At 44.0% G+C, this 576,716-nt stretch overlaps 3 protein-coding genes across 5 annotated transcripts; 2 read left to right on the top strand and 1 right to left on the bottom strand.

Moving 5' to 3' along the window:
• Positions 1–217,989: 217,989 nt before the first annotated feature.
• Positions 217,990–284,663, top strand: TRABD2A (TraB domain containing 2A). 2 transcript variants are annotated; one of them, XM_035097388.2, is made up of 7 exons: positions 217,990–218,500; positions 234,520–235,080; positions 258,492–258,638; positions 263,602–263,776; positions 274,526–274,616; positions 279,378–279,647; positions 283,473–284,663. In XM_035097388.2, the coding sequence occupies exons 1-7, from the start codon at positions 218,387–218,389 to the stop codon at positions 283,660–283,662; spliced, it is 1,548 nt and encodes a 515-aa protein (XP_034953279.1). In that variant the 5' UTR covers positions 217,990–218,386; the 3' UTR covers positions 283,663–284,663. The 2 variants fall into 2 exon arrangements, with proteins under 2 accessions (XP_034953279.1, XP_060124887.1); XM_060268904.1 differs by lacking the exon at positions 258,492–258,638.
• A 1,778-nt stretch (positions 284,664–286,441) lies between these two features.
• DNAH6 (dynein axonemal heavy chain 6) lies at positions 286,442–408,749 on the top strand. Of its 2 annotated transcripts, XM_035141059.2 has the most exons (77): positions 286,442–286,584; positions 289,453–289,727; positions 290,257–290,433; positions 292,574–292,824; positions 293,774–294,041; positions 295,004–295,138; positions 295,236–295,359; positions 296,361–296,505; positions 296,838–297,015; positions 298,137–298,253; positions 299,461–299,661; positions 299,843–299,963; positions 301,102–301,253; positions 302,913–303,065; positions 303,835–304,086; positions 305,671–305,799; positions 306,063–306,176; positions 306,699–306,842; positions 307,355–307,567; positions 308,328–308,420; positions 309,872–309,991; positions 310,648–310,828; positions 312,062–312,158; positions 313,400–313,595; positions 315,306–315,470; positions 315,682–315,795; positions 317,782–317,907; positions 317,991–318,146; positions 320,473–320,634; positions 321,768–321,905; positions 322,001–322,168; positions 322,813–322,961; positions 323,542–323,649; positions 326,180–326,735; positions 326,888–327,010; positions 328,172–328,354; positions 329,047–329,190; positions 334,357–334,578; positions 335,179–335,326; positions 336,514–336,671; positions 337,676–337,807; positions 340,507–340,678; positions 342,536–342,682; positions 342,775–342,848; positions 345,937–346,091; positions 347,198–347,429; positions 349,247–349,399; positions 349,723–349,863; positions 350,551–350,793; positions 351,182–351,349; positions 352,301–352,536; positions 355,536–355,797; positions 357,049–357,172; positions 358,277–358,473; positions 361,650–361,853; positions 362,573–362,698; positions 367,090–367,254; positions 368,915–368,982; positions 369,369–369,549; positions 370,874–371,053; positions 372,216–372,449; positions 374,542–374,677; positions 375,765–375,922; positions 377,725–377,915; positions 379,146–379,306; positions 379,876–379,964; positions 381,857–382,003; positions 384,458–384,596; positions 387,665–387,784; positions 391,816–391,937; positions 393,509–393,638; positions 397,519–397,646; positions 402,459–402,644; positions 404,950–405,022; positions 405,959–406,110; positions 406,742–406,964; positions 407,784–408,748. In XM_035141059.2, the coding sequence occupies exons 2-77, from the start codon at positions 289,458–289,460 to the stop codon at positions 407,885–407,887; spliced, it is 12,504 nt and encodes a 4,167-aa protein (XP_034996950.2). In that variant the 5' UTR covers positions 286,442–286,584; positions 289,453–289,457; the 3' UTR covers positions 407,888–408,748. The 2 variants fall into 2 exon arrangements, with proteins under 2 accessions (XP_034996950.2, XP_034996953.2); XM_035141062.2 differs by lacking the exons at positions 286,442–286,584; positions 289,453–289,727; positions 290,257–290,433; positions 292,574–292,824; positions 293,774–294,041 and having other exon boundaries at positions 295,016–295,138; positions 296,366–296,505; positions 407,784–408,749.
• A 253-nt stretch (positions 408,750–409,002) lies between these two features.
• On the bottom strand, positions 409,003–538,288 carry LOC118097814 (neuronal acetylcholine receptor subunit alpha-7-like). The gene is made up of 10 exons (XM_035141063.2): positions 538,104–538,288; positions 498,493–498,632; positions 458,190–458,234; positions 454,611–454,720; positions 452,762–452,841; positions 450,585–450,752; positions 447,047–447,241; positions 445,630–445,716; positions 418,558–418,667; positions 409,003–409,707 (listed from the first exon to the last, which is right to left on the bottom strand). The coding sequence occupies exons 1-10, from the start codon at positions 538,180–538,182 to the stop codon at positions 409,186–409,188; spliced, it is 1,536 nt and encodes a 511-aa protein (XP_034996954.1). The 5' UTR covers positions 538,183–538,288; the 3' UTR covers positions 409,003–409,185.
• Between the last annotated feature and the right edge of the window lie 38,428 nt (positions 538,289–576,716).

Below are 576,716 nucleotides of genomic sequence, written 5' to 3'. Positions count from 1 at the left end.
TTACACCCATTAACTTTAATGGCTCTTTTCTGAGTAGAACTTAGTTGGGCACCTTCCCCCCTGCCTTTAAGTAGCAAAAGCACAGAGCTGTTAAGCTGCTAAGCGTTTTTCCAGTGCTCATTCATTTCAGTGGGAGAGGCCACTGTTGAAATGAACAAGACTTAAAAAGGTGCCTGTCTCTTGTTACATAATGCCCTTAATATTTTACATCTGAGTTGTGAAAATTAAAATGATGCTCAATCTGTATTTCCTCCCTGAAGTCTCTCAGGAGTAAAAAAAAAAGGGGGGGGTTGAAGAGAGCTTTTCTAGCATCTCTGTAGTATCTGTGTTTGGAGTCTAGTAACTGTGAAACAGTTGTTAGCTGCTGTACCCTAGGGCAGTGGTTGCAAATGTAAGTGGAAAATGACAACCTGGTTAAGTGATACGGACTTGTATTTGTGTTTTGGTTAATTACCGAGTCTTTCTAGACAGGGATCTCTGTTCTGTAGAGAATGTAGATAGAAGGTACAAGCAGGCGATAAGCACGGTGTCTTTGTTGTCCTTGTTGCTCACCAGCGGGGTAGAGCGTGACAACATACATTTGATGCGGGCTCCCAGATTGCTAGTTACTCGCTCACCTGGGGCAAATAGCCATCTGTTGTGGCAAAGCACCCGCGTGGCACATGAACAAGCAGTGTTGCCACCTGCACATTCAGATCATGGTGGGAAAGTGGATCAGAGGGATGGCGGAGCACACCTGGGACTCAGCTACATTAGTAAAAAAAAACACCAGCGTCTTAAATGTGTTATAAACACGCAACACCAGATGGCGCTGTAGAGCACAAAACTTTTCTATGCGATTTTACATAGTGTTTTTTCCTTTTGTTACAATGATTTAATTTATGACTTATTTATAGCGTCCCCCCCTCCCCCGGTGTGTAGATCCACCCCTGGTGAACTTACTGGCAACCCTAATCTAAAGGGAACCAACACGGCAAGGAACAGCCACTTTGTCAGAGGAACAATGGACTAGGGCAGCAGTGGAATCATGTTAATGTTTTAAAGGACCTGGTTTTTTTTAAAAAAGAAAATGAAAAGATGGTGCAATTCTCTTCCTCTGATACATCCCTACGCCTGTAGTCTGCAGTGGTACCCAGACCAAGAATAAGAAACCTGTTGTTTGTGTAGAGGAGGATGGGTATCTAACAGCAGAAAGTGCTATGTAATAGCTAGCTCCTCAGTTGATTTAAAACGATACTGACAGAAGCCACTAATGAGACCTAATTAGTGTATATAATGAAAAAGATTAATTGTGGTCGGATGAGCAATGACAGGGGGAGAATAACACATAAGTCTGAGCTGTGAAAAAAAGCAGATTGAAATACAGTTAGGTTTCTTAAATGTATTTAAAACTGGCACAGGCCGATTCCTCAGATATTAAATTGGGTTGCGGACTTTTATTGGTTTTATATTGGTAGATAAATCAAATGTTTTAATCAGCAGCAGTCACATTTAGTTACTGAGTCTGTGAGGGTGGAACGAAGCACTGTAGGAGATGTGGGTCTGCTGCTGAAAACAGCATCCCATATCTTGTGCTGCCCCTCGCATCTCCATTGTACCGACTAGCAAAGCTCACACTTGGTGGTAACTTCATCCCCAGTTCCCCCCTCCAAACCATTGGCTGTGAGTCCTCCACTGCCCCCCTCTCCACATCACTGGCTGTTGCTGGTGAGGAAATTCCCAGCACGATGAATGGCTTGTCCACATCTCCATTTGCGCTGCTGCTTTCCCCCAGGGAAATCCGATCTTTGGCGCTGAATCAGAACAAATGGCCAACAGGTTTTCTGTGGATTGCTGTTTGTTCTGTGCTAAAGAGTAGGGTTTTTTTGGGGGGGGGGGAAGCAGCAGGGTAAAGGCAAAACTGCTTGGACCTGTGCTTTCTAGGCACAGGACAAGCGGAAGTGTAGACAAGCCCCAAATCACATCACTTAGTGAGAATTCACTAGCCATTACAGGGATGGGGATGAAGAGAACCAAACACAAGGGTGAAAGTAATAAACTTTAATACGGTCAAAGACCAGCAAAAGAATGATTCAGTTCATACATTAAAATTAAAATTAGAATTAAAATTAAAATTCAGTTCATACAGTATAATATTATTGAGCACTACACAATTTTAAAATTTTATAACATATTACATGGCTGTTATAAAACTGAGCCTCTGTCATCTCTCCATCTGCTATGGGTTAACTAGGAACTTTATCTTTGGTGGTTGCTTTCATCATGGCATGTCTTATTCTTGTCGCCAAGTAGCAGTATTTAGCTACAGCCCTAGTGGTGTCTATATCTGTATCAGCTAGCAGGTAGTTGGTATAAGCTTCTCCTGATCGGCCGGGCTGTTTGGCTAGGAGCGGTTCAATTAGCTCTTTTCTCTTCTCTTGGTATAATGGACAGTGTAGCAGGACGTGCCCAATTGTTTCAATCTCTTTGTTGTTACATGGGCATAATCTTTGATCAAAGGGGGTCTTGTTATACCTACCAGCTAACAGCGCTGAGGGGAGAGCGTTGAAGCGGGCCCTAGAAAACGCCCAGCGATGTTTAGGATTATCTACCGACTTAAGGTAATTTGCCAAGTAAATCTTTCGATGGTCATATAGGTGTTGATAATTTGTAGCAAGTCTGGTAAAATCATTTTGTAATTCGTTGTCGGTGATTCTTTCCTTGATTAAATTTTTCGCCCTCTCCATTTCCAGACTTAGGAGATGCCCTGCTGAGAGTCCGTATCGGGCCAGCTTCCTAAGGATGCTCTTCTCCCAACTTGATTGGAATTTGTCACAGTGTATCAGAGGGAGAAGGCCAGTGGGTGTCATGTTAAGTCTTAGCCACAGGTAAAAGGCAGATTGCCATACCTTTGCTTCAACTCTATGCAGGCCTGTTTCCAAACGGAGTGCTGCATTCGGCACACATTTTGGTGTTTGGAAAATTGTTCTTAGGAACCCTGATTGTATTTTTTCGTATGTGTCCAGGTTGGCAGTAGGCATAAGTGCATAGCTGCCAAGTTATCCCTTTTTTACAGGGATTTTCCCTTATGCTGAATAGGCTTCCTCGCGAGAAAAGCGAAAACTTGGCAGCTATGATAAGTGGTTCACCATATAGTAATTGGGCTAATGGTTTAGCCACAAATAGTTTAAGAGCAGCTGGAATATAATTCCCTCCCTTTGTTCGATAGAAGCTTACAATGGCTGACGAGCTTCTTCACGCAATTGACGAAATATATTTGACATGGGCCTTTTTCCTCCCAGAGGTTTGAAAAACAACACCCAGGTATTTAAAGCAAGGTACCTGTTCGATGATTTGCTTGTCAATGTACCAATTATTTATTTTCCTTTTATTGGAAAAAAACATAATTTTAGTTTTTTGGTAATTCACAATTAGATGTTCCTCTCTGCAGTACTGAGTGAGTTTGGTAAGTGCTCTTTGAAGGCCTATCCGCGTCTGGGAGAGGATGACCGCATCATCTGCATACAACAGAATGGGTATCCTTTGGTCCACCAGTTTTGGGGCGTGAATGTCTGCTCCTTGCAGATGCGCAATTAACGGGTTTATGTAGATGTTAAACAAATGAGGGGCCAGAATACACCCTTGTTTAACTCCCTTATATGATCTGATGGTATTAGAGAGCTGCCCCTCCCGGTTGCATCTTACTTGTAATCGTGTATTGCTATATAGCTTGTATATTAATAGGAGCAGGCGTCGATCTATTGATAGGATGCTGAGCTTGTCCCAGAGTTTGCTTCTTAGGATGGAGTTAAAGGCCGCTTTGAAGTCAACAAAAGCTTCCCGTGCTGAGGGTAACACAAGGGTGTGATTTCAAGAGGCAGGCAGCCCTGGTTCTTCAGCAGTATCTCCTTCTGCTGCAGCCTGCAAGAGTCAACGGCACATTTTCCGAGCAATGTCCAAAGCCAAGCCCTGAGAGCAGGGTTGGGGGACTTTTGGTCCTACTAATGGTGATGAACTACAATTCCTACCACCCCTTACCATGCTGGCTGGGGCTGATGGGAGTCAGAGTTCAGGAAGATCTGGAAATGCTCTCTCTCTCTCTCTCTTGAAATATTCATATGCCTTTTGCCATGTAACACATATCCAGGTAGTGTGCAAAATGAAAGCAATGCCAGTAAACAACATACTAAAAGCAGAAGAAAGTAACACAAAATATTTATCCTGTTTGCTGCAGATACGACAATGACATTATTGACATTTCTGCTGCAAAATAATGTTCATTTTATTTTATTGCAGAAGGACCCAGGTCCTAACTGGAAGTGTTTAGTGTTGCTAAAGCGAATTGCAATTCAGCTTTTGTCTGGTCCACGGAGGCTGCGATCCCACATACCCTCACCTAGGAGTAAGACCCATTGGACTGAGTGAACACATCTGGTTGCACAATGCCTGTCATTTTACTAAAGCTGTCTTACCTCTTTATGCTTTCCCTCTCAACACAATGATCTTCCACACTCACATGTCCTAGCTGGATAAGGAAACAGAAGGGGCTTTTGACTGCTGTTCACCTCTTCCTCTCCTCCTCCTGCCCAGCTGCCAGGGCTGCAAGAAGCCTATTAGAAAACTAGAGATAACACCAACCAGCCATTCATGAGAAAGAGAAGCAAAACCGCTTGCCTTGTTCCATAGAGGTTGCAAAGGGCAGAGTATTATTGTTTTGTTTTTTATTTTGTGGGGATGGCTGAATAGTGGCTGGAAATTACATCTATCTATCTATCTATCTATCTATCTATCTATCTATCTATCTATCTATCTATCTATCTATCTATCTATCATCTATCTATCTATCTATCATCATCTATCTATCTATCTATCTATCTATCTATCTATCTATCTATCTATCTATCTGTTATGTACTGAGCTGAATCCTAGAACAATAGGATTCAGAATCAGCGGGAGCTACCCAATCCAACTCCAGGTGGAAGTGAATCCGCAACCTGATTGGCCTGCTGGAGCAGCCAATCAGGCAGCTGGCAGAAGTGAATCTGCTACCTGATTGGCCTGTAGGAGCAGCCAATCAGGCTGCAGGCAAAAGTCAATCCACAATATAATTGGCCCACAGGTGTAGCCCTGAAGTAGCCAATCACGCAAGGCCCATTGTGTAAATAATGTATATAAGCAGATGGTTTTGGGAAAAGAGCCATTCGTCTTCTCTTCTCCTCCTTGATGACTATGAGCTGAATAAAGAGCATGAAATTCACTCTTGACTCCGAGTATATTTCACTGGCGACGAGGGTGGGATCCTGCTGAGCTGACCGCCACCACGCACTGCACCGCAGCACCGCCACCTGCTGCACCGCTGCATCGCACCGTGCATCCAGGCTTCAGCTCCAGGACCCAAGGAACCCAGAATGGCAACGGACAGCAGCTTCTCGCCATTCAAACCAGCATCAGGAGACTGGGAAGGGTACGCCGCCCGTTTCAACTTCCTCCTGCAAGCGAAAGAAGTCACCAACGATGCCATGAAGAGGGCGACATTCTTCAGCGTCTGTGGAGAGGAGACGTTTGAAATCGCCCGGGCTCTCCTTGCACCTAGAGATGTCGCTACCGTCTCTTACAAAACAATAATGGAACGGCTGAAGGAGCACTTCTCACCACAGCCCTCGGTGGTAGCTTGCCGAAATGCCTTCTACGCAAAACGGCAAGCCCCGGGGGAAACCATAACTGGGTTTGTGACCTCCCTCCGCCAAGCCGCCCGGTTATGCAACTTCTCAGAATTGGAGAACATGCTTCGTGACCGCCTCGTCGGTGGCCTGAGGGACGAGATGTTGCAACGACGCCTCTACGCCAAAAAAGACCTCACGTTCCAGATTGCTCTGGAGGAAGCCCTGGCAACCGAAGCCGCCGAGAGGTCAACGCAAGAGGCACGACCGGCCCCGCCATCCCAACCGAGGGTCTACCACGAAGACCTCACCGACGAATCCGAATCTGACAGGGAGGAAGTACACCGAGTACAGCGGCGCACTCAAGCAGCACACACACCACAGCAGCCTCGACGAGAAGGAGGGAACTGTGCAAGCTGCGGGGAGAACCACGAGAGGAGGACCTGTCGTTTCCGCAACGCAGAGTGCAGGCAGTGCAGAAAATTGGGACACATCGTCCGGGTGTGTCGGGCTCGACTCACCCGTCGACAAGCATCAGATGACCGACCCAGGAGCCCCAGGTCACACGGCACCATGCACCAAGGCAACTCGACGGAGATCACGGACTACCAGGTATTCCAGTTGCCCCATCCCAGCACAGAGAAAATTTATATAGAGGTACAGATAGAGGGAGCCCCATGCCGCATGGAGCTGGACACGGGTTCAACTCTATCCATAATCTCGGCCCGAACATTAAGGGAACTGTGCCCTAATGGGGGTCCCAAACTAAGGCCGGCCCCATTCACCCTCCGGGACTTTCAGAAACGTAAGGTCCCTACTATGGGGGTGGGGACCTTCAGGGTGCAATATCGAGGGCGAAAGCAACAATTGGACTTGCTGGTAGTTAAGGGCCCCTACGTTAGCTTACTGGGACTGGCATGGTTTGGACCTCTGGGGCTAGCCGTTACCGGGGTGAACCGCACTAGCTTACAAGTGGACGTGGACGCCATATGCAAAGAGTTTCCAGGGGTTTTCGATGGGGCATTGGGACGATATACAGGACCCCCCATTGCCCTACAGCTAGACCCCGCTGTACGACCCATCAGGCACAAGGCCCGCCGGGTCCCGTTTGCCCTGAAACCCCGCATAGACGAGGAATTGGACCGGCTCGTGGAGCAAGGAGTGCTGGAGCCGGTGCCCAACGCCCCCTGGGAAACTCCAATTGTCACACCCGTCAAGCCTAACGGTTCGGTCCGCATCTGTGCAGACTACAAATGCACCATAAACAAGGCTCTCACGGCCCATGCATACCCAGTGCCAGTGGTCAGCCATGTCCTCGCCACCCTGGCTGGGTCAAAAATCTTTGGCAAACTGGACTTGGCCCAAGCGTATCAACAGTTGCCTGTGGACGAAGCCACAGCAGAGGCTCAGACGATTGTGACGCACAGAGGGGCATTCAGAGTAAAGCGGCTGCAATTTGGCGTTAGCGTGGCACCAGGCATATTCCAGAATCTAATGGACTCTCTCCTTAAAGGGATTCCTGGTGTCACCCCCTTCTTCGATGATGTACTGATCGCCGGGCCCACACCAGAGGAATTTGAGGACCGCCTCCGCTCCGTCCTGCACCGTTTCCAGACGGCGGGCCTCAAGGTGAAGCGGGAAAAGTGTTTACTGGGAGTGCCGCAGGTGGACTTTCTGGGATTTAAGGTGGACGCAGAAGGGGTCCATCCAACCGGTGACAAGGTACGGGCCATTTGTGAGGCCCCAGCGCCCAAGAGCAAGCCCGAACTTCAGTCATTCTTGGGACTATTGAACTTTTACCATGCCTTCCTTCCCCATAAGGCAGCGGTAGCGGAGCCCCTACACAGACTCCTAGATAAAAGGGCCCCTTGGGTGTGGGGCCAGCGACAAAGGGCCGCATTCCAGGCAGTCAAGGACTTGCTCGTCTCGAACTCGGTCTTAGCACACTTCGACGAGAGGCTGCCAGTGGTGCTGGCATGCGACGCCTCTCCCTATGGCATCGGCGCTGTCCTGGGACACCAACTCCCGGATGGAAGAGAGGTGCCGGTGGCATACTTCTCCCAGACGCTTGCTGCAGCCGAACGAAACTACTCACAGATTGACAAGGAGGGTCTGGCAATCGTGAAGGGCGTAAAAAATTCCATGATTTCTTGTACGGGCGGCCCTTTACCATAGTGACTGACCACAAGCCATTGCTTGGCCTGTTTGCCCCTGAGAAGCAGACCCCCCAAGTGTTGTCTCCACGTGTCCTCAGGTGGTCAATTTTCCTTGCCGGCTACCAGTATGCACTAATCCACCGCCCTGGGAAGGCGATGGGCCACGCAGACGCCCTCAGCAGGCTACCACTACCAGAAACAGGCCCCGACCCAGCGCCTGCGCAAGAGGTTATGACCCTGGAGCTGCTTCCCGACCGACCCATTCAGGCACAAGAAGTTGCGCACCATTCCACAAAAGATAGGGTCATCTCCCGGGTCCTGGACTGGGTGTGGCGAGGATGGCCCAGCAGCAGCCCCGGGCCAGAATTCGCTGGCTACACAAACCGCAAACATGAACTGTCGGCCCACAAGGGGTGCCTGTTATGGGGAAGCAGGGTCGTTGTTCCCCAGCCCCTCCGCAAAAGGGTCCTCACAGCCCTACACGAGACACACCCAGGGGTAGTGAGGATGAAGGCCCTTGCCAGGAGTTATGTGTGGTGGCCGGGGATTGACAGAGAGATAGAGGCCTGGGTCCAACACTGCCAGACCTGCCAAGAATCCCGCCCGGATCCCCCAAGGGCCCCAGTCCAGCCCTGGGAGTCCGCCCGACATCCATGGTCACGCTTGCACGTGGACTTCGCTGGCCCCTTCCAGGGAAAAACATTCTTCATAGTGGTGGATTCCTACACCAAATGGCTGGAGGTCGCACTGGTACCATCCACTTCTACGGCGGCAGCCATCCGGGTACTACGTAAGCTGTTTGCGACCCACGGGCTCCCTGACACCCTCGTCTCGGACAATGGAACCGCATTCACGTCAGAGGAGTTCCAGACCTTCACAGCGCAGAACGCCATCCGCCACATCCGCTCAGCACCATTCCACCCTGCCACCAATGGCCAAGCGGAGCGCATGGTGCGGACCACCAAGGACAGCCTCCGCCGCATGACACAAGGGGACTGGGAATACCGCCTTGCCGCATTTCTTCTAGCACAGCACAGCACCCCAAGCACAACGACGGGCCGGAGCCCAGCTGAATTACTAATGGGCCGGCGCCTTGCAACTAGACTGGACCGACTTCACCCCGACAGAGCTCAGGATGAGGTAGTGGTGGGGAAAGGCAGGAACCCCCGGACATTTGTGGCCCAGGACCCAGTGTATGCAAAGAATTTTGGGGCAGGCCCAGCATGGGTACCCGCCACAGTCACCAAGGTGACCGGTCCCGTGTCGTACGAGGTACTAACGGAAGGGGGGCAATGTTGGCGCCGCCACTGCGACCAGATACGGCGACGATTCCCAGGAGGAACCCGGGAGGAGAGCGGGACAGAGGGGTCCCAAGGGGACAGCAGGGCAGTGAGGCCTGTAGAGCGAGAGGGGTGGGCAGAGGAAGCAGAAGCAGTAGGCACAGAGGGGCGCCCCGAGGCTGGAAGGACACCGGAACCAGAGCTACAACCTAGTGGTTCAGTGGCACCAGACCAGACAGCCCCGGCACAGCCAGCAGCCTCGGAACACGAGCCAGAACCAGAACCCCTGACCAAGGAACACCCCAGGCCACAACGCACACGGAGGCGGCCAGCAGACCTTGGGGACTACGAATGCAACTTCCCGGGCAGGACTGGAACTTAGAGGGGAGGGGTGTTATGTACTGAGCTGAATCCTAGAACAATAGGATTCAGAATCAGCGGGAGCTACCCAATCCAACTCCAGGTGGAAGTGAATCCGCAACCTGATTGGCCTGCTGGAGCAGCCAATCAGGCAGCTGGCAGAAGTGAATCTGCTACCTGATTGGCCTGTAGGAGCAGCCAATCAGGCTGCAGGCAAAAGTCAATCCACAATATAATTGGCCCACAGGTGTAGCCCTGAAGTAGCCAATCACGCAAGGCCCATTGTGTAAATAATGTATATAAGCAGATGGTTTTGGGAAAAGAGCCATTCGTCTTCTCTTCTCCTCCTTGATGACTATGAGCTGAATAAAGAGCATGAAATTCACTCTTGACTCCGAGTATATTTCACTATCTATCATCTATGTACAGTCATACCTCGGTTTAAGTACGCTTCAGTTTGAGTACTTTCAGTTTTAGTAGTCCGCGGGCCCATCTGGAACGGATTAATCCACTTTCCATTACTTTCAATGGGAAAGTTCGCTTCAGGTTAAGTACAGACTTCCGGAACCAATTGTGTACTTAAACCGAGGTACCACTCTATCTATCTATCATCTATCTATCTATCTATCTATCTATCTATCTATCTATCTATCTATCTATCTATCTATCTATCTATCTATCATCTATCTATCTACCTAATCTATCTATCTACCAGTATCTACCGGTATCTACAGGTATCTATCTATCTATCTATCTATCTATCTATCTATCTATCTATCTATCTATCTATGAATGGAATCTTGGAAGAGGGAGATATCTAGTGCAGTGTTCTTCAAACTTGGATCCCCATATATTGCTGGCTTATCCCTCTCACCGTCCCACAGCATTGGCTAAGCTAGCTGGGGATGATGGAGGTTGTTGTGCAACAACATCCAGAGACCCAGAACAACAATGATCTAGAGCAGAGGTTTTCAACCTTCTTGAGTCCACGGCTCCCTTGACCAACTACATTCTTTCTGCGGCACCCCTGTGGGGCTCAGGAGCCCAGTTATGTCACCCCTTGCTTGCAAAGCCGGCAGCCTCTCACCCTTTCCCAAACTTTGTGGAGTGTTCCCTCAGCCTCCTCTCCTCTCCCCTCTCCTTGGGAGTCCTCTGGGAAGCTGCTGCTGCCACCCCTGGTCTCTGAGCCACCTCAGCTCCTAGTAACCATCACCCTCTGGCCAGCCCCAGAGGCACTATTTGCCTGGGGAACTTGTAGCCAGAGCTGCTGCAACAAACAGCTGTGCAAGCCTTTGGGAAGCAGAGATGAGAGAGGACATCAGAGGAGGGAGGGAAGGAAAGAGAGACAGAGGCCAGTGTTGCCTGCAGCACCCCTGACCATCATTCAAGGCACCCCAGGGTGTCATGGCACACTGGTTGAAAACCACTGATGTAGAGGAACGAGGAGGAGATTTGAAATAACCAGCCTTCAGCTGCAGACCACTGAGATCCAATGCTGTTTTACTTTCCCACAAGGCTTTGCAATCTTTCCCATCACTGAAGTGCTTTAATCCAACCCTTCATCTCTCTCTCAGTTCACTGAGAGCTGGCTTATAATGTACCCTTGTCACCTTCTCTCCCACATTTGTATCTTTTTTGGGTCCCAAATTGACTCTTATTTTAGATCATCAGTAACTGCTATTTATACACCTTCCTTTCTGTTAAGGAGAACTTTTCTGTACAGCTACCGATACAAGGAACATCAAACAGTAGATGTAATAGCAGAGAAGCATGACTAATCTACACCTTCAGAAGGTGGCATTTTTCATGGCATGCACCTCATGATTAGCATTATTTTACTAGCAAAATGCCCATCATGGTGATAGGACAGTTTTCCAGGAGGTTTTGTTGAGGAGGAGGAGGAGGAGAAGGAGCCAATGCCCCTGGGAGCCAATGCCCCTGCACAGTGGTACAGGAGATGGGTGCCAGAAAAGAGCTTTGGGAGCCAGTGTAGTGTAGTGGTTAAGAGCGGTAGACTTGTAATCTGGGGAACCGGGTTCGCGTCTCTGCTCCTCCACATGCAGCTGCTGGGTGACCTTGGGCTAGTCACACTTCTCTGAAGTCTCTCAGCCCCACTCACCTCACAGAGTGTTTGTTGTGGGGGAGGAAGGGAAAGGAGAATGTTAGCTGCTTTGAGACTCCTTCAGGTAGTGATAAAGTGGGATACCAAATCCAAACTACTACTACTACTCCTCCTCTTCTTCTTCTTCTTCTTCTTCTTCTTCTTCTTCTTCTTCTTCTTCTTCTTCTTCTTCTTCTTCTTCTTCTTCTTCTTCTTCTTCTTCTTCTTCTTCTTCTTCTTCTTCTTCTTCTTCTTCTTCTTCTTCTTCTTCTTCTTCTGCCTCTCCTCTTGTCCTTTACGGTATTCCCAAAGGAGATTGTTTCCAGTCTTTATTTGTATTCTGGTTGTGGCTCATTCAACCATAGCTGTGAAAGCCGAAGCCAAATCATAATTTGTGTTCATGTGCAAGGACATCTTGTCAAGAGAGTGAACATTTTATCTTTTTTGGGGGTGGGGGATGCTCAACTTTGAAGCCCATTTGACACGAGATACAAATGAGACGGAGCTCTCTTTTCACTTGATGAAAGAGATGCACTGATCCAGCAACTTGTTTACTTTTGCTTTGTAGTTTTATTGCAGGGGAGGCCAAAAGATGCAAACCGGTGCGCTCGCCATGTTCATTTTAAAAGCTTTGAAGCTTTGAAAGTAAACAGTAACTAAATCAGCCACCAGACACACAATATATCCGTCCTGTGTTGGAACAACTACCTGGTTTTATATAGAAGCTAGAAATAAAAGAAACCTATATTATTAAGTTAAATAAAATGCTTTATGGCATTAATGTGGCCAGCTTCTATGTACTTGGGAGCGGGTGGTGCTGTGTTCTAAACCCCTGAGCTTGAGCCTCTTGGTCTTGCCGATCAGAAGGTTGGCGATTCGGGGTGAGTTCAGTCCCAGCTCCTGCCAACCTAGCAGTTCAAGAGCACACCAGTGCAAGTAGATAAATAGGTACCGCTGCGGTGGGAAGGTAAATGGTGTTTCCATGTGCCCTGGTTTCTGTCACGGTGTTCCGTTGCACCAGAAGCTGTTTAGTCATGCTGGCCACACGACCTGGAAAGCTGTCTGTGGACAAATGCCGGCTCCCTCGGCCTGAAAGCGAGATGAGCGCTGCAACCCCATAGTTGCCTTTGACTGGACTTAACCATCCAGGGGTTCTTTACCTTTTTAAAAAACTAAACTAAACTTGGGAGCCACTCTGTGCTTCTCACAGATCTACGGGCCATCAGAATCCAAATCCATCATGGATAATTAGGCACTATAAAAAGTTTGGATTCCCTGTTAGAAAGTATTTGACACATTAGTCTTCTGTTTTGGGGGAGTTGGTGGGAAGGGGAAAGCCAACTGTATTGATAATGCTTATGTTGATGTTAATATATTTCTTGAAAATCAATAAAACATTTGTTTTTATTTATTTATTAATAGAGTGTTTGTGTGCATGCTTGCTGAGGAATAAATCTGTTTTTTTTAAATAGCTCTAAGGAGTCAGGCTGGCGATGGCCATTTCCCTTCCCTGAATGTGTATGAGATAATAATAATGGCATCTCTATGAAATATACATGTTGAGAGGTGTTTTTTTTTCCCCTAGCAAGTGTAGCTGCATAGATGAATCCATTATGGGAGCTCCGAGGAGCTGCCACATGGCCAGAGATTCAAAGCAGCAAGCCTAGGAAATTATTCCAGCAACCCTGCTAACACATTGATAAAAATATGGTAGGATCAGCAGAAGGCCAGGTACTGTTGCTCTGAGTGTCAGATATAGGCCACCAATAGATTTTAATGGTTCTACCAGTAATAGAAAACCTGTAGATGTTTGATGGACTCCAGCTCCCATCCAGCACGGACAATGATCAGGGATGAGGGAAGTGTTAGTCTGGCAATATCTGGGCTGCTGTAAGTTTCCCGTTCAAAGGCTTGGCACCAGCGTGATTATTTCAACTTTTACTTTCCTTCGAAAATGCTCTGTCTCTTGTGATCACAATGGAATGTGTCTCAAATGCAGCCACAATAGCCATGCCTGAAATATCTGATAAGTGAAAAGGACCTTCTCCCAGGAGACAGCAAAACAGCTGGCTACATTTCTTAGTAGCTTCATTTTGCCACATGCTAGATCCAGGGAACCAGGCAGAGGGCCTTCTCGGTGGTGGCGCCCGCCCTGTGGAATGCCCTCCCATCAGATGTCAAAGAGAAAAACAGCTACCAGATTTGTAGAAGACATCTGAAGGCAGCCCTGTTTAGGGAGGCTTTTAATGTTTAATAGATTATTTTATTTCATTTTTCTGTTGGAAGCCGCCCAGAGTGGCTGGGGAAACCCAGCCAGATGGGCGGGGTATAAATAATATATTATTATTATTATTATTATTATTATTATTATTATTATTATTATGTGTTTCATGTTTTAAAATGCGAGAACCTAAGATGAGCTGCACAGATATAATAATAATCACTTTATGTCTCCCAGTTAAAATGACTCAAAATATGTCATTGGTGATGTACAACCCATCTTGAATATGTCCCTCACACAGGCCCTGGGTGGCAGGCCTGTACTTGCTTACAGACAGCCCCCAACCTCCCACTCACCAGCAGCAAGGTCACAGCAGTGATACAGACTCAGCGATCAACCCTGTGGCAGACACAGATGCCAGCTCTAACTCCATCTTTATCCCGGCTACAGTATTACAGGGCCTAATAATGCCACCCGCAACATCAGGGGTTCATTCACTGGCACATCTTCTAACATGATAATGCCCTCAGCTGCCAGCCATGCCCTTCTGCTTCTTGCAGTGCCGGATTTACGTATAAGCTAAACAAGCTATAGCTTAGGGCCCCACTCTCTTGGGGCCCCCCAAAAAAATTAAAGGAAAAAAAACCTTTGATAAAACACATACTTTGTTATGTGCAAATGGCTTTAGATACCTATTAGGTCCATAAATTACCATATAGCATATATTCAACACAAAAAACAGTGGCAATTTGTTGCTGACAAAGGACAGCTGGACATATAAAGGGCCCCATTACCTTCAGTAGCTCAGGGCCTCATAAAACCTTAAATCCGGCCCTGCTTCTTAGCTAGGACAAACAAGTCAGTCTCTATTGGGAGAGATGGAATATATGTTGCTGTTGTTTAGTCGTTTAGTCGTGTCCGACTCTTCATGACTCCATGGACCAGAGCATGCCAGGCACTCCTGTCTTCCACTGCCTCCCGCAGTTTGGTCAGACTCATGTTGGTGGCTTCGAGAACACTGTCCAACCATCTCGTCCTCTGTTGTCCCCTTCTCCTTGTGCCCTCCATCTTTCCCAGCCTCAGGGTCTTTTCCAGGGAGTCTTCTCTTCTCATGAGGTGCCCAAAGTATTGGAGCCTCAGCTTCAGGATCTGTCCTTCCAGTGAGCACTCAGGGCTGGTTTCCTTCAGAATGGAGATGGAATATATAGAGAAGAATAAATGGACTCGAATTTTATAACAAAATTGACAACATAGAAAACTCAGTGGGGGAACATTTCAACCTCCCAGGAGGTTTTGTTAACTGACCTAATGATGATCATACTGTAACAACCAAACTTCAAAGGCAAACTGCATTGTGAAACTGTGGGTTACAAAACATCAAGAGGCTCAGCATTGCCTCTTGCAGATTGAATAGGAATTTCTATCACAATACATGTCACAATGCCAGTATATCTTTTATCAAAAAACTATCCTTTTTGTGGATGCCCACTGTTAATGGTAATTATCACCCTCTGTACTTTTTTTGGCATTTCATTTCCTCCTTCTGGTCTCACTGTTTACAGCTTTACATTCCCCAAACAATGTATGCCTATCCATTCATTTGGGGAAAACTCAGCATACCACTTCATGCAACTGATGAAGTGGATGGGAGTCAAGGAAAACGTATGCCAAGTTGTGTTGAGGTTCCCTCTGTCTTGGTTGTTGTTGTTTAGTCGTTTAGTCGTGTCCGACTCTTCATGACCCCATGGACCAGAGCATGCCAGGCACTCCTGTCTTCCACTGCCTCCCACAGTTTGGTCAGACTCATGTTTGTAGCGTCGAGAACACTGTCCAGCCGCCTCATCCTCTGTCATCCCCTTCTCCTTGTGCCCTCAATCTTCCCCAACAATCAGGGTCTTTTCCAGAGAGTCTTCTCTTCTCATGAGGTGGCCAAAGTATTGGAGCCTCAGCTTCAGGACCTGTCCTTCCAGTGAGCACTCAGGGCTGATTTCCTTCAGAATGGATAGGTTTGATCTTCTTGCAGTCCATGGGACTCTCAAGAGTCTCCTCCAGCACCATAATTCAAAAGCATCAATTCTGCGGCGATCAGCCTTCTTTATGGTCCAGCTCTCACTTCCATACATCACTACTGGGAAAACCATAGCTTTAACTATACGGACCTTTGTTGGCAAGGTCTGTCTTTAGAAGGGGTGGTTTTTTTTGGGTAAAGATTTGTGGTCAGTTGCAAACCTGTAGGTACCCTGAGGATACAGGTACCCCTCCCTCGTATAGGGTTTTTGTTTGGTGTACGTGTTCACCATTAGTACAGAGCATAGAGTTGCATCATATTATCCTCTCTTGTTGAAACTTATTGTAGCACTGGGGCATGCTATCAGTGTGCAGTGCAGAAGAGTGGCTTCATAAGCAAAAGGTGTGTTTGTAACTTGCCATCTCCTTTGATAATATTGTTTACGAATTTAAAAAGAGAAACTGCTCCATCGGCAGGATCGTAGTCCTATATTATCTGATCTTGGACCATGCATTATTGATTTCCACGGTGTACAAAAAGAAAAGTATTAAAAGCCTTAGATAAAAATATAAGGGATAAAAAAATGCTTAAATTGCTTTTGAAATTTAAAATCAATTTTACATGCACGCTTATGTAGGGTAAGCAGGATTTATCGAGCAGTGGGCGGCATACTAAAATAGCATTTTTTTCTACAGCAATATGAAGATCCTTGGATGAAGCTATGGCTTTTAGTCCTGGTCTGTTCACACAACAGGGGCAGCTACCTGTAGGAGAGCAAAATGATGCTGCTCATACGAGGGCCAACATTTTAAAAAGTCTTGCTACAACTTCTGAGACCAGGACTTAGTAGGGATGGGTAAGCCTGTTAACTTGAACATCACCATTTCTCATTCCCCACACTCTAAAGTTCAGTTCTCTATATTTCCACACCAGTATGCAATTTGTTGTTGTTGTTTTAAAAAAACAAGCCCACATGAAAATTTAGCAGTCTCTTTGCCACCTTTTTCTCAAGGAGCTCAATGTGATATATAGGGTTCTTTTCCCTCATCATTAAATCCCTGCACGGTGAGGTTGGTTAGGCTGAGAGCCAGTGGCTGGCCTATGGTCACCCGGTGAGCTTTGAACCAGGTCCTAGTCCAATACTGGTAACTGCGAGTGGCCGCTGAGACCATATAACCCTAGTCCTAAAAGGCCTACATTGGCTGTCAGTATGTTTCTAAGCACAATTTAAAGTGTTGGTACTGACCTTTAAAGCCCTAAATGGTTTCCGCCCAGTATGCCTGAAGGAGCATCTCCACCCCCATCATTCTGCCTAAACACTAAGGTCCAGCTCTGAGGGTCTTCTGGCGGTTCCCTCACTGCAAGAAGTGAGGTTACAGGGAACTAGACAAAGGGCCTTCTTGGTAGTGGTGCCCACCCTGTGGAATGCCCTCCCATCAGATGTCAAGGAAATAAACAACTATCTGACTTTTAGAAGACACCTGAAGGAAGCCCTGTTTAGGGAAGTTTTAAATGTTTGATGTTTTATTGTGTTCTTAATATCCTGTTGGAAGCCGCCCAGAGAGGCTGGGGAGGCCCGGCCAGATGGGCGGGGTATAAATAATGATTGTTGTTGTTGTTGTTGTTAGCACTGCATGTCACTGGCTCTTAATGTGGTGATACACCATGGGTCTCTATTTTATCCTGCTAATTGGAGATGCCTACAAGTCTTGAAAGGGCCTTTTTCTGGCAGTGCCCTGAGAGCTGCTGCAGCAGGGACTATATACTACAGAAGGTGGGCCTTATTAATATAGTCCTTAAAGGGTTGTATTCCTAGTCCGCCAGCGTTTATTTTTTATTTTTAAAGTATTTTTATTAAAGATTTCTTGAATTACAAAGGTGTGTGCAGTGTCTCTCATATTTTTACATGTATCATTTTTGCAAATCAGTTTCATTTGTTAAGACACTATGAAGAAAGAGAGAAAACGAGGTAGATAGGGGGTGGGAGGGTGGATGGGGGTGGGAGTAGGTGACAGTGTTTCTGTTTTGCTTAATATATGTAGGGCTTGATTGTGTAGGTTCTCCTTTATTCACTTGTGTTCTTTTGGTGGTGAGAGAGATTGGGATTGGCCAAGGGTGTGGTTGTTCATTTGCGATTGGCTATTATGATCTTTGTTTTCATGTGTGAGTGGGGTGGGTGGGTATTTTTGGGTCAGGTTAGCCATACTGATTTGTATGCTGGCGGTAAATTTTTGTCATTATCTTATTGGGCTGTGTGTGTGATAAAGGGGAACCATACCAGGGTGAAGGCATCCTCTTCTATTTGTCCCCATGTCCGTTTCAGCTTGTTGGTTAGTTTTTCTAGTAAGGCTGTTTCCCATACATACTACTTGGTACCGTTGGTCCAGACTTACTCCTGACAGGTCTCTCCAATGTCTGGCTATGACGTTTCTGGTTGCTGAAAGTAGGTGGGTTATGAGGTCTTTGTGGTTTAAATGGGCATTATTATCTTGGAAGATGTTTAGTAGGGCCAATTCTGGGGTAATTGCTATTACTTGTTCAGTTATTTTACATATTTCTCGTATGGTTGTTGCCCAGAATAATTGGATTGTGGGGCATTCCCACCACATGTGGAGGTATGTACCTGTGGAAGTGCACCCTCTCCAGCATTTCGGTGAGGTTCCTGGGTGTATGTCTGCCAGCGTTTATGATAGGAAGTTGGGTGTGTATGGACCCTAGTTGCTCCCCCATGGGCGAAGAAGACACCTAGTTTCACCCAGGTGCCTGGATCTTCTGCCAATGAAAAGCCCTCCACCCCAAGGAACCCAAACCTCAGTCTGGAATTGGTACAGCAAAAAGAAGCCCCTCAGCCACCTTCATTGGCAGGAGTCAGCACGGCTTGAGACACAGCAGTGAATCTGCAATTCCTCAACTTCCCACCCCCTCACAAGGATAGCTTTGAGCATTGTAAATCTGTCTTCCAACCTCAGCTTTGCACCTCTAGATTCTAGATTGCATTTCCACCCAGATTTAATATAGGCATTCACAGTTTTGCATGTTGGTTCTCAGGCTTCCTCCACGCCACCCAGCAAAACCTGCCTCCTCTCTGCACAAATGCAGTCTAGCAGCTTGCACAGATAATGGGGTGGGGTGGTTTCTTTTTTTTAACTGTCTTTTTTTTTCGGAGGTTATAATTCAGCATGAAAACTCTGTTTTCCCTAGTCCACAGCTTCTGGGAGTCTGAGTGATTATGCATAAGAAGATCCTGCCTACATTAGCATAATAGAAATTGCAACAATAGTTTTTTAACAGCTCATTTAGTAGCGCTTTGATTTTGATTCATTTTTTTAAAGGGAAAAACAATCATTAATGATGCAGTGCTAGAAGTAATCCCAAATGCACACATGCTCAGAAATTAGGCTTGAAAGAGATCTGCCTAGGCTGAAAAAATATGTCTAGAACGATCCTCCTGTCTCATTCTCCCTTTGCTCTTGGTCACTCTATGGAATACGGAGTTAACTCAAGACTATAGATGCTACTGCTCCTAGGCATCCACTTCATGCAGCCCTGTCAGCGCTCTGGCATTCTTTAAAACTACAGTGATTCCATGGACAAGAAAAGTACATTTCCAAGCACAATTCAAAGTGTTTGTGCTTTAAAGCCCTAAACGGCCTGAGCCCAGTATACCTAAAGGAGCGTCTCTACCAGTATAGCCGAAGGAGCGTCTCCACCCCCATCGTTCTGCCCGGACACTGAGGTCCAGCTCCGAGGGCCCTCTGACGGTTCCCTCACTGCGAGAAGCAAAGTTACAGGGAACCAGGCATAGGGCCTTCTCGGTTGTGGCACCCGCCCTGTGGAACACCCTTCCATCAGATGTCAACTATTTGACTTTTAGAAGACACCTGTTTAGGGAAGTTTTTTTAATATCTGGTGTTTTATTATGTTTTTAATATCCTGTTGGAAGCCGCCCAGAGTGGCTGGGGAGGCCTGGCCAGATGGGCAGGGTATAAGTAATGAATTATTATTATTATTATTATTATTATTATTATTATTATTATTATTATTATTAGAAACAGAAGCAGGAAAGAAAAGTTCACAAAAGAGGAGGAAGAAACATCTGCTCTTTGGGTTTCCAAGGATTCCTAAAGCCTGGAGTCCAAATGACTCTCTCATCAGTCACAATTTTCGTTTCACTCATTTGCTAAAAACACTGAAAGGTGGGATTAGCCAGGCTGCCTTATCTCACAGCAGGGTGCCTGCACATTTTGTTTTATAATTATCCTTCTAGTAGAGCCAGAGGCTTTTTTTTATGTAATGAAAATTCAGGGCCTGGGCCCTCTTGCAGCCATGGGTTGTAGTCCAATTCCACCATTTGCACCACTATAAATTAAACCACGTCTGTAGGGAAGGATGCATAAGAAAGCTTTGGCACTGAGCTGGGAGGGCTTATGTTTTCCATAGCACACCAGAAGCCGTGGATAGAAGACATTTTTATATAGTAAAATATTATTAAAATATAGGATTATATGGGCTTTTTAGCCGCGTAAGAATCTCTTCAAGAGATGCACTGAAAATAGAATTACCAACTGCTGGTTTGAGAGCTTGCATTACAAAAATCCTGCTTTCCCTTCCTAATACATAAATCATAGCAGAACCGACAGTTTCAATGCAATGATGATGTAACAGCAGGTTCCTAGGTATAGATGTCATGGTGATAAGCCCAGCAGGCCTATAAATAACCACTTGTCTGGGTCACCTGTGGTGAGTGACAGTTGCATAGAGGTGACCAGCCAGGGAAACTTTTGCAAATGGGAGATAAGAGTTGTTGGTTGGGTTCAAACAGCTAAGCTAGTGATATGTGGGCATGTAGGCTGCTCACCTCTGTAAGCCTGTTTTAAAGGCTGTAGTCAAGAATTCTCCAGGTAAGAGGGATTAAATATCGGTTCTCTGCAGGAATTCATAGGCAGCATAAACTTTGAGGTTCTTTTATCTGTAAAGAATGCCTTATTCCTCCAGAACAGGAATAACTTATTTCTACATCTGTCTTCAAGAAATGTTGCATTTCATATGATTGAGGGAGCTATGGTTGGAGGAAAGATATAGAGAATTTTTGGGGGGGGAGTAGAAAGGGAATGAAATTCTGTTTGAACAGAGTTGTGTGCTTTGTTTTGTTTTGTTTTGTTTTCGGAAGCTACATGTAAAACTGAAATGAATCAGAAAAAGAGGAGGGGGAATAGGGAAACTGTGACCCCCCAGAAACTTTTACGTAGTTTACAACTCCCATCAGCCATGGCCAGTAGGGCCAGCGATTTGGGATGATGGGAGTTGTAATCCAGCAACAACTGGAGGGCTGAACTGTAGTCCAGACATGGCTGTCCCAGTAGGGCTGGTGCCCAGTAAGAGAACTGAGAGTACAGTTTTCTGACTTGATCCACACTATTTGTTGCATACATGTAGACATTTTAAAAAATTGACAAGCCACTGTCTGGGGTGTGTGTGTGTGTTAAGTAGGGATAGGCACATCCGTTAATTTCACTTCTCCCACATTTCCAATTTTAAATTCAGCGCTCCACATTTCTGTAACAATTTGTTATTTTGTCTTTTAAAAAATATCATGAAGATCCACCAGTGTTTAATTGCAAATTTCTCCTAATAAATAGGTTTTTGTATCCAGTTTTGATTAACCTACGCATGTTGGAGAGCTATTTCCCCATATATCTTGCATTCCGTGTGTTCTTTTGACCAGTATTTGCATTTCCCTACAAACTTTATCTTTATATGCATTTTTGTAAACATTATTTGGGTGTGGATGGGCATTGCAAAATTCAGATAAATGTGAATTCCAATGGGTGGCTATTTTTCAGTTTGTGTATTGTTCCAGCAAGTGCAAGTTGGGTAAGTTTGCCTTTAAATGCAAACTGAATTTCTCCTCAATTCTTGATAATGAAGCTGGTTTCAGACTCCTTTCTTTGCCTTTCCTTCTTAACCTCTGATTTGGGAGTTGAGTTTCTTTTAAACATACCAGTCCCAGCTGCTCTGCATACTCTTGGTCATATCTGAGCATCTGGAGGCCCCTTCCCACTCAAGTAATGTAGCAATATAATCAGAACTTCATTTTAATTTCAGATTCTTTCACTTGGTCCCTCGGGTACTGGTGGAATCTCATGAAATATGAAGAGGGAACATGCAAAGGCTTTCACGGAATAAACATTTATTATTTTCTTACAAAACTGCACGCAGGCAAGTTTGGTAGCAGGCAAATAAGAAGAGCAGAGCCCCTACCCTGAAGAGAGTTGTGTTGTGAGGATCAAACTCCTGCTCTGACAGGGCTGTGAGGAAAAACCCTCACAAAGAGGATTTTGATGAAACCCTGCTGGTTCGCCAACCTGAAGCTCACGTTTCTATTTCGGGGCAGGGAGTGACAAGTATTACTATGACTGAGAACTGTGAGAGTGCATAGTTCCCTAGAAGTAACTCTTGTGGCTTTGAGCCACAAGTATTTATAGGATTTATTTGTCAAAGCAGACTTTTACGGAATTGGATTAAGTTTCCAAGATCTGCTACATTAGCCACTTGAATTTTTATTAATATCCTGAATTCAATGCAAGGTGAGCCACAGACAGGGAGTACAAGAGAGCTGGTGAGGACTATTATTATTATTATTATTATTATTATTTAATAATAATAATAATAATAATAATAATAATAATAATAATAATACGCTGCCCATCTTGCCGGACCTCCCCAGCTACTCTGGGGGGCTTCCAACAGGATATTAAGAACACAATAAAACATCAAACATTTAAAACTTCCCTAAACAGGGCTTCCTTCAGTTGTCTTCTAAAAGTCAGAGAGTTGTTTATTTCCTTGACATCTGACGGGAGGGCGTTCCACAGGGTGGGCACCACTACCAAGAAGGCCCTCTGTCTAGTTCCCTGTAACCTAATTTCTCACAGTGAGAGAACTGCCAGAAGGCCCTCAGAGCTGGACCTTAGTGTTCAGGCAGAATGATGGGGGTGGAGATGCTCCTTCAGGCATACTGGGCCGAGACCATTTAGGGCTTTAAAGGTCAGAACCAACACTTTAAATTGTGCTTAGAAACGTACTGGCAGCCAATGTAGGTCTTTCAGGACTGGGGTTATATGGTCTCAGCGGCCACTCCCAGTCACCAGTATTGGACTATGGTAGGACCTGGTTCAAAGCTCACTGGGTGACCATAGGCCAGCCACTGGCTCTCAGCCTAACCAACCTCACAGTGCAGGGATTTAATGATGGGAGGGCGTTCCACAGGGTGGGTGCCACTACTTAGAAGGCTCTCAGCCTGGTTCAGAATGCAGGCAGAATGCAGATTGAGATACTGCTTCATGCCCAATCAGTGTGTCCAGTCTGCTGAAATCCTGTAACTTTTTTGTACACGAACTTTCTGGTGTTTTGTGTGTGTGTGTGTGTGTGTGAGAGAGAGAGAGAGAGAGAGAGAGAGAGAGAGAGAGAGAAGCAGACAGACAGACAGACAGACAGACAGACAGACACAGTGTGCCTCCCACTTTTGTTCCATTGTAGTGCTAGTCGTCTTCTTTGGCGATCACTTGTAGCCGAGTAAGATTGTCTTCCATAAACACGGTTTTAACGGTGAGTCCGTAAGTGACTGTGGAGGCCAATTCTGGATCCACACATCCTTCCATAGCTGGGACATAGGTTTCCAGGCAGGATTTGATCACGGTGTGCATTTGCCAAGCGTGCCTTCCTCTTAGCGTGTTTCTCCCTTTCGTCCTGAGTTCATGCGTCTTCAAAACCCATGACACCTTTGGGAAAGGCTGTTCTCCAACCGGCTCGCAGGCCAATGTTTCCCAGTGTTTATACTACTTTTTTGAGATTTGCCTTGAGAGAGTCATTGAACCTCTTCTGTTGACCACCAGCACTATGCTTTCCATTTTAAAGTTTGGAATAGAGTAGTTGCTTTGCAAGCCAATGATCAGGCATCCTCACAACATGACCAGTCCAACGAAGTTGATGTTGAAGAACCATTGCTTCAACACTGGTGATCTCTGCTTCTTCCAGTACACTGGCATTAGTTCACCTGTCTTCCCACGTGATGTGTAACATTTTTTGTAGACACTGTTGATGGAATCTTTCGAGGAGTTGGAGATGGCATTTATAAGTGGTCCATGTTTCACAAGCATACAGAAAGGTTGGTAGTACCAATAATGTGGTAACATTGGGGGTGCAGCATAAATCAGCTAATAAAGCAGAATGAAGTGTGGACAGTCCAGTATATATCCAGCACTAATGCACTATATATTGCATCAATGACATGTTGTTGTAGCAAACAAAAACAAAAAACCCCACCAGTTGGGAGGGTCTCCAAGTTGACAAAGTAATGAAAACATGAAACCCTTCTTTTCTTTCAGTGGACGCAGATTTCCCACCCAAAATACTGGGTTCTCTTTTTATATAGTAGTTGCTTTACTTGATGTGAGGCCTTCCAAGCTACTGTGTAATATAAATGTTTAACAAGACTTAACCATATGGAGCTAAATGTACTGGAATAAGCACGAGTGAGGCCTAGTCCCTACCATCACACCTCAGTAATGTTAACAGGCATTTTCACAGATGTTTGCAGGAAGAGGTGAAGCTGCTATGATCTAGCAGTTTCTTTCTAAAGAGGAACACCAGCGTAATGGATTTTTGCTTGGGCAATTGCAGATTTGCAAGAATCAAAGGCTGTGTCACTCCCTGTTCCCACCGGGAATGGCAAAGCCAGAATTGCTACCCAGCAGGTCAGTCACACTTTTAACATGACAGCATTTCGGTCTCCACTGTCAAAAATCAGTGAGTGTTACAAAGAAGAATCTGATGTATAAATTACAGCTGCCCTCGGGCAAGTTGCAGAACGGCAGTAGATGGCATTGAGTTGTCAGCCCACTGCTGGTGCTTCTCACTGTGACAAACCTTCACCAAAAAAGAAGAATGGTGGGGGAGGGCACCCACCTGGATGCTTGTTGCTGAACTTATTTTCATCCCATAAAAGGAGTGCACCTGCAGGTCACATGCTAGAAATAGATGCAAATAGACCCCTGAAACACATTTGGCTCACAGGCTGGGCCCTGTATTTTCACACACTTTTCAGTCGAGGAACACAGGAAAAGTTCACATAGGAAGGCTGAATATTGTAGCCATGAACCAAAGTGCACATTTCGATGCACTTCCATGATAAATATTGCATTTAAAGATGTACGGTATATATTCATATAATGTATTTTCTCCCTTTACACAGTCAGAGGCGGAGAAAGCTGCTCCGGTACCCGGAGCGGTGCCCGCGGAGGTGGGGGTAGCCGCCCCCGGGAGAGGGGCTAGCTGCCCATGGCAAGTGTCCCGGGGGGGCGGGGCGCCAGCAGCGATGAACGTCCTGGGGTTGCGCCGGCCGTGGCAAGCATTGGGGGGCGGCGGTGATGTCACCCCCTCAGGGATAACACCTGGGGCCATAGCTGCCAAGTTATCCCTTTTTTAAAGGGATTTTCCCTTATGCTGAATAGGCTTCCTCGCGAGAAAAGGGAAAACTTGGCAGCTATGCCTGGGGCGGGCTGTACCCCACACCCCATTTCTCTGCCAGTGTACACAGTTATGTGTTTTGTTCTCTCCCCACCCCCTTTTTGTATCACTTTACTGCTATATATTGAAAAAAAATTCAATAAAATATCAATTATGGGGTGGGGGGGAGAAGATTGCAGACTGAATTCATCTCCGCTAGGTGCTGCAGGTATCAGGCAAAAAGGTTTCGAGGACAAAGAAACAATAGCTGATCCCCCCCTTTTTTTGAAAATCACAAAAAGCTGGGTGTGTATTTCAATGGGGAATCCGCTTCCACCTAGGAAGGCATTTGAAACAAGCCTTTATTAGTTTTGTCACAGGCACCTAAGCAAAACTCTTTGGCACTAATTCCTTGCTTATAAGAAATGCAAGCTAAAGCAGTAGACTTGTTTCTTTAAAAAAAACATAGGAGGGAGAAATTCCTCTGTGTGTGTGTGAAGCAATGGCTCTCTTCTTGATGTTGTAGGTATGACAAACTATAATTAACGCGTGAGAAATTAGAGTGGGTTTGGAGAACAATGGCTTCTGTTTTACTGTTGCACAGTCTCAGCATAATTAAAAATAAGTGTCTAAGTGTTATTTGCTCTCTTCTTGGCTGCCAAACTTGTTTGTTTAGAGAAGAAGGAGTGTGGGGTAGGAAGACGCTGTTGGGATCTGTTTGCCTGCTGCAAAGGACAACCCAGATTGGAAAGAACAGATATGTAAATGAGCAAGAGCGATGTGCGACTGTGAATGTAATCCCCACCTGAGCTGCCTTGGAAGCATTTGAAGAGTCAGCCTGCTTTGGGCACTTCAAGTTTGAGGGAGTGGGGCAGTTGTACATTTGCCTGAGGGAACAGCCGGCATAGTTCTTCCCTTGCCTTTAAGAAACTTCAGCTAAGCTCCTGTCAGCTGTGTGTGCTATCAGAAGAGTTGAAAAGTCAGAAACCTGGCACACAAAGCATTGAGGTTCAGACTGCCAACTCTTCAGCCAGCTTCCGTAGTTGTGCTCTTCAGTACATACCGTCCAACATTTCTCCAGTGTTGTTGTTTAGTCATTTAGTCGTGTCCGACTCTTTGTGACCCCATGGACCAGAGCATGCCAGGCACTCCTGTCTTCCACTGCCTCCCATAGTCTGGTCAAACTAATGTTCGTAGCTTCGAGAACACTGTCCAACCATCTCGTCCTCTGTCGTCCCCTTCTCCTTGTGCCCTCCATCTTTCCCAACATCAGGGTCTTTTCCAGGGAGTCTTCTCTTCTCATGAGGTGGCCAAAGTATTGGAGCCTCAGCTTCACGATCTGTCCTTCCAGTGAGCACTCAGGGCTGATTTCCTTCAGAATGGATAGGTTTGATCTTCTTGCAGTCCATGGGACTCTCAAGAGTCTCCTCCAGCACCATAATTCAAAAGCATCAATTCTTCGTTGATCAGCCTTCTTTATGGTCCAGCTCTCACTTCCATACATCACTAATGGGAAAACCATAGCTTTAACTATACGGACCTTTGTTGGCAAGGTGATGTCTCTGCTTTTTAAGATGCTGTGAAACTAGGGACATCCTATTCCATAATAATGATTTTACTATTTATACCCCACCCATCTGACTGGGTTGCCCCAACCACTCTGGGTTGCTTCCAACATATATAAAAAACGTAATAAAACATTTAACATTTTTGCTAAAAAAAAATCCCTTTCCTATACAAGGCTACCTTCAGATGGCTTGGGGCTGTGTGTCGTCAGAGAACTCCATACTCTCCAACATTTCTCTGATGAAAATAGGGACGTTCTAAGGAAAAGATGGACATTCCGGGATCAAACAGAAACCAGAACAGCTTCTGTAAATCCCGGGCTGTCCCTGGAAAATAGAGACACTAGGAGAGTCTGTGAGTACGTTGTGTGTTGTTGTTTTTTTAATTTTTTTTAAAAAAGAAACTTTATTGGTTATTACAAATCGTTACACAAAGTCTACAAGTATACAAAAAAATAGGGTGAAAAAGAGCAAAAAAAAAAGGAAAAGGGGAAAAAAGCAACAACAACAAAAACAAAAAACAGAAAAAAAGTCAACAGAAAAAACAAAAAACAACAAAATACACATGTATATCCATTCAATTAATCAACATTTAAAATACATCAATTGATTTCCCCCCATCCTCCCACCCCTTCCCCTTCTTCTCAACCTTCTCTAAACTGTCTTATCAATTTTCCTTCTTGTTTGTATCTGCACCTTTTAGTTTCTTTTCCTACAACATACCCTTTATTTTACTAATCTTCTACCATTTTTTGTACATTCTTTCAATGCTATTTCCTTATTTCTTTCCTTTTATGTCTTGTTTCTTTCTCTTCTCTTTTCTCTCTCTCTCTACCATATTTTCATTTGAGCGTTTAACAATCCTGTAATAGATTTGGTTTTTCCGCCTGGCACTTAATATAATCCATGAATGATTTCCAGTTTTTCGCACTATCTGTGTTGTTATGATGATAGATGATAATTAGAGTCTCCTCCATGCTGCTTGAGAGGATTGAATTGTGTGTGGTTTTTTTGGTTAAATGTCCCCCCTCAGGGGGTGTTTTGCTGATGGCCTGTGTCATTCACACACAGACAATAATTTAAAATGTTTTGTTTTGATTCCGGCCCCTGGGGCAGAGGGCTACTTGTTGATGGACATTAATTAACAGCAGCAGTACTGTAAACAATGGGGACAGGGATAATAGAAATATAACAGTATCCATTATGTAAGAGGTGATCACACTACTGTCAGGAGAATCCAAGAACAATAGTTATTTTTGCAAATCACCACACTGGGCTGAGATCCATGTCCATTTAACGAAATTTGAACAGCTACGGACCAAATTTGAGTAATGAGAGTACAATCGAATGATGAACAGGTATCAAATAGTGGCCCCCATCCCAAGTGAAGTTGGGTCTCTTTGTTTCTCAAACATGTTTCCCCCCCCTTTCCGCTTTAATTTTAAGCTTCTGGTGAAGTGTTGTGCATGATGGGCTTCCTAAATTCTCCCCCCCCCCCCGGTTGAATCTCAATGCCTTGTCTTTGGTTTTATTTATTTTGAGGAGAGGGGTGGATGCAAGGAAAGATGTCGTCTGCCATGGCTGCAGCAACAAGCCGCTGAGGATCCAGCAGTCCTTCTAATAAAAAATAGATGTAGCAACTTGTCTCATCCCTGCACTTCATTTTCGCTAAGAGTTGCATAGTGTCACTTTCTGATTGTCTGATTCAGACACTCCCCCCCCCCTAATACACATTCTCCTGACCTGCCTCACAGACAATATATTGTTATGGGTTTTGCTGTCAGTTTCCTATCAATAGGAGTACCTTAAGGCAATACCTGGCCACCATCTTGGGACTTGATGCAGCAGTATTAATACCCCTGGATATTGCAGCAATGTGTCTCCATGGGAACGGATTGCTTCCTGAGGCAGTAGGGCTCTGGGGTGTTCTGAATGGGGGGGGGGACAAGCAGAGAAGGGGCTAGGGGACATTACCTCACCCCCAAAGGCTGATGTAATCTAGGCAAGTAAAATAATAATAATAATAATAAATTTCTACCCCACTCATCGGGCTGGGTTTCCCCAGCCACTCTGGGCGGCTTTCAACAGAACATTAAAAATGGAATAAAACTTAAAACATTAAAAACTTCCCACAACAGGACTGCCTTCAGAGGTCTTCTAAAAGTCAGATAGTAGTTTTTTATTTCTTTGACATCTGGTGGGAGGGCGTTCTACAGGGCGGGCACCACTACCGAGAAGGCCCTCTGCCTGGTTCCCTGTAACTTCACTTTTCGCTGTGAGGGAACCGCCAGAAGGCCCCCGGAGGAGGACCTCAGTGTTGAACGATGGGGGTGGAGATGCTCCTTCAGGTATACTGGGCTGAGGCCATTTAGGGCTTTAAAGATGAAAATAGGGGGTGTCCCATTCCATAAAGAAAATTTTACTAGGTTGCCCCAGCCACTCTGGGCAGCTTCCAAAATATATAAAAACATACTAAAACATCAAACATTTTTTTAAAAAAACCTTCCCTATACAGGATTGCCTTCAGACGGCTCAGGGGGTTGGATAATTCCATACCCTCCAACATTTCTCCAATGAAAATAGGGACATCCTGAGGAAAAACGGGATATTCCGGGATCAAATCAGAAACCAGAAAAACAGGGCTGCCTTCAGAACTCTTCAAAAGGTAATATAGTTACTCCTCTCCTTGACATCGGAAGGGAGGGCATTCCACACAGTGGGTGCTACTACCGAGAAGGCCCTCTGCCTGGTCCCCTGTAGCTTCTCTTCTCGTAGTGAGGGAACCTCCAGAAGGCCCTCAGTGCTAAGCATTCAGACTCTCCTTCAGGTAAAAAAGGCCGACGCCCTTTAGGGCTTTAAAGGTCAGCAGTGACAAATATTAAAAACCACCACAAGTCTCCTCATTAAAATAAAAAAATTCCTTCAGTAGCACCTTAAAGACCAACTAAGTTTTTATTTTGGTATGAGCTTTCGTGTGCATGCACACTTCTTCAGATGTACCTACCTGTAACCTACCTGTAACCAAGTCTCCTCATTGATCTCCTTACAAAGAAAGCCCAACCCAAGTAACTGATGCACCCCTGGAATGTATTGCTTCTTGGAGAAGCTACAGTTCCCTGGGAAGAGGGACTGACTGTTAAATCACTGTTAAAACTTTAGCTCTGTGAGGGAAATAGCAAGGTCTCCTAATCACTCTCAGCACTCTGAGCAAATTTCAGATCCCAGGATTCTCCGGGAGAAGCCATGGCTGCTTAAAGTGTCATGGTACTGCTTTCAAGGCATAGTGCAGTTAGCATCTAGCTCTGAATAGGGCAGCTTCCTAAGTTCCTAAACAGCAACCGAGAGCCACATGGTGGGGGTTGAGCATAAGGGACTAAGACCTGCAATGTTCCCCCTCCTGTTAATTCCACCAAGTCTCACAACAGATGCTGCAATATTTCATGGAAGTCCTTTCCTTCTGCCGAAAGGACAGGGTTGTACATCTCTCGGCAGTCAATTGAGCACTGATTTGTGTGTTTTATGAAGGTTCGGCAATTGAGCTTTAATTAAAAATGCACAGAGGCAATGAATACCCAAGCAGGGCTCTGACAAGAACGACAGAACAGAAGCAAGGTACAAGAAACTCCAACGCTAGAGCTGTGAGCTGCGGACACCCTCCTCTCCCTCTCCCCCCCAGCAGATGCAGCCCTGTATTCTGTGAACCAATCTAGGCTGAAAAGCGGGGTCCAAATATAATAAATCTGCCATTAAAAAAACGGGGGAACCTACCACTTGGCATTGCTACCTGTTGCTGTTCCATAAACCACTTTCCCCCCAGCAGTGATATGCACAGGCTAATAAACTGCCCAGGAAGTTGTGTGTGTGTGTGTGTGTGTGTGTGTGTGTGTGTGTGTGCCTGCCCTTTTGTATATGGAAGAGTTATGCAGGGCAGCTCTGGTCACTTTTTATAGCAGAGGAGGGGACCTGTAACCCTCCAGTTAGTGTTGGTCTTCAACCCCCATCATCCCTAACCCTGGGCAATTCTGTCTGGGGCTAATGGGAGTTGGAGTCCAACAGCAAGTGGTGTGTGTGTGTGTGTGTGTGTGTGTGTGTGTGTGTGTGTGTGCGTGCAGTTTCCCTACCCCTGTCTGATCATGGGGGTGGGTGGTGGGTGGGGAGGAAGTTCTTCATAAGATGGGGTCAGTGCCAGATATTTAGGCTCTCACTGAAACTTGTTGCAACCAACAGCATTAGCGGCACACCAAATATTTGCTAGTTTTAAGTTTCGGGTTAAAATATTTGCCCTGATATAATTTAGAGCATGCATAGGGGGCCTCTGGCCTGCAGGGCAAATTAGGTCTCAATTTGGCTCACTAGCCTATTCCCCCCAAGCCACACCCACCTGACCTACACCTGACATCAAATGGAACATAAATGTGGGGACAGGTAAATACAGCCCCAAAGAAACCATCGGGAGATTTAAAGTTGATTGTTCCTTGGCAAGTAGGCTTTGCATTTTTGCAAAATGAAAAAAAAATTCCTTCAATAGCACCTTAAAGACCAACTAAGTTTTTATTTTGGTATGAGCTTTCATGTGCATGCACACTTCATCAGATACCTGTGCATGCACACGAAAGCTCATACCAAAATAAAAACTTAGTTGGTCTTTAAGGTGCTACTGAAGGAATTTTTTTATTTTGCTTCGACTCAGACCAACACGGCTACCTACCTGTAACTTTGCATTTTTGGTGAGTCATTCTGCAATTATTTTCTGAAAAAAGTGTGACATACATACATACATACATACATACATACATACATACATATGGCACCTTTTAAACTGGGTGCCCAGGACAAAGCCTTACTGCAATTGGTTCCACGTGGTTCTGAGGAGAGCTGACCTCTGCCGATTTGAAGTCAGTGTCGACCAGCTGCCTGGCACTGCCTCTGACTGCAAACCCCACTGGGATGTTGATGTTGAACTTGCTCCCTGCCTCAGATTTAAAATACTAATCCGATGCTCTCCTTTTCTCACATAGGCGACCTACTCAATTACGGAACACATAGGGGGGGGTGCTTCAGATGAATTTCCTCATTTATTAAAAGCACAGGAAGAAGCCACAGGGCGACCTTGAGTAGTCCTGTTCCTCACAGCTGCTGCGCATGCCAGCCGTGCATTTGGGTGACTGTGAGAAGTAGCCCTGTATGTGTGCCAATGTACACGCACAGAGATTCGCCACATCGCGGGCTGTGTCTGTTAGTCCTGGGCCAGTCAGAGCCTCCTGTCTTGTGGAGGGGCTCTCCACATGTACATTCATAGGACCCCTTGTCACCACTGCAGAAATGTGCAGACAGCAGGGTGGGGCTTCCTGTATGTGCTCCCCTTATGTGCTGTTAAAGTAGGAAAGGGTTTTGTCTGAATGCTCCCCACCCCCCCAATAATCCCTACACAGCATCAAACATGAGCGATGTGTAAAATTGTGGAGGTTGATGGAACCAGTTGGGTTTGGTAATGATGATGATGATGATGATAATAATAATATATTATTTATATCCTGCCTATCTGGCTGGGTTTCCCCAGCCACTCTGGGCGGCTTCCATCAGCATATTAAAATACAATGATTCATCAAATATTAAAAGCTTCCCTAAACAGGGCTGCCTTCAGATGTCTTCTAAAAGGCTGATAGTTGTTTATTTCTTTGACATCTGATGGGAGGGTGTTCCACAGGGCGGGCACCACTACCGAGAAGGCCCTCTGCCTGGTTCCCTGTAACTTCGTTTCTCGCAGTGAGGGAACCACCAGAAGGCCCTCGGCGCTGGACCTCAGTGTCTGGGCAGAATGATGGTAGAATCGAAGGCTGTATATGTGTGGATTCCCCCTACCCTAAATGGTCAGAGAGTTGCTCTGTCTTGCTCCATACTGCCAGCACTCTTCAGAGATTAAGGCTGGTGTCTTTGCTAGATCTACCTAGAGGTGCTGGGAAATAAACTTGGAATCTTGCGCATGCAAAGTCAGTGTTCTATCGCTGAGCTTCCGCCCTTCCCCAAGGGAAATGTTCTTACATTTTTAGCTACTTCCATGCATTTACAAAGAGCACTTCAATGGTTGTTCATCATTTGTATCTAACTTCACCTACAGAGGGGGATGCATGGAGATTAACTCTCTGAACACAAGCACTTTCATATTTCACAGTGTCAGACTTGTTCTTTTCTTGTCTCTTGGTCACAGAACTAAAAAAAAAGTGATTTTTTTTAAAGTAAAAAATCTGAAACTCCACTGCAGAGAAAGTACAACTAGGGCCTCCAGTAGAGCTGAGCAGCCTCTTTGAATATTCAACATGAAAAGATTCTCCAGAACAAATGTCTACAGTGGAAGTTGGATATCTGTAATACTAGTTTTTCACTTTGGAAGTTTCACTTTGGGCTATGGAAACCCCTGCAATAACCATCAGAGTCTCTCTTCTTTTCCTGTCCTTCTCAGCACTTATTTTCTCTTTTTAAAGCCTAGTTCCCCACCTGTAATAGCACAGGTACTTTGCTTTCTCGCAGATATGTGCACTGCAGATCTTTAGATAATCACAGGCTGCATTTGGGGGACAGATTATAGCCAAGTAGAGGTTGATAGTGCTGTTCCACCTGAAAGCAGTTGGTTTTCACTCAGGGTTGTCAAAAAAAAAAAAAAGGTCAAGAGGCAGCCTGTACTTTCACACCGTAGGACAGGGATTGGGTCCATAATGTGGACCACTAGATATTGTTGGAGTTGTAGCCCAACAGCACCTAATCCCTGCTGTTAAAGTAGGAAAGGGTTCACCCATTTGTCATTTATTAATTTTTATATTTATATGCAGTCAGGGGCAGTATACTTCTGAACACCAGTTGCTAGAAACTGCAGGAGCAGAGAGGGCTCTTGTGCTCAGGTCTTGTGCTTGTAGGTTTTCCACAGGCATCTGGCTGGCCACGGTGAGCATCAGATGCTGGACTAGATGGGGCATTGACCCAGCAGGCTTTCCTTATGTTCTCATGTTTATGTTTTTATGGACTACAACTCCCACCAGCCTCAGACAGCATGACCAATAGTCAGGGACGATGGGAGTTGTAGGAGGGCCACAGGTTCCCAGTGGCATAGTGTGGGTTGCCAGCACCCGGGGCAAGACAGGGGGTGGATGGGTGAGAGGGAGTGAATACGGAAGGAGTATGCATGCACATTCAATTGCCTAATGGCACCCTGGAGATCACGGCAGCAGAGATAAGAAAGGAAGAGTCATTCCATTGTCTAGAGAGGTCATGGAGAAACTATTTTCAATGGAGCCCAGCAATGGAAGCATGCAACTGTATTGAGGCAACACCGGGTATTGAAATTTTGTGCCTGGAGCAGCTGCCCCTGTGTCGTCCCCCCCCCCATTCCAAGCAGTGTATAATTCAGGTTTCTATCCACATGGTAGAATGCTGAATTAGAATCTATGGAAGCAATTCCAGCTGCAGGTCCAACCCTTGTATTTAAGAAACTGAGTCAATCTCCATTGGATCCAATTTATGAAAAAGTTGGCCACCTGAAGAGTGCTGGGCTTTGGTGTAGGAAAGTGCATGGCATGGCAGCAAGTGAAGAAACTATAATAAATATGCACCCTTCCATGGACCTTTGGACATATTCCCTGTGAAGGAGCAGCTGTATTCAAGATGCTGACTGTAAAGCCAGCCACATGCTATCATGGGATTCCAAGTTGCTTTTGGCCTCTCGACTCCCTGAACCGTATGGATTGAAGCCAAACCTATTTCTGCGTACCCTGATGAGAACCTCTTCTCTCCTTGGCAGTGGTGATAGTCATGGCACTCAGGGCATCTGCCAGCTCCAGAAGTTTCCATTGCTTTCCTAGCTGAATGCCAGCTGCCCACTTGGAATGTTTTTCTTCTGCCCCCCCCCCCAAGACAGCAGTCAATAATGCAAAGCTATATGTGAGTTGAAGCCATTGGAGAGTGGGGAATTTTCTGCCCCTCAGAGGAACGGTTCTGGGTGAGTTAGGGCCGCCATATATCCGGGTTTTCTGGGACGTATTTGGGAGTTCGTTCGTCGGAAATAGCAGCCGGGAGTAATATCCGAAAATCTCTAAAAATGTTTGGAAAAATCCAAATGTATGGCAACCTATGTCATACGTGTTGGTGTTTAGCTCAAAAACTCCAATTGTTTTGGAGATTTTGTACACACACACACACACACACACACACACAGCACTCAACAACTTTTGTGTCCAGATTTTCACTTTTTGAAATATGGCAACCCTAGTTAATAAACAGAATTTCATTTCTCGAGTTGTGAAGTTTGGCTGGAGATGCAGAGTGATTGTGGCATCTTTCTATGTTATGTTGTGACAGGGTGGAATATGGAACTTTCTGCTGAAAAAGACTATATTGAAAGAATATGGGTTTGTCAGAAATAATAATAATAATAATAATAATAATAATAATAATGTGTACATACGGGATTGTGATTTGGAGGCACAGATCCCAATTAACAAAACACTACAAAGATTGCAGTTAACACGAATGTTTCCCCTACAATTAACATTAATGCCTTTTCATTTTACAGGATACTAGCAAAATGCTTGTCAAAATGATAGCAGAGGTATGTGTAGCTTGTATATTGCAAGGTTCCCGAATGTGGGCTTGTATATTCCAAGACCCCTTGGGCTGGTGCAGTTTGTCTCTGTGCACTACACAAGCAGATGCACTCCCCACCTCTGCTGTAGCATCCCTGGATTCAGTTACATTGGCAAAGAAAAAGCGCTTTATACGCGTTGTTTATGCATTCTAACAATGTGACACCAGATGGCACTGTGGAGTTCTGTTTTTGCCAACCCGATTTCTCATGCAGAGTTTACAACGTGAATAACTGAAATGCTTCTTTGATGTGTGTCTAGATCCAGCCTCCGTCAGTGAGGAAGGCAGGGCCACCAAGCATATCAACGACAAACAGCAAGCTTACCCTCCATAGCCCCAGGCCCAGAACTTTACTTTCTCCTGTTACCAACCATTAACCCAAGGATGGCTTAACCCTTGTTGTTTAGTCATTTAGTCGTGTCCGACTCTTCGTGACCCCATGGACCAGAGCACGCCAGGCACTCCTGTCTTCCACTGCCTCCCGCAGTTGGGTCAGACTCATGTTGATGGCTTCGAGAACACTGTCCAACCATCTCATCCTCTGTCGTCCCCTTCTCCTTGTGCCCTCAATCATTTTTTGACCACATCCAGCTTACCAAGGTTCATGGTTCTTACATTCCAGGTTCCTATGCAATATTTTTCTTTACAGCGTTGGACTTTCCTTTCGCTTCCAGGCATATCCGCAACTGACCGACCTTTCGGCTTTGGCCCAGCCGCTTCATCAGCTCTGAATCTACTTGTACTTGTCCTCCGCTCTTCCTCAGTAGCATGTTGGACGCCTTCTGACCTGAGGGGCTCATCTTCCAGCATCATAACTTTTATATGCCTGTTGTCTTTGTCCATGGAGTTTTCTTGGCAGGGATACTGGAGTGGCTTGCCAGTTCCTGCTCCAGGTGGATCACGTTTAGTCAAAACTCTCCACTATGACCTGTCCATCTTGGGTGGCCCTGCATGGCATAGCTCATAGCTTCTCCGAGTTATTCAAGCCCCTTCGCCACAACAAGGCAGTGATCCATGAAGGAGGCTTAACCCTGTAGCCTGCCAAATGTCTCAGGACCACAACTCCCATCATCCCTGATTATTGGTCACGCTGATAGGCCTGTTGGGCGGTGGAGTCTAACAACATCTGGAGGGCCACATGTGAGCCCCATCCCTGCATTAACCTGTCTAAGGGATGGAAATGAAGACATGCAGTTGGGGGTGCAATTTTCCGTCATCTAATGAATAGATATTGAGCTAAAATGGCATCCTGCCCTGGTGACTCAACAAATCAAACTTTGACAATCTGCAAAGCTTGTCTGGAATCTTCTTCTTTTTTCTTGGTCCCACTAATGTATCTGAACCCTTAGATCTCTGTTTTATATAATAAAGGTGAGTTTTCCATAACCAGAAATCTCAACATGGTTGGGGGGATGATTTAGAGAGGTCTTGATTCTAACTGAGATGTTTTTCTAATGATGTGATGAAGCTGGAGAGTCGGCCACCCTTGGCTCTCTCTGCTCCAGCCCCTTATCCAAGGTGCCGCTGGACTCCGCAGAGAGGACAGGACGCACTCCCCTACACTTCTATTTTAAAATTGCACAGGACTCACGGTTTGCTGCCACCACTGAACACCCCTTAGGGTCGTTCAGACAAAAGTTAACCTGGTAGAGTGCGAGCAGTTAGGAACCAGTTTCAGCTAAGCAGCCTAAAGGAACAAAACCCCAAGACAAAATGTCTTTTAACTATTTATTCAAACATAAGGTTAAACAAGAATGGTTATGCAGTTCTCAACAAAAAGGTTATGGTTAAAACAACAAAGATATAAACTAATTAACTTATACATACGTATGGAAGTTAAACAGAAAATTCAGGACTACGTCTTCTCCTATCTGGCAGGACGCAGTGCGAGCACATGATGTTACATTTGCCCAGGTTAAAGCATAGCGAAACCACAGCTTCAGCTCAGCCATAGTACCTACAGCTACTGAAGGTACTGGTAAACATCCCAAGGATGTCGTACATTAATGGCAGGTTGTCTCAAACCCTTTCTCTAATCTGTTTCTTGCTTTTCCTTTACCACACAGAAATGACCCTAGTTTGCAACAAGCCTTGCATAAAGTTGCCCAGTTGCCATGACAACAGCACCTGCTGTTTGAGTTAGCGCTCTCTCTCTCTCTCTCTCTCTCTCTCTCTCTCTCTCTCTCTCTCTCTCGTTTTCATGGATAAATTCTTCTTTACTCAATAGCATTATCCACGTTCTTCTCTCGCATTCAAGGATGCCAGTGCTCGCATCATCAGAAGCCTCTATGAGTTCCCCAAAATGAAAGTTTAATACCCAGGACCCAGCTGTGAAAAGACTAGCTGAGAGTGTTCAAAATGAATACTGAATGCTGAATCGGATGCACCTTATTCTTTCAGGTTTTATCAACTTCGCACATTTTATGGGTTTCGTAGGGATGATTGCCACATGCATTGTAACCAGTGGTTTCCTGGCCCGCCCTCAATCCATAGTTTCCGATGTTGAGAATTCATCTTGAATTACTTTCCCTGCGAGGGTCAAGGGCACGACTGGGTTTGCTTTGCAGATGAAAGAAGCAGGCAAGTAGAAGGAGGAGGTCTGACATTGCGAGGAGACCTCCTGTGTGCTTGCTTCCGCACCCCTACAACTCGCGCTTGCCTTGCACATTTGTGAATCAGGGCCCAAACCCATGTGATCTTAATGACGTCCGCACAGTTAAGGTGGCGGCGCTTGACAGCAACCCTGAAGGTGGGCCCAACACCTGTGGGCCCATCAGCAACTCAGATCTGCCCTGACCTTGCGGCTGCCTTCTCCTGTCCCATCCTGGAGAGTGCAGTGCCGCCCCACCGCCCCTCTCCATTGCCTCTGCTGCATCGTGTGGAATCCAAGACCCCGTGTGCCACTGTTGGCAAAAAAGGGGCTCGGCAGAGAAGGGGATAGGCAGCACTATCAAAATGACGATCAATTTATAGAGCCGTTTACTGACGGTGTGAGAATATAAATACTGAGTGTGTTGGTATGAGTGGAAGTATATTCTGGGAGGAGTGAGAGAGAAAGTCAAGGGGGGGTGTCAGAGGTTTTTGCGGCTACTCTTGGGTAACGACGCTCCACGCCTGCTTGCCTTAAGGTGTTTATTATGGTGCATTCTATTTACAGTGCAAAGTCTATGGGAAACATGTCTGCTTAGTCTGAGTCAGAACCTCGCAATGGCTTCTTTCTGTTTCACGCCCAACATAACAGCTTGGGAACTCCAAAGCGCCTCCCCCTTGTCCTACGGGGTGCTGTTCGCCTCAATTCAGGCATGGGGGGGGGGAAGGGCTGTCCTTCTGACTGCTTTCTCTTCATTTCCTCCCGCTCTGCCTCCCTCTCTACTCGGAGTTGAGGCTCTTTGACGCTGCTGGAGCCTTGTCCCTCACTCTCTGCTTCCTGCCTCCTGTAATCTGATCCGCTGTTGGATTTACTGCTCTGAGAGGAACTCAATCTGATGAGTGGAGGCTGTTCCCTATAAGCCTTCCCCCTTACAGGTTGTTATAAGAAAAAGCTCATTTTCCCTTATGGGGTACCAAAGAGCCCATATAGATTCCTTAAGTGGGTTCCCTACCGGTAGGAGAAAATAACAGAGGTCACCAGAGTATATTGAGAAGCAAAGCGGCTAGTAAGCCTGATCTTTATTAAACGGTTGCAACAGGGTCCCCACTCACCACACACAGGAGGGAGGAGAGAACCTCAAAGAATGGTGTGCAAGCCCTTATATATAGACTTTTGAAGCTGCCCACCCTGTAGCCCAAGACTACCACCCCTAAAACATCATACATACATCACAGAAGGAGGCGGTCTACAGCAGAAATCCAGTTATGCCAGGATACCTGATAATGGTCACTGATTGCTTTACCTGGGCAGCCTGGCCATTTTTTTGTGATGGATAATAGTTTAGTTCAGGCATAGGCAAACTCGGCCCTCCAGATGTTTTGGGACTACAATTCCCATCATTCCTGACCTGGTCCTGTTAGCTAAGGATCATGGGAGTTGTAGTCCCAAAACATCTGGAGGGTGCTGAGTTTACCTATGCCTGGTTTAGTTCCTGCGTCCCAGGTCACAGGCTCACCCTATTCATAAACAAATACACCCTTAAGACAGGATTTGTAAGCAAAAGACAATGGGGAGGCTTTCCCATTCCCTTTCTCCTTGCAGAGAAATATTTGAGATCAATTTGAGAGAGTCAAAATGGCTTCAGGATTGCTCTCCTGTACTATTTCAGATAAGTGGTTTATATACTTATGTATGTGTTTGCCTTGTACATTTATGAACATTTAATTTATAGTGAGACCTTAGAATTATTATAACAGGGGGAATGAACCCGTCCCTGACACAAGGCAAGACTAGGGCACCCTGGACAATTGTGCTTCTGTTTTTACCTGTTCTGCAAGCAGACATCAAAGCAGCACTGTTTCAGCTTGGATGTGCGCAGTTCAGAGAGCTGAGATGTTCTCAGTTAGTATGCCCAATCTCTGAAACATGCTCTGTTCCCCTGTGCTGGGACACCTTTTCCCACCAGCCCATCCCAAAACCGTGTGCAATGCCTTCTGCACAACAACAAATGTCATGTTGGAAGGCCTCCTTTTCTGATGCATCACATTTTCTGAAGTTATAGAATAATGCAGCAACCATAGCACATGGGGAGCATCTGCTGTTTTCTTTTTTAAAACCACACTAAATCTATAAACAAATCAAAAAGCCCTCTTTTTAAAAAAGATGCCTGAGACTAGGGGCAGAGCCAAATGCTTTGAAATCCTGGTGAAATTTCTGAGTGTCAGGTGCTTGTGATCATCTGCTATCTCTAGTCTCTATAAAATTAGATTGATGGAGGAGTGATTTTTTTCAGCTCCTTTTCGTTCTCCCAACACTGCAGTTCCTGAAGTCTAGCAACAGCTTCAGCCAAGCGGGCAGTTTGGGTCTAATAGGTGAACCAAAACCTATAATGAGGGATGTGTGTACATTGCACTAAAAACCAGAAGCTCAGGCAATCTATTTTTTCTGAGCTAAGCAAAAGCTGAATTCTGTGACCTGTATAAATTGTGGCTTTGCATGCTTTCTCTTACTTTGCATAACGCTTCCATTTTTGTGTGTGCTATGTTAGCAGAACACAGTCTGGATTTGCTAGTCGTAGAGAGTGGTCTGAATTATGGGATGCTTTGAAGCCCCGCCCTATGACCATGGGAAATCTCACTCCTCTGCTGAGACTTCAGCAAACTGAGGGCTCACACACTTTCAAACCCATCTTCCCAGCCATGATGAGAATGAGAAACTTCTTTTTTTTACAACTAAGATTCTTAGAATGTTGAATATTCAGTATCGTGTCCTGCACATTTTGTGGCCTCCCAAGGAATCATGCATTCAGGTAGCCCAGCTATAATCTGTGTGTTTATAACCTCCAGGACCAATGTTTCTAAAGCATTTTACAATGGGCCGGTCCTTCAGGACATGTTCCGGGCTGCCCCATCGGTGCAGAATGGCCACAGCCTGCCTGCAGACAGAAGGTAGAAATATATTGAGCCCTGCTGAAGCCATCAGTTGCTTCCAAGGTTCTCCTGAGGCTGATTCAGTGTGATGGTTTTGACCTTTCAAAGCCTGAGACTTGTGTACTTCGGAGTACACCTCTCTGTGTTTGAAACAGACCAACTCACACAAAAACACACTCACCCATGACTACAGCAGACCCTTCAGCAATCAGAAGGTTGGTAGTTTGAGCCCACCCAGGAGGAGCTGTGGCGAGGATTCCTGCATCACAGGGGGTTGGACTTGCAACTCTACAATTATGTTTTTGCATATGTTGGATGCTGCCTAGAGTAGCTGGGGCAAAACAGTCAGATGGGCGGGGTACAAATATTATTACTCCTTCTCCTACTCCAGACCTTCCAAGTGTCCCTATTTTCCAGGGACGTCCCTGAAAAACAAGCCATCTTGGTTTCTGATTTGATCCCGGAATGTCCCACTTTTCCTTAGGATGCCCCTATTTTCACTGGAGAAATATTGGCGGGTATGGAGTTATGTGATCCCCGAGCCAAGGTAATTTCACTGTCACAACGCTGCAGTTCCAAGCAACCGTAACAGACTACAATTCCCAGGATGCTTTGGACGAAGCCATGACTGTTGTGTATGTTGAAAATAGTGCTATACTGCTTTAAATGCACGGTGTGGATGTGGCCCTTGGTTTTGCGGGGGGTTGCAAAAGGTGTGGCAAGCTGCATAGGATCATAGAATTGTAGAGCAGGAAGGATATGGTGCAGATCTGCCCTCTTTTGAGTCTCTTCCCTGCCGTTCCATTGAATCTGCAGGTGCTGTTTGCTACATTATTGTATGTATATTATTAGCCACGAGGAATCTTTGGGATCTGTTTCTGTGAAGCTGAAGCTGAATCAAACAAGGATGCTTCTATCCCCCTCCCCAAATAGCCTGTGCTCTTCTGCATGACATTAAGTCTGAAGGTCAACCCCCCTCATAATACAAATGTGGGACTTTTGAGCTGAAAAATATGCAAAGGCTATCAGATGATTAAAAATATGCAAATTTAGGCAGATGCATTCTTATTTGTCTAAGAGTGATGGAAGTGAGCGTGTGCAAAGCAGTTACATTTAAGCTTGGTGAGAAACACTTTTATCCATAGTTATGAAGGAAAGCAAAGGTTGGAAGACTGGATCTTTTAAAATAAGTATAGATTTCTGATTGGGTCCTGGGATGTCCTGCTTTTCCTTAGGACACCCCTATTCTCATTGGAGAAATGTTGTAGGGTATGGACTTATGTGACCCTCAAGCCAAGGAGATACAACCTTTAGAAAACATCTGAAGGCAGCTCTGTAGAGGGAAGGTTGTTTTAAATGTTTTATTATGTTTTTTTAAGAATGTCTGGGGCAACCCAGTCAGATGGGCGGGTTTCTCACCCCTGTCTTAACTGATGTTCATGGATTAAGCCATTGGGGCTGGGAATAAACTAAGCCTTTTGAACGACATATACTACAATATAGGCCACACATAGACAAGACATTCACAGCCTTCTTCCTTGGCACAAATGCAAAGGGTTATTCACTTCAGCTTTTTTATATGCCAGACACACCCTAAACTGGGAAACAATTATTACAGGAGAAAGAGAGCCCCTTTGGGCTGTTGGCAAAAAATGTTTTTTTGTGCAGTCTGTCTATTGACTCAAAACAAAAGAAGAAGCAGATGCTACCCATAGGGAAGCAGATAGAATTTCTATCAGGGTGACAGACAAACACAGAATGGGGGAAATCTGACAAGCATTTGAGTGACCAAAAATAAGTTTGGGTTTTTTTGTTTTTTGTTTGCACGTTAGATGCAAACGGTGATGTGCTACAATTTGGACAAGGGATTCTTTTCCTATTATGCCAGAGAGAGGATTCTAAAGAGCTTTGAATTGATGCATGCCTCCAGCTTGGGTAATGGGAGATGAAATGCATAATGTCCCTGAAAATGGGGATTTGAACTGACTGGCACAATACTTCTTTGCAAGCACAGGATGCCCAGAGATCCAGAAAAAATTAGTGTGAATATTTGATGCACTTCAATCGCTTCTTTCTAATGGGCACTCAAATTTTCTATTCCTAGCGGGTGCTTGGGACAGATTTGTGCCAGTGCCAAGCATCTCCACAGGCAGCAGAAATGCCTTTCGAAGGAAGGCTGGGTGTGATGAGCAAAGGGGAACCCAACAGCCAAGTGGTTGCATAGCAGCAAGAGTAGCACCAGAAGGATATATGGTCGAGCAATTTGGGTGCCACAATGGCCTTCTGATTCAATCATCCATGTGATGGGTCTACAGCGGTGACAAAGAAGAAGAAGAAGAAGAAGAAGAAGAAGAAGAAGAAGAAGAAGAAGAAGAAGTAGTAGTAGTTTGGATTTGATATCCCGCTTTATCACTACCTGAAGGAGTCTCAAAGCGGCTAACCTTCTCCTTTCCCCTCCTCCCCCACAACAAACCCTCTGTGAGGTGAGTGGTGCTGAGAAGTGTGACTGGCCCAAGGTCACCCAGCAGCTGCATGTGGAGGAGCAGAGACACGAACCCGGTTACCCAGATTATGAGTCTACCGCTCTTAACGACTACACCACACTGGCTCTCAAGAGGATGCAGGGTGCCATAGAGATGCTTGCTGTATTCCCCACCATTTCCCCAAAAGAAAAAGAAGAAACTTGAGGGTGAGGCAGACCATTTAGTAGTATGTAAAGCAGATGATGATTCTCACACTGCTTGGCAAACCCATGCAAAAGAAAACCACCACCAGCTAACGACAGATGTATTAGCCTGGATAGCTCAGATGGATAGAGTGTGTTGCTGATAACAGCAAGGTTGCAGGTTCGATTCCCATATGGGACAGCTTTGCAGGGCATTGGGCTAGATGTTCCTCAGGGTCCCTTTCAACTCTATGATTCTATTTTCTAGCTTTCCCTAGATCCAGGATGATCCTCCACATCTGTTCCCACACTTGGACTAGATCTCTGCCTTGGGGATCCACTGTCATTCAGGACAGCCAATGCCAATGAGATCACTTGGTTTGAAGGCAGCTTCAGATATGCATCCCTTTTTACATAGCAAGAATTAATTTGCTTAAGCTAGGTGTAGGTGTGTGTTGGGGGACACACACACCTGTGGTGTGCCAGAAATTGCTGGATTGCCAGTCCCATGCATCATCTGTGGCCGTTGGTCATGCTGGCTGGGGCTTGATGGGAATTGGAGGACAACAACCTCTGAAAAGTCACCAGCCCCCCTCTTCTGACTTAAATTAAGAATCACTTTGGTGCTTGGGAACAAATTGGGCAAAACAACATAGATCTGTGATAAAGAGCTTCTGGGAGGGACAGATTTTCAGGGGTAAAAAAAAGGGGGAGATGGTGTGATCCGAAATTGGATTCCCTGCCACCACTACCATGGCTGCAAGGAGTGAGGTGGTGGAATCCAGTATCAGCTCAGACCATCCCTCCATGCTGTTTTACCAATGAGAAACTCTCCATACCTGAATCTACTGTTTGCCCTGTTAAGTCTGCACATTTTAGCTTTTTTTTTATACTGGGGCAAGTGGACATGCTTTTCATGGGGATAATAGTATTGGCATGTGACCAAGAAAACAGGGGCAACTGGAAGGCCCCCCAGCTGGCTCCAGCCCTGCCGGCCAAAGTGCCGGCCGATCTCCGATCCCTGCTGCAGCGTGAAATAGCGATCCAGACTTTAGAAGCCTGGACACACTTTATCAGCAGATTCTACTACGCAGCAGAAGTAGCCAGAGAGAGACTGTGGTAGCATATTTACAAGCAGATTTATTGAGCATAAATCAGGACAAAGGGAAAACATGTCTGATCTCCTTTGTGTCCAAAGCAAAACAGAAAGCTATACACAAATGGGCGTTCCAGCAATGCTGGTGTGTTACGCAGACATGTGACACATGACAGTCCCATGTCTGCTCTTAAGGTGGAATGGAATATCCCAACAATTAGTACAGGGGGAAATTGTTACCCTACCCCGAGCACTGCCCCAATTCTGTCAATATCATCCCCCACCCCCACCCTGTTTATCATTTTTCCACTCTTAAGTTCAGATTTCCACATCAATTTCCTTTCTCCTAATAGGCACATTTTTATGCATTTTTGTACTCATTGCTTGGCTGGAAAGCTGTGTTGCAAAATTTGGGGGGAATGTGCATTTTTCAGTTTGTGTATTGTTTTGGCGAATGTGAATTTGATTTAATTTGTACACAATCAAATTCCTTTCCCATCCACGTTAACGTTTACCAGCTTTTGAAGAGATGAGATATTCTGTCATCTTTCATATGCTCCTTAGCCTCTTTGCTAAGATAATACTCAGCAAGATTGGGGAGGAGAGGTGGGGCCATTAACCAGGGAAAACATATGAAAGATTATGTAGGTTTTAGTCTATTAAAAAGCTCTGACCTTTCACATAGGAATCGAAAGTTTGCTCAAGGTAGTGCCTCTCATAAAATATCCTTTCTGTTGATCTATTATAATTCAGAAACATAGGTCAAAGCCTGACATTTCCTAGAAGCGAGATGGACATGTTGTGGCGCTTAGTGAGGGTGTGATGGAGAGAGAGAGAGAGAGATTGAGGAATGCTTGTGGTTTTGTACATTCCAGATTCTTCTCTTCTCTTTGAGGCACTGATAGAATCTAAGTGGAAATAGATTTTTGGTGGGACTTTCTTCATGATGAATTAGCCACTGGTTTCCAACTGGATTCAGGAAGGAATGGCCCTCCACATCAGATTAGCTAGAGTTCGGTGTTCAGTTCAGTTTAGTTTGTCTTCCTGAATAGCAACATAGCTGCCACCGCCATTATTATTATTATTATTATTATTATTATTATTATTATTATTATTATTCCACCCTATACTCGCAGGTCTCAAGTTCTTCTTCTTCTTCTTCTTCTTCTTCTTCTTCTTCTTCTTCTTCTTCTTCTTCTTCTTCCTCTTCCTCTTCCTCTTCCTCTTCCTCTTCCTCTTCCTCTTCCTCTTCGCTGTAGCTATATGAATCGTTTACGAGACATACGCCTTCGTTTCTGGAATGGGATTGCTCACAAAATTCTAGATCAAGGGTGGGGATAATCTGGCCTGCAAGCCACTTGCCAGACCCTCTCCCCCCATTTGACCCACAAGCCATTCCCCCCCCCAAACCACACCCAGTGCTCCCCAACTGACATTATACACGACATCAGGTGTGGGGCTGAAAGAAACACAGCTGCAGAGAACAGGAGAACAGAGAACTCTCTGCAAACCAGCTGATGTGTGGAAGTTCAATCCTGCTGGACATTCCAGCCAGTTCCCCTGTTCAAAGCACTGGAACTGCCCGACCCTTAACTTATGGACATATTCTGCAGCAGATGGCTCTGCCTTCTGAAATTTCATTGGGTGTTGCCCACACACCTTAATATCTAGAAACAGCCTGGCTTTGCATTACATGAGATCTGGGGTTCCCAGTAAGCTAAATCGCACACCTAGCATCATCTCTGCTGCATCTTCAGTGCCCCATAGAATTGCATCCAGCTTGCATGGATGGTGTCGTCTGGCTTCTTCTGGCCCTCTTGTTCCAACCCAATGACTGAAAATCTATGGTTGTTCTGAAGGGAACTGGCACTGGTGCAAGACAGCTAGCTTTTTTCTTCTGGGATCCCACTGTTGCCTTTGACCAAACTCTTTTTGATCCCAGACAATGGTAGGTCCAGTGTCTGCTCCAGATTCCTGGAGCTCGGGCCCCCTTCCCTGTTCAGTTGCGCTCTCCCTCTGGGCCCCACCCACACCACTTCTCAGGAGGAGGGAAGGTCAGACGAGGAAGCTACTGCTTCTTCCGCTTGCTCCTGGTGGTGCTTAGACATTTAGTGAGAATATGTGCATTGGCATAGCAAGAGTGAGTGGGAGAAGCAGGGCTGTGGAGCTGTTGAAGTAAGAGTTGTGAAATTGCAGCTAAGAAGCTCAAATCATATATATGAGTGACATCCTTCTTTGGAAATTAAACCAATGTCCAGACATTGCAACTTTACTTGCAGAAATAATACTTACAGAGGAATTAAGACACATGCTTACAGTCACATGCTTCTCCAAGCATGGGCTTACAGTCTCTTCTTCTAACTTCCGAACAACTGTATTTTCCTCTCTTTCCAGAGCTCAGCACTCAGCCTTCTGTATCTCAGTTAGGCCATGCCTTGCAGCTCCTAGGAGAGTTTCCCACTTTCACCTTCTCCTGCAGCTTTGCTCTCTTTCTTTCAAGCAGAGAAGAAGCACTCCAACACTCCATTCAACTTAGCAGTGTTCACAGTGGATTCTAAAACACAGTCATCTTGCTTCACATAAAATGGAGTCTCTCCTTCACTTGATACCACTCACGTGACCAGCATTAGCCAATCACATGAGAACTACTGGAGAACTCTCTAGAATTCAGTTACCAACCCATCAAATTTAATCACATAGTAATCCATACAAGCATTTGCTATTTCAATGATTTAAATTACTATACTTACCAGGATCTCAGCAGTGGGCAGAGGGTTTCCTGCTGGGATGTGAGTTTCAGGTGCCTGGTGATCCTGACTCTTCCTGATGCCTGCCTTGAGTAGGAATGCTTCCATATGGGGGCTTAATGCTGACAGCATTAAATTAACCTTTGCCCAAAAAACCCAGAAGCCTTTCTCCTGAGTATTATAGGTGTAGAGATACCGAAGGATTGGAGGAGATTATTCATGTATGCAACCACAGCTGCGAGAATGCTGTTAGCTCAACATTGGAAAGGAGAGAACATAACGACAAAAATGGAATGGCAGACAAAATTATTTGAGTAAGCTGAGATGAGATGGCAAGATTGACAGGGAAAGTTAGGAATCAAGAAGACCAAAAATTTAACAGAGAATAGGATAAATAGAGACAATATCTAAAAGATCGCTGTAAACATGTAAAACCTTTGATGGGCTTTGAATGACTCCTGCAATGTGATACAACTTTTGAAAGTATTGGATAATCGCAAAATAGATGCTGTACAATATGCAGTTGACATGGAAATTGTCGCCGAAGAATTGATGCTTTTGAATTATGGTGCTGGAGGAGACTCTTGAGAGTCCCATGGACTGCAAGAAGATCAAACCTATCCATTCTTAAGGAAATCAGCCCTGAGTGCTCACTGGAAGGACAGATCATGAAGCTGAGGCTCCAATACTTTGGCCACCTCATGAGAAGAGAAGAATCCTTGGAAAAGACCCTGATGTTGGGAAAGATTGAGGGCACTAGGAGAAGGGGACGACAGAGGACGAGATGGTTGGACAGTGTTCTCGAAGCTACGAACATGAGTTTGACCAAACTGCGGGAGGCAGTGCAAGACAGGAGTGCCTGGCGTGCTCTGGTCCATGGGGTCACGAAGAGTCGGACACGACTAAATGACTAAACAACAGGTTGGGGAGGAGGGAAGTCTCAAAATGGGAACAACCTTATCTTATTTCCAACTTTATTTCTTTTATTTACACGATGGATGGAGAGTAACAACTGGGATTCATTGTATAAATTCAATAAAGATTAAATTAAAATAAATAAACTGATGACAATATTGTATGAGACAGTCAAATATCCGCAGCAGAAGGGAGGTAGCTGTTGTCTGTCTCCCACCTAAGCTTTGGCATATAAATCTCAACAAAAAACCAAACAGTACATACAGTGCTGTCTTTAGCATATGCGCAACCGGGTGCAAAGATCCGCCCATCGCCCCCAAAATTAGTTTAGCCCCTAAATTAACTTTTATTATGCTTATGTCAGACACCATGCTTACGCCTTATCTCTTGTTTACGAAAGAAGGGAAGAAAAAGAAACAAACTTTTATTTGCTCATTTATTTACAATAAACTTATACTTAAGTATACAACACCGCCACACTTAAACTTATAAGTAGTGTCTAGGCACCTACTTAGGAGAAGCATCAGTTGTGTCAAAGGTGCCGCTGACCCCATAGCCACATAGCAGCTCAATACAATACGTAACATAATATTTTGATGTAAGAGTTAATTTTGCGTGCACGGCACTGTTGAGAATGACAAGCGCCGCCGTTGTGAATGACAAGCGCCGCTGCTGGCGTGGCGTGTCTTTGGTAAATGAGCGCACAAAGTCGAAAGTCCTTTAGTGAAACAGTAGGTATACATTTCGGTAATACCTAGGTATACAGTATATGTATTTTGTTTTTCTAGCTGGATCAAAATTATTTTTTATTTCACAACAGATAGATAGTTAAGAGCTTAGGTGGTTTCAGCGGCGGGTGCCTGGTGCCCCCCCATAATTCAGCACACGGGTGCCCTGCACTCCTTGCACCCCCAGGTAAAGACGGCCCTGAGTACACAAATCATTGTATCAAATTGAGGCCACCTCCTGGAAAACGAAGCCACATACAGTGGAACCTCGGTTTATGAACACCTCGGTTTATGAATTTTCGGTTTACGAATGCCGTGGACCCATCTGGAATGGATTAATTCACTTTCCATTACTTTCAATGGGAAAGTTCGCTTCAGTTTATGAACGCTTCAGTTTATGAACAGACTTCCGGAACCAATTACACCCATGCTTCGGGTTAAGTACGCTTCAGGTTGAGTACTCCGTGGACCCATCTGGAACGGATTAATCCACTTTCCATTACTTTCAATGGGAAAGTTCGCTTCAGTTTATGAACGCTTTAGTTTATGAACAGACTTCTGGAACCAATTGTGTTCATAAACCGAGGTACCACTGTAATGTGTCTAGCGTGTGGAGGAAAGTAGAGAATCATTTTCAAATAGTCCCTCTCCCTTCAGGTAACAGAAAACAAGGGTGGAATGTTTAAAATCATGTCCAGAATGACTCAGAGCCAGCATGCTTTCTAGGCCTGGCTAATTCAGGTCTCTTTAAAGGCTCTGTTAGGAAGACAACCCTGTAGATTTCTGTTGCAGGGGAAATTAAAAGTTAAATGCCCCCCTCCCCCGGTAATCAGCAGTGCGACCCGGGTTGGGGCAGCGGCAGCAGGATATGTCTTGACATTAATTGAGAAATGATAGCAGGATTTCATAGTACAAAGATGCCTTCAGTTTGATGTGCTTTTGTGGGGCAAACAAAGATCAAACAGGCCAAATTAAAGTAGAGGGAAGCTTTCAAACCCCCATTATTTGAAAGCCTTTTTTATTTTCACCGGTGTAGCAGCTGTTTCTATGGAGACAGGAGCAAGCCAATCTCAACAAAGGAAAAAGAGATGGAGAGGGCTCTCCTTTTGGCTCCTGTTTCCACAGGAACGCATTCCAGAACTGAAATAAATAAAGTTGGTGTTACACTCTTGAGCAAACTTGAGGCCACGGTTGTTTGAGCAACGAGCAGTCCTTTCTGCTCTGTTGGTCAATTGAGCCAGAATCCAATTCTGCTGAAGAAGGAATAGTAGTGTCTCCTGGAATGTTTTGTGGTATTTACCTTGAGAGCTCCAAAACTACGATTTGGGTTGGGGAATCAACAAAGGTCGCAACCCCCTAAGTTTGCATGTGGACTGCGCCAATTGGGTGTGTCTTCTCTACCCATGAAATGTATGCTGTGTAGATTCGCTTGTGGAGAGCATTCCGACCTTGTTGCAGAAGCGCATAAGGTAGTTATATAACACTAATGAAAGGAGTGGGCTGGGGAAGGAGAAAACTCTGTTGGTAGAGGATGAGGCTCTTAACCTCAGGGTCTTGGGTTCGACACCCATATTGGGGAAAAGAGTCATGCATTTTGGGGACTAGAGGGTCCTCAAGGTTCCTTCCAACTCTATGATTCTATGATATAGAAAACTTTCCCCTGCCCTCTATTTAAACCCCCGCCCCAGTGGATGGATAAAGGTAAGCTGACCATAAGGTCCAGTCGCGGACGACTTTGGGGTTGTGTGCTCATCTCGCTCTATAGGCTGTGGGAGCTGGTGTTTGTCCACAGGCAGCTTCCAGGTCATGTGGCCAGCATGACTAAGCCGCTTCTGGCGAACCAGAGCAGCACATGGAAACGCCGTTTACCTTCCTGCCAGAGCAGTACCTATTTAGCTACTTGCACTTTGACGTGCTTTCGAACTGCTAGGTTGGCAGGAGCTGGGACCGAGCAACGGGAGCTCACCCCGTCGTGGGGATTTAAACCACCAACCTTCTGGTCGGCAAGCCCTAGGCACTGTGGTTTAGACCACAGTGCCACCCGCGTTTATGTTTCACCACAAACCCTGAAATATGAAAAAGAAGACATCCAGGTTGACTATGTCAGCCTAACTCTAATTTGGAAAACAGGAATCGATCTGCATGGTGGGGCGAACCCCGGAGGTTATTCCCACCAAATCGTTCCTCAGCCCAGGATATTTGCATGATCATCAGGTGAGAGAAAGCCACAAAGTCTGCTACTTCTAAACAGTCCTCCTAGTGGCTTCTAGTCTGCTGCCCAACACATATGAATTGGGCCATAACCACACCATGCATTTACAGCAAAACAAAACCTGAAAATGTCTCCTGCCCTCCTTTCAACACCCCCTTCCTTTTATTCTGTGTTTTCATCAGTATTGGGTTGCCTGCGAGCCTGGGTTGGTGCAATCTGTTTGTGTTCAGTGCCGAATACCGTATATTTTATTTGTTTTTATTTAATAATGAATGACGGTAGGTTGCTCAGCGAGAGGAACACCATGACCTTGAGAGGATGTGGCAAATTTCAGCCTGGTTAGCAGCTGAGTGGGATGACATGGGAAAAGCCATCGCCAAGGTAACCCAAATACTGAATGGCTGCCTTTATGATGCTCTGATGCTGGCTTGTGCGCCAATGTCCCAGGATCCCTGCAGTTTGTTACTGTTTTCTGCCTACCTTCCTTTGAAAGCTTTAGAAGATCCAGTATGGCAGGAGTGGGGAACCTGTGTCTCTCCATATGTTGATAGACTACAACTCCCATCATCCTCAATCACGAGCTTTGCATCCACACGCCATGCATTTAAAGCACATGACTTTCCCCAAAGAATCCTGGGAACATTAGAAGCCAACTCCTAGGGGCTGAGGGGTCTTCGCCCCTCAAAAAAATTATTTGAGGGGTCTGCCCCACAGTTGATAGGGTAAGAGTTGGGAGTTCAACAGAATCTGGAGAGACACAGCTTCGACATGCCCGTGCTATGGGTCTTTCCTTACAACCAGGTGAAAGTTTGGGCTGCTAGCTTGAGATTTCAAATATTCTGGTAATATGCTTTTTGTAGGGTAGGGGGCCCTGGAGATCAAGGAGGGAGGAGATGGCCCAAAACAGTTTGGGAACCACTGGTATCGACAAGACTGAGTTAGATAGATCAATGGTTTGACTTGGTATAAGGCAGCTTTATTTTGGAGTATCAGAAGATGTTGTGCCATTCCTTTCAAAAGCATCCCAGACAGAAAAGGCTTTTAGTACTGAAATGGTTACTTAGTCTGTGTGGTTTCCCCCTTTTTTTTCCTGAAGGATGAAAATTGCTTCAATTGTTGGGGGCTTTTATTTGCTGCAAAACATGTATCTTCTTTTAAAAAAGCTTTTCCTGAAGTGGATGTATTCTATTTTTGACACCTCCATTCCACATCATTATAATGCCATCCTTCAGAGCCAAGGTTTAGTTGAGTTAATTATGAATTTTATCAGGCCCACTAATGATTGCCACCAAGGCAGCCTTCCTCTGTCTGAAGCCTTCTTTAAGCCTTCTGAGCATTCTTGGTCTCAGCTGGCAGATGAATCTCTACAGCCATGGAACAAAACAATCCTCGCCCAATTGTTCCCCACCTCCTTTGGACAGAGAGGACCCAAGGCATTTCTTAGATCTGTTGAAATCTGAGTGGCTCGGGAAATTAATGCCTAAAGAGGCTGAGGACCTATTTTAAAGGCTCAAGCACCAAAACCAGCCTCTCCTCCTCCTCCTCCTCCTCCTCCTTCCTTCCTTTTGGGTGTCCTGTATCAACCTCAAATTGAGCACATTATAAAACAGGGATAGGGAAACTTTTGCTACTCTAGATACCATTTGGACTATGACTCCCATCACCTGTCACCATTAGCCAGGCTGGCTGGGGCAGATGGGAGATGGAAGCCAACAACCTGGGAGGGTGGGCACAGTCTCCCCAGTCTTGTGGTAAAGCTTCATGATGAGAATGGTCATAATTCAGATATGTCACAGGTCTTTGTTAGGAGGATTCTCTCATGGACATGACCGAGGACTGGTCCGTAACTTGTGTACAGCAATATCAACAACAACAACAACAACAACAACAACAACAACAACAATTTTATTATTTATACCCCATCCATCTGGCTGGGTTGCCCCAGACACTCTGGGTGGCTTCCAACACATATTAAAACATAATGAAACATCAAACATTAAAAATTTCCCCATACAGGGCTGCCTTCAGATGTCTTCTAAAAGTTGTTGAGTTGTTTATCTCATTGACATATGATGGGAGGGCATTCCAGAGGGAGGGCGCCACTGCCAAGAAGGCCCTCTGCCTGGTTCACTGTAACCTTACTTCTCGCAGTGAGGGAACCGCCAGAAGGCCCTTGGAGCTGGACCTCATTGTCTGGGCTGAATGATGGGGGTAGAGATGCTCCACCTTCAGGTATACAGGGCCGAGGCCGATGAGGTTGAAGAGGAACATTTTTGCCTAGCACCTAAAGATGCATAATGAAAGTGCCATCTGAACCTCCCTGGGAAGAACATTCCACAAATGGGGAGCCACTGGAGAAAAGGCCCATTCTCATGTTGCCACCCTCCAGACATCTTGTGAAGGAGGCACTCAGAGGATGATTGCAAAGTCCGAGTCAGTTTATATCAGGAGAGGAGATTCTCGATTCCAAGAATCCTGGGCATGTGTGGATTCAGAGGCTTCAGAGCAGGCTTCCCTTTCCAAGGAAGCAGGTGGGGGGGCAGGTCCTCCCCACCATGTTTATTTAGCTTTCAATGGCTCCCTGAGGTCAGCAGAGAAGACACAACCTTGTCCCTTCAGGCTACAGCTCAAATGAATTGCCCATATGAGTCCCATGGTTCCTTCTGCCCTTCAGGAAGTCTTTAGCATACTGGGTGAGCAACGAGAATCAAAATATGAGTGAAATTCTGCTTTGAAAAGATTGCCACTCCGCAATATCGTTTCCCCAAGTAATCTCGAAGGTCTCCGCCTTCTTCCATTTGCTAAGAGCGCGGGTGGGTGGTGGGTGGGCGCACCACGCATATTATGCCAGCGAGCATCTTCCTGGGTTGTTAAACTCTTCCCTCCTGCATTCTCAGTAGGCAGTTGCTAAAGTCAAAGGCATCACTGTCAGGAATCAAGATGTTCAGGAAACGAAACAAGCACATAGTAAGGTGGGAAGGAACGTGGGATTGGCAGCATGAGCGTAGCCAGGCCTTTTGTTGGGGGGAGCAGAACCTCAGTCAGCTATGTATTTTTATTGATTGGGGGGCAGCTGCCCCTCCCTGCCCCCTTGGCTACGCCCATGATTGTCAGCTGGTGTGTAATTGTTCCCTAATGAATGTCTTCCGCCCTCCAGTGTCAAGAATGCCGCATCCTGAATCTGATGGACTACATGGCTGCCTGTTTCTCTTCCCACAGAGAGAAATCACTTGATTGATGGGAGGGGAGTGGACAGAGTTTATTCTTGGGGCTTCAGGGGTGCTTGACGACCTTGGGAATCCAACTAGAGAAGTGAAAAAGGAGGAACTGATTTCTTTTAAAGTACAAATGCGTATCAGGAAATAAAGTTTGCTTGTTTTTAATCCATCCACACCCCACCCTTTTCCTGTCATGATATGATTTCCCCCACCCCCATAAATCGCAGCTCCCAAAGCCAGCAAAACAATAATGTGTGTGTGTGTGGGGGGGGGTTTAAATCTCTGAATAATTTATTTTAAAATGCATCTTGAATTTTGTCAGCTGAATTATTAAGAGCCATTATATCTGCAACGGGTGCAGGGTAAGGCCTGGCTGCCCGGCTGTTCAAGGGCCAGCCACCATTAGGGCAAATGTGGTATAGTGGCTTAGTGTGCTGGAACAGGACCTGGGAGACTAGGGTTCGAATCCCCATTTGGCCATGAAGCTGACTGGGTGACTTTGAGCCCATCACTGTCTTTCAGTCTAACATACCTCACAGGTCTAGTTACAGGTAGGTAGCCATGTAGGTCTGACATAGTCGAAAAAAATATAAAAATTCCTTCCAGTAGCACCTTAGAGACCAACTAAGTTTGTCATTGGTATGAGCTTTCGTGTGCATGCACACTTCTTCAGATCTCACAGGCTTCTTCTGAGGATCAAATGGGAAAAAGGGCAATCATGTTTGCCATCTTGAGCTCCTTGGATAAAAGGTGGTATATAAAAGCCATAATAAATATATAATAAATAAAATGGAGCACTGTCTCACCAACCTCAGCCTGCTCTCGGCCAGCCCCCACCTGCCTGTCTTCTTTCTTACAACCAGTCCAGGCGGCAGGGGTGTGGGTGTGGGTGTGGATCCTGGGTGCCAGCTTCCTCCTCTTCAGTCTCTGTTTCCCCTGTGGAACTCAGGATATGGCTATCAATGGCTGCTGGTCACGATGGCTCGGCTCTGCCTCCACAGCTAGAGGCAGCAAGGCTTCTGAATACTAGTTGCGGGAAACCCCAGGAGGGCGAGAGGGCTCTTGTGCTTGGGGGGCTCCCCAAACCCTCTGAGTGCCCCTTTTTTCCAGGGACAGTCCTGGATTTGCAGAAGCCGCCCTGGTTTCTTATTTGATCCAGGAATGATGTCCTGCTTTGACTTATGACATCCCTATTTTCATCGGAGAAATGTTGGAGGGTATGGAGTTATACGACCCCTGAGCCAAGGAGATGAGTAACCTGACATCTGAACTCAGCCCTGTATAGGGATTTTTTTTAATGTTCAATGTTTTATTATGTTTTTATATAGTATGTTGGAAACTGCCCAGAGTGGCTTGTGGAACCCAGTTAGATGGGTGGGGTATAAATAATAAAAGTATTATTATTATTATTATTATTATTATTATTATTATTATTATTATTGAATTAGGACATCCCTATTTTCATTGGAGAAATATTGGAAGCTATATTTCCTGCAGGCATCTGGTTAGCCACTGTAAGAATAGGGTGCTGGACTATATGGGCCTTTGGCCTGATCTAGAAGGCTCTTCTCATGTAGGGAATTGAATATTGGCATAATGCCAAAGATCGTGCTGAGGAGGAATGGTGGGAGCCTCTCCCTCTCCCTCTCTCTCCCCCTGCTCTTGATCAGGATCCTGAATCTTCCCAGGAGCAGGGCAGTAGTATAGATTTGGAACAGTGGTTTGCAGAGGGACATAGTTCAGAAGGCAGAAACTGGGAAGAACTGGGTGGGGAACAGCTAGGAGGAGGAGAGCTGGGAGAGAGAGCTAACAGACTCATTGTCGCTGGAAAGCGTCTAGCCACTCAGCCCGAGGTCAAGGAGAGCAGATAAGGTGGCAGCACAGAAAGTACAGTGGTTGCGAGATCAGGTTACAAGATGTGATAGTGACAAGGGTGACTAGGGAGGAAGTGGGTGGAACCCTTAATTGGGAGCACCTCCATTCCTGGGAAATGGATTCTTCGTTTTCTCGCTGTGATAATTAAAGTTCTAACTGGTAAGAAGACTCCTTTCCCTTCATTCTGCTTATCTACTGCCCTAGGGGGGAGGAATCCGATTCCCTGAAGCCTGACCACATAACTAGAATTAGATGACTCTGCCTATCATGGACTCTGGCTCCTGTTGGCTTCCTAGCCTTCCACTGCCCCAGTCCCAAAAGGCACCAGCCATTGTGGCTGTAATTGCTACAATCCTTAGTGACTCTGGGGTCCCGGAGCCTGCCACTTGTGAGTCTGGGGGCTTCTCTTCAAATCCAGGAGTCACAAACTTCTACATTCCTCCAAATGGCATGTGCAAAACTGAGCTCTGCTGTCCCCGCGGCGATTGGGGAAGAAAAATGATCATAACTGCCAGTACGTTAAGCTTAAAGCTGAGGATACATTTATTTCCTCAAGTGCTTAATGGTAATTGCACCCGGTATTTCATGCGCCAGGCAGTGAGTCGATAGGAACCCGCTGTTAGCTGCTTTAAAAGATAGATGTCTATAGATTCTATAGACAGAAAGTCAGGAGGTGACTTCAGAGGCTAAAGCAGTGTCCAGGGATTGATTTTCCTCCCCCCAGAAAGTAAATTGATCATTTTGTGTTTGTTGTCTATAGATAGCAACAAATGACTAAGATTAAAAGAAAGTAAAATGGGCAGCTTTGATAAAGGAGAGGGAAAGGTTATTTTGCCCTCCAGTAAGTGGCAGAAATGAATTTAATAATGCAAAAGAGTGAGCGAGAAACGATATATTTTCACACACACACACACACACACACACACAAACACATTTTTGCTTTGAAAGTTTCATTTTAATTCCGTGAATAAGATTTGTTAGGAAAGCTGTCACGGCACAGTGTGAGGTTTAGGAGCTGTGACAGTGACAGGATAAGTTGATAATCATATATTAGACAGAAGGCATGGCAAAGGGAAACACATTTTCAAGTTGCGCCTTTGCTTATATATATATTTCAATACCGTGGTATTGAACTGAGAAAACCCCAGATCTAGCTGACCTGGGGTTGCAATCAAGCAAACGCCCAAGAAGGGTTTGGGCTACACACCAACCTGTTGTTTCTTATGGTTGACTGTTCTGGACAGCCAATAGCATGAAATGAATTGTTGAGTTGCTGAATGCAGTGTTTATTTGTTTGTCTGTGTGGAGTAAAAAGCAGCAACCAAAATAAAGCAGTCATGTGTCCTAAGACAGAAGACAGTTCTCTATCCAAAGGCACCATCTGTTTGAAAATCTTCCCAATCCAAGTGCATTTTAAAGATAAATAACCCCGTAGGGGCCAAGAAGACACTCATTAAGAGCATCTGGGTGGACTGCTGTTTGAGGGCTGTCCTGTTTAGTTTTAAAAACAAGGAATGTATAAAAAAGGGCGATCAGGAGCCTTGAAATTTCCTCTCGGAACCAGTCATCAAACAGAGCATCAAACATAGCATTACCAACTATGGTGAGATGTACTATATTTCTATTTAAATTATAGTAATTATTTCTATATATGCAATTTTATGCAAATCTGTAAATCCTTTCATCTTCTTTTTTTGTTCATGCCTAAGTGGCCACTCTGAGGAAATGGGTTCCATAGACTTATTAAAAGATGTTCAATAGCAGAATAAGGAGGTGAGATGCAGAATACAGTACAGACACTATTGCATGACACCTTGAGAAGGTGGGATTGACCAAGAGCAGGCATCCCCAAACTGCGGCCCTCCTGATGTTTTCGCCTACAACTCCCATGATCCCTAGCTAGCAGGACCAGTGGTTGGGGAAGATGGGAATTGTAGTCCAAAACATCTGGAGGGCTGAAGTTTGGGGATGCCTGACCAAGAGCATAAAGTGTGGGTCAGTGATGTCATTAGCCTGGACCTTTATTGGATGCTGAAAGACACATCCCAGCATTTTCCTAGCTTGGACTGCCCTTCCTAATCTGATGCCCATCATTGTGCTCCTCTAAAGCACACAGGCTCTCTCAGATGCTATCATTCAGTAGTAGCTGCTGAGCACTGGACTTTCTGCAAACATGTTGGATTTGTCTTAGTTGCAGTAGTTTACATAGAAAACTAGTATGTCAGGGATAAAGATTCTGGTTGTGGCTTCTCTCTGACATGAAGTATTTAATTTAAAAGCACAGGAGCCCCACAATGTATAATGATTCTTCAATTGCAGTCTATTACAAATACAGAGGACAGAGTGTTTGAGGACCGGGACATTTGCAGGGAACCCAAAATACTTGTTTACAAAACTATTGCACTACCAACCTTACTGTGCTTGTGAAAGGTGGACCACTTATAAATGGCATCTCCAACTCCACAAAAGATTCCATCAACAGTCGCATAGCTGTAAACTTTCGGATTTGAAAATAAGGGATCAGCAGCCTCACCTGTCCCGGGGACAGTCTATGCTACGGTATATCTAACAATCCAGGATAGCGGGGACATAACAAGAGAGTTTGAAATATCTAAGGGGACGCGACAGGGATGCCCATTGTCCCCGCTGCTGTTCATATGGGCACTGGAATTTTTGATAAAAGATTTCAAATGGACAAAGATCTCAAGGGCATAGTGGTTGGGAAAAATGAGTTCAAATTACAAGCATTTGCCGACGACAAAATAATAATGTTGGAAGATCCAGCGAAGACCCTACCTAAATTGAAAGAAAAATTATTGGTATATGGGAAGGTAGCGGGATTAAAAGTTAATAATCAGAAAACCAAATTGATGATTAAAAATATAAGGAAGGAGGAGGAAGAAAGAATACAATTGATTAGTGATTGGGAGATAGTGAGGAAAATTAAATATTTGGGAGTTATTATATCCAATAATAATGTGGAATTATTTGATAATAATTATGCAAAAATTTGGAGAAAAGTAAAAGAGGATTTGGAGAAATGGAAGGGATTGAATTTAACTCTTTCGGGCAGGATAGCCTCAATCAAAATGATGGTGTTACCAAAACTGATATTTTTATTTCAAATGCTACCGATAAAACTCAAAAAGGAAACATTTGAGACATGGAAGAAAGACTTAAGCAACTTTATTTGGCAAGGAAAGAAAGCAAGAGTACAATATAGGATATTAACTGATGCAAAAGAAAGGGGAGGTTGGGGAGTCCCAAACTTGAAATTGTACTATGCTGCATCTTGTTTGTGTTGGATGAGGGAATGGTTCCTGTTGGAAGATTTGGAGCTGCTCAAGTTGGAAGGATTTAGGAACACCGGAGGTTGGCATGCATACCTATTAAAAGAAAGGAAAGGAGAATATACATCATTTACAAATCATGCGTTTAAAAAACCCCTATTTGATATATGGGAGGAATTTAGAAACTTATTAGAACCCAAAGTACCATGGTGGATCTCACCCCTAGAAATGTCAGCGATGAATAAGGAGCCTAAAGGGGGTAGATGGCCAACATATAAAGAACTGATTAGGAAAATTAATAACCAGTACGAGCTGAAACCATACAACCAGATTGAGCAATATTGTCAAAGTTGGTTACACTACCTCCAATTACAATCAATTTTTAAGAAACACAAAGCAATTGGATTTGAAGAAAAGAGATTGAAGTTGCAAGAACTTTTATTAGAAAATCAGGAAAAACCATTGGCAAAAATTTACAAATTTTTATTGGAGTGGGAAATGAAAGACGAGGCAGTCAAACATGTAATGATAAAATGGGCTCAAGACATAGGGAGGGTAATCTATGTTAACCAGTGGGAAAAACTATGGAGGGAGGGGATAAATTTCACAGCGTGCATGGCGATAAGAGAAAATATATGGAAGATGGTATACAGGTGGCACCTGACAGCAGCTAAACTAGCTGAAATCTACAGAAATAATCAAAACAAATGTTGGAAATGCAAGGAGAAACTAGGGGATTTCTTCCACTGCTGGTGGAGTTGTAGTAGGATCAGCACATATTGGTCAGGCATATATGAAGAAATGAAAAAAAATGCTTAGATTTACATTTGAGAAAAAGCCAGAGATCTTATTACTAAGCATGATCCCTGAAGACATACCGACAGATAGGAAGAACATACTCCTCTATGCGTGTGCGGCAGCCAGAGCGCTGATCGCGCAAAACTGGAAAGGAGATAAGATCCCATTGATACAGGATTGGTATATAAAATTGGCCGAATATATGACTCTAGCAAAGCTAACTGCAATGATCAGAAGGATACCCAAACAAAAAATTAAGGAAGAGTGGAAATATGTGGATGAGTATTTTTATAAACAAAGAATAAGCACAAAGTTGGTGATATGTTTAGACTGAGAGGCACAAGATGGTAAGAAATAAGGGAATGGAAAGGGGAGAAATATAGTTTAATTAACAAAGAGAAGGAGAAGCTTAGTAGAAATAAATTATGAGATGGAACCGATTATAAGTGTTTGGAAGTCGAAATACTATCTTGTCTTTCCTAATCTCTACTCACCTTTCCTTTTCTCTCTTTCCCTCCTCCTATCCCATCCTCTCCCTCTCTCCCCCCCACCATAGACTTACCTTAGACATCTCTTCTTGCTCCCCTTTTTCTCTATTCTTGTTCCCTTTTCCTGTTCTTCTCATATTCTAGTCTTCTTGCTCCAAGATGCTTGAAGACTATGTTCGTGTTTTGGAATATTGAGATTTTGAAGTCTATGTAACATTGCTACAATATTTGAGCTATTTGTAAAGTTTGCATTTGTCATATGTATTTTCCTTTTGTAATTCTAATATGCAATAAAGGTTTTTATTCTTAAAAAAAAACCCACAACAATCCAGGATAGCAGCGGGAAATGGCACTGGAATAAGGGAGTTTCCCACAAAAAAGGGAGGGTTGACAGCTATGCAATAGCGTCTCCTAAAAATGTTACACTTCACTTGGGAAGACAGGTGAACTAATGCCAGTGTACTGGAAGAAGCAAAGATCACCAGTGTCAAAGCAATGATTCTTCAACATCAACTTCGTTGGACTGGTCATGTTGTGTGGATGCCCGATGATCGTCTTCAAAAGCAACTACTCTATTCCAAACTTAAAAATGGAAAGCGTAGTGCTGGTGGTCAACAGAAGAGGTTCAAAGACTCTGTCAAGGCAATTATCAAAAAATGTAGTATAAACACTGTCAGTTGGGAAACACTGGCCTGTGAGCGCTCCAGTTGCCTTTACCAAAGGTGTCATGGGCTTTGAAGACACTCGAACTCAGGACGAAAGGGAGAAACGTGCTAAGAGGAAGGCACGCTTGGCAAGCATAGCTGTCAACCCTCCCTTTTTTTTACTGGAAATTCCCTTATTCCAGCCATTTCCCGCTGCTATCCTGAATTGTTAGATATACTGTAGACAGGTGAGGCTGGTGCTGATCCCTTATTTTCAAATCCAAAAGTTGACAGCTATGTTGGTAAGCCCTCACTGTGATCAACTCCCAGAAATCTATGTCCCCACTGTGGAAGAATTGGCCTCCACAGTCACTTACGGACTCACTGTTAAAACCATGTTTATGGAAGACAATCTTACTCAGTTTGGCATGGCGGCCAAAAAAGAAGAATGAAGAAGATATTACAAATGCATTTACATAAATCTAGTCTGGAACCCCCCCCCCCCCGAAAGTACAACTCATAAAACTCAGGACTATAATGATTTGATGACGATGCCATGCCATGCCATCCAGATGCTCTGCGCATAAAAAAAGTATCAAAGGGTGGCAATTCTAGGGAAGAGGACTAGAGTGAGAGCAGCATTTCTTTGGACTCTTCTTTCCATCTGTGCCTGCACAGGAACCATTTACAGTCCCTTAGCCTCATTAACAGCTCCCTTGACAGGCTCCACTGGCTGTATTCAACGGGGATTAGAATTAGCTGAAATGCAGTGAAGTGAGTTGTTGTGTGTGCCTTGCTTATTACTTTAACTTCCTGCTTCTGTCAGCTACTAATTTGCAAGTGTTTGTGGGCAGGGTATCTCTAACACTGTTTCCAAGTATCATTTTCTCTCTCTTCCTCTTTCCCTCCCCTTCAAATGCCTAGTAATAGTGTTTGAAAGTACCAGCCCATTCAAAAACCCACAATTTTGAGCTGAACAGCACCTGGTGAAATCTCATACCGTTTGCAGAGAGTTTCACTTAAAAAGTCATGATTACAGTTTACTGGCCTTCCTTACCGGTATATATTCCTCCAAGAAAAGGGAGGGAGGGTTGCAGGGAGAGGAGACTATGGGGGCAGGAAAGCAAAGAATAAGCAATTGGTTTATTTCCTCAAATGATGTTTGAAATCATCAATGATGTTATTTATTGCTTTTTTTTTTTTTGTTTCCAAGAAAAATAGCCCTTAGAGTCATTTTCAGGATAAGACAAAGAGAGATCTTGTCCTTGATACGCACAGACATAGCAGCGGCGCTTGTCATTCTCAATGGTGCCAGGGCGGGGCTAAACTAAATTTGGGGGCGCTGGGTGGATCTTTGCACCCCAGTGCCGCAAATGCTGAAGACAGCCCTTCATAGGATGCAGAGGGCTGGGCTTCTGTACCCTTGAGGAGTTGTGTATAAAATGGATTTTGGCAGGTGTAGTTTGTCACTTCTTTCTTTGATCGCCAAAGAAAGAAGAAGAAGAAGAAGAAGAAGAAGAAGAAGAAGAAGAAGAAGAAGAAGAAGAAGAAGAAGAAGAAGAAGAAGAAAATGGATTTTGGCAGGTGTAGTTTGTCACTCAGGGAGTGGAGTGGGGGGGTACTCCACACTGAATTCTGTCTTCAGTGCAGCTGTTCTCATGGTCCCTATGGGTACCAGCAGGTTCAGGTAACACCCCAGTCTGCAATTACTTACCTATTTTGTGCCCTACAGTAAACCTGGCGTTTTTTGGTCCTCCACATAAACCCCGGGAGAGGAGTTTGGTTGAGAGACAGTGTGACGTAATCAAGTCTGTCAAGCAAGTTTCTTGTCTGAGCAAAAGTCTGAACCCAGGCCTCCTCAGTCCAAGTCCAGCTCTCTATTCACAACATCATAAAAATCATAATAATCATCCTCATTATCGACATTTATATATGCTCTTCAGCAAAAGATCACAGGTCTGGTTGTCAGTTGGATTGTAGACCTTGACTTGTACAGGCAGCAGATCCAGCAATGATCCTGTTATAATGTGCAATGTGGAGAAGGAGGGTATGGTCTGATTCTCTGCCCGAAACCCTGGAGAACAGGTGGACCAATGATCTGCCTCGGTACAAGGCAACTTCCTATGCACCTATAAAAAAATATTTATGGCTATTGGGCATGGGAACAAAATGGTTGTTTGAAGGGCCTAATGCATTTGTATGAACCTAAGACTGACCTTGGGGCTCTGCTCAGTTGTAGTAAGGTGATGCGGGTGGCGCTGTGGTTCAAACCACTGAGCCTCTTGGGCTTGCCGATCAGAAGGTTGGCGGTTTGAATCCTCGCGACAGAATGAGCTCCCGTTGTTCTGTCCCAGCTCCTGACAACCTAGCAGTTCAAAAGCACACCTATGCAAGTAGATAAATAGGTACCGCTGTGGTGGGAAGGTAAACGACATTTCTGTGCACTCTAGATTCCCTCACAGTGTCCTGTTGTGCCAGAAGCGGTTTAGTCATGCTGGCCACATGACCCAGAAAGCTGTCTGTGGACAAACGCTGGCTCCCTTGGCCTGAAAGCGAGATGAGTGCTGCAACCCCACAGTCGCCTTTGACTGGACTTAACCGTCCAGGGGTCCTTTACCTTTTACCTTTACCTTAGTAAGGTCTGTCAGGTAGACATAGGCATGAGAGATAACAAGGTCTTTTCTGTGATGGCCCCATCTCTGTGGAATGAATGCTCTTCCCTGACTAATTTAAAATGGATCTTAAAGAGCTGAATGCTCCAGTCTGCTTTTCATTGGTGCTGCTTTACATAATATTGGCCAGGAGAAGAATGCTTAATAAGGCTGACAACATTTGCCATTAACCCAGTTTGTGTGTGCAGTAGAACCTTTACTTATGACTGTCTCTACTTGGGCCCGATCCAAGTCGTGACCGCAGCAATCCCAGAAGTAAAGACTGGGTTTGCTGTGATTCGTGTACGTGCAGAAGCAGCTGTTGCCGCCTGCAGATGCACACAACAGCACTTCTACCAGTGACCCGTTTCGCCTAAAGGACAGGCTGCCAGAATGGATTATGGTGGTAAGTAGAGGTTCCACTGTATAATGAAAATGAACTGTTGGGAATGAGTTTCAGCCATCCAATTTTTCTTCACTGCAAGCCTCCCCAACTCAAGAAGCCAATAGCTTGAGCCTCATTGGATATAACTGGGAACATATGGAGGTGCCACCACCCAGGAGACCGTGGCTTCCGCGGCTTCTGATTGAGTGCAGGAAGCTCCTGCAGCCAATCGGAAACTGCGCCATGGTTTCCGAACGATTCCGGGAGTCGAATGGACTCCATACCCTCCAATATTTCTCCAATGGAAATAGGGATGTCCTAAGGAAAAGCATTTCGAATCCCTGTGACGGGGTGAGCTCCCGTTGCTTGGTCCCAGCTCCTGCCAACCTAGCAGTTTGAAAGCATGTCAAAATGCAAGTAGATAAATAGGAACCGCTACAGCGGGAAGGTAAACGGCGTTTCCATGTGCTGCTCTGGTTTGCCAGAAGCGGCTTTGTCATGCTGGCCACATGACCTGGAAGCTATACACCGGCTCCCTCGGCCAATAATGCGAGATGAGCGCGCAACCCCAGAGTCGGTCACGACTGGACCTAATGGTCAGGGGTCCCTTTACCTTTAAGGAAAAGCAGGTCATTCCAGGATGTCCCTGGAAAATAGGGGCACTTGGAGGGTCTGTACTCACTGTTTGTTTGAAGCAGTATTTCCATGTGGGGACTATGCATACAGTTGCCAGGCATGAAACTGTATATTTGTGAAGGAAACAGTACCTATGTGTGGAATTGCGACTGCCCTTTTTTCAAGCACCTGCAATTGTGTGCATTGCATAAGTCACATGGAGGAAATAGTTCTAATACCGGCCTTCTGGCTATCTGGTGGGGTAGCTTCCTTCCGGGGTTCCTACTGAGCAAGTAAGATCCTCTCCTTCAAAAAGAAAATTAATTTCATCCTCTGAACACACTATATAATTCAGCCATACCTTACTGGGTTTGATGTCAGAATCGTGGAGGTGCCTCTCCTGACCTAAGAGTTTGTGGATTCAATTATTGATATCAGATATGCTGCCTTTATGGCTGGGGCTCCTGTCTCTGACAACACTGATGGATCAAGAGAGAGAGAGACAGAGAGAGACAGAGAGAGAGAGCATAGCGCTGAAGTTTCTAATTTAAATTGGAATTTGCTCTTTAGCAGGCATGATGAGCAATGGATTTGCCAAACATAGCCTCCTCGGTGCTTAAATTGCTTTTTCGGTTGGTCCCACCCACAAAAAAATGTTAAGCAAATACAACAAAATAATGCTGTTCTGGCAAAAGTTCAAAGTAATGTTGCGGGTGATTGTGGGAATGCTACAGATGTGGCAGGCAAGTCTAACAAAATTTGTCAGGAAGTGCCAGATGTAAATTGGGAGCAATTAGCGAGAAGAGAGGAGTTTGTGCCTGAAATAGAAATTAGATGCCAAGTTTAAATACGTGACAAAAGTAAATACCCATCTTTTCCCAGGAGAAATTATTTGGGGCTGTTTAAATATGTCAAAGGGCCTCCAGGAGCCAAATAGACATTTTATTATTATTATTTTTTTAGAAAAGGAATCCTCTAAAATTTAGGTCAGCTCCCTCCCTCCACTGCTGCGAATTTATCACAGAGCAAGCAGTTTAGTGAGTTAATCCGGACAATGATTTCTTGAGTAAGTTACCTTACTTGTGCTGTGCATTTGTGCAACATCCCGTCAGGTGGGGAGATCCTGGCTCTCTGGTCAGGTGCAGAAGTGTGGTATGGTAAGGCTATAATAGCAACAATCTCTGTGTGCAAATATAGAGGCTGTATGCCCTGACTGACAGCTGCCCTGGGACTGAAGAGCTGGAGGCAGCAAACTATGGTCTCTGCAGTCAGCCAGGCAGTGGTGTCCGGTACCCATTGTGACTGGTAGGGAGGCCAGTGACAGGCAGGCAAGTGTGGGATACCTGATGACCATCAAAGCTTGATAGGGCAGTGGTCCATTTGCATAATAATAATAATAATAATAATAATAATAATAATAATAATAAATTTATTTATACCCTGCCCATCTGGCTGGGTATCCGCAGCCACAACAGAATATTAAAAACACGATAAAACATCAAACTTCCCTAAAAACTTCCCTGCCTTCAGATGTCTTCTAAAAGTCAGAGAGTTGTTTATTTCCTTGACATCTGATGGGAGGGCATTCCACAGGGGCAGGTGCCACTACCGAGAAGGCCCTCTGCCTGGTTCCCTGTAACTGTGCTTCTCACAGTGAGGGAACCGCCAGAAGGCCCTCGGAGCTGGATCTCAGTGTCTGGGCTGAACGATGGGGGTGGAGACGCTCCTTCGGGTATACTGGGCTGAGGCCGTTTAGGGCTTTAAAGGTCAGCGCCAACACTTTGAGTTGTGCTCGGAAACGTACTGGGAGCCAATGAAGGTCTTTCAAGACCGGTGTTATATGGTTTCGGCAGCCACTCCCAGTCACCAGTCTGGCTGCCACATTCTGGATTAATTGTAGATCCAGGTCACCTTCAAAGGTAGCCCCATGTAGAGCGCATTACAATAGTTCAAGCAGGAGATAACTACAGCATGCACCGCTCTGGCGAGATAGTCTGCGGGCAGGTAGGGTCTCAGCCTGCGTACCAGGTGGTCCTAGTGAGCCAGCCTCCACCACAGCCAGGGGAGAACATAATGGCAAACTGGAGATCACCCTGGTCCCTTCTATAGGCTGGGCCGCTAGAGAAAGAACAGCCATGAGGAGCTTGCTTCCTTACTCCCCACCAGAAAGAATGCTTATAAGAACTTTGTAACTAAGAGCATGAGTTTGCTTACTCCTCCTCCCTCCCAATTCCTTTTCCTTTTGTGACATGTCTTTTAGAGAGTTGACCTGTGACCAGGGACTTATCGCTGATCTTTGTAAGTCAATTTGGGAACCTTTTTGGATTGAAGAGCCGGGTGAAGATGCTTCAGAACCTTCTCAAGGCTTTCTAGATGCAGTGAAAAGTCACGAAACATCTGACCCCAGATCCTCATTGGTCCTATTCCTAGTTTATATTAGTTTGATAATTATAATCAAGGAAGTCAAGATTGTCACACACTAGAAAAAGCGTAGAAGGGTTTTTTTAAACCAACAAATAACCAGGCAATACTCAAGTAGAGTTTCTACACACCGGACACTCTCAATAATAATAGTATTAATAATAAAACATCAAACATTAAAAATTTCCCTATACAGGGCTGCCTTCAGGAGACTTCTGAAAGTTGTATAGTTATTTATCTCCATGATATCTGATGGGAGTGTCAGCTTGCATTTCTTAGTACAGAAAGTATTGATCTGATGTGTAGAGATCTTTCCTATTCTGATTCATTCAAGAGGGTTCTGGAAAGCCTGAAAGCTGGCAGAAGGTTTTTTGTTTGGGTTATATACCTTCTGGGAAGCTGAGTACAGCTGGTTTAAACTGGTTCTGTTATCCTTTCTGTCAAGGTTGCATTGTCTATAAAAGCAAGGCTAGGAGGAGCCTGGATTATTCACTTTCTCTTTCTATCTCTTTGTTCTAGTGTTCTGTTCTGTACGCTTAGTGTTAAGGTTTAGTCTTATTACAAGTATTGTAAGTTTTATTGTAAGTGCTGCAACTGGGTTTTTATGGACTGTGCCAATCCGGAATGTACAGTCATACCTTGGTTTAAGTACGGTATGCCTCGGTTTGAGTATTTTCAGTTTAAGTACTCCGCGGACCCGTCTGGAACAGATTAGTCCACTTTCCATTACTTTCAATGGGAAAGTTCGCTTCAGGTTAAGTACGCTTTAGGTTAAGTACAGACTTCCGGAACCAATTGTGTTTGTAAACTCAGTTACCACTGTATTGGATTTGTGACCATTAGGCTCATTTGCCTTCAGTAGCAAGTAAAGCTCTGCCGGATGAAGTACAGTTGCCTCAGGCTTATTTTTTGGGAACTCTGCTATGTGTTTAAGTTTTTTTTCCTTCCCAGAAGAGGCTGGGGCGACAGGGAAAGTGTTCCACAGAGAAGGCCCTCTGCCTAGATATGCCTCACTGCTAACTTTCATCGATCCTCCACAAAAATGTGGAACACCCCCCCCCCCATTACCCATCAAGGGAACATGAAGCAGGAAAAAGGCCCCCATGCCTGATAAACTGGCTGCACCAGCCACATACGTATTTATAGGCCCAGTTTGGGCGTCAATAGCCTTAAACGACTTAAAAGTCCTCTTTACAATCAAGTGGTGCGTGCATTTTCTTTAGTAAATAAATGAAACACAAGTGGCCCCATTTTTTTGGGGGGGGGGATTTTAAAGTAAAATATCTTTATGTCAGCCTGCTTTCTTTTTATTAAATTGCTGCTGCCTTTATTAACTGCTGTTGGTATGAACTGCCACCGCTGCATTTTAAGGAAATTGCAATGTGGTTTTAATTGGATGATGATGATTGCATGTCTAAATGTGTATAATTAGGTCTGTATATAGAAAGGGCAACTGTGTCCTGAAAGGGAGCCTACGAATCAGGTTATTTCTAAATGAACAAACTGGAGGTGGTCCTTCCTACCCCCTGAGGATAATGGGTTCATCTGATAAGAAATATTTCCTGCTTCAGCTCCATGTTCAGGACTGGAATGAAGTGCCTGAAAGTGTCCTTTGGGCAGCAGCCATTAACAAAGGAGTGCTGCGGAAATATCGAGGCCAATTAGTCAGAGCTTATACCAAATGTGCCCTTATCATTCACAGACGGGGACCAGTTTCCTGCGAGAGATCAGCCAAAAGAGGTTAGCCTGCTCTCCGCAGGCTGGAAGCAGATCCTGTGCTTTGGTTTCAGTGTCTCGTGTCTCATATCAATCACCTTGTTCAATTCCTGATTCAGCGGCACTAACTCATGTGCTGTAATTAAATGCAGGTTCTTCCGTATCTCTCTCCCTTCCTCTCAGATCACATACACACATTCTCATCATGTCTTCTCGCCTCCCTTAAGCATTGACACATCCTTCGCGCACAGTAGCTGAATAGGTTCTGCTGAAGCAGGAAAAAAAAAAAAGCAATCTTCCTTTTGTCAGGTTGATTATCCAATCTTTCCTTTCGGGAACTGAAGTGTACTTGCGCCTCCCCGTTTCCACAACCGCTCTATAGTGGCTTTACTCTGCGCATGGTGAAATGCGTCTTTGTCTGCTAAGTGCAACAATTTTGAGCTGGAATCAATAACACTCCAGTTGTTAGCTTTGATTTGTTCATCCCGGTGACTTCTATAATGCTATTTTTCTTTGGTGGTTTAGTTTTGGGAGTTTATGATGAAGCTGCCTTGAGGACAAAACAAGGACACAGAGCTTTTCTGTTATGGGCCCTTTCTTTAAAAAAAAATAATTAAAAAAATCCTTCCAGTTGCACCTTAGAGACCAACTAGGTTTGTCATAGGTATGAGCTTTCGTGCACGAAAGCTCATACCTATGACAAACCTAGTTGGTCTCTAAGGTGCAACTGGAAGGATTTTTAATATTTTGTTTTAACTACATCAGACCAACACGGCTACCTACCTGTAACGGGCCCTTTCTTTGTTAAGGAGACATCAGTATTTCATAGAATCATAGAACAATAAAATTGTGGAGTTGGAAGGGACCATGAGGGTCATCTAGTCCAACCCCCCTGCAATGCAGGAACCTTTTCCCAATCGTGGGGCTCAAACCCATGACTTTGAGGTACATGGTCTATAGATGGTCATGGTCTTCACGCGATAGCTAAGGTTAAGACCACTCAGTGCATTACCATTCCAGCGTTGACCAACACAAGGCCAAGAATGCCTGAACAGGGCATATGTTAGTTATACAAAATAAATAAGATGATAATGAATAGGAATACAAATTATTATACAAAATAAATTTTCAGTTTCTAAACTATCCTTAAAGAAATAACACAAACATACACACAAGCATACCGTTGGCACCTGTTTGGCCACACAGAGAACAGGATGCTGAATTAAATCGACCTTTGGTCTGAAGCAGTAGGGCTCTACTTCTTGTGCACGTTTAGCCTTAATTCGTCCAATTCTGAAAGTCTGTAATAACCATATATATAATAATATATGATTTTTAAAAGTCGGAAGGGGGAAATCCTCTCAAATGATTTGAATGCTTTTGCATTGCATGGCTCTGGAGTCCTCTGTGTTCAAGGAAGGTCATGATGAATTAGCTTCTCTTGCTGTCTTCCAGGTCCTCACCATCTCTGTGGTGTAATCTTGCCACTTAAAGCTCAGCATTCCTAAGCACGTCAATAGGAGAGAAGGGTCAAGTGGGAGGATTGGTCTACTGGCTACAGTCGTTGCATCAATTCTTTTTCTTCTTCAATGGGAGAGCCTTGGGTTTGTTTTTTTTTTTTTGCCGTTTCTGTGGGGACGGTGCATACCGAGGAGCAGGACTCTTCCCGGAGAAAGATCACAGCAGAAACCCAGGTGCCAAGGTGGCCGGACTTCCGGTACCTTTGATAGCTCCATTTGCACAACTTGCTCCAACCAAAAGCTGGAGGCTGACTGAAGCTTTCCAAGCCCTTCCATCCAGCTAAGCACCACACAGCTTCTTAAAGGGCTCTCCTTCTCCTTCTACCTGTGCATTCTTGCCTCCCATGGTCCTTGTGCTATTGGGCAGGTATTGTGCTTGACACCTCAGCCTTTGCTCCGATGGTCTTCTGGTGGCTCTCTCATTGCAAGAAGTGAAGTTACAAGGAAGCAGGCAGAGGGCCTTCTTGGCAGTGGCATCCTCCTTGCGGAATGCCCTCCCATCCGATTCAAGGAGCTAAAGAACTACACAACTTTTAGAAGACACCTAAAGACAGCCCTGTATTGGGGAGTCTTTAAAGTTTGACGTTTTATTATGTCTTTATATGTGCTGGAAGCTGCCCAGAGTGACTGGGGAAACCCATCCAGATGGGTGGGGTATAACTAATAAATTTATTGTTATATTAGATTCAGTATCAGAAAACTGATTTCAGTTCCTTTAGCCAGCTATACAAGATGAATTTTAACAGGGAGAAATGTAAAGTACTACACTTGGGCAAAAAATATATGAAAGGCACAAATACAGGATGGGTGACACCTGGCTTGAGAGCAGTACATGTGAAAAGGATCTAGGAGTCTTGGTAGACCACAAACTTGACATGAGTCAACAGTGTGATGCAGCAGCTAAAAAAGCCAATGCAATTCTGGCTGTATCAATACGAGTATAGCATCTAGATCAAGGGAAGTAATAGCACCACTGTATTCTGCTCTGGTCAGACCTCACCTGGAGTACTGTGTCCAGTTCTGGGCACCACAGTTCAAGAAGGATACTGACAAGCTAGAACGTGTCCAGAGGAGGGCAACCAAAATGGTCAAAGGCCTGGAAACGATGCCTTATGAGGAACGGCTTAGGGAGCTGGGTATGTTTAGCCTGGAGAAGAGAAGGTTAAGGGGTGATATGATAGCCATGTTCAAATATATATAAGGATGTCATATAGAGGAGGGAGAAAGGTTGTTTTCTGCTGCTCCAGAGAAGCGGACACGGAGCAATGGATTCAAACTACAAGAAAGAAGATTCCACCTAAGCATTAGGAAGAACTTCCTGACAGTAAGAGCTGTTCGGCAGTGGAATTTGCTGCCAAGGAGTGTGGTGGAGTCTCCTTCTTTGGAGGTCTTTAAGCGGAGGCTTGATGGCTATATGTCAAGAATGCTTTGGTGGTGTTTCCTGCTTGGCAGGGGGTTGGACTGCATGGCCCTTGTGGTCTCCTCCAACTCTATGATTCTATGATATAGCAGCCCTGGATATGACCAGCTCATCTTCCTCTGTCTCTGAGCCTTGGCTTTCACTCAAGGTTGGGGCTACGGGAAGAAGTGCCCCAATTCCTTCTGTTGCCTTCTTATCCCTCTTTATGCTTTTGGATGGTACCAGTTGCTACTGACGTTCAAGGAGAAAGAGGTGGATGGGACAGACTTGCTCTCAGACAATGAGAACATGTTGTCTGCTCACAGAATGCATGTTGCACTGAGCGAAGGCTCAATTTGCTACACTATGCAATATACACACAAGCAAGTCTGGGATAAGCTGTCACTAAAGAGTGAGAAACTGTTGTTTTCTGAAATAGCTCAATAACATTTGCATTCCTATGAAAAAGTGAATGCACTTTCTCTATATAGCAATTTCATGGTTGGGGGAAAGAGTTGATTGCTGCTGAGAAATGGATAATTCATCATCTCAGTCTTGAGTAAGGTACTTAATGGCATTCAGATGAGATATACAAGGTAACCTTAATCCTGTTTTCTGTAGTACATTCCCCCCCCCAATTTGAAATACCAGAAAAAATGTACAGTATCATATTAAGAAGCTCCCAATGCATTTGCGCTCTCTCTCTCTCTCTCTCTCTCTCTCTCTCTCTCTCTCTCTCTCTCTCTCTCTCTCTCTCTCTCACACACACACACACACACACACACAATATTCCTTGTATTTCAGAACATAATGTGTCCTTTTTTAAAAAAAACAAACAAAAATATACCGCACAGCCCTTAAATGGTTTTGAATTAGATGTCTGATTTAATTATTTAGGAATCCAGAGTAATTTAGGATCTTCATGGCGCAATCCTATATTCTAGTTATGCTGCCGGGGGGGGGGGGGGGCAGGGATAATATCACTGTTATGACAACAGAATGGTCGTCTTTTCCTATGTGTCCTCAGAAAAGCACACAAACTCATAATCCTGGAGACATTCCCCCTGCACTGGCAACATGCCAAATAGTGTCCCCAGTGTGGTTCACTCCCGATGATGTTTGTTGGACTCTCAGCCTCGGTTATCATGGCCAATGGTCAGGGATGCATAGCTGCCAAGTTTTCGCTTTTCTCGCAAGGAAGCCTATTCAGCATAAGGGAAAATCCCTGTAAAAGAAGGATAACTTGGCAGCTATGGGGATGATGGCAGTTAGTCCAACAACATTTGGAGCAGGCACCCCCAAACTTTGGCCCTCCAGATGCTTTGGACTACAATTCCCATCATCCCTGACCACTGGTCCTGTTAGCTAGGTGTCAGAGGTTCTTGCGGCTACTCTTGAGTAATGACGCTCCACATCTGCTTGTCTTTAATGTTTTTTTTATTGTGCATTCTATTTACAGAGCAAAGTGTCTGGAAAACATGTCTGCTTAGTCTGAGTCAGAACCTCACAATGGCTTCTTTCTGTTTCGTGCCCAACATAACAGCTTGGGAACCCCAAAGTGCCTCCCTCTTGTCCTATGGGGTGTCATGCGCCTCAATTCAGGCGTTGGGGGGGAGGGCCGTCCTTCTGACTGGTCTCCCATCATTTCCTCCCCAGCTGCCTCCCTCTCTACTCGGTGTTGAGGCTCTTTGACGCTGCTAGAGCCTCTTCCCTCCTCTCTGCTTCCTGATTACTGTAATCTGATCCGCTACTGGACTTACTGCTCTGAGGGGAACCTGACCTGATGAGGGGGGGGGGGGCCTGTTCCCTATAAGCCCTCCCCCTTACACTAGGGATCATGGGAGTTGTAGGCCAAAACATCTGGAGGGCTGCAGTTTGGGGATGCCTGATTTGGAGGGAACCACCTTGGCTAACCAAAATCTGAAGGCAACTCTGTATTGGGAATTTTTTTTATTGTCTAATGTTTTACAATTTTTAATGTGCTGTAAGCTGCCCAGAGTGGCTTTTTAAAGCATGGTTAAAAATACATTGAATTTTCCATAAGGCCCACTAACTCCATCTAGGGCCACATTGCATATTGCACTTAAAACACACTTAAAACGTAGATAGATAGATAGATAGATAGATAGATAGATAGATAGATAGATAGATAGATGATAGATGGATGATAGATATATACTTTATTGTCATTGCATAGTACAACAAAATTGAATGCCATCCCATAAAAAACAAAACAAAAACACAATTATAGCCACACACACACACACATACATGCACACCCATCACAACTCCCCAAGATCATATTATTTAGTTACAGCGTTTAAGGTGATTATAGCTCTTGGATAGAAACTGTTTTTTAAATTGATTCGTTCTTGATTTAATTGTTCTGTTTCTCTTGCCCGAAGGCAACGGCGCAAAAAGACTATATCCGGGATGAGATGAATCCTGTAAGATAATATTTGCATTTTTAAGGCAACGGAAATTGTATAGTTCTTCCAGAGATGGGTGAGGATGACCAATAATCTTTTGGGCTGTGGTTATGACCTTCTGGAGCACTTTCCTGTCCATGACTGTGTCTGGCTGAAAACTGGCTTGGCTGAAAACCAAGCACAGATACAGTATGTGAGAATGCTCTCTATGGAGCCTCGGTAGAAGGACACCAGCAGTCTCTCACTCAGCTTGTTCTTTTAAAAAAAGTTTTTAACCATTCCCCTGGCACATCAGAGGTGTCCTGCAAGCACATCTGTCAGACAGTGATGTATCTTGCATTACCCCAACATAACCTCTCAGCCGCGGCACATCTCAAGACCTAGATTGCTCTGTTAATTTCCTTTCCATTAGTTTACCCTGTGAGCTCTCCAGCTCTAAATGTAGCGAGGGAAAGGACCAAATGTAAGAAAATTTGATTAAGGAAACGATTAACTTGTCATCAGCATAATCTCGGCAATCCTTAAATAGCGCCTTCTAATTCATGCATGTAAAGGACGTTAAGGAATATAGTGCTCTAGCAAGATGCTCACCAAGTGGGAAGAGTACATGAAATTGACAGCATAGCCTCGTTTGTCACCGGAGGCTCTGAATTTTCATACTTACAAATGCAAGAGGAGGCTGAGAGAGCGAGAGAGCTGGTCCACTGGTGGCTGGTGTTAAAATAGCCCTTAGCTCTGTATCAAGAAATCCCTTCCACAAGGCTGTTTCTAAAAATAAAGATAAAATTTGACTGCTGCTAAAACGATTGTAGCAAAAGAAAGAAAGAAAGAAATCTAGGGGAACCTTTGTGCTTTGCGAATGGCTTCGTGAAATTTGCCTTCATATAGCAGTGTGTTCGGAAAACCGTCAGGGGTTGGAAATGATTTGTTGCCATCCGTCTCGAGAGACAATGGAGTGCGTTTCTGGGGGTGCAGTCAAACCACTGCGATACCAGCACTGAAGTGACCTTCCCAGGGCACAAGCCTGAGCAATGTGCTTGGAGGTCCTGCCCAGTTGCCAATACCCCCTTTTGGCCTTGCTGATGTGGTTCAAAGAAAAGCAGAGCAATACAATTGGCACCAGCATTCCTACATTGCAGGAGGTTAGGTGATCCCCAGGAGCCCGTCTACCTCTACAATTCTCTGGTTCTGGGATCCTGTGCTATGCAGCTGGCAGAGTTCTGGGCAATTCATATCCTGCAATGTTGTTGGAGCTTCCCTGACTCACCGGTAGGACTGCTTTGTTAATCTATAAACAAGCAAACCATTAGAAATATTATTAACATGACATAGCCACCCCTCTGTGTTTCAATTAAAGTGTCCTACATATTTATTACCTGAAGAAAGAACTATAAATTTGTAAGTTCATATTACAGAAAAAAGCAATTCATATTAACATTATGCCTTCCTTTCCAGTACTCACTGAAGGCATGCCACTCTATATCAAATCTTGATTTTTATTACTTACCTTCCCATTCTTAACCTAACACACTCTGTAATTCAGTCAGTTGCCAGACCCTCCAAGTGTCCCTATTCTACAGGGATGTCCTTGATTTAGAGAAGCCATCCCAGTTTCTGATTTGATCCCGGAATGTCCCGCTTTTCCTTTTCTTGTTAACCGTTTAATCATGCCTGACTCTTCGTGACCCCATGGACCAGAGCACGCCAGGCACTCCAGTGCCTCCCGCAGTTTGGTCAAACTCACATTCGTAGCGTCGAGAACACTATCCAACCATCTCGTCCTCTGTCGTCCCCTTCTCCTTGTGCCAACATTGGGGTCTTTTCCAGGGAGTCTTCTCTTCTCGTGAGGTGGCCAAAGTATTGGAGCCTCAGCTTCAGGATCTGTCCTTCCAGTGAGCACTCAGGCCTGTTTTCCTTCAGAATGGATAGGTTTGATCTTCTTGCAGTCCATGGGACTCTCAAGAGTCTCCTCCAGCACCATAATTCAAAAGCATCAATTCTTCGGCGATCAGCCTTCTTTATGGTCCAGCTCTCACTTCCATACATCACTACTGGGAAAACCATAGCTTTAACTATACGGACCTTTGTCGGCAAGGTGATGTCTCTGCTTTTTAAGATGCTGTAGAGGTTTGTCATTGCTTTTCTCCCAAGAAGCAGGCGTCTTTTAATTTCATGACTGCTGCTTTATAACTCCACAATAAATTAATGAATAGTATTGCTCTCTTCAATGCCAAGCATCAGTTTGATGTGCAAGAAATCATCCTATTTATGTTCCTAACCTCATTGAGGCCTAATATATCTGAGCAAGAAACATCACTATATCTTTTAAATTTCTGCAATATAGCCAAAGAGACTCTTTGGTATTTTTTTGTTAGCCTAAATGAAGATTTTACTTCGCATGTATGTGTGCAAATGTGAAACTACGGATGGCAAAAATGAGCGATGGGGACATTTTCCCATATAGGAACTTAGGTAAAATTATTGTTTTACTTACTGCTCTACATGCAGTTTCCACAAAGAGAAATATACAGTATTTATGGAAAATTGATCAGATCTGCTGTTAAACAGATACCAAAAAAAGTGATTAATTGTATTTCATAACTTTGTTATTGCATTCTTGTCTTTCTCTACTAAACCAATTCCTATTAATTTTGCCTCTGTTTGCATACTGACATTCGTGATAATTTTCAATTATTTTTCAGGCTGAATTTAATTATTTTTCTGATGACAACATAATATTGTCCACTATAGCAACACATCTTGTGTTTCTTAGATCCAGTCGTAACTCTTTGGATAACTTGATCTGCCATTACTTTTTCTGCAAGTGGTTTTAACCTTAATGCAGAAAGCAGCACTGATCCACAGGATAACTTTGTCATGTAACCCTAATTTTCTTTGCTAAAGTATGGTCGGAGGAACTTATTTATAGAAGAAAAAATGTAAGAAAGTATGAAAAACAGAAGTACAGCACATTTTATTGAAAGGTTTTAAAGGGGGGGGGGAAACATGAATTCAGATTACAGGTAGATTTAGAAATAGATGTAAGAGACACCCAATTCTAGGCTTGATCCCTCAGTAAAAGCCCTAGGCTTGATTTCAGAAAGAAATGGGCCAACCATTTCTTGCCAATGTCATTCTGTATAATAATTTCCTGTTTCTCAGGGAATTATTTAAAAAAAAACCCCAAAACATTTCACAGCTCGCCTTCAATGGAAGGTGGAATCACAGCAGCTAGATCTAATCTTCCACTTAAATCTTCTATTAAAAGCCTGAATCCTCCAAGTGCTTTTCCAGAGCAAGCTCCTTTGAAGTCAATTCAGAGCGCTCAGGGGTTCCCATTGGCAAAAGCGCTTTGAGGTTTGAGCTGTCAAATAGCAAAGCAATCAGAAAATATGGCAAGTTGCTCAAGATGACATTTGTGAAGATTTCAAACTAACTTTTGCATTACACCAGCTCTAAAAAATGGGGGGGGGGGGCGGCGAGGAGCCAGAACCAGAAAAAATATGTTGTTATAGCTACTGGCCGACCATTCCTTTGTTAAGCGAGTTGTAGGTGAACAGCCCAGAAATTAATGGCCAGCGTTTCGTCCAACGGGAGCTAATATTTGGAAGAGGAACAGTTCACAATCCCTCTATGTGTGCTTGAAGGAAGGGGGCCACCTGGGCTTAGAAGAGGTGACTCCATAATTACATCCATCTCAAGCAGCGACCCGGACTCTGACACAGAATAGGAGGAGACTGGTAGATCTGGAAAACTAGCGCTGAACCCAGAACTCCAGCCAATGTGTCTATTGAGGCCCAGTATACCTAAACGGCCTCGGCCCAGTATAACTGAAGGAGCGTCTCCACCCCCATCGTTCTGCCCGGACACTGAGGTCTAGCACCGAGGGCCTTCTGGTGGTTCTCTCACTGCGAGAAGCAAAGCTACAGGGAACCAGGCATAGGGCCTTCTCGGTAGTGGCACCCACCAGGGGCATAGCAAGGGGGGCGATAGGGGCAGTCCACCCTGGGTTCCACTCGGGGGGGTGACAGTTGGCGCCCCACCCCACGACTCCCAAGCCGAGCCCCTCCAGCCTCCTGGTAAAAAGCCCGCTTGGCGCGCCGTGCCGTGCCAAGTGAACTTTTTACTGGGAGGCTGGAGGCTGGGCTTGGGAGTCGGGGGGGCACTGACCGTCACCCCCTCCAGCTCCAGGGTGGCACCTGCCCACCACGCCGAGTGAGGCTTTCTACCGGGAGTCTGGAGGCTCCGTTTTGAAGTCACAGGGGGGAGCACGATCCCCCTCTACATAGTGCACATGCACAGCTTCGTTACGTAGCTACGCATGGGTCATTACTGGACCCCATGGACCAGAGCACGCCAGGCACTCCTGTTTTGCACTGCCTCCCGCAGTTTGGTCAAACTCATGTTCGTAGCTTCGAGAACACTGTCCAACCATCTCGTCCTCTGTCGTGCCCTTCTCCTTTTGCCCTCCATCTTTCCTGACATCTGGGTCTTTTCCAGGGAGTCTTCTCTTCTCATGAGGTGGCCAAAGTATTGGAGCCTCAGCTTCAGGATCTGTCCTTCCAGTGAGCACTCAGGCCTGTTTTCCTTCAGAATGGATAGGTTTGATCTTCTTGCAATCCATGGGACTCTCAAGAGTCTCCTCCAGCACCATAATTCAAAAGCATCAATTCTTCGGCGATCAGCCTTCTTTATGGTCCAGCTCTCACTTCCATACATCACTACTGGGAAAACCATAGCTTTAACTATACAGACCTTTGTCGGCAAGGTGATGTCTCTGCTTTTTCAGATGCTGTCAAGGTTTGTCATTGCTTTTCTCCCGAGAAGCAGGCGTCTTTTAATTTCGTGACTGCTGTCACCATCTGCAGTGATCAAGGAGCCCAAGAAAGTAAAATCTCTCACTGCCTCCATTTCTTCCCCTTCTATTTGCCAGGAGGTGATGGGACCAGTGGCCATGATCTTGGTTTTTTTGATGTTGAGCTTCAGACCATATTTTGCGCTCTCCTCTTTCACCCTCATTAAAAGGTTCTTTAATTCCTCCTCACTTTCTGCCATCAAGGTTTTGTCATCTGCATATCTGAGGTTGTTGATATTTCTTCCGGCAATCTTAATTCCGGCTTGGGATTCATCTAGTCCAGCCTTTCGCATGATGAATTCTGCATATAAGTTAAATAAGCAGGGAGACAATATACAACCTTGTCGTACTCCTTTCCCAATTTTGAACCAATCAGTTGTTCCATATCCAGTTCTAACTGTAGCTTCTTGTCCCACATAGAGATTTCTCAGGAGACAGATGAGGTGATCAGATGAGGTGATTACATTGGGTACAGGCCAGGTAAAGAGATGGCTGGGCTAAAGGAACTTGGCAGTGTTATGCAAAAATGGCTCACCTGGTGGGTGGCCCCATTCACCTATCCAATTTCGCCCATGTGAGTCGGGGAGATGAGGATCCAGCCTGCCAGCTGCATCCAGTTCCCCACTCCTGCCATCAATAGTTCATGGAAAATGGGGAGCATTCTCAGTTCAGTTCAGAATGTAACTTTCAATAAGGAGTAAATTCCATTGAAAGCGGGACTTTACCCTGAGTGACATTGTGTAGGGTTGCACTGTGTTACTTTCTACTGGGACTGTTAGGAGATCGTGCTACTAAAGATAGTTAATACTTCCAATCAAAATATGGTATTTCTTTTAAAAATGAAAATGTTTCTGTTTATTTTGGTATTGGTGTGCTGCCCTTTGTCAGCCTCTCGAGGAAGTTCACGCCACAAAACAAATTGACAACGTAAAATACATATTTCATAATAACAAAGCAATTCAATCTTCAAAAAGAGAGAGCAATAAAGCCACAAAATTAAACAAAAATAACAGCAGCAATTACATAATTCTTTTTTTAAAAAAGCAATTTATTAAATTTTCCAAATAAACACATTAAACACACTAAACAAACTAAACATTCAAAACCAAATACAACAAACACAATTTTTCTCTTTTTAGCAATTATTCCTAAATCTCAATTCCCCATGCTCTGCCGAGCTTTGACTTCCCTCCCTCCCCTCATTTGGTTTTCTTTCCAACTCTTATCTCGCAGTTCCTTATTCCTTATTTAAAGTCAATTCGTAGGATTTATTTCAGTCCTGCAAGTGTCTTTAAACTTCTACACTCCTTTTCCATATAGTCCACAAATTTACTCCAGGCTTTTTGGAACCTTGTCTCACCCTGGTTTCGGATCCTGCTAGTCAGTCTTGCTAATTCCGCATAGTCTATCATTTTTAGCAATTGCATAATTCTTAGAAGTCTTGATTTCCTATGCAACATGCATGGAAAACCAAGGCTGCCCCTAAAGCACTTTGCACCATCTTGTCCGTGAACTCTTTGAAGGAAAAGCCATTGCATGCGTCTTGTACATCTCTCAATGGTAATTAAAAATACCTAACAGATAACATTTACAGCTAATGTCAGAGCTGAACACCTATATAATATATTTCCCTTATTGTTAAAGAATAGTCTGAAAATAAAGGGAGTACTTACTGATGAGGCTTCATTAAGACAAATAGCTTAGTTAGTCTAGCTCTCATAATTATTGACTACAATACCGTTGTTGTTGTTATATCTTTATTTACATTTATTCAATTCTTTTCAGAAGATGCTTCAAAGCCATAAAATACAAATCCATAAAATACAAAACAGTTTGGCAATCATTTAAAAACAAGATTCCCTGGGGATAGCATTTCACAAATGGGGACAGACCATTGCAAAGAAATAGTTTCATAGGGCACCAGATTTTGTTTTGTTTATTTGATGGTTTCATTGTATATATTCCAAAATTAGGCATCCCATACTCAAGATGAATCTGCTTTAGGACAGAACTGGGGAGGTGGAATGGAAAGATTTGATGACTTTTGAAGAGATGCTAATAGAGAGTTGCTAACAGAAAAGGTTCTTTCTTCTTACAACAAGGGAGATGATCAGTGCTGATTTCAAGAGGGCACAGAGGGATAGCACTTTAGAGCAAATTTAACCAGAGCAAAAAAAAATTGTATTGTGGAGTCACCCAGTAGCATAATGCAGCTGTCATTGTATTTCTTACACTGTTTTCCAACACTAGGATGACAATGGAACCAGGCCACATTTAGCGAAATGAATCATTCATCCAGATGAATGGTCCATTTGTGGTTCCATGTAACTTCCAACACTTCCACCGTGCTACGTTTTTCAGGTGGAAGACTGTAACAACAAAGACGTAATGACATTATTAGAAGCTTCTTCCGTTACTGAGAGTTTCACACCATTGGATAAACCTATTTTTCAGGGGGAAAGGTTTTTGTTCTAGTTTACTTTTAACCCTTCTGTCTCATTCAGGCTTGGGATTTATTGTGTTAGTTTCATTGGCTATAGTACAAACGTTTCTGACCCAATTTATATTGTCCCTTTTGCACTGCATTACCTGTTCCATCATGGAACTGTAGCTTTTTGATCAACTGTGTGTCAGGATACCGCCCCAAATTTCTTCACGTGAGTGGCCACGGTTTGATAACGAAAATGTCAGGAAAATTACAATGCAAAACCCTCACTAATTTACAAGTCAACAGAGTTGAAATTTGATTTTTTTTCCCAGGACACAATATGGGAATGAGTGCTAAACTTCCACCAAATTCCACTAGACTTCCAGAACTGGCTTGTATGTCATGTGAAAGATCACAGAGAACACAGAAATAAACAGGAAAGAAATGTCAGGAAGACAGAATAAAGTGCTGTCCTGGTTTTTTGTGCTAAATGCAAACCAAAGCCATGGGGAAATCCCAGGCAAACCTATCTATGACCCCCCGCCCCAGCCTTTCCTTTCCATTGTCCAAAATATAGTCATATTGCAGAATTTTTTTCCAGTGTTTACTTGTCCTTTCCTATATGATTGGCAGCTATATTCCTTGTACGAGATTTTGCAATGCAGGTCACACTCTCCTGTCGATGTGACAGAAAGACTGCAGGAGACAGTTTGTGCGGGTCTTGAACCTGCGTAGAAAGAGAGAAATTGGAGTCTGGTGGCCAGCCTACATGATCCATTAAACGTCTGTCTGCTCTTAATGTCAATGCTTTTCCCTATAAAAAATAGCAGCTCTAAGTGGGATCACGATTGACCTTTGTGCCCAGGTGCTGCAGCCCTGATGAAAATTGCATGGGTGTGTACACGAAGGATGGGCAAGTCTTCCAATTTTGATATCTCTCAGTTTCTCTTTCCCCCCCATCAGTTCTCCACCGTCGGTATGGAGTGAAATACAATTACCTGCAATGCCTTGTTGTATCTAATATTTTCACAATTCGTAAAGACTTATGAAAACTTCTCAGATTGCTTACTATTTCTGTAGTGATTGTTTTGTCAGGCTGATAATGTATTTTTTCTTAACATTTATTTATTGTTTTTTAACAACAAAATATAAAGAAGACACAATATATTATCAAACCATATTTGTATTCAGCAGAAGATGATGGTAGATCTTGGGAGGGAGGGAGGCTGGCATTGGCATGCATGCAAGTTCCCCTCTCGGGAGAAATAGCAGCTTTAAAGGAGGTGTTTTTCAACAGGAACACCATGCATGGGGGCTAGCGCCCCCGAACCATGTTAGAAAATGAACGGCAACAGTTCAATATAGCAACAATGTGCAGAACAAGTTCAAATATCTGTTGGAAGTGTAAAGAAAAAGAGGGTACCTTTTTAATCACATGTGGTGGATGTGTAAACTAACTAAAAATTTCTGGGAGATGATATATAATGAAATGAAAAAAAATGTTCAAAATAACTTTTGTTAAAAAACCAGAAGCCTTTTTACTGGGAATTATAGGTACTGAGATACCAAAGGAACAGAAAATATTGTTCATGTATGCGACAACAGCCGCACGGATGCGACTAGCCCAGAAATGGAAGGAAGAAACTAGCCCAGCCAGAGAAGACTGGCAAACCAAATTGATAGACTATGCTGAAATGGCAAAATTAACTGGGAAGCTCAGAAATCAAGAAGACAAGAACTTTAATAAGGAATGGGGAAAGTTTATAATTTACTTATGAGACCAGTGTAAGCAGGTTAAATCATTAGGAGGATTTCGACCACCCTTGTAAAGTAATGGAAGGTATGGATAATATAGGATTAAAAATTTGGATAAGTATTGATCTGCAGTTGTAAATAATAACATTAGGACCCATGGAAGGGATGTGGGGAAGTCTGGAAATTCGGGGTAATCTTGATATTTGGATTTGGAACTGTTTTTTGTTGTTGTATGTTTATATTTCTTAAAATCAAATAAAACAATTATACCCAAAAGAGAGAAGCGTAATCTGAGATGACTGGAGTTTGAGATGCTACCACTCATTTCACTATGCTCTGGCATACTCTCTTACTCTCTTCCTTATAAGAAGGCTCCGAGACGAGCCATAGCTCAATGGTGGAGCAGCTGCTTTAGATGCAGAAGGTCCCAGGTTCAATCCCGGGCATCTCCAATAAGTCCGGTGGGAGAGACCCCTTGCCTGAAATCCTGGAGAGCCACTGCTGATCAGCGCAGAGATAAACCTGAGTTAGAAGGGCCTGTTGTGTGAGTCAGTATAAGGCAGATTTGTTTGTTCCTCTGAGCCCCTGGGCAGCTCTGAGCCACAAGACTTCCATTAAAAGGACCAGATTTTGTGTGTGTGTTTCAAGAGCACATTGTTGCTTTGGAGGTCCTGATAGTTCTTTAATCAGTGCCTGTGTGTTTGTTTGTTTGCTTCTCCTTCCCTAAGCCCTGGTCTTACTCACTTTAGTGACTAAAGGGCTGGAGAAACCCTGCGCTCATAGGTCTCTTCCTGCAGCATGCGGGCAAAATGCCATCATTTCACGCTGAAAGAATTCACTGCTTCTTTTACTCCCAGGGTTTCTGCCAGATGAATTTTATTTGCTCTTTGCATTATATCACCGGGGCTGGAGTTCAACAGGCATGATTAAGTAGGTCATGCATATCTGTATCTGCTTTATTTTCTATAGAAACAATGGCGTTGTCAAGGATTAGGATAGAAATCTGAAAAATGCTGAGTTGTGTGTCAGGGTGATGGGATCTGATTAATAATAATAATAATAATAATAATAATATATTTATACCTCGACCATCTGGCTGGGTTTCCCCAGCCACTCTGGGCGGCTTCCAACCGAATATTAAAAACCGTACAACACCAAACATTTAAAACTTCCCTAAACAGGGCCGCCTTCAGTTGTCTTCTAAAAGTAAAATAGTTGCTTCTTGCCTTGACATCTGCTGGGAGGGCGTTCCACAGGGTGGGTGCCACTACCGAGAAGGCCCTCTGTCTGGTTCCCTGTAACCTCACTTCTCGCAATGAGGGAACCGCCAGAAGGCCCTCGGCGCTGGATCTCAGTGTCCGGGCTGAATGGTGGGGCTGGAGACGCTCCTTCAGGTATACAGGACCGAGGCCGTTTAGGGTTTTAAAGGTCAGTTCCAACACTTTGAATTGTGCTTGGAAACGTACTGGGAGCCAGTGTAAATCTCTCAGGACCAGTGTTATGTGGTCTCAGCGGCTGCTCCCAGTCACTAGTCTAGCTGCCGCATTCTGGATTAATTGCAGTTTCCGGGTCACCTTCAAAGGTAGCCCCACGTAGAGCGCATTGCAGTAGTCCAAGTTCCAGCAGTACTCTCCCCCCTTCCCTCCCCCCCCTCCATCCAGGTTGGAGCATTCATCATCACCTTAGCAAATAATCACCCTGTTGCATCTGAAGTGTAAAAATGGCAAGGCATTGGCTCTTCCCAATAAAGAACCCTGGAGTTCTTGGAGCTGCCTGGCAAGAAGCAACTGCAGGGAGCAGGAAGGTTTCCCAGCGCCACTTTTTGGCAGACTGATGCTGCTTCAAGACCTGTTTGATCCCGCCTGCTCAACCTGTGTAACAATTAAACAAAATCTGTGCGGTGAAATTTTTTTGTAGGGCAACAGTTAGGGCCAGAGGTGCCAGCTTGCAAGGGGGATGAGGGGGGGACGGGACATTGTGATGTCACGTGCAGGAGGATTGCACCTCCGTCCCTAAGCTGGACAGAAGCTTCCGGGAGTTTGGGAAGGAGGGGTCTGACAGAATGCTGAAGCCCTGCCTGCTGCCTCCTTCCCAAAGCTGGGCGGGCTTTGGGAAAGTGGTGAGAGGGCTCTTGGGCCCCTTAGGGGACTAGCTGTCAGGGACTGGACTGAGGAGGAATGGTGGGGATGATGTAGAATAGGAGGTGGGGCTTTACTTGGAACAATGCCATTATTTAAGGGAGACCACATTCCTTCATATCTCTCTCTCTCTCTCTCTCTCTCTGAATATTGAATAAACTACTTGGTAAGAACTCTTATTGTTTATTTGCTTCTTGGCTACCACCATGGGAGGGAAAGGATTCCCTGAAGCCTGACACTAGCCTAGTCCCCCTAGACCACTGACCACACACCTCTACCTGCTGATGAACTTCAGCTCCTGTCAACCTGAGCCATCATGGCCAATGGGCTGGGAAGTTGGAGTTGGAGTCTCAACATCTCAAGGACTTCACATTGACTACCCCTCCTTGCCCTATAGCAACCTAAGTACAAGAGATGTCTTCATGTATATTCTTCTTATCTTACCTATGTCTCTCTCTTTCCTTCTCTCTCTCTCTCTCTCTCTCTCTCTCTCTCTCTCTCTCTCTCTCTCACACACACACACACACACACACACACACACACACACACACTTTCTGTCAAAATATAAATTATAAGCCCCCCAGGACAGTGACTTGTCTGCTTATTTATGGTACCGTTCATCATTGTTTGTATATAACCATCAGGGCACACTTTGTGTAACAGATCTATTCCTACACACACAAATACACCAGTGGTCTTTTCTTGCAAGGAAACTGTCATTTGCCCCAAGAGCTTCCTCTCACTTGGAAGAATGTGGATCACGAGTCAATATCTGCTTAGTGCACAATCACACACTTTAATAATAAGCTCTTAGACCCCTGTGGAATCCCACCTATATGTTTTCCTTTGTGTTTAGTCCCACCTGCCAGGTAAAAGGAGGAGAATGTTGCTCGATTTAGCAGGAATTTTGTGTTCTGGTAGGTAGCCCACTATAGGTAGCATACAAAAACGAACCCAATTTGCCTTTTATGGATGCTGGCAGATTGAGTTTACAATACCTTATTTGCATATTCATTCTTCAGCAGTGTGGAAAATAGCACACGGTTTCTTGGGTAGCTGCTGATGCTCCGAACCATTCTAAAACGTGGAGCTATAAAAAGCTGCGGCTGAATCTGTGCTCCCACCCGGGTTCCTGGTAGCAGGTTTCTATCTAAGGCAAGGCACACATGTATCGGTGTTCTGTTTTAGCTGCTAGCAGCTTGAGAACTCAATGGATTGTAAGGGGGAGGGAGGAAGAGAGAAGGAACAAACCCAAATTGGTGTTGTACTGTTAGATGTTTTGCCAGAATAGTTACTGGAAAGAGATGTTACTTTAAAAAAAAAGGGGGGAGGCTTTGTTAAAACTGGGGATTCATCTGTGACAATGAGTTCTGCTTCATGAAATGTCTCTATTGTGAATCTAAATGCCTTCAGATTTGTTGCTAACAGCGAGGAAGCAGAACAGCACTTTGGTCATGTAAATACCAGCTAGCATAGGCAACAATGAACTAGGTAGGCAAGTGGTCTGACTCATGCCGAGTCTTAAATACATTTAAAAAGTCATCATAGAATCATAGAATCGTAGGCTGGGATGGGACCGTGAGGCTCATCTGGCCCAACCCCCTGCAATGCAGCAGGTGGGCCCTAAGTCTTTGGGGGATGTGTTCTTGAAGGAGAAGACCTGACTCCATGGCTCAGAATATAGCAAATCCCTGCTTAGCAATTAGTTTAGCTATTGGGAGTCTTTGAGATGAGGATACAGGGCAATGGGCCAAGGAGCCTTTCCATCATCCCGATAGGTATCTATAGGACTTCCTTATTTCCCTTCAGGAGTCTATAGTGCAATTTTTGCTTGTACCTTTGTACCCTCTCAAAATTGCCCACAGTCACATTCCTGGTGCCACAGGTGCTGCTTCTTCCTTTATATCTAGCTTTCATTTCTGCAGCTGACAATTCAGGCGCTAGTTGGATCTTTCAGCAGGATGAATTTGGCCCAGAGATGGTTATGGACTCTATTGAGTAAACGGTTGAATATATTCTAAATTAGACTAGACATCAGTTGTCAGTTGACGTAGATCGTATGCTGATGATATATTTCTTTGTTGTTGTTTAGTCGTTTAGTCGTGTCCGACTCTTCGTGACCTCATGGACCAGAGCATGCCAGGCACTCCTGTTTCCACTGCCTCCCACAGTTTGGTCCCCACATTTTCCCCTGGCAGGAGGAGGCGTACAAGGCGCCATCTAACCACCTTAGGAACTCCACTCTGGATTTGTGTAGACCCTAGTGTACAATTTACTCTGTAGCCTTTTCTTTTCCCAAAGATATCCTGCAAGGCAGCAGAGGTTCAGATCAGAGTTTTCCTTCTCCTTGATGGGCTACCTTCCCAGGTTGACAAGCCCTATCTGCCCCTCACTTTCATCTACAACACCACCTTCTTGACCGTTGGACCAGAGCCTGTCTTCACATGCAAGAGAAGTCCCTAACCTACTCAACTGAACCCCCACAGTCCATGCCTTAGTAAAAATAAGACTTCTTCTTCATGTATGTTATAACTTGTAATTATTGTCAACTGGAACTTCTAGTCACTTGTTACCTAAGAAGGTTTCCAATAGGGTTGCCATACACCTGGAATTTCCTGGACATAGCCAGTACAGTATTCAGTCTGGGCGGAAATCGCTGAAACGTGCGGGAAAATCCAGATAGTCCATGTTGATTTTTGTGATTTTCATTAAAAAATAGCGCCAAAGCTCTTTTTGTGTGTTGACGGCGACTAAAAAAAGTTCAACAACTTTGCCAAAAAAACCTCAACAACGTTTGTGGCCGGATTTTCAGTTTTTGAAATATGGCAACTCCAGTCTCCAAGCAGCTCACATTTTAAAACATATATATATATCATAAAAAAGAAAAGAAGAAAAGTTATATATATTAACTTTTTTTTTAAATCATTCAACCCCTCATCTCCCATACAGCATGTTTACACAGCAAGCTTCCAAGTGTACTAAGCAGTTTTCATATATTCTCCCTAGCAATCCTTACAATAGCACTGTAAAGTAGGGCAAGTCCATATGGCAGATGGTGAGCTGAGGATGAGAGAGAGAATATGGCTTGCTTAAGGCCACCTACTGTAGTAAATTCATGGCAGGAGCAAAATTCAACCAAAGGCTTCTTAACTTTGCAAGAACATATGGTGATTTATACTTTGCCCCCATGGACACATAGAGCTGGTTGAGGGGAGCAATTTTCTTGGATAACATTGTGGCTTGAACCTTCCTTTGCCCAGCACTTTAGTCCAATAGGATTTGAGGCCCCAACGACTGCTACCAAATGCTTCCGAAGTGTAAGATCTGATTTCCTGCTGTTGCATTTCATTTGGACCCCAGCCTCACTTCACCTGTACGTCACATCTGCACACTTCATTAAGCAGAACCCAAGCCTGTGGCTGTAATTTACTCTTAAGGGCAAATTTAGACACAACACTTTTTATTATTATTTATGGCACATGATCAGTGTGGCAGTTTCACTGAGGTTCTGAACCAATCCTATGCAATTATGGCAAGCGTCATTGGGCCCCTCCAGACTGGTGTTTTGTTGTGGGTGTCTTCAGATATATTTTCTTTACACACTAGCAGTGGGTTTACTCTGATTTAGTTTGTTCCCCAATGCTAACACATGATTCCCCAATGCTAACACATGATTGCTGTCTTTGGGGGGGGCGGAGCTATAGCACAAGGAAAGTGGGGCAAAAATCAGGACATTTGCGGTATGAAAAGTTAAGGGATTTCAGCAGGACGTTATTGCATATGCACAGACTGTGTGGCAGCCCCAAAACCTTTGTGGGCATGAACAGTATTGAAAGTGGAGTTACATGTGACCACCCCAATAGAATCAGGGGCACAAATGGTGATGCATGCACAATGAAAAGGATGGCTGGGCCTTAATATCATGTCTACACACATCCTAGCAAGATTATAGTCTTTTTATGCATACAGTGGCACCTTGGGTTATGAACTTATCACATTTTTCGCTCCATAGGATGCACCTGACCATAGGACGCACCTAGTTTTTAGAGGAGGAAAACAAGAAAAAAATATTTTGCTTTCTTGAATTGTCCTAGGCATAGCAGCCAACTCCTAGAAGCCTAGGTGCCTTTGCCCCCCCCCATTAAATATTTGAGGAAGATTATTTTGCAAAGGGGGAAAGCTCCATTTTTTTAAGGATCAGCTCAAAGTTGTGCAGCTTTTTTTGCAAATGGGAAAAGCCCCGTTTTTTTGGGGTGTGTGTGTCAGCTCACAGTTGTGCATCTTTTTTGCAAAGGGGGAAAGCTCCATTTTTAAGGATCAGCTCATAGTTGTTGAGTTTCCTTGCAAAGGGAAAAAATCCTGTTTTTATGGGGTTCAACTCATAGTTCTGCAGCTTCTCTAGGAAAGGAAAGGGACCCATTTCTACAGTTTCCAGACAGATAATCTAATCAGCCAGTCACATGTCTCCCTCTGCAGACAACAACTGAGGCCTAGGCAAGATGCTGGGCTGGGCAGGAAGGGAGCTAGCTCCCTTATCTCCCTCCCCGATCTCTTGCAATCAGCTGCTGAGCGGGTTCCTTTCAACACTCTCTTTCGCACAGAATTCCCTCTTACTTTTTAGGAGGAATAAGTGCGTCTTATGGAGCGAAAAATACGGCAATTCAGTCCGGAAGTCCACTCTTAACCCAAATCCGTTCTTAACCTAATGGGGTCTCCCGCTGATGCCGCGCTGCCGGTGCACGATTTCCGTTCTCATCCTGGGGCAAAGTTCGCAACTCGGAACAACTACTTCCGGGTTAGCGGCATTTGTAACCCGAAGCGTTTGTAACCCGAGGTACCACTGTACAGATATGAATCAATGCCATCTCATTTTCCCCATCTACTGGTAACTATTTATACACAAAGATTATGCAAACTGAAGTTCAGTGCCATCATATTAGTATTACAATATAGCACACCATTTGGGCCTGTCCTTCCTTGTACATTTTCCTTGAACCTGCTGATAATTCTTATTTCATGTGGGTGGCTGAGTGGGCGTGTAAAACACAAAATATCTTTTTGAAGTTTTCTCGCTTATCACTTTGACAATATTCCAATACTTCCAGAAAGCTCAGAAAGACAGAAATGAATGTATCCATTTTAGCTATCTTTTAAAAACTGCAATCATCCTTATCTTCGGCGCATGGGGGGAGTGTGGAGAGGCCCGCCAATGCTGAAGTCAGAGGACCCAGTCTCAAGGTGACTTTCAACGCTGTTTTTTTTTTTTACAAAGCGGCCTCAGGAACTCAAAAAGGCGGAACCATTTAATTGCAGGAAATGTCACCCACATGTTTGTGGTGTGAATTCATATTCAAAGTCCTCTTTAGATCAGCAAATGGGGAGCTTGAGGCCAGCCTGGAGGGAGAGGATGGGAAATCTGAGATGTGGAATGATGGAAAGAGGGGTGGCAGAGAGAAAGCCCTTCACAAGCGATCCTTCAGATCTCTAGCAACAGCGATCTACTGCTCCTCTGGCAGCTGTCTGGGTAGGACAAATGAAGTGGGTGGGAGAGAGATGGGGCATCAAAGTGTTAGGAAGAGAGAAAAGGGGTGAAAATGGGAGAAGAGAATGTCACCCTATCAATAGTCATTCGTTCATCCTGATGTTATTCGTAAGGTCCTAAGGAGCCTTACGACAATGTAAAATACTGCATTATATAATAGTAACAACAACAACAACAACAACAACAACATTTTATTTATACCCTGCCCATCTAGCTGGGCTTCCCCTGCCACTCTGGGCGGCTTCCAACAAACATTAAAATACATCAAATATCACAGATTAAAAACTTCCCTAAACAGGGCTGCCTTTAGGTATTTTCTAAATGTCAGGTAGTTGTTTATCTCTCTGACCTCCGATGGGAGGGTGTTCCACAGGGCGGGTGCCACTACCGAGAAGGCCCTCTGCCTGGTTCCCTGTAGCTTTGCTTCTCGCAGTGAGGGAACCGCCAGAAGGCCCTTGGCGCTGGACCTCAGTGTCCGGGCAGAACGATGGGGGTGGAGACGCTCCTTCAGCATTGGCCCAAATATAAGCCGCTCTGCAAATAAACCACACTTTTAAAATTTGGCGGTTTGGGGGGGGGGAGGCTTGGGAACTGTGGGTGGAATGGGCGCTGTTGCCCCGTGCTCCATGGCTGCTTCCAGCGGGGGGGGGGGCGCCGCTTTGCCGGCGGTATAAGGTCACAAATATAAGCCGCACTTTAACTTTTCATGATCGGAATTTGGAAATAAAAAGTGCGGCTTATATTTGGGCCAATACGGTAAATACTATATTAAAATCAATTTTGGCTTTGGCACCACTTGCCCCTGGCTTTAGGGCTGCCCACCTTCAACTCTGGCCCTGACCAACACCAGCATTTGACCCACAACAGAAAAAAGGCTTTGAGGTGTTTTTGTGTGTGCGTTTGTTCCAGAGCCCTTTGGATGACAGAGTACACCCTAAGCAATAAGACACGTGTTTGTTATGCAAGGAACCTATGCTGTCTCCCAGGACTGACCCCAGCTTTGAACAGGCCCTGGGCAAAGTGCCTTCAAGTGAGCCCCCTCCTTTGCTGCAGCACCAAGTTTCTCGGTTTATCCACTATTTGAAAGTTCCCACAATGCACCCCAACGTCACGTCGCTCTGAGGCACTGAGGGAACTTAAAATGGCAGCTGGGTGCAGCTGTCCAGAGCTGATCAGAAGAAGATACAGGCTTGGTATTGATGGTGGGCCCTGCCTGGACCCCGCGCCCTGGGCAGTTGCCCCTGAAGGCCAGGTACTATCGCTGGCCCTGCTGTCTCCAGTAGTTTCAAGAAAACCTTAGTTTCTGGGAAGCGCCAGGAGAGGAAATGGCAATCTCTGCCTAAATTCTTTGTTGGCTCTTTCCAGTGCTTGGATTAAAGTCTCCTTTGCGAGGGCTTTGGAAAAAGTAGATGGGTAGGAAAGGGTTCAAGGCCTGTCTGGCTTAGCACCCTCTGTTCTCTTCCTAATGAGGAAAGAGGAGACGGTTGCAGCCCTCTCTCCTTGCAAGATGTCTTTCACTGTTTGCGCAGGCAGGTCCTGCTCTCGCTTTGACCAGGCAAAGGCAGCAGCTGCCGAAGCAAGGCAAAAAAATGGGTTCTTCAAAAGGCACTAGCAGCCTTGAAAGCTGGCTGGATTGATGTGGAACTGTGGCAGCCCTTCCTCCTCATCCCTCTGAAAGCCAGACTTCACATTGTGCTTCCATTCCCGCCCCTTCAGCACATCAGAGGCTTCCTGTCACCGGGTAAAGAAGGCTGGGGGCAAGGAAGCAGCTGCTCAGCAGGGGAAGGCCTCAATGCAAGTTATAGGTTGGGGGGGGTCCATGGGCAAGGCATAGGCCCCCTCCTCTTCCTCTTATTCACAAGGCCCTCTCTCAGGGGTCCAGTCTGCACCGCCTCCCAGAGGACAAAGCACACAGCACTTACTGCTGCTGCAGACCCTCCAAGTGTCCCGATTTCCCAGGGACAGTCCCAGAATTACAGAAGCCATCCCATCCCGGTTTCTGATTTGATCCAGGAATGTCCCACTTTTCCTTTTCTCCTCCCCTCCACGTCTTAGAGGACAATTATAAGCGGTGTGTGTGTGTGTGCGTAGATGCAAAGAAAAAGGGGAGTTCTGTTTATAGTGAAAATAAAACACCTGCACCAAATGAAGGAAAGGGTGGTGCTGGCATACAAAGCCCTCCCTCTAGTTTCGAAGGGAAAGGTAACCAATCCACATTAAATTCTTTAATTGCAATGCTTTAACAGCCAGTCAGTTGTTGTTGTTTTTTAAAAAAATATGTGTGGGGTGTTTATTCTTTCATTGTATATTGAGCTTTACATTGCCTACTCAGAGGTTAGTCCCATTGTATTCAATGGAGCTTACTCCCAGGTAACTGGGTAAAGACTCTGCAGCCTTACACTGCACTCCAAAGCATTTTTACTCTGAACAAAATCTCACTGAGTTCAGTAAGATTTACTCTATGGCAGACATGTCAAAGCTGCGGCCCTCCAGATGTTTTGGCCTACAACTCCCATGATCCCTAGCTAGCAGGACCAGTGGTTGGGGATCATGGGAATTGTAGTCCAAAACATCTGGAGGGCCGCAGGTTTGACATGCCTGCTCTATGGTATGTTCCCTGACAGGGATGCAAGGCAGCTTACAGCTAAAAATCTCAGTTCGTTCCGTTTATCTGTTGAAGGTGTTGTACACGAATATATTTTTCTTTACAACAATCCTGTGAGGTAGGTTCGGTGGAGAGGTTGTAATTGGCTCACGGTGACTGATGTACATTTACATATGACGCCTATGTGTGTGGCAAGATCAAACACGGGAGAAGCTTCCTGGTGTAGAATAGGACGTTCCTATTTTCATCGGAGAAATGTTGGAGGGTATGCTGCTGCTTCTCACTTGTTTGCTCTGAAGAGGCAGGTGGACAGCGACCAAGAGGGAGGAGGAGCCAGAGCAGGGCCAAGTGGCTCCAGGGGTTTGCAGCGGGCCCTTGGCTGGGGCTTTGGTAGAAAGAAACACTGGCCACCTCAATTTCTCCTTAGCATATTGTGTCCTCCCTCAAAGAGGGCACATGTTGCGGTGAGACCTGGAGACCGATCCCCTGTGTTGTGGGTGGGTAAGATTGGTCAGCCACAACACCCGATTGATAGGCCCCTCGATGTTGGCCAATGGGGCGCAGTCCAAACGGATCAAGGGACCTATATATACCCATGCACGTGACCCAGAGCTTCCTCTTTCAGTGTGTGCATTCGGAACACCCACCCACCTCTCCCTAATTTGTTGCGCTTGACCTTGCTATGCCGCCATGTGTCGTCTGTCGTTGGGACAGGGGCACGGCAGGAATTTCCCCCACTTGGCTGACTGGCTACTGCCATTTGGGTTTCGCCTGCCATGTAGCAAATTGTCACAACTTGTAAGGTTGCGGATAGGCTCTGATTCAGGTGATAGGGGTGGGAGGTCTGAACACGCAATTTGTTTTCCCTAGGAGCTGGAAGGGGGAAGAGCAGGGAAATTAGCCATGGGGGGGGGGAACCTGGCCAGCAACTCTCCTTCTAGAGAGGCCATGTGCCCTACTTTACAGAGGACAGTCCTCTATTTGAAATACTGCCCCATCTAAGTCGGCCTTAAAGATAAAGAACCATAGAGCGGGGAGAGCAGAGCCCTTGAAGATGCCCATTGAGAGGAAACGGCACCTAGGCTGCAAGCTGAACAGATGGGTAAGTCACCTGGCGTCTTCCTCGCTAGGGCTGCGATCTATTGTACTTCCATTTAAATTCTAGTAATTATTTCTCCATTTGTTTCTATACACAGGAATCACTGTATGTAAATGCTATGCAAATTGATGCTCTCTTTTGTCCTCTTTCTTTGGTGATCCAAATCCTCTTTTTCTTTTCTTTTCTGGCGATGCATAACTAAGCGCCCCGTCTCCTTCCCTTTGAGTTTCACAGCAACCCTCCAGCTTTCTTTGCCTTCGTGGGGAGCCTTGAAGTTGCTCAACAGGCAGAGGCAGGCTGCTCCGTGGTGTGTTGGGCATAATGTGTCGCTCAGTTCAGAGAGAGCATTAAATCAACAAGTCTCCAAAGTTTCTCCTGGCCTGTGGACTGTGCAGAGTATTGGTCAAGGGGAGCCCTCCTAAGAAAATATTACATATATATATATGGAGCCCTCCTCCACCCTCAGAATACCAAATGATACAAGAACACTAAATACCATCCATAGGGTGGAGAGAATATAGCTCAATTCTGCAAATTGGGCAGAGGAACCCATTTCCTGCAAACAACAGTTCTGCTTCAGCAGCATTTCCTCTTTTTTTTTTGTATTTTCGTTATCCACACACCCATCATCTCCCTAAAGGAGACAGAAAAGCTGTTTGTGATGATTCACACCATGTAATCTGGGTTCAGTGCCAAATGCACATGAGAGAGGAAAATAGACATCTCAGTGTACTTAATCAGTGTGCCCAAATCAAATGCATGGCTTTGATTCCTCAGCTTGCGCCTGTTTTACTTACACCCACTTGTGAATGCAGTGAGACCTGGACCAGATAAGCCACTGGGGCAGGAAGAGAAATGCCCTGCTCCATTTTCTCCCTCAAAATGTGTTCTCCTCTGCCTCAATCTGGGAGCTTTTGATAACAGATGTGGTTGAAGGTGTTGTATGGCTTATCTGTCAAGGATGTTGCATTCTACATCAAGCAGCGGGTTGTGGATTAGATCAGGTACAGGAAATACAACCCTCCAGGCTTCTCTGTCTGATTCTTGGAACATTTCCTAGGCTTTACTCTTCCCCAACCTCCTTGTATGCTTTTACCTAGCTGGAATGCTTGCTGGGGGTGGAGAGATGTGTCTCTGTGTGAAGATGTGTGTAGCAGAATCCCCTGGCGTTGGTGTGGCCTCCTGCAGAAAGGTAAGAGTCACATCTGTTGCTCCACTCTGGCCTGCCCCACCACTGACATGCGGTCTATAAGGGAATGCAGCCCTCAAACTAAAACGTCCTAGAGATGAACTGTAAGGTGAGGGTGCCTTCCTGTTGGAGATTCATTCCCCGTGTGCAGTCATAGGTTTGTTGTCTGTCATAAGACTGTATGTGTTTACATTCCACAGGAATGGGAAGTGACGTAGACAGGATGTTTGTCTTACTGTGTTCCTGAAGTGGGACTGTTGTTCTTTGTTCTTTCTCTTTGCTGTCTGATGCTAGAGAGAGAGGGAGCCATGTTGCAGTGCCCCGGTTGTGTTTATATGTAAATAAAGTAGATTAGCCAAATGCTGTGCTACTGAGTTCTGTTACGCAACTGCGCAAACCTCTGCGGATCCGTGAAGTGTGCTGATGTCTTCTGGCATCAGTCGCTGTGATGTTTGGGCTAAGGAATGCTTTCGAAGCTCCCGAACGATTGCCCAGGAGGGAGGGAACATGCCAGTCGGGCATGTGTCTCTGCCGAGGTTCTACTTGTGAGTAGGATGCCTCCTGACACTTCCAACTCTATGGATTACACGCAATGGCATTTCCATTTCCTCTCCTCTTCCCGGCTGCTACCAAAATCTGCTCTGGAGGGCCCCTCAACAGGGCAGAGCTGATTTTGAAGGTGCACAGGGACTGGAGGGGAGAGAGAGAGGAGGTTTCATTGTGCACAGGGAAGTCCGTTGCATCAGTGGAGTTGCAGCACTGGGAAATGGTCCATTGTGATTCTAAGTTGCTAAAGATGAATGGGAAGTTACACTAAATGTGTAGTTAGAAACTGTGCAGGTTTTTTAAATATACATACATACATACATACATAAATACTCATGTCGTCCCTCACTCTTCATCAGGAGCACAGTGCTCAAAGAAGGGAGATTTAACCCCTTGCTCCTTGACCATGATCCTGATATGTGCCCATTTTCCTAATGTAAAATGCAGTGTGGGTGTACGTTTTCATTGGGATGGCAACTGGGCGGTGGGAAGGTTTAAACCTTCCCTGCCTACTTTGGTTTTAGAAAAAAAGAAAACCATACGAGGTTGCTAACTATGTGTGTAGTGTAAGTTGTAGTTTGGCTCAAAGAGGCCTTGGACAGGCAAAATTAGCTTCTAAAGGGGAAGTGAGGACTCCTGGTGCCCAGACTGGATGCGCCCCCCAGCTGGATTTCATCCAGTCCTCTAAGTCCTCTTCCTACCATCAGCAGTTCATTGGGGAGCAGCAAAGAAGGAAAGGGGCTTTGATGAAATTGCATTTTGAAGTTTGAGGCTTTGAATAGCCATAAGGCAGGGCTTGCACTTCAGTTCTGCATTGATGTTATTTGTATTCTTCTGCTGGGATTACTGAGTTCTTTTTGCCTTTTGCACAGTCAGGATAAATAAATGGTGCCAGAGAACTTTTTTGAAAGACTTTTTAAAAAGTCCATAGAGGAAATTGAAGGTTTGCCTACTAAGAACCCTTCATGGGAAATAGCTTTGTATAAGTGTGTGATTGTTCATGGGAATGTGACTGCCCCCCCCCCGACAGGTTTTGACTGGCATAAGGTGGCCCCTTGGTCCAAAAACGTTTTCCCCCCATCTCTGTTTTAAAATATTGCAGTGCTGCATTGATGTTGTATAGGGTGGTTGCTGCCTGTGTGGCTGCTTGCTTCCCATCTACCTATTCAACTTGTACAATTGTTTCCCCCTGATTTAATAAGATTTTATGTGCTTTTCTGTAACATGTTTCACGTTTATACAATAACCACCCAAACCATAGCTGTCAACCCTCCCTTTTTTTGCGGGGAACTCCCTTATTCCAAGCCACAGCTGTCAACCTTCCCCTTTTTTTTGCTGGAAATTCCCTTATTCCAGCACCGTTCCCCCGCTGCTATCCTGGATTGTTAGATATACTGTAGATAGACTGTTCCTTGGACAGGTGAGACTGCTGATCCCTTCTTTTCAAATCCGAAAGTGGACAGCTATGACCCATACAATTCAATAGTCTTGACTTCCCTTTCCCAGCTCCCATGGTTTCTTCAGTTTCACATTTACTCTGCGTATTCTAAATATTCCATACCTTGAAATCCTTCAGACTCCTGCCTCCATCAGCCCCAGCCAGGATACTGATGGGATTTGCAATCCATCACCATCTAGGCGACCTCAGGTCCCCCATTCCTACCATAGACAGATCAGCTGGCTAGGCACTGAAAATATCTGGCTCATCTCTTTGGCATCCAGCCTCAACTTCGCCATCTCTGAATTGCTGTTGCAGTTTGATTCCCAAAACTTCCTCCCTATAACTACCAATAAGACGTTTGAGAAGACACAAGGCAGAAGGCTATGAAGGGTTCACAGTGAAAGTAATAGCCCATATTTTCTTTGAAGGGAAATGAGACGCACTGCTTTCTATCACGCTCCACATTATTGTGGCCAAGCCATTTTGATAAGACCAAAGCCTGAGGCTGCTGTGTGTTTCAGAGAAAACACAATACACGTACTCATCCTTCAATCTCTTTTTGAAAAGCTAATTGTTACCCAAACCTTACAAAAATACTCTAGGCACTCTATCATTGGCACTCTCATTTTTTCCCTTCCTCGTTGGCCAAACTTTGGGCTATCCCTAACAATTTCCAGGCAAAATTGGACAAGTATGAGGTAAAAGATGTGCCTATCTGCTCTTACTGAGCTGGATGCCCTGGAAAGTTCAATGAGACTCCCAGGGAAGTGTGCCTAGGACTGCAGCCCTAAGAAAGCTTACGCCACAATATGTTTGCCAGTCTTTAAGGTGCCGCAGGACTCTCAGCTGCTTTTGTCGCGAAATATTTTACATGGCAACCCCTCTCAAAAGCCTTCACATAGTTACTTGAAGCAGGGAGAGAAGCCATTCAGAAACGATTTAAAATAGCAACTTTAAAAGGTGTCATCTCAAGACAGCCAATTAGTAAGACTCGAGTAGCCTTTAAAATTGCATTCTAAAAATGCCCAAAGCCTTTTAGAATTCCGTCAGAAACAACTCTAATTGAATCCCTGTGAGCCATTGGAAAACCTCATCTTACCACACTGACAGATTTTCAGAGGGGAAAGGTTTTTCTACTTTTTATATTGACTGATTCACCACCACCACCACCACCACCCCACTGCTTTATTTACAGGTCTACATTCCTTACCACTTACCTTCTCCTGTTTTCCTATCATACCTATACGCCTAGAGGTTTTTAAGGATGTTGTCATGCAGCAGTTTTCATGGTCGCTGACAGGTGGCGCTGCAAGCTACAGTGGGGTGACAAACTGGGCTCATATATGTTGGGCCATTGCCATAGCTGCCAAGTTTTCACTTTTCTCACGAGGAAGCCTATTCAGCATAAGGGAAAATCCCTTAAAAAAGGGATAACTTGGCAGCTATGGCCATTGCAGCAGTGGTGGAGACTAAGGGGTAGGGATATGGAGGTAGAGGCAGGTGGGTTGGCAGTGTGGCAGCCAGGTGGCCAAGTGAGCAGGCCAGCAAGTGGGCAGGCAGCTCAGGTGAGCAAGTCAGTGGCCAATTCAGATGAGCTATAGAGGTTTGGAGAGGTCTAAGGGGAGTTGACAAGGAGTGAAGAGAAGGAATGGCTTTGGTGAGAGGAGTTAGTGGGCAATAGGCAGAGCTGGCTAGTGAAGTTAGAAGAGGTGAGTGCAACCTCTTGTCCATTTTTCATTCCTTAGCTGCAAAGCATACTGCAACCATTGCATTCATTGCCACAACTGCCTTACAAAATAGTTCAGAATTAGTCCCATGTTATTCAGGGTGCCACATTTTACCTGGAAAGCAAACCAGAGCTAGATGGACAATTTAATAAATTAAATAGAAACAGCCAACCTGTTTTGACAGATATGTGTCCTATGAGGCCAGCGGTGCTCTAAATGTTCCTATTTCAAGAAGATGCTATCCTGGCCCAGTGTGGGCTAGCTTCTTTATTTAGTACATCCCTATGCCCCCTTTCCTTCACAGACACATTACACTAAACATATCAGATAGAAGATTGATTGTTTAATTACGGTATTTATAATGTAGTATTTTATTAGAAGTTGCAGTTGTGTTGAATGTGGAATCTGTGTTTCATATAGTTGGCTTTTGTTGAGACATGTAAACAATGCAATTTCCTGAAATATAAAATATAAAGGGAACCCTTACCATTAGGTCCAGTCGTGACCGACTCTGGGGTTGCGGCGCTCATCTCGCGTTATTGGCCGAGGGAGCCGGCGTACAGCTTCCAGGTCATGTGGCCAGCATGACAAAGCCGCTTCTGGCGAACCAGAGCAGCACACGGAAACGCCGTTTACCTTCCAGCTGTAGTGTTACCTATTTATCTACTTGCACTTTGACGTGCTTTCAAACTGCTAGGTTGGCAGGAGCTGGGACTGAACAACAGGAGCTCACCCAACGCGGGGATTCGAACTGCCGACCTTCTGATCGGCAAGCCCTAGGCTCTGTGGTTTTACCCACAGCAAGTTAAATAAATAAATGCCCTCAATTTATCCTGCTCACCTGTGGCACGGATCCTTAAATTATTGTGCTGTGGAAGGATGCAACCACCCCTACCCCCAAATCTTCAAAGGGCTTTTTGCTACCACAGATGAATGTGAACATGTTGATACATGGTTCAGAGATAAGCGCTGCTTCTGGATTCTGGAAAAGATATCCATGGGCTCAATCTGCTCCAACAGTTAATTGGGAACATCTCTTGAGGACAAACATGTACCCATCACCTCAGACCTTCAGAATTGTGTGACTCCCCGCTACCAATTTCATGATTTCAGACTCTTTCCATGCAACTGATCTGAGCAAAGTTTCCTTCTGCTTATTTGTAGGGGGCAAAGGAAAGAGGCTGCAATTGGGGAAAAACCCTGGGAAAGAAACACATATAGAACCTGATTTGAGGGCAGCATTTAATTTTCGCCCAAGGCAGAAAAATAGTTTGAGCTGGCACTGTTATCCCTATCAAATATCCCTTATCTCTCCATAAGAAGTTTATATTAAATATGCTCAGAGTTCCTGAAATAGGACCAGTCATAAACAGAATGAATGGGTATATATATATATATATATATATATATATATATATATATATCCAGTAGCACCTTAGAGACCAACTAAGTTTGTTCTTGGTATAAGCTTTCGTGTGCAAGAAGTGTGCATGCACACAAAAGCTTATACCAAGAACAAACGTAGTTGGTCTCTAAGGTGCCACTCAACATTTTTCATTTTTTTAATATATTTCGACTGCGTCAGACCAACATGGCTACCTACCTGAATCTAGAATGAATGGGAGGCAGTGCTGGGCGCATTTTATAGATGGGGGTGGGAGACTGAGGTTGAGAGATGGTGACTGTGGATTTTGAGAAAGCTAATATTTCAGCCACTGAGAATATATTCATGGCGCAGAATTTCTTGTTTGAAAACATTCATGTGAAGAATAAATTCGCTGCGTGTGGAAAGCTGGCATGTTAAACGAGAAGCCTTCATGTGCTTTCTGATGTTCCACAAGGTCACAAGAACTGTACCAAGTGCCTCGCTTCCAATTGTTGAATCAATTCTAAGATGAGGTGCTGCCTGGACTATTTTATTTTATTCTATTCTATTTAGCTTCTTTGAGCTCCATATTTCTGGTGGGCAGTACTTCTGCCACTTCCCCCCCCTTCACCCCAAGTTATTTTTAAAAGTACTAAGCTTTATAAAAACAAATGTGTCTGAAATGGAGGGCGCCTTTTCTGGATGCGTTGCATTGCAGATGGCAATCTTTCTGTTTGCTAGGTTTGGACTGTGTGTGTGTGTGTGTGTGTGTGTGTGTGTGTTTCAAGTTCATACTGCTGAAAGGAATCCAGAAACCATCCGTTTTCTTGACAACAGAGATTCATTTGATTTAATGTGTCAAGGAACACCCACTCGCTTCTCTGATTCAGTACAATGAGAGGAGGCCCCCTACCAAGAGGCAGAGTCAGGCAGCCTCTTCAGGCAGTGGATGTTGGTGTATGTGGGAGGCAGTGGCAACCCCCCCCCCGCCACCCTCCCTTCCTATCAAGCCATCCTGGCAATTCCCCTCTGTGAATGCCAAACCCCCTACCCTGCACCCCCTAAGGTAGCCTGTTGTCCTCAGGTGCAATGGCGCACTGGTGCAATGATCTGGGCCAGCCCCAAGAGACCCCAGTTCCCATCTGGCGTACTCTGGCATTCTCAAGTCATGTCCTCTTCAGAAGGCAATACTGCTCAAATTACCACTGTCAAATCCTTCCCTTGGCCTTTATGCCCCAAAGCACAAAGGGTGGGCCAGGCCTTCAAATCCTGGCTATTGCTGGAATGGACAACCCATTTATGGGTAACCTCACACATTATGGTTAACACAAGCAAACCATTCTACTGGAATGAGTATTAAATCTATAAGATGCACATGACAGCAAACAGGTAAAGGTAAAGGACGTCTGGACGGTTAAGTCCAGTCAAAGGCGACTATGGGGTTGTGGCGCTCATCTTGCTTTCTGGGCGAGAGAGCCAGCGTTTATCCACAGACAGCTTTCCAGGTCATGTGGCCAGCATGACTAAACCGCTTCTGGCACAACAGAACGCCGTGACAGAAGCCAGAGTGCACGGAAACGCCGTTTACCTTCCCGCTGCAGCAGTACCTATTTATCCACTTGCACTTTTTGGCATGCTTTCGAACTGCTAGGTTGGCAGGAGCTGGGAGACAGCAACAGGAGCTCACCCCATTGTGAGAATTTGAACCGCCAACCTTCTGATCAGCAAGCCCAAGAAGCTCAGTGGTTTAGACCACAGCACCATCCACATAAGCAAATGCTTATGATTCACAATGGCTGCTTATCCTAGGGCTTACCAACTGATCAAGAATAACCTGATCTCTTCCTATGCCTTTAGAAGCAGCTTGATCTGTAGACGTCGGTACGTGGCACTTTCCATAGCTTGGCGGTAAGAATTATCTCCTGCTAATGTCTTCTTGAAGGCATAGGAGCATGGAGCTGTAAAACACTGGGCAACTCTCGTTTGACAACGCAGGTGTTCCACTTGCTCATGGGAAAATAGGAAGCTCCTTATACCAAGTTGGACTATTAGTCCATCTATCTCAGCATTCTCCACACTGACTGACAGTGGCTGTCCGGGATTTTGGGTAGGAATCTTTCCCATCCCTATCTGGCCATGCCAGGAATTGAACCTGTGAACCTTTACCTCTGAGCTATGCCCCTATGAAACATGAGCACTTCCCTATTAATTCACATTAATTAATACAAATGTTACCTTGCTGATTTCTGTTGACTTGTACATGCTTGTGGGCCACACCTGAACCTTATGGATACCGTAAGGGAAACAAAGCTTAGAAGGCTTTTTTTTTTGTTTGCAGTAGAATGCATCTCAGGATGCAACATGGAAACAGCATGGCACTCAAGCTGTCTGTATATTCAAGACTCTTCTCTGGCACGAAACAAACTGTTAATTAATTGTGAAATCTTTAATAGTAAAGCTATGTCTCAAAAGGCAAGATTACACAGAGAGCGAGTATTGACAATGGGGCTTATATTCATATTCAAAGCCAAGTTCATATTTGTCAAATTACTAAGGGAGAATATGAATTAGAATTCTTTATTACTTTGAGGAATTTAGAAGGTTGGTTGTTTTTGCTGTGGTGCTGCCAAATCCCTCCCTGCCCCCCCCCATTCATGTCTTTTTCTGGTTTCATAATGTGTTCTCCCCATTAGTTGGTATTGCTTCCTATTGTTCTCTCCCTTGAAATCCTCGTGCAGATATAACAGCCAGGCTGGGTGTAATCAGATGGCAGGCTCAAATTCTGTGCAACATCAGCCAAACATTGCTGCAAGGCTCATTTACTTGAGCTGCCGTGGATTGTTCTGCTAGATATATTCTTTGCTCCACTAGATCAGCCTTCTTCAATCTGGTGTGCCCCAGATATTTTGGACATTAGCCTCAGCCAGCACAGATGAGAGATGTAGGTTGTTTTCTGGGGGAAACTGAAAGCATGGACTCTTTTACCAGTACAGCGGTACCTCAGTTTAAGTACACAATTGGTTCCGGAAGTCTGTACTTAACCTGGTGTACTTAATGTGAAGCGAACTTTCCCATTGAAAGTAATGGAAAGTGGATTAATCTATTCCAGATGGTCTGCGAAGTACTTAAACTGAAGCGTACTTAACCTGAAGCGAACTTTCCCATTGAAAGTAATGGAAAGTGGATTAACCCGTTCCAGACGGGTCTGCAGAGTACTCAACCTGAAGCGTACTTAACCCGAAGTATGAGTGTAATTGGTTCTGGAAGTCTGTACTTAACCTGAAGCATACTTAACCTGAAGCGAACTTTCCCATTGAAAGTAATGGAAAGTGGATTAATCCATTCCAGACGGGTCTGCAGAGTACTTAAGCTGAAAGTACTCAAACAGAAGCGTACTTAAACCGAGGTATGACTGTAATTGACGCTAGACTAGGTACCTTCTGATCCTTTCTAGACCACAGCTCTCAGTTTGTCATGGTTATGTGTTTTATTACTTTACATCGGCATTGATCTCCCCCCACCTGCCCAACATCCAGCAATTTAATTTCAGTGTCCCATGCTACTTGCTGCCTCGGATGCATACCTACTCGGAGGAAGGGTCAACTTCCAGCCTGTGGGAGGCTGACAAACAACATCAGCTTGGATGGTTCCCATGTCTGTTGTGCTGGGAGTGGAGGGACAGTGGGTGGAGGGTGGAAAGAGAAAAGGTGCAAAATCGGAGAGAACAACCCAGAATTGCCGTGGGGCTCACTTTCACATGGTTCAGGGTATTTTCAGGCCAGGCACATAGGCGTACCCCTAAAAGGAGGATTTCCCCTAGTACAGAGCAAGCCTCCACTTTCCCCATATCTTAGCAGTGCTTCTCACAGATGTAATTATCAATGAATTGATTGCTGATTGAGTTTTCTGCTTCTCACACACCATGCTTTGTGTGGCTTTCTGCTTCCTGCTTTTTAAGTGCTGTTTGCAGGTTCATCCGGCTAATGCGTTTGTTGTCCTGATTAAAAACCTCACACACTTAATTTTGATTTCAGAAGAATTGTAAAAGTAATTCTTGGTGGGATGGGCTCATGAGGCTGCAAACCTACAAGCCCTTGTGAAGCATTTGAGGCAAACGTATGTGTTCTTAAAAGGCAAGGGGATTGGCTTCAGATGCAACCCCCTACCCTCGATGTTCCCTCAGACACATGCTGCATTTTTATATCTTCCTGCATTCTAAGTCCGGAAGAGAAGTCTAAGCACATTTGGCAAGCCTGTATAATCAAGGTTCCCAGTAGCAACGAGCCTTTCCACTGAAGTGGAGTGGATGAAAGTGGGGGTGGGGAGCTGGGGTGGGGGGTTTGCATGCACCCACCCTCCTCTTTAAGCCCATCTCAGACACAGGCTTGATCTTGGGTTGAAGACTATCTCTAGGATCACAACAAAATGTTGCAATGTCACTTCCATGGTTGCTGCCCTGTTGAGAGCATGCGTGTTTGGCCACACACTTTAAATGCCAGACCATGTATTTTGTTTCCTGTACAGTCTTCTCCCAGATTGTAGGCTGTGCACATATAGAATGGATAGGGTAACCCCACCTGCAGTAAGTTCAGTAGCCCATATTGCCTTGGGCTGCTGGTAGAGGAAAATTCCCACATTCACAACATGGATGAAGGCTTGAGAATGCAAGGCGAGAGGTACACCGGATACTCCCATTCCCTGATAAGCTGCCATGCCCTGGATCTTTCGGAGCATGTCCACATTATCTCAGTAGTGTGGAAAGTTCAAAACTTACTTTAAATAAAGAACTTTTCAGAACGTCTTCATATTGTTGCAAGCCTCTTAACTTAGAGAAACCTTTAAATCACGAGTTAGCCTCCCTTTCAGCAGCCACCCATATGGTAAGGACATTCTTAATGCAGCCCCGCAGGCCCATAAAATGGTCCTTATCATATTTGTAAACGCGCTGCAGTTGCCAAAAATGCAACATATTTTGCGATATATGTTTCTGCCTAGCACAAGAACGTTTTATAATATAATTGCAGCTTCCCTCCAAACAGTGGGGGAGGTTCAGCCATGAACAGGGATGAACCCTCTAACTTTTGGGCTACCATAATCAGGAATAGGGACCCAGGTGGCGCTGTGGGTTAAACCACAGAGTCTAGGGCTTGCTGATCAGAAGGTCGGCGGTTCGAATCCCTGCAACGGGGTGAGCTCCCGCTGCTTGGTCCCAGCTCCTGCCCACCTAGCAGTTCGAAAGCACATCAAAGTGCAAGTAGATAAATAGGGACCGCTCCGGCGGGAAGGTAAACGGCGTTTCTGTGTGCTGCTCTGGTTCGCCAGAAGCAGCTTTGTCATGCTGGCCACATGATCCGGAAGCTGTCTGCGGACAAACGTCGGCTCCTTCGGCCTATAGAGCGAGATGAGCGCCACAACCCCAGAGTCGGACACGACTGGACCTGATGGTCAGGGGCCCCTTTACCCTTTAATCAGGAATATTTAGTAGGGGGTTTACAAAAGATTTGGATGTATTCTGAATCAAGAACGGAAGAGGGGCCAGCTTTGCCTGGGCCGAAGCAGGATCTCTCTGAAACACCCTGAACTTCCTAATGGTGGCCTTCCTAATGCTTTGGGAGACTTTCTTCCCTAATCACAATACTTTGGGGGAAGCTGAAGTCCAGCGTCACCTTGTTTGTCTCTGTTCTTTGACTTCACCAGTTCTGCTAGTGAGGCTTGCTTTAAAAATGCTTGACCTCTCAAGACTCACCCAAGGGAATGGCATAGCTTTGGGGGGCCATGGGCCCAGGCACAAATTTCTGAGGGGGCACAACCAGGTGACCCCATGACAGGCTCCTTCATCAAGACTGGGGCCACAGGGAAGCAAGCCATGCCAAGGCTGAGTCAGTGAAAGGTCATCTGTGCATGCCCCACCCCTGGGCAGGCCAAAAGGAAGGGGAAGGGCGCCACGACTGCTGCCATCACCCACTGAGGAGGAAGGGGGGAAGAGGAAGGCGGGAAAGCACTGCTAGAGCCACGTGCATTGCCCAGAGAGCCTTGCTGCAAGGACAGTGGTATTACAGTGGTACCTCGACTTACGAAGGTGATCCGTTCCACGGCGCTCTTCGTAAGTCTAAACCTTCGGATGTCGAAGCATCCATTTTGCGCTTGCATGAAGCACAGTTTTGCGCTTTGCACATGCGCAGAACGTGCGTGCGGCAAAAATACTTCCGGGTTAGCGGACTTCGTAAGTCGAAACCTTCATAAGTCGAGGCATTCGTAAGTCGAGGTACCACTGTATTAGAATTCATATACCGCCCTATACCCAGGGGTCTCAGAATAAAAGCAAGGTACAAAATACCCAATAAAAATAAAAACAGCAACCCCACCCCCCAAAAAAACCACATTTAAAAGGGCATAGGATGTACATCGGTCAACCAAAGGCCTGGTTAAAAAGGAGCATTTTTGCCTGGTGCCTAAAGGTGTATAATGAAGGCACCAGGCGAACTTCCCTGGGGAGAGCATTCCACAGACAGGGAGCCACTGCAGAGAAGGCCCCTTTTTGTGTTGCCACCTCCGGACCTCTCAAGCAGGAGGCACATGAAGGAAGGTCTCAGAAGATGATCTTAGGGTCCGGGTTGGTTCATATGGGAAGAGGCGGTCCTTGAGGTATTGCGGTCCTGAGATGATAATGCACCTTGCTTTCTTGGATGGAGGGTAGAGAGGGGTGTGTGGAGAAACCAGCCTGCTGTACAAAGGTAAAATTCACGTTCAATGCTCCTGGTCATACCCACTACCAGAAAGTTGCCCGGATGGGAACGCAGCCATCGGGCTGCAAAAGGTTCCCAACCCTGATATGCATCCATGCTGCATTGCGGCTATGGACTTCGCTGGAACTCTGCTTGCTTAATTGGCTTGTGGATCATACCACAAGGGCGAGAGCGAAGCTGTTATTACATAGGAAGGCATAGCAGTGATTGAAGCGAGAAAGTCCACTTTGGAAAGAGAAATACTTTTGATATTTTTAGCTTGTTTCTGCACAGCTACCCCCTTATGCTTAGTAATGCAGTAATGCCTATTGATCAGCACATTGCTCATAATCTAAAAACGCAGTGGAGGAAGAGCAGCTTCATATTTCCCGAGAAGAAAGACTCCAGCATCTAGGTGTGGTTTCCACCAGTATCTTCATTAAACATTGATGTCGCCTCTTTGCTTCCCCTCCCTGTCTAATAAATATGCCATGGCAGTCATTAAGCTTCAAGAGCCCTGAGTTGTTTAAGTGCTGTGAGATGTGCCCAGCCAAATCACTGGCTCCTGAGATATTGGTTTTCTGTCTAGATAGTTGGATTTGGATTTCCAAGGGATTGCAAAAAATACCAATCATTTATGAAAGAAAGAGAGGGAGGGAGGTAATTGAGACAGAAAGAGCAGCGTTTTCTGCCCCGCTCCAAGGAACAGATAAACAAAAGATAGACATGCTTGCGGTAGCATTTCTACAAATGAGGCACTTTCTGCCTTACAGAATACTGCTTTTATTTTTGAATTCATAAAGTCGTATCAGCTACTGGTCATAATCAGCAAAGTCTAAGGAGCCCATCTTGTTGCTTCCAGACAGGTCACTGTAAGCCTAGGGCATTGTGCAGGTGTGAACATTGACATTACCCAATGAAAATCCCCGTCATTGCTTGAAATGTATCTTTCCATTAGGCCCATCGGTGAGATGAGGGGTTCATGCTGTCCTGAGGATCATTTCTGTGTAAGTTAAGTACCTAGAGCAAAGTACCTTTAGTCCTGGGGTCCAGAACCTGTGGATTGAAGTTTCTTGTAGGACATGTCAAGTGACCACCACATATCCTAGATGCCAGGTGTTGTTCTTTACATCTCCAGTCGAAGAGGAAGACAATGCAGCTACACCCATTCATTCCTTTATGGACTGGTTATTGTTCCCCTCCATCATCTGCTGTGACAACAAGTAACATATTTTGGATAGCAAGGGAGGGAAGACAACAAGGAGAGAGCACGGAAAGGCCTAGACCTGGCATTAGTACGGTAGTTGGCACGGTTGGGCCTCATTACTTTATATTGGGGTGAGGAATCTCAGGCTCTGGGACCAAGCATGGCCCTCCATTCTCTCTATCTGGCCCTTGGGTCTCTCCCCAGGCTACACCTCCTTCTTAGCCACTCAAATTGTCTCAAGGCTACCCCCCTCAGGAGCCCAGATTTGCAATGCCCTTGGGTATTTTTTGCCTGGCTGCAATGTGTGCTTGAGCTCCGGTAATGCCTCTCCCTTGCCTGGATAGAAAGAGAAAGTGTGTGAAGGTAGAAACTAGCATACAACACAAAGGGATGCAGGTGGTGCTGTGGTCTAAATCACTGAGCCTCTTGGGCTTGCCGATCAGAAGGTCGGCGGTTTGAATCTGCATGACGGGTGAGCTCCCGTTGCTCTGTATCAGCTCCTGACACCCTAGCAGTTCGAAAGCACACCAGTGGAAGTAGATAAATAGGTACCGCTGTGGCGGGAAGGTAAATGGTGTTTCCGTGTGCTCTGGCTTCCGTCACAGTGTTCCGTTGCACCAGAAGCGGTTTAGTCATACTGGCCACATGACCCGGGAAGCTGTCTGTGGACAAATGCCAGCTCCCTCGGACTGAAAGTGAGATGAGTGCCGCAACCCCATAGTCGCCTTTGACTGGACTTAACCGTCCAGGGGTCCATTACCGTGTGTGTGTGTGTGTGTGTGTGTGTGTCTGTGTGTGTGTGTGTGTGTGTGTGTGTATCATATCCATTTTGATGGCCATTGTTGGCAACCATTAGCATATGGCCTTTGGAAGGATGCTCTAAGGGAATGCCGCCTTCAAGCTGAAAAGGATTCCCCGCCCCAAATTTAGAAACACAAGTTTATGTGCGTGTCAAATGCAGAGTTGATCCATTTGCTTGCAGAACTTCTCTCAACTGATTATTGCACACCCACATTTTATGCTCTGTAGTTTGGCTTCACTAGCTGAGTTGTCATGTGTAGCTAATTTAGTATTGGACTGTTATTTTACATTTGACATGCATCAGTCCTTAGCATTTGATCATAGTTCATCGTTGACACATAATGGTAATATACTATCTGACATGATGCATAATGGGGCAATATGTAATCTGACATCATTTGAAAGATGCTATGCAATGATATTTAGTACTTCAGTGTACTGAACCATGAGAACAAAGTTCTGTAAATATTTTCATGCCCAACAAATAGCACTTCTCACTTATTGCAGCCGTCCAGTGGCCCTTGATAAAACATTCAGTTTTATTTACAGGAGAAGAGGGGTGCATCCCTGTTTTCTTGGGGATTGACCAACACTCTTTTCCCCTGTCCTGTGCTGGGGAAACAGAATCATTACAATAACATGGCAAAACACGCAGCATAGGCTCTCATGTTGCCACTTCACAAAATATTGTCCTCCATTGGAAGAGAATTGGATGTATATTTTAAAATGCACATCCAAAAGTGCATTTTGGCATGACTAGAACTTCAAGGGGCTGCAGAATAGGGGGGTGCAATCCTTTGCCCTCGCTTACATGTAGCCACATCTGATTGGCTATGTCACTCAAAAACACACATTTTACCTTAAATATTCAAAGTTCATCCCATCTCCGATGCAGCACTTGAAAATATATGACTGCTGATGTGAGGTTTCATTTTTTTATGCCTGCCAAAACAATTCCAAAGATGGTAGCAAGTGCTCATACATTGACTATGATGTTCGAAACGTGGATATAAATTTTGAACCTGAAATTTCAAATATGCAATTGAACTGACAGTGCTACCAGATTTTGACTAATTACCAATATTTTTTTCATGATGTGGTAAGAGTAGACGGGAACTGCATGCCATAGTCTGTAGAGTGTGGAGTGTGACAAAATGGCAGGTGCTAATGGAAAACAAGACAGACAAAAAGATTGCCACTGCAGAAGAGTCATTCCAATTTGCTGAAAGACACATCATCCCATTGTCAAGGCAAGACGCAAGAGATGAAACGATTGTCAAAACTGGAAGAAAGAGGCGGTCAGGCTTTGTGGAATGTGGTCCTGTGAGCCTCGTGGGAAATGATGCTTGTCATGCACTGGCCTGTGTGTTCACGAAACACACACATTGATTGTGACAGTCTGCTCCCTGTCTTGCTATCACTGCCATCCTCATGTACAAATGCATCCGTCAAAAATATAGTATTTCCTAAAAAAAGCAGAAGGATCCAGTAAAGTTTATAAAAGTTATACAGTGGTACCTTGGGTTACAGACGCTTCATGTTACAGACGCTTCATGTTACAGACCAGAAATAGTACCTCGGGTTAAGAACTTTGCTTCAAGATGAGAACAGAAATCGCATGGTGGTGGAGCAGCGGCAGTGGGAGGCCCCATTAGCTAAAGTGGTACCTCAGGTTAAGAACAGTTTCAGGTTAAGAACGGACCTCCAGAATGAATTAAGTTCTTAACCTGAGGTACCACTGTATAAATATGCATTAAAAAGCGCCCTCTCTCTCTCTGTCTCCACACACACACAGAAAAGTATCTGGGGGTATAGGGCAAAAAGGAGTAACAAGCTAAGAGAAAGGTACATTTGGCAAACGGGCGGCACTGTGGGTTAAAACACAGAGCCTAGGGCTTGCCAATCAGAAGGTTGGCAGTTCGAATCCCCACGATGGAGTGAGCTCCGGCCAACCTAGCAGTTTGAAAGCACGTCAAAATGCAAGTAGATAAATAGGTACAGCTACAGCAGGAAGGTAAACGGCGTTTCCGTGTGCTGCTCTGGTTCGCCAGAAGCAGCTTAGTCATGCTGGCCACATGACCTGGAAGCTGTACGCTGGCTCCCTCGGCCAATAACACCAGATGAGTGCCGCAACCACAGAGTCGGTCATGACTGGACCTAATGGTCAGGGGTCCCTTTACCTTTACCTTTACACTGTGATAAACTCCCACAGTGGAAGGACGTGTGGATCCAGAATTGGCCTCCACAGTCACTTACGGACTCACTGTTAAGACCATGTTCATGTAAGACAATCTTACTCAGCTACAAGTGGTTGCCAAAGAAGAAGAACTTTCTGTTTGTTATCATTACAAGGAATTACAAGGGGAAGGAAGAAGGCAAATAACTCCATGCATGTGAAGGGAAACCCATATGGACTTCTAGTGAAGCTTCTTCCACACAGAGCTTGTGTCACGCCTCTGCACTGGGAGCCTGGACAGGAATGGGCCACAGAAAGGCTCACATTATGAGCAGCGGCTGGTGTACTGAGTTGCTCCCACTACAGCCATTATTCATGGATGAAGACTGAAGCATGAGGAAAAGATAAACATCTGCCTTCCTAATGATGCCCTTTCATTTTCATGGTAATTCAACTGCAAGGGCGCTAAAGATCGCTGGTCTTTTTATCCATGCAAGGTACTGTGACTTTTATGCATCCACAAGATGCTGTTTGACCTGCGGGATTTACATTCGTAGCCAAACATTATTAATTATTCCAAGCTCGGAGAAGGGTGTGTGTGTGTGCGTGGACACATGAACTTGCATCACAAGTAACAGCCAGATGGAGACGGGAGGTTTTTCAGCACAGAAATGTATGCAAATCAGACATTTTAATATTTAGGACTAGATAAAAGATGTGAGAAAAAATCATTAAAGACAGGATGATCAAGCACCAAGATTAGTAGTGAATGTAAGTAAATGAGTATGTTTTGCCTTCCCTGCCTGGTCTTATTAATTGAAGGAGTTTGCTAAATAGTGGGTAAGTGATAAAAGCGCCGCTTGGTGATTTTATTTAGAATTGGGAAAGGACCTTAATCGAGACCTTTGGAGAAGCTTGTTTTAAAAAAGGTTGGTGACAATAGGGGGAGTGGTTAAGTTCCATTGTGGTTTTTAATATGGTGAGAAAATTAGGGAGCAGAGAGATAGGAGCGCATGGGCAGTTTCGATATAAAATGGCATTAACAATGAGGTGCCCCTCGATAGCAGGTGTCGATCAACATATTGAAAAGAGGCTTCCAAAATGAAGCGAATTGCTTGGTGACAATGTATGGATCGTAGCGATTGCCTGGGATTGGTTATGCCTCTCGAGGATGGATATGGAGAACATCAGAAGGACCTAACGCACACAAAAAGCCCGATTACGGCTCAACACAATGGCAGATGAAATTCAATTTAGATAAGTGCATGGTAAATTGGCAGAGCACAATGAAAGGAACAATTTGAACTACTTGAACATGCTGATGGGTTCTGAATTAAAAGTAACGTTTTCTTGAGAAGAGGGGGGAGGGGATCTGACACCATTGGACAATACAGTGTGGAAAGGTGGGGTAGGGGGAAACGATCTGGGTAAAAAATTGGGAGAGAACAATCTTAAAAGTAGATGAGAGAACAATTCTAAAACCATTCTAATGCTATTAGATAACTGGGAGGCTTGAATAGACCTGTTCAGGTGTGGACGACCTCATCTAATTATAGACCTCGTCAAGCACAAAAAAGGGAAATGGAGAGATGAGGGCAATGGATATTATTAGTACAAGAGAGAATCCATAAAACCATAAGGACTCCTTAAATGGGAAAGGAGATAAGAATATAACAGAAGTGCAGTCATTTAAATTAAGGATTGTTCTGCCAATTGTTGAGATGCTCTTAGTCTTCATGGGGAAGATTGTGAAGAGCACCAAAGAACTTATGGAGCACTGCTGAGAGTGCTCCTAAATTCTCACGTAATTTTGAAAACTCCACTTCTCTTTATTGGTGTGAAAGAACAAGTGACATGCATAGGCTATGGAAGGCGGCTTCTTTGGGGATCCTTTGTACTTAAGTATAGAGATACCTGTGAGACCTGGAACTATGCCAGTGACAAAGAATAGTTGCTGGTGGCAAATCCTCCACTCTGACCTTGGCAATGGCCCCTGAGCTTTTACTGCAGCCAGATCACCATGAGATCAAATCCCATGCAAAATTTCCAGTTGCATATGGAGCCCATTTCAAAACTGTCCTGGAGGAGCTTTCTTTTTGCACCTAATGGTGATGTTCTCTCTCTCTGAGCTTACTACAGTGGTACCTCTACTTACGAATTTAATGTGTTCCGAATGCACATTCGTAAGTCGAATCCCATAGGAATGCATTGGGAGAAAAAATTCGTAAGTCAAAGCAACCCTATCTAAAAATTCGTAAGTAGAAAAAAATCCTATCTAGACCGCATCCAAGATGGTGGACGGAGCTCTGTTCGTAAGAAGAAACATTTGTAAGTAGAGTTATTCGTAAGAAGAGGTACCGCTGTACTAGTGAGCTGACAACTGCATTCTGTGCGTAAATAAGGACCTCTCTACAAATGGGAAATGACGCCCTGCAAGAGAAGAAATGGCAGCTCCATGATACAGTACAGATCATCTGAAGGCGTAAATGTTATTATAGTCAGGGCTTTTTTCCCCACCCAGAACTCAATTCCAGCACCTCTCAGGTAGGTGCCGTTGCCATTATAAGAGAACAAAGAAGGCGTTCATGGTGAGTTCCGGCACCTCTTTTTCTAGAAAAATAGCACTGATTATAATTATTATTATTCAACTCGTCCCTGTCTCTCCACACTGCTAACCTGTGGGGGTGATTATCACTTTAGCACATATTCTCACTGGGGCCACTTCTGTACTCCCCTGGAGCTCTCCTAGGTCCTGCAGATTCTGCTTCTGGCTCACTGCTAGGGATACTCAGTACTCAACCTGATCCATACCACCCACGTCTTGTTTTTCATTAGCAAGGCTCTATCCATTTAATAGCTGCATGACAGGCAAAAATTCAAGAGGAGGAGCATCTGCAATGATGGGGAAAGTAGCAAATTGCAAAGGTGGCAAATTGGTCTTGTTGTTCTAATGTCAGAACTCATGTCAACTGAACTCTTACCCAGTTGGAGAATGGAAGAATGCACCAAGCTAAAGGCAGCCAACCAGCTATGTATTAATATTAATAACAATAGCAATAATAATTCAAATTACATTCCTGAGTAGGCAACAAAAATGGGTTTGCTGAGTTGCTGGTGATCTACTTTTGGTTTGGTGGGTCTTTTATAGATCTGTGATAATCCATGGGCCTGGTCATAAAATCATAGAATTGTCAAGTTGGAAGGGACCCTGAGGACCATCTAGTCCAACCATACAGGGATCGAACCTGCAACCTTGGCATGATCAGCACCACACTCTAACCAACTGAGCTATCAAGGCGTTATTACAGAGACCATAGTTTGACCTAGGTAGAATTTGCTCCATCCTCTGGGACTGACACTTTGCAAGTGTAGACAGAAAACAGAAGGCTGTGATAGGCTTGATGGATCTCAAGTGTGCAGGCCTTGTTGAAACTCTGTGCCTGGTTTTCTGCTGCTCTGAGTGTGTGTGCCTTTCTGACCTATTGCAGCTTGAGATACAAATCACAGCTGTTCTGCAAAGCAAGCCTTTTAGTGGGGTGAGTTTTAACTTGCGAGTGAAATCGGATTTGATCCAAACCTGGTGAATAGAACAGCATGGTCATTGCAGAAAATCTTTTCCTGTGACCTTGCGTGCTGAATGTTTCCTGTCTCTTGTCCTCATCCTACAGGTATAAACCACTGCTAGTATTAAATACTTCTATGATTGAAGGCATAGAATCACCAGTGGGAAACAATTCATCTCCATCATTGTGCATACACACACACACACACACACACACACACACACACACACACACACCGGTATATGGAAAATAATTGTGTGTGTGTGTGTGTGTGTGTGTGTGTACACACACACTCGTATATGGAAAATCATAGTAGCCCAATGACTCTTCCTTTCCTGTGAACACAACTTGTGGGGGTGGGGAGGAGCTCTTCTGCCTGGATCTAGCTATTAGTCAGATATTGTAAACGTAGCAGTTTAAAGTTTGTGACAGTGGGAGGGTTTGCGCAGTGTATCTGTGCCTCACATGTTGGAATAGCAATACCTGAAAGCAGCATGGGAATGCTAGCAACAGGAAATTGCGACTGGCTGCCTGTGCTTAGGATAATTCATTAAAATTGTCTTGCTGGATCAAGCCAAGGTGGTGTGCCTTCTCTAGTCCCGCGCTATGTAGTAGCAAGCCATCCAATCTTTCAGTGGGAATAAGAAATATTGGTACCATGTGAAATAGTCAAATAGGCAGAGCTCTGAATTAGGAAGGATGTGAAATAGCCATTCCGTGTATCCTACCCATGTAAATGGATCCAGCCTTAGTTGTGCTTAGAGTAGATACATTCAATCACAGGGACTTGTTAGGTAAAGGGACCACTGACCATTAGGTCCAGTCGTGACTGACTCTGGGGTTGCGGCGCTCATCTTGCGTTATTGGCTGAGGGAGCCGGCGTACAGCTTCCGGGTCATGTGGCCAGCATGACTAAGCCGCTTCTGCCGAACCAGAGCAGCACACAGAAACACCGTTTACCTTCCCACTGTAGCGGTACCTACAAAAAAGTGGTACTTGCACTTTTACGTGCTTTCGAACTGGTAGGTGGGCAGGAGCTGGGACCAAGCAACGGGAGCTCACCCCGTCGCAGGGATTCAAACCGCCGACCTTCTGATCAGCAAGCCCTAGACTCTGTGGTTTAACCCACAGCGCCACCTGCGTTAGTCATGCGTAATTTATGTCCGACTGGTTTCATTGGATTTACTTGATTAAGGCTGGAGTCCTAACTCCTATTGCCTGGGAGTAAGCCCAATTAATTTCAATAGGCCTTAACTTCTGAGTAGAAGAGGTTTGGATTGTGCTGTAAGTCTGGATCCGAACCTACTGTACACATCCACTTTTGAGAATATGCATCCCGGACATACACTATCACTTTTGGGCGAGGTGGAAATAGCCATGAAAATAGTAGATAATGTTTTGCACATCCCAATTCTCTCATCAGCCTTTTGCCACTCTTCTGAATTAATTAAATGCACACAGCACTTTCCTCTTGCGGCAGAAAGCGCATGCAAAGGAAGGCGTTCCCCCAAAGGGGCAAAGGCATTAACATCCATGCTTATTGCATAACAAGAAGGCTTCTTTAAGTTTAAAGGAGAAGATGTTTTAATTTAATAAGCTGATTGCTCTTGCACCAGAGCACTGGCAAATGATTATTATGCGAAACTCCATTCTTCCATGAATTGGCAGATGTCTTTTGACCTACAATGCAATCATTGATCTAAGACTGAATGGGCCACTGGAGAGAAGCCACCGCTCTCTAATGTTAAAGGTGAATGATTGTTTCTACCAGGGAAGCCAGCGCTTAAGTATGTTGTAGACAGGCGCTCATCAGAGTCAATCCCCACAGGTGTAGTGGAAAGGTGTTTATAATGTTTAATATCTTGTGCTTATGCACAGGTTGTTCACTCAAGGAGTTCATTATAGGTGTGTGTGTGTGTGTTCCTCCTCCTTCAGTGTTTGCGGTGTAATTGGCGAACCAAGAGCCTTGTAGATGTGTGTTTTGTGTGAAAGTTAGATGTGCTGCCTTGGAGAAAGATAAATACGCTGTGAGCTAACAGGAGCTTTTGAGCTGATTGAGGGTTGTTTGAGGTTTACCCCTCCCCTCTTCACTTACCGCCTGTTGTGTAATTTCAAGTTTGAAAGTTCAAGGATGCAGTGTGCTGTTTTTGCAGCTGCAGGAGGAATGAAGGTACAGTGGTACCTCGGTTTAAGTACACAATTGGTTCCGGAAGTCTGTACTTAACCTGAAGCATACTTAACCTGAACTTTCCCATTGAAAGTAATGGAAAGTGGACTAATCCGTTCCAGACGGGTCCGCAGAGTACTCAGCCTGAAGCGTACTTAACCCGAAGTATGGGTGTAATTGGTTCTGGAAGTCCGTACTTAACCTGAAGCGTACTTAACCTGAAGCGAACTTTCCCATTGAAAGTAACGGAAAGTGGATTAATCCGTTCCAGACGGGTCCGTGGGGTACTTAAACTGAAAGTACTCAAACTGAGGAGTACTTAAACTGAGGTATGACTGTATCAGGAATGCACCGCCTTTTGACCTAGCTGGTTCATTCATATTTTTTCCTGAAATTATGCAACTGATAAGACAATAAAATACATTCCTTGGAATGTTGTTAAACATGTGTCAGCCATGACAGGGGAAGCAGTGTGTAAAGTTCCCCCCTCCCCCTGGTTTTGATATCTAAGCAATATTTTTCATGAAGTTCCCCACTGATTTGCCCCATACCTGCCATAGGATGGGGAAGGCCATGGCACTGGGACACAGGTAAGTTTCACCAGATGTTACTGAGGGGAAGAGAGGAGCCAGTCACGTAGCTAGATATTTAGTTGGGCCTTTGGATAAGTGATTGCCCCAGCTCAGAGCAGAAGCATATCATGTGTACATATTGTCTAGGAGAAAAGCTAAAATCTCCATATCTCCCCATGACAGAATTAAAGTGCAGAAACACATCTGCTCCCAGTCCCATGTACAACACTGATTTTTATAGCAATTGCTATATCATTGGTGGGGTTAATTTGTTGCTGGGCTGTTTTTATCAGCAAAAAGTTATTAGAAATGATGATAAATGTTGTGGCACCGGCGTTTCGTAAACATGGGCCATATATCACTGGAGACAATGCACTATCAAGGGCTCATGAATCATAGAATTCTGTGTGCAGAAATCCTGCCCACAGCTTGAACCACCAACCTTCCAGTTAACAGCCAGATGCACCAACCCTTTGCAAAACACAGCACAGGATAGGGTAAGACAGTTATTGTGGCTTATCTCTGGAAGTTTTTAACCACCCCTTGGTTAGAATTCAACTGGTGAATGCAATAGAAATCCCACATGGCAAACCATGAACACCTATTCAACCACGCAGCTGGATCTTTGCAAGATGTTACAGGTGACCCCCTGATTGGTTGTATGGGCCCCAAATCCCTTTTGAAAGTGGATTTAGCTGGAGGTAGTTACACTGGAAGATATGAAACAGAGGACATTCTCTGTAGTAGCCCCATTGCTTTAGAATGCATTGCTTTCTGAGACCACAACATGACAGGGCTTCCCAAAAGAGCCATAGATGAGTTTTTATAGTGCTTGCATGCAGAAGGTCTCAAGGAAGGGGTGACACCAGAATGAAACTCTGGAGAGCTACTGCTAGCCAGTGTGTATGACACTGAGCAAGGTGAACCAATGGCTCGACTCAGTATAAGCACTCATCCAAACTTCTGCTTGTCCTATGCTTAAAAAGCATACATCTGAGCTGTTTCCTGTTTGTCCCGTGCTTTTCTAGGCATGGGTCCAAGCGGTTTTGCATTTGCTTGGGAAAAGCTGTTCTTTACCTCTGAATCGGAACAAACAGCAATTCGTGGTAAACCCTATTGCCATTTGTTCCGATTCTGCAGTAAAGAGTAGGTTCTCCCAGGGAAAATGGAGGGGTCAATGGAAGTGTGGAGGGGCCTAAGGCATCTTCCTATACAGAGTGCACTTTTCTTCAAAGGCGCTCTTTTAAAGGGATTTTTTTTTTACTAGCTTGCTTTTGCTAATGGTCTTGATTACATTTTAGTGATTACATTTTAGTTTTGTTTTATTAGCCACTCATTGCCCAATACTAAATTAATGAGTGTTTTCATTGCAGATCTTTATAGTATTGTAAGATGCCTTGGAAGAGTTTACTCTCAAAGGCAGCATATTAAGTATTTTAAATAAAAATAAAACGTTTCTGAAAAATCCCCCCTCCCCGCACACCTTTAGCCGAAACATCTATGTGAGTCGTTGGGACACCTGGCCATCTTCACCTTGAATTCTGCTGCCTCTTTGTCTTTGCCACCTCATTGTACAATCGCACTAAATTGCTTCTTCTGTGCTTTATAATTTAACTTGGCAAAACGACACCTGCATGAGAGGGGAGGGGGAAACCACCCTGCAGTTTTGCTGTCAGGAAGAAACAGAAGCAATTACAACCATGTATGTACAAAGTCAAATACGCACTTATGCATCTGACAATCACTTGAGTAGCTGCAATAACCACTTGGGGCGATTTTGAACATAAAGTTAGGATTGAAAGGCTTTATTGTTCTTATTTTGTTTATTTGCAGAAATCGGGAGGGAGTTTTTCAGTGTAAGTTGGCATGACCTTCACTGGCCTTGGTGAAATAAAACTTTCGAGTCAGAAGCTGCTTGCAGAGAAGGCAGCTGTGATTCTTTGCATGCTTAAAAAGGTAAAGGTAAAGGGGCCCCTGACCATCAGGCCCAGTTTTGTCTGACTCTGGGGTTGCGGCGCTCATCTCACTTGGGCATAAAGCTGATAGAACAACGCAGTGAGAATTTTTTCCTCATAAGCATGGACTGGGGATGCTTATGAGGAAAAAGAAGGCATCCTTCCATTGCTTTTCTGCTCCTAAGAGACGCTTCCAATTCCCCTGGACTTTAAATGACTTCTTTACACACTATGGCTTGTATGTGTATGTCTGCGATGAATTAGAGATCCCCCTCTCTCTCACAGAAAGGGAACCTGTTGTCCTCCAGGCATGGGCGTAGCCTGAAATACTTAACTAACTGACAAATCACGTTGGTTCTTCCCCCGCAACAAAAACGCTGGCTGCTCCCATGCCTCTAAAGCAGGCATCCCCAAACTTCGGCCCTCCAGATGTTTTGGACTACAATTCCCATCTTCCCCGACCACTGGTCCTGTTAGCTAGGGATCATGGGAGTTGTAGGCCAAAACATCTGGAGGGCCACAGTTTGGGGATGCCTGCTCTAAAGGTAAAGGGCTGAGGGAGCCGGCGTTTGTCCGCAGACAGTTTTTCCGGGTCATGTGGCCAGCATGACTAAGCTGCTTCTGGTACAATGGAACACCAAAACCAGAGCAGCGCACAGAAATGCTGTTTACCTTGCCTCCAGAGTGGTGCCTATTAATCTACTTGCACTTTTGGCGTGCTTTCAAACTACTAGGTTGGCAGGAGCTGGGACCGAGCAACGGGAGCTCACCCTGTCACAGGGATTCGAACCACCAACCTTTTGATCGGCAAGCCCAAGGCTCAGTGGTTTAGACCACAGCGCCACCCACGTCCCCCTAGATGTGCCTATTCATGGTGCCCACAGTCATGTCTGGTTTCCCAGAGAGCTATAACTCCCAGCAACCTCTCCCAACATTCTCTGGGAGTTATTAAACAGCAGAGAGGGAGGGGTGGTACCTTGCAGAAGAACTCCACAAGAGAATTCCTATGGGACTAAGCAGAAATATTTCACTGCCACCTTCTGGAAGCTGCCACCCAAAATCCTGCCCTAGTTGTTATAACCATGCCTAAGACCTGACGAAACTTCAGACAAAATGCTGTTGTGCTGTACTTAATCCATAGTGTGTGCCTGTGTTTTAACCAGACATAATCATAACCCTTTGGGAGCAGAAATGGAAAAGAGTGATAAAAAATGGAAAGAAGAGTGGAACTGCAGAACTTCTCTTTTGTGCATTTTTTTTTAAAAAAACTTCCTTTTGTTGCACTTACAAGAAACTTTAAAATGCCCCCCAAAGGAATCTTTCTGTTTGACATAAATGAGCCGAGGGTCCCCCCTTGCCTGAGATAGTTTCAAAGTCTTTAAGCAATAGATAACTAAAATATATGGAAGCCAAACCTTTTAATTTGATCAAAGGAGAAGGTCTCCCTTAATACTGAGCAGTGCCCTTATTTCTTTATTAGTTAAATTATTGTCTAATGTTTTTCCTCTTTACTTACTGAGCCAGATGTTTAAAAACTTTTGACTAATAACACACTGTTTTCAGTGTTCCTGCAGAATAAGAAGAAGAAGCAAAAAGCCAGGATTGATATATTTCATGCCAGACATAGGGAACTTGTGCCCACCCCCAGATGTTGCTGTGATGATAATGGCTGGGGCTGATGACAGCAGGGGTCCAAAAACATCTGGAGGGTCACAGATTCCCCCTTCCCTGTTTTAAACATTAATACTTTAACTACCTTTAAAAAATCTAAATACTTGATCTTCATAACTGAACAGCTATCATGCTTTTCTCCAAGTCTCACTGCACATGTGGAATTTGTGCCATGCAGACTTGACCCTACTTAGCACTAGGCTGAGTTATACCCACTGTCCCCATATTCTAAGAATTCAGAAGTGGTATTTCTTTCCATGGCTGATGGCAAGGTTCCCCCACACATCTGAGTCCAGGCATCCCACTGAAAAAATTAAGCACTGCCCACATTATTTTTCCCCAATACTGAAAGTGTAGCCCCCCTATTGCAGGAAACCTTTTCAAACCTAATAACTTATGGTAGTGCTTCCGTTATATGGCTGCTAGTTCCATTTGGTGCTCAGTGTCTAAATGCTAGTGCTGAGCTGAGCGTCCTTCGTGTTGCTTTTGCTTTCTCTGCTGGTTCTGCTCTCCCCCTCTCATATATACAGTCACATGAGTCGGTCCCCTGGTGTCTAGCCCTACATATAGTCATATGGGCTGGAGGAAGGCTTGCAGAGAATTCAAGTGATGCCGGTAATACCGTGCTGCAGTGGGCAGAGCTCCTGTTCAGGATTCCAGCCAGTCTTTTCAGGATATTCCATTCTCCCCACCTCTGTCGTCCCCCCACATTTTTCATGCCCCACCCACAACAGTAAGCCAGCATAGCATGGCCACTGAACATGCTCAGTCTTCATGGAGCTGTTTGAGGTCACCCCGCAAATAATGATGATGATGTTCACCTGCAAACCTTGGGGTTTCCCAAGCTTGCCAATACCTGTAAGGATCCACACTCAGAGAATGAGTGTACTATTAATATATAGGATACATTATGCATGGAGACTCTGCCTAAGCTTTAGTGCAGTTGGGTAGGGTAGAGAGCTTCACTGGGCTTGATCAGTCAAGCTCTTGGGATTACACAAGGCTTGCTCCCTTACAGATTTCCCTAAACTGCATCTTGTGGGTTAGCTCAGGCACACAGTTCCCTAGAACCTTAGAATCTGAAGTAGTTAGTGTCCAAGACTTGGAAGCAAGGCAGATAAACACTTCACTTACCTGTTTGATGCTTAGCTGTTCACCAAAACACTTCTTCCCCACTGAACACAAAAATCAAAACGTATGGACGTTTGACTTTTAACCCTGACGGTGAGTGCTAGCTACATGTCTGCTAGTACTGAATGTTGAATTGTATTGGGGTGGGTGGGGGTGGGAAAGATAATTTGAGAATATCCAAAGTTCACAAAGAACAATTTAGAAGATTGGGGGCAGAGGAAGCAAATTAATTTCAGCACTAATCTAATCTATTTTGAATGAAGTTTCTGGTGATGAAGTGTGAATTGCTCTGGAAGGAAGTGTAAATGGCTTGTATCAAAGGTCTTCTTGCACAGAAGTGGTAGCACAGAAGAGAAAGCATAAAGAGCTTCATGGTGGTTTGCAGAAGGAAGGAGGGAGGTGTTTCATTAAGACACAGCACTTGCATGCCTTAGATTGGAGTTAAGATCTTCGTTGAGTTCTGTGTGGGCTCCAAACTAGTCTGCTCTGGCATGCCGCAGGCAGGGAGAGCACAACATGCAACAGGGGGTAGCCAATGTGCTGCTGTTGTCATATTGTTGGACTACCACTCCCATCAGCCGCAGCCAGCATTGCCACTTGTTAGGGATGATGGGAGATGTAGTCCAACAACTTCCAGAAGGCACTCCCTGTTTCGCTCAGCCATCTATGGAGAACCCAAGCAATGGTTGGCACGAGACTCTGTGCAAGGTTTGTGTTGCTACCAAATTCTTTGTTGCTGTTGCGCATCAGTGAAGGTGTTTGAATCAAATTATTTCTTTGGGTAAAGAGCTGTGAGAAGTGGAAGGGCCCATAGCTTCTTTCCTTCTGGTTGAGCAGAATTTCTCTCTCACTATTCTCATTCCATTTGGAAATTATATTTGGCTTGGCAAACGCATAAACGAAGACTGTGCGTCGACTCTGGGTGTTTTGTTCAGCTCCTAACGAGGCCCCTAATGTTGGTCTTACATTTTTTATGAGGAAGATAGACTTGGTCGGTAATTGCTTCTAAGTGTAAGATCTCTGTGTTCATTTGAGACACTCTATTGATTAAATCTCAACAGTCTGCTGCACAATCGGAAACAGATAGGCCTCACAGCCAACATCTGATTTTACTCTTTACCGTTTTTTTAAAAACCATTAATACAAAGGGATCAGATCTCTTTCTTCCTCCAACTTTAGGCATCGCCTTTATTTCTCTTGTTATGCACATTGCAAAAATTGGGGAACCAGCGCTATCTCGAAACAAACACAAACTTGCTTTGATGAGAATAGATAGACTTAATTGCTTTGCTCTTGGGAAACTTTGCTGCTTGCAGATGGCAAAAGTGACTTAAGATTATTGTTATGTTTCAGTCATGTTTCCTTCCATTCCTATTTCCATCTTTGTTTATCTGAAGTCAGGTATTTTGCAAACAGTGGACTAGGGTCCTGCAGGGAAACTACCACCATACTACAAGAAATAAATGAACAAAAAAAATCTCCTATGAGCCCAAAGTCACAGTCTCTTATAGCCATTTCATATGGCTATAACAATGGTTATATGATTCAACAATGGACCCTGCCATAGCTGCCAAGTTATCCCTTTTTTAAGGGATTTTCCCTTATGCTGAATAGGCTTCCTCGTGAGAAAAGGGAAAACATGGCAGCTATGGACCTTGCTTTACAAAGGATAGCCCTCTCTTTGAAGGGCTGACCAGTCCAAGTTCAGTTTAGGGTTCAGGAATTGGTTACTGGTCAGTAGCTAGTTTTTGTCAGGCTTCAGAGGATCCAAATATTGGCATGCTACCAAGGAAACGGGGGCAACTGGCAGGCCCCCAGCGGCTCCAGCTGTCCCGGCCGAACGTGCCGGGCGATCTCCGTCCTTGGTGCAGCGTAAATCAGACACACTATTTCAGCAGAGTCCACTACGCAACAGAAGTAGCTAGAGAGAGACCGTGATAGCATATTTACAAGCAGGTTTATTTAGCACAGATTTAGCACAAAAGAGGAACATGTCTGATCTTCTTCGTGTCCAAAGCAAAACAGAAAGTTATACACATAACGGAAGTTCCAGCATGCAATGCTGGTGTGTTACGCAGACATGGCAACAGTCTCATGCCTGCTTTTAAGGTGGAATGGAATATCTCAACACCAAACCCCTTCCCCCCATGGCTGATTGCCAGGAATGGATAAGACAAGGAAGTTCTTACCAATGTTGTTTATTCAATATTCACAGAGAGAGGCTTGGAAATGTAGCCTCCTGGAGTAATGGTGTTGCTCCAAGTGAAACCCCACCCCCTCCGTCTCTCCCATTATACATCATTCCTACGGTGGCTGATCTGTGCCTTCTGCCTCTGAGCTCTCTACTCTCCTACTTTCATGCCCACCCGGTTCTGGGAGGTTTGTTTTTTTTAATGCTTTTTAAAGACACTGTGTCTGTCATCTGTCTGTCCCGTGGTGGTGCTTCTTCTTCCTGCTCTTCTCCCATTATTTCCCAGCTTTTCCCCTCCTCTGCCTCTGAACTGTGACCTCCCGCAAACCATTGTTGTAAATCTATACTGTTTTCCTCTTCTCTGGAAGGTCAGGCTGGGGAGGCGGTCTCCACCATTCCTCCTCTGTCCAGTCCCTGACAGTTTTATGGGAAGGCCACTTGAGAGGGTAGGTGCTGTGGGGGTGGTGAAGATGAGTGCATGGCCCATGCTTCCCTCGTTGCTGTTCCCACCACCTTCCAGTTCTCGGAAGGCAAAGGTCTCCTGGGTCTTGAAGTCTGCAGGGGAAGTAGTAATGGGCCTAAGTCCAAAGCAAGGCAAGACAAGACTCTGGACAGCTCCCAGTGGGCCCTGCTAGCTGAGTTTGAGGAGGCGTTGTCCCAGCAAATGTTTAAAACTGCGGCCCTCCAGATGTTTTGGCCTACAACTCCCATGATCCTTAGCTAAGAGGACCAGTGGTCAGGGATGATGGGAATTGTAGTCCAAAACATCTGGAGGACTGAAGTTTGGGGGTGCCTGGTTTAGGCTCACCAGAAACCTTAAAAAGGCTAGAAGGACTTGGCCTTCCAGTGGTTCCTTTGCAAAAGTTGTTTGCACCATTCAAAGGGCCCATAGCCTATTCAGCAATCGCATGTTCCTTTGTGGTGGTGGAGCAGGGGCAGCTACAGGGAGATGATGGAAGAGCCACCTCATCCAAACCAGGGTCCTCCTCAGGCCAGCACTGGGACCTGGTAGTGGCTGGCGGGACAGCAGCGTTTACCTGGCCTCCTGCCATCAGCAATGTTATGGCTTACTGGGAAGGGTGAGGTTGGCATGGTGCAAACACACTGGTGGAAGCCCCACGTTGGCTTAGCCAGTGTGTTTACCTAACACCATCCTCTCCGTTGCACCACGCCTCTTCTTCCTGGCAAGCCACAGGAATGCCAGTGTTGGGAAGTCAGGTTAGCACCATGACCAGGGGCGGAGCAAGCGGGGGGCGGGGGGCGGTCTGCCCTGAGCGACGCCCTGGGGGGGGGGGTGACAGACACTCGGCCTCTCTGGCCCACCCCTCGCCTCTGCCTGCAAATGTGCAGTCCGTTCAGGGTCGCCGTGCGTGAGTGGCGCTCCGTGGAGCCGCCGCAGGCCAGCGGCACCCCAATCAGACCGCGCAAGCGCCGGATCCAGCACGAGCGCAGTCAGCACGGGTCACTGTGACCCTGTGCTGACTGCGCACACGCTGGATCCGGCGCTATGTAACACGCATGCGTCATTACGTAACACACACGCGTCGTTACGTAGCGGCACCGCGCCCCGGGTGCACGGCAATTTGCCGCCCCGGGTGTCGTGGCATCTCCCTATGCCCCTGACCATGACTCTACCCCACCAACCACTACTGACAAGGCAGAGGGGAGTCCCTCTCCTGTACACATGGAACCTTCTCACACATAGTAGAACCCTGGGATATCAGGGGTCTAAAATGCACAGGGGAAATCCACAAGTATAGGCAGTTCCCCATTTCAGAAGATCACCCTGCAGAGAATTCCTGGAATAGTTACAAAGTGGGCAGAGTTAATGTGCTAATAATAATAATAATAATACTATATTATTTATACCCCACCCATCTGGCTGGGTTTCTCCAGCCACTCTGGGCAGCTTCCAACAGAAGTATTAAAATACAATAATTTATTAAACATTAAAAGCTTCCCTAAACATCCCTACTGCCCCCCTACTGCCTCCCCTCACCGGAAGAGGGCTAATGGGTGACTCATTTCCAACCCTTAGTTGAGCATTCCACCAAGGAGCTGCCAGAATCCAACATAATGTCATGGTCATCCATTTTTAATTTATTCCACTTTCTTGTATTGTATTGACAAGGTTTTAACGGAGACTCGGTTTACTGTCAGCTGCTCTGAGGCCTCTTTTGAGGCATGCAGCAGGATAGAAATTGTGGTGGGGGGAGCACACAAGTAATAAATAATATCTTAGATGTGAAAGGAACTGAGGAGGAAGTTGATTTGATATAATGATCAAAAATCTGAAAAAGTCATGCAACACCAAGCATTGATGCTTCCCCTCAGACCTTTACAAAATAATTACATTTCTTCCCCGCAAGAACCTTGACAGCCTTGCTTAATAATAATGTAATCAATAGAACATCGCATAATGTCTGACCTCATTGTTGGTTCTCGAGCTTTCCCTCTCTTTTGTGTTGTTGTTTTTGCATTGCGGTTGGTGATGAGGATTTGTCTGTGAGCCAATATATTCAGAAGGAACTCATAACTAGCTAGCTAAAGGTTTCTCAAGGCCTCACGGGAGGAGGGAAGGTGGAAGACTGCCAGTCTTTTCTCCAGCCCCCTCATTCACAAAATTGGAGATGGTCTCGATAGCATCTGGACAATCCTCTCCCTTTCTTTCTCCTGTTTATTTCTGCCCAGATAGAGAAGAAGACCATGGCAGCAGGGTTTTTTTGCTAGGTCCTTGGCAGACGCCATTGTAATATCCCACAAATGCCCTGCAGTCACTCTGGGGCACTATGGGTAATTGCAGTGGTCACTGCCTGGCACTCTTTGGAATGCCAGAAAAGGGGGTCCAAGTAGTGGTGGCTGGAGCCCATTGGGACAGGTAAGGTGGAAGGAAGAGAGGCCAACAGTTGTTGTTGTTTAGTCGTTTAGTCGTGTCCGACGCTTCGTGACCCCATGGACCATAGCATGCCAGGCACTCCTGTCTTGCACTGCCTCCCGCAGTTTGGTCAAACTCATGTTCGTAGCTTCGAGAACACTGTCCGTCCATCTCGTCCTCTGTCGTCCCCTTCTCCTTCTGCCCTCCATCTTTCCCAACATCAGGGCCTTTTCCAAGGATTCTTCTCTTCTCATGAGGTGACCAAAGTATTGGAGCCTCAGCTTCACGATCTGTCCTTCCAGTGAGCACTCAGGGCTGATTTCCTTCAGAATGGATAGGTTTGACCTTCTTGCAGTCCATGGGACTCTCAAGAGTCTCCTCCAGCACCATAATTCAAAAGCATCAATTCTTCGGCGATCAGCCTTCTTTATGGCCCAGCTCTCACTTCCATACATCATAACTGGGAAAACCATAGCTTTAACTATATGGACCTTTGTAGGCAAGGTGATGTCTCTGCTTTTTAAGATGCTGTCTAGGTTTGTCATTGCTTTTCTCCCAAGAAGCAGGCGTCTTTTAATTTCGTGACTGCTGTCACCATCTGCAGTGATCAAGGAGCCCAAGAAAGTAAAATCTCTCACTGCCTCCATTTCTTCCCCTTCTATTTGCCAGGAGGTGATGGGACCAGTGGCCATGATCTTGGTTTCTTTGATGTTGAGCTTCAGATCATATTTTGCCCAACTTGCCCAAAGGCCAACGGATATGTTGAGGGCTCGCTGATGTGGTCTCCATGACAGCTACAGACCAATAGTGGCTACAGGTCCCCATGACTATCCTCTTTCAGCTCCTTCCTTCCACAGCAAATGCTTAGGGGCCTCCTCAGCAGGGACCAGCCTAGGTGGACAGAGTCAGTCCAGGGCCTGAAGGAACTTCACTGAGAAATTACCGCCTGAAATCACCACTCAGGGCAGCTGGCCACAGATTCCAACAGCTCCTGACAAGAGCCTTTTGTTCTTCAAGGCATTTTTCGTGGCTTGCCAGCAATTCTGCTGTACAACACAGAGTTAACGAGTATATTAAAAAAAAAGTTGCCTTCCTTTCTGACATCAAGATGGTCATCTAGGAGGGTTATTATAATCTAGGAGGGTCTTCCATCTGCACCCAAAGTGATGTGGTTTACTGAACATGTCATGAGCCTGTAAGGCAACTTTGTTCATTTTATAAAAATTGCTCCCAAAGCACCTTGGAGAAACATCAGACCAATCAGGAGCCAATTTGCACTCTTGGTCCGCTGAAAGCAACAGAAATCATTTGAAGCTGTGCAGGTAAACATTGAACTGCTTCCCCTCCAATCATAGGTTTGGAAAGGTAGCTATTTTCTGTACTTCCTCGAATGATGGTTTTTATGGCATTCCAAAACATATATTACCTTCTTACTGTGTTGGGAATTATACAGATAAGTTTCAGTAAATTTAATAACAGCTAAATGGATCATTCTCAACAATGGCAGGGTTATATCTCTCAATCTGTACTCTTTCAGATGAAGTAGGAGTGTTTGGCAACCAGGCTCGCCAGCTGCAGAGCACTCAGAATGCTTCTGCCCTCAGAATGCAGTGCCTATTTATATCTTTACAGAAACTTGTGCTGAAAACCAACAGTTTTCAAAATGGACAGCTAATGGTAGACACCCCACGGGTATGGATTTTTGGTCAATGGGTTGTTTGCATCATCAGGAAAAGCTGCTTGCTGCTTGTCTTTTGCTGTTCTTTACAGGTCCCAGGCTCTGCATTACCCTTCAGTTCTGGACCCTCTCCTTAAAATGTTCTGCAGACACGTTCTCATATGCATTATAGGTTAAAGCTTTGCAAGCTGTCAGCTGAGCTGCTGAGAATTTATGGAGCATTCCAACCGCTGCACAGTAAGCTGTGTGTTTTAAAATGCCCATCATCTGTGTTAAAAGTTAAATGGAGAGTGTCATTGCCAGTCAGTGTTGCTAGCATCCAGCTGAATGGGACCGTCAGCCAGCTAATAAAATGGAAGGACAGCTTGTTATATTTAGATCCATGACCAGCTAAGACAGGCATGTCCAAAGTCCATTTCGGGGGGCTTAATCCAGCCCTGTGGCAGTTTATTTCCTGGGGTAAAATCCTAAAAAAAAACCTCAACAACTTCAACCCTAAAAAAGCTCTACAACAGGCATCCCCAAACTTTGGCCCTCCAAATGTTTTAGACTACAATCCCCATAATCCCTGACCACTGGTCCTGTTAGCTAGGGATCATGGGAGTTGTAGGCCAAAACATCTGGAGGGCTGCAGTTTGGGGATGCCTGCTCTACAACTTTGGTCAGCCCATTGGTCAGCCCTCACGGCCCTTCACTTCATCAAATCTGGCCCTCTTTGAAAAACGTTTGGACACCACTGGGCTAAGAAATTTTGCCGCCTGAGGCAGGACAACAAATGCCCCCCCCCCCACACAAATCAAGGGAAGCAAATGGTGCCCTGTCCCAAGTCGAGCTGCATACTACCCATGTTGTTTTGGCACCTGACAAGTGCCTCTCCCTGGAAGTAAAAATACAGTAAAAGGAATAAAATAATTAACCATTTAATTGCCTTTTCATGTCACTGCCTCACTCTGCCTAATAGTAGGGCCAGCCCTGTTTAGATCCATATAGGTAATCTAAACCTATATGAATTCTGCCTCTTGCTGTTACTTCTCCTCTAATGTTACGTTCTCTTACTGCTTGATCATCGGTTCAGGATTTTAAAATAAACATACCATGTTTGTCTTTCTAGAGGCTGCTGTGTTTGACAATCAGCACTAGCACAAGGACAATCCTGCTCTGGTTTAATATTTATTTCAGACTAGCTGGCCCTGCACGCGTTGCTGTGCGTTAGTCTGTGAAATGGAGGGTAATAGCCCCCCTTCAGATTCCCCTGAGCCTCAGAGTCCCCCTGAGTCGAGGCGAGATACTGTGGAGAGGGCAGGTTTCATCCCTGTGTCTCCCCCCACCCTGTTCTGACCCATTACGTATCCCTGCCCCCTATTTGGCCCCCCATTCCCCCCAGGCAGGCCCCTACCTCCACTTGGCAATGTTGGGCCTTGTTGCTGGAAAAGGCCTGTTTTCAGTTGGTTTGGTCTTCAACACCTCTGCCGGATGGATGGATGTGAGTGGGGGATCTCGTGGTGGAGGTGGGGTTTGTGCGTGTGGTGTAGATTTCACAGGAAGGGAGGGGGTGTACTGTGGGAGGAAATCCACTTGAGGGCGCTGTTTTACTTTGTTGAAGAAGAGGTTTGTACCTGCGGAGGTGTGAGATTTGAGGGAATTTTCTTTCTAACAACGCTCGGGGAGTGGCGTGGATCGTTGTGTCAAAATTTCAGGACGATCGGGCAAGCGGTTACGGAGAAAAGTGAATTCCGCACTTTCACAATTTTTACATATATATATATACATACACACACACACACACACACACACACACACACACACACACACACACATATATATATATATATATATATATATATATATATATATATATATATATATATTTCACATTTCTGGTATTCCAGCATGCCACTGTTTGTAATTAAGGAGAGCAGAAACTTGCTTTAGATTGTGCTTTGCTTGGTGGTCTTTTGTTTTTCCAGTACTGTTCCCTTACTATTGACAGCAGGACAGAGAAAGGTGGCCTTTTACTGAGCTCTGTAAACTTCAGGGGGCTTGTCAATATGTAATGCTGTACTTTGGATCCGTAGCACTGAACTTTTGGCTATGGCAGCCTGTCTTTGGAATTCTATGGGAAATACTGGAGGAAGCCTACCTGCCTGACTCCTTCCTGTCCATTCAGAAGTTTGCAAAAATCCTTCCTTTTTCAGAAGACTCCCACTATCTTCCTGTTATTACCAATGATCCTGCACTGAGCAAGGGATTGGAAGAGTTTTGGGGTTCTTAGCCCTGAACTCTTGGCTGTGGCACAAACAAACAAACAAACAAAAAGCCTTTCACTTTAACAGTGTTGTGATAGGGGCTTTTCATGTTGACTCAAGCTCCAAAATGATGGAAAATTGAAGCTGTGAAGGGCTGTGAGCTGGCTCATCCTTAACAAAGCATAAGAAGCTGCCTTATAGAGAGTCAGACCATTGGCTTATCTACCTAAGTATTGTCTCTCTGACTCACAGTGACCCTCCAGGGTTTCAGGCAGGATTCTCTGTCTCCTGGCCCTGCTTGGAGATGCTGAAGATTGAATCTGAGATTTTTAGCAGATACAGCCCTTTCCCACATGGAGCAACATTTAGGGCTGCATAATTACTGTAACTCCCAAGTTCCCTTCCAACTCTGTTACAGTAGCACCTCTGGTTATGAACTTAATTCGTTCCGGAGGTCCGGAAGGCGGTGAAGGTCCTGTGTGAGTGCCTGGAGGCGGTTGGAGGATAGATGGCGGCTAACGAATTGAGGTTGAATCCTGACAAGGCAGAAGTACTGTTTTTGGGGGACAGGAGGCGGGCAGGTGTGGAGGACTCCCTGGTCCTGAATGGGGTAACTGTGCCCCTGAAGGACCAGGTGGGCAGCCTGAGAGTCATGTTGGACTCACAGCTGTCCATGGAAGCACAGGTTAATTCTGTGTCCAGGGCAGCTGTCTACCAGCTCCATCTGGTACACAGGCTGAGACCCTACCTGCCCACGGACTGTCTTGCTAGAGTGGTGCATGCTCTGGTAATCTCTCACTTGGACTACTGCAATGCACTCTATGTGGGGCTACCTTTGAAGGTGACCTGGAAACTGCAATTAATCCAGGATGCAGCAGCTAGACTAGTGACTGGGAGTGGCCGCCGGGACCACATAACACCGGCCCTGAGAGATCTACACTGACTCCCAGTTCGTTTCCGAGCACAATTCAAAGTGTTGGTACTGACCTTTAAAGCCCTAAACGGCCTCGGTCCTGTATACCTGAAGGCGCGTCTCCACCCCCATCATAGCTGCCAAGTTCCGATTTGAAAAATAAGGGATCAGCAGCACTCACCCAGCAGCGGCTTCTGGTGCCAGCTCTGCCCATGTCTGGGCACCGAAAGAAAATCACTTCTGCGCATGTCATTATTACATCCGTGTGGAGAGAAAGAGAGGTAGTAATTCAGCAGAAACAATCTCTAAAAGTTAAGAGGGTTTCTAATTTTAAAAGCTCAGTATTATTTTCAGCTGTGATGCAATATCCCCTCAAATATTCCTTCAAAACTCTCTTCAAAACCCACCTTTTCCACAAGACCTTTAGCTTAACCCCATAATCTTCATTATCAATTGCAACCTATTTACACACAAAATAACAAAAAATACCTTATACTCAGAAGACAAAGAATCTCTGCAAAATTTGACCTGTTTTATCAATGCAGATTTTTTTTTAAAAAAAATTCAAGGGTCATAGAATTTGTGGTCTACCAGGACTCCTAGATCCTTTTCACATGTAAATGAGTGTAAATTACAATGAGTTCTGTAGATACAAGAAGAGATGTTTTTAAGGAACATCCAAGCACCAAATGGGCAAATTAAAATCTGCTTATTTGTTTTGATTTGTAATATCAGCTAACATAGCTCCCCAAAACATATGTGGTCTCATGTTATACTGCACAGTCTGGATAAATCCCTCTTCCCCCTGTCTAAAATACAGTATTTTCTAAATGTCAGGTAGTTGTTTATCTCTCTGACCTCTAAATTAGTCATTTAAAACTCCGCTATATATACCTGGGCTGGAGAGTTTGTGTGGGTGCATCTGTAAGCCATAAAATACATCTGTTTCTTCCATGACTCAAATTAAAATTTCAATATGTATTTTTCTTTTTCTTTTTTTTTAAAAAAATCCGACTTAGAAACCAAAAACCTTAAGAACTTCAGCAACCTTCATTCCACCCCTAAGAAGATTATGTTAGGACCCTCATGCCAACAATTTTATATAAAGAAGTGTTTTTTTTGGGGGGGGGGATGCAGAAACTGATGAAGCCACAGCAAAGAGGAGTTTAAAAATAGAAATTTGCTGCTGCCAACATTTGTACTGAAGTTGTAGCTATTTCCCTCCCCAGCACAAAGCAAAGTTTAGCGGGCAAGAAGCGCCTCCCCCCAAAATTAGGACCTTGAGCCCGTCGTGGCTTCTGCACTCACCAGAGGCACCGCAGCACAAGGGAACAGTTGCTGGGGACCAGGAAGGAAAGACGCTTGGCCGGAGGACAAGCGCAAGAATCGCCACACGCTCTTCCTGCTCCCGAGCTGCAAAAGGAAACGCGGAGCCAGGAAGACTGAGCCGGGAAGACCGAGTGAGCGTGTCCATAGAGATAGGAAAAGTAAAAAGTGATACTCGCGTGCGCACTTCCTGGCTCTGTTTGCAACTTTGCGTGTCCATAGAGATAGGAAAAAGTAAAGAGTGATACTCGCACACACACTTCCTGGCTTGGTTTGCAAAAAAAATTTAAAATTACGTGGGAATTACGGGATATTACCCCAATCGGGATGACAGCGGGAAATGACTTTAAAAACGGGGGTTTCCCGGGGAAAACGGGAGACTTGGCAGCTATGACCCCCATCGTTCAGCCCGGACACTGAGATCCAGCACCGAGGGCCTTCTGGTGGTTCCCTCATTGCGAGAAGTGAGGTTACAGGGAACCAGACAGAGGGCCTTCTTGGTAGTGGCACCTGCCCTGTGGAACGCCCTCCCAGCAGATGTCAAGGCAATAAGTAACTACTTTACTTTTAGAAGACAATTGAAGGCCCTCGGTGTTTAGGGAAGTTTTTAATGTTTGATGCTGTACTGTTTTTAATATTTGGTTGGAAGCCGCCCAGAGTGGCTGGGGAAACCCAGCCAGATGGGTGGGGTATAAATAATAAATTATTATTATTATTATTATTAACCTGAAACCGTTCTTAACCTGAGGTACTACTTTAGCTAATAGGGACTCCTGCTGCTGCTGCGCTGCCGCCGCACGATTTCTGTTCTCATTCTGAGGTAAAGTTCTTAACCTGAGGTACTACTTCGGGGTTAGCGGAGTCTGTAACCTGAAGTGTTTGTAACCCGAGATGTTTGTAACCCGAGGTACCACTGTATTCTACTGCTGTGGCTCCTTACTTTATAGTTTTTGTTGAGCTTTAGTTTGACTGTGGTCCACTTTGCATGTAACAATAAGCCAAACCATGACTTAGATCAGCAGCAGAACTGGAGGAGCAGCAAAAGAGCAGCTATCTCCTTTCCAGGAGCCCAAATGTGTGTGCATTCCTGCTAAGCAATGATTTGGCTTAGCATTGCATACAAAGTGGGCCTCTAAGGATTTTATATTGTACAGTACTGGGTTTGGGAGCCTGTTTTCAGGCCAGTCAAAAAGGTGTGTAAAGGGCCAAATCATTGCAAACGAGCACAAATCATCAGGGATTTCTATTTTCTGCCGCTTTGAGATGAATGGGAGCTACCTGGGGAACCTAGATGCTAATTTTGATCAGTTTACCTGATACAGTGTTTCTCTAAAAATAAGACACCGTCTTATATTTATTTTTCCTCAAAAAAAAAAAAACGCACGGTGGCTTATTTTCAGGGGATGTCTTATTTTTTTTATTAAGTATGGTACAGTTTAACCTACAAGGTTAAACTGTCCTATCACTATGGCTTATTTTCGGGGTATGTCATATTTTCGGAGTATGGCTTATTTTCGGAGTATGGCATATTTTCGGGGTATGGCTTATTTTCGGAGAAACACGGTATATTCACTTCAGTTTCAATGGTATTATTTCTTGAGGTAGGACTTGAGGAATAGAAAAGCCAGTAATTAATACATCATATGAGTACATAGTAAAACTGTATTTCTAACTCTTTTCATGGAGCTTGCATAAGGGAACCTGATGGCAGTTCATGGCCTCCAACAGAAAAATGAAAAGAGAAAGAGGACATTGAACTACAAAAATCACAGCTTCAATCTTGGAGACACTGAATGCAATCTTTCATTAACTTTTTTTTTTAAAGTATCTCCTCTCCTTTAACACATATATTTGCAGGAAGAATTTATAGCGTGATGGATAAAACCATATGGTTGGAAGATTTTAAGATACATTTGTCACTATCAAGTCTATTTTTTAGTTTGATGTTTTTTGTATTGCTAATAGTTATAGGTAATTCTTTAATGTTTATCAGTGGCTGGAAGATGCTTGGTGAAATCAGCGTCGATGGTTTGGGATGACTGATTGGGTCTGAAGAGAAATGTGATGGCAGATAGAAATCGCTTGTCAGAGGTGATAGATGTCTTAGTTTTTCAGCTGGGCGACCAAAAAGGAGGAGAGCGGATAGGGGATTCCAAAGACATGCTGTTTGCTTCTGGGGAAACGAGTGCTGCTTTTTTACTAGAAGCAGAAATTGTATTATATAACTGAATTTCAAGCTTTGGGAAATGTACAGTCATTCATTTCATGATAGAAACCCACAAAATCCTCACAAAAATTGTATTGTTCCTTGTCTTCAGCCAAGACCAGTATACACGCAAGACCTCAGTTTTGAACAGTGATTCATTAAAGCAAAAACGCTTCAAGACATTGTCATGGGACACGAAACCTGAATCTGAATGTTGTGCTTATTCAGGGTCACAATCCAAAAGAGACAATTGCTTAAGTTCTAATGCTGATGGAGCTTTGGAGAGGGTGGGAGGTGACGAGGCTTTTTCTGCTCCACTGTCTCAGCTCCTGGGCTTTCATTTTCTGGGTCAGAGTTGTCCTGAAGACTTTCTGAGCCATGTTGGCAGGGTATAAATTTAGTAAGGAAGGAAATGAGTAATATTTGTGCCATATTCCACCTGTCAGGACTACAATGAAAACTAGCAAAGGTCATAAGGAAGCCCAGGCCTGAGACCCTGCTCCAGGGGATTTCTGCAGTGTGGCAACAAAGAATGAATAGAGAGGGGCTTCTTTCATGAAAAGTTTGGGCAACATCAAAGAGCATCCCCTTTTCACAATTTTTCAGTAAGCGCTTCAAAAGGAGGTCAACGGTATTTGCCAATTCAGGAAACATTGGGTGGAATCTAGGGTTGTGCTAAGGAATTAGTGGGATTCCTTGTGCTGGCCTCTCCTAGGACAACTCAGTTGAATCCAGCCCATTGTCCTCACTTCTGATTGGTTTTGTATGCTTTCAGCGACGTCATCACGAGGCCAAATCTGATAGGCTAAGCAGTGCTTTGACCTTGTCCTGTTTACTTGATAAACCTCTATTGGTTGAGATAATTCATGTGCCTAATTAAGGAAGATGAAGATGTAGTTGCATTCAAACCTTAAACAATCATAAACATTTAGGATTCTCTGAATTCTTAGATTTCCCACCACCCCTCCATGGTTTCCATTATCAAACTTTTTCGTCTGCATCACATAATTTCTCTATTTTTCTTAAAGTAGTCCATTTTTACCTTAGTTTTTAATATATTACAAGCGTTACTCAAATCCTGCCATAGTTTTTAATTGTTTACAGTGTTCTCGTGAATAAATTGTATCCCCCCCTTCCTTCTTAAAGTTTCTTTCTTCCTGGTATCTGATTTTCCCAGTCAATTTCTCCAGTTTGGTGTAGTCCATCATCATCTTCATCAGCCATTCATTCATCTCTGGTCAGAACTTTATCCTCTTTCCCTCTCTGGGCCAGTAGTATCCATGTCACATACATAAATAATAGTTTCTGTTCCTTTGGTATCTCTACATCTATGATTCCTAGTAAAAAAAAAGCTTCTGGTTTCCCCCACAAACATTATTTTAAACTTTTTTTCAACTCATTATATATCATTTCCCAAAATGCTTTTGCTATCTTGTATGTCCACCACCTGTGGTAGTACATGCCTTCCAAGTAAAGCATTTTTCTTATCTTATCTTAATCTTATCGTCTTATTATCTAGCTTATCTTAGTTTGCCAAAGCAGCAGCAGAAAGGGAAAGTGTAGCAGCAAACAGGGTTAAAAAGAAGAAGGGAAGATTTTTGCAATTCAGTCCCACCCCCAGACATATTCCTGAGCTCCCAGGAGCACAGCTTTCAACCTGGAAATCAATATCCGAGAACATTCCCACAGCCCTGGTGGCAACTGTAAACCCAAAAGACAGAGAGCCATAGTGTAATATCATCTGCAAAGGACAAGAGCCTCTCATCATTAACACTCGGCAGGCAGTTAAAGCCAATTCAGTGATAGATCAGGCTGCTTGTTCTCTTCCCAGAGGACAGAGTTTTAAACACAGCATGGCTCTTGTAAAGTACTCTATCCAATGTTTGGTCTTGTTCCTCATGTACTCCCTCATATGTGGTGTTGCATACAGACTTAATGCAAGTGTTTTCCCACTTACATTTATTGATTGACTTCAATATTCATTGTAAAAAAAAAAAAAAGTCCTTTAGGAAAAATCTCAAAAAGGCCAGAACCGTGGCATGAAAAATATATATCCAGTTAACGTGAATCATCTTTATGCTGGCAGGAAGACCCACAGTACTTTGGGTTGGTTCTGCTCAGAAACGGCTCTGATTTCTTTGATTCCCACTGAATTGAATTTCCCCGGTGAGTGTGTTTAATTGTGTTAAGTACCGAAATAGCCACAACTTGAAACCATCAGGGCTGGCTTTAATAGAACAACAGCATGCTGACCTTTTTTGAAAGGAGGAATGAAACACTTAGTCCTTTTCTTCCCTGCAGCGAGATGCACTGAAGCATGTTCATTACCCAGAGAATTCTCAATATCACATTCAGTTCCTCTTGCTGTAAAGCCTAATTACTATTCCACAGGGAAAAGCCGAGAGACAAAGCCTATCAAAGAAAATTTGGAAGTATTTCCCTGTGTCCTCAGGGGGACAGCAATGGACAAGGATTCATCTGCCCTAATCCAGGGTTCTCTGAGTTTCTTTACTGAGATACCCATCCTATCCCTAGAGCTTGCTGTGGTTCATACTTGTCTAATTTTACCTTCACAACAATCCTGCAATTGAGGCTAGGCTGAGAGAGACGCCAATTTGCCTATCAACCAAAGAGCTAGGAAACATTTGAACCCAGTTTCCTACATTCGCCTATCATCATGCTTTGACAAAAAGTGGGCTGGCATCTAAAAATCCTTCAGATTGTCTGGAAAGAAGATTAAGTCCCTACCAGAGAAGAATGGCAAACTAAACTATTGGATTATACCTCAAACTTCAATAAAGAATGGGGGGGGGTTATAATTTACTTGAGAGACCATTGTAAGCAGATGAAAACATTAGCAGGATTGCAATAACACTTGTAATGTAGAAGATATTGTGGATAAAATGGAGAGACATAAAATTTGAATGATGAAATAATATGCAGTCGAAAAGGTTAATAATAGGACCCATGGAGGGAAAGGTGGGAAGTCTAGAGATTCGGAGAAATCTCCAAATATGGATATGTATTTTGTATTGTTATAACTCTACACTTGTAAAATCAATTTTAAAAATTTCAAAAAAATAGTAAAATAAAGGGACCCCTGGCCATTAGGTCCAGTCGTGACCGACTCTGGGGTTGCGCGCTCATCTCGCATTATTGGCCGAGGGAGCCGGCGTATAGCTTCCAGGTCATGTGGCCAGCATGACAAAGCCGCTTCTGGCAAACCAGAGCAGCACACGGAAATGCCGTTTACCTTCCCGCTGTAGCGGTTCCTATTTATCTACTTGCACTTTGATGTGCTTTCAGACTGCTAGGTTGGCAGGAGCTGGGACCGAGCAACAGGAGCTCACCCCGTCACAGGGATTCGAACCGCCGGCCTTCTGATCAGCAAGCCCTAGGCTCAGTGGTTTAACCTACAGCGCCACCTGGGTCCCCCAGTAAAATAAATAGTAAAATAAAATCCTTCAGATTGTACATACAGGTTGCACTACTTCAAACCTCATGTTTCGAATGCTTCAGAGCTCAGAAATGTTCTACCCACAGACAGACAGCATCCTAGCCTCCTCACAGTAAATGTTATCTTAACTACCAGAAACCTAAGTAAATAAGAATGTCTTAGCCTGGCACGTAAAACCTGACAATAATGTCACCAGGCAGGTTTCCCCAAGATGAGCATTCCATAAATGCCTGTTCTTCTGGCTGGCCTCTGCAGTGGTGCTCAACTTTTAATAGGGTGGGTCATGAATTCTCCTTCTTACTGTATTGTTGGATGAGCATTGTAATTTGCATTGGACATTGACTTTAAATGTTATGGCTTCCAATTGGTTTTATTTGTTTGTATTTTATCATGCTAAATCACTTGGAGATTTGGAGACTTCGTTGTATGAAGCAACTAACATACTGTATATAGTAATTAATAAAGAAGCAAATTATTATAGGTTGTCTACCATCCTGGAATCTATTGGATGAAGGACAGGAGACAAATGTTTTGAATAAACAAACAAACCATTCAAGCTCGGTAAAAAGAATAGGCTCATATGCAGAGAAAACCACTTCCGCATCCCACAGAGGTGGTGTTGTGGGCTTGCCCCGACCGAACTCTCACGATGGGGTCTGAGAGCTCAGCCCCCTTGCAAGGTGGGAGTTCCCGCCTCCGTCAGACCCGGGCCGACCAATAGGGTCGGCCGGGAGGCGGGGCTTCACTTCTTTTAAACAAGCCGGAGGCGGGAACTCAGCCTCTTTGCCCCGGATCGCATTGTGTGTAACACTTGGAAACACGGTCATTTCTTTCTGCCGCAGCTGATTGTCTAGTATCTTGATCTAGCAAACTTTTGGGGAGATTTGTGTCAAATTGAGAGGGGCAGGAAAGATTGGTGCTGAGATGGGGAAGCATACACTAAGTCCCACGGAATTAATTTCACAAAGTATTGCTCTCTCTCCCCTCACCACCCCATGCAAGAACAGACTTTTCATAATTATAGCAAGAAACCTGCCAGTGCAAATGGCTTTAATTGTTTTTAAATAAGGCAGACAGCGCTGCCTCTAATTAGAAGAAAAGCTCCCTGCTTTGAAGGACCTTTATTTCCATGCTAATGTCGGCACACTGCTGAAGCTTAATGTGTGTTTTTGGAATTGGCCTTGTTTTAGGCAGAAGTTTCCAAAAGAGTAAAACACTGGAAATTCTGAAAGCAGTTTGGATCTAGCTGAGCAAGTGAGCACCTGCAGGCTGACTCAGAAAAGCTACGATGCGAACGACAGGGAACGAAATGCTTAGGACAACAGTTGTATGGACCTAACAGAGTATCTGACCTGGGGTGGGGACTTTGTTTTCAAAAGTAATGAACTCCCCTGCACATAAAAAGGTAAAGGGGCCCCTGACCATCAGGTCCAGTCGTGTCCAACTCTGGGGTTGCGGCGCTCATCTCGCTCTATAGGCCGAGGGAGCCGGCGTTTGTCCGCAGACAGCTTCCGGGTCATGTGGCCAGCATGACAAAGCTGCTTCTGGCGAACCAGAGCAGCGCATGGAAACGCCGTTTACCTTCCCGCTGTGGGGGTCCCTATTTATCTACTTGCACTTTGATGTGCTTTCAAACTGCTAGGTGGGCAGGAGCTGGGACCGAGCAACGTGAGCTCACCCCGTTGCAGGGATTCGAACCACCGACCTTCTGATCAGCAAGCCCTAGACTCTGTGGTTTAACCCACAGCGCCACCTGGGTCCCTACTTGGGAGTTTTTGTGTATTCTTTTGCATCTGAAGCAGGATGTGTGTATGTGTTTCCACCACCACCCCTAAAAAGAAGGAAAGAAAATGGTTTGGACATAGTAATCCAGGGGTCAGCAAACTTTTTCAGTAGGGGGCCGGTCCACTGTCCCTCAGAACTTGTGGGGTGTATTGGGGCCGCACTATATTTTGAAAAAGAAAAGAAAAAAGAATGAATTCCTATGCCCCACAAATAACCCAGAGATGCCTTTTAAATAAAAGGACACATTCTACTCATGTGAAAACACGCTGATTCCCGGACCGTCCGCGGGCCGGATTTAGGAGGCGATTGGACCTTAGCTTGCCTACCCATGTAGTAATCTGTGACAGATTGTGTGGAGAAATGGCAGACCTGGTGCAGGGGCAGAGGAAGGGTGGTGTGTTGGGTGCAGGCCGCCCCGGGTGTCACCACTGAGGAGGGTGACAAAATGTAGGGCGGCACTCACCGTGGGGCCCCAGGAGCCCAAGCGGCTTCCTCCGCCGCTGACCTAGTGTCATGAACACAGAGTCCAGTAGCAACTAGGACACTGGGTGAGAGGTTACTGGGTCACCGGCTAAGGAGCCAGACCTGGTTCCTGACTCTGGTGGTGGTGATCAGGGTCCCAGTGATGCTGTGGCTGACAGGCCGGGACATTCTGAACTAGATCCCACAGCACAACAGCCATAGAACTAGAGCCAGGACTTTTGCAGCTACCTTCCTTGGATCCAAGGAGTCAAGTGCTTCCTAAATTGCCTTGCCAGCCCAACGGTGCAAGGGAGTGCAAGAGGCGTTGGTCCTTTAAGGAATCTAGATCTCAAAAAGTGGGTGGAGCCAAGGATATGTGGACTGGAGCCAGAGGCTCAAAAGTCCTCTGTTCACTTCCAGCCCATCTCAGAGCAAGTTGCTCACTTGGCCCTCTCCATGGTGCTGTGTCAACTAAGGGTGGAGTTTTCTAAAAATCTCAATGCCCAGGTTATCTGTATGGATTCCCCCCCCCCAAAAGAATTCCCCACTCCTAAATGAGAAATGAGGTGTCTTTCCCCCATTTCAGCTAAAGATACAAACAATTGTTGCATTTCATACACATTATTACGGTATCGTATACATATTATTCGCTTCAGATTTCCTAAAGCAACCAGCACAGAAACAGCAGCGACAAAAATGCGTGAGCAGCTGAGAGTTTCATCCAGTTGGAACTGTCAAATTCTGTGTGCGAATCTATTTAAAACTGATGCCTGCCTCATCCCGAATGACAGCTGACTTTCTTTGCCCCGTGGGATCCTTATGAAGCCAGAAAATTTGAACACAAATGTCTCTTGTTCCACAGTGTTGAGAAAATTAGCTAAGCCACATGTGCAAAACACCTTCTTATTGGGGTCAGAGAAAGCTTGGGGGAGGGAATTCAACTTGTGGAAGGAGGTGTTTTTCTGCCTGTCTTCCCCGTTCTTCAGTGTCTCTTGCTTCCCAAAAAGTTGGGGACCCTCTGGCATGACAGGCTATGTGGCATGAGGGACTGAAGCTTGTTGTGGAAACTTAAAGATGCCACTCATCTTCGGATCCAGTCTGTGTGGTGAAGAGGTGTGTGCTATATCCTATCCATTTTGTTAAATCTTCCCCGTCGTGGAATATGGACGGTCATCCAATTTTCTTTTCTGATTTTCCTTTCAAATTCCAAGGCTCTCTTTCCCTCCAGAGTTTTAGCTGACAAGGCCCAGAGGTAGAACTCATTAACATTTCAAAAACTTGTTCTCCACTGCCTTCCTTTGATGTCTGCAGCATCTTGAAAAAGGAGTCTTTATGCCTTCCCTGACATCCTTTGGCCTCTCCCGAGTTGGAATGGAAGTCCTTAGAATTTTTTTAGTAGATTCCCGTGTGTGTGTGTGTGTGTGTGTGTGGAGACAACTTGCAGCTCAGGATATGAGGTTTGTGGACAAGCCTGAGGGTCCTGTATATCCCAACAATTTTATTTGTAGAGCTTAACGACCGATAGTTTGATCTGGCAAGTCATATCCTAGTTTGCAACCCTAGGTGAATAGGGGTTCTCTCCCATACCTTTCATTGACTTAAATGTAATTAGAATTTGTTAAGTGCTGATCCTGCTATAAATACAATGGAAACATAGGCTCAAGGGTTTGTGTTCCTGGGTGAATAAACATTATAAGCAGAGGAGGGAAATATAATTGCTCATTATAACATACTGCCTTTGATCCAACCAACCCTTCACAGTGGTGTAGTGTGGGTTGCCACTGCCCGGCGCACTGCAGAGCAGGGTGGGGTAGGAGGAAGGGAAATGGCTGGAGTACACATGCACATTCAACTGCCTAACGGTGTCTGTGTCACCCAGGAGACCACAGCCACAGAGATAAGAAAAGAAGAGTCATTCCATTGTCTGTAGAGGTCACTTCATGGTTAGCATGGAGAAGTCATTTTTAACGGAGCCCAGCAATGAAAGCAGACGGCTGTATGGAGGCAACACTGGGTGTTGACATTTTGTGCCCCTAACAACCACCTCTATGGCCCCTCCCAGCTGCATCACTGGCTCTCCACAAATGAAAGGGCTCCTTCCTTTTGTGGAAGGAATTGGGATCCAGTGGAGGCTGCTGCTGGTGTACAACATACCTGCCAAGTCTCCCGCTGAAAAATGCGGGATCAGCAGTGGCGTGGCACCGGAAGTCACTTCTATGCATGTCTGGACATGCGTAGAAGCAACTTCCGGTGCCGCTCTGCCCGATTTCCGGTGCCCAGGCACGGGCAGAGCGGCACCTGAAATGGAGCCTCCCTGGCAGGTAGGAAATCCGGGGGATTTCCGGGATTTTTTTCTATTTGGGATAACAGCAGGAAATCGATTAAAATCTGGGGGTTTCCCGCGAAAAACGGGAGACTCGGCAGCTATGGTGTACAAGGAACATTTTTTTCACTGATCTTCACTCCCCCTGCGCCGCCTCTTTTGCTGCCCCAGAGAGTTACCCAGCCCTCTGGAACAGATTTTTGAGTAGTAAAAGGGCTGCAGGGGAAGAGGAGCTTCATTAAAATGACTCCCCTTCCAGTGGCAGCAGCATACCAGTAATGAAACTCCACTCATAGGATGCCCCCACCAGCAGAACCTTAATTAGGACGTGAACCTATCTTTTCTGGGTGGGCAATACAGCTAGAATTCTGTACATCAAGGCCAAACTAGATGTGGTACAGAATAGCCATGAAAAGATTCTCCTGCTTTTCCATTTACTAACTAGCAACCCCAAGCAGGGAATTTGGGGGGTGGGGGTGGGGAGGACTCAGTTATGTTCTGCTCGCATTTTAATGCAAACCTACCTAATTTGCTTAGAAGGTCGGCGGTTCGAATCCCCGCGATGGGGTGAGCTCCCGTTGCTCGGTCCCAGCTCCTGCCAACCTAGCAGTTCAAAAGCACGCCAGTGCAAGTAGATAAATAGGTACTGCTGAGGCAGGAAGGTAAATGGCGTTTTCATGCACTCTGGTTTACGTCACGGTGTTCCGTTGCGCCAGAAGCAGTTTAGTCATGCTGGCCACATGACCTGGAAAGCGTGTCTGTGGATAAACGCCGGCTCCCTCAACCTGAAAGGAAGATGAGCGCCGCAACCCTAGTCGCCTTTGAGTGAACTCAACCGTCCAGGGGTCCTTTACCTACTAAATGGGAAAACCTGAATTAGATCCTAATCTCAGAACTCCCACATCCCACCTTGTTTAGCCCTCAGCAAAGCAGGTATTTTAAAAGGACTGAATATGCTTGTTTTTTGTTTGTTTTTTACGATAGCTTGCCCTCATTGTTGAGTAATAACAGGGTGATTTGTCCACTTTGAGTACTGAGGCGATGATTGCCTCCATAATCAGTTGCATGAATGTGATGCTTCACTAACGGGTTGTCACTTTGTAGACAAAGTACATCACAAAGGGCAGCCACTGGCTGTCTCTGAAAATGTGCAGGCTTCATTTGCATTGTGAAACCAACTCCACAGATGGCTTTTAAAAAACCCATTAATGGAGGACAGGTCTATCAATTGATATTGGTTATGACCAGTGCTTTTTTCAGGGGGTACTCAAGGGTACTCAGTAACCAGCAGTACCTCTTTTTTGGTTAAAAAGTGTGACACTTACTGTAACAACTTCATCGTGGCACTTATTTTTCTAGGAAAAAAGCACGGGTTATGACAGCTAAAATATATAACACTGATGTGCAGAAGCAGTATACTTCTAAAGGCTATTTTTTGGGTGGGGCAACAGGAGTGGCTGTCATATGCTTTACTTGAGAAGTGGACTAACTAGATCACAGGTGGGTGACCTTTTGTAATAATAATAATAATAATAATAATAATAATAATAATAATAATAATAATAATGTCAAGGGCCCCCGGGAGGCTACTCTTTCAAGGGGTGCATGCCAGCAGTGAGCAGCGCTGGAGCCAAAAATGGTTAAGAACAGCTCTCTCTCTCTCTCTCTCTCTCTCTCTCTCTCTCTCTCTCTCTCTCTCTCTCTCTCTCTCTCTGGACTCATCTACAGTCATGGTTTTTAACGCTAAAAATGACATTCTTTTTTTAAAAAATTCCTTCAGTAGCACCTTAAAGACCATCTAAGAATACATAAGGGTCTGGTGACTTCTGTTTCAGTGTATCTGATGAAGTGTGCATGCACACGAAAGCTCATACCAAAATAAAAACTTAGTTGGTCTTTAAGGTGCTACTGAAGGAATTTTTTTATTTTGTTTCGACTCAGACCAACACGGCTACCTACCTGTAACTATTCTTTCAAAACGTTAATAATGCATTATTAAAATGTGACACCAGAGGGTGCTGCAGAGTTATCCCCATCAAATAAGTAGGTAGATCTTGTAGAAAAGGAAGCGGAGAAACCGAATGCCTTTCCTTTTTAGAATGATATCAAAAATATCATTCTAAGAATGTTTAAAGAGTGAATATAGATCCAGCCTCTCCCTCTCCCTCTCCCCTCCCTACCCTGGATTTCCTTCCTACTTGCCACCCACATGATATTGCACCAATAACTTAGTGATGTTAGGTCTTAGGAACTGCAGATTGCCTCACCCCTGAGCTCCATGGACCTTATTTTTGATCCAGTGAGGCAGTTCCCCCTTTGTGAATACATATCTATAATTATGCAGGGAGGGGGGGGGAAATGTCCTAGCTTTTAATCAATGAATCCCTGACACTTAATTATTAAGGGTTGATTCCATCAGTAGCTCAGGAGAGGCAGAAGACCAGCACCACGAATTAAAATATGTGTGAAAATGAATATCATATCTCAGATGCAGGTATCGCTAATGGAAGATAATGTAGATTTGCTCTGCTTCTGTGAAGTGGGCATTTACAAGGCATGTGTGCCTCTGAATACCACTTGCTGGAGGAAAATAAGTGAGGGAGTGCTATGGTGCCCATGTCTTGTTTTTGGCTTTCCTAGAGGTCTCTGATTGGCTCCTGCAAGAAGTTGGAAGACAATGCTAGACAAGATTGGTAGGCCTTTGGACTGACCCAGCACAGCTCTTCTTAGACTTCTGCATGTCTATTCAAAAGCAAGTCCCATTGAGTTCAAAATGGCTTACTCCCATTAAAGGAGGTACAAAATGGCAGCCTTATTCCTCTTGCAGAACTGCCCATATCTAGTTTCAGTGGGAGACATGAAAACGTTGTGCAATAGATGGAAGTAATATAATGTACCGCAGCCGTGTACAACGCGTCGATCGCGACCCCCCCAGGTCGACTGCCGGGTTGTTTCTGGTCGATCGCAGGGCCTTTCTCTGCAAACTCAGATGCAGCCGCCACCGCCACCACCAGTCTCCACAGTGATGCAACCCTGAGCAGCACGGGGGCGCAGGGAGACGGAGGGAGGCACGAGGGAGCTGGGGAAAGAGGTCTGCATGATGCTGCTGGAAGAGGGGAAGCATTGCTTAGCATTGCTTTCCCGATGGGGATCAGGATCAGGAACAGCTGCGTGGCCCCCTTTGATGGCGGAGAGGAGGGGAGGGAATGAGAATCATGGAGCAAGGAAGGAAGGGAAAGAGTTGAGAGAGAGAGAGAGAGAGAGAGAGAGAGAGAAGCTGGCTCCTCAGATCTGTGCAAACTAATATAAAAATATAGTTTGACTTTTCTCACTTGTTTAGTTACTTCTCCATCTAGTAACTATTTGGATCTGTCATAACGATATCCAGACATAACTACTGTATCTGTGAAATGAAGATCCATTTATTTATTTACTCATTTCATAAACTTAAATGACTTTGGAGGGTGGTAGATCACTGCCAGTTTTTGAGGTTTGTTGGTAGATTGCAGGCAAACTTGAGGTTGGACGTGCCTGATGTACGGGAACATAATTACCTTCCCTCCTAGGTTAAGGTTTGCATACTGCATCGAAATAGCTATGGCTATGGAGGGGGTGGGGTGGGATTACCTTTAAAGCCAAACTCCTACTGCAAGGCGAACTGATGGAGCAAGGCTAATCAATAGCATGATCAATAGTTTAAGAAACAGTTTACAAATAAGTTACATGCTTTCTGATTTCTGAGGACACAGTGGTGAGAAATCCTGCAGTTTTTCATAAATTACTTATTTCAGAGTTCATAGCAGAGTAGTTATAAGAGTAGCTATAAACTGTTCTCGAAATCAAAATTTTGATAATGCCCTGGGAGCTAGCATTGCCCAAGCAATCCTGATTAGCAATACAGGCAACTCCCCATTTGCGCGCAATTGACACATACGTGGCCTCTGATGCATGTGCCGTTTTTGGCACTGCAAAGTGCATGTAAAGACAATCTGCATGAATTTACATCTATAGGACATGATAGTCATGGTTTAACTGCAGTTCTGTTTCAGTAGGAGCTAAGGTCAGGCTCCAAGGCTGTAGATGCAGGAATATTAATATGTAGGCCCTGTGTACCCCTCTATTAGGGACAGGGGTGGCACTGTGGGTTAAAACACAGAGCCTAGGACTTGCTGATCAGAAGGTTGGTGGTTCGAATCCCCCGCGACGGGGTGAGCTCCCGTTGTTCGGTCCCTGCTCCTGCCAACCTAGCAGTTTGAAAACATGTCAAAGTGCAAGTAGGTTAATAGGTACCGCTCCGGTGGGAAGGTAAATGGTGTTTCCGTGCGCTGCTCTGGTTTGCCAGAAGCTGCTTAGTCATGCTGGCCACATGACCCGGAAGCTGAATGCCGGCTCTCATGGCTAGTAAAGCAAGATGAGCACCGCAACCCCAGAGTTGTCTGCGACTGGACCTAATGGTCAGGGGTCCCTTTACCTTTTTATTATTTATTATTATTATTTATTATTTATACCCCGCCCATCTGGCTGGGTATCCCTGGCCAAAATACATTAAAATATACCAAAATACATTAAAATATCACAGATTAAAAACTTCCCTAAACAAGGCTGCCTTTAGGTGTTTTCTAAATGTCAGGTACTTGTTTATTTCCTTGACCTCCGATGGGAGGGCGTTCCGCAGGGCAGGCGCCACTACCGAGAAGGCCCTCTGTCTGGTTCCCTGTAGCTTTGCTTCTCGCAGTGAGGGAACCGCCAGAAGGCCCTCGGCGCTGGATCTCAGTGTCCGGGCTGAGCAACACGGGTGGAGACGCTCCTTCAGGTATATAGGACCGAGGCTGTTTAGGGATTTAAAGGTCAGCACCAACACTTTGAATTGTGCTCGGAAACGTACTGGGAGCCAATGTAGATCTCTTAGGACCGGTGTTATGTGGTCTCGGTGGCCGCTCCCAGTCACCAGTCTAGCTGCCGCATTCTGGATTATTTGCAGTTTCCGGGTCACCTTCAAAGGTAGCCCCACATAGAGCGCATTGCAGTAGTCCAAGTGGGAGATAACTAGAGCATGCACTACTCTGGTGAGACAGTCTGCGGGCAGGTAGGGTCTCAGCCTGTGTACCAGATGGAACTGGTAGACAGCCGCCCTGGACACAGAATTAACCTGTGCCTCCATGGACAGCTGTGAGTCCAAAATGATTCCCAGGCTGCGCACCTGGTCCTTCAAGGGCACAGTGACCCCATTCAGGACCAGGGAATCCCCCACACCCGCCCACCCCCTGTCCCCCAAAAACAGTACTTCTGTCTTGTCAGGATTCAACCTCAATCTGTTAGCCGCCATCCATCCTCCAACCGCCTCCAGGAACTCACACAGGACATTCACTGCCTTCACTGGTTTTGATTTAAAAGAGAGAAAGAGTTGGGTGTCATCCGCATACTGATGAACACCCAGCCCAAACCCCCTGATGATCTCTCCCAGCGGCTTCATATAGATGTTAAAAAGCATGGGGGAGAGGACGGAACCCTGAGGCACCCCACAAGTGAGAGCCCAGGGGTCTGAACACTCATCCCCCACCACCACTTTCTGAACATGGCCCAGGAGGAAGGAGTGGAACCATGGTATGACAGTCCCCCCAGCTCCCAACCCCTCTAGACGGTCCAGAAGGATGTTATGGTTGATTGTATCAAAGGCCGCTGAGAGATCCAGCAGAACTAGGAAACAGCTCTCACCTTTGTCCCTAGCCCGCCAGAAATCATCAACCAGCGCGACCAAGGCAGTTTCAGTCCCATGATGAGGCCTGAATCCCGATTGGAAGGGATCCAAATGGTCCGCATCTTCCAGGCGTGCTTGGAGTTGTTCAGCAACCACTCGCTCAATCACCTTGCCCAAGAATGGTAGATTTGAGACTGGGCGATAGTTGGCCATATTGGCCAGGTCTAAAGGTGTTTTTTTAATTTAAAAAAGTGGTTTAATGACCGCCTCTTTCAGCGGGTCTGGGAATACTCCCTCATAGAGGGAAGCATTTAACACCCCGCGGAGCCCATCACCCAGCCCTTCCCGGCTCACTTTTATTAGCCAGGCAAGGGTCAAGGAGACAGGTGGTCGGTTTCACTCGTCCAAGAAGCCTGTCCACATCCTCGGAGGTAACAGATTGAAATTGATCCCATGAAACATGACTAGACAGGGCTCCAGCACTCTCCCGGCCCTGCTCACACGGTGGAGTCTATCTCCCTCCAAATCTGAGCGACTTTATCTGCAAAAAGCTTTACAAAAGCATTGCAGGAGGTATTGGGGTCCCTACCAGGCCCCGATAATGAAGGTGGTTCGGATAGATTGCGAACCACCTGGAACAGTCTCCTGCTGCTGTTTTCTGCAGATGCGATAGAAACGGTGAAGAAGGTCCTCTTCGCCATCGCCATTGCCATTTGGTAGGCTCGAAGTTGAGCTCTAGCCCGTGTCCAGTCTGATTCAGAATGAGTTTTCTGCCACCGGCACTCTAGCCATCTCAGCGACTGTTTCATCACCCTCAGCTCCGGGGAAAACCAAGGGGCTGTCCGGGCTCCATGCAATCGGAGAGGGCGCTTCGGAGCCAGACAGTCAATAGCCCTGGTTAACTCCACATTCCAGCGGGCCACCAGGGAATCAGCTGAAAGGCCATTGACATGGGATAAAACATCCCCTTCCACTCTCTGGAAGCCAATTTGATCCATTTACATTTACACCTTCTATTATTTAAAAAGTGACGTAGTGTTTTCTCTTCTGGAGGCTGTGGGAGGTCAGCGTGATATTGTTGTTCAATAAGTTTTATTTATGAATAATATTAAATATGGAGAGAGAAGAATACCTCAAAGACTTGGCAGCTTTCATACATCAGCATTTTAGGCCTCAGCTTAGCAAACAGCTCACTGAACAGCCTCACTTGCTTCTTTAGATGCCTCCCATCTTCTCATCAGGGGGGAAAAGAAGAGAAAGTTGGATGTTAAGGACCCACGGGCCAATGGGATGACATATTTCCTTGCTTGCCTCAGTCTGAACGGAAAGGTGAGTAGTATATTTTATTTATGTTTAGTTATTATATTTATTAGATGCTTTTTTGGAAACAAGAGAGAAAAAAACTTACAAAACATTAAAAAACAAGGATAAAACAACCTAAAACACACAAGAAATATGAGAAGAGCAGATCCAACTCCACCCCAGAAAAAGATAAACAGAAAATTAAGGTACAAAGGCCTGGATACGTAAGGATGATTTTGCCTAGTGCCTGAAATCAGATAGTGATGGCACTAGGCCTGTGCTCGTGGGAGGGGATTCCATAAACAGGGAGCCACCACCAAGAAGGCTTATTCTCATGTCGCCACACACCATATCAGAGAGGGACACGGAGAAAGGCTTCATAATAAGAATGCAAGGACTGTTTATGTGGGGAGAGGCAGTTCTTCAAGTACTGGTATTCTGAGCCGAATAAGGCTTTATAGGTCAAAATCAGCACTGTGAACTGGGCCCAGGAACTAGTTGATAGCAGTGCCGTTGGGCCAGGATTGGTGTTTTGTGTTCAGACAGTCTACCATGGTGAGCAACCTCCCTGCTGAATTCTGCACTGGCTGCCGTTTCCAAACAGTCTCCAAAGGCAGCCCCACATATAACATATTGCAGTAATCTAACCTAGAGGTTACCAGAGCATAGACAACAGAATCTAGGCTATTCATGTTCAGATAGTGGCGCAGCTGAACCACCAGCAAAAGCTGATGGAAGGCACTCTGCAAAAGCCATGTGAGCCTCAAGCAACAGTAGGCCTACTGGAGCCAGAAGAAACCCCAGGATTTGCACGCAGGTCCTTCAGTCTTCTCTGTATTAAGCTTCAATGAATTGGCTCTCATCCAATCTGTTACAAAGGCTATCTATCTATCTATCTATCTATCTATCTATCTATCTATCTGTTATGTATTAAGTTAACTGCAGTACTCCTTCTGGCCACCGTGGCTGCAGTTCTTACCCTGCTCACTGTGGCTGCAGTTCTCACTCAGGTCCACAATGGGTGTTATGTATTAAGTTAACTGCAGTACTCCTTCTGGCCACCATGGCTGCAGTTCTTACCCTGCCCACTGTGGCTGCAGTTCTCACTCAGGTCCACAACATGCAAATGAAGGATTGAGAGTGCTGTTCACGGATTGGGTAGCTAGGGGAAGTACTATATAAGCCAGTTAGCTAAGCTACTGTTCAGTCTGGACTCAGAGCTAGAATAAAGAGCTGGTTGTTTTGAGAGCTGTGTCTTCATCCTTCTTACCCACTATTCTACACTATCTATCTATCTATCTATCTATCTATCTATCTATCTATCTATCTATCATCTATCATCTATCATCTATCTACACACACACACACACACACACACACACACACACACACGACCATACTTTGGTGCATTGGCCCATACAAGTTGCCATGGAAACTGCAAAGTTCTAGGTAACAGTTGATGTAACTCCTAATCCCTTTTAATGGCGGTGACTGTGCAAGTCCCACACTAAGCAGAGACAGCTGCACATATCTATAGAAACCACAGGGTGCCGGAGAAGAGTGCTAGCCAGGCCTCTCATCTTTTGTGATGGCAAGGAGGCAGTGTTAATGTACATCGTGCACCTAGCAGCGATGGCTCCATGTTTCCATGGATACCGGAGGATTCTGCTTGCCTTTCAACAGGCCCGGATCGTTGTTCCTGGGAGGGAATTCTACAGGCTGCAAAGTCATCTTGGCAATCAGAACAGAAGCCCTCCCAGGCGACTGCTGTGGGCTGCAACAATTTACTTGCGCATGTTTCAGTATTCAAAACCCACCCACAGAAGTGGCACCTCGCTCCCATTCACCTGAGCCATCGGCGAGGCAAAAATCACTGGTGTTAACACATCAATCCGCGGCTTGCTGCTTCCCCAGGAATATGTTTAGTACATCCTGTTCAATGTCACTCATGCATAGATCGCATCTGTTCAGCCAATTTGCTCTTGTAAGCAACTGCAAAGTCTCCTCCGTCAGGTGTTATCAAAGTTCCCTGGGTGGGTAGCCTGCTGATTAAACACATGGGCACCTGTAAGCTGGTATAAAGGTCAGGTGATTTTATGCCAACATGATGAGCTGAAGAAACAGCCAGTGTGGTGTAGTGGTTAAGAGCGGTAGACTCGTAATCTGGTGAACCAGGTTCGAGTCTCCGCTCCTTCACATGCAGCTGCTGGGTGGCCTTGGGCTAGTCACACTTCTTTGAAGTCTCTCAGCCCCACTCACCTCACAGAGTGTTTGTTGTGGGGGAGGAAGGGAAAGGAGAATGTTAGCTGCTTTGAGATTCCTTTGGGTAGTGATAAAGCGGGATATCAAATCCAAACTACTCCTCCTCCTCCTCCTCCTCCTCCTCCTCCTCCTCCTCTTCTTCTTCTTCTTCTTCTTCTTCTTCTTCTTCTTCTTCTTCTTCTTCTTCTTCTTCTTCTCCTTCTCCTTCTCCTTCTCCTTCTCCTTCTCCTTCTCCTTCTCCTTCTCCTTCTCCTTCTCCTTCTCCTTCTCCTTCTTCTTCCCACTGTAGCAGCAGGTTCGATTTGCCTTCCAGTACTTGCTGTCAGCGCCATTACTGCTGTTCCTTCTGGTTTCAAGTAGTTGGGAATCCGTCCTGCTCAGCTAGCTTTTAGTTAAACTAATCCCTGGCTTCAGCTTGGGTCTCCCAGCGCTGCTTGCACAAGGAAACTGGAAGGTGCTTCAAGCAGGAGAGTCAAGAGTTCATTCTTAGAGGTTCTTGGGGCAACATTAAGAAACTCCCATTCTTTTCCAAGCCTTTTATGGAGGCTATTGCCGTCTCACACAGGATGAAAGAGCGCTCTCTCACCATTAACTCATCAAACACTGGTGCTAAGGTTGCAGTCCTGCACTCATGTAGCTGGCATAGGAATGAGGGAGAAGTTTTGGTTCATTTTAATGAGAACCCGTTTCATTTGCTCTTCCCAAAACAATCTTTCAGAATTTGTTAGCCTTTGAAATTCGTTCTTCTCTGAATTTTGCAATAGAGGTCTCTGACTAAATAATGTGTATAAAAATATGTATATTGGGGTAAAATGTCCATTCTCTCTCTCTCTCTCTCTCTCTCTCTCTCTCTCTCTCTCTCTCTCTCTCTCTCTGGGGTGAGACCACACAAAATGCATTATATTTGGGGAAATGCCTTGCAAAAGTGAGTATATGAAGCAAAATTTCATCTTAAAATGTGTGTATTAAGAGCACTAAAATTCTGGTGAATTATCATGATTACATTTTTAAAAATTGTAAACTGATGCAGAAATGGGGGAGAACTAAACTTAAGATTGGACCTTTGTTTTCTATACAAAAGAGCTATTTCTGCAGTCAAGGGAGTATTTACTCAACAGGAAATTTTGGCATCCCCATTATCTGTGGTTGACTGTGCACTTGAACAGGTGGATAACCTAGTTTTATATAAACTACAGTCGTATCTTGGTTCTCAAATGGCATCCATTCCAGAAGTCTGTTCAACTTCTGAAAATGTTCGGAAACCAAGGTGTGGTGTGGGTGGCGCTGTGGGTTAAAGCACAGAGCCTAGGGCTTGCCAATCAGAAGGTCAGCAGTTCGAATCCCCATGATGGGGTGAGCTCCCGTTGCTCAGTCCCAGCTCCTGCCAACCTAGCAGTTCGAAAGCACATCAAAGTGCAAATAGATAAATACCAGTAGGTACCGCTCCAGCTGGAAGGTAAACGGCGTTTCCGTGCGCTGCACTGGTTCGCCAGAAGCAGCTTAGTTATGCTGGCCACATGACCTGGAAGCTGTACGCCGGCTCCCTCGGTCAATAACACGAGATGAGCGCCGCAACCCCAGAGTTGGTCACGACTGGACCTAATGATCAGGGGTCCCTTTACCTTTACCTTTAAGTTTTGTGGGGGAATGGTAACATTCCTTTTTGTCTGGCTGGTTATGCAAAAGCATAATTAAAGGTGAGAAATGTAGCAGCTGATTCTGTGCCCCCAAAAGGAACACGGTGGCATGCTTGACATGGCAGACCTGTAGAACATGATGTTACGAGGCATGCCACGTTGCAACCTGCGGCTATTGAAAAGGTTTGCCACAAGGTGCCAGTTAGATTAGATCGTTCACTTTTGTAATAGCTGTCAGCTGGCGGCGGCTGTTTTTTCCTACGGCTGAGCTCTAAGCTTAGGAAGGTCGCCTCTTGCAGAATCCCAGCTGTGCCAAGGACTATATAATAAACAGGTTCTTTATGACACAGAATCTCATAGGTGTGATTGGCCCGACGGCACAGGGTTTTAAAGCCCTTTCACGTAACTAGCAGTGCTTGCGGGCTTAAAAATGTGCAACGTTATGAAAGGCCTCCATGTTTCTTGGAATGCAGGCATTTGACTGTCAGGGACAGATTCAAGGGTTTTCATTGTCTTGTGCATTTAAAAACAGCCTTGACAGTTCTTTAACTTAATAATCTTGACACCAGCTCTATGAAGTAAGTCAGCTGAGACAAACAGTTGGTTCACATATGCATATGTTCAGTATCCACTGACCGTGGCATAAAGACACTGCATGTGTAAATGAGTTATCACAGATGAATCTGCAAGAGAGAGCCAGGGCCAGATTTAGGTTTGATGAGCCCCTAAGCGACTGAAGGTAATGGGGCCCTTTATATGTCCAGCTGTCCTTTGTCAACAACAAATTGCCACTGTTTTTCATGTTGAATATATGCTATATGGTCATTTATGGACCTAAGAGGTATCTAAAGCCATTTGCACATAACAAAATATGTACTTTATCAAAGTAATTGTTGAACTGAAATACAATTAAGAAGAAGTATATTTTTTTGGGGGGGGCCTAGAGAGTGGGCCCCTAAGCTATAGTTTGCTTAGCTTATACGTAAATCCGGCACTGGATAGAGCTCTTGTACCTTGTACGGTGTTACCCCCCCCCTAAGGCTTTATCCTACAGATATTTAAATGAGGTTGCACTTGTAGATTCCTAATTTTAAAAGTGAATTTTAACATTGTATTTAATCTGTATTTTAATTGAATTGTTTCTTTTATGCTTGCTTTGATGTTCTTGTTGTTAGCCGCCCTGAGCCCGGTCTTGACTGGGAAGAGCGAGGTATAAGGAAAATTATTATTATTATTACATAATTACTGAAGATGCAATAGTTTGAGATGGGATTAATTCACACAGGCATGTTCATCATCACTGCAACATCAACTGATGGCTTGCATGTCTGATTGAACCAAGGCTCTGTACACACTACCATTTATTCCAGTTCCAGTGCCCTATTCTGGTTCCCCGCCCCCCAATAATCTTTCACCATTTCTGAGCCTTTATGGTTTTCCTGACCATTCTTCACTTCTTGTGGTATTATTATCCATGTTTCTGGTTTGGTTGTAAGTTGCTTTCAGTTGCCTTGGGCAAGAAAATGAAACAGATAATGAGATTTAATAAATAAAAGAAATAATGAATTTAACGAATGGCTGACAGGTCACCCACTGGTTGATCATCCCTGCTCTATATATAGACAGGAGGTGCAGCTGCGAGAAGATTGCTGTTCCACTCCTGTCCTGCCTCTGGGCTTCCCATAGGCATCTTGTTGGCCACTGTGAGAACAGGATGCTGGAGTCGCTGGGGCTTTGGTATGATCCAGGAGGAGTACTCCTATGAAGTTGAACCTTGTTCTCATTCACTCTCTCACACACCTGTCTAGCAGTACTGCTTTGCCCTCCGGTTCCTTTTTGCCGAAGTGCCGCGTCCTCGTTCTGTGATTCAGCAAGGAATTAACAGCTCAGCCGAGTCCCAGCAGGGATGGAGATGAACTCTGACAGGTGACATCTGGAGCCAATAAAAAAAGGCAGCCTTTTATTCGGTTAAGTATTCACACCCTCCCTTCTCCCCCTTGCAGTTGTTTATCTGAACATGACAGAACAATCATCAGAGAGAAAGAGAGGGGGGGAGAGGGAGAGAAAATAAAACAAAGGCATTTAAAGTTTCCTTGTGTAAGTCCCCCTGGTAAAGCACCACATTTGTGGCTGACTTCAAAGGTGTAGTAGGGGAGGGGTAGAAGTCATTAGCAGTGCATGATGCTGCTTGGTGAAAGCGCAGCGAAGGAAAGGGAGCTCTGATTAATGTACTCCTTCTTGAAGGGTTATGGAAAGCAGATCTGGGAGACAGCTGGAAGACGGGCGGGGATGTAAGAGGGCTTAAATCTGTGGCATGTGCACCCTCGAGCAAATCCCAATTAGGGCTGGGCGATATCTGGTTTTAAGCCTTGTGACATATCACCAGCTAAACATCGTGATATCACAGTGTCTTGAGAGTCCCATGGACTGCAAGAAGATCAAACCTATCCATTCTGAAGGAAATCAGCCCTGAGTGCTCACTGGAAGGACAGATCCTGAAGCTGAAGCTCCAATACTTTGGCCACCTCATGAGAAGAGAAGACTCCCTGGAAAAGACCCTGATGTTGGGAAAGATTGAGGGCACAGGGAGAAGGGGACGACAGAGGACAAGATGGTTGGACAGTGTTCTCGAAGCTACCAACATGAGTTTGACCAAACTGTGGGAGGCAGTGCAAGACAGGAGTGCCTGGCGTGCTATGGTCCATGGGGTCACGAAGAGTCGGACACGACTAAACGACTAAACAACAACATCACAGTGTCTGAAACAATGATGGAGCTATGTAGAGGTATTGGCTGGCTACACGGTTCCCCCCCGCCACATTGTGAATTTTGCATAGCGCGTGCACACACACGCACACACCATGATTTGCAAAATATTGCCAGGTCAAAAATTCTGAAACCAATATCATGATATGGACTTGAAACCGGTTTGGGACGATATATCACCCAGCCCTAACACACTTCATGATGCATGATCCAGTGCCAGGTCAAAAACTATGAAACTGAAATCGGAAAAGTGAATTAGTACCAACAAAAAAGCAATGGCAGGATAAATTATTTGAATATCTCAAACTGGCAAAAAATGATGGAGAAAATTAGGAGACAGCCTAACCAAAAGTTCCAAAAGGAACGGGAAATTTATAGAGATTACTTAAAACAAAAAACAAAAACAGTGCCCCCAAATCAAAACTGGATTTGCTTTAATTTTCGCAAACCATAATATGGAGTATAAGTATAGTATGTGGGAAACAGCAGAAATGATGAAATGATGAAATGATAAAAGAAGCAGTTTAACAAATAGACAAAACAGACCCACTTTGAGGAAGACGGACGTCTGTCAGAGAATTTTTAAAAAATGGGAATAAAGAATATGGTGACATAAATCCATGTGTAAGAACTTAGGGATTTATGGCTGTACAGTATGTATGTTTCCTGTTTTTGTTGTTGTTGTCATTTTATTATTTTGGTTACTTTATTGTACCGTATGCGTTTGTTGATCAAGTAAGAAAACTAACAAAAAGCATGGGGGGAACTATGAAACTGATATTCCGAAATGGACTTCAAACTGGTTTTGGACGATATATCGATATATCATCCAGCCCTAATCCCAAGGTCAGATTCACATAGGATGTCCAGCAGTGTGCATCCCTCTGGCTTCTGATGTTTTCCATGGCAAATGCTGGACCAGTTTCCGCCTACAGCCTGCACAGCAGATGGATGTAATCGCAGTCACTACAGCAGATACTGTCTTGCAGGATGGTAGGGGTTGTAGAGGATTCTTCTACTCTAGGTTGTCCCCTGTAAGCTCCTCCGAGAGCAGACTATCAGCATTCGAAATAATAAATGCTATTAAGCTGCTTCAGAGCGGCATCTACTTGCTTCTCCAAAGTCTCAAGCAGAGAATTTCATGCCCTGCCACTTGACATTCAGTTATCTGGCAATGCTAGGGATATTTTGTTTATGCTGCTGTGTTCTCTCCATTTCTGCAACCGGGGAGATGTTATAGGAGTGCAATGCTTAACCAGCTTTGGATTCTCTGGGAATACCAGGGGCATTATGTAATACTTGCAGTTCCTTACAAATATAGAGGTTGAGCATAATTGTGGAGGTACACAACTTAAGCACACCATTCTGCTGCCAAAGCCAACTGCTGCTTCCCCATCAGATCGCCAGGATGTTTATTAGCATACAATACAATTAGCATACAATACAACTAGCATACACAACCTTGATGGCAGAAAGTGAGGGGGAATTAAAGAACCTTTTAATGAGGGTGAAAGAGGGGAGCGCAAAATATGGTCTGAAGCTGAACGTCAAAAAAAACCAAGATCATGGCCACTGGTCCCATCACCTCCTGGCAAATAGAAGGGGAAGAAATGGAGGCAGTGAGAGATTTTACTTTCTTGGGCTCCTTGATCACTGCAGATGGTGACAGCAGTCACGAAATTAAAAGACGCCTGCTTCTTGGGAGAAAAGCAATGACAAACCTAGACAGCATCTTAAAAAACAGAGACATCACCTTGCCTACAAAGGTCCGTATAGTTAAAGCTATGGTTTTCCCAGTAGTGATGTATGGAAGTGAGAGCTGGACCATAAAGTAGGCTGATCGCCGAAGAATTGATGCTTTTGAATTATGGTGTTGGAGGAGACTCTTGAGAGTCCCATGGACTGCAAGACGATCAAACCTATCCATTCTGAAGGAAATCAGCCCTGAGTGCTCACTGGAAGGACAGATCCTGAAGCTGAGACTCCAGTACTTTGGCCACCTCATGAGAAGAGAAGACTCCCTGAAAAAGACCCTGATGCTGGGAAAGATTGAGGGCACTAGGAGAAGGGGACAACAGAGGATGAGATGGTTGGACAGTGTTCTCAAAGCTACGAACATGAGTTTGACCAAACTGCGGGAGGCAGTGGAAGACAGGAGTGCCTGGTGTGCTATGGCCCATGGGGTCACGAAGAGTCGGACACGACTAAACGACTAAACAACAACAAAGATGCTTTCAGAACCTAAACATCTCTCTCTCTTTCCATACCTTTCAACAGCTCTATCTCAACCTGCAGTTTGCCCCCTTTCTTTCCTTCGCAGATATCCAAAGTACATCCATCTTAGCTGGGGGTAGAGGAGAAAGGTATGTCTTTTTACCAAAATGGTTCTCACCTTCCAAAGGTGTTCCTGAGCTATCAGCTAGTCATTGTCGGCCATTATTTGGATCCCTCTTAGGGCAATACTTCTATCCAGCCAAGAAAAATGGCACAAAATAGTGGGCATGCTTTCAAACTTTCCAGGACTCTTAATCAGGTGAAAAGGACATGTGAAAGTACATGTGAAAAGGATCTAGGAGTCTTGGTAGACCACAAACTTGACATGAGTCAGCAGTGTGATGCAGCAGCTAAAAAAGCCAATGCAATTCTGGGCTGCATCAATAGGAGTATAGCATCTAGATCAAGGGAAGTAATAGTACCACTGTATTCTGCTCTGGTCAGACCTCACCTGGAGTACTGTGTCCAGTTCTGGGCACCACAGTTCAAGAAGGATACTGATAAGCTGGAACGTGTCCAGAAGAGGGCAACCAAAATGGTCAAAGGCCTGGAAACGATGCCTTATGAGGAACGGCTTAGGGAGCTGGGTATGTTTAGCCTGGAGAAGAGAAGGTTAAGGGGTGATATGATAACCATGTTCAAATATATAAAAGGATGTCATATAGAGGAGGGAGAAAGGTTGTTTTCTGCTGCTCCAGAGAAGCGGACACGGAGCAATGGATTCAAACTACAAGAAAGAAAATTCCACCTAAACATTAGGAAGAACTTCCTGACAGTAAGAGCTGTTCGGCAGTGGAATTTGCTGCCAAGGAGTGTGGTGGAGTCTCCTTCTTTGGAGGTCTTTAAGCAAAGGCTTGACAGCCATCTGTCAGGAATGCTTTGATGGTGTTTCCTGCTTGGCAGGGGGTTGGACTGGATGGCCCTTGTGGTCTCTTCCAACTCTATGATTCTATGATTCTAGGATGCATTATAAAGGCAGCAAAAAGTGGGAAGGAAGAAATGGCTGGGGAAGAAAGAAAGAAATTGGATGGTGATGAAGCTGTGTGTTGTCATCTAGTAAGAGTCTTATATAAGTGGGGGTGTTACCGGTGTTCATGTGAGGCTCTGTTAGGTACTCTGCAAGTTTCACCAAGGAGAAGCACCCAGGCATTGATACCTCATTTCTGGAAAGACAAAAAAACAAGCAAACCACCCATCCAGCTATCACATCTTCATTCTTAGTTGAAACACACATATTCCTTGGTAGCTGAAAAGCAGAGATTAATTTTAGATGGTGTGCTTTTAGAAGCCAAACAGGGTGTGTTCTTGCTGTGGGAAGTTGTAGTCAAACAAAACTATGCATAAGTGCTAGTTAGGGGTTAAGACCACAGAGTTCTGTTCCTAGACTCAGCTGTGTCACACCCCCTCTCCTTCGTGAGGGAGGAAGGGAAACTTTCTCTTCCTGTACCTCGCTTACTTCATGCCATGTAACAGACAAGGACGGACGTGTCTGAACTTGCTGCAGTTTCAGATAACATGTTTGAAACTATGTCTTGCATCCTTGGGTTCTCTCTGCTGCTGCGTGGAACAATACATGAATCAGACTTTTGGATTTAGTAAGTAAAGCTTTTAGGTTTAAGAGTATGTGGTCTGTTCATTGCTAGAGGGGTAGAGAGAAGGGGCAAGTGTTTTAAGGCAGACTAAATGGGATAGGCAAAAGGCTTTAACAACCTACATACCATGCTATACTGTAGCTTAACTACAAGAGTGTGCACTATTTTGTGACACTTTTTTGGTTGGCCCCATAAAAGTAATACAGATTTTGGTTGTTGTTTTTTCTTATTGGCCAGCACTGCTACCTTTAACTTTGTACAATGTACAATTGTACCTTTTTGTACAATGTGGCATTTCCCTGTACTTCTCTAGCAAAGGAGATGCTTGCTAATTTTGCCGGGGTCCTTAATGTTGCCTCCAACCTTACCTCTTGCTCTTTAACCCTCTTTTGTCCAACCCTTAATCTTAAGGCACTATACAGTACATTTATTGATAGATCTAAATCTTACCCTTCAAACTTTCAGGATAGCTTTCACAACTTCCTAACATCCTAAATTGAACCTGGGACCTTTTTTTTGCGCAAACAAAATGCATACTCAGTCCCTGAGTTTTGGCTCTCTTAAGGTCTTCTAAGGTACAGATTATACTTCCCAGTAAGCCACAGTCCTGCAGGATTTGAGTTCAACCTAGCAAGAGTCCTAAAACAGTGAGTCACACCACTGAATAATTAAAAGTCTCTCTCAAGGCCTGCTGCACATTTCTCTGTCCCGCCAGCTGAGCTTTCAAAGGCAGAAGTTCCATGTTAACTGTGCTCCCTGGTCTCTGGATGAGAGTCCATTCCTAATTATCCTACTGATGTGTCACCCCCCTCCCCCCACCTACCAGTGGATTAACTTCTAGCTGCAGTGAAATTCACAACCTTGCCCAAGCTACGAGAATAATAGATGATTCCAGAACTGTGCTCATCCATAAATATTAAATGTTTTTCAAACTGCAAGTTTTGACCTCTCTGAGAGCAGGTGCCATAATGATGGCACTCTTCGCAACGTTACCTGTATTGCTCAAAATACAATTGGATGTGAAAACACCAACTCGGGTTGACCTTGCATGATTTATGAAAGCGGTTTCCACTTGCGTTGTCAGGCAAGCCCATCCAGGATTAATAATGTACCTGGAAAATTTCTGTGTCTTTTCCGTGATAACATATATGCTGGGATTTTGAAAGGAGGGATGGAAGTGGTCTTGGGATAGGAGGGGTTTAGGGATCATGGGCAGGAATGTGTACCTGGACTCATGTGTGCATGGCCAGCACTCTACGTGGGTGGCACTGTGGTCTAAACCACTGAGCCTCTTGGGCTTGCTGATCGGAAGGTTGGCGCTTCAAATCCCCGCAATGGGGTGAGCTCCCGTTGCTCTGTCCCAACTCCTGTCAACCTACCAGTTTGAAAGCACATCAAAGTGCAAGTAGATAAATAGGTACTGCTCTGGCAGGAAGGTAAACGGCGTTTCCATGTGCTCTGGTTTCCGTCACGGTGTTCCATTGCACCAGAAGTGGTTTAGTCTTGCTGACCACATGACCTGGAAAGCTGTCTGTGGATAAATGCCGGCTCCCTCGGCCTGAAAGCGAGATGAGTGCCACAATCCCATATTTGCCTTTGCCTGGACTTAACTGTCCAGGGGTCCTTTACCTTTTTATGGGGGGGGGGAACCTGGTTTGTGTATCCATCAAATGGACCTCCCTTGAAACTGTAGTAAGGCCTCCAGTGAAGGTCATAATAAACCAGGAAAGTTATTAGGAAGTCTAGTTACTTCGTAAGGTAACCTTGCCCTCCCCCTTTCCACCACCCTGCTGCCATTCACCCACCTCAATCATTACATATGTGTGTGTATATTTACAGCATCCCACATGTTTTGTACAGGGCCCATACAGTGGGGGTCACTAACTGGCAAGCTTAAACTACACCACAAGGTCAGAATATGTTGCAGGAAGGGGCTGCTTCACAATTTTAACAGGGCAATACAGAGAGGCTGATTTGAAGGCTGAAAACCAAGTCTTAATTAACTTATTGAAAAGGAGGGTAAGAAGTGGCTTGATTAAGGTTTGTAAAGTAGCACCTCCGTGGGGAGAAAGTATTGGGCACTAAAGGGCTCTTTATTCTAGCAGTGAAAAGCATAATTGGAACAAATGTCTGGAATTTAAAGTGGAAAGGATTCAAATTAGAAACGAGACACATTCTTTTCTCTCTCTCTCTCTCAAATGAGAAGATGATTAACTATTGGAAGAGACTTGCCAAAGGAGAGAAAGACTGAGGGTGGGTTTTCCTTGAGTTTCTGTCTTTAGATTAGGAACAGATATCCTTCGACAGATATGCTTCAGTAACCAAAGTATCAAAAGTTTAGTTAATTATAATTCAGGGAGCTTGTCGATCTCAGGAGGTCTTCCTGGCCTTAAACTTTCTTAATTATAGGATAGCAGCACACTGGCATTGCTGCCCCAGTTGGACTGGTGTCAGTTTTCAATGAAAAGTGGGGGTGGAGGGTGGGGGAGGCAGCCTAAATGTAATCACCAACATGACCTTCAAGATATAACATGGGGTAGCATCATAATGTGTTCTAATGTGAGAATTTATTGTCTTCGTGGGTTTTGCTGCTAATAAATGTGTTCCTACTGTGAACATATAGGCTATGGTTTTCCTCTGTTTAAAAATGGTAATGGGAGAACAATGAGAAGACTGGGAATAGCTAAAATGCTTACTTTTCCTTATTATTTCTCACCAAGCAGTTGGTGCTGCTGGATCTTCGACACACCTATGCAGAAGTGATTTTAGGGTTAGGGGACCATTGCGGCCACATTGGAGCTCTGGGGGGAAGACAGGAATTGCTTATTGCAAAGCCCCTCCCTTGCATTAGCTAAGGATATTATTTCAACCCCAGACTTTCTAGTAGTTAGCTAGCTCTTCTAGATCCAATAGGGCAGCACTTCCCCCAAACTTCCCAGGACTCAGCACACTTCTGCTTTGCTTTGAGAACAGGTGTACTTGTATATCCCTTCTCTACTTCTAGGGTAGCAAAATTATAGCAAAATTGTCATGCCCACACTTCTGGTGGCCTTTTAAAATAGTTAGGGAATCCTTTACTCTTTAATCAAGGTGTGTATGCATCATAGAATTTGCTACCTGAATAGATTGTAACTTTGCGGTCTGAAACAGCATTTATATATATTCTGTTGCTCCTATTTCATATAATAAAGCAAGCTTTCTTTAGTCCTCTGTGAGAGCTTCTTGTGGGTATAAGATTAAGAGTCAACACATATACATAACAAGCACATGTCATCACTCCAGCAAAATATCCCAAACTTCACAGCACTGGGATATGACCTCCCATCCCATATGCATACAGCACAAAGTCGGATCAGATCCCAAACAGCTTTGATGAAATGTCTTAGTAGTTGACTACAAGGGATGCTTGCTTGCTTGCTTGCTTGCTTGCTTGCTTGCTTCCATAATGGATGATAATGCATTTATCTGTTGTGGTTTTAGTGCACTGTGCTGCATTTTTAAAGGAAAGGCAACATATTCATTAGAACAAATTAGAAAGCTAGCAAATGCTCCGCCCTCTTCATTCCTACCTATGCTCCATCTTTCCTTGAAGGAAATTCCTGTGGCCCTCATCCTCTTGAGTCTTGCTTCCAGTTTTCATCAGATTTTTCTGAATCGGGTTGCGTGGTCAGGGGGAAAAAATAAATCCAAACAGTGAAAGCATGAGTAATGATCAGGGTCGACTGGAAGCAAAGTGGCATGCCTGGCATGATTCCCCACAAGTGCAGAAAAAGGACAGAAAGTGGATACTGGGCATTGTGGTTGTTTTTAAAAGCAGTAGGTTTTTAACCCTCGTGCTTATAACTGTATGTTTTAAAGTGTGTGGTGAGTGCCTAGTGAAACTTCACATGCCACTCCAGAAAACTTGAAATCCTACAACCTCTTACATGAAAGAAAGTCCTATTGTGGTTTTAAGGGTGCTGTTGCGGCTACTCTTGAGTAACAACGTCCGAGTCTGCTCTGTCTTTAAGAGTTTTATTGTGCATAGTATTTACAGTGCAAAGATGGCAAAGAACATGACCTCTCAGTCACTCGCAGAATCCGAGAGTGGACGTTTCCAGCTATGGGACCAGCATAAGAGTTTGGGCACCCCGAAACGCCTCCTCCCGACCTTACGTTTGGTGGCGCACCTTAATTCGGCGCCGGAAGGGGCTGCCTGTTCCCCTCCACCTCTTGGTTCTGGTGGCGCAAAGGCTCTCCAACATCGCTGAGCCCTGACACCTCCGTGCCGCTCACTTCCTGATTCCCCTCACCTGACCCACTGCTGCTGCTCTCACTGGGCGAAGTGCTGGTCAGCAAAAGGGGAGGAGGCTCCCTGTAAGCAGGCCACCTGACAGTGGTCAATGGACTTTACTTCTAAGCATCTAAGACTGCATACAGGGCCGGCCCTACGTATAGGCTGGGTGGCGCAGGGCACCATGGCGCCGGCCTGCCAGGAGGGCGCCGCGAGCTGCGCCCGCCCGCTGGCCGGCCGGTCCGCTGGCCCGCTGCGCGCTGCGCCCACCCGCCCACCGCACTGGGAAACGGGGCGGGAGGGCGCCGGAGAGATCGCGCTGTGCCTGCCCGCCCGCCCGCCGCGCAGCGCGCTGTGCCCACCCGCCCATCACGCTGGGAAACGGGGCGGGAGGGCGCCGGAGAGATCGCGCTGTGCCTGCCTGCCCGCCCACCGCACTGGGAAACGGGGCGGGAGGGCGCCGGAGAGATCCGGCGCACCATGACGCGAGGGGCGCTTAAGACGGCGCTGATTGCATACCCTCTAATATTTCTCCGATGAAAATAAGGATGTCCTATTCAATAATAATAATAATACCCCGCCCATCTGACTAGGTTGCCCCAGCCACCCTGGGCGGCTTCCAACATATATAAAAACATAATAAAACATTAAACATTTTTTTTAAAAAAACTTCCCTATACAGAGCTGCCTTCAGATGTCTTCTAAAGGTTGTATAATTACTTATCTCCTTGGCTGAGGGTCGCATAACTCCAACATTTCTCTGATTAAAATAGGGACATTCTAAGGAAAAGCAGGACATTCTGGGATCAAATCAGAAACTAGGGAGGCTTCTGTAAATACGGGACTGTCCCTGGAAAATAGGGACACTTGGAGGGTCTGTGATTGTGCTTTATGGCTTCCAGTGGGCAGGATCTTAGTGATCCACATAGCCCTTCCTTGTCCTACTTTGTAATTAGCAGAAACAGAGCAGATGAGTAGATTGTGCAGGAAATGAGCGGATTTCTTTAATTTGCATAGTATATGAAGGGCATAGGATCCATTTCTTCTCTTCCTTCTTTTAGTGTGTGGTCTTAATTACCTTGATATGAAATTTTAATTCTTAAGATTTCAGCAGGACTCCCATGTACATGTTAAAATGCAAGTTGGCAACTATTGCCAGTTTGCATTTACCACATTAACATCACATGTCACAAATGCTTTGCTGCAGACACACTCCCAGTTTACAACACATATTGCACTTGCTGGAAAACTCGAACTGTATCTTCTTCCTGGAGATCATTCTCTCATTACAAGGCGTTTTCTTCTTCCTTAAAAAGATAATTATGCTGGATTTGTATGACTTTTGCACTCAAATTCGACTCTTTCTGGCAAAAGCTAAGCCTACCACTTAGCCATTCCATTTCAAGGTTCTACCCTTTGCAAAGAATTGCCTTGTCCAGCTGAGGACAAGAGAATCTGTAGATAGTCAAGAACAGATCTTTTCCTTGCTTAAGGAGTATCACCTGACTCTGCCTTGCCTTGCCTTGCCTATCAGTGCAAGGTGGCTCTCTCAGTGCAAGGTGGCTCTCTCAGGTAATGTGACTGATATCCTGACATGCCTTTCCTTTGACAGGAGCTCAAAAGTGAAGCATCAGCTGCATCCTCACTTGCCATCTTTCAGGTCACGAGTTCAAGACTCGCTATAGGTTCAAGCTCTTCCATGAGCCCAACAGATTTTGAGGCTGCTATTGTGAAATACCAGTGTTCTCTTTCTTTCTTTTTAAAAAAACATGATTTGTAGAGAAAATCCTGAGCCTGTACATCTCTAATAAGGAAAGCCCTCTAACGAGAGACTTGTAAAGTTTAAGTACTGGAGAGGTGCAGTGTCGCAGACACAGCCAAAGGCGCAATTCAAACAGCAGAAACTCCAAGAAAAACAGATCCTTGAAGAGATCTGAAGGCATTGCCGGGGACGCAAGTATCCTGCAAAGCAGCCATTTGGGTAAAACCCTTTTCCGACTGACCTGACCAATTTACTTCTAAAGCAACAGCAGATGGCACAGGGCAGATGGCTTTGTTATTCCGAAGCCTCTCCGGAGAAAGAAAGTGGCGCTTCGCTATAAGTTTACATTATTTTGACAGCAGCCCTGGACTATAGGAGCGAACGGCATCTGAGCAAATGTGATATTTACAAGCGCTTCTGAAAAGGATGGCTAAAGAACTTTCATTCTGCTTTATTTTGTGCTGACAGCTGCGACAGAGCTACGGTGTTACTTATTTATACTGGTAGTTGATGCTACGGCAAAGCTCAGGTCAGGAGGCAGTATATTTATGAAAGGCAACCCCAACATCATTCTTGCACTTGGCAGCCACTGTGGCCTTTAAAGCATGAAAGCTCTAATATTTATACAAGTTCCTGGGGATCACAAATGGGGAGAGTGATGTTGCGCTGAGATCCTGCTTGCAGATTTCCCATAGACATCTAGTTGGGCAGACCCAACTATGCTGACCCTTCCAATGCCATTAACCCCATTGGAGGTGATGAGTGGGCAGGAAGGAGCTGTGTTTTTAGCCTCAGCGATACAGTGCCAGGCCTTTAAATGTTGCAACACAGCTGTGGCATGAAACTTGGAGCAGGACACCCTTTAGATGTTACTAAAGGGTGTCCTGCTCCAACTAATAACTGATTAAATCAGACCTGTGCAACTTCAGACTCAGAAGCCCTTATTGTGGCCTCCCCACCCCCCATTGTATTCTGGACAGCCTCCCTGTTTGAGGCAAGTTTTGTAAAACTACTGGTGGGCTCCCATTTATGGATAGGAGGAGGCTTGGTGGATCCAGGCCTAATTCTGTCCCACTAAAAGAAGTAGGCCTGATGTTAGCAGGTGGGTCATCAGGCAGAGGAGGAGGAGGAGGAGGAGGAGGAGGAGAAGAAGAAGAAGAAGAAGAAGAAGAAGAAGAAGAAGAAGAAGAAGAAGAAGAAGAAGAAGAAGAAGAAGAAGAAGAAGAAGTGGAGGAGGAAGAGGAGGAGGAGGAGTTTGGATATCACGCAAAGCAGCTAACAATCTCCTTTCCCTGCCTTCCCCACAACAAACACTCTGTGAGGTGAGTGAGGCTGAGAGACTTCAGAGAAGTGTGACTAGCCCAAGGTCACCCAGGAGCTGCATGTGGAGGAGCGGGGAAGCGAACCCGGTTCCCCAGATTACGACTCCACCGCTCCTAACCACTACACCACACTGGCTCTCCAGTGTGTCAAGGGGCTCATCTCCTCTAGCTCCTTTTCTTCCACTCCAGTGAGCTGAAGGTTTACTTGGTGGGAAACCCTGCTGAATGCAAAAGAGCTTGCTCCAATGTATGTAGAGGGTTTCAGTCTTTGAGCAATGTGTTTGGCGTCTGAATTTCACCAAGCATGAGCCATACACTTTTACGCATATTGCCTTGGGGTCTACAATATCCCGGGGTGACACTGCCAGGAAAATCTTTGGATGCATAAAGGGAATGTGTCTCCAGCAGAGCATGGAAGTATTTTGGGATGCTTTTTCAAGGTTCTTGTGAAGCCACATCTGGAATATTGTATTTTGGTTACAGTCATTATTACCTTTCTTTAAGACTGACTCAAAGTGTGCTTGTCTTTCTGCACTTTTCCCAGCTACATACTGGCTTTGTATATTGTGCCTGTGTCTCTTCCAGGTTTTTTGTTTCTGTTTCTCATTTTTGACATGTGGGTTCAGTGGTGGTAGTGTTGATAATTTTAGATTTCTTGGACACACTTCCCCATGAGGTCCCAGGACATGTTACAACAATTTTAAAATGCAGTGTGAAATTTAGTTCGATGGGATAGTAAGCCTGTGGACAAGGTATATTGATTTTAAAACACGGTATAGGGTGGGTGTTTTTCTTATTGCTATAACTGCTAACAACAACCAGAATGGAAAATGAATCTGAACTGAAATGACTCCTTTGCCCCTGAGAGCAAAATTCACTGCACAGTTCAGGCATAGCTGCCAAGTTATCCCTTTTTTACAGGGATTTTCCCTTATGCTGAATAGGCTTCCTTGCGAGAAAAGTGAAAACTTGGCAGCTATGCAGTTCAGACATGGAACATCCTTCCCAGTTGACTACCACAGCATATATTTTCCACAATACAATACTTAGCTGCTTTCATTTTCTCGAAAAGAGGTTCAGAGATCAGAGCAGGGCAACACAGTGAAAAGGGAAAGTTGATTGGATTGTTAAAAAGACCGCCTGTGTGTACAAGCACCAAAAGCTCTAAATCTGAAACAAATTTAGGTGGGAAGTCAAAATGAGGTTTTTGGCTATGAAGATCTGGAACAATCTAGAAGGAACAGCTGTAGGAGCAATGGACCTAAGTAGGTGCAATCCTGCCTGTTGCTTCTTGGTCATGCTGGAGTGCAATGAAGTGTTGGGAACTGGCTAAGCATTGCACATGCTGCTTTGCTGGTATAGCAGCTATTTGTTGTTGTTGTTTAGTCGTTTAGTCGTGTCCAACTCTTCGTGGCCCCATGGATCAGAGCACACCAGGCACTCCTGTCTTCCACTGCCTCCTGCAGCTTGGTCAGACTCATGTTGGTGGCTTCGAGAACCAGGGCCATCTCTAGGCCCGGGTCCGGTGGCGCGGGGCGCCAAGCCATCAGGGGCGCCGCTGCGTCCGCTGAGAGGCACGGCGGAGGCCGCCCCAGGTGCGCCTCTCAGCTGTTCAGTGGCTTCAGGCCGCTTCCGCCGCACGCAGGGGCGTCGCAACAGGGGACGGGCAGCACCCCCTGGCCCAGGGCCGCCCCTACGGCCAGGCTGGGTTGCGCAGGGCTCCGGCCCTCCAGGTGGCAGCCGCGCTGCATGCTGCACCCGCCTGCCCGCCGCGCCGGGAAACAGGGCGGGGGGGGGCGCTGGAGGGATCCGTCGCACCAGGGCGCCAGGTATGCTTAAGACGGCCCTGTCGACAACACTGTCCAACCATCTCGTCCTCTGTCGTCCCCTTCTCCTAGTGCCCTCAATCTTTCAAAACATCAGGGTCTTTTTCAGGGAGTCTTATCTTCTCATGAGGTGGCCAAAGTACTGGAGCCTCAGCTTCAGGATCTGTCCTTCCAGTGAGCACTCAGGGTTGATTTCCTTCAGTATGGATAAGTTTGATCTTCTTGCAGTCCATGGGACTCTCAAGAGTCTCCTCCAGCACCAAAATTCAGTGATCAGCCTTCTTTATGGTCCAGCTCTCACTTCCATACATCACTACTGAGAAAACCATAGCTTTAACTATACGGACCTTTGTTGGCAAGGTGATGTCTCTGCTTTTTAAGATGCTGTCTAGGTTTGTCATTGCTTTTCTCCTAAGAAGTAGGCGGCTATTAGGGTTGACCTTATCCTGACACACGGAATAGGATAACACAGATGATCCCTCTAATAGCAATTTTAACGGCACTGTTCATGATGAGCTGCCACTAACATTTGGCATCAGGATTATTTACAGCTCAATGTTAATGAAGTTTACATCCCATTGATTTCAAGTAAGTGTGTGGAGGACTGCTTCCTTTGGTAGGTTCCATCAGTCTTATCTCTGCTCAACAATATGCATTATTCCCTTGCACCCATATGCTCTCAGCTTTCTGCTGAGATATTATCCTTGTGTTGGAATACAGTCTTGTTTTACTCACTAGACTAATCTGATATCCTTAAAAAAAAGAGAGAGCATGGTGGGGTGGGTTTTTTTGCCCCATAGGCCAGGGCAACACAGTGCATATCCTCTTGGAATTTCATCGCACAAATTTGATCTAGCTTGCGCCACTTGGGAAATCGCTTCTTAAATGGAAAAGGCAAGCATAAATACAAGTATTTTGAGATTAGCAAGGAGCTGGTGGTCGGCGCTTAAGGGTGAACTTTCAAGTTGAACCTAAATAAATAATGGTGTTCCTCACGGATAAACGTTGCAATATATTTAATTCAATATTTTCATTAGCAGTCTGGGCAAACCAATGGTGGAAAGGCAATGTTATAAAAATTGTGCGTGGCAGCATTGCAGGTAAAGGAAAGGATTAGGGGTTTATCTGGGATGAGTGGAATAGTTCATGTTCCAAAATAGAAGTGGCATATAGAGTAATAGCTCAACACATATTGCCAGACACACACACGGAAACCAAAAATAGATAACTTTAAGACTATGTGGCCCATTCATACACATAGAGGGATGCTTCCAATCTTCAGCATTTGAATAGATGGGACTTCTTTCTGGATGGGGCTAATAAATATACAGTCGTACCTTGGATCACAAATGCCTTGCGAGTCAAACGTTTTGGCTCCCGAACGCCGCAAATCTGGAAGTGAGTGTTCCAGTTTGTGAACGTTCTTTGGAACCCGAACGTCCGGTGTGGCTTCCGCGGCTTCCAATTGGCTACAGGAGCTTCCTGCAGCCAATCAGAAGCTGCACCTTGGTTTCTGAATGTTTTGGAAGTCGAACGGACTTCCGAAACGGATTCCTTTCGACTTCCAAGGTACCACTGTATTGGCTAAGCTTATCAGCTGTTTTGTCCTTATTGAGTATTGGCTGGCAAGCTTGTGGCCTCCATTTTCTGGGGCAGTACAACTGTTGGTGCCCATAGCTGCCAAGTTTTCCCCTTTTTTAAGGGAAATTCCCTTATGTTGAATAGGCTTCCTCGCGAGAAAAGGGAAAACTTGTCAGCTATGTTGGTGCCTATAAAGCCAGGTGTTGAATATTTTCCATGCCCTGTAGACATGTAAACAGGATCAAGGCTGCCAAGAACATATTAAGAAACAACGGTGGCTGGTGAATCAGGAGGTGGCTATGAGAACAGCAGTCGGTTCTTAAGCTGGGAACTGCACCAGTAAGTTAAATGGAGGACAGGGAGAAAAGCATAGATAGTGTTTTGGTGAATGCAGGAATCTGCATTATACTCATACAGCCCACTGTTCCTTCCAACTCAATATTATCCACACTGTCTGGCAGCGACTCTTCCAAGATTTCAGACTGAGGTCTTTTCTAGTCGTACTTGGCCAGGAATTTGGGACCTTTGGCATGCAAAGCATGTGATCTACTACAGAGCCAAAGCTAGAGAGCTCATATAACATGTTGGGATATCACCATTGGGAGAATCTACAGAATCTACTATGAAATCCTAACATAACATAGTGGCTAGAGATACTTCCTTTAAATACCTGGGAGTCCGTCTTAGTGAAGACCTATTACTTGGAAGGTCAATACAGCCCGGGTGGTTAGGAAGGCCCAACAGAGACTTCATTTCCTTAGGGTCTTGCGAAAGAACAAGGTTGGACAGCAACTGGTGATTTCCTTCTATCGGTCCATGATAGAAAGTGTTCTCTCATACTGCATTACGGTGTGGTATGCTGGTTTGACAGCCATGGACAGACAGTCCCTACGGATGGTGGTGAAGACAGCACACGATATCGTGGGCTGTCCCCTGAGTCCACTAGATGTTATCGCAGGAGACCGTTGCCTCAGAAGAGCGTGGAACATTCTCAGGGAAGACTCACACCCTGGCCAGCATCTTTTTAATCTCCTGCCCTCTGGCAGGGGATATAGAAGCATGATAAGCCGCACCAACAAGTTAAAGAACAGTTTCTACCCATGGGCCGTGAGGCTGCTGAATGGAAGACAGCAACATTGCAACTGACATCCGAGGACTGAGAGATTGGGCGGGGGGCTTGTTTAATCTCACTGTAAACAAGTGGTACAGTGACAATAAAGTATTTCTATTTCTATTTCTATATGATAACACCAGACTAGAATAATGATGGGTGTGTGTGGAGAGAGTAATCCATGCATGCTCCATCATTCTCACTGGGAAACCAATCTACCTGGGAGCTGGATGTGAGGGTTTGTACATGGTGCTTGGGTTGAAGAAACAGGACGGGGCTCTTGTCGGTGTACCACCCAAAACAATTTCCAAACAATCTCCCAGGCCAAGTGTTGGACCGTATAAGCCGCGCTGGGCTTCTGAACCAACTTGGAAAACGCCAGGCAGCTGCGTTCTCCCCCACAAGCAACCCTCGGGGTGATTCATCACTATTCTGTCCTGATGCGCTTCTGCGACATATATCCGAAGATATATGCACCCAATACCATAGCAGAGTCCAAGCAGAAGCTAGGCGTTGGAGGTGTGGCATCTAAGCTACTTTATTATATACAAGTGTTACAGAACAAAGGAACATTGCTCCTCTCTCCTTCGTCTTCTCCGAGAGAGAAAAGCAATAGTACAACATAACAGAACAGTGTAACCGAACTTCCATTCTCATGACAGTATGGAATGTCAACACATACATGTGATGAAAACAATCACATATCCAGCAACGGGGAATGAAATCCCAACACTAAGATGACGGAGGCAGTTTCTGGTGTGGGGTTGAAGAACCCCAGGACTTTAGCCCTGAGAAACGTTGACGCCTACGGCAGTTCCACCTTATTTAGGCCCATTCAGAACGCCGTGTCATAGCAGCCTCTCCACATCATGCACCCAGCGGGCATACATCATAGCCTTGATATGGATTGGCTGTGTTGCTGCATGTCTGGTGAGTGCTGTATTTGTGGGGAGAGTGCTCTTAGCCTGTGTGCACATAGACACACACAACTTGGTTGCACCCACCCCTGGCATGTGGCCCTCAGGGAGGTAGCTGACCACCATTACGGCCCTGAACTTGAAAAAGATTAGCACCCCCTCCTCACTTGAGACCAATCTATAGGATGTTCTACAATTCAACTTCCCTTCACATATAATGAACAGTTATGGCAACGGAGACAATATCCTAATGCCAACAGGCATAATAAACCATTTTCCATCCAGTTTTGCTGGCCTGGAAAGTATTTTATGGGAGGAGGAGGAGAGGTTTAATGGCAAACACCTGCATCTTCCTTTGCTGCACAGATGTGGAACTTGTAGTTTTAAACTCTTGGCTATGCACAGGGACATTAGTAAGGAAACATCTCCTGGCATTGAAATGTGATTCTCCACCCCCATGTGCTATTCTTTTTGTAGTAAAGCTCTCTAAGTCAAAACAAATTGTGCCATCTACTGGAGAAGCAACAGTGGTTACACACATCACTTTAGTTCTGTGCATCAAGCACTCACTATATTGAGCATACACGGCAAGTTTGCCATAAGGATCAGATTAAATATTTCCATCGCAACAGAACCCTAAGAATGGGTAAGAGGGAGAACAGACACAGATATTCCACAAAGCAGATGTGGCAGCCACTGAGTAGCTAAAGTCAGAAGGTTAATTTTTATCAGCATCCCATGAATATTTGCCAAACCTGCCCTTCTCTTCCTCCATTGGTTTGCCAAGACAGTAGCCATTCTATTATTTCGATTTACCCTGAACACTAGAAAACAGGAAACTGCGTGGTAAATAAGGGCAACTGGAGTGATTACAAAACTGAATTTTGTACTTTTTAAAAGTGTTTTTCACGGATGCCACGAACCAGTCCGTGCTGATATTCTCGTTAAATTGGCTGGATGCTGTCCGGCTCCTTCAAGTACCTTTCCAGGGGAAGCCTTTGATAGTGATCTGTAATGTTAACAAACAGAATGCCCGGTGACTTCATGGATTTCTAAGAGAGCCTCTTCTCCATTTCCTACAGCCTCTTCAGGTGGTTAGGCAGACTGGAAAGAGGCTTGCAGTGTGCAGACATCACTAAGATAATTGGCAAGACATTTTGAACCCCGCTCCCCCCCTTTTTTTAAGCAGCAGGAGCAGGCTTCTGTGCTACGTAGTCTGCTCAATTGGCCTTGATCATTGGTGCTCCTGGCTATTGCTTGCAATCTGAGCTTACCCTGGCTTCAGTAACCCTACTCCCTGCAACTTTTGTTTTGAGATATCCTACCTCTTGATCAGTCAGAGGGCTTCTTCCCAGCATTAGGTCTTTTCACTGGATTCTAGCTGCAAGCTAAACTTCCATCTCAGCGCTCTCTCTCTCTCTCTCTCTCTCTCTCTCTCTCTCTCTCTCTCTCTCTCTCTCTCTCTCTCTCTCTCTCTCTCTCTCTCCAAATCCCAGCTAAGATCCAGCCCATCCTTTAGAACCCTCCAGGCTTGTTTCGGTTGAGTGTGCTCTGGATTCTCATATCCTTGTGTCAATAAGTAGAAGTCCTTGTGGAAAATATTTAGGCTTTTGTGGGATGGAGAGTGCAGTTCTTGGCTCTGTCCATTTTTCTGCACATCTGCAGAGTGTGCCATTTCCTGTAAGCTCAGAATAAAAAATGTGCAAGCAGGACACGATCCTTAAAGCCATGTCCACATATGACATGGCAATGCAGAGAATAGGATATTGCTTGTTGTCCTTTCTGAGTCTTTAGGGAGGCAGGGAATAATATATATTTATATAAATAAGGTACATATAGCAATATTCAAATTATTATAGGCTAAATAACAGGGCAAAAAATATGTGTAATTCATTTGGAGGAAGAGAACTTGAAGCAATTACAGTATATATTTGAAATAGTTTACAGAATAATCTCATCATGTACAGAAATCACCCTGGGGTTCCTTGAGGGATGAACGGGATAAAACAGTGATGAATAAACAACTTTCTCAGGCTATGTAAATTTTGTTGTGTATCCAGACTGAGGCTTATCTGCTTCTTTCCACAGTATTTCCATCTGACAAGGGCAGTCTTTCTTGCGATGCTGTACACAAAACTATACGTACGTTGCTTTGGATGTGCTTTGAGGAAGGAAATAGATTAACAAAACATTTTCGGTTAATGACTAGGACTATCGTTTGCTGAGAGGATTGTGTTAAATTCATACTGTAAACTTAACATGATTGAAAATTAAAATAGCAAAGCGTTTTATGAGATTTCATATCTTCTTGTTCTTGGTTGTTGTTTTTCCTAACCAAAGATACAACTAGTCTTTTGGGTGATTAGAAAAGAATGCATAAGAAGAGCTTGCTGGATGAGACCAAATGCCCATTTAGTCCAGCACCCTTGTTCTCATCAGGTGACTGTCGGAAGCCAACAAGCAAGGATTGAGTGCAATCTCACTCTCCCTCCTTCTGATTGCTAGCAGCTGGTATACAGAAACACGCTACCTCTAAGAGTGGAGGTAGAATATAGTCATTGTGACTAGTAAGCACTGATAGTATTAAACTTTGTGAAGTTGTCTAATCCGCTTTAAAAGTCATCACTGAATCTTATGGGAGTGAATGCCATAATTTTGCTATATGTACTGTATGGAGAAGTTTTTCCGCCTGGACTGAATCGTCCAACATTCAGCTTCATTGGACGGCTCCAAGTTCTAGCGCTATGAGACAGAATGTCAAAACATCTTTTGTTGCCTCACTGATATTCACTCTTCTCTCTGTGGAATCCAGTGGTCCAAAGATGTCTTCTGCCAAGCTTAAACAGAATAGCAGCAACAACCGGACAACACGGTAATGTTAGCAAAACAATGAAGAGGTAAACCACCGTGAAGTGCAAATATTTAAATGCATATGCACCAACAACCTTCACATATACAAGGAGATTCAAAAATGTGTACAAAATCTCATGCTCGAAGTCTTAAAAGTCCAGTATAAAGTGCAATAATCAAGTCCGATAATAAAGTGCTATGATGTATCATGCGTTCTTATCTCTTCCCATGTGTTCTTATCTCATCCGACGGGCGGCCAGCTTCTTCCCCGTTTCACAGGAATGGTTTCCTCAGGGGGCAGACTCTTTCTTAAGTAATAAATTTGTATAAATTTATATGTTGCACCATAAATACTTATACATTTCTTTAAAACATTATACAGAAATGTTTAAAAATTACTCACCAAAGGTTCATGTGTAAAGGCTTAACAAGACGACCGAAGCTCACAATTCTCAAAGATTGATGAAATGCAACAGTTACTTACAAGGTTAAATACAAGGTTCAATCAGTAAATCATTTCAAATCAACCAATCCTTGCAAGAAGTACAACACCAGCAACTCTTAAAGATATACAACTGTTAATAATCTCATGAATAGGATAAAAAAATTTCCCCACCAGAAGGCATAATAAGAAACAGAAGGCATAATAAGGAAGGCGATTTCTTTCTCACTTTAGTTACTATGCTTCAAGAAATGCTTCAAGATCTCTGTTCTCTAGGATGTGGGCTTCCGCAATGGATGCCTCCTCTACTTAATTGATTCTAAAAATAATACTTGGCATTCATGAGGCAATCTTTATCATATATTAGCTTCTTAATCAAAGCAACCTTGGAGAGCACTGCAAAATGAACTTTCTCTAAGTAAGTGAGGCTCAATGTGTCATCACAAGCAAAGCAGGGGCACAGAATTTAAATATTAGAGCTGCAGCAGTTTCTCCCCCCCCCTTCTCTTCTTTAGAGTGAATTCACATTGCTGGCTTTTTGTTTTTGTTTTGCATTACTAGTCGCGTTATCTAGCAACAACCTGCAACAATAAAATAAAAAGGGGAGCAGATAAAACATAAAATAATGGCCATATTATAAAAATCAATTTAAAAAACCAGCCACATTAAAACGTGCTAATATGAGCCATAATTTTTCTAAAAGCCAAATCTATCCAACAAGGTCAAAGGCTTACGTAACTAAATAAGGCATTGGGTTTTACCCAACTAAGTTTTACTTAGAGTAGAACCACTGAAATTAATGTACTTAAATTAGCCATATTAAATCATTTTAGTGGTCCGCTCCAACTGCTCTTGGATACAACCTATTGTCTGATCAGAGAGGAGGCTAAGAGAGGAGTTCCAAAGCCTAGGTGCAGCCACTGAGAAGGCCCTGTCTTGTGTCCCTGCCAACCATGGCTTAGCACATAAAGAAGGCACTCTCCAGGAGATCTCAGGACTTGAGAAGAAAGCGGCTCTTCTGGTAGCCTGATCCCAAGCTGTTTAGGGCTTTTCAGGTCATAACCACTACCGTATGCAAATCAGTGGGTGTTTATCATAAGGTGACTGAAAAAGCTGCCTTGTGAACAGTTTGATTTGATTTGATTTTGTAAATCTATTCTCTCCCTACCCCCCACTAGCCTGAGGAGTAGATCCATTCTGTCATTGACTAAAAGAAGATGTCCGCAAGCTAGATTATAGAAAGTGCATAGTACATTTATGGGGAGGGGGGGGGGCTAATGCATTAAAAAGGTGGGCAGCTGCATAGCCTTGATTATGTACCCTGTTTCTCATATTTTAAGACATACCCATGAAATAAGCCATAGCAGGATTTTTAAGCATTCAAGGAATATAAGCCATACCCCGAAAATAAGACATAGTGATAGGCACAGCAGCAATACCGGCCATGGCAGGAGGAGGAGGAGGAAAAATATAAGACATCCCCTGAAAATAAGCCATAGTGTGTTTTTTGAGGAAAAAATAAATATAAGACATGTCTTATAATATGAGAAACACGGTAACCTCATCCTCAACTTACCATTTATTCTTGGGGTGGGTTGGGGAGACATAATGGAATACAAGAAAAGAGCATGCAAACAAAAAATAATGAACTAGGGCAGGCATGTCCAATAGGTAGATTGTCTGTGGTAGATCACTATTAGATCATTGGCTCCCCCCAAAGATGCTCAACAACTCCCCTAAAAAGCTCGACTTGAACCCCCCCAAAATAGGTTTATCTCCTCCCTAAAAAAAGCTCAACAACCTTTACCTGAACCCCCCAAAATCACTGCTAGTTTTTAACTGTGAGTAGATTGCAGTCTCTTGGGAGTTTGCCACCCCTGAACTAGGGGGTGGAACTTTATTATTTCAAGGTGATATCCAGCTAAATCATACTCTGAGTAGACCCTATGAAATCAATGGACTGATGTGACTTAAGAGCATTGGTTTCAGTGGGTCTGCTCTGAATGTAACATTGGATATGACCCTGAGATCTGAAGCACTGCAGAAAATCAAAGAGAGAAAGAGGCTTTCTTGCTCATCGTATATGGATTGCATCAGAGTTCAAGAGCTGTGGATGCACCTTGTTGTAGACGGCACCAGAGATGAAACCATCCCAAAGACTGTTTAAAAATGATACTGTTTTGGGGGGAAAACGTGTTTATTGTGCAGACCATAAACTTTGACATGCTGCGACCACAATCCAGCTTTTTTTAAAAAACAACAACAACAACAACAACAGGGAAGGCCAGAGATTTTTTTTAAAAAATGACTGATTTTCATCTGTGTACGTATTCCATGCCTTTCCATAATCAAAGGTTATTAGCTTTGCAGCAACATGAACTTTAGAGAATGGTGACCTGTCTCACAGCAAATAAGGCTGCTGCTGCTTGTTGTAAATAATAGTAATTAGATTTACAGAATGCTCTGTGCTTGTGGCAAGATTGCCATTGCGCTAACTGGTGTCCTCCCAGTATGTATGAGACTATGATTTATTGAATTGGAAAGAATATTTTATGCTTATGACATTACAGCAGCTATGACATGATCTTAAGACATCAATTGCTTGCGGTGTGAGCTATACATGCAAGTTATAGTCCGAAGGAGTTAAGAGATGTGAATTGGGATGAAGAGAATTTGGAAGCTTGCTTTGTAAAGCACCCTAGCCCTGCTTCTTGGACCACGGGGGTGCATATCAGGTACCAATGACAGCTTATAAACGGATCTGGAAAAGAATAAGTAGACGGTGTATGAAGGAGCATTGTCAGTGCTTTATGCTGGTGCAGTGTGAAATCTTCTTTATGTTTGATTACACACACACACACACACACACACACACATTAAGACCGCAAGAGCGGTTGGCCATTTGTCATCACATACAGTCCAAATTGAGACCAGATGCCTTTCTGAAAAGCACTCCAGAGTCCAATGCTAAGTTATTGGGTTCAATAGCATTTACCCTGACGGTAGAAGATAATAATTTCTGCCTTTCCAAGAACGGTGGGACAAAATATTCTGTCTTATGCTATGCAGGAAGGTAAAATGATCATAGGGCCTTGATCTACAAATGCAACAGAATAAGGTGGAATAAGAGCACCTTCTCAGACTACAGGTGCAGGATCTCATTTTTTAATTCTCCCCAACATTAAAATTTCCTTGTGAATAGAAAATCAGCACAGCAGGCTATCAAATATACTTTCTCCCTGATGTGCTGGTTTTCTCTTGAAGGGAGTTTACAAAAATGTCCAGTCTTTACAAAAGTGGGGAAGAGCCTATTTGATGGCTCTCAAGTACTTCTCAGGGACTGCAGTCTCCAGGCTAAATTTGGAAGACTAGAGATGACTTCAAATTAAAAATTCTAACCTGAATGCTGAAGATTAGGCTCCTTAAATCTGTACCTAGGGACCTAAACTTAATATTTCATTTGAGTGATTAAAGATTAACAGACTGGTCCCAAGATCTGCTGCACCAGCAAATGTTATGGAAGGGTCTTGTGCCTTCAACTCTGCCAGTTTGTGTTGTTAAACTGGAATTGCAAGGACATATGCTGGCATTTGCAGATGGATAATACTCGTGCAATCATTAGAATGTAGGAACGATAAACCAGGGATGAGCATTGACCACAAGATTTGATTTGTATCCCTATTCAGTGCTTTCGAAAACAGCTTGTTTTGGTCCATAGCTCATTTTGATCTGAGGCCAAATCCTGATCTGGCACAATGAATCTTCATTCCACCACCCCACCACTTATTTGTGGGGAAATGTTTTAAATGGTTATAACTGTGCGGTTTTTGTTGTTGTTGTTGTTGTTTTACAGAAGTGGATGGAATTTACAGGCAAAGTAGCTCCTCCAAAGTGGATAAAGTTTGCCAAATTACAGACAAATAAGTTCAGGGAGGTTGTGCTGGGCACCTTCAACATTTGTATGAGGGTGGGGACGTTAAGTAAAGTAACTGTCTATACCTTTTGCATTTTGGGAAAGAAACTGAATAAATTTGCAAGTAGCTCCTTCTCAGGGGCTGGGTGTTAACAAATCTCAGAAGGATAGCTGCAGTGGTTTTCCTGCAATGGTGGCTTTACAGGTTGTTTTTTTGGGGGGGGGGCAGAATTAACTTAACTGATGCTCATCCTCAGCCCCCCCTAAGCTGGGGCCATGGCTTTCAGTGTGCCCCCCTGCCAAAGAGCCCTTTTGAGGTTCCTCTGCACGACTATTGATCATAACCAATGCCCTTCACCTGCCAACCAAAGTTGTGACAATAAACAACGACAGCAAACAAGCAGAGCAAAGACTCATTGTTACAAGGAAGGCGAAAACCTAACCTCAAGGATGCTTATTAGGCATTGAAACAGCAGCTGAACATATCCCTAGCAAGGGTATAAAAACAAAGGAGGGAGGGTTGAAGAAGCAGCCCTCTAACCAGGAATACTCCAGAGAACTAGCAGGACTGCCAGGGGACAGAAAGCTATTGTTGCGCCACAACAGTAATTATAATAGTAATAGTGCTATTTAACACCACAACCAGAAGTATCCTTTTTATGAGGTGTTTCCTGAGACCTTTCTGCTTGTGCACTTTGGGATTTTGATAGGAGTAGGATAGGGAATCTTCCTTTGACCCTTGCTTGTGCATTAACTTTCAATTTTTGAGGCAGGAGATTTTTATTTTATTTTATGAAAATAACACCAATTAGTTCTGCGCCCTGCAGGGAATACTGATGTGGCTGTGAATCACATCTCTATGATTGCCTTAGCCGGAGGGAGAGAAAATGTTGTGTAAGGTTCTGATACTGCTAAGGGGGGACTAGAAATTGATGTGTCTAGTGGAAACTTGCAGAAGGGTGCAAGAGAAAGCCCCAATAAAGGTGATGGAGGAGAGACAGGATGGTAGTTGGCAGTGAAGAGTATCATGAAATATTTATTCCCAAGATCTGTAATGATATATAGAACACCAGCATCAATAAACAACCAACAACCCCGTTAAATCAAACCAAATGTCCATTAAGTCCAGCATCCTGTTTGCAACAGTGACTTGCTAGATGCTTCTGGGATCCCATGAGCAGGTCATGTCTGGTCACCAGCCATTGATATTCAGAGCTTATATACTGCTTATACTGGCAGTTCCATTTCCTTTCTTTCTTTTTAAATTCATTGTCTTTTATTAAATATATACTCCAAAAATAATACAATTTTCTTTGGGGTTTTTTTTTTTACTTCCCCTCCCGTTTCCCATGGACTACTGACCAGCTTTTGGGTGCACAGAGCATTGTTGAAGAAGCACCACTGATTTTGCTAGACCATTTTCAGGCCTCGATCCTCTTAAGATTCATTTCCTCCTATATGAACCACACACATACTGGAGACCCACTTTGGATTCCTATGTTTTTGGAGGTATTGTCAGACTTCAGGGACTCAGATTCATCCGTTCCCCCCCCCCTTTGGCAGTAGAGAAGCAGAACAAAGTGAAAGGAGTCTCTTACCAGTTAGAAATTTTAATGATCACAGCAAGAGAACAAAGAATCCATTTCCGAGGAATGAAGGTGCTCCCAATTAAGGGTTCCACCCACTTCCTCCCTAGTCACCCTTGTCACTACCGTGTCTTGTAACCTGATCTCGCAACCACTGTGCTTTCTGTGCTGCCACCTTATCTGCTCTTTTTGACCTTGGGCTGAGCGCTAGATGCTTTCCAGCGACAGTGAGTCTGTTAACTCTCTCTCTCCCAGCTCTCCTCCTCCTAGCTGTTCCCCACCCAGTTCTTCCCAGCTTCTGCCTTCTGAACTATGTCCCTCTGCAAACCATTGCTCCAAATCTATACTACTTCCCTGCTCCTGGGAAGATTCAGGATCCTGATCAGGAGGAGGGGGGGAGGTTCCCACCATTCCTCCTCAGTGCAGCCCTCCTCAGCACAGTTCCTGACAGGTGTTAGAAAGAGGGTCTTTTGTATGATGTCACCTTTTCTTATGAATGCTCTCCCTAAGAATCCTCCCAGGCTAGTTCTCATTCTCATTCCACTGGTCATTGGGCCAGTTTAATGTATTGCTCTTTTACAGCTCATTTCAATTAATTTAGTTGGACCATTTACTGTTGGTTAAATGTGTTGTTTATTTACTCTTTCTTAAAATCTATTTTCGTTTTTTGTGTTAGCTTTTTTTGCCCACCCCACCCAAAAAAGGTAGATTCAGGATCTGTGAAAGGGATCAAGGAATAGAATTTATTGTTATTGTTACCAGTCTTGTAACGCTTTACACCATGACGACATTTAGAGCCATCAGCTGATGAAAATGCATATATGAACTGGCTCTAGGTGACCTAGTTCTTCTTATTACCCATAAACTGAACAAGGCAAATAAGAATAATGAGAGTTTTGCTTGCCAGACAACCTTCCAATAGATTCATCAAACCTTAAGTGCTTTTATGAGCCACTGTGATGTGTGAATCAGCCCCTAAGTGTTGCATAATCAAGTGAGGAGAAATCAAATGGTGTACTTGCAGGTGTAATTGTAAACCAGCCCCTCAGGTGAAGGGAACAATTTGAATTGATGGTGGAGGTGGTGGGAGGAGAATTATCAAGACAGGAATAGAACATCCCTAAAGGCCTGCCAGCAATTTCTGTTCAGCTATGTTCAAAGAAATGGGAAGCATATGTCATATCACAGGCTCTCTGAGCTTACGACCTTCTGACCTCCAGTTTATGCACCTTCACCCTTCATTAGCTAAAAGGGAAGGGAAGAGGTTGCCATGCTCCATTAATACGAAGTCTGTGCATGCGCAGATCCCTGGGGAGAATTTAAAACAGGGAGCTTTCTTTAGAAAGCAACCCTTGAAATAGTCCTCTTGGGGAGCGGAATAGAACTTTTCTCTTTTGCAAAGGAGAATAGTAAACAGAAAGGATGTTCTTTCCATAAATGCTCCGAGCCATCTAGGGATAGACTTAAAAACAACAACTGTTCTGTGCAAACTGCAGATCATCTGGCAAGACTGTCCTTAAACTGTACCATTTCAGACTTCAGAAAGAGTTGCATGTTTGAATGTTTCCCCATTGGAGGATAAATCCTTGCCTAAAACAAAACAAAACAAAAAACGCAGCATGTCAGGGAAATGGCAAGGCTGCAACTGTCTTCCCGGACACACTATTTTTTATGTGCAAGGAGTTTTTGTATATGACGATGTCTGAAGTGCTGCTGTCCAGAAATGATCTACCCCATAGACCCCATGGGCCATAGCACACCAGGCACTCCTGTCTTCCACTGCCTCCCGCAGTTTGGTCAAACTCATGTTGGTAGCTTTGAGAACACTGTCCAACCATCTCGTCCTCTGTTGTCCCCTTCTCCTTGTGCCCTCCATCTTTCCCAACATCAGGGTCTTTTCCAGGGAGTCTTCTCTTCTCATGAGGTGGCCAAAGTATTGGAGCCTCAGCTTCAGGATCTGTCCTTCCAGGGAGCACTCAGGGCTGATTTCCTTCAGAATGGATAGGTTTGATCTTCTTGCACTTCTTGCACTGGGAACAGTACGCCCCTCCAAAAAAAGGTTAAGGACCCCTGGACACTTAAGTCCAGTCAAAGGCTGCTATGGGGTTGCGGCATTCATCTCGCTTTCAGACCGAGGGAGCCGGCATTTGTCCACAGACAACTTTCAAGGTCATGTGGCCAGCATGACTAAACCACGTCTGGCACAACGGGACACCATGACGGAAACCAGAGCGCATGGAAATGCAGTTTACCTTCCTGCCGCAGCGGTACCTATTTATCTACTTGCACTGGCATGCTTTTGAACTGCTAGGTTGGCAGGAGCTGGGACAGAGCAATGGGAGCTCACTCCGTCGCAGGGATTCGGACCACCAACCTTCTGATTGGCAAGCCCAAGAGGCTCAATGGTTTAGACCAAAGCGCCACCCGCGTCGCTAGAATAGTACGCATCAGTCTGATGGCCCTGTAGTGTGGTGGTTCTTTTGTAGTGGCTGTTTGACTTGCTTCTCACCTATTGCTACTCAATGTGGGTTTGTTCACACATGCATGTTTATCACAGGGAACCTGCACTATCAAATAATGACTTTCATATGTGAATGGGGCCTTGACAGCTCAAACGCCAATTTCAGGCCTTCTGCAGCACTTCATATCACCAGGAGCATATGCTTTGCAGTGGCGTCTTTTGATCCATTCTGCCGTCAAATGTTCAAATCTGCCTTCAAATGAGAAATCTAGTGCTGTGTGTTGGTGTCTGAACAGCTCCCCCTCATTGAAATATGAAATGGTGCCCATAACTGCCAGGAAGCCCTACCTATTGACCCCGAAGTCATTCACTTTAACCTCCTGAATGTGTGAGCATTCGTGGCTGCTCAGCAATCAAAGACAGAGACTCTGCCTTTGCTCAAAGACATTCTGCTTTCCAGGACTCAGGTCTGGCATTGAATAGTTTCTGAGCTTTGGCTCAGATTAAGATCTTGTTGTCAACAGTCTTCTATCCCCTCAAATCAGCACTTTTTTTTTAAAAAAAGCAACCATTCCTGGTATATCTTTTTGGTTCTCAGAGTTATAGCCTTATTCTTTTTTGAATCTGTGTTTTATACCTGCTCCCTGTCTTTGAACCTAGACAAAATTGGAAGATGCAGCCTCAAACAAAAGATTTCACTCCGCACACAAATCGCTACCCCCATTCCTTGCTTCTACAACTCCTTAATCAATTTTCACTCAAGATAAAAAAAACACACACACCAGCCTCCGCGCCAGGCAGCAGCTAAATCCTGCCCCCGGGACCATCACACTTCTCAGGCAATAGCGTTTGCCTGGGCTTACCAAACGAGGAATAAATTTAGTCAAACTGGACAGGCCGCTCGCTTTCTTCCAGAAACATCTGCAAATGATCAGCTTCGAAATTTTGTCTGATTGCTGGACAGCTAAGAAATGCAAGTTGAAACATCTGTGTGTCAGCTATGCACTACTGCAGATCCATCTGCAAAACACATCATGTGCCAGTTGATTGACTTGGGCTGAGATGGGTAGGATATCAAGGAGAAGAAGCAAAATTCCATTGCACCGGGAAGATTTACTCCTCCCTATACAAATGGCTTTCCTTTCAGCCCCTCTTTTCATCTCTCTGCTTTTCTTTCTTTTGTTTTCTCTTCCCCCACCCCCACCTCCCAGACAGGCTACAGTTATGGTTTTGAACAGGGATAAGAAAAGGAGCCAATTGTTGAAAATCCAGACATAAGAAATAAAAATGTATGGGTATCATCCTGCTCAAAACATGGGTACCATTGGGAGAGGGGGACAATCACGCCCCCTCCACATTTTAGACATTATTTTTCAGCAATAATTCCCGATTGAGTTACTATTGTTATAAACTAAGGCTGAGCTGAAAAGGGGTGTGTATATGTGAATACTTTCTCCTGGGTCTCAGCTATACAGAGGCAAATAGAACGTTTTAAATATGTTGTGAAGCGCAATATGGAAATGTGACACTAGATGGCGACAGTGAACTATGCAAAATTCAATGTATTTCTCAAAACTTTATTTAACAAAGCATTTTCGCAGCGCTTTCTATATGGGTGTAGATTCCACCCTGCAGTAAAACACACACCAATTTTTTGGCAATTTTTGATGGGTGTGGGGAGGATTCACCATTTGAAATCACAATGCTTCATAGTCATCCAGATTTGGCATCCAGATGTAACACAATACTAACATGCAATCACTCAGTGATTTGGGTTAGTAGTAGGTTCAGGAAATACAAAATGAAGTTCTTCTTCAAACCACATCTAATTAATCTATGGAGCTCAGCGTCACAAGATGCAGCCATGAACATTAGCCTTGATTGCTTTTTAAAAGTAGTGGACATCCATGAAGCTTATCACTAACTATAAGCCATGATAGTTAAACTGAACTTCCATCATCCAGAGGAGTCTATCTCAGAATGCCAGCTGCTCTTGCGTTAGTGCCCTGTTTCCTGGAAGCATCTGGCCACTCTTACAAACATAGTCTTGGACTAGATGAGCTCAGGGTTCAGTCTAGCACCTCTTACAGTATTTTCTTTTTAGCAGAATGTTTTAGTAGAACCATACTGAGAATCTTGTCCTCCTTCAAATATCTTTGTTAACCTTGCAATGAAGCCTGAAAGAAAGATTAGAGCACCTGAAAGGCTGAGCACAGCTTTCTCCAGCCTTTTGTCTTCCAGATGTTTTGGACTGCAACTCCCATCAGCTCCAACCAGCATGCCCAATTGTCAAGGATGGTGGGATTTGTAGTTCCAAACCTCTGGAGGATAACAGGTTGGAGAAGGCATATTCGGAACTTTTATAAAATCAAGCACTTTTTTGCCCACTGATTTCAATGTGTGAGGCACTCTGATATTGAAAGCAGTGGGGCAAAAGTGCTTAACTTTAGTTGGAGCGTAGCTCATTCCATATTCTTCTATATTATTCCAATACTTCTGGGGATTCCTGTCTCTTTCAGTGATAAACAATTGCCATTTGTGAAGCTGTGGTCAGCACAGAACCCCAATCCATGGTTGAATTCAGGCCCCTTTCCTGTTTCCCAACTGAACATAATTAGATTGTTGTCTACTTACAATGAAATTAGATCATGCAGGCCTAGTTTTGCTGCTCTAAAACACACAAGAGTGGTTCAGGGGAAAAACAAGTAAGAAGAGCAAAGGAGCCTATGAAATATTGAAAGATTAGGATAAATTATTAACTCAAATTCCAAAAAGTGACTTGGATCAAGTAGCTTCGAGGTGACTTCTGTTTTGCAAAAAAAAATATTCAGGTGGGGCAAAAATCTGAATGACATGACAAGAGGAAATGGATTTCTATTAGAAAGCAGGCCTATAGGTTTGCATTATTGTTATCAAAGTATCAATTCAGAATCCTTATTCCAAAGCCTTACAATTCAGAACTTTTGTTTTTGTTCAGAATTCGTGTGTGTGTTTGAGACAGAAGGATTCCAGTTTTAACTTTCTCCTGTGCCCCTTTCTTTGGAAGCACCCTTGCTCTTTAAAAGTAGCTTTGCTGCCAAAGACATTTTGCTGCCTGGAGCGAAGAACAAAACCTCTCCTTCCACATATAAAAACCAAGTGGAATCTTATTTCAACACAGGCAATAAGATAGCATCCTCAACTGCGCCAGAGGGCAGTGAGCTGGCATAGGGTGTGCAGGGTACACACAGCTCTGTCCACTCCACGGACCTCAGGATTTGCCACCTATCGCTCAGTCAAGGAGCAGGATCTAGCCTGTCTCCTCTTCAAAGTCTGGATTTGCGGCAGAAAGAGTCTAAAGTGCTCCCTGGCAGGGGAGTCCCTGTACATTCAAAACTAGCATATCAGAAAGAAGGTTCTAGGCTGGCCGTTATCTTGCTATGCTAAGTTTTAGATCAGGCACCCCCAAACTTCAGCCCTCCAGATGTTTTGGACTACAATTCCCATCTTCCCCGACCACTGGTCCTGTTAGCTAGGGATCACGGGAGTTGTAAGCCAAAACATCTGGAGGGCCGCAGTTTGGGGATGCCTGTTTTAGATGCATAAGGAGTTCAGTGGTACCTCGGTTTACAAGCTTAATCCGTTCCGGAAGTCTGTTCTTAAACCGAAACCGCTCTTAAACTGAGGCGTGCTTTCCCTAATGAGACCTCCTGCCGCCAGTGCCCTTCCACCATTCATATTCCGTTCTTAGACCGAGGTAAAGTTTGCAAACCAGGACACTACAGTGGAACCTCGGTTTACGAACGTGATCCGTTCCACGGAGGCGTTCGTAAATGGAGGCGTTCTTTCCCCGAAGGCATGCTTCTGCGTGTGCTTGAAGCGTCGATAGAGCACTTCTGGAGGGCCACAGTTTGGGGATGCCTGTTTTAGATGTGCGCGTCTGCACATCCGACGCCGCGGAACCCAGATGTAAACACTTCCGGGTCCACGGCGTTCGTAAACGGAGGCGTTCATAAACAGGACTGTTTGTAAACCGAGTTACCCCTGTACTTCCGGTTTTGCGGAGTTCGTAAACTGAATCGTTTGTAAACAGGACTGTTCTTAAACCGAGGTACCACTGTATTGTGATGGGGCAGGGTTAGGGGGTGGGGAAGATTCATGTATTTGAAGTGCCAACCTGGAATCTGAAACAGAGAACAAGCACAGCAGCAAACTCATCACGCAGGCGCTTCTGCTTGTCTGTTTTAGCTCTGAGTTAAACTGGTGCTCTTTGAAGGGGGCCAAGATATTCATTGTGTGGCATCGTAACGAAGCGGATCGCAGCCTTCCCCCCCCCCCCATGAAACCAGCCGTGCCTTTTGCTTTTGAAATTTCAGTGGGTATGGAAGCCAGATGTCAGTGATAGTCAGCAGACCACTGATAGGAGCAGGATCGAGAAATGTGCATTAAATAAAACCCACCAGCAAAATCATAAAGTCACCGGCGTTGCAAGTGGGAATATGGATGCGGTTACTTTTCCATGTTGTAGTTCAGAGGCACTGAAGGGACACTAAAACTTATCATTTTACAATGAACCATGCAATTGGATGGGGACTCTTGTACAATGCAGCAGGATGCTCAAAACTGTAATGGACCTAACTGTATCATTTTTTAAAGTAAAATTAATTTGGAGAGAAACTGAATAATAATTAATTCAGCAGCATTGTTTCTAGGACTGTCATCCAGTTCTTAGTTGAGTGATTAATAAAAATTTCATAAATCCGCATATAAATAAAAATAGTTCTGGAACACACACACACACTTATTTGGTTTTAAATTATACCCAGGAGAACTGAATTAGGTGTCTTGCCTCAGAGGCATATTTTGGGCAATGCAACCAGTTCTGCCACACTGGGTGCTGAGCCTACGGGGCAAAACTGTAGGCAAGAGGTGGAGGCAGCTGAATTTTGGCCTCATAGGGGGTGCCACAATAATAATAATAATAATAATAATAATAATAATAATAATAATAATAATAATTTGATTATTTATACCCTGGCCATCTGGCTGGGTTTCCCCAGCCACTCTGGGCAGCTCCCAACAGAGGACTAAAACCAGAATAAAACTTCAAACATTAAAAACTTCCTTAAACAGGGCTGCTTTCAGATAATAATAATAATAATAATAATAATAATAATAATAATAATTTGATTATTTATACCCTGGCCATCTGGCTGGGTTTCCCCAGCCACTCTGGGCGGCTTCCAACAGAAAAAGAAAATACAGTAATCTATTAAACATTAAAAGCCTCCCTAAACAGGGCTGCCTTCAGATGTCTTCTAAAAATCTGGTAGCTGTTCTAAAAGTCAGATACTGTAGTTGTTTATTTCCTTGACATCTGACAGGAGGGTGTTTCACAGGGCAGGCACCACTACTGAGAAGGCCCTCTGCCTGGTTCCCTGTAACATCACTTCTCGCAGGGAGGGAACTGCCAGAAGGCCCTCAGAGCTGGACCACTAAAATTTGAAAGGCTAAAGTCCGCCCCAGATTGCCTTTACTACAACAGTGCCCCCCAAGTATTCGTGTTGTTGTTTAGTCGTTTAGTTGTGTCCGACTCTTTGTGACCCCATGGACCAGAGCACGCCAGGCACTCCTGTCTTCCACTGCCTCCCGCAGCTTGGTCAAACTCATGTTGGTAGCTTTGAGAACACTGTCCAACCATCTCGTCCTCTGTCGTCCCCTTCTCCTTGTGCCCTCCATTTTTCCCAACATCAGGGTCTTTTCCAGGGAGTCTTCTCTTCTCATGAGGTGGCCAAAGTATTGGAGCCTCAGCTTCAGGATCTGTCCTTCCAGTGACCGCTCAGGGCTGATTTCCTTCAGAAGGGATAGGTTTGATCTTCTTGCAGTCCATGGGACTCTCAAGAGTCTCCTCCAGCACCAAAATTCAAAAGCATCAATTCTTCGGCGATCAGCCTTCTTTATCGTCCGGCTCTCACTTCCATACATCACTACTGGGAAAACCTAGCTTTACCTATATGGACCTTTGTCGGCAAGGTGATGTCTCTGCTTTTTAAGATGCTGTCTAGGTTTGTCATTGCTTTTCTCCCAAGAAGCAGGCATCTTTTATTTCTCCCAAGAAGCAGGCATCCCCCAAGTATAGCGCTTTGCTTTTCCCCACAGGATTTGGTGACAGGCAAGCATTCACATGAAAGGAAATAGAGGAGGACACTCAGACACCATTTGAGTGGGAGCTTCTCTCTGCCCCAGGTGAACCCAGCCATTGGGACTCAGGCCTGCTCCTATAGGCATATAGCCCCATACAGTACAGTATTGGGTTTTGCTTTGGGATGGAGTATTGTTTGAGCGTACTCAAGACCGTTTGTCTTGAATACGCTCATTCAAGTCACACAAGTGGAAAGGCCTTAAAACCGTGTTGCCATCCTTTCTTGGCCATCTGATTCCTGTCTTTTATTACAAATTGCAACACAATGGATGGACCTGTCAGCAGTTGTCCATAAGGCCACGAGAGGCCGCTGTTGTGTCAGCCATATTGGTAGACATTCCGTAATGCTATTTAGAGTGGACAGATGGCAAAAGATCTACTGGTGTACCCCAAGAGTAGTTTTTGATCCAGATAGATCTCCATGATGGGAAAATACCAGAGGGGTGGGGGTCTAGAGGGGTGTATGAATTGAGGCAGAAGATTTTGTGGGGGGTGCAGGAGACTTGTAGGAAGGAGATGAGGAAGAGAAAGATTTTTTTACGCGAACTGCCTTCCACTGGTTCAACCGCTGTATAGGTAAAGGTAAAGGGACCCCTGACCATTAGGTCCAGTCACAGACGACTCTGGGGTTGTGGCGCTCATCTCGCATTATTGGCCGAGGGAGCCGGCGTATAACTTCCAGGTCATGTGGCCAGCATGACAAAGCCGCTTCTGGCAAACCAGAGCAGCACATGGAAACGCCGTTTACCTTCCCGCTGTAGCGGTTCCTATTTATCTACTTGCATTTTGACGTGCTTTCGAACTGCTAGGTTGGCAGGAGCTGGGACCAAGCAACGGGAGCTCACCCCATCACAGGGATTCGAACCGCTGACCTTCTGATCAGCAAGCCCTAGGCTCAGTGGTTTAACCACAGCGCCACCTGGGTCCCTAACTTCTGTATACAAATCATCATATACAAAAGAAGTATCTAATGTTTCCTGAATACAGTGGTACCTCTGGTTACAAACTTAACATGTTCCAGAGGTCCGTTCTTAACCTGAAACCGTTCTTAACCTGAGGTACCACTTTAGCTAATGGGGTCTCCTGCTGCTGCTGTGCCACCAGCGCACGATGTCTGTTCTCATCCTGAGGTAAAGTTCTTAACCCGAGGTACTACTTCCGGGTTAGCGGAGTCTGTAACCCAAAGTGTTTGTAACCCGAGGTACCACTGTAATGTGCTCTTTTTGCATAAGAGTTCTGAACAAACCTGTTAGGTTTTTCCCCCCTTCCTTTTCCTCTTATATACTGTACCTGTTAATTTTGCCATAATGGCATATTTTATTTCCATTCAACAACCATCAGCATTTGACTCTGCTTCCAATACTTTGTATAACAGAATATTGACGTAACCAACGTCTATACAGAATCACCTACATCCATGTGCTAGTTGACACTTGGGGGGGGGCCTCTAAAAAGTTAGTTAGTTACCCAGAACAGACATTAGGCTAACTTCCCTGTAATTTCCTAAATTTCACCACCTCCACCACCCAATTAAAAAAAATCTGTCTCATTGGTCACTTTGCAGTGATCTGGTATGGAGGCTGCTCTGAGGTGCAGTACAACTGTTTTGTCAATGACCACATTTAATGATGTGATTGTTTTTATTTATTTATTTTTCAGCAGTGTATGTACCACCTAACACTACAGTATCTAATCAGTGTGTGATAAGGTTGCCGGGGGGGGGGATTATTACTTTTCCACACCCCATTTCCCTTTTACTTCATTTTTTAGAATCACCTCCCTGCTTCTCTGGCTGGCATTACCCTAAGATCTCCCCTACCCCTCTCAGTTCACAACTGTAAAGATTCTAGCATCCTACTATGTTTATATTTATAAGCTGCTTTCAGGTCTAGTCAGGTCAAAGTACAATAGACAGCATTCGCTGGAAATATTCCATAGAAATGTTCAGAGACTATCAAATTGGGTGCCCTATATTATACTGTTGTAATCTCCATTCCTACAGCAAAATGTTGGAGATTGTTCCTGTTGCAAGCCAGAACATTGTTATTCCCAGGCTGGATCTACAATGACCTGATTAACGTTATTTCCCCCCTATTGGAACAATATTAGATAGGTCGTTCTAAAACGTCACAGGGCATACTTGTCAATTAAAACATTTTTACCTTGGTTTTTTTTTTTAATGTCAAATGCAAATACCAGTAATACCTGGCAACACCATTTTCCAAAACACTGTTTCTTTCCCTGCTGGTCGCTGGTTGCTCTGTTCCTCCCTCTAGAGTCACATTTTAATCCTCCCTCCCTCCCTCCATATTCTTTGTTATCTGCCCCTCGAATACCATTGGTTTGAATGCTGTAGAACAGGCATAGGCAACCTTGGCTCTCCAGATGTTTTGGAACTACAACTCCCATGATCCCTAGCTAACAGGGCCAATGGTCAGGGATCATGGGAGTTGTAGTTCCAAAACAGCTGGAGAGCCAAGGTTGCCTATGCCTGCTGTAGAATAAGGCAAAACACTACATATCTGCAGGGCCGGCCCTACATAGCCCCCCGGTGGCGCAGTGCACCACGGCGGGGGGCTGGTAAGCTGGGCGCCGGCCTGGCAAGGAGGGCGCCGCGCGGCTTTGCCGCGCGGAAACCAATTGCGCCCTGCGAGGGCAGGGCGGGCGGCGGAGCGATCTCCGCCCCTCAGCACCAGGGCGCGCGATCTGCTCAAGACGGCCCTGCATATCTGAGCAGTGTTTCATCAATATAGCAGCATAAAACGATTAAAAATTAAGCAATAAAAAGACAAGGTAATAGCGCATCATGAACGTGAAAAGTAGGACTTCATGTGTCCATCTATGTTATCAAAACCATCCCTTAATGTTAAAAACCATGAGTGTAGATCTGCCCCCAATAACTTGTGTTAGTTTTCTAAGTGCTGTTAGATCACCAACACCAGCCTCTGTATTAAAAAAATAAAAAATAGAGGCAGCTATGTTGGTCCACAAAAAGAAAATCACCCCAAAATCCACAGTCAGCCAATACCTTTCTTTATTAAGCAAAATGCCACAAAATAAAGAATTTCCCAGAACTCTTCCTTAGGCTGAATGTTAAGCAAGGCTGGCTTGATGCTGAAGCTGCTAAGTCTGCCTTGGTCACCCATCCAGAAGAATGAGGGATTAGCAATGGCTGAGCAGCCCTTCCTGGAAACCTCCCAAAATATGCCAGCAAACATTTTGCGGTAACCAGAAGGAGCGGTAAGCTACAATAATCCTGTAAGCAACTTGACATAATTTGACCGCTCCTGCCTTTATTACATTTCCCTATTTCAGCCCAGGTTTTTCGGGGGAAATTGAAATGGAATGCTCTTGACTTGAGAGAGTATCATTTGTCATTTACGGAGGTCTTCCTGTCATATCCCGTGAGGATCTGAAATAGCCTCCCTATGTTTAGGGTTACAGTAGTTCTGCCTGCAGGCCATTTTTAGAAACGTCTGGAAGTTTACTTTGTGCCAGCACAGGAAGAATGTGTCAGCATTAAACCTAAGCCAGGTCATGGTCTTCAATTCAGACAGGGTAGCTGGCTGTGTTGAGTGCATTTGGAAGATTTTTTCCCATGTTCAAACTGGAGTCAGCCGCAGAAAATTAACTCTTGTTTTTCTCTCCTGGGTGCAGAGGGAACTTTTCCTGAATCGGTTGCTCATATTCAGAACTATGCACTCTGCACTAAAGAAAAGATGCATCCAAGAAACCCCATTCTTGTGCTGAGAAAAAGCTCCATTCCGTATACTCTGTAAATAAGGCAGATTTACAGAGGTGTGTGTGTTGTTGTATATAATGTGCTCTGAGTTTGGTGGTAATGGAGAAAGAAAGGAGTTCTACAGAGCATTGAAGCAATACCCCCAACCAGAGAACAGACATTTTAATTCAGCCATCTCTGATGTCAGCTATTTTCATAGCTATGGTCCATACATTTTCAAGTCTCTATTCAAAACCCTGAGAACTAGACACTTACTTTTTTAAATAAAAAGAAAGCTGAAGAAGAAGAAGAAGAAGAAGAAGAAGAAGAAGAAGAAGAAGAAGAAGAAGAAGAAGAGGAGGAGGAGGAGGAGGAGGAGGGGGAGGAGGAGGGGGAGGAGGAGGGGGAGGAGGAGGAGGAGGAGGAGGAGGAGGAGGAGGAGGAGGAGGAGGAGGAGGAGGAGGAGGAGGAGGAGTTTGGATTTGATATCCCGCTTTATCACTATCCGAAGGAGTCTCAAAGCGGCTAACAATATCCTTTCCCTGCCTCCCCCACGACAAACACTCTGTGAGGTGAGTGAGGCTGAGAGACTTCAAAGAAGTGTGACTAGCCCAAGGTCATCCAGCAGCTGCATGTGGAGGAGCGGAGACGCGAACCAATGCCACAGTCTTCACAGCTGTTATACACTTACACATAGTAAATCACGATGTACACAAATAACTGTTGATACTGCTGTTGTGCATAGATTCCCTCAGTGGCAGCAGCATCCTTAGAAATGTGGGGAATGATGGTTCAGGAGAAGGATTTCTCTCCAGCAACCCCTAAATTGTTGACCTCTCTCCCCATGGAAGCACATGGCAACATCATGATTCAGCTTCCACCCTATGCTGATGTTACACCTTTTTACACTGGCCTTTGGCAATCAAAAGTATTTTTGAGAGACCCACCTCTTCTGTTTTATTTTGCTTAGCCTACCCTGTGCTATTTTCGTTTGGGGCTGATTTTACCATTGTATAAACTGTATGATTATATCTTTGTAATCCGACCTGGGAAATTATGGCGAAGGGTAGATAAGAAACCTTAAAAATCCATAAACAGAAGCTGCGAAGGAATCTCTGTCCCTCTTGTATTAGTTCTCCCATTTCATGCGCCTAGTACAATATGACTCAAAATTGTCAGTAACTACCATGACCAGGTATTAGGGACGTGGGTGGCGCTGTGGGTTAAACCACAGAGCCTAGGGCTTGTCAATTAGAAGGTCGATGGTTCGAATCCCCGCGACGGGGTGAGCTCCCGTTGCTTGGTCACTGCTCCTGCCAACCTATCAGTTCGAAAGCATGTCAAAGTGCAAGTAGATAAATAGGTACCACTCTGGCAGGAAGGTAAACAGCGTTTCCATGTGCTGCTCTGGTTTGCCAGAAGTGGCTTTGTCTTGCTGGCCACATGACCTGGAAGCTGTACGCCAGCTCCCTTGGCCAATAAAGCGAGATGAGCGCTGCAACCCCAGAGTTGGTCACGACTGGACCTAATGGTCAGGGGTACCTTTACCTTTAAGAGCTGATTCACACACACATTTTTAGCATCTGATTTTGTTGTTGTTGTTGTTGCTGTTGTTGTTGTTGTTGTTGTTAATCCCTTGAGTACTCAGTGCTTGGCGCTTTGCAGCAGAAATGGCTCAGTGCTTGATGTGTAGAAATCATCCTTCTGCAACCCTGGGTCACCGGATTTTGCTGGGATATAACTTCCACTATACCTAGGCAGCTTGGCGAACGGTCAGGGATGATGGGACTTGCAGTCCAGCAACAGTTGGGGTCCAATAGCTAGGGAAGACCAGAATATTGATCTATCACCTATTGCTTTTTTATATAAAAAGAATAGTTTTTATTAAAGATTTTTGTGATACAAGGCAAACAAATAAACAAGGAAAAGTACATACAGTATTGCGTCTCCACTTTCAATTCATAGAGTCTGTTTACACAGTCTGTTTACATTTGGTATTGAACACTATTGTCATAGACTTGGGGGCAGGGGAAGACAGAGGAGAGAAGTGGAGAGGGTTGAGGAGACAATAATCTTTTCATTCCATTTGTGTTTGTGTGTGGGGAGTTGTGTCAGGGTCTTGAGGATTGGTCCTTTGTTTGTATAGTTATTTGCTTTTATTGGCATTGTGAGAGGGTGGAGGGTCCAGGGTTTGTTTGTTTGTTTGGTTGGTTGCAGAATGGTTTGTTTGTATGCGGGTTTGGGGTGTGTGTGTTGTTGTGTCACGTTAGTCATGTTGATTTGTATGCTGTTTGGGGGTGGGGGTAAGGTCAATGTCCTGTTGTGCTGCTAGGTTGGCAGGAACAGGGACCGAGCAACGGGAGCTCACCCCGTTGCGGGGATTCAAACCACCGACCTTCTGATCGGCAAGCCCTAGGCTCTATGGTTTAACCAGCAGTGCCACCTGCGTCCGTGTATATGATAAAGGGGAACCACAAAGGGGTGAAGGGATCCTCCTTTGCTTGTCCCCATGTTTGTTTAAGTTTTGGGGTTAATTTTTCTAGTAGGGGGGTTTCTCATACATTTTGATACTCCTGATAAGTCCTTCCAGTGTCTAGTTACGATCTTTCTAGCTGCTGAGAGTAAGTGACTTAGGAGTTTCTATCGCCTATTGATGAATAGTGAAAGTGGAGACGCTATATGTACTTTTCCTCGTTTATTTGTTTGCCTTGTATCACAAAAATCTTACATACCTTACATAATGCATTGGGATGTGGATTCTATTTATCATGCTTTGGAATGATGCACAATGCAGTCTAACAGCCCAAGGCTACACATGGAAATGAGCCCCTCTGAGCCCAGTCCATGCAGAACTAGATGCAAGTTATTTTGCTGTTGCAGGGATGTGGGTGGCGCTGTGGTCCAAGCCACTGAGCCTCTTGGGCTTGCCGATCAGAAGGTCGGCAGTTTGAATCCCTGCAACAGGGTGAGCTCCCATTGCTCTGTCCCAGCTCCTGCCAACCTAGGAGTTCGAAAGCACACCAGGGCAAGTAGATAAATAGGTACCGCTGTGGTGGGAAGGTAAACAGCGTTTATGTGTGCTCTGGTTTCCATCACGGTGCTCCATTGTGCCAGAAGCGGTTTAGTCATGCTGGCCACGTGACCCAGAAAGCTGTCTGTGGACAAACACTGGCTCCCTTGGCCTGAAAGCGAGATGAGTGCCACAACCCCATAGTCGCCCTTGATTGGACTTAACCGTCCAGGGGTCCTTTACCCTTTACCATTACCTTCTATTTTGCTGTGATTAATTAAAAAGCAGCCACGGGACACTGATCTGGAGTTGAGGGTGGAAATCTAAGCCTTTTCCCCAACTTAAGTTACAGCTGTTTACAGGTACAATGCAGATACACCTGTAGTGTGCCTCTCTCCCCCCCCCCCCGGCCTCCAAGGCAAATAGCTTTGGTGTGTGGGAAGCAATTTCAGTATGGAGACAGCACAGAAGGGAGAACTAAACCCACTTCTGTGTTACAGCACTGATCTCAAATCCCTCTCCCTCTTCTTTTTCACCAATGCAAGAAACATTGGGATGTCTAAGCAGAAATCCCACTTCACAACTAGTTTAGCCTGCAGATAACTTGAAACCACTGGGTTTAAGCAGGCCTAACTGCATAGCATCACTCTGTGGGTTACTCCCAAGCAATCATATATAGGATTGCAGCCTAAAATTACTACAAAAACTGGAGTGGAATATTGGCTGCATTCCCCACAGTGGTTAGTGTGCATGGTATGCAGCCAAATTTTTATGTAAATCCAGTTCCATTTCTAATTAGTCCACATCTGCATAAATATAATATTGCCAGGTAAGACTCTTATTAAAATTGTGGTATGGTTACTTTCAGGGATAACAAAAGCTTGTTATACAAGTATTTTTAAACCCAGTATTTCCTTTGTTGTTTCGCATTTAGCCACTTAAAGAAAACTACAGTATTTCCTAAATCCCAGATAAGCTCTTGTTTCCTTACCTAGAATCCTATTACACGAGATGATCTTACCACAAATCTCTTAAGGCTAGTCTGCAATAAGAAAAAGGTATATTGTTTCCTTGAAGTAATTAACTCTGAGTTTAACTGTCTCATGGTAAAATCGTAGTGGGTGCAGGGGGGGGGGATAGGATATAGAGGCTCAGGGTGAGACTATACTGGACAAACAGAGTAAAATGCTGCTGTTTCCAGATAAGTATCTTTTTTCATAATAAGCAGATATAATCATTAATTTGCAGAGGTACCAATGCTGTTTCCCCTTACTCTTAACCTGGGTGCAAGGCATCTCCTCATTTGTGTATTTTAATCTTTTGTTGGAAGCCGCCCAGAGTGGCTGGGGAAAACCAGCCAGATGAGTAGGATATGAATAATAATTTATTATAATTATTATTATTGGTGTTCAATTCACTCATGACCACACATTCACAATGCCCTGGAAACCTGGAAGTGCTGGGGAGAGAGAGATAAGCCTCAGCAAAGCCCAGGTGCGCCTCTGGCTTGTGAGGAGATCCTTAAAGGTAAGGGGACCCTTGACCATTGGGTCTAGTCACGGATGACTCTGGGGTTGCTGCACTCATCTCACTTTACTGGCCGCGGGAGCCAGATTACAGCTTCCGGGTCATGTGGCCAGCATGACAAAGCCGCTTCTGGCGAACCAGAGCAACGCACGGAAACACTGTTTGCCTTCCCACTGGAGCAGTACCTATTTATCTACCTGCGCTTTGACATGCTTTCGAACTGCTAGGTTGGCAGGAGCAGGGACCGAGCAATGGGAGCTCACCCTGTCACGGGGATTCGAACCGCCAACCTTCTGATCAGCATGCCCTAGGCTCTGTTGCTTAACCCACAGCGCCACCTGCGTACCAGAGCCCAAAGGGGACATCTTATTTGGGCTCTGGAGAGGGTCTCCTCTTGAGCCAGAGGTGCAGCAGGACTTTGCTGCGGCTTCTGGCTGTCATGGTCCGGTCGGCGGGCGGTTGAAGCCCTGGCTGAGGACGTCAGGACCAGAGGCAAGATGGAGGTGTAGAAGCAGGAACAGGTGCAGGGCTGAGGGTCCAGTAGCAGGCAGTCGCAGAGTCAAGGAGCAAGGCAGAGGCAAAGGTCTGGGAGTCAAGAAGCAAGGCGTCGGCAAGGCAAAGGTCCAAGGGTCGAGGATCAAGGCGTCGGCAAGGCAAGGGAGCAAGGAGCAAGAGGCCAGAGGCAACCAGGCAGGGATAGCGTTGCTGTGGCAAAGAGCTGAAGGGAAATGCTGAGCTTTTATCCCTCCCAGCTCCTGTCACCAGGTGCAGTGAGGTATCAAGTGGCCTCACCTGAGTGACCACTCCTTGCCTCTCCAGCACAAGCTGAGGTCTTCACCTGTGTGGCCACTCCTTGCTTCTCCAGCACAAGCTGAGGCAGGCCCCAGTCCTGCAAAGCACTACAGACCCCAGAGCCTGACTCTTGCCCATACTCCTGACACCGGCTAAGAGCTGACACATGGGGGAATCAGTGGCTGCTGTGTTTTCCCGCATGTCAGCTGCTATCTGGAAAGTCCCGCTAAGCTTGACACAGGAGAAACACTCCCCCCCATCCCCATAGGTGTAAATGGCAACTATTAATTCATATCGGAAAAAGTAAATGAAAGTACTCACAGATTCTGTTAGCCTGGGGCCCAAATTTACTCCATACCCTTAGTAATAATTACCACTGATAAACTTCCCATGCCTTAGTTGGTTTTGCCTTTTGGTTATATCGGGCAGGATACAAATGTAATAAAGATACAATAATTTTAAAAAGTTAAGTACATTTGAGTTGCTTTGATTTAGGAGAACTGAGCATGTGCTTTGGGCTGCAATCCTGTGCACGGCTTCTTGGGAATACGTCCCACTAAACTGAGTAGGACTTGTGTCTTGGGAAACATACACAGGCTTGTGCTGTAAAAAAATATCTCCCTCTGGGGGAAAAGAATATTTCATTTTAGCTGGCTTGGGCCCGTGCATTTAAAAAAACTTACCTTGGGCACCTTAATTTCACGTTTGAACTAGACTAAAGGAATTCTGTGTCACTTCAAGAATAGTTTCTTATGGGGAAGGGGGAATGAAAGGTAATTTTGACTCCCTTTTTTAAATTCTAGGGCAGCATCAAAAGTGCTGTTGTCTGTAATAGAAAATGATAGCTGGCTGCCAAATCCGTGAAGTCATGAGTTTTGTACTTAACACTTTCTGTGTGCTTGAAGGTGCTAAGAATGGGCAAATACAGTTGATTGCCAGCTTCCCCCGCTGGCTGTTACATTATCATTAAATCCTTTTATGATTTGACTGCAAAATGTTCAGAATCCATGGGGGGTAAAAAGCAAGGGGTGGAAATCATCTTTGATGGGATTTAAAAGGCTATTTAAACCTAGCAGATGATTCCCTAGGCTCCTGTGTACTGCGCTGGCTGGCTAATATAAATGAATATTAGACTGAGGAAGGAAGTGACTGGAGATCTCTCAGGTTTCTTTCCCCATCCACATGCCAATGTAACGCAAGATTCCCCCTAGTGCCAAGTCCGTTTGGTTTAATTCAACGTAGTTCTGAAAAGTTATGTTTGGTTTGCATCCACACCAAATTCTGTGGTAGACATTGGACCCTCCCACTGTGGAATTGCCTGGTTTTTACCCTGTCACATGATGCTTCAACCTTTATTCTTTGGTTATTCAGTACTTCTGCTTTTGGTCTAAGGATGTGACAGGCCCCCTTCTCACCTCACTACTTGTAGGGGGGGGCTTCTTCCTGTGCAGCATATATTACCTTTGTGACTCCTGTGCTGCTTCTTTGGGCAATATGAAAAGCCCTGGACCACATGGGAGGAGGCCAAGCTGTGGAGCTTAGTAGTCACACAAGCATCACCTCTTCCAGAAGCTTCCTAGTGTGCAGAACAGCTGCAGTACTCTAGGTTTCTCCTATGTGGCCTGGGACTTCTTGTATTACCCACAAGGCCTCCAGTGTAATGTGACAACCAGTACATACTTATGACACAGAACACTGTGATAGAATAGCCTCCAATATTTCTCTGATAAAAATAGGGATGTCCTATTATATTACTACTACTATTGCTGCTACTACTATCTGAAGAAGTGTGCATTCACATGAAAGCTTATACCAAGAAAAAACTTAGTTGGTCTCTAAGGTGCTACTGGACAATTTTTTTATTTTTATATATTCTGTATATTAAAATAGGGCATTCTCCTCCTCCTCCTCCTCCTCCTCCTCCTCCTCCTCCTCCTCCTCCTCCCCTCTTTCCCACCCATCTGACTGGGTTGCTTCAGCCACACTGGGCAGCGTCCAATATACATAAAAACATAATAAAGCATTAAACATTTAAAAACTTCCCTATACAGGACTGCCTTCAGATGTCTTCTAAAGGTTGTATGTATAGTTATTTATCTCCTTGGCTTGGAGGTTGCATAACTCCATACCCTCCAACATTTCTTAGAACAACAGCCCACTTCCCAACCTAGTTGAGGAGGGTGTTACTTAGCAACACCCAGGTACTTAGTCTCCCTTCATCAGCCAAGGTTTCTTGGCAGTGAGTGAAGCAGTGGGTGGAAGATGTTCACCCAGAGGCACAATGATCCGCACGTCAGCTCCAAGCTCCCCTGTGGCAAGCCCAAGTGTCCCTATTTTCCAAGGGCAGCCCCGGATTTAAGAAGCCATCCCATTTTCTGATTTGATCCAGGAATGCCCCTACTTTTCCTTAGGACGTCCCTATTTTAATCACAGAAATGTTGGAGGGGACGTCTCGATTTTCTTAAGAAAAATGTTGGAGGGCGTGATAGAACACCCCTATTTTCATTGGAGAAGTATTGGAAGATGGACATAAATCTGTGGTATTAACTCAGGGCATAGAATCATTGACGCAGTAGGAGTGAGCCCACAGGATATCAAATGATTCTCCACGAACTCTTTTACCCAATCCTTTGAGCACTTTCCTGTGTTAATGGTTTATAGGTGAGAGGCTGTGATCCTACTTTATCCTGCTTTGATTTTGTTCACATTGCTAGTTCTGAAGAGAAGCTTTGCTTTTTGAAGAGGCTTCTGTGGGGAGTTGGGGAAGAAATGAGTTATTGAAGCTCAGCCCGACAGAACATTTAAATACACAGTTAACTTTAGCATGCAAATAATTTTGTTGACTCTAGTGAGGTGTTCTGGTGAGAGGTCTAACTTGTGTCTCTTCTTCCACCTGTGGGAAGGAAGCCCCAGCCTGACAACAGAGAAGCAGGTAACCAAGGTAGAAAAGTTATTCATCAAATGAGAGCCCCTAGTATAGCATCGTGATAGATAAAAATAAAGAGATACCCCATGACTTCAGATGCTATTTCTGTGAGGGCCATATACTGAACATTTCAGCATCGCTGCCGTGTAACCACTGAGCCTGCTGCAAAATAAAATAAAATAAATATTACTAGTAAAGCACAATGTTTGAGAAGCCTTGCTTCAGGTACGGAAATACTATTATTATTATTTTTGCATCCATCTCCCCACCTCAGTAAACAAGGTGTCAGGTGGAATGATGTGATATTTGACGTTTAAGCAAAGGATTACGTCTTCAGTGTGCATGCTGAGTTTCATTGTCCTGTCTCTGTGCTGAAGATAACTATTTAACTACATCAGTTATCAGTTAACTATCTCGGATAACTGGGTTTTAAGCCCTTTCCTGGCTCCCTTGCAAATGGGAGGAGAACAAATTGTAGGATGAACTTCCAGCGCAGGACTGTATTCTGCACATACATACTCAACTTCACTGTCGTTCTTCAAGGCCTATATTACATCACAACATACGTTGGATTTTCTTCCCAATTGTAGGTTCATAGCGGCTCTCCTCATATTCCACTCAGTGTGTGGACATCAGGCTCTTCCCTGTGCATTTATTGAGCTATTACATTATAAACAAACAGAACGCTGAACAGTTCAGCTGAAAAGTCCCTTTAGTTTTCCAATTCTATTTTTCAAAACTTGACTTAATTCCTTTCTCACCCATTGATGCTTCCCTCATCTTAATTGTTGTTTCTCTTAAAACCTACATGCGCCAGCTGTGCTAGTCAGCGTTACCTTTTCTTTTTCTGTGAAGAAAAGTAATAGAAAATCATTTCTTTTTATGTTCTCTTTATGGACTGATGTTTGAGGCTTGGCTATGGGGTGCTGTTGTTGTTTTTGCCATTCTTGATCCAGGCAGGAGGGTTAATGCAATTCAGCGCTCGCTGCTCTCTGGCCATGTACTGCCTCGTCATGCCCTTTCAGTGCCTAAGAGATTTATTTTTGTTTAGCTTTCTTTCTCCATTCACTTTGAGGTGACTATTATTAAAATGTGTTTAGAGTACACTCTTTCCTCTTTATTTTGAGCTTCTGGCTGACTACGCTTGGTAATTACATGTAACCACTTCACTTTGTAATATATTCCCCATATTTCCCTTCCAGCTGACCTAACACTTTCATACAGTAACATACTACAAAGTTCAGTCACCCCTTTTTATCTGAAGGCGTAAATGGGCCTCTGTTGCTTCTGCATCTTTGAAATCCACATCAGTCCTTCTAAGCAAACTTCTTTTCAAATGCAGATAACGTGGAGGACTCAGAACTCCCGCCCCCTGCCCCTCAGTCCTAGGGAAAGCGCTTGTCTCCTCTCCTCTGCGCATGTTGTTTTATATCCACTTGCCATTTAAAATAAAATTTGCAAATTGCAAGACGGGAAATTGCAAGAAGGGAATATCGTTCTACTCTTAACTGAGCTTGGTTACGGGAGGAGAAGTTTGAACAGATTTGATTACGGACCATTCCAACATTTGAATCTGTGGTGCATTTGAAAGTTTGCAGTTGCTCAAATTGAATAAAATGTCACATTTATGAGGCTTCTTTTGTAGTCCACTGCTGCTCTTAGAATAAACATGCTGGTTTGCTCTTGGGCATGCTTTGGGGGAGAAATAACAGTTCTGTACATTTTCGGCATAATGTGCTGGGTACTTATTGGCTAGTGCCCACAACATCACCAACACAATCTCTGGATTGGGGAAAGCAAAGAATTAACACACCTGTCTGGATGCCTCCTTAAAAAAGAGGGACGTCTGTCTGGCACACATGAAATTGAAACTCAGGATTTGTTTTTGTATGAATATTACAGCATATAAGCAAATCCATCTTCTGAAAAGGCACAAGTTGAGGGGGAAATATACTGCATGGCTAGGATGTGACCATATTACTGGAAAACGTTGACCTAAGCAGGGACTGGCCAGTAGAAGATTGTTTGGAAGAAGTTTAGGCATGGAGATTTACAGTAGTCCGTAAGGACTTGCATCTGTTTCCTGCTTGGCAGGGGGTTGGACTGGATGGCCCTTGTGGTCTCTTCCAACTCTATGATTCTATGAGAAAGGGCTGACAATTCAGCCCTGTATTTGGATGACTGGACACTTAGCACTATATACTGGTGAATGCTATTGCACATAGCAAAATTTTGTTTGGGTTGCCTACATTTTTCCAGGTTAACCTTCTACTCTACTCATAATTGGACTTACAAGGGCCATCCGTCAGGCCATGGGGGAAAGCTCTTCCTCGCTTTAACTAAAAGGGCACTCAGCCAAGGATGCTTGGCTTGACATGTCAAGCTGTTCTTCAGTGCCACTGCTAATGTCCAGTGAACTTGGACAGTTCCTCAAATCTGCTGTCTTGTTAAGAGGAGCGTGTCTTACAGAAATCTTCCAAGGGGTTCCGCGTATGTGGGTTCACAGCTTGCTAGTGGTAGAGGCCACTTCTTCACTAAAGGACAAACCGAATTGCACAGAAAGATTTGAAAGGGCTTTAACCTGGTTGCTAAATACAACTGCATATTTAATTAGATATTCACAGTTTGTGGCTGGGTTTTCATTCTTGAATACTTTGCAGACCACTTGAATTTTTTTGCATCTTTTGTGGGCAAAACAAAACCAAAAAACCCCACTATGCCCGAAAGCTGGGAGGGAGGAAAGGGACACCTGTAACCTTTCGCCTGGGAGCAAGTCCCCTTAGAAAATGATAGACCCTCTCCATATTCCTGCTTAAGGGAGACATCAGTTGTTTTGTGACATTAGAAGCCATTACACCAAAAGGTCTCAGACCTTTTTGCACGCCTGAAAACCAACACAGTTCATGCCTTATGGCAGCTATAGGTTACAACCTTCATCATCCCTGACCCTTGGCCATGCTGGCTGGGACTGGTGGTGGTTCTCCAAGCATTGTTTACAGAAGTGCATACATTAGGGTGACGATGTGCATCAAAATGAAGGGATTGCTGAAAACAGTATGCAAAAATGCATTATATTAGGGAAAACTGCTTGCAAAAATCTGTGTATTAGTCAAAACCGCATATGAAAATCTGTTTCTTAGGAGAACATGCAGATGAATTTTAATGAGGATTTTTTTAAAAAATTGCAAATTGCTGCAAAACGTGGAGAACTGGATTTGAGATCGGAAGTATGAGAAGCTGAGAGAACCAAAACTGACAGTTCCTTCCATCCCCAGGTGTTTCTCTAAGGCAGTGTTTCTCAACCTTTTTTGGGCCACGGCACACTTGTTCCGTGAAAAAAATCACGAGGCACACCACCATTTAAAAAGTTAAAAAATTTAACTCTGTGCCGCCCTATATTATAATTATGACTGTAAGAAACACTTGCCAAATATTGCTTTCTGGCGAGTCAGTGTTTTGTATTGGCGGCCGCCAGGCACGTGACAATGCAAATCGCCCTTCTCGTCGCCGCACGTCGCGGCACACCAGCCAGCGTCTCGCGGCACACTAGTGTGCCGCGGAACAGTGGTTGAGAAACGCTGCTCTAAGGTGCAATGTGTGAACACAGGGGTGCCACTTCTGCATAATGTTACCATATTGGATTAGTTTGATGGTGTTGGTCTTTCCCACCAAATCAACCACCATCCTTCCTGGTGGGATGGCAAATGTTTGAGAAAGACTTGTGCAATCATCCCTACCCAGGGTTGAGTTATATATCAACATGCCCCTATAGCTTAAAATTATACCACATGGAAGCTGTTTCCATGCTGCTGAGAGCATGTATTATTGGAGTTTGACTCTCATAGTAATCAGTGGAGTGTACTTTTGAGTACATAAGATTAGACTCATTAATTTTGTTGGGAAAGTTACCTAAGTGGCAGCTCAGAGTTTCAGTCCCAATGTATGTTTCTCTGAAAAAACCCAAAATGGCTCAATGAGCTTGGTTGTTTCTGATTCCAAGCTTCCATCCACAGCCTTCTAATAATTCAATTTCATCATTTCCACTTCATTTCCAATAATCTTGTTAAGCATTCATGATACACACAGTGGTTAAATAATGCTGCTTTTTCAATCCAAAAGTCCAGTTTGCCAGAACATGTTGGTGTGGGGGAAATTCATGCTTCCCCTCAATTTCGTCTGAAGAAAGCATCAATTTCTAACTTTTATGCATTTCAAAGTACGATATTGCCTAATGGCTCGATTCCAAGACTTTCTGTGCCAGCAGGTAAGTGCCCAGGAGAGAGCACCTTGATTGCGGTTCCAGCTGAATGTCATAAATCATGCTAGAACATCACTGTTCCATGTAGATAAGTCTAGCATTACTTTCAGAAATGCTGACAAAAATAATATATGGGGTAGGTATTCCATGATATACACCCATCCAGATGGGAAAGGTAAACTACTGTATTATTATTATTATTATTATTATTATTATTATTATTATTATTATATTATTGTTGTTGTTGTTGTTGTTGTTGTTATTATTATTATTATTATTAAAATGCCTAATTTTAGAAAATAATAAAATGCATATTTCTCTAAAGGTAAAGGTAAAGGGATCCCTGACCATTAGGTCCAGTCGTGACCGACTCTGGGATTGCGGCATTCATCTCGCTTCATTGGCCAAGGGAGCCGGTGTACAGCTTCCAGGTCATGTGGCCACCATGACAAAGCCGCTTCTGGCGAACCAGAGCAGCACACGGAAATGCCGTTTACCTTCCCGCTGTTTATCTTCCCCTATTTATCTACTTGCACTTTGACGTGCTTTCGAACTGCTAGGTTGGCAGGAGCAGGGACCGAGCAACGGGAGCTCACCCTGTCGCGGGGATTCGAACCGCCGACCTTCTGATCGGCAAGCCCTAGGCTCTGTGGTTTAACCCACAGCGCCACTCGCATTAAAGTCAAAATCTTAGGGTTACAGCTGGGATGGGGCAGGTCAGCTTTCTGGATTGAGAGTTGTTTCAAAAGCTTCCAACCTTCTAACTCACACTGTCCAACTCTCCAGGGGCATAGTGTGTGGGGTGTGTGTGTGTGTGCCAGCAGGACCATGGCCCTGGGCACAGATTTTTGAGGGGACGTGAAGCAGGCACCCCTGGCAGGCAACCCCAGAGTGGCTCAGCTCATCACTCTTCCACTGTCAGAGGAGCCAATTCTTGTGGAGAGGAACACCATACCGTACCATGCTTCCTGGGCTCCCCGCTGCATGGGCGGGCAAGTGGTGTAGTGCGGCCCTGCTTGGCTCCAGTGCGGGGTCGCTCTGGTGGTGTCGGTGGTGAGAGCTGGGGTGCCACAGCAGGATCCTTGACCCTCCGCACTCCAATATTCAGAAAATGGAAGCCAGTAAGTCTAAAACCAGGGACGCGGGTGGCGCTGTGGTCTAAACCACAGAGCCTAGGGCTTGCTGATCAGAAGGTCAGCGGTTCGAATCCCTGCGACGGGGTGAGCTCTTGTTGCTCGGTCCCAGCTCCTGCCATCCTAGCAGTTTGAAAGCACGTCAAAATGCAAGTAGATAAATAGGGACCGCTCCGGCGGGAAGGTAAACAGCGTTTCTGTGCCCTGCTCTGGTTCGCCAGAAGCAGCTTAGTCATGCTGGCCACATGACCTGGAAGCTGTCTGTGGACAAACGCCGGCTCCCTTGGCCTATAGAGCGATATGAGCGCACAACCTCAGAGTTGTCCGCGACTGGACCTAATGGTCAGGGGTACCTTTACCTTTACCTTTAAGTCTAAAACACATATGCAACCTGGATGTTAACTCATATGCAGTGCTTTTTGAATGTTTTGGGGTACTCTCATTTTGATTCAAGAAAATCACCATTTTATATTTCAAATCGGGGAAAATAAATACAGTAAATGGACAAAAGTACAAAGATTCACAAAATGTTTAGGGGTATGCACTGCTCATATGTAAGACTCATTTAGTGAAGAGGAAGTGAAGTTAATTATTATTATTATTATTATTATTATTATTATTATTATTATTATTTTATTATTTATACCCCGGCAACTGGCTGGGTTTTCCCAGCCACTATGAGTGGCTCCCAACAGAATATTAAAAATATGATAAAACCTCAAACATTAAAAACTTCCCTAATCAGGGTTGCCTTCAGATTTCTTCTAAAAGTCAGATAGTTGTTCATTTCCTTGACATCTGATGGGAGGGCATTCCACAGGGCGGGCTCCACAACCGAGAAGACCCTGTGCCTGGTTCCCTGTAACTTTGCTTCTCGCAGTGAGGGAACCACCAGAACACCCTCGGAGCTGAACCTCAGTGTCTGGGCTGAACGATGGGGGTGGAGACGCTCCTTCAGGTATACTGGACCGAGGCCGTTTAGGGCTTAAAGGTCAGCACCAACACTTTGAATTGTGCTCAGAAACATACTGGGAGTAAAACTGCTACCAAAGCTCAGCACCAAAGTAATCTTCCCAGAGCACAAGCCTGGGCAGTTGATATTGCAAAGATATTCATCAGAGCAGGGGGGACTGGAAATTCTGCCTTTGCAGAGTGTTGCCTCCATTCTTTGCTAGAGCTGAATGCAATCATTATGCAAAATGTGCTAGAATTTGTGTGCAGCAAATGAGAGAACTGAACGAAAAGTTTCAAGGAGCTGACAAAGCGATGAAGGAAGCCATTTCACTTTGAGAAGATGGAACAAGACGTGGGTTGGTATTTGGGCAGATGTGTTCGTAGAGCAAATATCTATGAAATCTTCCAAAGCTGTGGAGGGATGACATGTGGAAGAGGAAGGATGACAGAAAGCCAAAGAGCCATGCGGATTTGGAGTCTTGTCATCTGTGCATCAAGCGTCGTGACAGGGATTGCTGGATGTGGCAGTGAGTAAAGCATTGATCTGTCTGAAGCAAGGCTGTCATGAGATTTGAAAGGCTTGTTGTGCAAGATCCAAAAAATGAGAAGGTGAATGCTGATGAAGCAGAGTCTTCTCCAACAGCAGTGTTCCTCTTTGCTAACATGAGGATGGTGGTATTAAGAACTCAGGCTAGCACAGGGGTAGGCAACCTAAGGCCCATGGGCCACAAGCGGCCCACAGGGATCGTTTAACTGGCCCCCGAACTGCCCCCGAACTGAGCCGCCTGCTCGGCAAGTCCCCGCGCGCTGCACTAAACCAATGCAGTGCAGCATGGGGACTCACTTCCGTGGTGCCGGAAATCACGTCTGCGCAGAGGCTGGAAATCGCAGGCGCGCACATGATCCAGCCCACAGAGGGATCTGCACTGGAGTGAACCAGCGCAGGCAAGGTAAACCTTGCAGACCCCTGCGCTAGCACTATTGTAGCCACATAAAAGGTAAAGGGACCCCTGACCATTAGGTCCAGTCGTGACTGACTCTGGGGTTGCGCGCTCATCTCGCGTTATTGGCCGAGGGAGCCGGCGAATAGCTTCCAGGTCATGTGGCCAGCATGACAAAGCCGCTTCTGGCGAACCAGAGCAGCACATGGAAATGCCGTTTACCTTCCCGCTGTAGCGGTTCCTATTTATCTACTTGCATTTTGACATGCTTTCGAACTGCTAGGTTGGCAGGAGCTGGGACCAAGCAACGGGAGCTCACCCCGTCACAGGGATTCGAACCGCTGACCTTCTGATCAGCAAGCCCTAGGCTCAGTGGTTTAACCACAGCGCCACCTGGGTCCCTTTAGAGATGGCGAAAAGAGCTAAGGCCACCCAGAGCTTGCATGGCTGGACTGTGGTTTGAATCAGAGCCCCCTGGCTCATATGTTTAACCATTAAGCTACACTTTCTCCTTTCTCTGTAAATTAAAACATCAAGTTTCATCACATAAAAGCGTGCCTTTTTTCTTCCTTCCATGAACACTAGTTCTAAATCATTAAAACTATTTTTTATCCTGACTCTTATTTTACGCCGCATATTAACATGTCACAAGAAGGCCTGCGATGGAGCACTTTCCTCTTTATGGCAGTTCTATTTCTTGCCATCAGGGCAGACACAATGAATCTAATTTTACAGAGCTTGCATAACATAGTTGCCGAGGCTCAGCTGTGAACCAGGGAGTCCCCCACTCCATGTGCTGCTCCTGCCTCAACTTAGGTGAGCTGCTGTGTCTCACACCTGCAAAATGGGAGCAATACAATGCAATCCTAAGCAGGTGTCCTCAATATCAAGTTCCATTGTGCTTACTCCCTGACAGACATCTATAGGATGCCATGTTAGCCTCCTGCAGCAAAAGCAAAACAAAAGCCCAATGGTTATCATGACACCCAAAAGACACACATATTATTGCATATGTTATCATGGACTGCAGCCCACTTCATTAGATGCATGGAAGTGTTGTCCTAAGTTGCAGCTGGATCTGCATGTGGTTTGGAAGGCAGGGGGTGGGGTAGGTTGTAAACTGTGAGGCTGGAAGGAGATGAAATGCAGAAAGTACAAAGATGGTGATAATTAAGCAATTAGCAGTGGTAATTCACCAAACAGTTGTAGACAACACAGGCATCCTGGCATTGGGAAGCCAATTAGCACATGCAATGTGACAAAATTCCATTGCCCTGATTCTATCCACAAGCACTGGCACTCATCCTCTTCACCTTTCACCCTTCAGAAGCCCCCTTTTCCAAGCACGGCCACTTTTGGGCCAGTTACAGACAGGATGAAATGACTTTTGGATATTGCTATGTCTGATATAAGATGCGTGTCCATTTATATATCTATCTACCTGCCATGCGTTGCTGTGGGTTATTTGTGTGATTTCCCCTACCCTGTGCCGATCCATGACGTATCCCTGTGATTCCCCCACTCCTCCCCTCACCCCCCCAGCTTATCCCTGTGATTCCCCCCTCATCCCCCTTCATCATCCCTGTGAATCCCCCAACTCTGTCCTGATCCATGACCTATTATGCCCCCTCTTCCCCCCCACCCCGGCTTATCCCTGTGATTTCCCCCCTCTCCTCCCCCTAACCCCCCACTTACCCCTGTGATATCCCTCTTCTCCTCCGTCCAACCCCCCCACCCGGGTTATCCCTGTGACCCGTTCATTTTGCACACAATCATTCCCCCAATGCGCGTGTTCTGTAAAATTCTGCCCTGTCCCAACCCTGACTCCCCTACCCACGTGTGTTATGTGAAATGACATTTATTCTACCCAAAGGCACGGCCCTGTAAAAGGCCCATATTCAGTTGATTTTATGCTGCGGCCTATTCGGCCCCCCCATCCCCCACCCAGGCAAGCCCCTAAATCCACTCAGCCTAGTCTGCAAAGCTGAGGCGAGATACTTTGGAGAGGGCAGGTTTCATCCCTGTGTCCCCCCCCCCCTGTTCTGACCCATTACCTATTCAGCTCCCCCACCCCCACCCCAGGCAGGCCCCTACCTCCACTTGGCAATGTTGCACCTTGTTGCTGCAAAAGGCCTGCTTTCAGTTGGTTGCTGTGGAATTTTGTGATGTCATGTGCATAGCTGCCAAGTTATCCCTTTTTTACAGGGATTTTCCCTTATGCTGAATAGGCTTCCTCGCGAGAAAAGCGAAAACTTGGCAGCTATGCATGTGGTGGCACGGCTTTTGAGGCAGCAGTGGGCGATCTGCCTTTCTATTGGATGCTGCTGGAGTCTTCAGAGCTTCTGCTGGTGACGTCTAATTTGGGTGCCACTTTTTTGTGTTTAATAATTATTTTAGGTATGAAAGGTTTGCTTTTTGGGGAAAAAAAATTATGCCAGATCCCTCACTGATGGGCATGGAACGTTGTGGCCAAATTACAGTTCAGCGGTTACGGAGAAAGGCTGTGACCTCTGCGCACGCAATGCCTACATTTATATATATATATAGATATCTATATCTACTGTATATCTATCTATCTATATATATATTTGCAGAGGCTGGCCTTTTTGCCCTATGTATGCAAAGAGCTCACTGCTGGCACTTGATGGCATATGTTGTATAGAAGATAAGCAGATGAATGAACCCCCGATACTGTGGATTTTATTACTTGGTCCTGAGCAGGGGTGAAGACAGAGATGCCCTCTGGGTTTGCTGCAGGATCTGATCCTGGTGTCTCTCTCTCTCTCTCTGGCTATGTTGTTGCTAGGTGAGCAGCTGACTAAGTTTGAGAGAGAGGGATGTCTGTAAGCAAGTACAGACCTACCCAACATTGTCTGTGTTTTGTGCTGCATTGTATCATTGTTTAAACCACTGGTGTATTTGTGTTTTATTAATGCATCACTCTTTTCCGGGAAGGTTTTTCCTCCAGGAATGTTAACTGGCACCAAAGGGTGGAGCCAACATTTTAAATACAAGTATGGTAGGTGTGTTGAACTAACCCGATTCTATTCATGCTACAAACCCTACTTAATTCAAAGGACCTTCCTCTCAAAGAAGTGTGCATTGACTTAAGCTGAGTCCCATATCCTTGGGAGCAAATCCTATTGAACTCTGTATGACTTATCTTTGGGTAAATGTGCTTAGGAAAGGACTATTGACCTTAGAGGAAATATTTTAAATATCTCCTTCTTTAAAAAACCTCATTGATATTAACCACCGCCCCCCTCCGTCTGCTCAGACTTGCCCAGCACAAAGTTGTGCCCTTTCAGATGTTGCTGGGCTGTGTACACACTGTCTCTTTAAAGCGCACTGGAAACAAATTCTTGCCCTCAAAGAATTCTGGGCACTGCAGTTTACCCCACACTGAATTCCAATACCCAGCAGCTTTTAACCCTTTTAAGCGGAGGGTGGATGGCCACCTGTCATGGATGATGTAGTTGAGATTACAGCATTGCAGGGGGTGGGACTAAAATCACTAGATGACCCCTGGAGCCCCTTCCAAATCTATGATTCTTTGAACTAGGCCTCCAAAGGTCCAACGATCAGAGGATTGTTAGATCTTCAGAAACCCAGTTCAAAGGGCATCACCAAACTGCTGTTTGAGAGGGGGTTCAGAAGACGTCTTCAGAACCCCACCCCCATCCCATCTTGCCCTGTGCTCAGCTGCGAACATTCTGCCCATACGTACCCCACACCTGGTGTCAGGTTTAGAACCAGTGGCTGTAGCTTTGCCAAAATGGCCTCGCAAGCCAAATGAGGAGGCTGACTTAGCCCATGGGCCCGAGCTCCCCTCCTGTTGCAGGCAGTATACCTCTGGGTAGCAGTTGTTGGCCATCCATCACAAGCGATGAAGGTGCTGTTGCATACTTAGGCCCTGCTGGGGGGGGGCTTCCTATAGGTGGCCTGGGTGAGCCTTGGGCCTGATCCAGCAGGTTCTTCTCATGTTCCTATGCTTGCATGAAAGGTAGTCTATAAATATTTATTTTCTCTAAAAAAGTTTAATTAGTATTTTAATGCAATCTTATCTCCCCCCCCCCGACAGATTGGAGTCTAACTGCATACCATTGAGCATATCATATATTTAGTATCACTGTGTAAAAACGCATAGCAAACCATTGCCGTTTTGCCTCTGGAACCAGCAACATTTTATTCTGTAGCAGGCCTGCTATAGTGAGAGTTATTCCGTTTTCTCCCATTGCATATCATCCAACATTTCTCCGATGAAAATAGGATTGCCCTCTTCCATTATTATTATTGTTATTATTAATACCCCAACAACCTGACTGGGTTGCGTCAGCCACTCTAGGCAGCTTTCAACATACTGTACACTCATACCTCGGTTTAAATAAGCTTCTGTTTGAGTACTTTCAGTTTAAGTACTCCACGGACCCGTCTGGAACGGATTAATCCACTTTCCATTACTTTCAATGGGAAAGTTCGCTTCAGGTTAAGTATGCTTCAGGTTAAGTACGGACTTCCAGAACCAATTACACTCATACTTCAGGTTAAGTACGCTTCAGGTTGAGTACTCCGCGGACCCGCCTGGAACGGATTAATCCACTTTCCATTACTTTCAATGGGAAAGTTCGCTCCAGGTTAAGTACGCTTCAGGTTAAGTACAGACTTCGGAACCAATTGTGTACTTAAACCGAGGTACCACTTTATATAAAAACACAATGAAATACTGAATATTTTAAAACTTTCCTATACAGGGCTGCCTCCAGATGTCTTCTAAAGGTTGTGTAGTTGTGTGGTTATTTATCTCCTTGGCTCGGGGGACGGGACAGGACGGGGTCATATAACTCCATACCCTCCTAGCCTTAGGTCACCCCTATTTTCATCAGAGAAATGTTGGAGGGGGGATGCGGGTGGCGCTGTGGTGTAAACCACTGAGCCTTGGGCTTGCCAATCAGAAGGTTGGTGGTTCGAATCCCTGCGACAGGGTGAGCTCCCATTGTTCAGTCCCAGCTCCTGCCAACCTAGCAGTTCGAAAGCACGCCAGTATATAAATAGGTACCACTCCGGTGCAAGTATATAAATAGGTGCAAGTATATAAATAGGTACCACTCCGGTGGGAAGGTAAATGGCATTTCCGTGCGCTGCTCTGGTTTCTCCAGAAGCGGCTTTGTCATGCTGGCCACATAACCCGGAAAAACTGTCTGCAGACAAACGCCTGCTCCCTCGGTCTATAGCAGGCATCCCCAAACTTCGGACCTCCAGATGTTTTGGACTACAATTCCCATCTTCCCCAACAACTGGTCCTGTTAGCTAGGGATCATGGGAGTTGTAGGCCAAACATCTGGAGGGCCGCAGTTTGGGGATGCCTGGTCTATAGAGTGAGATGAGCGTGCAACCCCAGAGCCGTTCACGACTGGACTTAACTGTCAGGGGTCCTTTACCTTTACCTTTTCAAAGGAAAAGCAGGACAGCATGGGATCAAATCAGAAACCGGGACAGTTTCTGTAAATCCGGGACTATCCTTGGAAAATAGGGGCACTTGGAAGGTCTGCATCTGGGTGCTCCAGTTGCTGGAGTAAGGACTCTTACACTGAGATCCTGCTTGCTTGTTTCCCCAAAGGCATCTGTTTGGCCACTGTGAGAATAGGATGCTAGCTAGGCTAGAAGGGCCATTGGTCCAGCAGGCTCTTCTGCTCTTCCTTCAGTTTAAACCACTGGACTTTCTCCCAGGCTTACTTTGCACCTGGTCTGTCTCCTTTGCAGGATGGCTCTGGGTAACTGTACGGGTCCTACTAAGGGAATGTGCCTTGCCAGATCAGGAGAATCCAGCAGGAGGCCGACAGGACCCTGGCGCTTAGGTCAGAGAGGAGAGAGAAAGGGGGAGCGGGAGAGAGGCGGCGGCGGGAGCGAGTTTAGGGTTAGGCACCTCCTGCGGCCAATCCCACCGAGTGCGTGACTTCGTGCCTCCTCCATCCAGGGGCTGCTGCCGGGATTGCACAGCCGCCGCAGGCAGCTCGGCGCTGAAACAACTTTTGCAAGGAGGCGAGAGAGATTCCATAAGGGAAGGAGAAAAGGACCCGTCCCTCCCTGGAGGGGGGTGGGAGAGGGGATGGGAGAGGGGATTCTTGCTTCCGCGCACACCCCACCCCTCCCGTCGGCATGGCGAGCCCCCCCCTCCCTCCGCCTGGCACAGGGACCCTTTAAGGGGAGGGGGCAGCGCCTGGAAGGCTTGGCTAGGGGATGACTCGGGATTGGGCCGCTGGGGCAGCCGCCTTAGATGCACCACCCGGAGGAAAACGCGGACCGGGCTTTAAAAAACCAAAACAAGCCCAACTCCGCGCAACTTCGGCGGAGGCGAGCGAGCAGATTCCCGCCGCCGTTTCCTTTTCCTCCCTGTTGCCTGCCTGCTCCCCCCGCATCCGTGCTCCGGGCGTGGAGTGAACTAGGATGGTGGCGCACAGCGCCGGGGCTGGCTTGCTGCTCAACTGTCTCCTCCTCCTGCTGGCTGGAGCGAAGCAGAGCCGGGACCCCGCTGCAACCAGCTGCCAGATCCACAGGAAAGTAAGTTCGCTCCCGGGGGAGGGGGGGGGAAGGCGAGAAGTCCGGGGTGGGGGGGGTGGGGGACTGTCTCCTGCAAACTTTGGGCAGGATGGCGCGAGGCCAGCAGAGTCGCCTCGAGACTTTTTTTTTGGCTTCTATTCTCCCAATATAAGCCTCTCAAACTCGGGTGTGTTTTGAGAGCAGCGCACCTTCCCTTTTCTAGGGGGCTGGAGAGCAGCGCCAGAAAGTGGGGTGTGTGGGGGGACCCCAGGGGTTGAGCTTGGCTGCTCCGCTGCTGTATCCACCCACCGCACTTTCTCATGCAGGAGGGAAAGTTTTGCTGCTGCTGCTGCTTTGCTGTGTGTGTTTTCTCTTTCTTTTTTTTAATTTGGCAAACTGAGTTTCACGCTGGGTGCTGGACTTGTCAGCAGGAATTTTGCAGAAGGGAGAAAGTGCTGCCGGCAAGCTGGGCTGCCTCATTCCATCCCAGCTTCGCTTGCAAGCTAGGGAACGAACGAGGAAGCCCCACCAGTGCCTGGCGGCACTTTTAAATGGGTGCGTTGGGGGGGCAGGAAGAGCCCAGAAGCGCCAGGAGAGCGTGTCAGAGCCACGTCCACATGCACCCTTGCCCCCGGGAGTGAGGCTCACCAGTCACAGCCGGGGCTGGACTTCTGGCTCCCGGTGCATGTCAGTTTGCGAGCGTGTGGAAGGTGTACTGTACTGCCAGGACTCTTTGTTGCACCTCCTGCTTTGCAAGACACTTAGCAGGGGGCTCCTGCTCTGGAATCTGTTGCAGCCTCGATTTCCTTCCTCGCACGTCCTTAGGAGTCATCTGCATTGAACTCAGTGGCCGGGAGGGTGGGGGAAGAAAGGACTTGCTTCTGAGTAGACCAACGTGGGATCTCGCCTCCACCAGCTGCGTGCGAAATGCGGCCTCGGAGGGGGAAACGCCTTTCCGAAAAGCTGAGAGAGAGAGAAGTGATTGTCCGCCTTGGCCGTCGTTTGGATGCAGTGGTGTCTTTAAAAAAAAAAAAGAAAGAAAGACAAGAGGCCAGGGTGTAAATTAGCCTTTGATGGGATTTAGAGTGGCTTTAATGAGATCCAGCGGGGAGAGGAGATAAGGTTCAGTGGAGGTGCCAGCCTGCTGTTTGTTTGGGTCATCCACTCTTTGGTTTTGTTTACTTTTAACACTTCTCACTCCTTTGCCAATTCCTCCAACCCCCTCCCCCCCTCTTTCCCCATAGCATCCCGCCAGGATGGAAGGCAGGCAGGCAGGCAGGCGGATCCTGCATTCCAAATGCACCTCATCAGGGCTTCATTTGTTATGTTTGTTTTATCTCCTGTTCCTATTAAGGGAGACGTTTTTGCTTTTGCACGCCTTGAAAAAGGGATAGGGCTTTAACTGCGCTAAAGCCCCCGCCCCGCCCCGCCTCCCCCATCCCATGTTTTGCAGGCTGCTGAAAAAACTTACTCTAGTTAAAGTAACTTTTCTTTGCCATAACTCATAAAAACAGGTACATTTTTCTTAGGAAAAAAACAACATGACATTGTAGAAACGAGAGAGTGCTGCCTTCACAGATTAATGGAAAAACCAAGCTGTTCTGTGGATGGCCTCTATAATCCCATACTCTGGAGGTGCTAATTGAGATGCAGAATATGAAGATGCGTGAGACATACTATGAAAAGTTTTTGGAAAAGAAGGTTGTTCGCTCCAGTCCTTGAGCATGTTTACTCGGAGGCACCCCACTGTGTCCAGCAGAGGTTTCCTCCCAAATGTGCATAGAACTGCAGCCTAAGGCTGAACTCGGTGGAGCATCTTTCTGAGTACCGTAAGCTTGCTCTGGCCTGACTCCTGAACAGCTCTTAATAAGAACTGCAGGTGGAAGGAAATATTTTAACCAACACCACAATCCCATGAATGCTTGCTTGGAAGTCTGGGTCCACTGAAATGTTTACTTTTAAGTAAACATGCACAAGATCAGGCCGCCTGCCAGTTCCACAGAGTTAACATTTGTTTCTTAGAGCCCCATAGGTTAAAAATAAGTTACCTAGCTGTGCACAGGATCATGGCCATTGCTGATAGGAGCAGAGGGAGAAAACCCAGAAAAGGACAGCTAAAGGAAACCAGCACAGAGAGGAATTTATAGCAGAGTGCACAGAACTATTTTGAAAATTGCTTTTGCCATTCTAATTCTAAATGCATTCGTTGGAAGCAAGTTAATTTTTATCTATTGCCATGCAACAGACTGGGGCATGAGATGGTTAACCTGACATTAGAGCAGTGTATTGTGATGCGTAAGGCCTTTCCTGTATGGGTCATTGGGAAGCACAGTCGACTGGCAGAAATAAATTGGCATTTAACAAAACAAACTGTAGAGACACTGGACAAAATCCAACAAAAGTTAGTCACAAGCAGCAGCTTTATCTTATGTGCATTTATTCAGAAGTAAATCCCACTGAGTTTAGTGGGAGTTACTCTCAAGGTGGCATGCACAGGTTTGCAAGGGTGTACTTGAAATAAATGAGACTTGAGCTAGTCCCGAGTTCCGTTCCCTTGCCTTTAATAGAACTTAAAGGTAAAGGTAAAGGGACCCCTGACCATTAGGTCCAATCGTGACCGACTCTAGGGTTGCACGCTCATCTCGCATTATTGGCTGAGGGAGCTGGCGTATAGCTTCCAGGTCATGTGGCCAGCATGACAAAGCCGCTTCTGGCAAACCAGAGCAGCACATGGAAATGCCCTTTACCTTCCCGCTGTAGCGGTTCCTATTTATCTACTTGCATTTTGACGTGCTTTCGAACTGCTAGGTTGGCAGGAGCTGGGACCAAGCAACGGGAGCTCACCCCGTCACAGGGATTCGAACCGCCGACCTTCTGATCAGCAAGCCCTAGGCTCAGTGGTTTAACCACAGCGCCACCTGGGTCCCAATGGAACTTAGTTACCATCAAATCGTGTTTGCTTTCATCCAGAAAATGGTGGACAACCATGGTGGCATCCGAAACAACGGATGCTACTAACATTCATGGAGTACATGCCCGATGGCTTCAGTGTGCAAACAGGTTTGCTCAGGAGGAGATTCTTCAGAAAACTTGTTCCAAAAATAATTTAAAGGCTTTAAAATGTGTATTTAAATTGGGCCCAGAAACAAATTGGAAGCCAGCACAACTGATAAAGCAGGTGATCATATCTGCTGCTGTTTTCTGTTCTAAATTATAGTTTCTGTACACTTCTCAAGGGCAGGTCCATATGCAGGGTGCTACAGCAGTCTAATCTGAAAGTAACCAAGGTATGTACAACTTCTCTATAAAAGGCCATGGTTGGTGAACCAGTGGAAGCTGGGCAGAAACACCTGTATAGGAGCCAAGCTAAGTCCAGCAGTAGTCTCAGATTGCGCACCAACTCCTTTTATGGGGTTGTGCAATTCCCTCTAGAACAGGGAAGTAGGATGCGGGTGGCGCTGTGATCTAAACCACTGAGCCTCTTGGGCTTTCCAATCGGAAGGTCGGCGGTTCGAATCCCCACAACGGGGTGAGCTGTCGTTGCTCTGTCCCAGCTCCTGCCAACCTAGCAGTTCGAAAGCAAGTAAATAAATAAGTACCGCTGTGGCGGGAAGGTAAACTGTGTTTCCGTATGCTCTGGTTTCTGTCACGGTGTCCTGTTGCGCCAGAAGCGGTTTAGTCATGCTGGCCACATGACCCATATAATAATAATTATTATTTTATCATTTATACCACGCCCGTCTGGCTGGGTTTCCCCAGCCACTCTGGGCGGCTTCCAACAGAAAAATACAATACAATAATGGATTAAACATTAAAAGCCTCCCTAAACAGGGCTGCCTTCAGATGTCTTCTAAAAGTCTAGTAGTTGTTTTTTTCTTTGACATTTGATGGGAGGGCGTTCCACAGGGCGGGCGCCACTACCCAGAAAGCTGTCTGCGGACAAACGCTGGCTCCCTTGGCTTGAAAGTGAGATGAGCGCTGCAACCCCATTGCCTTTAACTGTACTTAACTGCCATGGGGTCCTTTACCTTTTCCTACCTTTAGAAGAGGGAATTCCTAATTTGATCTGTCATATTGCTCAAGCCAGGCATCCCCAAACTTTGGCCCTCCAGATGTTTTGGACTACAATTCCCATTTTCCCCGACCACTGGTCCTGTTAGCTAGGGATCATGGGAGTTGTAGGCCAAAACATCTGGAGAGCCGCAGTTTGGGGATGCCTGGTCTAGTACATTTCTCCAAGAATCATGCACACATTCTCATGGGGAACAGATTTAAAAGTATCCGTAAAAGTAATACAGCATTGTCAGCTTCTCTGTGCCTTTAAATACACCCCTCATTTTATTCAAAGACTTCCCCAGTGCATTTTGAACTCAAATCCACCAAATTCTCCCCCAAACAAAACTCAGTTGAGTTTGAAACATTTTGTGAATATTGTACCTGTATAGGAACAACTCATTTTAAAAATGGTGTTTTTCTAAAGCAAGAGTAGCAGATTTCTATACTCCTGGTTTGCACACAAATGTGGAAGCACTTAGTTGATCAAAGGAGGTACCTGGCTACAGTCAGGAATCTTTTTGAGTTGGGGGGGGGGAGTGCTGATTGTATGGTGGAAGGATTTCTAACTGACCAGAAAAGTGCACCACCTGGCTTAAGATTCTAGCAACACTTTTATATGCAGAAATCAACAGGTGATGCTTTTTAGCATTATCACCTGCCAATGCCTGGACTCAAGCTGTTGTTTAAGGGCTTAGGTTGCAGTCCCTAAACCCACTAACCTGAGAGTAAGCCCCACTGAATTTAATGGCACTTACTTCTGAGTAGGCAATTTAAGCCTTGGTGGCATAAGCTGGTTGAAAAGTTGGCAGATCTACCACTGCTGAAGATTTCATGTGTTTCTCAAACCCTGCTAATTCTACACTGAAGCCCTAAATTCAGTTATGGAGTGGATGAAATATCATTCAGGAACTCCATAATATCTTCTTGGTATTCTGCCCCTATCTGTATATCTGCCTACTTTGATGCTTGCTCTGCAACATCAAAGTAGCATGAGTATCTTCCTCCAAGGCACCCTTGTAGTCTTGCCTGTGATTCTTAAGGCTGCCATTTTTTTATTGGTGTGGCTCCTCTTCCTTTAATAGCAACTTGATTTGCAGAAATTTAAGAGGATAAGCTTTTCCTGGCATGGGCACAAGGTGTTGCAGAAAAGCTTCTTGTCTGGTTGGCATTAGACATGGGAGCAGGACCACTGAAAACAGAAGAAATTACCTAAATTAGCAATTAGAAGAAATTGCTAATACATATTGCTCCCTTTTCAAGTATATTACATAAATGGTACTTGAGCCACTGTATTTGAATCTGTGTGATAAGGCTTGTGGGCACTGTTTAGCAAGGCTACACTATGGAAGGTGGCGTACAGCTTTGGTCATGCAGTCTAATAAACTGACTATGAATCAGGAAGTCCCAGTTTTGAATATTCCCTCTGCTACAGTCTTTCAAGATAGCCTTGGCTCCCCATCTACAATATGGAGATAATAACACTGGCCTACTTCACGGGATTGTTGTAATGATTACAGAGTTACTGTTACTGACTTTTGCCAGGAACATTGTAACGATTAAGGACTTATTATTTGTCAGGTGCTTTGAACACTTGAAGGCGCTATGGGAATGCTAATTAATGGAAACTAAATGCTTGCTTCATGTTTTGCATGTGGGTTTTGTTTGCACATGCACACCCTCTGCAAACAGAGGGTGACATTTTTGGATGGAGCTGCTCCTATCTGATACCTGTTGTGCTTGAAGTCTGGTAACCTGACCTCTGGACTTCCCTTTGCCATATGTAAGTCATATTTTACTACAGAAGCCGGACCTTGAAGTGAAATACATATTATCTGAAGAGGAAAGGGTTCAATAGTCAATACCTGCTTCAAACTATTCCACCTAAATAGATGGGACTTTAAAGTGTGCTGTGCAGCAACAGTTATTTATTGTAAGTAAATCAGGCCCATGCTTTGGTTTCAGTAGTGGGGACTGGCTTCTGGCAGAGAGATTTATGTGGCTGCTTAGGTTTGCCACGGAGAGAAATGTATTTTAGAAGTGCTTCACTTTGGCTGGGATTTGGTCCAGGGGTTTGGCGAGGTGTGGCTTTGAAAACTCTCCATTTAATCTCCCATAGCATAGATTAAGCAAATGCAATTGCCGTCTGAATGATAGGTGGGAGGTGAAATGTGTTCAAAGGCAGCTCATTATCTCCTGATTAAAATGTATTGCCACCTGTAGCTTGTTCACTCACCTTGTGCTAAGTAGCACCAGCTTCACCTGGTTAGTTTTTTTTTAAAAAAACTAGACCTTAAAGGTGTGTTTTACCCAACAGTGAGCATGTTTGCCTATTTATTAAGTTTTTGTCATGCTCTTTTTCAAATGAAGGTTCCTCTTGGTCAAGTATCTGATGAAGTGTGCATGCACACGAAAGCTCATACCAAAATAAAAACCTAGTTGGTCTTTAAGGTGCTACTGAAGGAATTTTTTTATTTTGGTCAAGTAGGTTAGAGAGAGAGGGAGGGGCAGGCTGTCGCCAGTAGGGTGGCCAGGTCAGAAAGAGAGATTGTGTGCTTTCTACTATTAAAGGTGCAGGAGTCCCACTCTGTGTCTCTTCCCCCCCCCCCCAATGACTGCCCTAGTTCCCAGTGAGCTTTATGGCTGAGTGCTATTTAAATCGGACTCTCTTCTTTGACTTCTACATTTATAAGACTTCACTTCTTGGAGCACGGACCTAGCTTTTATCTTGCTTTGCACTGCACTGCACCTGCTTACTATATTTAAAGTTTAGCAGAAGCAGCTGACCATGCTGCTTTGCGAATATTTTAACTTATTTTAATGCAACACTTGCATTAGTGTTCTAAGGCCAGTTTTCACAGCCCAGCTAAATGTTGCAATATGATGCGCATGAATGTAATGATAAACCTCTAAAATCACCTGTCCCAAAACAGATTCAGGTAGGTAGCCATGTTGGTCTGACGCAGTCGAAATATATTTAAAAATTTATATAATCCAGAACAAACAAACAGGCGAGCTGTGTTCTAATTCATCTCTGCTTCAACTAGAAATGCACATTTCTGAAGCGGCTGTAAGAGACTCAGTATACTAAGTTAGGGCTCATTTGTATATGATCAGTGAAAGAAAATGAAATGAGAACGCCTTGGTTGAATAATAATAATAATAATAATATAATTTATTTATACCTCGCCCATCTGGCTAGGTTTCCCCAGCCACTATGGGCGGCTTCCAACAAAAAAATTAAAAGTACATTAAAACATCAGTCATTGAAAACTTCCCTAAACAGGGCTGCCTTCAGATGTCTTCTAAACATCAGACAGTTGTTTATTTCCTTGACACCTGATGGGAGGGCATTCCACAGGGTGGGCGCCACTACCGAGAAGCCTCTCTGCCTGGTTCCCTGTAACTTTGCTTCTCACAGTAAGGGAACCGCCAGAAGGTACTCGGCACTGGACCTCACTGAACGATGGGGGTGGAGACGCTCCTTCAGGTCTACTGGGCCGAGGCCATTGGTCAGCACCAACACTTTGAATTGTGCTCGGAAATGTACTGGGAGCCAATGTAGGCCTTGCAGGACCATACCCGTCAACTCCCGGATTGAAAAATCCGGGATCAGCAGCGGCGCGGCACCGGAAGTCGCTTCTACGCATGTCCAGACATGCGCAGAAGGAGCGTCCCTGGCCGGCAGGAGCTGCTTTGAAAATCCGGGGGAATTACGGGATACTTCGCCATTCGGGACCACAGCGGGAAACGGCTTTAAAAATGAGGGTTTCCCGTGAAAAACGGGAGACTTGGCAGCTATGTTCAGGTCCGGTATTATGTGGTCTCGGTGGCCGCTCCCAGTCACAATATTATATTGAATATTGGTTAAGTATATAAAGCCTGGTTTTGCAGAGGGAGTTGTGCCAGAGGTCCCCAACAAAGGCTTAATACCCTGACATATCCGTGGAGGTGCTTCTGCCCCACTGAAAATGCTGCTCTTTGGTAGGCCCCATGGTTCTACCTTTCACATGATTTGCAGGTGGTGATGTTTTATATCCATGCCCAAAAGCTTGCCCTTGCAATTCCAGCATATCATGCTGTTGTTAGAGACACAATAATAAGTCACAGCACTTTTTTGGGGGGCAACTCTAGGTACCAGGACCAGCCCAAGGCACTTCACTGCCTGAGTGGACCTGCAAATATTTCCCATTCCACTCCTTGCCCCAACCTCATACTGCATGTATCTGCAGCTCCAATGATAGACCTTTCCTGCACAAAGCTATTCCCCCTCCTTCCCCCTCCAGTGGAGCACCCATAACTTCCAGAGCATTGAGCACAGTTCCAGAGCACTAGATGGGAGGTGACTGGGCAACATGGTCTCAAGAGATCCTGTAGCGAAGGCAAACATCATTTAAAGTTAAAACGCAACCAGTGGCACACTCCGCCTGACTTTGTCCCTTTGTGTTGGAGGGCAGCTGAAGGTGTGGGGCAGGTGGATGGTGGCAGCTGGGGGGGGGGATGAGGTTGATCTGTCAGCCGCCTTCATCCACTATCTGAATGGAGAAGCTCACCATGAGTTGGCCCTTAATAAAATTGGACGCTTGTCGCTTCTGCTGCTGCGATAGCTGTGTGGTTGCCTTCCTGGTGCCTCCTGAATCTTGTGTCCTGCAGTTGCAGCGCTTGTCCAGCGGGTGAAGCTAAGCCACTTGGCTTAAGTGGAATGGAAGAGGGAAGAGCAAACTTTCTGGAGAGAGCTGAGCACCTGCTCCGAAAAGAAGGGTGTGTGCATGTGTGACCATGATTGCTGTAAGGTAGGAGGAGAAATGGCCTCTCTCTCCTACCTACTACATTGCTAGCAAGTGACCCTCTCGTGTAGTTTTAAATAAAAAGGAAGCTATGCCCTACATAAAATGTTCTTTGCTTCAAAGAAAATGTTGCTTCTTCTTCTTCTTTATAATGGCAATATGTTTGTCCATGCTTCTTACTTGGGTACTTTTTTTGAACTGGAGTTCAAAATGTAAGGTGTAAGTCTGCTATGCTTTTTTGGGATGGCATTCAATTTCATTGTACAGTGGTACCTCAGTTTACAACGACGATCCTTTCCGGGGAGCCAGTCGCTCCCCAAGTCCCTTGCTCACCAAAGACACGTTTCTGCGCACGCGCACATTGCGCAAATCACTTCTGCGCATCCGCGTGCAGGGGACCCGGATGTAAATAATTCCGGGTCCGCGGCGGTCGCTCTTCGAGTTTGTCGTAAACGGAGGCAGTAGCAAACCGAGGTTCCACTGTACTATGTACAATGACAATAAAGTATATCTATCTATCATCTATCTCTATCTATCTATCTATCTATCTATCTATCTATCTATCTATCTATCATCTATCTATCTATCTATCATCTATCTATCTATCTATCATCTATCTATAGTGGTACCTTGGGTTAAGAACTTAATTCGTTCCGGAGGTCCATTCTTAACCTGAAACTGTTCTTAACCTGAGATACCACTTTAGCTAATGCGGCCTCCCGCTGCCGCTGTGCCGCCACGGCACGATTTCTGTTCTCATCCTGAAGCAAGGTTCTTAACCTGAGGTATTATTTCTGGGTTAGCGGAGTCTGTAACCCGAAGCATTTGTAACCCGAGGTACCACTCTATCTATCTATCTATCTATCTATCTATCTATCTATCTATCTATCATCTATCTATCTATGGTTTTCTGTGCTAGACAGCAACAGTTTGCTCTCTTGCTTTGAGGTTGAAACCCAGATCCTGCCTCCTGATCAGCATCTTGCCTGCCGTGTACCTGGGAAATTGCATGTCATGAAGTTGGAAACTGATTCAGGGCTTCTCTTCCTCGCAGTCCATTTGGGCCTGTTATTCTGATTTGTAAAATTATCTCGAAAGGGTGTTCTGTAGGAAGAAGATGGTCCTGTCATCTGACTGAAGGGGGAATCCCCATAACCCCATTCCATTCTGTGTGTGACTTGCCTTGCTCTCTGTTTGGCACCCTATATTTAAAAGCAAGCAAATCTCCATTTATAGGTTCCAGTCATTTCTTTTAACTACCTTTCTAAGCCACCTTCCCTGCAAAGATCTCAAGGGGCTTCTCCCCTCTCTGCTTTCTCTTCACCTGTCAGGTAACTCAAGCTGAAAAATGGATCACCCAGTGGGTTTCATGTGGCTGAGTAGGGATTTGAACCCTGGTCTTCAAGGGCCCGGTCCAGCACATTATTATTATTATTATTATTATTATTATTATTATTATTAATTAAATTTGCATACCGCCCTATGCCCACAGGTCTCAGGGTGGTTACAATATAAAAACAGAATACAGTGATACCTCTACTTACAAATAACTCTACTTACGAATTTTTCAACTTACAAATGGAGCTCCGTCCGCCATCTTGGATGCGGTTTAGATAGGATTTTTTCTACTTACGAATTTTTAGATAGGGTTGCTTCGACATACGAATTTTTCCTCCCAATGCATTCCTATGGGATTCGACTTACAATTTTTTTCGACTTACAAATGTGTGTTCGGAACGCATTAAATTCGTAAGTAGAGGTACCACTGTACATAATAAAAACAAAAACAACAATTTTCAAAGGGCATTGTATGTCAATCAGCCAAAGGCCTGGTTAAAGAGGAACTTTTTTGTCTGGCACCTAAAGGTGTATAATGAAGGTGCCTGGCAAACCTCCCTGGGGAGAGCATTCCACAAATGGGGAGCCACTGCAGAGAAGGCCCGTTCTTTTTCACACAACACCACCATTAGAGATAAGAACCTCCTGGTTTCTGAAGAAGGTTGTAGCTAATGCTTGTTCTATTTGGAGAAGACCTACGGAAATCAGTAGACGCAACTAACTTGGGTCTACTCTGAGTAAAACTTAGTTGCATAGAACCCAGAATTCTCAAATAATGTGAGTTGTCTTGGATTTCTGTATTAACTTTTACCTATGGGAGCTTCCAGAGGTGTGGCTCTTCTGGCATGGGATTCAATCCATTAGTGGCAAATTCAGGTCTAGCAGAGTCACAGTTGCTCTGGCCCTCTTCCACAAAAAAATGGTGGGGTTTTTTGTCATAGGGAGAGCGATAGAAAAATGCACTGGATATTGTGGGTGGCACTGTGGGTTAAATTGCGGGAGGCGCTGTGGGTTAAACCACAGAGCCTAGGGCTTGCCGATCAGAAGGTTGGCGGTTCGAATCCCTGCGACGGGGTGAGCTCCCGTTGCTCGGTTCCTGCTCCTGCCAACCAAGCAGTTTGAAAGCACACAAAAGTACAAGTAGATAAATAGGTACCGCTACAGCATGAAGGTAAACGGCATTTCCGTGCGCCGCTCTGGTTTCGCCAGAAGCGGTTTTGTCATGCTGGCCACATGACCCGGAAGCTGTACGCCGGCTCCCTTGGCCAGTAAAGCGAGATGAGAGCCACAACCCCAGAGTCCGCGACTGGACCTAATGGTCAGGGGTCCATTTACCTTCTTGCTTGGCACAACATCCTGGGTTCTCCCTGCACACAAATCAGAATTAAGGCTCAATAAATAGCTGGTTTCTGCTAACTTCTCTGTGACAAGTGAATGCTTTGTTAACAGGCCACCTGGAAGCGGCATTTTCTGTCTGTTATGGAAATTCCTAACATGTCTCCCCTGACTTTGTAAGGGCCAGTTCTTAGATTTGTAGAGCAATATCGCTTTCTCTTCCCCATCAGCTTCATCCTACATGGCTGCCATTTTTTGTTTTTGTTTTTTTAATTCCACTACATTTTGTGAAAAGAACCACTAATGTTCTGACTTCCCCCAACTGTTGTCTTTTAGAAGAGCAGGGTGGGAAATGGCAGGCAAAGCAGCTAGCACCCCTCCTAATACATAGGAATTTGCCCTGTGTGTTGAACCCAAGATTCTCCAACATATTAGATAATACTGGCATGCAGTATTGTAGCTCTAATGTTTCCCACTAAACAGTTTTCGAATTATCTTTGAAGGTGAAAATGATGGCAGGTTATAGAGTGCAACATTCAGATATGTTCCCATTCGGATTATCAGCGAGAAAAGCTTGTCACTTCTCAAATATTCCTGTGAACCCGCAACACTGAATACGCTTACCAACAAATGACACGGGAAACATTTCTTTCTAGAATGGAATGTTACTTCATGTTTTGGTCCTAGAAATGCTATTTTATCCTTTCCTTGTGGGTGTGTGGGGGGGGGCAGCAAGAGGCGATGAACTCTTGGCTTTCTTTTTTTGTAAATAGCTCGAATTAGGTTTGCATCTATTTTTAAATGCCTAAAAAATAAAACATATTAGAGAGCCAGCCAAAATAGCTTTCCCCTGAAAGGAACGAACACCTCTCGGCTGCCAAAGGCCACTCGAAGCCTGTGTACAAGCCAAAATGAATTGGGGGAAGTTATATGTAGCACTGATTCATTTCAGAAGGACTGGTACATGAGAAGGCCAAGTGAACTGTATCCACATTTGTCCTCCAGGCTAAGGACCATACCTGCCAAGTTCCTCTCTGAAAAATAAGGGACCGGACTGAAATTAGCATACCGGAAGTCACGCTGCAGCCATTTTGGAACTGGGCAGAGCAGCATCAAAAGTCACTTCTGAGCATGCTCCACCCAGTTCCAAAATGGCCGTCGCGCCAGAATAAACCGGGGAAAAAAATCTGCTTTTTCAGCTGGGGACAGCTGGAAAAACGAGGGTTTCCCAGAGAAAATGGGAGAGTTGGCAGCTATGCTAAGGACCTGATGTAAGCAAGCAGATCTAGGCCCTTTTCACACACCAGGTTTTTAGGAGCGCACCTAAAAATATGAAGTACGACTTAAGTCACTTCCAGACTATCGCTGTTTTGCAGATGAGATTCAGTCATGCACTAGCAAATCACAATTAAAGTGATTTTGATGTGGCACTCTTGTGCAACGATAGTTTTATCCCCCAGACAGTTCCTTTTTGCTGTAAGAAAAGTAATGGGGAAAACATTGCGAAGTATGGGGTAGCAATTGCTTGATACAACATAAAACCTCCCCACAAACTTGGTGCAAACAAATTGGGATGAATGCTCAATTAACAGTTTGCCTGAGAGTGATCTGTGATTAAACAGCTATTTGAAATACTTAATGACAGGTATACCTGTCACAAAGAGCCGGATTAACTGTAAAGATGAAAAAAGGTAAATGACCCCCTGGATGGTTAAGTCTAGTCAAAGGCCGAGGGAGCTGGCGTTTGTCCACAGACAGCTTTCCAGGTCATGTGGCCAGCATGACTAAACCGCTTCTGGTGCAACGGGACACTGTGACAGAAGCCAGAGTGCACGGAAATGCCGTTTACCTTCCCGCCACAGTGGTACCTATTTATCTACTCGCACTGGTGTGCTTTTGAACTACTAGGTTGGCAGAAGCTGGGACAGAGCAACGGGAGCTCACCTCACTGTGCAGATTCGAACCGGTGACCTTCTGATCAGCAAGCCCAAGAGGCTCAGTGGTTTAGACCACAGCAGCACCTGCTGTAGCTCCTCGTTGCACATGCTTTATGGCAGTTCTGGTTTCTTGCTCTGTATTGAACCGTTGGAGTCAATGCAAAACCTTCCTTTATCTCTCTCCCCCCCCCATTTGTGATTTTAATTGTTTTCTGGGTGTTTTATGTGTTAGGTTTCAAACACCTTGCTCAGAGGCTTCTTGGGCTCCAGGAGGAGTCCTCAAAGGCTCCATTGCACCCATGGGTTGCTTGTTGACAACCCCAGACTTAGATGAAGGAGTGGAAAATCCTTATCAAAACTGCAGGTGACACAAAACTCGGAAGGGTTTGCTAGCACCTCAGAATATAACATTCAAAATGGCATTGGTAGAATGTGAAACTGGGTTGAAACTAGCAAGATGGGATTCAGCAGAATTTCAACCCTCCCGGGGTGTGGGTTAGGCTACGAGACAGGAATTGGCTGAAGGTCACCCAGTGAGCTTCATGGCGGAGTGGGGATTTGAACCCTGGTCTCCCACTCTCTCAGAGTTGTTGTGGAAATTAAAGGTTCTGGCAGCCATCCATAGATGCCAATGGCTGACGCTGTCTGGAGCCGGTGGGAGACATGGCTTCTATTGGCCTCATGTTGCCCCTATCTACATCCTAGTGCTCACTGCCATGGTCTGGTGACTTCTGTTTCAGTGTATCTGAAGAAGTGTGCATGCACACGAAAGCTCATACCAATAACAAACTTAGTTGGTCTCTAAGGTGCCACTGGAAGGAATTTTTTAATTTTGTTTTGCCATGGTAAACTTGAGTCTGGGCTGTACCACTTCAGTCTGCAGGGGTGTGTGTGTGTGTGTGAAGGAATGCCCTCCATCGAAGAAAGCAACTTGGTCCCTACATATAGAAGAGTAACATGTTGGGGAGAATGCTAGGATAGAACCATTCTTTCTGACATGTCAGCCTTTTATTGACCTCTGCATGGAAGAGCACATAAGAACCCCCCACCTGTGCTCCGAAGTGGTACATGCCAGGCTTAGGCTTACCCTTGCATTGAGAAAGTAGCCCCTTGTCTAAGAGGGCAGTTGTCCCTAGTTATTGCTAGGTATCATGATGGAAACAGCTGCCTCTTGGTTTATAACTCATTGGTGGTGAGTAAACCCGCTTCCTGTGGTCTCGCAGATATTTCGCAGGTCCTATTTTATGCCGCAGGTTGTAAGATGTTGGCGGTAATATTCTTGACTTTATAAAGTATAGAAAAGTATTTGAGGGATACCCACCTAAGCGCTCTGCTTGGGTTTCGTTTTTTGCTCCCATTCAAACCCCCGTTTTGTTTCGCAGGGTTTAGAAAGAAAGAAAAAAACCTATTATGAGGGAAGAGCAGTTCTGGTGGTGTAAGCTGACTGACCTCCCCTCCCCTCCCCTCACCCCAACCACAAAATTTAGTTTTAAATTTGCAGTGCAGAGAGTCTTGACAGTCATCACCAATGCCCTGCATAGGACATTCATCCAAAACACAGGTCTTTGTCTCATCACGGGGCTTTCAATACATTAGATTTGAAAACAGAGGAGGGAGTTAATGAAATTCTGAGCGGTCCAGGGGGCAATACCTTTTCTTTCTGCGATGTCTTTTAGATGGACTTGGATCCTTATGTGTGCTCTTTGTCACATAAAGATCAGGCTTGTTTAAAACAAAGGAGTGTTGACCTTCTAACCCTCTCCAAGCCTGTGGCGGCTTTCAGGACTTTTTGTTTGCTTTTAAGTAGTAGGTGACACTTCTCGCCTTTCTGGATTTTCAGTTATCTTCATTCATCTTATCACCACATAAAATAGTTGTTTTGTTTTTCTCTTTTTAAAAAATGCTTTGCCTTTATCTTTAGGCTAGTCTAGTCTCTTAGTATGAGATTTTTTTGAACTAATAAAAGCAAATATAGGATATTTGAAGCGTCACAATTTTTTCATACTGGGAAACGTTGGGGACTTTGATGTTTTACAAAATCACTTACACATTTACTGAAATGAAACAACCTCTTCGAAACACATTTTTTTAAAAAAACCTTTGGGGTAGGTATTTCTGTGCTTTTACAAAACAAAAAATCCCAAACCTTTCTGTTATCAAAAGGATATATGTTTAGAGAAATGCATCGTTTTCATATCAAATATGTGTGTACGCTGCTTATTGCCGTGAACTTTAAATGTCCATTTTTTACTTCAGCTTGCATTAGACCACTTAGCCAATCCTTCTGCTTGCCTCAAAGATTACTTTCTCTGTTTCTGCAATCTCTTGTGTCATTGAGGGAATAGTTGCTGGCTTCTAATATCTGGGTAAGATGCTTTTTTCTGCCACTCTTCTTTTTTTGGAAGACTAGTTTTGACGCCATTTAACATTAGCATCGCACCTGCAATCACAAAGCCTCGCTCTACTGTCTCAGTGACTTTAGAACTCGGCCAAACAACTTGTCCACCAATTTAAAATGACTGACGCTGATCTCCCATGTTATCTCTCCGTATAGTGCCCTGTTTTCATTGTTGTGTTTCCTTCTCTTCAGCAAAGTGAGCTGAACTCCTTCCTATGGACTATAAAAAGAGACCCGCCGTCCTACTTTTTTGGTACCATTCACGTCCCTTATACCCGGGTCTGGGATTTTATCCCTGACAATTCCAAGAGAGCCTTCCACCAGAGCCACATTGTCTACTTTGAATTGGACCTCACCGATCCCTACACAATCTCTGCTCTTACCAGCTGCCAGCTCCTGCCACAGGGCGAAAACCTTCAGGATGTGCTCCCCAGGGACATCTACCGCCGGCTCAAGCGCCACTTGGAATACGTCAAGCTCATGATGCCTTCCTGGATGACGCCAGACCAGCGGGGCAAAGGCCTGTATGCGGACTATCTCTTCAATGCTATCGCAGGCAACTGGGAGAGGAAAAGGCCGGTATGGGTCATGCTAATGGTGAATTCTCTGACTGAGGCGGACATTAAGTCACGTGGTGTACCTGTCCTGGATCTCTACCTCGCTCAGGAAGCTGAACGCCTCCGAAAGCAGACCGGGGCAGTGGAAAAAGTAGAGGAGCAATGCCACCCATTGAACGGCCTCAGTTTCTCCCAGGTAAGGGAAACTGAAGTTTTCTTTGCATACTGTCTTATACATCCCGCAATCTATGCTTTGATAATTATTAGCTGGCAAACCACATTCCCCTTTCATCGGAGGTTGGGTGGCAGAGACCACAAAGCGGGCATCCACGGTGGGGTGAGCTCCCATTGTTCGGTCCCAGCTCCTGCCCACCTAGCAGTTCGAAAGCACGTCAAAGTGCAAGTAGATAAATAGGTACCACTCTGGCGGGAAGGTAAACGGTGTTTCCGTGCGCTGCTCTGGTTCACCAGAAGCGGCTTAGTCATGCTGACTGCATGATCCGGAAGTTGTCTGCGGACAAACGCCGGTTGGCCTATAGAGCGAGATGAGCATGCAACCCCAGAGTCATCCGCTACTGGGATACCTTTACCTTAGGGAGATTCCAGAACTTTGCTTATTGCCTTAGGAGGTCTGGACCATAGGAGCACATTCTTATCAAGACCCTCAGCATTTGAAATGTCTGGTTGCTGAAACATGTAGATAGATGCATCTCTCCTCTAGTTGCGGAAAGCTGGTTTTTGCCTGCTTCCTCATGTTATGTTTGACTTCCTAATTAATCGTTCGGCAACCGCTGCTTTCAACTTAAATAGGGTATTTGACAAAGTGCTTAGTAATGGCACGCGTTTACTTAGGAAGGACACCTTTCAGTATAGGATATCATGGAATACATTCAAGAATGCAACATGTTGGAGTGCACGTTGACGAATAGCAAACATGTTATAATAATAATAATAATAATAATAATAATAATAATAATAATAATTTCATTATTTATACCACGCCCATCTGGCCGGGTTCCCCCAGCCACTCTGGGCGGCTTCCAACAAAACATTAAAATACAGAAATCCATCAAACATGTTAAACCAATTAAAGAATTCTCCAGAAACACCTTAGAGACCAACTAAGTTTGTTCTGGGTACAAGCTTTCATGTACATGCAAGCTTGTACCCAGAACAAACTTCGTTGGTCTCTAAGGTGCTACTGGACAATTTATTTATTTATTTAAACTGCATCAGACCAACACAGCTACCTACCTGAATGTTAAACCAGTTCAACTTGTCAAGCCTTCTTTGGGAGTTGTAGTTTTCTGTAGCCCAGTAGTGGAGAGCCGCCCACCCATGTGCCTGATTAGACCCACATGTCCTCCTCATTTGCCCCATGAGTCAGTTTCCGATGAGCTACACCTAGCTGCCCTATATACCCAGCTTCATATAAGACATCAGGTATGGGGCAGGTAAGGACATAGCTCCCTGCCAAAAGTGATGTTTATATGATTGTTGGCAGTTGGAAAGAGACAGCTGCGCCCATTCCCTTGCTGGTTTGATTTCAAACTATGTGGGCAAAGAAAGTGGGTCACTTGACACAGGGTCAGATTTAGAGGCCCTAAGCACTTGAAAGATTTCTGCTCCCCTATATATATATATATATATATATATATATATATATATATATATATATCGAATTCAAAATGTAAACAATGAAAAACCATGAAATAAAATTTTACTTTTCCAAATGAAACAAAACCTACAGTAAGATGGAAAAATGGATAGTTTTCTGTATACAGTACTTCTATTTTACACTTGAAAAAAATTCTCCAACTTTTTCCAGTTGCAAAGACCATGGTAAATCTGGCAATGGAAAAAGGGCAATTCTCCACGGGTAATAATTACTCCCTTAAGAACAGAAGGAGAGTGTGCTGGATCCGACCAATGGCCTTATATCTAGTCTAGCATCCTGTTCTCATAGTGACCAACCCAATGCCCATTATCGGAAACCCACAAGCAGGATTTGAGCGCAAGAGCCCTCTCCCCTCCTGTGGTTTCCAGCAACTGGTACTGTATTCAGAAGCCTCACCGCCTCCGACTGTGGAGGCAGATCATTCATCACCCTCTCCTCTTCCCTGAATTTGTCTAATCCTCTTTTAAAGCCATCCAGGTTGGTGGCCATTACTGTCCCCTGTGAAAAGCAAGTTCCATAGTTTTAATTCTGCGCTGCATGAAGGACTTTCTGTCACCTCTCTTTGAGCCTTCCAACATTCAGCTTCCCAAGTTCTCAGTGTCCCAAGAAAACCCTTTCTCTGTCCGCTTCCTACACGCCGTGTGCCATTTAAAAATTTGATTACAGGGGGTTGGACTAGATGACCCTTTAGGAGCCTTTCGACTCTACAATTCTGTGACTGAGAGGCTGGTGGAAAGGAAGCGCCTGGATTCCAGTGAGCCACAAACTCCTCTGGGAGCAGGGGGAAGGCCACTTGTCTATACCCCAACCATTGGCGCTCTCCTACAAATGCACACATTTTGAAAACCCTTTCCCTCTCTTGGGTGCTTTAAGCTCATTCAACTGCTGATCGAGACCCTGGGGCAGTGGTTGCCCCTCGTCACCATTCAACCCAGGACCTCCCCTTTCCTCCTCCTTATCACCAGCTCTTGAGCGCCACCGAGTGGCACCTTATTGGCAGCAGCACCTCCTGGTGGAGCAGCCAGGGAGAGCAAGCCTTCTAAAAATTTGATTTAAAATTGTTTTAAAGGACAAGACCTGGATCCAATGGGTGTGTGTGTGTGTGTTTTAAAAGAATGTTTATTGCATAGTCTTGTCAAAATTCAGTTTGACTCAAAGCCTGCTGCTCCACTGTCCTTAGAGAACCCGCCAGGTTAATGAACTGTGCACACTGCAAACCGTAGAGTCTGAGTTAGTGTGTATTTCTGCACCAAGTCAAATTGTTTATGCTGATGAATTGATAAGACTTAACTAAAAAATTTTTAAAAAATAAATACACGAACTACTGCTTTTGAAGAAACAACTGCATAGCAATCCAACCTCATTGAACCAAGCGATGAGTCATGATAACAATTGAACACTGCTCATTACGGTTCCATGCAGCATATGGATGTGTTTTGTTCAGCAAACATAAATACGCCGTTTCGATACTAGGGTTGTGTGTTTGCATGTGTTTAAACAGTACAGCATTGAAAATATTGTTTTGAATAAATGAAAAGCACATTGCATTTTATATTTATGTAAACATTTCCCTTCCTGGGATAAACTACGTAGGTCACCAGGACTGGAGATTTGAATTATTGAGCTGGGAGAGGGGAAGAGTTCAGAAGAAATAGGGGACATTCTTCCAGTGGCTGGTGTAGGGCATCACCACTTCTGTTTTACTGAAAACACACAAACACAAACAAACAAACAACAACAATTGATACAAGGCCTTTAAAATGGGTTTGAAACCCTGCAATGACATAATGTGTTGCACATTGTGTTGCAAAACATAGCATAATGTGTTGTGCTGCATAGAAATCGTTAGAAATGATCACCAAGTACTTGCAGTTATATATTAATATTTATGATGGTGTTGATGATGATGAATTGCCTGGCCTTTTCAGAAGGTAAAATTAAAATTCTTTGGTTTTCCGGAACCAGTTTATGTGCTTCTTTGTCAAACGTAGACTTACCAATCACAAAAGTAATAGCCGACTTATTATTCCTCACACCAAAAAACATACTTTAAGACCCCCTCACTGGAGAAATTTGCACTCCCTAAAATGTCACTCCCTAAAGTGACACCACTGAACAGAAAGTCTAACAGGACATATTTGCCTCTTGGTTAGGGTCAAATCCAACTTGAAATCCATCAGTTGACAGATAGTGTCACACCCTCCTGGCCATTCCATAATTTTCATGACTTCTTGTGAAGATAATCTGAGTTTATTTATTGCTTTATCTGGCTGCAGTTAAATTGCTGACTTTTGCCATTGCCATTTGCCATTCGCCATTTGCCATTGCTGACATTTGCCATTCGCCTCTTCAGAATAGATTCCACAAATTGCTTGTGTGAGGAAAAGACTATTTCTCTCGAATTTGGTTTCAAACAGTGGCTTGTTATTTACTGCCTCCATGCAATTCATGATTTGGGTCATCTACTTTAGATTTCGCTGCAGTAATTTCCTCCCCCCACCCCACCAACGTAACGCTTATACTTGCATAGCATTATTGCCTGTAGATACTTTGTTAAGAACTGTTTGCTTGAAATAAACAACAGTTATCTTGAGTCGAGTCTTCAAGTAAAACATACAATGAATGGCTTTATCGGTGGCACACAGTCCCAACAAAAACTAGTAAAGATTTTACAAGCAAGAGTTGGAGAGTTGGAAGGGACCACAAGGGCCATCCAGTCTATTGAGTTGGGTAGGCGGCGCACTTCTTCTTTATGGCTGATTTTACATAATGAACGCGAGCGTTCTCCTGCTGTATTTCATTCCCTTCTCTCCCAACAATTCTACAACTACCTGTCAGCTTTTTTCAGCTGGTGCTGATTGCCATGTTTTGTAGTTTCCCATTGTTGAATGGGAAAATCTCCTTTAGATTTCCAGAAATGTCCTATTTATAGTTGAGCTTTCACAAAAAGGTTTATTATGAGGTCCTTACGCACTACCTTTTTCTTGTTTCCTGCAAGTAGAGTAAGCTGGAGCTTGGATGCAAGGTTGTAATACCATTACAACCGTTAAAAAGGCCCTCTTCAAAAAGGCTTAACTTTATTACATTGCCACCTTAAATGGAACAATTTGCCCTGTTACTGGATAGCACCTAAGCGGGAGAGATTTATTCATATGATGCAACCTTGCTGAGACAATTTTTGAGATGTGGCTGCATAGATTTCCATTCCGCTGCACTAAATTTCACACCTGTCGGATTCCCAAGCTATCTTCAATTCTACTCCATACTCAAATTTGCTTTTGATCAATAAATTATATGTGGTTGAGGCTAATCTCTTCAAACCTTTAGAGCCTTCCACACAAAGTTTCTCAAACACCACTAGCGTGGTAATATTATACACACTGTATATGATATACGCTATACATATTTCATTTTGCAATTGGTCTGTTTTTCGAAGACTGCAAAAAACAACAACAGGTGTGTGGTGTACTTCAGTTCAACAACTGAGAGAAAATGAAATCTATTTAGTTATTCATCAACGATTTGACCTAAGATATCTTTTAGGAAGCACACTTTTTGTTTTTAATGCTTAGTTGCAGTCTCATTCTTTGCACTGGATTCATTATTATGTTTGCTGGGTGTGTGAAGGTCAAATGTGAACAGCCAAGTGTTTGGGGAGGGGAAGAGGGGCTCGTTTCTTATAGCTGTCAATGCATTTTGAAGCTGGAGAAAATGTGATCTGCTCCGCTTCCATCCAATCCAGTCAGTTAAAGTTGAGCATGTAACAATGTTTAGGTTAGAGATGTATTGTAATCTCTACTCTGTCCTGTAATGGTGTTAAGGAAGATTTATGTAACCAGCCTTGTAAATTTCTGGAAGTCGTGTTGCCCTGCTATAACAGGATTAGCTAGATTGCTGCATGTGGCCAGATCCTGGATTATCTCTTAGTTGAAGCTGAAATACTTCAGGCTTTAGCTGTTGCAAGGTGTCTCCTAAAGGAGTTAAAAGTATGCATAAATGTGCTTTTTCAAGTGCCATTTTTGTGTGCTGCATAGTACATGGAGGTTGCTGGCCTCCCTCTGTCATGAGTGACAATGGAAGAGTAGGCCCTTGGGCAGTAAAGTCAAACCTGCTGTGGCTGTAGAGACCAATATGGGAGAGAGATGTTTGATTGCAGGTGGGGCAGATGAAGGCTTCTACAGTTGCACCATGGTGTTTCTTCTCTCTCTGCTCCTTCCAGCAATCATTGCTAATCTGGTACATGGAGGGATGCATTTGTTTTTAGAGCTAACGTTGATCACACAGGAGGTATCAAGTGAAGGAGAGTTGGAAACCAGATATCGCCCAGCCCTACTTGTTGAATTGTAGGTATCTGGCATCCACAAACTCATAACAATACAAACACTACTTACATATTATTAGATTATTTGGGGAACACAGTCAGCGCTCGCTCTATTGTCATAATAGCGGCATTTCTTCAAAGTGTCAAAACTGTTCCATGTGTAGCAATCTTTTTTGTTTTCTGGCAGATCCTCTGCCTTAATGGCAGCAGCTATTCAGTCCATTTGCATGACAAATTTAGAAACTGAAATTGCTGTGTTGCATTCGGAGCTCTTAAGAGAGCTAAAGCAGGAAAAGTCTAGACAAGAGTATCATAATTATTTGAATTGGAATAGGCTGTTCTTTCAAAAAATTGGTGCTGGCTGGGCCCGACGCGTAGAGCTGCAGGACATTCTAAGTGTTGTCTCAGTCCTTGCCAAATCAGGCTAGCATTCTTGGTGGGCAGAGAACGTTTATTTGCAAAATGTAGCCCTGGATTTTCTACTTTTGTGCTGCTGAATGTGGATGAGGGGAGAAGTTTATTCTCGGTTTTGAGTGGATTGAACCAGGGCAACTCAACGATGGCCCATGCTGCCTGTGAAAGCGGTTTCTAATGCTGCCACGATTTCAGAACCATTAGGATCCTTTAAAGGGCTCCTTTGAGCATGTCGGGGAGGCTGTCACATTGGATTAGGAAAGACATGCCATCTGCACAGTGGCCCATAGTTCCTGCTAGCTGGAGTGTAATGTTTTCATAACTTCCAGTAATTATGAGCTTGCTTAGGGCTCCTTGATAAAGGCACTCTTGTCTCCCTCAGTTTGCCATTGGTCATGGCGTGTGATCACAAACAACTGCTCGTCAAACTTGAGGTTCTTTTCCTGATCCCCCACCCCGTCCCGACAAATAACATTCACAGGGATTACTTATTGTGACATCTTCAGATCTTGTGATGGCTCAAAGGGCTTGGTGATACTCTGGAACTGGGATGCCGAGAGATGGCTTGAACAACTTTTGTCCTAAAAGGCATGGAGGTAATTGACTGATCCTGTATGCTAGAAAAGCCTCTCTATTTGCTCCAAATAATTATTTCCAAATGGCTCGTTGCCTAGTCGATTCAGAAGAAAAGGAGAGTTGATATGTGAATGTACTTAAATTCTGCACAGTAGAAGAGCACAGGAGCTCGGTAAATTTTTTCCAAACTGATGTGGTGGTCTCTTACGTTTTCATACCTAGAAGTTTCACCATTAATTATATTAGGACTTCCCCACGTTACTTTCTCATTTGTTGAGAGAACCTCCAGAAGAGGTGTAATAAAATAATAATAATAATAACCCCGCCCATCTGGCATAGCTGCCAAGTACCCCGTTTTTCCCAGGAAACCCCCGTATTTTCTTACCATTTCCCGCTGGTCTCCCAAATGGATTTATATCCCGTAAATTCCCCAGAAAGCAGCTCCTGCTGGCGGCCATGTTTCTGGTGCCGCTCTGCCCATGTATGGGCACCAGAAATTGGGCACCGCCGGCATCGGAAGTCACTTCTACACATGTCTGGAAGTGCATAGAAGCGACTTCTGGTGCCGCTCTGCCCATTTCCAAAATGGCCGCAGCACTAGAAGTCGCTTCTACGCATGTCCGGAAGTACATGTCCAGAATTACTTTTAAAAAAGTAATTTATATTTGAAGTCTGGAGTACAAAAGTTATATGCTTCTCCATAATAGCTGAAAATTCCATTTTGTAAGCAGTAACTGGAGAAAATAAAATGGAGAAAAACTGATCAATGGTATCAGGCAGGGTAGGTTGTGAAGATTCAACCAAGAAGAATTAAGCACCCATTACACATTACGCCCTTATTCTGGTTTTTTGGTTTTTGGGGGGTGTGCAGTGAAAGTTGGCTTGTCCATAATGATCTAGTTTGACCCTCAGAAACTTTGCAAATAAAACTATTGTTTGCTTTTTGTTTGTTCTATGTTGGTGCACTTTTCCTTGACTAGTTACATTTTGAAAAACAGCTCTGAAAAAAATGCTTAGTGCAGGTTATAATGGTCACCAACTCTCCATCCGAATTGTCACTCTACGCTCTTTATACTGTGAGTGCCGGAAGAGAGAGAAGGTGTGCCAGCGACGTGGGTCTCCAATGCCATGGAAAAACTCCTTGACTAACTCCTTTCATGTCATGAAATCATTGTGGGCTTGCATGTCTGACACCTCAATATCAGTTTCAAGCCACACCGGGATCTTTGCTTTCAAGCCATGTCGCTGAGTGAGCTGTTGGAGGGCTTCCAACCAAGGCCTGTGGCATCCAAATGGCAGATGAAACAAATGGCTGAATGTCAAACCCTTGCTGATTTGTTTGAGATACAGTAATTCAAACAAGAGAACAGGTCCTTTGCTGGCTTCATTTCATGTTGATCTAGATTGCAATGTGTGCTTTTCAAATAATGAATGTGTAAAGCAGTTGCAAGGGAGGTGTCTAGAAATTCTGATTGGATCAGACTCACTTCTGTGATGAATTGAATTTGAGACAGCTGGTTTTGCAAATTATTTCTTTAGATTTTCCTTCTGGTTTGGCACGTTGGCATGGTTTCAGTTGTCCATAAATGGATATTATGGAAAGTGTAATTAGACTGAATTTGTATGTACTGTTCTATTTATAGGCAGCCTTTATGACTCAGGAATTGGTAGCTTGAGTTGAGAGTAAGGTAAAGGTAAAGGGACCCCTGACCATTAGGTCCAGTCATGACCGACTCTGGGGTTGCGGCGCTCATCTCGCGTTATTGGCCGAGGGAGCCGGCATACAGCTTCCAGGTCATGTGGCCAGCATGACAAAGCTGCTTCTGGCGAACCAGAGCAGCGCACGGAAACGCCGCCTTCCCGCTGGAGCAGTACCTCTTTATCTACTTGCACTTTGACGTGCTTTCGAACTGCTAGGTTGGCAGGAGCTGGGACCGAGCAACGGGAGCTCACGCCGTCGCAGGGATTCGAACCACCAACCTTCTGATTGGCAAGCCCTAGGCTCTGTGGTTTAACCCACAGCGCCACCCACGTAACGTAGGTGCACACTATATTGCCTTCTAAACAGAGAGCAGCAAGGAAGCCAACAACAGTGGACAGATAATCTTGGCGCCATTTCCCCACTTGCAGGATCCATAGAGCTGTCATGTCAGGCCTAGTGCCATCAAGAAAAGTAAGCAACCATAGATAGCTGGAGCAACTAGGAACAACCACTTGGAAAGGCCCATAGCAAGACCAGACCAGGCTGTAGCATCTGGACAATCATGGGCTAATTTTTCATACAGTGGTACCTCTACTTACGAATTCAATGCGTTCCGAACACACATTTGTAAGTCAAAAAAAATTGTAAGTTGAATCCCATCGGAATGCATTGGGAGAAAAAATTCGTAAGTTGAAGCAACGCTATCTAAAAATTCGTAAGTAGAAAAAATCCTATCTAAACCGCATCCAAGATGGCAGACGGAGCTCCATTTGTAAGTAGAAAAATTCATAAGTAGAGTTATTCGTAAGTAGAGGTACCACTGTATTTCTTTTTGGCCCACTAAAGGAAAGGAGCTCAGGTGTCGGACAAAACTCCCAACTGCTGTGTCCCAGCTAGTAAAGCCAAATGACTTCTCTGGGGAGCTTGGGGTGATGAAAGAAGTGGGACAAACCAGTCTGCAGAATTGATCATTAAGAGGGGTGCACAACTTTTTCAGAGCCTCCCGTCTTGTCACCCACCAAGAGATTCAACTGCCCTCTACCATCCTTCTTCACTCTTAAAAAAGGTCCTTTGGGGTCCTTGGAGTGTGAGGTATATGCTAAGCAGGGTGGCCATGAAAGTGCCTGTGCTGCTGTGGTGGTTTGCAGCTGATGGTACCTAAAATCCCTGGGAGCAGAGGGGTTTCAAATCAACATAATGTCAGCACAGGTACTTTCATGGCCACCTTGTCTAGAATGCCTTGCCCTGAGGTCCCTCTTGGATCTTCCTAGAGATTGGCAGGGGAAAGCAGAGATCGAGAGCCATACGACTGGCCAGGTGGGATGCAGTGGGGATGGTCTGTCAAGGAGCATCAATTTCCTCACACCTGCTGCCTAAGGCAGTTGCCTCGGTTTGCCTAATGCACTGACGGCCAAACTTGGCCCTCCAGCTGTTTTGGGACTACAGTTCCCATCATCCCTGGCCACTGGTTGTGTTAGCTAGGGATGGTGGGAGTTGTAGTCCAAAACAGCTGGAGGGCTAAGTTCCTAATGGAATGGCCAGCTGTGGACAAAAAGTACTACTGTCTTCTCTGGATTGAGTCTTGTTTATATTGTCCATTACTACATCCAGTGCTATTTTTCTAGAACAGGGGTGGCTAACTCCCAAGAGACTGCGATCTACTCACAGAGTTAAAAATTGGCAGTGATCTACCTCTACCCCCTTTTTTGTTTCAGGTCAAGGTTGTTGAGCTTTTTTTAGGAGCTTTTTAAGGAGCTGTTTTTGGGGGTTCAGGTCGAAGTTGTTGAGCTTTTTAGGTAGGAGGAAAGCCACATTTTTGGGGGATGCAGGGTGAAAATGTTGAGCTTTTTTTAGGGGAGCCAAAGTTGTTGAGCTTCTTTGGGGGGGAGCCAGTGATCTACCAGTGATCTACCACAGACGTCCAGTGATCTACCGGTAGATCACGATCTACCTGTTGGACGTGCCTGTTCTAGAATAAGAGGTGCCAGAACTCACCATGAATGCCTCCCTTGTTCTCTTACAATGGCAATGGTGCCAACCTGAGAGGTACCAAAACTGAGTTCTGGTGAGTTCTGGCTGAAAGTAAGCCCTGCCTACAGCCAGATGCTGATTTAGAACACCCACAACCCTACCTATATTTGAGGAAGGGGGTGGGGACAGATGGATGTCGTGATCATCTGTGTATTGGTGATACACTGCCAGAAGTCATCTGGAGAGGTTGAGTATCTAAATAGGAAACATGTATTTGGGATGTAAGTCCTGGGATTCCTGGTGTTTTTCATGTGTGGATTTGGGTTTTAAGCAGCTTCCTCCCATTGCACGAAAGCTGCCTGAAGCACTATGTGGATAGCATTGTCTGGACTGTATTTATATTTTGTTATACAGTGGAACCTCAGTTTACGAACGCCGTGGACCCGGAAGTGTTTACATCCGGGTTCCGCGGCGTCGAATGCGCAGAAGCGATCTGTGCAGCTCGTGCATGTGCAGAAGTGATCGGCGCTTCGCACACGTGCAGAAGCATACCTTCAGCAAGCGAACACCTCCACGGAACGGATTGCATTCGCAAACCGAGGTACCACTGTACTGTATTTTTAGGGTTCGAAGATCCATCAACTAGATTTGGTTTAATTTAGAAGGGTGAAATCTAAACCCAGGGTCTTTAGGTTCTGGTGTGTTAACTGCATAAGGGAATGGGGGAAAAAATAAAAGATAAACTTTATAGTTCATTTTCTATTTCATTCAGTACGTTAAAGAAAGGATCGGAAACCCCTTGCTTGCCTTCTTGTTCTAGTCTCAATTGAACACAAAGGGGAGAGATCCCTGACTGGGGGCCCAGAGTACCACTAATAATATTTAAAGCAAAACACTCCATTTGGCTGAGCCACAAAAGAGACATGGAATTCGCCTGCAAACAACGCCTACCAAAAAAGTAAAAAGTGCAGGATTCACTCAGAGTTAAAAAGACTAGGATTTCCATGCCTACAGTGACACCTGCAGTATATTATGGAAGCACTGCCAATCTGTAACTATTGCTTTTCCGTACAGCTGTACTCCAAGGAAGGTTGTCTGGGAAACACATGTTAGTCGCCACATGCTGGGTTGAACTAGTGCAGAATCCGTCCTGTACATAATGGTGATGGTGATATTTAGCATTTATGAAGTGCTTTTCCAGAGTGCTTCACATAAAAATCCTGACAGCAACCTGTTAAGGTTCAGCATTCCTATACGAGGGAACTGCAGTGAAATGTTGCAGTACGGAATGCTCCTGTTCACTTGTAGAGTCAGCCATGCCTCCCCCCCCCAGAAAACTCAATTCTATTCCTCTTTTCTGCACAGTTTTCAAAATAGGGGGTATCATACATGGGGGCATCTTATAGATGGAAAAGTACGGTAAATGTCAGGATGGATATTTAGAAAGAATTTAATTTAAATAAAAATGCAATACAGTATATTAATGGCGCCTAGATAGGTCAGCTGGTTAGAGTATGGTGCTGATAATGCTAAGGTTGCAGGTTCGATCCCCATAAGGGACATCTGCATAGTCCTGCATTGCAGGGGGTTGGACTTGATGATCCTTTGGTCCCTTCCAACTCTACAATTCTTTGATTCTGTGATTCATTATAGTGGGGAGAGGGTGACCTCTGTGCTTGGTCTGTCTGCTGTCCCGGGGCTGCTAGCTGTTGATGGGCAAACTTCAAGGCCTCAACAATCTTTTCTTACGGTTCTGTCTCTCTAATCTGAACTTGGACCAGAGCCCTAAAAACAGATGACCGTCCTTAGTAAATTTGGGCACCTGGCCTCTTGGATTATTATTTTAAACTAGTTTAGGTATAAATTGATTGTTTTAGCTTGCTGTAATCTTTCTAGGGCCAGTGGTTCTGATGCTGGCTGATATTCTTCATTCTGGAAAAGATATTAGGAAAGCGGAATCTCTGGCCTTTCAGTTGTTGCTGGGCTACAACTCCCACCATCCGTAACCATTGGTCATGCTGGTTCTACTGTGCAAAGACCCTCCCCAAGGTTGATGTATTATCTTTGCTGATCCAAAGAATCATAAAAGGAAAAGTTGCATGGGTAGCTGCTATAGATACCACCTTTTCACCTGTTCGTGTGCTAAAATGATTATTCCTCTTTCAAAAAGAAAATCACCCCGTGAGTTCCAGTAATGGTGTTAAATATTGGAACTTCAATGTCAACAAGCCTGACATTTCATTCCTTTTTTAAAAAAATATCATTTAATTGAATGCTAAAGATTTTATCTGAAGTTCTCAGGCAAATAGATACTTGTGAAAGGCTATTTGACAATTAGGAATAGTTCCTTGAACACTTAGCAGACCTGTTTTGAAATAATAACACAAATTGGTTTCCCTTGCTTATTTCTCCCGCACAAAAGAAGTTATCCTTGAAAATGGGTATTTTATTTTGATTGTTAGCAATTTGGGTGAGAGTCTCTTTTGTAATGGCGCTGTTCAAAGCGGGCTTCACGCTAATGTCCTTGAGCTACGTCTTTACTTCATTTTAAAACAGGGGTGCGATTAAGTCAAGTTCGCTTTCCTTGCAATCGCTAATGCTGGATTTATTTGTAGTACAGTAATTGTAAGCGGAGCCTCTCCAGACTGAGAGGGCATTAAAGTACCTGCAGATGTCATGGCCGAAGGTATTCTGACAGCTCCTTCACAATGCCTGCCATTTACCAGGTGGGGTAATGTTGTTAGTAGCTGCCTTGGACTCTACTCCTGTCATTCAAAATTGTCTCAAGGACACACACACACCTCTCCCAGTTTATGACCATAAAGACTGAAGATTTGGCAGGGACGTAGGAAGAGGGGTGCAGGGGATGCCAGCCGCCCCGGGTGTCATCCCTGAGGTGGTGACAAAATGGCACACCACGGGGGGGCACTTACCACGGGGCCTAGCCTGCAGTGCGCCCAAGCCGCACTTGTCTCCTGGGAGTGATGCAGTGGCTTGTCCCCCACGCTGCCCGAAACGGCAGCATGCGGCTTGCATCCGCCAGGCGGACTCCGTGGGGGACTCGCCGTGCCGCCCCCCTGGGTGGATCACTGCCCTGCCCCTGTGCGCGGATTGCCCCACCCCCGCCACTCCAGGTGCCGGAGCGGCTAGCTGCGCCCCTGTCCATGGGGTTTTGTGAAACCAGCAGCATCTATTTTATGGATCAGCAGCAGCACCTCATAGTAAGGACCGTTTCCTAACAATTGCATGCCACAAAAGACATAGCCTATTGTTGTTGTTGTTTAGTCGTTCAGTCGTGTCCGACTCTTCGTGACCCCATGGACCAGAGCACGCCAGGCACTCCTGTCTTCCACTGCCTCCCGCAGTTTGGTCAAACTCATGTTGGTAGCTTCGAGAACACTGTCCAACCATCTCGTCCTCTGTCGTCCCCTTCTCCTAGTGCACTCAATCTTTCCCAACATCAGGGTCTTTTCCAAGGATTCTTCTCTTCTCATGAGGTGGCCAAAGTATTGGAGCCTCAGCTTCATGATCTGTCCTTCCAGTGAGCACTCAGGGCTGATTTCCTGAAGAATGGATAGGTTTGATCTTCTTGCAGTCCATGGGACTCTCAAGAGTCTCCTCCAGCACCATAATTCAAAAGCATCAATTCTTCGGCGATCAGCCTTCTTTATGGTCCAGCTCTCACTTCCATACATCACTACTGGGAAAACCATAGCTTTAACTATACGGACCTTTGTTGGCAAGGTGATGTCTCTGCTTTTAAAGATGCTGTCTAGGTTTGTCATTGCTTTTCTCCCAAGACATAGCCTAGCTTTCCAAAATTACCAATGTTGAGTTTTCCCACCCGCTCCGCAGCATTTAGTCAACTTAACTCATCTCTGGATAGCACTGGAATGTGAGTTAAGGTTTCCTACCTCCAGTGGCAGTAAAAAAATAATAGAGCAGAAGCAGGGAAATTATACACCATACTGGCATCAGGACACGGGAGTAAGTTCTACCAGAGACAGGCCCGGTTTTCACACAACCCTAAACTGTGATTTAGTGCAACAGGCTGGAATGTGCCTGGGCAAGCACTAGGCTTGCACACTTCCCCCTTCTCCCCCCACAGCAAAGAGGAAGGAAGTACCGGCATGTGTGTTTGAGTCTTGTTAGGCTTGTTTCAGCCTTCACAGAGTAGCAATAAATCAGGGTTAAGTGTTATGTGTGAACATAGCCATTATGAAGGTGAGTGTCTGAAATGTGGTTGCCGTTTTTGGTGTGAGTCCCTTATTCTTTGGCAAGGATAGCATTGCCCTTAAAAAGAAATAACGAAGTTGAGGTGTCTGAAGTCGTGCGGAGAGTGTTGGATCTCCGTATAAGCAACATGGGAATCCTTGCAGAAGGAAGGTACAGTGGTACCTCGGGTTACGAACACAATCCGTTCTGGGACGCAGTTTGTAACCCGAAACGGTTGTAAACCGAAGTTCCATTTTGCGCATTCTCAAAGCGCGAGCGCTGCTTCTGCACATGCGCAGACAGCGCATGCGGTGAAAATACTTCCGGGTTTGCGGCGTTCGTAACCCGAGGTGTTCGTAACCCTACATATGACTGTATCTACATCTTCAAAGTAAATCTCTCGGTTTGATGCTTTAATGTGCATTGGAAATTGAATCATGCATTTTTTTAAAAAAAATTGGGTGCATAAAAATAAAAATATCTCTGGAAAGCTATTCCTTAGTTCAAATTGAATGCAAGATAATCTTGCTCTTCTGCCAGTTTGGCTTAATGAGTAAACATAGAACAAGAGGACTTAAAATGTGATGGGCTGCTGCTTATTTTGTAATACATGATGCTGTATTCCAGGGATTGGCTTGCAAGATTTGGCGTGAACTTGCGTATTAGTACAACCTCCACAGAATTCTCGGAGAGAGTGGCTCCACATGTTTATGTAACAGTCTTGTTTGGTTTGGCATACCTGAGTGTCTCGGGCAGCAAATATGAAGGGAGTGATTGACAATATGCATCCTTAGGCAACTGTATATGTGCCCTTGGAGAGCTGGTCCAGTCAGGGCTCCCAAACCATGTATGTACAGTGAGAACATGTGTATCCTAGAATCGTAGAGTTAGAAGGGACCTTGAGGATCATCTAGTCCAGCCCCCTGCAATGCAGCTGTCCCGTACGCGGATCAATCCTGCAATCTTGGTGTTATCAGCAACACACACTCCAACCAACTGTGGAGCTATCACGATTGTTCACTCACATCTATGTAGTTACTGTGGGAAGCCCCGTTTTATCCACAGCAATCCTATATGCCATATAAAGTGGGACGCTGCCCTTCGTTCTGTTTTAGAGAGCCAAGCACACAAAACCTTTTCGCAGGAGATAGAAATTTGATATATTTGTGAATTGTGAATTCTGACATTGTAGTCTGGAAATTTCGGTGTAGCATCCATATATACCCATGGCGCATGGAAGTTGTTGTTGTTGTTTTTGAAGGGATCCGCTCTGAAATCTTGCTTGGCCCTTTTCCCTGTATTTGTGCTCCGTGTGAGTCTTTGCAGGGTCTGAGGAAAGTTCAGGTTATAGGCTTTGAGGAGGGCTTCAAAAGCAGCTGAGAGGCAGGCGTGGCACATCTAAGGAAGTGCACAGCGCCTAAGCAAAGAGTCCCGCTTTTCTTCTCAGTGCTTGGCACGAACCATTACCATGACAAAAGAGGATTCTTGACTTTCATAGCCACCCTGCCTTTGATTCGAGGATCGCTTTGATTCAGGGCTAGCGGCCTTCACTTGCAGCATTCGGCGCCCGCGTCTCCTGCATCAGGTGAAGAAAGGCGAGTGCAGAAACGGATCATTGTGCCAGAGTACCCACAGTGCGAGTGGCTTGAGTGAGTATGGCAGGTTGAAGACTATTAAAAACAGCCGAGGGGTCCTCCTGAGGAGAGGGAGACCGTCTCTCCCTGAACTATAATTCAGGGAGCTGAATTGCTTTCCAAACGGAGGGTGGGGAAGAAACACACACAAACGCACAAAACGCACTCTGAGAGAGAGAGAGAGAGAGAGAGAGAGAGAGAGAGAGAGAGAGAGAGAGAAGATGAGGCAAACGGATGGGATGGAACAGATGTGGGAGCTTTTGTTGAAAGGCCTCAGAGGCTAGCGGGGTGGCGATAGGCTAATTTGAGGCACATAATGCCGGGCCCCTTTCATATGCAGAGCAGTGCTTTGATCCGGCCTGGATGAAAGTGATGAAAAGTGGAGAGGATGGCTGGGGGTCTTTTGTCTTTGACAAAAAAGGCATCTGCCGGGCTCTAACCCTCTCATACCCCACCCCCTTGGCCTAGCAGGCTGCTCCAACAATGCTGGCAAAAGGGACATGTGTCTCCCCACCCCTGTCCTGACAGCTGAAGAAATCTCAGCCAGGAGAATGAAGCCTGGAGCACTAGGTTGACTACAAAGCTTAATCAATTTTTTCCACACTACCAAAAATTGGGGACAGGGAGGAGGGAGATAGATTGTAGTGGAAATGGGGAGTTGGGGTGTGTGTGTGTTTGTGGGGGAAGGTTTCAAATAAAGTTGTTACTTTTGTTCTCCCACTGCATCCTTTCAGAAGATGCTTTGATGTTGGTGTGAATGCATTTTAGTAGGGATGGTGCATCCATGCTCGGGTTGTGGGTGGGTTGCGGTGGGGATGAGAAATGTTTTTGAAAAGGCAACAAACTTGGCTCGGCTTCCTGCAAGCCAGTCCCAGGAAGGTTTTGGAATAACAAACGCAGCATACTGTAAGGGAGCAAAGGGAAAAAATGGAATCTGTATTCTGTGCAGTTTATTCGGGGGATAACAATAACAACAGTTGTGTGGGGTTTTGTTGTTGTTGTTGTTGTAAAAGTGCAGTATATATTCTGGTTAGTCAATTCACTTCCAAGCTGACTTCCTCTTCCTTGCCTAACTTCCCTCCACTTTTCTGTCAGTGAGGAGCAGCACTACCATCTATTGGGAGTAGAATTCCCGATATCGAAAATCTGCTTTACTGTTGTAAAATTGCTTAGGCAGGACATGTGTCCACTTTTCATCTGGGGCTATAACTAGTACAGTGGTGCCTCGACTTACGAATTTAATCTGTTCCGAAGGCACCTTCGTAGGTCGAAAAGCGCCATTGGAAATGCGATTTCCTATAGGAATGCATTGGAAACGGAAAAATTCATAAGTCGAAGCAACCCCATCTAAAAATTCGTAAGTTGAAAAAACCCTTTCTAAAACCGCCGCGGTTTCCGTTCGGATGTTGAGGAATTCGTAAGCATGCGACCATTTGCCCCATTCGTAAGTTGAAAAATTCGGTTGTCGAGTTGTTCGTAAGTCGAGGTACCACTGTACACTGGATTCCTTATAGGAGGCCCAACCATGAAATGGCATGCATGGCATATAATGTTTGTAAATTCTGTTGTATTTCCTGCTGTCCTGGGACATTATAACCAGTTTCACCCCAAGTACTTCTCCGAAAGACTTGAGACTTTCTGCTTACCCAAAATAGAGTATTATACAGCTGCAAGAATGCTTCTGTTAAAGGACCAAAGTTGTCAACTTGCTTTAAGGGTGGGTCAGCTGAATTAAATACCGACATTATAATGAAAAATGTGGATGGGGCAGGGAGACCAGGTTCTGTATCTTATAGTATGAAATCGGTCTTTTGAACTATTTTCTAATTTGGCAGTGATGGGAAGGTAAGTTCGAGGGTGGTCCATGAGGGATTTGGAGTAGAAAGGATATTATATGGCTTATTGGGAACTTTTTATAAATGTATGATGGGGAAGTTGAGTGGCATGGTGCATTTTTCATGGACAGATTTTCCGGGCTGCTTTTGAGGAAAAACTTACTCCATTTGCACTGCATCTTTTTTGGGGAAATTGTTGTGTTAGGTCAAAGGGAACATCTAGTATGTGCTCTTACCCATGAGTTGTGTGACATGTTTGTAATTTTTGTTACTGTAAGTAGGCATTTTTGTGGCCAGTGTTTGCTCAGTGCGGACCTGCCGTGAGAGAAAGTTAAATATAGGGAGGGAGTGTAATGTAATGTAATGTGAGGGACATTGGAGAAGTGTGGCTGTGGCTTCGTGTGGGACACAAGGACACTTTGTGGTAGGGGAAGGAGGTGTGTGCGAGCGAGGCAAGTACAAACCAGGCCTAAGCCATGAAATGTTTACAATTCAGGTAGGCAAAGTGGTTTAGAAGATAGGGGTGGAAGGAAGCAAGGAGCTGAGGAAAACTACAGTGGTACCTCGGTTTACATACAAACACAATTGGTTCGGGAAGTCTGTACTTAACCTGAAGCGTACTTAACCTGAAGCGAACTTTCCCATTGAAAGTAATGGAAAGTGGATTAATCTGTTCCAGATGGGTCCGCGGAGTACTCAGCCTGAAGCGTACTTAACCTGACGTATGTGTGTAATTGGTTCTGGAAGTCCGCACTTAACCTGAAGCGTACATAATGTGTTGTGCTGCATAGAAATCGTTAAAAATGATCACCAACTACTTGCAGTTACAGTGGTACCTCGGTTTTCAACCACAATTGGTTCCGGAAGCGAACCTTCCCATTGAAAGTAATGGAAAGTGGATTAATCCGTTCCAGACAGGTCCGCAGAGTACTTAAATTGAAAATACTCAAACCAAGGCGTACTTAAACCAAGGTATGACTGTAGTTGGAGAGGCATGGGGTGGATAAAATAATATCTGAGGGGCACAGCTGTATACATAAATCAGGAGTTAAAAATATAAATTACTTATTTTTACATTTTATGGATTTAAATACATGTCAACATTCATATTGGGACTCGTGTGCATATTGGGACCAAGACGCTAGGGCAGGAAGCTTAACTCATCCTTGTGTGCCATTTCCCTAAATAAATGCACCTCAGAGCTGCCAGTTGCCCATTGGGCAAAATGTAAGCTGTGTAGGTACCTGTACCTATGGTACCTGTATGGTGGCGCTGTGGTTTAAACCACTGAGCCTCTTGGGCTTGCCGATCGGAAGGTCAGTGGTTCGAATCCCTGTGACAGGGTGAGCTCCCCTTGCTCTGTCCAGCTCCTGCCAACCTAGTAGTTCAAAAGCACACGAGTGCAAGTAGATAAATAGGTACCGTTGCAGCGGGAAGGTAAACGACGTTTCCATGCGCGCCGGCACTTGTCACAGTGTCCTATTGCCCCAGAAGCGGTTTAGTCATGCTGGCCACATGACCCAGAAAGCTGTCTGTGGACAAATGCCGGCTCCCTCGGCCTGAAAGCGAGATGAGCACCACAACCCCATAGTCGCCTTTGACTGGACTTAACTGGTCAGGGGCCCTTTACCTTTACTTTTTTACCTATACACAGAGGAAGCATTTTAACTGGGGAAACCGCTGAGAGGAAGGGAGTTGGTATCATTTCTCCGATGCCATGCACTCGCTCCAGTTATACACAGATGTGTCCATTGCACTTTTTAAACTTTATTTTATTGTATTGTATAAAAAAACCTACTGGAATTCTGATCTCAGATGTAGCAACACCAAGTCTGGTTTGATCCTGGATCTGAAGTCGGTGTGGTACCTCAATCCAGTATATGTTCTTAAGTTCTACACGCTAACTTATTTCATGCTGCATGTTTAGTCAAAATCAAAACCTGCAAAGTTATTTATTCAAACATTTTTGGGACAGCAGACTTGTGGACTTGCTCCACTCTGCTGGTAATTTCTAAAGAGTTAGTTAAATTCATTTTAAACAGAGCCAGCTTCTTGCAAAGGTCAATCTTACATGGTTCACAAACTACTGTGGAGCAGGATCATTTTCTTTTATAATCCTGTTCCTTTTGTGAAGCGCTCAGGGTGGTGTATCCTGTGAAAGTAGGTCATGTGTATTTTTTGAGGGGAGTGCAGCTGTGGAAGGGAATATTATACAGATGTGGCATGTGTTTTATGTGTGCATGTGGGGAGATGTGTGCTGTTTGTTGGGGGAGGGGTGGAGGTTGCCACATCCACTTTGGCCACACCCACTTTTGCCTTGACCACGCCTTGGGTGTCATATGGCCCCTGGAGGATCAGCTGGGAGGGATTGCGTCTCTTGGGTTCCTCATTCCTAATCTCATCCCATATCTATCATCTATCTATCTATCTATCTATCTATCTATCTATCTATCTATCTATCATCTGCCATAATTAAGTTGTTTAGAGGTAGAATACTGTAGAGGCCTTGATTGACTGACCTATGAACCAGGATAGTCCCAGTTCATATTTTTGCCTCACTAGGTAGCCTTAGGCAAGATATTATTCCCCAGCCATCATCTGCAATATAAGGATAATGCTAATCTATTTAAGGGGTTGATACAAAGCTTGTTAAGGTAATGTGTATGAAATGCTTGGACTCTCAAAACACTATAAAAAGGCTAAGTTGTGGCTTTCCTTATTGGAATTTTCTTTTTGAAGCTAATCATGAAAAAGGAAACTTAAGGATTTGGACTTTTGGCACTGCGTTAATTCTGGGGACCCACTTCTCGATTAAGTTTGCATTTTATCCATTCCGTCTTCCCTTTCCATTGGTCAAAACCTTTCGACAAAGGAAAAAACAACAACACCTTTTAGAATTCACAGGCTCTGGAATTTCCCCTTGTTATGAAAGCCTGTGACTGTAGGTCACTTAACTGTGTACCAAAGATAAACTCCTCACAAAGGGCACACTGTTTGACGCTGCACCTGGTATCGCAATCGCCCGACATGATAACGTTTGCTAGAACAAACTATACTGGGAAGCTTTTAGGTTTTGCTTCTGCATAAAGGCCTTCCATTTATAACAGCTATTAGCTTTGTGTGATCCATCTGCCATAAAGGGACCACTGTTTACAGAATGTAAAAGAATATCAGTTCTTAACTGCAACCTTATTCATTGCCTTGATAAGCCATATTGTACCCCATGTAGGTGCTATTGGGTTGCAATGGTGCGCGCGCGCGCACACACACACACACACATACAGTGAACTATGGCTTCTTCTGCATGGGATTCTGCTTCTATTCTCAGCAGAATCCCGTGTGGTTACTTGGGGTGATATTCAACTATGTTTTACTCAAGAGTAGACCCACTGAAACTAATGGCCGTGGCTAACTTAGTTGCATTGGTTTCAGTGGGTCTCCTCTGAGTAAAGGTTTGTTCAATACAACCTTTGGACATACAGTAAATGCTGGTATGTTCAATGGAACTTGCTCCCGGAATTGCCGTCTTAGAAAGGATACCTAGTTTTAAGCAAGCCCCAGTGTGGAATGAGAATTTGCAACACAACAGAAAAGTGGAGAACCATGGAAGCCTATAGGTGTAAGGAAAAAAAATTAACAAATTGATTAGTGGATTTCCTGGTGCACTCTGAACATTGTATTCTTTGTGGGAAACTATTTGACGTATTAGTAACAGAAGAGTCAAAATGAATATGCTGATGTAATACTGTCCCTAGTGCAGCTGCTACCAAATTAAAACTGCTTGTTCAACTGCTCATGGATTAAACTTGTACTAGTAATCAAACTTGAGGTGAACAGTTAATCACCAAAGCCCCCCAACTCCCTCAATGTAATTTTTCATGTTAAGCAAAATGGCAGGTTGCAATGATGAGCAGAATAATGGTGAGAGGGGGATGGTCTGCTGAATCCCTTTTTTGGGACACCTACACCCTTGTCTTGGTTTTGCTTACAAGTTTCCTGTAAATCCCTCTTCTCCCTCCCTACACAGGAAGACATACTGATCCCTACATACAGGTCCCAATATCTTTCCTCTGTTAGAGTAAGCGAGACAGCTGTGGAGGGGACAGGGAACAGTTTTTAGTGAGGGGGGGGGAGAATTAAATATCCCTTATTCTTCTATAGGGCTCTGCTCTATGAACCGCCCTGAGACCCCTAGGTAAAGGGTGGTATATTAATAGTAATAATAATAATATTAATAATACTCAAGATTGTAGCCTTTCAAAGAAAACAAAGAAAATAAACCAAAACAAAAAACTTTCAAAGAAAAAAAACCCTAGGGAAATATCCCCACAACTGCAAGCAACACATAGTGTGGCCATAAGAAGTACCGGTATACAGTGCACATTGTGGGAATGTTCAGGGAGGCAGGAGAGGATATATTGTTTATTAACATCCTTCCTAACTTGCATTAGCAAGTTCCTTGACTTAGCAGAGTTTACATCCCCCCTTCAATGCACAGCAGATAGCTGGTTACAGGCTTGTGTAAGCCTCTCACTATCATACAATTCAGTATTGAATCGTATGTTCCTGGTAAGTTCCCTTTTATCCCTCTTTAAAAGAATAAAGACATGACAATCTTATTTAAAGTCAATAAAAATGTTTACTCACATCAGTTCACAGTTGGATGCCTGAAGGCAGATTTAGTTACAAATATATACATGTGGATCTACCCCATATGTATGGGGGAATAATCCCAGTGACTGCAATCCCATCGTTCACACGATGAAAGGAAGTTGGAAAAAGAGAGAGTGTGGCAGCATGCCTTGTCCTTTTATTACCTGGACAGGTAAGGCCATGCCCATCTCTAGTCACATGCAAAAGGAAGGATGTTCCTGCTCAGGAGGAAACAGGAAGTTTTCGACTGGCTGGACCAAACATCCACTCTAGGAAAATAAGGAATGTTGTACTTGACTGCTCCCAGTGGATTGCATCCCGCACACATCTTCCTCCAAAAAAGCTAATCAGTCTTGCAACATACCAGTAAATGGCTCATGCATCATAATTGTTAGGTCATTAGGAGATTTATTGGTGTTAAGCCATAGTACTTCAAATGTTGATAAAAATGATCTTTCTTTGAATTGGAGGTTTGGATGGTTAAAGATACATGCAGGGTTTAGCTAAGATTTTTATCCTTTTATAAATATATATATATATATTTCTTAGTTAATGCATTTAAGGACTTATGGGGAACTCTGCCTTTTCCTCCTTTCCCCCTTGCCTAGGTGATCTTTGCTTTGAATCAGACTCTTTTGCAGCAAGAGAATCTCCGAACAGGCAGCCTGCAGATCCCTTATACAACAGAGGACCTTATCAAGCAGTACAACTGTGGGGACCTCAAATCCATCATCTTCAATCATGACACTTCTCAAGTGAGTCTTGCCCCCCCCCTCATGCTTCACACAGAACTGTTGACCGGCCTCTCCTTCTAGCTAGCCTGTATTACCAACAAATAAGAGTATTTAAAAGGAATACTTCTACTTCTTTCCTTTTCTTTTTTTGCAATTTTAAGTAGTGTGGATTTTTTGGTCTGTTTGTATTACAGTCCACAATTCTCCTTCTACAAGGGTCTTTGCTGCTGTTTCATGATAGGTTGCCTCTGATTTGTTAAGTAGACAAGATGGAGGGATGGCGATAATGAGGGCACTGAATGTTTTTGTTGTTGTATGAAAATAAAATTGGTACCTTTGGTCAGTTTGGTACTTGGGGTTAATACTGGCTCTTCTTTGACCCACCTGTATCAAAAAACCATTTGGAAGGGTAAGGTGAAGTTAGGGGATGGATGTAAGTTCCGAAATGTGCTGTGTATGTGTATGTGTGTGTGTTAGCTTCCAGCTGAAACCATTGCAAGGAGATGGAGACCAGCCCACTGTCATTTATGCTTTGATCATGTGCAGATCGTGAACTACTCTCATGTGCTCAGTGTGGGGCTCCCTTTGAAAGTGGTCTGATAGATCCATCTATTACAAAAACTACTCTCATCAAACAGGCATGGCTCAATATGAACATTCCACTTCTTTTGATATTTGCACTAGTTATACCAGTATGATTCCAGGACCAATCCAAGGTGCTAATTTTGTCCTATTGAAGCCGTCTGTGTCCTGAATATTTTGAGGAATGCCCTTCCCTTCCATATGCTCTCTCATTCCATGAGCCTCTGCTCCAAGAGCCATCTTTTGGAGAACTGAGATTGTCCAGAACCTTTTATTTGATTGTGGTTTGAGAGCAGTGGAATGCTTTCCTCCCAAGTGGTTCAGTTATGTGCCTCTTCCTGTCTCTCTTTGGAGACATGTAAAAAGTCTGTTCCCTGGGCTTCCAAGAATGAAGTGGACTATGTTTTTTTTTTTTTGACTGTCACTCTTTCTGGCTTTGTTTTTTAAAAAATTATTTTTATTTTATTTTATTTTGAAAGGCACGGATGCCCTATACGTAGTTGAGAGCCTTTGATTAGCTGATGATGATTCAACATGCTAGCTGGTGGCATGGTTAGATATCTTGGTGTTTAACAGCAGTTTTGCCCCTGTGGGGCAATGTACAGGGGTAGATGGCAGGAGTTTAGCCCAGCTCAGGCCAAACGAATAAAAACCAGGGATACTAGCCACAGCATCCAAGGAAGACTTCGTGAACCAATAGACAAGACAGCATCAGCTGACACTACATGACCCCCTATTTTTTTAAAATCCCGTTGCGCTTTTTTGCTAATCTGAGCAACAAATGGACTTAGTCTTGTCACCCAAGATTTCTCCTGTTTCTTCTCTACCACTTTTGATTGCACAGGAGCCAGATTTGACAATATAGCTTTCCCCCCAAGTTCTGTTAATTTTTTTAATTTTTAAGTATTTTATTACATTGGAAATGACAGCGGACTAGCAAATTTGAATCTGCCCAATTGAAACCTCCCCAATTAATAAAATCCAAAGTTTTCTCTGTGTATTTTGTTATGTTCTGCTTGCTTCTATGGAATTAGTCATAGCAGCCACGGTGTAATAAAGATAATATTCAGAAATGAGCAATTGGGTGCTGGCTAAGCGATGGATAGGTCAAAGGCAGTTTGATTTATGCCTTGACTGGCTGCCTCTGGTTGCTAATAGAAAGTCCCAATATGCTGATAAGAGATGCAGTATAGTTTAAATGCCTTCTCCCATGTGTCTTCGTATAGATAATTTCCAGTCTTGCATTTTAGAGTCACCTAGCCCTGGGAAGAGCTGGCAACAGCAGGCAAATGCTGAATGTGGCTGGATCAAAGCACATAGCCAATGCTTCCTTCTGCATGAATTGCAAAGAGGGAGCTCTGCAGTGGCAGCAAACAGTGTGTAAACCTCACCTTTTAGGTCCACTTCTTTTTTGTGCCAGAGCCAACTGTTATTGTTGTTGTTTAGTCGTTTAGTCGTGTCCGACTCTTCGTGACCCCATGGACCATAGCACGCCAGGCACTCCTGTACTCCACTGCCTCCCGCAGTTTGGTCAAACTCATGTTCGTAGCTTCGAGAACACTGTCCAACCATCTCGTCCTCTGTCGTCCCCTTCCCCTTGTGCCCTCCATCTTTCCCAACACCAGGGTCTTTTCCAGGGAGTCTTCTCTTCTCATGAGGTGGCCAAGGTATTGGAGCCTCAGCTTCACGATCTGGACCCTTTGCCAACTGTGCTCCATTAGAATTGGTGCAATCCAAAGTCTTAAGATCTGCTTTACAAGTACCCAAATATATCTCTAATGCCACCAAACGCCTCGAAACTGGAGAAGAATTGAGGCCAGAGTGTGGCTTGCCACTCTTAATTATTGGCTGAGACTAGCCTTCCTTCCGAGCGGCCTTGCTTCTTTGACCATTAAAGACGATTTCCAAACAACATGGAAAGGAGCAGTGGAAAATATAATAACAACTTTAGGTTTTAATCCACAGATCTTACTTGCCATGGGGTATGAAGAAGCAAAAAAACAACATTAAACAGTCGTAGATTCAGAACGACAGGCAGATCTAGCCAGATCCCCAAGATTCCTAATTAGTGAAACTTGAAGATACTTGACTGCCCAAATGCCATACATAGCTAATCTTGAAATACCAAAACAGCGAAGGGCTTTTACCTTGGCCAGCTGTCAGGCTCTCCCTTCAGCAATTCAGGAATGCCGCTATAGGAAGATACCTTACGAGGAGAGGAAACGCCCATGTGGCTCTGGGCAGCAGGAAACAACGGAACATGCCCTTCTTTATTGCAAGTATTATATAGATCAGGCATCCCCAAACTTTGGCCCTCCAGATGTTTTGGACTACAATCCCCATCATCCCTGACCACTGGTCCTGTTAGCTAGGGATCATGGGAGTTGTAGGCCAAAACATCTGGAGGGCCGCAGTTTGGGGGTGCCTGATATAGATGTTCGAGCCAGGTTTCTCTAGCCCATCCTATATAAGTTCCCTGGGTGTTCAGAACAACACAACATCTCCCTTTTACTACAGGACGAAAGCCCAGAAGTCACATATTCAGTCTCCAGATTCTGCGCTGCCATGGTAGATATCCATCGAAGAATGGTCTATGATACAAATCAGTCCTAAAATGAAGACCCATATTGTTAGATCTGTATTATTAAAGCACCACCCCATATAGCTGTTTAATGAGTCCTTTTAATCCCTCTATTAGTTTTATCCACTCATTATTTATGCTCAACCAAGTATTTTATGTATATGTTTTAATCTACGGTTGGGTTTTGCCCCCATTTATTTAATAATTATTTGCTTAGATCCATATTGTTATGCTATTTATTTAAATGTTTTGCTTATGCTGGTCTGTGACCAAATGAAGTAAATTCATTCGTTCTTGTGCCAGAGCCTTGCATCTTGTGCATTTTCTTTCTTCCTTTAATGCTGTTATACTGTTTCATCTTGCCCGTCTTTGCTTAGGGAAAATCCACCAACCCTTACAAGGAGCAGACGTAGCAACCTATGAAAAAATGCAGGGATTGGTTGATTTCCCTGTTAGTAACTGGGTATGGGAGTACAGTGGTATATTGTTGTATGTAGACCGTCTTGCCATACAGAAGCAACTGTTGGTTAGAAGCACCTACCATTGCAACATAATCGCAATCACAACACCTTTATTGGCATATATAAAACAATAGAATCATACAAACCATCTATATATAAAAGATTCTAAAACACACAATGAATAGGGAAAAGGGTGGAGGATAGGGAATCCTCAGCAGTCACTATCGGGTAGGCCAGATGTAATGGATTTGATTTCAAAATTCTGGCCAGGTATTGCACCATAACTCTAGTGAGTACAGGGGAGTCGTCCCTCAACAGGAACTGGACCACGTGTTGTTTATTGGAAGGGGCCCTGAGCCACAAAAAGGGCATCGAAGTGCCAACGCGGAAGATGTTAGAAAGAGGGCATTCCAGAATCATGTGGTCCATAGTGTCCGGCACATTCTGGCCACAGGGGCAGAGTCTGTTCTGGTAGGGGATGCCCTTAAGCCTTCCGGATAGCACAGAAGATGGAAAGGCATTTAAGCGGGCCAACATAAATGCTCTACGATGTGATGGCGTGGTCAAATCATAAAAGTAGTTAGGTATCATTCCATGATGGGGTTGCAGCCTCAGATAGGCAGGGGAATATACAGAGGGCTGAAAAGGATAGAGTTTTTGAAATTCATTATCTAGCAGCCTCCGCTTAATAAGTGCAAAAATCTGTGATTCCTCGAATAGCAAGAGGGAATCCACAGTAAAGCCTATTTGCCTAAGTTTAAAAATAATATCAGAAAACCAAATAAAATTATGTTTGTCTTTTAATAAGAAGGATAGTAAGCTTTCTGACTCTGTGTTAAAATGAACATTGCAACATTGTAAGATATAGAGCAGATGAAAGAGGACAACCCAAGCTATGTCTGTGGCTCACTTAGACAACTGGCAGTGTGCTAATTCTAACATCCCAAACCCTACACAGCCTATGCTGGATGTGCCATGTGAAATGCCTTATTCGGGGAGCTGCTGTTGTGTGTTTTTTCCTTTTTTGGGGGGGAAGAAAGAGCTGTTAGAGCCTTATGTGTCTTGGCACCCTTTGCAATGGATCATGCTCTTCAGGGAAGTCTTGTCATTTTTAAGGGACTAGGTAGATGTTTCTGACCCACATCCTTACTATAATTATATTCAGTGCCCACTGCAAGTGGTGACCAGTAAACCAGAACAGGTACAAGGAAAGGTTGAAGGTGATGACATTACGTCATGCAATTTCTTTGCTTAAAAAAAGCTGGAGAGGCACAGGTTAGCCCACAGCCTTATGCTCCTGTAACATCTAGTTGGGCTCTACCATTCGAGTTTTATTCGTACTTCTTCCTTTCTCGCACAGGTCCCAAATTTCATCAATTCCACTCTGCCACCTCACGAACGCATCACGGCTCAGGAGATTGACAGCTACTTCCGCCAGGAGCTAATCTACAAGCGGAATGAGAGGATGGGCAAGAGAGTGAAAGATCTACTGGAGGAGTATCCGGACAAAAGTTTCTTCTTCGCATTTGGAGCAGGTACGTTTTGCTTGCTGTTGTTTTCAAAGGTCAAATGGTACGTCACATTTGGCCTGGCTTGTTCTTCTGGATGCTGCTCAGACACAATATTTTTGTAACACTGTGTGCTGAGCCATTGGGACTTCCATTCAGAATGGCAGTCTTTTCTAGCCACTGGAGATGAATTACATACCCCAAGTTTCAGCAAAAGCACATCCTTACCATCTAAACCTGTGGATTTGTCTAACTGTATTGGTGAAAGAAAACAGGCGTGGGGAAGTGGAATGATAGAATTGTAGAGTATGAAGGGACCATGAGAGTCATCTAGGATATTTTGCCCAACATGGGGCTCGAACCTACAACCCTGAGATTAAGAGTCTTATGCTCTACCGACTGAGCTACTCTCAAGCACAAAGTGTTATTGTAAGGCCAAGTGAATAGCAGTAGCGTCACTAAGTGTTAACAGTTTCAAGAAATGTTTTTAGACTGCAAGGTGTAACAAGAGCTGGAGCTAGGAGGGCAAGGCTGCAGTTGCTCAGTTGTTGCTCAGCAGCAAAGGAAATTCACACTATGTTTGGATGTACTTTTCAAATATTATTTTTCTGTCTGGTATTTTTTTTTAAGGGGACACAGATCTATTGAAGTAAGTGCAAATAGAAAAATTTAGGAGGCAGGGGTAATCATAATCAGCACCTACCGGTAAGCACCGAATAATCTGTGTCTGCTTTAGGAGTAAATTATTTCCCACTGGTTTGACTCACCTTAAGAATCAAAAGTTATTGGATTGTTTATAGTTCTACAGTATGTTATTTTAAATATCAAATTAACCAATTAGTTAATTAACCTTTGCAACCCCATTGTTATGCATAATAGACATAATATGCCCCTTGTTCTTGTAACTGCAAATTGTAAATACGGTAATCCTCACTTAGGTAAGGAAAGAGAGAATACAAGGAAACATGCCTTGTTTGTTCTGTTTCTACAAAATGTATGTGTTCCCCCCCCCCAAAAAATATGAATTTTTAAAAAAGAATGGGCAACAATGAAACAACACAGGTAGTGAACTACTAACAAAAAAATGAAGATCTAAACTCTTCACAGATGGAGAAAGGGTTTTTACTATCTGACAGAAGATTGTAAAGATGTGCTTTTGGGCATCTACTGGGTAGAGACTACTGTATACTTGTTCCCTGTTTTCTGGGGACTTCAGCCATCAAGAAGCAAATCTTTTCTTTTTGCATAGCAGCACCCACTGTTTATTTATGCCAAAAACGTACCCCTCTTCTGGTTGTCGGAAATAAAACTATTCTGTTCTTCTGGCTAACTGTGTGCTTCAAATCTGGAAGTCATTGCTTCGTATCCAGTTTTTTCTTCTGATGCAAATGGACTAAGACAAGACATTTCTCCCTTCTCAGCAGTGTGTGGAACCATTATTTTCCATGTAGCTGTCTAGCCATTGCTGTGGCTTGCTATTTATAAACCATCTAATAGTTGTTCGAATCTTTTCCAGTCCGGAAAAGAGTATTAAATAAATGTGTGGGGAACTTTAAAATGATTTGTTCTTGGGTCCCCCCCCTTTTTTTCTTGCTGTCATGATTATAATGCCTTTGATAGCTTTTCGTTCCCTGTTTGGTGTTGAATCTCTATTGTGTGTGCAAATTACCAGATGCCAAGATGAGTCAACTCAACAATTTATTACACTTGTGTGTGGTTTAGTGGATATCTTGGATGTCTAGTATTCTAACTGCCAACTTGTTCTCACTATGTGAAGTTTCCATGAGAAGCTTTTATAATTCCACAGTACCAGCAAAATGCATGTGGGTGTTACTCTACTTTTAGTGAATGTCCTGAAGGGTCCAAGGACCCAGGTGGCGCTGTGGGTTAAACCACAGAGCCTAGGGCTTGCTGATCAGAAGGTCTGCGGTTCGAATTCCCGCGACGGGGTGAGCTCCCGTTGTTCGGTCCCAGCTTCTGCCCACCTAGCAGTTCAAAAGCACGTCAAAGTGCAAGTAGATAAATAGGTACCACTCTGGCGGGAAGGTAAACGGCATTTCCATGTGTTGCCCTGGTTCGCCAGAAGCGGCTTTGTCATGCTGGCCACATGAAGCGAGATGAGCGCCGCAACCCCAGAGTCGGTCACGACTGGACCTAATGGTCAGGGGTCCCCTTTACCTTTACCTTTACCTAAAGCAGGCATCCCCAAACTTCGGCCCTCCAGATGTTTTGGACTACAATTCCCATCATCCCTGACCACTGGTCCTGTTAGCTAGGGATCATGGGAGTTGTAGGCAAAAACATCTGGAGGGCCGCAGTTTGGGGATGCCTGACCTAAAGGGTCCAGTAAGATTTTAGCATGATCCATGAAAGGTTATTATTATTATTATTATTATTAGTAGTAGTAGTAGTAGTAATAAATGGTATCGGATTATTCCTTCAAAGAGGCTGATCTTCAGGGGCTTGTTACTGCATTTCGGACCCACAGGGACTTCCTGACTCTTCAAACCAGCAGATCTCCTGGAGGGCTTATTCCTCCTATCCTCGTTAGAACGAATGATTATGGCCCCTGTCTTGTGAAGTATGCTACCCCTCATAAAACCTCCAGGCAGGGGCGAAAGTAGACTTCATTTCACCTGGGTCAAAGACCCAGTTTAGCACCCCTCCACATGCATTAGCGTACACACACACACACACACACACACAGACAGGCTGGGCACACACACACCCCTCTGGAGGCTCCCCCCTGGCTAGCCCCCCAACCCCATAGCTATGGCTCTGCCTCCAGGCATTCTTGTACATTTTTGGTAGCAGGAGGGGAAGAAAGTGTTTTTATTCATTTGAGAAGCAATGCAATAAATTGATTTCAGTTTGATTTAAATATATATTTGAACATTTTTGTTTTTAACCTTAAGTGGCCTTCATTCTTGATGGCATTACAGTGGTACCTCTACTTATGAATAACTCTACTTACGAATGGAGCTCTGTCCGCCATCTTGGATGCGGTTTAGATAGGATTTTTTCTACTTACGAATTTTTAGATAGGGTTGCTTCGACTTACGAATTTTTTCTCCCAATGCATTCCTATGGAATTCGACTTACAATTTTTTTTCGACTTACAAATGTGCGTCAGGTATTTTACAGAGACATGATAAACAAGCATTGCATTTATTCATTTTTAAAACAACCACTAGAGGCCTAGAAGGCCAAGACTCACAGGATCGAGGCAGTTGGTTTAACCGTATTACTGACATTAAGGCCTAACAAGGCATGGTGCTATGCTAAGAGCGTCAGCTAAAGTGCTGTGATTGCAGGAGGGTTTGTTTGTTTGTTTTTGGTTTAAAAAAGTTTACATTTGCTTATTTTTTTACATAATTGCTATTGGTTTGTGTACACTGTATTCATTACAAACCTGTGTTACTTTACACGGGTAGGCATTTCCTTTTGTTTATCGAAGTTTGCTTTGTAATGGTCTGATGACTGGAGACAAATAAACTAATCTGAATCTAATTGTTAACAGGTGCTGCAGGGTGTTCCAGTTTTCATCAGGTTAAGTGGGGGCGGGTTATTAACAGTGTAAAAAATAAATAAAAATGCCACAGCCTCCAAAGCACCATATTTATCATCACATCTAGCTTGGCTCTGAGCGACGAAGTTTGGGGTGGCTTTTACACAGAGGGTTGCTCCATGTCTCCGAGATGAATTTATAGATGCTGATGAATCTCACTGTTTCATCTTCTGATTCTCCTTTCTCACATTTCCCTTCCCTTATCTGTGCTCATTTTCTTTCTGGATCCTTCTCTCTCCCTTTCTCTTTTTTATTACATAGTGATCATATGCATGTGCGTAATCGAAACTAAGACACGCTGTATGAGTGGAGCTTACTTCAGTCCCTGGTAAATGTGCGTAGGATTCAGTTGCTAGAGGAAAATATCCTAGGGGCTAATTCTCTTGCTGCAGAATAATTACGGGAAAGGATATTAATTAAGCAATTAATTTGAAGGGGGTAGGAAGGAACCACTTCCCCAGTAATTTAAAGGTCTTAGTTGCATGCTATCTTTTTATAGTGGCTGTCATAACTGATGCTGCTGTATGAGCAAGTATAGGGCTTGTTTCTGGGTGCAATTCAAAGTGCTGGTACCAAAAGGTTGTATGGTGTGGGCCTAGGATATTTAACAGGTGCTTTCCCCCCACATGAGCTTACCCACCTGCTCTGTTCTTAGTTGCAGGTGACTGGAATGTGGGACAGGGCCTTTTCGGTCATGGCACCTAAATTCTGTAGCTAATTATCTTGACTGGGCAGAATTTTTCTTCACCTAGCCTTTTAGTTGATGTAAGGCCCCCCTCCTGCTGCTGTTTTTAGTTGGTTCTGGGGTTTTAGGTCTTGGTTTGCCTTTATAAATTCTATTGCATTATGTTTTAAGTTCTGATTGGGAGTTGCCACATGGGGCCAAGAAGCAAAATACATACAGTGGTATCTCGCAAGACGAATGCCCTACAAGACGAATTTTTCACAAGACGAATGCGTCTTGCGATCTGATGGTGACTTGCAAGACGCATTCGTTTTGTGAAAAAATCATCTTGCGAATCGCGGTTTCCCATAGGAATGCATTGAAATTTAGTTAATGCGTTCCTATGGGCAAAAAAAGAAATGTCAATGCATTCCTATGGGAAACCACAATTCACAAGACGAATTTTTTTGCAAAACGAGTTGACTCACGGAACGAATTAAATTCATATTGCGAGGTACCACTGTACATCAGTTCCCCAGTGCTGTGTGAATTGGCCTTGTGCATCCAGTTCGAGGACATACCGGGGTGTCCGTAACCTGCAAGCATGCGCAGAAGTACTAAATCGCGCTTTGCACATGCGCAGAAGCGCTGAATTGCGTCATGCATGTGTGCAGACACGGCCTTTTCAGGTTGCAAACGGGCCTCCAGAACGGATGCTGTTCGCAACCAGAGGTACCACTGTATATAACAAGCAGGAATGACAAGCCCAACTCAGCAACTCTGTTTTGTTTAGCCATTTCTGAGAGGCAGCAACATGATAATGGTGGGATTGTTTGCAGCGGCAACCCACCCCCCCTTCCCAAAAAGCAGGCTTATGCTTCATGGAGGCAGATAGTGCATTCAGAGCTCCAGAGTTCATGGAAAGGCCAGTCAGCCTAGAGACTCCCACAAAGAGAAAAGTGCTGAGTCACAATTCACCTGACATCTCCGGCTATAAGAATAAAGCAGATGGTTAACAAGCTCCATCTGAGACTTTTTGAAAACCAAATCAAGCCAGGAGAGAAGGAAGTAGAAGATTAAATTGGAAAAAAACAGTGGTACCTCTGGTTGTGAACGGGATCCGTTCTGGAGGCCCGTTTGCAACATGCAAAGGCCGCATCCTGAAGAGCTGCATCTGCGCACGCGTGTGACACAATTTGACGCTTCTGTGCATGCGCAAAGCGTGATTTAGTACTTCTGCGCATGCACGCATGCCGAACCCAGAAGTAACCTGTTCCAGGACTTTGGGTTCGGCACGTCTGCAACCTGAAAAGACGTAACCTGCAGTGGACGTAACATGAGGTAAGACTGTATGTTGTTGGGAGAGCCAGGGGCTCGATCTGCCCACTCCCCCCTGCAAGTAGTTTCCCCACCTGCTTCCCAGCATAGCCCCCTGATTCTAAGGACATCTACTCTGGTGCTGTTAACATGCCTTTGTGCCTTGGATTTTCTGTGAACTCATAGATAGAAACTAATGGTGCTGAACTTGCAACCCATGCCCCGTCTGAAATCTAGCCTTTATTTCTCCTCTCTCTTTTAATAAGTTGCTGTCTAGGGAGAAACTGTTCTTAAAATATATATATTTTTTGGGGGGGGAGGAGGAACAGCTGTGCAATGTTCCAAGGAGCACAAAGAGGTGGAACAAAAAACATGCCTTCGCTTAGCGTCTGAGCATCTATTTACAGTTGATAGATTTAAAATATTTATACCCTGCCCTTGACAGCAGGCCTCCTAGGCAGCTAACCATAAACGAAAACTAATATATCCTGTTCAGTTTTCCAGCCAGCCAGCAACATCTTCTTTCAATATATTCCATTCCATCCCTTCATTTCTCCCCTTCCCCAAACACTGAGCATGCTCAGTCCTCAATTAGAGGACTATCGTGGGGAGTGTTGTTTTTTTTAAATCCCCTTTAATACCCCTGCCTAAATATTTCTAGTACTTCTGATAACTTTTGGGTCCCCCCTCCTGTTGGCTGTAGAAGGAATGGCACACAGAGTTGGGTTTGCTATTGTGTGTGTGTATGTGTGTGTGTGTGTGGCAGCACATGTTCAATATCCATGCAGTTTGCTTACTAGGTAGCCTACAGCAGTAGAAATGCACCTCAGACGATAGTGGGCTTGGGAAATTCTGAGGAAATTGAGGTAGTATAACTAAATCACCCCTCAAATGATTAGCATTTATATAATGTTTTAGTGTTCGAACTTGTAAAGGTTACAACAGCCTCATAAATTAAGTCAGTCTTATCCAAACTTTGCAGAAGTAGGGGTGGGGACTGACAGAGATTGGCTTATTTAAGGTGACCTCCTAAGTTTATGGTGCAAGTGTGATTTCCTGATTTAGAGTTCAGTTTCTTTAATCCTTGTGCTTTACCAGCTACTAGATACAGTGGTACCTCAGGTTAAGTACTTAATTGGTTCCGGAAGTCCGTACTTAACCTGAAGCATACTTAACCTGAAGCGAACTTTCCCATTGAAAGTACAGTGGTACCTCGCAAGACGAATTTTTCGCAAGACGAATGTGTCTTGCGACCGGATGGTGACACACATGACGAATTCGTTTTGCGAAAAATTCGTCTTGCGAATCACGGTTTCCCATAGGAATGCACTGAAATTTAATTAATGCGTTCCCATGGGCAAAAAAAGGAAATTTCAGTGCATTCCTATGGGAAACAGTGATTCGCAAGACGAATTTTTCGCAAAACGAATTGACTCACGAAACGAATTAAATTTGTCTTGCGAGGCACCACTGTAATGGAAAGTGGATTAATCTGTTGCAGACGGGTCCGCAGAGTACTTAAATTGAAAGTACTCAACCTGAAGCGTACTTAACCCGAGGTATGACTGTAACTTGCTATCAAATGAGCAGATTACATTGTTTGTACGAATACATTGCTGAAAAGCTGATCATAGAACCGTGGAGTTGCAGGGGACCCCGAGGGATGCAGCAAATATATTTTTACACCTATAGGACAGCATTACATTGCTAAATTCAGCCATGAGTAATGAGGCTAGAGAACATAATCCATCCTCTCATGGGGACAACAGAGCACTCATCTAGCGAATACCTCCCGATCATTCAGTTATTGGATTGTGATGCTGCTGTTGTTTAGCATGGGTAATACTATTTGCCACCCTTCATTATGCTACGTCTTTGTGGCAGAGATAATAAATCAGCATAGTAGGAAAATCAATTCTTTGGTATTGACTTTAAAGAGTTATTTCTACCACTAAGCAGAGGCAAACAAAGACTTGTTGCCCAATGCATGCTTAACAAGGAGCCTGCAGACAATCACAGTTATCCTAATGTTGTGTATTAATTTAAATATTCTGTAATCTGGTGGGAGTACTGTTCATTTTTCTGTTTAAAGGGGACAAGCACAATCCTCAGCCTGATTGGGTTCCACCGGAAAGTTAGAGTGCTATTGGTTCCCGCTTAAATGTATCTTTCCTCACCCAACCCTTGTTCCTATAAATACAGCTTCCCTTTACCCCAGTTCCCTAGTCCTAAATAAAGAACTGTTTTCATGAAGATGCGTATCTGGATTCCTTAAGCCACGACACAACACTAATGAGGATGAAATTTTTTTACGCAGCTCTTAAGGTTCAGTCCCCATATGGGACAGCTGCATAGGCTTGGACTACTAGATGATCCTCAGGGCCCCTTCCAACTCCACAATTCGGTGATAACATACAATTTTGCCTCGGGGACACGTCAGCCAAAATTCCAAACCTCCTTGGAGCTAAATAGGTCTGGATCTACTCATCGAGGAATCTAGGTGCACGGTTTTCTTTTGATGAAAAGCGGGTTTGTAATGACCAAGCATAGATTCAGGCAACTGGCAGTTGTGTGACTTGTTTTGTTTGTGACTAATAGCTGCTCTTGTGGTAGTGGATCAAGGCTCTGAAGGGAGCGGCATCTAACTGACATAGTCCTGATACATCCCATAACCCCTCCTTGTTGTTTGTTTTCGCTTGGTAATAATTGCGCAGCTGATAATTCGCCTGCCTATCATCCTGTCTAACTTAACCCAGAATGTAATAATCAATAGTGTGCCACTAGCAGGGCTGAAAGTGTGTATTAAAAAGAAGAAGCTGGCATGTTGGGTGCATCCCTTCCCCTCCCTGCTTGCCCCCCTAGAGTAGAAAGCCCCCCCGCAGCACTGATTCCCCCCATCCGCTTCTCTCTGCCTGCGTTCAAATAGTGACATCATCCCAAGGATGGGAGTGTGGCTGCAATCCAAGCTACAGCTGACAAGGGCAGTGAGAATCCTGGAAGTATCATCATTGTTCAGTGAGCAGAGTCCACATTCCTAAGCTCTTGAGTGGCAGGGGAAAGAAGAAGGCATTACCATGGAAAAGAAATACTAAAGTGAGTTATCCCACAGTTGAAGTGAAGATGCCTCTTCAGTTGTTTTTGGGTCTAGTTAAGGATATCTATATATAAAACTATTCTAGGGTGCAGAAGTCATATGATTCCAGTTTAAATCCAAAAGAGAAACAGCTCTGGGTAGCAAATGTTTGGAGAACCATGATTTTAGGAGCACAGCCTAAAATATAAGCTGTGAAACAGCCCCAAATACACCGATATGCTGGCTTCTTTTTAAACGCCAACTTTTTAGCGTGAAGCAGAAATTTTGTCTGCAAACTTCCGCCCCCCCCCCCTTTGAACTTTGGAAATTAATCCATTGTCAAGTATTGAAAGCGCAAATCAGACTCTCTCTCTCTCTCCCTCTGTGTGTGTGTAAAAGAACCATAAAACCATAGTGTTTATTTGAGCAGAGATGACCAATTTCACTCCATTTCTGTCTGAAGTAGAAGTTTGTGTCTTATTTACTCTCTGGTACAGTGTCTGGCAGAGCTTGTACACGCAAGAAGCTCCTCCCCCCCCCTTTTGAGTTTGAACAGAAGAATAGAGATTCATGGCTGCCTACCCGCTGCCAGAGTAAATTGACCTCTCAAATCCATCACTTCACCTACATGGGGATAATGGAGAGCCGAGTACAAAAAGAGGAGGGGGGGGGCTTACTGATGGGACAAGAGCTCAGGGCTTTTCTCTTTGGGGGCATTCAAGTGTGTTAGGCCAAAATAGAAAACAGGTGAAAGAGGCCTTCGCTCCCTATCATGCCTCTGTGGGCAGAGCCCCCCATCAAGAAGGACTGTTTGATCTTACACTTTGGGAGGGTGAACCCCCCTCACCCATAGCTGTTTGTGGCTTCTTCTTTTTCTTTTTTTTAAAAAAAAATAGTGTGAGGATGGATTTCTTAATTTTTCTATTTAACATAGAAATCATTCTGTGACTGCTGGAGGACTGGGGCTGTTGCCTTTGCTTTGGGAACAGAAGCAAAGTATTAATTCATCTCTTATTTGCTAGGCTTGGGGGGGGGGAGGCGAACACTCCAGCAGTACAAAGAGAAGGTCCTTGCCCCAGTTTACTTTTATTGTCTTATTCTGGGGGCGGAGAGAGATGGGTTACTGCAAGAGGGTATAATCCTTTGGGTGTATGGTTTGTCAAGTACTGGCACATTGTTGAGTGGGGGAATAATGAAAAATCTCATTATATGCATTTTAAGAACCCCTGGGTCAGGGAGGGGGGGGGAGGGAATCCTTTGCACACGTGCGTTTTTTTGTGCCTGCTTCATTTTCCACTTTGTACTTTTAGTCTCACATTTTCCCACAATTGTTGAGAATGTTTCTCTTTGATCTTGAGGCCTGATCAGTTACTCCTCCTTATTGGGGGCAAAGACCCTCTCTTTTTAATGACTTCCTTCTCAAAGGCACAATGCTATTTAGCTTAAAAGGTGTTTAATGCAGTATGGTCCTGTGTATACTTACCCAGAAGCAGGTCCCGCTGCACTGCATGAGATTTTATTCCACGTAAGTGTGCATACGATAACAGACTTTAATGATGCTATCAAATAATCCCGTGGCAATTTAAAGACAAAGAGGTCATTCCATACTGATGAATGTAACATTTGTGGACCTCTTTACATCATATTTTGTGTTTTAGCTAATATTATTTGAACTCCAGTTGACATTCAACTATTTGTTAATCGGTTCTTTCCCCCAACAAATATAATCAAGAAATATGCCACAGGTAGTTTAGATGCTTTCTTTTAATTCTGTTTTAAGATACTGTATATGATGAATGCAACAATTTTGCAACCTCAATCTGTAACTTGGATAACTTGTGATTCCATTCTCTGTGGAGTTTGGTTTGATCTACTGTATTGTGTACTGTACTCCTAAAGTCAATAAAACAGATGTTCATCTAGATCAGGCATCCCCAAACTTCAGCCATCCAGATGTTTTGGACTACAATTCCCATCATCCCTGACCACTGGTCCTGTTAGCTAGGGATCATAGGAATTGTAGGCCAAAAAATCTGGAGAGCCGCAGTTTGGGGATGCTTGATCTAGATTCTGCATTGGTACTAATCTGAACTATACTGTACACAATTTTGTTATTTGGCAGCAGAGCTTAATATTCTTCTTCCTTGGCTATAGGTCATTTCGTGGGCAACAATACAGTGATAGATGTTTTGAGGAGTAAAGGATATGAAGTTGACCATACCCCTGCTGGACATGCCACCAACAGGTAACAAACATGTCTTCAGTCTTTATCTTTGTGGGATTAATTATATGGGCACATGATGCAACCATATTGATGAAGATAAGCAAATTGTAATCTGGTCAGTGCTTGGGTTAAGGACAAGTGCCTTGAGCACTATGAACAAACAAAGACAGAATATAGATTTAGAGACTAAATCATTCGATTAAAACAGGCATCCCCAAACTTCGGCCCTCCAGATGTTTTGGACTACAATTCCCATCATCCCTGACCACTGGTCCTGTTAGCTAGGGATCATGGGAGTTGTAGGTGAAAACATCTGGAGGGCCACAGTTTGGGGATGCCTGGATTAAAATATATAATCAGATGCCATTATTGTATATCCGGAATAAATTACGCAAATTTACACATCCGTGGCACTCTGGTTTCTTCCATTTTCCTTAAAGGGCTGTTGAAATCACTTGATTGCCGTATACTTAGTGACTGGTAGCAGATTGTGGGACCTGTTTCCTTGAAAATATGCTATCTGAAATGATGGGAATATTTTTCGGAGTTGATGTATCTGTGATGATTCATTCTCACACTGAAATCATGACTTGGTGTTCCATTCATCAAGTCCAGGTATCCCCAAACTGCGGCTCTCCAGATGTTTTGGCCTACAACTCCCATGATCCCTAGCTAGCAGGACCAATGGTCAGGAAATATGGGAATTGTAGTCCAAAACATCTGGAGGGCCAAAGTTTGGGGATGCCTGATCAAGTCAGTATCACAGATTTGTGAGTTAGTCACAAGACACAAAGGTACAGGGGTGCCAGCTTGAATAAAATGGGGGGGGGGTTGCAAGTAAGCCCCACCCTGCATAATTAGTCACAAGATTTGAAGTGCTGGCTCTTACATTGTGTATTGTAGGGTGCCTCTAATATATGAATTTTTATTGGTCTGTATCTTCCAGATCTTGAGCTTCTGTATAGTAGGGCTATCTGTCAGATTAAATGCTTAATTGAGTAATCACCACCCTCCAACAAATTGGTAATCTTTTTAAAAAATAATAATGTATGATCAGACTCACAAAATAGGTGCCTTGTTGAGATATTTGGGAGGAAGGGTTGAATATAGAATGAATGAATGAATGAATGAATGAATGAAATATTGGAGGAAATGTAGGTATCTTAAAATTCAGTAAGTGAAAACTACCCAGCGTGAGAAAAAGAGGCTGCCTAAAATGTCCCCCCCCAATTCCCTATTATTGTAACTCACCAGGGCAAAGTTACCTTTAAAAAAACCAGTGCACCCTTAACTTTTTAAAATTAAAACTTTTAACTAAATAAAAACACTTGACGTTACTGATTTCTCCTTCAAAGATTAATTGCAAATAAGAGCCGCTTCATTATATCTGCACCATCCCAAAGTGAACAGGAGCTTTTACTTAGCTTAGAGTAGGAGTGATTACATGTTCACTGACATTTCCACAGAACAAAAGCGAATATTCCTTTTAACTTCTGCTACCTCTTTCTGCAAACTCTAATGGCTGAAGTGGCCCTGGCCTTTCTCCTCTGCCTCCTTATTTGCCTAGGACCCCAAACATTCTTCAGGGGTTGACTCATCAGATCCAGTGGTGAGGACCACAAGCTAAGTGGTCAGTGAATTGTAAGCTAACGCCACTCCTACTTATCCAAGCCTAGGGCTATTCCCTGCTTCATTTTCTTTTTTTTGGAAAACAAATTCAGGGTCTTTCCTAAGTCCATCTGTGACCTCCTAGGAGGCTTTTGCATTCCATCCCAAGTTTTTCTGTCTTTGATCAGTCTGTCCGAAACTTACTTTACATTCCTATTCCTGAGTTCAGGTTCAGTGAGCACATTTGACTGAGAATTAAAGGATTCTTGTTTTACATCCCCCCCCCTCCGTAAATGCCTTGTGAGAGAAAGAACCACCCTGTATTTTGTCAATATTTCCTTCCACTATGCATTGTCCCAGTATGCATTTTAAAAGGACTGGGTGTGATGCCCCCCCCCTCCCTATTGCTGATTAGCTACCCTTTGGCAATCTCAGTTTACATTCTATACAGTCTAGTTTTTGATATGGTAGAATTTTCTCATAGATAACATGGGGGACCTGGCTTTGCATTCATAGAATCATAGAATATTAGAGTTGGAAGGGACCCAAGGGTCATTTAGTCCAACCCCCTGCAATGCAGGAATCTCAGCTAAAGCATCCATGGCAGATGGCCATCCAACCTCTTCTTAAAAACCTTCAAGGAAGGAAGGAGAGTCTACCACCTCTTGTGGGAGTCAGTTCCACTGCTGAACAGCTCTTATTGCCTGATGTTTAGTAGGAATCTCCTTTCTTGTAACATTGGAGCAGCATTGGATTTTCTTCTGTATTAAAACTGGAGACACATTTCACTATTGGAGCCCGAAGGGTTTACTTTTAGAAGGTAGCCAATTCTCTGGTGACTCTGCATCATTCTGTCACAGTCTCGTTAACTATGAACCCCAAAATCTGGGACCCCCTCCAAACAGATGCCCAAGTTTTGCAATGGTTTGCAGTGCAAACTCCACATTTTGCAGCTCCCCCCCATACTGATTAATTAATAAATCAAACCATGGTTTGTAGTTAACATCCCAAACCCCAACATTGTAACGATTGCAAAACTTTTGCACTGGTTTGGAGGGGATCCCAGATTTCAGCAACCTCCTCCATGCATAGTTCTCCAGCATCACAAGAGGATCCACTTGGTTTACACTTCCTTCCTCCAGCACACTAACTGTTCTCTTGGAACACCATTTAAGATAGATGAGAATAGCTGCATAGGTTGGAGAATGGCATCACAAAGGTGTGATCTTTTGTTGCATGAAGTGCAGTTTGAAAAATTGTTCTCCAGAGCACTTTGATTATCACCATGGATACTAATTTGGAAGAATCCCGTGGTGGGGAAGACTTCAACAACAAATATGGAACCCAATGCTTAGGGGGCATTGCATTCTTAAGTGGAAAGTTGCCGTCTGATCCTGAGAAAGGCTAATAATAATAATAATAACAACAACAACAACAACAACTTATTATTATCCCTTTACCTTTACCTTATAACTACCGTGTTTCCCACATTTTAAGACACCGTCTTATATTTATTTTACCCAAGAAAATAAGCCTATGGCTTATTTTCGGGGGGGGGGGGTGTCTTTTTAATTTTTTTTTAACTGTAACTACGGCAGCCAGCGTTGCTGCTGCTGGGTTCCGGAGGCAGCCTGCAGGGTCGGTGCCCAGCTGCGCCGGTGCTGGACACTGGAGAGAGCAGGAGACTGAGCAGCCACTGCGGCATCGCGCTGCCAGAGACTCGCAGCCACTGAGGAGCTTGCGGCGCCGGGGCTTGCGGGCGGCTCTCGCCTTGCCGCCCTTTCTCCTGCTCCCGGGGGAGACGTGGCTTCTATTCCCCATTGCCAAGGAAACAGCCCGGGGGAGAGACGCCAGAGCTGAGGCGCCCCCCGCCCGCGGATCCCACGTGCCGCCGAAAACGACAATGCTTAGGGCCCCCCACTCCTCGCCCGAAGTGGAGTAAGGCCCCCCGAGCGGTCCAGGGCTTGCTTCCGAATGCGCAGGGACAGGACTGCGCTGTTAAACTCTTTGCAAACTCCTTGCCCAAAAGAAAGCTGTCCTGCAGAGTGCCGGATCGAGGAGCCGGTCTGCAGAGTCAGCGCCCAGCAGCGCGGCGCTGGATTGAGGAGGCGGTGCTTCGTGCGGAGCTGCTGGGCGCCGACCCGGCAGGCCGCTTCCTCGATCTGGCGGCCTCCCGGGTTGGCGCCCAGCAGCGCCGCGCGGAGCACCGCCGGTCTGCAGAGTCAGCGCCCAGCAGCGCGGCGCTGGATTGAGGAGGCGGTGCTTCGTGCGGAGCTGCTGGACGCCGACCCGGCAGGCCGCTTCCTCGATCCGGTGCTCCGCGCGGCGCTGCTGGGTGCCCAGCAGACCGGCTCCTCGTGCTTCGTGCGGAGCTGCTGGACGCCGACCCGGCAGACCGGCTCCTCGATCCGGCACTCTGCAGGACAGCTTTCTTTTGGGCAAGGAGTTTGCTAAGAGTTTAACAGCGCAGCCCTGTCCCTGCGCATTCGGAAGCAAGCCCTGGACCGCTCAGGGGGCCTTACTCCACTTCGGGCGAGGAGTGGGGGGCCCTAAGCATTGCCGTTTTCGGCGGCACGTGGGATCCGCGGGCGGGGGGCGCCTCAGCTCTGGCGTCTCTCCCCCGGGCTGTTTCCTTGGCAATGGGGAATAGAAGCCACGTCTCCCCCGGGAACAGGAGAAAGGGCGGCAAGGCGAGAGCCGCCTGCAAGCCCCGGCGCCGCAAGCTCCTCAGTGGCTGCGAGTCTCTGGCAGCGCAATGCCACAGTGGCTGCTCAGTCTCCTCTCTCCCATGCCCAGCGCTGCTGGGCGCCGACCCTGCAGGCATGGCTTATTTTCGGGGTATGTCTTATATTTTACAAAGGCTTTAAAATCCTGCCATGGCTTATATTATGACTCCGTCTTAAAAAGGGGGAAACACGGTAGCACCAAGCTATTAAGATTGAGCTTTTGAAAGAAAAAAGAAAAAAGGAACAGGTAGTTTGTACTGTTGTTGAACTCTCGTTGGAATTTTCAGTGAGGCAAGATATTTGCAACGATATACAGTAGACTGAAAAATACTCCTAGCAGGTTTCTCTCTCTCTCTTCTCTCTCTCTCTCTCTATATATGGAAGACATTCATGTACCCAACCATCCTCCCTCAAATTCCTTTCAACAACATTTTCTTTTTCTCTCTAGTGGGAAGCATCAGAAGGCACTGTCTTCCCTCTCTTCATCTTCCCCGGAATATGCCTCCTACATCATCTCTCAGGAGCTCCACTCTCCCCAGCAACATCCGCAGAAAGAGGAGGAGGAGGACGAGGACGAGCTGCTGCCTCATTTGCTTCTGCCAGAAAGCATTGACCTGCTGGACAAAGTGGACAGGAAATACAAAAAGAAGAAAAAGAAGCAGCAGAAGAAGCAGCGCTTGCGCCAGTTCAATGACCTCTGGGTGCGCATCGAGGAAAGGTAATGAGCAGGTTGAGGCAGAGTATGATGCTCTTGAGCAATTGAGGCTAGCAATGCCAGCTTCCCCCTACTGGGCAGTGGTTTCAGCTGCCGCACAGCAGCAGGGTTAATCAGGTGAGGCTTTTTGTTGTGACCAGAGGCGCTGTCTTGTGCTCCAGATTGGGGGGGGGGGCTGGCGTGCATGACATGTGTGATGTCATACGTGTGACGGGCAACGCATGCACATCGTCAGGAGGAGACTGAGCGGGGAGCCCAGCGTGGCGTGATTCAAAGGCTGAGTGTGAGAGAGGAAGCCGCGCTGCTCTGGGCTCCCTGCTCAATCTCTTCCCTACGATGTGATGGCGGGTGTATGATGTCACACACACGTGACACAGGTGGTTGGGAGGAGGCTGAGCATGTTGCACATATGATGTTGCACTCGGCCTCCTCTGCCCCCTCAACATTTAAAGGTCCCAGCCCCCTGCCAGCAAATATTGAGGGGCCCAAGACCCCCCTGCTATGATGAGTTGGCGTGCCTGATTATGACCCAAGTCATCATCTGCAGGGTTAGCCAACCTGGTGCCCTGCAGATGTTGTTGGACTACATCTCCCCATATTTTTTGAGTGTTGGTGATGCTGTCTGGGGCTGACAGATATTGGCATCCAGCAACTGGAGGGCATCAAATTGGCTACGTCTTCTGCACTGCTTCGTTCTGCCCGGACACTGAGGTCCAGCGCCGAGGGTCTTCTGGCGGTTCCCTCGCTACGAGAAGCCAAGTTACAGGGAACCAGGCAGAGGGCCTTCTCGGTAGTGGCACCCACCCTGTGGAATGCCCTCCCACCAGAGGTCAAAGAGAACAACAATTACCAGACCTTTAGAAGGCATCTCAAGGCAGCCCTGTTTAGGGAAGCTTTTAATGTTTGATTTCTGTATTTTAATGTTTTGTTGCAAGCCGCCCAGAGTGGCTGGGGGAACCTGGCCAGATGGGCGGGGTATAAATAAATTATTATTATTATTATTATTATTATTATTATTATTATTATTATTCGTCTTCATGATTGTGTATAGCTGGTGTAATGCAGTGTGTGTGACCTGTGAGCCAATAAGTCCCTGGTTCAGATCTAGTTGTAGGCCTGAACTACTTAAACGTGCCACTACCTCACAGTTCCTAAACGGGCAAGTTATGTTATTGAGGCAGAAGGGAAAATAAGGGACATATCCACACCAACAAGAAAACAACAAAGGGGAGCTCCTTAATGCTGAAATTGAAAATATGATAATAAGCAGAAGATCATAAAAGCTTGGGGCAGTAAATGCAAATATCCTGTGACAGATAGATCTCAACAGAAATAAATCCAGGAAAACCAATTAGAGAGTGTCTGGTTATCTTTCATAGGGGGTAAATAAGAATATAATCAGAAGCTCTCTATTGTTGTGGTTATAATTACCGGTATTACTATTATTAGCAGCAGTAGCTGTCAGTCACTATAGAAATATAAGGAACAAGGCAACTGCCCCCCTCCCGCAATCCCTGTTTAACATCCTAGCAAAAGTCAAACGCTTTACGCAAATTTCTGAAAATATAGGAAGAAATCCTTGGCAGTTTATATTATAAACTGTCACTCTTCTGTGTTTGGGGCTGGGCCTTTAATAACTTGGAGCAATGAACAAAGAAGGGCCGAGCTGCCAATTTCGTGCAGTTATGCAGTTGGTCTCACTGCATTGCTTTTGGCCTGGGCTCTCGTATAGTTTTTTTTTCTTTGCTGTCACTACTGCTCTACTGTTAAATTGCCAGCTGGCTCCTTTCCACTGGTGTGTGAATGTCCTTGGGGGGGGGGGCTTTTAGCTACAGAGAGGTAACTGTTTAAAAGGGGTACTAATTGCTTTCAAATTCCCAAAGCCTTCTCCCCACCCCACCCCACTCTTTCCCCCCCTTTTTTCCTTTTGCTTAATGCATTTGGCCAGTTGAAAGCTGAAACAGAGCATGGCAGCCGATATGGCACAAGCAGTCTGGCATAATTGAAATTAATATGCTTTTTATTTTATTGGTTTGGCACTCCAGTTTTTGCCTGGAATTTGACGACAATTTGTATCTCAAGAGTTTTAAGATGAGGTGGGCAGGAGGTAATTCAAGCTGATGTCAGCTTTTTGCTCCAGGCTGTAGAACAGAGGTCAGCAAACGTTTTCAGCAGGAGGCCGGTCCACTGTCCCTCAGACCTTTTTTTTTGGGGGGGGGCTGGACTATATTTTGAAGGAAAAATAATAATGAACGAATTCCTATGCCCCACAAATAACCCAGAGATGCATTTTAAATAAAAGGGCACATTCTACTCACGTAAAAACACGCTGATTCCTGGACCGTCTGCGGGCTGGATTGAGAAGGTGATTGGGCCGGATCCAGCCCCCCGGGCCTTAGTTTGCCTACCCATGCTGTAGAATGAGATGCTCACGCTTCTTTGTATGAGTGGCTGCTGCCTTGGCTCTTTCCCTCTGCTCACCTGAGCTTTGTGGACATCTCTTAATTTTGCTGGCCTCTTCAGATTTGGCTTTCCTTGCTATCCTACATCCATATGTGCTACCTTTATTGTATCTATATTCTCACACCAAGGGGAAGGCTCAAAGCGTGCAAAAATAAATAAATAGGGAAAGGCTTTTCAGATTGGTGAGACAGAGAACTTCAAACATTAAGGTCGTGCTGGTCGATGTAGATTGTTGTTTAGCCGTTTAGTCGTGTCCGACTCTTCGTGACCCCATGGACCATAGCACGCCAGGCACTCCTATCTTGCACTGCCTCCCGCAGTTTGGTCAAACTCATGTTCGTAGCTTCGAGAACACTGTCCAACCATCTCGTCCTCTGTCGTCCCCTTCTCCTAGTGCCCTCAATCTTTCCCAACATCAGGGTCTTTTCCAGGGAGTCTTCTCTTCTCATGAGGTGGCCAAAGTATTGGAGCCTCAGCTTCACGATCTGTCCTTCCAGTGAGCACTCAGGGCTGATTTCCTTCAGAATGGATAGGTTTGATCTTCTTGCAGTCCATGGGACTCTCAAGAGTCTCCTCCAGCACCATATAGATTAGCTCTGGCCAACTATGTGCTACCTGAGGAAACAGCTGTGGCTCAGAAAGGACCAAAAGAAAAATAAGTGGGTATGGTAAGGTACACAGTACCAGCGTAAGATCTGGCAACACTAGGTGTAGCGCCATTTTAAGAAGCTTTTTTTTTTAATGGATTCTCCAAAATCCCGTTAACGTGCTATAGGGAAAGTGCTCTATATATTGGAAGAAGAAGTATAGGTCTGGAGGAGAGTGCATTGTAGTAACCCAAGAAGGAGATGACACTACATTTTAATCCTAAAAAAGGAATTGGTCCTGGAAATAAGGAGCAGGTGACAAGCCTAGTTGTAAGGGGCACTTAGATAATTCACGTGAAGTGGTACTAGATATTGGGATGGAGCTACAGTTACGAGAAACCTGGGCTTGCTATCACAAGCAACAGTGCATGTGAAGTTCTTCCCGCTGTTTAATGTATAGCGAAACCCTGGTTCCTATCCTGTAAGGCTTGTGCATTTTCCTGCACCCACTCTGCGTCATTGGCTGGGACTAGTGAGGACAGGTAAATGCACAGGTGGTGACATCAGGAGATGGGGTATACTTTACTATATATTACAGAAGGGAGTGGGGAGAACTCGATTTTAAGCTGCCATATTTGACAGAATCCCTATATTTCTTGTAATATGTACTGTACCATGCAATTCTATCTTATGGTACAAATGCAGCTTTTGGCATGTGTTTATTTTGCTGCTGTTTGTGTGTGAATGACAAGTTGCTCTTTCTCTTTCTTCCTTGTAGTACCACTGATCCACCTCCACGGATTCGTATAATTAATGGGTACATTACTGTCGAGCCTCAGCCACGAGGCCACGGGCGATCCAGTCACATCCAGGCAGACACCAACTGCTCCAGTGGGCTATTTCTGTTCTTCTCTACCATGATATTGACTTTGATGTTGCCCTCAGTGATTATACTGATGCTGGAGTAGAACTGCACATTCTTATCTTTTTTTCAAAGGATCTGGGGTGAAAGGAGAAAAGAACAACTTTTCTGAAGGGCAGATCATCTATATGGATTTTTTTTTTATTTTTTTGCCTCATCCTTTTCCTGAATCTGGACCATTAACATGATTAACTGATTTGACCGTGCCCAAATACAGGAGAAGATGTTTTTGATGAAAGCCATTATTTATCCTTCTCTTGCAGAAGAATTCTTTCATGTTATCCCATGATGATTTTGGGGAATGTATATGTAACATAGCTGTTATTTAGCTGTATGAAACTGACTTGAAAACAATTTGGGGATTTGTTTGTTGTTTCCATGTGGTCTCTTGTGGATGCTATAACGAGCTTTGAGCTTCTCAAAGCAATAGGAACTTGGACTTGAAGGTATTAATTTGGCCAACATTGTACTGTTTGGAATGAAGTGTTTTCTGCTTTTTGCAGATCCACACAACCATCTGTTACCACTGCCTTTTCTGCCCCCTACCTCTGTACTCTTGATACGTGTCACTTTTTACTGGACCCATTCCTGTGTTTTTAGCAATAGCTGAACACACACACACAGTCTTTAGGAGGTGATGCTTTTCACAATAGTTATCTTTTTCATGTCAGGAAAAGCTTTGCCTCTTAAATATTGGTGTGTATGACAGCTCAAAAGCTTGCTCCTCTCTCCAGCGTAATTTGAACCATTTCTGAGATAAGCAAGTGTTTTATTTTTCCTGCCCTTTCAAAAGGGTTGCTAGATCCTAGCCTGGAGCTGGTGACTATCCGTTAAAAGATTTTTACATGGGATGCAAATGCTGCGCCTCCTTTGTCTTGTTCCTCTACTGGTCATCTTGCCTGTTATGTTTTCTACCTCTGTGATCTCTGCCTAACCTTAATTTTGCCTTGAAGCAGCTATGGACAGAGGCAGGTTCAGGAGCCAAGTGGATGAACCGGGTACTGGCAAAGCCTTAGAAATCCTAATACAACAGTGATAATAAATAAAGACACCCTTTTTCGTCTCCAGTATATATTTATTTCTCAGAGTGATAGAACTTGGGTGGGTGGGTGGAATCAGAAATGCACACAGTCACCTTGCTGCTTGCTGCTGGAATCAGACTGTTTTGAATGGAGCAGGGAGGGGGAACCACTTTTATCCAGTGTGCGAGACAAGCCTCTTTTGGCAGATGGAGGGAGTGGAGTTTGCCTGTTTTATCTGCAAGCTGCCTTGAGTCCCTGTCAGAGAAAAAGGCAGGCACCTTAGCATGGATATGAGCTGAACAGAAAACTGGGTGCTGAAATTAAAGAGCACCCTAGTGCAAAAGAAGACTGCTCCTTGGCTGTGGGACTTGCAAATAGCACTTTATCATTTCGAGGCTCGCATTTGATGCTGTTTGCACCTGGTGCTGAGTGCAAGCTGCATTGGGACTGGTTCTATTTGCCTTTGCAGCACCTGAGGAATTCTAATGAATCTCATTTGTGCGTATAGAACCAAGATCTGTAGTCATTCTGGAATAATTAGTTCTCATTATTGATTTCTTCCTGTGTTGCAATTATTTATGAAGAGGCTTATGAAATAATTGGTTTAATGAATCTACAGAACTTTCAAATTAAATCAACCTACTTGATAAGAGTGAGGACAAAGATGGAAACCCTCACCCCCCCCCAAAGATACGGATTTGATTTGAAAAAAAATATTGCTAGCAGAAAATGTCAGGAAGGTTTTGATATTTTAAGTACTGTATATAAATACTATCGTTGAGTTCTGTGGTTTGAGAACTTCCTTGTTTTTGTTTGTTTTCTATTTTATTTCACATAACAGTTTATTCCGTTTTTTAAATTATATTTTAAATTTTATTCATCTTCAAGAAACAGGATATAAGCACTAGCATAGCATGGCATCTCTCTGTGTAGCTTGGGCATTCAGAAGGATTTTAGCGTGCATTAATATTTTATATGCTGTCCGTGTGTCTGTCGAAATTGCTGATTGTTAATTTTCATGAATTTGTCGGCGAAGCGTGCCAGCCTGACTCTTCTCACGCTACATTTCCGTTATGGAAAGCGGCTGCTTGCATTTTCACCCGACAGTTTGAGCGAACAGCACGTCGCATCTGCAGTAAACACGTTACGAAGCCCTGCCAAAATACGAAGGGACTTTCAACCCTAGGCTTTGACACTAGATGTCGCCCAAGCGATGTGGGGAATAGGATTTGGGAGGAAAGAGCAGCACGTTGCCTTCGGTTAGATCAGACAGACCTCTAAACCCCGGCTAGGCACAAAGGAAATACAGTAGCAAAATGCAATGCAGGCAGCTGGTGGCGTTGCGTCGGACTCCTGGCAACACTTCGGCGGGGTTTTTAGATAGGCATTTTCTGCCGAGAGTGCCGCCCGCTGCCCTCCTTGCAGTATGTCTACATTTGTTGTACAGTACTGTTTAAGCATCATAGATAAGTATATTGGAAGTGCTTGTAGCGCGCCAGCGTGTTGTTTTACAACGAGGTAGGCAATTTGGCTGAATTATAACGATAACCATGCGCAAATGGTTGGAGAGGAAAGGCTTCGGTTGCTGAGGGGAGGCAGCTGCACGGCACGGGTAAAAGCTGAAGGGAGCTGGATGCCCTTCCCGCGCTTGTAAGTTTCGACGGGCGAGAAAACGAGGGCGGGCGTCTCTGCCTTGATTGACTGCTGCGAGGGAAAGCGCGCGAGCAATCGCTTCCAGTAACCATGGAGACCCTCCTCCTCCTCCCGCCCGAGGAACCATGGGAAATTGAGTTAGGAGGGCGGTTGCCTGGCAACGGGAGGACTCTCTGGGGAGCGGAGAAGTTGCTGCTGCTTTCCTTCCTTTTCTTGAATGCGAAGAAGTGGGAGCGCTCGGACTTCGCGGCACCGGCCCGCGACTTTTTGAAAGCTCTCCCTTTGGGCAAAAGGTATTTTGTCTCTGCTGCACCATTCATCACTGGCCGTCTCCCCCCCCCTTGTTTGTTGTTGTTGTTTGTTTGTTTAGTGCATTGAAGGAGCTCGCACCATTCCACCTCACAACAACCCTGTGAGGTAGGATAGGTGAAGGGACAGTGGCTGGCCTTTGGTTGCCCCGTGAGCTTAATGGGCAAGTGGGATTTGAACCCTGGTCTCCCAGGCCCCTTAGCCCAACACTTTAACCACTCCGTCCGTTGCCTTCCATATGAGCAGCTATCATCAGCACCAGCACCAGTGCTTTTCTTCTAGAAAAAAGGTGCCACACTATTAACCAGCGCTTTTCTTCTAGAAAAAAGGTGCCACACTATTAACCAGCGCTTTTCTTCTAGAAAAAAAGGTGCCACACTTTTAACCAGCGCTTTTCATATAGAAAAAAGGTGCCACACTTTTAACCAGCGCTTTTCTTATAGAAAAAAGGTGCCACACTGTTAACCAGCGCTTTTCTTCTAGAAAAAAGGTGCCACACTTTTAACCAGCGCTTTTCTTCTAGAAAAAAGGTGCCACACTTTGAACCAGTGCTTTTCTTCTAGAAAAAAGGTGCCACACTTTGAACCAGTGCTTTTCTTCTCGAAAGAAAAAAGGTGCCAGTACAACATGCTCTTGAGTACCTCCAGAAAAAGCACAGATGCATTACTCTGCCCCCGTTGCAGCACAATCTAGGCAATGGGAATGTGGCTACCCCAGCCACTCTGGGCAGCTTCCAACACAATCCAATCTCAAGCCACGCCCATCACCAGAGTCTTGCTTTTTGGAGGAGGGTGACTGCTTAAGGAGAAATTGCATGTGCCTTCATTGGTGAAAAGTGTGGGCCTATGGGGTTGATGCCATGTGAAACAGGACTAAGGCTCCAGCAATTTAGAACTATTGTATTCAGGTCTCACTGCTGATCCCAACCTGCAACAGGGGACCCATATCCAGTGTGGTGTTTTGTTTTTTCTCACATCTATCTATCCCTCTTTCCTCACTTTTCTACACCAAAGGGCTTATATCTTTAGTAGTAAAATACCTTTTTTTTTAATTGGATAATTTTAATGGTTTTGTGTGTGTGTGTGTGTCTATCTATCTATCTATCTATCTATCTAAAAGTTTTCATGCGATCAAGCAGCAAATAAGTTTTGTTAAATAAATAATAGTTCTATAGAAGAGGGATTTATAGCAGGTCCAGCTTCTCTTGCCTGGATAAGCAACCTCACACACATGGAAATATTTTCTTCTGACCTACTGTTAAAGCTATAGGGGCTTTTCTAGTGCTCGTTGTCCTTCTTTCTACTTCCTCTGTTAAAAATGGCAACAGAACAACAGCCCCTCCCCAAGCAAACAATACTATAATGGGTGGGGCTGCAGATATGACTAACTTCCTTCGGGGTTTGTGTGTCCCAGCTCATCTGTCAAAAAAAATATATTCTAAAAGAGAATTCCAACAGGTTCAACCTCCCCCACTCCATCCTGCCCTCTCAAAACGTTCTTTTTTGCATTGGAACTATATCAGTGGGATAGGTGGGAGCAGCCAAATGTGCTTCTTTCACATAAATTGCATAGAAAGGTACCTGCATATTTTGTTCCATAAATTTATTTCTAAAACGACTGGAGACTTGCTTTAAAAAAAAAAGCTCAGCATCTGGGGCTTCTGGCTGTAGGAGCCAATGAAGGCCTTAATGAATGCTAGGTTTGTATCCCGTTTGCCAGTTCATTTGTTATTTCCACCATATGTGCACGTGTGTCGGATTCCTTGCCTATATTGTACCACCACTGCAATACCAACAGAATAATCCATGTGTACCTAAACTAAATCTATGCAGAAAAAATTGATAAGTACTTTGAATGATTTAAAAATACTGTATAGCACAAATGATATACTAAAAGAAGGAAAACAAAGCAGTATAAATATTTGTAAGGTATTTATTTATTAGAAGTATTTATAAACTGCTCAGAATCCCCAGGGATTAGATTTGCAGAAAAATACAAATCTAAACAGCTGTGCTGTGGTCTAAATCACTGAGCCTTGGGCTTGCCGATCGGAAGGTCTGCGGTTCGAATCCCCGCGACGGGGTGAGCTCCCGTTGCTCTGTCCCATCTCCTGCCACCCTAGCAGTTCGAAAGCATGTCAAAGTGCAAGTAGATAAATAGGTACTGCTCCGGGAAGGTAAACGGCGTTTCCATGCACTGCTCTGGTTTCACCAGAAGCGGCCTAGTCATGCTGGCCACATGACCTGGAAAAACTGTCTGCAGACAAACACCGACTCCCTCTGCCAGTAAAGCGAGATGAGCACCACAACCTCAGAGTCATTTGCGACTGGACTTACCATAACTGTCAGGGGTCCTTTACCTTTACATTTTTTAAACCAAAATTAAAATACAGCATCAAAACAGCATAAAACTAAATAAGGAGGAAATGTGTGAGAGAGGAATTTGAATTCTGTGTTGTTTGTTTCGGAAAGAAGTTCCGCTGAAATTAGTGGAATTTGATACACACAATTTATAAATAAAAATGGCAAATGCTACTTTTAGATATTCAATCATCCCTTTCCTTTATAATCATATTTTTATTTTCTTTTTATAGAATAAAAATGATCAAATATTTTGCTTACCCAAGGGCAATTCTTCAAGCCAACAAAGCACTCTTGACAGTTTGCTGTTCCTCAAGTCTGTTTAATAATGATCAGGTTGATTTGTCTCTCCTATTACAGTTTTGTGGCAGCTAATTTTCCTGTGCTGTTGTTTCTTACTATTGGATCGTTCAGAATATTCTGTCAAAGGTTAAAAATCATGAGATAGTGTCATTAAATTAAACTTCAGCAATGATGTGTGTCATTTTCAAGGAATAATGCCTAAAAGGGTGGCATTGCCATCCATACAATCTACGCCACAACCTTCGGAAGATGCAGATAGCAGGCATGAGCAAGGCAGTTTAAGTGAAGAACGCTCGTCTTCAAGTGGGAAAGATTCATTTACAAGAAATGAATTCAAAAAAAGACTGGTTATTGCAGCTCCAAATCAGATGCAAGCAAATCCCGAAGCTCTGAAATTTGAACATAACACAAAATCACAAGAAAGAACCAGAAAGCGACAGCAGCCCATAAAACTGGAGCCTCTGGTAGGTTGATTTGAAACTACTTCATAAGGCTTTATTTTATTTTATCCTGAACTCCCATGAAGTTCCCTGGAAGCCTTGCCTCTACCTACATTCAACTGCACCCCTTGCATAGTAATATGCGTGTAATCCTGTTTCCTTCGTTTATGCAAATATGTGCAAATATAACAATAGTCTATTACCCACAGCTGACGCTGACATTTACAAATGTCAGTGGCAAAAAATAATAACATGAAGAAGTTTGGTAAACTGGCAGATATTCCCAACTGCCTTTTGTGATGACTAGAGTTTGTGTTGGACTATTGTTGGATGTTTATTATTTGATCAATTTTGGATTTTTAGATCACTTTCATGCTAAATTGAAACACTGTACTGGAGCAGATGTATCCCTCCTGATACCTTAATGATGATTAACGGAATGGATACATTTGCGCCAGCCTAATTTGTGATTGTTGTTTATTTAAATGGTATAAAATTTGTCATGTGCATGGATAATTTTATTTCAAACTTTCTTTCCTAATCCTCAATGCAGCCTGTATTAAAAATATATCAGCAACACAAGCAGCCTGAGTATATATTCCAGCAGAACAGGGAGAAATTATTAGCTGCTGGAGTATTAAAACCTACTACTTCAGCAGAGAAAAGAAAATGGCCTCCTCCGGAACCAACATTAGCTGAGCTTCAGCAAGAGTTAATGAGGCAAAGACAGGTATCGCCCACCTTTTGCATATTGTGATTATTATTATTATTATTTTTAAAACCCAGCTTAAACTTGTCTTTCAATAAAACATTTTCAAGGCAGCTTGCACCGTATAATTCAAGAAAAAATAGAACAAGTAACAATCAAATGTTATTTTGTATGTTCTTGGAGCTAATGAAAAACTACCTGTGAAATATGCTTTATAAGGTGCCTCGTATTGATTTTTTCAAGTCTTTTTAAATATGAGGATCCATAAAATCAAATTTCTTAGTTTCTTTCTCTTGGTAAAAGGAAGGATCATTCAATTCATGGCAACATTTGCCCACATTATCTAAATTTGGAACTGCTCTGACATGGTTTACTAACACAGTGAAGCAATTGTTGCTTGATAACCCTGGAGCAAATATCCAACTGTCCCTTTAGATATTCCAAGGAATCACTTTGCAACAGGTAGATTTTACACATTCATCAAACAGGGAAAGAGAGAACTGAAGCTGCTATTACCACCAGAAGTATGTAGAGGTTGTAATTGTGATACCTTAATTATTTTCCCACCTCGGGGTTGTAAAAGATTTGCACCCTATGATGATCATTAGGGGTATTCGGAAAATCCCATTTAGGGTTTCATACTACGATGACTGTATGATTTTACGCAGAAGGCGACTGTATGATGTTGTACATGGGTTTCCATGGCCATAAAAAGTGAGTTCCATCATCCTTCCCATAGAAAAGCCAGCATTTTGATGGCCACTTTAAAATAGATCTCTGTGGGAGCTGATTCAGTGCTGAAAGTCATCTTTGCAAAGCGCACAAATCTGTCACTATACTGTCGCTTTATGGAATCGTGATTACATTGTGTCAGAGAACATCTGTATTCATCACCCAGATACTCTTTTTGTGTAGCCAACTTTAGGGTCATTCTGAACCAGTATAGCCTGCACAATGCATGTTCCATTGTAGGTGGCAGCCATTTCCCACAGGGTTTCCGTTCCCGGCCCCTGTGTGTGTAGGTGGAGCGCATACAAGTGCGCCTTGTTCCACCCCACCCTCGTTCTGCCTTCTAGGTCCAAAATGACCTGCCTGTCAGGGATCCTGCGTCAACTGGACGCGTGTAAGATGGTAGCCACCTGTATGTATTTGGTTGAGCTTCCTTGTTCCTGGTATTTGGAGATAATAGGGTGTAAAAAAGGCAGCCCAGGGCAGTCTCCACGGCTTCCATTTGCAATATCTACTTCGGATGGGAGGAACAGCACAGAAGAGATTGTGGCTATTTGCTCTTGTTCCTTATATCAAAAGTTGCATTAAAACATGTTGTAAATGGTTCTCATCTTCCCAGAACGGCAGGCTTCTTTTTAAGGCCAAGTTGCGGTCAATTCTCTTTTTTTCCAATTTCTGTTTTATTTTTATGATGTTAATGTTAAATAGCTCTGAAACAGGTTGCACCTTCAGTATTTTATTTCTGTGACAACTTTTGAAAGATTGTATATTATTTTTCAGCCAATCTACAAATTAATTTCACATTGGCTGAATTTGAATGTGCAGCTAAACTATTATTTGACATTATGTGCACAAACAGCAGCAAACACTGCCTCTTACCCTTTCCTTCTCTAGCATAGTTATGAAAAGGAGGTTAGAAGCATCTGCTTATTGTTTTAAATAAACCAGTTTCTGGGTACCTGGGATGTGAACTGGGGAAAACTCTGGTTAGTTTAAAGTATGGTTTGTTGAAACAAGCCAAGATCATCAAACACACATAAAGGAACCAAAGTTTAAACTAATCAGAGTTCCTCCAACATGAATATAACATGGATATAACATTAAACAATGGTTAGTTTAAAACAGGAAGTGAAAGTCTCCCTGCGATTGTGCTGAAGGAGGGGAAAGGGGAGTATGCTAGCCCAAAGCTAGCTGCTGCTAGTGCACATATGAATCACATCATTGTGTAAAAAGAAAAAAGCCAATTGCCATGTTAACCAGCCCTTATTAACATAATTGTTATAGAGGCAGTTTTATAATTTTAAATATGTATCTTCAAGAAGATACTGAGTTTTTCAAAAGTCGCAAAAAATAATTTTTTTAAGGGAAATCAACTGAACAAGAAGAATTTGAAGTTTTCAAGTGAACAGTGATCTATACTTTATTTTTACAGTTACTGAGTGACAAGGCAGCACGAGTTCCCACTCCTCCTAAACAGCCACGCAGTGTGGTAAAATTAGGTGCTTGCCTACCAAGTGCCTCTCCTGTTCGTAAATTTAAGGAACCAGAAGATGTAATTAAAGCTAATATCACAGACCCTCTAGAAATTGTAAGAACAATATGTCAGAACAAACATCTTGGATTCCTATACATGACTCCTGCAGTGCCTAGGTCATCAAATGAATATGATTGTTATAACTTGAAGTAAGTTGCTCAATTTATATTTTATTATGCCCAGTTTTAAATACAGTAATGTTAACTTTGATGTGAATTAAAATTTTACTTTATTACAATACCTGCTTCCTTTTTGATACTGGCTAATTCACTTGTGGTCTTTACTCAGTTGGGGGGGTTTGAAACCTAGCATATAGTGTACTATTTGATATATTTTCCTTCTCCAATAGGTGTATTGCTGAACTCGTATCATGGATATTTTGATGGAATGATACTAATAACAAGGCCTTGCACTCATATTTTAAAGCTTGGCTTCTTTGCTCTTTTTTTTCTTTAGAAAGGGGAGAGTTGCTTTCAAACAGTTGGTCAATAGACCAATTAATTTGTACAGCTTAAGGGTTGATGTTGTTATTTTTAATTGCTTATTCTCTCTTCATGGTAAGGTCCCAGGGCAGGTTACAACAATATAAAAATACAATATAAAAAATTTAAAACAATATACAATCAGATGAATAGAGTGGATCCTAAAATGCATGCCTTGCCGATGCCAAGGTTGGGATAAAGAGCTATGAATTTGGCATACAGCCAGTGCTTTTCCCCCTTAAAAAATGTTTAGGGGTACTCTCATTTTCCTACTCATATTGAAATACTGCCCCTCAATAAGGCCAAACTTAGATTCACAAAATGTTTAGGGATATGCACACCCCTGCGTCCCCCCAGAAAATGAGCACTGCATACAGTGATGATGCTACGTGAACCTTTGTGGGGAGTAATTCCACAATTTAGGTGCTGCCATAGAGAAGGTCATCTCCCAGGCTCCCATTCCCTGTGCTTATTAAATAGGTTGGATATAGCTGGGGGCGTTGTGCTTTCCCCCTCCCATTAATACAGAATTGGCAACAGGTTAGGTGCAGTGGAGTGATAGGAGAACACCGATCTCAAGTTCTGTTAAATTCAAATGTTTTCCTTTCTCTTTTAGAATCGTAACTTACGATTGTGTTAACAAAAATGACTACTACACGATTAGCCCGAATGCAGTTATTCACACGTATAACGGAGAGGTTGAATATCTGGAGCTTGAACGCTGGGAGCAGGAATATCTATATCACAGAGCACTTTCCAAAATTACTATATTCACTATATTTCGCAAATGGAAGGCCTTTAACGTATGGAGGAAACATGTCCGCTCCAGGACGATTCATTTTTACCGCAAAGCTCTACAGAAGAACTTATTCATTGTTAATGCTGTATGTATTTCAATTTTGTGATGTGTGTGTGTGTGTGTGTGTGTGTGTGTGTGTATTGAAGTAATGCATATGAAGGACCTTGAACACTCAGGTACACAATCTGTGGCAGAGTAACCACCTCATTCTCTTCAATGCCCTGGTAGCTCGCTGTGGTCAGGGTAGATGGTGGGCATGTGTGGCTGGCTTAATTTTTTTCTTTCATGCACCTTTCCTCCTTCCTGGCAGGAGTATTGCACGAGAATCCCACCCATGGAAGCAGAGAAAAGCATTTTTCACCATCTACACTTTCTTGCAATCCCCATTGCCCCCCCTCCCCATATCTGCTCATGAGAATTAGGTGACTTCCTGAACCGGCATAAGAGGCAGTGCAGAGGGCTAAAGGAGGAATAGGCAAAAATTGCCTCCTGCTTTCAGCTGATATGATCCCCTGCTGGATCTCAATCCCATTCATGAATGGAAAGGGACATCTAGTTAGGATCTAAGCTGTTTACTTCAATTGGAGATAATTTAGTGTTAGCTCTGGGGCTGTTGTGGCTCTGGGCCTATTTTGGAGGTATATTGGAAGAATGAGGACTTTGAATTCTGTGGCTTCCCCGACACATACCAAACATACCTTATTCCTGGCTGCCACCATCAGTGGAACAGTGGCTGGGGAAGCCTTCAGCAGTGGACCTCCATCTCCACCCCCTATAGCATTCCCCTCAGCTGCCCTCCAAGAGAAGCAGATTATTTCTCTCAAAAGCTGTACCGTATATAAAATCAATTATAAGTTTTATTATTTTACAGAGGTTTTAATGCTAAACTATATTATAAAAACATGCATGCTAAAATTATTTAGATTTATATTGCAATTTTCCTGTTGCTGAGATATGTTGAAATTAGCATACCTTTGGTTCCGTTTTGCCAGACATAAATCAGTATAGAAAGTTTTGTCTCACTAACACTTTCTGACTATTTTGCAGTGTCTGAGACCAGCAATTCTTAACATCCAAGAAATGTGTTACCGGCTCAGTGATATGGCACTTTGTCAAGTTGAAAAGGGCTATTTATATACCCTGATGGAATTTAAAGGTACTCAGTTCAACCAGTTAAAAGATGTAAGTGGGTTTCATTGGTTCAATTTATCAAGATTTAATATAAACCTTATTTTTAGCTTTAATATCAATTATTCTCTAACTGCACTGTACCTTTCAGGTGGCATCTCATCTGTCGGAGTTCAGGGAAATAGCTAAAGAAGTAGTTGGAGGTGCATGTCGAACTACACTGCTCGAAGCTGGTTTCACTCCTGATTCTTACCTTTATGCAACAGAGAGTACAGGTACAAAAGTGACATTTAAAAAACAATTTCGGTGCCCTTATTCTAGTTGCAAGGAATTAGTCCAATTCAGACATAAATGAAAGAAACTGCACAAGCTTTTTTTTGTTTTTGATTTATACTTTTCAAATTTATACATTTCATTAATTTTACAATCCATTTAACATTTCAAAATTTGACTTCTTTATCCCTTTTTCTGCAGTTCCTTAAATTTATTTTTCATGCATATCCAAATTCATTTTAATTGTCTACTGTAAATATATACTCTTATAAAACTGCAGGTTATTACAATAATCCTGCTAATGTTTTTATCTGTTTACAATTTATTTGTAAATATTCAATAAACCATTTCCATTCTTTTAGAAAGAGTTTGTTATCTTGATTTCTTACTTTGAGCTCATATGTTGTCGCTGTCTCTTCTCCCTTCAGACGTGTGAAGAGAAGATCAAACACTTGATTTTGAAATAATCTTGGTTCCCCTTGACATCTGAGTCTAGGGAACTGTGGTTAGTTAAAACATGCCAGGTTCACATGGTGATATATGCTGGCTTGTTAACAAACAATAGCATTAAGTAACTAGAGTTCCTCAGTTTGGACTTAGCAGAAAACTGGAGTTTTTACCTTAAAAGCAGATACTTCTACTCCTTGCAGCCATGCTGGAGCAAGGAGGGAGCATTTATGCCTGAGATCGAAGCAGGCTTGTTCATGTAAGGGTAAACTATGGAAAATGGGGCCATTGATTAATTGCAGCGAAGGGTATCACAGGATATCACAAAGTTTAATGTCTAAGACTGAATATGTTAGGTTTGCCTCCAATTGCTACATAGGATTTTAGCAAAATTTATTAATGGCATTGTACCAGATGTTTATATATAGCAAATAATTGCTTCCCCTGCCCCTATAATCAACTGAGTGTGAGCGAAATGATTCTTATCACTGTAGAAATATTGGTTTAGCTTAGTACTTGAAATGGTTTCAGTAACATGTGCTTTTATTTTCCCCAGAACAGGTAACAATGGTAACGACAAGACTAAATACTGGAAGTGCCATTTTCCGTCGTTCTGACAAAGATACTTACGGTGACCAACCTGAAAAAATGACGTATACTGAACAGGCCAGCAAAAGGGCTACTTGTGAAAGGCTGACATGGTTGGTATTTGGGTCTTTGCAGGTTCACGTGTAATAGTGAGCGCTCACACCTTCTTTGTGAGTGCCCTTTGCGCGCAGCACCGCGGCCCCTTGGGACGCACCAGCTGGCTGGGCTGGCCTGGCTCCCTGTGTTAGCCACTGGAGGTTCTCGCCAAACCTCAGTTAACCAATCAGCCCTGGCGGTCAGTATAAGAATGTATTTTAGCGGAAGTGCTTCTTGCAAATGAGATGGCTGTAATCCTAGTGTCTGTACATTCACAAATGTATTCGCTTTGCATTTACTCCTCACAAAGTCTCAGTTTCAGTAAAAATGAATTGTTCTTTCCTTTCAGCTTTATTCGTCTTGCTGACTACCTTATAGTGAACACTTTGCATGTCTTGGCAGTAAAATCTGTCACTGCTCTTTTGAATTACCTCACTGAAAAGTTGAAAAAGACACCACCTGCAGACCTCATTCGGAAGTGGAATACGGAAGAAATGCCACCGGAAGTTCCTGTTGTGGAAAGGAAGGTAAGGTCCAAGTTGTTTGAAACAGTTTGTTCCATCACATTGTCCATGGTCACTACTGGGTTCTATCCAGTATTGTGTGAGCAGAAGGAAGCTCGCATGACTAACCTTCCCTGTCCCCTACTCTGCAAAATCACGCCAGTGCTAAACAATACAGTTTAAAGCTTCTCAACACGGGCTCAAACACAATCCCTGAAAGCTTTGATAAAAGAAGCAAGGATCTGCAACCCAGGTAGACCAGCCACCAAACAATATGGGCCTAGCCACTGCTGGAACCCTTGGGCAATGGTGAAACGCAGAGCATTACAGTATTCTCTTCCCCTCTTCTTAGAACAGACTGTCACAAGCTCTTTCCCTCACTGTCTGCAATCTTGACACATATTAATTAATAAATGTTTTATTCTAATTCATACTGAGATGCAGTGATCTTTTGTCTGTCAATTTCCCCAAGTCATTACGGAGTGTGTAAGTAAAGTTTGATAATCCCTGTTGTCATTAAGCTATCTCCAGATTAAGATCCCCTCCCCCATCAACCTTATCTATTTGAGAATATAAAAAAATTCCTTCCAGCAGCACCTTAAAGACCAACTAAGTTTTTTATTTTGGTATGAGCTTTCGTGTGCATGCGCACTTCTTCAGATACACTGAAATAGAAGTCCCCAGACGCTTATATGTAGAGAAAGGGTGGGGAGGGGTATCACTCAGAAGGGTGGTGGAAATGAGTGATTGACTGAATGATAGCTGTTGACGACTGTAAATGACTGCAGATGGTCTTGCATGAAAAAGCAAGGGGTGAGATGGCTGAAGATCGCTTTATCATGTATAATGAGATAAGAATCCAACGTCTCTGTTCAAACCAGGTCTCTCCATGGTTTTAAGCTTGGTGATAAGTTGCAGTTCAGCAACTTCTCTTTCCAGTCTATTTCTGAAATTCTTTTGTAGTAAGACAGCTACTTTGAGATCTTGTATTTGAGAATATATATATAATTCGCAAATTTGTGGACATGTGAGAACAGGGACATGACTTTTTCTTGTTGTCAGTGTGTTAGGCTAGAGAAAATGAAATCTTGTTTCTAACCTAAGAACTTATATTCCTTTTCTGATTTTGGTTTGTTTTATTTTAGGGAACTTCAGTGGTTATAGGAACAGAAGAAGAAGAATCACTTACTCCCATGTTTCTTCTAGAGCTAATTTTAGAGATCAATGCTCTGTTATTTGAACCAACTGTGGAGGATTACCAGGTTTAAGAATAACTTTACTTTACTTTAGATTGCTGTATGAAACTTCATTTGTCATCATAATCCTACTTTTGTATGCAGGATATAGCCTTTGATTGGACATTGGTCTGGGATGCATAGGGATCTCTCAGGTGAGCTTTTGATTGCCACGGTTCTTAGTTGGCCTGAAATCTGGCCTGGTGTTGCTGGGAATCCAGGGCAAAACAACATGAACAAGGCTCACCCATTATCAGTTAACTGGCTGATCCACATCTGGGTGCAGGTAAACAGGAATGGGGTGCAGGTAAACAACACTGCAGAAGGAAGTGCAGGTAAACAGGAATGGGGTGCAGGTAAACAACACTGCAGAAGGAAACACGTGAAGGGGCTTGCTGTATAGTGACAGAGCCTGCAGAGAGGAGTAACCATGTAGCAAAAGTGAAAGTTAGCTGACCAGTATTCAGAGGCAGGAGTGCCAGCCTTCATACCGAAGGACCCATGGGACCTCTTCGTAGACCTACCAGTTGTCCAGCGATGCAAAATAATGATGATCAGGGATCAGCAAGTCTTGGTTTGTTTTTGCCATGACCGGAGGCAGATTTAGGGGAGCACAACCAGTTCAGTCGCACTGGGCACAGAGTCCCCGGAACGCTGCCATTATGATTTAGAATGGAGCACGAGAGGCAGAGGAGCGCCGAATTTGGGTGTCGCACAGATCACCACGGAAATTTGAGACCCCAAGATCTGCCACTGCCAAGACCCTCTCCTCCAGAGAGAGGGGGAAAGGGTTTTCTGATATTAGAGATTGAGACCCAGCGTAACTGTGGATATGAACTCCTCCCCTCCTCCCCAGCTGAGGAGAGGGATGTGGCACTTCCAGTATTGGAGACTGTATGCCGCTGAATAGCAGAAAATGAGTGGGCTCATGACCTGCTTGCGTGAGTCCCATAGGCATTGCAATAGAATGAGCTAAATACAAGAAACCCTATGGTTTGATTGTTATCTATGTTGTGAAGGCAACACAGCTTCTCTCAGCCTGAGGCCCCTCTCCCACCTGCACTATGGGGATAATAATGCCTACCTTGTAGTATCGTAAATATTACAACAGTGGTGTGTGAAGAGCATTGAACACTTTAAAAACGCTATACACAACTAAGTCTTGTTTTTCATTTTCAGATTCTTCCAGTACAACCAGCGTTTTTTTATACATTTCTTCTATTTTGCCCAACAGGATGGAATGTCAGACATTGTGAATCAGTTTCAGGCAACTGTGTTATCTGTTGCAAACCTTGTTCCTGATAGATACTTTGATGCTTTTACTCGCCCTGTTATTAACAACAAAATTGAAGAAAAAACATGTGGTGAAGGACCAAGCTTGGCAATAATGTTCAAAGATGATAGACATCTCCAGAACATTATCTCACAAATAAAGGTATAGACCACCTTTTGTGGAGGCCTATTTACATTCCTGATCTCTGTTTGAATTGGCAAGCTGGTGCCACTACCCATGTCAACTTATGAGTAAATAAGCACCCCCAACTTGCCACTTGTCCCTTATTGAATCTCTCGCCCTCAATATTATTATGATTAAATACTTTTCTGTTAATGTTTAGGAAACAATCTATTCAGGATTTGAAGCAGTCAACTTGTATGCATCTACTTTTGAAAAGTTTCGTTTATTTTTCAAAGAAAATGAAAGCCTTGATTTGGAAGCGCTGAAGAAAGAGGAACCTGGTAAGATTTGTTTCATAGCTTGCTAGGTATTTTTGAAGCTGCTCAGTAGTACCAGTACATTCAGTGATCTGCTTAGCAGGCTGTATTATGCCAGCAAACATCCGTATAGTTTTCATAACGTTCCTGACAACTGAGATTCTTTAGACGTGATCTTCAGAAGAAATTTGTATTAGCTTCTGTTAGAGTGACCCTATATTTCTTATACATGTCGTATGGTGAACCGGTTGTGATGTACTAACTATTTGTGAGCTACAAAATCCCCGTTTCGAATTGCAGCTTTATTATGAACTCACTAGGCAACCTTAGGCAAGCTGTTATTCTCCCAGCCTTAACCCATGAACCGAGTCCCTCTCAGGTAGAGGAAATCCTTCCTAACTGTACTGCTGCTTGTTAGAGATAAGGTGCTTTTTTATTAAGAGTTGCTCTCCATTTCACCTTTTAGGCATCATTCTGGCAGGAGTTGCCCCCTGCTCCCAGAGCTTTTTTGTCCCCTGTTATTCTGGCACCTAATGAACATAGAAAGGGAGTCACCATATTTTTTTTTTAAAATGTGGGTTTGCGGAGGAGAGGTTGGCTAAGAGTATTTGCCTTAAGCTAAGTAATGAACCCTGTTGCCAAATTAAGAATGTGCCCCCCATTACCTCCCCCCCCCCTTTGCCCCTATAGCACTCAGGGAGCTTTCTTCTTGCTCTTTTCTACTTCTCATACCCATGCTAAGCACATGGAGCTGGGAGTTCAAACTTTTTCTATGTTTCAACTTCATAATGTACCAGGGCTGTGAGGGGCTCCCTCCACACAAAAGGGACAAAGCTTTCTTAATTTGCAGAAGCCCTGCCTGTAGATCAAGTGGGAGGATATAACTCACTCTGGATGCCCTCCACTCACCAATTAGAAGAAATATACCGTACATTCATGACAAGTTTTTTTGTTGTGAACTTTCCTGAGATCTACAAATAAAGGACGATATACACATTTAATAAAATAATAAGTTCCTATCATTCCTCTTTTGCCAATGGGGTGATGGCAGTCAGGATATTGCACCCACCCCGACTAAATATAGAAGACAACTGGGGAAATGTTTCTCTAAAGCTCCTGAAAATGTAATGACGATATTACACATCTTGTCTATAATAAACAGATGTTAAATTCTTTGCCGAACAACTGGAGAAGTATCACAGACAACACAAAGAAGCTGTGGCCATTAAACAGAAGAGGAATATAGGCTTGTTCCTCATAGATGCACAAAAGCTGAAAGACAAACTGATTCCATCACCAAAGCGCTGTTTGGAGGTAAATCTATCAATCACTTTAATACCAAACTTGGGAGGCCTCATGCATATCAATTTGGCAGTGAAATGGCGCCGTACAGACATAAGATAGTAGCTTCTGCTTCCTCAGGTTATGGTTCAGATGTGTTGAAATACATTAGTTTGTAAATTAAAAACAAAAACAAAAGATGTTTGAAAACCTTAAAAGGCCTGATAAGAACTTGGCTATAATGACTTTCAGATTTGGAGAATACTGAGGACAGTTGAGCCCCAGATTGCTGAAAATCACGGATGTCACCTGAAAAAAAACCACATGACAGAGAAGAGAAAATACTATAGGAATAAAATAATCAGAAGTCATTTGGCAAAACTGTTAGTGACTAGAAACCTGGCAAAACGTAACACCAGCATAAGTTAAGCCAGTGTAGCTACTCTTATTCCAAACTCTGTTCATGAGGAATTTGATTTACACTACCCTTTTTGCAGGCTATGTTCTACTGGGTTTCTATCCCACATGGCTGATCTGAAAGGGGTTTGGAATAGGTGTCAGTCTCTCCTTGCCCTGTTTCCTCTTCCTGTTTTGGGGGCTTGCACTGGGTTAAGTTCCGCCTCCTGAGCCCCAGGTGAGCTGGGTGTGTGGAATTTAACAGACATATCTGTGGCTCAACTGAGTTGAAAGACCTATAATGGCAGAGCCCAAACTGTGCCTGAGCTCAACCAGGAAGGATTCACCAAATTCAAAATCTCATCCTGGCTGATCATGGATTTGCATTGCTTCGCTAGAGTTTTTGGTTAAGTTTTTTGTTTAGCACATGACGTGGAAGAGGAGGGGACAGAGGATGAAGAAAGAACTGGGGGCTCTCTTCCCATACTTTGGACGCCCTTAGGACTGTTGTCCCCCCCCCCCCCCCGGAACTCTTCTCATTGTGAGACTGAGAGTTTGTTTGGACCATGGGTGAGAACCCAGAGAGGAAGGGTGTGACAGAAGGAAAACGAATTGATATCAATTTTATATGTATTAGTAACTTCGTATGAGGGGACGCGGGTGGCGCTGTGGGTTAAACCACTGTGCCACTTGGGCTTGGTGATCGAAAGGTCGGCAGTTCGAATCACCACAAGGGGTGAGCTCCTGTTGTTCGGTCCCAGCTCCTGCCAACCTAGCAGTTCGAAAGCATGCAGTACAAGTAGATAAATAGTTACCACTCTGGCAGGATGGTAAATCACATTTCTATTCGCTGCTCTGGTTTCACCAGAAGCGGCTTAGTCATGCTGGCCACATGACCCGGAAAAACTGTCTGTGGAAGTGGACAAATGCTGGCTCCCTCGGCCTTTAAAGCGAGATGAGCACCGCAACCCCAGAGTCGTTCGCGACTGGACTTAATTGTCAGGGGTCCCTTTACCTTTAACTTTGTATGAATGTAACATTTTTATACATAACTGTATTTTGTAATATTTTTGTTTAAGCGGGCTGTTAATTGCTTCAGTTTTCTGTACACCACTTACAGACATTTTAATATATTAAGTGGTACACTACTGATGTAAATAATAAATAAATAAAAATAATGGGTGTATTCAAGGTGCGAAGTCTTGACTAAGGAACTGATTCTTGTGAGTTAGACATCATTGTCCTGATGAAACTTTCATTCTCTGCTGAATTTTTCAATTTTTATTTTTATTCCAGTGTATCAATGGAATGCTTCCTGTAATTGCAAAGAAAAAAGTTACTGCCATTCTTGTTGAGGCAAATGATGCTAAATTTAAACTGGAGTTTTATCCATCTACAACAACAGAATATGTCTTTAGCTTGACGTTCCTTGATGAAATACAAGATCGGGTTAGTTCACTATGCTGTAGTGCTCCTACTAGGTAGCATTTACCATCTTGGAAAGTACTTATCACAACAGTGGAAAGGAATTGTGCTTTGCTTCCTTCTGGACTCATCTACCTACAGTACCTAGCTATATAGATAGTGCTCCATTCAGTTTCCCCTAAGAAATAAGAACGCTGCACAAGGCATTTCGTTTAATTTGAGACTCTGTATTTTCCCCAAAATGTATGATTATTGCAGGTCATGATGAGTCCCTCCTGCCCTGCAAATAGCAGTGGTATTAGAAACTTACTAGTATAAGGAACTAGCAAAGTGCTCACCATAAGGCTTGTATTATTGCATAGATACCTGATGGATGCAATGTGTAGGTCCAGGTCACAAGTGTCAAGCAGGTCCCTGCTTTCAGGGGGAAAGGCTAATATTTAGTTATATGGGAGAGCACCATTATGGTGGAAACTTTACCTACTTGACATCTTTGGCAACTCTAGCCATTGCGAATCATCCCTGTCAGCATAGACCTTTCCTCTCTTCTGCATACACCTGTTCTGGATGCTTGAATGTCACAGAATGTTGGGACCTGACCTTTGTACCGATGGTAGGAAAAAATTACTTACCTGTATACTATTTAAAAGAACCCGGAGTTGACTTTTGTGCCAGTTTTTCCTCTTGCTTTTAACGTAACATTTTGTGGCAATTTAGAATATTGGTGCCGATTGAGGATTTTCCGTGGAAGCACATTTTCAAAAGAATTAACTGATTTCCCCCCCCTCCCCAGATTGAAACACTTGAAGTCGACTCAAAAGTCGTAACAAAGATGTATCAGCTTATCGAACTATATGCAGTGCCAACTCCGCCTGAAGATCTTGCTTTGTTTTCAAGTCTGAAACCATCCATCATTGCTGTCCGAAATGCAATTGACAAATCTGTGGGTGAAAGAGATGCCAACATTGCTAGGTTCTGTCAGCTCCTAGACCTAGATGTTCAGGAACTAAATTTAGAAGTTAAAGAAGTCAAACATCTAGCTCAGGTATAGAAACAATATCCCCCCCCCCATGTTTATATCCTATAGAATTACCATTATGGATTTCTGGTATTGTTTGCTAGTGATTTGCCACTACCAACATTCTCCAGCACTGTGCACTGTAAGTACAGTACACAAGATCCCCAGCTGAGTAGCAGGCCACATGCTTTGACTGCAGAAGCCCCAGGTTCAGTCGTTAGTACCTCCAAATAAAATGGAACTGTCAGATAAGCAAGGCTGGGAAAGACCCCTGCCTAGGAATTGGGAAAACCAGTTCCAGCCAAAGTAGTCAGCAGTGGGTTTGTTGGACCAATGGACTTGGTATAAGACAGTTTTAGGTGTATCAGGGGGTCAACAAGAACACCAAGGTTTATAACATTTATAACTAACAATGGTGTATTACACAAACCTCCAACGACTCATGCATTGCAATAGAGGGATATTTGCTTTCTCCCTGATGGATTCTCCTCTTGCCTGGACTAGGCATGTTTCACACTGTCCCCATTCTCAATGAACTGATGTTTTGTTTTGGGATCAGTGATCAGTATACCCATCGCTCCATACAGTATTTATTTCTTAATATTGAAGATGTCACAAGCAACATCTGTACTTCACTCAGTCACAGTTATGTTGTTTTTTTAAATTGTTCTGTACATTCTATTGACTCTTTATAGCTGTGTGTTCTCTATTTTATACCTGTATTTTCTCTACGTCCCCCCCCCCTCCCTGAGAGGTTCGGAGGGTGACAACATGGGAACAGGCCTTTTCTGTGGTGGCTTCCCATCTGTGGAGTGGTCCGTCCAGAGGGGCTCACCTGGCGCCATCCTTACATGTCCTTAGGCACTTGGCAATAACATTCCTCTTTAACCAGGACTTTGGCCATTAAATGATCTATGGGGGAGCTGTTACTATGATCATTTTATTATTATTCTGTATTATGTGTATTGTGTTTTTATTACTATGCCACATAAATTATGTTATTAATATTGTTCACTGCCCTGGGACCTTTGGATAAAGGGTGGTATATAAATCGAATGACTGAATCAAAACTCATTAGCCATAAATTAACTCCACAAAGTTCTGTGGATTATAGAGTAAGCTGTAATGGGCTTTGACATACATAATTTGAAATTCTATTTTATGAACTCGTGGCATGCAGAGAATGAAAGAAAAAAATTCACGGCCCCAACATAACTAATAAATTTGAACAGAGGGTGTATTTTCAAATCGGCAAAAACTGAATGGCCAGCAACATGAGCTCTGCCCATTGACATGGAAAACCCAAAACACAGCAAAAGGGCACTTTAAACCCTTTTGTTTCCTGTGACCAGTTACTGAGGTATTGGCCAAGCCCTCCACTATTAGCTTAGTTAAGCAGCTATTTGCCTGTGTATTAAAGGAGCAGTTAATATAGAGAAATGTTGCAGTAGGGATTAGAAGGGGGTAAAAGGAACTCATTGCATATGCATTGCACTGCATGTTAGAGATCATATACTCCACTGGATTTAACTGTAATAGTTTGACCTGCAACGCTTCTATTTAAACTTTTATGAAAGCTAAATGGTAAAGCAACTTCTTGATTTTTAATAGGATCCTCAGATTTTGGATATAGGTACCGACCAGGAAAGAGTGAAGCAAGTTCTAGCAGAGCTGCAAACTATTCTAGATGAGCTACAGAAACGTGCATTCACGTATAAATCCTATCAGAAGAATTTCAAGGTGAATTGGTTTCCAATTCCATGTCTGTTATGAGGATGAAATGGGTGTGGGGAGAGAATGAGCCCTATTTATATCTATATCTATAGTTCTATCTATATTTATATCTATGTCTAGGGCTATATCTAGGGTATTTTCTTCAAGGATATGATTGTAGTTTTATAATATACAGAATAATGTTATTTTCTATTATTATTATTATTATTATTATTATTATTATTATTATTATTATTATTATTATTATACACCCTACCCTTCACTCTAAGGTGGAAATGACAAGATTTGATGCTTTGGAGGAAGTTTGTGCAGAGCTGAAATTGAAACAACTGTTATGGGATTCTCTGTCTGAATGGTCAGTACTTGAAGACGAGTGGATGGAGGTAAATTGCATGCATTGCTCTTGAAATGATCAAGTATAAAGAACCTGCACTACAATTAGGAATATTGTTTTAAAAAAATTTGGGGGGATTTTTATAGGGAGATGGCTATTTATGTGTTGAGTAAGTAAAAGGCAGTAATTATTTACATATGAGGCAGAACTGCCCTCCCAGCACTGATGTTGCTGGGGAGCAGTGAGGTCAAGGCCATATGATGGATCTGTGTGGTGCAGAATATATAATAGTGAAGAAGGCTTATAATATCTCAAAAGAGTTGTTCTCCAAAGCTGCAAAGTTACACACATCCAGTTGGTAATAAGTACCATTGAACAGAGTCAAGTTTACTTCTGACTAAGTATATGTAGGGATCTTTTGGTGTGCAATAGAACTTACTGGTAGCTTTTTTTGCCTATCATGCTTGGTATTGATTTAACTCCTTTTATTCGGAAAGAAATACATTATAATGAACAAATTGAGTTTTCCTCATAGGCTAAGCAACCCTTTTTGTATACTCTCTTCCCACAGGCTAAATTTGATACATTGGATCCAGAAAACCTGAATTCTCAAGTTTCCAAGTATGCCAAATTTGTCAATCAGCTGGAAAAGGGCTTGCCACCTAATAATGTTGTGCCGCTGCTTAAGGAGAAAGTGGAGAGAATGAAAGAAAAGGTACAACTGGCCACCTGAAGTTGACTTCCAGGTGTATTTCAAGGGAGAAAATATGCAATTTTGTTAAGGATCCCTTTCAAATGAACATTTCAGATTGCATATTACTCGTGGCATCATTATGACTATTTACGAAGCACCTTAAAGGCATGGCCTTCATGCAACCTAAAAAAAAATGGAAGAGTTGTCAAAATGAATAGTGTAATAAGGCCAAAAAGTTACAGGCCATTTCATTAGTATAAATATCTATCTAGACTAGAGTTTTTGGAATCACTCAGCCATCCTCTGATGGGGCCTGTTTGTTCTCTAGTCTTCTTGTTTCCTAATAAAAACCATTGGTTTATATATAGTATTATATATAGTATTATATATAGTAGTGCAACAAGATTACGAAGTGCCACGGAGACCACTTGTGCAACACGTGTTATCGTGGAAGTATAGGCAGTTTGTTGATCATCTGTGCATTTTTAACAAGAAAAAGTTAAACTAAAATTCTGTGCACCTTACTCTTTCAGGTTCCTGCCATCACAGACCTTAGAAACCCTTGTTTGAGACCCAGGCACTGGGCTATTATAGAACAAATAGTTGGTGCACAACTGATAGATATGGAAAACCCATTAACCTTAGAGAGACTTGTTCAAATCAATGCTTTTGACTACAGTCAGGAGATTCAAGATGTTTCTGGACAAGCTTCAGGAGAAGCTTCCTTGGAGGCAATTCTCAGAAAGGTACTTTTTAATCAGATGCTTTAAACACATCCCCATCCCAACCCCCACCCCCTTGGACTGATGACAAGTAAATAAATTATCTATATTTCATTTACTGAATCCTCAGTTCAGAGCACACTTACTGAACTCTCTGGGCCATTGCCACCATTTGCAGAGACTGGTACAACTCATAGAGAGCCAGTGTGGTGTAGTGGTTAAGAGCGGAGTCTCATAATCTGGTGAACCGGGTCTGATTCCCCGCTCCTCCACATGCAGCTGCTGGGTGACCTTGGGCTAGTCATACTTCTCTGAAGTCTCTCAGCCTCACTCACCTCACAGAGTGTTTGCTGTGGGGGAGGAAGGGAAAAGGAGATTGTTGGCCACTTTGAGACTCCTTAGGGTAGTGATAAAGCGGGATATCAAATCCAAACTCTTCTTCTCCTCCTCCTCCTCCTCCTCCTCCTCTTCTTCTTCTTCTTCTTCTTCTTCTTCTTCTTCTTCTTCTTCTTCTTCTTCTTCTTCTTCTTCTTCTTCATATGCCTGACAAGGCTGTGATGGACCTGGAGTGTTGTGTTTCCCCCATGAAGAAATAGCTTGGGTTGGCTGGCATGAAGTAGCCTCTGCTAAAGTAGTGAGGAATACAGGAATAGCAGGAGAACAGAGGGGTAGCGTACACAGAGGAAAAAGGGACAGTTTTGTTGCAACTGAGTAAACTGCTGGTTTATTCAGTTTATCAAACTTACTTTCAGTGCTAATATAAATTGACTTTCCCCCCCACTAGGTGGATGATTCTTGGAAATTAACAGAATTCATTGTTCTTCCTCATCGCGATTCAAAAGATGTTTTTATCCTTGGTGGCACAGATGAAATTCAGGTTAGGAACTGCTTTTAAAGCTGTCAGTTTTTAAGTTCATGATTTTACAGAACTCTCTTAAGTAGTTCCCATAAGGTCCCAAAATTCTTAAAAATCATATATTTGTGTTTCAGCACTTTTTTAAAATTTTTAATTTATGACAAGATATGGTATGGTTTTTCACAAATAAAGCAGGGTTTTGCAAAGCTTCCAGCAACAGAGTGCAATGTGAGGCAGGGAAGAGTTTTAGTCCCTTCCTCTACAGACACCCATTTTTAAAATAGAGCCATTCTACTGCCTGCTTTGTATGTGAATACTGTAGTGCATATACATGGAAAAAAGTATTTACAGCAGCCTCATCACATCTAGTTTGGCTTGTTCAAATGAGTGGGACAGATATGAGCATGTGTTTGCTCTCTGATTGAAATTCCTGGGCTTACAAGTGCTTTAATTTGCCAGGATCAAATGGTCAGTGCTTTTAGAATTGATCTTAGTAACTTCAGTTCCAGCTCTAAACACTGGCTGGCATCATGAGCCAACATAGGAAGATATCATGTCCCTATGACATCATCATCAGTATCAGTATCAGTATCCGTATTATTCCACCCATTTGACTGGGTTGCCCCAGCCACCCTAGGTAGCTTCCAACCAGTTGTAAAAGCATAATAAAACATCAGGCATTAAAAACTTCCCTATACAGGGCAACATACTTTGGCATTGCTATGCTGGCTAAACACACTATGGCACAACGGAACAATTTCATGTGGCGTGTTCAAGGCATTTGGACTAGCATGAAGTTGATTTCTGCCATGTCTGTCCAACACTACATGCCTAATACAATATTAAATTTTATAATATAATATTTAATATTATATATAAAATTTTTAATATTAATATTCCCATGTCAAGTAGAAGTAACAGAATGAGCTTCCCCACTTAACAAGCATGTCATGGTTGTAACTATGTTGACACAAACCACTATTTTGTTGCAACTGCACAAACGTTTTATGATTGGGATTCAAGTTTTGATTTCATTAACAGACCTATTGCAAAGACTTTGTTTAAGTATGAAAGTGTTACATTTTAATATTGCAAAAAACTTTATTAGTTTCTGGTCTGCAACAATAGGAAGCTCCAACATATCTTTTCTGGAGTTGGTGGCTCTCCATATAGATATAAAAGTCTATCCATGGACTGGCATTTCTAAGAGATTATAGGGGGAGGAGTTCATTTCCTGTGGTTTTGAAAAGAGTGGGGCTGCAGCTTTAATTGATTTAACCAGTAGGTCAGTCAACTAACACTTTAGTTGGGAAACTAGTCTGGGCTAATTTTATGTAATTGGTGAGAACACATTTTAATTGGTGAGACAGAGTTAAACACATACTTGTTTAACATTTTGGACAATTTACATACCTTCTATTTAGCCATTTACTGCTGGGAATTGACAGACTTGTTTATTCTTTCCCTTCAAGGTCATTCTAGATGACAGTACCATCAATGTGGCAACAATAGCATCTTCACGATACGTAGGCCCTCTCAAGGCACGAGTTGATGAATGGCAAAAGCAACTCTCTTTATTCAGTCAGACATTGGTGAGTGTCACCTTATTTAAAAACATGCTCACTGCCTTTAGTGTTAGCAATAAAAGAGGAAAAGTAACCTTGGAATATGTTGCTGTTTCTTAGAAGTTACCCTTTACCTTTGAGCTGATAGCGTTTAAATATCAACTTGGCGATAGTAATATACCTGGGTAGGAAGGATTCTTAATGATCATGTAATTCATATCCATCTATAGAAGCAATATTGATTCTTTATGGTTTATTCAGTAATGGCCTGCAAAAGCATGTAAGTAGGACAGCAACAGTGTTTGCAAAAGACACTGAATTATTTAAATCTGCGAAGAGTTAACAAAAAGTGGGAAAGTGCTATTTGGAGATGATACTGAAGTGGCAGCTGCAGCTCGCCATTGATGTTTGCAGGGGGTGGGGGTGGGAGAATCACCCCAATTTTACTTATGGTATTCAGATTTTGTTTTTGCTTCTACAAATTAGTTGTATGTTGTTGGAGGAATGATGAACAGTACTTCTCTGAAAACATCAATATAGCATATTGCAGCCTTCAAAAAGGATACCAGAATAGAAGAGATTATTTAGGAACAGGATAGAAATGTGCTCCAGAGAACAACGACACCTTGACATTCTTGTAATTGTCATTATTGCCCTGATCCTCTACCTCCTGTGTGATGTAGGAAGAATGGCTGACATGCCAGAGAAACTGGCTCTATCTGGAAAGCATTTTCAGTGCTCCTGATATTCAAAGGCAGCTGCCTGCAGAAGCAAAGATGTTCCTGCAGGTGGACAAGTCCTGGAAAGAAATTATGAGAAAAGTTAATCGTCTGCCTAATGCCCTCCGAGCAGCTACTCAGCCAGGTATTAATAGATCTAAAATTTGTATTATGCTTGATCATAACAAAACAATGTTTTGTATAGCTGGAAAATGCAAATCACACCTACTGTATCTTAAGCTTGTAGTATGATTTTTAAAGCCATGTGCTGCAATGGCTGAGGCCCATACAAACACACATACACACACACACAGTAACACACACACAGTAACACACACACCCCTCAGGTTGTCCCTCTGTATTTGTATATTTTACTGATGATTATGTAAGACAGAGCTATTCTGCCTGGTCTTTAATCTGAACTCAGCTTGATCTTTTATTTCCCTTCTCTCCCCGCTCCCCTTTTTATGAAGATTACCTGCTCTGGGACCCCACAACTAATTCTCCCCTGGCCTCCTCACCAGCCCAAGTAGGACTAATTTAGCCAGCTAGCCCTGGTGACTTTCTAATGTTTATTGGATGGATTTCCCCCAAATTGATTTTTGAACTTTGAATTTTATTGTTTTTTCATGGTTTTATACTGTATTTTATGCTGCTTTTATGTTGTATTCAATTACAACATAAATTTGTTGTTAGCTGCCCTGAGCCCAAGTTTCTGAACCAGGAAGAGCGGGGTATAAATAAAAAAATATTAATATTTTTTATTATTGCTTAATGTAGGGTCTATTTCCAGGGTTTATTTTATTCCTGCCATTTTGCCTTCTTCGCTTATATGCAGCTTTCTTCTGACTTTTTGGCCTGGTTAGCTTATAAAACTAAGCCATGGTTTGTTTAACAAACCATGAGTTAACCACAAGTTGTCCCACAGACTGTCCAACAAACCATGGCTTGTTTCTCCAAGGTTTGGCTTGTTTTCCAGCTGTTCCAACACTTGTGCCTTTGTAGCTTAAACAGCTGGATTTCAAAGTTGGAAGCTTTTCCATATACTGTATTACAAACCATCTTCTTTTCCTTTTTTCATCCCAACACACACACACACACACACACACACACACACACACACACACACACTGTATTTTCACTTATTAAATTATTGTTTCTGCAGAGGTGGTGAATGTATGGCAAACCTTCCTCTTGTACCTAAAGACAGGAAACACAGGTCTTTGTCCATTAGACATATCCCCCCCCCCAAAAAATTGTTTCCTGCCTTGGCCTGGAGCAGTTGTTTTTTATTCCTTCCTACGGTCTACTCCTTGTTAGGTTTGTTACACATTCCATTTTCACTGCAAGTTTATTAATTATTGTTTCTTTGATACAGGCCTTTTAGAGTCCTTCCAGAATAACAATGCACTTCTTGATCAAATTCAGAAGTGCCTGGAAGCCTATTTGGAATCTAAGAGAGTAATCTTCCCCAGGTTAGTTAAGAATCAGTAAGAATATAATTAAACCATCTACACTCTGGGTGATATCGAATTGCAATGTCCAATGGACTCCTGCTACCACAATAAGACCTTCCCTTCCTCTCCTACCCATGTAGCCACACTCAGGGCTAGGGGACTCCCTGGAGCAGATTTTTATGGGGTGGGGGGAGGCTGCTACAGGGAGGAAGAGAGAAAAGGGAATGTTGGATGTTGCATAAATCTTTATTCAGTATAATCTTAGAGGTGCAATCCCATCAGAATTAAGCACATTGGAATCCCATAAACTTATATGGAAGTGTTAAGTCTTAACTTTGGATGGATCTTGTTTGTAGCTTTTTGATTTAAACCACGGGTGGTGAACCTGTGGCTCTCCAGATGTTTTTGAACTCCAGTTCCCATCTTAGGCTATCCTGGCGAGGGCTGATGGGAGTTGAAGTCCAGCAACATCTAAAGCAGGCATCCCCAAACTTTGGCCCTCCAGATGTTTTGGCCTACAATTCCCATCATCCCTGACCACTGGTCCTGTTAGCTAGGGATCATGGGAGTTTTAGGCCAAAACATCTGGAGGGCTGCAGTTTGGGGTTGCCTGATCTAAAGGGCCACATATCCCCCCCCCCTTGATTTAAACTAGGGAATAATGCAAGTTCTCTCTTGGAAGTTGTGTGTGTCCAGGTGGGTATGGCGCCTCTTGAAGGCAGGAACTTTGTAGCTTCAAAGGAAGTGGTTGGCTTTCACTTCCCTTGAAGCACTTCCTGTCTTCACCCAGAGCAGATCACCAGAATGCATTTCTTATCTCCTGTCTCCTCCTACTCAGGTTTGGGTTTGTGCTATTTCACTGTTCATGTCTGTTGTGGGCAAGGAAGGTCCTTTGTTATTTTTGAGTTCCTATATTTATTTCTTGAAACTGCCTTTATTTTTCTGTTTATTATCTGTCTGTTTTATAGTTTCAAGTCTTCTACTTCCTCATCATGCTCCTCTTGGTTTTAGTCCCACTTATTCCCTGGCCATGGCTGTTTTGTTACTGTGCTTGTTGAAATAATGCACAACTTAATTACTTAATCCACAGGCTTTAAAAAAAATACATTGATAGAAAAGCATGTTTTACAGAAATGAATGAAATTGCTTTATGACAAATTAAGTCTGCTGCCTCAAATATATTTTGAAATTTAGCAGATGAAGATACTTTTGAAAAAAATAGTTGCATTTTTAACACTTTCAAAATTATCTACGAACAGATTTTACTTTTTATCCAATGATGAGCTCTTGGAGATTTTGGCTCAGACTCGCAATCCTCAAGCTGTTCAGCCTCATTTAAGGAAGTGCTTTGATTCAATCTCTAAACTAGAATTTGCCTATATGGCTCCAGCCGAAGGAGAAGAAAAGGTTCTTACCAATGATATTTTAGCAATGCTGTCACCTGAAGGTGAGAGGGTAAGCAATTATTTAACTCAAGCAAAATGCCTGTGTGTGTGTGTGTGTGTGTGTGTGTGTGAGAGAGAGAGAGAGAGAGAGAGAGAGAGAGAGAGAGAGAGGAAGAGAGAGAGAGAGAGAGAAGTTCTTTACAGCAGGAAGTGCTATGTGGGGAGGGTAGGAAGAGTATTGCTCCTCTGTATGTAATGCACACACATTATGATAACATGCATTTTATGACTTAACCTGAGCAAGCAGCATAACAGTGTGTGCTTCTGAATCACTCCTCTTTTATTCCACCCTGCCTGGGGTTGTGAGCAGCAAACCTTGATTTAATGTGATGTGTGAACCAGTCCTTGCGTTTTTTCTCCAAATAAACTATAAGTAGTAAACTAAGAATCAACCTTATCTTCCGCTCATGATTTTTTTTTTTGCAAGAGGCAAACCACAAGTTTCATTGATTGTTGCTCCCACGGCAGAGCAAGACAGGAACATTTTTTTGGTTGTTGTTTATGATAAGCCATAACCCATAGTTTGCCATGATGGTTTATGGAACCAGCTTACTCCCGCCCTGAAACACTGAGGAAGAACGTGTGGATCCAGAATTGGCCTCCACAGTCACTTACTGACTACTGTTAAGACCGTGTTCATGGAAGACAATCTTTCTCAGCTATGAGTGATCGCCAAAGAAGGAGGAGGAGGAGGAGGAGGAGGAGGAGGAGGAGGAGGAGGAGAAGGAGAAGAAGAAGAAGAAGAAGAAGAAGAAGAAGAAGAAGAAGAAGAAGAAGAAGAAGAAGAAGAAGAAGAAGAAGAAGAAGAAGAAGAAGAAGAACCCAGGCAGCCTAGGGTCAAGTGTGGGGGAAGGTTTACCTTTCATTGTAGTGCCATCTCCATGTCCAACATTTTAGTTTTTCCTATAGTAGAGAATGGCAAAAGTTCACTTGTGCTGGATAAAGTAGGTAAAGCTACACCCTCTCTTCATAGCTCCTCCTCTTTGTCTGCATAGCCCCATCTTGGATTCAATTTATTGGTTGCACCAGAATGCTGTGAAATATGGGAGAGTTGCCTCTTGCTTTCTGTTCTGGTCAGTTCACTACTTGATATTTGCAATGTCCTGCGGCCTTCCCTAGGCTCGGTGCCCAGTGTGGTGTAACCAGTTGTGCTGCCTTAAATCCACCCCTGTTCAAAGTGCCACAGAAAGTGACAGAGGAGAGGAAGCTAGGAGGGGGGAAAAAGAGCAAAATGGGCAAAATGGGTGATGACATTATTTGAGGCAAAGAGGACCTAGGAGAGACAGATAAACAGGAAACGGTTGATGGATTTGTGGGAAAGAAAGCCCCAGTAGTGAGCCATGAGATGGAGAAGACCAATGGTAGAATATCTGCGTTGCCTATCTATTCATGCTATTTAAAATTTTTAAATCTAGTTTTAAAGTATTATGAAGTACACAATTTAATGAATTTAATAGAATGTTGTAGTAATGATTTCTTGGTACCTAAGAAGTTTAACTATTTAATTTTCAATGTTTATAATTCACGGTATAGGATTATTAGTGTTACCTAGATTTATTCTGTATTTTATATATATTTGAAATAATAAAAAATACGTTGTGCAAAGGTTTTTGTAATAACTGTTCATTGTGTCTTTAATCAGTTAAGGAGAAATTTGTTAAGTTACATTTAAAAGAACACACCGTTACCCTCATAGTAAGTGCAATCCTTGCCTTTCTAGGTTGGCTTAGGGAAAGGACTTAAAGCCAGAGGAAATGTTGAAGACTGGCTTGGTAAAGTTGAAGAAGCAATGTTCGCTTCCCTTCGACGCCTGAGCAAAGCTGCCATTACTGATTATCAGACGAAGGAGAGAGTACGTTGGGTTGTCGCTGGACATCCTTCTCAGGTAACCATGCTCAGTTACTGCTTGGGGGGGGGGAGCTTTGTTTCTTTGTCTTGAGGACATAATGATTCTTTGAGCTGGTTATGGGCTTAAAGTTCAATATATTCCCAAAGTATCATCTACTTGGAGCTTACCTGGTTACTTTATGCTGCTGTTCTCAGCTGTGGATGACTCTACCTTTATTCTGCCTTGTTTTTGCTTTGTTTTTACATAGGTCGTGCTGACCATTTCTCAGCTCATGTGGTGCCGTGATCTGACTCAGTGTTTAGAAGGAGAGGAACAGGATCCTTTAGAAGCTTTGGAAGAATTTGAAACGGAAAACTTTGAAGTTAGTGTTCATACCTGGAGGGAGAGGGGTTGTTTTTTGTTTTTGTTTTTTTGAAACTGATCATATGGAGCTGTTTGACATAATTTTAAAAGGCAAATTAACAGTCCCGGGTAGCAGTTTCCAGGAGATGGCTACGTGAGAGCTCAACCATAACTGCCCTCTCATGTTGAGGAGTGGAGGGGTTTTTGGATTAGAGGGCCCTTGAGAGGCAATGGCTTGATGTCAGCATAGTGTCAACAAGTGAACACGCACAGCTGACTGATTTGGACGGTGGCCCAGGATTGGGGGATGCAGAGGAGGAGCAGAGTGCCCAGTTCAGAGAGATAGCAGGAAACAGCTCTCCTGAAGCTGTTAATAATCCACTCGTCGTGAAGCAGAGGAGGAGGGGTGGGTTACAAGAGAGGGGCAGGCTGACGTCACTTAATAGGCGAAAGAAGGCGTGGTTCCCACAGTGGGATAAAGGGAGGCGGAACAACGCCAAACACTCAGATGAGTCATCAGACTAGTCGTAAGTCCGTGAGAGCAGTGGGCTGGAGACCTGTGGCTTGGTTGTGTTTTGTTACTGTAAATAAACTCTCTTCAACGTTGAAATGTGTGGGCATCTTGAGGTTGCGACTTAACACTTGACCTTCCCCACTACACCGAAGCATAGGGATATGCTCTGGCAGTGGGGAGATAGGGGCAACAAGTGAGAGGGGGCTGGAGCGTGTGGCGATACAGGCGGAACACACGGTTAGCAAGGGTGGGGGTCATGGAGGAATGAGGGGGGGGACATTGGGAGCTGGCCAGGCTGCTGCTCAGGCAGATGCTACATAGGTTTCCACATGCTTGCCTCTGTTGGTGGAGAGAAGTGCCACTGGTGGGGATGGGGGTCCTGATGTGGTGGGATCCCTAAAATTAATAATAATTAATAATGATTTTTATTCATACCCCTCCCTTCCCGGTTCTGCCCTGTCAGAAGAGAAACTGCTGTCCATAGTAATCTGGACCTGGCATTGCAGCACAACAAAAATATCCCCCCCACCCAGCGGCAGAGCATATGCCTACGCTGCCCAGGGCGGGTGCGCTCCCTGGGGGGGGGTGTGGCGTGGAGAATGCCCTCCCAGCTTCGGGATAGCAGCACGGTTGCCTGGAGCGGCATGCGCGCCCTACAGCCGGAGGCAGAGCCAGCCTCCCAAGGCGGACATTCGGTGCACCGCCCGCCTGCAACTCCCAAGCCTTCCCCAAGCTGTCAAAACGAAGGGGGAAGGGGGGAATGCCACTGGCAAAGCAGTGCAGATACCCTGACAGCTTGGGGTAGGCTTGGGAGTTGTGGGCAGTGCACCTCAGTGAGGGCACCAGGGATGGTCTGCTCCCCCTTCCTACACCCCTGCTCCCACCTCCTTTCTGTCCTGGTCAGTCTGGTTCTCTCCTGTATCCTGCTGCTCCCTGGCTGTGGTTAGGATTTCTCTGTCTGTTGCACCAAAAGCAGGAGTGTCTTGTGGGACCTTAAAGATGAACAATGGCATAAGTTTTTATGCCATCAGATTCATCCAGTAGTATCTTAGAGAGAGAGAGAGAGAGAGAGAGAGAGAGAGAGAGAGAGAGAGAGAGAGAGAGAGAGAGAGAGAGAGACTGACTTTGTAATTGGTTAGCCAGTTAACACACATAGTATGATTAAACTCGGATGTGGCAAGATGTTGGAAGACAGCTTGCCTGTACCTCCTAAGCTGGTCTGCTGATCTCAGGAGGATGCTGTCCTATCATTCAGCTGCTAATCCAGTCATCAGCATCTTGTCCTTTGCCTTGGGCAGTAAAATGTTTTTACCTAACCCCGGATCCACTTGTCATTGCTGACGAAAATATTCATAACCACCTTCTCCCCCTTTTGGAACAAATCTACTTACATTAGCAGTAGATAGAGCACTTTTATTTTGAAACGTTACTTTCTTGAGTAAAAAAAAAGGGAAATGTTTCCTAACATTGTGATTTCTTCTCCTTTCATAGAGATTAAATGCATTGGCTTCACTAGTTCGTGGCATCCTTCCCAAGCTCCACAGAAACATCATAACAGCACTCATAACTATTGATGTGCACGCAAGAGACATTGTTACCGAACTTGTAAAGCAGCAGGTACATTACAGTTTTTAAATGATATTTGTGCAGTTACAATTTTAAAATCAACATCTAATAAACATTGTATATTCTCTGTAAAGGTAGATTCTGTTGACAACTTTGATTGGCAAAGGCAACTGCGTTACTATTGGGACCTGGATCTGGATAACTGTGTAGCTAGAATGGCTTTATCCCAGTACACTTATGCCTACGAATACTTGGGTGCATGTCCAAGATTAGTGATAACCCCACTCACGGTAAGACCTTGCCCTCAACCTCATGCATGTAGTATAAAATGTAAGAGAAAACTGGAACTTTCTGTTAGATATTGCTAACAAATAGTGTTCACCTTTACATAACATTGCTTTAAGAAACCCGTTCTGTATAGACATATAAACATGTGTTGCAGCATCATGTACGTTTATGGGGCGGGGAAAGCTACTGCAGGGATAAGTTGTCAACTCATGATTACCTTTCTCTGGGGCTGGAGACTAATAATAGTTTTAAGGAGATTTGAAGGTGACACAGTAGAGACATCATTGTCCACGGAACTAATTTTTGTTGCTTCACTAGTATGTCTGTTCAGCCTGCTCTTGCAGGTTTGTGAAGCACAGCCAATAGCTTGGAAGCCTGTTTTGACCAGTAAGATGGTGAGGTCACAAAATAAGTGAATTAGTGGAATCAGGGCTTCTTCATGTCTCCTTCAACGCTCCACAAAAGCAGCCCCCACCTATAGCTGAACAATGCACAAAATTTTGGACAAAGTTAACCATCTCATATTAAATTACGATTTGAACAAGCTCTAAATATTATTATTTATTTGAATTAACTCTTTTTTGGCTATTGTTATTTAAGCTTGTTGGTTGCTTTTTATACAAAAAGGTCTGCAAGTGACTTATAACTTGTTTAAAAACCTAAGTGTAACAAAAATATAAACACATTTACACATGCAGTTTATTAAAAACACACACAAAGAAACCCCCCTCATAACTGCAGCAGAAAGCTACAGCACCACACTAACAGCAAACAGCACAGTCTATCTAAAGTCTATCTAAAGTGTGGGTAAAAGGTACATTTTTGCCTGAAAGCCTGTCAATGAAGGTGCCAGGCTGATTTCACTGGATCCTATGATTTCCCTCTTGCTTAGTGCATGAATCCTGAGCAGTTTCAGCACCGTTCAACAGTAACTTCAGAAATTTCAGCTGGTTCACAATGCCACTCCCTGATTGCTGAGGTGTTTGTCAGAATCTTCACATTCCAAAGAAGAAAAGAAAACTGGGGAGGGGGAGACAGAGGGGGTTGGTTTTTGAAACAGGTTAGGAAGGGGGTGGGTTGAAGGAAGACTGAATATCAATTATTGAGGACAGATAAAAAGGACTGACAACTGGACTGACGACTTTGGAACTTACTGGACTGGAAGGGAAAGGCCGTGATCGGGGCGGGGAGGGGGAAAATCATGATTTTTAATTTGTACAAATAAGAATAATAAAGAGGAGCTTTGGAGGATAAAAAATAGGCAGGTCAAAAATAAAAGTAATGAGCAGATTTGTTTATGAAAAAGATTTAGAAAGATCAAGCTAGTTTGATTAAAGAGGATTTAAAAAGTGGGACAGTTTTTTATAATATAAGGTAAAATTTTTCTTGTAGAAATAGAATGGGAATAAGAATACTGTTAAATAAGAATTGAAAATGGAAATCGGGATAGGGGGGAGGTTGGGGAAGTCATTTTTCTTTCATTTTTCCTTTTTCTTCTTCTTTCTTTTGTTTGTCTTTTTTCTGTTTGGAAATTGGCTGGACGGATGCCCTCCTCTTCGTTCCCTCTCTTGGAGTCTCCCGGTGGCAGGGGGGGATTCTGGGGTGGGGAGGGAGGGGTGGGGGAGAAACCCAGCCATAAAAGGAAACACTGCCGGCTGCCTGCCTTTCGGGGGTCCCTCTGGTGGGAGAAGAGGGCCCAGGGAGGGTGGGTGGAAGCCAGTGGTAAATATGTAATGTTGTATCTTTCGTTTTTTGTTTTTGTTTTGTATAAAATCAATAAAATATAATTTTAAAAAAAAGAATCTTCATATTCCAGCTTTTTAAAAGATCAGCACTGGTTAGCAGTTTAATGTCAGGCCCAATTCAAGGTATTGGGTTTGGCCAAACAAAAAACAAAAAAACCTCTGAATGGGCTGGACTAGGATTATCTCTTGGATGTTTGATTCATATCCTCAGACGTTCCTCCTAATTTACATGTTGCAATGTAGAGGCAAGCGTCATAAGGTTTTGCGGGGGTCCAGAAGTCATTTGGCACACCGTGGTCTATAGTGATTTAGGATTGTACATTATTGATAGAAAGTACATGTGGGAATACTTTCTACTGGTGTTGTGCCATATGTCAAATCTCTTCAGCGAATTATGTTCCCAATGGCTGAGCTTTTTTTTAGTGATCTAATTAATATGTACTAAAGCTATTAGCTTTTAGGAGCAGAATGTGCAGACTGTTGAAGATTATACTGCAGTTCAATTGTGTTATTTTAATTAGGACATAATTTCATAGCGCTGTTCAGTATCTATGCATTTATAACTTTTTACACTTTGACTCAGGATCGTTGCTACCTCTGCCTTATGGGAGCATTGCAACTTGACCTCGGTGGAGCTCCAGCTGGACCTGCTGGCACTGGCAAAACAGAAACTACCAAAGACCTCGCAAAAGCACTTGCCATCCAGTGTGTTGTGTTTAACTGTTCAGATGGCTTGGATTACAAGGTATGGAGCACGATATGTGAACACCTTTATTGTTCTGTAGCATTTCATGCTAAAGGAGCTGATGAAGTTCCTGAAATTTGTAATTTCCATTAACAAATATTATTTTCACACACTGCAATAAGCATTGGATGCTGAGCTAATGGTTGGTGTAAAGTATGGGATTGTGAGAGGAAATATAACCTGTGCTTAATCCCACCCCCCAGTATGACTGTACCATCAATGACTGTTGGCAATATGACTGTAATGGAAGAGTGTCTTCACAACCAACACTGCCCTTACTGATAAACTAACTAGCAACTGTCGCTAATTAGGATATATCCCAGATGAAATTCCCTTGGCACCCAGCTATGTTGCACATGGCACTGGACTTAGGATACCTATTTCAATTGGCTCATGGTCCTCTCTTCCCTCGCGTCTTCATATCCAGGCAGGCAGCAGGTGTAGAGAGCCACAACAAACTAGCATTAAAGCAGGATACAGCATTCAGATGTAGCAATAAGCCACAATTAACTGAAGCAGAGATTAGCCAAGCTAACTTCAAATCCTGGTTTGTTGGCCACAACTATGGTTTGTGAGCTTGGTCACCTTCAGGTGTGCAGTTAAGCCATATTTAAGCTACACGTGTAGCTTAAAACTTTTAAAAACTTAAAAGCTTAAAAACGGTGTTTCCATGTGCTGCTCTGGTTCACCAGAAGCGGCTTTGTTATGCTGTCCACATGACCTGGAAGCTGTACGCCGGCTCCCTCGGCCAATAACCCAAGATGAGCGCCGCAACCCCAGAGTCGGTCACGACTGGACCTAATGGTCAGGGGTCCCTTTACCTTTAAGCTACACAAACCACAACAGTGATAGTTTGTCTAAGTCAATATGGTTATTTTTATGTTTAATGATTTATGGATCTCAGCATACCATTGTAGTAAATTGTATAACTGTATCAGTTTTAGAGCAGAATTATATAGTATTTGGTTCAGGCCTCTCACTACCAGGAGAGAACTGAGGACATAAACTAGTGCTCATGTGAGCAACAGAGATACACTCCTTTTACTCTGTGCCTTAAGAGTTTATTGCCTGAAATTACAGCTTTTGGAGAGAGATAACTGAGACATGTTAACTAAGGTGAACTATTGTTCCAGATGATGGGGCGTTTCTTCAGCGGCTTGGCGCAATCTGGAGCATGGTGCTGTTTTGACGAATTCAACCGAATTGATATTGAAGTTCTATCTGTTATTGCTCAACAGTTGATAACCATTAGGAACGCTAAGGCTGCTAAGGTAATTTCTGTGTTTTCTGGATAACAGAAGCTCTGTTTCATGGTCTTAATAATTTTCCCAATGTAATATTGTTCTTAAATTGTTCTTTCAAACAGCTTACTCGGTTTATGTTTGAGGGACGTGAAATAAAATTGGTGATGACTTGTGCGGCCTTCATTACAATGAATCCTGGCTATGCTGGACGGACAGAATTACCTGACAATCTGAAAGCACTTTTCAGGCCATTTTCAATGATGGTTCCTAACTATGCTTTGATTGCTGAGGTACCTTATTTATATATATGAGATTGCAGAAAGTGTTTGAGAGCAGAAAATTACAACGTGGGAATAACATACTGGAACAGTTGTCTTTCAGGGGGCCAATAGTTGAACATTGGGGGGGGGAAACCACCCCAGGATCTCTTTTTCATATTTCTATTATTATGTCTTCTTTGCAACAGTTAGTTTATGCACTAGGGCATAGGTAGGCAAACTAAGGCCCGAGGGCCAGATCCAGCCCAATTGCCTTCTAAATACAGCCCACGGACAGTCCGGGAATCAGCGTGTTTTTGCATGAGTAGAATGTGTGCTTTAATTTAAAATGCATCTCTGGATTATTTGTGGGGCGTAGGAATTTGTTCATTTTTTTTTCTTTCAAAATATACTACGGCCGCCCACAAGGTCTGACAGACAGTGGACCCACCCCCTGCTGAAAAAGTTTGCTGACCCCTGCGGGGAGCACTAACCCACTTTATTTCATCTTTACACTCAAGTAGAAATACCTTTCGGATAAGACCAATGGTTCCATCTCAGGTGCATATTGTTGAGCCTTCTTTTGGAGTCACATTGTACACTTGTTGATGCTCTGCTGATAGTTAAACTTTCTTTTCTTTTGTAAGAACACACAACATACCTTTTTCGTACTTTAGGTTATTTTGTATTCAGAAGGATTTGAATCAAGTAAAACACTTGCAAGAAAGATGACGCAGATGTACAAACTGTGTAGTGAGCAGCTTTCTCAACAGGACCACTATGATTTTGGAATGAGAGCTGTCAAATCTGTTTTGGTCATGGCTGGGTAAGAATCTGCATACTGCATGAGATATAATTGTAATTTGGATATTCACTTATCAACATGCCCAACATATAAACATTTTATTTACTTACCCAACTTCGAAATATATACATCTTATTTATTTGCCCCATTTGCTTTAAATAAAAAACCGCCACACTACTACTATTGTATCTAAATTGTATATATTTTTTGCAGATATGGGCTGTTAAAAATTCAAAGTTCTTTGTGGCATTAAAGCTCTAGCACTGATTGTTTCTCTTAACTACTGAGATAAACCTCTGTGGACTGTATATGTGAAAATATCTTGATGCTGCAGGAATTGAGACTGCTGCTGGTTATGTGGAGCTAGAGATAGGGTGGGGCAGGGAGAGAAATTTGTTCACATTTTAATGTGAGCCTATTTAATCCACATGCTGTAAACCAATATATAAACTGAAATGTAGCTTTCTTCCATAGTTGCATTTCTGCAGATTTAATGATGCAGTTCTCCAACCAAAATATGCACACCCATTTTTGAAAAATAAATTTTATTGGTAATAATAATGCTGTTAATATATGCTAAAAAATGTTTCTATAATTGTAGGTCACTAAAGAGAGAAAATCCAAATCTGAATGAGGATGTTGTATTAATAAGAGCATTACGAGATTCCAACCTTCCAAAATTTCTTACAGATGATGCTGTTTTGTTCAGGTACATTTCTTAGTAAATTAGCATTTTCTTTAATTAATCATGGAATCTTTATTTTTCCATAAGTGAATATGACTCTTGCTTTATTTCCAGTAGAGATGCTATAAGATAATTATTACATGACAATAGAAATTAACTACACAACCATTTTCAACAGTTTGAATACTTAAACTTACAGTACTTGTTTATAACATAAAAAAATGTTTGCTAGGATTCAGACTCAGTTTATTAGCCCCCATTCAGGCTACTGCTGCCTGCTGACACCAGCTCAGGGCTCCCCCCTAAGTCTCCTTCCCATCTGGCGGTTTTCCCTGCAGCCTTAAACTCTGTTGGGAAGGAGCCCCTCTGCTTTCTTTGGTCTGCTACATGCAAAACTCTCTGAGACCTTGGAGACAAGGGAGGAGGGGAGCTGAATACAGCAGGACTGACAAGCTCGTGTGAATCTGTTGCAGCCTCAGCCCCCACCTCCTCCTCAGCTGCCTGTCCTATGTCTGCAGTGTTTTCTGCCTCTTCTTCCTCTCTCTCACTCAAGCCTGTTGCTTGTTCAGCAAGCAACCAATCTGCCCCCCCCCTTTCATCCTCTGACCTGTCTTCAATGTCCCATCACTGCTCCCCTGCCTCTGAGTCTTTCTCTTCTGAGGCTCCCCTATGGGGTTCTCCGGCTTGAGCCGCCCACCATTCCCCATCATCCAGCCAGTCCCTGAGATTATTATATTACAGTTATAATATAGTACAATGATGATCTGGCTTAGCAGATCACTTGACCAGTCAGAGTAACAATTGTTTGGCTAAATAAAGATTCATGACTTTAGGGAATTTTGGGGGTTTTTTTAATTCTTTGTCTCTTCATATCATGTTGAGCCTGTAGTACAGATACCTTGGTTTAGGATGAACCAAAAAGTCGACTTTACACCTTCCCAAACACCTTGTTCCCAGGGCTCTTTGCAGAAATAGAGAAGTCATCCTAATCACCGCTCAATAAACCAGGCAACTCTGGCTCAGCAACTTAGTCAAGCTGTTATAGTAGTAGTAGTGATGATGATGATGATGTTGTATTATTTACACCCCACCCATCTGGCTAGGTTTCTCCAGTCACTCTGGGCGGCTCCCAACAGAATATTAAAAACGACAAAGCATCAAACATTTAAAACTTCCCTAAACAGGGTTGCCTTCAGATGTCTTTTAAAAGCCAGATAGTTGTTTACAGTATTTCCTTGACATCTGATGGGAGGGTGTTCCACTATCGAGAAGGCCCTCTGCCTGGTTCCCTGTAACCTCACTTCTCACAATGAGGGAACCGCCAGAAGGCCCTCGGAACTGGACCTCGGTGTCCATGCTGAATGATGGGGGTGGAGACGCTCCTTCAGGTATACTGGGCTGAGGCTGTTTAGGGCTTTAAAGGTCAGTACCAACACTTCGAATTATGCTCGGAAATGTACTAGGAGCCAATGTAGGTCCTTCAGGACCAGTGTTGTATGGTCTTGGCAGCCACTTGCAGTCACCAGTCTAGCTGCCGCATCCTGGATTAGTTGTAGTTTCCGGGTCACCTTCAAAAGTAGCCCCATGTAAAGCGCACTGTGGTAGTTCAAGCAGGAGATAACTAGACGATGCACCACTCTGGTGAGGCAGACTGTAGGCAGGTAGGGTCTCAGCCTGCGTACCAGATGGAGCTGTTGTCACAGTTACAAGCGTGCCTTCCTATTTAGCAGGATCTGATACTCTGCCATCCTGCTGTTTTCATTATTTAAGTCTACCAAAGACAGATTCTGCCTTTATTCCAGAGATCAGCTCCAGTTTCCACTGTTCAGAGTAAACTGTCTTACTGACCTCGGCCATTCCATCCAAGCAAAAGGAAGAGGACCCTTAATGTTTATATTTCCAGAACCAATGACTCCAGCGAAGCCATATTTGTTTCCTTCAGTCAACCCTAGTCTTCCCTCGGAGTAAAGTAGCCCACTTCAACCATCTCCATGTGGCTGAAGTACTATATCACGCCCAAAGAGTGGAAGTCTCTGAGAGTAGTATTGCTTACTCCCTAGAGTACAACCAACTCTCCTCTATGGAAAACTGCAGGGTCAGCATGTGGAGGTCAGTCCTGCACCTGCTGTACACATCAACAGATGCTACCTTTGGGAGGTCCCTTTCCCCAAAGGCAGCATCTCCCGAAGTCAGTCACACTGTTGATGTACATTGCTTTGATGCATACTTACTTGCAAGATTGCCCCATCCTGGATCCATGGAAGAAAGGGGGAATTTGAGTTTGCTTAGGAATCCCCCTTTCCTGTGGTTCCAGGGTGGGAACAGTCTACTTACCTCCTAGTAAAGGAGAAATTGGTTGATGAAACTGAATATATTGTAGAGTCCACAATGGACAGAATGGGGATTCACAGGTAAGCTCAAATCTGTCTTCTTTGCTGCATAAAATCTGGGTTATTGTTCTGTTTCGTTGTTTAAGTATTGTCTTGAGGGTAGGAGAGATGGGATACAAATACTTCAAATAATCAAAGAAAGCTTTTTCTTTCATTTATTTTAGTGGGATTATATCCGACCTCTTTCCTGGAGTCATAATACCAGAGCATGACTATGGAACTCTACAGTCAACAATAATAGATGTCATGCTTTCCAAAGGATTACAGGCTGAAGATACCATGGTTCATAAAGTCATACAACTTTTTGAAACAATGTTGGTAAGGCATGGTGTCATGCTCGTTGGACCAACCGGAGGTGGAAAAACTACAGTTTACCAAGTTCTGGCAGATAGCCTTGAAGCTTTGCATGAAGCGGGTGAGGAAAACCCTTTCTACCAGCCTGTTAAAACATATGTTCTGAACCCTAAATCAATTACAATGGGTGAACTATATGGCGAGGTTAACAATTTAACTTTGGAGTGGAAAGATGGCCTGATGGCTCTTAGCGTTCGAGCTGCTGTGGTTGACACCTCTGAAGATCATAAATGGATCATCAGTGATGGACCTGTGGACGCCTTATGGATTGAAAACCTAAACACCGTTTTGGATGATAACAAGATGCTTTGCCTGGCTAACAGCGAAAGAATCAAACTCACACCATACATTCACATGATGTTTGAGGTACTTTTCTTTCTCAAGTTCAAATGTTTTTTCTAATTCTTCATTCAGTGCATAACTGGAACAAAGATATCACACTATTTATTTGCATCTTTGCTTGTGGCTTTTTAAATTTATATACTGAAGCAGAAATATGCAATATACATGACTTTCAGGTGGAAGACTTGAGGGTTGCTTCACCTGCCACAGTTAGCCGATGCGGAATGGTCTACATTGATCCTGAGGAACTGAAGTGGATCCCATATGTGAAGACATGGATGGCAGGCCTTGAAGACAGAGTAGGTTTTGCAAAAGCACTTTTAACCAAAAGGGAAAACTTTCCTTGTTCTTTTTAACTGACACCCAACACTCTGTGGTGCTGAGCATCCTAAAACCTCATTGGGGCTGTGGGCAGGAGGCAAAGGTTGCTTCTTGGAGCAGTATTTAAAAAAATAAATTTTTAATACTTCTGCAGGCTTTCAAACATGCTCGCACCCTCTAGTTTCTCAGTAGCTTTGTTTTTGCTCCATGTCGGTCAGCATGGGGCACTGCAGTACTGGAGAAAGTGATTTGCAAGCCATTGCGCTAAAATCCTGTTCCCGGAGCCCACCACAACCCCAAGAGATGAGACATGACAACAATGTATGGGTTTAAATTAGGGCACTACTTTATTTATTTTTAGGTGTAGGAACCTTGGCTTAGGCCTTGGAAGGTATCCCTCTCATGCCCGACCTGGGCTGAGGATGCACAAGGCAATCAGGTGTTGTGGGAGGGGACTGGAAAGCGTGAACTTACCCAGCATGCCCTTCCACTTCATCTAGCCAGGAGTTTGACCTATATGCCACCGCTGTAGGGCCAGTGACTCCCGCAATCAACCCTTTAATGGGCCCTGCATGGGGGTGCATCAGTATGTTGCCCCCGACTCACAGATAGACTATAGAATACTGACCAAGGGCTAAAATCGCCAAAGTTGTGATGAGATGCTATGGGGAAGGTGAAACCTGCCAATGCAGGAAAATTCGTTCCCGGTTCTGAATACAGCAACCATCTTACGACCATAGCAGCGCCCACTGACCTGTAAAGCAAGAGGTTAGCCTGCAAAAGAAGACCATGTTATATGTAGGGAGGGTTGGGCAGGTGAACCTGGAAAGAAGAACAAGTGACCCTGGGCAAAAGAGCACCGGCCCTTTGCTGGTCCTTGCCCCACCCCTAGCTGGCCGCCCATAGGCCTGCCGATAAGGGGGCGGGGCAATGGGCTCCCTGTAACAAGGTGGGTACAAGGTCCCAGGAGCCCGCGCACTGTTGCAAACCCCGCCCACGCAAGGGAGGGGGTGAGCGGGAATTCTATGTTTCACATATGGATTAATATGTCAAAGATGCTTTCATCTTAGGAGCTGTACTTACTTCTCAAAGTGGGATAAGATAGTAACTGTGTACAAATATTTATTCTGTTTTTTTAGATCAATGAGGAAACAAGAACATACTTGTTTGACTTGTTTTGCCATTACGTTGAAGGCGGCCTGAAATATGTTCACAAAAAGTGTACGCAAGCTATAGCTCAAGTGGACATCAGCAAAGTTACAGCTCTCTGCTGTTTACTGGAATCGCTGCTCCTTGGAAAGGGAGGGCCCAATATGTCAATGGTATAGCTGTTTACCTTGTGTCTGTAGATTATGGGGGAAGGCCGCAGTATCAATATCCTGTTATTCTTTTAAATAACTATTTCTATGTGGGTCTTCCCAGATAATTCCCTTTATAACTTAATCTCTCTCTCTCTCTCTCTCTCTCTCTCTCTCTCTCTCTCTCTCTCTGTGTGTGTGTGTGTGTGTGTGTGTTGTTGGATGGGTGATTCCACTTAGCAGTTTATTGTGAACATGGTGCTGCTCATGCATGCAAGTTTTTCTCAAAAAATTAAAATCCCAGTTAAAAATATATATTTTTAGATCATCTTAAAAGCATTCAGGATGCAAAGGCCTCCTAAAAACAAGCAAAAACAAAGAACAGTTTTGACCAGGCATCTGAAACTCCATCTTGTGGATGGGAGTTCAAGAGAGTTGTTGCAGCTCAGGTTTCTTAATCAAAAACGTATTAAATGATAAGCCCATCAGAAAAACCCTCACACAGGAAAGTATCTAAAATCAAGTTAAACAGAAAATATCATATCTGTGTTGCTTATACCTGCTAAGGTATAATAGCATATTATTTTTTTAGGAAAGAGAATTTTAAATTTACCTTATTCAGATTGCTGGAGTTTTCTGTATGTTAATTTGGTATGGGGGAAATAGTGCATGTATTTTTTAAAAAAGTATTTATTTTCCTTTTCTTCTTTGTACAGGAACAATCTAGGTTAAATTCTCTTGTATGCCAGACTTTTGTTTTCTGTTATTTGTGGTCAGTTGGTGGAAATTTAACAGAGAACTGTTGGGATGGTTTTGATACATTTATAAGACAGCAGTTTGAAGATAACCCAGATGCCAAGGTATGAAGCATACTACATTGCTTACACATTTTCATTTATAGTGATTGTGAGAGCAGCATAATCTGGAAGAGCAGGAAGAATTTTTCTTTGAATACACCCTGGAATAGAGGCACTTCTACAAGTGCTTTTGGAGTCAAACATGCCCTGCAAACAATTTATTTTTTAATTGGGTAGCTAAACCCAGTTTTTTGTGACCTACAAAATTCATTCACAAATTCCAGGTGTGAAGGAATATCCATGAATCTTTGTAACTGGACCCTATGTTTATCACCCATGTCCCCTCTGAGGGAGGTGCAGAGGGTGGCAACAGGCCTTCTCAGTGGTGGCTTCCTGATTGTGGGAGGCCTTTTGGAGAAAGATATGCCTGGTGCCATTGTGTGGCAAGGTCCCAGACCCACCCGGGAAGTGGAATAAAGACACACGAAACAGTATTTTAGGTTAATGGGCGAAAAAGGCCACAACTTTATTGGTTACAGAATGTGAGTGGTATTGGCTTAGGCATTGGAAACCACACAACTATATCTGACTCCTGTCTATCTACAGGAGTCTTGGAAGGATTAACCACCAGTAGGGGGAGCCCTGCTGATGCACATCAACTAGGAACTGTGCCAGGGTCACCGCTAGGGGTCGTGCCATAGCCCTAGCCCCCATCTGGGGCTTAAGACAGAGACCACGCCCCCCCCGGACTCCTTTAACGGAATACCCTTGAATTAGGAAGGGTAGGTGAAGGCCTTCATGGATCAATGCCTTGTCGTGGCGAAGGGGCTTGAATAACTCAGAGAAGCTATGAGCTATGCCATGCAGGGCCACCCAAGATGGACAGGTCATAGTGGAGAGTTTTGACTAAACGTGATCCACCTGGAGAAGGAACTGGCAAGCCACTCCAGTATCCCTGCCAAGAAAACTCCATGGACAAAGACAACAGGCATATAAAAGTTATGACGCTGGAAGATGAGCCCCTCAGGTCGGAAGGCGTCCAACATGCTACTGAGGAAGAGCGGAGGACAAGTACAAGTAGATTCAGAGCTGATGAAGCGGCTGGGCCAAAGCCGAAAGGACGCTCAGTTGCGGATATGCCTGGAAGCGAAAGGAAAGTCCGATGCTGCAAAGAAAAATATTGCATAGGAACCTGGAATGTAAGAACCATGAGTGGAGGTAAGCTGGATGTGGTCAAAAATGAGATGACAAGAATAAATATCGACATCCTGGGCATCAGTGAACTAAAATGGAAGGGAATGGGCGAATTCAGTTCGGGTGACTATCATATCTACTACTGTGGGCAAGAATCCTGTAGAAGAAATGGAGTGGCCCTCATAGTCAACAAAAGAATGGCAAAAGCTGTAATGGGATGCAATCTCAAAAATGACAGAATGATCTCGATACGAATCCAAGGCAGACCTTTTAACATCACAGTAATCCAAGTTTATGCACCAACTACCGGTGCTGAAGAAAGTGAAATTGACCAATTCTATGAAGACCTACAACAACTTCTAGAAATGACACCAAAGAAGGATGTTCTTCTCATTACAGGGGATTGGAATGCTAAAGTAGGGAATCAAGAGATAAAAGGAACAACTGGCAAGTTTGGCCTTGGAGTTCAAAATGAAGCAGGGCAAAGGCTAATAGAGTTCTGTCAAGAGAACAAGCTGGTCATCACAAACACTCTCTTCCAACAACACAAGAGACGACTCTACACATGGATATCACCAAATGGGCAGCATCGAAATCAGATTGATTATATTCTCTGCAGCCAAAGATGGAGAAGCTCTATACAATCAGCAAAAACAAGATCTGGAGCTGACTGTAACTCAGATCATCAGCTTCTTATAGCAAAATTCCAGCTTAAACTGAGGAAAGTAGGAAAAACCACTGGGCCAGTAAGATACAATCTGAATCAAATCCCTTATGAATACACAGTGGAAGTGAGGAACAGGTTTAAGGATTTAGATTTGGTGGACAGAGTGCCTGAAGAACTATGGATGGAGGCTCGTAACATTATACAGGAGGCAGCAACGAAAACCATCCCAAGGAAAAGGGAATGCAAGAAAGCAAAATGGCTATCCAATGAGGCCTTACAAATAGCGGAGGAGAGGAGGCAAGCAAAATGCAAGGGAGATAGGGAAAGATACAGGAAACTGAATGCAGATTTCCAAAAAACAGCAAGGAGAGACAAGAGGGTCTTCTTAAATGAGCAATGCAAAGAAATAGAGGAAAACAATAGAATGGGGAAAACCAGAGATCTGTTCAATAAAATTGGAGATATGAAAGGAACATTTCGTACAAAGATTACCATAATAAAGGACAAAAGTGGTAAGGACCTAACAGAAGCAGAAGACATCAAGAAGAGGTGGCAAGAATACACAGAGGAATTATACCAGAAAGATATGGAGGTCTCGTACACCCCAGGTAGTGTGGTTGCTGACCTTGAGCCAGACATCTTGGAGAGTGAAGTAAAATGGGCCTTAGAAAGCACTGCTAATAACAAGGCCAGTGGAAGTGATGATATTCCAGCTGAACTATTTAAAATTTTAAAAGATGATGCTGTTAAGGTGCTACACCCAATATGCCAGCAAGTTTGGAAAACTCAGCAATGGCCAGAGGATTGGAGAAGATCAGTCTACATCCCAATTCCAAAGAAGGGCAGTGCCAAAGAATGCTCCAACTACCGCACAATTGCGCTCATTTCACACGCTAGCAAGGTTATGCTTAAAATTCTACAAGGCAGGCTTAGGCAGTATGTGGATCGAGAACTCCCAGAAGTGCAAGCTGGATTTCGAAAGGGCAGAGGAACCAGAGACCAAATAGCAAACATGCGCTGGATTATGGAGAAAGCTAGAGAGTTCCAGAAAAACGTCTACTTCTGCTTCATTGACTATGCAAAAGCCTTTGACTGTGTCGACCACAGCAAACTATGGCAAGTTCTTAAAGAAATGGGAGTGCCTGATCACCTCATCTGTCTCCTGAGAAATCTCTATGTGGGACAAGAAGCTACAGTTAGAACTGGATATGGAACAACTGATTGGTTCAAAATTGGGAAAGGAGTACGACAAGGTTGTATATTGTCTCCCTGCTTATTTAACTTATATGCAGAATTCATCATGCGAAAGGCTGGACTAGATGAATCCCAAGCCGGAATTAAGATTGCCGGAAGAAATATCAACAACCTCAGATATGCAGATGACACAACCTTGATGGCAGAAAGCGAGGAGGAATTAAAGAACCTTTTAATGAGGGTGAAAGAGGAGAGCGCAAAATATGGTCTGAAGCTCAACATCAAAAAAACCAAGATCATGGCCACTGGTCCCATCACCTCCTGGCAAATAGAAGGGGAAGAAATGGAGGCAGTGAGAGATTTTACTTTCTTGGGCTCCTTGATCACTGCAGATGGTGACAGCAGTCATGAAATTAAAAGACGCCTGCTTCTTGGGAGAAAAGCAATGACAAACCTAGACAGCATCTTAAAAAGCAGAGACATCACCTTGCCGACAAAGGTCCGTATAGTTAAAGCTATGGTTTTCCCAGTAGTGATGTATGGAAGTGAGAGCTGGACCATAAAGAAGGCTGATCGTCGAAGAATTGATGCTTTTGAATTATGGTGCTGGAGGAGACTCTTGAGAGTCCCATGGACTGCAAGAAGATCAAACCTATCCATTCTTAAGGAAATCAGCCCTGAGTGCTCCCTGGAAGGACAGATCGTGAAGCTGAGGCTCCAATACTTTGGCCACCTCATGAGAAGAGAAGAATCCTTGGAAAAGACCCTGATGTTGGGAAAGATTGAGGGCACTAGGAGAAGGGGACGACAGAGGACAAGATGGGTGGACAGTGTTCTCGAAGCTACGAACATGAGTTTGACCAAACTGCGGGAGGCAGTGCAAGACAGGAGTGCCTGGCGTGCTATGGTCCATGGGGTCACAAAGAGTCGGACACGACTAAACGACTAAACAACAACAGGTGATGGCCACTACCTCCCCTCCCCTTCAACCTAAGACTCCAATCCCTAAGCGCCAAATCTTACAAAGTTGTGGCGATTTTCTGCGAGGTAGGTGAAAAACCAAATGGCCGGTGCCAGTTTGCGAAGTGGAAAAAAAAATCCTACCAGGCCCCTTGGACAACCAAGGCGACCAATTGAGATCCATAGCAAGGTCAAGAAATAAAGAGCCTAACCTAAGGGAGGGAGGGAGAACTGACCGAGCAAGGAGAAAAACGGGCAGGTCCTCTGCCGTGGGCAGTTTAAATAGCCCACACCACGCCCCCGGACCATTCAGATTGGATGGCCTAAGGATGACATGGCCAAGGACCATCCAATGGCGCAGGGGCTATCCCGCCCCATGCGTGTGGGGAGGGCTTGCTCCCAGCCCGCAACTGTCACCTCCCCAGGAACAGGAAATCGCTTTATCAGATTTAGGCACCAAGCAGCAACATTCCTGTCCACCCAGGTGTTTGGCTCTTAATTGGGGTTATATATTATTATGATACCCTAGCCTGTGTTCATCTTTTAGCAGGTTGGGGTAGGATTTCTCCTTTTTATTTTATTGAAGGATGCACTCTTTGTGTCAATTGTGTTTTAATATCTTTGTGATGAAACTTTGAGGCATTTTATGCAGTAAGTAACAAATAAATGCAATTAGCAGCAATGACTTCTATTGCGATTCACAATGTGCAGTTTGGGCTCTAACATGGAGTGCCTTTTGAAGGGCTTTCACTTTAAAACAAAGCTCTGGTCTTCATGATCGTGGGAAGATGCCCAAGAATTTGTTTAATTGTAAAGTTTCTGTCTTGCTTTATTATACAATGGTTGGAGAGGAAATACAGCTGGTAAAACAGTCGTTAAAATATTAAAATTTCTAAAATTCAGAATCCAATTTTATATATAACACCTTCCACCAACCCCTGCTTCTACCTGTCACCCAAAACTAATAATTGTCAGCTCCTGTCTTGAAGGAAGAGTAGTCCACAATGTATTCGTCTAGAAATCAGGGAGAGATTCTGAACAGGGTATGCATGTATGTGACAGAATAATTCAAAACCCTTATATGCCTGTACAAAGAGAACTGTTTCCCCAACTTGATACCTATCAAATCTACGCTTCAGGTAAGACCAGTCGTTCTTTTTGCCAATCCTTCCCAGTTCTTGACAAGGATGACTGTGATTATTTCTTCTTTCTAGCTTCCAACTTCTGGTGATTTGTGGAGTCTTTTCATTGATTTTGAGACAAAGCGGCTGGATCCTTGGGAGCGAATTATACCTACATTTAAATACAGTCACACTGTACCATTTTTTGAAATGCTTGTTCCTACCACCGATACTGTGCGCTATGGCTTTCTTATGGAAAAATTGCTAGCTGTCAGACATTCTGTGTTGTTCACAGGGATAACTGGGGTTGGCAAGGTGAGATTTCTTTTGGTTGCATAACAAAATAGTTGAATCATTTATATAAATCCCCCAAAAATTATTAATTAGTAATTTTAGGGGACATTAGTTAAGGCACTGTTTTAATTAAGTCTATAGAGATTCCTGAGAGAGTGGAGAGTAGGTAGATAATGTTGTAGGGAGAGGCACTGGATAAATTACTTATGTAATGTTCTAATTATCTTCTAATCTAATGATGAGGGTAAATAGGTTCCAAAACAAAATGATGCATTGTAAACAATTTGCTATTTAACAAGTTTGATTAATGTTTTGGGAAAGCAAGCCATCAAAATTTTCAGATTGCACATTTTTTAAAAATCCACTGGCCATGAAAAAGCTCATCAAGCTAGCTGACTTAGCAACTTAATAGTGGTAAATTTTGGTGGCATAAATTCAAAATACTTGTTCAGGGAACAGCCTCTCAACTTCTGTAAAACAAATCCAGATTTCTCTGTGTGTAGTCCAGTGGAGAATTCGACTCGTTATGAGGAGCTAATAATATTTCTGAATATAACTGCAGTAATTTTTTGTGCATTTAATGCATTGTTGCTTGCTGTACTTTTTTTTTGTCATTTGAAGTCTGTAGTTGCAAGGGCTCTGCTAAACCGAATACAAGAGGAAGCTGGTTATGTTCCTGTTTACCTAAATTTCTCTGCTCAGACTTCATCTATAAGGACACAGGAGATTATTGAATCCAAATTAGAAAAGAAAAGGAAAAATATTTTAGGTAAAGAGGTTTAATATATTTTGTTGTCTGAATTGTGTTGGCTGTATTTCTTGTAATCAACTCTTCATTCTTTTTACTGATTTCAACAACACTCCACAGCAGGTTAGTGCAAAGTAAATTTTCCCAAATTACCTATGGTTTTCCTACAGAATTATGGAGAAGAATTCTCCCAGAGATAAGGCTAAATAATTACACCTGGAAGCTGCAGGGAAAAAAAAGACGATTCAGAGTTCTTCAGTTTTAAATCTCTTGGTTTTAGTTAAATGTAGGCCTGGGATGAGGAATCTTTGTCCTTCCTGATACTGCTGAACTATAACTCCCATCAAGCACGGAACATGTCCTGGGATTATGGAAATTTTAGTTCAGCAACAACTGGAGAGCCAGAGCTTCCCTATACAGTACCTGATGTAGGCTATAATCTGATGTACTCCATTCAGTTTAACACAGGAGGGCAGCATTGACATTTGGGAAATGCAACACATCTTCACATACTCTAATGAAAAGTGAAACAATATTTTGACCTAAAGTTGATGTGGACGTGTTTCGTTCATCCTCTTTTGCTCCTTCCTGTACATCATACTACGCCATGCCCTGCCACTGATACATATATCTCCCTCCTATAAATTGTACAATAATATAAAATTTGCTTTACTTAGGGCTAAATCTGAATCAAGTGCATTATCTAAGAACACAGTCACATCAAATATACTGAACACCCACACCTGAGATCTGAGTAGGGCTTTGGATGAAAATTGCTTAAAAGAGAACTTGGATCAAAACTAGGGGTTCCAGTAAAGGAAAAAAAGTTTCATGCAATGCAGGCTAATTGAAAATCAGCATTGTTTTTCACACATCACTGCATATTCATCCAGAAAGGATTATGTTGCTTTCAACATTAGGACAACAATCAGCCTGTATTTTGGCATTTATGTTTACTTCTGTAATATTTTAGCCATTCTGCCACATTATTCAGGTCTTTAATTTTCTTAGTCAACTATGGCAAATATTAAGAAAATTAAAGACCTGAAATAATCAGTGGTCCATTTCAGTTTAACTGTTGTTTCAGTTTAACAGCATTGGAAGCCTGCTAATTTCTGAAGTGTAAAAAACTCAGTGCTATTGTGTATTAATTTTGGTATTTGGGGAGAATTTACCAGCAGTGGCTTGTCTGCTCTTCTGTTGTTTAGGAGCACCAGGGACAAAAAGAGTTGTCATTTTTGTAGACGATCTAAACATGCCTAAATTGGATCGTTATGGTTCTCAGCCCCCTATTGAGCTACTACGACAGTATCAAGACTTTGGAGGGTTTTACGACAGAGATAAACTGTTTTGGAAGGAAATACAGGCAAGTCTGCTTTCAGCTGGTTGTGACAGTGAATGCTATAATCTGAGTACCATCTGTTCTGTTGGGAAAGTATTGAGGTTCCATACCCCCCAATACCCTGTGGGTTCAGCCTGTAGCGCCAGTAAGATCCAGACTCCAATTGTCAGTTGAACAGGAGAGTTGCAAGGAGAGTGCGACACGAACTCAACCATCAAGTAGTTGAGGGATGGCACACTTCCAAACAAAGGGAAGCAAAGGGTCAGTTATGTCAATATATGGCAGCACTTCCTTCTGCTGGCTTTCACTGGTTTAATCACAAGGCATAGCAACTTTCTTAGCTTTCTCTCCTTCCTCTGTCCTCAACAGTTATAGCAATAGCTCCTGTGTACATGTTGTTCTGTCTTTCTCTCATGGTTCTCTGGAAAAGCACACGCTTCACATTCCAGCATTCGCTTGCTCATCCTTTCCCTCACACATTTCAGTTTTTGATGACAATACCCCCCTTTAGTTCCAAAAAAGGCCTCCCCACCTTTCTTTGGAACACATGTCCATCATGATACCTTATACGAGGCATAGGCAAACTCTGGCCCTCCAGATGTTTGGGTCTACAATTCCCATCATCCCTAGCTAACAGGACCCCAGTGGTCAGGAATGATGGGAATTGTAGTCCCAAACATCTGGAGGGCCGGAGTTCGCCTATACCTGCCTTATACCTCTCTAAACGTCTATTCATTAATTTTGCTTTCGACCTGCTTCATTTCCCCTTCAGCTTATGCAGACACAGCATTTCCTTACACCTGATGATTGCTGAAGGGCATAGAATGAGGTTTAAGGTTCGAGCCAGCACAAATAATTTTAGCCTGCCTTTATATTTATTGTATATAGAATTTCATCAGTACAATTTGATGCTGAATTAAAAATAAGAATAGTTATCTGAGCTGTGGTTTAAATGTAAGAAACAAGTTTTTATAGGATTAAAGTATTATGTTTTGACACAAAATATCTATGATCTTTCCCCCTCCTAGGATGTAACCATTTGTTCAGCCTGTGCGCCTCCAGGTGGTGGCCGTAATCCAGTTACAGCACGTTTCATTAGACATTTCGCGATGCTGTGTCTTCCGACACCCTCCGAGCATAGCCTTAAACAAATTTTCGAGGTCAGTAGCAACTTCCCCACAGTAACAAAGAACAAAAAATAGATTCTTCTGTACAGTCTGTCCATAACATGCTGTTCTGAGATGCTGGACTTATACAGATTCTTAGTAGCATGTGTTACTTTCTGAAGTGCTGAAAGTTTCCGATATGCATTTATGCACCTTATTGAAGATTGGCACTGAATGCAGAGACCTGATACCTTTAAATATCGGTGCACTTTAGACCAAGTCTGTGGATACCAGATGAGCAAGTGGAGTACTGCAGGAGAGAGAATGTGTATATGTGCCCATGCACACACTCATTGTATCCAGTAAGATGGGTCCTCTTGAAATTCCATTATTTCCCCCCTAGACTTCCCCACCCTTATAACCATCCTCAAATCACGCATCACACCTGCCTCTCTCGGCTGAACCATAAGAATCACAGAATGGTGTTTTCTAGCACTGGTCCAAAAACAGGGTTGTGAGATGTGAATCACCTCAAATATTTTACAAGGTCCCCCCTCAAGAACTACCATCTTATCGTACGCCACCTCTTCTCCATATTCCTTTGATTTGTTTGTGGCTTTCTCATCATGCTATCTAAAAAAGTTACGAAAATCTAAGAGGATCTATGAGTGATCTAAGAGTGTTCTGGTAGATAAGCAAAAAGAAGTGGGCAGTACCCATGGCACTCTCTAAAAACTCCACATGATCCTGTTTTTAATTGATGTATTTCTTGAATCATAGAATCAACTGTAGAGCTGGAAGGGACCATGAGTGCATAGCTTTTGAGTTATGTATATGTATATTGTAATTGGTGGGTGGCGCTGTGGTCTAAACCACTGAGCCTTGGGCTTGCCAATCAAAAGGTCGGCAGTTTGAATCCCCGTGACAGGGTGAGCTCCCGTTGCTCGGTCCCATCTCCTACCAACCTAGCAGTTCAAAAGCACGTCAAACTGCAAGTAGATTAATAGGTACCGCTTCGATGGGAAGGTAAACGGCGTTTCTGTGCGCTGCTCTGGTGTCAGTGTTCCATTGCGCCAGAAGGGGCTTAGTGATGCTGGCCACATGACCCAGAAATACTGTCTGTACTCGGCCTGTAAAGCGAGATGAGCGCCGCAACCCCAGAGTCGTTGGCAACTGGACTTAACTGTCAGGGGTCCTTTTACCTTTACCTTTACCTTTTTATATTGTAATTGTAGGTTGGTTTTTTATACAGTGGTACCTCGGTTTATGAACACAATTGGTTCCGGATGTCTGTTCATAAACTGAAGTGTTCATAAACTGAAGCGAACTTTTCCATTGAAAATAATGGAAAGTGGATTAATCTGTTCTAGGCGGTCCACAGAGTACTTAAACTGAAGCGTTCATAAACTGAAGTGAACTTTCCCATTGAAAATAATGGAAAGTGGATTAATCCGTTCCAGACGGGTCCACGGAGTACTCAACCTGAAGCGTACTTAACCCGAAGCATGGGTGTAATTTGTTCCGGAAGTCTGTTCATAAACTGAAGCTTTCATAAACTGAAGCAAACTTTCCCACTGAAAGTAATGGAAAGTGAATTAATCCGTTCCAGATGGGTCCGCGGCGTTCGTAAACCGAAAATTCATAAACCGAGGTGTTCATAAACCGAGGTTCCACTGTACTTTGTAAACTGCTGAGAGGCCTGTTTTGGCATTAAACCAGGCATCCCCAAACTTTGGCCCTCCAGATGTTTTGGCCTACAACTCCCATGATCCCTAGCTAACATGACCAGTGGTCGGGGAAGATGGGAATTGCAGTCCAAAACATCTGGAGGGCCAAAGTTTGGGGGGTGCCTGCATTAAACTGTAAGTAAGTAAGTAAGTAAGTAAGTAAGTAAATGCCCTCTTACTCACAGCCACACCTATGGGTGCGGGGCTGGGGGACTGATGCAAATTGAAGCAAGTATCAATCACCCCAATGAACTTCAGGCTAAAATCTGTGTTTTTTCCTGCTTCTGAAATGATACTGATAATGAAAAGGCCTTTAAAATATTTGATGTAGCTACATAACTTTGAGCTAGCCATTCCTATCTTTTATGTAAACTTTCTTTCTTTCTTTCTTTCTTTCTTTCTTTCTTTCTTTCTTTCTTTCTTTCTTTCTTTCTTTCTTTCTTTTTGAGAGAGAGACTCTCCTAAATAAGGTTGAAATACATTGTTATATTCAGTATTTGCTTTACACGGTAATGGCCTGCATAGTTCTGTCTAATATTGCTTGGTGCCATCACCCTTTTCTGTGTCTTCACAAATTAAAGCAAGTTGTTTAAAAAGCATCAGAGCAAACCAAATGCAAATATCCCTGCTCGACCTACTGAGCCACTGGCCCACCATGAAATCTTTGCCATTGAAAATTTCACCTTAACACAATAAATCCATTAGCAGTCTTGCTTGCTCACATTTCACCATTCATGTTGATGGATTTGTTTGCACACATGGAAGTTTCTCGCTGGGATGAATGGGGAAAACTTTCTGAATATGTGAGCTGGCACTCAAACACAATAATAGATCAATAATTGGACTAGCAGATGCCTAAAAGAAATACAGGATGTGCTTTTCTATTAATATAAAATGATGTAGTTCCACTTTTTAAAAGAAACATTGAAATCACAGCTGGCTTGAGTAGAATAAAAGAGAGAACACCACAAAACTTTAATTACATTTTGAGCTTAAGTTTTGTTTTGTTGTTTTTCCTCTGACTAGGCTATTTTAAAAGGATTTTTGGCTGATTTCTCTACAACAGTAAGGCAGAGTGCAAAAAGTATAGTGGAGGCTGCTGTTGAAATATATCAGAGAATGAGCATTGATCTCCTCCCAACACCAGCAAAATCCCATTATGTGTTTAATTTACGTGATTTGTCAAAATGTGTGCAAGGTAAGGTGTATTTCCACTTGGCACTTTCTCTGTACCAGTTTTGTGCTCACATTGTCAATAATTATTTTCCCTAGTAATTTTTCTCTACTGTCTGATGTTAGCATGCTGTTTTACTTTTAAATAACTTTATTCTTGGCATGTTGCTGTGAAAAGGCAGTACATTGCATTACTGTGAATTTTTGAACAATGAAAGTTCATTTCAAGAGAATAGAGAAAGTTAGTAGTAGCAGTATAGACTTGTACTGAAATAGAAGAAGAATACAGCCAATGCAATACTGCGTACAGTAAAAGTAAAATTGTAAAAGTAAAGCTGTTAACTCAACACCATGTGCTTTCTTTTCTTTTTTAAAATCAAAAGGTTATTTAGTTTATCATAATTGTGCATAATGTATATCACATACTTTAAAACAAAACAAAATAACTTTTATTACAACAAAGTAAGTGCATAGGGTTGTGCGTTATATTGATCTTTTTTACTCCATTACATAATAAGCATACTATGCCAATATTGTCATCCCTCTCTAACTCTTACCGTATTAGTTAGTTTGACCGTGCATACCAGTTCCCATAATTTCATAATCTATTATTGAGCAGTTGGAGTTCTTATTTTCTTTAACTTTGCAGAGATCAGCATTCCAGCAGTTAAAAGATGCAATACAGTTCTATATCTTCAGATCACACTGAGTACAATCAAAGGGTCTTACAAGAGCGTAAAGATAACCTGTTAAAAATTCAATCCCATTTATTATTTCTACCCAAAAACTCCTTATCCTGAGACAAAACTGGAAAATATGGGCCTTATCTACATTTATTGTCGGTCATCTCCAACATGTATTACAAACATTACTATCAATGTGGTTAAAACTTGTAGGGGTTAAATACTATTGGAGAGTTTGCAAAAATTATCTTTCAAATTTGTGCTGACTTTCTGCCTGGGGATGTTATTCCAAATCCAGTTCTAAACATCTATTGGAATTTGACAACCCAGCTCTCTCCCAGTTATTTTTATAGGTGATCATTGTAATGTCTCTCTATATAATGATTTTATATATCTTACTCAGCAGACCGAAACCAGGCTTTTAAATACATTAATGTTGCTGCCTTGAAATATCCTTTATGGATGAGAAGGATAATCAATTTCTTAATTATTTTTAGCAATCCCCCCCCCCCAATAACTCTTGGGTTTTTTCCCATTTCATGTAAAGTTTATAAGCAGATTTTGCAAATCTTCAAGTATCGTTGGTGATGACCCCCAGTGATATCCCATACTGCCAAGAACAAAATCAAGATTTGGGGGAGCATTACCCTTTTTGTCTTATCTTATAGGAGACAGGACTAATAAGCAAATATTGGCAATTTCCACTCCCTTTTCTGTTTTCATTGGAATTCTCCAACACTCTTACACTCCCCCCTGCAAAAAATTGTTGTTCTGTTGTGTTGATTAATTTAGGGTGACTCATGGAAACAACCAAGCTGCAGTTTGAGGCTGCAACCAATAAATGATGAACACATGTGTGTTAATTGGACATCAGAAGCTGTCACTAACAGTTTTAAAACCCAACAAATCTTCTTCAAGCATGTTTAAGTATTGATTTTAAATTTGTGTAGAAAGTGTCAGGGCTGACGGGGCTTCCTCTCTACACAGCAATCACTGACGTTTTTATGGACTTTATTTACAGTATTTACAACGGGCAATTAGCACGTAATGATCATCCATCAGAGTCACTCAGTTCAGATCTCTGTCCCCCTCCCCCTGGTCCCCCTCCAGGGAACTGGAAACCACTGGCTCATCCCTGACAGAAAGGATTTATTCTAGTATATTACATATACATTTTTAATGTATTTTTTCTTTTGCAGGCATGTTGCAATGCAGCCCCATGTCAGTTCGAGACCAGGCACAGATATTCAGGCTGTTCTGTCACGAGAGCCAAAGAGTTTTCCATGACCGTCTCATCTGTAACGAAGATAAACAATATTTTTATTCCATGTTAGCTGACATGGCCAGTAAGGATACTTACTTTACTAGTATATATTATATTTAATCTGCATACTTCATGCTTGCACAATTAATTTAACCCACCTATTTTACATTGTAGGCAAATATTTTGGAATCCCTGTTGATCCAGACTCATTTGTGACTAAACCAATCATATTTGGTGACTACATAAAGGTGAGGAATCCGTAGAAAATAAAACTGGATAGAATGATGCCTTTATGATTTGATTTCTATAAAATTGGACTCTTGTTTTTGAGGTACAAAGACATAATGTGACCTGTAAAGTAAATGAACTCTGCTGTAGAATTTAGGTGGTATTTTTAGGGTGAGATTTAGTGCGGTTCTTATGCCAGATTGATAAAAGTAAAAAAAATTATATTGCAATATGATAAAAAATGCTAAGAATTAAAATATGTTTTCCTCATCCTGGATGCATATGAAGCATTTCCTCCACTTGCGGGAAATCTTTGGGAGGAGAAAAGGGTAAGAAGTAAACCCTACTCAAATCTGGAGTGGAGTCACTAAGATGGTTGGGTGGCACCTTGTACACCTCCTTCCAGCAACTCCTGCAGCCAGGCTGCGGCCAAACATATTGCTCTGCTTTCCTTTGGGCTATAGCAGCGAAGTTGAGAGGGGGGGTCTTGTCATCTGGGCAGCCCAGGCCTCTATACGTCCATCCTGCCCAGGCGTGCACCCTGGGGAGGTCACTTCAGCGCTGCAATGGTTTGACTTCATCCCTGGATGCGCACTCCATTATCTCTTGAGACAGATGGATGCCAACAATAACATCTGCGCTGTGGTTAAACCACTGAGCCTAGAGCTTGCTGATCAGAAGGTCGGCGGTTCGAATCCCTGTGACGGGGTGAGCTCCCGTTGCTCGGTCCCAGCTCCTGCCAACCTAGCAGTTCGAAAGCACGTCAAAATGCAAGTAGATAAATAGGAACCACTACAGCGGGAAGGTAAGCAGTGTTTCCGTGTGCTGCTCTGGATCGCCAGGAGCGGCTTTGTCATGCTGGCCACATGACCTGGAAGCTATACGCCGGCTCCCTCGGCCAATAATGCGAGATGAGTGCGCAACCCCAGAGTCGGTCACGACTGGACCTAATGGTCAGGGGTCCCTTTACCTATATAAGAATTTTAAAAAAATAGTATTATGAGGCCTTGGATCGAGCTTGCAAATAATTCTTGAATGTGAATTATCTTGAATGTGAGCAGCACCAAGAACATTGCCATCAGTTAACTGAATAAAGTGGAAAAATTAGCCGGCCGGCTTGACACCTGATATTTATTTGAATAGTCCTTTTCTTCTGTCAGCTTCTGGAGCGAGTGTGTTTTCTGCTGGCCACAGACAACTTAGCTGGCCTCATTCCTAGACCCCCAGCAGCAGTTTTGGGGCTGAGATATCGCTCATAAATAAATAGTGGAGGCTGCTAGGACTCCCCGACAATTTTCATAAGAAACATTAGTCACTTGAATGTTGCCTGTACTATGGAGCTGCAGTTTTCTCAGATGTGAAATGTCCATTAAAGTAAAAGGAGCCGTCACATTCAGCAATAGGTTCTGAACCAACTTCAGAGCTGACAGATCAAATCAATGCAGAAAGCAAACAGCTAGTCACCAGATGGCAGTGGCACAGGCATATGGAAGGAACATGTTGGGGTTTTCTTGCTCCTTCGCATTGGAATCTTTCCTAGAGCAATAGCTGCAGCCTTGAGATATAAACCTCAGTGCATCTAATTGCCAGATATTTACCTACATAAATATGGTTTGTGTTCATGAAACTGTATTTCCTCCAACAGAGGTTTGATGAAAGAAAACTGCTCAGTGGCAAGTGATTTCAATCATAAATTGTGGAAAGGATGATAAATAATATGAATGGATATATAGTGTCGATTTCTTTTATTTTAATTTTTTAACAAAGTAATAATAGTAAATAAATTACAATTAAAATGTGCACCCCACCCCCAAGACCATTCCATTCTAACTATCCAACCTTTCAAAATTTCAACACCTCTTGCAATGGTTTGACTCCTTTCCATTTTAACAGTACAAATCCTACAAACACCTACATGTTCCCTATCTCCTACATGTTCCCTATCTTACCTTAATGGCACATGTTAATTTATCATTAATAGCTATATCCCTCACCTCTTTATACCATTCTTCCATTTTATATTCTGCTTGCCCCTTCCACTTCCTAGCTATGATAACTCGTGCAGCTGTCAGTAAATTTGTGAGCAAGTCCTTCGTAGCCTGTGAAACTTCCACCCCACTGTAAATTGATAATAATGCTACCTCTGGACTTTTGGTCAGCTTTAACCCAGTGATTTCTGTTATCTCCTTAAACACCCTTTGCCAGAAAAACTGTACATATTTACACCCCGTGTCTATTTCTTTTAGTCATTCAAAGGAGTGGAGATGATCCTCAGTAAACTTTCCAGGAGGATTGCTTAGAAAAGCAGCCATCATACAGATATTCCCCACAAGAAAGACAAAACATATTTTCAATAATATTTAACATACTCTTAGTATGGTCAGAAAAGGGCAACCTTTCTGGATAGTGCAAGCGCTGCTGACTATAAGGAATGTTCCTAACTTTTGGATATTGTAGATTTGTCCTGGTCTGGTCTTTTGTTTTGTAGCTGTGTGATTTGTGCTCATATTGTGATGGGACTAAATTTAAATAATATAATTGCAGGTAGATCAGGTAATTGAATATCTGGTAGCCTAAAAACCATTGGACATGATCCATTCCCAGATGGTCACTGCTGCACAGTAAATAAGCCCTCTTTCCTTTCTCATTAGCTGACCAATGAGCACCCTACAGCTTATTCTTGTGGCTGGAAGGTGAAATGCACAAGTTATGACTTTCAGTGTGCATACAAATAGCACATGCCAAAGAGCATACGTAACTGATCTAGGAAGGAACGGAAAGGTTAAAAAAAACAAAACCAAATGGCTGATGTGATCTGGTGTTCCCAGGCATGGCTGATTGGGATCTCCTCTCACATGAGCTAATAAACTCACGGAGGAAAGGATTGTCTCCCTAATTTGTAATATTCACACATATGCCCAACATGAGAAGTAATGATTTCCCAAGAGTCTGCAAAAATTTCACATAATTAATTGGCTCACATTTCTATTGACTTTGACTCACTCCTATCACCATTAAGCTATGCTTTTTTGCAGTCCTCATTTGCTGGGGTAGCATATTTCCATTCCTTTTGATCACAATCTTATTTTCCTTATATGTTCATTTTAGATTGGAGTTGAGAAAGCTGAACGCATTTATGAAGAGCTAACTGACCTAGAAAAGATTATGGCGGTTCTGCAAGACTATCTGGATGATTATAATATAACAAACGCTAAGGAAACCAAACTGGTATTCTTCCAAGATGCTATAGAGCATGTTTCAAGGTAAATGATTACACTGCCATTAACCAAATATTAGTAATATAAATGAGTTAATACTATAGTAATAAACTAATGACAGCATGCCCATATAAAGTGTAAAGTACATTTCTGTAAATAAGTTCCTTGCTTTATTTTTTAAAAAACCCAGTTTTTATTGAAGATTTTCTTGATTCACAAAAGTACGTGCAATGTCTCTTATTTCAAGTTGTAAAGTCTTTTCTAGAGCTCAGTTACATTTGTTTTGATACATTAGTGTTGAGTACAGTATAAGGTTGGGGAAGAAGAGCTGGGGAGTGGAGGAGTGGTGTGCTGAAACTTATATTCCTTTTTACAGTGTACGTGTGGGGTTTTGTGTCAACGTCAGCTGAATAGGTTCTGTTTCTGTTCGCTTGTTCTACTTCCTTGATACTGAGAGGGATTGGGAGGGCCCAGGGTGTGGCTGGCTGTGATGAGGTTTGTGTTTCAGCAGTGGCAAGCCAAGGCAGGGGGAGGCTTCAGTGGCACCCTGGACAGCTCCACAGAGGACTTAGGCTGGGGACTTCATAAGAGCAGACCTCGGGTGATATTTCAGTGGCAGGCATCAGACTGAGCCTTAAATAGTTGCTAACTTTGCCTTCCATGAAAGGAGCCTGTTCATCTGAAAGGGTGCAGTCTGCTTTCGGAGTCCTTTGCTGCAATGCAGCAGGAGAAGAAGTGGTCATACAATGACTTCTGTGCTGGAGTTTTCAAGAGAAGGGCATTGCGACCTCTCTGGGCTGGAGAGGTACCTGCACAATGGGCTTCTCCTGAGCAAGGAGTTCTGGTTTAGTGTATAGATTTGGGAATTGTCCCGGTGTGCATGAATTACATAGGTAGTTTGGGTCTTTAAAACATAGATAGAAATGTCTGTGTGACTGAGTATAATGAGCCCATTGCTCAAGTTCAGAATGGCAAAGGGAAAACTCTTTATTGCTGGAGGCCCTCCTTTTTGTAGGCCCTCCTTTTATACTGCTGTGCTGCTTTAGTAAGATGTCAGTAAATGAGGAGGGTAGTGGGAAAAGGCTCTTGCTTATATCTCTTGCTCATATGAATGCTAACAATTTTGAATTTATTTTCAATTTCCCTCACAGAATTGCTCGAATGATTCGCCAGGAAAGAGGAAATGCCCTTCTTGTCGGAGTTGGAGGCACGGGCAAGCAGTCTCTAACTAGACTCGCCTCTCACATATGTGGCTACAAATGCTTTCAAATAGAACTAAGCCGTGGTTATAATTACGACACTTTTCATGAGGACCTTAGGAAGCTATATAAAATGGCAGGGGTTGAAGACAAAGATATGGTTTTCCTTTTCACGGACACGCAGGTATGAATAGCTGAAATAAAAATTAAATTCACTTTCTGCTTGCAGCTAAAATCTTATCTGTGTAATAAAATGCTACCTGATTTATACAGTGTTGTTTATACAACCAAAATGATTCAGAAAGGGAATAATAAAGCTTCATAAAATAACTAAAGGTCAAATAACTCATAGAAATAGCAAACATTTTTAAGGAAGATATATGAAGCTTTTTATTAAAATTTTGATTGCTAAAATGTTTTAAGCAGGAGCTAGAAAGGAGGTTGCCTAGCTAAATGATCAGTGACTGCCACATAGTAATTAAGGGGATTTTCTCCTTTAGTTCTGGGTGTTGGAAGGTTGGATGTGGGATTAAGGTTCTGTGGGCAGGATTCACCTAACAAGCCCATCAGAAGAAGCCCTGTGCGACAGCTTCCACCTGTGCATTGGAGCTTCCCACCTCTCCTCCCCTTTCAGCCCCCTAAATTGGGTCGGCAAGTCAGGAGAACCCCCAGAGCAATTGTGTGAGAGGGAAGGGGGGGGGATCATGCCATCTAGCAAGCTGGTATGGTCCCTCAGACAGAACGCTTATAGAAGTGTGGTGTTGAATTCCACTTGGTTCTGTGTACACGTGAATAGGATTGCCCGGTTTGACAGCGTAGTAATAAAACTACAGAATGATCATAAAAAATGACTTGCTAATCAAGAAAGTTTAAATTCCCATGTAGGCCTCTTGGCCTCAGAAGCTCTTCATGAAATGCCTGCTAAATCTCTGCTGGTCTAAGAGCATTCCGCAGCATGGGACTGGCGGCACTAAATTAGGTCAGGTTTCCTTCCTTCAATATTTACAGGTGATAGATATCACAAGATATGTCACCTTGAGAGATTGTTCAGGCTTTGAAAAGCTCATTGCAGGGACTACTCAGATCTGAGGAACTCTGGGTACCATTTAAGTCATAAGTTCAGTAGCAGCTCAAATGGGAAACAGGCTTGGTTATAGAAAAATCATGGGCTATATGGAAACGGATGTGAAAATCCACAGTGCAGGCCCCAACATTGTGCAATCATGTGGAAAGCTGGTGGTGGTTCTCCAGGAGGCAGTAACTACTGTGAAAGCCCCAAATAAGGCACAGAGCTGCCATCTTTGAATGCACTGTATACCCAAACAAAGCCTCTCTGATCTGCTTAGAGGCCTCGTCCTTGGAGCTCCCAATTTCACCAGCCTAGAACTAGCATATTACAGTTTTTGAATAACTTCCCTTTGCTGCAAAAAAAAAACAAAAAACCCTCTTTCCCCCAACCTGCCCAGCTCAGTGTGAGCTAGCAGGCTGGCCTTTGAATGCAGTGGTGGACCTGCCACTGCACTTCAACCCACTGCATTCCAGGCCCAGTTTTGATTGACTTGTAAGTCAGGATCCTATGCACTCCCACCAGCAAAGTGGAGGTGATACTAATTGGAAAAGATGCAGAAAAAGCCAACCAAAATGATCACTGGCCTGGAGCAACTCCCCTATGAGAAAAGATTACAGCATCTGGAGCTTTTTAATTTAGGGAAAGAGAGTTGGGGGGGAGAGAGAGAGTAAGAGCAGGTATATAAAATAAGGTGTAGAAAGTAGACAAAAAAGTATACTTCTTCCTTGCCTCATAATACTTGAACCTGGAGTCATCTAGTGAAGCTGAACAGTAAAATATTCGGGACAGACTCTTCTTATATTCTAACTTTAGAGCAAATAAAAGGTTTTTTTTTTAGTGATTTGCTGATACTTTTATTTTTGGAAGGTGGAGTTGCTGTTTTTAACTCTGCAACACCTTTTCTTCAAAACTGATATTTGCTAAATCTGTAGATTGTTGTAGAGGAATTTCTAGAAGATATAAACAACATTTTGAATTCTGGAGAGGTGCCTAATCTGTTTGAAAAAGACGAGCTGGAGTTTGTTATGGCAGCTACCCGACCCAAAGCAAAAGAAGCTGGTATACCAGAGGGCAACAGAGATGAGGTAGGACACATTATAAATACTACCTTAAATGCATTATATTAACTTTTTTGGAGGGGACATAGACAATATTTAAATAACTGTACATATTCTTACACCTGTAATTTTCAGCTACAAAAGAAGAGGACATTTTCCTGTTGCTGCTGTTCTCAGCCTGTATCAGAGATTAAACTCGTGGGTTAGATATGGAAATATCCCATAAAGTCACCCAACCTACAGCTTTTTACAGTTTATGAGTGTCCTCAATTTTATTTGTGCTAACAACCTAATTACTGCCGTGCTTTCTTCTTATCCTTGAATTAACATTCATGACTGTCTTTTCTCAGGTATTTCAGTTCTTCATTAGTCGAGTTCGCCAGAAGCTACATATTGTTCTGTGCATGAGCCCTGTAGGAGACGCTTTTCGAGCACGCTGTCGAATGTTTCCATCACTTGTGAATTGCTGCACTATTGATTGGTTTGTGCAGGTAACTAATTTCAGTTTTGTTGAGAAGTCTGGCTGACACATAATTATTATATTTGATTGAAATGTCTCGTTTTATTCCATTGAAATGTTTTCCTTGAACAACGACCTCCGCAAAATTTCAGCTCCAGTCGAAGTTGCAATGCTGAGTCTGAGCCTATTGGCTAAGAGACAGAGCTACAAATCAGGAAACCCCTGGTTTGAACCTCAACTCTTAGTCATAAATTCACTAGTGGGATTTAACCTCAGCCCTCATAGCCATTGTGGAAATGATCAGACTGACTGACCTACCCATTGAAAGGCTGCAACAAGATAAATGAATGTAGAGGGTTTGAAGTGTGATCCGAATTCTAGAATAGAATTTACTTGGTTTAAAAGAGGCATGACAGAAATTAACCCACACACCAAAAAGCATGAAAATGGTAAGTTAACGCACACACTTTACATGTCATGTAAACAGTAAACATGTTGTTCTATTGTCTTACAAGTTGTGCTAGCTTGCAACTCTGTCTCCTGGTGCCCACACAGTCTTTCAGCCTGCTAGAATGTAAAGCACCTCTGATATTGCAGTCATTTTGGGGGGTGGGGCGGGGAGAGAAACACCACCAAAACCCTGATGGAAAAGGCTTGAGGCACTGAATGAATAACTGGCGGGAGATTATCCAGGTAATTTTTAAAATCTCTTTTTCAGTGGCCCAGAGAAGCACTTAATTCTGTATCAAGGACTTTTTTCCTGCACATTGACCTTGGAAGTGAACGTATGAAAGAAAAACTTTCCAAAATGTGTGTAGACATTCACATGAGTGTGACAGAGATGGCCGAACAGTACTATGCTGAGCTCCGACGGCGCTACTACACAACGCCCACTTCCTATTTAGAGTTAATCAACCTTTATTTATCCATGCTGGGTGAAAAAAGGAAGCAGCTTGTTTCAGTAGGTTGAATTTTATTAGTAAGAATCTATGCCTTCTTTCCCTTTAATGTTATTTTACTTCTTGCTTGTAAAAATAGCATACATGTTGTTGGGTCCCCCTTATAAGAAATGCCTTTAACATTTGCTTTTTTCACTCCAGGCCTAGATGGTGTGTGTCTTCATGAGAAATCCAAGTTCTTGTTAATTTCCTCTATCATCCACTCGCACTAAAAAGACTTAAAATTATACAGTGCCAGTGATCTTAGTGATGCTACTACCCACAAGTGACAAGAGACTGCAGTGCAGTCGTTTTACATATAGGCATTTGTAATCGGTGACATCAGCTGAGATAAATGGCCATTAAAAAAAATAATCCTAGCTCTTTATGATCTTCTTAATTATTTCTTAGGCTCGGGATCGTGTGAAGAATGGCGTAACTAAACTGTTAGAGACAAATGTACTCGTTGATAAAATGAAATTAGACCTATCAGCTTTGGAGCCAGTCCTCAAGGAGAAATCTGTGGATGTTGAGGCACTGATGGAAAAGTTAGCAGTGGATCAAGAAAATGCTGATCAGGTGCAAAGCACTATCTGTTCTTCGTTATGTACATACATATGTTATTCTTTATGTTTATCATATCTTTAGCAGTGGTGTGTCTTTGAAACAGACTGGATTTTTACTACTCAGTGTTTCCTAGACGGCACAATTAACTTAAGAATTCAGTAGTCCCCCAATAATGAGAAAGGATGAAAGGTGCTGGGGGTGGCATGCAAAGTACTGACTCTTAGACCATGGGTAGCTAATATGGGTCCCTCTAGGTCAGGCATGGCCAAATTTGTCCCTCCAGCTGTTTTGGGACTACTGTTCCCATCATCCCTGACCACTGGTCCTGTTAGCTAGGGATGATGGGAGTTGTAGTCCCAAAACAGTTGGAGTGCCAAGTTCGGCCATGCCTGCTCTAGGTGACGTTGGACCCCCAACTACCATCATCTCAGATAACTGGACATGCTAGCTGATGGGAGTTTTAATCCAACAAGATATGGAGGGCACCATGTCCGCTACCCTGTGTTAGATCATTGTTCCACATGACTTAATGCTGGTCATGGTTCTTTGAACTCCCACTTTACTGAAATGGCAAGGGATAGTACAATCATAAGCATCTTTACTCAGAAGTAAGCTTTGCTGAGTTCAATGTAGCTTTCTCCCTAGTGAGTGAGTTCAGGACTGAAGCCTGGTCTATTGCCCTTTTAGTTCTGATAAAGTACATCTATTCAAACTATTCAGAGCAGTGCTACTAGGAATGTTGATTGTTTTAGAACAGGAAGATCTCAAAGGCAGTACAACCTCCATTGGTGACTAAATCACAGAATTGCATGGTAGTTCACAATCTTACTGCACATTGCGTTTCTATTTTGTTTCCTTATTTTCTGAATTAGGAAAACCAAATATAAAGTAAGAAAAATGTTCACATTTTTAATAGCTGTTATTCATTTGGTAAAGATGTATTTGGCCATTCCCACCCCCCAGGTTCAGCGTGTCGTTCTAGAAGACGAAGCTGTTGCAAAAGTAAAAGCGGAGGAAACTCAGGCAATAGCTGATGATGCTCAGCGCGATTTGGATGAGGCTCTTCCAGCTCTGGACGCGGCTAACAAAGCTCTTGACTCTTTAGATAAAGCAGATATTTCTGAAATCAGAGTTTTCACTAAGCCGCCTGATCTTGTCATGACAGTAATGGAAGCTATCTGCATTCTTCTAAATGCAAAGTAAGCTAGCACCTCACCCACATACTTGATTTTTAGGTTTGATTTCATGTGAAATGATGCTCATTTCCTAGAGCACTTTCCAACCAAGAGAGTCATGTTCCCCTCCGCAGTGCAGCACACATGCGTGGTATCCTTATGCTTCAAGGTTTCTTGCCAGTACCTGAGGCTGTGGGGAAACACAGAGCACAATGGCATCCTGGTACAAGTATACATTTTGAATTACAAAGTGTTACAGGTGAAGAGGAGCAGATTTGAGATTGTTATTTCAGCAGCAGCCACACATCCTCCATTCCTTCCATTCTGTTCTTGATCTCAGAAATACTGCCAAATATTATGAAGGAGACGTGTGTGTGTGTGTGATGATACTAATGATACAATGATGATGATACTAATTAGCATTGGGGGGATAAAAATTAAGAACTCAAATTTAATTGGGCATGACAAACTATAATTGTGGTTTTGATGTGTGGGAATAGTCAGAACTCCCTAGTGGTAAAGCACGTCTATTTAGATGAGCTTGGGCCAAATTCTGACTTTCTCCTCCAAATCAGCTAATTATTAGGGAGTTTGATCATGCTGCTATATGCTTCAGGCAAAGTCAGCCATTGATGAATATCCCAAAGGAATCTAAGGATGCGTTGCATCAAGTACATTTATCAGAAAGAAAATGAAAGCCACTGCAAATATTGGTATAATATTTGAAAGAACAAAGAGCCAAGTTTTCAAAGGTCAATTTGTTTACCCTTTTAAACCTTTTTCCAAAGTGTGACGACTCCCTTGGATGTTTCAAAATGACCCAAAAAGGGAAATGCTAATATCAAAGCAGCACAGAAACACGTCTTGCATATTGCAACGCCTCCTGTAAGAACCACTTAGTACTCGGCAGTGTGCAGAGCTGTTGTATGGTGTGGAATTGGGTAGGAAAGTGCATGATGGACACTGGGTGAGGGACTGGGTACTTTATGTTGGCTTATCATCATGGAATCCTATGGGCATCTCAGCCACCATGAAGTTATCTAGGTTTTCACAATTCCACATGCCTTTTATTTGGGGGAAATTTTTTCCAATGGACTCTGCAGTTGGCTCTGCTTTGCTCACTAAGAATATCCTAGTAAAGGTAAAGGTAAAGGGACCCCTGACCATTAGGTCCAGTCGTGGACGACCCTGTGGTTGCTGCGCTCATCTCGCTTTACTGGCCGAGGGAGCCAGCATACAGCTTCTAAGCATGACTAAGCTGCTTCTGGCGAACCAGAGCAGCGCACGGAAACGCTGTTTACTTTCCCGCCGAAGCGGTACGTATTTATCTACTTGCACTTGAACGTGCTTTTGAACTGCTAGGTTGGCAGGAGCAGGGACTGAGCAACGGGAGCTCACCCTGTCGTGGGGATTCGAACCGCCGACCTTCTGATCGGCAAACCCTAGGCTCTGTGGTTTAACCCACAGCGCCACCCGCGTCCCTCGTAGGATGGCCCAACAATGGGCAACGCTGCCATCTAGTGTCCAAAGGTAGCAAAATTGACTTGTGGTCAAATCTGGTCTCCTGAGATTTCTCCAAAGTTCATTTGCCTTTCCTTATGTCTCCTCAGTCACTGCTTTCCTTCTCCTTAGCCACTTTCTTCCCCCTCTTTCCCTGTACTATTGATTATGAATAACAGCATGACAAGACTGCTAAAATAGCCACAAGGACAACGTGGCTTATTCCTGAGTGCATAGGATTGACCTGCACATTTTATATATATATGTAGCGTGCATAAATAGCTGGTGGTTCATGTCTTAGATACAGTACCACCTTTTCTTAGATATACACCATGCAATGAGATCAGTTTGCTCTGTATTCCTCCTTTAACTACAGTGAGAATTGAAGTACAGTGCACTTTTTTAGTTGTGGTGCCCACCCTTTGGAAATTTCTGCCTAAGGAAGATCCATTCAACTCTATACAGGTTTTGCCACCAGCTAGAATCATTTATCTCCTATGGAAGCTTCCAAGCCTTTGTTGATTGCTGATAGCTTTTATTAGATTTGTGCTGCTTATGGCTTTATTAGTTATTGGGATGGATCCAATATATTTTACTGGAAGCCGCCCAGCCAGATGGGCGGGTTATAAATAATGTTGTTGTTGTTGTTAATAGGTGCTGTGGGTTAAACCACAGAGCCTTGGGCTTGCCGATCAGAAGGTTGGCAGTTCGAATCCTCGCGATAGGGTGAGCTCCCGTTGTTCGGTCCCAGCTCCTGCCCACCTAGCAGTTCAAAAGCACGTCAAAGTGCAAGTAGATAAATAGGCAGGAAGGTAAACGGTGTTTCTGTGTGCTGCTCTGGTTCTCTAGAAGCAGCTTAGTCATGCTGGCCACATGACCCGGAAGCTTTCTGCGGACAAACACTGGCTCCCTTGGCCTATAGAGCAAGATGAGCGCACAACCCCAGAGTCATTGGACCTAACGGTCAGGGGTACCTTTACCTTTACCTTTTTGCATGTATTCTCTAAATTAAGTCTCACCAAATTCAATTCCATCTCCAGTGTACATAGGATTGAATCTTAAGTTTGTTGAACTTGGTACCCATACCTAAAATAATGATATTATGTATTTTAACAGTTTTAACAGCAGCAACCTAGAAGGCACGTTCCTGTAGAGGACCAGCAACTTTGGCAGCCAGTTCTGCAAGTGTCTCTCTGGATTAGATGAAATCTGTAGAAGTGCCACTTGACTTTGAATTCATATTATCACAAAAATTTAGCGGCAGCACGAGGCATCAAAGCTGTTTCCTTTCTTCATATCTTCTTCCCAAGGCCTGCCTCAGTGCTTTTAAGTTTCTTCTCTTCTTCAAGTTAATGCAATGTGCTTTGGAAATGTAATTGCCAGTTAGTTTTTTACCAAGTATAAATTTCATCCTAGCATTGGTAATAAAGCATGGAAATTTCAAAAATACATGAGACTGCATTAGTTAATATATTCTCTGGGGCATATATTTCTAAATTCCACCACTTCTTTTAATCTTTCAGGCCTGACTGGGCAACAGCAAAACAGCTTCTTGGAGACTCCACTTTCCTGAGAAGGCTATTAGAATATGATAAAGAAAATATAAGCCGTCAAGTATTGCTTAAGCTTCAGAAATATATCAACAACCCCGATTTTGTACCGGAAAAAGTAGAGAAAGTGTCAAAGGCATGCAAGTCTATGTGTATGTGGGTGAGAGCTATGGATTTATACTCTCGAATTGTCAAGGTTGTGGAGCCAAAAAGGCAGAAGTTAAATGCTGCACAGGTGCTTGTTTTTTCAATGTTATTTTGTATGTTTTATTTAATACTGAATGGAAAAAAAGAAATTTCCTTTCATCTGTGACATTTTTTGGGTCTTTTCTGGGGCTAGCTGTTTTGCTAATGAATGAGAAGAGATTTCTCTTGCTAGAGGTAAAATAAAAAATTCCTTCAGTAGCACCTTAAAGACCAACTAAGTTTTTATTTTGCTAGAGGAAATGACATTATTTAGGAGTATCCCTTCCGCCTAGCAGAAGGCACAGCCAGCCTGCTGATTGACTCCTCCATGGGGATGCGATACTCCCTGCCCCAAAACCAGCCCTGTCTTGGGTTATGAAAGCCACCTTGTCCTCAGTAGGCCCATGTTTGCAGTGCATTTTTTTCTCATCTCTCACTTCCCCCTCTTCCCTACACATCCTGGCCAAGAGGACAAGGGTCTTTATGGGTGGAAAAGATTGTTAAAAACTGCCTGCTTCCTCAGACCACAACCAACAACTCCAGACCCTGCCAGATGTTATTGCCTGGATCAAGCTGACAAGGTTGGGCTCATGTCTGCGTGTCCTTGTGTGAGCTGCAGCTGTTGAGCAGGCTTAACAGATAATCCAGTGTGCACTCTCTCCCCACCCCCACCCCCGGGTTGTGCTTTCTCTCCTGACCAGTAGGGCTGGATCTATAGGCTGCTGTTTTGGCACAAGACTTTGCTGCTGCTCAGAAGTGCCATCTTACACCCAAGATTGAGGGGGCCTGGTGCATGTTGTGATATCATACATGTCACACGCTGGTGACGTCATGTGCCCAGCATGTTTTGCACACAGGTGACATCTAATTGCCAGGAGGAGACCAAGCACTGAGCCCAGCGCGGCTTCAATGGCTGTTGGCTCCTCCTCTCTCACGTTCAGGAGGAGCTTGCTCTACATTCGGCCTCTTCCGCCCCCTCAACGCCCCCTGCCAACAGATATTGAGGGGGTCAAAGACAACCTTGACTCTATAGAGTTGGCACTCCTGGTGCTGCCTTGGTCATAACTGCCCAATGTCCAATGGTTAAAGAGTTGGATGTGGAAATCTGAGGCCTATGTTCAAAGTCCAGTTCAGTCCTAGAAAGTGTTGCATGATCCCAAGGAAGTCGCTATCAGTGTATAGTATGGAAGAGCATCAGGCATTTTCCTTAACAGAACTGTTGTGCAAATGAACAAAACACGTTGCACAAAGCATTTGGCACAACAGTAATAAGCACCCATTTTTTTTTACTACCGATTAGGCAGAACTTGATGCGACTTTGGCTACCCTTCGTGCTAAGCAAAAAAAATTGAGGCAAGTGGAAGAACAAATTCAGGAATTGCAAGACCAATATGAAAGAAGTTTGGAAGAAAAAGAGGGTCTTGGTAAGTGGCTGTTTTAAAGACTATGAAAATAACGTTACAGTAATGCTTCAGATATATTTTTTCACTGTATGGGGCTAACTAAATCTGAAAACTCTCATTGAGTCTATTGTACTAATCACAGATGCTGAATCATATCTTGGAGCCGTACACAAAGCCTAGTGATAGGTTGGAGATCTACTGGAATCCTTTTGTAACCTTAAACTTGCCACACACCAATACAAAAAAATAAAACAAAGAGCTAAAATCTTGCTTATGCTTTACAGCATAATGCTAATCATGCCTACCCAGAAGTAAGTCCTGTTGAATTCACTGAGGCTTACTCCCAGATTTGTGGGGTTCAGATTGCAGCCTTAGTTGTCAGGAATGCCTGCTGGTGTTTCCGCAATTAGCCATCCAGAAGACTCTGATCTACAAACATGTTAAGAATGTAAGCTTGTTCGTACATCTAAAATTTCTCACGTGCAAGAAGTGTGTCATTCTCTTTAGCCAACATACAAATCCATTTATCAGGGCATCTTTTTATATATTAAAAAAATGTTTTTATTTCAAATATTTACACAAAACTTGACAATGGTCATACACCAGAAGGCAGATCATGCTATGTAACAATCTATTGCATACATAGGAATTACATAAAATATGAGTTGTTGTTGTCCAAGCAGATCTTTCCTTAGAGAATCCTTTTCAGAAAAGCTCTGGGGAGTGAAACTTCCAAGGAAACACTAGAGAACAGAATAACTCTAAATGAATTTGTGGGAGAATGTGTCAGTGATGGGGGCATCTGTTGAAATAATTTTTTACTTCCAGCCTTTATATCTCTGGAGTCCTGTACAGGTTTTTGAGGAGGCTCAGACTTGAGCAACTTATTTTAGTTTGCATATGAAGATACATACCCAAGGATAGAGTGTTTGTAAGGAATTAGGCTAGGAGCTGTCAACAAAGAACAAAGGATTCACTTGCCATATTCTGATTTTCTGTGACATTTCTAACTCTGTACATGCAATCCTTTATTACATAAAGAGGTCTAAAGAATGGCTTGCAAAAAAACAACTTACTGTACTACTGTTTTAAAATAAACAGTCTAGTAATTTTCACTCTATTTAGCAAGGACCATGGCACTGACTCAAGCTCGCCTCAATCGAGCTGGAAAACTTACAGCTGCATTAGGAGATGAACAGGTCCGGTGGGAAGAGAGTATTTTGAATTTTGAGGCGGAGATTTCAAACATCACTGGAAATGTGTTCATAGCTGCAGCTTGTGTAGCCTACTATGGAGCCTTTACAGCACATTATAGGCAACTGGTGAGTAAAAATAACACTTCTTTCTCTGTACCATGATTTTTGTGGATATGCCTGTGGGCTTTTTTCATTGTTAAAATCGTGTACTTTACAGAGACTCTTGTCTGTTTGATAACGAAACAGAACCCTCCAAATAAATGTAAAACAGTATAGCCACATTGGAAGAACTGGAACAACTCTGCACAATAGGCCCTTTTCTCCAGCCAAAGAGTGAATTACCCTTTTCTTCATTGCAAATGGTTGAGCTTGGCTTAATTAAACAGTTATCCAATGAGGGGATAGATCTAAAACCTGTGGTCCAGACCCAATAGGAGGAAACATACTGTTACATGCCACACCAAACTCCAGGGGTTCCAAACACTTACCCTTGGAGTGAAGGTCACCAGAGATTGTGGTGTCTGTAGAATAGATGTTTTTACATATACACTTCTTTTTAAATTTTGGCCAATTTAAGCTATTTCTTAAGCTTGAGCTATTTCTGAAGCAAAAATGACACTGTCGACTGCCTGTGTTTTCCCTGACATTTTGCAGTTTTCCCCCTATACACTGCTTGCAGCTGCAGTATTCTGGATATGTCTGGGAAATTCCAGACGTATGGCATTCCTAATGGAGGGGAATCACAGCATTAGCATGTCCATTAGCTTCCCGTTAGGTTTTCAGGAGAGCCCAAAGGTCCAGCACAGAGCATACATGAGCTGCTTCCCGCTCACTCACACACAACTCTGGCTTGTTCTCCTACATAGCAGCTAGGTAAGGCAGGTGGAAGAAAGGCCCACCTGTTTGTTCTATGGCATAGAGGAGGCATCCCCAAACTTCAGCCCTCCAGATGTTTTGGACTACAATTCCCATCTTCCCCGACCACTGGTCCTGTTAGCGGAGGAGTAGTAGTAGTTTAGATTGTATCCCACTTTATCACTACTCTAAGGAGTCTCAAAGCGGCTAACATTCTCCTTTCCCTTGTTGTTGTTGTTTAGTCGTTTAGTCGTGTCCGACTCTTCGTGACCCCATGGACCAGAGCACGCCAGGCACTCCTGTCTTCCATTGCCTCCCGCAGTTTGGTCAAACTCATGTTCATAGCTTCGAGAACACTGTCCAACCATCTCGTCCGCTGTCGTCCCCTTCTCCTTGTGCCCTCCATCTTTCCCAACATCAGGGTCTTTTCCAGGGAGTCTTCTCTTCTCATGATGTGGCCAAAGTATTGGAGCCTCAGCTTCACAATCTGTCCTTCCAGTGAGCACTCAGGGCTGATTTCCTTAAGAATGGATAGGTTTGATCTTCTTGCAGTCCATGGGACTCTCAAGAGTCTCCTCCAGCACCATAATTCAAAAGCATCAATTCTTCGGTGATCAGCCTTCTTTATGGTCCAGCTCTCACTTCCATACATCACTACTGGGAAAACCATAGCTCCTTTCCCTTACTCCCCCACAACAAACACTCTGTGAGGTGAGTGGAGCTGAGAGACTTCAGAGAAGTGTGACTAGCCCAAGGTCACCCAGCAGCTGCACGTGGAGGAGCGGAGACGTGAACCCGGTTCCCCGGATTATGAGTCTACTGCTCTTAACCACTACACCACACTGGCTCTCTTAGCTGTACTTAATTAACCAGCCAAAGCCATTCCTCTGGCAAAGGATCTGGTCTGGCAAAGTTTCCTCTTGTGCATTCTACCCTTATAGATACAGGATCCCACCCTGGTTTTTCCTTGGGGTTCTTTTGGGTTTTTCCGCAGACTACAGAAAGTTCAACTTATTTAAGAACAGCAAAGTATTGATGCCCTTAGTACTAGTCTTCCATACTTTTAAAAGGGCACAGTTTTAATACAAGCAGTGACTTAGCACGCAAATGAACCTCTCACAGCTCAGCGTATGTTCAGTGTAATCTTTGTGGTAGGTGCCATTTTATCACCTCAGGTTAATAGAGCTTTTAATTAACGCCAAAACACTTTTCTAGCTATAATCTTTTAAAATGTTAAAGTATTAGCAAAATATGACAAGGTGTTATTAATGCTATAATGCTAATTTTAAAAATGATGCAAGGCATTTTAAATAAGTGTTAGTATCGTGTTTCTCTTATAGCAATTTGTTGTTTCTTTGTTGTTATTTTTATTTTTTAAAAAAAAGCCTAGCGCCCCCTTCACGGCATTGCCTTTAATCAGCTTGCTAAAGTGTCAGTAATCAGAAAAGTTGTTGGTTGTTGGTTTTTTTAAAAAAAGTTATAGTGTAATAACACATAGCACTCTTAAGGTATTCACTTAAGGATCATATCACTCTGCCCTGTATAGGTAGGGGCTGGACCAGTCAGAGTCCAAAAGGTTATAGGGCTGCTTAGTGAAGGCAGTGGGGGGGGGGAATATCCAATTGGTGGCAGTGCTGACGTTAACAAGGAGGAGTGGGTTGGTTTATCTGGTTGGTTTGGCTCCCTTACCTCTCATGGTAGAGACTACAGTCTGTGGTCACACCATGGAAATTGTTTTGTTTTTGTTTCGTTTTTAAAATGGAAACCCACAAAAACAGTTTCATAATTCAGCCCTCCTCACATCTTCTCACACTTGTATCAGTAGTACTTTTGAAACTAGTTGGTACAGTGGTACCTCGACTTACGAACGACTCGGCAACCGAATTTTTCGACTTACGAATGGGGCAAATGGCCGCACGTTTACAAATTTCTCGACATCCGAATGGAAACCACGGCGGTTTTAGATAGGGTTTTTTCGACTTACGAATTTTTAGATGGGGTTCCTTCGACTTACGAATTTTCCCATTTCCAATGCGTTCCTATGGAAAATCGTGCTTCCAACGGCGCTTTTCAACTTACGAATTTTTCGACCTACGAAGGTGCCTTCGGAACGGATTAAATTTGCAAGTCGAGGCACCACTGTATTATAATTCCTGTGGTACTTCGTTTTCAGCTACCATAGCCAGATATCAGGAGATGAGTTGAGCCAGCCTATTTGTTTTGTTCCTTCCCACCATCAAGACACCTCCCCTTCTGACCATAGCCCTGTGTTACTAACATCCTTATATATCAAACTAGTTGCACTGGGAGCTGGTAAGGTTTCACAAACTCCTTATGGATCCTTACCATTATTGATTCTTGTAGTAGCCCAGTTGTGAACTGATCGACTAACCTTTCCTATATGCTATAACAAAAGTAACCCTCCTTGTTTCTTTCCTTCCTCTCAGTTAATAGATCGCTGGATCAAACAATGTCAGGAACTAGATATTCCTATTAGTCCTGATTTCAGTCTCATAAATATTTTGGGAGATCCTTATGAAATTCGACAATGGAACACTGATGGATTGCCACGGGACTATGTTTCCACTGAGAATGGCATTCTTGTTACACGGGGGCGACGCTGGCCACTCATGATTGACCCCCAAGATCAAGTAAGTTCTCACTTTAAAAATGTTTTGTTTCAATCAGATATCCACAACAGCCATATTCTGTATTATTGGATATTGATATTTTTTTGAAAATGCTAAAGATCATAATTATATTATCCTCCCCAACCTGTTATTTCGTCCATGCCTGCTGCATTATTTCCCTTTCCAGTGTCATTTCCCCTCCTAGAGGAGGATATTGTTGTAGTAGTGATAGAGTAAATTGGGGTTGAATGCAGAAACGAATCCAGGGATCTGCTCACAGCATGCTGTATCTAACTTGATTCTGCTTGCAAGAATGCAGGATGGTTGAGTATTAGTATTATTACATTTATCACCTTATACACAGTCATCTCAAGACAATGTACAATTTAAAAAAAGGAAAAACCAGTTAAGAACACAAAAACCCACCCTATTTTAAATTCTCACTCCAGCTCTAATTGTCATACCAAAAAAGGACAATTTTTGGTCTTCTGGTTCTACTCTATGTTCATACACCATTCCAAGAAGGATGGGAAGAATTAGCATAGCTGTCAAGTTTTCCCTTTTCTCGCGAGGAAGCCTATTCAGCATAAGGGAATTTCCCTTTAAAAAAGGGAGAACTTGACAGCTATGGAATTAGACAGAGCTGTGAAATTTGCATTGTCCATTAAGGGTTGATTATTGGAGGGAAACATCTTAATTCCTTATTTACCATCATAATTATAATATCTTTTAATACACAGGCAAACCGCTGGATAAGAAATAAAGAAATAAACGACGGTTTAAAGATAATTAAGCTTACTGACACTGGTTTCCTGCGTACCCTGGAGAATGCTATTCGTCTAGGGTCACCTGTTCTTCTAGAAGAGGTTTGGATCTTTTTGCAGTACGCTATAAAAATCGTTCATTTCTTGTTCTTTTGTTTATAACTGTTAAACATGATCCACTGGCTCTGACCAGGTACATCCTTGTCGACTATTACAAGAAGCAAAGCATTTAGTACATACAGTGTACCAAGTATCCTGTCATTTGGAGGATAGGTGCAAAAATTCTGAAATTGGGAATATTTTTCTAGCTTTTCATGAACAAAGGAAGGAGAAAAAGAGATATCACACAAGAAGATAGTTTCTTGGTACATTCTTTCTACAGAGAAAGAAGTGGATTTAGAGAAGCAGTCACGAAGGAGAGGAAATGAGAGGTTTATACATTGTATGAATCTTTCTCAAATCAAAAACAAAGGAGAGAGTTAAAACCAGGATATCTCAGTCTTCATGCAGTTTGTTATTATATCATGAAAAACTGTGACCTTGACCTACAGAAAATTAGTCATGCTTACGTCCTGTTGAAATCAATAGGATAATTTGATTGTGACTGACATGATCTGCAGTGGAGTCAGTATTGTTTAGACAATAAATCCATTTATGCACGTATCTTCAGTTGTGGTTATGATTGTTGTGTATTTTTCTAACAAGCAGGTGTGGTTTAGGAAAGCTTCATGACTTTGAGAGAAACTGATTTTATTTATTTATTTATTATATTTATATCCTGCTTCATCAGCCCAAATTCACGAAGTGATTTTACAAAATGCAGTGTTTAAAGAACAACTATAATGTGAAACATATATTGCCATCCATGCCGGGAAGTAATAGTATAGCTAGCTGTCTGAGAAGGATTCCTTGTTTGCCATTGCAAATGCTTCCTTTAACAAAGAGTTCTCTGTGCATTGATTTATTTCATTAGCTGTCGCAAAATGCAAGGCTTAATTATCAGAAAACTGAAATTAATGGTAACTTAAGCAGAAATAACTAGAGCGATTTTCCACAGCTATTGTCTTCCCCTGCCATCTGTGACGATTGGTTACCCCATTTTATGATGCTCCATTTTAGACTTTTTATTTTGTGTTATGTATTATGTACTTTACCGTCACCTTTCACTGCGTAGTTGCTTAATAAATCTGAAAATGTACAGGCAAAGTGTTCTGGTATGGATTCTGAGTCCCGTTTAACCTCCAAGCTGAGAACATTCAGAGGCTTTATTGTTCAGTCATTGACGTAATAATAATACTTAGCATTTATAAATAATTTATTGACTTTTCAGAGCACTTCATTTAGATCATTTTAGCAAACCTTTACAGCAGCTTAGGTGTGTGGGAGAAATTCAATTTTGCTTGCATTATAATGAGTAACTGCCTCATCATACACGCTTCTCAAATCACCACGTGAACCAAACCCACAGTTATCCATTGAAATTTGCACTTTTCCAAATTTTGTAGCGAAGGCCTCCTGCCCAACAATGTATACAATGTCAAGGCCAAATGCTTGCAAAATCATTATTAGTCAAGACAGCATACAAAAATGTGTATTCAAGAGAAATTTGTACTAAAACACCAGATTTTCTTTTCTTTTTCTTTTTTTTGCATTTTCTATCTTTATTAATAGTCTTGCAATACATTACATATATATCGAACATCTCATACAATAAATTGAAATTTCGTTCATATACATAAAAAGGAAAGAAAAGAAAGGATCAAAAGAAACCAAAACATGTATTTTCTTACGTATTCATAAACCTTAAGCTTCAGTTATATTTATACTATTTTTATATGATTATTAAAAAAGAGTATTAACCAAAGTTATTAACAAAAAATGTCATAATAGCTTTGGACTTCCTGTCAATTCCCATTGTATGGTTTTCTTCCAGTAGTGAATGTACCTACCATCATTTCTCTATTCTCTATGTATTCTCTAATACATTCTTACAGCAGTTTGTACCATTAATCTTATTTCTCATATCTTTCTTTATCCAAGGTCAATCAAATGCTGCCATAGACGAAAAACCACTGGTATATTTTTGTACACATCTCTTGTATTTATCCCATTTTTGTACAGATTCTTGTCTTGATTTGCCCCTTAGCTTGTTGGCCATTTCAGCAAATTCTTGTAGCTTATTCTGCCCATCTATTATAGTCGGAACATTTTCCCCTTTCCAGTTCTTTGCTACTAGTATTCAGGCCGCTGCCGTAGCATATAGGAATATTTCTCTTAAGTTTTTCAGGTTATCGTTACTAATGATGCTTAACGAGAATGCTTCTGGCTTTTTAAAAAATGTTGTTCCAAAGATTTTTTTTCAACTCATCATAGGCAAGACCCCAAAATTCTCTTATCTTTCTACACATCCACCACATGTGGTACATGTCTCCGTTACTTTCCCCACACCTCCAACAATTACTTGCTATATTTTTATAAATCTTGGAAAGCATTGCTGGGGTAAGATACCATCTGTGCTGACTGCATCTTTAATATATTCTCTTTAATATTATAGCACGTCATAAAATTCATGGTTGTTTTCCAAAGGTATTCCCATTCTGCCAACATTATAGGGCGACCAATATCTTGAGCCCATCTGATCATAACTACCTTGACCTCCTCCTCCTCGACTTTCCAGTCAAGGAGAAGTTGGTACCTTCTTGAGATTGTCTTAACTTTATTATTTAATAGTTCCTTTTCAAATTTCGAGGGCTTGTTGTCAAATCCATTCATTTTGTCCTGTTTATATGTTTCATGAATTTGATGGTATTCCAGCCCACCTGAGAGTTGGTCTTTAATTTCCTCATATTTTCTAAGTTAGTTTGAGTTGGCCTTCCTCTTCTATCAATAATGAATTATATGTTAGCCAGGATCCTTTCATGTTCTTCCATTTGATGGCCTTTGCCTCTATTGGCGATATCCACCAGATTTTCATGAGGAAAATAGCAAGTTTCTGTGGAGATATTGGGGGTGGGGTTGAATTTAAGATGGGGAAAAAATGCGAAATAGAAATTGACAAATTTGTTCATCCTCTCAACAGCTGTACAGTCATACCTCGTGTTGCAAACGTGATCCATGCAGGAGGCACGTTTGCAACCTGCAGCATTTGCAACCCGCAGTGCCGCGTCTGCGCATGCGCGTGACGCGATTCAGTGCTTCTGCGCATGCGCGTGACGTCATCTTCAGCTTCTGCACATGCGCGAGCACCGAAACCCGGAAGCAACCCGTTCCGGTACTTCCGGGTTTGGCGCAGAGTGCAACCCGAAAAGGTGCAACCCCCAGCGTTCGCAACCTGAGGTATGACTGTATACGGTAGGCAGGATACTTTTCCACATATTGCAGTAGAGTATTAGCCTGAGATGGTGGCTTACTGAAGGCCACATAGGCAGCTTGTAACCGAAGTATGATGTGAGATGGGTGCTTTCCAAGTATCTCATTTAATGCTCTTCGTCACTGCAACCACTGCATGGCAGAGATGTTTTACATATATTCTGGAGGCCATTTTTACTACCGAGTTATTGTCAGGGAGCAGATGGGCTGCAACCAGGAACCTTCTGGTGTGCGTACAACTGCCCAATGTAGTGAGCCACCTCATCTCTGGCTCTCGGCTTGGTCCCTTGGCTCTGATTCCCTGGCATAATTCCCAGCAAACCTCTGACAGCTGCCTGCCCTGACAGATATTAAGTAGCGCTGACATATCAATTGCATCCCCCCCCATGGTTTTGTAAAGAAGCAATGCTAAGTGGCCAAAGCCAGGTGTTGCTAATAGCAAGATTTGTGCTCTCGTTAGCTTTGATCCCTTGTTAAATTCTGAAGATTTACAGGGCTAGATCCAGCAGTGCCCTCCATATGGGAGGTGTCCTCCATTCATAGAGCTGCTTTTGCAACTTTTGCTAATTTGAGGGTAGAAAAGTGTTCTTTCACTTGCACAGACATGAAAAGTGCTGATACTTAGAGTTCTGTACAAATTCTAGCACAAGTATTGATGGAAAAAGAAACTGCAGTCGTACCTTGCATCCCGAACGCCTTGCAAGTCTAACGTTTTGGCTCCCAAACACCGCAAACCCGGAAGTGAGTGTTCCGGTTTGCAAACGTTCTTTGGAACCCAAATGCCTGACGCAATTTACGCGGCTTCTGATCAGAAGCCGCGCCTTGGTTTCCGACCGTTTCGGAAGTTGAACGGACTTCCAGAACAGATTCTGTTTGACTTCCGAGATACCACTGTATTTTCTTTCTGCTCACGCTGCTTCAGGTCTAACCCATAAGCTAATTTGTACCAAAAAAACTAAAGAACCCGTATCAAATGATATTCAACAGGGGGGCAAGGGAGTAAAGAACCACAAGAAAATAAAACTCCTGTTACACAGAAGCATAAATGTGTGCTTTAACTCTGAAGTGTTTTCGCTAAGCATAATGCATAAAAATAAACCCATCTCTTTCCCTCGTTTTAATAGCTTAGAGAGACACTTGACCCTGCTCTGGAACCAATTCTTTTGAAGCAGACTTTCGTTGCTGGCGGAAGACTTCTCATTCGCCTCGGAGATTCCGATATAGATTATGACAAAAACTTCAGGTTCTACATGACAACAAAAATGCCAAATCCACACTACTTGCCTGAGGTATAAAAATAGCTAGGCAAATCATAGCTAAGAGGGTATTTTTTTTTAAAAAAAAGATATATTACTTTTCATCTTTCCAAAATTGTATTAGGTATAACTCATGTATTTTCTCTGCATTTTTTAAGCACCACTTTTTCCTTGTTTGATGGGAAATTTCTATAGTGTTGAAATATATTGGCCTTCAGGTGGTCTCCCACATGCCATTCTATTCATATGGGGGGTAGGAGTGCTCTTTGTGGCCCTCTCTTGCATCACCATTGCTTTTCCACCTACCCTTCACATATAGTTACACTACAATAAAGTATATGTTACAAGTGACATGGCGAGACTAGTGAAAACAGCACTTCATGTTTTCCTCGTCCTCTATAATTTTATAGCAATGCTTACCTGTGTTGTGACATCATAATGTACATTTCCATAGGAGCCAACTCCTAGGGGCTGAGGTCTCTTCAGCCCCCCACAATAAGATATTTGAGGGGGCCAGACCCCCCCATCCAGTTGTTGGTCATTGCAATTCAAATGGTGTGTGTTTGCCACGTCTTGGGGTTGATTATGCAGGGTGGAGATAACCTGGGATCCCCCCAACATTTTATTCAAGTTTGCATCCCTGTACATTTCACTGCCCCTGCCTGCGGCAGACAACGATTTGGATTGGGCAGAGAAATGCACAAGGTAATTGGATCACAATGCATGATTGTTAAAAGGAAAGAAGAGACATTGACATGGGACTATTGTTTTTAACGACATCCTCATGCCACTGTAATGTGATTTGACTGTGACTTGAGTTTTCCTGTTTAACTTATTCAGCAGGACTTTAAGGCGGTATTTATTAAATATTTCACAGCTCCATTATGAGAGGATTGAGGAATCAATTCCAGCTCATGGTTGCTCTATGACTTTTTGGAAGTAATGAGCAAAATAACTGCAGCTGGAACTAGTATGAACATTGCCAGTACTCCTGAATGTCAAGCCCCATCAAGTTACATTAGCTTGGTTGGTTTGGCAATGAGTTGAGGAACATGAACAGTTTTTAACCCCGTTGCTCTGTGTGATCCAGGTGTATTTTAAAGCATTTGCAATCCCTGTCTTCCATATATGTACCTCTTTCAAATGCCCTTTTTATGTTTTCATTTTTAATTAGGGTTAGTGTCAGTTTACTGAAAAATAAGCCATTTTTTCCAATGTAGAAAATACAGCTTTTATAGTAGCAATTCTGTGCAGAGTTACTTGGGAATGAGTTCCATTTAATTCAGTGGGACCTACTGCTCAGAAAACATGTACCTACATTAGGCATCCCCAAACTTCGGCCCTCCAGATGTTTTGGACTACAATTCCCATCTTCTCTGACCACTGGTCCTCTTAGCTAGGGATCATGGGAGTTGTAGGCCAAAACATCTGGAGGGCCGCAGTTTGGGGATGCCTGACCTACATGGTTGCATTTTCAAATCTGTTATCTGCAATTGTATTAAACCTATTCCCCTAAATTGGAAATACAGACCAAGCATATAAAATATAATTCCATCCACCTGTAAATATGTTTAATTTGGAGGACTATATAACTCAGCTGCCTTTGATGGCCTATAGTTCATAATAGCTTATGCTTCAATGAAAATAATACATTTGGTACATTAGCCACCTTTCTCCTGTGCTTCTCTTACAGGTGTGTATCAAAGTAACAATTATCAATTTCACTGTTACCAGATCTGGCCTGGAAGATCAACTGTTAAGGTATTGTGGTCATTGTTTTTAATTCAATCTACACCACTTTCTAATTAAAAGGTGTACATTAACCTCCCTCAACATCTGTGGGAGGCTGATAGGAGCTGGAGGGTGCCAGGCTGGGGAAGTTTGGTCTACAGCATGTTTGTGGCCCTAATGTATTGTGTAATATACATAGCATGTATTACAACACAGGAAAAAATAGAGCTTAAATTTTTTCTAATGCTTGTACAGGGTTTTGTGAAAAAAGTCTGTGTAAAATTTCATAAGATCATTAAAAATGATGGTCAAGTACTTGCAATTTTATTATATATTTATATTATTTTCATTATACGTTATACATTTCACAAGATGCTGGGATTTATATTATTTATATATTATAACTTTTGTTTTAGTGATGTTGTGCGACTAGAGAGGCCTGAACTAGAGGAACAAAGAACCCAGCTCATTGTCCGAATAAATTCTGATAAGAATCAACTGAAAGCCATTGAAGACAGAATTCTTAAAATGCTTTTTACCTCAGAAGGGAATATTCTAGACAATGAAGAGCTCATCAACACACTTCAAGAATCAAAGGTAGGGGACATTAAAAAAAGGAATAATGTATATAGGGTTGTGTGGAATATCACCAAGAGAAATTATTTTAAAATGTTTACATTTTGCTAATGAGCCTTATGTAAACAATGAAGTATACAGGATGGGATGCTCTAGTCTAATGTCAGTGGCACTGCACTAATCAGAAATCTGTATATTGTGTCTAGCACTATAGGAATATTATGATAGTTGTAGCACATACAAGCAGATACAGCTGAGTTGTTTTTTTTTAAATCATAATCCCAAGAATATCACATTTTATTCTGCACATATCACACTACAGTCTTTTACCATTTGATGCAGTTAGCCTCAGTTTCCTATTTGAAATCAAGCAAATAACCAACTAAACCCTTTCCCACCAATCTGTTATGTTAGCATGACAAAATTAGAACACTTCTATTTTCAAGGTTGCAACATCTCCACCCACAAGTTTATGCTCATCATTTTCCCCATTGCTTAAATCCAGCTTCCAGTTTTGCTGTAGGAGGAACAGAAATACATAACATGCCCCTCCATTAGTTATTTCACTCATTTCCACTTGGAATCTGGGTTTCAGAATCTTCTGCATCAGGGATGTTACTTATAATATTGCATGGCTCTTACTGAAAATATTGCAGGGCTGCCTTGAAATAAAAATGATCAACGAGTTAGACTTACAGCAACAATTCTGCAAACTAAATCTCTTTCCAAGATTGGCTCATAATCTTCTGTGCATCTCAGTAATGTAACAAATACAAAAAAAAGTGAAATCTGTGAAAAACCACATACGTTCTATAATTTATGATCCAGGTTTTTCGGTCTGTATATCCTTTGCAGGCCTTTATATTTTTTCCGGAATGGGTCATCATAAAGATTCACCATGAAAGATGGTGTAGCATAGTGGCTAAAAGACTGCGTTATGAATCAGGAAGTCCCTAGTCTGGATCTTACATCTGCCATAAATCACTAGTTGATGTTAGGTAAATTAATCTCCCTCAACCTTAGTCCCAATACTAGGCAAAAGCTAATGTTAGTCATAGAGTAGATTCTTTGCTTTCAGTGGGTCTGAGTATGATTTAGTAGGATAATACCTATTTGCAATAGGATAATACTGATCTACTTTATATCATTTTTGTAAGAACCACAGCTAGATAATGCTTGCAAAATTCTTTTGAGTACTTGAAAGTGTTTTGCTGCAGCTGCTGCTGCTGTTTAATATGTTCTCAAATATGAGATATTTTTTTCACTCTGAGTAATTTATTTCACATATTTGAGGTACTGTTTCTTAAATGCGTTCAACATCCTACTTCAAAATCTATGTTGTTAGATTACATCCGGTGCTATCAAAGTGAGGCTTGTGGAAGCAGAAACGACAGAAGTAAAAATCAATGCAGCCCGTGAAAAATATCGCCCTGTCGCTACTCGGGGATCGGTCATGTATTTTGTGATTGCAAGTTTGTCAGAGATTGACCCAATGTATCAATTTTCCTTAAAGTATTTCAAACAGGTTTGGACTTCCCTCTTTTTTGAGCAATTTCACATTTGTAATTTAATTCGTGGGATGATCAGGGGCAGAGGAAGGGGGTGCGGTGGGGTGCGGTCCGCCCCAAGTGTCACCACTGGGGGGGGGGTGACAAAATGTCGGGTGGCACTCACTGCCCCTGGGTGCAGGGCATGTGCGCCGTCCCAGACGCCCGATTGGTTTGCTCCACCACTGGAGATGATGGGACCAATGGTGTGGGTTCCTCACCATGTGACAGCAGGCAGGAGCAAAGAATTGTAGGAGGCAATCTCTATATAGCAAACAGCCATATATTTCTAAGGCTAGAGCTGCAAGACTCCACCTAATTGCAGACCTCTTAATTCCTCTGAAATCAGTATCTAGGATTCAAAGAGCTACTTTAGATGTTCCCAAAGGATTATTCGTGTCTAGTAGGGTGATGACTTTTTTACAACCTCATTTCCCTGTATCATAATTTGATGAGCTTTCATTAAAGATTAGATAAAATCTTACTTTCAAAGAGATTTGATAAAAAAAACCTCACACACAAAACGATTTTAAAAATTTTATTTATCAGTTTTTTGACCATTTTTGAAGTCACTGTAAACAGATATAAAATTGAACCCAAGCTTTAGAATCACATATATACAACATTATATAGGGTCATCAAACACACAAGGAAGTTTTTTTTAGCTGCAGTAACAGTATAGACGCCGCTAGAGGACGATGTTTTGCTACCTCTCCTGTAGGTTCTTTTCCCAGCATGCCCGGCAGGGTCTGCTGGCTGAGTTTTGAGGTCCAAAAAGGTAGCTTTTACCTTGCGCAGGTGTGACATTTGTATACCCTATGTTGCTAAGAACACTCCCCATTGTGGAATGTGGTGTGGTGTCCAAATTTGATATGAAATATATGTAGAATTGTTAATACAATTTTATGAAACGGTAAAACGGCATACAAAAAAATTAAAAACGGTTTGTGCGTAACCTTTTTAAATATTTCAATTGAATATACCTCTTTTTAGTCATTAATAGGCAAAAGTTCATCCATTTGTGCTACAGGAAAGAATTTTTGAGAAAAAAATGAAAAAGTCATCACCCTAGTGTCTAGTCTTTTATGAGCTTTAGTAACAAGCACACCCAACATTATATTTCTTGGATTTCCCTTGCAGCTATTTAACACGACTATTGAAACATCTGAAAAAAACGATGTTCTGGAAGAGCGACTTGCTATACTCCTTTCTCAGACACTCTATGCAACTTATACCAATGTTTCCCGAGGCCTTTTTGAACAGCACAAGCTAATCTATAGCTTTATGCTGTGTATTGAGATCATGCGACAGAAAGAAGAACTTACAGACCTTGAATGGAACTTCTTCCTCCGTGGAGCTGCTGGTTTAGATAAGGTATATTTAGGAAGACATTTTTTATATATAATTAATGAAGTTTTTAATTTCTGGATCCTTTTCATGAGTGTGTGAGTCAACTCATTATAACCCAATTAGAACCAAATACCATTGCCAAAAGTGAACCAAGGTACCACTGTGCCTTAAAATATTTGAAATTTAAAAGCCACAGGGGGTTAAATCTCACACGACACTGGGAAAAATACAATAAGCATGTATGGGGAAGGTGTCCCATAACTAACACTGAAAAGGCAGCTTATCGAAAAGGTCAGCCTATCCAGGAGAATACCATGGTCACTGATGTCAAAAACCACTGAGATGTCCAAGAAAATTAACAGGATCAAATGCCCCCTATTCTTTTCAGTCAGATTCAAATCCAGAGGGCAATCAAAACAGTTTCCATTCTAGAACCAGGCCTGAAGCCTACCGGTAATTAGAATAGATATAGACTAGGCATCCCCAAACTTCGGCCCTCCAGGTGTTTTAGCCTACAACTCCCATGATCCCTAGCTAACAGGACCAGTGGTCAGGGAAGATGGGAATTGTAGTCCAAAACATCTGGAGGGCCGAAGTTTGGGGATGCCAAAATGACAATGACCACATTCTTGAGCCACTTGCCCATAAAGGGATTGTTGGTTCCTATAATTTACATCTTCCAGGTCCAGGCTAGGTTTCCTCCTGAGTGACCTAAGAGTGATCTTTATAGGAGGCTGATACTACCCTTTCTGTCCAAGAGGAATGTCTAACTTCCTAGACCCAACCAGACTTCCTCTCCCTTTTAGATGTAATTGACTTTGAAAAGATAGGGTCATGCGCACAGGTGGCAGACTGAACTTCACCAAGCGTGTTGTCTGTATCCTCACTTTCAACCACCAAATGTGGTCCCATAAAACTAGACCAGTCAATGCTCTGGGTGCAGCTAGTCATGGAACTGCATAAGCTAGAGGCTCCCAGCCATGCGAGCAACTTTATCTTCAGAGTGTTTGGATAACTCATCACAGAAGGCTACATATCACTGCTTATTCCAGAGTGCAACAGACTGAAAACATGAATATATAGGACTGTGTACAGCCCTCCCAGTTTTGCCCTGTGGCCCCAATCCATAGCCCCTGGATTGGGTTGATCCACTTGTGCCACCCATGCCTTGCCGTGGATTTGGAGACAGGGCTAACTAAGGTGGGAGAGAGTGGGGAAAGGAGAAGACGCTGGGTCTTCTCCTCCTTGCTGACCATGGGCAGGCAGGTTCGATCCTGAGGGGGTCTCCTCCTTTGCAAGCAGTTCCCCTGCACACATGACGGCCATTTGTGATGGAGCCACAACTGGCACCATTGGGTCCTCTCTGCTTACCAGCTTTTAAGAAGGAGCACTTAGTCCTGTGTAGTACTGCTTCAGGGGGAGAGGTGGGTGGGAAAGGCATCATCTCACCTGCATCCCTATGTTCTTTAATGAAGATGCGGGTGCAGGTAGGTCCTTTTTGCGTTCCAGGGCTGTCTCACCCTGATGTGACCAACACCCAGATCCTCCCAAATCAGCCCAGTTTGGTTTGGGGAATTAGCCAATTCAGGTGCACAGCCCTAGCATACATGTACGTACATATATATGACATAATACTGCAAATGTCGGTTTGATTTTTTTATTGTACATGTTATTTTTTAATAACCAGCTTGTTATTTTTATTTTTTTATAACTGACATCGTTATCTCCATTTGTATCCCAGCTTTCCTCCAAGAATCTCAAGGCCATGTATGCTATTGTTAATGTTTATTTAACACTAATAAAGTGGCCTTAGATTAGAAAGGCAATGTTACTGAAAACTATAATTATGTTTTACAAAACCTCATACTTTTGATACACAATTTCTAACTATATTTAATTGAAAATAAGTTCTTCATAATTTCAAGTGGGCATGTTTTAGAATTATAGCACTTGTTTCATGATATCAAGTGTTTTTCCTTTTTTAAAAAAACCCTATGTCTTCATTTTGAGGGTTTTTTTCTGCTGTACTCATATTTGAAATAATAAATTGTCAGACTGCACACTCTACGCAACCTGTCACCACACTACTTGACATAGCCTGTCTTATTTATAATAGGAGCGGACTGAAAAACCTGAGATTCCATGGCTTGAAGATAATACGTGGTTTATGTGCTGTGACTTAGATGAAACACTGCCATGTTTTGCAGGAATTGAAACGGACATACAGACGATGCACATTTTTATTAAATTAGGTAACATGATAAATATGAAATGGGATTGTAAAGGACTTTTCCTATCATGCATCTACACATGAGAGAGTTGTATGCTTACTTCTATGATACGTTGCCTGCTTTTGAATATTAGTTATTTGTTTTTCTGTGTTTCAATAGATTTTTGTTAGTGTAACTTGAATTTACTTTTTTTTCTGTTTGATTATTGCTCAGGGGTTGACAAGAGTTATTTGTTATACATGTTGTTTTCACACTAGATGACATCTTAAGTGAATAACATTGCTGTGGGACATATTAAAATATTCCAGTTGACTTGCAGTACAGTATATATATTTAAAATCTATTTCCACACAAAGGAAATCAAATAGAAGTGTGATTTGTTTCTGGGCTCAATTGGAAGTGTTTGTTTTGACCTTTGAGCCTACGAAAGTGTGTTTAGGTTTGCATTCTGGTTTGGTTAGGTTTTGGTTTTAATCTTTGAACTATTTTATTAATCACTTTGGGTTGTTTTATAAAGAAAATGACTAACAAGTACAAAAAAATATTATTATTGTAGTAATACTTTCCAGATGTGGACTATAGCTGCCATCATCCTTGACCAGTGGCCATACTGGGACAGGTTAATAAGGGGTTGTAGTCCAAAACATGGAGGCACCACGTTGGCTACCCCAGGACTATTGATGTATGTAGTGGTGCAGTTAAATTCTCACCAGAAATTCCATAGAATTTCAAATTATTTAGTTGTCAATTTTAAATGGATGTTGTATTTTAATTTAACCAAACACATTCTGTTTCATCCCATCAGTGTCCACAGCAGTATTCTCATTATGCTTATCTTGTTCAGAAAAATGAAAATTGCTAAGAACTAACCCCATGTATTTTCAGAACTGTTACATATCTGATAGAGCCATTTTCAGAACTGTTACATATCTGATAGAGCTGTGCTGCGAAACGGGGCGGGGGCCGGAGGGATCTTCGCGCCAGGGCGCCAGATGTGCTTAAGACGGCCCTGGATAGAGCTACGGCTTTCCCAATGTTACCTGAATAATGATTTTCTTTTAGGAAAGGGTGAGCTAAAGTGGCTTGAAATTATAATACTCTTTTGTAGGACAACTTGAGCTTCGTATTAACCCAGAACAATGGGAAGGCTATGAAACTGAAACGGAAAGCAGTAAAAAAAGAGACGATAAATCACACGATTCCTGGGACACTAGGCTGACCATGTTTCAGAAATTAATTGTGGTGAAGTGTTTTATGGAAGAAAAGGTAAGCCGTGTCCATTAACAATTCAAGGCACTATCTTAGGGGTGATGCAGTTTGCAAGAGATGGAAGAGCTCATCTGCCTCATTCTCAACAATAAGCAATCATATGGGCAATACGGCCTGTACCTGCCTCCCTCTAGGTGTGTGACTAATTGTGGCTGTGACTCTAGAATAGGACATAGAGACATAGGAAGCTGCCTTATACAGAGTCAATCTATTGGTCCATAGCTCAGTATTATCACCACTCGTTGGCAATAGCTCTCCAGGGTTTCAGGCTGAGTTATTTCCCAGCCCTGGCTGGTGATGCCAAAAATCAAAGATGGGGAAATTTTGCACTCAAGGCATGTACTGTGCCACTGAGCTAAGGCAAGGCAAGGCAAGATAAGGTTTTGTCTTATACCATTCATAACTGTGCCACTGCATTCAGCATACATATCTCAAAAGCTAGGGTGATAATAATTATGCAACCTTTCTAACTATTAACAGTTAAGATAGGCATACTGGGAGAGTCCCATGGTTGCCATGAAATCCTGAGCATAGATGTTGCAGTTACCCAAGACCACATTCCTAGGTTCTTCCAACACAACACTGGCAACAACCTCAGCCAGGGAGATGCCAGTGGGAAGCATATAATGGTTACGATATATTCTAACAGTTGTTTCTTTTAAGTGTTCCAGAGTTCGCTACATGCAGTACCCGAAAACAACTAATTCTGTACTGTAAAATACAAACACGGGACTTTTCAGTTTAGCTAGGCCAACCTTTCAACCTTTTTGAGTCCGTGGCTGCATACTTTTTGTGGCTCCCTTGTGGGGAAATGCGCTGTACTCCTCAGAAGCCCAGTTATGTTATCCCTTGCCTGCAGAGCCAGCAGTCCCTCACCCCTTTTCAAACATCATCCCTTGTGGAGTGTTCCCTCAGCCCTCTCTCCTCTCCTTGGTACCACTGCCCCTCTCTCCTCTCTGAGTACCACTGCCCCTGGCCTCTGAGCTCTCCCCACTGCCCCAAAGAGAGAGGTGCCTCCTCACACTGCCCCATAGGAACCTGGGAAGAGGATGCCCCCAACCTTAGTGGCCCAACAGAGATTGGCTCAAGGTGAACGTGAGGCCAGTCTTGGGAGGCAGCAGTGGGTGCTGCTGGGCCTGCATGGTGGGAAGGCTCCCTTTCAGCACCTGCTTCCGGGCAGGCCTGCCTGCCTGCTTGCCCAGCCTCTCTCATCCTCTTGCTTGCTTACTCAGAGGATGTCGCAGCTTCTGGCAACCAGCATCCCTGGCCAGCCCCATAGGCACCATTCGCCTGGGGAGCTTGTAGCCAGGGTTGCTGCAACAAACAGCTGTGCAATCCTTTGGGAGGCAGAAACGTGAGAGAGCATCAGAGGAGGGAGGGAAGGAAAGAGGGATGGAGGCCAGGGTTGTCTGCGGTACCCCTGACCATCTTTCAAGTCACCCAGGGTGCCTCTGAGCTACGCATAGACTCAAAACAATATTATTTTCTCTATCACTTGTATGTAACAGAAGCCCTGGTACAATATAGTAATGTGTTATGCAAAATATTCTTTTTAATGTGTTTGTGGGAGGAGATGGGGGGGGGAGAAGGTTTATTGGTTTGTGGGGAGTGGTCCATCTTGTTTTATTTTGTATTTTTCTCTTGCATTTTTATGTTTTGAACTGCACTAAGATCTGCAGACAAAGGGCGGTATACAAATGTAATAAATAAAATGAATGAATGAATGAATGAATGATGTAAATGAAACCAGTTCTTTTTTAATCCCTGCTTTTGTAAAACGGCTGTTTTAACATTTATAGATTGTTTCTGCACTTACTGAATTTGTAATAGAGAACCTTGGGAAACAATTCATAGAGAATCCCCCAGTTGATTTGGCAACTCTTTATCAAGATATGTCTCCTTCAACACCACTGGTGTTCATCTTGAGTACAGGCTCTGACCCCATGGGGGCTTTCCAGAGGTTTGCAAAAGAACGGGGATATTCAGAAAGGTATAGATCATATATTTTCATTATATGTACTACTGTATTTGATTTCCATATGATGAAACATTTGGGTAGGATCTCTCTAACTTTTATTAATGATTCTGTTCCAATAGATACAAAAATATACATTATAAAGGATGAGGCAGTTTCTCAAGTAACCTGGTCCTGAGCTGTGTAGGCTAGTACCAACACTTTGAACTCAGCCTGGTTGCAGCGTTTCAGGCAATGTAAATCGGCGTATCAGGCAGTGTTATATCCTAGTAGTAGTTTGCCTCTACAAACAACCTACCATAGCCACCACATTCTGCATCAAGGGTAGCCCCACGTAGACTGCATTACAGTAATCCAACTGTGGTTTGGCTACATCAGTTGTTTCCCCCAATCAGTTGGGGAGATGAGGGGATGTGTCACTATTACCAGGACAACCAGGCTGACACTATCTTTTTAGCTGCACTGTTGTGGTCTCATTGCCCCACAGAGCAACAGGGGGCAAATTCCCTTCCCTGAAGTGACTGAAGGGCACACATTGTGGTATTCTTTTGTCATACCTGGGAGCCACAAAAGTCTGTCCTCCTCTCTTGAATCAACAAGGTCTAATGGGATTTTAGAAATAACATGTACACTGCTTTAATCTTAGCCTTGGTCGCCTTCTTTAGGTATCAGAGTTTCCAGTTTTCACACGGTAATGACATGAGATCTACCATAGATTTATACTATTTTTCTACTTCTTTTTAAATATGCCAGCCATGTTCGAACAGAAGTTTACTTGACAATGAAAAGTCACATTTCTAGCCCAAGGGATTTTTCACTGTAAAATTTCAAAGTTTTGTAGCTGTTCCTATCAGTGGAGGAGGCAGTTTGCATAGAAATGTCTTACTAATAATCATTTACAAAATTACTGGTAACTTAAACTTTCAACCAGGAAGGAATCTACTGTATTTACCAAAACTGATTTTGAAAAGAGATATAACAAAAAAACTGGTGGGTAGCAATATACTTGCATTTGACTCCAATCCATATATGAATATTTGAAGGTGGAGCTCTTTTTATTTGGAGGCCTAAGTAATAGATAAAATGTCTGAACTATTTAGCAATGCAGTCCGAACACATTTGCTTAGAAGTAAGCATTTTTGAGTTGTGTACCCACACAATTCAAAAAGTGTGCATAGGTTATCTAAGTAATATATGCAAACTACATGTAATTTGAATACCAACAAAATATATTCTGTCTTTCAGAGTGCAGTCCATTTCATTAGGACAGGGTCAAGGACCTATTGCAGAAAGAATGATTAAGGATGCATTGAAATCAGGAAACTGGGTGTTTCTGCAGAACTGTCACCTTGCTGTTTCATGGATGTTAGCTATGGAAGAGCTTATAAAAACTTTTACAGAGCCAAGTATGTTCCCCACCTTTCTGTTTCAGGCATGCTATATACCTCAAAAAAGAGGGGGGGTGTTGTAGGGTTTTTTTTAAAAATAGCTTCTAAAACGAGTGTCCTCATTTTGGGTTTTGTGGTACTCATTCACTTTTAATCACCATCTTTATCATTTTTAAAACTGATCTCATGCATTATCTTCATTATGCTTACAACTATTATTTTAAGTGGGCCACCATTAGTTATCCCCACATTGTAAATTAATTAGATCCCGCTTAACATAACCTGTTGAAATGAAATGGAATTGGTGAGAAAACTGACTGTTAGATAGTGCCCATAACATTTAAAACACTGTTTTTTCTATGGGAAACAGTTTAGAGCAGTGTTTCCCAACCTTGTGCCTCCAGCTGTTTTCGGACTACAATTCCCATCATTCCTGACCACTGGTCTTGCTAGCTAGGGATGATGGGAATTGTAGTCTCAAAACATTTGGAGGCACAAGGTTGGGAAACACTGGTTTAGAGCTTCACTTTATTCTGAAACGTAATATGCCTTAAACCGTCATGTGACTAAAATGTTTTGTTTTTCAGATGTCTCTATCCATGAAAGCTTCAGACTCTATTTGAGTTCCATGCCATGTGCTATCTTCCCTGTCACTGTCCTTCAGAATTCTGTCAAGGTAGTAAAATGGGAAATGCAAATCCAGAATAAAAAGCACCCAGAACATTGTGGGGTTGTACTCATTGAGGCAGCGGTTAGCTGTCTCCAAAGTTGGGAAATAAGGAACATAGGAGATGTAAAATAACTGCTATAACCTCCATGCGAGTAGTCAGATCAGCTTTAGGCATCTACTTCCTTGACACCTAGTTATTTGCTTGTTTGTTTAAAAAAGTAACGTAAGGGGGGGAAACAAAAGTACGAAAAAACAGACCCTGTACAGGTTAAATTGTGATAGAGGAGGAGACAAGAGAGGATGAAAGAGGCAAAGATGACAAGGAATGAATTTGCACAATTGAGTTATGCAAACTTAGGCTTCATTTTGGTTAATGGTGAGGACTAAAGGAAGAAAGGGGGCATCATGTAGGTAGTTGTCCTAGGATGGCGTTCGAGGTACAGGCCAGTAAGCGGCAGGGGATATATTGGGATAGGAGGCCACTTTTCCATGCAGTTTTGTCTTTGCCATCTCTTCCTTGCTCTTGGAATTATATCCCCAGCTTGCTTTCTTACATTTTATATGCCACCTTTTGCCTGAGGAGCTCAAGGAGGTTCTATCCTTTCCATTTCTAGCCTCACAAAAACCCTGTGAGGCATGTTAGGCTGAGAAGCAGTGTGCATTTAAAGTTGAGCCCCATATGTTACTGCTTTTTAAAGCATTCTGAATTTGTTGGGGAGACAATCAATCAATCTTTATTGCGGTCAAAGACCAGACAGGTTGGGGAGACATGCGTCCCATGAGAAAAGTTCCATTCAATTACTTCTTTTTCTTCTGCATTACTTAAGTATTATATTCATATGATTTTGCAGAAAAATTGTCTTACCATGAACTGCACTACCTCTACTAATTTTAGTAATGCTACCTGTGGCTACAATTGGTTTCTACTTGTTAAAGCAGTTTTCCAGTAACCCAATATCTAGGAGCTTAAAAATATAATTTCCAAATAAAACCCATAGGAGTTGTTTTGTCGTATCAATTCTTACTTGCATTATTCTACTTGCATATATATTGGTTGCTTCCCCCTGCCCCCTCTTGCATAAGTTGATTTCTGTTTTCTTTGCTCTAAATTTCCTTATTGTCATAACATAGAGTTCCATTTCCATATATTTCCTGGGGTAAGCAATCAGTGCATTAATATGGTTAAAAGCTGTGAGCCTCCTTCTGAATATAAAATACAGTTTGCATACAGATAGCTGCTAATTCATAAATTAAACGTGACAACACAGTGAGAAACTAGAAGGCAAACCTATGTAGCTCAGTCCTATACAGTGGAACCTCGGTTTATGAACACCTCGGTTTATGAATTTTCGGTTTACGAACGCCGCAGACCCATCTGGAACGAATTAATTCATTTCCCATTACTTTCAATGGGAAAGTTCGCTTCAGTTTATGAACGCTTCAGTTTATGAACAGACTTCCGGAACCAATTACACCCATGCTTCAGTTTATGAACGCTTCAGTTTAAGTACTCCGCGGACCCGTCTGGAACGGATTAATCCACTTTCCATTACTTTCAATGGGAAAGTTCGCTTCAGTTTATGAACGCTTCAGTTTAAGTACTCCGTGGACTGTCTGGAACAGATTAATCCACTTTCCATTACTTTCAATGGGAAAGTTTGCTTCAGTTTATGAACAGACTTCCAGAACCAATTGTGTTCATAAACCGAGGTACCACTGTATCTGTGCAAGTAAATATTTGTAACTACTGCTTCATGGCAGGATTACAAACTGTAATGTTATCCTAGGATCGCAAGAATATTATTCTGCCGCTTTGGGCCAGTTTATCAGTGCAGATGTTTAGCAGTCAGTCTAGTAAGTGTATAACAAAACATTTGTTTATATCTGTGTGTATTCAGGTAACCAATGAACCCCCGAAAGGTCTACGGGCAAACATCAGACGAGCATTCACAGAAATGACATCTTCGTTTTTTGAAGAAAATATCCTGGGGAAAACCTGGAGAAAAATAATCTTTGGCATTTGTTTCTTCCATGCTATCATTCAGGTACCTCTTATTATTTTAAGAATATGGGAAAAGGGCAGCAGCAGCAATAGCTTCAGTAGATGTTACGCTATTCAGAAAACATATATCCCCTCTTTCTTTCTCCCTCTCCACAAATTTGTATTCTGCCTTTCTTCCACATTACTGTGGGTAGCAGCGCAGGTGGGGGCTATCCCATTTTTATCACAATCTTAAGGTCTAGGCACGAGTTTCTTATATGAATATTTTCATTAGTTATTTTTAATTATTGGAAAATTAAAGGAGCAAATGTTTTCAAATGTTTCTCAGGACAGAAAATGCAATTCCTTTTTTTTTTAACCAATAAATTTTTATTGATTTTCCATTTTCAGCAACTTATACATTACATATTAGTCCAAACAACACATAGCTGTCTCCAGCTCGGACTTCCCCCCACCCCACCAACAGGTATATTAGTTCTCACTTCTCGCGTATTTCAACTATTCTTGATAATCAACAATGTAGAATTTAACTCATTACCGCCAACGTTTTCATTCCATTATAGTTCTTTCTTGCATACAGAAAATGCAATTCCTGTTTGCTGCGTTTACAGCAGTAGATGAGCATATTTATTGCTTTAATTTAATCCAAAAGGCATATTGCTGTTGAGGAGAGGGAAATGTGCTGTCCAATTACTCTGTGCCCCACATGTAAGAAGGGAGAATCAGGAGAGCCTCCTCCTCCCCCCCCCCCCCCGCAGGATTCTCATTTGTCTCTCCTAGAGTTTTTTCTGTGTCCTTTGTGTCACATTTTCACAGAGCTAAGGATAGAGATAGATGGGGTTATCTGGGGCTACATCCAAGTTTCCTGTACTGAAATAAAACAACCTGTAAATTTTGCATTTTTGCTGAAGTGTGCAATAAAATGTCGCAGAAATGTACAGATTTTAGACCAGAACAGTCTGTAAAAGTTAGAAGTTCCATTTCTAATGCATTTGTAATAGTCTCACTTATGAAAAGGCTCCTTTTGAATTCTAAAGCAGTTGGATCAGAAGTGGATATCAGTGAAACACAATTATGCCTCAGTTTATCTTGATTATGTCCAAAGAACTTCGCTTTGGAAACATGGGCATTTCTAATTTTGAAATATAGATGCTTCCCCTTGGTAGTAGTGTTGAAATACTATACATACTTGAGAATTGGTGTAGGTCTCAGTAAATGCAATAGAACTTACTTCTGAATAGACATTCATTGAATGGAGCTTTGAATTCATGTACTGTACAGTGTTTTTGATTACAGTCATACCTCGGTTTAAGTATGCCTCGGTTTGAGTACTTTCAGTTTAAGTACTCCGCGGACCCGTTTGGAACAGATTAATCCACTTTCCATTACTTTCAATGGGAAAGTTCACTTCAGGTTAAGTACGGACTTCCAGAACCAATTACACTCATACTTCGGGTTAAGTACGCTTCAGGTTGAGTACTCCGTGGACCCATCTGAAACGGATTAATCCACTTTCCATTACTTTCAATGGGAAAGTTCACTTCAGGTTAAGTACTCCACGGACCGTCTGGAACGGATTAATCCACTTTCCATTACTTTCAATGGGAAAGTTCACTTCAGGTTAAGTACGCTTCAGGTTAAGTACTCCATGGACCGTCTGGAACGGATTAATCCACCTTCCATTACTTTCAATGGGAAAGTTCACTTCACGTTAAGTACAGACTTCCGGAACCAATTGTGTACTTAAACTGAGGTACCACTGTAGTAAAATCCTGTAGAAGAGTCAATATTTACTGAGCAGCTAGTGTTTCCATCTAACTTTTATACCAGGTTTCCCACGGCTTCCTCTGCTTTGTGATGATTCCTGAGCCATTCAGAAACAACAGCTTTCCCAAAAATCACAGAGCCAAGGAGGAACAACCCAGCCAAGACCTTCCACACACCCACTCAACTCTGTAAAAACTGGTTGATTTCCTGATCTATGGACATTACTAGTTAGTCCTCCCAGATTCCCAGAACACTTGCCATACACTGCTGGTATCTAAAAAGCCCTGCCCTTCAGCTTGGTCTCCAGATCAACAAGGATCCTTAATGGTGCATATCTCAGATGCAAACTAGGTGCAGTAATAAAATAAAATAAAATCCTGAGTAAGGAATAAGTATATTCATTACATTTTCCAAAACCAAAAGAGCCCTTCTCCTAGTTAATTTCCTAGAGCATGTTTGTGCTACCTGACAGAATGATCACAGTTTAACAGGATCAATGAATGAATGAAATAATCCATGAAATGGCACTCAGTAGGAAATTAGCCAAACTGATTGCAGAGGGAGGCAAATAATTGTTACACTAAAAGGACACTGTGCTCTGGTTTCTCTTCAGAATGTACACATCTTTTACATTTTACGATAAAAAAAAATCCACAAAAACCACGTCGTGAAGTTCAGAAGACACTGATCAAACCTAGTTTAATCTCTTTGTTGTCTCTTAATCTTCAAGGAGAGGAAAAAATTTGGACCTCTTGGCTGGAACATTTGTTATGAATTTAATGACAGTGACAGAGAATGCGCCTTATTGAACCTCAATCTTTATTGTCAAGAGGGGAAGGTGCCTTGGGATGCCCTCATATATATAACAGGTACAATATTTTGTCAGTTTAATAACAGCTGTAATATTATTGCTTATCCATGCACACCTTATTCCACAGTAAATGGGTGGGTGGCGGCTAACAGATTGAGATTGAATCCCAACAAAACAGACATGCTGTTTCTGATCTTGCACATGCAACCCATTTTTCCTGTCAGCCACATACTCCAATTTTTTGTCTGTTTTATGTATCTTGCTATCCACATCTGGTTAGCATGCATACCTTCCTTGACCACAAGGAGTTTGAGTTGACACTCTCCTCAAGAATAAACAATGTTAAGAAGAAGTTTAGAATTTGTGAAGAGTCAGGCATGGTGGAATATGTATTAAGTTTAGAATGTATGTTTAAAACATACAGAATCTGGTTTATAGTAGTTTAGGCAATGCATATTTCCTTTTAGGATAGTGATTTTATCTCACTAAAGTTAAAACTGCATTTTGCATACGTTACAGTGTTTTACTTACTATTTGGTTTGTACAAATGCTGTTTAAAATGGGGTTGAATTATCTCTGTGATAAAGTACTAACATTTCAAGCGAGCTTTAAATGTCATGCTTGTTTATTTATTCATTTTTGTTTGGCTTTACATTTTTTGCCAGTAGTTACCCGTGTCACAGGATAAATCGTCTCACTTGTTATAAACAGCAAATGTTCTATTAGTCTGTGCTGTGTTCTACCAAGCTGAAGAGTAGAATTACTGCAAATTCTTTGAGCTGAATGCAAGTGCTTTCAAGGTTGCTTGCTAAGTGAAGGCTATTCAGTGGGCACAAATTGCAACTGAAAGTACTCTGTCAGGATGAGTTGTGAAGATTTGTGCATTCACCCATGTCTGTCAAACACTTAGTTACAGCTAATTTGTTTTATTTCAACGGCGGTCTCACCGAGATTCGTTCTCAGCTGTGTAGGACCAACTATTTTTACTAAGTTGTTTATTATATTTATACCTTACTGCATGGCTCATTGTCCCCTAGACCAGTGATTCCCAATTGGTGATCCACAGACCCTGTGGGTCCACATAACCCACCCAGGGGGTCCGTGGCACCATTCACATAACAAAAACTATCATAGAGATATCAAAATTTCCAAAAGTAGGTGATCCATGGCTTGGTTTTTGAAAAGCATGTGGTACGCAGTACTTAGCTAATTGGGAACCACTACCCCAGACCCATTGTTCGGTCCCACCTCCTGCCCACCTAGCAGTTCGAAAGCACGTCAAAGTGCAAGTAGATAAATAGGTACCGCTCTGGCAGGAAGGTAAACAATGTTTCCGTGTGCTGCTCTGGTTCGCCAGAAGCGGCTTAGTCATGCTGGCCACATGACCCGGAAGCTGTACGTCGGCTCCCTCGGCCAATAAAGCGAGATCAGCCCCGCAACCCCAGAGTCGTCTGCGACTAGACCTAATGGTCAGGGGTCCCTTTACCTTTACCTTTTTACCCCAAACCAAAGTGGCTTGCAACAAAGAATGACAGCAGCCATGATGTTCGCAACAATGAAACCAGTCTAAAGGGAAAGTTGAAAATGTCTACAGTTAGAATTGGACTTGGAGATTAAAATCCACCTCCGGACCATTTTAAATATAGTAAACAGCAGCAGATAAAATACTCTTAATTCAGTTATGCATAAACAATCAGCCCCTCATCTGGATACTTACTGAATCAAGGACATTTTTTACCATTCACTATTTCTGAATTAAGAACATGTTGACTAGTTTTGAGGAAGTGAGGATAGGTGGCCTGGAGAGCTTCCTGCAAGAGAGAAGGACCTATGGTTCTACTTGGCTAGTCCTGAGTTTGTTTACCCACTATGGCTATTTGAATTCCACAGCTCCAAAACAGTCACAGAAAGCATCGTACACTGAAGAAAACCTGAGTTGCATGAGCTTCTCAGTCTCTTCCATTTCATCAGCTGTTGAAATTTTCCTCCCCACAACAGCTCTAAATGTGACTTTGAGATACTACTGTCACCACATTCAATTCCAGCCAATACAATTTTTGTTTCTTTTCTCACTATGTTATGCAGGGACTGTGAAATCCCTGCTATAACCACGAAGGCCTCATTTTACTGCATTACTATCCTCTGTACATAAAAATTAGTTCCTTTGATCCAGCTTCTTAATATCTGGAAACAAAGGTATGTCATACACAAAACGTCAGGAGACATTATCTTATTTGAACAGAGCTGGTCAGTAAAACATTATCATTGGGAGCTATTAATCATTCTTCCCTGGATTGAATTAAATAATGCATATCATCTCTTCTTAAAGGGATGAAATGCTTGCTTATCTCTTCAAAATAAGCATATTAGATACCAGTTCAAACAAACTCAGAAGATATCAAAGCTCGTTTCACAGTAGCTTTCTCAAGGTAGAAAGAATTTTATCCAGAAAGCAAAATTTCACAATACCAGTCCTCCATCAGTAGCCATTTTCAAACCCTTCAGGTTTAACCTGTATTCCTTCCAGCAGACAGATATCCTAACAGTTTTACAGTAGATTTATTCTGCCAACTGCAAAGTACATTTTTTTCAGACTGATCTTTCTGCCATTTGAGCTATTTTTAAGGAAGTTCACCGAAAAATCAGCACTTCTGACATGGGTTACCATATGTCCAGGTTTTCCTGGACATTTTCATGATTTCCGTAAATTCCGCCCAGATGATATTAGTGCTGGCTGGACAAATCCTGGATATGTCTGGGTCGTATTGCAGCCCTATTCAGTAATCCGAATGCCTTAAATAACTGGACATTATTGCCATATAAAATAAATATAGTTCTGGATACAGGTTAGTTTTGATGTAGAATGAAAATGTTAAAAATCTGGTTTGTATCCAGTGTTAGTCCTGCTCAGAGATGACCTGTTTAAATTATTGGGCATAACTAACTTTCATGCATTCATTTCAGCGGGCCTACTCTGAATTCTGAAGACTCAATGAATTCTTGTTTGAGAACATTACATTTTATTAACTAACAGTTCAGCAATATGAAAATATATACCCAGAGAAAATGAATTAAGTACAAAAAGTGAAAGATGTCATCATAATCTGTAAAACTGATGTTTTGCAGGCGAAATTACATATGGAGGACGAGTTACAGATGCCTGGGATCAGAGATGTCTTCGCACAGTCCTAAGGAGGTTTTTTGCTCCTGAAACGTTAGAAGAAGAGTATAAATATTCAGAATCAGGTAAATATATTTTCAGGTTGTGGAGGTCTCACACATTAGTAGAAGATTCTGTTAAAACAACAAAGAGTCCTTTGGCACCTTAGGTGTAGACATTTATTATACATTTTTAGTTGTGAGTCCTTAGTCGCTTTCAGCACAGAACTGTGCAGCTATATATAGAAAACCTGCTGACTGCTAGATATGCTTATATGCTTAATAATAATAATAATAAATTTTAATTTATATCCCGCCCATCTGGCTGGATTTCACCAGCCACTCTGAGCAGCTTCCATCTTCCACCACAACCCTAACCCATAGCCCTGCCCTAACCCTAACCCTAACCCAATAGAACACAAAATTTATTGTCTACAGCTAAGTCCTATGATACAACCACTTGTGTACAGGCTCATCGGATAGAGACTTGTCTTTCCTGAACTCACTGTTTTGGTGCTTCAAGCCATATAGCCATTCTCTTTACTGTCTGCCAATTTACTGCAGTGGACAATGAAGCCACTGGATTGGGTACCGTAATTCCCTCATCATGTGACAGACAGAAGCCAATAATTGTGGGAGGCAGGCTCAATCTCCTCAGTTTTTTTCCCCTCCTGTCTGCCAGAACAGTTTGTATGAATACGTACATTTAGATTGGTATTTATTGGTTTTGCCAAATGGGCAGAGCAATATTGGCATTCACAAAGGTATTACGTCCCTTGCAGTAATGACTGGCGCACTGTTGTTTCCAGTGAAGATTCCCCAAGTGATCATTCCACAAACACATGTATAAGATACAGATTCAATGGCTGGCTCCTTCTGAGCGTAAGAGAAAAGAAGCCTTACTGCACTGGGCTCCCCACTCAGCCTCTTTCCACTGATGCAATGTTGCGTGCATGTATGATGTCACACACGTGCGACTCATGGCAGCTACCCAATCTTAGATGCAAGACGGTGCCTCTGCCTCACAACAACCCTGTCAGATAGGTTAGGCAGAGAATGAGTGACTGACTCATGGCCATTCAGCGAGCTTCACGGCTGCGTGGGGATTTGAACCCACTTAATCACACTAGTGGTTCAAGAACACATTCCAGCCAGGCAAAAGCACTCAAGAGGGATACAGGAGGCAGTGTTGACTGGGAGAGTCCCGAGGGCCACATAGAGAAATCTGGGGGGCTGTATTTACCCACCTGGCTTGAGGTTCTCCACCATAGCTGCCAAGTTCTCCCTTTTTTTAAGGGAAATTTCCTTATGCTGAATAGGCTTCCTCGCGAGAAAAGGGAAAACTTGGCAGCTATGTTCTCCACTCCTGATCTAGCAGTAAGCAACACCTGTTTCTCAGAATCAGATGACTGAAGAAAACCATCATATACAACTAACAGCACTCTTCCTGCTGAGTGGATAGAGTGCTTAGGAATACGAACCTATCCTCTACCGTTCCAGCTAAATGCAAAGCAGTAATGGCTGGGACCAGAGTTGGACCTATATTTTTGGAGCCCTGAAGCTTGAACTGTTATGGAGGCCCCTTTGCAACCAGCAACAATGTCTGGGTAACCAGACATTTTTGGCTGTCTTGTACCCCCCCCCCCATGTTGTTTTCTTCAGTTGGGATGTTCCACAACTGATCGCCAAATCTTTACAACATCTGTGCTACTGACTATCAAACTTTGGGATTGTTGAAATACATACTACTAATAATAATAATCGATTTGAGTCTTGCAACTCAAATTGGGTCTATTAGACCCCCAATGTTTAAGCAATAAGGACTAAATTCACTTCTTGGGGGCCCTTCCAGGATTAGGGGCCCTGAAGCTTGAGTTTCATTAGTTTTATATTAGATCTGCCCCTGGCTGGGATGTCATGTAAGACCCTGGAAAGGACAACAACACCTTGCCCTGCTTAGACATGATCGCCTTGTTAAGGGGATGCAATTACTGAATCTTACACACACACACACACACACACACACAAAAAAAAATTCCATACATTCAATTTAACAGTTATAGGAAACCACTTAGGAAAGGCCAGTTTTATTTCACTGTAATATGTAAATTGCACATATCTGTTCTGGGAATCACAACATAAACATTTCACTTCACTGTGCTATTTTTATACAGTTAACTTTTCCGATTAGAGCAGCATGTTAAAGTTATTAACAGAAATGCCCCAGTTCAGGGATTTAGGAGGCCTGCAGGCTTTATAGATTCTAAAGAGATTACTGCATATTTTATAAGCTTTACAAGAACTCCTTAAAGTCTTTATTAGATCGTCTGAGTTTAAAGTTTAACACAAGGGAAAAGCTTCAAGAACTATTGGAAGGTCTGAAGTCCTCGTGAGTCTTTGAATCACACCGGATGCATTACATCCTTGTAGATGGTTAAATATAGGTACCACAGCACCTGGATATTTATCATTTGTGTGCCCTGTTTGCATTGCTCACACTGAGCAGATCCACAGCTCCATCCTCCTAGAAGGTGTTGCCTTCAAAATGTGTTTGAAAACTACCTTCATGGTGGTGTTTTGTTTATTAGTATTGGATGGTATCCAGCTGTTGCTACCCGCTTACACAACTGGCCTTCATTCAAGCCAATGGAACTTGCCCTTCCTCTCTTCCCCCATGCAGCCCCTTGGAGATCCCTCAGATTTGTTCCATAAACCTAGGCGAGCCTGTGGAGCAGATGCAGGACTGCTGAGTCCTGCAGGGAAGGGGGAGAGGAATTCCTGCAATGGAGGAAGTTCACAGCAGCAGCAGCCCAAAACACCAGCTTATTTCATAGTGTCAGGAGTATGGGCAGGAGTCAGGCTCTGGGGCCTGTAGTGCCTTGCAGGACTGGGGCCTGCCTCAGCTTGTGCTGGGGAAGCAAGGCGTGGCCACACAGGTGAAGACCTCAGCTTGTGCTGGAGAGGCAAGGAGTAGTCACCCAGGTGAGGCCACTTGAGATCTCACTGCACCTGGTGGCAGGAGCTGGGAGGGATAAAAGCCCAGCATTTCCCTTCAGCTCTTTGCCACAGCAACGCTATCCCTGCCTGGTTGCATCTGGCCTCCTGCTCCTTGGACCCTCGCCTTGTCGACGCCTTGCTCCTCGACCCTTGGACCTTCGCCTTGCTTCTTGTTCCTTGGACCTTCGCCTTGCTTCTTGTTCCTTGATCCTTCGCCTTGTTCCTTGCTCCTGGGACCCTTGCTTTGCCTTCGCCTTGCTCCTCGACCCTTGGACCTTCGCCTTGCTTCTTGTTCCTTGGACCTTCGCCTTGCTTCTTGTTCCTTGAGCCTTCGCCTTGCTTCTTGCCCCGTGGACCTTCGTCTCTGCCTTGCTCCTTGACCCTGCGACTGCCTGCTGCTGGACCCTCAGCCCTGCACCTGTTCCTTCTTCTTCACCACCATCTTGCCTCTGGTCCTGACGCCCGCCGACCGGACCGTGACACATAGCAGCAGCAACAATAAGCCCAGCACTATCCTTTCTCTGCAGCCTATATTGCACAGCAGGGCACAACCCACCTTTTATGCTCCCCGATTGCATCACTCCAGCCCTAACCCCATAGCTTCTCCGGTAGCTTACATTCTGGTCTCTTTTATAACCCAGGGGGTGGTGCCTCCTTTGATGTGCTGAAGCTCATTACCTCAAAGGAGATTAGCTTTTCACATCTATTCAACACTCTGCCCTTTTGATACTTTGAACTTTAAATGGTCTATCCCCTAGGCCAGTTCACCTAACAAGAAAATTAGTCTTTTCAATTAACACTTGTTGATTGGCTAGGATTACTGTCCTAATACACAGCTTCAGAAAACTACCTCATTTAGTTAGTGTTTACCCATGCTAAATACTGGTGCTTAGACTACACACTATGCTTCCCCTGGCACATACATTTTTTTTAACACAAGCTTAATTAAACACCTCAAACCTTAAATTCTGTCACTACTTTGATCCAAATTTTTGGCTGTCTTGTACCCCCCCCCCCATGTTCATAAAAATACAAAGCACATGTGTGTACTATGATTTTAAATTAGTTTTGTATGTGAGTGAGTAACCTTTTTCTGCTGTGTTTGCCTTTTGATACAATAGGCATATATTTTGCCCCAGTGGCTGACAGTCTGCAAGATTTTAAAGACTACATTGAAAACCTTCCTTTGATTGATGACCCAGAAATATTTGGAATGCATGAAAATGCCAATTTAGCTTTCCAGGTTTGTGAATATATTTAAGATATGTGCTCTAAGGTAATTAAGATAAATGAGTTATACTCCTTAACATTAAAGGAGAGTTTGGTTTAATGGTTGCAGTTGGTTTAAGAGAAATAACAAGCAGTGATTGCTAAGCAGTCCACACATGGCTGCTTCTTCCCCACAAGTAGCTTTTGTTTTGTTTTAAAATCATGTTATGATTTATTCTAAAGCTCCCTTTCATTAACATCAATAGTATCCGTAACAATTTATGATCTGATGGACTTTAAAACTCTAATTAGAGGAGGAACAGCTTACGCCGACAACCTGTTCATTCAGATTTAATACATTTATGCTATATGCAGTTTCCTTAAACAATTCTGAAGCAATTTTCAAAAAATTATTTGCTGAAGGTCATCTTAAAGTGTGTGTTTAGTTAGCATTCTCAGTGGAGATTAGATTTCTTTAAGCCAAGTGGGGGTTTATTAATATTCAGTTAAAATTGCACAGAAACCCCCAGTTGACATCCAAACTGCATTTCTGTGCCTGATGGGGCACATTTGGACATTTGTGCACTGCTTCATAAACCATGATTCCTGAACTCTGTGTTCATCATGGCTGCGTGAACTTCCTTCACACACATCCTTCTTCTGATTGCAAATCATAGTTGGTGAAGAGATCTGTGCGTCTATTAACATCTGACCTGGGGAACTGTGACTTAATGCTGTCTAACAAGTTGGCTTGTTTTAAACTACTGTATTTTTCAGTGCATGAGACAATGTTTTTTACTATAAAAATGAGTCCAAAATTCGGGGTCTTCTTATACACAAATGGTGAATGAACAGGGGTATATATATTTTTTTAAAAACACTACTTATGTTCCCACAGCTGCCATGAAGAAGCTGCCAGAAGCATTTTCATGCCAGTTCTGGTGCTTTGAATATTTAATAAAATATCAAAGTTGTTCTGTTTGATGTTTAAAAAATTGATTTCTTAATTTGGGGTTCAAAAAATAGGGGTCATCTTATACATGGTGGTGTCTTATACATGGGAAAATAGTGTATATATAATGTTATCCATAAAAATCACAGTCTAGAGAAAGGGTTTTATATCTTCTGCTAGCAAGATAATTATCCCAAATCATTAAATCTTTACTCTGTTATCATTATAGCTACATTTGATTACACATTCTACAAAGTTTAGTGGACTAAGTTACAAATAAGTAGGAGCAATTGCCTGCTTTTTCAAATGAAAGTACTAAAAGTTATTGTTAACTTTATAGATATTGAGGGATTTAAATTCTTATATTGAATCAATAATGGAAATGGGTGTCAAGATTCAAGAATGTATGATAGATGCACTTTTACAAGTGGCAAACTTTGAAGGGAACAAAATCTAAAACTTCTACTTTATGATGAGTTTCATATGCAACCATCTGTGGCCATGTTTGTTCTTTTGAGCATGAAGAAGGAATTAAACGAGTAGACAGATATGTAAACATAAATGTTTCTTATTAAAATCAAATAATTTATTTTGAACATGGACCACTCTAAAAATTGAGGTGCAAATTAGAATGTATCGCTTCTTTATTACAGCGCAAAGAGACAAATACCCTAATCACTACAATACTTGATGTACAGCCACGATCAAGTGCCCAAGGAACAGGGAAAAGCAACGATGAGATTGTTGAGGAGCTCGCTACCTCAATCCTGTCTAAAATTCCTGGTATGGAAGGCACTAACTTTCTTTTCTAATATGACTGCTGATGTAGTTTTCCCCGCTTAATTCCCCGATTTAGGAAACAGCCGATCACTGGAATTATGGCATTGATCTTTAAGAGATAGATGGTGGTGTTAATTCTCATAGCTGAAAACCTGTTCCTTCTCTCTGTGTCACTAAGTTGCTCTCCCTGACTGCTGCCCTAACTCTCTTACTTAGTTCCACATGCATTAATACAGGTCATGCCCCGACCTGAGATGGATTGTAGCAGGGGATGCGGTGGCTTGGGCGCCCGCAGGCTCCACACTGCCCCAAACGGTCCACCCACCGCCTCCCCCTCAGCTGTAGGGCGGCAGAGTGGGAGGAGGCAGGCAGACTCCTTGGAGGCTCCGCAGAGCATCCTGCCCTGCCTCACCCCACCCCTGGGTGCAGGGCACATGCGCCGTCCCAGGCGCCCGATCGGCTTGCTCCGCTGCTGCCTCTTGACCTTCTGTTCTGCTTTTCAGAAAATATTTGTAGGAAATCACTTCCAATGTCCTGGCTGCCCTCTAATAATGGATAAATATCTGATAAATACACAAGCAAGATTCTGCACTCTGCCAAAACAACAACAAACTTATCTTGAAATGGCTTGGCTTGGTTGGCTATGTTGCCCAGCACTGACTATGAAAATAGCTTTTCAACAACAACAACAACAACAGACAGCTTTAACATAATTATTTTATTATTCACAGATTCAAAACTCTTATCTTAATTGGTGCTTCCCCTGAGAAGCAGCATGAAGTGCAGGTAGCGTTCTTGTGAACAATTCATCTTTTCTGAGGCAGGTCATGTGGTGAAGAATGCTATATCTCTCTTGTTTAGTTGAGACAAGCTGTTGTTTTAAATAAATACCCACACAATATCTACTTAATTAATCAAGCAATTACTCAAAGCAAAAGAGTTAATTAAGGAAGGAAAATGTTTAATTGGTTGCCAGCCCTACTAAGTAATCTGTCAACCATTCTGACAGCTATAACTGTCTTGAGCTAGTGCAGACCAGAAATGAAGAATGCTATTTTCCACAAACCTGGAGTACAATCCTCTGTATGTTTTCTTAGATGTAGTTCACTGAGATGTATTCTCTGTTGGTATGAAGGAAATAAATAAAATAGATATAAAAGAAGAATTCTCTGGATGCCAAGTACACTTTGGTGAGAAAACCCCAGCAGAGATTTAAAATCAGCAGAGGTATTAACAGTTAAGAAAGTAAATATGGAGAAGAGGCGGGCCACGTATGAGGAAATCTTGACGAAAACTGAAAAAGGATGGAGTTTAAAACCTTTTGAGGACATTAAAGGAGTGTTAACAGGATGGATAGAATACCATCAAATAAATGATGTGCTTAAAGAAGATAGAAAAATAGGTTTTGAGGATAAAAGATCCAAATTTCAAATAGAAGTGCTAGAAGGCAAAACAAAGCTTTTGGCAAAGATGTATGATTTGTTGTTGGAGTGGTATACAAAAGATGAGTTGACAAAAGAAGTGATGATTAAATGGGCAAAAGATTTGGGGCATAATATTGAATATGATGCGTGGTTGAAATTATGGAATCAAACTTTAAGATTTACAGCATGTACTGCCTTGAAAGAAAATGTATATAAGATGATGTACAGATGGTATTTAACTCCAGTTAAATTAGCTAAAATGTATAGAATGAGTGATAAAAGTTGCTGGAAATGTAAAGAGAAAGATGGTGAATTTTATCATATGTGGTGGACATGCGAAAAAGTTAAAAGATTTTGGGAAAGTTTATATAACGAATTGAAAAAGATGTTTAGATATACGTTTCCAAAAAAACCAGAAGCATTTTTGTTAGGAATAATGGGAGGAGAGATTAGAAAAGAAGATCAAACACTGTTTATGTATGCAACAACCGCGGCTAGGACTTTGTTAGCCCAAAAATGGAAATTACAGGAATTACCTACAATTGTGGAGTGGCAGACAAAAATGATGGACTATGCTGAACTTGCTAGATTGACATGCAAGATTCGTGACCAGGGGGAGACAAGGTTTCAAAAGGACTGGAGTAAATATGTGGACTATATGGAGAAAAACTGTAGATCGTTAAAAACTCTCGCAGGATTAAAATAAACCTTACGAATTGACCAATATGTTAAAAAAGGAACTGCAAAAAAGGGAATTAACAAGAAACCCGCATGAAGGGAGGGGGGGAAGTCATAGCTCGGCGGAGCAAGGTAAAAGATGTGAATATAAGATTTTGTATAAAAGATTGGTTTTTTGTTAATTTGTTGAATTTGGAAAATTGGAATAAAATGTATTTTAAAAAAAAGAGAGATTTAAAATCAGAAAATATGCAGCAAAGTAAAGCATGGAAATATAGGCCATTAGACCTTTAAAAGATACCCTTCTAAGTTTCTTCCAGAGTTCCCCTCTTCCGCAGCATAGAAAAGGACCACACATTTTGGAAGTTAAAATGTCTAATTCATGTGATTTTTCCATACAGCATTCAGAAAAAATTGCACAGGCAATAAAAGTTGACATAGTGTTGAAAGTTCCTAAATTATTGGTATAGGAATGCAAGAATGGCTTGTAAGAGCCATGTGGTCTGAGTCTGGAGCAACTAGCTCAGGCCTCTTTACAGGGATAGCCCCAGATTCTATTAGCCTGGAGCAAATAACCTTGCTTGAGGAACCCATGTTAGAAAATGTCACATATGCCAGCAGCAGAAGTTGTTTGTGGTCTTCAGTTGCTCCTCTCAAGGTATCAGGAGGGCACACATGCTTCTCATACCAGGCATGCTTTTCCCTACTTACATAGCAACTATTCTAGAGGCAGTTCCACGTAGCCATGGGAGCTCCTCTTTTATTTGTTGGAAGCAAAAACTATGTTTCCGCCTCCTGAGAACTGTTTGGTTTGCTAACCTTCCTACCAGCACCACCTCCCTTCGCCAAAGGCATAGGATTCATAAATCCCATTCCCTGGAAAGCTGTTGGCCATTTTGGAACTCAAGGTTGCTTTCCCTCATGTATAATCTGTAAATGTCAAGTATCTTGCGCTTGCCAGTTTATCAAACATACGGCAAGATTAGTTAGATAATTTTGTTAGTGGTGTCTAAGTCTTCAACGCATACACACATCATTTCCCTTTATCATAGAAATCATAGACTAATAGAGTTGGAAGGGACCCTGAGGATCATCCAGTCCCCTGCAGTGCAGGAATATGCAGCTGTCCCATACAGGGATTGAACTTGCAACCATGCTCTAACCAGCTTTTTTATTAAACAAACGGCTTCATTTGAATCACTGCTGTGAACAGTGAAATCAACTTCCCTTGTGAGGTTGGCCATTCTGGTCCACGCAACATGGAGTTGAAGGGGAGACAGAGAGATTGAGCAGAGGGGTGGCCAGAGAGAACGCAGCCATTGCCCAGTGGGACTAGAAAGGCTGGTTGCCATCCATGCAGACTTACCCTCTGTTGTATTTCATCTCATCTCTCTCTCGCACACACTCCTATGAGCAGGATGAGAGAAGTTGCGGTGAGCTGGATGAATTTACGGAGGTTAGACTCCTGGTTCAAGGTACATTCTTAATCCTAACAACAGGTGCAGAAATGGCTCTGCCAAATGTTTCTGTTGCTGTCAAGAGTGTAAGAGACCAATGGGCCTGTTGGGCTTGTGCCTTTTAAAAAAACCATGTAGGAAAGTGGGTCAGAGAGAATTTCTCATGTTGCTTGCTGGCCCCCAAGTTTTTGCTAAGTTGAAAATAAGGCCCTTATTTTTTTAAACAAAAAAAAAATAGTTGCTGACGATGGCTGTATGTTCTAAATGGATGGTAATGACATAGACAAGCTTTGTTCAGAGATTAACTCAGCATTTGTGTTGCAGAAAAACTTGACATGGACGTGGCTGCTGAAACCCTTTTTGTCAAGGATGACAAAGGGCGGTTGGACTCTCTGACTACAGTCCTTGGGCAAGAAGTGGATCGTTTCAACCGTCTTCTCATTCTGTTAAGGGTATAACAATATTTTTTCCCCTTGGCTGGCATCAATATTGATGTTACTGATTTGCTGTGCTTGTATTTAGAAGCCAGTGCTGTGGAAGGGCAGCCTTATTATGTCCTAAGAATCAATATGCCACAAAAGCTGTTCTTGAGAAGCTTCTGATCTTAGCATAATATAATAAACCAGAGCTGAATATAATGAAAAGGCTCTTGAGATTCTGCTGGGACAATACAGTTAACTGTAAGGCCAACCAGTTATCTGTTGTGTCACTGCCTGAAGATGTCAACAAAGCATCGTTTAGAATTTGTTTGTTTGTTAAATTTATGAGCTGTTAAATTTGTAGGCTACTAGATTGAAAGAAAACCTCTAAGGAGATTACAAATTATCTTATAAAAAGAGAATTATTATGTACTTGTCCTTTAAATATTTGGGGGAATAACAGTGGGTTTTTTAAAAAAAGAGTTTTGAAGACAAGGCATCTAATAAAATGCTTCAATATTTTATTACTGCAGGGAGCATGCATTCTTATATGGCAGGAATTCATAAGGCCCATTCTTCCTCTCCTCCCTTGAATCTGGATGTGATATCTTGTGTCTACCGTCTTTCCCCATTTTTAATACGTAGTCATAAAGTAAGCCATGGCAGGGTTTTTATGCATTCGCAAAATATAAGACATTCCCCGAAAATAAGACGTACCTTCTTGCTTTCCTTTAGAGCCTCGAGAGGCTTGAAACCAGGTGGGAGGGGGTGCATGAATTGAGCGCGTCGCCAGGCGAGCCGCGCTGGGAGCCTCCCCACTCTTCCCAGAACTTTTTTCCACTTGGGCAGAGCGCCCGGACGGGGAAACCCCTCGGCGTCGGGAGCCCTGCAGGCCCCTTCCGCGCCGCCGGAATGTTGTGGGGCCGCATGGCCCGAAGCAGAGCAGCGGCGGGTGACAAGCGGCGGCAGGAGCCACGCCGCCGAAACGTTCTGGGGCCGCATGGCCCAAGGCAGAGCGGCGGCGGGTGACAGGCGGCGGCAGGAGCCGCGCCGCCGAAACGTTCTGGGGCTGCATGACCCAAGGCAGAGCGGCGGGTGACAAGCGGCAGCAGGAGCCGCACCGCCGAAACGTTCTGGGGCCGCATGGCCCAAGGCAGAGCGGCGGTGGGAGGCAGCGGGAAGTAAAGGGCAGAGCCGGGCAAAAGAGCTCGACACTTGCGTGTTGGTTTGCCCTGGTTCCCATAGACCCCTTCCCGTCAGGAAAATGGCAGCGGCAACCGTGGCAGTGGTGGCGTTAACGGCGCCAGGAGAAGGAGGCGGGTGCAGTCCGAGGCAAGGCGCTGCTCCGCTCGCCGCCTGGCTCAGCTCATTGCTGCGGGCGGCTTGTGTGAGTGGGTTTCTCGTGTCTGGGTCGGCGCGCCTGAAAGGGAAGGAGGGGAGCCAAGGAGGGAGAAAGCAGGGCGGGAGAAAAGCCTTTCCTCTTTGCTAAGCCCCGCCGTCTCTGCCAGAACTCGGGCAGCGGGGGAAGCGGAGCGCTCGCGGGAGGCAAGTCGTCTGGGGTGTGTGAACGCAACGCTGCGGCGGAGCGGAGTGCTGTTTTATCGGTGCTGTTGGGTGTTGGCGGGGGATTCCAGGTCTCCCTGAGTTCTGCTCGCAGCCCCTCCCTGGTCTCTCTCCGGTAAAAGGAAGAATGGGTGGGGGTGAGCTAACGTACATGTCATGATGGTGGCGGGTCTATATGTGAATCGCTTTGCTGAAGAGCCCAAGGCGGAACAGAGACCAAGGAAGAGCAGGTCTCTCCCCCCCCCCCCGGCACTCCGCCCTTTGGGTCTTTAGGTTTAGCTCTGCACAGATAATAATAAGGGTAAGTGCTGACCCAGGCAAGAGGGGAAATCGCTGCGTCTCTTTCCTCTCTGCAGGTGCCGGATAAAGCGCCCAAGACCTCGTGTTGTTGCCATTGTTTGGCTTTGGGTTGGAGGTACTTACAGTAGTAAAACAAAGACACCCCCCGAAAATAAGCCATAGGTTTATTTTTTTGAGTAAAATAAATATAAGACGGTGTCTTAAAATGTGGGAAACACGGGGTACTTACAGTGCCATGTTAACCTCCAGCACTGTTCACTGGGATGGGGGATAGGATATTTACCTCTACACCAGTCTCCCATCAGTGGAGAGGAGAGCTGTTGGGTTTGTCACAACCTCAGCTTCACCAAGGCAGGCAGTAGACTCCCAGTCCTGCTGGTGGTTTCCTGAGAGCACCAGGCAGTACAAAATTTCAAAACGGGGAGTTTCAGGGTACAGTGGCAGTGACTCTGCAGTTTGTACACCTTGGAGCTGGTGCTGTGAAAAATGAGGGAGAAGTGCTCCCATTTCTGCCCGCTTGCTGGTGTAAACAACAAGGCTTCAGATACCACCATGGATCCCCTGCTCCCCTGCTAGGATTTGGATTGCTCTGTTGTAAGCCCTTCCAATGTTGCTGAACTTCCATCATCCCTGACCTTTGGCCATGTTGGCTGGTGCTGATGGGAGCTGTTGGCCAGAAACATTTGGAGGCCCAAAGTTTCCCCACACTTGCGCTATTGGGATGTAAATGTTGTTGTTTAGTCGTGTCCGACTCTTCATGACCCCATGGACCAGAGCACGCCAGACACTCCTGTGTTCCACTGCCTCCCGCAGTTTGGTCAGACTCATGTTGGTAGCTTCAAGAACACTGTCCAACCATCTCATCCTCTGTCATCCCCTTCTCCTTATGCCCTCGATCTTTCTCAACATCAGGGTCTTTTCCAGGGAGTCTTCTCTTCTCATGAGGTGGCCAAAGTATTGGAGCCTCAGCTTCAGGATCTGTCCTTCCAGTGAGCGCTCAGAGCTGATTTCCTTCAGAATGGATAGGTTTGATCTTCTTGCAGTCCATAGGACTCTCAAAATTCTTCTCCAGCACCATAATTCAAAAGCATCAATTCTTTGGTGATCAGCCTTCTTTATGGTCCAGCTCTCATTTCCATACATCACTACTGGGAAAACCATAGCTTTAACTATATGGACCTTTGCCGTCTGCTTTTTTTCCTGGAAGACATAAGGAATAGGTTGGTTGGTGGGCTGGCAGTCTGGTTGGATCAGATAACCAACTTCTCCAGACTATGAATCCACAGGGAAACTGATGAAGCTGTAATATATCCTGTAGTAATTTTATGGAGGATATTTAAAGAAATGTATCGTGGCCACATCTGTGTGTTTGTTTTTGGCAAAAGCAAATGTCTATGTACTGGTGCCTTGTTACTCTTGCCTCTCTTTTCTCCTCTGCTCTTGTTTTCTTTCCCATTCATGGAATTCAGATGGTACATTTCTCAAAACAGGGAGTTGCCTTTTGCTTATCACTCTTGTAAAGCATACACCCGTGACGTTCTAATAATAACAACAAGAAAGCAAGAGAAAGGTGCATGCTTGAAGCTAAAGCAACACCCTCCTACTTCTGCCTCGTACAGCTTGTTCCACAATGCCAGTGTTCTTGCTTGATGCCAGGCCCTACATTGCAATTCTATTCATGCTTTCTCGGAGGGTAAATCCCATTTACTTCCATTGCATCTACATCCAAGATCATATGCGTAGGATTTCAAACTTGCAAATGGCGAAGGAAATTAGAGAAGGAAAACCCCTCATAGTTTTCAAATGCTACATCACATGACATGAAATGCCCAAAGCTTCTTGTACACCTGTCCTTCCTTAGCCACTCATTCCCTATATAATTTGATTCTTCCCTTTCAAACGTTTCTCTTTTCTTCTACAGCTTAGATAATTTAAGTACTTTCCACCTGGCTTTTCCCCAGCATAGCGATTTGGCCACAGAATGGGAGCATATATCTTTGGCTCTAAGGACTGAGGAGTCCCTGGCTGCTACACATTGCTACAGTGGCTGCATTTGGAAGTGCTGCTTTCACAGAATGCAAGATTGATTTTATTATTTTCTCTGCCACCCATAAGAGTTGGCAGTAAACTTTGTGGCACAGTAGCATATAGCAGTTTTTAAAATTAATTGTTATCAATCTTCATTACTGCTAAAAAATACTCAATAACCTTGGTGGAACAGAGTGGACAAAACAGGATAACAGCTCCAAGAACATATCACTGTTTTTACAGGCATATAATTTTACTGACGGGGGATTTTCACCCTTGTTTCTCTGCATATTTGATTGTGTAGTGTTTGATTACAGATAATCCCCAATGCCTGTCAAAGTTTTACTGCCTCCATTTGGCTGAAGCATTTTGGGACAAGAAGCTAAAAATATGTAACTAGTTCCCGTGCCTTTAGTATAAAATTAATCAGTGTTAGGCCTGTGGGTTTTGCATTTTCAAAAAAGCCAACAGTTTTCTTCTAGCAGTGCTTTTCTTCTAGAAAAAAAGATGCTGGTACTCATCATGAAGTTGTTACAGTAAGGGCAGTTTCCCCGCCCCCTAAATCAATAAAAATGCTTAACTAACTGAGGTTCTGTCCCCCTAACAAAAATCCACCCCCCCCATGTTCCAAAGTGCAGAGGTGAAGTGCAGAACTCCTCCTCCTGCTGCTGCTGTGGAAGGGAAGGAGGGTTGAATCTGCCTCCTTCTGGAGCAGGCATCCCCAAACTGCGGCCCTCCAGATGTTTTGGCCTACAACTCCCTAGCTAATAGGACCAGTGGTTGGGGAAGATGGGAATTGTAGTCCAAAACATCTGGAGGGCCGAAGTTTGGGGATGCCTGTTCTGGAGGATTGACTGCAGCAAAAGCAAAGAGAGAGTGCCATTATGAGCCTGATAAAAGAGGCCTTAGTTTTCCATTGCACAATAAAACACACTATCATTGTTTAACTTTCAGACCTCTCTACAAACGCTTAACAAAGCTATTGCAGGATTCGTAGTGATGTCGGAAGAAATGGAGAGAGTGTACCAGAGCTTTCTTAACAACCAGGTTCCATCCCTGTGGGCCAATGCAGCCTACCCATCACTGAAACCTTTAGGAGGATGGGTCAAAGATCTTGTGCTAAGGACGGCCTTTGTAGATGTAAGTATAAATGCTTTTGGTTAAGGTAATTTAAGGTTTCACAGCTGACCTTGATCTTTCCACTGTGGGGGGATATTAGGGAAGCGAGTCCTTTCATTCAGAATCCCTGTCTCAAAAGCTGGCACTTAAATGACACACGTTAATTATTCTTGTTACACCCAATAATATAGCTTTACAAAATACAGGGGGGGGGATGGGTTCATGACCCAAATGGCTTTTACAGCTCTCTGTTCCCTCTCAATCAAGAGAGGTGGCTGAGGTGCTAGGCTGTTACTTGGAGGAAGTTTCATAGGGGCGCACAAACTGAAATTAGATCCTGAAAAGAGAGGCATTGTGCATTCCAAGTTCTCAAGTCCAAGATGTGGGGAGGCAGCCTGCCCTGGACAGGAGAGGGAATTTTCTGTGACATCCCCTAAATTTTAATTGAGTAGAAAGAGGGGAGAAAACAAGTGTAAGGACAAGAATAGGCACTTACGTTTGCTTTGGCTTCATTTCTTTGTGGGATGAAGGACTAAGGGATTGGAGCAAAGTCTTTTTTAGCAAAGGTTTTGAAGAAATAGAGAGAGGTGGCACCCTGTGGGTGTTTTACAAGGGAATTTCAGGCATAAGAAGCATAAGAAGCAGGCAGAAGGAGTGAACAGCATCAGCTAAAAAAGCAGGGACCTTCAGGCAGTCAAAGTGTTGAAGGAATAAAGGCTACAGGCAGGTTTATTAGGAAGACGAGATAAGGGGGAAACACCATACAAAGAATATAAACGCTAATGAGTGGAATAATAGAAAACCACGTGAAAAATGCAGGTCTTCCCCATTTATTGCAACTTGGCTTCCTTCTCACTTGAATTAATAAGTGTTGCTGCCAAATATGAGTCACAGCAAACAAACAAACCAGGGAAGCCAATATTCCCCATTCTTGGCATTCTTCACAATGCAGGGTTGATAGTAATTGCGCTATTGCTCCTCCTGGTTGGATTAACTGATTACTTAACAGCACATGTGAACAACCTACAGCTCCTGGGCTACATGCAGCTTCTGCAGGCCTTCCCTCCAGTCTGCCTGTTTGCCCACCCCCAATTCACCTGTATCCCATTCTTCCCTTAGCACAGAGTTTTATTTACATGGGGAGGAGGATGCAAGAGGATGACTCCCCATGGACTTTCCTCCCCATTGCAGTTGTGCTCCTCTCAGCTCACCAAACAGATGTTCAACAGGGAGAGGAGAGTGTGATTGCCAGCCCAGTCAGCTGAGGAGCAGGGAACATGCACAGTGGAAACACTGAGATGCCACTCTACACCCTGCCCACAACCCAGCTGACAGACACTAGGAAGAAATGTGCCAATCAGCTCTACCCAGCACCAATTAACTGATATGGGGGGAGGCACATAATGGAAGCTCTGTCTATTGGCTGTTTTCCTCTTCCCTGCTGCCTTCCTATTTGTGTGTATGTGTGTGTTGGTAAGTTTGTGGGGGCAGGGGGTGTTTGCATATGTGCACATGAATATGCATATGTGACCTACCACCAATACAGCCCTGAAAACCCACCTCTGATTACCATATAGATACGTTCGTGCGGGCAAAAAATTCACAGTGGAATTAAAAGGGCAAAAGGCATCTTCATGTGTGCATTTGTGGGTGCTATTGTTTGATACTAAATAATAATAATAATAATAAATAAATTAAATAAATAAATAAAATTAAATAAATTTATTATTTATACCCCACCCATCTGTCTGGGTTTCCCCGTCTACTCTGCGCAGCTTCCAGCAAAATAATAAAACATGTCAAATATTAAAAACTTCACGATACAGGGCTATCTTCAGATGTCTTCTAAAAGATGTGTAGTTCTTTATCTCCTTGACATCTGATGGGAGGGTGTACTATCAGATGATCAGACAGGGATAGAAAAGAGTGTGCTGGGTTAAGGCTGGATCATATCCTCCCACCTAAAAGAATCTGCTTCAGAAGCCCTTTACAACTCCAGTTTCCTAGGAAATGCAGGGTCCTTTGGCTTCTGATCTTCACGAGAGTTGCCTTTAGCTCAGATCAATATGTGAAAACCACAGCTGCAGCCATTAGTGAGCCACCTTCTGATTTACTCAAGGTTTTCTGGATTGGGGCCAAAAGTAATGATTTATAAAAAATAAAGTCATAACCACTTAGATGGAGGACTAGAATTCTAGCTAAACCCAGTTCTGCTGTCCATCAATGCAAATGAACTGAGGTCAATCCTTGGTTTAGTGAGTTAAATGGAATGTCAGATTTTGCACCTAATATATATATCTATCATCTGTTGCGTGTATCTTCCTAGTTCTGGCTCAGAAGAGGCAAGCCTAAATCATTCTGGATCTCTGGATTCTTTTTTCCACAAGGATTTTTGACAGGTAAATATTCACTATTCCCTCTGTTTCTGACTGCATAATGACTGCATCAAAACAGTACCACACATATATAGCACAAGAGATACCCGCAGATTTGAGGAAACCTCATATGATTTGCAGAAGTACAAACAAACTTTTGCAGAGGAAGACCCTAAAGACTCCATGGAGCAGTCAAAGACTATAGTCTTTTTCTGACATAGGTACCGGGCAGTGGGGAAGAGATTGAATCCATCAAATGTTTGCAGAGGAATCCAAACAGCTGATCAATTAGATTTTATTTGTTAAAATGGAACACTTGGGTACATTGGATTCCCATCCAACAACATATGTGTGTGAGAGAGACTCTTTCTTTGCACTTGCATAATTGTATTCAACTAACATTTATGGTACTCAGAGCAGAGTCATTGAAATTAGTGCCCATTACTAATTTAGGCCCATTAATTTTAAAGGATCTATTCTGGGCAAAGGTTAGCTAAATGCAACACACATCCTCTTTTTTGAATTGGACATTTGTATATAGAACAAGCAGGAAAATAATGCCTCCATTTGAATTGTCTTTGAATTCTAATGTTAATATGAATGACTCTTTATTGTATTTTGTGTTCTGAATTTTAAAAGTAATAAAATTAAATAAAAATGTGAATACAACGATTACCAGTGAACTAATAAGCCATAATAAGCATTTATGTGTTCTGTTCCAAAATAGTATGCTTGCATCTTTTCTCTGTTTTGATTACAGTTGCCTCAGCATAGTGGTTTAGTGTTCTATGAAAAGTGTTTGAAAGTATGGAAATTAAACAATCAGCTACTATTTTGGTTTGGTTTCTAGTAATAAATGTACCAATGCTTTTCTGTGAATGCTATCCTAAAGTCTAGTTAATCTCTCCCTGAACAATTATTGTTGTTGCTTTTAAAACATGTCCTTCTTAAATTTTTTAGGTACTCTTCAGAATCATGCTCGAAAATATAACTTGCCAATTGATGAGCTTAGCTTTAGTTATAACATGATCCCTGTCTATCGAGATCAAATGCAAGTTGCAGAAGCTTCAAAGTTTTGTCCGTTTGGACGTGAATTGCCAATGGATGCTGAGGTACTTAAGTTCCTGTGTTTGTGAACAATTTTCGGTTACACAGAAAGAATATATTATTCTGGCAGAACATGCCTCAATCTGTTCTGATATTCATTCACACTTTAATCTGGAATTTTCACAAGTCTGTGTTTTGTTTTGTCACCACTGATGTGGAAATATATATATCTAAACTGTCAGCAGATACTTACATTCACTCTGTGTGTTCTCTTTAAAAATTAGTGAATAGTCTTTTGCAGCAAAAACAATGAGGGTCACCTTATCCATGCATGTATTGAAGTGTTTCAATCTCTTTAGCCTGCTGTTGATTTAAATTGTTTTTAGCTCTTAGTTTTTAATGGTAGTTTTCTATTAATTGTGAACTACTTAGAGGTTTTACAGTATATACGGTATATACACAGGGTGAGTCCTTTAAAAGAGGCCCCATGGACACAGAGTACACATGTTCCACGGGGCCTCTTTTAAAAGACTCACCCTGTATATAATAAATAAATGTGTAAGTTCTTACAAAAAGGGAGCATGTTATTGCCAAGAGGTGAATAGTTAGATCAGCTTTGACGATTAAGTTTATTTTTGTTGGCTACTAGACTTGAGTCATGTGGGGTTTCCCCCCACCTCTTGATACTTCTTTCAGCTGCCCTCTCCTGAAGATGGTGTCTTGGTCCATGGCATGTTTATGGATGCCAGTCGCTGGGATGATGAAGAGATGGTTATCGAAGATGCCTTGCCTAGGCAAATGAACCCAGTGTTGCCAGTAGTGCATTTTGAGCCACATCAGAATTATGAGCCAGACCCGTCTCTGTACCATGCGCCACTCTATAAAACGGGAGCAAGAGCAGGAACATTGTCCACCACAGGTAACTGTTTCTTTGATGAAAATGATGGAAAACATATAATTTTAATTAGTTCTGTACATAGTAAGAAAAATATTTATGTGTGGTTGCTCCAGACATGAACTCATCTGAGATATTACAAGTAGGCCATGGCTCTTAAGTAAATTTAAAATATTAAGGTGAGATTCTCAGCTCAATCAAATTTGGGGCTGGCAGCTATGGTCAAAAGCGTGTAACCTACATTTTCTCAGAAAGTTTAGTGATTTTCGGAATTGCATATCCTAAACTCTCTTAATTAGCAATTGCTGCCACCGTGGCAGGGCAAGAGACCTCCCTTCCCACCCCTTCTCCTCTGTGGCTGCTGTGGCTGTGGTGGGAGTGGGTGCATTTACCTCTGTGTATGTCGCTTTTGCCGCTTTCCCTGGTTTCCAGAATGTTGGGAAACGTGCTTTCCCAGGGGCACCCAAATATTGTCGGTTTCCCTGGGAAGATTGCAGGCAAGCCGTAGCAGGGAAGGGAGGGGCTTCTGATGTTGCACCAGCCCCTGGGAAAACTGCATGCTCCAGGGACTGCTTTGGCTTTATGAACAGCTATGCAAGGCACCGGGCACAAAAAATGGGAAGGAGGTAGCTGGCCCTTTTGCAGTTTGCTACCAAAGCACACCACTGCCAGAGAGAGGAGGTAAGAAGGTGGAAGGGGACTGAAAATGTGGGTGGGAGAATCAGGTCTGTTGGTATCCTAGCCCTTATATTCATGTACTGTACTTTATACAGGTTTTAATGGTTACTAGCTTTAGAGCCAGTGGGCACATGGTAACAAAGTTCTTGTTACTTTTTGAATTAGGTCATTCCACCAATTTTGTGGTCACCGTCTTATTACCTTCCAAAAGGCCAAGTGACTATTGGATCTCCAAAGGCTCTGCATTGCTTTGCCAGCTGAACGAATAGTTGGGACATGGTTGCTGTCCACCAGCATAAGTCTACATTGTGCTCACACCATATGGCAGGTGCAGAGTTGTAAAGTTACATCAGCGTCATGCTCATCACATTGGTATGCTATGTAACCACACTGTCAGAACTGTTACTCCCTTTCAATTGATTTTTTATGTGCATTAGACTTCATGAATAAGTTGGATGTAGTGTTCATTTCCCACTGCTCTCCTTTCCTTTTCATTTACTGCTTCTATATTTTATGCATCGGTAGTACCTTTTTTTTTAAAAAAAAGCCTACTCCTATAGTATGTGCATGTTTTAAATGAAGAAACATGCTTTGCATCAAAGGGATAACATTGTGAATCCTGTGCTGTAAGCTTTTATATCTTGGTTTCTTTGCGAATGCAAATTGCTTATAATGGGGAAAGTTTCTAAGAAAAAAATATTGCAATCAGCAATTGAATGGCTAATTCCATTTTGTCTGTAAAATTTATGCAATAAACGTATCCTTTTCACACCGCACGTGCACACCATAATAGTTATTGGGAGGGGAAGGAAATAGTTACCTAAGCAATACTTGCTTGTCTCCATTTTCAATATGTCTTGGCAGCTTGCAAAAAAGTTGGGAAATGTTACATTCTACAATAGATCCAATAATAACAAACTCCTTTACTGTACTCACGTTTGTATAAACTTTGTTCTTCCCTGTCACTGAAAAACGTTTTGAAGATATTCCCGGGGCAAGCTGGATAAATATTTCAGACCATCGCAATGGTGACAAAAGCTAAAACTCGCCATTTATTTGGCAAACTGCAATATCATTCAAGGCAAAAGTGATACATTACCATAGATGGACTTTGCGTCAAGATGCAAACAAATATTTTGAAAACGACACATAATGTGTTTAAGGAAATGACAGCAAATAACGTGTTTAAGGAAAGATTTACAAATGCAGCAAAATGTTCACTAGTGTTTTCCTAGTAGCACTTATACTTGACTAATTACTTGGCAACGCATATGTTGTATATCAGGTTTCATCTAATATTTATCAGAGATCATGACCACGGGTACAGGGAGAGGACACTGTTTACAAAACAAGTAACAGAGCCAGGTACTTTAATCCTGTACCTTGTAATCTCTAACATTGGGGGAGACAACTGGATGCTGAAATTCATTCCAACTCCTTTCCTTTATTGAATTTGGCACACAAAGTGCACTTCCCAATTTTAAAATCTCATTGTTTAACAAAATTAATGGCATCAATTCGTAATCCACAATAACCTTTGGGAGTTTTCTGTTGGTTTCTGAGATGCTTATGTAAAATCTTTTGTAACAGCTTCAATGAAATTCGGAGCAGACATTAGTATTGTGAGCGTGCAGATGATGGCAAAGAGTGAAAACGCCACGAGGCACAATCTGTCTATGACAGCAGCAGCAAACTTCCATTCACTGCAGATTTCTTCCCCTTCATCCTGTTTTCTGAAACGGGCTGCAATGAATTGAACTTCTTCCAAGATTTTCACAATCACTGGGATAGTGTCCATTAAAACTTTCCTTTGAGTAAGCTCAGCATCTTCAGGTGAAGAACTGGGACCTTTTCCACCCTTATCGCTCATATCACTGTTCTGTGGGCAGCAAGGGTTTTCCATGACATGGTAGCTGTAGATCACGTTGCCATTGCTAGACTGGTGTCCTGGTAAGACATTCATTTCTACGCTGCTGACACTTGACTGGTGTCTAGAGTGGCTGTATTTGCAAGAAAGGGGTCTTAAGCTCTCGCCAGGTTTTTTCATTCTCAAAAACCAAGCACACCAGTTCAGCAGAACTACACGAACCTGGAAAAAAACACAGAAACTATCAGCACATTTCTCAGAAGCTTTGAAAGACCAACTAATACTAATTGCACCAAGAAGCATCAGGGGAAATGTGTTTTGCAAAGGGGTTTTGCCATTCTATAAATTTCTGTATGAAGTGTCATAGATCATGACTATCTAGAATGAAACAAAGATGTCAGGGAAAAACAATTTTTGTATTAACTGTGCTTCTACTAGACTTTTATGTTTCAGGCCACTAATCTGGAAAATAGATGCCTCAGGTGCATTGCAAGAGCTCTTTTTATAGTTGTAGTGGAAGCAGGCTTTATTGAGTACTTACAAGAAATTAAAATTGGTTAAGAAACTTAACTACCGGAAAGTGATTAAATGATTGAAATCAAATAATTTAAACAGGGTTGAACTGTTATCAGTCTTAATCCTTTAATGTCTAGCAGTGTGAAGGAGTATTCTATTTATAAGGAAAGTCTCTTGGATTATCTCATGTAGGTGATAGTGGTATAGATTTCTCTGGTAACTTGTATAATAACAGATTACACCATCTCTATTGAGTATCGTGTTTGAGGAACCTCATGCTTTGTTGAGAGCTAATTGAATCAAAAAAGCTTGAGAAATGGGGCCTTGTGTCCAGCCCCAAGGGAAATTAGATTAATCAACTACATATCAACCATGAAGAGGGATCTCTCGCTTGCAGAATAGTTTTCTGACACAACTAGACAAAGATCTCTCACCGGTAAGGACCTAGCCTTGAATTTTAATTTCTTACCTCAAACCAATAGTTTTAGCACTGGAATAAATGCAACAGAGAAACAAAATGTTGTACTACACCCCCATGTAATATTGGCCTGTGGCTGCTGCTTCTACTTTGCAAGTTTCCCTTGGGAATGGGCAACGAGAAAAGACATGGGGCGGAAGTTCCTGGCAACCCATTTTCCCAGTGTTCAATCTGCCAGGAGGATTAGACTCCTATGTTAATAAATAAATAGTTCTGAAAACCTGCTTGGCCAATAGCAGCTTCATGAGAAAAGAGGCTGCTATAGTGGGGTAGGAGAGCTGAAAATAATGTCAATATATTTCACATCCAATGACCAACGAGACCCTGTGGTTTCAGATAGTACAGGTAAAGGTAAAGGTAAAGTGACCCCTGACAGTTAAGTCCAGTCACGAATGACTCAAGTTACGGCGCTCATCTTGTTTTAGTGTCCGAGGGAGCCCGCGTTTGTCCGCAGACAGTTTTTACGGGTCATGTGGCCAGCATGACTAAGCCGCTTCTGGCAAAACCAGAGCAGCACACGGAAATGCCATTTACCTTCCCACCACAGCAGTACCTATTTATCTACTTGCACTGGTGTGCTTTCGAACCGCTAGGTTGGCAGGAGCTGGGACCGAGCAATGGGAGCTCACCCCGTCACGGTAATTCGAACTGGCCCTAGGCTCAGTGGTTTAGACCACAGCGCCACCTGCGTCCCTTACATGGGTAGATGAGTCTAAAAAGCCCGGGACACAAATTTTCATGGCCCTCTAGCGGCTATGGTGGCTCATTTACCAGAAGTAATATCTGAGGGTGTTGCGAGTGGGGCTTGCATGTATGCCCCTGCCCCCCATCTCTGGTTTAACCCTATTATTACAATATAATATTAAATTTGCTTGCAGGAGGCAAGGATCCATCGTTATGTTCAGAATATGACACTTTTTTTCGTATGGAGTAATTCCCAGTTTGAACCCTATGCAACTAAGGAGGTGGGTTGATAGGAGATCCTGCAATCTGTTATTTGGAACTAGGCACACCTCTAGAGGCAGAATTTGGTACCTGGCAGGTTCCGCACGGGTGAAGAGAAGTACCTGGGATAACAGGCCACTGGCACCGTTCAACCATTCAGGTAGGTGGAAGAAAAGGTGAGGACTGGGAGATTGTTTCCAATCTATTCCTGGTAGATAAGAGCACTGGAAGGGAGGGGGAGTGGGTCCTTTCCTATGTGCTTGGAAGATACTGTGAAGACTGCTAGGAAATGCAGAAATAAGGCCATTACACCAAGTATAAAGGATTTTTAAAGGGATGGTTTTCAGGCCTTGCTCCACACCATTAATAAAGTAGCCCAGAATCTTGAATCTTCACAACACCAGAAAATGGCCGAAGGATTGGGTCTCTTTAGAGCTCATATTAATAGAAGCTCTAGCCTGATATTGAAGGATAAAAGTATGGCCTTTCTCTAAGGCTTTATTGGCACACAATTGATTGTTGAAGTGAGTGAATTCAGCAGCTTGCCGGATTTTATTTTATTTTTGTCTGATCTTATTTCTGATCTATATCAAAAGTGCTTTTGGGCTTGAATCTTTTTTACTCCTACAGATCGCAATGGAACAAGAAGCAGCCATTCAAATAAGTGAACCATACTTTGATACTGCACCTAAACTATTTGAGAAATTTCCCTAACCCTACCGCATATATAACAATTGTCTAACCTCAACACACACAAAGATACTTCAAACTTCTTTTTAAAAATTGTGTTATGGAATAAGGGCGATTTCTAGCAACAGAGAAGACGAAATTACATACTTATTGAATGCTATACCTACTCAAGCATATGTAATTGTTACCTGCAGGGTAGGTATTGTAAAAGAAAATGCCCAAGGCGAATCATTATCTCCCTAATAATTGGAGTAAATATTGCTAATGATGTTTAAGTCCAATAAATGCAAACCCACATACTGGCCAGAATCCAAAGATCCATGTGAGCTTTCAACTTGCTTTTTTCCCTCAAACACTACCATGTTGTAAGTAGAGAATTTTAAAAAAGAAGGGGCGGGGGAATCACCTATGTGAAGATCAGCCATATGACAAAGGCAGCTGTATCTTTATAGACAATTTGGTCAAAAGACTCCACTTTGGGTTAGAAGTTATCTACCCTATGTAAATTTAAAATCTTCCTTGAGTCTTCCTTGAGTACACACGTAAATCCTTGTTTTCTTATGACAGGTGGTGGTGTCTAACCTGTTTTGACCTGAGGGCCACATTCACCCCGGATAGTCTTCCAGGGTAGCCAAATGCCAGTAATGGCATATAACACGTACAAGAACATAGCCCCTCCTCCTCAGCTCACCTATGTCGCCCCTCTACTCATCAAATGATGGATCTGATGGCCCAGTAGGAGGGCAGTGTGTATCCGCGTCGGTTCATTTGACTCTGCCCATCCTAGGACTGTGCCTACTTTTAAATATATATCTATATATAAAAAAATGTAAAAATCGTGACATTCCGTTCGACACTTTTCTCCGTAACCGCTTGACCGATCGTCCTGAAATTTTGACACAATGATCCAGGCCACTCCTAGAGCGTTGTTGGGGGCAAAAATCCCTCAAATCGCACACCTGCCCAGGTGCAGACCTGCTTTTCCACCAAGTCAAACAGCGCCCTCAAGTGGCGTAGTACCCTCCTCCACCCCCTCCCTTCCTGTGAAATCTAAGCCACACCCACAAACCAAATGACATCATCATCAACCAAGCAAGTGAAAATCCCCCAAGGCGGCCATTAGGCTTTTGTTTAATGTAGGCCCCTGACAGGCCCTGGCGGGGGGGGAACCCACAACAACACACTTGGGGGCATGGCAAGGGGTTTTTACTTTACCATTTAGCACCACTAACCCCCCCCCAAAAAAAACCCCACCAAAAAACCAACATTGCCAAGTGGAGGTCGGGGCCTGCCGGGGGGGGGGGGGGCACAGGACACAGCACAGCCTTTGATTTATGTAGGCCCCTGCACGGCAAGGGTTTTTTACTTTACCATTTAGCAACACTACCACACCGGTCATGGGGGGGGGGGAACTGAATAGATCATGGGCCAGTCACAGGGATAAGGCACAACAACACACCACACCCACAAACCCCGCCTCTGCCATGAGATCCTGTAAAACAGGAGGCCTTGGCTCCATTTTACATACTAGGCCTCAGGTCTACAGCCCATTAAATACTATCCCAAATGGAGCCCTGGGTGGGAGGTGGGGGGAGGAGGAGCCCAAATAGGTCATGGGCTGACGTAGGGTGGGGGGGTAGATAACCCACATCAACGCACTTGGGGGCACAGCAAGGGGTTTTTACTTTACAATTTAGCACCACTACCCACCCCCCCAAAAAAATCCAGAAGACAAAAATAAATACCATCCTTCAAAACGTCCTGAGATACGCCGGTCATGGAGGGGGGGCAAACTGAATAGATCATGGATCGGGACACATGGGGCCAGTCACAGGGATTAGGCACAACCACACCCACAAACCCCGCCTCTGCCACGAGATCCTGTAAAACAGGAGGCCTTGAAACCACCAAAACAGCTATTCCACTCCAAGCCCAAAGCCTCTCCCGGCGGCTGCACTTGGGGGCACAGCAAGGGGTTTTCGCTTTATAATTTAGTGGCCGTTGTGTCACATGCGAGGCTCCTGCGGCCATTTTAAGTAAGGGCAGTCGTGCCCCTTTTAACTTAGGCTTTACCGTGTTTCTCCAAAAATAAGACACCGTCTTATATTTATTATTCCTATTAAAAAAACCACATTGGCTTATTTTCAAGGGATGTCTTATTTTTTATTACGTGTCCAGCCTTGCCTCTTCCTTGGGGCCCTCCAGAACTGCGCCTATAATTATGTCTTATTTTTTGGGTATGGCTTATATTGCACAAATGCTTAGACATCCTGCTATGGCTTATTTTATGGGTATGTCTTATTTTAGGAGAAACAACTGATTGTAAGCCTCTGTGTGTGGTTTTTTTAAAAAAAACCATTCACTTTCTCTCCCCATTTTAAGTCCTCAGATATTTGCAGTGGTCACCCCCCACCCCATGATCCCTATCTAACAGGACCAGTGGTCGGGGAAGATGGGAAATGTAGTCCAAAACATCTGGAGGGCCGAAGTTTGGGGGTGCCCGGTCTAGCTCCTGAACTTTCTGAGAACATCTGTGACTTTGAAATGAACCCTGCAACCAAAGGCTATCTAGAAGCTATTGCTCAGATTCCCACAAGGGCCTCCTGCAGTGACATGTAATAGATGCCAACAGGAATAACTCTTGGCATTCCTGCCTGCAGCTCTTGATTGCATCATAGCGTTCAGCTCCCAAGACATCAATGGAGCCTATTGAAGAAGCATAAAAAGCACTAATGTGGCCCTGGTGGTGAATTTTTAAATGTTAAAAAAATTTCATAATATTATAAGCTGACACACGGAATGAACTTATTATATGGGATGATGCAACTGTTGGGGCAACCGCACAATATGAGGTCACTGATTCTTCCAAATGATATTTATGTAATTAAAAAGCTGTCCGTAGCTTGTAATTAAAAAGTTATCCGTACCTTACAGGCTTGAAAAGAGAAAGTGGGGGGGGGCACAAGCTTAAAAAGTGGATTTGTCTCAAGGACCTAAAGTCCCAAGGCTAGTGACTCTCTTTGACAGGACCTGATTTACCACTAGAAAGCATGGCTCCATGTAGCTTTCTGCTTATCCCACACTTTCTAGACACCAGCCGAAAGGTTTTGCCCTTGCCCCACCACTTTCCCTGGGGAAACCCGCTCTTTACTGATAAATCAGAGCCAGCATCAATCCAGAGAAAACCCAGTTGACGTTTGCTCCTATTCAGCAATAAAGAGCGGGTTTTCCCCAGGGGGAAGCGGTGGGCCAGGGGCAAGTATGGATGAGCCTCTGTGCCTTCAACTTTTTAGAAGCCGCAAAATCTCAAAAGGATCAAAAAAATGGCCCCGTATAGAATCTCTGCTGACCAAGTCCTCCCATAATAAATAAAGGCACAAACTAGCACAACATTCATTTTAGCTGGACAGATGTAGCACATGCGTTAAATAAAAATCTACTGAAATTAAAAATGATTCCTAGAGATTAGTTAGGCACACAAAAAGTAACTTCCTTTGTACTGCAATATGTGAATGAGTGCTGAAATGAATTTGAGGAAGGAGAGTTCTAGTCAAACTATGTTTTTGTCCTAGTACAAGGATTAGCACAAGGGGATTCCCTGCTCTCCTCCCCCCCCAAAAAAAAATCTTCTGCAGGAATGGGGGACCTGCAGAACAGATCTAGGGAATGTGTAAGGGAAGGAGAGTTGGAGACTCTTCAGTTGCATAAGAAGAAATCCCTGTGGTGACAGAGCAATCTGCTTAGCGCTACAGTGAACACAGCCCTCACTATTTCAAATTACTTTTTTAAATCAATTTTAAAATGTATGCTTCACAAAAGAAATGTATGCTTTGCCATGTAGATGATAAAATGGCAACCCAATTGAGGCGTTCCATTTGTAAAATGAACAGAGCCTGCACAAACTTAAATCTTGATTTGCAACTTGAGTGGATTCCAGTTAGAAACAATACTGCTAATACTGGGTTTTATGACATTACGTATCCTTTCAATTATTCTTTCAAATTATTTTTAAAAAGCAGAAGAACCATGAAAGACCATTCAAAATGACAGTATTCCTCTCTAAACATTCTTGTTATTATATCAGTTGAAATACAATGTTTCCAGTGTTCAATATAATTTCTAAATTTACTTATTTCTTCCTTGCCTTTTTGGAACATAACCAAATAGAAATGCAATTATTCAATGTATTCAAACAACCTTCTAGGCAATCCTCTAACTTGGCCTCGTTTATGTTGTTTCTATGCTATTTACACTTCTTTGCCGGCGGCCATTGTTGTAATATTGGTGTTAATATTATTTAAATTCAAAGTCAGGGCAAGTGGGAAAGGGGAGACTCAGTCCATTCCTCTGCTTCCTGCTGAACAGATGGCCAGCTCCATTTCAGAAAATATTATCCCAGCCCTAGATTGGACTTTTGATCCCCAGATAATAAACCCGCACGACTATTTGCATGCCTATTTTCTCTTGCTGGGTCAGGGCAGTGAACTTTATAATCAACCCATATAACCAGCAACATACAAATTAACAGAACTGTACATAATTGCTGCAATTAATTAGCTGCTAATAGCTAAAACGAAATAGCCAACATCAAGGCAAACTGCAGAATGTCCTTGCAAAAATCCATTGCAGGTAAAATTTATGCTGGTTAACCTCGAGTGCCACTCAATTAAGCAGTGGGATTTTGTTGGTTAGTTCTGCTCTCGAGGCAGCTCCTCCACCCCTCTTAAAATCAGTTATTTTTCAAGGTGGAAAATAATCACAGAACAATGTGCAATTCATTATAAACAGAAATGAAATCAAGGCAGCTCTCGGCTCCGTAGGAGAGACTATTTATGAGCGGGAGAGAAGCTTTTGAGACGAGAGTGGCAGAGAACCAGATTTCCAGGAAGAGAATTCAGACTCCTCCATAGATGGGGAATCTGTTAGGATGGCTTTCTTACCTAGCAAAGAGCTACAGGGAGGCCTGTGAAAGAGACAGGTAACACGGCCGGCAAGCAGCCTAGCAAGAGAACAACAGTGCTGATGTGATGGGAATCATAAGAGCAACAGTCCCTCCAGCCATTTTGGTTTGAATGAGAGAAGCAACTTCTCAGTGTTCTGTTGAGGCGTCCTTTTGCACAGCTACGGAGATGTGTCTCCCTTGTACCTCTTCCAGACCACCCTTGTGTTCACAAGCAAACATCCTCTTTATGATGTAGGCCTCCTGCATGCACCAATTACTATTCCATGAAAAATCCACTCTATTCTGAACTGCACGAGGACAGCAATGCCAGAATCTCAATGCAATCCTCAAGGCTTTTGGAAGGTAATGCCTGGCCCTGCAATCTTGTAAGCGCAGAATTTCTAACTATTTTATTTCTGCTGAAACACATAGGAATAGCTGCTGGGGAAATTAACCACGAGTTAGCTACAGGACAGATTCTGCAGGCATCCTCGCTTTTGACTTCTGGAGACTTTGCTATGTCAGCAGGCCTATGCCATTGTTTAAATTTTATGCTCTTGAGTAGCCAAATTTCCCTTGAGTAGCCAATCATTTTAATGATTGCATCATTTTGAGCCCTGAGGAAGTTTGATTTCACCACTGGAGGTGCACTTCATTGTCTCTTGAGACAGACAGATATAACAAGATGTTGTTTTAAAATGTCTTATTTATATATAAAATATATATACTACTATATATAAAAATGACCCAGGTGGCGCTGTGGGTTAAACCACTGAGCCTAGGGCTTGCTGATCAGAAGGTCGGCGGTTCGAATCCCTGTGACAGGGTGAGCTCCCGTTGCTTGGTCCCAGCTCCTGCCAACCTAGCAGGTCGAAAGCACGTCGAAATGCAAGTAGATAAATAGGAACCGCTATAGCGGGAACGTAAACGGCGTTTCCATGTGCTGCTCTGGTTCGCCAGAAGTGGCTTTGTCATGCTGGCCACATGACCTGGAAACTATACGCCAGCTCCCTCGGCCAATAATGCGAGATGAGCGCCGCAACCCCAGAGTCGGTCACGACTGGACCTAATGGTCAGGGGTCCCTTTACCCTTTACCTTATATATAAAAATATAATAACAGAGTGGTTTACAACCATCATACATAAAACCATACCATCAAAGACTTGGAAAAAGGTTAAAACCAGAAAGCAGCTAACTATTAAGTTATTGTAATGGTTTGTAAGTGGGAGGTTTATGAATACTTTTACAAATAAGCAAATAAATATAAGCCAGGGACTGAAGTGGCCAAGTGGCCATCAGTGCTTCTCCAGAAACCTACACACTCTGGATGGGTCACAAATTGTGCAGGCTTAGTCAAAAGTGAATGGGAGCCTATCGTATGTGAGACACTGACAGAATTGCGAGCTTCTCTTTAAAATAATTCTGTTCTTCCTATCGCCTCCAAAACAATTATATATATTTATACATGCATGTTTCTGAGATTCATCTGTTTGTACTTACCCATTGGGGCATCTTTCCAGCTTGAGGGTCGTGATGATGGAACTGGAGAACGAGAACCGTCACCACCACAGATAAGCCGACGATGACCATGATGCTTGCAAAATATTGTGCTGTGCGTTAAAAGAGGGAGGGAGAAGATAACAAATAGTTACTTAGCCTTTGGGGGCTCCCAGAGCACTTGGCAACTTAGTTTTATTTTCACAGCCTCGGCAGCACGGTAAAATGGCATAAGAATATGCAGTGTATTCTGCATTGCAAAGTTATAGCCGTTAAACATTTGTCAATTTAATGCGTTTTAAAAGAAGAAACTAGAAACAAAAAATAGACACACTTCCTGAATTTAACAGGATGCATTCTCTTTTAGTCTTTTCCTAAGTGGTTGTGTTATACCACTAATTACAGATTAAAGACAATGTATCGTTTGTCAACACAAATGACACAGGTGGCGCTGTGGTATAAACCACAGAGCCATGGGCTTGCCGATCAGAAGGTCGGCAGTTCGATTCCCTGCGACGGGGTGAGCTCCTGTTGCTCGGTCCCTGCTCCTGCTTCAAAGTGCAAGTAGATAAATGGGTACCACTGTGGCGGGAAGGTAAACGGCGTTTCCGTGCACTGCTCTGGTTTGCCAGAAGTGGCTTAGTCATGCTGGCCACATGATGCAGAAAAACTGTCTGTGGACAAACGCCGGCTCCCTTGGTCAGTAAAGCGAGATGAGCGCCGCAACTCCAGAGTCGTCCACGATTGGACTTAACGGTCAGGGGTCCCTTTACCTTTACCTATCATTTGTCAACAGCCATTCTGTGTGCGCACCCTCGCCTTTAGGTTGGCAACTTGTGGCCCTGTCTTCATTTTATGGAGATGAGACCAGGGGAAATGGGGGGGGGGCAGAAAGTGAGGCAAAAAAGAAGGTGCCCCACCCATCTCCCACACTAGCCTTGCCTAATGGTAGCAGGTACACCTGACCAACCACCCCTGAGGTTCCCCCCACCCAACCTGCTTCAGGTACTCATTGCCATAATTGTGGACACCCATAGGTTGAACACGGGAGCAACACGCACACAGCCAGAAATGCTTTGAAGGTTTTAACTTTAGCAGCTGATTGCACAGCGGAACTAGCAAATCGCTTTTCCTTTTAAACTCATTTACCGCCAGAGTCAGGTGATTAGCTACAGTAAAATAAAATAAAATATGCAAATATCCTCCACCACACAAACAAAACAGGCTGACTAGTCTTCAGCATTCTCTAATATTCTGCCGATGAAAATAAAAACCCACTCTTGTGTATTTGAAGTGTGCTCATTTGTCCAGGAGAAATCACTGACCGAGACACTTGGACTTTGCTGAAAGCTCATCTCTGCCTTTGGTACACTGAATTGATTTACTCAGCAGCGCCAGCATATATTAATTTTTTGCTCCAATTATCCCTATTTATCTACCACCACTCATAGATTTAATTTAATTTGTTGTGGCCCTGGGGAGGAAGCTGGGTTCTGAAGAACCATTTGAGCACACTAACAACATTTTAGAAAAGATATACCCCCAAGCCTGTTAACTAGAGGAGAGATCAGAAAAGGAAGGCTGTCCCTGGTAAACAAGAGAGAATTGAGGTGTATGGAATTGTTGCCCCAGTGTTAATTTCAATCCCCAAAGGAGAGAGAAACCTACAAAAAGAATACCTTATTAGAGAGGTCTGAACTCTGCATTGGCTAAATTTGAACACCACCATAAGCCATAGTTTATCTTGTGAGAAAGGAGCCTACTGGCCTCCCCGGGGCGGAGGGAGGGGGGTGCAGTGGGGGCAGACCGCCCCGGGTGTCTTCACTGAGGGGGGTAATCAAACATAGAGCAACATACACCGGTACCTCGACTTATGAACGACTGGACAACCGAATTTTTTGACTTACGAGTGGGACAAATGGCCGCACGCTTACGAATTTCTCAACATCCGAACGGAAACCGCGGCGGTTTTAGATAGGGTTTTTTCGACTTACGAATTTTTAGATGGGGTTGCTTCGACTTACGAATTTTTCCGTTTCCAATGCATTCCTATGGGAAATCGCATTTCCAATGGCGCTTTTCAACTTATGAATTTTTCAACCTACGAAGGTGCCTTCGGAACAGATTAAATTCGTAAGTCGAGGCACCACTGTACATGGGAATACAATATCAACTCTAACAGAAATCTTTATAATGTCAATAGGGCAGCAAATAATGGTATACAATATAAACAGCTTATAGAAGATACTCTTCAATACATAACTATGTAGACAGCAGTGTCTACATAGACTTATGAGCACTGTTCCTTTGTATGCATTCATTCATTCTTTCTTCTTTGGCGATCACTCATAGCCGAGTAGGATTGTCTTCCATAAACACAATTTTAACAATGGGTCCACAATGGGGCCATGAATATATTTCTATCACCTATGACTCTGCTGATGAAGTAATGATGAAACAGTGAATTATCCGGAAATACTGTTCTGTTCATCTTGACAACTGATTATGATTCAGCATCGTTGGAGCATTATACCACTTACCTTCTTATTTGATTTTCGACAATTGACTTTCTGATTTTTGATTAGCAGAGACTTTCATAGGCTTTGAATCCTGCTTTATTATTTATGTATTGAAGAGTATCTTCTATAAGTTGTTTATATTGTATTCCATTATTTGCTGCCCTATTGACATTATAAAGAGTTCTGTTAGAGTTGATATTGTATTCCCATGTATGGTCACGTGTTGCTCTGTTTGATTCTTATTTGAATTGCAACACAGTGGTCTGTTTTTTTGATTCACTGAGGGGGGTGGCATTTGGTAGTCGCGGGTGGGCAGCGCTCTGAATGTCCGCCATCGGCGGCTCGCTTCACCCCCGGCTGCAGGGCGCGCACACCACTCCATGCACCCGAGCAGCTATCCCGTGCCTGGAAGGGCACCCTCTGCACCCTGCACCCCTCGGGAGCGCGCCTGCCCTGGGCACCGTGGGCATATGCTCCACCACTGGGGAACCCCCCCTCCAGTGCACCATGACAATGAGTTTGGCCACTTCCACTTCTGATTTCAATAAAGCACAATTTAACATTACGTTCTAACCCTAAATTGTGGTTAGTTGTAACCACAGTTCAGTGAAATAAGCCAGCTTCGTAAACAATGGCTTGAAGTTGGCTTGTTTCAAACAAACCACAGTTAAATTTAACCATGATATGATACTAATAATCTTTATTGCGGTCCAATGACCCATAACATGTATTCAGAATAAAATACAGATTCATACAGACAACCCCCCAGGGAAGGAGGACCGAAGTGCTATTTGTTTAGTCATGGGTATGATTAACCATGATATGTCAAATAGGTGATATGGAAGCTGAGATTAAGCATCAACTACTCTTTGCAGCTGCACCAGAGGAGGGAGGCGACAAGTGTGAAAACCCCAGGCTTGTTCCTCTCACAATAAACTCTGGCAGTGCCCGAACACAGCCAGTTCCACGATTCTTTCATGGAACTACTTCTTTCACAATGCTGCAGAAGCTGGCCTGGCACCGATGGAGCCTAGCGAGTTAAGAGGCCAGAATCACACATTGCTCAGAATTCAACAGCCTCAAAACAGCTGTCCCTTGAGAAATGCTAGTCATAACACCATACATGTCTGCATACAAATGGGCAGATCCGACAAGGTGGAAAGAATGAAAGAGGTACCACATAACTCTTCAGATTATTTGCTCTATCCCCTTGGAGGACCAAGGGAAATGACAGGGGATGTCAGAGTCCAAAAAAAATGTGGCACCCCTCCTTCCTCTCTCTCTCTCTCTCTTCTCCCTTACCTATTATTCCCCCCCCCCTGCCCCCTGCATGGAATTAGACCGCTTAATCCAGGCTTCTACAACCTCAGCTCTCCAGATGTTTTGAGACTACAATTCCCCTCATCCCTGACCACTGGTCCTGCTAGCTAAGGATCATGGGAGTTGTAGGCCAAAAATATCTGGAGGGCCGAGGTTGATGAAGCCTGCCTTAACCCATCTTGACCTTAAGGGTTAAAGCAGTGATGGGCAACCTTTTGAGCTTGGTGTGTCAAAATTCGCCAAAAAACTGAGCATAACTCGGGTGGTGTGTCACTTCGAGGAAAAAGAACCATAATTTCACGATATTTATAGTTTAAATAACAAAAATGTATAATTGTAATATATAACTGTATTTAATAAACCAAAAACTAATTTAACCAAACCAAACCAAAAACCCCTTATTTATCACAAAGTGCCCAGAGTTGTTGAGCTTTTGGGGGGGGAGCTGCTGACCAAAGTTTTGGAGGTTTTTTGGGGGGGTGCAAAAGTTGCTTTGCTTTTTTGGGGTGTGTGCCCCAAAGCTGTCGTGCTTTTGGGGGGGGGGAAGAGAACAGAAATAAATGATGAATAATACCTTCGCTGGAACTAACACGCAGCACCGATATAGTCTGCCAAAGCGCCAAAAAACCGCAGCACAGAACGGGTTAAAAAATGAATGCTGTTACACTCAATCATCGTCTGCCAAAGCGCCAGAAAAAACAGCACAGAAAGGGTTAAAAAACCAATCTCTGGCTACCAGCAACAACAACAACAAAAAAGGATCCGGGTTTTAACAGCGGAGACAAGCTGTAGCGTGAGGAGGAGCGGGAGAACAAATGGGGGAAACAACAACAATAACAGCGCGAATGGGCCGGTGGGGCGCGTGCCAGCAGTGAGGGCTCTGTGTGTCATGTCTGACACACTTGTCATACCGTAGGTTCGCCATCACTGGGTTAAAGGCAGCACTTAAATAAGAAAGAGCAATGTTAAATGCAACATGATACCATACAACTAAAGCTTTATGGGAAGTGTAGATCACCCCTCACAACGCAACAATCCCCAGCACCCTGAACCAAAGTACATTTCCCAAGTTTCTTCGGTGGAAGCCAAAAGAGCTACACAGGCATAAAACTGGCGTAGGTTTCTAACCCAGATAAGCCACAAGACCTCGAATATTTGCAACAGACAGCCCTGCTTGCATTTGCCCTCTCCCCATCTGCCTGCACGGCTGGAGGTATTAACTTTCACTTTTGCAGCTAATGTACAGAAACAAGGAGTTCACCCCCTTGTGCTAATGCGGTGGGTGAGTCGCTCCTCCAGCTCCGCTGTAACTAGAGTGCCTAATGAATTTCCATTCTGCTCTGATTCATTCTTTGGAAAGTACACCGCAGGACTGCAAAATGTGCCAGGAAATTGAATTTGGACCACCATACCTGGATGAAAGCCAGGGATGTTGTAGGTGATGGATGACAGGTGCCACCTGGAAAAAAAAACACGCATCCTTGCCAGAGCTTTAATGCTCTTCTACAGTGCTGTTCCACAAGAGCATTAAAAAAACACCAAAACCCAATAACAATTGGTATATCAGCCAGCAAGAAGCAAGCAATGAAATGGGGAAATGAATAAGTCCCAACTCCTCCCCATTGCAAAGGCACTGCCTTGGAGAAAGACTACTTGCAGCCCTGCCTTCCAAGATGCAAAGCCGTTGCACCCAGGGTGGGCAATTGAGAGCATGTAGGTCAGGTGGGTGCGGGGGTGGGGAGGTCCTTTGGCACATCAGAAGTTGCTGGACTCAACTGCCCATCACCCCCCCGCAAGCATGGCTAATGGCCAGGATGATGTGAGTTGGCCACCTGCAGCATCTGGTGGTGGGCCAGTGAGTCCCCATGGGTGACAGAGGTTGTATTGTGTCCAGTCTCATCACCTCTCTGCTGGAAGGGGAAGCTTCTTACCTGCAAGACATGAGAAGGGAACTGCAATGTTGCATTGTTAGAAGTTTATTTAGGGAAGTTTTTTTTTTAATGACTGATGTTTTCATGTATATTTTTAATCTCTTGTTGGAAGCTGCCCAGAGTGGCTGGGGAAACCCAGCCAGATGGGCGGGGTATAAGTAATTATTTTTATTTTTATTATTATTAATCATGCCACAGGTCCTGGAGTCCTGTTTTAACCTCTAGAAACCCTCACAATTTTCTCCTATCTTATTTCAAACTCCAAGACGGGGAAGGAATGGAGGGTGCAAATGAACCACATGACCCACAAAATACAGGAAAAGCAAAATAATAAATAAATACAAAGACAAATTTCCCTTGCTTTTGTAGGATCCTGTAGGTGATCCATAATCAGGATCTGTGTGTTTGTTTTGTTTACTTCACAGCAGCCATGTGGGGTTTCTAATTGCATCTGGGAAGAAGGTCTTGCTAACCCTTTGCTCTCATGCTAAATCTAAATTGTCCTCCTGTCGTCGTCGGCGTCATCGCCCCCCCCCCCCGAGCTAATGGCATCCTCAAAAGAGCATCATTTTAGTTAGATTAAGGAAAATGGATGGGAGGAAAGGGTTAACACACACACACACACACACACACACACACCAGTCTCCAGGTCTGCTTGAGTTAGATGTGGTTGTGAAGGGTTTTTTGGAGTAGTTTCTCAGTTTGTTTTAGGCCTAAATTATAAATATTTGGCAAGCAGAGCACAAACACTTTAACTACCTTGTATGTTTCTTTTGAAAATGATTACACATTCAAACATGTTGGGAAGAGAAGAACAATATATGCAGCTAATTTTTTTGCTCTGCTAAACACCATCCAGCACCATCCCCCTGATTATGATGATTAGAATTTATATACTGCCCTATACCTGGGGAGTCTCAGGGCAGTTCACAGAATAAAATCAAGATATAAAACCACAAAATACCTAATAATTTTTTTTAAAAAAAACCCAATAGCCCCCCCTCAAAAAAAAAACATTTTAAAGGGGTCTAGTATGTAGATCAGGTCAGGCAAAGGCCTTGTTAAAAAGGAACGTTTTTGCCTGGTGCCAGGCGCAAGGCGAACTTCCCTGGGGAGAGCATTCCACAGGCGGGGAGCTACCGCAAAGAAGACCCGTTCTCGTGTTGCCACTCTCCGGACCTCTCGAGGAGGAGGCACAGGAAGAAGGGCCTCAGAAGATGATCTCAGGGACCGGGTTGGTTCATATGGGAAGAGACGGTTCTTGAGGTATTGAGGTCCTGGGCCATTTAAGGCTTTATAGGTCAAAACCAGCACTTTGAATTGGGCCCGGAAAATAATTGGTAGCCAGTGCAGTCGGACCAGGATCGGTGTAATAGGCTCAAACTGTCTTGCTCTGGTAACCACCTGGGCATTGAATTCTGCACTAGCTGAAGTTTTCGAACCACCTTCAAAGGCAGCCCTACGTATAACGCATTGCAGTAATTAAATTAAATTAAATTAGCAGTTGCTTGAAAACAGGAGCACCGGGTTCCAAAGTACATCACATTTAATTTGGTCCTCAAGAGGCACCATAGTGTCATGGGAAGGACACCTCTGGGGCAGGATCTCCCTGATTCAACTCTCCCCCATGCTGTGAACTTATAGAGTAACTGTGAACAAGCCACTGTCTCTAGATCTAAACCTCCATCTGTAAAAATGGGACAAAGAATTGTGCCTGCGTCCTAGATCTATGCGGCACACTTGGGAAGAGTTTGTAGGAGCTTATAGCTGTAATAAATTTGATCTGATCTGATCTTGGGAAGAGTTTCACCATATTTTTCGCTCCATAAGACGCACCTAGTTTTTAGAGGAGGAAAACAAGAAGAAAAATATTCTTTTCTAGCGAGAGTCGCACAGGGCATGTAAGCGGCTCTCCCTTTGCCCTTTTGGGGCGATGATCCCGCCGCCAGCTCTCGCAGGGCAACCGCTGCTAACCCCCCTGCTCTTGCGAGTGGCTGCAACGGGATGAGCGCCCTGAAAGAAGCCCTTTCGGGGCGCTCATCCCACTTCCCACCCGCTGTGCGTGGAGCGTTTAAGCGGCTCTCGGTCTGCTGGCTTTACAGTGAGCTAAGAGAAGGGACCTCCTCCCGGCTCGCTGTAAAGCCAGTGGACTGAGAGCTGCTTAAACGCTGCGCACGGCTCTCGTTTCGTTCCATAAGATGCACAGAGATTTTCCCCTTGCTTTTTAAGAGGGAAAAGGTGCATCTTATGGAGCAAAAAATACGGTACTCTATAAACACTGAAGAGGGTCGTCAGAGGGTTGTTGTGGCTACTCTAGAGTACCTCCGCTTGAGTCCAGTTTGTCTTCAAAGACGTTTATTGTGCTAATTATTTACAATGTAGAGACAGCTTAAAAACATGACCTCTCATCCCGAATCAGAATCCGGCAATGGCGTACATCTGTTCCTACGCCAGCAAAGTAGTCTGGGCACCCCAAAACGCCACCCCCTTGACCTGCGTTGCAGTGCTCTCATTTCTGGCGCTGGAAGAAGCGATGCCCTTTCAGTTTCCTCCCTCAGCAGTCGGTTCCCTGGCTCTGCAGTATCCCCAAGCGTCTGCCTGCCTCCCTCCGCCTCCGAGCTTTCCCATTGTCCTTCACTCTGATTTCTCTCCCTCTCCGAGTGTCCTCCTCCCCCTCTGGCTGCTTCAGAACCACTGGTGCTCTCTGTACTTTATGAGGTGGACATTAGGATGATGGGGGCTGGCTCCCTGTAGGGAGTCCCCCTTACAAGTATTTACTGTATGTGCTCATTCTTTCGACCCTTTATTGTGGGCGGTGAGCAGTAAGATGCATTGGCTTCAATTAAGACAAGGCAAAAAAAAATCTCAATTATCTGGAATCACTAAAGACCTCTCGGGGCCTTTCTGGCAACAACAAGTTTTTTATCTCAACCAGATGCTATATTTCTTCATCCTATGCAACTAATTCCCACTACAGTTTTGATGGATCACGATACTTTATTTTCCTTTGTGTTCTAAACTGTTCCTTTTAGTGTCGATTGGAAGCGCTGAATCCTTTAGAGATTTCTCTGTCCCAATTATAAACAAAACTCTCCCTTTGCTGTCTAGAGGCCAAAACAAGTTGTGAATTAAGAAAAGAAAACCAAAGCTATCAGTTCAGAATTTGACTGCTGGTGATAATATACCATTACAGCCATTTCATATTTTTGGTTTTAGCATACATAATGCTGTATCCGCTAATAATTCCTCAGCAACATAAGATTTTATTGACTTTTATGTTGCTTGAGTTCATTAAGTGATTAATTGCGCTCGACTCCTAACAGTGTCATGGGACTCCCTAAAAGAAGCAAGGAAAATGGTTCAATTTCCCTGAGTATAATTTTTTAAAAAGTAAAAACAAAAACAAAAAAACCCAAGCTGGTAGACTGGTAGTAGTTAATTTCCATCTGTCAGGGCTTGCCAGGCTACATTCAACCCAGAAGCTATATCTCCTGCTGCGTGGGGATGGTGGAAAGACACTAAAACATGTTCCATGCCACTTTTTTTCACATTGCTTTTCAAAAACACATCAGAATGGCTCACAAAGTGTAAGAGTGCGCACAGCCGTGCAGACCAAGTGTTCCTGTTTTCCAGGGACAGTCCCAGATTTACAGAAGCCATCCCCGTTTCTGATTCGAATACCCTTTAGAAGACATCTGAAGGCAGCCCTGTATAGGGAAGATTTTTTAAAACTCTTTACTATGTTTTTATATATGTTGGAAGCTGCCCAGAGTGGCTGGGGCAACCCAGTCAGAGGGGCAAGATATAAATTAAAATATATATATATTAATATTATGGAATAGGACATCTCTATTTTCATCGGAGACATTTTGGAGAGTATGCAGTGGAGCTTTTTCAGTACCTTGGAGAGTGCTCTTGTTCTGCATTTCCCATATCACGAATTCTCTGCAGGAAAGCAATGCCCAGCTCCTGTTGGCCAAACAATATTTTCCTGCTTTTCAGCAGAAGCTTTAGGAATGAATAGCATAAGCAATGGCGATTGGCCTTTCTGTGCAAGTACTACGTGGAGGGTGATCATATAAGTCCCTTTGGAGCCATTGTTAAAATCTGGATTCTTCTATTTCAAAGTTTTCATCAGGGATCAGGACACATAGCCTTTTCATTTGCCCACAGAGCAAATCTTTGCAACAGCTGAACGTAATGCTCCCTGGCATGTTGGTACGACACAGTCCACAGCTAATTAGCCATCTTGCTTGCCTTCGTTTCAAATTTGTGTGGCGTTGAGTCTCCCTTCATCTTTCCGGCAGCTGGTATATCAACCAGAGGAGTCTGCGATGGAACCTGCTTCCGTTTTTATCACAGCAACTCCTCGCCCTGTAGCAATGCAGCTGTGGCATTTACCCTGCCTACCCTTTCAGTTTTGTGGCTCACAGCTATTGTTCTCAGCCTCAGCCTCAGACTTGCGACCGGCACTCATGCATATGTGTGAGTACGTGCATAGGGAGGGGAGGGGAGAGAGAAATAGATTTATGAGGGATGAAATCACCATTACAACCTCTCCACTTCACATTTTGGGGAGGGGGACGGGGAGAAAAAGAGAGAAGCAGAAGCTGCTTACAGACTGCCAGATTGAGAGCCTAACCTGTAAATCATGAGCCGACTGACAAGTCCCTGCAGTTAATGTTCAAAGTTACGAGGCCTTATTCATTTTGGATCCCTTGGCTTCGCATATTTCTCTGGTGTACGAACCTGAGTTTTCCCATGGAAGGCTACAAATGGGCCAGGGGGCTGCAGGAAATCACAGCAACTTCTGTAGAGAGGCCTGGGAGAAGGGAAAAACAGGTGCATACCATCCAACATTTCTCCAATGAAAATAGGGACATCCTATTCCATAATAAGGATAATAAGGATAACAATTTTATGATTTATATACCCCATCCATCTGGGTTAAAGACTTCCCTCTACAGGGCTGCCTTCAGACAGGGCCGGCTCTGCAAGGGCGGGGGCGCCGGAGCGATCTCCGCCCCTCAGCGCCAGGGCGCCCGACCTGCTCGAGACTACCCTGCCTTCAGGGTTCCGGTTTCCGCCTGCAGGAATGGCGGACCTGTTTTCCATCTCTCTGACCTTCGTGAGGAATTTGGCGGTTGCTAGGGGAGTAAATGGCAACCCCCTATCCTCTCCGGGGGTTACGGAGAGGGGCCGCTGGCCCGCGATGCCCCCAGACCCACTCCGACTGTTTTTGGAGTGGGGTGAGCTTGGGCTGAGCACTTACGAGGGCCAGGACTCCCGGACGCTAATCTGCATGGCGGGGATTTCCATGGTTAAAGAAGATAATTAGGCTTAAATCTATGGACATACTTCAGAAGGAGGGGAAGAAGCGCTGTTTACTGCTGAGAAATTTATGCTGCTGAGGGAGAGGAGTCAAAGACTGTACTGCATCTGGAAGAAGGATTGATGGGGACGGAGCGATAAGGGAAGTGAGTTTTTATTTTTTTTCTTCATATTGCTGCCTCGTACCTTCCCGGACGCGATGTCCTGGCTTGTTTGGAGTGAAAGAGAAGCAAAAGACTGTGTGAGTTGAACTTTATAATTGTTGTTACTGAGCATATTTTTTAAAGATGTGGAGTTGCCGATGAGAAAAGCCCCCCCCTAGTCGGACAGAAGGAGTTCTGGACGCGTTCGGAGGATTTATGAGCTGTGACGCACTTTAAATTGGAGCAGCGACCTGAAGCTAAGTTCAGCTATAGGGCAAGGAGATCCATTAATTTACCAAGAGTTTATGGTTTGATATTTGGGTCTCCTGCCTGGAAAAGCTGTAAATTCTATAATGATCGTAAATCTTCATGGCTATGAGAGAAAACGAAAGTGATTTGAGCTTTTTAAGATGGCGCTGCTTCGAGCTGCTTCGACGCAACAGGGAGCTCCATTAAGAAGATTTATGGGGAGGCTGGACTGATTAACTCACACAGGAGAAAGAACATCTGTGAAACTTTGTTTGATATTTATCTCAGCAGCTGGGAAACAATCGGATCAAAGTGGAAAACATCTATGTGACTGTAAGGGGAAGATCTGGATTATTATGAACTTGGAGGACGATTTGAACTTTAGAAAAAAGACGGCAGTGGACAGTTGCGAGGAATTCCCAATTTCTTGAAGCATGGGAACCCAAATAAAAAATTCTTTAGATGATTTGGCATAACATTCGGTTTGATTGATATATATATGTGTATAATTTGAAATATTGAATGTGATATAATTGGTTTTAATTGGAAAATTAATAAAATATTTTTTTTTTTAAATCTGGGACTGTCCCTGGAAAATAGGGACACTTGTGAGGGTCTGCGGAAAAATCCATACAGATACAGTGGTACCTTGACTTATGGATGACTCGACCTATGAATGTTTCGAGTTACGAACAGAGTTCCGCCCGCCATTTTGGATGCGGTTTAGATAGGATTTTTTTGACTTATGAATATTTTTTTTTAAAAAAATCCCCATTGGCTTCGACTTACGAATTTTTCGACTTACGAGGGTCTATTCGGAACGGATTAAATTCGTAAGTCGAGGTACCACTGTAGGCACTTTGTAACAGAAACATGTTTAGCCTTTCATTGTAGCTCCCTGATTTTGTGGCGCTCTCTCTCTTTCTCTTTCTCTCTCTCTCCCTCTCTCTCCCTCTCTCTCTCTCTCTCTCTGTGTGTGTGTCATAACCACTCTTTTGAGGAAGACAACGTTCAGCCCTCTATCAAGAAATTGCATTTTTCCCCCTAGTGAGATGAACTGAAGCTTCTAAATACTACTAAGAAATTGGGGAGGGGGGGAAAGAGAGAGAGACTTCTGGGAAAGGACAAAGAGCCTGTGGCAAAATGGTACTGGAACTAACACAACCAATAGCAACAAAATATGCCGTGAAGGTGGATGGGATATCGCATTGTCTGCTGACTGGCTCAGCTTGCAACCAGCTTCCTCAGGCTTCGTAGTTTCTCCCACATTCCCCAGTCCAAAATAGCATCAAAATAGTTCACACAAGTTGCAGAAGAAACTGTAAAACGATTATTGGACTGTGCCACTTCTGACTCTGCAGATGGGGGAATCACATCACACTAAATATTCCTCCATGCAAGAAAAAAAACACCAAAACAAAACACCACAACCCCGGCAACTGTGGACAGGCAACTAGATACCAAAGAGAAACACTCTAATTAGCCTTTACATTGACACCCTAGTTTTGAATGCAGAAGGGTTTGAGGTTGTTTTTTCCTCATGGTGAAGCATTAAACCATACGCCCGCCTACCTGCAGGCTGAATACTCAACATCAAAATTCACAGAAGAGAGGTTTGTGGAGCAAATTCATTTCAGCGCTAAGATAAACATTCCCTTTCCCTCCAGCACCCTAAGGCCTGGTTTTATGTATGCATATGTGTGCTTCAATTTCCTCATCAGAGATTTGTCTCTCTGTAGAGGGAAAAAAACAATAATGTAGTCTGATTTATTTCTTTTTCTTTTTTTTAAGTGTATCACAAGTGTTCATTTCACTGCAGTACAATGCTACCTGATCAGCATAGTATTGATGGGGGGGGGGGTGGTCATGCCACATTTCAAATGATCCGCAACACACTCTTTCCCCTACACAGAGCTTGATCACCATGCTGCGAAACCAACTTTTCAAGTGATGCTGAGGACATTTTTAGGATGTGGGGTTTTGTTTTTGTTTTTTTGCACAGGGCTTGAAGGGCAACCCCAGAGTTATCAGACAGCCCGTCTTGAGCTCTGCAGGCATATTTAATTAACAAACAGTATTCTTAGAGACGCTGTGCCAGCGTTAATGATGCCGGCACAGACGTAAAGAGATTATGACAACTTAAGAAAACACTAAACAGAACCCGGAGTTCTTAAATAAATAAATAAAAACCACCCAAAGCATTTCCCACCTCATTCTGTTTGCGTAACTGTTTTAGAATAATTAGGATTAGCCATGCTTGCTTACTTGATAAGGACACAGGGGCAATGTTGCTGTGGCATTGATTACTCCCTCCTGGTACCAGCCAAACCACAGTTCTTTTACGTCAAACACTTTTTTTCCTTCAAAACCAGGCATGCAGAAGCCTATCAGGAGCACACACTTATATCAGTTGTAAAGGTAAAGGGGCCCCTGACCATTAGGTCCAGTTGTGACCGACTCTGGGGTTGCGCGTTCTTCTCGCATTATTGGCCGAGGGAGCCGGCGTATAGCTTCCAGGTCATGTGGCCAGCATGACAAAGCCGCTTCTGGCAAACCAGAGCAGCACACGGAAACACTGTTTACCTTCCTACTTGGAGCGGTACCTATTTATCTACTTGCACTTTGACATGCTTTCGAACTGCTAGGTTGGCAGGAGCTGGGACCGAACAACGGGAGCTCACCCCGTCACAGGGATTTGAACCGCCGACCTTCTGATCAGCAAGCCCTAGGCTCAGTGGTTTAACCACAGCGCCACCTGGGTCCCATATCAGTTGTATGGAAGTTTAAACCCCATGTCTTTCCCTGGCAATGCAATTTGGAGTGGGGGCTGAGAATTCTTTGGTGAAAAACCCAAGCCCCCTCTCAGAATGACAGCTTCCAGGATCCCCTGAAGGCCGCTCCCCATCCCGGGGGGGGGGGTACTGTTACAGGCTGGCCACACACTCTCCTCATGCACAGCGGGGACGTGGCAGTGCCTCCGCATCATAGGGGAGTCCCAGCCGCATCATGCCCATGGCCGACCAATCCTGTCAGCCGGTGTGTGTGGCTTACCGTATTTAAGCAGCTGCCCAGCCGGGGATTCTCCCTCTTGGGTCCATGTGTTTTACTATTCAACAAAAGAGGGAGGGCTTGGGGCCTTGACACACAAGAAGGATAAAGACTCTCAGGCCATTTTAAGGCCACACTGCAACTGTGAGGCTGGAGCAGCAACAAAATACTTGCCTGGTGTAAAAGATACGGATTAATCGGACTGAGATGTTGCAATGGGAGGACTGTTAGGTTGTGAGCTGAAACCAACCCCACAAAATCCCAGTTAAACTCACTCACCTCATTAGAAAGAAAGAAAAAGCTTTTGATCAAACCCTCCTAGGTGGAAAAGCCCTTAGGCTGCATCTACAGAAGCAGCAGAATGTGGCCGGAGCCCTGAGATGGCAGAGTGCACTTCAGACTCCAGAGATCACATTTTTAATGTTCCCTTATGCTTTAACCAAAACAAACCTATCTGCAAACAGAAAATTAGCAGAGCAGGGGAAATGCTGGCCAAAAATGCACTGCCCTGATAAACTACCTTTCTACTTACAGTTGACTTACAGTATCCTTGTCAGAAGGATACTGACAAGCTGGAACGTGTCCAGAAGAGGGCAACCAAAATGGTCAAAGGCCTGGAAACGATGCCTTATGAGGAACGGCTTAGGAAGCTGGGTATGTTTTGCCTGGAGAAGAGAAGGTTAAGGGGTGATAGCCATGTTCAAATATATGAAAGGATGTCATATAGAGGAGGGAGAAAGGTTGTTTTCTGCTGCTCCAGAGAAGCGGACACGGGGCAATGCATTCAAACTACAAGAAAGAAGATTCCACCTAAACATTAGGAAGAACTTCCTGACAGTAAGAGCTGTTCGACAGTGGAATTTGCTGCCAAGGAGTGTGGTGGAGTCTCCGTCTTTGGAGGTCTTTAAGCAGAGGCTTGACAGGCATATGTCAGGAATGCTTTGATGGTGTTTCGTGCTTGGCAGGGGGTTGGACAGGATGGCCCTTGTGGTCTCTTCCAACTCTATGATTCTATGACTTTGTTTTTAAACACAGCAAAATGTTCAGAGAGCACAGTCTACCACCTCCGAAGTCTTCCAGCTCATTATTCTGCATGAGGACATCTTAACCAGAGTTTCCAAAGTAATAGGCACTCTCAGGGAATCTCAATTAATAAGGAACAAAGCTGTAGTATAGGGGCCTTGTTCGGATTAGCATGAGGCATATGCCTAGGAACTGAAATCCTGCCGTGGGAGCAGAAGGATGCAGTCCAAATTACCTTTGGGCATGCTTTCCCATCCTATTATTCTGCAAAAAGGAGTTCAGCAGTTTGAGCAAACGTCTGGCAATTACAAGCCTAAAAGGAATGTAAACTCTGGTCCTTTGGTGCACTCTTTGAAAGTCAAACAGCTGCATGATGCATTGCAAGTGTGCAGAAAGCAAAAATAAAAAATAAAACAAGCCAGTCTGTGCACACATTTCCTACAGTTGGTGGTTGCGTGCGAAGAGGTGATCTGAAGAGTCAGTCTGTGGGATAGCTCAGCTGGTAGAGCATAAGGTCCTTCATCTCAGGGTCTGGGTTCGAGCCCCACGTTGGGCAAAAATATCCCTTCTTTGCAGGGGTTGGACTAGATGACCCTCGTGGTCTCTGCCAACTGCACAATTTTATGATTCTAAACTCTGGAACTACACCAGGCATGAGGAACCTTTGTCCCCCCCAGATGTTGCTTAACTGTAACCCATCAATCCCTGTCCTGCTTGCAAACTTCCCAAGAGGGCTACCATGAGAACAGTTTGCTGGACTAGATGGGTCTTTGTCCTAGTCTAGCCGGGCTCTTATTATTTATTTACATGTGTTTTATTTATAAAATAATTATTTATATTGCCCTCTCCCAAAATATCAGGGCAGGATACAGCAATCTTTTTTAAAAAATACAAAAAACGAAACCTTTCTTGCCTTCTCAAGAAAATTATAGCAACTGCATAGACCTGCCAGCATCAAAAATATTCAAGAGATGCACAAAGGGTAAAAGGACGCCTGCCAAATCTCTGCTGGAAGCGTGTTCCATAGCATGGGACCAGCGATACTAAATGCTTGATTTCTGGTTGAAGCCAGCTGGGCACCTGTAACATAGGGGACTCTGGGTGATATCAGTGACTGGACTGGAATAGAAGGGCAGTCTTCATCGCCTGGGTCTTCCACCCCACAACAGCCAGACCCCCAAGGCTGAACTGGTCCTTAAAGTATTCTGGACCCAAATTGGTCAGGGCTTTGTCTACCGACACAAACACCTTGAACATGGCCTGGTAGCCTACAGACCCTCCACGTGGCCCTATTTTCCAGTCCCAGATTTACAGAAGCCATTCCGGTTTCTGATTTGCTCCTGGAATGTCCCGCTTTTCCTTAGGATGTCCCTATTTTGATCTGAGAAATGTTGGAAGGTCGGGAGCCAAGGAGCTCAGTAACTATACAGCCTTTAGAAGAGATCTGAAGGCAGCCCTGTATATGGAAGTTTTTAAACGTTTAATGTTTGGTTATGTTTTTATATATGTTGGAAGCTGCCCACGGTGGCTGGGGCAATAATAAATAATATAAACAATAAAGTATTCTTATTCTTCTTATTATTATTATTAAATAGGACATCCCTATTTTCATTGGAGAAATGTTGGACAGCTTATAAAAAACTAAAGGCTTGAGATTCCGGACTAGGCCTAAGGGCAGCTCGTGTCAGTAATCCAAGTTTATACAGTGGTCCCTCGACTTACGAACTTAATCCGTTCCGAATGCACATCCGTAGGTCAAAAAGTTCGTAAGTCAAAAAGTGGTTTCCCATAGGAAAAAAAACTATTCGGAAAAATCCGCAAGTCGAGGAAACCGCCTTTAAAATTCGTAAGTCGAGGAAACCGCATTTAAAACCACCAACGGTTTCCGTTCAGATGTAGAAAAATTCGTAAGCGTGCGGCCATTTGTCCCGTTCGGAAGTCGAAAACTTCAGATGTCAAGTAATTCGTAAGTCGAGGTGCCACTATATTGTCTTCTATTAATGCAAACACCCCAGGAGCTCACAGAGCTGCTACTAAGCTCGCAGACAGGCCAGGCTCATGTAAGAAAGTGGTACCTCTACCTGCCAAGGTGATGAGAAAGAGTATATGTGGCCATCCTGTTCTACGCAGCAGCGGTGACTTGCAAAGGCAAACTGCACAGGGACCTCTGTCATATGAATTTACCATAAGATTCTACACCTTGTGGGGAGAGGAGACAGAGAAGGGGGGTGGGTAACCAAATATATATGTCTTATGAAAGTATATATCTTCACCCAAAGTAGCAGAATCTATGCTCTGGCAATCTAGTCTCCTTGGCCTAGTTCCTGCTCAGGTGGTAAATCTGGATCCAGGCTGTACAGCTTCAGCCTGCAGGGGACGGATTCGCATGATTCAACGCTCCCCTCTGCAACAACAACGATAAAAAATATATATATTCTAAAGATAGAAGCACATGGAGATGCACCCGGCAAGCTAGTTCTAGCCTAGCCTGCAGACTAAGATATAGTGACACAGAAAATCAAGGGACCAGAAAAAGTTCTCTCCCCAGCTTAACACTTTCCTCGCTGAAGCAAAGAGACAAAGGAAAACGAAGGGGTGGAGGGTTGAGCGGCAGCGGCAGCAGAACAAGGGTGAGCGGAAGACGGGAGACGCAGGGAGAGATGAGTCTTATTTTCCCTGCCTCCAGCCAACACCACTCATGGTAAATCTTTTATCTTGTAAAATAAAATTATAAATGTACCACTCTAAGTGTCAGGCAGACACAGGTCTGCTAGTCCCCTCAGGTAGTTTTTGTAGTGAAGTGTCATGCAGCAAAAGATTACCCCCAAGTGTGTTTTGTGTGGCTGAGGTTTTTGTCTTCAGTCATCATGGAAGAAATAGAGGGGTAAATGTACACATACAATAAGCCTTAGGAACATTTAACATTGTAAGTTTGGGGGTGCAATGCCAGGATAAGTGATAATTATTCTGAAGGTGCAACTCAAGTTCATTCTGTACTTCCTCTCATGAGGCAAACAGCCTTGAGGAATAAAGTTCTACTCGGGATGAGTCCCACCCAGCACCCCAATCCTGACTGGATTTTCCACCATTCTGATACGGCCATCAAACTTTTCTTAAAAGCCGGAGAACTGATTTGGCCCTTAAATGCTGGATCTTGCAAAGATTCCAGAAGGTTAGGCTGCAAATCTAGCTCAGAGCCTTGTGGCACTAAATGATTTACAGCAGCACAATAAATCTGTAATAAATCTCCGAGTCTTTAATTAACAGCAATAAATCTGTTGGTTTTTACTGTGCACAGCACCCCCAAGCTTTTAAAATGTTTTAATATGTATTGTGTTTTATATTAATTTGTTTTATATTACTAGAAAATGAACTAAACTTTTTTTAAAAAAAGAAAAAAGAAAAAACCCAACAACTTGTTGGTGTTCTTAACAGTAAAGATGGCATCTTCTTGCCATGTTAAGACAAGTGTGAATTTGTCTGAGCTGAAACTATTCGCGAACCACCCATCCCACCATTTTGCTGAATGTTGGAAAACACCTCCTTTCTTATTATGGTGATTTATTTATTTATTTGAAATATTATCTACTAGTCCTTTACATTTCCCTTCCATGCTTTTAGTTCTCAGGTGGTTTCCTTTGCTCTCAGTAGTCTTAACCTATACAGTCGAACCTCGGTTTATGAACACCTCGGTTTATGAATTTTCAGTTTACGAACGCCGCGGACCCACCTGGAACGGATTAATCCACTTTCCATTACTTTCAATGGGAAAGTTTGCTTCAGTTTATGGACGCTTCAGTTTATGAACAGACTTCCGGAACCAATTACACCCATGCTTCGGGTTAAGTACGCTTCAGGTTGAGTACTCCGCGGACTCGTGTGGAACGGATTAATCCATTTTCCATTACTTTCAATGGGAAAGTTCGCTTCAGTTTATGAACGCTTCAGTTTAAGTACTCCGCGGACCGTCTGGAACAGATTAATCCACTTTCCATTACTTTCAATGGGAAAGTTCACTTCAGTTTATGAACACTTCAGTTTATGAATAGACTTCTGGAACCAATTGTGTTCATAGACCGAGGTACCACTGTAGTCAAATCTGATTATTTTATGGGATCACGCATGCGTCTACCTGCAGAAGAAAGGAGGAACAGGAGCCAAGAGGAGAACCAAAACATCCAACCAGATGTCCGAAAGGTGAATGTCAAAATCATTTCCAGGAAATAAAGTTTTCAGTGACATATAACTATATTAGAAGTGAAAAACCCAAACCAACAAATATTTGGCATAGCCTTACACAGTTATGATCATTTCAACACTGAAACCCCTGCATCATTGGCAGGTTCCAGTTTGCAATGTGCTTCTGAACCATTTGCACAAGTGCAAGAGACTACAGCGAGTGCTATTCGCATTGACTCGCTGCCCGTAAAGTGGAGGAAGAAGCACACATTATCATTAAGCTGTGTGTACCAAAACTGGCTAATGAACGCTTCAGCATCATCTTAAGTGACGGTCGGCCAAGAGTTTGGGCACAGCCTCAGAGATGATTTCAAAGACTGAAGCTGAGCCATTAGAGATGAGCCAAATCTAGTCATTTCCAGTGAAGATGTTTGGCAGTGTCAAATACGTAATTCCCTTCTGGACATTCTTAGCACTCTTTGCAGACATGTTCGTTCATTCATTTACATTGCCCACATTTACCCACAGTGGTGCCATGATGCAGTGAAATCTGATTACCTTTGCCGCTTTAAGATGCCTCTCTATTAGCCGTAAACAATCCCTGATTAGGTGGGATTATCTACATGACTAAGGCAGGAAGGAGAAAGAAGCAGCAAGCAGAGGGGAAACTGCGCCAGGCAGGGTAGAGAGAGGAGGATATTCACAACAAGTATTGAGGGGTGTGGGTATGTGGGTATGTTTGTGTAGGGGGTTCTATCCCACCCAAAACTGGCTCCAAATGAAAAGTGAGCGTGCTTTTCCTTATAGTATAGCAAAGGTCTCTGCATGGACTAGAGGCCTTATCCTTAGCTGCCAAGTATCCCATTTTTTGCGGGAAACCCCCGGATTTTAATCTGTTTCCTGCTGTTCTTCCGAATGGAGAAATATCCCGGAAATCCCCTGGATTTCCTACCTGCCAGGGAGCTCTATTTTGGGTGCTGCTCTAACCATGTGTGGGCACCGGAAATAGGGTAGAGCGGCACCGGAAGTCGCTTCTACGCATGCCCAGCGGCCATCTTGGTGGTGGCCGCATGGCGGCGGCTGTCACCAAGATGGCCACCGCCATGTGGCCACCACCAAGATGGCCACCAGGCATGCGTAGAAGCGACTTCCGGTGCCGCTCTGCCCTATTTCCGGTGCCCACACATGGTCAGAGCAGCCCCGGAAGTTGCTTCTACGCAACTTCCAGTGCCGCGCCGCCGCCGTTCCCGCATTTTTCAGCGGGAGACTTGGCAGGTATGCTTATCACACATTGGAAAGGGGTCTGCATGGCAATGGGATGGTGGCTACCCCATAAGTTCCTCTTGGAATCGTGGTTATTTGTCAAACTCTGTTCATTCTTCACAAACACAAAAAACACCGCAGTTTCCCACAGAGAATTAAAATGTCAAGTACCACCATATTACCCTTTAGCCACATATTGGGGCTTCTTCGGACAAATTTGATCTTTACACATAAACTCACCAGCATTTTTCCTACCACCTTGGAGGGGGGGGGGCTGTGAAACCTAGGCCAGTGATGCATATTCAACTGCAAATTCATAAACAAGGGACCTTACAAAAAACCCTAGCAATCTTCCAGTACACACACACGCACTTTCCTCACAAGGAAACTGACTCTGAAAAGCTGCCCCGGAACTTACTTCCGCTTAGAGGAGAGGGAGTGTGCAACCATCTTAGAAGAAATCAGGCATTCAAAGAGCAATTGGACAGGTTGCCTTTGTTCTTGCATAATCTGGGCCTCTGCCAGGCCTGGGCTCCACTGTCAGGCCTTGGTGGACCAGTCGAGCTCCCCAAGGCACTGCAGTATAACAAGCCGCATTTGATTACAGCTGACTGAACCGGGCCCTGTCCAAACCATTGTACTTTCAGTTCTATGAATATGTTTTGTGAAGGGACTTTTAAATATAAATGGGACTTTTAAATATATAAGGGACTTTTAAATATAAATGAAGCCGGTCTCCGAGATTTGTCTTTCTATCCATTTCTTGGCACATGCATCTGCAAATAGTAGCAACATCAGCTTGGATCAAGAGGAGGAATTCAACGCCACACTCTTCTGATTGTTCCCTCAGTGCAGGCGCTTCCGCTTGCCAGGTGAAACAGTCCCCCTTCTTCTCCTTCTGTGTGCTGTTCTCCTGAGCCCCACAAAGCCAATTTCAGGGGCACATGGGTGCAGAAAAAGGTGAAAGCCCATTGCAGAGGGTGTGCTTGCTTGCAGAGGGTGTCCACTAGCGGGACCAGTTAGCTGATTCCAGCCAATAATTTTTATCTTTCCATTATATGTTCTTTTTTTCGAACTAAAAGAAGAATTTTCACTCAATGCATCTTCACACTGATACAGTACCTCGATTACATAAATGCACTGGTAAGGCACACTGGTAAGGGACCCAGGTGGTGCTGTGGGTTAAACCACAGAGTCTAGGGCTTGCTGATCAGAAGGTCGGCAGTTCAAATCCCTGCAACGGGGTGAGCTCCCATTGCTCGGTCCCAGCTCCTGCCCACCTAGCAGTTTGAAAGCACGTTAAGTGCAAGTAGATAAATAGGGACCGCTCAGGCAGGAAGGTAAACAGCGTTTCCTTCTGCTTCACCAGAAGCAGATTTGTCATGACCCAGAAGCTGTCTGCGGACAAACGCCGGCTCCCTCAGCCTTTAGAGAGAGATGAGCACCGCAACCCCAGAGTCGGACACGACTGGACCTGATGGTCAGGGGCCCCTTTACCTTTTTAAGGTCCAATGGATTTATCTAAAAGGGGGCTCATGCACCATTTCTTTACATTCATTTTTCTTTATTTTGTTTAGCTACCTAAAATATTTAGCACACTGCCACTCCTCAGTTCATGGAGTAACAATATGGGGGGGGGGGAATCCAACATTTAGGTTTGAAACAACAGGTCCACAATAGGGAATCACTTTAATAAAACTCTGCAGCCAAACTAGTAGATTTTAACATCCAGAATACCCTACAGAATAAACATGATTTGTATCCCCTCCAGAAAGAGGCAAGGAAGGAGAAACGAAAGATGGAGGGACATTCTAGAGCCTTGGGGCATGATCCTTCTGACTTTTCCTAGTGAAGACATTCAGAGCAGGGTTTGTGACTGCCATGGGAGATCATGTAGGGAGAAGTGATGTCTAAGGTTATGTGGAATTGAGGCAGTGTAAAGATTTCAAGTCAAGCACTAGCACCTTTATATTAATACACTGGCTTAATTGGCTATTATGTGCTCCAAAGGGCATGGAGACTGCATCAGGGAGCAGATGTATATTATATATATATATGGTGATAAAATCAACATTTATAGAGTGGAATTTAAGACAGGCACTTCCAATCATTGTCAGTGCAAACATTCCAGCTTGCCAGATGAAATGACACCACCTGCTCTCCCTCTGACACCCCCCTAAGCTAAATTTGGGGGAAATTGGGGGCATGTGGTGGGAGAAGAGAGGAGGAAAGCCCCATTGTTCTCACAGAAGGCCTTGTGCAGGACTCCCACTGAAAGGACCTGTTAGCTGTGTTTAAGTTTGCTGTCCGATTAAATGAGCCAGACCTTTCTCCAACCTTGAATTCAATTTCTGATTATGCCGGAGTGGGATGTTGCTGTTCAGTGAAATGATCCCCACCCTGGGAAAGTCTATTGGCCTTCCTGGTGTAGCAGCCATGTGTTCCTCTAGGGTAGATGCCTTCCTGATGGCTGCTGTGAGCCTCCCAGGTATGGGAGACATTTCAGCACGGAGACAAAAATCCAGCAAGCCGGAGAAAGGAACAAAGTACATTTGACCTAGATGGCCTGCTTTGCGAGATGCATTTCAAATACATTCGATATGCTCTAATTGTTCAGGCATTACAATTTTTTGCAGTTATCTAAAGCATTAATGAGGCTTTTTAGAGATACTTTGTCTAAAGAGGCAGTTGGACAGCTCTGGTAAAGAGCTAAAATGCGTAGTTGTGAACTGGGCCCGCAACTTTGTTTTGAGATGCTTTCCGAATCCTTTTGGAATGCCAGATTTGAAGACAGTCGTACCTTGGTTCTGGAACAGAATGCATTCCAGGACTCGGTTTGCCTCCCAGAACTGTTTGAAAACCAAGACACTGCTTCCAATTGGCTGCAGGAGCGTCCCACAGCCAACCAGAACCCACGGAAGCCGTGCTGGATGTTCGGCTTCCAAAAATCATTCAATAACCGGAACACTCACTTCTGGTTTTCAATTGGTTGGGAGCAGAAATGTAAGAGTTCCAAGGCGTTCGACAACCAAGGTACGACTATATTAGAAGCCATTTCACTTCACAGTGGATATTTAAATATCTTCAATATTCCCTTATTGTGTATACTCTAGTCAAGTGAATTCCTGTTGATCTGAGATGTACTGAGTTGTTCTACAAAATCCACTTTTCAGAAAGTATCATACTCTAACATTTCCAAATGCTTTTCTCCTGCTTTCTTGGATAGTTCTGAATTATTATTATTATTATTATTATTATTATTATTATTAATTCCAAGAGGTTCAGAATGATTGAGATAGGGCTCTCCCCATTTCTTCACCTCCTTCCATTTTGTTTCACTTATCAGGTGCTGTGAAAAAGAGTCTAGCTATATTGTAAGTTTCCCTAGGAAGAGAAAAAGATGTTTTAGAAAGGAAAGTGAAAATACTTCGGGAATGTGTACATGATTTTCTTTAACCATTTTCATTATCTTTGAATTCAAAGGAAATTTTATACAGATGGACTGCATTGGGACACAATGGTAAACCATAGTTTAGCATTATGAGAATGGGGAGCTGACTTGGAGGGAGTGCTCCCACTCCACTGAGCACAAGGAGATTAGAAGTTTCCACTTCTGTTTTAGATTCAGCATGCAGTGTCTAAACCATAAACCGTGGTTAATTTTAACTTGAAAAAAGCTAGCCTCATAAACCATGGTTTGAAGTTGGCTTATTTCAGCTAAGCATAGCTTAAGGTTAAGCACATTATGTCTATGTTTGGATGATCAAACCTTGGCTTAATTATAAATTAGGACATGAATAAGTCTCATGCAGCTAGGAAGTTGCAGCTAACTGTAGCTTCCTGTTTCTACTGAACTGGGAACCAACGTTAGTAGCTTCTAAGTAAGCTAGGATATAAAGCCATGGTTTAAAATTGACTGATTATCCTAGATTGTTTGGAAGCCATCCATCATGATTCTTCAGTTCAAACATAATAGGGAGCTATGGTTCATTGTGGCTTCCTGGTTTATTTCCCCGCTTCCATGAAAGGAGAAGCAAAACGGTTCCATGTGGGTGTGTGACACTTGTTTATATAGTGGCTTGTTAAACTGAGATTTCATCTTCTGAATATGGCCTTAATCCAAGTTCAAATTACATGGCAAGTCAAGCTAAAATGTGAGAATTTCCAAACACCTCCTTGTAGTCAGGCCAGAGGAGAATAGTCTGCATGTGAGCCAAAGGCTCACTGTAGTTTTGTTACATCCCAACCAGCCTATGATACCTATCTCACACCACAAAGAAATTACAAAAAAGGAATTCTAACTGCTGAGGGTTTTTTTGGGGGGGGGAATGCTAATTTAATTCTTATTTGATGTAAATGGTCTTTGGTGGAAACGTCTGGGGCAGAAGTATAACTGGTTTTGTAATGAGAGTGGTTAAGATAAGACTTGATCCTTTTCGCAGTTCGGTTGGTTAAAAAACTGCACCCTGCTATATGTAAACATAAGAGCCTTATTAAAAAATCTGTTAGTGGCAGCAAAGGTTTTTACACACCACAGGAAATATAATGAGCCATTGCACCCTATGAGGCGGCGGAGGAAAGAGTTTGCAGTGGACAGAATGCACAAATTAATCTGAATTAACGTAGCTTTTTACAGAGAAGCGGAAATCGCAATGAACTTTGCAGAGATGTGTCCTTAAGAAAAACAACACTGGGAGAATTGCTGCACATATTCTCAGTTAATGAAACCTCTGCTGGGTGCTGTGTGATTTTAATAATACAATAATTAATAATTAATGGAGAAGGGGGAAAACACAGGAAGAGAAGTAAGGAGGAGGAGGAGGAGGAGGAGGAAGAGGAGGAGGAGGAGGAGGAGGAGGAGGAGGAGGAGGAGGAGGAGGAGGAGGAGGAGGAGGAGGAGGAGGGGGAAAGCAACCTGTAACATTAGCCTTAGAGACAAAAGCACCCTTCGTATGCACTATATCAAGGCAGCCAGATATCACTCTCATCGGAATGAAGTTCCCTCCCACCCTTCACTTCAAAGATGTTTGCTGGCAAAGGTACTGAAAACTTAATCATTAATATAAAAAGGATTAAATCTCCCATTGGAAAAAAGGGGGAGGAACATACTTAAGTCTCAGGAGTTTGTCTAAATGTCTCCCCAATTTGGGTGTATGTGTGAGGGGACTGGGATGACTTAGGATCCTTCAGATGCAAGCCACTTCCCACAATGCTCCAGAACATCCCCTTTATCAGAGCGCCAACATCAGCTGGACCAAAACTTCAGAGGAGCTTCTGTGGCAGACGGGAGAGGGAAGCTCCAATATTAGACCTCCCTCTCTGGGCCAATCTATTTGTGTGGTTTTACATTTTGCCGGAAGCCCCCCAGAGTGGCTGGGGCAACCCAGTCAGGTGGCGGGCATATAAATAATAAATTTCTTATTCTTATCCCATGGTCTCCAAAGACATCCTCCCAGGAATCACAGCATTGCAACATTGCAGAGCACAGCAATGTTCTGAAGGCTCCGTCCAAAGTACCGGTTTCAACATTCAAGTTACCACTCTGTGTCACAGTTTTCCAGAGCTGACTGAGTGGGTGAAAACCTAACCTTAGAAGCACTGCAGGAAAGGATGGGGTTTGCCATGGACGAACATTCTCACAAAGACAAATAAAATGGTACTAACAAACATTACTCGCCATCGCCTTCACCCCATTTATTTTCAAGGTTACCCACTTGTCTATTGCACTCACTTCTGCCCCACTGACAGCCTGAAAGAACCACCTTCCTTCTTTTTTCACTTCACACAGCCTTCTCACCTTCAGGTATTTTTCCCCTTCGTGAGCAAGCAGGGGAACCGCTATTTACAGAAGACATGACAAGCAATCTGGGGTGCATGTAGCCCCCCCCCAAACAACAATAGCTCCCGCCTCCCTCCTTCATGCGCTAAATAAAGTGAAGACGTTTTCAAGTCTCATTCGTTTCAGCTGGAGAACTAAGCCCATGCTTGCCTCCCTCCCAAGAAAGCGAGGGCACTTGAAAGTGCTGCAAATTTGGCTGGGTTGTGAGGTGCCAGAACTCATCGACATACCTATCAAGGGGACGGAATCTGAGGTGGCAGGCATGATCTCGGCAACAAGCAGCATGAAAACTGTGAGAGACAGGAGGACCGTAATACCTGCAATCAAATTGCGAAGGAGACAAAAGGTGAGGCAAGATCTGAATGCTTTCTGTTTCAAAGATTATGAACAGTGAGCGTGTTCCCTTGATTAGGCATGCAATTAAACATTACATATTGATCTCAGAATGTCAACTCGGGACACCCTAATAAATCAAGGATGCAGAGAAATATGTGTTGCTAGGTCCAGCAGAACTACAGCTGTTTCATGCATTGCAATACATGCAATGCCCATTCTGCCATTGTCACCCTGCCTCCTTTCTTCACCTGCATTTTCCTTAGTTTTGAGTAGGTCGGCCGCATGTCGTACTTAACAGAAGACAGCCTTCTATTTTCATAGGACAGGCCTCTATTTGAAGGCATCCTCTACTTGAGGGCTGTCCAGTCCATGTCTTGTTTAAAGATGAGGAACTATTTAAAAAATGTAGATCAGGGATCATGAAGTTGCCCATCAACAGTTGGGCACACTTGCACAGCAGACAGGGCAGGCGCACAGGTCAACTGTTGCCTTCCCCACTATGGTGACATGTGTTGTCCTTCTGTTTCAGCCAGAGTTTCCCAAACTTGGGTCCTCTGGCTGTATTTGGACTACAATTCCCATCATCCTTGCTCACTGGTCCTTCTAGCTAGGGATGATGGGACTTGTAGTCTAACAACAGCTGGAGACCCAAGTTTGGGAAACCCCGGTTTAAACCATAGCGATTTATGTGCATATATACCAGGCATAGGCAAACTCCAGCCCTACAGATGTTTGGGACTACAATTCCCATCATCCCTGACCACTGGTCTTGTTAGCTAGGGATGATGGGAATTGTAGTCCCAAACATCTGGGGGGCCGGAGTTTGCCTATGCCTGATATATACCTATAACCACATGCAGCTGTTATTCAAATTGGTGTCCTCTTGTGGTGATGCATAACTAGCCAGCCTAGTTCTGAGAGGGTGACACTGGCATGAGAAGGAAACACATAACAGACCCTTCACATGCAGTTTCTCAGTGGTTTCCACACTTCTTCTCAGGCAGCACAAGAACAAGCCTTGGGGAGGTAAACTGAGATGGTAGGAATTTAAAGCCAAACTACTATAAAGCTGAGATGGTCATATTTTTGAATGCTCCCCCGCATGTAAAAAAAAAAAACTAGCACACCAGGCAGGTGATTGTGCTAAACTCTCCTCTCAGATGCTAGGGGTGTTTCAAAACCCAAACCAACTTGGTAACTCTTCAAAAAATATGAATGCCTGCAGTCTAAAGCAGTGCACTCTAGAACCCTACCACCTCCGTGTCCCACTTCTGTCAATGTGTGGAGTAGCTCTAAATTCTCAGCTCTTACCCAAGGATATTTTCTCTCCAGAGTCAGCTGGCAGCAAGAAAACAAGCAACGCTAAGCCTGATATGAGGACGCATGGAATCAGTAAGTTCAATCCATAGTAGAGGGTGCGGCGGCGCATTGTCACAGTGTAAGTCACATCCGGATATGGCTCCTTACAGCACTCATAGTACAACTCGTTCCTTTTACCTGGGACACCTGCACAGAAGAAAATTTGAAGTAAGAAATGAGGAGAAATACGCTGCATTCTTACAGCCCTTGGCTACGTTAGTAGGTCTATGGTCTGGCTCCTCAATCCCTACTCTCATTTTCCAGTAATGTAGGCCATGGATTAGGGTCACAGCTCATCAGCAAAACATCTGTTTTGCATGCAGAAGGTACCAGGTGTCTTCAAAGAAAGACTCCACGTCTGAAATTCCGGGGAACCACTGCCAGTCCATGTAGAGAATACTGACCTACAAGGACTCAGTGTAAGGCAGTTTCATGTGTTTCTATTTGGGCTCAATCCAGATGTCACACCAAGTCATGCTTTGCCAACCATAACTGTGGTTGTTGAGTTGTTTAGTCATGTCCGACTCTTCATGACCCCATGGACCAGAGCACGCCAGGCACTCCTGTCTTCCACTGCCTCCCGCAGTTTGGTCAGACTCATGTTGGTAGCTTCGAGAACACTGTCCAACCATCTCGTCCTCTGTCGTCCCCTTCTCCTTCTGCCCTCAATGAACTGATAAATCATGCTTTCTGCTCAGGCAGCAAATCAGAATTACAGTGGTACCTTGGTTCTCGAATGTAATCCATTCCGGAAGTCCGTTCGACTTCCAAAATGTTCCCAAACCAGGCATGGCTTTCGATTGGCGTAGGTGCCCCGGAAACAATAGCCAACAGCCACAGCGGACATTCAGCTTCCATTTCCCCCCTGAAAACCGGAACACTTACTTCCGGGTTTTCGGCGTTCAGGAGCCAATTTGTTTGTCAAGTAAGCCGTTTGAGAACCAAGGTTCCACTGTATTGTGACTATAGCCATGGCTGAAGCCACTAGGCTTTAGAGACATAAGCAGAGGGGAAATGACATCACTGAAGCAGCTCTCACTGGCTATTCCCTAACATACACTCCTTCCTGCCAATTGCCTGTCTGTAGCCCTGGCCTTGCAGTTACTTCTCTTAGGTGCCGACATGGTTGCCAACTCAAAAGCAATTGACGCCACTGGCACTAGCCAATGCAGGCAGACCTCTGCTGTGTCCATGGCCAGAGCATGAGCAAACAACCCCCAGATCCCAGCTAGCTACTTTCCCATATGGCAAATGGTTGCAGCTGAGAGAACAGGCCTTGCCTGAATCCCATTTAAATTTGCTTCTCCAGACATCCTTCCTCTATTACAGGTATGCTGGGTGTCTAAATTGTTTGGATGACTTTGAAGGCTTTGCCCTCTAGCTGTGCCTCAATTCCTCTTCTCTACTTATTCTCAATATACTCTTGCGGACGTAATAATTCCTAGCATCTCGGGAAATAAGGTGAGAAAGCAAAGCCTGCTGATAGATATTTAGCTCTCTCCTGGGGCTAACGCAACTCTCTAAGCATTTCATTTTGTACACATACTGAAAAATCCATACAAATCTATTATCCAGCCTAGGGCGGGGGTGGAGTTGGAATTTGGTGAAAAACACTCCATATGATAATCGTCAACATTTCCAAAGAACTGTCATAAGACATACAGCATCCATCCCTCCTCTGGCAAATGTCATTATAGGACTATAACATGTAATTGCCCATTCTCCATCAGATTCAAACAACAATCAATGGTTATTATAATGTCCAGTGTGATGGCTTGCACTTTTCAAGCTGTTTAATAGCACAGCGGAGCTGAAATGATTTATACCTTTTTTATGTTTTAGCATACAACAGATGTTACTTCTGTTTTCCATAGATTCCCTGGCACCTCTCTTGAAAACGTCGCTTCATTTTCACCAGGGCTGTGGATTTGCCAAGCAAGACTTAAAGGGGCATGCCTGGAGAGTCTTGCTTGGCTGGGTTTGCTGGGCAGCCTGAGCACAAAGGGCAGGTCTGGGGAAGCTCAGAGCGCTGTGCCTTTAAAACAACATCTGCTGGAAGAAGCTGCCCAGTTTTGCAGGGCACCTTCCCAAAACACCAATGTGAAAATAAAGAATGACGAATACTCAAACTCCCTTGGCAGGAGCGAGATCCCATAAAATGAGATGTTCCTTTCTTTATATGTGCAGACGGCGGCGGCAGCACTGATGTTGAGTGTAGGAACAACATTTTGGACTTTTGTTGTCCCTGAAAAAAGGCCTTTGTAGTGGATGCTCTGTGTGGTGATGGTGGTGGTGGTGCTGCCGCTGCCGCTGCTGGCAGCTTTCCTGACTAGGCCTTGACAACCAACAGGCTCCCCCAGCTCCCCATGAGCACTTTATAGCTCTATAAGAGAGCCAGTGTGGTGTAGTGGTTAAGAGCGGTGGACTCGTAATCTGGTGAACCGGGTTCGCATCTCCGCTCCTCCACATGCAGCTGCTGGGTGACCTTGGGCTAGTCACGCTTCTCTGAAGTCTCTCAGCCTCACTCACCTCACAGAGTGTTTCTTGTGGGGGAGGAAGGGAAAGGAGAATGTTAGCCGCTTTGAGACTCCTTCGGGTAGTGATAAAGCAGGATATCAAATCCAAACTCTCCTCCTCCTCCTCTTCCTTCCTCTATAGAATGTGGCCCTCCAGACCTCTCCAAACCTGGAGGTGGAGAGAGGCTGCGGCACATGAGGCACCCGGCCGTAGCAGGCCCTGCCCCCCTCAAGGGCACGCCCCATGGAGGGTTTAGAGATGGGTAGAAGCTGGGTTGGGTTGCACCAGTTGCACTGGAGTAGATCAGCAAGGCTTGCTGACTCCCAGTTGTACAAAACCAGCGGCAACAAAATGACTCTCCCCCATCCCACTGAAATCAGAAGGCTAACCAGAGGTTGGCTTCTGTGCATGAGGACTGTGAGATCAGCTTAGCTCTCATACAGATTCAGAGGCACCTTGCTCTTTAACTTTCATGGGTTTTTTTTGCACCTGGCTCCAACTGGTGGTCTAGTTAAAGAAGAAAACAACGTAGATCAGCCTGAAGTCTGTCCACTGCTGCGGATTACTGGGAGTCAGAGGGCGAGGCAGTGTTAGGGTGGGGCTGGTGCAGCGCAAACACATCAGCAGAGCCCATCTGGCAGATGTTCACCACGCTGACCTTGCTGCCATTTCTCCATCCCAGTAAGCCGCAGTGGCATAGGGGATGGGAGATCAGGTATGCACCCCCACCTCTTGCTATTGGAGCAACCACTTTGGGGTGCTTTTGGTATCTCTGTTCCGAATAAGAGTAGCGACACACAAAGAGGGCATGAATGTCTGCTGAGTGTTGCTAAGCTTATGCTCAGAGTGAAGCATGCTTGCAATTTTAATTTGGAGTGGGGTGGGGGGAGACCGTGTGCCTCCATTAGCGGAAGTTTAGGAAAGACTGGATTAGATTCACTTGTTTTAGGTTCGTTTAATAAAGCCAACTTACCCACTAAATCCCATTCTCCGTTGGATATGTAATTGGAAATATCAGCTTCAAGCATCTGCAGATCAAGCAGCCAGCCATTGTGTGTCCAAGAGCCAAACTTCAAATCGCATTTCTGCACATCAAAAGGAAACCAGCGGACATCAATGTAGCATGTGCTCTTCAAGATGCCTGTAAGTAATTAGAAACGGGCATGTAAATGTTTCTAAAGGGGGAAAGCGGTAAGATCTTAAAGGCAAGAGTGGAAGGGGAATGAAATTGCAGTCATATCAAGAGTTCAAGGGAGCAGACAGCTTTGAAATGCATTCCAAATTGATCTGCTAACAAATGGTGCTTATAATTCTGCATTTCAGTCATGGTCTTCAGAGGACCATCTGATGAAAAAGCTGATTGAAAATAATACCTGGCACCTCAGTTAAGCTGCATGGAGGCCTCCAAGAAACAGGTCTCAGGTGCTTTAGCTGCATTGCATCTACTTTAGGGGCTGTGTGGCGTATCAAACCACCACAAACTAAACAGAGAGCAACAGCAGAATTGCTAATTGTGGCAGTCATTCATACTGCCAAGCAGATGTTCTTAATTGTAGTAATGCTTTATGCTTCCCACTTCACTAGGAGGTAGGAAATGTCAAAATGGTCAACTTTGTGGGGAGAGACTCCTTCACGCTATTCTTACAGACTTGGGCCAGGTTATCTTAAAGATTACCTCCTCCCATATATGCCACCTGAACCTTAAGAACATCTTCAGAGGACCTTCTCCATTTGCCCCCTCCAAGTCAGCTGAAGCAGTTATCAAGTGCAGAGCCTTTTTGGTAGTGGCACCGTTCCTACTGAACGACATTCCAGAGAATCTTGCCTGGCCCAGCTCACCTAACCCTGCTTTATACATGATTAGAGCAGATCCTGGTTAAACACACACGAATTGGGCATGATCACATGCACTTTGATCAGCTGTGAAAATTGCAACCTGCTCATAGTCCAACTAAGTTCCATGGATCGTACTACTTTTGCAAACTTCTGTTTACTGCATATCACCAAACGTTCTCCAAGTCTGTTTCAAATTGCAACTGCAATGCTTCTTCAACAAACAATGGCAACAAAGACACTTTGGAGTGTGTGCTGACATTTATAAAAGAGCATATAATGGCCATATATTCCCTTGGAATTTATTTCATTTTCAACTTGCTCTCCACTAAAAACCAGACATCCACCCCCCCCCTGTCTTTGATTTACTTTGCTTTCCTCGAGGGGCTGTCTGCTCCGGCATAAATGATTCATGTGACACTAGTCGAAAACTATGTAAGGGATTAATATTTATCACGTATTATTTGTCATCTAATTATTTCATGTTCCGCCAGTTAAAATCAGAAGCAGAAAGGAGAGAATAACAAAATGCCTCAAAGGTGCTGTTTGTTGTGTAACTTGTGGTGGTGGACAATTAGCTTGTTTTTGTTCGATAGTCAAGTTTTATTGGCTGTTTTGAATGTGCAGAGACTCGATTATGCTAGACTATTACATGCTAGTGACAGTTGGCCTTTCATCACTTGATTGGCAGGTGGAAGAGAGGTAGGCTAAGTAGCCAGGGACACTCTGGTCTGGGTCCTGGCTTCTTCCTTTCCCATTTCTGAGATGTCTCTTCCCTCAAGCAAAGGTGGCAACTTGGCTGAAGGGTCTAGAAGTGGAGGGAGGTCTCTCCTAACCCTGCCCTGTCTCTCAGGCTGCATACACACCCAGTGCCGGATTTACGTACAGCCATACCTTGGGTTACAGACGCTTCAGGTTGCGTCTTTTCAGGTTGTGTCCTGCGCCAAACCCGGAAGTACCTGAACGGGTTACTTCTGGGTTTCGGCACTCGCCAACAATACCAACAATATATCATTTTCATATAATTTTCTCTTAAACCATAACAGGCTGTAAATTTTATATCCAAATGTCACAATCGTTCCCATGCTTCCATATCTATCTTATGACCGATATCTATTGCCCAGAGTATCATTGAGGATTTTACTTGCTCATCCTTTGTCATTCTTAATACTCTCAGGCACGAACTTCATTAAAGGTTTGTGCAGTTGTAATTAAAGCATAGACTAACAATACAGTTTAGTTTAAGCCTTCTAATCCACAGTCACATATATGAATTCCTGATCCAGGAGATAACTCAATATATTAAAAGCCTCTTACCTGGAGGGATATACTGGCAAGATCCCGAATAGTTCACTAGAACATTTGTGTGAAACGTCGCATCAAATCTCTCGTCTGCACTACAAAAGACAGCAGAAAAGGTACGTGGAGTGCTGCTTACTGGTTGCATTGTAAAAGATGATCCTATTGTTTTTAGTAAGGCTTTAAACTGATTGAAGATCTCTGTCACCATTTTTTGTTTTGTTTTTTAACGTTTTCAGTGGAAGTATTGGAATAAATAACTCAAAATCATTGGCTACAGGAGGATAAGTGAATGCTGCTGCGAATGACACAATACAGGCTGAACTCTGATCCTTTAAAAATGCATGATCAGCTGTAATTACTTCTTCCACCCCACAAACAGATATACCTGTATACAGTGGTACCTCGACTTACGAACGACTCGGCAACAGAATTTTTCGACTTACGAATGGGGCAAATGGCTGCACGCTTACGAATTTCTAGACATCCGAACGGAAACCGCGGTGGTTTTAGATAGGGTTTTTTCAACTTACGAATTTTTAGATGGTGTTTGACTTACAAATTTTTAAGTTTCCAATGCATTCCTATGGGAAATCGCGTTTCCAATGGCGCTTTTCGACTTACGAAGGTGCCTTCGGAATGGATTAAATTTGTAAGTCAAGGCACCGCTGTATATATTTATTAATTGCAGGTCGCTCATGTAGAATTAGGATTTTACATATTTTCACATGGTGAATCTGAATTTCACTTCCCCCAAGTGATTAACAATGGGGTTCTAACCAAAAGTCAAAAAGATGGCCAACATGGCTGTTCTAAATGGCAATAAAATCCAGATCTATATAAAATTAGGCATAAGGTGCTGAGTGCCAGAATCATGGCAGAAATGACCAATATAAAGCAGTTTAAAAAACAAATCCTCTCCCTCCCCCCACATTTGTCTTAGAATCATAGAAGTCCCCCTTCAGTTTGGTTCAGTTGCTACATTACTATACAAAAGGACATTCAGTTTCAGCACCTGAAATACACAAAACCCAACCTTCAAATCTAATTCTACTCAAACACCTACAAACAAGAAGAACCAATTTGCCTACCACTGGTGATGGCCAAAATTGTTTCAGACAGGTACTAGAAGCAGTACTTTTAAAGATTTCCTGTTTAAAGTTTAAAAATTGCAACAACAAAAGACAAGTCAGCAGCCACTGCATATAGGAAAAATGGTTATCCTGTTCCATACATCTAAGAGCTATAACCCCCTTTTATATCGGCTGCCACTTGGCATTGCTTGAGCTTCTACTTTTTTAGATCAATAATTTTGTACTGCTATATTAACAATGGCTTCTCTATAACTCACCTTGGGAGTCTAAGGACTGAAGGCGAGAACAGCAATGCTTTAAGTAATAAATGAATAAATATAATGGGCTCTAATCCTGACAAGGCTTCTATGACAGTGACTTGGTTTGCCAGTGTTAGGTCTTGTGCCATTTGCCCCATCCTCCAACATTACTTTTTGGTCTACAACGAAGCTTAAGAGCAGGACTCCAACTGAAGGATCATACGTTGGAGGGCTTAGTCAACCCAATAAATGAACATTTTGGGAATAACAGGGTGGTTCTCAGCCAAATTACACACGGCAACGAAAATGTAGAATTCCAGTTGCAGGGAAAGTGTTGGATGCGTTCTCCTCCTTTCACTCAGTTTGGTTTACTTCGAATTGCAAAAGAACAAGGCTCATCACGTTGTGCTATTTGATGGCTCATTCTTGCAGAATTGCAATCATGACCCCGGAGCTTAATAGAGCCACGTCAATTTCCAGCTGTTCTTCAGCATGCTCGGTTTTTTAAAACAACCTCAAACATGCCTTCCTTACCTGTTGTACAGAAGAATGTCTGGTACCCAAATTTGATCAGATGGGAATCTTAAATTCTGAACTCCTGGATATTCATACTGATCCCATGACAAATACGTGTCCATCCAGGACTATGGAAAAAGATGGTTTTGCGATTAAAGATCATAGATGCTGGAAAATCGGACCCAATGCTTTCCGAAATAATTAGTACAGTATGGATAATGCCAACGATAGCAGGTGAGGTTTATCATTGATGGGGCACAATGGTACTCACTCCTCTAAATTTTCTTTCACAGATTCTCCTCAGCAGTGCTCTCAAGCCCCTGCTTCTTCTACCATGCCTTTCCGGGACAATGTGCCTGTCCTCCCTCCCTCTAGGGGCCACAATATTTCAGCCAATGGCAGGCAGAGACTTTCTACCTGCCCCCAATCCCAAGAAAAGCTCAGCAAATCCACATCAGAGGTTTCACCGCCGCCACCAAACACTGAGGCTGAAACAGCACATGACCGTGATAGATCCATTCGTTTAAACCCATATCTGCCCCCAAACACTTACAAAGCAGGGAGAAATCCAATGTTCTGTACAAAAATAACACAAGTGGAGCTGAAACTTTCCCCTCAGTGCCAGATTAAACCCTGTGGAGACCCCTAGTAGGCAGTCAATAATTTGGGGTTGCCCCTCGCAAATTATCTTCTAATATGTTTTTGATTTGACCAACCAGCCATTTTAACGAACCAATTTCAAGATCAATTCAATATTATTTTGATCTGTTGTTGTGGGACCCCTAAAAGGTGCGGGGCCCATAGGCCAGGGCCTACTCTATTTGGTAATGCGGCACTGTTTCCCCTACACTGTTTCCCTTACTCCTCATCAGTCTCTCTCCCAGTATAATTTCCTATGCATTTAGATCCAATACCAGAAGTGATCCTGACAGAGATGAACGGTACTTTAGGAAACTGAGAGACTAAGCAGGCTGTGTGCAGTGGGTTAGCTCTTTTGACCTGTGACTTTTTTCGCTTTCTATGTGATTGGGGCTGATCTGGATTCAGCAAATCTGCCACTATGACAGGTGGTTTGAGCTTGAGTGCCAGTATAGCCAGCTGTAGAGTTGGTCCGAGGCAAGCGGAGCTGTCCATCTCTGCCGCTTCTACTCTCCCTAAGTACAAGCTTTCCCAACGTATATTTGGAGCTGTGAAAGACCACCACCCGACATGCAAAGGGGCTTTTGTTCACCAATCATGGACTGCATGGAACAAGTCCTATATATCGTAGGGAAATCAGAGGCACGACAGCCACCAAACATGGGAGTCACGTGATCAGCTCTCCCTTCCCCTGGTGTTAATAGCCAGTGGAGCCTTCCCCAGCCCAATGCCCTCCAGACATTTTGGTCTAAATGGCCCATTAGGTAAAGGTAAAGGTACCCCTGGACGTTAGGTCCAGTCACAGATGACTCTGGGGTTGCGCGCTCATCTTGCTCTATAGGCCAAGGGAGCTGGCGTTCGTCCGTAGACAGCTTCTGGGTCATGTGGCCAGCATGACTAAGCCACTTCTGGTGAACCAGAGCAGTGAACAGAAACGCCGTTTACCTTCCCGCCAGAGCAGTACCTATTTATCTACCGTGTTTCTCATATTATAAGACACGTCTTATATTTATTTTTTCCTCAAAAAAACACACTATGGCTTATTTTCAAGGGATGTCTTATTTTTTTCCTCCTCCTCCTGCCGCGGCCGGCATTGCTGCTGCGCCTATCACTATGTCTTATTTTCGGGGTATGGCTTATATTCCTTGAATGCTTAAAAATCCTGCTATGGCTTATTTTATGGGTATGTCTTAAAATATGAGAAACAGGGTACTTCAGTCTAATATATTACTCTACAGGTTGCTAAATTCCTAACAGCCGTCCTCTCGTACAAGAGACGGAATGGAATGTTAGCAGATTATTTATAGTTATAAGAATTTTCTATAATGCCATCTGATATTGATTTTAGCGTAGTGCCTAAATTTTTAATCATTATCTTAAACTGTTCTTTTTAATTGTTAATACTTGTCCTTGTGAGCTGTGAATTGTGTTTTATTATTTGTGGCTTGAACGAGTCCGCTGTTTTATTTGATTTATTTTGTTGTGTTGTGTTTTATGATGGGCGTAAAGCCAAATAAACTTCCTGATTGATTGATCTACTTGCACTTAACGTGCTTTCGAATTGCTAGGTGGGCAGGAGCTGGGACCGAGCAACGGGAGCTCACCCCGTCGCGGGGATTCGAACTGCCGACCTTCCAATTGGCAAGCCCTGGGCTCTGTGGTTTAGACCACAGCGCCACCCGCGTCCCTAAACGGCCCATTAACCCCTGCAAAAACATTCTGGTTGGGGCTGATGGGAGCTATAGTCCAAAGTGTCTGGACAGCACTAGATTTGGGAAGCCAGGTATAGTAGAACATGTCAGTTTTCTGCATCATTATGATTATGATTATGATAATTTCCCTTTCTGCCTTACACTCCCTCCGCTCCGTATCAGTGGCTGCTGCTGGCGGGAGGAAGTAGTAACGTAGGAAGGTTAAATGTGGTGGTGTCTATTATTATTTATTAGACATACGTAGTTGCCCATCAGTGAACATTCCCCATGAAGCTTACAACAAAATATTAAGAACTCAGTATACCACAATAAATTTTTTTATAAAAAAACACTGTAGTAAACAATTTATAAAATCCTTAGACAGAAGATGGCTTAAGGATTTCATGGCCAGGATTCAAAACATAGTTTAAAAGCCTGGGTGAATAATAAGATCTTCACCTGCTACTGAAAATACCATGTAAAAGGCACCAGGCAGGCCTCTCTAGGGAGGCTGTTGTTCCATACCTGAGGTGCCAGCACCAAAAATGCCCTTTCCTTGATAGGTATCAAGAAAAGGGTCTTTTCAGTAGTGGCACCTCAAGTATATAACTATATAAATTCATGTTACAGAGGGGGAATTGAAACTTGCATCTACAATTTTCAACAGCAGTACAGTATAGACTTAAGGGACGCAGGTGGCGCTGTGGGTCAAACCACAGAGCCTAGGGCTTGCTGATCAGAAGGTTGGCGGTTTGAATCCCTGCGACGGGGTGAGCTCCCATTGCTCGGTCCCAGCTCCTGCCAACCTAGCAGTTCGAAAGCACATCAAAGTGCAAGTAGATAAATAGGGACCGCTACAGCAGGAAGGTAAACAGTGTTTGCCAGAAGCGGCTTTGTCATGCTGGCCACATGACCTGGAAGCTGTACGCAGGCTCCCTCAGCTAATAATGCGAGATGAGTGCGCAACCCCAGAGTCGGTCACGACTGGACCTAATGGTCAGGTCCCTTTACCTTTACAGTATAGACTTAGCCTTACGTTTAGTTTCGCTCAAAACTTCATGTGGAAATGAGTTACTCAGTGCTCTGACATCAGATAAGATCAAATAAGAAATTATTATTATTATTATTAATATTAATATTATTATTATTATAGCACAACAACATTCCAAAATTCATTTTCTTCTCCATTCTCTTTTTTTTCTCCATATGAAAAATGTTTTAACAACCTGTCGCATAGTTTGTATTGATTAACGGCAAAATTACTTACCATCTGTAGCCAAGCATTTGTTATCAAGACCTGGTTCTTTTCATCCTTAAAGAAAAAAAAGTGGGAGAGGGGAATGATGAAAATAAACAGTTTTTGTCAAAGTATGAATCATTTCATTTATATTTCATCCATGTTAGTTCTTGGAAAGATAACCAAACACACATACAGACACACACACACACACACACACACACACACACACACACGGTAGAGTTTAGAATCACCAGTTTCTGGCATTTAAAAAAAGATTCAGATAATGAATAATTCGTGGTTGCAATTAATGCTACATAGCTTTCATTTGAAGTGCACCAACACTCCTGTGCCACAGAATCCAGTCATGAAGTGTTCAGCCAGAGGCCATTACAAAACATAAAATATTAAAAATAAGAAAGAGAGTGGCAAAATGAAATCAATAACATACAGTCCAAATTTAAAAAAAAATATGGACACAATCTAGCCAAAGTTAAGCACCTTTGAGGCCCACTGAGAGAAATAAAAATTGATTTCAAACCTCTGAAATCAATAGGATGTAGAAGTGCTTGACCTCAGTGGAACATGTACCATAATTCTAACACAGAAGTAAAGGTCTGGGCTTAATCCACACTGTCCCACACCTACAGCTCACAGGGAAGGGGGATGAAAAAACCTACCAATATAAATGTTCAGACTGCATGAGCCAACGTTAGGGAATCTGTGATCCTCCTCATCAGGGGTAGCCAAAGTTGTGATCTCCAAAAGTTGTGGGCTAGCACTCCCAAGCAGTCCCAGGCAGAGATGATGGGAGTTGTAGCCCACAACATCTGGAGGGCATCACATTGGCTACTCCTGTTCCAGATGTTTGGGACTCAAATTCCCATCAGCCCCAGCCAGCATGGTCCAGAATGTTGGGAGCTGTAGTCCGACAACATCTAGAAGGTCACAGATTCCCCATCCTTCAAGAAGCGTATGAGGGTGGGTGTGCATGTGTGTGTACACACACACACACACACACACACACACACACACACAAACCTATGGTACTGAAATATACTCGGAGTCGAGAGTGAATTTCATGCTCTTTATTCAGCTCATAGTCATCAAGGAGGAGAAGAGAAGACGAATCCCTCTTTTCCCAAAACCATCTGCTTATATACATTATTTACACAATGGGCCTTGCGTGATTGGCTACTTCAGGGCTACACCTGTGGGCCAATTATATTGTGGATTGACTTCTGCCTGCAGCCTGATTGGCTGCTCCTACAGGCCAATCAGGTAGCAGATTCACTTCTGCCAGCCGCCTGATTGGCTGCTCCAGCAGGCCAATCAGGTTGCGGATTCACTTCCACCTGGAGTTGGATTGGGTAGCTCCCGCTGATTCTGAATCCTATTGTTCTAGGATTCAGCTCAGTACATAACAGGTACATTGGCAGAATACCACACCACTTACTACCATTAAGAAAGGAATCAACTCTTACAGTAAACACAAACCTTGCATCTTCATTCTGTTTTATTTATTGCATCAGAGGGCCAGCCCAGCCATTCTGCAGAGTTTTTGGGTTTCGTGATAGGGTGGCAAATTGTTAATGTACCATTACTGGGTTGTTGTTTTTAGTGTGGGACAGGGGAGAGGCACTGGTGGGATTTTCTGCCTTTTGTTCCAGAAATAAAATAAAAAAAATCCAAATAGGTAGTTGAACTATGTGACTGCTCTCCACGTTCCTCAGTGATATTGTCCTATAAGGTTTGCATCATCAACACCTGAATGTCCTTTAAGATACAGTCAAACCTCAGTTGTTGAACGTAATCCGTTTCAGAAGCCTGTTTGACAACGTTCGACAACCAAGGCGCGGCTTCCGATTGGTTGCAAGAGCTTCCTGTACTCAGGGGAAGCAGCGTCGGACATTCAGCGTTCGAAAACTGGAGCTGATCAGGAACTGAGATTTTGACTGTACCCTGGTAGATCAAGGGCCACATTCCAAATATGTTAGACATCACAGGTGGTTGTGGGAATCATGTATGGAAGTCCTGGCTTCTTAATTAAAAATAATTGCTTTAAAAAAAAAAGTGAGCCACACTCCAACCAAAACAATGCACATTTCAAGTCCCAGTGATTTCAGTAGAATGGATTTAAACAAGTAGGCTACTTGACTCTCCCATTAAAATCAATGGTGCTTAACACTGACTTAATGATATCATTGTTGGTGGGCACTTCCAGATGGGTTTTTATTGTGGGATCAGCGCTTTTCATGCATACAAGGTTTTCTGCAACGTCCACACAATGTCATTGGCATCAAAATGCCAGCCTGCATTGCGGAGAGGTGTTCTTAGGCCAACCCTGGTCTACAGGGTTGGGCATAGCCAGCTTTTATAGCCTGTGGACTGCCCAGAGTGAATCCTCTTCCAATCCCCACCCACCCAGTGAGTGGGGTGGTATTTGCTTTCCCTTTTATATTAATATATTACCGTAAAATGTTTTGCATTTTGCATTTTAAAATTCTGTATTTCTGGACTGCATCTAATGTTAGTCATGCCCAAAATGGACCAATTGAAATCAATGGGCATGACTAACCAATCCATTAATTCCAGCAAGTCTATTCTGAGTAATTCTTAGTTGGACACAACCTTCCCCCTCCAAGAGCCGTCATCCATTTTAATACAAAGAACATACCAAATAATAGACTGTTTTTCCAATTCCAACTTTGGGGAAACTTTGAAGTGCATATGTGCTTATTCTCATGTCCAGTTGCTTTTGTTTCATTTATAATGCAAGCATAACTCAAAAGGTTTATGTACTCCTGTTTTAGCTGCTAATAATCTGAAATTTTACAACAAAATCCTTTTAAGAATTTCCCCTCGCCTTCCTCCTTATTTCGTAAGATCTCCATCTTTGAGAAAATGGAAGATCATGTATCCCTGTGACTAACAGCTTCACTGGAGCAAGGTACCATAACAGCAGACTAAAACACCCTGGGATATTGGCTCAGCTTTTACTGAGGTGGTTAACTTATATCTTAGCTTTACCAATATTCAGATTTCAGGTAGGCCTTGCAGGGCCAGCCCAAAACACTTGGCTTCCTAAGGCAGAAAAGGAAACACTGTCCTTCTAGTCAAGGTGCTGAGCATTGAAATCTGGCCAAGGTATTTTGACACTTGAGGCAGGAAATCCCAAAGTGTTCTTCCCCTAGGAGTAACAATACCACAGGAATAAGTCAAACAACACAAAGCCAAAAGCAGTTCACTCTGCCAAATGGTAGAATTGGGTCCTTTCAAATAAACGAATGCTCCTCAATCAAAACTAAACAAATCCTTGCACTCAGACCCTCCAAGTGCCCCCATTTTTCAGGGACAGTCCTGGATTTACAGAAGCTATCCTGGTTTCTGATTTGATCCCGGAATGTCCCGCTTTCCTTAGGACACCCCTATTTTCATCAGAAAAATGTTGGAGGGTATAGAGTTATCAAACCCCTGAGCCATCTGAAGGCAGCCCTGTATAGGGAAGTTTTTAAAAATTGTTTAATGTTTCATTATGTTTTTATATATGTTGGAACCAGCCCAGAGCAGCTGGGGCAACCCAGTAAGATGTGTGGGGTATAAATAGTAAAAAATATTATTATTATTGTTGTTGTTGTTATTATTATAATAATATAAAGGTAAAGGGATCCCTGACCGGTAGGTCCAGTCACGGATGACTCTGGGGTTGCGGCGCTCATCTTGCTTTACTGGCCGAGGGAGCTGGTGTACAGCTTCCGGGTCATGTGGCCAGCATGACTAAGCCGCTTCTGGCGAACCAGAGCAGCACACAGAAACACTGTTTACCTTCCCGCCGGAGTGGTACCTATTTATCTACTTGCACTTAACGTGCTTTCAAACTGCTAGGTTGGCAGGAGCAGGGACCGAACAACGGGAGCTCACCCCGTCACGGGGATTTGAACCGCCGACCTTCTGATCGACAAGCCCTAGGCTCTGTGGTTTAACCCGCAGCGCTGCCCGTGTCCATTATTATTGAAAATTCAATCATTATTATTGAATAGGGTGTCCCTATTTTCATCAGAGAAATGTTGGGGGGGAATGTGCACATAGAAACTGAGCATACTTGGGAGAAGGATCTCTCTGTTCTCTTCCCATCCAGCCCTTTCCCCCTCTTTCTTTGCTTAACATTCAGCTTGAAGAAGAATTCTGATGAACTTGAAACCTTCCCACTACTTTTGGCTGGAGTGACTACTTTGGACACCATACTTCAAACCACATTCAAAGTACACATCACAAAGGAATCCTGGGAACTGCAGTTTATTCACTCATGGAGCACCCTTAAAAACTGCACATGTGCTTTAAATATACGCATCACAAATAAATAACACACATCTGAATGAACGTTATATAAGCTAATTTGTAAGTACTGAGCCACATTCACAAAAAATGGCTATAATTTAAATAGAAATACATTGTCCAGAGTGCGGAAGCACCTGCTCAGTCTGTTCTCCAACTGCTCACTTTTGAGGGGCAATTTCTGAACAGTTATTTATCTTTCAACTGGGCTTTGACTGGACAGCCCTCCAAATGTAGGACTGTCCTTGGTTTAAACAAAAGGAAATGCGGTCATAATAAAGTTATCACGCTTGAATTAGAAATCATATGGATTTTCCACTACAGCAGAATAACTGCAAAAAAAAAAATTGCTCTTTTTTTTACCATTCTATATACTGCTTCCTCTAGTTTAAGATAAAGGAGCACAATGATTCTATCTCACTTTGCCAATATAGCAGATGTATGTGGATAAGAAGCACTCTGACGTAAGGTCACTTCTAGAGCTGAGCATTATTTTTTTTTAAAAAAAATGTTCAGGTACAAAAGTTTTTTAAAAAATTGCTCACTGCCAGAATCCTAAACAAAAATGCATTATCCCAAATGTCCTTGCCACCTCATAAAGGTAAAGGTCGCGGGGATTCAACCGCTGACCTTCTGATCAGCAAGTCCTAGGCTCTGTGGTTTAATCCACAGCGCCACCGTCGTTGTCCCTTTGCCACCTCATAGAGGTGCCTTATACTGCCTTATTCTGAAGATAGGCCATTGGTCCCTTTAGCTCAATAGTGTCTACACTGAAAGGTAAATGTAAAGGAGCCCTGGATGGTTAAGTCCTGTCAAAGGCGACTATGGGGTTGAGGTGCTCATCTCGCTTTCAGGCCGAGGGAGCCAGCGTTTGTCCACAGACAGCTTTACGGGTCATGTGGCCAGCATGACTAAACTGCTTCTGGTGCAACGAGACACTGTGACGGAAACCAGAGCTCACGGAATCGCCGTTTACCATCCTGCCGCAGCGGTACCTATTTATCTACTTGCACTAGTATGCTGCCGAACTGCTAGGTGGGCAGGAGCTGGGACAGAGCAACGGAAGCTCACCACCGTAGCAGGTATTCGAACCGCCGACCTCCTGATTGGCAAGCCCAAGAGGCTCAGTGGTTTAGACCACAGCACCACCTGCGTCCCTAAAGCCTCCATGACAGGTATTCAGTTTTTTAAAAAAACAACAACACAGCTTCCTATGTTGAGCAGTATTGAAAGTGGAGCTGCAAAAAAAAAATGCCCTATAACATCAGGAGCACAAATGATCGTGAATGCATAGCAAAATGGATGTCCTGAGGACGTCCTTGACTGGAAATGTGTGCGGTTTTCATTATTAGTGTAGCCTTGTATCTTGAAGGTCTTTCCTTTCCTTTCCTTTTCAGTGCCCGAGGTATTCTATCATGTGGTGAAGTGTAATTTCAAGTAGGATCCATGTCAACGAGAGGTTAGGATCCAGTGGCCCCCCAGATGTTATTGGACTACAGTTCCCATCTCCTCTGTCCATTGCGCCTGCGGACTGGGGGCTGGAGACCAACAACAACTTGAGGACCACAGGTGAGTGAGCCCTGATGTACACCATGTTTAAGTAGGGCTGCCACCTTTGTTCTGGCAAAATACAGAGTAGGACAGGGTGGGGTGGTTGGGGGCGATTCCCCCCAGGGGTGTAGGAAGGGGGGATGGAGGGGGCGGTCCACCCTGGGTGCCACTCTGGGAGGAGTGACAAGATGGCCCCTGCCTTCCCCAAGCTGTAGAGCGGCCGAGGGCATGAGCAATCCATACGGGATGCCGCTCGTGCAGCAGTCCATGTGGACGCTGCGCAAGAGCAGCAGCCTGTATGGACTGCACATGTACGGCATCCCGTATGGACACCATGCAAGCGGTGGCCCGTATAGCCACTGCACGTGAGTGGCAGCCCGTACAATGTGCACATGTGCAGCATTCCATATGGAGTGCGCAGACGCGGGGTGCCGCACATGTGCAGTCCATATGGGTAGTGCCACCCCGGGGGTCGGAGAGGGTTCCTCCGCCACTGATCCCCCCCATCTAATGTTGAAATGACTTCAAAGAAATCCTTTTGCAGCCTAATAGGGTGTTCCCTCTGGAATTTGTCACACACAAATACACGAATTTGTAGATCTGCCTGTGCTTGGCTACCCAGAGTTTAAATGCGTGAATGTTCACACACCCTTTCAAACTCCTGCATTTGGAGAAGATCCCTAACTAGGCAGAGAGAGAGAGAGAGAGAGAGAGAGAGAGAGAGAGAGAGAGAGAGAGAGAGAGAGAGAGAGAGAGAGAGAGAAGACCTGAAATACAGGACAAAACTCTTATCATACAGGACGTAGCATTTTACATTGAAATACGGGAGAATCCTGTATTATATAGGTGACAGGTGGCCATCTTTTGCCATCCTGTAAAGTTGTCCCTATATGGTTGAATTTATGGTCAAGTGAAGAAGGCAAGTGCACAGGCTTCCTGTCGTGCCGCGCAGCCATTCAGTCGGGTTTCAGTTCAGCTGAGCTGAAACCGACGCGTCAAGGACTGGGCGCCCTGCTCCGGCGAAGCGGGCGCCCTCAGAAATCTCAAGAGGGGCTTCTTGAGAACATGGACGGTCCGGCAGCGCAGTTTTGCGGGCTCCCCCTTCCCCGGAAAGGCTTAATTTTGAGCCCCCGAGAGCGAGGGGGTCGGAGCTGCAGCGCTATGGTGGACACAGCACTCTCCTTGACAGCGTGAAGCCGCAGGACTGAATGGCAACAGCGGGCGATTCTTCCTAACAAAAGGCTAAAGAATGGACCGTGAGTACTTAGGATATTAATCTGATTTAATTTGGAATAAATTGGCCACGGATAAGGGGTTTAAAAGAAGGAAGCCAGCCCCTTTCTACTGATTGAAACGGCAGCAGCAAAAGTTACTGAAGCCGCAAAGACTTTTTTCTTTCTAAGACTCTTTCTGGAGAGCTGTCAAACCTCCCCCATAGAGAGGGGGGGGGAGACGATTTAGGTGTACTTAGAGAGCAATTAAGCAATTAAGCAATAAAGATCTAAAGGGAGTCATTTGCTGGAAACGGAGGACCTGTCAGCTCAGCCAGAGAATAGAGGCTTTGTTAGTGTAACAATGCCTCAAAAGAACTGAAAAAGAGCTGTTGAAGTCTGCCTCTTTTTAACTATTTGTAAAATTGGAGACAGTGTTATTTGGGAGTTAAGGACTTGCCACATTGTTGGAACTAAGTTATATTAAGAAGACTGCAATAGACTTTGTTGGATTTTGACTATACCCCTATGGACAGAAAGAAAGTACTTGCCGCCTGTGAGAAAGGAGCCTGATTTCCAGCACCTACCCAGTTGTTTGGGTTACAAGAAGGTTTGATGACCTTGGGAGCCAGCTGGGGGAAAGTGAGTGTTTTCCAGCATTGCAGCCTCTGTTGGTAATACAGGGGTGTTTCGAACTAAGAGGAAACGAAAGTAAATTCCAGCACGTTGGCTGCTGTGTGGATTACAAAATATTTTGGGTTTTGGAGAAAGAGAAAGTGTGTTCCAGCACATCAGCTGCTGTGTGGATTACAAATGACTTTTGGTTTGGTTGTGGAAGAACTTATGTGATTTCCAGCACGTTGGCTGCTGTGTGGATTACAAAATAATTTTAAGGGCAGGAATCCCACTGGTCTAGCACGCTAGCTGCTAAGTGGATTATAAAATTGGGGACTCTGCAAAGAAGGCATCTCTTTGGAATTAGAGACATAATAATTGCATTGTGGATTACAGTTTTCTGGCTTGGAAAGGCACATTAGCTGCCTGGTGGATTACAAATTATTTGGCAATCATAAAGGTGGAATATATAAATAAAAAATGTCGGGCACCGACAAAAAAATGCAATTGAGAAGGGATTCTAAAGATCAAGCTTTTCAAGAGCAAATTTTGGAATTTATGAAAGAAAATAAGCAGAGTCTACAAAGTTTAACTAAAGAGGTAAAAGCCACCACAAAGTGTCTCCAGGAATTTAAAGAAGAATTTGGTGTGATGAAAAAAGATCTTCAGGAAGTTAAAACACAGGTCTCTGGTTTAAATGTGAGAGTAACAGACATTGAAACAACTAAGCTAACAGACTTAGAAAAGTTGCAGGAAGAAACACAAATTAGGCTTGCTTTTATTGAACTACGGGATAAGGAGAATCAATTAAGACTCAGGAATTTGCCGGAGCTGGAGAAGGGAAAAGGAGATTTGGGAGATTTAATCGCACAAGAATTTTCTGATTGGTGGGGCCTGGACAAAGAAGAGATAAAAGCCACTATTTTGAGGGCTTACAGAGTAGGCCCAAAAAAGAAAAAGGATTCCAATTTCTTGAATGACTGTATAGTGGTTTTTCAAACAAAGGAGCAAAGAGATAAGATACTAGGTCACCACTACCAGAAAAAATTGGAAGTTCTCCAGCATACGGTAATTTTGTTTAAAGAAACTCCTAAATTCTTTTTGGCTAAAAGAAATAAATATTTAGACCTGACAACGATTTTGACGAGGAAAAATATTTTCTTTAAATGGAAATTTCCAGAAGGCCTGGCATTTAAATACAAACAAAAAGAATACAAGATCCGATCGGTTGAGGATAAAAGAAGATTTTTGGAAAGCCACGCAGAGGATTTTAAATCACCAACTGGAGGAGGCCAAGGTTTGGGAGCAGGAGCTGGACCAGGAGCATTCGATTTAGAATTGCTGGCAGGAGCAGGAGCAGGGATTGGCGCTGGACCAGGAGACGAAGATTAAACTTTAAAGTAAAACAAGATGGCGTTAAGAGTACTTTCGTGGAACGTGAATGGACTAAATTCATGCGTTAAAAGAAGGAAGATTTATCATGTAGTTAAAAAACAGAATTTGGACATTATCTGTTTACAAGAGACCCATGTATTTAGGACTCATAGAAGAATTTTACAAAATAAGTTATTGGGCCAAGAATTTATATCTTCTGATAAAGTTAAGAAAAGAGGGGTAGTCATCTATGTAAAGGAAAAATATAACCCTAGACTATTGTTTAAGGATGAAACAGGGAGATATATCGCAGTGGAAATATCTCTGCAAGGCGAAAAATGTTTGATACTTGGAATTTATGCACCAAATGAAGCTAAATCAGACTTTTTCAAGAACATTCATACTGCGCTGTTGGAATATTTGGATTATAAGATCATAATGATGGGAGATTTTAATGGGGCTGTATCGACTATGATGGATAGAACTCAAAGACAAAAAATATCTAATGATGGCAAGCTTCCAAAAACATTCTTTGATTTGGTGGAGAATTTTGATTTAGTAGATGTTTGGAGGCTAAAAAATCCATTAGAAAAAGAGTTCACTTTTTTTTCGGACTCGCAAAAGTCAGGAAGTAGATTGGACTATATTTGGATTACAAAGGACTTATGTCCAAAAGTGACAAAAAGCGAGATATGCCCCAGAACTTATTCAGACCACAACGCAGTTTTAATGGAGTTAAAACAGTACCTGCAGGGTTCTTTTAGATGGAGGATGAATGACTCTTTACTGAGAAACGAGCAGATAAATAATAAGGCCCAGAAGATGTTGAAAGATTATTTTGAATTAAATCTGAACAAAGGACAAAATATTACAATGGTTTGGGATGCCGGCAAAGCAGTAATGAGAGGATTCTTGATTCAACAGAATACAATTTGGAAGAAGAGGAGGAATGAAAAGAAGGAAAAGATTTTAGACAAATTGAAAGAAAAAGAAAAAAAATTGAGAGATAATCCAAAAAGTCAGGAAGTTCAAAAAGAGATAAAAGCTTTGCAGGTGCAGTACTCCCAAATAATAAATGAAGAAATTGAATGGAAAATTAGAAGAATGAAGCAAAGATCTTTCGAATCGGCCAATAAATGTGGAAAATTGTTGGCTTGGCAATTGAAGAAAAGACAAAAAGAGAATACAATTATAAAGATTATGGATGAAGGAAAATCTATTGAGAACCCTGCAGAGATACGGAAATGCTTTACAAAATATTACAAACAGTTATATAAAAGGGAAAAAGAAGATTTAGATGGAATTGAGAAGTTTATAAAAGAAAATGGACTGCAAAAAATTCCAACACAACAAAAGAGCCTACTGAATGGATTGATTACAAGACAGGAGGTTGAAACAGCAATACAAGAATTGAAAAACGACAAAGCCCCAGGACCTGATGGACTTACCTCCAAGTACTACAAAACATTAAAAAACTGGTTGATACAACCATTAATGGAGGTAGCAAATGAGATTTTAGGGGGGGGCAAAGCACCAGAGACTTGGAAAGAAGCTTTTATCTCTCTGATACCAAAACCGGATGTGGATAAGACACAGGTTAAAAATTACAGACCAATCTCCTTACTAAATGTGGATTATAAGATATTTGCTAGTATTTTGGCATCAAGATTGAAAAGGGTGTTGAAAGACTTAATTCATAAAGACCAGGCAGGATTCCTGCCTGGTAGACATATGAAAGACAATGTGAGAATTATAATAGATATTCTTGAGAGATTGGAAGTGAAAATAAACACCAAAGCAATGTTAATTTTTGTAGATGCCGAAAAAGCTTTTGATAATATCTCTTGGAATTTTATGAAAAGAAATTTTGTAAAAATGGAGGTTGGCCAAAACTTTGTTAATGGGATTAATGGTATTTACTCTGAGCAAAGAGCTAAGATTATTGTAAATAATGTGGTCTCAGAAGAGATAAGAATTGAGAAAGGAACAAGACAAGGGTGCCCACTCTCCCCCCTGCTATTCATTTCCGTTCTGGAGGTTTTGTTGAACATGATAAGGAACGATGATGGTGTTAAAGGAATTACAGTGGGTACAAAACAATATAAGTTAAAAGCCTTTGCAGACGATTTAGTACTGACCTTGCAGAACCCTGAACAGAGTGCAGTGAGAGTACTGCAGATAATTCAAGAGTTTGGCAGTGTGGCAGGCTTTAAGTTAAATAAAGGGAAAACTAAAGTACTAGAAAAGAACTTGACATTGCAAGAGAGACAGAATATAGAGGATTGCACAGGACTGAAGTGTGTAAAAAAGGTGAAATACCTAGGAGTTAATATGACGTCAAAAAATTTGAACTTGTATAAAGACAATTATGAGAAACTTTGGAAAGAAATCCAAAGAGATTTGGAAGTATGGTCAAGGTTGAAATTGTCCTTAATGGGAAGAATTGCAACTGTTAAAATGAATGTATTGCCGAGAATGTTGTTTTTATTTCAGGCCCTACCGATAGTTGACAAAATGAAATGTTTTCAAGAGTGGCAGAAGACACTGTCTAAATTTGTCTGGCAGGGGAAGAAACCCAGGATTAAATACAAACTTTTGACTGATGTAAAAGAAAGAGGAGGATTCTCCTTGCCAGACTTAAAGATTTATTTTGAAGCCGCAGCTTTTTGTTGGTTGAAGGAATGGTTTTTGTTAGACAATGATGACTTGTTGGATTTAGAGGGCCATGATAATGCGTTTGGTTGGCATGCATATTTATGGTATGATAAAGTAAAATTACACAAAGGTTTTAAAAGCCATATAATTAGGAAATCATTGTTTAATGTTTGGATTAGATACAAAGATCTATTGGAAAGAAAAACTCCTAGGTGGATCTCACCACTTGAGGCAAAGAAACCTAAAAGGACAAATATGGATGAGAATAGGTTGAAATACAAAGATATCCTGATGGAGGTGGGAAACCACTTTAAGTTAAGGCCATATGAACAACTGAAAGATAGGTTGAGTGACTGGTTTCAGTATGTGCAGATAAATGAAGCATTCAAGCTAGATAAAAAAATAGGATTCCAGACAGAAAAGTCGAAATTAGAAACGGAGTTATTAGAGACAGACTACAAGAATTTGTCTAGAATGTATAATTTGTTGCTAGAATGGCATTTGAAAGATGAGCAAACAAAATCAGTGATGATTGAATGGGCCAAGGACTTGGGTCATAATGTGATGATGTCGGAGTGGGAAAAATTGTGGAAGAAGGGTATGAAATTTACGGCTTGTACTGTGTTGAAGGAAAATTTGATGAAAATGATGTATAGATGGTATTTGACGCCGGTCAAGCTGGCTAAAATGTATCACAAAAGCGACAATAAATGTTGGAAATGTAAGCAGGATGTTGGCTCATTCTACCATATGTGGTGGACATGCCCTAAGATAAAAGGCTTCTGGGAAATGATTTATAATGAGTTGAAAAAGATGTTTAAAAACACATTTTTGAAAAAACCGGAAGCCTTTTTGCTTGGAATAATTGGGGAAGAAATCCCCAAGGACGATGTTAATTTGTTTATGTATGCCACCACAGCCGCTAGGATCTTAATAGCACAATATTGGAAAAAAGAGGAACTGCCTTCGAGGCAGGAATGGCAAATGAAAATGATGGATTATATGGAATTGGCAGAATTGACAGGAAGACTCCGGGACCAAACAAATGACAAAGTTTTAAAAGATTGGAAGAAATTTAAAATATACATAGGGTATGAATTTGAAAACTAGATTTTGAACATCCAGGAAAATAAAGAAGTTAAGGCAATAGGGAAATAATAGAAGATTGAAAGGGAGAAAATATGATAGATGATATAAAGATGAAATTTTTGAAGTGTTAAAGAGACTATATGATGGGTAAGAAGGATGATTTAGAAACTGCTACAGAAGTTTATAAAAAAGAAAATCAGATAGTAGGGAATTGGGGAAGCCAGAGGACAATGAATATTAAAATGGATTAGAGATGATATTTTTTTTTTTGTTGTATTTTTGTATTTTTGTATTTTTGTATTTCTGTATTTTGATGTTTACTTTTTGTATTTGTGTTCTGTATGTGTGTTGATAAAATGTTTAATAAAAAATATAATTAAAAAAAAAAAAGAATTTATGGTCAAGTATTTGAAAAGCACAGCTGAAGGACCCGTGTATGACAGGTGTCCTAACAGAGCGGGGAATGAATAATACACCTCTGTGTGCTCTTTTATTTATACCACACTTGACCTTTATAACAGAACTGGCCTTAAGCCGCTTTGCCAAGTGGCGCCTATTCTGTCAAAAGTGATATGCAAACTCCGATTTAGAGAGCGAAGGAGCATCGGGGTGGTGTGAAACTGTGACAGAAACCTTTGCTGGAACTTCAATTCCCAACAGTTTCACACCTAATGGAAGGTCCCCAGAGTAAAAAGACCAGATGCTGGAATTCCTTATGTGTTGAAAGCCCTCCGTTCATCAAATGCTCCCGGCAGTGAAAATTAAACCTGACACCCAGATTTTTACACTGTCTCTTCTTGCTCACTACTATAAGCACACAGCAGGTCCATTGCCAAGACCGGTGGACTCTGCTCTGTGCCTGCGTAGGTAGCCCTGGGCGGACTGGGTTTCATGCATCATTTCATGGTACGTGGCATCCTGTCAAAATGATTCAAGGGTCCAGAGTTCCTTGCCAAAGGCAGCTGCTTTCCCCACATACATTAAAGGAAATATCTTAATAATAATCCCATGAATACCTTTGATGTCTGGAAGGTAAGTCTGCAAAGTTTCTGAAGCCGAAGGCTTTTGAAGAGTGGCAATGCAACCTTGGAAACACTGCGCTTTTTGCCATCCCTTGGATTGCATGTTGAATCATAGCAGTCAGAAGGAGGGGAGGGAACAGCCAGGCTTAGCAATGGCACTGAATTCAGGTGGAAGATCGGGAAGTGCGGGGTATGAGAGCAACAGGTCTATCTACTCCAATGTTTGTCCCCATCACCTGGTTTTTGACGGCAGGCTGACTGTAAATAGCAGCTTCAGGTGAGGACATCAGTAGCAGGTGATGATGCCTGATGTGTGACAGGCCTCACTCACTGATTTACAGATAGAAGCATAAGTCCATTTTAGCTTCTCTCAGTTTCTTATTGTTCCAGTCTTAAATTCAGTTTGTCTCATCTGCATATGCAAGGCATTTCAGCTAACACGAAGCATTTTTGTGCAGACATTGCTTTAATAGGCATATCTTGGTATACATTTTTTTTGGTCGGAGAACACAACATTTGGAGAAATGTTGAAAGCAAGCTGATTCAGCAAGTTCTAATCAGGTGGTCTCACATTAAAATGCAAACTGAAATGAATTCTTCCCACACTGGGATGTCAGAGAATTCGGGTGAAAATGGAAATGGGAATGAAAATTACCAATTTTCACTTATTAGTTCCATGTCCAGAATGGAAACCAACCTAGTGAATACAATTGGGTTTTGCTGTTGTTGTCAGTTTTTGGACAACAAACACTTCGTAATTTCCCCTGCATTCGCATTGTGTTTACTTTACATGAATGGGTTAGACTGATGACATAATTTAGGTAATTTATGTTATTAATTACATAATTACATAAATTGCATTATTAATTACATAAATTACATAATTCCCCCACAGCAGACAATGATACAAATCACATTGTTTTTCCATGAAAGATGAACTGCAGTGGAAGAGAAACAGTGAGACCTGCGGATATAGGGTGGTATACCAATTTAATAAATAATAATAATTGTGGGACATGCAATGAAGATGCAGTTAAAGGCATATGAGCAGGCCAAGAGGGTTCTCCCCCCCCCCCAGATCAGTTGGCAAACCCAGGCATTTGCAGTGCATAAGAGGCTATGCCACCCCACCTACCTTGCACTTCATGTGCCCCCCTTTTCATATTCAGGCTCCCAGTTGCATACAACTTCCTTATTACATGTGACAATACCTAATACTAGGAAAGTCACGAAATGAAGTGTCCTCTCGCCGACCCTGCATGTCAGCAAAAGCAAACAGCTTCTGGGCAAGTCTGAACCATCAGAGAAATAATCTGCTTTATATAGGTAAGAATAATCATCTGTAGAGGGGAGCTGGGATTATAGAGAGAAATATTGCTAAGAAGTTCACAGCATGTAAGCCGGCATTGCAAGCAAGCGAAATCCAAGGGCACCATCAGCGCCTGAAGACACTGTGACTCAAAAAAATGGGAAAGAGAAAAAGCACCACATCACTATCACCCCCTTTTTAAAAAAAATGCAAAGGAATATAAAGAAAAGTCAAAGCCTGAAAGAAAATATCAACCTGAGAGAGATGTGGCTTGCCACGACAGGAGAAACTTAGGGAAGCTTTTTAATGTGCAGTGTTTTATTATGTTTTTATATGTGTGGGAAGCCACCCAGGGTGGCTGGGGCAACCCAGTCAGAATTATTATTATTATTATTATTATTATTATTATTATTATTATTATTATTATTATTAAGCCCAAGCCATGCTGAGGCTTTTGCTTTTGCTGTTACTTAAAATAACCAATCTCTGTGAAGACGCCTGAATTACTTCATCATTTAACATAACAACAACAACAACAACAACAACAACAACAACAACAACAACAACAACACCATGAAACTCAAAAGAGAAAATGCAGGTTGGAAAGGAATTGTTTTGCAAATAACCAATCCCTTTTGCAAAAAAAATGAGGTGACTCAAAAGAAAAAAAGAAAAACACTCTGTTTAGTAAATCGCAACCCTGAGACTTGCTGCTTGAGCAGCCAGGGTCCCCTGCAGCGAGTGCACAGATGTCTTTTCAGCCCTAAATGCTCAAGCTCTGAGGGCAGGACTTCCTGCTGCAGTTGCTGCTGCTGTAAGGGATGTAGCAGCAGGAAGTCTCTCTCTCTCTCTCTCTCTCTCTCTCTCTCTCTCTCTCTCTCTCTCTCTCTCTCTCTCTCTCTCTCCTGAAGCAAGAACTATGTAAGCAGCTGCTGGAGGAAAGGGCTGCTCAGTTCCTTCCAGTCATCTGGATATACTGAGAGTTCGCTGTGTGATCTGCAGTAGATCAGCAAGGACAGACCTGATTCCCCATAGTTTAACAAGAGCAGTAACACAACAGCCCCCTATTCCCCAGCCCACAATTGTACCCTGCTCTTATGGTGGCCCATGGGAGGCAGGCAAGCAGGACCTCAGCACAACAGCCACCTCTTCACTTGTGATTCCCACCAACGGGTATTTAGAGGCACTCTGAATGAGGAAGTGGAGGTAGAACATAGCCCTGCCTTCCACTACACAACCATTTCCATTATTCCCCAGGAGGATGGAGTGACTACCAAGCCAGCTACACTCTAGAGAGGAAGACGCCTCCTGCATCAGTCTTCGCCAAACTCATGCCCTCCAAATGTTTTGGACTATGGTTGTGCTGGCTGGGACGGATGGGAACCGTAATCCAGAATATCAAGAGAGTAGCAAGTTGGCAAAGGCTGCCCTCAACACAGAATCATCCAATTGTAGAGCTGGAAGGGACCTCCGGGGTCATGCGGTCCAACCCGCTGCAGCACAGAAATCACAGCTAAGGGTTGGTTCACTCAGACTTGTTCACCACTTGGCATCATCATCACCATTTATTATTTATACCCCGCCCACCTGGCTGGGTTTCCCCAGCCACTCTGGGCTGGCTCCCAACAGAATATTAAAAACATGATAAAACATGAAACATAAAAAACTTCCCTAAACAGGGCTGCCTTCAGATGTCTTCTAAAAGTCAGATAGTTGTTTATTTCCATGGGAGGGCGTTCCACAAGGCGGGCGCCACTACCGAGAAGGCCCTGCCTGGTTCCCTGTAGCGACTTGCATACAGGCACCGGCAGAGAGCAAAGCCTACTGTTGGACTTGACATTTGTGAATCGAAAATCCATGAATTGGAAGGCAGGATAGAAACCAGTGGCATGTGGTCAGTTGACTAAGCTAGTCCCCTAAATGTTCCCAGTAAATTAGAGTATTAAAATATTACAGACTGACACCTTTTTCCCAAAGCCAGGAAAACTTTTGCCTGGCATATGGAGGGAGTTGTGATGCTCTTTCAGGGCCCAAGAGCCCTTCCGTCACCTTCCCAAAGCCCAGGAGGGCTCCAGAAAGCCCAGGAAGCTTCTGCCTGGTTTAGAGAGGTAAGTGCGATGCTCAGACATGCAACATCAGGACATTGCCGTGCTTCCCCCTCCACTGCCCTTGCAAGCTGGGATCTCTGGCCCTCATTGTCCTCCAATGAAAAAATTCCCCCTATGTCACTTCACTGCTAGAAGAGAAGAAGAAGAAGAAGAAGAAGAAGAAGAAGAAGAAGAAGAAGAAGAAGAAGAAGAAGAAGAAGAAGAAGAAGAAGAAGAAGAAGAGGAGTTTGGATTTGATATCCCGCTTTATCACTACCCTAAGGAGTCTCAAAGCGGCTAACATTCTCCTTTCCCTTCCTCCCCCACAACAAACACTCTGTGAGGTAAGTGGGGCTGAGAGACTTCAAAGAAGTGTGACTAGCCCAAGGTCACCCAGCAGCTGCATGTGGAGGAGCGGAGATGCGAACCCAGTTCCCCAGATTACGAGTCCACCTCTCTTAACCGCTACACCACACATAAAAAAATAAACACAATCTCCTCAGATGCAGAGCTTTGCAACGGAAGCTGCTAGCACATCATTCAGTTGCAAGTCATCATAGAATCATAGAGTTGGAAGAGACCACAAGGGCCATCCAGTCCAACCCCCTGCCAAGCAGGAAACACTGTCAAATCATCTATAGATTAGTCAGCAAGGTGAGAAATCAGATGGAGGTGGTGATTCTGCACCTAAGCAACGAGATTTGGTCAAAAGCACACGTCACAGATGGAGCCGCAAAATGAACAAACCTCTCGGAGAACCTCTCTTGAGAACGATTTGCCCAGAAGCGTGAGTTGCCAGCCTGAATCACCAGCCCGGTGACTAAAGATTCTACCCTAGTCAGCTGAATATTCTGCCCACTGTCCATCAGTGACTTGGATATGGGTTTCCCTGGTGCAACTTGTCATCTTAAGTATTCAGTGGAACATTTCACACCAAAATTTGCAGGTGCTGCAATAAAGGGAACGAGGCGCCAGCTGTTATTTCTACCCTATTCATTATTCATTGTTATTGCTGCGCCACAAGCGTCAAGATGAGAAGAAGGGGGCTGGTTTTTTGGGGGGGGAGGGAACAAGCAAACCTCAAAGTAGTTGGATTAGCAGTTTTCAAATATAGAAAGGGGGGCAGTGAGCAATTGCTCTGCATGGTCAAGGACGAGGGGTTAAAGGACTTAAAGCTGAAAGAGGCTGAATTGAAGGAAGCCTATTCTAAAGATAGGCGTAAGTCAAGAAACTGAGAAAATTGCCAGAGGAAGCTGTGAAATCCCATCCATCAGAGATTTTTCAGAGAACAGGCGAGACAAACATCTGTCATGGAAGGTATTATGGGCTGATTAAATGCCTATATAAGTTCCTTCCAGGCTTTGAACTTTGCAATTCAGGATACAGTGGTGCCTCGCTTAACGAATGCCCTGCTTAACGAAATTTCCGCTTAACGGAAGGATTTTTCGAGCAGAGGTTGCCTCGCTAGACGAATTCGTTTTATGAAAAATTCGTCTAGCGAATCGCAGTTTCCCATAGGAATGCATTGAAATTCAATTAATGCGTTCCTATGGGCAAAAAAAATTCCAAAGAAAATTCAATGCATTCCTATGGGATTCGCTAGATGAATTTTTCGTTATAAGAAAAGACCCGTGGAACGAATTAAATTCGTCTAGCGAGGCACCGCTGTAAATACATGTTGTGTTAGAACTGTACTTAAGGGGTAACCAACGTGGTGCCGTCCAGAAGTTATTGGACCACAACTCCCATCATCCCTGATTATTGACCATGCTAGCTAACTAGGGCTGATGGGAGTTGTAGTACAAACATCTGGAGGCAACCATGTTGGCCACCCCTGCTATGGTTCCTCTGGCACCATGAAGGTTAGAATAGAAAGTGTCGTCTAATATGTTCTATGTGCTTCTGATCCCCATTTCTTAACACTGCTCATCGACCGTAATAATATAGATTAGAAAGTGCCACCAGAAAGCAAAAACTGCAGCCAGAAATGACATATGTGAATTGAAAACTGATTAATTGAAAGACAGGATATAAATGTTTTTTTTTAATAAAATAAAATAATAACTTCCCTAGAAGCTGTTTGTCACGAGGGGTTATAAGTAATGTACATTCTGTAGACTGGGCCTCTCACAAGATTTAATATGAGCTTTAAATTGTGTTCCGTTTCAGTTTTTTTAATTGAGTTTTTAATAGATTTTTACTGTTTTGTTTTGTATTTAAATGCTTGCTTGTTATTGCTTTGTGAGTTGTCGAGAAAAGTCCTGTCATGAGTTACATAAAAAAATGCAAGAAATACACAAATCCGGGATCCGGTCCTTGTCATCTCTTGGTAGAAGCTAGGAAAGACCTTGGGGAGCTGCAGATGGATAGAGTAGACCAGGGTTTCCCAAACTTAGGCTTCCTTCCAGCTGTTTTGGACTACAATTCCCATCATTCCTGACCACTGAGTCCCGCTAGCTAGGGACGATGGGAGTTGTAGTCCAACAACAGCTGGCGACCCAAGTTTGGGAAACTCTGATGTAGACAATCCTGAGCTAGATGGACCGACGATGGTCTAGCTTGATCTGAAGAAGCTTCCTTCAAAACTACAATGAGAAGTGGCACAGGATGTTTTGCTATCCTGAGTGGCTGCACTATGTGATTTGAGAAATCGGGTCCTCCCTAACAAGAGGGCACGCATTGCGGTGGGACCCAGCAATCAGGCCTAGGTGTTGGGGCGGGGACAATTGGAGTAGCCACAACACCCTATTGGTGGTCCCTCTAACAGGGAGCAATTGGGCTATGGGCATGCCAGTCAAAGAGTTAGAGGGACCACTATTTAACTGCTGCACATGACCCTGAGCTTCTCTTTTGGGTCTCAGTGCACCGGAACACCCGCCCACCTCTCCCTATATTTAGGGCTTGCACGCATGACTTTGCTATGCCGTCGTGTGTCGCCTGTCTTTGGGACAGGGGCACGGCAGGAATTCTCCCCATTTGGCTGATTTTCTGGTGCTACTTGGGTTTCGTCTGCCGCGTAGCAAATCAGCACAACTTGTATGGTTGGCGGACAGGCTCTGGTCCTTGTTGATAGGGGTGGCAGGATGCCTAGCCATCCCTATGCGAAGGGTATTCCTGTAAAAGGAATCCAAGGACTCATGGTTGGTCTTCCCCGAGCGGGGTTGTGCCCTGAGCCTGAGTTCAGGGCTCATCTGGGGGAGGCGTGGCAGACACCCCTGCCTGTCTCTGTCCCAGGTGTTTACCCAGGGCTGACTTATGGGTGCTGCCCAGAGTCAGCTCTGCCTGCCAATGCTGCAGGAAGCTAGTTGAACCAGAGCCTATGCAACCACTCACTTGATTCGTAATCAATAAAGTTGTGGCCTAAATTCTGCCAAAAACCAAACCAAAAATTTGAGTCCTGTCTGAATTTATTTCTAGGCCAGGTTAAAGGGTCTCCATGCGCAAATGTGGCTCAGGGAACCCTTGCGGCTTGTGGAGGATGGTGATGGGGCACAATTTATGGAATGAGCAAGTTTGAGAAAGTTTGCAGATGACACCAAATTGGGAGGGGTGGCTAATACCCCAGAGGACAGGATCACACTTCAAAATGACCTTAACAGATTAGACAACTGGGCCAAAGCAAACAAGATGAATTTTAACAAGGAGAAATGTAAAGTACTACACTTGGGGGGGGGGTGAAAGGCACAGATACAGGATGGGAGACACCTGGCTTGAGAGCAGTACATGTGAAAAGGATCTAGGAGTCTTGGTAGACCACAAACTTGACATGAGTCAACAGTGTGATGCAGCAGCTAAAAAGCCAATGCAATTCTGGGCTGCATCAATAGGAGTATAGCATCTAGATCAAGGGAAGTAATAGTACCACTGTATTCTGCTCTGGTCAGACCTCACCTGGAGGACTGTGTCCAGTTCTGGGCACCACAGTTCAAGAAGGATACTGACAAGCTGGAACGTGTCCAGAAGAGGGCAACCAAAATGGTCAAAGACCTGGAAACGATGCCTTATGAGGAACGGCTTAGGGAGCTGGGTATGTTTAACCTGGAGAAGAGAAGGTTAAGGGGTGATATGATAGCCATGTTCAAATATTTACAAGGATGTCATATAGAGGAGGAAGAAAGGTTGTTTTCTGCTGCTCCAGAGAAGCGGACACGGAGCAATGGATTCAAACTACAAGAAAGAAGATTCCACCTAAACATTAGGAAGAGCTTCCTGACAGTAGGAGCTGTTCAGCAGTGGAATTTGCTACCAAGGAGTGTGGTGGAGTCTCCTTCTTTGGAGGTCTTTAAGCAGAGGCTTGACAGGCATATGTCAAGAATGCTTTGATGGTGTTTCCTGCTTGGCAGGGGGTTGGATTGGATGGCCCTTGTGGTCTCTTCCAACTCTATGTTTCTATGATTCTATGAATGGAAACAGCTGCAAGGGACCTTTGAGGTGCCCCTGGTAAAACTCATTGGGGGATCAAAATGGCCTTGTCTGAATGCAGATATATGGCTGACAGCAAAAAATTTTAATATATATAAGGATAATTATGAAAAAGTTTGGCTAGAAGTTTTAAAAAATATTGAAATATGGAATAGGATGAACCTATCCCTTCTAGGAAGGATTGCAGCAATAAAAATGAATGTACTTCCAAGGATGTTATTTCTTTTTCAGACAATACCAATAATAGCAGGGACTGCATGCTTCAAAGAACGGCAAAAAGAAATTTCAAGATTTGTCTGGAATGGGAAAAAACCGAGGATAAAAAATAAGATATTTATTGATGTGAATGAGAGAGTTGGCTTCTCAGTTCCAGACTTAAAATTGTATTACGAAGCTGCAACCCTAATATGGATCCGAGATTGGATCAAACTTGATAGAGAAGAGATAACAGACTTGGGAGGACATGATAATAGGTTTGGATGGCATGCCTACCTATGGTACGGGAAAACAAAAATTAATAAAGGATTTCATAATCATATAAAAAGAAGAGTGTTGTTCAAAGTATGGGATAAATATAAAGAACTACAGTATTAGAACCTAAAACACCTTGGTGGTTATCACCTATTGAGGCATTATCACTTAAAATGTTGGGGGGGGGAGGGAGAATGGTCAACATATAGAGAATTGTTAGTAGAACAGGAAGGGAAACTGGAATTGAAAGAATATGAGGAAATAAAGGAACATCTTCAAAGTTGGTTACATCATAGGCAGTTAAAAGATATTTTCAAAGAGGATAATAAGAAAGGCTTTTCATACACGGTTTCTAAATTCCAAAAGGAAGTAATAGAAGAGAACACAAAATTATTAAAGAAAATGTATAACATCCTTTTGAAATGGGAAACAAAAAAATGAGTAAGTGAAATCAGTAATGATTAAATGGGCACAAGACATAGGCCACAACATACAATTTGAAGATTGGACAAAACTATGAAAAGTAAAATTGAAATTCACAGACTGTATATTGTTAAAGGAAAATTATATGAAGATGATGTGTAGATGGTATATCTCAGCAGTGAAACTGGCCAAAATATATAAAAATGAACAGAGGGAATGTTGGAGGCGTAAAGAGGTTGAAGGGACTTTTTATCATATGTGGTGGGATTGTAAAAGTGCTAAGGTATACTGGGAAATGATTTACAATGAATTAAAAAAATGTTTAAAATAACATTTGTTAAACAACCAGAAGCCTTCCTGTTGGGTATTTTAGGACAAGACCTGCCAAAAGAGAAAAGGACACTACTGTATTTATGTATGCAATGACGGCGGTGAGAATACTGCTAGCACAGAATTGGAAGACTGGAGAAATTCCCAAAAAAGAACAATGGCAAGAAAAACTGATGAGTTATGCGGAGATGGCAAAGCTGACACACAGACTTCGTGAAAAGGACAATAGGGATTTTGAAAAAGAGTGGGAACCTTTTATTTTATATTTGCAGAAACAACGGAAGAACATTGATCTGATGGCAGGATTTAAATAAACATTCAAATTTTATGGATAGGGAATAGGTAATGTAATAAAAAGAAAAAGTATGGTATTTGTAGAAGATAGCAGAATATATAAGGAGGTAAATAAATCAGAAACGGAAGCCGAGGGAAGTCCAAAAGATTGGGGGGGGGGGAGATTTATGTACAATTTGTATGTTATAAGTATATTTGTAATGAGAGAAAAGAAAAAATAATAAAATTTTCAATGTAGCTACACACATCTTCATCCATAGGCGTGGAGGGTTCATAACTCTGTGGCAAAACATACGCTATGCAAGCAGGAGGTCCCGGTTTGGGTCTCTGTTATCACAGAATCATAGAATTGTAGAGTTGAAAGGTACCCCAAGTGTCATCTAGTCCGGCCCCCTGAAATGAAGGAATCTTATTTCCTCTTCAAATGGTGTCAGGTAACCAGGCTGGGAATTACTTGTTCCTGAGGCCCTGGGGATCCACAGACAATGACAATAGGCAATATTGCGGTGAGAAGACAGAATAGGTTTGCAGAGCAATGGGCTAAGAAAGACCGTCAAAGTTAGGTAGGCACCACCTATGTGTCTCCTGAATCTCAGTTTGGGGCGTATCTCTTGACTGGTTGTGATTCGTGCAGAGATGCAACGGGCAGCCTCCTCTGTGGAAGGGCAGTTCTGCTGCATGGCCGCATGGCTTCAACCACACCAGAGAAAGGCAGTGGGCAGAATTACCTGCATGTCCAGAGCATTGGATGTAGCAGCCGTCCCCTGCTTACAGGAACATTTCATCCCTACATTATCACAGAACACATCCATTTGCTTGCAACACACTAGGATGCACAACACAAGAACGCCATTTGGGAATTGCTGCCTTGGTGATACTGTAACTCCCCCGGCTGGCAGGGAGTTGGACTGGATGGCCCTTGTGGTCTCTTCCAACTCTATGATTCTATGACTTTCAAGTGATTCCCGAGTCCTGTATGTGAGAGCCCACTCGCGATAAAAAGCAAAAATAGGCAGGTTTTAAATGCAACAACACGGCAGACTCCCACTCTTTCTATAATGCAACCTAGCGTAGCTATATTGCGAGAGGATCAGATATGTAATTACAAATGCAGAAGGGGGCATTCTCCCCCCCCCCTGCATATATACACCAAAACAGCTCCCTTTATCTTTTTATAGTCATTTCCCATTAATACTTTATAAATGAAAAATACTTACTGGAAGGATAATCCTTTCATTTATTGTAGCTTTTCTGCATCGTGTTTTCTGTATGTTTCAATCTTGGCGGCCAAGCTTACACAATGGGAGTTAACTGGTTGGGAAAGATTTGTACAGGATGTACTATAAGGATTATGGTTTTATCCTGTGAATCCAGATGTTAATGTTGGGAATAATGTGCTGACCACTGTATATCATAAGATATTTAGGCTGGGTTGTTGAATCCCTTTTTGAAATCTTGGTTTATTACAAATGTAAAAAAGGTAAAAGACCCACCCCCCCAGACGACTAAGTCCAGTCAAAGGAGACTATGGGGTTGCGGCGCTCATCCCTCTTCAGGCCAAGGGAGCCAGCGTTTGTCCACATACAGCTTTCCAAGTCATGTGGTCAGCATAATAATAATAATAATAATAATAATAATAATAATAATAATAATATATTATTTATACCCCGCCCATCTGGCTGAGTCTCCCCAGGCACTCTGGGTGGCTCCCAATTGAATTTTAAAACAATACAGCATTAAATATTAAAAGCTTCCCTAAACAGGGCTGTCTCCAATGTCTTTTAAAATTAGGATAGCTGCTTATTTCTTTGACATCTGATGGAAGGGCATTCCACAGGGCGGGTGCCACTACCGAGAAGGCCCTCTGTCTGGTTCCCTGTAACCTCACTTCTCGCAAAGAGGGAACCGTCAGACGGCCCTCGGTGCTGGATCTCAGTGTCCATGCTGAATGGTGGGGGTAGAGACGCTCCTTCAGGTATACTGGACCAAGGCCGTTTAGGGCTTTAAAGGTCAGCACCAACACTTTGAATTGTGCTTGGAAACGTACTGGGAGCCAGTGTAGATCTCTCAGGACCGGTGTTATGTGGTCCCAGCGGCCGCTCCCAGTCACCAGTCTAGCTGCCACATTCTGGATTAGGTGCAGTTTCTGGGTCATCTTCAAAGGTAGCCCCACATAGAGCGTGTTGCAGTAATCCAAGCGGGAGATAACCAGAGCATGCACCACTCTGGCGAGACAGTCTGCAGGCAGGTAGGATCTCGGCCTGCATACCAGATGGAGCTGATAGACAGCTGCCCTGGATACAGAATTGACCTGTGCCTCCATGGACAGCTGCGAGTCCAAAATGACTCCCAGACTGCGCACCTGGTCCTTCAGGGGCACAGTTACCCCATTCAGGACCAGGGAGTCCTCCACACCCACCCGCCTCCTGTCCCCCACAAACAGTACTTCTGTCTTGTCAGGATTCAACCTCAATCTGTTAACCGCCATCCATCCTCCAACCGCCTCCAGGCATTCACACAGGACCGCTGTGTGACTAAACCACTTCTGGTGCAACAGGACACTGTGACGGAAACCAGAGCGCACAGAAGCACTGTTTACCTTCCTGCTGTAGCAGTACCTATTTATCTACTCACACTTGTATGCTGTTGAACTGCTAGGTTGCTGGGACCGAGCAATGGGAGCTCACCCCGTCACAGGGATTTGAACTGCCGACCTTCCGATCGGCAAGCCCAAGAGGCTCAGTGGTTTAGACCACAGCGCCACCCACGTCCAGGTAAGAATGCAATCTTATCTGGCCCCCTGAATTGCCAAGGATATGAACATGGAGTTAGACCCAAAGGTCTAACTTGAACTAGGAGGAAGCCTTTTCTGCCCATTAAAATGCTATTTCCAATTTAGGGCTTATCCAGACTTCCAGAATTCTAGGCATAGGGTCTGCGCTTTTTCCGATATAATTATCATCTATTACCAAAATACAATTCTTTATCATTGTCATTCTGCTGCTCCTATCTTGAATCCTGCCTGCGATTTCATTTATTTGTAGTGCTTTTCCAAATAGTCCAAAAATTCTTCTTCTTCTTCTTCTTCTTCTTCTTCTTCTTCTTCTTCTTCTTCTTCTTCTTCTTCTTCTTCTTCTTCTTCTTCTTCTTCTTCTTCTTCTTCTTTTAAAAAAAATCATCATTTTGATCTTTTAATATTGCTGTCAGCTTTGCCATTTCTGCATAGTCCATAACTGGCACAGGTTGTTGGGCTTTTATGCCTTTCCACTTTCCCCAGGAAAACCCACTCTTTAATACAGAATTGGAACAAACAGTAATTCAGGTCTTTTGCAGATTGCTGTTTGCTCCAATTCAGCGCTTTCACAGGGAAAGCACCAGGGGGGAGGGGGAGTTCTCAGACACAGAGCTTTCAAGAATGAACCTGTGCCTAGAAGGGAGGCACAAAAGGAAGTCTGGATGAGCTCTTAGTGGAAGAGCATCCCATGGAAACAGGGAACCCAAATCCAGTGGTGTCTCTCTGCTAATGCCTCCCTTTGTGGAAGACTCCACACAGGCTCATTCTCAAGACCTTGTTACGGGCCTCTGGGATTTATTCACTGCTTCACATACCAAGTAACATAACCCCTGGGGCACTGGGGCAAAGCACTGTGAGAGTTCTTCCACTAGCTCAGGAGTGGGGGAATTATGGTTGGACTCCAACTCCCATCAGCCACAGCCAGCATGGCCAATGGGATGAGGTGATGGGAGCTGTAGTCCAGTCACATCTGGAAGGGCCATAGCTTTGCGTACAACAATCCGCACAACAAGACTAATACATTTTCTCAAAATTATTGAGATTTGTGCCATTGCTCATTCCAGAGAGACAACTGCTCAGGTATTAAGTGATACGGCAAAAGACAACACCTTTACATTATGGACTCTCAGTCTTGCCTCTAGGGGTGCCATTTCCTTTCCTGACAATCTGTGTGCCATTGTGTACCAACAGTGAATACTAAACCAGAAGCTGCAACCTTTTCCCCATCCTGGCTCTCCATGATGCTGTATCCCACCTAATGAAGTTGACATCAGATTGTTTCTGCACTGGTTCCCCATTGGCTTCTGAGGCTCTGGTGGATGCACTAAAAATCCCTATGCAATCTAGGCCCAGCTTGCCTAAGAGACTTCCCCTCTCCTGACGAACTGAGGAGGGACGCTTTCCAAAGTAGACTGCCTGTGTGCCAAGTCAAGACGACTAAAGACACATAGAGAAGCATTATGAGAGGCTCTGCCTCAACTCTGAAATTCTTATTTCCTGGAAGAGGGATAGCAAACCTGGCGCCCCTCCAAATATTGCTGAACTACAACTCCCAATCACCCCCTGTGAATGCCGTTGCTATTTTGCCATGACTACATGCAGCAGATGAAATCTGTTGCTGAACTGTAAAGGTAAAGGTAAAGGGACCGCTAACCATTCGGTCCAGACGTGACCAACTCTGGGGTTGCGGCGCTTATCTTGTGTTATTGGCCGAGGGAGCTGGCATACAACTTCCAGGTCATGTGGCCAGCATGACAAAGCTGCTTCTGGCGAACCAGAGCAGTGCACAGAAACACCGTTTACCTTCCCGCCGGAGTATTTATCTACTTGCACTTTGACGTGCTTTCAAACTGCTAGGTTTGCAGGAGCTGGGACCGAGCAACGGGAGCTCACCCCGTCGCAGGGATTCAAACCGCCAACCTTCTGATCGGCAAGCCCTAGGCTCAGTGGTTTAACCCACAGCGCCACCCGCAACATGGAAGTGATTTCAAATATAGCTGACCCTGCTCAGATTTGTATCTCCAGACAAAGGGAAGGAAAAAGACAAAGACAAAGACACACACACACACCAGTTACATACACATACAACTTATTTTGCATCACTTGTGTCCAGAGTGGAAAAAGGAAAGTTGCAAATTTCACCAGGATCACTGCCCTCCAACACTGTGCAACCCTTTTAACAGAACCACATGAAAAATACTGTCAGCCAAGCAGTCTTCTTGCCTCGCTGCTTGGATTTTACATAGGGACACAAGAAACTGCCTTCTACGAAGTCAGAACAGTGATCCATCTAGTTCAATTTTTGCCTAGACCAAATGTCAGCGACTCCACAAGATTTCAGACGGGGAACCTTCCCCAGCCCTGCCTGGAGATGCCAGAGGTTGAATTTGGGTCCTTCTGCATGCAGCGCAGACGTTCTACCCATGAGCTACAGGTCTCCCTCAAGAACCAGATGAAAGGTTGGATGCTGAAGCAAGACATTTGTCTGCAGTTCAGTTTTAGATCCCCTGGATCTGGGGGTGTTTCAAAATAAAGATTTGCAAGGACATTTGCTTGTGCTAGATATTGGATTTCCTGGTCTGCAAAAGACACTAAAAGGGGAAACTGTCCAAATTCCCTTCTCACGGGGCCTTTGGCTAGATTATGCAGCCAATGAACCAGGGACAAGGATTACAAAATGTGGCAAAATTACAGAAATCAGAATGTCTGCAGCTGTGCCAAGATGGAACACTTGTTTAATTTAAATCCACCAGTGTAGCTAATTTAATGCTTGCTGCTAGATTATTTTTTTGTTGGCTGGGTACCTTTTCTTTCCTAGTGATTTTAATGGTCATAAATTAATTTTTATTATCACTGCTATTATCGTTGTTAGTTCTGCTTTTAACTCAGCCTTGCAAATAAATGCTTACAATTTACTAGCCCACTTAAAAAAGTGATGGGCTACACATGTTCAGTTGTGACACTCAGTTCTCTTTAAGTTTACATAAGTCTTTCCCAACTTGGGGAAACCTTCTTGCCAGGATGAAACTCTCTTATTTACCAGAGATAAATGGCTATTTACAAATCTGTTTTAAATTGGGGTGGGGATATCTTGAAATTATCATGAGCAGCCTTGAAGATCTGTTTCTGGGCTGAAAAGTGGTTTAAACCTTTTAAAAAATTAAGCCAATCTATTTTACAAATCAAAATTCAAATATAGCACTCTTTTAAATGAGTTAAAGGTAAAGGGACCCCTGACCCATTAGGTCCAGTCGTGGACAACTCTGGGGTTGCGGTGCTCATCTCACTTTATTGCCCAAGGGAGCCAGCGTACAGCATGACTAAACTGCTTCTGGCGAACCAGAGCAGCGCATGGAAACACCGTTTACCTTCCCGCTGGAGCGGTACCTATTTATCTACTTGCACTTTGACGTGCTTTCGAACTGCTAGGTTGGCAGGAGCAGGGACCGAGCAACAGGAGCTCACTCCGTCCGGGGATCTGAACCACCAACCTTCTGATTGGTAAGCCCTAGACTCTGTGGTTTAGACCACAGCGCCACCCGCGTCTTTAAATGAGTTACTAGTCTGCAAAAGAAAAAAAGTACTAGCCTGCTGAATGCTATCCTCTCCTCCTCCACCAACTTGCCCACTCACTATCATGGAAGTCCTTCTAGACTACAAGACTGGTTTAGAGTATATCTCTTTGGCTGTCAAAAAAATTGGGCAGCAGGAATCATAATGTTCCCATTTACAGTTGCAGATATTAATGTTTTATTTGATCTAATGTAAGTCTATCTCCACCCCCACTAGATCATGGATGGAGAACCTGGCAGGAGCTGATTATATCAAGCACACAGTGTGGAAGACCACACTGGTGCTCCATCCCTGGCTGTCAGGGCACTGCCCAGCAAGACCTTAAGGGTAGAGAAGGAGGAGGAGGCTGGGCAGGGACGGCTAGGAGAAGGACAGGAAAAAGTAGTAGGAGATGGGGAGCGGGTGTTAGGAAGTAGCCGGGGAGTGAAAAGGGTCGGGGATGCTGAGCAGGAGGTTCAACACCGCTCCACCAGCTCGGGAACAGAGGGGGAAATTACGCAGGTCCCGTCAGCCAGGGAGAGGCAGGAGTGGAAAAGTAAAACACAGATGCAGAGAGTAGGGCTGCCCAAGTTTTTATGTTGGAGAAAAAGCCGCCAAAAGTTACTTCCTGGATCTGAGTCCGACAGTACAGATGGCTGAATGATGTCTGCTGCTTTGTACATATGTAAATAAAGACTGAAATATGTATAGCTTTGAGTGATCAGCACCATTTCTTGTGGAGAGCACCCCCACTATGCTTAGGCTACACTGGCCAAGATAAAGAGAGACTTTGAACATGGAAGAAAGTGTCTCATGTTCATTTAGGAGCATCCCTTTCCCCAAGTTGCCCCATGGAAAATGCCAAACTTTCACATCAGCACAAAAGAAGACTGTGAAATGTGACAAAATCTTATTTCCTTTTTGGCAGTATTTCGGGCATTTCAGTCACTCCAAAGCTGCTTCTGAACGAGAGTTAATGCTTTGAACTGTGTGAGAATAGGAAGGCCAGGAGAGTAATGAAGCTTCTTGACCTCGTTGCCCACAAATGTACCATCTTGAGTACCACTGAATACAGTAATTATTGGAAACCTCAGAGAGAAATATCTTCCCCTGGAAGAGTTTTAATGAAGCTATTAACTGTGCATCAAAAGAAAGCCACATAGTGGATTTCAATACATCTTGCATTGTAAGGATGTGTTTAGCCCACCCCGCCCTCCAAACGATAAGCCATTGCAGAGATTTAAACACGGCTTTACTCAAAGCACAAAATAACCAAACCAGAGAGTTAATTTTGCTTGGAAGGAAATGCCCCTTCCAAACCTTTGGTCATAATTATCCCCTAGATTTAACTCTCATCAATGGAAGTAGAGGTCAACGCTCCTAGACATCTCTAATAATCCTATTTGAGGATAAACATGATAGATTTTGGCCAAAAGAGAGTTTTGAGGTTTGCTTTAAATTTCAGGAACAGGTGCAGGAATTTGTTACACAACTCAGATTTTCTATCAAATCGTTTCTAACATCTTTGACAATCCTCTACCTAACCTGGAACTACAACTCCCATCATCCCTGGCCATTGACCATGAAGGCTGGGGCTGGTGGGTCTTGGAGGCCAAAACAAATAGGCAAATGTGCCCCAAACAAACTGGGACCAATGGCGAATTCTTGGCACAGTCATATATTGATAGATTAAGAGCTGTTTCCCATGTTATGGACTTAAGTCTTAAGAGGGCCAATTGTCTAGAACAGCCTTCACTACAGGACTGATAGATTTGGTAAAAAAACATCAGAAGGTCACCAAGTTGATGAAGGCTGATTGAGAACACACGGCTGGTCTGTACCAGTCTCCATAAGAAGGGAGATTTGGCTTAGTAATGGGGTGGGGGGAAGAAATTGAGAATAACTTAAGAATGTTTCAAGTAGTTACCCAGTGACCATGGCCATCCCTCCTGGCCAAGCCTAATCCACGTCTGTTGCACATAATCCCAGACAGTTTTGGGGCATTACCCCTTTTCTCTTTTGCACCCCCCATTAAACCTTGTTTGCTCCAACATTATCTACTTTTTCCTGAGATCTCTCAGGGAAAAAGCGGCTTCTGCCAAAACATATTACAGAACTGAGTTATTGCTGCAGAAAGCTGTCACCAAAGATTGCTAGATACAATCCACATTTGGTAGTGAAGGTGGAAGATCCCACTAGGCCAGGGACACAACAATATTCTGAAGGTAGCAACTACTGTATTTTTCTGTCTATAAGACACCCTATGTATAAGACGCCCCCTATTTTGGGGGACTCAGATTTAAGAAAATGGGGGAAGATATATCCATGTGTGACCCAATTTTTCACATTATTTTAAAGGGGGGAAACCTAGTCTTATATACGGAAAAATACAGTACTTCCAAATATATTATCCCCTTCCAACTACTGCTAACTCACTACTACCACTCCTCTTGTTACAGATTTCTGCCTTGCACAATCTGTCTGTCATGGTAACTTGCAGCCTGTTTCATGGCAAGGCAGAAATCTTTAATTTTCAATGACAGATTGTATGCCTGAAGAAAAAGTATCTCGGTACATCTGCTTCCACACAAGCTGTTTTAAACAAACAAACAAACAAAGCCATATTTTGTTCACTTGCTTGTTAGGTGGGATCTCAAACAACACCGTGACTAGCCCCTGAGCCTATTGCATTCTGCATTGTTTCCGAAGTCTGATTAATGTTGCAATGCCATACTGCCCAGTAGGGATTGGCAAAGTACTGTTAAAGCTTTCTTAATCAGCCAATTCCTCCATTCAGCTTCTGCCTCTAATTGCTTCCTGATCAGTGCAGTGTGGCATTAGCAATTGCCCCAGAACCAGTAAGTTACTGCCTCACATACTTCACAATTTAAACAGAGGAAATAGGTATCATGGGGAGAAAACTGTAATTGAAGCCCCCTGCCAAGCAGGGAACAGGAACTGACCAATTAAGGAGCAACTATCATTCATACTGCTACCACACCGTGCTGAACAGGAAGCAATTGGAACTGGAAGCCACAAGGAGGAATTAAAATTGTGGAGCAGCAACAGAACTTAATTTTGATTAAACACAGATGGCTGGTGGTCATAGAGATAGGGACTGACAGATAATATAGCACTATATTAAGAAGTTGGAACCACCTTTTCAATTCCATTTCAAGTTGATTGTAGAAAAGTAATGTCTCAGCAGTATCAAAGAGCCTTTGTATTGAAACAACTTAGATTGTATCAGAAATTTAAGCAGGAGTCAGGAAAGGCTTATAATTGCTGCTGCATAAAATGAGGACTCCCCTGGAAATTGTAGCTCCATCAGCTATAGCTGAGGTTTGGCAGTATTTTTGTGGTGTTAAGTATAGCAATTGAATACTATTCAGTTTCATTGTATGCCTTATCTCTGACATACACTATTTTTCAAAGACATTTTCAAAGGCTTTCGTCTGTTATCTCCGGGAGACTTCTGAGTAAATAAAAATAATAGTAATAATAATTCCCACACAGACCAAACAAAAATGTTCTGATGCAGGCAGCACCCAGGTTAATCCAAAAAAGCTTGGGTTTCAAATATATATATTGTATGGAGAGAGTGAGCCACTTCTGAGAAATATATCAGTCATACAGAAAGACTGAGAAATAACAGAGATTTGAATTGCCTCTCTTGCCGTCTCTTCCTGTGACAGAAGGGAGATAGCATGGAATTTGAAATAGGTTCCTTCAAATTTTAGGGACGCAGGTGGCGCTGTGGGTTAAACCACAGAGCCTAGGGCTTGCCGATCAGAAGGTCGGTGGTTTGAATCCCCACGATGGGGTGAGTTCCCGTTGCTCGGTCCCAGCTCCTGCCAACCTAGCAGTTCAAAAGCACGTCAAAGTGCAAGTAGATAAATACCGTGTTTCTCACATTATAAAACATCCCTACAAAATAAGGCATGGCAGGATTTTTCTGAGGTGGCAAAATATAAGGCATACCTCGAAAATAAGCCATACTGCAGGTCTGTGGCAAAGAAGAGGAAAAGGAAGGGGGCTGCTCGGAACCGGCTGCTGCTGCTGCGTTAACCCCCGGGATCCGGCTGTAGCCTTTGCGTGCGCCGCGCGAAGCCCCGGGACCCGGCTGCAGCCTTTGCACGCAGCTCGCGAAGCCCTGGGACCCGGCTGCAGCCTTTGCACGCAGCGCGCGAAGCCCCGGGACCCGGCTGCAGCCTTTGCGCGCAGCGCGCGAAGCCCTGGGACCCGGCTGTAGCCTTTGCACGGGCCGCGCGAAGCCCCGGGACCCGGCTACAGCCTTTGCATGCGGCGCGCGAAGCCCCGCTCGCAGACAGGCAGGCGCGCGAACGAACGAGGGAGGTGAGGAAATGGCAAGGAGAGGTTTCCCACCCACCCCTGTCGTGAGAGGGCGGCAAGCGGCTACCGTATAGAATTTAATTTTATGTATGGCTTGTTCGTTCCTAGAAGGGGGCTCTGGTGGGGTTTTTATGCATCAGCAGGTGCCAAAATAGCTTGGGGTCAGACTACGCACAAATTCAGACTTGCCCATAGGAAAGATCAACAAATGGGGTTGAAAAGAATTCCCAGCTGCATTAAGGTAGGTTTGATGATGATGATGATGATGTGTAGGAACTGTAGGAGTACATTGGCAATGGGTACTAAGAGATAGCTTGCTAATTCCTAAATCTCCAATAGGTTGCATTGGTTTCCCATTGGGCACCCAGATCTATTCCACTAATTACTCATACTGCACTACCCATGTACCGTAATAAAAATAAGACATCCCTTGAAAATAAGCCATGGTGTGTTTTTTTGAGGAAAAAATAAATATAAGATGTGTCTTATAATATGACAAACACGGTAGGTACTGCTCCAAGTGGGAAGGTAAATGGCGTTTCTGTGCGCTGCTCTGGTTTGCCAGAAGCGGCTTTGTCATGCTGGCCACATGACCTGGAAGCTGTACGCCGGCTCCCTCGGCCAATAACGCAAGATGAGCGCCACAACCCCAGAGTCAGTCACGACTGGACCTAATGGTCAGGGGGTCCCTTTACCTTTTGCCTTCAAATTTTAGACCAGATCCTGGCCATTTAGGCACTGACTCTAAGCTGATTGCCTCAAGGAGACTGTTTCATCTTCATTAATAACAGCCAGCGGAGAAGGGATTTTCATTGTGGCTATGGCATGAAGGGAGAGTGAAAGGAACCTTCTTTCTTCCCCACCACGGTCCCAATAAACATCACAGCTGCTGTCAGCCCCAAGACAAAAGCCCCAATGGATACTTCCCTCTTGGCACTGATAGCAGCATTACCAAGAGCAGGTTTATCTCTCCCGCCACTGGTGCACCCATGTTTTCTTTGACCCATATGAATAAATAGCTGCCATTCACTCATATAAGGAAAAAAACCAAACAGCTGCATTTGGGGCAATGTTTCACTAGGGCAAGGGTTGCCAACTTTGGGGTCACCTGTGGGTACATTTGCAGCTTTAAGGAAGTGTCATGGGCACAAGCCACTCAGATTGCTCCCTTCCCCTCAATGGATCAATCTACCTTCCCTAGACAGATGAGAGAGAGAGAGAGAGAGAGAGAGAGAGAGAGAGAGAGAGAGAGAGAGAGAGAGAGAGAGAGAGAGAGAGAGAACAGAACAGAAAAATAAAACACAGTAATCTATTAAACATTAAAAGCCTCCCTGAACAGGGCTGCCTTCAGATGTCTTCTAAAAGTCTGGTAGTTGTTTTCCTCTTTGACATCTGTTGGGAGGGCGTTCCACAGGGCAGGCGCCACCACCGAGAAGGCCCTCTGCCTAGTTCCCTGCAATAATAACTAGCAATAATAGTAACACCTGTTGAACTCTTCCGATGATTGCTAGGATTTTCAGAATGAAGAAATACTCTCACTGTGGGGGCAATGCAGAGCTGGGGTTTTCTTCAGCGTATAACCCCCCAACTGTTGTTCTTTTCACAGCTGTGGTGATGTTCCAAGGGAAGGAGAGCTCTCCTTTGATAAATCAGCCCCACTGCAGATTCTGCTGATGCAATTACTTTGCACAGACTTCAGGCACGGCAGGTAAGCAGTCCGCACATTTGCCTGGCAAGTTTGGAAGGCAGTGCACGCAAGCTGTAATTATAGCTTTGCAAAAAAAAACCTCTAAGAACTGCATCCGATGAATCATTTATAGGAACACATGGCTCATCATTTCTTTCAACATACAAGATACTTCTGCGTAAAATGGTTAAAAAGCTTCATAATTAATCAACAAATTACTTGTGGAACATCAGAGACATCTGCGCATTTCAGAGCCGTAGTTAGCATTCCGAAGTGACAAAGCCATGTGTTAACATTCTGGGAATGGGAAACACCTAATGAAAGCCCTTCTGGTCCTCGATTACAATTAGATAGCAGACTGGTTAAGAGACAGGACTCAGGCACACGCAATGCACAGCAGAAGTCAAGTAATTTGACCAGCTTCTTCTGGAAAGGACACGCTAGCAGTCAATGTGAGTGTCTAGGTCTGATTTGGGGGCTCCAGTAATCCTAGTGTATGTGCCATTACCAGTTCTGATCCTTTGGTACGCGGTAAAACACATCCTCAGAAAGATGGTAAGGGATATGGTTTCCCCTTCATCACTTATACAGCCCAACAAGACAAAGACAAAAACTTACCGTCAGCATACAAATCAATATGGCTAACCTAATCAAAACACCCTCCCTCCCCACTCACACAAGAAACTAAGGATCACCACAGCCAACCACAAATGAACAATCACATCCTAAGACGAATCCCGACCTCTCTCACCAACAAAGAAGCACAAGCAAACAACAGAGAACCTGCACAAACGACGCTGACGCCGAACCCCTACACATATCAAGAAAACAGAAACATCGGCAATCCACCACACCCAACTCCCCATCCCACCCACCTCTTTCCCCCCTTCCTCATAATGTCTCAATAAGTAAAATTGATGTGTAAAAATGATACATGGGAGAAAGAAAGAAAAATATGAGACATTGCACTACCTTTGTAACCCAAGAAAATCCTTAATAAAAAATAATTACAAAAAAAAAAGAAAGATGGTAAGGAATGGCATGGAGCCGTCACTAGCCAAGCAGTCCATATTGCTGGTTTTCATTGTAAGCCAAGAATGGATTGAAAAAGTGCCTGGCTTTTCCTGGGACACTGGAATTCCCATACTGTGGTACCTTGGTTTAAGAAAAGCTTAGTTTATGAAATATACTCGGAGTCGAGAGTGAATTTCATGCTCTTTATTCAGCTCATAGTCATCAAGGAGAAGAAGAATGGCTCTTTTCCCCAAATCATCTGCTTATATACATTATTTACACAATGGGCCTTGCGTGATTGGCTACTTCAGGGCTACACCTGTGGGCCAATTATATTGTGGATTGACTTCTGCCTGCAGCCTGATTGGCTGCTCCTACAGGCCAATCAGGTAGCAGATTCACTTCTGCCAGCCGCCTGATTGGCTGCTCCACCAGGCCAATCAGGTTGCGGATTCACTTCCACCTGGAGTTGGATTGGGTAGCTCCTGCTGATTCTGAATCCTATTGTTCTAGGATTCAGCTCAGTACATAACAGTTTATGAATAACTTGGATTAAGAATGCTGCAAACCCGGAAGTAGGTGTTTTGGTTTGTGAACTTTGCCTTGGAATAAGAATATGTTTCGCTTCCTGTTGAGTGTGTTCCATTTGTAAATTGAGTCCCCCGCTGCTATGGGGAAGCACGCCCTGGTTTAAGAACGCTTTGGTTTAAGAATGGACTTCCGGAACGGATTAAGTTCATAAACCAAGGTACCACTGTATGGTGGCTGACCATTGCAGCAGCAAACAAGGAAAGCATTGTTTATACAGGTGAAACTCGGAAAATTAGAATATTGTTGAAAAGTGCATTTATTTCAGTAATGCAACTTAGTATTTTTTATTTTTATTTTTACAAATGCTTTCTTTTGGAAATTCCACAGTAATAAAACAAATAGTTACAATAATACAAAAATAAACATCACTATTACATTTCATTAATTACATTCCATTTATAATTGACCCGCCTAACAACAAATAATTCCAATTACAATAAATAAAGGCTTGACATATCTTGCTTTGCATGTCATGCATCTATCTCATATACTGGTTTCACCTGTTAAGTTGCATTACTGAAATAGTAAATGCACTTTTCGACGATATTCTTATTTTCCGAGTTTCACCTTATGTGAGAAAAGCAATGAAGTGCTTTTAAGAAGGGGAGGGGAGGCATTATGTCTACCCAGGCACTCTCTGAACTTCACATTTATTCATTTTTCAATTGATAAATTGCCTTCCACATGGGCCTCAAGGTGGTTTACATGACAACCACTAACAGCACAACAAACAAACACCTTAAGATAAGTGTTTTCTTCTATACTGCACCTAAACCTAAGACACGGGAGACCTTTTAAACCAGCTGGGAAAGCATGTTGAAACAAGAATGTCTCCAGCTGTTGCTAGACACCGGTGGTATCTACAGAGCAAGGACAGCCACACTGAAAGGCCTGCACCGAGTGTAGTGGGCTTATGATACTTTAGGGCAGTGGTTCCCAACAGGTGGTCCGGGGACCCCCAGGGGTCCGCGAGCTATGCCAGAGGGGTCCGCAAGATGCTATTAGAACAAAAAATATATTAAATATATTTCGTATGATAACAGATTTTTTTGTTTTGGCCGCTTCCTGCATGAGCAGAGTCTAGCGCAAAACAAGAATTAGATGAGGCAGTAGTTCTGCTGTATGCCGTTAGGTGGTGCTTTACAAACACTACTGTTTTGCAAAGAGGCAACACGCGCATTCTACTAACGCTCACCTCCCCAAGATGCTTTGCGCGCGTTGGCTTCATTTGTGCGCTACTGCGCAGGTACCCTGTCTTCTCCATTCCCCTCCCTCCTCCCTGGACTCTTATAAAAAGACTCTTGATTTGGCTCTCACTTTTTAATTTTAGGATTAGGAATTAATGGGGGTCCTTGTCACAATAGCGGCTCGATGAGGGGTCCTCAAGAAAATTTTGTTGGGAACCCCTGCTTTAGGGACTTCAACTAGAAACTCTCATGTAGAACACAATGACCTCGTGGGTATATAAGGTGTCCAGACTCAAGCTCAGGCGAACACAGATCACTGCATACATAACAGCCCCAAATGGCATCATCAGAACTGTGCCGAGGGCTCAGAACCTGTTCTACCAATCCTCAGATACTTCTATAGGGCTGCAGTTACAGCCCAATCTCTGCCAGGAGATGTTCTGGAATCTCAGAGATCTCTAGGTTCCCGAATAGTCCTGGGACTCAGCTATACTGCTGCAAATATAACATTTTAAGTGCGTTTTAAGCACATTATACAAATGTGACACTAGATGGCGATGGTGAGCTTATGGTAAATTCAATATATTTTTCACAGTGTGTGGTTTTTTTTGTATGTGTCCAGTTTCCACCCTAGTTAGATGGTTGAGAGTAAATGGGACATAGAGGCCTCTCTGCAGTGCCGCCTCCTAACCTGGAGGTGACCTTCCTTGCCATCCCCGCACCTTGCATCGTTGAATAGAGGTTAAGAGGAGAGGATCCCGTCTGGAAGTGTGTAGGCTGCAGAGAGGCCTCTAGGCCATGGTTATGTCCTAATTACATCACTGGGAGCCTTGCCGGACCTGGAGGCTTTGCCGATTCAAAATTAATTCAAGAATAAAATTGGATTAATTTCCAGACATCCAATGGATATCTGCTCAATTAATTTTGGTGGGTTTTTTTTAATCATTTGAAATTGGATGGGGGGGGTTGATGTGTGACCATCCATCATTAATTCTCCCCATACTCAAAGTCACACACACCCCCACCTGCCGCTGCCACCACTATTCAGGATCACCAGTCTCCCCACTTTAACTTTGGGTTAATTAGAGCACAATTAGTGTCACCCAGCCCCAGAGGTTCCGTGCTAACAACCATTAGAAGCAAACTGACAAAATCATTTTTGACAGGCAAAATTATCCGTGTGTAATTCTCTTCTGGCTTAAAGCTTTATAGCGACAGCACCCACAAAGAGTCAGATGTAGAAGATCCTTTGGAATGTTTGAAATAGTTGTTTTTACACCAGTAATCTTATTGCTTTATTCTTTCCTTAAGGGTTTCATTTTTACAATCAAGTGGCGTATAAATTTTATGAAATAAATAAATCCGCAACATTCTCTCTCTTAGTTGTGCCGTATTTTTATGACTGCAGAACGCTGAGTGCTTTTGGAGGGGGCGGAAACAGAATTTGAGTATTAAAAGAAATAAAAATGTGTTACTATCTCACACTAATCTGCTACAAAGCCACACGGAAAGACCCTCAATAGAAGGGCTGGATGTAGAATGATCAGAACAAGGGTAGTCAGTGCAGTACGCTCTGAATAATTTGGACTACAACTCCCATCAGCCCCAGCTAGCATAGGCTACAGTCAAGGATGGTGGGAGTTGTAGTCCAAAATATCTGGAGGGCACCATGTTGACCATCCCTGAATTAAAGAATGACATTACCACTTGGGCTCATCAATTTTTTAAAAACATGATTAAAATCCCACTCCAAATGTTAACAAGTTTGGACAGACTGGAGTAAAGTGATATATTTGCCTTCATTTAACTATCTTGGTTTAGAATAAGGTGGTTGAAATATGTTTTGGGACAACTGATATATTTTAACAGGTCTGCAGAGAGATCCTTGTTCACCTGGACCAACAACACACGACTGGTTTTAAATTTGCTTTACTTAAGAGCTGCTAAGGAACAGGAAGCCAACTTACCACGTCAATTATCTGCAGCAATGACAGTTGCAGCTCCACCACCAGGGGCTGTGAGTCATTCACTACCGGCCTTTCCAAGCTGTTATAGTTCTTCAGTAATTCTCTGTAGAGCCGCCTTTGGTTTTCACCTTGCTGGGAGACTAAGGGAAGAAGAAAAAAGCACCGTAAGAGAGCAACTAAATTATGATACAGTGTTTTTCAGTCTTCTGTGTGTATATCAGCAGAACTAGGTTCAAATCCCTGGTCAATTCTGTTACTTGAGAATGACTGGTGTCAGGAGTGGACCCAGGAATCAGAAATCACTGCTCACACCAACTTTGTCTTGGAGAAATCCTTGATATTTCCAGATGTTCACACACACACACTGACATTGTAACCATGTTTTGTGGACAACAAATGTGGGTTCTGCAAGCCCTTAAGGTAGCTAAGATACTGCAAAGACAAACATCTATCACCCACTTGTTTGAAGATCTCACTTGCCCTTTCTCTACATCTGAATGTGTGGCTTACAGCCATAAATTTCATTTAGATGCGTTTTTGGACTGCCTATATTAATTTATATGTTTAAAACAGGATTCATGGAATATTTTTTCTTGTTAACATCAGCTGGCAATGCCCGCATACTTTCCATGCAGGTCGGAGTCCTCTTTTTCTGGTGATGCTTAAAAGGTCACCGTGTTGGAGTGAGAGTGAAATACAGATGTAATTTTAATTCTTAAAGCAGAGGTGACTTCAGCTTAGCAGAAAAAGACGCCATGCGACTCATTGAAAATCCCTTTATTTGTGTGGATGGCAGAGCTCAGCTCTGTCTGTTTTGCGCAAAGTTCATTAAACGAAACTACACTGTGCACTCATTTGAGGAAATAGCGCACGCATCATCCTTTCTGTACTTGAGAACAAGTAAAGTGAGCATTACATTTTATTAGACTTCAACGCCGCTTAACAATTCCAAATGTTTAGCGAGGCATGTCTTATCAAGCTGTACGTTATTGCAAACTTTCTCCAGGGAATGGGGAAACATGAGAAGGTTCTTCACTATTGCTGCAGTTTGCGTAGATTTCATGTCACCTGCTTTATGAACTAAAGGAGCTGTCACTTGTTCTCACAGTAAAGAGAAAAGCTTGTTTACCCCACGTATGGCTTTTAGCATAACAAAGGGTGTTTTGTATCTGTCTGTTTGCATCCAGATTTAATTTTCCTTAATATAATATTATGCAGATTCCTATGCAAGCAGAGCAGTTGGGTTCCTGGCAAGTCACCAAGGCAGCTGTTGGTGTCGTACATGGTTAGCCTATCTAATCAAGCTATCTGTTGTTGTTCTTGCGATAGCCCCTGAGCAAAAGTAGATGTGGAACCAAGAAAATGTGCTGCGGGGACAAGAAAGAAACCCAAAGTAAAAAAAGGACAAAAGGACAATTACAGAGGAACAACTGAAAAGTTATACGGACGCAAATGTGCACACGTATCCAAGCTCTCAAGATGCAGATTCCATGTGGTGCAATCTGTATACCATCCAGGTAACACAACTCAGGGTAGAGCTACAGAGACAGGTGCAGATTGTATTTTCAGTGGCTCCTACTAGCTATTATGGGATAAATTTAACAGCCTGTAATCTGGGCCAGACATGAGAAAGAGATGTCAAGGTCCACAAGAGGTATTCAGGGAGGTTGTTGCAGTGCACACGCATTGGTGGAGCCAATCTGACACTTCTGCTGTTGTGCTTGCACTACGACAACCTCCCTGCCACCTCAACCCTCACTTTTGGTAAGCAGCAGATATCCATTGCTGGGAAGCTAGTGGAGTGGCTCTATCCATTGCTGAGAAGGTCCCCCAGCAAGTCATTGATCACCTGACCTCAGTTAGCATTGACATTGCCAGGAGAGCCAGCTAAGCTCAGAGACTGAGCATGGCAATGTAGATATATTCTAAGTTACCAACCCTTTTGGACTACTGCACACACTTTGAATTTTGAGAAAGTGGTGTGGGCACAAGTCACAAAATAGCTACCATGGGGGCATAGCATAACACAACATGGCTACCATGTGGGTATGACGTAATACAAAATTAGACAGAGAGAGAGAGCTGTCATTCCTGCTTTTCCACCCACCCTGCTCCAGACAATCTCAGACTTTCTACGTCCCGATTGTAGAGATTCCACAATATTGATTTCTCTCACATACACAATGATGCTGTGACTATCCAATAACAAAAGGGAATGTTCCCTAGAAAAGATACAAGGTGGACACACACTAGAGAATGGACCTCTGTGGCCAGAGGTGCCATCTTGCACACACAACACATGTGACATTGTAAAGTCAAGTCATGGACCTCAGCATGGCACAGCTGCAATGGTCGGCGGCTCCTCCTCTCTCGAGCTCAAAAGAAGCCCACGCCACACTCGACTTCTTCCAGCCCCTCAACATTGAGGGGGCCTGGCCCCCTGCCAAATGATATTGAGGGGGAACAGTCAGTTCTAGTAAACCAGCTGGATCTGAAAAAGAATCTCTACACTACTGAGGCAACCTGGGCCTCAGTGACAGGGTCAGATCAAGGAGTAGCCCCAGACAACTTCCCTGATCATTCAGGTGGACTGCAACCCCATCTAGAACAGGCTGCCTTCCTATTCCCTGGATTGGGAAACCACCAATTCAGAGCACCTCCTTCTCTTCAGCTTCAGCTTCCTTGAACTCTTTACTGCCTCCAGTAATTGACCTTTTTATTAGTGGGACCCAGGTGGCGCTGTGGTTAAACCACTGAGCCTAGGGCTTGCTGACCACAAGGTCGGCGGTTCGAATCCCTGTGACAGGGTGAGCTCCCGTTGCTTGGTCCCAGCTCCTGCCAACCTAGCAGTTCGAAAGCATGTCAAAATGCAAGTAGATAAATAGGAACCGCTACAGCGGGAAGGTAAACGGCGTTTCCATATGCTGCTCTGGTTTGCCAGAAGCGGCTTTGTCATGCTGGCCACATGACCTGGAAGCTATACGCCGGCTCCCTCGGCCAATAATGCGAGATGAGCGCGCAACCCCAGAGTCGGTCACGACTGGACCTAATGGTCAGGGGTCCCTTTACCTTTACCTTTATTGGTGGTAAAGCTCATTAACCCCTTGGGGAATAATGAGTGTTGCGGAAGGGCCTAGCAGAAAAAGCCTGTGTGTGTGTTATAGGGTGGGTCTAAAAGTAAGGGAGATAAGGTAATTGGAGGGCTGAGTGTTGCTGGGGTAAAATGCATGTATCAGTTCTTTGATTGACAGGGTGAGTGCTTAAGACTCAGCGTTTTAGCTTCCAGTTTCACTTTTGCTAGCTGATTGAATCTCCCTCCCGCCCACCTCCTTTCCTTGGCAGGTTTAGAGTGACCTTGCTTTGCCTTTGGGGCCGCCTGTATTCAGGGGCCAGTAGGAATTTTGCCATTTGGCTGATTGGCTGTGGCCATTTGGTTTTTGCCTACTGCTCAGCAAATAGTCACAACTTGTTAGGTTGGCGGTTAGGCTTTGGTTGATAAATTTGGGAGGGGTATCGCATGGAGGTGCATGCCCCTCAGTGATGCTCTAATAGAAGTATTCCGTTAAAGGAATCCTGGGGCTCCGGGGCTTTAGTCCTTACACCCCCGCAATGGTGCGGGGCTGGGGCCAATATAGAGCACGAGCCTTGGGGAACATTTCTGGTGGGGGAGATCGCCTGGACGCAGCTGTCTCCTCCCCCATGGGGTGTTTACTTGACTTTCCTATCGTAGGAAAGCCAGAGCTGGTCCTGTCCCACCGTGGGGCAGAAGATTAACCAAAACCTAAGGCCAACACTCAATTTAAAAATTGTAATTTAAATAAAGTTGTGGCCAAAATTATGCCAAAAACAAAACCTAAAATGATGTGTCTGTCTGAGTTATTGGGGGGAATTTTCTGGGGGGCCTCAGCACGCAATATTGTCCTCTTTTGTCACACCATACTCTGACTATGTTCTCTTCCCTAACAGAGATAGCTTTCAGACTGGAACTCATTTGTGCTCTTAAACTGAAGCATTAATTGGACCGTTAGGTCCAATCGTGACTGACTCTGGGGTTGCGGCACTCATCTCGCTTTATTGGCTGAGGGAGCCAGCGTACAGCTTCCAGGTCATGTGGCCAGCATGACTAAGCCACTTCTGGTGAACCCGAGCAGCACACAGAAATGTCATTTACCTTCCCGCTGTAGCGGTACCTATTTATCTACTTGCACTTTGACGTGCTTTCGAACTGCTAGGTGGGCAGGAGCTGGGACCGAGCAACCGGAGCTCACCCCGTCGCGGGGATTCGAACCACCAACCTTCTGATCTGCAAGCCCTAGGCTCTGTGGTTTAACCCACAGCGCCACCCGTGTCCCAAAAAACCGGAAGTATTACTTTTCCACAATTAGCCGAGAATGGAATTAAAATAGAGATTCCACACAGCACTTAATACAATGTTATATTACCGAGCAGTGCCTTTTCTCCATGGGCAAGATCTCTCTTTAATGTTTAGCCACAAGGAAGGCCCATTCAGCAAATATTCTTTCTGATGTTAATTAAAACCCTGCTTGTTTTATTGGTTCCTGTTGAGTGTGGCAGTGAGATTGCTAGTGAATAGTGTGTCAATTGCCCCTTGAATAATCTCTCTTGATCACCTCAGCGTCAGCTTATGTTTTCAATGGAAGGAGAGGCTTTAATTACTGTTTGCCTCTCATTACTATTTTTCGTTCACTTTTATAGCAAAATGGTGCTACAAAATGAACGGGGGGGGGGGGGATATGGAAGGAACAGAAATTGGGGCAGCACCCCATTTGGCCTAATGGACTAGACTCCACTGTTGGAAGCCCTGTGCAATGCTAAATTTTGGAAGACACTGTGCTGATGTTGTTGGTGGTAGCAAGGAAAAATAAAATAGGTATAAAAGGATACTACGGTACCTGGATGCTAAGAGTTTGGGGCAAGTACTCTTTGGTGAGAGAACTCCAGCAGAGATTTTAAATCACAATATATGCAGCAAAGTAAAGCATAAAAATATAGGCTGTTAGACCTTTAAAATATGCCCTTCTAAGATCTTTCCAAAGTTCCCCTCTTCCTATAGCATAGAAAAAGACCACACATTTGGGGAGAAAAAAAAATGGTTTACTTACAAACTCTCCAAAAGGTCAGGTTCATGTGCTTTTTCATGCATCAATCAGAAAACTCAGACAGTAAAACTTGGTTTAGTTACAGTGGAGAAAGTTCCGAAATTATCGGTATACGAACTCAAAAGAAGCTTGTTAGAGCCATGAGGTCTGAGCCTGGAGCAACCAGCTCAGACTTCTTTACACACTGAGCTTCTCAGGTAGACTGAGGTACACTAAGCTTCATTACTTTCCTCTCAAGGTAGGTGGGAGTGACCTAGCTAAGCCTGGCAGGACAGCTTACTCTATGGCTTTAACTCCTTTATGCATGTTGGTTGTATGAGGCTGTTACACAGATGTAACAGAAGTCAGTCCCATTTTGCTCAGTTGGTTTTACTTCCAAGTAAGCGTGCAGAGAATTGAAGTTCCAGTACTGGGGCAATAAAGTAGCAACCCACCTAGTCTCTTTTTTAGAGTCTCATTCACACCCACTGAAACCACTGGAATATGAGGATAGCAAGCTTATAGCCTAAATGGCCTTCCTAACATTGCAGGACGCTTCAATTCCTTTGGCAGAGATTTGCAAGGCAGACGGCTTGCTTGGTATATTTTGCAGATTTCCGAGAACATAAAGCGTGCTACCGCCATATGCCATTTAATCCCCGCAGATATAAATGTGTCCCGTCTGCTTTCGTTCCTTGGTGCAGTCAGCATTATGGCATTTGCCAACAACAGCAAGCACTTGTGTAAAATATACTTAACACCAAGTTTAGGACACAAAAAGCGGCAATATATATATGCTTTCCAAAATGATACAGCTCTGATACCAGTTTCATCAGATCTCTCAAAAGTGTCTTGCTCTGTATTTCGGTATTCCTCATCTTTGGGCATCCTGCTTACTTACGGAAGCAATCTGTTTTTGATACAACCTTCATACTTATTTCTTTGTTAAATCTAACATTCAGGTCCCACTGGATGTTTATGGAGCAACAGCCAACCAAATTTATTTCTGGATATTAAAGCCTCAATATTTGGCAAAGCAAAAGCTGGTCTGACTTAAGAACTGATTCTCAGGTCACCTGAGGCTACTACTAAAGGCACAGGTCCAATGCAGATGACATGGACAATAATGCAAACCCCGCGCCCTGCAAACAAACAAAAAAAAAAAACACAGGATGTTATATAGAAAGAAGAAGAGTGGAAAATGTTACGGGAAATCCGCTCCACTGCCCAGTGGGGAGGAGTTGCGGCGGACCACATGACCACCCCTCCCCTTCAGGGGCAGGGACGTTGTTCCGTGCCACCCGGTTAGGCATTGGGTGACCTCCTGGTGGGGGAGGGGAGGCCTGGCCATCGCCTGCCCCTCCATGCGTAGGTGTATTCCGTTAAAGGAATCCGGGGGTGTGGATCTTGTCCGAAGCCCGGGGCGGGGCTAGGGCCATGCCACGACCCTTCCGGGAACCCAGGGGTGAGCTCGAGTTGGTTTGCATCGACGAGGCTCCCCCTACCGGTGGTTTACCCTACCAGACTACCTGCACAGCGGGCAGGAGTCAGATATAGCCTGGTCTACTCAATGCCTAAGCCAATACTGCTCACATTCTGTAACCTAAAGTTGTGGCCTAAATTTGCCCAATAACATTAACCTTGTATCACGTGTCCTAGCATTTTTATTCCTCCCTGAGGGGGTGGTTACGGGGTCTCAACACACAATATGCTTTAGCTACTCGAGTGCAGAGGGTTGTTAACTGCCAGGGGGGAAATGGTGATATAAATCAAAATGCACACCAGTATTACAATCCCTGGTACTTGAATTACCTGCAGAATAGGCTGCAATACAGAATGCGCCAGATTTCATTCTCCCAGGTGAATGATTACCTTCCATGAAGACTTCCAAGTTGATTAACATTATGGAAGATAGCAACTTCCCTCAGATAAAAGCTAAAATATCCTAACAATTCCTTTAGATTAGAAGTCGTGCCTTTAGCACAAGGGCAAATCCACCGTGTACATTTGTTTCAGTTTTATCACAGCTCAACTAGCATTTGGTGTCACCTTAAGGTTTCTGAGAATTGTAGTTGGGGCTGAGTGCTGGGAATTCTCTGTGTGAGATGCCCTAGGGACAGGAAACGATGATTAACAGTGCAATCCTAAATGTGACTAATCAGAAGTAAGTCCTATGAGTTCAACGGAACTTATTCCCAGGTAAGTGTGTGTATTCTATATCAGTTGTTTAGCGCATAATAATGCTGATAATGCCAAGGTTGCAGGTCCCATCCTTATATGGCACAGCTGCATATTCCTGCATTGCAGGGGGTTGGACTAGATGACCCTCAGGGTTCCTTCCAACTCTATGATTCTATGATTCTATGACAGTTGTAGTGCCCCCAAGGCTCTGCACCCACTGTAACTGAACTGGTCATGCTCCCCGAAATCTGCCTCTGCCTAAGTAAGTGAGGTTAAGACTGCAGCCTTAATTCGTTTTTGTACTGTTGACTTGCCCAGGTTTTTTTTTAGCATCAGACTAATCTAGAAATAGTCAAGGTTAACCATTGTATTTAAAAGAAAAGCAAAATATGACGATGTGAAGGGCTGTCAGCGTGTATAAGGAACATAGCCGAAACTTGTTACTTGCAAGCTACTATGCAAATGTAAAGCTTTTTCCCCCCTTCAAAGCTCCTTGCATGCATTCAGAGTTGGCTCAGTCCCAGCCTTGAAGACGGTGCCCTTTCTAAGCAGTTGAGTTGGCTTTCAGACATAACAGGATACGATGCTTTGCATGCCAGCACCCTTTCCCTCCTCTCAGGAGAAGACATGACTTTAAAGGGGACCTCCCACTCTGAAGGAGAAAGGTGGTGAAATGTACTCGGAGTCGAGAGTGAATTTCATGCTCTTTATTCAGCTCATAGTCATCAAGGAGAAGAGGAGAAGAAGAATGGCTCTTTTCCCAAAACCATCTGCTTATATACATTATTTACACAATGGGCCTTGCGTGATTGGCTACTTCAGGGCTACACCTGTGGGCCAATTATATTGTGGATTGACTTCTGCCTGCAGCCTGATTGGCTGCTCCTACAGGCCAATCAGGTAGCAGATTCGCTTCTGCCAGCCGCCTGATTGGCTGCTCCAGCAGGCCAATCAGGTTGCGGATTCACTTCCACCTGGAGTTGGATTGGGTAGCTCCCGCTGATTCTGAATCCTATTGTTCTAGGATTCAGCTCAGTACATAACACCCCTCCCCTCTAAGTTCCAGTCCTGCCCGGGAAGTTGCATTCGTAGTCCCCAAGGTCTGCTGGCCGCCTCCGTGTGCGTTGTGGCCTGGGGTGTTCCTTGGTCAGGGGTTCTGGTTCTGGCTCGTGTTCCGAGGCTGCTGGCTGTGCCGGGGCTGTCTGGTCTGGCGCCACTGAACCACTAGGTTGTGGCTCTGGTTCCGGTGTCCTTCCAGCCTCGGGGCGCCCCTCTGTGCCTACTGCTTCTGCTTCCCCTGCCCACCCCTCTCGCTCTACAGGCCTCACTGCCCTGCTGTCCCCTTGGGACCCCTCTGTCCCGCTCTCCTCCCGGGTTCCTCCTGGGAATCGTCGCCGTAGCTGGTCGCAGTGGCGGCGCCAACATTGCCCCCCTTCCGTTAGTACCTCGTACGACACGGGACCGGTCACCTTGGTGACTGTGGCGGGTACCCATGCTGGGCCTGCCCCAAAATTCTTTGCGTACACTGCGTCCTGGGCCACAAATGTCCGGGGGTTCCTGCCTTTCCCCACCACTACCTCATCCTGAGCTCTGTCGGGGTGAAGTCGGTCCAGTCTAGTTGCAAGGCGCCGGCCCATTAGTAGTTCAGCTGGGCTCCGGCCCGTCGTTGTGCTTGGGGTGCTGTGCTGTGCTAGAAGAAATGCGGCAAGGCGGTATTCCCAGTCCCCTTGTGTCATGCGGCGGAGGCTGTCCTTGGTGGTCCGCACCATGCGCTCCGCTTGGCCATTGGTGGCAGGGTGGAATGGTGCTGAGCGGATGTGGCGGATGGCGTTCTGCGCTGTGAAGGTCTGGAACTCCTCTGACGTGAATGCGGTTCCATTGTCCGAGACGAGGGTGTCAGGGAGCCCGTGGGTTGCAAAAAGCTTACGTAGTACCCGGATGGCTGCCGCCGTAGAAGTGGACGGTACCAGTGCGACCTCCAGCCATTTGGTGTAGGAATCCACCACTATGAAGAATGTTTTTCCCTGGAAGGGGCCAGCGAAGTCCACGTGCAAGCGTGACCATGGATGTCGGGCGGACTCCCAGGGCTGGACTGGGGCCCTTGGGGGATCCGGGCGGGATTCTTGGCAGGTCTGGCAGTGTTGGACCCAGGCCTCTATCTCTCTGTCAATCCCCGGCCACCACACATAACTCCTGGCAAGGGCCTTCATCCTCACTACCCCTGGGTGTGTCTCGTGTAGGGCTGTAAGGACCCTTTTGCGGAGGGGCTGGGGAACAACAACCCTGCTTCCCCATAACAGGCACCCCTTGTGGGCCGACAGTTCATGTTTGCGGTTTGTGTAGCCGGCGAATTCTGGCCCGGGGCTGCTGCTGGGCCATCCTCGCCACACCCAGTCCAGGACCCGGGAGATGACCCTATCTTTTGTGGAATGGTGCGCAACTTCTTGTGCCTGAATGGGTCGGTCGGGAAGCAGCTCCAGGGTCATAACCTCTTGCGCAGGCGCTGGGTCGGGGCCTGTTTCTGGTAGTGGTAGCCTGCTGAGGGCGTCTGCGTGGCCCATCGCCTTCCCAGGGCGGTGGATTAGTGCATACTGGTAGCCGGCAAGGAAAATTGACCACCTGAGGACACGTGGAGACAACACTTGGGGGGTCTGCTTCTCGGGGGCAAACAGGCCAAGCAACGGCTTGTGGTCAGTCACTATGGTAAAGGGCCGCCCGTACAAGAAATCATGGAATTTTTTTACGCCCTTCACGATTGCCAGACCCTCCTTGTCAATCTGTGAGTAGTTTCGTTCGGCTGCAGCAAGCGTCTGGGAGAAGTATGCCACCGGCACCTCTCTTCCATCCGGGAGTTGGTGTCCCAGGACAGCGCCGATGCCATAGGGAGAGGCGTCGCATGCCAGCACCACTGGCAGCCTCTCGTCGAAGTGTGCCAAGACCGAGTTCGAGACGAGCAAGTCCTTGACTGCCTGGAATGCGGCCCTTTGTCGCTGGCCCCACACCCAAGGGGCCCTTTTATCTAGGAGTCTGTGTAGGGGCTCCGCTACCGCTGCCTTATGGGGAAGGAAGGCATGGTAAAAGTTCAATAGTCCCAAGAATGACTGAAGTTCGGGCTTGCTCTTGGGCGCTGGGGCCTCACAAATGGCCCGTACCTTGTCACCGGTTGGATGGACCCCTTCTGCGTCCACCTTAAATCCCAGAAAGTCCACCTGCGGCACTCCCAGTAAACACTTTTCCCGCTTCACCTTGAGGCCCGCCGTCTGGAAACGGTGCAGGACGGAGCGGAGGCGGTCCTCAAATTCCTCTGGTGTGGGCCCGGCGATCAGTACATCATCGAAGAAAGGGGTGACACCAGGAATCCCTTTAAGGAGGGAGTCCATTAAATTCTGGAATATGCCTGGTGCCACGCTAACGCCAAATTGCAGCCGCTTTACTCTGAATGCCCCTCTGTGCGTCACAATCGTCTGAGCCTCTGCTGTGGCTTCGTCCACAGGCAACTGTTGATACGCTTGGGCCAAGTCCAGTTTGCCAAAGATTTTTGACCCAGCCAGGGTGGCGAGGACATGGCTGACCACTGGCACTGGGTATGCATGGGCCGTGAGAGCCTTGTTTATGGTGCATTTGTAGTCTGCACAGATGCGGACCGAACCGTTAGGCTTGACGGGTGTGACAATTGGAGTTTCCCAGGGGGCGTTGGGCACCGGCTCCAGCACTCCTTGCTCCACGAGCCGGTCCAATTCCTCGTCTATGCGGGGTTTCAGGGCGAACGGGACCCGGCGGGCCTTGTGCCTGATGGGTCGTACAGCGGGGTCTAGCTGTAGGGCAATGGGGGGTCCTGTATATCGTCCCAATGCCCCATCGAAAACCCCTGGAAACTCTTTGCATATGGCGTCCACGTCCACTTGTAAGCTAGTGCGGTTCACCCCGGTAACGGCTAGCCCCAGAGGTCCAAACCATGCCAGTCCCAGTAAGCTAACGTAGGGGCCCTTAACTACCAGCAAGTCCAATTGTTGCTTTCGCCCTCGATATTGCACCCTGAAGGTCCCCACCCCCATTGTAGGGACCTTACGTTTCTGGAAGTCCCGGAGGGTGAATGGGGCCGGCCTTAGTTTGGGACCCCCATTAGGGCACAGTTCCCTTAATGTTCGGGCCGAGATTATGGATAGAGTTGAACCCGTGTCCAGCTCCATGCGGCATGGGGCTCCCTCTATCTGTACCTCTATATAAATTTTCTCTGTGCTGGGATGGGGCAACTGGAATACCTGGTAGTCCGTGATCTCCGTCGAGTTGCCTTGGTGCATGGTGCCGTGTGACCTGGGGCTCCTGGGTTGGTCATCTGATGCTTGTCGACGGGTGAGTCGAGCCCGACACACCCGGGCGATGTGTCCCAATTTTCTGCACTGCCTGCACTCTGCGTTGCGGAAACGACAGGTCCTCCTCTCGTGGTTCTCCCCGCAGCTTGCACAGTTCCCTCCTTCTCGTCGAGGCTGCTGTGGTGTGTGTGCTGCTTGAGTGCGCCGCTGTACTCGGTGTACTTCCTCCCTGTCAGATTCGGATTCGTCGGTGAGGTCTTCGTGGTAGACCCTCGGTTGGGATGGCGGGGCCGGTCGTGCCTCTTGCGTTGACCTCTCGGCGGCTTCGGTTGCCAGGGCTTCCTCCAGAGCAATCTGGAACGTGAGGTCTTTTTTGGCGTAGAGGCGTCGTTGCAACATCTCGTCCCTCAGGCCACCGACGAGGCGGTCACGAAGCATGTTCTCCAACTCTGAGAAGTTGCATAGCCGGGCGGCTTGGCGGAGGGAGGTCACAAACCCAGTTACGGTTTCCCCCGGGGCTTGCCGCTTTGCGTAGAAGGCATTTCGGCAAGCTACCACCGAGGGCTGTGGTGAGAAGTGCTCCTTCAGCCGTTCCATTATTGTTTTGTAAGAGACGGTAGCGACATCTCTAGGTGCAAGGAGAGCCCGGGCGATTTCAAACGTCTCCTCTCCACAGACGCTGAAGAATGTCGCCCTCTTCATGGCATCGTTGGTGACTTCTTTCGCTTGCAGGAGGAAGTTGAAACGGGCGGCGTACCCTTCCCAGTCTCCTGATGCTGGTTTGAATGGCGAAAAGCTGCTGTCGGTTGCCATTCTGGGTTCCTTGGGTCCTGGAGCTGAAGCCTGGATGCACAGTGCGATGCAGCGGTGCAGCAGGTGGCGGTGCTGCGGTGCAGTGCGTGGTGGCGGTCAGCTCAGCAGGATCCCACCTTCGTCGCCAGTGAAATGTACTCGGAGTCGAGAGTGAATTTCATGCTCTTTATTCAGCTCATAGTCATCAAGGAGAAGAGGAGAAGAAGAATGGCTCTTTTCCCAAAACCATCTGCTTATATACATTATTTACACAATGGGCCTTGCGTGATTGGCTACTTCAGGGCTACACCTGTGGGCCAATTATATTGTGGATTGACTTCTGCCTGCAGCCTGATTGGCTGCTCCTACAGGCCAATCAGGTAGCAGATTCGCTTCTGCCAGCCGCCTGATTGGCTGCTCCAGCAGGCCAATCAGGTTGCGGATTCACTTCCACCTGGAGTTGGATTGGGTAGCTCCCGCTGATTCTGAATCCTATTGTTCTAGGATTCAGCTCAGTACATAACAGGTGGCAAAAATGAATGGCTTGCCCTCATTAGAAAATGGAGCACTCCTTTGGCACCAGCGCGGATGGAGTGATTTGGTGTTATGTGCAGGTGTACAGTTTGGAGGGTGGCTGTCTCCCCTCTTCTGTTTGTTCCCCCACTCCTGTCTCACTCCATCATTGGGAAGACTCATAGCTCTGTTTATTGTGAAGGAATAAGGATAACCATAGCCAATGCCTTTTAAAAACACTTGTTTATCTATATCTGTATTTATATCTATACACACACATACTCAGCTGGATTGTCAATATGCACTGGAAAAGCATTAAAAAAAGTCCACAGGAATAGCTCAGCTGGTAGAGCATGAGACTCTTAACCCCAGGGTCGTGGGTTCAAGTCCTACATTGGGCAAAAGATTCCTGCATTGCAGGGGGTTGAACGCTGCCTCGCAAAAGTGCACAGGAGAAGAGAGGACACAGTTTAGTATGACTTGTGAAACTGATATAAGAAGGGAGAAGAAAAATATGTGTGTGTGTGTGTGTGTGAGTGAGAGAGAGAGAGAGAGAGAGAGAGAAATTCATACATGGAAAATTGTCCTACCATATATACTTATGATTTTTTAAAAGCTGCCATTTGTTCTATTGTTTTTGTAACCCATTTTAGTTTTAACTCATTGAAAACTGCGGCATATACGGCATATAGAAAACAAATAATTACAAAGTGCTTTGAGCGACCAAAGAAGATAATAGGGTAAAGATCAAAGCTGAGCTAATGGGAGAATGAATGATGAAGAGACTGATTTTAAAACGAATATACAGAGGGTAAAATAGGAACCGGATGTAGCAGCATGGTTCGTATCCAGGAAGCTGCGGAAAGCACCACTGATTTCTGTTGCTATTCTGAATGTTCCATTAATGAGGATAATGCTGAGGCTAGCCTAGATTAAAGAGTTTTGATCCAGATCTGACAATAATGCTCCCACTATTCTGTTGACAGGCACTTAGGAATGAAACATCAGGCTGCAAACATACTTTATGTTCCTCTTTCAGTATAGTTATCATTGCATCTGGAATGCTGGAATAATATATTTCATGAGGTTTCTTTTCTGCACAATAGATATCAACATACCCAGATCTAGCTATCTAGCTACATGCATTTCTTTTATTGGGACAGATAGCAGTTTCTCGTATTAGAGAAGTTTTCCTTAGGAAAGTAGAGCAAGGGGAAGGATTTGTTAGAGATTCGTTCCCCATGTCTGCTGTCATGGGATTGTTGTCTATCACATGACTGTGTATGTTTTGACTCCACAGAATGGGACGTGACGGAGACAGGATGTTTGTGTTACTGTGTTCCATGAAGTGGGGCTATTGTCCTTTGTTCATTCTCTTTGCTGTCTGATGCCAGAGAGAGGGGGGCCCACGTTGCAGTGCTCCATGTGTGTTTATATGTAAATAAAATAGATTAGCCAAATGCTGAGTTGCTGAGGTCTGTTACACAATTGTGCAAACTCTGCGGATCCGTAGGTGTGCTGATGTCAGTTGGCATCAGTCGCTGTGATGTTTGGACTGAAGAAAGCTTTTGAAGCTCCCAAACGATGGACCAGGAGGGAGATAACATGTCAGTCGGGCATGTGTTCTCTGCCAGCGTCCTACTCACGAGTAAGAGATCCTAACAGGATTATTCCTACCCACAGTCTCCCATCACCATTCACTCAGGCTGTGGGCAGCAGGAGAACACTTTCTGAACTTTTAAAGAAAAACTATTTTTTTTTTAGGAGGAAGCAGAGACAGACTGCAACCCCCAAACCAGCTCGTACCAAATCCACTTGACTGCGGGTTGTGAAGTGAACCATTCAATTCAATAGTTCATAATCCATCCATAAGAGAGCAGCGGATCATAGCACTTTAGACTCCAAGTATGACAGATTCTTTTTCCATCCCTCTACAGCCCTACAGTTGCTGGGCTTGGGCTACATCTCCTTTTTGCTCCTTCTCTCTCCTAGTTTCCCTTTACCTTTCACATTGCTGGCCATTTAACCCTGGAATTAATTTCTTCCTTTCCTTGGGGCTACAGGCAGAGTTCCTAGCTATGGAAATGAGTGGTGTCTGGCAGAAGTGCTTGAAGGAAATAAAAATATGAGGGATCCAAACTTCGTTAAGAGGATGACAGTATGTAATGAATTTTAACATTTTTAATAATGGTTGTGTTGATATTTGTGTACAGGCATGGTCCCCACAATAAACGGTTTTGCTGTTGTTGTTGGTGGTGGTTAAGAGGATAAGGCTCTGAGGACCACGTTATTTCCAGGAGGAATGACATCTGTGAAGAAACCCCCAGCTGAAGTTTAATATATTACTTTAAAAAGAAATCTGTACAAAAAGTCATGACTTCATTTGTCTGATCCAGTAAATCTGCTGCCTGAAGAGGAAGAACAAAGCATCTTCAGGGATGTGACTGGAGCCTGGGAAGAAGATTTCAAAGTACTTAGGCGTTTTGCTAACAAGAAAAAAGAAGTAGTTGAGCAAATTGGCAGGCTAGTTTTTTCAGTCATATTCTAAATTACCTCCCGTAACCGTTGTCCAAATTGTTGCCTGGCAGGGTTTCGTTTATTTCTTTGGCACTCGTCCAAAAGCATAGCTATTCTTAAGTAGTTAAGGTTGCAGTCCTACACACTTACCTGGGAAGAAGCATCATTTAACTCAACAGGACTTAGTTATTTATGAGTAGAGCTCCATAGATTGCAACACAAATCTATGTGTCTAGACTGCATCACTTCAGAGCACAGGTATGCATTGGAATCAAGCTCTCTGTATGCACGTATGTGGGATCAGATAGCCAGTGTGGTGCAGTGGTTAGAGTGTTGAACTGGGACCTGGGAGACCAGGGTTCAAATCCCCACTGAGCCATGAAGCTTTGGCCTTGGGCCAGTCACAATCTCACAGGGCTGTTGTGAAGAGAAAATGGAGAGGGAGGAGACACTATGCATACCAGCTTGCGCTCCTTGGAGGAAAGGTGGGTGATGAATGTTGTTGTTGTTGTTGTTTAGTCATTTAGTTGTGTCCAACTCTTCGTGACCCCATGGACCAGAGCACGCCAGGCACTCCTGTCTTCCACTGCCTCCCGCAGTTTGGTCAGACTCATGTTGGTAGCTTTGAGAACACTGTCCAACCATCTCGTCCTCTGTCGTCCCCATCTCCTTGTGCCCTCCATCTTTCCCAACATCAAGGTCTTTTCCAGGGAGTCTTCTCTTCTCATGAGGTGGCCAAAGTATTGGAGCCTCAGCTTCAGGACCTGTCCTTCCAGTGAGCACTCAGGGCTGATTTCCTTCAGAATGGATAGGTTTGATCTTCTTGCAGTCCATGGGACTCTCAAGAGTCTTCGCCAGCACCATAATTCAAAAGCATCAATTCTTCGGCGATCAGCCTTCTTTATGGTCCAGCTCTCACTATGATTTATTATGAATGTTATAAATTATTCTGTTATGAATTATTATGAATGTAATAAATCAATAAATATTGTTCCTTCATTACAAACATTCAATCAGACAGAAAATAAGCAAGTTGGGGGCATGGCTGGGCTAGGATATTGTCCCCTAACATCTAAGAATGGTTTACACCAGAGGTGGTGAGGAACCTTTCTGCATTCCTTTCTGGGCAACCTTGTAAGGGCTACAGAGCCATAGTGAGTAGGGCTAGAAGTGAACAGAACAATACATATAAATTTTGCTTTTGTACAGAAGGATAGGTTCTACTCACAGAAAAACAGAGATAAAAGAAAGAGGTATCATCAGAATTCAAAGACACATTCCAACCAGGTAAAAAGAAACACTTGAAGCCATTGTGATTCCTGAATATGAAACCTGCAACACAGATATGTTCTGTTTTCATCATCCCTTAAGAAAAATATCTTACTGTCATCTAGTGGGCTTTCATCCTTTTTGTATCCACTTTCTATACTGCCATTTACTTGTCTTCAGGGTGAATGTCAATGTGGCTTAGGTGACCTTTTTTTAACCTGGTTTCAAAATGTACAGGGAGAAATCATCTGTCATCTCTCAACTACCTTGTAAGACTGATACGTGCATTTAAAAATACATCTCTATCTGAACCCGCAAGGAACTCCTTTGGCAGGAGCTACGTCATCTTCGTTCCTTTCCTTGCGCTTCTTTCAAATAAGATAGACATGAGAAGAATGGTTCTTTTTTGTAAAGTCAGATTCCACCTGTCTGCATAATGTTATTTTTAAAATATTCATAACTCTGATCACTCCCCATCCTACCTCACCCAGACCGTACAAAATGGAATGTTCTCCTGATCAAAGAATGAATTAAAAATCACTCAAGTTCCCGCTACATGGAGAAAGCAACAGGCTCAGGCTTTGAAGCATTTGAAAAGACACTGGCAGATGTAAATTTTGAGGAGGTAGTTTTCGTGGTGTTCATGAGATGTGTTACCTCTTGAAAACAGAAAAGGCCTCCTAGAGCCAATTCACAAGCCTCACTTCCCACCATGAAGTGAGCATCTGCTAATTGCAGTGGATATACTTCAGTGACACAACCTTGATGGCAGAAAGTGAGGAGGAATTAAAGAACCTTTTAATGAGGGTGAAAGAGGAGAGCGCAAAATATGGTCTGAAGCTCAACATCAAAAAACCCAAGATCATGGCCACTGGTCCCATCACCTCCTGGCAAATAGAAGGGGAAGAAATGAAGGCAGTGAGAGATTTTAGTTTCTTGGGCTCTATGATCACTGCAGATGGTGACAGCAGTCATGAAATTAAAAGACACCTGCTTCTTGGGAGAAAAGCAATGACAAACCTAGACAGCATCTTAAAAAAGCAGAGACATCACCTTGCCGACAAAGGCCCGTATAGTTAAAGCTATGGTTTTCCCAGTAGTGATGTATGGAAGTGAGAGCTGGACCATAAAGAAGGCTGATCGCCAAAGAATTGATGCTTTTGAATCCATTCTGAAGGAAATCAGCCCTGAGTGCTCACTGGAAGGACAGATCCTGAAGCTGAGGCTCCAATACTTTGGCCACCTCATGAGAAGAGAAGAATCCTTGGAAAAGACCCTGATGTTGGGAAAGATTGAGGGCACTAGGAGAAGGGGACGACAGAGGACGAGATGGTTGGACAGTGTTCTCGAAGCTATGAACATGAGTCTGACCAAACTGCGGGAGGCAGTGGAAGACAGGAGTGCCTGGCGTGCTCTGGTCCATGGGGTCACAAAAAGTCAGACACGACTAAACGACTAACCAACAACTTCAGTGAGTGGCATGGCCAAAATGGGCATCATGGCCAAAATGGGTTCCTTCTGTTAGATGACTACCTGAAAATTGTATTGTATATTCCATGGCAGTATTTGGAGCTCAGCTCCATATTCCATGACTGTTTATATTTCCTGTACTTTTGTACAGCAGGCTAGGTTCCAGAGAAAAGCAAGGACACATTCCAGCACTTTAAAATATTCAGAAGTGGCAGTCCACATGGGGCTGTCCTTCAAGACAGCCGGGAAGCTGTAGCTAGTGCAAAATATGACTGCCCGATTGGTGAGTGGGGCAGCATAATGGGACCATGTGTCACTAATCCTGAGCTTGGATAGCTCAATTGGTAGAGCATGAGACTCTCAAACGTTGGGTAAAAGATTCCTGCATTGGTTGAACTAGAGGACCCTCGTGGTCCCTTCCAACTCTACAGTTCTATGATTCTATGAAAGCACTCCACTGGCTGCCAAGGAGTTACTGAAGGGTTAATACTAGCATACAAATCTCTAAGGGACTTGGGACTCAGAAATACCTGAAAGATGTTCAAAGTGTTGGTGCTGACCTTTAAAGCCCTAAACGGCCTCGGTCCAGTATACCTGAAGGAGCGTCTCCACACCCTCCATCGTTCTGCCTGGACACTGAGGTCCAGTGCCAAGGGCCTTCTGGCGGTTCCCTCGCTGCGAGAAGCGAAGTTACAGGGAACCAGGCAGAGGGCCTTCTCGGTAGTGGCACCTGCCCTGTGGAACGCCCTCCCACCAGATGTCAAAGAGAAAAACATCTACCAGACTTTTAGAAGACATCTGAAGGCAGCCCTGTTTATGGAATCTTTTAATATTTAACAGACCATTGTATTTTCATATTTTGTTGGAAGCCACCCAGGGTGACTGGGGAAACCCAGCCAGATGGGTGGGGTATAAATTAATAATAATAATAATAATAATAATAATAATAATAATAATAATAATAATAAAGATTGCCTCCTCCAATATCAACCATATGGATGGTGCCACCCAGCCAGTTGTAACCCATGACAGGGGTTTCTCAGTGGTGGCTCCCCTCATATAGAATGCCCACCATAGTGAGGTGCACCTGTCCTCATCATCATTAATTGGTTTCAAACCTTATGTCTGGCATTCACCAAAGCCAAGGCAAATTCTGTGTTAAAAGATGTGAAATTCAGCCTTGGGGATTGTAAACTTGGCTTACGTCACTGCTGTTCGATGGACAAATAAAGCCATTTGTTAGAATGTAGTACTGCCCCATAGGTAAAGGTAAAGGGACCCCTGACCATTAGGTCCAGTCGTGACCGACTCTGGGGTTGCGCACTCATCTCGCATTATTGGCCGAGGGAGCCGGCGTATAGCTTCCAGGTCATGTGGCCAGCATGACAAAGCCGCTTCTGGCAAACCAGAGCAGCACATGGAAACGCCGTTTATCTTCCCGCTGTAGCGGTTCCTATTTATCTACTTGCATTTTTGACGTGCTTTCGAACTGCTAGGTTGGCAGGAGCTGGGACCGAGCAACGGGAGCTCACCCTGTCACAGGGATTCGAACCGCCGACCTTATGATCAGCAAGCCCTAGGCTCAGTGGTTTAACCACAGCGCCACCTGGGTCCCTCAGTACTGCCCCATACAATACAGTAAATCAGCCCGCCATATTTCCTCTTGGCTTCTTATCAGCTCCATGCTTACGTCCTCTTCCCATAATCATTTCCTGTGTAAAAGGCACCATGCTTTTGAGGAGGAGGAGGAGGACTCTCATCCACAAGTTGGAGGGCAGACATCTGAAAAGGAGAGTCTCGTCAAAAAGAATGACCAAAAGCCTTTTTTATATGCCACAACAGGGGCAAGACTGCTGTTAGCCCAAGTCTGGAAGCAACCACAAATACCTACAATAGAAAATTGGTGGCAAAAACTAATAGAATATACAGGAATAGCTAAATTGACGGGGAAAATTAGGCATCAAGGAGTCAAAATATTTGACAGAGAATGGCAGAAATTTATGGAATATATTGAGAAATTAACATGAAACTCAAAAAGATAAGATCAGTAGAACAAGATCAGGAAACAAATGGTATAATATATTGATATTTGAAATCTATATTTATTAAGAGAGTAATGTGCAAAACAGGACCCAGGGGGCGCTGTGGGTTAAACCAGTGAGCCTAGGGCTTGCTGATCAGAAGGTCAGCGGTTCGAATCCCTGTGATGGGGTGAGCTCCTGTTGCTCAGTCCTAGCTCCTGCCAACCTTGCAGTTCGAAAGCACGTCAAAATGCAAGTAGATAAATAGAAACCGCTACAGCGGGAAGATAAACGGCTTTTCCGTGTGCTGCTCTGGTTCGCCAGAAGTGGCTTTGTCATGCTGGCCACATGACCTGGAAGCTATACGCCGGCTCCCTCGGCCAATAATGCGAGATGAGTGCGCAACCCCAGAGTCGGTCACAACTGGACCTAATGGTCAGGGGTCCCTTTACCCTTTACCTTTAATGCGCAAAACAAATCTTAAATGAAATAGACAGCAAAGGAAGAATGGAAGTCAGTAGAAGGAATGATATGGCGATACATATTTGGAACCGGTTTGATTGTGAGGTAAAAAAAAATTGTGAAATAAGATATGTAACAAGGAGGGAAATGTAACAAAATGTAAAATATGTGAATATGTGATTGTGTGTGGGGTACAGGGGGTGTTTGGAAAAGTGATAAAAAAAAGATATATAAAAAAGAAGAAAGAAAAGGAGAGTCTCCTTTTATGCATGGAGTCTCCCTCCATGATTAAGAACCCTGGAAAACCCCACTCTCCCTTCTTGCATGCATGAGCGGAATGCCTGAAGGCAGTTTTGGAGAATTCACCACACAGTTATAGCACAGCAACAGGTACCCTTCAAGCTTTTCAGTAGCATTCTGGGACTGTTTCCCGAGGAGTCATCCTGAACCAGTTGAGTGAGGACAGTTATGTGAATCCTTATCACGAAATGCCCTGTTGGGGGTGAGACCTTCATGGGAGAAGGACCCAAGTGATTGACCCTCCCCATGAGACTTTAAAAATGTTAAACGATGGGATACGCCCATGGAAAAGAGGCTCCCACAGTCATGTCTGAAGATTTCACAGCTAGACTGAAACCCCTTTGACATTTTCTGTACAAGGGATGGTTCCCATGTAACATTTTGTAATCAGGTAGAGCTGCCCCAATGCAAAATTCATGAGTCTCTTGTTAATGTTAGTGTGATGTGATGTGTGTGAATAAAATATGGAGAGTGTAAAATATTCAGAAGTGGCAATCCAGAAAGATTCAGACAAAGCTTCCAAGTATTTCAGGACACGAACCTAATTTTACACATGCCTGAGCTTCACACTTAATGTTCAGCTTTTATGTTGAATTTCCAGGAACCTATGCCTAGGATAATGGTTTGAACCTAGAACAGGATCCATCTCACAGGCAGGATTTTTTGCGCCCTAGGCGAGATCACCTTCTGGCGCCACGCCCCCCCATTAATAAAATAATAAATAAATATAAATAAAAATGGGCTGGGTTTTTTTTTCTTATCCATAATCTGAACTTTGTTTGGCTTTCTGCTTTATTTGGTAACTTGTTTTTAACACGCCCAGAAGCAGCGCGCACTCTGCCCATGCCCCGGGGCATCCTGCCCTGGGCATTGTAGTGCCTAAGTGGCGCCCGGGGAGGGCGAAGGTGCCTGGGCCCCATGGGGTGCGCCTCTTCCTGGGCGCGCTTTGCGGAAAGGGAGCGTTGTGCCGCGTGCAGGGTTCGCCCCGTTGGGGAGCCGGACACCTAACCCACCTGGAACACCTGCCCACCTCTCCCTACTTTTAGGGCTTGCGCGCTTGACCTTGCTATGCCGTCATGTGTCGTCTGTCGTTGGGACGGGGGCACAGCAGGAATTTTCCCCACTTGGATGATTGGCTGGTGCCATTTGGGTTTTGCCTGCCGCGTAGCAAATCATCACAACTTGTAAGGTTGCGGATAGGCTCTGGTTCAGGTGATAGGGGTGGGGGAACGCTCTCGCCATCCCTATGCGAAGGATATTCCTTTAAAGGAATCCAGGGACTCAATGGTTTGGTCAACCCTGAAAGGGGTTGTGCCCGTGCCTGAGTCCAGGGGGACATCCGGGTGGTGGACATAGCATGTCCCCAACTTTCCACCATTCCAGGTGTTCACCCTAGGCTGACCTATGTTGGTGCCCTGGGTCAGCGCTACCTGCAATGGTAGAGGGAGCTAGTCGAACCAGAGCCTATGCAACCACTCACATGATGTAATCAATAAAGTTGTGGCCTAAATTCTGCCAAAAAACAAACCAAAATCTGAGCCTTGTCTGAATTTATTTATAGGGGGAGGTTTAAAGGTCTAAATACACAAATCTTTTGCCCCTAGACAGCACTTCTTGAGAAAGTGGTTTCATTTTAAAAATTAAGCTCAATGCAGTTTGATTCTGTGTGTCCATTTGAAAACAGACATAGGCAGCCGTGACCATTGCAGTGAGGGGTGTACCCAAACCTGCCCTATGAAGTTGTGGGTTAATGTATGCCATACTGTCAAACTTTTTCTTTTTTTTTTAAATATATTTTTATTAATTTTCCAATTAAAACCAATTATATCACATTCATTATTTCAAATTATACATATATATATATCAATCAAACCGAATGTTATGCCAAATCATCTAGAGAATTTTTTTGGGGGGGGGGTTCCCATGCTTCAAGAAATTGGGGATTCCTCGCAACCGTCCACTGCCGTCTTTTTTCTAAAGTTCAAATCGTCTCTCCAAGTTCATAATAATCCAGATCTTCCCCTTACAGTCACATAGATGTTTTCCACTTTCAACTGATTGTTTCCCAGCTGCTGAGATAAATATCAAGCAAGGTTTCACAGATGTTCTTTCTCCTGTGTGGGTTAATCAGTCCAGCCTCCCCATAAATCTTCTTAGTCTGGAGCTCCCTGTTGCGTCGAAGCAGCGCCATCTTAAAAAACTCAAATCACTTTCGTTTTCTCTCATAGCCATGTAGATTAACGATCTTTATAAAATTTACAGCTTTTCCAGGCAGAAGACCCAAACATCAAACCATAAACTCTTGGTAAATTAATGGATCTCCTTGCCCTATAGCTGAACTTAGCTTCAGGTCGCTGCTCCAATTCAAAGTGTGTCACAGCTCATAAATCCTCCGAACGCGTCCAGGACTCCTTCCATCCGACTAGGGGGGGGGGCTTTTCTCGTCGGCAACTCCACATCTTTAAAAAATATGCTCAGTAACAACAGTTTATAAAGTTCAACTCACACAGTCTTTTGCTTCTCTTTCACTCCAAACAAGCCAGGACATCGCGTCTGGGAAGGTACGAAGTAACTCATATGAAGAAAAATAAAAAAAAACTCACTTCCCTTATCGCTCCGTCCCCATCAATCCTTCTTCCAGATGAAATACAGCCTTTGACTCCTCTCCCTCAGCAGCATAAATTTCTCAGCAGTAAACAGCGCTTCTTCCCCTCCTTCTGAAGTATGTCCATAGATTTAAGCCTAATTATCTTCTTTAACCATGGAAATCCCCGCCATGCAGATTAGCGTCCGGGAGTCCTGGCCCTCGTAAGTGCTTTTCAGCCCAAGCTCCCCCCACTCCATAAACAGTCGGAGTGGGTCTGGGGGCATCGCGGGCCAGCGGCCCCTCTCCGTAACCCCCGGAGAGGGTAGGGGGTTGCCATTTACTCCCCTAGCAACCGCCAAATTCCTTACGAAGGTCAGAGGGATGGAAAACAGGTCCGCCATTCCTGCCGGCGGAAACCGGAACCCCTACTGTCAAACTTTTTCAGATAAATAACAGGGACACACATATGCTCTGGCATATGCTCCTGGGTGACTCATGTGGTCCGCGCTGTGATCTCGCCCTACAAAAAAATGCTTTTCTCGGGTCAAGATTGTGGTGCGTGAGATCACAGTACTCAAAATGGCCGCTGCAATCTGCCACAAAAAAATGGCATGTTTTTTTCTGTGACACTTGACAGGTCTGTATATGCTAGCATCTCAGACACCACTTCCTTATTCATTCGTCATGGGGCATGTTAAGAGGTTTGTGGGGGAGGCGTGGATAACCCCACCCAAAGGAGGGTTTCAAATGCATATCAAGTAACCACATGTGCCACATTTTGTGGATGGCAGGATCTAGAATCAATCGAGATTGGAAGCAGCATGTTGAAGATGAGCGCGAGTGATTCAGGATTGAGGAAAAACTACATTTTTCTGCTACAGAGAGGTTGCTGTTTGTCATAACTAAATACATTTCCAAGTGTGTGGTGCTGGTGGTGTTGAAAAACTTTTCAAAGTTACAATTCTGGCAAAACAGACTATTCTGCCACCTTTTTAAATAAAAATAAAATTCCAGTGGCCGTTTATTTACCGCAGCGTATTAAATCAGAATTTGACAGCTTCATAAAAGAGTTGAGCTGGAGGTCACCCACATTTCCCACCACCAGCTCAGACAAGAAACCATTCGTACAACGGCTTATCTTTTCTTCACAGCCCTACAAGCTTAGCTCCAACCCTCAGGCAGAAAATATGTGTGTTATCTATAGCAGTGAATTTGCGCTTTCTTTCTAAGCCACTGCTGCCGTCACCAGCATCCCTTCAGCCACAAAGCAAGACAGAGCAGTACATTCCTCACACACAACTAGCTGCAACCTTTGACAGGCATATAGACTTTCCTTCCTTTGGTTGTCCCAGGTGGCTACTTCTGATCTAGACTATTTGATTTCAAGGCCAGGGAATGCTTATTGTTTAGCTTCCCACACTCTTCACACAGGAGGTCCTGCTTACTGCACTGCAGAGCTGAACTATGGCTTTCACTACTACAAGATGCTGTGATGGCCACCAACTTGGGTAATTTTGAAAGTGGACCCATTGAATTCATGGAGGATAAGGCTATCAATGGTTGCTAGACATGATAGCTATGTATTGCTTCTAGTGTCAAAGGCAGTATGTCTCTGAATAGGGGGCTAGGGGTGGCGCTGTGGTCTAAACCACTAAACCTCTTAGGCTTGCTGATCAGATCCCTTGCTGTTCAAATCCCTGTGACGGGGTGAGCTCCCATTGCTCTGTTCCAGCTCCTGCCAACCTAGCAATTCGAAAGCATGCCAGTGCAAGTAGATAAATAGGTACCACTGCCGTGGGAAGGAAACGGCATTTCTGTGCACTCTGGTTTCCATCACGGTGTTCTGTTGCACCAGAAGCAGTTTAGTCATGCTGGCCACAGGACCCTCAGGCAGAAAATATGTGTGTTATCTATAGCAGTGAATTTGCGCTTTCTTTCTAAGCCACTGCTGCCGTCACCAGCATCCCTTCAGCCACAAAGCAAGACAGAGCAGTACATTCCTCACACACAACTAGCTGCAACCTTTGACAGGCATATAGACTTTCCTTCCTTTGGTTGTCCCAGGTGGCTACTTCTGATCTAGACTATTTGATTTCAAGGCCAGGGAATGCTTATTGTTTAGCTTCCCACACTCTTCACACAGGAGGTCCTGCTTACTGCACTGCAGAGCTGAACTATGGCTTTCACTACTACAAGATGCTGTGATGGCCACCAACTTGGGTAATTTTGAAAGTGGACCCATTGAATTCATGGAGGATAAGGCTATCAATGGTTGCTAGACATGATAGCTATGTATTGCTTCTAGTGTCAAAGGCAGTATGTCTCTGAATAGGGGGCTAGGGGTGGCGCTGTGGTCTAAACCACTAAACCTCTTAGGCTTGCTGATCAGATCCCTTGCTGTTCAAATCCCTGTGACGGGGTGAGCTCCCATTGCTCTGTTCCAGCTCCTGCCAACCTAGCAATTCGAAAGCATGCCAGTGCAAGTAGATAAATAGGTACCACTGCCGTGGGAAGGAAACGGCATTTCTGTGCACTCTGGTTTCCATCACGGTGTTCTGTTGCACCAGAAGCAGTTTAGTCATGCTGGCCACAGGACCCAGAAAGCTGTCTGTGGACAAACGCTAGCTCCCTTGGCCTGAAAGCGAGATGAGCGCCTCAACCCCATAGTCGCCTTTGACAGGCCTTAACCGTCCAAGGGTCCTTTACCTTTACCTTTATGTCTCTGAATACCAGTTCCTTGGAATCACAAGTGGAGAGAAAACTTTTTCAGACAATTTTGTTTCAGTCCACATTCAAAACTAACCTACTGAATTAAAATTCCCTGAAGCAATATACAAACTGAAATGTAGCCATCTGTTGAGATTCTCTATTCACTGAATTTTGCAACGCATTTCTCCAACCATGTATACAAAAATGCATATACTAGTACAGTGTTTCCCAAACTTGGGTCTCCAGCTGTTTTGGACTACAACTCCCATCATCCCTAACTAGCAGGGATGATAAGAATTGTAGTCCAATAACAGCTGCAGACCCAAGTCTGGGAAACACTGTACTAGGATAAAGTGTGTGTTAAAGGCACACAATAATGATAATGCAAAAAAAAAAAATATTTATTGGGGGAAACTGATCGCAGTAATGTATATATTTGACAACACAGCATACAAAATTGTGTATATTAGAAGAAATTCACACTAAAATGCTAATGACTTTTCATGAGGATTTCTCTTTTTTATAAAAACAACAACAACATGCAAACTGATGTAGAAATGTGGAAAACTGATCTTAAAACTAGAAAAATAAGAAACTGAGAGAAATTGAAAGATTCCCATACCTTATGGGTCTAAGGAAATATTCTCCTGGATCAACCACAAATTCTGCTGGACAATGGTAGGCTGATCACTGGTGGAGGAACGGGAGTGCGGAGGGAGCGGACCTCCCCTGGCACCACTCTTCCAGTAGGGTGCCACCGTGGCGCTCCCCCAACACGCGCAGGGTGCCACGCCCCCACAGGCGGCGTACCATGCCCCCAGAACGCACACCGCGCCCTCGCGGGTGCCCTACCACACCCCAAGGATGCGCATCACACACACCGTGGTGCGCGTCACTCCCTCCGCCTGCTCTCTGCCCCCGGTAGCGGAGCATGCAGCTTCGCCACTGAGGCTGATACAACCTAGCTCAAAATGTGCCACAAGTCTAAAACAGCATCTCAGTGTGCAGCGGCGCAAAGTTCTGTGCGACATTGAAGAGGCTCACCACGCGCATCAGGAGAAGCCACGAGGCCCAGGGAAGCCCATCACCATGGCAAGGAGGCCTGCCCCATCCCTGTATATTTTGAGGGGGCTGGGCTGCCCTTAGCCCCATAGAGTTGGGGCCTGTGTCAGTATACATGCATGCAAGCGGCTCCATAGGATGGAAGGCATCAAGGCAAGCCACATACTGTATGGCAAATCAAGTGTATGTAAAACAGATATATGCACTATGTTGCACTTAGAGGACATTAGCCCGTTCTCACATCTGGGGGCAACCAAGGCATGGCAATGTGACCAGCTCTAGGTTGGTCAGAACATTCATGAGTAGAAATAACAATTAGGTAGCAAATAAAAGAGTCTCTGGGGATATGTAAAGTGATCATCGCTGAGCAATAACAGCTTTGGCCTCCCACCACACTTCAGCATAAGAACCAGAGATTAAGAACTCTTCACAAAAAAGCAGATTTCTCACACACACACCACTTCTCACATTCTTATTATGCTACTGTCTCCCTAGGAGAATTTAATCCCTCCATTATTTAGACAACAATAAGTTATCGGCTAACTAGGCAATGCAATACATCCTGTGAAAGAAATGTTTCTCTCAGCCCTTTGTTGGGGTTCTGTCAGGACTTACACTGACCAAAAAAACAAAAACAAAAACGCTAAAGACAAGACTAGAGAAAGTGTCTTTTTCAGGCTTATTTACTTTGAAATATTGAAGCAGTATTTACCGTAGAGTGTAGGAGCAAACCAAAAGCACGGTAATGGTAGCCGTGATAAGCAAAAATGCATTTCAAAAGCTTTCAAAGAAAACTTACCCAAGTGATTCTTCTGAGCTGGTGGAGTAGAGAAGAAATAAAAGATACTGTAGGAAGGAAGGAAGCTTCCTGCCCCAGTGACGAATTGGTGGGAGAACCTACACACTATATGAAATCCCTCCATATTCATATGATATTTAAATGGCAACTCTGTGAGGGTTAATGAAGAGAGGAGCTGAGTTCATTCAGCATTCCTAAAACAATGGACTATTGATGTTACCAAAAGTCCTGACTGTGATCTCACAGCAATACAGCATTTGTTTCCTGGCACATCTCCCAAACCATAGATTTCCTTTCACATTCCAATACATAACACTGGAAAGCTCCTTTCCTTTGACACCCATTGCCTTTCAAAACTACTTTGGATTCTAGTGACGCACCAAAATATTCCACCCCGTCTTCTCTCACAGACATCACAAGCAGAAAATGCGAACAATGCTACCGTTACTAGCTAGGCTTCGTCTGAACTCCTTATCTGAACCACCTGCCCTGAGTTTGTGAATGCACTACAGGTGCATGTTGTAGAAACACTCAATCTCATTTGCAGCTCCCAAACTCTGATTTGACAGAAAGATCAGGTAGCTACAAACATGGGTAAAAGAGCAGTGACAGAAAGTAATGAGATTGAATCAAATTTAAGATGAGAATCAATCTATTCCATCTTTTCATACTTCCCTTAATAAATTCTACTACTGTGATAGATAAGTAACAGTAATAATGGAAGTTCTATTAGCAGGCTGCTTGCATTGCAGAAGTCTTATAAGGCTCAGGGAAGTGCAGGATGTCGTAAGAAGAATATTTATGCAGGCGTGCATAGGCTTCTGGGACAAAAAAAATGAATATATATTTCTCAAGCATCAATAATCATTGTTATCAGCTTGCCTATTCGCGCCTCTCTTCCGCCCTTAATCTGTGTCAAAACTGAACCAGGGCAACCCTGTTTTCCAAGATCAAGAATCCTCAGTCACTTAATATGGAAAGAAAAGCACATCTCAGTCTTTGCTGGGTGACTTTCCTTTGCCACAGAACAATTAACAGTATAATGTTCAGAGGAATTCAGAAGCAGGCAGGATTTTAAGTGGAAGCCCAGAATCAAACTAGTCTAAATAAAAAGAAAAACAAAACAGAAAATATATATATGGGGGAATAGAGAGAGGGAGAAAAACCACAGAGTCGTCTCTCAGAGGTAGATCTTTTCTCAAAAATATAAAGCGGTATAGAAATAAAATAAATAAATTTAATAAGAAGAATAAGAATAATAGATCATAACACTTGTCTCACACATAAAATGGTGGACCCTCCCAGCTCTCACCTGGGAGCTTTCCTTCCTTCTCCCAGACTCTCAGCCTGGGAGTTCTTCCCTTCCCTTCAGGATTTTTCTACCAACCTTCCACCACTTCCTGTGTGTGTAATCCTGAGATCCAGCTCTTCCCTGTCTGGCTGCCTCACAAACAACTGGAGGCTTCTTGGCTTTGATCTCTCACACATCAGCCCCTAGCTTTCCTGCTTTCCATACACCCCAGCCCAGTTAGATAGAATGGATGATAGATAGATAGATAGATAGATAGATAGATAGATAGATAGATAGATGGTAGATAGATAGATACAGTACTTAGATAGATACTTTATTGTCATTGTACATAGTACAATAACTTAGTGGGGGGAATAAGGGTGAGTCACCTCAATCTGTCACTTATGTCTTCTTGAGCCATCTTAGCACCTATTGAGACACCTCTGCTGAATCTCAAATAGTCTTTTGTCAGGTCTTAAGAGGTATTGCCTCAAGGTACCCCACAGTGATTGCTCTAAAAAGGGAAAAAAGAATCATAAAGCAGTATGGGGGGAAAGTCAAGAAACATAGAGCAGTATGGGAGCCCAAGAGACCATCTTACACCAAACCACCGCACAAGCTGAAACATTGGCAATCTACTAGTGCAGGCACCCCCAAACTCAGCCCTCCAGATGTTTTGGGACTACAACTCCCATCATCCCTAGCTAACAGGACCAGTGGTCAGGGATGATGGGACCTGTAGTCCCAAAACATCTGGAGGGCTGAGTTTGGGGGTGCCTGTACTAGTGTGTGCATTTGTGATGCCCAAGGGAACAGCTTTAGCTGCCACCAGCTTGCAAAAGGGAGAAAGAACCCAAAAAGGGTGGGCTAGGAAGGGGAGAAATGTACAGAAATGGGAATATTTGAAGAATACAGTTTTGAAAACGCGGCAGCTTTTGCTTAAATGGGGCAGTTAGAAAGTGTGGCACAAACTCAGGTGGACCAATCAAGGTTGGGAAGGATAAAAGACAAGCAAGGCAGAGACACTGTGTCTGCTCAACTTTCTCCGTTGGTTGGCTGCTTCGGGAATGCCACTGGACTGTTTGCGGTTTGTATTGGACCTAGACGGGCGTTTGTCCAATTAGACTGTCTGACTACTCTCTAGTGTTGCCCTTGGGACTGTGTGCCCTATCAGGACTTACCTCTGCGAATGCCGACGTTCAGGACACCTGAGCTCTTGAGAAAGGACTCCTCGCAGACTTGGCTGCTAAACGGACAAATTGCTGTTGACACTCTGCAGAACGCTGTCGCGTTAATGAGGTCTTCCTTTTAATTTTCCATAAAATACGGGAAAGCTGTATCAAATCATAAGGACTTGCTACTTGGTTGTTTTTGTCAGAGAAGGTCATTGCTCCTCCAAGTCACCCTTTCCCGAAGCAAGAGTGTTCTGCTTCCTAGGCACTCCTTCCGTAGCCCAGTGTTTCTCAAACTTGGGGCTCCAGCTGGTTTTTTTGGACTACAACTCCCATCATCCCTAACTACCAGGAACAGTGGTCTGGGATGATGGGAACTGTAGTCTAAAAAAAAAGCTGGAGACCCAATTTTGGGAGACCCTGCTGTAGCCCACCCTTCATCGTTTCTGAGCACAATTCAAAGTGTTGGTGTTGACCTTTAAAGCCCTAAACGGCCTCGGTCCGGTATACCTGAAGGAGCGTCTCCACCCCCATCGTTCTGCCCAGACACTGAGGTCCAGCTCCGAGGGCCTTCTGGCGGTTCCCTCATTACGAGAAGCCAAGTTACAGGGAACCAGGCAGAGGGCCTTCTCGGTAGTGGCACCCACCCTGTGGAATGCCCTCCCACTAGAGGTCAAAGAGAACAATTACAAGACCTTTAGAAGGCATCTCAAGGCAGCCCTGTTTAGGGAAGCTTTTAATGTTTGATGGATTTCTGTATTTTAGAATTTCTGTTTTTTTGGAAGCCGCCCAGAGTGGCTGGGGGAACCCGGCCAGATGGGCGGGGTATAAATAATAAATTATTATTATTATTATTATTATTATTATTATTATTATTATTATTCATCGCCTCTTGTGGAAGCGTTTCTGTGGCTGCTCTCAGATGAGCCGCTCTATCAATCCACATCAGGCCTACACAGCTTGTGATTCATCAAGCCCAACACAGCCTACCAGCCCACTGGGTGTTTGTAAGCTTTTCTGTTTTTTATTGCTTTCTTGAGACTTCGCAAACTGAGGATGGGCCATTAAGCACCTGGCAGGTCACAATAGACGAGATGCCTCCCGCTTTGCAGGTGACAAGTTGCACAGGCCTGGCCAGATTTACGACTGCATGAAGGCAGTTCTTTTAAAATTATCATGTTAGCCTCATAATTCCTGCTTGGCTGGAATGCTGGCCTTCAAACAATTGCTTTGTCACAAGCTGCATTAAGTTTAATGGGTTTGTATCATTACTGGGCTGTGGAGATGAGGCTGGTTGGTTTTCCCTGCAGGCCAGTGCTCTTGTTGGTGCCTCTGTCTTTGGTTTTTATAGCTCAATGCATAGGGAATGTTCCAAGGGAGGTGGACCCATGGCTGCTTCCACCTATTCCTTCCCCGAGACTCATGCTTGACATTGACCATGTTGGCAGAGTAGCTAAATTTCAGCTAGGGAGCCAAATCAGGTGTAATACTGTCTGAATTTCAAGGAAAATTTCCAAACACTTGTCAAAATATTCAAAAACCTTTACTTGCAGAACATAAAGCTCATACCCTCCAACATTTCTCCAATGAAAATAGGGATGTCCTATTCCACAATAATAATTTTACTATTTATACCCTGCCCATCTGACTGGGTTGCCCCAGCCACTCTGTGCAGCTCCCAACATATATAAAAACATAATAAAACATTAAACGTTTAAAAACTTCCCTATGCAGGGCTGCCTTCAGATGGCTCAGAGGTCGGATAACTCCACACCCTCCCACATTTCTCTGATAAAATAGGGGTGTCCTAAGGAAAAGTGGGACATTCCGGGATCTAATCAGAAACCAGGACAGTTTATGTAAATCCAGGACTGTCCCTGGAAAATACGGACACTTGGAGGGTCTGATAGCTGAAGAAGACTATATGCTTTACATTCACATGCTTATCCAAGTATGGACTTCATTTTCTTAGTTGAAGGTTACAGCTTCTTCCTTAAACATTCACACAAACTGGGTCTTTCTCTCTTTCCAGTACTTGCACTCAGCCTTCTGAACATGACCCAGCTAGGCCATGCAGGTTCCACTTAACAGGCCAGACATTGAGTTCCGTTCGCCATATGAAAGCAAGTGGACAAAAGGACCCAGGAGAGGACCAGGCAGAATTAGGTACCCCGTTTTGCCTGTATGTTTGAAGGTAATGTGTGCATTCTCCATTGAATGTTGCTTACCTTCCAAGTCCCGGACTGCAGAATCCGGGACCGGCAGCCGTGTGACACTGGAAGTTGCGTCGATGTAACTTCCAGTGTCACTTTGGCCTTCTATGGGCACCAAAAATGGCCGCCGCCGGCTTCAAAAGTCGCTTGTACGCATGTCAGGAAGTGCGTCGGCACAACTTCCGGTGTCGCTCTGCCCATTTATGGGCACCAAAAATGGTCGACACTGGAAGTCGCGTCTATGCACTTCTGGACATGCGTAGATGCGACTTTTGAAGCCGGCGGTGGCCATTTTTGGTGCCCATAGAAGGGCAAATCGGAAAGGAAAAAAATGGCCGCCGGCAGGAGAAAATAACGGAGAAAAACGGGAGACGAAGTGATACGGGGGACCACTGGGAAAAGGTAAGTAAAAACAGGGGGTTTCCCGGGGAAAACGGGGTACTTGGCAGCTATGATGTTGTAGGATTTGCTTCTGAACAGATGTGGGGAAGGATTATGGTGCAAATACTGCAACTCTCCCACCACCATTATACATGTAAGTGCTTCACATTCAACAGGTCCTGTAAAGCAGGATAGGAACTGATAGTCCCCAATGGGGGTTGGTGTCCATTGGTACTGGTAGGGTGTATTTCAACCAATTTCGCCGGGGTAAGATGCCACCTATCTTGCATTTTTAAAATATTTTCTCTTAAATCGTAATTTGGCGAAATTTACTATCTCTCGGACATAACTGGTGAAAATATACAAAGGGAGTGACAATTCATGTTGGAGGTGCCACGAGGAGTTGGGCTCGTACATACATATTTGGTGGCATTGCAAAATAATTAAGAAATTCTGGGAGAAATTCTATGTAGAAATGAAGACAATAGTCAAATACTCTTTTAAGAAGAATCCCAAAATTTTCCTATTAGGAATGTTAAGTGAAGATATTAAGGAAAACGATAGATGTGTAATAATGTATGCAACCGCATCCGCTAGGCTCCTTATCGCCAAAAATTGGAAAAGTGAAATAATTCCGAAAATAGAGGATTGGCAAATCAAATTGTTAAGATATCAAAATATGGTGGGGGGAAATAGGAGAAAGTAAAGGAATATCAGAACAAAAAATTGGTAAAGATTGGAGTAAATTTAACAACTATATGGCAGAACATGTGGAAAATGCTAACCTCTCAGCAGGCAGGTGAAGGGCCCAAGTGATTTAAACAAAAATGGAAAGAAATGTGTAAAAAGGTATACAGAGAATTTTGGATATAGAAACCGAAATAGAGAAATGGCTGGAAGTCATCACAGGGTGGAGGGGTGGAGGGTGTTTATTTTTCTTTCTTTTCTTTATTTTCTTTCTTTTTTGTGTTTTTCTTTTTATGTTGTTGTTGTTATTATTATTATTATTATTATTATTTTCTTTTCCTCTTTTTATATGCTGTATATATATGATTTATATCTACGATTTATATGATTTGTATGTACTTGATCTGAGACAATTTCTTTTATTTTATCTTTGTAAAATTGTCATGGTTTAAATAAAGAATTAATTATTATTATTTTTAAAAAAGGTACTGGTAGGTTGGAACTAGGACTGGAACCACCACAAAGTGGTCTATCTCCATATAATAGACTAAGAGACCAGCCTGAGATATAGTGGCTTATTCAAGGTCACCCCTGAGGGCTTCCAGCTCAGGCTTTTAACTGCCACAGTACCTAAAAATAAATCTGACTGCTTAAAGAATGATGGTGTATTAACATATTCTATATGTGCTGCTGCTTAATGTAGTCCAATGTATTATATTGCGTACCTAGAGCGCTTTCCTGACAATTGTAATAAGGGATGATTGAAAGTATGGAGAAACCTGTTTCGTTTACAGATTCCACACACAGCCTGTTCTCTCCTTTCTCTGCCCCTTGGCATGACACACCCTTGGCTTTGCCTTCTTTGGATGTGGTCAAATACTGCTTACAGCAGCTGTGTGTGTCACCTCCAAATCTTATGCGGCGTGCAAAATGGCAACAACTGCTGGTGAAAAATGATTTAGACAACCTGTGAGGAGGGAAGGGCAATAAAGCGGATGCATTAAGTATAGCAGACATTCCTAGCCAAGTGCAGAATGCCTGCCCTATGTAGAAGCCGGGCTGCAAGCATATAGATCAGGCATGAAGAAGCAAGCTCTCCAAATGTTGTAGGACTCCAACTCCCATCAGCCCCAGGCAGTATGGCCACTGGTCAGGGATGATGGGAGTTGCAGTTCAGGCACTGGGAATGTCACTGGTTCCCCATCCCATAGAAAAGAGAGAAAGAAATAATCAAGACGGCTATAATCATAGGGGCTGTTGTGGGGAAGTACATGAAACACATTGAGCCCTTGGGGTGTAAGCACTACAGAAGTACTATGATTATCAGGGATCCTACTGAATCTGAGGAAACCCAGAACATGTGGGTGAATTTAGACAGCAGAAACCCCTTTCAGACTGGTGGCTTGTACACTATCTGGGGCAAGGAAGGGTGTCTCTGCAGCTTTTACAGGGTTACCCAGATCCCTCAAGCCACTTACACTTTCCACATGCAGAGCTGCGAACAAGTGACTGAAGTGGTGAATGTTGACAATGGTAATGACCTAATAGGCAAGGTTTCCCAAACTTGGGTCTCCGGCTGTTTCTGGACTACAACTCCCATCATCCCATGCTAGCAGGGTCTGTGGTCAGGGAGGATGGGAATTGTAGTCCAAAAGCAGCCGGAGACCCAAGTTTGGGAAACCCTATTTAGGGGAAAGTAGGCAACTTCCATCTCACCACCACCACCAAACAGGTCCAGGAGCTGTCAAACCTGACAATACTAAACAACCATCTCTTCAACCCAGCATACTTGTCCCAACCCAGCACCTTGTCTGTGTTGAATGCACAGCATATTGGGATCCAAAGACATTCCGCCTCCACTATGGTCCATTTCATGAGTATCTTTCAAGAGTTACATTCAACGGAGGGAAGGGAGTGGGGTTCTGCATGCCTTTCCCACTTCCAAATGCTACATTTTCAGCTCAATGTGTTATATTGGAGGTGAGATTTTATTCCTTTCTAACTCCAATGTCAACCAAGTTTCCCAAGTCAGATCAGGGTCCTCACAAATCCTCATGTCACTCCATCACTCTGCTTTTCTCTACTCTATCCTTATGCACAATATCTCTATAGTTTTCTATATCTCTGTTTCTCTACTTTAGGTCCATGGACTTTGCAAGGAACAGGTACTGCCTGCAGAGTGCTGAAAAGCTCCAGAGAATTATTCTTTTGAGCAGAGCAGGGGAGGATTATAAAAAAGTAGTTAACGTTGTTATTGTTAATTACTCACTTTACCTGTAGAAATCTCAAAGCAGCTTGGAGATGCAATAGAAATACTACAATCAATTCCAACAGTCGCAATCACCACCATCAGGACTTTGAATGTCGTTTCAGCTGATAGATCATATATTGCGCACCTTACAGAATCGTTATATGAACACATATTCTGAAACAGCAGCCATTTCAGATGCAAAACACTCTGATTTGTCTGACAAAAAAAGTATTAAGCCATAGCTTGGGGGGGGCATGGGGTGAACACCTTTAAGGACTCTTCTGCCTCCACCTCTGTTTTTACCACTTTGAGATAAGTAGCTGTGTTGGTCTGACGTAGTCAAAACAAAAATAATAAAAAATTCCTTCCAGTAGCTCCTTAGAGACCAACTTTCATGTGCATGCACACTTCTTCAGATACATGCACACAAAAGCTCATACCAATGACAAACTTAGTGGGTCTCTAAGGTGCTACCGGAAGGATTGTATTTTTTTTTATTTTTTAACCACTTTGAATTAGGGATGTGGAAATCTGTCAATTTTGGTTTCTCCCAGTTTCTCATTTTTCTAAACTTTAGTCAAGTTCTCCACATTTCCAAATCAGTTTGAGGTTGTGTGTGCGCGCGCACGTTTAAAGAAGTCCTCATGAAAACTCACCAGCATTTTAATGGAAATTTCTCCTATTGTACACAGTTTTCTAGGCATTTCTGCCTGATGCATATTTTTGCAAAGCAATTTCCCCTTAATATAACACATTGCTAATATATGCATTTTCATGCACACTTTCCCCTAGCCTAGCATATGCATCTTTGTAAACATTGCTTGGCTAGAGAACCACCCTCCAAAATTTGAAACAGCACCTATTTGTTGCTTGCTGTTGTTTTTTTGTGTCTTAATTTTCCTCCCCTCAGCATAAGGCTGCGTAGATTGCCTTCCCCTTCCCGCTTTTATCTGCACAAGAAGCCTGTGAGGTAGGCTAAGCTGAACGAGTTGGTCATTCAGACACCAAAGTCGCGAAACTGCACATACTTCAGAGTATTGCTTGCTTGTTACTATTGATCATGTTTGGCAAAGATTTGTTCCGTTCCGTTTTGGAGTTCTGCTGTAAATACCGGGACAATGAAACATTGCAGTTAAAGCAAGGAGGCTGCTTATCTGGCTTCATTGCATGATCTGTCAATGACATTACATAAGAACATAAGAAGTGCCTGCTGGATCAGGCCAGCAGCCTGTTCTCAGAATGGCCAAACATATGCCTGTGAGGAGAAGAAGAAGAAGAAGAAGAAGAAGAAGAAGAAGAAGAAGAAGAAGAAGAAGAAGAAGAAGAAGAAGAAGAAGAAGAGGAGGAGGAGGAGGAGGAGTTTGGATTTGATATATCGCTTTATCACTACCCTAAGGAGTCTCAAAGCGGCTAACATTCTCCTTTCCCTTCCTCCCCCACAACAAACACTCTGTGAGGTGAGTGGGGCTGAGAGACTTCAGAGAAGTGTAACTAGCCCAAGGTCACCCAGCAGCTGCATGTGGAGGAGCGGGGAATCGAACCCGGTTCCCCAGATTACGAGTCTACCGCTCTTAACCACTACACCACACTGTGAGATGACCACAAGCAGGACCTGAGCACTATTACACTCTTCCTTCCTACAGTGGTCAGGCAACTGGTATTCGGAAGCATACAGCTTCCCACTGTTGAAGGCAGAGCACAGCCATCATGGCTGGTAGCCTCTGGTATCCCTATCCTCCATTAATTTGTCTAATCCTGAAGCCACATGTCCTTCAACATTTCTCCAATGGAAATAGGGATGTCCTATTCCATAACAGCAACAGCAACAACAGCAACATTATCTATACCCTGCCATCTGACTGGGTTGCCCCAACCACTCTGGGCAGCTTCCAACATATATAAAAACATAATAATTTTTTTCCCCAAAGTTGTCCTCTACAGGTGTCTTCTAAAGGTTGTATAGTTACTTATCTCCTTGGCTCAGGGGTCACATAACTCCATACCCTCCAACATTTCTCCAATGAAAATAGGGACATCCTGAGAGAAAGTGGGACATTCCAGGATCAAATCAGAAACCAGGATAGTTTCTGTAAATCCAGGACTGTCCCTGGAAAATAGGGGCACTTGGTGGGTCTGAAGCCATCCAAGTTGGTGGCCATTATTGCCTCCTGTGGAAGTGTACTACATAGTGTGCAGCCTGACATGCATTTGTATATTGCTTTTCTGTCCAGGAGTTCAAGGTTGTGTACATTTTTCCTCCTCTGCCCCCCTTTTATATTCGTAACAACCCTGTGAGGTAGGCTAGGCTGAATTAATATATGTACATCAGCAGCAGATCTTGTCAACAGATTGCTGCAGAGGACAAGAGAAGGGTGGGCCTTGAGGAAATCCTGTTGGCACCCCTGAGTGAGTGCATTTAGGACCACAGCTGAAGATGATGGCTTATCTCTATACAGTACCAGGTTTCATAGCTGCCAAGTTTTCCCTTTTCTCGCGAGGAAGCCTATTCAGCATAAGGGGAAATCCCTTTTAAAAAGGGATAACTTGGCAGCTATGCCAGGTTTCTCCGGTCCAAGTGGGATCAAGTTTCTCAAGAGGGGTTTACCCTCTATATTGCATTGAGTCTTACCTTTATATAAGAACTTCCAAAGTAACTTTCATGATCCTCTTTCATAGTATCCTATTTAGCCCTTAGTCTGGCTTTCCTATTCCCTGTCTATTTTACTGAATTGCTTCATTCCCATGCAATTTCGTAACTGATTTAGCTGTTGGGTTACACGTACAGATTCATTTTATGTACCTTATATAATAGATTCATCTTCAGGCTGATGCATCAACAAATCGAGTTAAGCCCAAAACCTATTTTTTTAAACCAGTAGCCATGATACTAATATAGAAGATTAAATCCAGGTCTTGTATCGACTACACAGTGAGCCAGACTTCCCTAGCTAATACTCTTTACGTTTCCTTTTATCCACCCCTAACCCAGGAACCTTGCATTATAGAAATGAACATACAACACGGAAAAGATTGAAACAAAAATAGTTCATCTCCCTCATCCGTACATCTCAAGCCAAATAAAATGATCCACAAGTCCTCTTTAAAGCTTTCCTATCTTAATCTGCCCTATCTGAGAAATATATGCCATTTTATGTTCAAAATCCAACACTGTAGCCATTACAGTCTTTTACTCCTATTAATGACATTTCTATTCACAGAGAAAGTTGTCAGAGCAAAGAGCTGGGGGACTCTCGTACATCCCCACCTTGGGTGGGTCAAGAACATCAGAAGTACAACATCAGTTCACAGGTGTTTGTTTTTTTAGCATATATATTAAAAATCCTCTCTTTGCTTTATTCCTATTTGCACTATTCATATGCATCCCATTGACTTTGATGGGGACACATAGCCCCTGAAAAAGTTTCCCAGTGCACATCTCCAGGGAAATCAGAACAGCTCGTGTTCAGCAAAGGACAAATAATCATCATCGCCACCGTATAATCAGGAAAATCCAGAACTTACCTTTAAAGAAAGACAGGAACAAGGATGCCCAGAGGTACAAGCCGGAATAGACAAAGCCCAGACACCGCTCTGTGAGCATTGTCAAGCCACAATTAGGAGTCTAGGCAGACACCAGACACCGTGAAGGAAGTCTTCCTGTCAGCTCTGAGTGATGGAGAGAGTCTCTGGCTAAGAGGGATCGCAATATCCAGCCAGCCAGTTTTGCTACCGCAAAAGAAAAGGATATCGGTCCAAGTCGCACATCACTGTTTATTGCTGGCAATAACTACATCTAAGTGCCAGTGACTTAATTAAGATTGGAAAGGGGGATTTTTCTCTGTGCGTCTCTTCTTTCCCTTACAAGCGCTGTGCACTTTTGCTAGTGCCAGACAGAGGGAAGAAGCAGGAGAACAGAAGCTGATGTGTGCAGGGAAGGGGGAGGAGAAGGAGAAAGAAAGGGACATTGCTGTCTCTGAGAGATTTTCCACATTCCCTCTCCCTCTCTCTCTCTCTCTCTCACTCACACACACAGTAACTCTGGGCCAACACGTCAGCAGTGTTTTCTACGCTAGCACGAGAGTGCCTCTAGAGCTACATAGCAGGCAGTGCGAGACGAGAGCAGCGCTCTTTTTTCCTTTTCACGGTCGCTGATGGAGCAATTTTCAGTCGGAGAATTACAGCATGACATTGTTTGCGACCTAATGTAGGAAGAAGGGAAGTCTAGGGGGGAAGTTGCTGCCTGTTAACAGCTGTAGGGTTCAAGGCCATAGGAGGAATCTGTTGCACCCCACGACACAGACTTTGTTTTAGAGGCTCCCCAAAGAGAAAAATAAACCGCCTTTTTCAACCGTACAAGCCTTCTCCAGAGATTGCTTCCTTTCATCCCCTTTTTTATGGTCACAAGTTTTCGCTGCAAAATTCGTCTTAGCATTCCAATAAACAAGGGAACAAGAAAATGTATATCCCTGAAGACTTTCTTTACCCATTACATTTGGATATCTTTTTTTCTCCAGATCACCAAATTAGGAACATAGGAAGGTGCATTATACTGAGACAGACCACTAGTTCAGCTAGAACAGTATAATTGACTGGTGACAATTTCCCAGGCTTTCAAGTAGGGGACTCTCCTGGTCCTCATCAGGAGATAATGGGAACTGAGCCTGGGACCTTTTGCATGGAAAGCACATGCTCAGCTACGGTCCTTCATGTCATGCTATGTCATAACTTCATGTTATGACTTTTACGCAATACCAGGAATCTCATTGGAATGGTCATTCTCAGGGCGCACCATTTTTGCAGCAAATTCTTGGGCAGTTTCATACAGGGGCTTAATACAGTGGAACCTCAGGTTACGTACCGTCCTCCTTATGAACGCTTTGGGTAATGAGCTCCGCTAACCTGGAAGTAGGTCTCCTGGTAGCGAACTTTGCCCCGGGATGTGAGCAGAAATCATGCACCGGCGGCGGCCCGGCGGCAGCAAGAGGCCCCATTAGCGAAAGCGCGCCTCAGGTTGAGAACAGTTTCGGGTTAAAAACGGACCTCCGGAACTAATTAAGTTTGTAACTGGAGGTACCACTGTACTGAAAATGGACCATACAGGTATCACAAATGGGATGCTGGCAACAGGGATGGGTTGTGTGGTGGCGTGTTTTTAATGCACCAGATTTCCCCCAGAAACAAGGCCATGTGGACACTGTAAAAAAAAAAATGCATGTCTGCGGAGCACCCTAATCCACAACAAGCACCCATGTGGAGTACAATTCTAATCCCCGCTGGTGATGTTGGGTGGTGGTGGTTAGAGTGGTGTCCAGGTGCTGTTCCACTGGGAGGCCCCAGCTACGCCCAAGTGGATGAAAAGCTACAGGTGGTAGCAAGTGAAAAGGCCCCAAATGGGGCGTTTTAGAGGTACAGTGGCAACAGCTTTGGTTCTGCTTAATTGAAGGCCCTGCAATTCCTCCAGAGTCCAGTCCTCAGGCCCTTCATGCCAGCCTGGAGCTGGCCTAGTAAAATGGAAGGTAGAACCACTCTCTGCCTACTCCCACCATGGCCAACAAGCCTGTGAGACAACAGGAGTTAGGGTGTGGCAGCGTTATGCAACCCTTGAGCCAAGGAGATACAACCTTTAGGAGACACCTGAAGGGGAGGTAGGTTTTTTAATGTTTTATTATGTTTCTATATCTGTTGAAAGCCACCCAGAGTGGCTTGAGCAATCCAGCCAGATGGGTGGGAAATAAGTAAAATTGTTGTTGTTGTTGCTGTTGTTGTCGTCGTCATTGTCACCGTCATCATCATCATCATCATTAAATAGGTAACGGTACCCCTGACCGTTAGGTCCAGTCGCGGACGACTCTGGGGTTGCGTGCTCATCTCGCTCTATAGGCCAAGGGAGCTGGCGTTTGTCCACAGGCAGCTTCCAGGTCATGTGGCCAGCATGACTAAGCCGCTTCTGGAGAACCAGAGCAGTGCACGGAAACACCATTTACCTTCCCCCCCCCCCCCGGAGCGGTACCTATTTATCTACTTGCACTTGACGTGCTTTCGAACTGCTAGGTTGGCAGGAGCAGGGACCGAACAACCGGAGCTCACCCCGTCGCGGGGATTTGAACCACTGACCTTCTGATCGGCAAGCCCTAGGCTCTGTGGTTTAGACCACAGCGCCACCTGCGTCCCTATTTCCATCAGAGAAATGTTGGAGGGCATGTATTCATCACCTCATTCTTCCTGGGCATTTACAGTTTCTCCGTTATACCCCAAGCTGCCTTGAATGCATTTTTACATAGAAAAAGGAGGTCTAAATTTTAAAAATTAACTTTACTCAATCATGAAATGGCCCTTCCCTGCCATTCTTTTTGTGGGTCCATGCACCATTTCCCCCAACGTGATTTCCTACTTCTTTCTCCCTCATATTAGCGGTTTTCAAACTGTGTTCTAGAGAAGTTTCTATGAAACATGAATGGGTAACAATAGACAACTTTCCATAAAATAAAGCTTCTCTGACTCAGTGCCCACTCTCAAGCTAAAAAATACACAGCATAATAGGGAAAAGGATTTGGAGCGGAGAGGAAAAAACACAAACTCTGGCCCTGGTTTTTACTTACAGAGTTCTTATGAGCATAGCTGCCAAGTTATCCCCTTTTTAAAGGGATTTTCCCTTATGCTGAATAGGCTTCCTCGTGAGAAAAGGGAAAACTTGGCAGCTATGCTTATGAGGGCCAGCTGGAATGCAAACAGGTCAAGGTGAGGAGGAGCCCAGAGTTGCTGTTCTCTCAGGTGAGTTGAGGCAGGTCCATCCCTTTCTCTGCTACTGCCGGATGGAATGGGTTTTGCCAGGTGTCCAATGGCTACTATAAGCTTTGTTATCCCTCCAGTGAGTGCAGTGCAGCCATTTTGTACATTTCCTCTGGTGCTCAGGAATGTTCCCTGTTGAGGAGCAGTATCACTGCGTGGGTGTAAAATCAATATTGTGTGATTTCCACAATCGGGAGCAGCAGGATATAGCTGCATTCCTATGGTAAGCGCAAACTTGTCAGGGTTGCCTGCCTCTCTTTATTTGCGTTATGCCACACTACCCATGGCAAACATTTTGTGTTATTCGCGCGCGCACACACATCCCGTAGCAGTTGTTTTGTGACAGGTGCCCCCAACAGTCTCTCCAAAATGTTCCCCCAGGTCGAAAAAGATCAGTGACTCCAATTCCAGTCATTCACAGGTCACCCATGGAAAGTCCATGTGTGGCAGTAATTCAATTTTTATTACACCGTATAAGGGAAAGACACCTAATTAAACCAACCTACAGCAGTAATCACCCATTTGTTAATAGATTTGAGTGTTTATTGCAGTAGAACATTACTAATAGAGTTACTCAACCCCATGACCTTCCCAAAACCAACTGATCTGACATCTCTTTTCCCATTTAATTTTTAATAGTTGGCTTTTGTCATCATAATATATTACGAAAAGCGGCACTAGCAAATGAGCCTCTGCTTTTGATGCTGTGCTGGGACTTCAGTCTAACCCGACAGTAATCATAATTAAGATTATAATTCTCATTTTCTGTAGAGACATCATGGCAATTAAATCTATTCAGGGAGTAATTATTTTTCCTCTTTTATAAAATGATCTCTCTCTCTCTCGGGTGTGTGTGTGTGTGTGTGTGTGTGTGTGTGTGCAGGCACACAGCAAAAATATATTTCATCCCTTGCTATACTTTTTAACTAGTACCGTTCACCAAGAAGGTTAAGATCTTAAGTGAAATATGTATCCATCATTTTAATCAAGCTTACTGTTGACAATGTGTAAGCAGAGAATAACAGGGATATGAAAAGAAATACTTGTTTTTCCATCCAAGTTCCTTGCCATCTATGTTCAAATCATCGTAGATAATATTGTTTTCTTTCACAGTCAGTTCACACGGCCCTTTCTCAGCCATGTGATCTAATATTTATATAAACATATACATTATGACCCTTTATTCTTATAAATTACATTCTATTACACATTGCAATTTCATTCTTAGTTAGCAATTAATATATTATAATTGTCAGTACTGTAGATCAGCAATGTTCTTTAGAGGTTTGTTACATTCTGTCTGTTTTTATTTTATGCTCTGTTTTGTTCACTTATAAACCGATTTGGATAGTTCTGTAAAAAGATGCGATATCAATAAGAAGTGAAATTGATCTACTTTGAAAGGAGGAGAGCCATTTGCATGGGAAGCTGCCTTAGTCCAACTCGGACCATAGATTCATTTCGCTCAGTATTATACATGGTGGTCTGCAGAGGCTCCTAAAGACAGGCATATTTTTTTTCACAGTCCTTCCTGGAAATGGCCGGGATTGAACCTGAGACCTTTTGCATGCAATGTGCATGCTCTTCCACTTTGTTGCCATCCGTCTGTATCAAGAGACAATGGAGTCTGCCTCCGGGGGTGAAGTCAAACCACTGCATTAGCAGCCCTGATGCGTACAAGGCGCCATCCAACTGTCTTAGGGACTCCACTCCAGATTTGTCTAGAGTTTACTCCTTAGCCTTTTCTTCTTCTGAAGATATCACACAAGGCAGCGGAGGTTTAGGATCAGAGATTTCCTTTTCCTAGATGGGCTACTGTCCCAGGTTACCAAACCCCATCTGTCCCTCGCTTCCCTCTACATCATGTGTAGAAACCACCTTCTTGGCTATTGGACCCATTATTGGTTTTGTCCACTCAATCTGCCAAAGACTGTCTTCACATGCAGGGTTTGAGACCCATCGGCTACCTTCACCTGGTTTAGCTAGCCAGTGGAAGCCATTCCTGGGTTGTGGCCACTGCCACATGCAGACAGTTTCTAGGAGCCACAGGTGAGAGCTGAGTTCAGGGTGGGGACCAAAGCAGGGGCAGAGGAAGGGGGCGGTGGGGGCAGTCACTGAAGGGGGTGACATTCGGCGTGCCACCTGTCCGCAACTCCCAATCCTACCCTGAGCTGTCGGGGGAAGGAGCAGAGCTGTGCCACCTTGCCAACGGCCTTCTCCCTTTGTTTTGACAGCTCAGGGAAGACTTGGGAGTCACAGGCATGCGGCGCGGCGTTGCCCCCAGTTCCCAGGCTGCTTCTGGGGGGGGGGGGAGGAAGCCTCCTCCAAGCTGTCAAAAGGAAGAGGGAAGGGAGGAAGGCTGCTGGCAAAGCGGTGTGGCTCTCTCCCTCCTTCCCCCCCCCTCCCAGGAAGCAGCCCACCATGGATGACTTGCTCTACCCTCCATAGGCAGCTCACTTCACCCCCATGGGCATCTCTCCCCATGGGACGCTCGCCCCACCCACATGGCCCCGCCCTCGGGTGCACAGCATGTGCGCCTCTCCGGGTGCCGGAGCAGCTAGCTACCCCAGAAGGAGCACATTGTGTCCCCCACCAGAGGTCCTCCTCCTCCTCTAACACCCCATATAACCACTAAGTTAGAGTTATTGGAAGGAAGGCCAATACATTGACTCATACAGAGACACAATGTCTCCACCCTGAAGTGACTGAATGAGCCAATCAGACATGATGCAGAGATGCAACAGGATTACCGGCTCTCAGCAGAGGCTGATTGGAAAGAGACAAAGGACCGCCTCTCCAGGTATGTCCTGCAGAGGACCCTAAGATCCATGAATAAACAGTTTAAGGGTCCCGGGCCCTAAAGAAGCCAGATTATCCTCCACCAGGGCCAGGGCCTTTTCAGTGATGGCACCGACCTGGTGGAATGCTCTGTCCCATGAAACTAGGGCCCTGCAGGACTTGATCTCCTTCCGCAGGGCCTGTAAGACAGAGTTATTCCGCCTGGCCTTCAATTTAGCCTGATCCTTCATTCCTTTTCCCCTTCCCTTTTTCTATGAAAAAACCCTTCTGGGTCTGCACATTTACATTCTTCCCTGGTCTCCTTGCTGGCCTTAGCAGGACTAACTTGGCCAGTTAGCCCTGCCGATGCTATATTTATGTTGTACTTTATGCTGTTTTTAAGCTATTTTTAAAGTCATTTTTAATCAATGTTTTATATTTGTTGTTAGCCGCCCGGAGCCCGGTTTCTAAACTGGGAAGGGCAGGGTATAAATAAAAAATTATTATTATTATTATTATTATTATTATTATTATTATTATTATTATTTATTATGGCCAGACTCGTACACAATGACAGAGATGTAAGGGGCGAGTGGATGCATCAGCTCCCGGGGAGTGAACTGACGCCTAGATCCACACAAAACCTAGACTTCCATTACTGAAAAAGTGGTTTTGAGTTCGAAAGTGTCTGTTATGAAACATGTTGCGTGAAGTGTCAGCGTGGTAATGCACCGAGTGCCATTTCTGTAAGAGCTGACAAGACATGATGTGAAAAGCCTGCTGGGAAAGAGAAAACACAAATGTGAATGCCAAGGAACTGCACTTTGCGAAAAAAAGAATGGGATGTGTCATAAGCAATTGTTCCTTGAAAAGGGGAAGAGGGTTGCCTTTGCCCAGGCAAAGGATCTGCAACAGGCGGGTGTCATGTAAGGCTCTAAGGCAGATGGAGCAACCAGGGAGATACAGGAGCAAAGTGAAGTGTCCCTGGAGCGGCACAGGCAGCAGTGGCAGCAACAGCAAAGGGACAAGGACCCCTCACAGAGATTGTTTACAACAGGGAAATGCAGGCAAAGCTAAGCCAGTGAATAGATCGAAGGAGGAATAAATCCTATTGCAGGGCAGGGCGGTAGAGTGGGGTGGGCAGTACTTGAGGATTTCGGTTTTCGTAGCTAAGTACACTAATAATAGGAACCTGCCTAACACAGACGTCTGATCTTAGGACCTCTTTTTTAAGAGTATAAGAAGTGCGGCAGAATCAGGCTAAAAGCCTGTCTAGTCCAGCATCCTGTTTTCACAGGGGCCACCCAAGTGGCCACAGGAAGCCCCCAAATAGAGTCTGAGCACAAAAGCAATCTCTCCACCTGTCATTCCCAGCCAATGGGGCTCAGAGGCTTGCTGCCTCCGACAAGGAAGGTGGAGGATAGCGATCATGAAAGTGGCTATAACCGTATAGCGAAGAGAAATCCAATTATTCATTTCAATACAAAATTCGGTAACGCAAGCTCTGGAGACTTCGTGACATGCTGATGTGCCATTTTACTTATCTCATTAAAAACACTTGTTCTCCAAAAGTTTGCCATCTCTGGGCACGTCCACCACAAGTTCTTGTCTCTGTCACCCCATCCTCGCCAGGTGTTGGCAGGTGTGGCAGACATGGGCTTGGACACGGAAATGGAGTGTGAATCTTGGAGTCACCTGTGGGGCAAGTCTCCTGATATAACCATCTCAGCCAGCATCAAGGAAACAATGCTGAAGATAACGGTACTTGACCCCATGTGGAGAACTGGATTTAAGGCCAGGGGGGAAATGTGAAACAGTGAGAAACTGAAATGGACATATTCTACCTTCCCTATCTACCACTGATTTAGAGGCTTCCCATCGGAATGTGGGAGCAAAGAGCAGGTGGGAGCAGCAGGTCCCAAGCCAAAAGACGAAACCTAAAACAATCCTGCCCCAGCTTATGTGACCCAGTTGGCCAATGCAGATCCCCAGTAGCTTATCATACTCCATGCTGTGTTTGGCTGCCCTTTCTGTCCTCCATATTTACAGTCCTTTTCAGGCCATAAAAACATTAGGTGTTTTCAACCCCTCATGTTCTGCCATGCCCAATTCCTTTACAGGTCAAAATCAGAAATAAAGTGAAACTATGCAATCCTAGGAGGGGACTTCTACATGCTATAGTTTTTTTTGTTTAAAATGCATTGGATTCAGAGCCAACCCCTGTTAAAAAAGGTACATCGGCAATGTTCAAAACACATTATTCAATGTTCAAAACACATTATTCCGGAGACTAGATGATCCTCCCTCCCAACTCTGCAATTCTATGATTCTATGATCTATTATGTCTCCTCCTGAGGCCTGGATAGCTCAATTGGTTAGAGCATGGTGCTGATAACACCAAGGTTGCAGGTTCAATCCCAGCTGCATATTGGACTAGATGATCCTCAGGGCACCTTCCAACTCTACAATTCTATGAGTCAATGTCCTATTGAAAACAAATTTCTGTACAGTAGCATGAAAATTTCAGGAAAGAAATACAGAGAGGTTCCCCCATGGATACAAAAGGCAAGAGCAGAGATAGCCAGGAAACAAAGCGGCAGATTGGAGGCCATCTGCTGGAGTATCAGAGCTCATGCCACTTGAGGATATCAATTCTCTGACAGCAAAATATGGCTGCTTGTTGCCCAAGAGTTTCACGCAATGTGGTTTCCGGCCAAGGGCTGGCTCACACAAGGCCAGCTGGTTAGGGAAAGATTACGTGGCAGTTTGTGCAGGTGTTGAATCAGGCAAGGCATCCACCACCCTAGACAAGGTGTTCATCTGTCACAACACTGTCTTCCGTGAGACAACTTGAACATTTGGTCAGCTGCCAGCCAGGAAGAGTTGAATAATTGCATGATGAGGAATCAAGTGAAAGGTCAGCGTTGGAAGGTAGTGCACACTGACCTCTGTCAATGGCTGGGGAAGAAAAGATGCTGGGTGCACGGTGAGGGTGGCTCACTTGCCCACATCAGGTGAACAACGCTGAGGTGATTTCTGGAAGGGTAGCCCATTAAAACTGTGGCAGCAAAACCAACAAAGGGTCTTGTGACACCTTAAAGCAGTGGTTCTCGAAGTGGGCCGTTCTTATTGCGATTATTAATATTGTTCATGTAGAAGCCACTGGATAAAAAAAAACTGATGCTTGTATGGAAATAAAAAAATCTCCAGTCCAAAAATATGGTTCAAAAGCTTTACTCACAGAACTGAAAACAACTTAAAACAACAAAAAATACATTCAGTTAGTTGCATATTTCTTATACTGATCCCAGCATAAGGCATAATTGTCAGTTTGCAAGTCTTAGTGCAGAAAGTATTGGTCTTTCCTATTCTACTTAATTCAAGAGGGTTCTGGAAGCTTCTCTGTGTGAAAAAAACAAGCAGAAGGTTCATGATGTTTGGGTTATACCTTCAGAGAAGCTGAGTACACCTGCCTTAAAATGGTTCTCTTATCTCTTTCTGTCAAGGTCATGCTGACTATAAAAGTAAGGCCAGAAGGAGCCTGGGTTTCACTTACTCTTTTTATCTCTTAATGTTTAGACTTATTACAAGTTATTGTAAGTTTAAGTTAAGTCTGCTGCAACTGGATTTCTTATGGACAGTGCCAATCCTGAATCTATTGGATTTGTGACCATTATGCTCATTTGCCTTCAGTAGCACTAAAGCTCTGCTGAATGAAAAATTAATTGCCTCTGGTCTATTTTGGGGGGGACCTTGCAACGTGATTAAGTTGTTACTCTGCATTGGAATCTACTCTGGATCAATATTGAGTAGAATTCCATGACAATAATAACTTAGACTACAAATAACCTACATTCTGAGCTAAAATCAAAGCTCTGTCTATTCTCCATTGCAGCCTCTATTAGCCTCAGGCTGTTTGCTGGAGAAAAACACATGTATTCTCTTCAGTAGCTTGGAACAAAGAGGAACCACGTTGTAACATGGATGCTTTCCAGGTTAGCATATGAATAGACCTAAAACAGTATCTATTTCGTATGACTGAGTTTATCATGTTTTGATTGAGTCACAAAGATACAGCCCCATGATACAGCCCTCCTCTTCAACTTCATGGAAATTTCCAGCCATGCTTCACAGTATACAATATATATTTCCTATTTCAATGTACATTAAACAATTATACTTAACAGTTCTGTCTGCTGGAGACAGTGGCATTACCTAGGAGGGGTGCTAAAAGGCAAGGGGTCGGTAGGAAGGCACTGGGGTGTTTTGAAAAGCTGGTATATTTGTCACACCAAACGTCCATCTATGAGGGACCCACAAAGTAATTTTGAATTATGGTGGAAGAAGATTCCCTTGAATGGTTTGAGTTAAAGAGGATTTTTGGTGGACTACAATAAGCTTATATAAAAGAGATAGCAAATGGGTTTTTAGTCACCTGAGTTCTACTCAGTGAAGACCCACTGAAAGTAATGGACCTAAGTTAGTCATGTCTATTCTGAATATGACTAACTCTGGATACAACTCAATGCTTGTAAGTCAGTTAGTGTCTGATTGTGCAAAGCCAGGAACAGACATTTCTGCATCTGAAATTCTTCCTTAGATTCTATTTTTCCAGCTGGCCTAAAACCTCACTGTTCCATTCATATTATTGGAAGCCTGCCAAGCGCTGCCATCCAATTATTGGGACCTCTGCTTGTTTATGAAAAAAGTCCCACATTGAATAGGTTAACAGAAACAAAGGAAATGAATGTGGTGTCCTTCAAAGAGCAGCAGCTGGATGTGGCAAAGGCACTTCGCCAGAGAACCATACGTTGCTTGAGGCCTTGATGAATATTTGTGACGTGTAGCCCTCAGCTTCTCCCTAGTGGGAGCTTTTCTTTTCCTTCTCCTAACCAAATAAATAAATAAAAAAGTCAAGAGGAAAGGCTGGCACCTAAAGAACTTGAACATATGATGCATACTCACCTCGAGGAGAATTAAGAAGTAGATCCAGCAGCCAATTTCTAATTGGTAAGGAACAAGTGGCACTAAGATTCACTCCAGGCATGGGGTGCTTTATGTAGGGATGTGTATAGATGCTAGGAGAGGAGATTATTTACAAACACACACACACACACACACACACACACACACACACACACATTCATATATGGATAATATGATATTATCCTTCTTTCCTCACGCTTGTGCATTCCTTTGCAGCTTAAAAGGAAGCTTAGATAGGCTAGTTTTAGCCTTTTAATTTAAGACAGTCATGGGTTGGCAAACTATGGTCCGCGGGCCGGCTCAGGCCCAATTGTCTTCTGGATCCGGCCCGCAGACAGTCCAGGAATCGCCACATGGATTGCCAGCACGCATGTTCTTTCCCTCTCCCTCCCTCTCCTTCACCTGGCTTCTCCCCGCCCTGCCTAGAGGAGGAAGGGGGCTGGGCTTTGTTGGTACCAGCAGCAACAGCAGCGCTCAAGCGGCCACCATTTTAAGCAGCCCCTCTCCGGAGCCCTTTCATGCACTGCTCATCATCCCTTCGCCGCAGCCGCCACAGCCACCAGCCCCTGTCATTCGCAAGACACAGGTAAGCAGCCACCGTGGCTTGTGGTGCTCTTGCATTATCCACCCCCCCCAAAAAAATATAGTCTGGCCCCCCACAAGGTCTGAGGGACAGTGGACAGTGGACCAGCCCCCTACTGAAAAAGTTTGCTGACCCCTGGTTTAAGTAAGCCAGGATGCTGTGAGGCAAACTGGATTCACCTCCCTGCAAGGGATGCTTCTGAGTCAAGGTGAGGTCAAGCCTCTAACATTAAGGCTGCAGCACTCGGTTAATTAATTGGTTAGATGAAATCATTTGAATCATATTGTTTGGTTTTAAAAGGTGTCTCCAGTTAATGGAGCAACAGATTATTTTCTTTAAAAGTTAATTATTTTAAATCAAGAAGTTATCATAACTGGCTCCATCTTAGAAGTTGCATCCTGCCGTTTTCTTTCACACACCAGGTAACAATCATCTAAGGTGGTGTCTGTTGATAAAGTGTGTCCATCTTTTAAATACTGGTCCCAGTTCCCCTGTGCAACCTCTGTAACCATCCTCTGTAACTATTGTTTTTATTAATAGACAGATTTATGCAAATTGTATCCTTCACACATTAAAAAGTCATAAGTATAATTAACTAGGGTGACAAGGGAGTTAAAAAGCCTGAAGGCAGTTTCTATGTTATGTTATGTTTGTCTTTCAGAAACCCATGTTTTGAGAAGCACTAAAATAGTCTCACTGTTAAGCAGCATCAAGCATCCTCACTAGGGATGGGGAGAGAACTTCAGTTCAGCTCACATCTGAAAGTGAAGTTATTTATTTCATATTTGCTGGAAAAACCCACCAACCAAAACACAATAATTCTAGGTTTGCTTCTAAATATGAATGAAACTGAATTTCTTCCCCACCCCTAGTGAGAACGCAGAAAGTATGGTAAACGGTGTTCACCATATACTTAACAGTTAGAGTATTTTAGTTCTTCGCAGTACATGGGTTTCCGAAAGCCAGTAAACATTAAAAGATGGTTAAAAAACAAGTGTGCAAAAATACTCAGAAGCTGTTTAAGATCAGCAGTTCCTTCAAGGATATAAAACCCATCTCACTTCTGCATCTCTGGATAGACTTGCCTGAAGAAAAACATTTTAAGCAGGTGCCAAAAAAGAGTACAGTGGTGTCAATAAGGGAATTCCATAGGACAGGTGCTTCCACACGCAAAGAACAATTTCTTACAAGTGTGGAGCGGACATTGCGTGGCGCCCGTATCAGTGCCAGTTCCACCAATCAAAGTGGTCATGTGGGTGTATTTGGGGGTAAGGCAATCTTGTAGCTAAACTGGTCCCAACCTCTGGTCAACAGTAACCCCTTAAACATGGTCTGTGGTGTTGTACCCGCAATGGACCATTCACACATGCAAGGCATCATGTCATCATTGTCAAGTGATGAATGTGCATGTCAGGCCTTGAGGAATTCTCTCTCTCCCCCTCCCGATGGTTTCAAGGAGCCAGGAGGAAACAAGAAAGCTTTTAATTAAAATTTATTCAGTCACTGTAGTAACAGACAAAGAATCCCAGTCTTTCCTCCATGATGGAGTTGCTCACTCTGACACCCCACTGCTTCCCCTTCCCTTTCCCCAACAGCACCGGCCCCTACGGAAGCCTCCCGTTGCCAAACATCGCTGCGTACATTTCACTTTTGCCCTCAACGACCATCACACCCTAGGGGATGGAGGATCCTCTATGCTGTCTATTGAAGTGTTCGCTGGCTGCTCTCTCCCTTAATTCTCCTAACTCAGCATAGCTTGGCTGCTTGCCTGTCTCTGCCTTGTTATCTCCCTCTTAGCTTGGCTGAAATTCAATACTGTCTCTTCCCCCACCCCGCCCTCAGCTACAGGAGAAGTTGGGGGGGGGGGGAGATCCCCACCAAACCTCTGCCTCTTCATTCCAGTCCTTGACAGTGAACCCAAGTCTCTATCCAGCCTCCTCTCTTGGAAGGAGTAGTGAGATCTGCACATAATAAATAGCAAGGAAGGCTGCCATATGAGTGATAAAGATAAATATGAAATTATCCACGTGGACGTATTTCATTGGACCAACAGCATTGGCTGATTAATATTCTGCAGTCTTTAAAATGTGTCTGTGGGAAGGCGGGGATTGTTTTGCTGTTTTGCTTTACTTACTTACTCGTTTTTATCCTGTATTTTATTCTGTCCTGGGATCTTATGAGGCAAGGTAGTGTATGAATCTAATAAATAAGGGCCAGTTGAAAAGCTGAAGGTGAGTTCTTTTCTTTAATTCTGTATGTTGTAAGCTGCTCAGGATACAATAACCAAAAAGCAGTCTATAAATCTAGTATTATTATTTATGTGCAATTTGCACATTTGATACTACACAACTGTGTCCCTATAAAAGATATCATCTGAGCTTGAGACATAGATTTACTAAGGGCCAAGTCTCTTCAATGTGTGCTTGTGAAATTAAATCAACTGAATCTCTACACCATGTTATATTTATCTGCCCTGTGTACAGTTCAGCTCGTGCTAGTACAGTATACTAAATTCCATAATCCAGCCTATGGCTGACAAACCAGTTGACCTACAGCTTGCCTGGGTTCTTCAAGATGTGGATCCTTATATTACTCTACAGGTTGCTAAATTCCTAACAGCCGTCCTCTTGTACAAGAGACGGAATGGAATGTTAGCTGATTATTGATAGTTATAAGAATTTTCTATAATGACATCAGATATTGATTTTAGCGTAGTGCCTAAATTTTTAATCTTAATCTTAAACTTTTCTTTTTTGGATTGTTAATATTTGTCCTTGTGAGCTGTGAATTGTGTTATATTATTTGTGGCTTATACGAGTCCACTGTTTTATTTGATTTGTTTTGTTGTGTTGTGTTTTATGATGGGCGTAAAGCTGAATAAACATCTTTGCTTTGCATTGCATCTGAGCCATTTTTCAAACTTCCCCACTGACCGCATGATCACAGCTTCAGCCAGCAATGCATTCAGGATTGCTACCTTACTCTGGGCGCTGAACTTTTAAGATCTGCTAATAATTACAAACCATCAGGAGTGATTTAAGAAGTAATTTATAATAGTTGCAGCTTAATGGGGCATCGTAGTGCAGTTAATCAATGTCAGGTAAACATGGGGGTGGCCATAGCAGAATTCTACTGCCACCTGCTGTTCTCAGATCTGCATGCAAAATCTCCTGTGAATGCTTTTCATTATCCATATATACAAAACAAATCGAGCCTTAATAGAAGTCTTGGAAAGGGAAGCATCAGATGATAGCAGAGAATTGACAGCTGAAAGGTCAAATTCCTTATGTCCTGACTTAGGGCTGGTTCAGCCATGCACGCTCAACGCTCAACTCTTGAAAGTGAATGATGGCTCACAGATATTTAACACCACAGATAGAACTGTCCTATCACTTCATATCACCTCCATCTTTTCAGTGGAATTCACACGTTTAGCTGTCAGTCATCACACATGCATGTGTATCCCTTGATTTGTCTGCACACTTGGTGATTGGCAGCTGAATGTGTGAACTGGGTCTGAAGCTGATGTGGAGATTTAAAAAAGCTCTTGTTTGTGGTGCCATATCTGTGAGATTCACATGTCACCTCAAGCTGAAGTCATCAGTCTGAAATTACCAGGAGCAGCTTTTTTATAAAACAGAAAATATACAGAGAGGCTGTGTATTATTTTTGTTACGCTCTAGTCTAAGCCATCATGGTTTGTCATAGTGGCTAAAAACACGCTTTAAATTAAAGGGAAGGGAACTAAAATTACTTGGTTTTTATCCCTCCCCCCCCCCCGAATTTAAAGAAGATTCCTAGCTGCCATGCAGCGCACATGCTCTCTAGAAAACCTTACCCAAAATGCCTTCCTCTCGGGGTACGAAATTTGCCAGGCGCATTTTGCACCTGGCTATCGGCCACTTGCGACCAAGTGAAGATGCCCTGGTGCCAGGATGGTGCCCGACGTCTCCAGTGCTAGGGTTGCCATATTTTGAAGAGCAAAAAAGAGGACACATTTGCCAATTTCTACTTTTCACTACTATGACAACTCGACCCGTGAAAAAGATGGCATGTCCTGGAAAAAGAGGGCATATGGCAATCTTAGCATCCTGGAGGTGAATGCCGGGGGGGGGGGGTCCTTGGAACGTGACTGTTTTCACACTCTAGGAACACATCCTGTAGAATTCTACCTGTTATATTTTAGCTGCAGAATCAGAATGAATGTTGGGAACCAAAAAGTCGTATTGAAACATACGACTTTCGAGCCATCTGGCCACCAAAAATGACAACTAAGCATTCTGTTTTGGCAACCGTAACTCTGGTTTATGGAGTCATATGGCTTATATATCTGAGTTTCTAACACTGCTCGCTCTCAGGAAAGACTCCTTTGCTCTTCCTGTAGCAAGGAAGGAAGGAAGTGGAGTGGGTCATGGAGGACTAGAAGCTGTGGGTGTGCAGCCCAATTAAAGTGCTGGTTCACCCTAGCAAATAATTCTTTGAGAAATAGCCTTTTCCAATTACCATACGACGTTAGTGCTTCCATTCAAAGAACAAGGACCTGTTTTATAACAGGACAATTTATGCTTTAAAAATGGTGCCTCGAAGCACCCCTAACTTGCCTGGCTCTGTTGCCTCACCTCCTAGGGCTCAAGGTACACTTGGTATACACCTTAGGGCCTTGGTACACATTTCTACCTTAGGGTAAAAGACAGATAATTGATAAATAAAATAATAACAATAACAATACAGTCATACCTCAGGATACGTCCGCTTCATGTTGCGTCTTTTCAGGTTACGGACGCGCCGAACCCGGAAGTCCCGGAACGGGTTACTTCCAGGTTCGGTGCGTCTGTGACCTGCGCACATGCACAGAAGCGCTAAATCGTGCTTTGCGCATGCGCAGAAGTACCACATTGCATCACACACATGTGCAAATGTGACGCTTCATGTTGCAGCCCTGTCATGTTGCGAACGGGCCGCCGGAATGGATCCCATTCACAACATGAGGTACCACTGTATATCAAATACGTTTACCCTATTGCCATTGCAGAATCCTCCCCAAGCCACAGTTCAGTGCTACAAACAGTGCAGCTTCAAAAGGGCTCTTTTATCATTTGTCATTTTGGTCTGCAAATAACAGAACAATGGAAACCTGCTCTGATAGTGCCCTATTATAGCTGCAGAGTTTGAAGCCGAAGATGAGAATTTCATTACCTTTAGACTGTCCAAGAAATTGGTTTTGTACCTTAGGGTTCAAAACGATAATAAAACCTCTAAACTTCATGGAACAAAAGGCTAAGGGGCCCAATCTCTCTGTGCATAGATACAAGGCTTATTTCTATGCCGCTTTTTGGCCAAAAGGCTCCCCAAAGTGATGAACAGCATATTAGTAAAAGAAAGATACAATAAAAGTACAATAAACAGAATAGGCCAATCAAAACAATATAAGATATCAAAATCAAAAATTCCCACCATCACAATGGATATGTGCTCGTGAGCGACATTCATGTTCTTACTACAGACACAGCTCCCAAATGTTCCATCTCTCGCTTGGCAGCCAGGTTAACTAATATCTCATCTACCACACTACTCCACCCTCTAAGCCCACACAATCTGTCAGCTAGGGCGAGCGCCTTTGATCTCATCACATCCAGAAGGAAGGACTCAAAGGGAAGAACACTTTTGGTGTTTCCCCCTTTGAGATCTCCCCACTGGGCTGGCCCAGTCCAAGTGTCCCTATTTTCCAAGTACGTCCCTGATTTAGAGAAACTGTCCTGGTTTCTGATTTGATTCCGGAATCTCCCACTTTTCCTTAGGACGTCCTTATGTTCACTGGAGAAATGTTAGAAGGTATGGAATTATCTGACCCCCAAGCCATCCGAAGGCAATCCTGTATAGGGAAGGGTTTTTTAATGTTTAATGTTTAATGATGTTTTTATATACAGTGGTACCTTGGTACTTGAATGCCTTGGCTCCTGAACAAATCGGCTCTCGAACGCCAAAAATCTGGAAGTGAGTGTTACAGTTTCTGAATGTTTTTTTGGAAGCCAAACTTCTGATGTGGTTTCTGCCTGAGTGCAGGAAGCTGCTGCAGCTGCTGCAGCCAATCAGAAGCCTTGGTTTTCGAATGGTTTCGGGAGTCGAATGGCCTCCCGAAATGGATTAAGTTCGAGAACCAAGGTACCACTGTATGTTGGAAGCTGCCCAGAGTGGCTGGGGAAACCCAGTCAGATGGGAAGGGTAGAAATAGTAAAATTATCATTTTGGAATGGGACATCCCTATTTTCATAGGAGAAGGTTGGAGGGTATGCCAATGGTGATGGCCTCCAAATAAATAGACTTCCGTCCTGGGAATGAGATACAGCTATGGCAGACTTCTCCCTTCTCGATAGGCAGATTAATGTTGAGTGTTTATATCTGGTAGAACATTACCCCATGAAACAAGCAACTTTCCTCACACATTCAGTGAGTGTGCAAGAAGAAAGTGGGATTCTGCTTGTTAGGACATGTTTCTCCTGTGGCAATGTAGCAGGCTGCACATTTGGCCTCTTCAGGGACATATCTTGCCATCAGCTACTCCACTATTAGGAGCCACAAAGAATCTTCAGGAAACCAATATTAAGACTGATATCTGATCTACAGTTGCACTGTCCTCAAAACACGGAAGCCAGGATGCAAAACATCAGTTCTGTACACCTGAGGAAGCTTTGGGCTTGCGTTCATCGCAAAGCGGTTTTTGAAACTGAGGGGGGGACTTGTGAAGCAGTTTGTGATATAGTGTGGGGGTTTTCTGGTCAGAGGGGGGAAAGTCAAAACTCCACCTGGGTTGTTGCAAAGCCTCAGGCATATCTCAAGGAGCTCTTTCAGACCACAGCCTTTGCCATCAGGGGTGGTGGCTCTTAAAAGGATAAGAGCTGTAACAGGTGTGTGGTGTTGTTTGTCCAGGAGGTGGCACCTGGACACTACAAATGGTTGACACAGCTTCCGATGGTCTGCTTTTAACCATTTGTGTTGATATTTCTTCTTCTGTGTGCTGCAGTTTTGGTCCCAGCATGTGTGAGAGAGAAATAAGTAAGTATTGTGATTTTTGTTTGAATTGGACTGACTTAGAGTGCTCAGCTGCGAAGGAGAGTGTGTGTGGCCCATTTATCTGCCTGTAAGAAGGAACATCAGTTTTTTGTGAGATGCGAAGGGGAGAAATGCTTGTTTTTCTGCACATTCGTACAGTATGCCTTTCATCTATGCCCTGAACTAACCTTCCCTGGAGCTACATGGAGTCTGGCAAGCTCAGTTCCATTACTATGGCTGGGTACATAATACAAATCCAGTTGTTGTTGTTTTTAAAAATTTTGGGTTGAAAATGTTTAAATGAGAATAGTTTTGTCAAGTTCCTAGATAGCACTGCACAATAGGCTTTCCTTTCAAATGACCTGTTTGGTGCATATTCCTCCTGATTTGCTTACACAATGCTTACAGTGAGGTTATACTATGTCCTGTCTTTATTCAGCATTCATTCTGTTTCTTTTATAGGAGAAATATATCAATGAGCATTCGTCCTGATTTGCGTCTGGGGTGTTTTCACATCTTCCTGTTAATCATTCATTCATGCCACACTTTTCAATGCAATTCCCTATCACTTCCCAAACTGCAAAAAGTCCAGCTTTCGTTGTTGTTGTGCTAGAGCAGGGGTCAGCAAACTTTTTCAGCAGGGGGCTGATCCACTGTTCCTCAGACCTTGTGCGAGACTGGACTATATTTTTTTTGGGGGGGAATGAATTCCTATCAAGGGCGTACCCACCATGGGGCAAGTTAGGGCAGCTGCCCTACTCTAGAAGCCAGCTGGCAGCTGCCCCTCTCTAGAAGCAAAAGGACGCAGCGAGGGAGAGGAGGGGAGAGAGCGCAACACCCTCCTGCTGGAGCTCGCCTGGGCTGCCTCCCCACAGCCTTCGCTCGTTCAGCTCATTCTGCTGCTGCTCTTACTAGAGCAAACAAGGAGGGGGGAATGGAGAACCAGAATTGGAAGAGCTGGGGTGTGGATTAAAACACTGTATGCAAAACACCACACTCACTCTGATGTTCCTCCCAGGGATCGCGGTGGGAGGGAGGGGGGAAGAGAGAGAGAGAGAGAGAGAACTTGAAGCTGGCTGCTGAAGGATTGAAGTCTCTCTCTCTCTCTCTCTCTCTCTCTCTCTCTCTCTCTCTCTCTCTCTCTCTCTCTCTCTCTCTCTCTCTCTCTCAAAGAGAGGAGGCTGGACAGGGCGAACCTTCCAAAGCTCCTGTGCCAGTATTTAAGATACAATTTGTTTCCTTGTTTCAGGTAGCAAATGGTTCGGCACCACAGCTTTTACTCTTGTCCTTGGGGAGGGGGGATCTTTATCAGTTTAATGAAACCTCCAGCGATAATGAGGTGTGAAAGGAGTTCCGTTTTAACTGGGTGGTTTTGCATAAGGAGGCTTGGAAGGCATGGGAATGCAATGGTGTTATATCTTTCCCAATTGTCCTCCCTCCTTTGTGTCTTTTATCATCCAAGCTGTTTGGGCAGCCACTGTGTGATGTGATCTTAAAAGATGTGTGTTAGAAAGGGTGGGCATGGATGTCTCAGTTTTCTCTTTCAGCCTTAAAGGGCCAGCACCCCTTTATTGCTATAAAGCAGGCATGTCCAACAGGTAGATCATGATCTACTAATAGATCACTGGACGTCTGTGGTAGATCACTGGCTCCCCCCAAAGAAGCTCAGCAACTTTGGCTCCCCTAAAAAAAGCTCTACATCTTTGCCCTGAAGCCCCCAAAACAGGGCTTTCCTTCCTAAATAAAGCTAAACTTTGACCTGAACCCCCTAAAACATGGATGGCTTTCCTTCCTAAAAAAAGCTCAACAACCTCAACCTGAACCCCCAAAAGGGGGTAGATCAATCACTGCCAGTTTTTAACTCTTGGAAGTTGGCCACCCCTGCTATAAAGAGTCTGCATGTAGCTTCATTGGAAGCGATGGTATGTTGGCATTGACAACAGATATTTTTTATGTTGTTATGTATTACGGTTTTTAGTTTCTTTGCTGTCTCACCAATAGAAAAACCTGGGTGGTCACTGTTAGGGAATTTTATAGGGGGGGGCACCCAAACGAGGCTTCATTTGGGAATCAATATTGGCACAAATGCCCTCAAGGGGACCCCATTTGATCCTACAACACCACTCTAGTATCGCACCAACACGAACCCCCTCAAGATCAAGCCCTGTGTAATAAAGGCTCCCTTTCCTACCCTTTCTCTGTTGCCTGAGACTCTATGTAACCATATTTCTTTATGAATGAATACAGTGTATCTTTATTTCTAAATGAAACCCCCTTTTGCTACTCTGGCCAAGGGCTCTCAGGGATGCAGGGAACAGCCATAATCCTTTAAGCAAGAGGTCAGGTAGGTCAGGTAGGTGGTGCTCCTCTGCATATCCATAATCCATTCAGGTACCATCTCCTGCCATTCCCAACCCTCCGAAGCCAGAGGCAATACTCACACCTGGACCCATTGTCCCCCCCCCCCCGCCAGGTACTCAAGGATCCCCTCCCAGATACTTACTGGTACTTGCTTAACAATGTCCTGGGACATCGTGCATTGTTACCGTTTGTTAATCCTGTTTACCTCCTGTTTACCTGTATGCTAATGCCCCTTGCCCCTTCCCCTTTTCTGACGTTTTACCCTGTCACAAGTGATGTATGTATGATGCTTTCGATGTACATTATGGGATGGTGGTGGGAACTTTTAAAAGTTCTTGCAGCCCTGTTCATGGTATTCAGTCTGGCATTGAACCTGCTGCGCAGTAATAAACCTTGCTGTTTGCTCCGGATCGTGGCTGGACTCCTTCCTTTTATACTCTGCAACGACCACAGGCCCTTGCCTGATGAGCTGGGTGGCTGAGCATTCTCGCACCCAGAATTTTGCCCTAACAGTCGCTTTTTATCTTTGGACGATGCTCAGAACAAAACAGGAAGAAAGCAGGTGGTGGACTTTTGGGGGAATTGGAGTCCTTTTACTTCTTCTCTCCTTTAGGAGGAATATAACTTTCCATCTCCCTCTCATAACGAACTTTGCCACTGTTTGCCATGTCTTCAAACTTGCCTATTTGTTTTGCTGACATTGTCCACCATTCAGACGATTGGGTTGCATTTCGCAGGGCAGAAGAGTCCGGACCTTGGTGTATTCAGCTTGCTAGGCTTACAGGAATCCGGACGTATGAAAGGGGTCGGTCTTGCTGTGGGCAGGATTCCTGCATTACCGGGGGGGTTGGACTAGATGACCCTGGGGGTCCCTTTCAGGCCAGCTCTACAGGATTTCTGTGAGGGGTTCAAGTGAAAGGAGCGACTGTAGATAGTTTCTGTGCTTCAGGCTGCTATCCTATACAGGCTTACCTAGGCATAGATTGATTTCTTAAGATGGTTGTGTGAAAATTATTATGGACAAAGTATAATTATGTAGCGCCTGTATTGTAGGCTCAGCTTATAAATATGTGTAAATAAGCAATACATCATAAAGACACCACTATCTCCACTGTGGAAATATGAACCCTGGGTAAGTGCCTGGGCCCCTGGAATCTCACTGTTGTGGATATTGGGGTGGCATGGAACAATATTAAAACTTGCAGTTTGCCCCCCCTCCTCCATTCCCTCAATACTTTTCATATAATCATAGAATCACAGTACTCCAGGTGAGGTCTGACCAGGGCAGAATACAGTGGTACTATTACTTCCCTTGATCTAGATGCTATACTCCTATTGATGCAGCCCAGAATGGGATAAGGCAAAAGATGGGATAAGGCAAAAGCAGGCAAACTTTAATTTATTTCTGTACAGCAGGCTTTGCTAAGCTGATTCCCCTCCGTGTGCTTTGGACTACAACTCCCATCTGCCTCTGGCAGCGCAGTTGTGGTCCAAAGCACGTGGAAGGTGCCAGGCTGGCAAAGGATGCTGTTCATTCATAATATGAGTGCCCATGTGCGTAGTATGGGATATGCCTTGTCCTTGCTCTTGCGTAACCACAGCTGGTCCTCAGCAGGCTCATTGAGAATGTCCCTTTTTATAGCTGCTTGTCCTGACCTTTCTCTGATCCTCCTTATTATTTCCCTGGATTTCCCCCCTTTTGGTATTATTAGACTGGAGTCAGTTTCACCTGGGCTCTGTAGCCCCACCCACGTCCCCACTTTGTGGCACCTCCCCTCCTGTGCCTTGGCCCCTCCCCTTGCCCCTCCCCTCCCGTGCCTTGGGCCCACCCCTTGCCCCCCCCTAGTTTTGATCCTGGGTTTGCCCCTGATTCCTATGCCCCATGTTGTAAACAAAACCTGCCCTTATTCCCTTATGGGGTACACAAGAGTCCTCTGTAGGTTCTCCATTGGTAGGAGAAAATAACAGAGGCTAACCAGAGAATATTGACAAGCAAAGCAACTAGTAAGCCTGATCTTTATTGAACTGTTGCAACAGGGTGCTCCCTTCACAGGCAGGAGAAAGGAGGAGGACCCAGAACAAAGGTGTGCCTGCCCTTATATAGACATTTTGAAATTCCCTGCCCTGGAGCTCAAGACCACCCCTCCATACATCATACATACATCACAGAAGGGGCGGTCTACAACAGAAATCTGAGTGCGTTGTTTATCTCCTGTCTGGCAGGTTACCTGTTAATGGTTACTTGATTGGATTACCTGGGGAGCCTGGCCAGTCTTTTTGTAATGATAAATACTTACGGTAGTTCCTGAGCCAGGTCTCAGGCTCACCCTTTTCATACACAGACATACCCTTAAGATAAGATTTGTGAATGAAAAGACAATGGGGAGGCTTTTCCATTTCCCTTCCGCCTTGCAGAGAAATATTTGAGGTCAGTTTGGGAGGGACAAAATGGTTTCAGGACTTTTTCTGTGGGGTTTCAGACATGTGGTTTATATATTTATGTACGTGTTTGCTTGGTACATTTATGAACATTTATTACATATCTAAGCCCTTAAAATTCTTATAACACCCACAAATAACCCAGAGATGCATTTTAAATAAAAGGACACATTCTACTCATATAAAAACACGCTGATTCCCGAACCATCTGTGGGCTGGATTTAGAAGACAATTGGGCTGGATCCGGCCCCCGGGCCTTCGTTTGCCTACCCATGTGCTAGAGCAACAGAGCGCTTTAATCTACTTTAAATACACAAACTGAAAGTTTTGGCATGTGCCTGAGTCCCTCTTGCAAAATATTGACAGTCTGGAGGCACTCAAAGCCTGTAAGCTGCTCATCTCTGTGGACTTGGAAAGTTATTTATTCAGCTTGATGAAAGAAAGAAAAACCGCAGAGACTGAATCACAGGATCTTTCACTCTCATGGAAATTTACAGCATGAGTGACATCACAGTTTCTGATAGGTGGGCACATTTTCCTGTTAGAACTCCTAATTTTAACAGTCAGTATGATGTTGTGCAGGTGTAAGTAACTTTCACTCTTCCAGATGTTGCTCCTCTCATCACCAGGTGCAGACCACTGGGCAGGCATGCTGGATGGGGCCGGTGGGAACTGGACCCCAACAACAGCTAGAGAGCCACAGCTCCCCCACCTGTGATGTAGTAGAGATAGAACATGGGATGCAGGTGGTGCAGTGGTCTAAACCACTGAGCCTCTTGGGCTTGCTGATCAGAAGGTCTGTAGTTCGAATCCCTGTGACAGGCTGAGCTCCTGTTGCTCTGTCCCAGCTCCTGGTAAGTTCAGAAGTAAACGAAAAATTACAAGAACTCGGGCCAGAAAGGATAATTTCAAAAAATCTTCACAAAGTTTTATTCAGGATAACTTCCAGTGAACATCAACATCAGGACAAGGCCGTGTTTCAATGATTCTTCATCAGCAAGGTTTCTCAGGTCTAAGTGTCTAAGCAAAATCAGGAGAAAAGCAAAGGTCAAAGGTGCGCTGCGTTTCCTTTCGTGTATTCAAGAATGGCAAAGGATGCAGTTTCTCATTGAAATGTAAACAAAATGGAGTGTTGAGAAAGTGCATTTTCCTGTATCATTGCTGGGCAGGGGGAGGAAAACATCAGCAAGGCACGTAGTTCTGAAAACCAAAGCCACTACACAGCTGTGGAGTTTCTACTGAGGTAGGCTGGGGACATGTATAAGACACATGGATCATCCTTTAAAATAAGAGGCTGTTAGAGATCCCTCGGGGAACTGATTCAGAATGTTTCTTTTCGGAAGATGAAAGGAAGAAAAAATGATTTTTTTTGGTGTGTGTTTTTAATGTGATAGTTTCTTTCTCAGGTTTTCGCCTGAGAGGGAGACAGAAAAACCTCCAGATGAGCCTTTTATATTTATAAAGCAGATCTGAGCAATCATTTCTCTTGAGGTGTATTGAAATTTGATGGCAAGCAGCCATTTGGTAAATTTATTTATCACATTTGCAACCTTGTGCTTCCCCCAAGGATCACAGGGTATATGTGCGCGATACATATTGAATGTTATCCTTGCAGCATCCCCTGTGAAATTGGTTAGGCCAAACTAGATACAATGCGGAAAAAAATCATGAATATAAGCTTCCACATCTTTTATTTATATTTTAATACCAGAGAGTCCCAGAGTGGATCAGTACAGAAATGTTGTGAAAATGAGTAAAGGATCCCCAAACCTGCTGTTTTCCCAATTAAATTCCCCTTGGTGCAGCATCCATGTGATATCTGTATGTTAACACTGTAGAGTCTAGACCAAACAGACACTTGAGAGAGGAATTAATGGGGTAGAGGATACTGGACTTACCCTGCCCTGGCACTGAGATCCCAATTAGAATCCTGCACCCATACCTTGGGATGGAATGATCCATTCATTCCGCTGCTCTTAGTTTCTCATTTTTCCACATTTTACAGCAATGCGATTTTTTAAAAAATCCTCATGAAACTCCATCAGCCTTTTAGTGTGAATTTCTTCATTTTGATATGCAATTTGGTTAACTTACAAGTTTTGACTACCTTTTTCAAGGACTTTCCCTTAATATAATGCATTTTTGGGAGGGGTGTGTGTTGTTCCACCAATATATTTTATTCACCCTTTCCCCTACAGTATCCATTTTCATAAAGATTGTTGGGCTGGTGGACTGCACCCCAAAATTCTGATAAGTGTGAGTTTTGAAGATTGGCTATGGTTCAGTTGGCCTCTTGTTTTGGAAAGTGGGAATGTAATAGTTTTGGTTTCAAGTGAATCAAATTTATTCCCCATTCTAATCCATCCTTGCTACTGATGCTTAAAAATCCACAGGCAACTCTAGTTGGCTCTAAGAGAGAGTAAAGGTAAAGATAAAGGGACCCCTGACCATTAGGTCCAGTCGTGACCGACTCTGGGGTTGCAGCGCTCATCTCGCATTATTGGCTGAGGGAGCCGGCGTACAGCTTCCAGGTCATGTGGCCAGCATGACAAAGCCGCTTCTGGCGAACCAGAGCAGCACACGGAAATGCCGTTTACCTTCCTGCTGTAGCGGTCCCTATTTATGTACTTGCACTTTGACATGCTTTAGAACTGCCAGGTTGGCAGGAGCTGGGACCGAGTAACCGGAGTTCACCCCGTCGCAGGAATTGGAACCGCCAACCTTCTGATCAGTAAGCCCTGGCCCTAAATTATTCATTGATCTTCATATCAGTGAATGTAAGGACCCCTGGACAGTTAAATCCAGTCAAAGGCAACTATGGGGTTGTGGCGCTCATCTCGCTTTCAGGCAAAGGGAGCCGGTGTTTGTCCACAGACAGCTTTCTGGGTCATGTGGCCAGCATGACCAAACTGCTTCTGGAGCAACAGGACGTCATGATACGTGCCAGAGTGCTCAGAAACACCATTTACCTTCCAGTTAAAGCAGTACCTATTTATCTACTTGCACGGGCATGCTTTTGAGCTGCTAGGTTGGCAGGAGCTGGGACAGAAGTAAACGAAAAATTACAAGAACTCGGGCCAGAAAGGATAATTTCAAAAAATCTTCACAAAGTTTTATTCAGGATAACTTCCAGTGAACATCAACATCAGGACAAGGCCCTGTTTCGATGATTCTTCATCAGCAAGGTTTCTCAGGTCTGGGCTAAAATACAGTAGCACCCCCACACTTTTTAAGTGGAAAGCAAAAACATAACAACACAGACTAAGTTTCTCTATTGAAGAAGACTAACGGTATACTTGCTTTAACTATGGCTACAAATAAGTAAAGAGGTAAAGGTAAATAAGTAAAAATAAGTAAATAAGTAAAAAGGTAAAAAAAAAAAACCTGCACGCTTAAGTCCAGTCAAAGGCGACGAGGGGGTTGCAGCGCTCATCTTACTTTCAGGCCGAGGAAGCCGGCGTTTGTCCACAGACAGCTTTCCGGGTCATGTGGCCAGCATAACTAAACCGCTACTGGCGCACGGAGGGCCATGACGGATGCCAGAGCACATTTACCTTCCCGCCACAGTGGTACAGATTTATCTACTCGCACTGGCATGCTTTCAAACTGCTAGGTTGGCAGGAGCTGGGACCGAGCAACGGGAGTTCACCCCTCGCTGGGACCGAGCAATGGGAGTTCACCCCGTCGCGGGGATTCGAACCACTGACCTTCTGATAAGCAACTCCAAGAGGCTCAGTGGTTTAGACCACAGCGCCACCCACGTCCCTACTTACAAATAAATAAGCACTAGATTTCTATTCACAAACTGGTAAGAAACATTAGAAATAAAAACAGCTCACTGCTCTTCTCCCCCCCCCCCCCAACAACTTTACATATTCCCTAGATCAGAGACAGGGGACTGTTTTGGAAGCTGAGGGTGACATTTTCTTTTGAGTAACTGTCCAGGGACTACAGAGCAGTGGTCAGTGGGGCAAATATAGAGCACACAAAAGCATAACCTTTTGGAGAATCCTCTCATGGTTTAATAGGGAAATGATCCAAAAACCAATAATGATGTATTTCTTTCCATTCTTTCCGTTTACTGGTTTGGTTTCTAAAATTGTAATACTTTCTTTGTCTTCACACTGATGTTATTTGACCTTGAATTGGGTTACAACATACCCCTTAATAAACCACAACAGCTTTTTTCTATCTCTCTGGGACGTCTCTTCCCCCCCCCCTCTCTCCTTGGAGTCACAACAAAGAGACTGCCTTATAACATCAGTACATTGGCCTTCCCCAGCATGTGGCTGACCCATCTCCATTTCCTTCTGACGGTGATAGCTTTATTGTCTCTCTTACATCTGTTAAGGGAACAGCAGAAATTGACAATAATCTGCAGTTTAAAATCCCAATCAAGTGAACTGGTTTTCAGAAACCATTATATCATGCTGAGCTTAGCTGCTGGCTACCAAAAACAACTTGGATTTCCCGCTGTCCTGCTGGTTTGGTTGACTGATAAGAAAAACAGGATTTTCCTCTTAAGTGGAGACTGCATAATATTCTTAGGGACTGTTTGTTTGTTTGTTTGTTTTTTGGTGGTGGTATAGGACCCCCTTCAGACTTCCTTTTTGCTGCATGATGATTTGCGCTCATGATGCTATCAGGGTAGTCATATGCTATTCTCCTCCCGATACTATTTGCGTCTGCAAATGTTTGGGGGCAGTTACGCTGATTCAGTTGCAGTCGATGATAGCCTGTAACCTCCTGCTGAAATCCCTTAAGTTTTCATATCAGAAGTGTTCTGGGTTTTTCTTTTTCTATCTGTCCCACTTCTGTTGCACTATAACCCCTCCAACAATGGCGAGACGGCAAGACTGGGGAAGCATCGCAAAACAAATAATAAAGCAAAATAAATTCACCCTTATTGTGTCAAAAACATGCTGCAGAAGACGGCCACTCTAAACCACTAGTCTAGAGGGTCCTGCAATGGTATACAGAACAACCTCCCAAGGAAGGCCCATCAGGTAACTTCATTGCTTAGTTCTTTGGCCAAAGTGGTAGACAGAAAATGACTCCAGGCTGTTTGGCGCCTTGCTCTTCCCTGCCATGCAGCGGTGGAGCAAGCCAATCAGGCTGTCACGGTCCGGTCGGCGGGCGGTTGAAGCCCTGGCTGGGGACGTCAGGACCAGAGGCAAGATGGAGGTGTAGAAGCAGGAACAGGTGCAGGGTTGAGGGTCCAGCAGCAGACAGTCGCAGGGTCAAGGAGCAAGGCAGAAGCGAAAGTCTAGGAGTCAAGGAGCAAGGTGTAGGCTAGGCAAAGGTCTGAGGGTCAAGGCGTCGGGCAAGGCGTCGGCAAGGCAAGGGTCCAAGGAGCAAGAGGCCAGAGGCAACCAGGCAGGGATAGCGTTGCTGTGGCAAAAAGCTGAAGGGAAATGCTGAGCTTTTATCCCTCCCAGCTCCTGCCACCAGGTGCAGCGAGATATCAAGTGGTCTCACCTGAGTGACCACTCCTTGCCTCTCCAGCACAAGCTGAGGCAGGCCCCAGTCCTGTAAAGCACTACAGGCCCCAGAGCCTGACTCCTGCCCATACTCCTGACACAGGCACCTGGGGCGATGCGTGTGCCAGGCACCCTGGGGCAGAGCAAGCCAAAGCAGGACACTCCGCGGGGCCTCCAAGGAGTCTGCCTGCCTCCTGCCACTCAGCCGCCCTACAGCTTGGGGGGAGACAGTGGGCAGACCGTTTGGGGCAGTATAACAATATAAACGATGCTCCCCTAGTTGCACACTTTCATGAAGCATCTCATACTGATGAGGATTTATCTTTTTTCGTTATTTGGGCATATCACGGACCCTTGGAACTAGCCAAGAAGATTCTTCTACAGAAAGAAACCAGATTTATTTACTTATTTAATACATTAACACAGGGGTTCCCAAACTAAGGCCCGGGGCCCGGATGCAGCCCAATCACCTTCTAAATACGGCCCATGGATGGTCCGGGAATCAGCATGTTTTTACATTAGTAGAATGTGTTCTTTTATTTAAAATGCATCTCTGGGTTATTTGTGGGGCATAGGAATTTATTCATATTTTTTTCCAAAATATAGTCCGGCCCCCCACAAGGTCTGAGGGACAGTGGACCGGCCCCCTGCTGAAAAAGTTTGCTGGCCCCTGCATTAACACCTTCAGGTCTTAATACAGATTTAGATCTTAACTGTTTCTTATAATTTAAGAACTGTAATCTTGCAGCATTTTGGGGGGTTATCGCTTTAAGACTGAGGTAACTATTGGTTAATTGTATACACCCGGGTTGATACTTTGGCTTTTTGTATAAATTACAGTTTGTAACATGAGTGTATTGCACAGTGTCCTGGAATACCATTGTAAAATAAGAATAGAAAGCAGTGTTGGGTATGTAAATATTACAGGTTTATGATTTTGAGTCTGTTAATCCCAATATGACAAGACTATAGCATTGCATTTATGTATTTTGTAGATTTCATTACGTTGAAGAAAGGATGTTCCTCACCGAATTGTGAAGGGGTTTACAACCTTAGAAATAATTGTGGTATTCCTGGTTATAATCTTATGTTGGTATGTATTTATAATATTGAATAGATCATTTGGTTATATGAATGTATAAGAAGAGATTTTCATTCACATTTTTTTAATATCATTTAGGCCTAAAGCGGCTGAAGAAGCCAAAAGGCGAAACAGATTGTTTTTATTCCGGAAAACCTTGTTCTGCTTGCATCTACTTATGGACTTCGTACTTCATAGGATCCACATATATTGGGTCCTGTTTGAACATTTGTTTGAACATTTGTTGTAATACTTTATTTGGACTTACATGACAGAGCGGTTGAGTGCCACTGCTATTTACTACATTGTTTACCCCTATGTGGAGATAAATTAGACATTGTATGTAATTTTCTCAGCAGGTTGCGTTTTTTGTGGTTTATGCTTGAACTGTATGTGACCTAGGTTCTTTTGGTGTTGGATTGCCTCCTCCCACTCAGCTGCCCTACAGCTTGGGGGGAGGCAGTGGGCAGACCGTTTGGGGCAGCCTGCGTGCACCCATACCACCCCTCACTCCCAGGAGAGATGTGTGGCTCAGGAGCATACCTGCCAAGTTGCTGTCAGAGAAATAAGGGACCAGGCCAGAAATAGCGAACTGGAAGTAGCACTGCCGCCATTTTGGAACTGGGCGGAGCATGCTCAGAAGTGACTTTTGATGCTGCTTTGCCCAGTTCCAAATTGGCCACCGTGCCAGAAGTCGCACTGCAGCCATTTTGGAACTGGGCAGAGCAGCATCAAAAGTCGCTTCTGAGCATGCTCCGCCCAGTTCCAAAATGGCCGCCGCGCCAGAATAAACCGGGGGAAAACAAAAAAATCCATTTTTTCAGCTAGGAACAGCTGGAAAAACTGGGATTTCCCGGGGAAAACGGGAGACTTGGCAGCTATGCTCAGGAGTGCTGCAGGCCCTGCGGTGAGTGCCACCCAGCATTTTGTCACTCCCCTCAGTGGTGACAGCCGGGGCGACTCGCCCCACCCCCACCCCTTCCACCGCCCCTGCCATCATGTCGAACCTGCCTGCATCCTGATGTCATGACTCTCAGGAGGTTGCCTACTCACGAGTAGAACCTTGGCAGAGACACATGCCAGACTGGCATGTTCCCTCCCTCTTGGGCAATCGTTCGGGAGCTTCAAAAGCATTCCTTAGCCCGAACATCACAGCGACTGATGCCAGAAGACACCAGCACACTTTAGGGATCCACAGAGGATTGCGCAGTTGCATAACAGAGCTCAGTAGCACAGCATCTTGGCTAATCTACTTTATTCACATATAAACACACACGGAGCACTGTAACATGGCTCCCTCTCTCTCTAGCATAGACAGCAAAGAGAAAGAACAAAGAACAACAGTTCCACTTCAGGAACACAGTAAGACAAACATCCTGTCTACGTCACTTCCCACTCTGTGGAATGAAAACACATACAGCCATATGAGAGACAATCCCATGGCTGCACATGGGGAATGAATCTCCAACAGTGACAACCTGCAGTTCCACACATTCCCCCAGTAGCAGCAGCAACCAATTACACCAGTACCTTGAGTTACAAACACCTCAGGTTACAAACGCTTCAGGTTACAAACTCCGCTAACCTGGAAGAGTTACCTCGAGTTGAGAACTTTGCCCCAGGATGAGAACGGAAATTGTGCGCCGGCGGCACAGCAGCAGCAAGAGGCCCCATTAGCGAAAGCACGCCTTTAGTTAAGAACAGTTTCAGGTTAAGAGCGGACCTCCAGAACAAATTAAGTTCGTAACTAGAGGTACCGCTGTATATGGAGAGGGACAGGAAAACCTCCCTTTTCATGTGTGATGATGTGAGAACTTTTTATTCCACTAATTTTTCCCTGCAGTGTTTTAACCAACGCATGCCTTTAAGATAAGATATTGATCTAAGTCATTTTTGGATTACTGTATTTATTGTTCTGTCTGTTCTGTTGTACGTATTTTAGGAAGCTTGTAAGTGGCTTTGAATTTATTTATAAAGCAATGCAAAGTAAAAAGAAAAATCAATAACCAAAATAAACAAAATAGAAAGGAGAGAGGGAGAACTTAACATCTGAGCCAGAGAAGAACATTCAGGGCTGCCTTGCATTTGGGATTCGCATTACAAGCCACAAAGATCCATAGATCCAAACTGGAAATTGCAGCATTCAGCGACATCACTAGAATGAAAGGATAGTTGTATTCTGTTTTTTTTTAAATATATTTTTTATTAATCGTTTTATCAACAAACATACAAATACTAAATACAAAAAACATCAAAATACAAAATACAAAAACACAAAAATCAAACAACATACAACAAAAAAAAATATATCATTTCTCTTCCAATTTGATATTCATTGTCTTCAGGCTTCCCCAATTCCCTACTATCTGATTTTCATTTTTATAAACTTCTATAGCAGTTTCTAAATCATCTTCCTTGCCCATCATGTAATCTCTTTAACACTTCAAAGTTAATTCATCTTCGTATCATCTACCCTTATTTCTAACTTTTAATCTTCTATTATCTCCCTAATGCCTTAACTTCTTTATTTTCCTGGATATTCTAACTCTAATCATCAAATACATTCCCTATATACATTTTAAATTTCTTCCAATCCTTTAAAACTTTGTCATTTGTCTGGTCCCGGAGTCTTCCTGTCAGTTCTGCCAATTCCATATAGTCCATCATTTTCATTTGCCATTCCTGCATCGAAGGCAATTCCTCTTTTTTCCAGTATTTTGCTATTAATATCCTAGCAGCTGTGGTGGCATACATAAACAAATTAACATCGTCTTTGGGAATTTCTTCCCCAATTATTCCAAGCAAAAAGGCTTCCGGTTTTTTCAAAAATGTGTTTTTAAACATCTTTTTCAATTCATTGTAAATCATTTCCCAGAAGCCTTTTATCTTAGGGCATGTCCACCACATATGGTAGAATGAGCCAACATCCTGCTTACATTTCCAACATTTGTTGTCGCTTTTGTGGTACATTTTAGCTAACTTGACCGGCGTCAGATACCATCTATACATCATTTTCATCAAATTTTCCTTCAACACCGTACAAGCCGTAAATTTCATACCCTTCTTCCACAATTTTTCCCACTCCGACATCATCACATTATGACCCAGATCTTTGGCCCATTGAATCATAACTGATTTTGTTTGCTCATTGTTATGTACTGAGCTGAATCCTAGAACAATAGGATTCAGAATCAGCGGGAGCTACCCAATCCAACTCCAGGTGGAAGTGAATCCGCAACCTGATTGGCCTGCTGGAGCAGCCAATCAGGCGGCTGGCAGAAGTGAATCTGCTACCTGATTGGCCTGTAGGAGCAGCCAATCAGGCTGCAGGCAGAAGTCAATCCACAATATAATTGGCCCACAGGTGTAGCCCTGAAGTAGCCAATCACACAAGGCCCATTGTGTAAATAATGTATATAAGCAGATGGTTTTGGGAAAAGAGCCATTCGTCTTCTCTTCTTCTCCTTGATGAATATGAGCTGAATAAAGAGCATGAAATTCACTCTCGACTCCGAGTATATTTCACTGGCGACGAAGGTGGGATCCTGATGAGCTGACCGCCACCACGCACTGCACCGCAGCACCGCCACCTGCTGCACCGCTGCATCGCACCGTGCATCCAGGCTTCAGCTCCAGGACCCAAGGAACCCAGAATGGCAACCGACAGCAGCTTCTTGCCATTCAAACCAGCATCAGGAGACTGGGAAGGGTACGCCGCCCATTTCAACTTCCTCCTGCAAGCGAAAGAAGTCACCAACGATGCCATGAAGAGGGCGACATTCTTCAGCGTCTGTGGAGAGGAGACGTTTGAAATCGCCCGGGCTCTCCTTGCACCTAGAGATGTCGCTACCGTCTCTTACAAAACAATAATGGAACGGCTGAAGGAGCACTTTTCACCACAGCCCTCGGTGGTAGCTTGCCGAAATGCCTTCTACGCAAAGCGGCAAGCCCCGGGGGAAACCATAACTGGGTTTGTGACCTCCCTCCGCCAAGCCGCCCGGTTATGCAACTTCTCAGAGTTGGAGAACATGCTTCGTGACCGCCTCGTCGGTGGCCTGAGGGACGAGATGTTGCAACGACGCCTCTACGCCAAAAAAGACCTCACGTTCCAGATTGCTCTGGAGGAAGCCCTGGCAACCGAAGCCGCCGAGAGGTCAACGCAAGAGGCACGACCGGCCCCGCCATCCCAACCGAGGGTCTACCACGAAGACCTCACCGACGAATCCGAATCTGACAGGGAGGAAGTACACCGAGTACAGCGGCGCACTCAAGCAGCACACACACCACAGCAGCCTCGACGAGAAGGAGGGAACTGTGCAAGCTGCGGGGAGAACCACGAGAGGAGGACCTGTCGTTTCCGCAACGCAGAGTGCAGGCAGTGCAGAAAATTGGGACACATCGCCCGGGTGTGTCGGGCTCGACTCACCCGTCGACAAGCATCAGATGACCGACCCAGGAGCCCCAGGTCACACGGCACCATGCACCAAGGCAACTCGACGGAGATCACGGACTACCAGGTATTCCAGTTGCCCCATCCCAGCACAGAGAAAATTTATATAGAGGTACAGATAGAGGGAGCCCCATGCCGCATGGAGCTGGACACGGGTTCAACTCTATCCATAATCTCGGCCCGAACATTAAGGGAACTGTGCCCTAATGGGGGTCCCAAACTAAGGCCGGCCCCATTCACCCTCCGGGACTTCCAGAAACGTAAGGTCCCTACAATGGGGGTGGGGACCTTCAGGGTGCAATATCGAGGGCGAAAGCAACAATTGGACTTGCTGGTAGTTAAGGGCCCCTACGTTAGCTTACTGGGACTGGCATGGTTTGGACCTCTGGGGCTAGCCGTTACCGGGGTGAACCGCACTAGCTTACAAGTGGACGTGGACGCCATATGCAAAGAGTTTCCAGGGGTTTTCGATGGGGCATTGGGACGATATACAGGACCCCCCATTGCCCTACAGCTAGACCCCGCTGTACGACCCATCAGGCACAAGGCCCGCCGGGTCCCGTTCGCCCTGAAACCCCGCATAGACGAGGAATTGGACCGGCTCGTGGAGCAAGGAGTGCTGGAGCCGGTGCCCAACGCCCCCTGGGAAACTCCAATTGTCACACCCGTCAAGCCTAACGGTTCGGTCCGCATCTGTGCAGACTACAAATGCACCATAAACAAGGCTCTCACGGCCCATGCATACCCAGTGCCAGTGGTCAGCCATGTCCTCGCCACCCTGGCTGGGTCAAAAATCTTTGGCAAACTGGACTTGGCCCAAGCATATCAACAGTTGCCTGTGGACGAAGCCACAGCAGAGGCTCAGACGATTGTGACGCACAGAGGGGCATTCAGAGTAAAGCGGCTGCAATTTGGCGTTAGCGTGGCACCAGGCATATTCCAGAATCTAATGGACTCTCTCCTTAAAGGGATTCCTGGCGTCACCCCCTTCTTCGATGATGTACTGATCGCCGGGCCCACACCAGAGGAATTTGAGGACCGCCTCCGCTCCGTCCTGCACCGTTTCCAGACGGCGGGCCTCAAGGTGAAGCGGGAAAAGTGTTTACTGGGAGTGCCGCAGGTGGACTTTCTGGGATTTAAGGTGGACGCAGAAGGGGTCCATCCAACCGGTGACAAGGTACGGGCCATTTGTGAGGCCCCAGCGCCCAAGAGCAAGCCCGAACTTCAGTCATTCTTGGGACTATTGAACTTTTACCATGCCTTCCTTCCCCATAAGGCAGCGGTAGCGGAGCCCCTACACAGACTCCTAGATAAAAGGGCCCCTTGGGTGTGGGGCCAGCGACAAAGGGCCGCATTCCAGGCAGTCAAGGACTTGCTCGTCTCGAACTCGGTCTTGGCACACTTCGACGAGAGGCTGCCAGTGGTGCTGGCATGCGACGCCTCTCCCTATGGCATCGGCGCTGTCCTGGGACACCAACTCCCGGATGGAAGAGAGGTGCCGGTGGCATACTTCTCCCAGACGCTTGCTGCAGCCGAACGAAACTACTCACAGATTGACAAGGAGGGTCTGGCAATCGTGAAGGGCGTAAAAAAATTCCATGATTTCTTGTACGGGCGGCCCTTTACCATAGTGACTGACCACAAGCCGTTGCTTGGCCTGTTTGCCCCCGAGAAGCAGACCCCCCAAGTGTTGTCTCCACGTGTCCTCAGGTGGTCAATTTTCCTTGCCGGCTACCAGTATGCACTAATCCACCGCCCTGGGAAGGCGATGGGCCACGCAGACGCACTCAGCAGGCTACCACTACCAGAAACAGGCCCCGACCCAGCGCCTGCGCAAGAGGTTATGACCCTGGAGCTGCTTCCCGACCGACCCATTCAGGCACAAGAAGTTGCGCACCATTCCACAAAAGATAGGGTCATCTCCCGGGTCCTGGACTGGGTGTGGCGAGGATGGCCCAGCAGCAGCCCCGGGCCAGAATTCGCTGGCTACACAAACCGCAAACATGAACTGTCGGCCCACAAGGGGTGCCTGTTATGGGGAAGCAGGGTTGTTGTTCCCCAGCCCCTCCGCAAAAGGGTCCTCACAGCCCTACACGAGACACACCCAGGGGTAGTGAGGATGAAGGCCCTTGCCAGGAGTTATGTGTGGTGGCCGGGGATTGACAGAGAGATAGAGGCCTGGGTCCAACACTGCCAGACCTGCCAAGAATCCCGCCCGGATCCCCCAAGGGCCCCAGTCCAGCCCTGGGAGTCCGCCCGACATCCATGGTCACGCTTGCACGTGGACTTCGCTGGCCCCTTCCAGGGAAAAACATTCTTCATAGTGGTGGATTCCTACACCAAATGGCTGGAGGTCGCACTGGTACCGTCCACTTCTACGGCGGCAGCCATCCGGGTACTACGTAAGCTGTTTGCAACCCACGGGCTCCCTGACACTCTCGTCTCGGACAATGGAACCGCATTCACGTCAGAGGAGTTCCAGACCTTCACAGCGCAGAACGCCATCCGCCACATCCGCTCAGCACCATTCCACCCTGCCACCAATGGCCAAGCGGAGCGCATGGTGCGGACCACCAAGGACAGCCTCCGCCGCATAACACAAGGGGACTGGGAATACCGCCTTGCCGCATTTCTTCTAGCACAGCACAGCACCCCAAGCACAACGACGGGCCGGAGCCCAGCTGAACTACTCATGGGCCGGCGCCTTGCAACTAGACTGGACCGACTTCACCCCGACAGAGCTCAGGATGAGGTAGTGGTGGGGAAAGGCAGGAACCCCCGGACATTTGTGGCCCAGGACCCAGTGTATGCAAAGAATTTTGGGGCAGGCCCAGCATGGGTACCCGCCACAGTCACCAAGGTGACCGGTCCCGTGTCGTACGAGGTACTAACGGAAGGGGGGCAATGTTGGCGCCGCCACTGCGACCAGCTACGGCGACGATTCCCAGGAGGAACCCGGGAGGAGAGCGGGACAGAGGGGTCCCAAGGGGACAGCAGGGCAGTGAGGCCTGTAGAGCGAGAGGGGTGGGCAGGGGAAGCAGAAGCAGTAGGCACAGAGGGGCGCCCCGAGGCAGGAAGGACACCGGAACCAGAGTCACAACCTAGTGGTTCAGTGGCGCCAGACCAGACAGCCCCGGCACAGCCAGCAGCCTCGGAACACGAGCCAGAACCAGAACCCCTGACCAAGGAACACCCCAGGCCACAACGCACACGGAGGCGGCCAGCAGACCTTGGGGACTACGAATGCAACTTCCCGGGCAGGACTGGAACTTAGAGGGGAGGGGTGTTATGTACTGAGCTGAATCCTAGAACAATAGGATTCAGAATCAGCGGGAGCTACCCAATCCAACTCCAGGTGGAAGTGAATCCGCAACCTGATTGGCCTGCTGGAGCAGCCAATCAGGCGGCTGGCAGAAGTGAATCTGCTACCTGATTGGCCTGTAGGAGCAGCCAATCAGGCTGCAGGCAGAAGTCAATCCACAATATAATTGGCCCACAGGTGTAGCCCTGAAGTAGCCAATCACACAAGGCCCATTGTGTAAATAATGTATATAAGCAGATGGTTTTGGGAAAAGAGCCATTCGTCTTCTCTTCTTCTCCTTGATGAATATGAGCTGAATAAAGAGCATGAAATTCACTCTCGACTCCGAGTATATTTCACTCATCCTTCAAATGCCATTCTAACAACAAATTGTACATTCTGGACAAATTCTTATGGTCTGTCTCTAATAATTCTGTTTCTAATTTCGATTTTTCTGGTTGAAATCCTATTTTTTTATCTAACTTGAATGCTTCATTTATCTGCACATACTGAAACCAATCGCTCAACCTATCTTTCAATTGTTCATATGGTCTTAACTTGAAGTGGTTTCCCACCTCCATCAAAATATCTTTGTATTTCAACCTATTCTCATCCATATTTGTCCTTTTAGGTTTCTTTGCCTCAAGTGGTGAAATCCACCTAGGAGTTTTTCTTTCCAACAAAACTTTATATCTCATCCAGACATTAAGCAATGATTTCCTTATTATATGACTTTTAAAACCTTTATGCAATTTCACTTTATCATACCATAAATATGCATGCCAACCAAATGCATTATCATGGCCCTCTAAGTCCAACAAATCATCATTGTCTAAC

Source organism: Zootoca vivipara, chromosome 16 (genome assembly GCF_963506605.1).
Source record: "Zootoca vivipara chromosome 16, rZooViv1.1, whole genome shotgun sequence".
NCBI classification, from domain to species: Eukaryota; Metazoa; Chordata; class Lepidosauria; order Squamata; family Lacertidae; genus Zootoca; species Zootoca vivipara.
The sequence above is the reverse complement of the archived record's forward strand: the minus strand, read 5'-3'. Positions and strand labels throughout refer to the sequence as shown.

Coding starts and splice junctions, on each gene's coding strand:
- LOC118097814 (XM_035141063.2), bottom strand. CDS start 538,182: ATGCTCACAGAGCGGTGTCTGGGCTTTGTCTATTCCGGCTTGTACCTC. Junction 450,753..452,761: donor TTGCCAGTATATCCCTCCAG/GTAAGAGGCTTT, acceptor AATTACTTACAG/GCATCTTGAAGAGCACATGC. Junction 418,668..445,629: donor AGATTCCGTCCCCTTGATAG/GTATGTCGATGA, acceptor TTTAACGCACAG/CACAATATTTTGCAAGCATC.
- TRABD2A (XM_035097388.2), top strand. CDS start 218,387: ATGGTGGCGCACAGCGCCGGGGCTGGCTTGCTGCTCAACTGTCTCCTC. Junction 235,081..258,491: donor ACGGCCTCAGTTTCTCCCAG/GTAAGGGAAACT, acceptor CCCCTTGCCTAG/GTGATCTTTGCTTTGAATCA. Junction 274,617..279,377: donor GCTGGACATGCCACCAACAG/GTAACAAACATG, acceptor TTTTCTCTCTAG/TGGGAAGCATCAGAAGGCAC.
- DNAH6 (XM_035141059.2), top strand. CDS start 289,458: ATGCCTAAAAGGGTGGCATTGCCATCCATACAATCTACGCCACAACCT. Junction 347,430..349,246: donor TCCTTTTCACGGACACGCAG/GTATGAATAGCT, acceptor CTAAATCTGTAG/ATTGTTGTAGAGGAATTTCT. Junction 367,255..368,914: donor ATCCACACTACTTGCCTGAG/GTATAAAAATAG, acceptor CTTCTCTTACAG/GTGTGTATCAAAGTAACAAT.